The 573,726-nt window shown below is 45.2% G+C and overlaps 2 protein-coding genes across 4 annotated transcripts; one reads left to right on the forward strand and one right to left on the reverse strand.

Moving 5' to 3' along the window:
• Positions 1 to 395: 395 nt before the first annotated feature.
• On the reverse strand, positions 396 to 286,397 carry LOC139266807 (kinesin-like protein KIF3C). Of its 3 annotated transcripts, none has more exons than XM_070884408.1 (10): positions 286,320 to 286,397; positions 284,476 to 285,103; positions 281,868 to 282,733; positions 93,841 to 93,942; positions 69,219 to 69,353; positions 54,125 to 54,243; positions 47,530 to 47,646; positions 35,431 to 35,533; positions 4,412 to 4,581; positions 396 to 1,205 (listed from the first exon to the last, which is right to left on the reverse strand). In XM_070884408.1, exons 2-10 carry the CDS (start codon positions 285,005 to 285,007, stop codon positions 1,106 to 1,108), a joined length of 2,244 nt encoding a protein of 747 aa, XP_070740509.1. In that variant the 5' UTR covers positions 285,008 to 285,103; positions 286,320 to 286,397; the 3' UTR covers positions 396 to 1,105. The 3 variants fall into 3 exon arrangements, with proteins under 3 accessions (XP_070740509.1, XP_070740510.1, XP_070740508.1); XM_070884409.1 differs by lacking the exon at positions 286,320 to 286,397 and adding an exon at positions 285,192 to 285,357 and having other exon boundaries at positions 69,231 to 69,353; XM_070884407.1 differs by lacking the exon at positions 286,320 to 286,397 and adding an exon at positions 285,192 to 285,357.
• A 156,600-nt stretch (positions 286,398 to 442,997) lies between these two features.
• Positions 442,998 to 524,102, forward strand: rab10 (RAB10, member RAS oncogene family). The gene is made up of 6 exons (XM_070885136.1): positions 442,998 to 443,471; positions 481,479 to 481,539; positions 493,802 to 493,940; positions 510,783 to 510,872; positions 514,480 to 514,581; positions 522,311 to 524,102. Exons 1-6 carry the CDS (start codon positions 443,345 to 443,347, stop codon positions 522,392 to 522,394), a joined length of 603 nt encoding a protein of 200 aa, XP_070741237.1. The 5' UTR covers positions 442,998 to 443,344; the 3' UTR covers positions 522,395 to 524,102.
• The last annotated feature ends 49,624 nt before the right edge of the window (positions 524,103 to 573,726 follow it).

Consider the following 573,726-nt stretch of genomic DNA (forward strand, 5'->3'; position numbering starts at 1 on the left):
TCTCCATAGTCTTGCCTGTTAGCTTTCAATATGCTGCACATGCTACAAGCAGAAAAGGGTTAATGCACCAGTTACTTCTTTAGAACTGCGTAGCAACTGTCTATGCCTGTTAATAATGTCAAGGTTCCAGTTGTACCCAGGACTGTACCAGTGTCTTTTGCTTTACCAAAATGCATTGAAAATAATTGTTTAAAGATGTGGCAGTTAGTATCTATGTATTACATAGCGTAGGACAAACGCAAAAATATTACTTTGTAGTTGCTCACTATGAATAATGCTCTTTACACAAGATAGGATTTTCATAATCAGCCCGTATCTCGACAATTTCATTTGTATCACAACCTCAGTCTTTATGAAAATAACATGGAAGTCGTGCTACTGAAGATTAATGTCCTTGAGTATATAGTATTTATTTTAATCCACAATAATGTAACGTACCCTCATTCTCAGTTACAACAGTACCTGCGATTAAATATTTCAAAATCCATTTTGGAGCAACAGCAACATCAATTTAATTAGGAAACAAAAGTCCAACAAATTTACAAAGCGACATTACTGTTCTTAGAAATAAACACCGCAGGCAATCTGCTGCGTTCTGCACTACGGGACACACACATCTTCTTCCAGAATAGATTTTCAAAGTGAATGGAGTTGGAAGGAAGTCTCTCTTATACTGGAAAGGTGGGAATGAGATTGAAGGAGTTGAGAATAGTATAAATTTGAAGGTTTTGCAAATAAAAGAAAAGAAAAGATGATAAATTATTCAAGCATTACTTTAGTTATGAACCAATTCCAAGGCCTTGTAGTGCTAATAACATTTGATTCTCATACTCTGTTATTTTTTATAGTTTTGACATAAAGCCTGTATGGCATAACAAGGCTCTTTAACAAGTCTCTTAACATGTCTCTTTAATGCCATACAACAAATTGTGTGGGATGTGAAACAATGCAGCAAAGCAGACAAAGACTAATGGGAGACTGTTGAATCCAGGGATATTCACTGAAAGTGAGAGACATAAACCCTTTTACAGAGAGATACAGTGAGATGGGATGAAGGGAAGGGAAAGATAAAGAGTTCGAACAGGCACAGATATCACAGTATTCCTCACTGTGGCACCATGTCATGTGAGTGAGAGAACAGTTGAGAGCCTGAAGCCAGTGAGGAGAAAGAAGAGGAGGAAGATTCTCGTCTGTCAGGCCTGGACCTAGAATATAAAAAGGAACAATTAATATCGATTTCACTTTTGCATGCCAGATTCTCTTGATAAAAGACAGTTTATTCCAAGTTTATTCTAGGCTGATTTTCCAGTGCAGCACTGAGTGCTGCACTATCAGAGGTGCCATCTTTCAGATGAGACATTAAAGCGAGGCCCCATCTGCTCTTTCAGGTGGATGTAAATGATCCCATGGTGCTATTTTGAAGAAGAGCAAGGGTGTTATCCCTGGTGTTCTGGGCAATATTTATTCCTCAATCAACATCACTAAAAGATAAACTGGTCATTATTTCATTGCTGTTTGTGGGACCTTGCTATGTGCAAACTGGCTGTTGCATTTCCAACATTACAACAGCGACTACACTTCAAAGCGTACTTCATTGACTGTAAAGTGCTTTGGAACATCTTGAGATCATGAAAGGCGATATATAAATGCAAGTTGTTTCTTTCTTTCTTGACAAGATTATTGAACAGGATATCCTACCTTGTACACATGAAGATTCTGAGAAATGTTTTGTTTCCTTCAAAATTACCAGTTCTGCTGGATTAAAAATGGCATTTGTAAAGTCCTTACTCAATAGCACAAAACCCACAGAGGAACATTCTATGGACAAGGTCACTCTATGACCTGAACCTTTATTCACAGGACCAAGAAGTGATGACCCTGCGTGGGACCTCCCTTTGTATACCTGGATGACCAGGTAAGGAGTGTCTCCCACAAGTTAACCCCCTGTGGTCAAGGTGTGCATTGCTTAAGTATATACAGTATTGCAGTGGTGTTACATCGAGATTACATACATGACAGCATTTCTGTCCTTTCAGTGGTCCAAATGTATCTTCATAGGCAACTTCTTAAAGACAACACCTGATTTACAGGATTTGTAGAATAAATTGGGAGGGAAGACAACTGAAACAAACAATACAAATGGGTCCAAAAGGCACAGGATTGCACCAATTTTCTACTGTGTGCATGCTTGTTCCCAAGGCCTTATGGAGTGGATTTAAAATAGCACCAGGAAATATGGCTGGGTTCAAACTAAGTCAATTTGGATGCTCAATAAAGAAAGAAAGACTTGTATTTATATAGCGCCTTTCATGACCACTGGATGTCTCAAAGCACTTTACAGACAATGAAATACTTTTGGAGTGTAGTCACTGTTGTAATGTAGAGCCGGGGGGAAAAGGAAAGATAAGATCTTGGGGAGCGGGATAGGAACGATCAGAGCCAGGCGGGGGGAGGAAAGGAACGATCAGAGCCGGAGGGGGGGGAGGAAAGGAACAATCAGAGCCGGGGGGGGGGGAAGGAACGATCAGAGCCGGAGGGGAGGGGGGAAGGAACGACCAGAGCCGGGGGAGGAAAGGAACGATCAGAGCCGAGGAGGGAAAAGATCAGGGCTGGGGCGGGGGTGAAAGGATCAGAGCCAGGGGCAGGGGGTGGGGGTGTGGGGAAAGGAACAATCAGGGCTGGAGGGGGGGGGAAGGAGAAAGGAACGATCAGGGCTGGAGGGGGGTAGGGGGGGAAGGGGAAAGGAACGATCAAGACTAGGGAGGCGGGGGAAGGGGAAAGGAACGATCAGGGCTGGAGGGGGGGGAAGGAACAATCAGGGCTGGGGGGGGGGTGGGGGGAATGGGAAAGGAACGATCAGGGCCGGGGGAGAAAAGGATCGTTCAGGGCTGGGGGGGGGGGGGGGGAGAAAGAACGATCAGGGCCGGGGGGTGGGGGAAAGGAACGATCAGGGCCAGGGGGGGGGAAAGGAACGATCAGGGCCGGGGGGTGGGGGAAAGGAACGATCAGGGCCAGGGCATGGAGGTGGGGGTGGGGGGGGGAAGGAACGATCAGACCCAGGGGGGAAAGGAACGATCAGGGCCAGTGTGTTTCTGAAGGCAGGGGATAGGTAAGTGAGGTTGAGATCGAGCAATAGGGATGGGCTTCTTGAGCTATGTTCCCTGTAAGGTGAGTGGGTGCGCGGCCGCGCAGTGATCTGTAAGGTCCCACACATTGAAATTCATAGGCCGCGCAGTGAGCTGGAGGGTGGGACGTGTCCAAACCAACGACTGGGAAAAGTGCCCTAGACAAAGATGGCAGGGTTCTCCTGTCGCACAAAGTTGGAAACATCCGTGCACTAGGCAAAGAACAAAGCAGCAGGACCCCCACCCCACACAAATATGGTGGCACTCGCACTCTGGAAAGTAAAAATGGCTCTGGTGCCCCACACATAGATGGCTGCAGGGTCTTTTCCATCGGGTGGTTGATGTCATTGAGGTTACCCCAGAAGTGACGCCTGGTGAGTTCCAGTGAGAGTTGAGAGACCAGAGGGCAGCAGCTAGAGGTCCGGTTATCATGGGTGCAAGCAGCAAGGGGCCTGCAGGAGCCCGAGCAGCCCAGCACGATAAGGAGGAGGCCCGGATATCAGGCTGCGGGCCTGCCCAGTGTCAGCTCACCTCCTGTCGAGCGTGCTCTAAGTTAGCGTAGCTCCGCCCAGCACTGGGTGAGCAATCTGCTATCCCAGTTTCAGTCCTGCAAATGTTTAGCTGTGCTATATAGTATTTTGCCTTTGCTTCTGGTTCTGTAAAATGTGAAGCCATCTGGACAGTAGTTCAAACTGTAGAAAGTATTCTAGAGCTGTGAATATTTTCTGCTTTGCGAGATATAGTGGATATCCAACAGGAGATGTAATGCTCATCTTACAGATTCTTCATGGTCGGGGTTAACTGTTAGACCTGAGCTGCAATAACTCGGTATGGCAGAGAGTAAAAGACGCTCGTTCTCAGTTCATAAGAGATGCAGTTTGCTTATGGAAACTGTCACCAAGCCATATCTTTATGATGATAAAAGTTTTGAAAACCTGAGCTTTAACACATCATCTTAACACAGTGTTATGCTGCACCTACTGGGCCCGGCCCGGACTGCTCCAGACCAAATTAGAGGGAACATTGCCCAATATTATTTTCCAGGTCCTAACTTTTTTAATTTTCTCATGATTTATGAAAACACTTCCTGGATTACTACTGCTTTTAGCAAGATCAACATGGTGGTACTGACAGATCAGGCAAGAATGTCAAAAACACCTCAAAATAGGAATAATTGTGACTAAATTCCTCTGTGTTTTGAGTCTGCATAAGAAATCTTTTTATAAGGAACTGAGTGAATTTTACCCTGCTAAGAAAAGAACTGTTAAGATTTGAGGAATTCTCACCATGATCTTGATTTCCTAACTCTGGTGGAAGCTGACCGATCTGGGAAAATGGAACTGTTATGATGTAGTTCTCCTCCAGTTGCTCCGTGTAGTGACTGTGACCGTGGGATCTCCAGCTCAAACACTGTGGGTGTTGCCATGTCTAATTCCAAGAACAGAATGTTTTCAGCCTAAACCAGATAGGAAACAGATTCACAAGTTACTCCAATCTGTATCTCTGCTGAACTGCAAAATAGGGTCCCCAAAATATCGCAGCTGTTGCAGCATACTCCCACGGTAGCTTTAACAGGAGTATGCTGGAATGGCTAGAAACTAGGCTGGGCTGGGTCCCAACATAGCTGCAAGCTTTCTGGGAAGACCTTGTGGGAGCAGAACTTGCACCTGTCCCTTATAAAGTCATCACCATGAGGGCAAGGCAACTATGAATATCGGAATTCCCATGTCCTGGATCTTCATTTGGACCTGGTATATGGTTGCTTTGTGCGCTTGGTGAGACCATATACACTGGCCGAGCAAGGGGCAGATATGTGGGCCACTCGAGGTGCCGGCTGGAATTGAGGCAAAGACCCCTGAGGACTTGGGCAATTTTGAAATTTATTTTTAAGGCTTTGTAATTTGCCCCTCCAAATAATGAAATTGATTTTTGTTTTGATTCTCTTATCTATGGAGCGCAAACCTCTACATCAGCATCTAGGCCCAGAGAAGATATGGAACTGTGAGATTTCCTGCAGAACTGCTGCTGATGCAGCTAGTTGAAAGGCTTCCTGGAGAGTGAAATGGAAAATAATAACAGAATCATAGAAAGTTACAGCACGGAAGGAGGCCATTTCGGCCCATCGTGTCCACGCCGGCCGACTAAGAGCTATCCAGCCTCATCCCACTTTTCAGCTCTTGCTCCGTAGCCCTGTAGATTACGGCACTTTAAGTGCACATCCAGTATCTTTCAAATGTGGTGAGGGTTCCTGCTTCTACCACCCTTTCAGGCAGTGAGTTCCAGACCCCCACTACCCTCCAGGTGAAGAAATTTCCCCTCATAATCTCCTCTAAACCTCCCCCTAATTACTTTAAATCTATGCCCACTGATTGTTGACCCCTCTGCCAAGAGAAACAGGTCCCTCATAATTTTAAACAGTTCAATCAGGTCTCCCTTTAGCCTGCTCTTCCAAAGAAAACAAACCCAGCATCTCCAATCTTTCCTCATAGCCAAATTTCTCCAGTCCAGGCAACATTCTTGTAAATCTCCTCTGCACCCTTTCTAGTGCAATCACATATTTCCTGTAATGTGGTGACCAGAACTGCACATAGTACTCCAGCTGCGGCCTAACCAATGTTTTATCCAGTTCAAGCATAACCTCCTTGCTCTTGTATTCCATGCCTCGACTAATAAAGGCAAGTATTCTATATGCCTTCTTAACCACCTTATCTACCTGGCCTGCTACCTTCAAGGATCTATGTACCTGCATTCCAAGGTCTCTTTGTTCCTCTACACTTTTCAGTGTCGTACCATTTAATGTGTATTCCCTTGCCTTGTTAGACCTCCCACTTCGCCGGATTAAATTCCATTTGCCATTGTTCTGCCCACCTGACCAGTACATTGATATTTTCCTGCAATCCACAGCTTTCTTCTTCATTATCAACCATACAGACTATTTTAGTGTCATCTGCAAACTTCTTAATCATACCTCCAACATTTAAGTCCGAGTCATTGATATATACCGCAAAAAACAAGGACCCAGCACTGAGCCCTGCAGAACCCCACTGGATACAACCTTCCAGTCACAAAAATACCCATCAATCATTACCCTTTGCTTCCTGCCTCTGAGCCAATTTTGGATCCAACTTGGCACTTTGCCCTGGATCCCATGCGCTTTTACTTTCGTGACCAGTCTGCCATGTGGGACGTTATCAAAAGCTTTGCTAAAATGGTCGGGTGGAAAAATAATTTATCTACTAATATATTAATTTTTTTCCAATTTAGAAAGCAGGTCCTAATTTTATATTGAAATTATCCCCATTCTAGCTGTCCCCACCCAATCATATATTTTTTCCTTTAAACATATACTTTAAATTATTATAACTAATGGCTATTAAAATCATGTTATTCAATTAAAGCTCCTAGGGGCCAAAATTGCCTCGCGCCCCGATTGGGGGTGGTAGCCTTCCAAAGTCAGACTTTTATCGCCCGGCACGGAAGTCCCGCCCCCGGAATTGGGCCGTGCGCCCCTGAAACTAGGCGAAGTGCTGTTTCCGGTGCTCCGCCTCATTGCAGGGGCACTCCTGGTGCGGCAGCGAGACGCTGAGTCCAGCACCACGCTGAAGAGGCCAGTGCCATGCAGAGTTTCTGCTTGCCGTTGATGTGCTACAACGCCCCTTCCCTTCAGTTAAAGGGGAGGGTTGCTGCACATTCTGCAGGCCCTTTGGTAGCTGCCACTGGGCCCCCAGGGACGCTATCGACTGAGCAAGTGGCCCGGCAACCAAAACGGAGTGCCGGGCTGCACAATGGTGGCCCGGTCGACACGAGGGCCGCCATTGTCAGGCCGACCCATGAATCAGCTGACAAAATAAAATGGCGGGCTGGGGCGATAAAGGTCTTCCCTTCAAGGGACGTTTCAGCGGTGGCTGTCCGGCAGCTACACGGCTTGCGGAGCAATTTCCCTCTTGGAGTGCAAAGGGGTTGTTGCGAGCCAGTGAGGGGTCGGCGAGCATGGCGATGACGTCATTGCCCATTGCGCGCTGGACCAGGGTGCTAATCGCGGGGTGTGGCGCCCCCCCCCAAACCTCCAGGGCAATTTCCCCACAGGCGCTAGCACCGCCCTCCCCCGACGAAGAGGCCATTGTGCCCCGTTAGCGCCTCCTAGAGGCACTAATGGCGCAAAAAAGGGGCAATTTCGGTCCCCTAATCTTTTGGTTTTATTGAGATTGAAATAAAGCTATCTGATTGGCTCATTTGGTAATGTTCTTGTATCTGAGTAGGTGATAATTTTTTATTTCATTCACGAGATGTGGGCATCACTGGCAAGGCAGGCATTAATTGCCCATCCCGAGGTGCACTGAGAAGATGGTGTTGGGCCTTCTTCTTGAGCCTCAAGTGGCAGAGGGCAGTTAAGAGTTAACAATGTTTAGGCGGAGCTGGAGTCACATAGAAGCCAGACATTTGTGAGTTAGTTGGCTTTTTATGACAATTCAACAGCTTCATAGTCACTTTTACTGATACCAGCTTTTTATTTTAGATTTGAAATAAAATCAAACTCAAGCGGCCATGGTGGGATTTAAACCTATGTTTTCCTGGATTATTAGTCCAGTTTAATTGATTAGTGAAATAAACACTACACTACCATTCCTGATTGTGTTCAAGCCGTACTGCAGGATTTGAGCACAGAAACTAGGCTGACTCAAGCAATGCTGAGGGAATGCTGCATTGTTCATGGTGATGTTCTTCAGAGAAGACGTTAAAGTGAGTTGCATCTGTTCATTCAAGTGATTCTGGTGGAATTCATGGATCCTTCCAAGCTATACCAGGGACATACGCCACATCAGCAGTCTGCAGTGTATACCTGTATCATGAGACAGATACTGGCCTGAAAATTGCGGCCTCTCCGAGTGCGTACAATGTGCTCACGCACCCGAAGAGGCCTCGCAAAGGCTTGTTCTCGGCGCGTGTTGCGCATAGCCTATTACCAGCATAAAAGTTTTAAAACATAGAAAAATTAAATGTTATTACTTATTTTTATATTAAAAACCCTGTCTATAAAGGTAAGTTTATTTTTAACACTTAAAACATTTCTATTTTAATTTAAAAAAAATATTTTTTTCTTTAAAACATTTAATTTAATGTAATTTTTATTACTTAAAAAAAATGAAGTGTTTTTTAAATTTATGTTTGTGTTTTATTTGATTTTGGGTATTCTCATTGATAGTATTGGTAGCTCAGAGCTCCCATTATTATGAATGAGAATACTACACAGTGATTGGTGGTCCTGGCCCATGTGATCCCAGGATATGCATACACTCCTGGAAGACATGGGCCTGTGCGCTAGATTGCGCATCTCGGCCTCAGAGTGCAATTCTACGTTCCTCCGAGACCAACAGGTATTTTCGTAAAAATCTTTCCGGTCCACTATGTTTTCAAGGATCCTTGCCTCACTTTCCCTGACGGGCTTCTCTCGAATGCCAGTCACCTCATGTGCATATGACACAATCCTAATGCCTCCACACAAAGAGATTAATTAAAGTTGGCCACAAAAATATACTTCACTTCAGAGGGCAGTCAAGAGTTGTTGTGGGACATCTTAACTTCATTAATATCCTGAGATTAACAAGTTTGTTTTTTATGACAACCTGACAACTTCATGGTCACTTTTACTGATACCAGGTTTTTATTTCCAGATATATTTTTTAAACTGAATTCAAATTTTCAAACTTCCAATGATAGGACTATGTCAGTCAGTGACTCAGTTGGTAGCACCCTCACCTCTGAGTCAGAAGATTGTGGGTTCAAGTCTCACTCCAGAGACAAGAGCATAAGACAGTCCAGTGCAGTACTGAGGGAATGCTGCACTGTCAGAGGTGCTGTCTTTTGGATGAGTTGTTGAACCGAGGCCCCATCTGTTCTTTCAGGTGGATATAAAAAGATCCTAAACACTATTTTGAAGAAGAACAGGGGTGTTATCCCCTGTGTTCTGGCCTATATTTATCTTTCAATCAACCTCACTAAAAACAGATTATCTGGTCATTATCATATTGCTGTTTGAGGGAGCTTGCTGTGCGAAAATTGGTTGCCGCATTTCTTACAATAGTGATTACACTTCAAAAAGTAATTCAATGGCTGTAAAGAGCCTTGAGACATCCGGTGGTTGTGAAAGGCACTATATAAATGCAAGTCTGTCTTTCTTTCAGGCTCTCTGATTTATTAATCCAGTAACGGCATTACCATACCCATTGATAAAAGTGCCTCCACGGCCTCCAACCTCATAGTCCCCCAACCCCACACGGCCCGCTTCTACCTCCTTCACAGGACCCACAAACAGGCCTACCTCGGTAGATCCATCGTTTCAGCCTGTTCTTGCCCCACAGAACTTATTTCTTCCTATCTCAACTTTATTTTTCTCCCCTAGATCAGTCTCCTCTGACCTACATCCACGACCTTTCCGATGCCCTCCGTCACTTTAAAAGTTTCCAGTTTTCTGGCCCTAACCATCTCCTTTTCACCATGGACATTCAATCTCTTTATATCTCCAATATGCCCCAGGATGGCCTCATTGGCCCTCCGCTTTGTCCTTGAACGGAGGCCCAACCAGTCCAAATTCACCACCACCCTCTTCCACCTGGCTAAACTTCTTCTTACAGTGAACAATTTCTCCTATGACACCACGCAAATAAAAGGTGTTGCTCTAGGAACCCATATGGGTCCTAGCTATTGCCTGCCTTTTCATGGGACACGTGGAACATTCTTTGTTCCAGTCCTCATCTGTTTTTCCGGTACATTGATAACTGTATCGGTGCCATTTCCTGCACTCGCCCCAAACTGGAAAATATTGTCAACTTTGCTTCCAATGTCCACCCCACCATCATCTTCACATGGTCTATCTCTGACTCTTCCCTTCTCTTCCTCAACTTCTCTATCTCCATTTCTGGGGATAGGCTGTCAACCAATATTAACTATAAGCCCATTGACTCCCACAGTTACTTTGATTACTCTTCCTCCCACACCGCTTTCTGTAAGGACTCTAATCCATTCTTCAAGTTTCTCCGTCTTTTGTCGCAACTGTTCTGACACTTTCCACAGTGCTTCCTATATGTCTTCCAATTTCCTCAACCGAGCATTTCCCTCCACCATGGTTGACAGGGCCTTTGACTGTGTCCATCCCATTTCACGCACTCCTGCTCTCATCACTTCCCCTCTTCCCAGAACCGCAATAGGGTTCACCTTGTCCTCATCTTCCATGCCACCAGTCACCACATTCACCGGATCATTCTCCGCCATCTCCAATGCAATGCCACCACCAAACACCCAATTCCCTCACCCCTCAGCATTCTGAAGGGATCATTCCCTCCATGATACCCTAGTCTATTCTTCAATCATCCCAACAACTTCCTACGGCACCTTCTCTACAAGTTCAGGAAATACAACACCTGCCCTTTCACCTCTTCCCTTCCCATCATCCAGGACTCCATACACTAGAATTTAGAAGAATGAGAGGTGATCTAATTGAAGTATATAAAATACTTACAGGGCTTGACAGAGTAGATGCTGGGAGGATGTTTCCTCTGGCTGGGGTGTCTAGAACTAGGTCACAGACTCAGAATAAGGGATCGGCCATTTTGGACTGAGATGAGGAGAAATTTCTTCACTCAAACGGTTGTGAATCTTTGGAATTCTCTACGCCAGATAGCTGTAAATGCTCAGCCATTGAGTATATTCAAAACAGTGATCGATAGATTTTTGAAAATTAAGGGAATCAAGGGATATAGGGACAGTGCGGGAAGGTGAAGTTGAACATAAAAACATAAGAACATAAGAAATAGGAGTAGGAGTAGGCCATACGGCCCCTCGATAATCCTCCGCCATTTAATACAATCATGGCTGATCTGATCATGGACTCAGGTCCACTTCCCTGCCTGCTCCCTATAACCCCTTAATCCCTTATCGGTTAAGAAACTGTCTATCTCTGTCTTAAATTTATTCAATGTCCCAGCTTCCACAGCTCTCTGAGGCAGCAAATTCCACAAATTCACAACTCTCTGAGTTTTAAATGGGCGGCCCCTTATTCTAAGATTATGCCCTCTAGTTCTAGTCTCCCCTATCAGTGGAAACATCCTCTCTGCATCCACCTTGTCAAGCCCCGTCACAATCTTATACGTTTCGATAAGATCCCCTCTCATTCTTCTCAATTCCAATGAGTAGAGGCTCAACCTACTCAACCTTTCCTCATAAGTCAACCCCCTCATCTCCGGAATCAACCTAGTGAACCTTCTCTGAAATGCCTCCAAAGCAAGTATATCCTTTCTTAAATATGGAAACCAAAACTGCACGCAGTATTCCAGGTGTGGCTTCACCAATACCCTGTATAACTGTAGCAAGACTTCCCTGCTTTTATACACCATCCTCTTTGCAATAAAGGCCAAGATTCTATTGGCCTTCCTGATCACTTGCTGTACCTGCAGACTAAACTTTTGTGTTTCATGCACAAGTACTCCCAGGTCCTGCTGTACTGCAGCACTTTGCAATTTTTCTCCATTTAAATAATAATTTGCTCTTTGATTTTTTTTACTGCCAAAGTGCATGACCTCACATTTTCCAACATTATACTCCATCTGCCAAATTTTTGCCCACTCACTTAGCCTGTCTATGTCCTTTTGCAGATTTTTTGTGTCCTCCTCACACAATGCTTTTCGTCCCATCTTTGTGTCGTCAGCAAACTTGGCTACTTTACACTCGGTCCTTTCTTCCAAGTCGTTAATATAGATTGTAAATAGTTGGGGTCCCAGCAATGATCCCTGCAGCACCCCACTAATTACTGATTGCCGACCCGAGAATGAAGCATTTATCCCGACTCTCTGTTTTCTGTTAGTTAACCAATCCTCTAGCCATGCTAATATATTACCCCCAACCCCGTGAAATTTTATCTTGTGTGTCATGTATTCTACTGTCATTGTAATCCATGTATAAACTGACCTAAGTTGTACACCGTGAGAACACTGACCACTAGGTGGTGAACTTGTGGAAGACACTCCGAACCTGGACTTTCAGGTATAAAAGGGGAAGCTCCACCCATCTTCTCCACTTCAGTGCTGGCAAATAAAGGTTACTGGTCACAGAGTGACCTTCTCTCTAGTCTGGGCCTTGTGTGCATTTGTACTGTATAGTAAGGACACTTTATTGGCGACGAGAAACTGGGATTTAAACCACGCGAGCATGGCCACTAGCAGCACAGGCGAGAGGTACTGTGTTGGTGATGATTGGGACGATTTTATTGAGAGACTACGGCAAAGTTTCGTCACTAAGGAATGGCTGGGACAGGATTCGGCTGACAAACGCAGGGCTCATCTCCTGACGGTTTGTGGATCCAGGACGTACTCCCTGATGAAGGACCTTCTAGTGCCAGAGAAGCCGGTGGACAAGACTTTTGAAGAGCTCAGTAAGTTGATCGGGGAACACTTTAAACCGGCGAGCAGCAGGCACATGGCGAGACACCGGTTTTACACGCACCGGCGGCGAGAAGGGCAAAGCGTTCCAGACTTCGTGGCAGACCTCGGACAACTGGCGAGCCTATGTAAGTTCCCAGATGCATGCAGAGCGGAGATTCTGTGAGACTTTTTTATTGAGGGCATCGGGCACGCTGGGGTTTTCAGGAAACTGATTGAGACCAAAGACTTGACCCTGGAAACGGCGGCTTTGATGGCCAAGACATTTATCTCAGGGGAAGAAGAGACCAGAATGATGTTTGACAAAAATCTTGGTTTAAATGCAGCAAAAAGACAGGGAATCAACATTGTTAACGCGGCACACAGTTCTCCAGGCAGACGGGGGCAGTCGGACATGCCCGAGCATGTAGTCGAACTCAAAGGGGGAATTCAACAGAGACAATGGCTAGCTGAATGGCGATTCTTGCCATCGCAAGGGACAATGCGGCCAGTAATGGGGCCATCAACACCTGTCAATGGTGCATTTAAAGACAGTTATAGAGATAGTCAGAGACGATTGACTGGTAATGGACCTTTTGTTTCCAACAGAAATTGCAACGTCAGCGGTCATTTGGCGCGTATGTGCAGGAAGTCTGCAGCCAGGTTGATGTGCGAGGAGGACGGGCCCGATGTAAGCCCTAGGAGGCCAAATGGATACTGGGGGAAATCGCTGGAAGCTGAAGTTCAGTGACTTCATGTGGAGCACATATACAGTTCATACACCAGGACGCCACCGATAATGATGAAAGTGCTCCTCAATGGCATCCCAGTATCAATGGAGCTAGACACAGGGGCCAGCCAGTCCCTAATGGGTATCAGGGCATCCAAGGCCAGGTGGCCAAAATTATTGCCGATTGACGCACAGCTACGGACATATACAAAGGAGATCATTCCGGTGCTAGGCAGCGCCTCGATAGTCGTGACTCACAAAGATTCGGAGAACAGGTTGCCACTCTGGATTGTCCCGGGGGACGGTCCTGCACTGCTGGGGAGGAGTTGGCTTGCTGCCATGAACTGGAAATGGGGCGATGTCAATGCAATTTCTTCTGTGGAGCGAATATCATGCTCACAGGTCCAAATTTGACTCACTATTTCAACCCGGCATCGGCACTTTCATGGGGACCAAGGTAGTGATTCACATAAACCCAGACGCCAGGCCAGTACACCACAAGGCCAGAGCGGTGTCGTACGTGATGCGGGAAAAGATAGAAGGCGAATTGGACCGCCTGCTGAGGGAAAGCATCATCTCGCCAGTCGAATTCAGTGACTGGGCGAGCCCGATTGTGCCGGTGCTCAAGGCGGATGGGTCGGTCAGGATATGTGGTGATTAGAAGGCCACCATTAATCGGGTGTCACTCCAAGACCAGTACCCGCTACCGAGAGCGGAGGCCCTCTTTGCGACGCTATCTGGTGGCAAACTTTTTTCAAAATTGGACCTGACCTCAGCTTACATGACCCAGGAGCTGGCGAGTGAGTCGAAGAAGCTGACCACCATCATGACACACAAGGGTTTGTTTGAGTATAACAGATGTCCGTTCGGGATTCGCTCGGCCGCCGCGATCTTGCAACGAAACATGGAAAGTCTCAAGTCGATTCCAAGGACGATGGTTTTTCAAGATGACATTCACATCACGGGTTGCGATACTGAAGAACACCTCCACAGCCTGGAGGAGGTGCTACGCAGACTGGACCGGGTAGGTCTGCGACTGAAAAAGGCGAAATGCGTTTTCCTAGCTCCAGAGGTAGAATTCCTGGGGATGAGAGTAGCAGCAGACGGGATCAGACCTACCGCGTCCAAAACGGAAGCGATCCAGAGAGCACCCAGATCCCGTAACACGACGGAGCTGCGTTCATTCCTGGGGCTCCTGAACTATTTTGGTAACTTTCTTCCCAAATTGAGCACGCTGTTAGAGCCGCTACACGTGCTCCTACGCAAAGGTTGCGAATGGGTCTGGGGGGACAGCCAGGAAAGGCCTTTTGACAGAGCGCGCGATTTGTTATGCTCCAACAATCTGTTAACGCTATATGACCCATGTAAGAAACTTGTTTTAACGTGCGATGCGTCGTCCTATGGGGTCTGGTGTGTGTTGCAGCATGTTAATGACAAGGGTCAGTTACAGCCGCTAGCTTATGCCCCCAGAAGTCTGTCCCAGGCAGAAAGCGGCTACAGGATGGTAGAAAAAGCGTTTGCATGTGTATATGCAGTAAAAAAATGTACCAGTACCTGTTTGGCAGGAAGTTTGAGCTGGAGACAGATCACAAACCGCTAACGTCCCTTTTGGCCGACAACAAGGCCATAAATGCAAATGCGTCGGCCCGCATACAGAGGTGGGCACTCACGTTAGCCGCCTATGACTGTACAATTCGGCACAGACCGGGCACTGAAAACTGCGCCGATGCACTCAGCAGGCTCCCACTAGCCACCACCGAGGGGGCAACTGAGCATGCTGCTGAGATGGTCATGGCTGTTGAAGCTCCCGTGTCCTAGCATGGTGTACATAGTGCAGTGGGGGCAGCGGGGGGGCGAAGCCACAGTCCAGCGCGGAAAACACTGCTGGCAGCTGCGCGCATGCGCAGTGGAGTCTGCGCACATTCTCCTCGACCTCCCAGCGTGTCCTGTGGGCTGTGAGCAGAACCCGATGCTCGCAGCCCCTATCCCCGGCCGAGTGGCCTCCTGCACCGGCCGGCCAGCCCGGTGACTTCCCTGGCCGAGGTAGGATTTGAGTTTTATTCTTTATTTATTGAGTGCTTTGTTTAGTGAGTAGAGTTTTGATTAGAGGGGGAGGAGGAGTGTTTTGATGGGGGTGGGGGGAGGAGATTGTTTGGTGGGGGTGGGAGGGGGAACTTTTTTATGGCATAAAGTTAGGACTTCTATTTTTTATTTGTTATTGATTGGTTGCTTATTACTTTTTGTGGTTTGTTTAGTACTTTGTAAGTCTTGGTGCAGGTCCTCTCAGCTTCCTTGTATTTTTAATTTGTTATTGAATGCTTATTTTTGTGCTTTGTTTTGTGCTTTGTATGTCTTGGTGCTTTAAATGTACTAACCTGCGCCGAATTCTTAACTGCCCGCAATGTTTTTCAGAGCTGGCCACATAAGCTGACCTGTTGATTTGGAGTAAGTTTTAGCTGGCCAAAGTTGCATAAATGGCCAAAACTGGTGTAAGTGGATGGGAACGCCCCCTTTTGAAAAAAATTCAACTAAAAAAAATCGTACCTAACTGAGTTACTCTGGAGCAAGTTTATTGGGGAAAATGGCGTTTTTTAAACTTACGCCAGAAAACCAACTTACTCCAAAAAAATTGGAGCAAGTCATGGCTCAAAATTGGGCCCAAAGTCTATCTTCCCTTTCTTAATCATTTTTTTAGTCATTCTTTGCTGGCTTTTAAAAGCATCCCAATCTTCTGTCCTCCCACTGGTTTTGGCCACTTTGCATGCCCTTGTTTTTAATTGGATACCATCCTTTATTTATTTAGTTAGCCACCGATGGCTATCTTTTCTTTCACACCCTTTCCTCCTCACTGGAATATATTTTTCTTGAGAGTTATGAAATATCTCCTTAAATGTACACCACTGTTCATCAAACGTCCTGCACTTTAATCTATTTTCCCAATCCACTTTCGCCAACTCTGCCCTCATACGTTCATAGTCTCCTTTATTTAAGCTTAGTACGGAGGTTTGAGATCCAACTTTCTCACCCTCCATCTGAATTTGAATTTGAAATTCAATCGTGCTATGATCACTCATTCCAAGGGGATCCTTTACTCGGAGATTGTTTATTAATCCTGTCTCATTCAACAGGACCAGATCTAAGATAGCCTGCCCCCTGGTTGGTTCTGTTATATACTGCTCAAGGAACCTGTCCCTTATGCACTCTATGGGCCCAACATTGCCCAAGCCATTTTTTTCGACACACTGACCTGAAGCGCGGCAACTTTGCGTGTTGGAAAGGGCGCAAGAAAAAAGGGGCCCCATCCTCGCCGCTCTTCGGAGTCCCCGGAGTCTACAGGGAGGGGGCAGGGGGGGGGGCGGTGGGTGGAGCAACAGGCCAGCGCAGAAAGCACTGCCGGCACCTGCGTCCATGCTCAGTGAGGGTTGCGCGCATGCTCCTGCCCTCTCAGCGTGTCCTGTGGGCTGTGAGCAAGACCCAATACTTGCAGCCCCTATCCCTGGCCGAAGGGACGCCCGATCTCGCCGCACGCTAACCCCGGCTGAGTGGCCTCCCGCACTGACCGGATGGCCCGCTGAGTTCCCGGGCGAGGTAGGACTTCGGTTCTATTTTTTATTTAGTGGCTGTGTTTGAGACTTTTGATTGGGTGGGGGCGGGGGGGGAAGGAGGAGAGATTTTTGCGGGGGGAGGAGGAGAGTTTTGGGGGGGGGGGGGAGAGAGTGTATTGCGGGGGGAGAGAAAAACTGTATTGTGGGGGGAGAGTAAGAGTGTATTGGGGCGGGGGCGGAGGAGATAAAGAGAATTTTGTATGCCACCATCTCTCTCTCTCTCTCTCTCTCTCTGGCTATTCCCCCTCCCGTGACATTGTGGCCAGCAGCTTGCATTTCTCTGGTAGGATTTACTTCATTTTTATTAGTATTTTAATTGTTTGAGCTTTTCCTTGCAATGTTTGGTGCTTGGTTGTTGAGGTCCTCTCCAGTTCCCTTCCCTCCCCTATCCCTGCCCTAATGTCAGCTGAATGTGCGCTACTTTTTCTTCACTGCCCGTAAGGTTTTTCAGAGCTGGCCACATACGCTGACCTAAGTCGTTTTGGAGTAAGTTTTTGCTGGCCAAAGTGGCATAAATGGCCAAAACTGGCATTAAGTGTCTGGGAATGCCCCCTTTTGAAAAAAAAACTGACCTAAAAAAAAAAATCATACCTAACGGACTTACTCTGGAGCAAATTTTGGGGGGAAAATGGCATTTTTTTAAACTTATGCCAGAAAAAACAACTTACTCCAAAAAAACTGATGCAAGTCATGGCCAAAATTGGGCCCTATGAACTCTTCCTCAAGGCTACCCTGACCAATTTGATTTGTCCAATCAATATGGAGTTTAAAATCACCCAGGATTATTGCTATTCCCTTTTTACAAGCCCCCACTATTTCCTAGTTTGTACTCCAACCAACAGAGTTGCTACTGTTAGGGGGCCTATAGACTATGCCCACCAGTGACTTTTCCCCCTTATTATTCCTTATTTCCATCCAAACTGTTTGAACGTCCTGATCATTTGAGCCAATATTGTTTCTCACTATTGCAGTGATCCCATCCTTTATCAATAGAGCTACCCCATCTTTTCCTTTCTGCTGTCCTTGCGGATTGTCAAATACCCCAGAATATTTAATTCCCAGTCCTGTTCACCTTACAACCACGTCTCTATAATGGCTATCAGATCGTACACATTTGTATCTATTTGTGCCGTCAACTCATCTATTTTGTTACGAATGCTACGTGCATTTAGACAAAGTGCCTTTAAATTTGTTTTTTTACCCTTTTTTCCTGCTTGTTTCCTCTCTCCTTCAAACTCACTTTCTTTATTTTTGCTTTTTAATTCCAGCTTTACTCCCCTTCCTATTGAATCTATTTTTAGGTTCCCTGAGGTAGAAAGTCAGCCATTATCTTACTGATTGGGGGAGCAGGCACAAAAGGCCAAATGGCTACACCTGCTCCTGTATGTTCACTCCTTGAGGTTGAACAGCGATTTACTGGTACTTTTTTCAATTTAGTGTACCATATTCACTATTCACGGTGGGGTCTGCTCTATATTGGGGAGAGCAAACGCAGATTGGGTGAGTGCTTTGCTGAACTCTGCCATTCAGTCCGCATGCATGACCCTGAACTTCCGGACGCTTGTCATCTCTGCCCCACCCCCACTCTGACCTTGCCCTCCTTCGCTGTTGCAATGAAGCTGAATGGAAGCTCAAGGAACAGCACCTCATCGTTTGATTAGGTACTTTACAACCTTCCGGACTCAACATTGTGTTCAACAATTTCAGATCACAACCCCCCGCCCCACCTTTTGCTTCGAACCATCATCCATTTTGTCATTTAATCTCTCCTGCCTTCCACACCATCACAGACCTTCTCTTTTGTTCTTTCCTCTCCTCCCACCTTTCCAAGCCTCTGTACTTGCTTGAAAACTGTTACATCTCTTAACTTTATCCAGTTCTGACAGAAAGTCAATGACCTGAAACGTTAACTTTGTTTCTCTCTCCATAGAAGTATTACAATGTATTACAATATATTTGTAGCACAGAAACAGCCCATTCAGCACGATAGATCCTTGCCGTGTATATGCTCCACACGAGCCTTCACCCACCCTTCTTCACCGAACCCCATCAACATATCCTTCTATTCCCTTCTCTGCTATTTGCCGCAACTACTCCTTGTTCCATAATCTAACCACTCTTGGGGTAAAGAAGGATTTTTAATGCTATCTTATATTTATGGCGAAAGATCAACGACCAAAAATGTTAACTCTGTTTCTCTCTCCATGGATAGTGCCTGCCCTGCTGAGTGTTTCCAGCATTTTCTGTTTTTGTTTCGGATCTCCAACGTCCACAGTATTTTGCTTGTGTGTTATATTTATGGCCCCTAGTTCTGGTCTTGCCCAGAAGTGAAAGTATCTTCTTTACATCTACCCTTTCATAATCTTAAAGACCTCAATCAGGTCATGCTCCCAGTCTTCTCTTTTCTAGGGAAAAGAGCCTCAGTCTCTTCAATCTTTTCTGATAGGTATAACCTCTCAGTTCTGGTATAATTCTCGAAAATCTACTTTGCACCTTCTCCAGTGCCTCTATGTTGTACTTGATGTATTTATGGTACCTGACCTGCTGAGTATTTCCAGCATTTACTGTTTTTATTCCTCTTTAATAGTCAGCGGCTTTGTTGGATTTGTACCAGTGCCACGTGTGCGACAGGCCAAGCTGTTCCTGGGCTTGTATCCTATTCTAACAGGGGAAGGACTCCCATTGGAAAACCGAGCTGGGCCCACCATCTGTGCTGGAAGTGCAGGCAAGTGCAGCTAAATCCCATTTTCCCCATTATTGCAAAAGTGGGGCCTATATCCAATAATTAACAGAAATTTAGCAGGTGCTTAGACAAAAGGAAGTGAAAGAAATGTTGAATAATTCTAAAATGTCAAAACTGCTAAAATATCAGCACCAAGGATGTAACAAATATTGCATGGCTATTAATTGAAAAATAAATATTGGTAAAATGTTCTAATTTGTGCTTTTCTTTTTCATTGTACTTTTCTGACACTCATTCTGTTTTGATGTTTTGTTGCTTTTACAATATATAATCTTTGGAATTAGCAACCATCTGGTACAAATTAAAACAGAATTTATCTCATGCTAATGAAGAATAAGATTGGATAAAATTGAATCAGCTTTTAAATATATAAAATGGATGTAGCAGAATGTTATCAGGCTGTAAAGTTATTCAATGTATTTCTGATAACAATATGAACCACCAGAGTACATTGTATACTTCTAAACTTGCATATTTCATTATTGTAATAATGTAACGAATTGGCTTGGCAATCTTTGTGAGCTAATTATGGGAATAAATACAACAGCAGTTCCGTGCAAGAACAATTCTAATCAATTATAAATCACTCCAACTGGGTACAGCCAGACAACAGTTACTGATCCACAACAGTTACTGATCCAAAAACCAAACTACTTTATTTCCTTCCCCAAACTTGCATCCTTTTTTTAGATTTCATTGAGTAGCTAGACTTGTAAAACTACTTTATATGCAGGCAAAATCATAGTTTGATCATCGAATATAGTCACTAAATTGCAAGTCATATCCATGGGCTTAAAACCAGACTTCTGACTAGAATTCAGACCTCACTTATTAATAGTGCAACTAAGCATTCTTCTGCAACCTGTTATACTCACATCAGACAACAGAGGGAGTTGTTACATTAGTGAACGCATATTTGCAATTTCCATTGTAAATATCACTGAATAAATGTTCTAATTTAGCACTTGCAGTGCAGAGCTTTACAAAAGGAAAGGCATAGTAGAAATTTAGGTGCAGAGGGCAATGTGCCGAATTCACGGTCTATACAATAGTTCATCCATTAAACCTTCAATCTCCAGTCTGACAAAATCTATCTCTTCTCTTTTCAAATGCCAACAGACCTGCTCTATTTCCAGTATTTTATGCTTTCATTTCAGATTTCCAGATAAAGTAGTTGATGCTGATAACATCATTTGAAAAAAAGAGCAAAATTAGGCCAGGATGTGGCTTTTCCCAACATCAAAATGTGAGCCATTTTCAGAAAGAATCAAAGGCCTGATTTTCAAAGCATGATGAAAAATGACCGAGACAATTTGTATGCTATAACCAGCCACAGATGGCAGCTGACTTGGCGAAAAATATCCTTTTTACCTGTGAGGAATGACCTAGCTTCCACTCAACTTCATGGTGCCCTATCACTAAGCAGCTGGCATCGACGTGAATCTGCTTCTCTGTCTCCGTAATGTTGGTACAGCCACGCACTGTTACTGGGCGACTTGAATGATCCATTGTTTACAGATGCCCATACAAAACAGAGAGCACCCAGAATTTCTGAAACAAGCCAAAACCTTATGCAAGCATGACTCTGTTCAATTTTGTTTCAAATCGCATGAAACTTCTTTGTTATTTAAGTGACAGGTTGGTGTTCATATGTTGAAATGTGAATGGTTAGACAAATGGAACACGCCATGGTAAATTGTAAGATAACAAGACTATATGCAGCAACGCAGACATGTTTTCAATTCATTCTGTGGCATCCCATGTGGTAGGAAGAAGAAAAGAAATGATCTACATTGCTTGCTGAAAGAGAAAAAAAACCTAATGTACTTTTATAAGAAGCTGTCAGAATACAGGTTTGGTTTCAGGTTGCTGAGTTGCAGTGATGATCCCTGCAGTAATCAGAGAGTTTAATTGCACTGTACTGATGATACATTCAGATTATCATATTCCCCTGTGGTTGTTCTCAGAGGTCACTATGACCAAAGTACACCAAGTTCATAAGAGGATAACCAGTTTAGTATAAAATGTTATCTTCTAGGAATACTGGAGTGTATTTTCTGTTCAGGATGCATCAGTGTTGCACCAGATGTGCCCAAACACAGGTCACATTGTACATGCACAGTGCAGAACTTGCAAGATTTTATTTTCCAAGATCCATGTGCTGGGAGGATGTTGCCTGCATGGGTGGGATATCCGGAGAAATAAGATTTTAAAAGTTGCAACTGTGCATTAAAGGGGCACTCATTGGGCTTTATTTTCCCCAGTTATCGGTGCTGTTTTTTTGGCGTGCGCCACTTTTTTGGTGTAAATTAAAATATCCAAGTTTCCCCAAAGTTTCTGCGCCAGCGTAACTCAATTACGATTTTTTTAGCTTCGGATTTTTTTGCATAACTTGACGTCTGCACCAGTTTTTCACCTTTAAGCAAGTTTGGCCACCTTACATTTTTCCTCGGACGCCATATGAGACCACTCCCAAAAAACCTTCTGGGCACTTAAGAAAAACCACGCACATTAAAAAATCGACGCAGAAAGACGCCATTGCTTTTAGGCGAAGTTTTGCAGGGAGTCAAGAATATGCATCACGGAGCTTAATTTTTTTCAAACTCAAAAGAGAGAAAATGGAAGTCTAATGCAATTCTTTAATTTTTGATGTTTTTCAAAGTACCATGCCACCACAAATGTCTCCTCACTGAGCTTGAGGGTCGGAGCGTTGGCCGGCAGAATCGCTCCCTCACAGGGGCTCGGGGCTCAGATTCAAAAGAAGCTCGGGGGGGTGGGGATGGAAGTGGATGCCAAGCCCCTGTGTCCAGGCGAGGGAGCGATTCTGCCGGCTGACCCTCGAGCCCAGTGAGGAGACATTCGGTCGGTTGTGGGGTGGTACTTTGAAAAAATTCTAAAATTGAAGAATTGCATTAAACATCATTGACCCAAATATCTTCATTGAATGCCTAGCTTCCCGTTCCAAGCAAGCCTATTGCGTACGCGCAGGCCAGGGTGTGGTCCATACTAGGGCGTCGACCTTGGGGAGAGAGAGAGGAAAGAAGCTTTAAGTCCTTTGTCCTGCTGTTTTGAGCTTCTTGCAAAGCTACAATTTAATTATGGGGGCAATATTGACAATGCCATACCTTGTGCAAGCCTTCTTTGTGATGGTGCTGCGGAGGAGATGATTGATTCGACATCATCGCATGAGGAACCTCAGAGCACATAGGATGATGGGCAGGAGGCCTTGCCCATATCGGGTATATCGAGACAGGCGTTCATGCCTGCACCTGAGTGATGCAGACGGTGTGAGAAGGCTGCGTTTCCGCAAAGAAGTTGTAACCAAGATCTGTGAGTTTGTAAAAGCAGACCTGCACCCTAGACGCGTCAGGAGGACTGCTTTACCAGTTGAAGTGAAGGTTACAGCTGCATTTTCATTTTATGCATCTGGATCATTCCAGGCCACAACTGGGGATGTGTGCGCCATTTCTCAACATGCAACACATATCTGCATTTGGCAGGTGACTGCTGCACTATATGTCTGGAGGAATGACTACATAAAGGTCCCCATGATCGCCCAGGCAATGCGTGACAGGGCTGTGGGCTTCTCCAGGATTGCTGGCTTCCAGAAGGTACAGGGCTGCATTGATTGTACCCACATCACCTTGCGAGCACCTTTGTAGGATTCTGAGATGTACAGGAACAGAAAAGGCTTCCACTCCGTGAATGTGCAGCTCGTCAGTGACAACATGCATCGCATCATGTCAGTTGATGCGAGATACCCTGGGAGCACCCATGATGCGTTTATCCTACACAAGAGCGCTGTATCTGTCATGTTTCAGCAGCAGCCAGAAGGGCAGGGCGGTCATGATGCCCCTATGCATAACCCAGGCGGAGGCTGACCGGGAATACAACATGTTGCACATTGCGACGCGCAGCATAATAGGAAGGACCATTGACATCTTGAAGCAGCATTTCTGATGCCTGGACCATTCCGGAGGCTACTTGCTATACTCCCCTGAAATTGTCAGTCAGTTTACTGTTGTGTGCTGCATGCTGCATAACTTAGCCATCATGAGGCAGCAGCAGCTGGTAGTAGAAGACCCACTTGAGGTGAGAGTGGCTAATGATGAGGAGGAAGATGCAGATGAAGAGGAGGAGCAGGAGGACGAGGAAGCCATGTAACTACCTGAACACAGAGCACGATGGCGGAGGAGGGCGGGCCATTGTGCCGCTTTAACCTTTGCTTGAGCCTTGTGCCAGCAGCTCATCCGTGAACGCTTTGCTGCCTGAGGGCTCAGCGGCAACTATTCCACATGGACCACGTTTACTGTTTGGACCTGTTCTGTAATGTTGTGTTGTGTTAATAGAACAAATAATGTAAATGATTATTCTTTCGTTCAAAAAGTTGTGTTAATAATAAAACAAATAATGGAAATAATTCAGTTATAATTTAAAATATATTTTATTCAAAAGTTTAACACTTGTTTGTACTTAACTTTAATTAAAAAAATTCTTGTATCAAACTTTGAAGTTTTCAGTTAAGATCACTTACAAACTTTTAAATTGTAAACTTACATAAAACTTACAACAATAACAATAATAACAACAACTTACAACAACAACAGCAGCAAAGAAAGGCTGCACCCATCTCTCCTCCACCTTATTCTATGACCGCCCGCTGCGCTTGGTCTTGGTGACTCCACCCCTGTCCGCAGGCGGTGGTGCAGCGTTTCTCGGGTTGGTACCAAGCTTATTCTTTCGAGCATCAAGGACAATGCGCAATTCTTGATGGGGGTGTGTAGGCAGGCGGTAATGTGGAAGACCTGGCTTGGGCCCCTTCAGAGGCTGGTTTGGGGATTGGAATGGGAGTGGCAGTTGATTCTGTCAATGGCCGCGGGGTTTGTGCGTGTTCGCTTATTGCAGCAGTTAACTCTAACATTCCCTCCCTCTTATGCCCTAACAGTGTGTCAACTACCTGCAACGTTCCCTCCCTCATATTCACCGACAGTGTATCAGCTACCTGCGACATTCCCTCCTTCATATGCCCGGATAGTGTTCCCTTTTCTTGTGAAAGTGTTGTTACTTTTCCCGACAGTCCTGATACCTCATCACCCACCCCACTGATGGTGTCCAGGAGTGATCGGGTAAGGTCAATGCTCTCCGCACTCATTGCCATCATCTGAACCACATCTGTTAGATCCTGCACCTCAGGAGATCGCTGTTGAGTTCTCCTTCCCCTCCTCACTCTGGGTGTGCCTCGCTGCATCCTACTGGGACCCGCAGCCTCAGACGGTGGGGCCCTGGGTGTGCCTCGCTGCATCCCACTGGAATCCCCAGCCTCAGACTGTGAGAAACCATGGAATGTCCCAACACTCGTACCACTCAGGAAAGGGGCTGGCATCTCAATGGGCACCTGCACCTCCTCCAGAGTGAGTACAACAGTGGGGGCTTCATCCTCCCCCTCCCCCTCACCTCCATGCACTTGGTCTGGAAGGTGGTATTGGAAGATGTTCTCCTTTTCAGGCTCGACGGCGTCTGAATGTACTTCTGCATCGGCTTCAGCCTCGTCAGGTTTGGCCTCAAGTTCTGCAAAAGATAAAAGAACAGACAAATGGTTAGCAGCAGAGGAGGAGGCAGGGAGGCAGGGGGAAAAAGTCACTGGTGGGCATAGTCTATAGGCCCACTAACAGTAGCAACTCTGTTGGTCCGAGCATAAACCAGGAAATAGTGGGGGCTTGTAAAAAGGGAACAGCAATAATCATGGGTGATTTTAAACTCCATATTGATTGGACAAATCAAATTGGTCATGGTAGCCTTGAGGAGGAGTTCATAGAGTGCATAAGGGACGGGTTCCTTGAGCAGTATGTAACGGAACCAACCAGGGGACAGGCTATCTTAGATCTAGTCCTGTTTAATGAGACAGGATTAATAAACAATCTCCTAGTAAAGGATCCCTTGGAATGAGTGATCATAGCATGATTGAATTTCAAATCCAGATGGAGGGTGAGAAAGTTGGATCACTCACCAGCGTACTAAGCTTAAATAAAGGAGACTATGAAGGTATGAGGGCAGAGTTGGGTAAAGTGGACTGGGAAAATAGATTAAAGTGTAGGTTGATGAACAGTGGTGTACATTTAAGGAGATATTTCATAACTCTCAAGAAAAATATATTCCAGTGAAGAGGAAAAGGTGTAAGAGAAAAGATAGCCATCCGTGGCTAATTTAGGAAATTAAGGACGGTATCCAATTAAAAACAAGGGCATACAAAGTGGTCAAAACTAGTGGGAGGACAGAAGACTGGGAAGCTTTTAAAAGCCAGCAACTAAAAAAATTATTAAGAAAGGGAAGATAGACTATGAAACAAGCGCAAAATATAAAAACAGAAAGCAAGAGTTTCTATAGGTATATAAAAAGGAAAATAGTGGCTAAAGTAAATGTTGGTCCCTTAGAGGACGAGACCAGGGAATTAGTAATGGGGAACATGGAGATGGCAGAAACTCTGAACAAATATTTTGTATCAGTCTTTACGGTAGAGGACACTAACAATATTCCAACGGTGGATGGACAAAGGGCTATAGCGGGGGAGGAACTTAACATAATCACAATCACTAAGGATGTGGTACTCAGTAAGATAATGGGACTAACGGCAAATAAATCCCCTGGACCTGATGGCTTGCATCCTAGGGTCTTAAGAAAAGAAGCAGCAGGGATTATGGATGCATTGGTTGTAATTTACCAAAATTCCCTGGATTCTGGGGAGGTCCCAGCTAATTGGAAAACTACAAATGTAACGCCCTTATGTAAAAAAGGAGGCAGACTAAAAGCAGGAAACTATCGATCAATTCGCCTAACATCTGTGGTTGGGAAAATGTTGGAGTCCATTATTAAAGAAGCAGTAGCAGGACATTTGGATAAGTTAAATTCAGTCAGGCAGAGTCAGCATGGATTTATGAAGGGGAAGTCATGTTTGACAAATTTGCTGGAATTCTTGAGGATGTAACGAACAGGGTGGATAAAGGGGAAGCAGTGGATGTGGTGTATTTGGACTTCCAGAAGGCATTTGACAAGGTGTCACATAAAAGGTTACTGCACAAGATAAAAGTTCACGGGGTTGGGGTAATATATTAGCATGGATAGAGGATTGGCTAACTACAGAGAACAGAGTGTTGGGATAAATAGTTCATTCTCTGGTTGGCAACTAGTAACTAGTAGGGTGCCGCAGGGATCAGTGCTGGGACCCCAACTATTTACAATCTACATTAACGACTTGGAAGAAGGGACTGAGTGTAACGTAACCAAGTTTTCTGATGATACAAAGATGGGAGGAAAAGCAATGTGTGAGGAGGACACAAAAAATCTGAAAAAGGACATAGACAGGCTAAGTGAGTGGGCCAAAATTTGGCAGATGGAGTATAATGTTGGAAAATGTGAGGTCATGCAATTTGGCAGAAAAAAATCAAAGAGCAAGTTATTATTTAAATGGAGAAAGATTGCAAAGTGCCGCAGTACAGCGGGACCTGGGGGTACTTGTGCATGAAACACAAAAGGATAGTATGCAGATCCAGCAAGTGATCAGGAAAGCCAATGGTATCTTGGTCTTTATTGCAAAGGGGAAAGAATATAAAAGCAGGGAAGTCATACTACAGCTATATAAGGTATTGGTGAGGCTACACCTGGAATACTGCGTGCAGTTTTGGTTTCCATATTTAAGAAAGGATATACTTGCTTTGGAGGCAGTTCAGAGAAGGTTCACTAGGTTGATTCCAGGGATGAGGAGGTTGACTTATGAGGAAAGATTGAGTAGGTTGGGCCTCTACTCATTGGAGTTCAGAATGAGAGGTGATCTTATCGAAATGTATAAGATTATGAGGGGGCTTGACAAGGTGGATGCAAAGAGAATGTTTCCACTGATAGGGGAGACTAGAATAGAGGGCATAATCTTAGAATAAGTGGCCGCCCATTTAAAACAGAGATGAGGAGAAATTTCTTCTCTCAGATGGTTGTAAATCTGTGGAACCCGTTGCCTCGGAGAGCTGTGGAAGCTGGGACATTGAATAAATTTAAGACAGAAATAGACAGTTTCTTAAATGATAAGGGAATAAGGGGTTATGGGGAGCGGGCGGGGATCTGGAGCTGAGTCCATGATCAGATCAGCCATGATCGTATTGAATGGCGGAGCAAGCTCGAGGGGCCGTATGGCTTACTCCTGTTCCTATTTCTTATGTTCTTATGGTCACATTTACATTTGCAATTCCAGTGAATAAATGAAAATATTACTTTCACTAACTACTTGACCAAAATCCTGTCACTTGTTTTTGCATTAGCCTCCAGACTTCAGGGTGGTCACCACTGCACAGTAATCTTCTGCAAGTTGGTTCCAGTGTTTCTTCATTTCTTTTGATGAAACTGCTGGTGTCGAGCTCGTGGCATCTGGCCTCAATTAATGGGCCCAAGTTTCTGGACGCGCCTAAAACGGCGCAGCCCGGACCTGGACGCCCGTTTTCCGCGCCAGAAAGTGCGCCTAAAAAAAACTTCCAGATTCTCCGGCTCCCTGCAGGTCTTCTGCAGCCGGGCACAGCGCAGCATGAGTTGTTGGGGGCGGAGCCAGGTCCCTGCGCCGAAAACAGTGCCGGGACCTCTGCACATGCACGCTACAGTGGGCGCGCATGTGCAGTAGCTCCAGGCTCCCAAAACTGTGTGGGAGGGGCCTGAAGCACGCAGCCCCTAGCCCTGGCCGAATAGCCTCACTGGGGCTGCGTGAATAAGGCTCCTCCCACGCCCAGCTCCTGCTTCCTACCGACCTGACTCGACTCCCGCCCCCCCCGCCCCCGGCAACCCGACCTCTGCGACTCTCTCTCCCCCACCCCCCCGCGACTCTCTCTCACCCCCTCTTCCCCCCCCCGGACCTCCGCGACTCTCTCTCACCCCCCGCCCCCCGGACTCTCTCTCTCTTCCGCCCCCCCCCCCACCCGAGACCCGACGCCACCTACCTGTAAATCTGGCGCGAGGTCTTGGGCCCGGCCGTTCAGCCTCCTTCTCTCCCTCCCCCCCTCTCTCCTTCCCTTCTCCCTCTCTCCCTCCTCTCTCCCTCCCTCCCTTCTTCCCTCCATCCTCTCTCCTTCCCTCCCTCCCTACATCCTCTCTCCTTCTCCCCCTCTCCCCCCCCACCTCCCTTCTCCACCCCCCCATCTCCCTTCTCCCCCTCCCCCTCCCACCCCCCCCACCCCCCTTCTCCCCTTTTCCCCCTCCCTTCGCTGTCAGAAACACAGACACTGACAGACAGAGAGTGAGAGACACACACACAGACAGACAGATAGAGACACTGACAGAGACACACTGGGGGGACCGTCCCTGCACGCTGTTGGAGGACTCCCGGTGCTGCAGTCGGTAAGTAGAAAATGTTTTATTTATTGATTTTTAAAATTTTTTTTATTTTTTATTAATTTTTTTGGATTGATTTATTGGTTGATTTATTGATGTATTTATCATTTATTATTGATGATGGCTCTTTATTTGTAAAACTGAAATGTTTAATGTTTGTAAACTTCCCTTTAAACCCCCCCCCCCATTCCCTACGCCTAATTTGTAACCTATGCCTGATTTTCTAAAGTGTAGACAAGGTTTTTTCGAACGTACAAAAATCTTCACTTACTCCATTCTAAGTTAGTATGGAGTAAGTTTTCACTGCCGAAACTTTGAAAACAGGCATAAGTGGCCGGACACGCCCCCTTTTGAAAAAAAAATTCTGTTCCAAAGTGAAACTGTTCTAACTGACTAGAACTGGAGCAAACTAAATGCCGAGAATTTGAATTTCTAAGATACTCCGTTCTACACCAGTTGCTCCAAAAAATCAGGAGCAACTGAGGCTGAAACTTGGGCCCACAGTAACTCATGCCCCCACTTCATCCTGTGAGAAATTCTTGGTCCTTGAGCCGTGTTGCATATTGTATTGCAGCAGATTTTTCCACTGTGAATTAAAGTTCTCACACACAAATGGCTCTTTAAAAATGGCCGAATGCAGGCCAGGCGATGTGTGCCCATAGCAGTCACGTAAAAAACGTCATTTTTTTTCGTGCATGTGCAGAGTTGGGGGGGGGCGGGGGGGGGGTGGGGCATTGTTTTTTCGGCGCAAACATTCGGCTCCACCCCCCGAAGCTAAAGGACAGGCTGCGCGGTGGCAATTTCAAAAATTAGAATGGGGAAACTTCCAAATTTTTTTTTTGGAGCAGTCGGGACCAAAAAAAACAGCTGTAACTCTTGCAATACGCCAAAAAACGGCATTGGGGAATATTGAGGCCATTGATCTGTGAGTTGTTAATTTTGCTGTTGGGGAAATTGCATGGCCTGCATTGGAATAGATGGCGGATGGTCGTGCAAGGGCATGGCATGGGGAGGGAGTCTGCCCCCTTTATGAGAGCACGTTAAAGGTAATGCTGAGAGAGGTGCAGCAAGAAGGGTCAGAAAGGCACTTTCCTTAGAAGTCTGTGGTCTCAGAGCTGCTTGGGAAGTGGTGACAAAGGTGAATGCCTTTCACATGTCTGTATGTCATCAGCACTGATGTAGAAAAAGTTTAACACACTGAGGAAGTTTGTCACCATAAGTGTGCATTGAATATACCTGTTTTAAGGCAATGGTATGACATGGCTGAAATACTCACATTCACCGTAACCAGTTGCATCATGTCTTTGAACACCTGATAATCATTTGAGAACCCTTTAGGCCTATGTACACAATCACAAGCTCCACAAATTATGCATGACTTCCAGCTTCCAATAATGTGGGACACTTCTCAGAAAAAGTAGGGCTACTTGCATGCTGTATGCTCATTGACTCAAATTTTCAAGGGTGAACAATTTCACAGTAATGTCAGAGCTATTTGAATATGCATCATTTCATGAATTTCTCCAAGAAAAGCTGTCTCTCTGGATGGCTCAACATCATTGTTACCCAGCTGCCCGATTTAATTTATCCGTGCAGAACCAGAAAGAAGGCAGGCCCAGTCGGTCACCACAGTGTCAGACATGCTACCGGTTTATGACGCAGCAGAAGGAGGTCATGAGCCACCTCCCCCACTGAAACATTCAGTGACATCCAGCAGTCAGACACCTCATTTCTTTCTCAATGACATCTTGCATTTATACACTTTTAACATAGTACAATGTCCTAAAGCACTTCACAGGAGCAATTATAAAACAAGATTTGAGATGGAGCCACGTAAGGTGATATTAGGACAGGTGAGAGCTAGGTTTTAAGGAATGCCTGAAGGGAGGAAAGAGAGGTAGACAGATGGAAAGGTTTAGGGAGGGAATTCTAGAGCTTAGGGCCTAGGCAACTGAGGCAGCACCTGAAAGGAGAATTACATCTCAAAAGAGAAGCACTGGGATATAAAACACTGGCAATACACCAAGCACTGCTAGAGTAATAAATGATTGGAACTGGATTTTTATTTTTTGCAAAGAATTCATTTGCATATTTATTTTTAGGAAATGAATGGTGACTCCTCTTTTCAGAGTAAAATTATACAACATGTAGCGCAACATCATCATCATCATAGGCAGTCCCTCAGAATCGAGGAAGACTTGTTTCCACTCTTAACATGAGTTCTTAGGTGGCTGTACAGTCCAAAATGAGAACCACAGTCTCTGTCACAGGTGGGACAGATCGTCATTGAGGGAAGGGATGGGCAGGGAGCTTGGTTTGCCGCACGCTCTTTCCGCTGTCTGCGCTTGGCGACGAGACTCGAGGTGCTCAGCGCCTTCCTGGATGCACTTCCTCCACTTAGAGTGGTCTTTGGCCAGGGACTCCCAGGTGTCAGTGGGGATGTTGCACTTTATCAGGGAGGCTTTGAGGGTGTCCTTGCAACGTTTCCGCTGCCCACCTTTGGCTCGTTTGCCGTGAAGGAGCTCCGAGTAGAGCGCTTGCTTTGGGAGTCTCGTGTCTGGCATGTGAACTATGTGGCCTGCCCAGCGGAGCTGATCATGTAGCACACGAGTAGCATGCTGGATACCTTTACTGGTCAGTACAATAGGACACCACCAGATTTATCTAATGTGGGATCTTGGCTTCAGCATGTCTATCGTATGCTGTATTTGTATCCATGTGGAAGTGTGTATCTTATAACATTTTCTTTTAGCCTGGTTTGTCGGTTTCAGACTCACATTATGAGTCAGGGGTCAAGAGGTTATCATGAGTTACGAGGATTCATTCATCTAATCATGAAATTTAATTAATTAAAGGTGGCACTGTTGACAGTCATAGAACAAATGCATTGTAGCAGCTTCCAAAGTAACAGTCAATTGTTGCATACAAACTGCACGTTAATTAAATGGAAACCCTTCCTATTCATAAATACCATTCCATTCTTGAACGTAGCCCATTTGACTACCCGAAAATTGTGCTGAGCTTTCTTCTCATGCTGGCTGCTTTCTATTAGAAAAAGTGACACAGTTCTTTGCCCTGGCAAACAATGCCTCAGTGACCTGATGCATACAGCGGTGTAATGAAGACTGATCAATCTGACAGTTGTCATGCAAGGTAGGTTGAATGAAGCTAGGTGCATAGAGGCTCAAAGTAGTAGTGACTATCACCACCATGATCATTTCAGTCATGTGAGACTGCCTCTCTGGTGACTGTAGGTAGTGAAGAAAGATCTCCTTGGACATGTCAAAATAACTCTGGCAATTTCCGTACACCTGCCTCATTGTGTAAGAGCAGGTCGGATCAGACCAGCTCTAAAGTAGGCACAGCTACCTCTTTTCAATCCTCCTTGTCATCTATGTGCCTAAAGGTGAGAGGAAACCACATAGGAAAACAAATCCTACCAGTGGAAGATGGTACAATTGACAGCGAAACTGCTTTGAATGATAATTGGTGAAAAAAGAAAATGAGAAAAAGTAAATATACAAAATTCTAAATGAAAAAAATAACAATGTACCAAATTACATGCAACAAATGCTAACCGAAAAGGCAAAACTAGATGTCAGAAACTTTCACTGATACTTCAGGAAGCCTTCACTGATACTTGCACATCCTGGCTAGAAAATAATAGGCGGCACTTTTAGGAGAATGATCCAGTGCCTGTATCTTGTGCTAGACTCACACATGTGCCACCAAGGCAGACCAGTGATAAATTTCCCTTATTATTTCCTAGCATGCTAGGTTCAAGTATGTTCTCCATAAACAGTAAGAGGTAAGAATAGTGTACAAAGACATTGGAGATCATCTTGCTTAAAGGTCCAGCACAGAAAGTGGGAAGTACAATTTGGAGGACAAGGGCTGGGAATAAGTTACATGTGAAGAATCAGCCAATCACAGTTGGGAATAAGTTTTGCCTTGGTGAGAAGAAATAACACAATTAAGGAAGTGTGTCATGCAGGCTATGCGTATGGGGCTGAAACTCTGTGAGGGGAACAATCGCGCAGTCCAGTGTAAGTGCCAGGATGTGACTGTCAGCCACCTCTGCCACTGGCCCTGCTAAAGGTCACAGGGTCAGGCGGAGGCAGCCTCATTTTCATCCCAGTTCCTTGTGCCATTAGAGGTGCCCGCCAGTTCTCGGAAGCTGTGATTTCTGGTTGATGTTAGTCTACTTCATGGTGGAGGTACTGGGATCCCCCAGAAAGAATATTTTGGACTAAGGATTTTTGGCCTCACTATTTTTACTATATTAATTAATGGATGCTCTGTGGCATTACTTATGATAAGTAAAGGATCTGCTGTTTGATAAGAATGGGGCTGTTATTAGTACTCATAGTATTATCCAGGCTACTGATTTATGGTGATTGAATAAGTGAAATTGCATTTTTAATTACAGGGTATTCTGGGATTGTTACAAGTGTTTAGACCATTGAATTCCCTTATTCTACATAGTTTTGTATGAAAACTGTAAACCAGTGGAATTATTATAAAAAGGAAAAACTGTAAGTGCTGAAAATTCACAGCACGTCAGTCAGAATCTGTAAAGAGAAAAGACAAGGTTACCCACCATTAGAACCCTTGATTAGTATTTGATGGTTTACCTATGGAGTCAATTTCTACCTTGACTATTTTTTTAAACCAAAGGATACACAGGTAGATGAGAGGGAACATGTACCAGGGTGCAGGTCGGTATAGTAGCAATCAGCTGTGGAGAGGTGTGTCGGGGGCATCCTGGGCTTAGGATATATTAGGTATTTGTGTAGGCTTGGTAGAACTGGGTGGGAGTACTGTAGCTTGGCTGCAGTGAGCTGGGATTGCTGATATTTCTCAAGACTGTAGAGATCCAGGAGATTAGCACAAGTGTGTTCTGGGATTTTGGGAGGGGAAGCAGGAGAGGGGTGGAAATGTCCTAGAGTTTGGCATCATTGGTGGTTGCTTGGGTTTGGCAGAACTAGAGGTGAGGGTTGTCTGGTCTGTGAACAAGGGCATTAGGTTCCTGAGACTTAGTGGGTTGAGATGATTTGGCTTTTAAAAGTTTCCCAATCCTCTGGTCTCCCACTAGTCTTGGCCACTTTGTATGCCCTTGTTTTCAATTTGATACCGTCCCTTATTTCCTTAGATAGCCACGGATGGTTATCCCTTCTCTTACAGCCTTTCCTTCTCATTGAGAATAGAGGCATTCCTGAAACTCAGGGCTAGAATCCTACATTCTTTGTTATTCTTTCTCCACGTACTCACTCACACTTGTACATTGCAGCACTTTTGTTATGTTAGCTCTGTTTCAGGGACTGAATTTAAACCACAACAAATTTAAGGTCATAATGTTCTTCTCTTTCTATCAATGCCCCCAAATAAATAACAGCAGATAAACTTCATAACACTCAGCAGCACTCACTCCATCCGTAGCAAATGCCAGCACAAATATATCCAGCCTCGGAGATTTATGTCGTAAGTTTGAAGTGTGCCCACCAGGTGAATAAACGATCACCAATGAGGAGGAGCATGTGGCAGAGAAGCAGGATCCTGCCATTGGAGGAAGAGCATATGTCCTTCGTCAGCCTTGACATTCAAACCACGAGACTCACATTTACAAGAGTGATGCTATCTGAATACCAACATTTTCTGAAGTCATTAGTGTGCGCCAAGCACCTGCAACATCTGACGACAAATGTGGAAGAGTCTAATTCCTGCACCTGTGTAATCAAACATGACTACTTATCTGAACTGCAGTTTACAAAGTAACATGTGGCAGTTCCAGGATACGAACCAAAACATTGTCATTAATATTTCTGTCTCTTAATACCAAGCATTGAAAACAAAAGTAGCCTGGTATATGGTGTGCAGATATCACAAGCACATTTTCAAGATTATTGTTCACATAACCCACAATAACAAATGGCACACAGGATGATCAAAAATGCAATAGGTCAACATTAGCAACTGGATTAACACTTCAGTTGGAGTGAGTGCAGAAGATAAGATACTCCATATCCAAAGCACCAAGATATGATGAATGGAATATTTGTTGAAACAATTTACAGTAAAGTTGTTGTTGAAGGATAGAACATGTTGATAATACAGGTACTTCCTTTTATCATATACACCAGTTGATACTGGATGACCTATTTCTATTCCATCTTTGTTGGGTTGATAAATACTTTAATCCCTTTGAAGAGCTTATATTTTGAAAGCCTGTGTGCAATATTAATATTGTTACTCTAACAAATTATGCTTTTATTTGTATTTCATAGCAACCGAAACCTATTAACATACATTTTGATTGTAAAATAGATTATCCTCATAAAACAATCATTTTGCAAGCATTCTTGTTTACCAGCTTCTGGAGAGGCATGAATAAGGCTATATCTATGCCATATATACTGATCTCAGCAGCCCTCTTAGCACATGATTTATTACTTACCCGGTATCTGGGATGAATGCCCATTGCCATAGCAACTCTAGCATACTGACTGATTGGTCGCTTGTAGCCAACTGCAGACGTAGACCTTTTCTTCATTTGGTGACTGGTAAAAACAACAGAGATCATACAAGAGTAGAATAATAGAGGCAATTGATAGTTCTTAAAACTGCTCTGAAACCCTAAACCCCATGAATTTTAATGAAGATCTTTCAAAGTAAGGCTTTCAAAATATGATTGGCATCGTAACACAAACCGTCAGATCTGAACTGATAGCAGCTTTGCATTACAAAGTTAAAGCTGTTCTTTAATTTAATAAATAATTAAATAGATGAAACTGCATCAATAAATGCATGAAATGTTACTGTTAAAATGGACAGCATCAAAGCTCCTCGCGTTCTGAAGAGGACCTGAAACATTGGGGGGAATATTTACTGACCGATGCGCTGGGGGCAAAGGGGTCCGGAAGCGCACGAAGGAAAGCGGAAGTCTGGGTTTCCCCGTAGGCTGTGGAGGTTTAACTTATCAAAGTAACTATTTGTACTAAATGCTTTCTGCGCATGCGCCTCCCGACTCCACCGCATCCCCCACCCCCCCATAGTAAAATTTGTATTAACGATTTCTGCGCATGCGTCCTCCCGACGCCCGAAACCAGAAATGGGGCCCTGAACACGTTCATTCCTAAGCCGCCGAACCTCTGACCGAGCCCCGAGCCATCCGCAGCACCACAAGCCGCCAAACCGCCGACTGGGCCCCAGGCAGGGGGGGGGCAGAAGGGGGGCGAGAGCGAGAGAGAGAAAGCCTGGAGGTGGCGGGGGGGGGGGGGGAACTGTCGGGGGGGGAAGAGAGAGAAACTTGGGAGGGTGTGGGGGGAGAGAGAAACTTGGTGGTGGTGGTGGGGCCGGCGCAAGAAGAGAGAGAGCCTGGGGGCGGGGGGGCGGGGGGCGGAGGAAGAGAAAAAGAGAGAGCCTTGGGGGGGAGAGAGAACCTTTGGGGCCTAGAGAGAGATCCTTTGGGGAGGAGGGTGGGGGTGGGGAAGAGAGAGAGAGAGAGAGCCTTGAGGGGGGGGGGGGGAAATTTTGAGGGGGGGAAAGAGCCTTTCGGTGGGGAGGAGAGAGAGAGAGAGAGAGAGAGAGAGAGAGAGAGAGAGCCGGGGGGGGGGGGGGGGAAGAGAAAACGAGCCTTGGGGGGGGGGTCGGAAAGAGAGAGAGAGAGTGAGAGAGAGAGAGAGAGAGTGCCCTTAGGGCAGAGAGGTGGGGCGGTGGGGGGAAAGAGAGAGAGATAAAGCCTTGGGGCGGGGGAGAGAGAGAGCCTTGGGAGGGGGGGAGAGAGAACCTTTTGAGGTGGAGAGTGCGAAAGAGAGCCTTGGGGGTGGGGGGGAGAGAGAGAGAGAGAGCCTTGTGTGTGTGGGGGGGGGGGGTGCTGGGAGAGAGAGAGACAGTGAGCCTTGGGGGAGGTGGGGGGGTTCGGGAGAGAGAGAGAGAGAGAGAGCCTTGTGGGGGGTGGGTGTGGGGAGAGAGTGAGAGAGAGAGAGCCTTGTGGGGGGGGGGAGGGGTGTGGGGAGAGAGAGAGAGAGAGAGAGAGACAGTGAGCGAGAGAGAGAGTGGGCAGAGAGATGGGAGGCAGGAAGAGAGATCGAGCCTTGGGGGAGGGGGAAGAGAGAGAGAGCCTTGGGAGTGGGGAGAGAGAGAGTGAGAGAGAGAGAACCTTGCGGCGGGGTATGGGGGAGAGGAGAGAGAGAGAGAGAGAGAGAGCCTTGGGGGGGGGGGCGGGGAGAGAGAGAGAGAGAGAGAGAGCCTTGGCGGACGGGGGGGGGGGGGAGGGGGGAGGGCGGGAAGAGAGAGCGAGGGAGAGTCTTGGGGGAGAGAGAGAGAGAGAGCCTTGGGGGGGGGGGGCGCGGGGAGAAAGAGAGTGAGAGAGAGAGAGATCATTGGGGGAGAGAGTGAGAGAGAGCCTTGGGGGAAGCGGGGGGGGGAAGAGAGGGAGACCCTTGGGGGGAGAAGAGAGAAAACCTTTTGGGGGGGGAGAGAGAGAGTCTTGGGGAGCGGGGGTGGGAAGAAACAGAAAGCCTTGGGGGGCGGGGGGGGAGAGAGAGAGAGCCTTTGGGCAGAGAGGTGGGAGTGGGGGAAGAGAGAGTGATAGATCCTTGGTTCCTTGGTGGGGGGGTGGGAGAGAGAGCCCGGGGTGGGGGGGGCGGGAGGAGAGAGAGAGAGAGAGAGAGGGAGAGCCTTGAGGTGGGGGTGGGGGGAGATAGAGAGAGAGAGAGAGAGAGAGAGAGCGCCTTGGCCGGGGGGGGCGGGGGGTGGGGGGGAGAGAGAGAGGGCCTTGGGGGGCGGGGGGGGGAAGAGAGAGAGAGAGAGGGGGAGGTTGCCGGCGGGGGGCGGGGGGGGCGGTGAAGAGAGAGAGAGAGAGCCTTGGGGGGGGGGCGGGGAGAGAGAGAGAGAGAGAGCCTTGGGGGGGGGGGGGCGGGGAGAGAGAGAGAGAGAGAGAGAGAGAGCCTTGGGGAGGGGGCGGGGAGAGAAAGAGAGAGAGAGAGAGCCTTGGGGGCGGGGGAGAGAGAGAGAGAGAGAGCCTTGGGGGCGGGAGGAGAGAGAGAGAGAGAGAGAGAGAGCCTTGGGGGGGCGGGGATAGAGAGAGCGAGAGAGAGCCTTGAGGGAAGGGGGGGAAGAGAGAGAGCCTTGTGGGGGGGAGCGAGAGAGCCTTGGGGGGGGGGGAAGAGAGAGAGAACCTTTCGGGGGGGAGGGAAGAGAGAGAGCTTTGGGGAGGAGGGGTGCGGAGAGAGACAGATAGAGTGCCTTGTGGGGAAAGAGACAGAGAGAGAGTCTTTTGGGGATGGGGGGGGCGTTGGAGAGAGAGCCTTGGGGGCAGGGGGGGAGTGAGAGAGAACCTTTGAGGGGGGCGGGGAGAGAGTGAGAGAGAAAGCCTTGGGGGGGGGGGAGAACCTTTGGTGGGAGGGAGAGAGAGTGCCTTGTCGGTGGGAGGGGGGCTGGAGGGGGAGAGAACTGTCATGTATGTAACCTTCATGTAACAACACTGCAATACTGTATATACTTGAGAAATGCACACATTGAACTTGTGGGAGACACTCCTCACCTGGTCATCCAGGTATATAAAGGGAAGTCCCACGCAGGGTCATCACTTCTTGGTCCTATGAATAAAGGTGCAGGTCACAGAGTGACCTTGTCCATAGAATGTGCCTCGTGTGGATTTGTGGTATTGTGTAAGGGCTTTACAGTGGCGACGAGAAACTAGAATCAACGACCCACGAGAATGGCCACCGGTAGCACAGAGGAACGGTACTGTGTTGGTGAGGACTGGGATGATTTCATTGAGAGGCTCCAGCAGAGTTTTGTCATGAAGGACTGGCTGGGAGACGCAGTGGCCGACAAGCGAAGGGCTCATCTGCTGACCAGCTGTGGACCTAAGACTTATGCACTCATGAAAGACCTGCTAACACCCGAGAAGCCGGCGGACAAAACCTTTGAAGAGCTCAGCAAACTAATCAGTGAGCAGCTCAAACCGGCGAGTAGTATACACATGGCCCGACACAGATTTTATACCCACCGACGTCAGGAAGGACAGAGCATACCGGACTTCATTGCGGACCTCCGGCGCTTGGCCAGCCTCTGTAAATTCACAGACACTTGCAGAGGGGAGATGCTAAGGGATTTATTTATTGAGGGCATCGGTCATGCCGGGATTTTCAGAAAGTTAATCGAGACCAAAAACTTGACCTTGGAAGCGGCGGCGTTGTTGGCTCAGACTTTTATGGCGGGGGGGGAGGAAACCAAGATAAATATGCGCGCAACCCTGACTCCAACATGATGATGGATCGGGGTCAATATCATAAACGCGACTCAGAGCCCAGCAGGCAGGCAAAGGCAGTTCGACACACCCCAGGCAGCAATAGACCCCAGAACAGGTTTTCAACACAGACAATGGCAGGCTGAACAGACATTTATGCCATCCTAGTGGACAATGCATTCTGGAATGGGGCTACTGACACCCACTAACAGGGTGCTCAAGAGCAGTCAAAGGGACAATCAGCGAAAATGTCTGGTAACAGCTCTTTTGTTCACAACAATGGGAATCTCAGTTCATGCTGGAGGTGTGGGGGCAGATATGCTGCTAGGACTGGCAGGTTTCAACAGTTCGCCTGCAGAAATTGTAACCTCACTGGCCATTTAGCCAGAATGTGCAGGGAACCTGTGACCAGGCTAATTTACGAGGCGGATGGACCAGAAGAGGGATCTGCGAGGCAGGATGACGCGTGGAGCAAATCACTGGACGCTGAAATTCAGCGGGTTCATGTGGCAAACATTCACAGCTCATATACCAAAACGCCACCTATGATGATGAAGGTCCTAGTAAACTGCATCCCGGTACACATGGAGCTGGACATGGGGGCCAGCCAGTCACTCATGAGCGTTCAACAATTCGAAAAGCTATGGCCACTCAAAGCCAGCAGACCCAAACTAGAATGCATTGAGACTCAATTACGGACGTACACCAAAGAAATCATTCCAGTGCTAGGCAGTGCAATGTTGGCTGTCACACACAATGGATCAGTGAACCGGCTGCCGCTCTGGATTGTCCCGGGCAATGGTCCTGCATTGTTGGGGAGGAGCTGGTTAGCTGAGATGAACTGGAAATGGGGGGATGTGCACGCAGTGTCATCTGTGGAGTGAAGTTCATGCTCACAAGTCCTACAGCAATTTGAGTCGCAAATCCAACCTGGCGTCGGGACGTTCAAAGGTACCAAAGTAGTGATTCGCATCACCCCGGACGCCAGACCAGTGCACCACAAAGCCAGAGCTGTGCCGTATGTGATGCGGGAGAAAATTGAGAGCGAATTGGACCGTTTGCTGAGAGAGAGCATCATCTCGCCCATTGAATTCAGTGACTGGGCGAGCCCCATTGTTCCCGTCCTAAAATCGGATGTCTCGGTCAAGATCTGTGGCGACTACAAGGCCACTATCAACCGGGTGTCCCTACAAGACTAATACTCGCTTCCGAGAGCAGAGGATCTTTTTGCCACGCTGGCAGGCGGCAAGCTGTTCACCAAGTTGGTCCTCACTTCAGCCTACATGACCCAAGAACTGGCCGACGAATCCAAACTACTGACCACAATCACCACGCACAAGGGACTGTTTGTTTACAACAGGTGCCCGTTTGGCATTCGATCAGCGGCCGCGATCTTTCAAAGAAACATGGAAAGCCTGCTCAAATCCATTCCTGGAATGATCGTATTCCAGGAATGATCGTATTCCAGGATGATATCCTCAACACGGGTCGGGACACCGAGGAACACCTCCACAACCTGGAAGAGGTGCTATGCCGACTGGACCGGGTAGGCCTGCGACTCAAAAAGCCTAAATGTGTGTTTTTGGCTCCCGAAGTCGAGTTTCTGGGCAGAAGGGTTGCTGCAGACGGGATTCGGCCCACCGAATCCAAAACAGAGGCGATTCGATGAGCGGCCAGGCCCTGCAACACATCGGAGTTGCATTCATTTCTGGGACTCTTGAACTATTTCGGGAACTTTCTGCCGAACTTAAGCACATTGTTGGAGCCGCTACACGTGCTCCTGCATAAGGGTTGCGATTGGTTTTGCGGGGGACTGTCAAGAACGGGCTTTCAATCGGGCGCGTAACCTACTCTGTTCAAATAAGTTGTTGACTCTGTACAACCGCTGTAAGAAATTGGTTCTGACATGTGATGCATCGTCCTATGGGGTTGGATTCATGTTGCAGCAGGGCAATGCTGAGGGTCAACTACAACCTGTGGCTTATGCCTCCAGGTCGCTCTCTCAAGCAGAACGTGGATATGGGGATGGTTGAGAAGGAAGCACTCGCCTGTGTCTATGGGGTGAAAAAGATGCACCAGTACCTTTTTGGCAGAAGGTTCGAATTAGAAACGGACCACAAGCCGTTAACATCCCTGTTGTCAGACAGCAAGGCTGTCAATGCCAATGCGTCAGCTCGCATACAGCGATGGGCTCTCACGCTGGCTGCGTATGACTACACCATCCGGCACCGGGCCGGCACTGAAAATTGCGCTGACGCGCTCAGCAGGCTTCCGCTGGCCACCACTGAGGGGGCAGCGGAGCAAAGCGCTGAGATGGTCATGGCAGTTGATGCCTTTGACAGTGCAGGCTCCCCCATCACAGCCCGCCAGATCAAAATCTGGACCAACAGAGATCCTCTCCTATCTTTGATTAAGAAATGTGTCCTGACTGGGGATTGGGCGCCTGCACACAGAGCATGCCCTGAGGAGGTCAGACCATTTCACAGGCGGATGGATGAGCTCTCCATCCAAGCTGACTGCCTACTATGGGGCAGCCGGGTAATCATGCTCCAGAGGGGCAGGGAAGCATTCATCAGGGAACTTCACAGCGAGCACCCAGGCACTGTGCTGATGAAGGCCATTGCCCGGTCACACGTTTGGTGGCCGGGAATTGATTCAGACCTGGAACACTGTGTTCGCAGGTGCACGACGTGTGCTCAGCTGGGAAATGCCCCCAGGGAGGCCCCGCTCAGTCCGTGGCCCTGGTCACACATTCACGTCGACTATGCGGGCCCGTGCATGGAGAAAATGTTTCTCATCGTGGTTGATGCGTACTCGAAATGGATCGAGTGCATCATTTTGAATTCGTGCACGTCATCCACCTCTGTGGAAAGTCTACGTGTGGTCATTGCAACCCACGGCTTGCTGGACATCTTTGTTCGCGATAATGGCCCATGTTTCACTAGCTGCGAATTCCGGGAGTTCATGTCGGGTAATGGCATTAAACATGTCAAGACAGCACTGTTCAAGCCAGACTCCAATGGCCAGGCGGAACGTGCGGTCTAAATCATAAAACAAGGCATGCTCAGGATTCAAGGTCCCTCTCTTCAATGCCGCCTATCGCGCCTCCTGCTGGCCTATAGGTCCCGACCGCACTCACTCACAGGGGTCCCGCCCGCGGAGCTCCTTATGAAACGTACACTCAAAACTCGGCTGTCTCTCATTCATCCTGTCTTGTCCGACATTGTTGAAGGCAAGAGCCAGTCCCAAAATGAGTACCATGACCGTAATTCAAGGGGGAGATGTATAGAAATTGGTGACCCCGTATTCGTTCTCAATCACGCTTTGGGGCCCAAATGGCTTGAAGGTACTGTAATAGACAAAGAGGGGAATAGGGTCATCGTGGTTAAACTTAACAATGGGCAAATATGCCGCAAGCATCTGGACCAGGTAAAAAAAAGGTTCAGCATGGACTCTGAGGAACCTGAGGAAGATCATGAGATGGTATTCACACTACCACGAGCGAACGGGCAACAAGAACATTCAGCAGCATGCACAGTCCCTGCGGTCAGCCCGGACAGGCCGGAATCACCACAGGGGACAGACACACAGGCCAAGGCTCAACAGCCAGAGCCCCAACTGCGGCGCTCCACGAGGGAGCGCAGACCACCTGAAAGACTTAACCTGTGATCACGTTGGGGGGGGGAGGTGATGTCATGTATGTAACCTTCATGTGACAACACTGCAATACTATATATACTTGAGAAATGCACGCATTGACCACAGGGGGTGAATTTGTGGGAGACACTCCTCACCTGGTCATCCAAGTATATAAAGGGAGGTCCCACACTGGGTCATCACTTCTTGGTCCTGTGAATAAAGGTGCAGGTCACAGAGTGACCTTGTCCATAGAATGTGCCTCGTCTGGATTTGTGGTATTGTGTAAGGGCTTTACAAGAACCTTGGGGAAGGAGAGAGAGAGAAGAGAGCTTTGCAGGGGAAGGGGGAGAGAGAGAGAGAGAGAGCCTTGGGGCGGCGGGAGGTGGGGGGGCGCGGAGAGAGAGAGAGAGAGAGAGAGAGAGAGAGAGAGAGGGAGAGTGCCTTGGGGAAGCGGGGGGAGAGAGAGCCTTGGCAGGGTACAGAGAGGAGAGAGAAGCTTTGGGGGGGGAGAAAGAGAGAGAGAAATCCTGTGGGGGGGGGGGGCGGCAAGAGAGAGGGAGAGAGAGCCTGAAAGGGGGTGGGGAAGGGAGAGAGACAGAGAATGCCTTGGAGGAGGGGGGAAAGAGAGAGAGAGAGAGCCTTGAAAGGGTGGTGGGGGGTGGGGGGGGAGGTGGAGGGAGAGAGAGAGAGAGAGAGAGAGAGAGAGAGAGAGAGAGAGAGAGAGAGAGAGAGAGAGTGCCTTGGCGGAGGGGGTGGGGGAAAGAGAGAGCCTTGGGGAGGGAGAGAGAAAGAGTCGAGGGGAGGGTGGTGGGGGGGAGAGACACGGGGAGGGGAGACACGGTGGGGGGGGGGGGCGGAGAGAGATGGGGGGGGGGGTACCAGTGGGGAGAGAGGGAACTCAGGGAAGACGGATCATGAACTTCCAACACCCTTTACACCCACACCCGATTTCTCGGAAAGCTCAGTACATGTGTTACAAGGGATATTGTTGGAATGGATGAAATCCAGAAGTCACAACACTGTCACTATTCACTTCATACCCAATAAACCTGTTAACAATCCGCACACAATGCCCATCTTTGGCGGGAGTGGTAAATACATGCACTTGCACTGGGGGTAAGGGACTTAGGCTGGGTGAGGGATGTGTCATCTCTGACATCTGAAGTCAAAATAGATCATGTTACAATGTGAAAAGTTAGGCTGGGTGGTTCCATTTACACATCCCAGAGAAACTTCAGGGTGTGGCTTATCCTCCAAGGCGACCAATCAGCAATAGGTCATGTGATAATGGAGAGCCAATCAGGGAAATGGCTTCTATTCAGTTAGTGCAAATAGTTGCATCCTCAACTTATTGACAGGCTCGCTGCCTGGAAGTCAGCCTGATTGACAGGCTTGGTCAGGTGGGGAGCACTCCGGAGGAGGCTACAGGACCAGGGAGGTCTGATCCCAAACCTTGAGTTTGGGGAGGTCCGATCCCAAGGAGGATATGATTCCTGATCCGGAGGGTGGGGTGGGCGATTCCAGAGATGTTGCCTGACCTGCTGAGATTTTCAGCATTTTTTGTTTTTATTCGATATAAAACCCTTGTAACACCACAGATGGTGTTACTGTGAGCAATTTTGGGCTCCATACAATAGGAAGGATGTTTCGGCAACTGAAAAGCTACACCACAGGTTGACTCGGATGCTGCCTGGGATGAGGATATACAAATATGAAGAAATACTTGGAAAAATTTGAGCTGTTTTCGTTAGAATAAAGGAATTATGGGTGTGATTTGATTGAGGTGTTTAAAATGATGAAGAGATGGGATAGGGTAGATAGAAACAAAGGACTGGATTTTCCATTTGTTGCTGCCTCTGCTTTTGCCCCGGATGGGTGGCAATGAGCGCTTCTGGGCGGGCGCCCAGCTTCCAGTGCTCTGCCGGGGTTTTCGGGGCTGGTTTCGTTGGGGCATGGAGCATCACCACCCGGAAGAGGCAAGCCGGTGTGCAACGGCACCCTGGTTGCAACACCGGGTCGAATTGTGGCTCCAGCCCGATCTGTAGCTCTCCGTAGAGCCCCCTGCTGGGACCGCCTGTGCAAATGAGCGATCCGACCTGTAATGGCTTCAGTGAGGTAAGTAACGTCCACCTCAGGTAAGTGTGATTGTATTTTTTTTTGCGATTTATGGGCCCCAAGTTTCCACATGATTTGTTCCTGATTTTTAGGAGCAACTGGTGTAGAACGGAGTATCTTAGAAATCGGAATTCTCGTCATTTAGTTTGCTCCAGTTCTAGTCAGTTAGGACAGTTTCACTTTGGAACAGAATTTTTTTTTCAAAAGGGGGCGAGTCCGGCCACTTACGTCTGATTTCAAAGTTTCGTGAGTGAAAACTTACTCCAAACTAACTTAGAATGGAGTAAGTGAAGATTTTTGTACGCTGGAAAAAACCTTGTCTACACTTTAGAAAATCAGGCGTAGGTTACAAATCAGAATGGGGGGGGGGGGGGTGTTTAAAGAGAAGTTTACAAACATTAAACACTTCAGTTTTACAAATAAAGAGCCATCATCAATAATAAATGATAAATACATCAATAAATCAACCAATAAATCAATCAAAAAAAATTAATAAGAAATAATTTTTAAAAAAATCAATAAATAAAACATTTTCTACTTACCGTCTGCAGCACCGGGAGCTCTCCAACAGCGTGCTGGGATGCCCCCCCCCCCCCCAGTGTGTCTTTGTCAGTGTCTCTATCTCTCTGTCTGTGTCTCTCATTATCTGTCTGTCAGTGTCTGTGTTTCTGACAGCGAGGGGAGGGGGAGGAGGGGGTGGAGGGAGAGAGGGGGGGAGCAGAGGGAGGGAAGGGGGAGAAGGGGGAGGGATGGGGGAGAAGGGAGAGATGGGGGAGGGGGGAGAAGGGGGAGGGGGGTAGAAGGGGGAGGGGGAGGAGAAGGGGGAGGGGGGAGAAAGGGTAGAAGGGGGAGAAAGGAGATGGGGGGAAAATGAGATGTGGGAGGGGAAAGGAGATGTGGGGGGGAAAGGAGATGTGGGGGGGAAAGGAGATGTGGGGGGGAAAGGAGATGGGGCGGGGAAAGGAGATGGGGCGGGAAAAGGAGATGGGGGGGAAAGGAGATGGGGGGGGGAGGGAAGGAGAAGGGGGAGGGAGGCTGAATGGGCCGGGCCCGAGACTTCGGGCAGGGCCCGTCCCCAGCACCAGATTTACAGGTAGGTGACGTTGGGTCGGGTCGCGGGGAGCACGGGTCGGGGGAGTCGGGGGGAGGGAGGGAGAGGGAGGTCAGGTCGGATCCAGTCCGGGGGGGGGGGGAAGCGGGAGTCGGGTCGGGTCCGGAGGCGGGAGCGGGAGTCGGATCCGGTCTGGGGGTGGGGGGAGGGGAAGCGGGAGTCGGGTCGGGTCCGGAGGCGGGGGGGGCGGAGGGAGCGGGAGTCGAGTCGGGTCGGGTCCGGAAGCCGGGGGGCGGGGGCGGGGGGAAGCGGGAGTCAGTGTCGGGTCCAGTCTGGAGGCGGGGGAAGCGGGAGTCGAGTCGGGTCGGGAGGAAGCAGGAGCTGGCCGTGGGAGGAGCCTTATTCACGCAGCCCCAGTGAGGCCATTTGGCCAGGGCTAGGGGCTGCATGCTTCAGCCCCTCCCCACAGTTTCGGGCGCCTGGAGCTACTGCACTTGCGCGCCCACTGTAGCGCGCATGTGCAGAGGTCCCGGCACTGTTTTCAGCGCAGGGACCTGGCTCCGCCCCCTACAGCTTGTGCTGCGCTGCGCCGAGGGCCAGAAGACCTGCAGGAAGGTGGAGAATCTGGAGGTTTTTTTGAGGCGCACTTTGTGGCGCGAAAAATGGGCGTCCAGGTCGGGACTGCGCCGTTCTAGGCGCGGCTCGAAACTTGGGCCCATGTTGTGGTGGCGTGAGTTATTGAGAATGTTTTTGGTGTTTTTTTCCAGGTTTTTTTCTTTTTTCTCGCAGACCGGCTGTTTAGCTCGGAATTTTCCGCATGCTCAGCCGGCCTAGCGCCCTAAGAGAGGTGTGCAACACCTCCGTTTGGGGCGGTGCTCAATTTCAGCCCCAAGAGCTTTAGAACAGACAGCAGGAGAAATCTCTTTACATAAAGGGTTGTGAGGCTGTACAATTCATAGTTGAGTTAGTAATTGAAGTAGAGACCATATCAACATTTAAGAATTGGTTAGATTGGTGCTTGAAGGAATGGGGGATAAGGGGTTGCAGGAACAGGGTGGGAAAATGGGATTAGGACTACTGCTCATGTGAAGGATAAACACCAACATCGACTGGTTTGGCCGAAGACCCAGCTCCATATTGTAATTTCTGTATAATTCTAGGTAACACAAATATGAGGAATTATTTTTCTACTTTGCACTTCTGGCAAGCAGGCTTGCCTGCTGTTGGCGCATACTGGAACATTGGGAGCATGTTGTGCCTGAATCGAACATGTGCTCCCAGGATGAATGGTTCCCTCAGGAGTGTGAAGTTTGAAAAATTATCCCCAAGGTCTCAAAGCTGAAGTTACAATTAAGGTTAAGGATAGCCTCTACTCTGTTGGAAGTTTGGAATTTGCTTTCCTTTCCTACTGCAACTTATTCAGAATGTTTTTTTTAACTTAAAGAGGACATGTTCTGCGACCGCGTTATTTTCATGAACCACATCACACTTACTTTTCAGCAGGGACCAGCGGCAGGAATTTCCACTGATCCTCCTCACAGTCAAAACACAGCCGGTTCATGATCTTGTTTTTCTCTTCAGGTGGAATAAAATTTTCAATAATCAGGTACCTGAATAAGACAAAGGCGTGCGATGAGCTGAAGGATGTTCTGAATTTTCCCCCTTACGTTGTACAGCATCAAACCTTGGGACAATTTTTATTGCATTAATCATGGGGTGCAATTGATGCAGATGATAAAGTACTGATTACAGAGACAAAGGGTAAATTACAAATCATTTCAACAAATACGTCAGCAAAACTTGCAATATGGATCAAAAATAAATGCGAAGAAGAAAAAGGTAAACCACAAAGAAAGAGGATTCCCAAAATCTGACCTTTGAGTGAATAAAATGGACACAGAGCAAGTCAATGCAATTGTTTACTTCAACAGTTTAATAACATCAGATGACTGAAGCAACTTTGGGCTGGATTTTCAGTTCTGCTCATTTCGGTGCGGTAATGGAGGCGGGGCGGTAAAGTTTGCGCCCGGGAACAGTTTGTGCCTTAGTCAGCAAAATTCATCAGCTAGGCCCTGAGTGTGGGGCGGAGTGCTAAGGGAGGTGTTACACATCTCTTTTAGGGCGTTAGGCCGGCTGAGCAAGTGAAAATTCCAAGCTAAACAGCCGGCCTCTGAGCGCTCCGAGAGTCTGGGGGGGGCGCGGGGGGAACCTGAAAATAAAACACCAAAAATATTCCCAATAAATAACTCATGCCACCACAACATAACTCGCAAAAAAAATAAAATTAAAAACAATGACACTTACCTGAGGTGGACATTACTTAGCTCACTGCGGCCGTTACAGCTTGGACCGTCAGCTTTCACAGGCGGTCCCAGCACTTGCTCTACGGATTGGGCTGCAGACAAAAATCAAGTCAGTGTTGCAACCAGGGGCCTCTTCTGGGTAATGCTCTGTGCCGCATTGAAACCGACACCAAATGTCCCGGCTGGAAGCTGACTGCCCGCCTGGAAGTGCTTACCGCCGCCATTGCCGGCCCTCTGGGGCACTAACAGGGGCAGCAGAAGACCGAAAATCCAGCCCAAAGAAGTTAAACAGAGAATAACAATTGTAAGAGAAACATTTAACAGCATGGAAGTGTTTCTGTGCAGTCATAAAATTAAGCTGGTGATCAGAAGTCAAATGCTTAAGTGTTCTATGTGCTCAACAGCATGATACAGATGTGAAAACTAGACCTTGAATCCTGAAGTAAGAAGACTTGAGGCATTTGAATTATGATGCTACAGACACAGATTGAAAATTAGTTGGGACAAGAAGAATGAGAAGATCCTTGAGCTAGAAGAAAAGAAAGAAATATGACATACTGTGGGGCACATCATTCAGGAGTCACAAGAAAAGTTGTTTGAGTTGTTAATATCTGGAAAAGTGGAAGTAATAGGTCAAGAGGCAGGAAACAAAAATACAGTGGCTTGTTCACAAAATAAATACTGATCAGTACGGCCATTCAGCATTTTTGTTCATCCATTCAGGCAGACCTCAAGGTCCCCAATGCACCACCCGACTGTTTCTAAAATAATTCCAGTTTTTTTGCCCCATTATTCTACTTGGAAATCCATTACATGTTTTAATAACGTTTTATGTCAGAGAGCTTCCTGACATAAGTCCTAAATTTGCCTTTTACCAATCTGACCTCGTGTATCTTTGTTCTACTCTTCCAATTTAGTTTGAAGTAAATGTCTGGCTTTATCTTTTCATGCCATTTGTTACCTTATCTCTCTCTATAAGATCAACTCTCAGATGTTTATTTTAAAAGTTGAAAGGTTCAAATTTCACCAGTCTTTCCTCATGCCACTGACATGAGGGATCAGGTTTCTGGCTCTTTTCTGTACTGCCTCCAAATTTTGAAAATCTCCCTTGTGTCCTGGTGACCAGAATTGGACACTTTACTCAAGGTATGCCTGAGCAGAGCACTCCACTTAGAGCATGACTTCTTCTGAGCTGTACTCCATTCTTCTGGCAGTGCACTTCAGCATTCGATTTGCTTTGTTGCTCGCTGCTCTGTCCTGGTTGAACATGTCAAGCGTTGAATCTACTTGGACCCCTGAATCTCTTTTGCTATTTCAACACATTCATGAAGTACACATTGCTCATTTTCTTTTTGCCTACGTGCAGTACTTTATGCTTGTCTGTATAAATTTCATGTCATTTTCCACCCAATTACATATTTTGTCTGATTCATTTTGTATTTTCCAAGTTGCCTCTTCAGAATCTGCCGTTCCTAGTTGGGTTCATCTATAAACTTGACCGATCTGCATTGAATTTCTGAATTCCAGTTACTGATGTAAATTAGAAAAGTTGTGGTCCCAATACTGATCCCTGAGGCAATCCACTCAGCACCTCTCCACTTTCTGACAGATTCCTCTAACTAGTATTAACAGCTTTACACCTGCAGACAATTTCTTATCCTTTTCCAAGGTGTTGTCACTGCACTGAGCTTAACCAGTAGCCTTTTCTGTGTAATTGTGTCAAATGTTTTTTCAACATCTGGGTACACTACATCGAAGGGCTTACCTCAATCCACCTGGGACGATACTTTCTCAAAATAATCAAGTCGGTGAGTCAGGTAAGATCTTTGCTTTCTGAATTCATGTTGACTATTGTTTATTAGGTTATTATTGTACAGATAATCCTCAAGTTTATGCCTAATATTCAGTTCCATTATTTTACGTGATAGTGTTATAAGATTAATAGATCTCGAGTTGCCTGCATCTGTTTTGCTACTCTTTGCAAATGGGAACCATGTTCAGTTTCAACAAACTGATACCTCTCCCAGTGTCCAACTAATGACCGTCAATGCCTCTCAAATCTTCTCCCCTGTCTCTCTTGTGCCTCTGGGATTATGTATCATCAATCCCTGTGATTTATTTGTTTTTGAACCTTATTAGCCTGTCTATGACTTCCATTTAATTTAATGAAAGTTATTGTAGCATAAATTCAACATTGTTTGCCCATTCTCTGGGTATAAAATGGGCGCAATGAGGACAAATTTAGCAGCTCCACATTTCATACTAGAATTGGGCTGTTGATGCCTCTCATCCTGAACATGTTGATTATAATATAATTTTCTTGCACTTAGTTATACAAGGAGCTCAGAAGTGGAGCCGAGAACGAAAACCACATATTACTCTGTCCAGAATGTAATATTCTAGTGGAAATAGCAAGCACAGTGGAAATGGCTCTTACTTCACTGAGCTGTAATTTATGGCTTCAAATACAAGTGTAAGCTGACACTTGAAACTGCGAATCATAAGTATAATGGGTTTACCAAGTTCTTCACAGAGGTCCGAAGTAGAATCGTTTGTAGAAAGCACCATCATTTCACAATAACTTGGAGGGAATTTATGTTTTTATGAACAAAAAGCTTATTGCAGCAATGACTTGAGAAGGCAGCAGGATCAGTGCAACTTTTAACTGCCCACCTGCCTGGTTTTTGCCAGGTGGGTAGAGTTAAAACCAGCTCTGTGGTTCATAATTGTGGGTGATTTAAATGTGTGATTTTGTTGTTGTAACAAATTAATGAGCATTAACTACTTCTACTTAACAAGTGAGGTTAGAGAGGGCTGAGTCTGTAGGCAGAATTCATATTGTTATTAGCGCTGATTAGCACTATTCGCACTGCCGATGATTATTCTTGCTATTGAGGGAATGCAGCGAAGGTTCACCAGACTGATTCCCGGGATGGTGGGACTGACCTATCAAGAAAGACTGGATCAACTGGGCTTGTATTCACTGGAGTTCAGAAGAATGAGAGGGGACCTCATAGAAACGTTTAAAATTCTGACGGGTTTAGACAGGTTAGATGCAGGAAGAATGTTCCCAATGTTGGGGAAGTCCAGAACCAGGGATCACAGTCTAAGAATAAGGGGTAAGCCATTTAGGACCGAGATGAGGAGAAACTTCTTCACCCAGAGAGTGGTGAACCTGTGGAATTCTCTACCACAGAAAGTTGTTGAGGCCAATTCACTAAATATATTCAAAAGGGAGTTAGATGAAGTCCTTACTACTAGGGGGATCAAGGGGTATGGCGAGAAAGCGGGAAGGGGGTACTGAGGTTGCATGTTCAGCCATGAACTCATTGAATGGTGATGCAGGCTAGAAGGGCCGAATGGCCTACTCCTGCACCTATTTTCTATGTTTCTCTGTTTCTATGATTAGCACTGATGATAGCCAGATATTTCAGTGGCCTTTAATGCCAAGACACAAAAGTGGTTTCCTATTCACTGGATTGAATGCACTGTTGTATAGTGTTTGTATTTCCATGTGCAAATAATGATTTGGATGATTTTTCTGCGACTAACACCCAGTACAACACAGAACTACCTGCACACATGATGGATGTGTCCTGGGCCATTTCCCCAGTTTGTAGTAAAATGCAAGACCTGGTCCCAAATGATGCTCCGTGCCTGAAGTGATGATAGAATACACTTTAGTTTTGCTTTCATGTGTTGGCATTACAATGGTGGCACAAGGAGTTTATGAATGCACAACTGAATGATTCCTTTCATACCAAAAATTGAGTGCTACTACTTTAATCCCAGAGCTGCCCTGTCAGGACTGTGTCCTTCTTTCTCCTCTTTCACTACAGTAATAACCTCAGGAGTGGCATAGACATGTCACTGTGCCACCAATTCAATTACCTTAATCAAACTGTTGGCGCTAAGCCCATATGATAGCGAATTTTTCAATGAAAGAAATGCCATCAGTGATAACTGTCCCAATACACTGGCTTTTATTACTATCCTTGCACCAGGGACAAAACAACACTTGAGAACTAGAATTCTTACATGAATTCAATTTTTTATAGTCAATTTTGGAGGATCTTATTTACAACATGAAATTCCAATAACTTTAAATTAATTATTTTAGGCACTTGTTACATTACAACAGATTACAAAAAAGAAACCAGATTAACATATCTTTGTACTTTTTGAGGAGTGAAGGGTGTCAACAGCAACATAAAAACAAATTACTGTATTATAGTCTTGAAGGGGGGAATTTTAACAGGCAGATTTGGGTCGGGTGGAATGTTAAAATGTTAAAGATCTGAATCCCGACCCCAACCCGCATCCAACCTGCCTACTTTTGGTTTTAACAGAGGCAGGATGGGGGTGGTGGGGGCGGAAAACCAACTCGCTTGCAAGAAGCTGAGCCATACAAACCAGGGAGGTCCCAGGTTTGATCTCCAGTTGAATTCACTGATCTCAGTTTGAGTGGTGGGAGTGGTGCTACAATTGTGCTCAGTGTCCTGGGGTGGAAAGGAGAGGAGCAAAAAGATGGTAAACTTGGAAGTCTTTCCTTTTAAACATACAAGCTGATGCTGAGTGAAATCTGAATGAGTTATCACTTACCTGTATGGATAATTTGGGGCCAAGTAGGTGTATATCACCAAATAACATGAATAGCTCTCAGTTGATTTTTACTAGAATGGTTCCAGGGATGAGGGACTTCAGTTACATGGATAGACTGGAGAAGCTGGGGTGTTCTCCTTAGAGCACAGAAGGCTAAAAGGAGATTTGATAGAGGTGTTTAAAATCATGAAGGGTTCAGTTACAGTAAATTAGAATAAACTGTTTCCAACGGCTGAAGGGTTGATAACGAAAGGACACAGATTTAAGGTGATTGGCAAAAGAACCAGAGGAGACATGAAGGAAACTTTTTTTATACAGCGAGTGGTTAGGATTTGGAATGCACTGCCTGAAAGGGTGGTGAATACTGAATACAGAAAACAGTAGCCTCTAAAGGAGTATAGGCAAACGACCCTGAATTCGGGTCTTTAACTCTGAAAAATGTCCAGGGCACTATCGGAGATGCTAATGGGGCTATAAAATAGGGCAATTTCACCGCCAAAGTCTCCAAAGATATTGGGCCCGAATTTGATGAAAGCCTCTGCCTGCCCAAGTGTCACCCAAAGGAACGCCGATGGCCGCCGAGGTCCCCGACGGTTCTTTGGGCGGGGTTTTCATCACCCAGGGCCCTCGAAGGTCGACGGGCGTCAAATCTGCGACATACACATACTACGCTGGGTGGCAGCCGGTGGGAGCTCTCATTTTCAGCGGCAAAGGCGCTTGCCGCTCAAGTGCCGCCGAGGATGGAGTTGGGCCCACGTAGGATCGAAGAACTAAAAATAAAAAGCATCAAAAACAAAAAAAAACATCGGACGACCTTCAGGGGACCCCATCCAAGTAAGTACCCGGAAAGAAATAATTTAATTAAACTTTACTAACCTTTTTTACAGCATCTTCACACTTACCGTTGAGGACAGAGCTGTCTGCACTGAGCGATCCACCGCCATCCTGCCGCCGACTTCCATCTGCATGAATATGGTTTCTTGGCGGGCAGGAGTGTACTTACGCGCATCAGCCGTCCGCTGATGTCGGCGGGCACTTCCCGGCGGCTCTCCCCTCACGCCCGCTCCAGGCCACGATGAAAGTGGCACTGGGCAGTTCGACCAGAGGAACGTCGACGGCAGTGGGTGGCAGTTGGCGACAGTGGGTGGTAAGGCCATCAATTTCGGCCCCAATTGTAACTTACTTGAGTTTAAGCTCTCGTGTCAATTCATTCTGTGTATGCTCCAGGTCCTGTCGCTCCCTCACATGTTCATCCTGCAGATCTCGTATCTCAACCTTCACAGCCTGAAGTTTAGCAAAGAGCTGCAATAGGACAATGAGAATGGGAGGAGATGGGATTCATTTTTCACCAGTACTAATTACTTACAGCATGTGACATTCTGTATTTTAAAAAGCAAAACATTACAATTGGTATCGTGAAAACTGTATTGCAATGTACAATACGAGATGATACATCAAATTTTAATCTTTTTACACAGCACAAGGTGTACAATTATAGATCTTATTAGTAATAATGCTTAGTTTTTACTGTAAACTTCAATATTTTTTTCCCTACAGTCACGAAAGGCAGAATTTTCTGGGAGGTCAGTGGGCGCGATTGGGACGGAAAATGTGTTTTATTTTTGACAGTGGGACAGGACCCCGATGTCAGCCTGCCATCACCATGTGCCTTTCCCAAATGTTGGGTCTGTCAGCGCTGAGCAGACCCGATATGCAGTGGAGGGGGGACAATTAAGATCATTATGACCTTGTTAACAGAGGATTAAGAACTATTTTCAGCTCAACTTCAGAGTTTACCAGGTCGCCCACGGTGTCCAGGCTGCTTGGGGATCACATCAGGTAAGCAGGGCCGGAGTTGAATGGCCATGGAATCATCTCATTACTTGACAGCTGGAAATGTGCTGTAAAAGCTCCCATCTCACAGCTGTTTACTTTCCAAGTTCAGAAGCTGTTGCTTATTGCATTTGTAAGACAGATTGAGTTTTATGCAGGTTGTAAGTGTTTGGAGCAAACTCTCTATCCAGTGTCACCTCAATGGAACAACCTCTCTCACCATGGACAGATTGCCTGTCATCTCAATTTCACCTGCCATATATTATATCAGAATAGGTGCGGTTTATACTGTTTCACCTTGGTCCTCAGAATCCCACCACGATCTGCCCCAACACCAGCAGCACCAGGCACACCAGCAACACCAACATCAACACCAACTGTCTCCGCAGTGAACTGATGCTGCACAGTACAAACGGCACCTCTGTGCACTACTTGTCAATGTTTGCTGCACCTCAATGCTGTGGAACACTGACAGCACAAATGTTAAAATGAATTTGCGCATTGTCACTTTCAGGAAACCGGCTGATGACGCATCATCAAATGACGTCATCAGACCTGTTTGTTTCAATTGGCCGCAAAATGCGCTGGGCGGGCATAGCAAGCCCAATCAGAGAAAAATAATTTTGGACAGCGGACTTGAACCAGCAGCGAGGCTGAGAACCGCCATCGAGGTTGCCCATCATTGACCCACCGATGTTGATAAAATTCAGCCCAAAGCATTTAACTGTTGACACATTTATAAAAACTGTAAAGTCCTGTCCCCTCAGTACAGATTCACACGAGGCATGTAGTGAAGTCAAGGTCACTCCGGACCTGCACCTTTATTTCACAGCTCTGGAATGCTGCACTTGTCTGAGACCTGTCCTTCTATACCTGTCTCTTGCAAGTGCACCCCTGGTGGTAAGGTATGCTGGTGGTTACAGGTCATATCTTATTACAGTCATGTATAGCATGTTAGGATAAAGTTATATATATAATAATGTAAGATACATGACATCACCCTCCCCCAAGGTCTTATTGTCTTTGTAGGTTCAGTCTCTCAGGTGGTCTACGCTCTCGCGTGGAGCGTCTGAGTTGTGGTTCAGTTGTTTGCCTTGGTGTCTGTTTTTCTTTGGGTGTGGTTGCTGGTATCTTGCCTGGGCTGTCTGTTTCGATTGGTGTGATTGTTGTTGACTCGCCTGGGCTGTCTGTTGGGATTGCCCTTTCCTCAGGTTGTTCCCTCTGTCTGTCCACCAGGTGTGGTGCGAGTTCCACATTGTAGTCGCCTCTGGTTCTGCAGTGTTGTTGGTAACTCTGCTTTTGACTTGGTCTACATGCCTCCGGCAGGTTTTGCCATTGTCCATTTGTACTACCAGCAGCCTGTTTCCTTCCTTGCCCGTTACTGTCCCTGCAAGCCATTTGGGACCCCTGCCATAGTTTAGTACAAACACTTTGTCCCCTATCTCATTCCATCTCCCCCTCGAATTTCTGTCGTGGTACTCAGTCAGCTTACGGCGCTTTGCCTCAACGATTTCGTGCATGTGTGGGAGGATTAATGAGAGCCTTGTTTTTAAAGTCCTTTTCATCAACAGTTGCGCGGGGGTGATCCCAGTCAATGAGTGCGGACGAGATCTGTATGCCAGCAGCAGTCGCGACAGGCGACCCTGCAGCGTGGGACCTTGGATTTTAAGCATGCCTTGTTTAATGATTTGCACTGCTCTCTCCGCCTGGCCGTTGGAGGCCGGCTTGAACGGTGCCGTCTTGACGTGATTTATGCCGTGGTCAATTATAAAGTCTTGGAATTCTGCACTGGTGAAGCATGGACCATTGTCACTGACCAATATGTCAGGGATTCTGTGCGTTGCAAACATGGCTGCGAGGTTGTGCTCGAGTTTAAAATGGTGCATTCGATCCACTTTGAAAATGCATCTACAACTACGAGGAACATTTTGCCCATGAATGGGCCCGCATAGTCTATGTACACCCGCGACCACGGTTTGGTAGGCCAGGGGCTCAGTGGAGCCTCCCTGGGGGCATTGCTGAGTTGGGCACAAATGGTGACAAATGGTATATATATATAATATATATATATATATATACACATATACATATATACTGTGACTAGCTCCTAGATAATGATCAAGATACTCATATTTAAAGCTGAGTACTAAAAAGGCTCAAGTGTCTTTTTTCCCCTCACTCAGTTTGAGGAGCACTGTTTCAGTCACTGCAATGGTATTATGCTAACTTTTACACTTTTTCTCTTTGGTCTTCTCAGCTTTTCCATTGCAGCTGAGAGGATGGATGATGTGTGTTATGTATGGAAACTTGGATTTACCTTGTACAGCCACCAGAAGGCTCATCCCCTGGAGCCCCAAGGGATCCCATAATCCCTTGGGAGCACAGGTACTTAAGGAGGCCTCACAGACTGGAGAGGCACTCTGGAGACCTGCAATAAAAGACTAAGGTCACACTTTACTTTGAGCTCACAGTATCCAGTCAGACTCTTTCTTCATACATAACAATGTGTACTCACTCACATCCCCACCAGTGCCATCCTGAGCCTCACTTGTGTTTGCAGGAGTGCGGCATGGGGAAAACCTCCGGTGACTGATTTGTTAATTTACTCCCTTTTCAGCAGTTTTTCATCTGCAGTGCAGCTAAAAATAGGATCTCAGCAGATTGGCAGACCAGTACTTTGTCATAGATCTTGATGCTACAGTGTACCAAAGCACCATTTCACCATGATAATCTTCTCTAATTTCTATTAATCAGTACATTGCTTGCTTTTTTCATTTTGCAATAGCCAGCAGTTGGGGCTGAACTTGCCCCTCCCGATAAGGCCTCTGGCCGCCACGGAATGGCTGCTGACTCTCTGTGGAGGGGCCGCCATTTTAGAATTTGTCCTACTTCAGGAGCTGAGCGGTGTCCGAGACCGCTCCGCCCGTTTCCCGTCATTGTGTGCATGTGTCAATCCCTTACTGTCTGGCAGGGACCCCCTGGCGAAACTGCCCCTTATCTGAAATTGCCCACGGGAGAGGCCCCGCCACTGGCCGGTGCCCGGCAGCTTTTGCTGCCTGTGCACTCTGTGAAATGGCGGCACAGCCACCCTTAAACGGGAGGGGGCATGGCCGCAGCCGCCATGTTTTTTTTTATCAGCCGACTGTCAGGTCAGCCCAACAATTATGCCCCCAGGTTCAGTCAGGCTTCCACTTGGGGTGCCAGGCCACTGGCCCGGCCAAAACCCTCTCTGGTGGCCCAGTGGACTTAATTAAAATATCTGCAGAGTTTGCAGCGGCTCTCCCCTTAACTGAAGGGGAGGGACGTTGAGACGCGGGGATACGGTGATGTCATCAGCACGGCACTGATGACTGACAGCTAAGGACACTCTGTCCTACCCCCACTGCCGCTCCGCTAGTGACAGCCACTATGCTGCACTCCCACTTCCGCCCCCATGATGATCCACTTCCACCCCGCATCCATTGCGGCGGCCAGAACATTTCAAAAAGGGTAGGTGCACCCCACTTCTGGCGGAGGGCAATTTCGACCCCGACATGTTTTAATACATGCCGACTAGGCTGTAGACAAATGATATTCCACCCATGTTGGACACAGCAGCAGCTGTTGCTTGGCTGGACTCCTGCTGTTTTGCATAAGTGAAAGAATGCCAGTGTGTGTCATTCTCTGCTGAAATATGTTCATTCTAAAGCTGTATGGATCCTGGTTAAAGCTCAGCCACACTCTCAGCAGATACAGCTCCAGTACTTGCTACTTTTTTTTCTTTGCTTCTCTTGCTCTCTAGTAAATAATTGTGAGGTCCAAAGGAAGTTCAAAGGGTATATTGTTAAGATGATGGAATGGGCAAAAAAAGATGTAATTAAATGTCAGGTGGCACGTTTTTGTAAAAAAAACAAAATACTAATTATACTTTTGAATGGGGAAGACTGAGTGATGTGGAAAAGCAGAAGGAGTTGAGGGTTCAGTTCACAAAACATTAAAAACTACACCTCAAGTAGATAAGGTCATAAAAATCGAATGGAATATTAGGTTTTATAGGGCTAGAACCTCAATTTATTTGCATGCTTAACGCCCACTTAACGCCCATTTTACAGCTGAAAATGACGTGTAACGCACATATGTCGCCCATTTCGGCACAAAATGGAAACTGACGGGCTTTTTAGGAAACTTATCGCCGAACGTTACTTTCCCCATGTGCTTCACGCCGGGCAAAAATATTACCGCCCACTTTTTTTGGGCAGAATCAGCAGAATGGGCGAAATCAATGCCCATAATATTCGCCAGCATTACTTTCCGCATGGAATTAACACCGAGATTCAATATTAACTCCTGCCCACTGTTTTTTGTCGTAAAGAGCATACTTACCCAAACTAGCGGCCATGGAGATCGCCCATCTTCAATTTCACCACCTCGCACACATATCGTCCACTATTGTGCTCGCTCAAAAAAAACCCACAAAAAGTGAAATGCCAGTGGTGTGGTTGGAATTTTTTAAATCCCACTCTTACGTGAGGAGCTGATATCTGAAAGATTTGCCTGAAAGATCACTGATGTGAGTGACAACGTTGACACACTGCTGTGTGTGTGCAGCTCAGAATCAATGGTGCCCATCACCTTGGTGCCAGTTAAAGTTTACGTTGATTGATGTTAAGTTGTATTTAATCCTTTCATGGTAAGGAATCACCAGTGTCTAACGATCCAGCTATCTGAGACAATGCGCAACAAGGTTATGTTCAGTAACAAAAATTTTATCCCAACATTGGTCTGAAATCATAAGTATCACAGCCAATAACACCCAACCCCTGCCCACACCCCACTTTTTCCACCATTGACATAAATCACATGTTCAACATGTCTACCAACACAGAATACAAAGGCAAAGCAGGAGCGTGGTCCCCAGCCCCCATACATTGCAACAAATTACATACACCCAGATAGAGATATAACACAGTCATCACCTGCGCACATGCACCTCACTTTCCAACCCCCCTCTCCTTCTTCCCACCTCTACCCCTTCCCCTCCTCGCTCCACGGCGCCTGGCCGAGGAGCTCCTCAGGCGGTGCCTCACTGGGGGGGATGAAGGCAGATGCGGTTGTTGCAAGGGTATGGGAGCGGGGGGTGCCGAGGGGGCAACATTCTTTGAAGCAGTAACAGGATCTTGGTCCTTGCTCTCATCTGTCATTCGCAGTGGTGGTACGGAACCTAGGGGTGGAGTGCTGCACTCGGGGACCACTGGGAGGCCTGTGGCAGCAGTGTTCCTGGCTATCGCATCCAGGGCCTCAGCCATCTGCGGAATGTACTCGGTCATGGTGGCCAGGTGTCGGGATATGCCCCCCAATGCTTCGATGAGCTGGTCACCAATGTCTACATTCCTCCTGGACAACTGTACCATCTCTCCGCTGTCATGTCGCGCTCGTGGAACAGACCTGCTGCGTCCACGAGGCCTCCGCAGTGTCGGCGCCGTCCTGGGGACAAATAGGGTGCCCTGTGGAGAGGTGCTTGGGGCCGGTACCTCCAGAGTAGAGGCGGGAATGACAGGAGGACCACTAGATGGCCTTGGGGTGGAATGGCTTCTGGAGCGTGGCGATGCAGGTTCTTCGAAGTCCGTGCTCTCATCCGTGGAGAACAGGCCCAGTGGATTTACGGGCGAGAATCGGAGCTCCTCAGCACCATATGTAGGATCGTCCGGAGAGTCGGGCCCTGCGCCGCCCCCTTCTGGCCTCTGTGGTCTTGCCTGGAGCCGCGCTGCTGGTTGAGCTGCAAAACACAAATGAGGTTATTGAGAGGAGAAGGGGTGCTAGGGTCACAAGGTGAGTCCAGCGCTACACACAGCATCTGCACGACAAAAGCACCACCGCTCTCAAAATCATCACAGACATCACATTTCATGACCATCAACACATTGTGCGTGGCAATGATTTTCATTAGGCCACTTTTAGAAATCATCTATCATATATGATTGTTCGGATATGAGTGGGTGTGGCATCTATAGACTTTACATGACGCAATGGTGTAAGCTTTACTCACGTGGCATCACTTCAGGGTCTGCAGATGCGTCCATGGCTGCTTTCCCACGAGTGTGAGCACCCGCTCCTCCATCTCAGTGATGTCGCTGGGGACTGGTGGCCCCCCACCCATTCGCCTCTGCACGGACCTCATCGTCGATAACTTCTTCTGGTAAAAGGTGACAGGACGACATGGCATGAGATCATTGTGTGATATCATTGCTAGGTACTGTCACAGACACTGATACAACACATAACCGACAGATGTAATCATGATTATTATGATTATTATTATTCTTTACCTAAAGACGTACACCGTGACCGCAGGCTTTGAGTAAAACATTCCCGGTAAAAGTGCAAGACCTCACATCTGCTGATAGTCACTCATGATTGTTACAAATCAAATTATATAAATACATAAGTACATGTAAATAAATGTAATACTTACTCTTGCGGATTCCACAAGTTCGTTCCATCGTTTGCGGCATTGGTTGCCCTCACGAACCTCGTTGGTCGCCGATGAGACCACCTCTGCTATCTCGGTCCATATCTTCTGGTAGGCCTTTGGGGTGGGCTTCCCACGCCCTCCCTGTGTCAAATCACCCCAGCGTAACTCGACCTCCTGCAGGAGGGAGGTATTTGCCTCGTCCGAGAACCTCCTGGCACTTTTGCGGCCTCCAATGTGCTCCTCTCCCACCTCACTGCTCTCTCCAGCGTCAGTGTCCACAGCGTGCTGTGATGCCTCCTCCTCTCTCTTCATTATAGGTCAAATATATGGCTGGTGACAGCTAATTTTTGTTTGCCTACTTGTTGTGAAGCTCTAAAGTCTCCATCCTTCCTCCCAAAGCAGCCACACCACACCCACACACGCCTTCTGTCCCTCTGAGCTCCCTCTCTCTCTGTCTCCTCTTCTGCGCATGTCATGGTGACCCTTGACCTCCAGAATCGCAGGAATCGAGCGTTGCCATGCCGTTGCTAAGTACGGCCACACTTTACGGCAGAAGGTCAAAAAAATTCAACGCTACCGCCCATTTTATATCGCTCGCGGTAACGCCCATTTTCAAAAGTGGAGACTAGGTGGTTTGAGAATGGGCAAGAAGCCGGCGATCTGAAAACCCTTTTTTACTGCCTACGCCAGAAATAAGAGTGGAGGTTCTAGCCCATGGACACTTTAGTAAGACTACAGTTGGAATTCAGTTGTCAGCCTTGGCTCAATGGTAGAACTCCTGTCTCTTGAGTAGGGCTGATACTTCAGTATCTGAGGGAGTGCTGCATTGTCAGGGGTGCCGTCTTTCTGAATGAGATGTTAAACTGAGGCCCCATCTGCCCCTCAGGTGGACATAAAGGATTCCCATGTCAATATTCGAAGAAGTGCAGAGGAGTTCTTTCCGGTGTCCTGGCCAACATTTATCCCTTAACCAACATCATTAAACCAGAGTGCTTACTTGTCTCATTGCTATTTGTGGGATTTTGCTGTGCGCAAATTAGCTGCTGGTTCTCCCTGTATTATAACAGTGGCTACACTCCACTGAGTAATTCATTCATTGTGAAGCATTTTCAATGTCCTGAGGTCATGAAAGGTGCTTTATAAATGTATGTAATTTCTTTGCTGTGTGTAGTTATGGGCTCCACACTACAGGAATGAAATTGAGGCAATACAGAGACTACAGCACAGATTCATTAGGATACTGGCTGGTATGAGGAAATATTAAGAAAGACTTGAAAAATTAGGAGTGTTTCATTACAAGCAGGTAATTACAGGGTGATTTGACAGGTGTATTTAAAATTATGAAGGGATGGAACAGAGTGGATAGAAATAGATTGGCCCAGAAATCCCACTTTCTTCTTCCCGTGGGCGTTAGACTAAAAATAGGACAAAAGCTGCGCACTTACCTTTTGGTCGATGCTCGCCAGAGATCCCGGACTCGAGACCTCCTTTTCTTGAGCAACGGAGTGCGTTCACGATGGGACATCCGTAGGAGCCACGTGGGCCTGGACACCCAATCATGGTAAAGTATTTTCTCATTCATACTAATAGGAGTTTCGTAAGTCTGAAACTCCTATTACTATGAATGAGAAACACCCACAAACACCCAAATACTGCATAAAACATTTAAAAAACAACTCACATAAATATACTATAGAAATGAAAGTTGATAGAAATGTTTTTGAAAGAAAAAATATTTGCCGATTTTAAAAAAAGTTTCAATTATGGTTTAAAATAAAATTACCTGAGTGGGCAGGGTTTTTAACATAAATATGTATTTTAAAATTTTATTTTAATATGTTTTTATACTGGTAAAAGGAGGCTATGCGCCACCTTTTATCAGGCGCAAGAGTTTTAAGGACATTTGCAGGACAAGAGATGGGCAAATAGCCCAATCTCTGCCGTGGAAATATCCTCGCTCCTGAGATGCGTGTGATCTGTCAAGCCAGAAACTTGACAGATCGGAAAAGCCGGTTTTCAGCACACAGAAACATAGAAAATAGGTGCAGGAGTCGGCCATTCGACCCTTCGAGCCTGCACCACCATTAAATAAGATCATGGCTGATCATCACCTCAGTACCTCTTTCCTGCTTTCTCTCCATACCCCTTGATCCCTTTAGCCGTAAGGGCCATATCTAACTCCCTCTTGAATACATCCAACGAACTGGCATCAACAACTCTCTGCGGTTGGGAATTCCACAGGTTAACAACTCTCTGAGTGAAGAAATTTCTCTTCATCTCAGTCCTAAATGGCTTACCACTTATCCTTAGACTGTGTCCCCTGGTTCTGGACTTCCCCAACGTCGGGAACATTCTTCCTGCATCTAACCTGTTCAGTCCCGTCCGAATTTTTCTTCTAAATTCCAGTGAATACAGGCCCAGTCTATCCAGTCTCTCCTCATATGTCAGTCCTGCCATCCCGGGAATCAGTCTGGTGAACCTTCGCTGCACTCCCTCAATAGCAAGAACGTCCTTCCTCAGATTAGGAGACCAAAGCTGAACACAATATTCCAGGTGAGGCTTCACCAAGGCCCTGTACAACTGCAGTAAGACCTCCCTGCTCCGATACTCAAATCCCCTAGCTCTGAAGGCCAACATGCCATTTTCCTTCTTCACCACCTGCTGTACCTGCATGCCAACTTTCAATGACTGATGTACCATGACACCCAGGTCTCGTTGCATCCCCCCTTTTCCTAATCTGCCGCCATTCAGATAATATTCTGCATGCGCATTGCGCGCCGAAAACTGGCTTTTACGATACCTTCCTGGGTCCATAGAAATTCCATACGGACCCGGGGAGGCCGCGATTTCTGGGCCATTATTTCCAGTGATTGGCGAGTCACAATGAGAAGATGCAGATACAAGATTACATGTAAGAGATTAAGGACAGAAAGCAGGTGAAACTTTTTTTATACAGACGGTTGAGAGATTGTGGAATTCACCAGTGGAGTTAGTGACTGAAGCAGAGTACATATCAACATTTAAGAATAGGTTTTGAAGTGGAATCATTAATATTATGCAGGCAACAGGGTAAGATCATTCATTGTCCTATTAACAGGGCATCACCATCACCATGCCACGGATACGTTTATTGTCACTGCCAAATTTTCTCTTTAAGAGGTACATTTGAGCTGTGTGGTACCTCCTGCTTTGTCAGTCTCATCCCTTCCCATGATCTGATAGACACTTGTAGACTTCCCAACCCTGTTGATGATCTTATAGTTAGCCACTATGCTCTTTAAGAGATGTCTACTGTCTTCGAGTTTCATTAAATACAGCGAGTATGAAGAATATTGGGAAGATCGATTCACTCCTTGAACACTCCTACAGGGTCCTCTGTTGAAGTATGTTATTTATCCTAATATTTCATAAATCCCATCTCTAGGTTCATTAATTTTACACAACTGAATAATTATAAACAGGAACAATTTGTATTTACAATGGGAAAGCAAATTGAAAGAAGAGCAAAGATTATATGCAATTGGGTTCTCCTGTAGCAATCTGCAGCTCCATTGAATTTACCACCATTCTGGACTAATCAAAAGTGATGTAGGGGCTGGAAACTATAAAGGCCTGTGCAGGTTCCATTGGTTGCCCACCATAACTCCAGTGGGAGACCAGTAGAAACCCCAGCAATACAGTCGAGAGCCAGATATGTCGAGTTGACATTGTTTCAGGAGCTTCCTCAATGCCTTGTCTGCCACTTACAAGACAATGACATGCAAGGACAGGGCAGGGGGGAGGACTCCCTCTTCCGGAGTTCCCGCTCCTGGGCCCAGAAATTGGGCTACCTACCGCCACCCATTAGCGCTAGAATCCTAGTGAAAAATGGCGGCTGACGCTCTACTCTGGCACGGGGCTCAGCAGCCGCCATATTGATAAGGGCCTTAGCACTGCTGATAGCAGCGCTGGCTCTGGAGATGCAAATAGAGAAAGCGACGTAAACTTAACATCACGCTTTGCAAATTTCGACCTTAGCGCTGAGTTTAGTCCTGCGTCCTAAGCTCACTCTGTAAAGTGATCGTCCAGCAGACTGACAGAGACATCATCAGCACTTCTTAAAGGGATACACACATCTTTGAGTGTAATATCGCCAAGTTTGCAGATGACACTAAGCTGGGTGGCGGTGTGAGCTGTGAGGAGGATGCTAAAAGGCTGCAGGGTGAATTGGACAGGTTAGGTGAGTGGGCAAATGCATGGCAGATGCAGTATAATGTGGATAAATGTGAGGTTATCCACTTTGGGGCAAAAACATGAAGGCAAAATATTATCTGAATGGCGGCAGATTAGGAAAGGGGGATGCGCAACGAGACCTGGGTGTCATGGTTCATCAGTCATTGAAAGTTGGCATGCAGGTACAGCAGGCGGTGAAGGCGGCAAATTGTATGTTGCCCTTCATAGCTAGGGGATTTGAGTATAGGAGCAGGAAGGTCTTACTGCAGTTGTACAGGGCCTTGGTGAGGCCTCACCTGGAATATTGTGTCCAGTTTTGGTCTACTAATCTGAGGAAGGACGTTCTTGCTATTGAGGGAGTGCAGCGAAGGTTCACCAGATTGATTCCCAGGATGGCGGGACTGACATATGAGGAGAGACTGGATCAACTGGGCCTTTATACACTGGAGTTTAGAAGGATGAGAGGGGATCTCATAGAGACTTACAAGATTCTGATGGAACTGGACAGGTTAGATGCGGGAAGAATGTTCCCAATGATGGGGAAGTCCAGAACCAGGGGACACAGTCTTAGGATAAGGGGTTGGCCATTTAGGACTAAGATGAGGAGAAACTTCTTCACTCAGAGAGTTGTTAAGCTGTGGAATTCCCTACAGCAGCGAGTTGTTGATGCCAGTTCATTGGATATATTCAAGAGGGAGGTAGATATGGTCCTAGCGGCTAAAGGGATGAAGGGGTATGGAGAGAAAGCAGGAAACGGGTACTGATGGAATGATCAGCCATGATCTTATTGAATGGTGATGCAGGCTCGAAGGGCTGATTGGCCTACTCCTGCACCTATTTTATATGTTTCAATGTTTCAGGTAAGTTTGCATTTAAACTTTTGGGCTTGTTTTTTTTTATTGAAGTAGTGGCTTGGTACAATACATGTTAAGTGTTTTAAGCATGCAGGTAGCACTGTTGAATGCTTGCAAGTCCTCGGATGGTAAAGGAAGGCCTCTGAGAAGACAAAAAATGTTGGAAATACTCAGTAGGTTCGGCCACATCTGTGGAGATAGAAACAGAGTTCATGTTTCAGGTTGAAATGCTGCCTGACCTGCTGAGTATTTCCAACATGTTTCCAGCATTTTATGCTTTATTTCAGATTTACAGAATTTGCTCACAGAGGGAAGAGGAAGATGCAGAAGAAGACGCAGAAGAGGAAAACACAGAAGAAGAAGAACGCAGAAGAGGAAACATAGAAGAAGGAAGGATGCAACTCAAACAGCTCTTTTCTGGCCGGGTACCAGTGACCACAACCCTAATTTCCCTTGCTGCCTCTCAGTAACACACATTACAGTGTCCTCTTGTCTGCAATGCTGAAATAAAATCCACCACAAAGCAAACTTTCCAATCCAACTTTATGCATCTATCCATCCAATATGACATCAAGAAATCAACCCATCAACGTTATGCATTTACTTAGTGACTGTCCTGTGTGTGCCTTTGTTTGGTACAGACTATTGATAGGTGAGTGATTGGTGGTGGGGGTTGCGGTGGGGTGACGTTGGGGAGTCGTGCATTGAGCAGTGTATGAGGCTAGTGGTGCAGTTGGTAGGAGACGGCTTTTGAAGATGCATTCACTGACTTTAACCACTGGTCTGAGGTCATGAAGCTTCTTTGGGCACTGAAGCCAGGTGGTGGGGGGGTGACACTGCTGGCTGTGATGGCCTTGGTGATCTGGTCCCGCATCCTTTTTTCTGGAAGGCCTCCTGGTTCCTGTGGGTGTAGGATCTCTCTTGCAGTGCTGACCTCCTGCACAAAGCTGGAGTGCTGCGTGCGAGAACCTAGATGCTCCTTCCCTGGTTTGCTGAGCTATTTGTGTTAGTGCTAAAACACAAATTCCCATTTTCTTAGGTGCAAAAGCCAATTCGGCTTCAAGAGCTGAAGACTCCCATTTGGGAATTCTTTTTAATGTTTATTTTTTCAGAAGGCAGTTGAGCTGTAATGGCTACAAATGGTCTATTCTTACATCATTTTTATTCTTTTCATTTCAGAAGGCTGTTCCCCTTTAAGAGCCCAAACTGCTTTCTGAAATGACAGCTTCACAAGATGGCTGTTCTTGCTGCAATGATGCTCTGGCCACGCTACAATGTGGCCGCCTGCCAGGATGAACGCCACCAGAACGGTGGTGACTATTAAGTTTAGCTCTGGGCTAATATTAATTAGCCACCGGCGCCAATGTACTAGTGCTGCCAACGCCATCATTTACCGATTGTCGAATTGCTAGACCCCAATCCTCAGAATTTCCTGGCTGGTGGAAAGCTGTTTCGTGGGGGAGACCACAGATGGAAGCGAGGCGACCGCCATTTTTCCTTCAGAATGGACTATAATAACCAGTGCTAAACCCCTGAATTTCTCGTTCATAGTTTATAACAATTTCCAAAAATGTCTTTCAAATGACCGACCAAATTGTTCATGTCTTGAGATTTGAGGGCCGAAATTGGCCCTTCCCTTAAGGCCTGTTACCGTTGGAAATCGGCGGCCACACTGCGGAGTGGAATGGCCGCCATTTTGAAAATTCCACTCCTGCGTTATTCTGGCGGTGACCCGCTCCCCCCACTGCTGCCGATCCATCCTAAGTCCGTCATCAGAGTGCGCACCGCCAATGTTCCCTCCCGATCGCGAAATTCCATGGAGAAAAATCATGCTGCCAGCGCTCGGTGCCACCAGAAGCTTTTTCTGCCGGTGAACTGAGCTTGGAGTGTACTCAAAATGGTGGTGCAGCTGCCAATAAAGGGGAGGACCTACTGCCGCGGCCGCCACCTTAATTTTTTTTGTCGGCCGATTGCCATGTCGGGCCGACAATTATGCCCCCAGGTTCAGCCAGGCCGCGAACAGGTGTCAGGCCACTGACCTGGCCAAAACCCTCCTTGGTGGCCCAGTGGACCGAACTTAAAAAATCGCAGTTTCTCCCCTTTAAGTGAAGGGGAGAGATGTGGTGCTGCGCCAGCGCGATGACAATGTCATTGCTACGCGGATGACTTGTCAGCAGAGGAAGTCTGCCCGCCCCCAACTTTCGCCCCTCTAGTGTATGAACTTTTCAGTTCACCACCGCACCTCTGCCCCCATTATGATTGACTTCTGGTCCGCTGGAAAAAAATGCCAAAGAGCGGAATTTCGCTCAAGGGGCCACTACATCAATCGCGCCGGTAAAAACATCTGAAACAGGGTTTATGCGCCATATTTCCGGCGGTGGGCAATTTCGGCCGCTTGCTTCTTTCCTGGAGTATGCTCGACTCAGTTTTGGCTTTCCCACCAACATTTTTTGGGCCTCCCCGCATATGTAGCCTCAGTGGCAAGTGAAATGCTAACCCTGCAGAAAGCTATTCTAGCTCATGTTACAAACTATTCTGAAGGTATAATCAAGATGCTCTGGCTCCACACCCCTAGACAGACCTGCCCAACTGTTATGTCCAGAGGGACCTAATTTGTGTCCTCTAGCTATATGCTCGCTGCCCACGAAGACCTGTCTCTGTATTCCAGCCCCATTTGTGGCCAGCACTGATGAGCAAAGCCATGGGATATCTCTTTATGAGATATATATTCCCCATTATTTAGTGGAAGGGAGGTAGGGGTTATTGAATGTTACAGTTCTTCAGGTTAATTTTTTAAGTATAACTGTAATGATACAGGTTGTACCTCATTTATATTGTGATTTCCAATACTGTACACAACATCAATAAACATTTAATGAAAAAAATATAGGACAGAGAAATAGATAAAGTATTAAGTCATTTCTTACTTTTTTTCTCACCTTTTTCAGCTTTTTGGTTTTAAGTTCTACTTCCTGCTGGAGCGAGGTGTATGTGTCTCTCAGCTCCATTGTCTCCTCATCCCGCAGCAGCATCTGCTGTTGTATTTCTCGCTCTCTCCGTTTCTATTTGAAGGAAAAAGTAGAATGTCAACTGGTAAATATTATATATATTTCCATTTCTGTATAAAGGCTATTTCACACTGATTTCCATTAATTTTCACTTTACTATAATTTTGTAAATCATTTCCAAAGTCTCTTTTCCTTAGTCTGTTTTGAATTTACGATAAAATATCTGTTGCTTGAGGCTATTCTTAGTGCACAGGTTAACTGATTTATCTTCGATTCCTGTGTGTGGTTTTTTTAAATGGCTTGATGATTTTCTTCAAATTTGACAAGAAGGCATTAACCAGTGTGCTAAAAATAGCTTACATAAGAATTTCAAGCGTATCGCATTGTTAGCGAACTTATATTTCTTTTGAATAAAATGTCAAGTTTTGGCATAGTTCTCTTGCTACACCACACAGCAACAATTTTCATGAAACAAAGTTGTAGAATTTGCACCTCTATATACACAGAATAAAATTGCTAATTAATGCACGGACCACAAAAATGGAGCTGATGCTTCCCCCTTAATGCACGTAGTCCCAGAAATTATAAGCACGAAGAGGAGGTCATGATGGACATCCTTGCCTTATAAGAGCATTGAGGGAGTCAGGAAAGGTGAAGCCAGACACATCCTCCAAGTTCAGGCTCGTACCAATCTGCTCACTCGTCATCCTTCTCACTCACTCACGCAAGCATACCACGGAACCACACTCCCACCGTGTACAGTATCTTGTGATTTATGCTACTTGTCACCAATGCTACAACCCAAATCCCATGTCATCACATGAGTGAGACTCTCTGGAGTAGAGAATCTCAATCTGCATCGTTTCAGAGTCCCTTTGGACTCTCAGACCAGTTTTGACTTCCTGCCTTGTGGTGTGAATACATCAGTCAGCATTCTGGAGATTTTGCAGAAAATATGCAGTTGTTTTTGTTTTTACATAAAAAGTAGCTTCATGCTTTGCTGCAATAAATCTGAGGGGAAAGAAAAAAACTTCACCCTCCAAAAAAAGAACAAAAGCCAACACTGAAAAAACACAGAAAGGAAATGAAAATTAAAAGATTGTTTAAAAATCAGAGGAGAAAACGTCTGCCGCTTTAAGAACTCCTTTGCATACTGTAAGGATTGACCAAAATTCCCTGGTTTGGGGAAACCATCTTGGTCCCGGACTGTGCCAGTTTAAAACACCTGTTAAGGATCTGAAGCCTGGAGCCCTGAAAACAGCATGTGTGTATACATCTTGTGTGGAAACCTTTTGGGACCTTGAGACTTGGCCCTGGAGAACCTTTGTGCTGGACTGTCTGGAGATTCTTGTGAAAGATTTGGAGGAACTTTATGGACTTATAGGTATATTCTGTTGAATTTGCTGGAAAAGACTGCAAAAAGCCTGAACAGGAGGGACGGAGTAAAATAACACATACTGCTAAGATGATGGACAGGTGGGTTTTGCTGTGTGAGTAATGGGGGTTGGAGAACCTGCAAAGTCAGCAAACCCATTATTTGCCTGTCACTCAACTGGCCTCTCCTCAGTCACCACCTGACAACGATTAATTCCAACAAAGACTCGAGCCTGGGCCTGAGATTGACAGGTACCAGGATGGCCCAACACAATGGACTGGCAGTTAACACCTCGTCAAACTAAATCGGGCCATTATCTATTGTTAATGGCCCAGGTCAACTGTTGGAGTTTGATCACATCTCAAAGGGTGCATCTTTTGAAACCAAACAAGCCCGAACAAAGGGTTTTTGCAAACCAACCAGGTCAGAGCCCTATATCTAGGCTCCACCTTCTCCAGGAAGAAAGTGTTTGCGTCAGTGTTCGTGTGCGTGCCCAAATGTTTGCAGTGCCTCCAGCATTTTGCTGGCCAGCAAAGGACTAACAAGCAACCTCGCTCCAACCAATGGGAGCCAAGTCAAAACCGCAACTGGGAGCGCGACACTCGGCTCGGTCAGCCGCAACCAGGCACCGAACTCCACCAAGGTCCAGCTTGGGATTAAAACCCAAGTGGGCCCATCGAAATCAACAGAAGAACCTGCCACCGTATCATCAGGGGCCAACCAGCAACGATCGAGCCGACCACCGGCCTCTACGAGTGGTTGAATCAACCGGGGTCCCCAACGGCAATAAAACAGCTCTCCCGTCGCTGGGAAACAAAGCCTATCATCCCTGAAGACAACATCGAGGGGCCAAGTTTCGGCCTCAGTTGCTCCTGTTTTTTTGGAGCAACTGGTTTAGAATGGAGTATCTTAGAAATTTGAATTATCGGCAATTAGTTTGCTCCAGTTCTAGTCAGTTAGAACAGTTTCACTTTGGAACAGAATTTGTTTTTCAAAAGGGGGCGTGTCCGGCCACTTCCGCCTGTTTTCAAAGTTTAGACAGTGAAAACTTACTCCAAACTAACTTACAATGGAGTAAGTGAAGATTTTTGTACGTTCGAAAAAACCTTGTCTACACTTTAGAAAATCAGGCGTAGGTTACAAATCAGGCGTAGGGAATGGTGGGGCGGTGTTTAAAGGGAAGTTTACAAACATTAAACACTTCAGTTTTACAAATAAAGAGCCATCATCAATAATAAATGATAAATACATCAATAAATCAACCAATAAATCAATCAAGAAAATTAATAAAAAATAATTAAAAAAAAAAAAATCAATAAATAAAACATTTTCTACTTACCGACTGCAGCACCGGGAGTCCTCCAACAGCGTGCTGGGACGCCCCCCCCCCCCCCCCGCCCCCCGCCCCCGCCCGCCCCCCAGTGTGTCTCTGTCAGTGTCTCTATCTGTCTGTCTGTCTGTGTGTGTCTCTCACTCTCTGTCTGTCAGTGTCTGTGTTTCTGAGAGCGAGGGGAGGGGGAGAGAGGGGGGTGGGAGGGGGAGAGAGGGGGGTGGGAGGGGGAGAGAGGGGGGTGGGAGGGGGAGAAGGGTGGTGGGGGGGAGAAGGGTGGTGGGGGGGAGAAGGGTGGTGGGGGGGAGGGGGAGAAGGGTGGTGGGGGGGGAGGGGAGAAGGGTGGTGGGGGGGAGGGGGAGAAGGGTGGTGGGGGGGAGGGGGAGAAGGGTGGTGGGGGGGAGGGGGAGAAGGGTGGTGGGGGGGAGGGGGAGAAGGGGGGTGGGGGGGAGGAGGGTTGAGGAGAAGGAGGGGTGTAGTAGGAGGAGAGGACGGAGGGAGGGAAGGAGAGAGGAGGGAGGGAGGGAAGGAGAGAGGAGGGTGGGAGGGAAGGAGAGAGGAGGGAGGGAGGGAAGGAAGGAGAGAGGAGGGAGGGAGGGAAGGAGAGAGGAGGGAGGGAGGGAAGGAGAGAGGAGGGAGGGAGGGAAGGAGAGAGTAGGGAGGGAGAGGAGGAGGGAGGGAAGGAGAGAGGAAGGAGGGAGGGAAGGAAGGAGAGGAGGGAGGGAAGGAGAGAGGAGGGAGGGAAGGAGAGAGGAGGGAGGGAAGGAGAGAGGAGGGAGGGAAGGAGAGAGGAAGGAGGGAGGGAAGGAAGGAGAGAGGAGGGAGGGAGGGAAGGAGAGAGCAGGGAGGGGAGGGGGGGAGAGAGCAGGGAGGGTAGGGGGGGAGGGGAGGGGGGGGAGGGAGAGAAGGAGGCTGAACGGCCGGGCCCAAGACTTCGGGCTGGATTTACAGGTAGGTGGCGTCGGGTCTCGGGGGTGCGAGGGGGGTCGCGGAGGTCCGTTGGGGGGGGGGGGGGGGGGGGAAGAGTCCCGGAGGTCCAGGGAGGGGGGAGCGGACGTCGGGTCGCCGGGGGGGGGGCCGGGGGGGCGGGGAAGAGCGGGGTTCGGGTCGGTTCCGGTCGGGTGGGAGGAGCCTTATCCACGCAGCCCCAGTGAGGCCATTCGGCCAGGGCTAGGGGCTGTGTGCTTCGGGCCCCTCCCACAGTTTTGGGCACCTGGAGCTACTGCACATGCGCGCCCACTGTAGCACATGTGCAGAGGTCCCGGCACTGTTTTCAGCGCAGGGACCTGGCTCCGCCCCCCACAGCTCGTGCTGTGCCGCGCCCAGCTCCAGAGGGCCTGCAGGGACCCGGAGAATAGGTAAGTTCTTTTTAGGCGCACTTTGTGGCGCGAAAAATGGGCGTCCGGGTCCGGGCTGCGCCGTTTTAGGCGCGGCCCGAAACTTGGGCCCCTAAAGCTGCATCGGCAAGTATAATTCTGACCATAAAGGTGTAGACCTAGACAGTAAGGTTTGGGTGTTGGGAGGTGTTTTTTTTTGGTTTAGACAGATACACTGTAATTTTGTGTGTTCTTCTTCCTCCTTTCTTGCTCTCTCTGACTGTGATTGTTACGTTGCATTAACGTTTGGTAGTTTTTACTTGTCTGAAATAAAGTTTTGGTGCCTTCAATTTTCTAATAAACACCTTAGACTCATTCCAAACACACACTTATCTGCCTTTTGCTTTATTACTTCTGTGATAAGTCCAGTGTCCAGAACCAGGGGTTAGGAGCACTTCGAAACTGCTCAGAGAAGTTCCCACAGGCCAGGCATAGGCTGTGGGGGCCTCAAAGATCGTGGTAAAACCCTCTACAATACAGAGTTGCTCTTTTTGGCCTACTCCTGATGAGTGAGTACAGCACACATTCTAAATGGATGGAAAATTGTGGTTGTGGCCATTGGTGTATTACACATCTAATGGGGATCGCTGACAGATTTCTTGGCACTTATGTGCACCTTCCACATTAATTGTCTCATTAACTAAAGACTGGCTTATTTCCACACTCAAGGATCCCAGGAAATATTCTGTCTCGTTGAATTTTGCAGTATATACATTTAATTATTTGGCTTTTTCTGTAACAGATAATTTACTGCTGTTAACAGGTTATATGTTTCCATTTTAGATCTGCCATTGGTCCATTGTCAACACTGCGCTTCAACAATTTGTATATTTCCTACATTAAATTTTTTTTAAAGTTTTGATCTCTTTGCTTTATTCTGTTTTTATTTGACCCCTTCCAAATCTCATTTTACTTATACAAAATACAACGGAGTAGAATTTCAGGTCTGCCCAAAATGGGGCACACCTAACACTTTCTGGCCGCCATTACTGCCGCAGTGGTAATAGTTGCGGCGGCCATTAGATCGATATTCAGCTTTTTTCGAAAAAAAATGGCGGCCAGCGGTATTCTCTGGCGGGAATCGGCACTTTGCAGCGGTGTGGGTGGGCAGCGGCGTTTGGATCGTGAAATTCACCTACTGGTGATTTGCTGCTAACGAGCCAGCTGGTCCCTGGCCTTCTTAAAGGCCAGAGTTTGCAGCTAGGCCCTGAGCACGGAAGGCCTTTCAGTTAAGGCCATGGCTGCTGCACCATTAGGAAGGAGGGCAACCCGTTTCTCAGATGCCGAGCTGGAGACACTCATGCAGGCTGTGGAGGGAAGGAGGCGAGTCCTGCACCCCGACACAGGCAGACCGACTCGGGGAGTTTTTACTAATGCCTGGAGAGAGATAGCTGTGGAGGTGTCAGGGACCTCCATTCATGACCGCCAACCACCCAATGCCGGAAAAGGATGAAAGTGAGTAACCTGTTCCACCAACTGCTGACCTTCCATCTGCGAGCCTCTCCTTCATCCTTCTCTTATTTCCCACCTTCTCTATATTGTCACTGAAGCAGCATTTCATTGTTGAGGCCTGCATATATATGTGTGTGTTCTCACAATGGAGGCTCCCTTTCATGTCACAGTTACAGCTGCAATTCAGGGACACACTCTTGAGCACTCATTTCTGATGCCCCATGAAACTGCGACTCAGCAATTATTCTTTGTTTTTGCAGGCCAAGATTGCTCACAACCGTATGGAGCAAAGGAGGACAGGTGGCGGCGAGGCTGACATACAGCTCTTCATATCATTGGAAGAAAGGGTCCAGGCGCTAGTGGGCAGACATGATGCCTTCCCTGTAGCCTCCGGTACTGCCGATCCCGCTGTGGGCAGCGTGGGTAAGTGAAGGCCTTGCTTTAATGCTTTCTCTCCCTGAAAGCACCAGCGCCTATTGTACGTTTCCTTCTGAAAGTGTGCCAGTTGCAGTCTAGTGTAATGTAGCCAAGTTTGCTGATGATACAAAGATGGATGGGAAAGCAAGTTGCGAGGAGGACACATTAAATCTGCAAAGGTATATAGATAGGCTAAGTGAGTGGGCAAACATTTGGCAGATGGAGTATAATGTGGGAAAATGTAAGGCTACCCACTTTGGCAGGAAAAATAAAAAAGCAAATTATTATTTAAATGCTGCAGTACAGAGGGACCTGGGGGTCCTTGTGCATGAAACACAAAATGTTAGTATGCAGGTACAGCAAGTAATCAGGAAGGCAAATGGAATGTTGGCCTTTATTGTTATGTATGTAATAACTCAATAGACTGAATACTGTAAGCTCACTCAGGAGCAAACCTGGCTCTGCTTTATTCTGGCCCAAAGTGCCCACATTACATGGTGGCTTGCTTAATATACCTGGCCCGCACACACGTGCGTACAGCCCAATGACCTCCGACAGTGGTGCCCCCTGGTGGCTAGTAAATCCAAGCATACATACCTGACAATATCCCCCTTCAAGATTTTAGTATCAGTCTTTTTACAAGTTAAGACGGTCCGGGGCTTTCCACTCAGGAACTGATTGTCTCAGTTCAACTCCAGTTCTGGGCGAGCATTCTGAGTCAGTTATGACTGGGGACTGGGTAGCCGATCTGATGGAAGTGGCAATGGCCATGTCAGAGATTGAAAGTCCAGATTCATTGATGATGGCGGAGTCCTCTGATGAATGAATATAGGTTGGATGGTCACTGATCATATCTTCCTCAACTTGTTTCAGTTCATCTGTGTGCCGCAGTTTTATCTGATCAACATGTTTCCTGCATGTTTGCACATTCTTGAACATGACAATAAACACTCTGTTACCCTCCTTGGCCGTAACAGTTCCAGCGACCCACTTGGGACCTTGACCATAATTTAGCACATACACAGGATCGTTAACAGAGATGTCGCGTGACACAACAGCACGATCATGATACCACTGCTGAATTTGACGTCTGTTTTCAACACGAGCGTTCAAGTCAGGATGGACGAGAGAGAGCTTGGTCTTGAGACCTCTCTTCATTAATAGTTCAGCAGAGGAGACCCCAGTAAGCGTGTGAGGTCTTGCCCTGTAACTAAGCAATATGCATGGCAAGCGAGTCTGCAGTGAACCCTGAGTTACATGTTTCATACTCTGCTTGATTGATTGGACAGCACGCTCTGCTTGACCATTAGATGCAGGTTTGAATCGTGCTGACCTCACATGTTTAATACCATTGAGTTTCATGAACTCTTGAAACTCCAGACTTGTGAAACAAGATCCATTGTCGCTCACAACGACGTCAGGCAGGCTATGAGTAGCAAACATGGCACGAAGGCTCTCAATGGTAGCTGTGAATGTTCTGGATGACATGATTATACACTCTATTCACTTGGAATATGCATCCACCACAACAAAAAACATCTTAGTCAGGAAAGGACGTGCAAAGTCTATGTGGATCCTCGACCATGGTTTGGACGGCCACAGCCACAGACTCAGCGGAAATTCTGCTTGTACTTTGCTTAGCTGCATGCAAGTGTTGCACTGATGCAGGCATGATTCCAGATCAGAGTCAATTCCAGGCCACCATACGTGAGACCTGGCGATGACTTTCATCATGACAATACCGGGATGAGTACTGTGTAGATCACGTACAAATTTCTCTCTGCCTTTCTTAGGCATAACGACAGGAACACCCCACAGTAATCAATCTGACTGAATGGATAGTTCATCTTTGCGACGGTTGTAAGGTTTGGTCTCATCACACATTTCCATCGGAATAGCAGATGAATTACCACTAAGGACACAACGTTTTGCAACCGATAAAATCGGGTCCTGTCTGGTCCAGGTCCTAACTTGTTGAGCAGTGACAGGGGTTCCTTCACTCTCAAAAGCATTCATAACTAATAGTAGATCTGCCAGTTGTGGCGTCTCCACCTCCAGTGTGGGCAAAGACAGACAGCTCAGTGTATCGGCACAATTCTCGGTGTCAGGTCTATGGCGAATGACATAATCATAGGCAGATAATGTCAGTGCCCACCACCAGATGAGGGACGATGCATTGGTATTGATATCTTTGTTTTCCGAAAACAATAAAATGAGTGGCTTGTGATCCATTTTGAGTTCAAAACGAAAACCAAACAGGTACTGATGCATCTTTTTAACCCCATACACGCAGGCTAAAGCTTCTTTTTCTACCATGCTGTAGGGTCTTTCTGCCTTTGACAAACTTTTCGAAGCATACGCAACAGATTGTAGTTTACCCGACTCATTAGCTTGTTGGAGTACGCAGCCAACCCCATATGATGAAGCATCACAGGCCAATACTAGACGCTTACACGGATCATAATGTACCAGCAACCTATTAGAGCAAAGCAGATTTGTAGCTTTCTCGAAAGCTCTATCTTGAGACACACCCCAAACCCAGTTGTCGCCTTTTCTGAGCAGCATGTGTAGTGGCTCTAATAAAGTGCTCAATCTAGGTAAGAAGTTACCGAAGTAGTTGAGTAGACCAAGGAAGAAACACAGCTCTGTCACATTCTGAGGCCTGGGTGCATTTTTGATGGCCTTGGTTTTCGAGTCCGTAGGCCTGATGCCATCAGCAGCAAGCTTCCTCCCCAGAAATTCAACTTCCGGTGCCATGAAGACGCAATTCGAATGTTTCAGCCTGAATCCCACTTTGTCCAGACGATGTAGAACCTCTTCAAGGTTGTTCAGGTGTTTGGCAGTGTCACAACCTGTGACCAGAATGTCATCTTGAAACACGGCAGTTCTAGGGACGGACTTCAGTAGATTCTCCATGTTCCTCTGAAATATGGCTGCAGCCGAGCGAATTCCAAAAGGACACCTGTTGCAGATAAACAGTCCTTTATGAGTGTTGATGCACGTAAGTTTCTTCGACATGTCGATGAGCTCCTGTGTCATATAGGCCGATGTCAGATCCAGTTTGGTGAATGACTTCCCACCGGCTAGCGTTGCAAACAGAACATCAGCCTTCGGTAATGGGTACTGATCCTGTTTCAAAAATCGGTTGATCATAACCTTGTAGTCTCCACAAATCCTGACAGTGCCATCACTCTTCAACACAGAAAAAATGGGACTGACTCATTCGTTAAATTCAACCGGTGATATGACCCCTTCATGTTGGAGTCTGTCCAGCTCAATTTTGACGTTCTCCCTCATCATGTACGGAACAGCCTGAGCTTTGTGATGGACGGGTCTTGCACCAGAGTCCAGGTGAATCTGCATCTTGACTCTCATGAAATTGCCGATGCCCGGTTCAAACAGTGAGGGAAACTTGCTCAGCACTTGAGCACATGGAATATCATCCACCGATGACAACGCTTTGATATCGTTCCAATTCCATTTGATTTTTTCGAGCCAATTCCTGCCGAACAGCACTGGACCATTTCCTGGAATGATCCATAACGGCAGATCATGAACCACACCATCATACGACACCTTGACTACAGCACTGCCAATCACCGGTATGAGTTCTTTGGTGTAAGTACGCAACTTGGCATTGACTGGACTCAGCTTAGGCTTCATAGCCTTAGTGTCCCACAGCTTGTCGAATGTCCTTTGGCTCATTATCGGCTGCCTCGCAGCCGTGTCCAATTCCATCGTTAACCGGCACGCCATTTAGTTTCACATTAACCATTATCGGTAGGCTCTTTGTCAGGAACAAATAAAGTCCATATACTTCCTCGGGTATCTCAGATTGCATATCTAGGTCCGCGCTGGACTGGTCGTCATCATCCATGTGGTGAGTCGCAGCGCACTTGCTCAGTTGTGGACACATTCGCTGAAGATGCCCCACTTTCGAACAGCCTTTACAGATTTACTGTTTAAAACGACATTGATGATGCCGATGATTGCCCCACAAAGCCAACAAGGTGAAATTGGATTCGTACCCGTTGGCGGACTTCGAGCAGCTACAGATTTCGCATACGCAGTCGAGTAGGCCCTGCCGTAAGCAGCTGTGCCATACGATGACACAATCTTGTTTACAGTACTTGCCATGGAGCTCCGACTCTTCGATGATATCTGTCTTAAATTATCATCCACTGTCATGCATGCCTGGGCAATCGCGATGGCCTTGCTCAAATCCAGCGTCTCCACAGCCAATAACTTCCGGAGGATCACCTCGTGGTTGATTCCTATTACGAAGAAATCTTGTAGCATGTCTCCCAATGCGTCTTCGAACTTACATGGCCCAGCAAGGCGTCTTAGGTTGGCGACGAAGTGCGACACATCCTGGCCCTCAGAACGAACATGGTTGTAGAATCGATAGCGTGAGATGATGATGCCTTCCTTTGGTTTGAGATGGTCACTTACCAGAGGACACAATTCCTCATAGTCCTTGTCCGCTGGACGTGCAGGCAAGAGAAGATTCTTTATGCGGCCATAGATTTTCGGACCACAAATAGTGATGAAAACCGCCCTGCGCCTAACTGCGTCAATAGCTTCCTCCATTTTGTTGGCCACGAAGTACTGGTCCCGGCAATCGATAAAATCTGACCAGTCCTCTCCCTCCACGAATCTCTCCAGAATTCCAAAGGTGCTCATTTTGCATGCAAAGGTTCTTGAGTTTCCTCGTCGCCAAATGTTATGTATGTAATAACTCAATAGACTGAATACTGTAAACTCACTCCGGTGCAAACCTGGCTCAACTTTATTCTGGCCCAAAGTGCCTACATTACATGGTGGCTTGCTTTATATACCTGGCCTGCACACACGTGAGCATCTTACTGCTGTCGTCTCTGGTGGCTTTGAGGTGGCTGCTCTCATGTAGTCTCAGCTGGATGCCATGCGACACCTCAGTGTTGCCTTCGTGGCTGGGTCCATCACGGTCACGGGGGACTTTCCAGTTTGGCGCCATAGCACTGACCTGACCGGACCTCCCTCAGATTGGTGCCGGTGGTGATGTGCTGCCCTCAGGGAGTGGAACAGGTTCCTCGGCCCAGGATGATGATGATCAGGATCATAGCATTCCTGACCCCAGACCTGTCGCCCCGTCATGGCCTCCAAGCATGGAGTCGCCCGAGCCAAGCCAGGCTGAACTCTCCCATGAGGGTGCTGACCAGTCTCCAGCTGGCGCTTCCAGGGCCAGAGCTGGTTTCTGTAGCTTCTACACAGGAAACAGCAGCTTTCTCAGACCCATAAGCCAGCCACAACAGAGACACTGCGGTGTAGTAGCAGAATAGGTTTGCGTAAGAGGGGTTATAAGGAAATGCACAAGGGTGAGAAATGATTATGTGTATGTAATAAATCTTTATTTTGTGTTCCTATATCTGAGCAGGTGTATCATTTGACTGTGGGCAATAATGTCTGAAAGGACTCATTGAGATGGAACTGGAAATGCAAAGATGAAGGCTGTTTTGGGCATTAACTCACTGGAAATGAGCAGCAATGAGATGGGTCGGCACTTCCCTTGCAGGGTTGGGATGACGACGATGCCTCCTGGGTGGCTAGCGAGGTGCATCCTGGTCCTCCTCCTCCTGAACCTCCTCCTCCTCATGTCCCTCCTCCTCCTCCTGCGCCTCCTCCTGAGTGCTACTGCTGGATCGCCCTACAGGGACTGGCCCCTCATGATTGCCAGGTTGTGAAGCATGCAGCACACGACCACAAACAGGGAGACCCGCTCAGGCGAGTACTGCAACACTCCACCCGAGCGATCTAGGCAACGGAACCTTTGCTTAAGAATCCCGATGCAGTGCTCAATTATGCATCTGGTGGCTGAATGAGAGTTGTAGGCATGTTGTGCAACAGTCCTGGGGTTGTGAAGGGGAGTGAGCAGCCAACACCTTGTTCTGCCAGAGGGACAAATACAAGGCATCGTGGCAACACGCTCGCTGCAAACACTGGCACCTGCTCGACTATGTCATCTTCCGAACCAGGGATCGCAAGGATGTGCACATTACCCGTGCCATGACAGGAGCTGACGACTGCTGGACGGACCACCACCTGATCCAATCCATCATTGATATCAACATACCCCAAAGCAGAGGGGGCAGCAGAAGCAGTGCCGCAAAAAAGTCAATATTGGGGCACTTAAAGACCCAGCTAAGAGAGCCCTATACAGCCAGCGCCTCACAGCTAACCTGGCGTGCCTTGATGACCCCGAGACGCAGAATGCCCACAGCGCTTGGTCTGCCCTCCAGGCCTCCATAACCAGTGCCTGCGAAGAGATGCTTGCTCACTCAACCAGGAAACACCAGGACTGGTTTGATGAGAATGACCAGGAGATCCAAGAGTTAATAGATCGCAAGCGACGGTCATTTCTGAGCCTTGAACAACAACCCAATTCAGGAGCAGCAAGGCAGCCTTACAGATGGCTCAAGGCTGAGGTCCAACAAAAAACCCAGGATCTAAAGAACAGGCGGTGAATGGAGAAAGCACAGGAGATACAGCAGCTGGCCAACATGTGCGAGGATTCATCGCAGTCTAGACCACCTACGGTCCAAACACCCAAGATCCCACCCCACTGGTGGTCAATGACACCGAGGCAGTCAGGGCCCGCTGGAAGAAGCATTTCGAAGATCTCCTCAACCAAGACTCTGCCTTTGACTCGAATGTTCTCGACTCCATCCCGCAGCATCCTACCTGCCACCACCTCAGTAAGACCCCAATACTGCACGAGGTAGAAAAAGCCATATAACAGCTTAAGAACAACAAGGCTACGGGAGCGGATGGAATCCCCGCTGAGGCACTGAAGTATGGTGGAGAGGCACTGTTGGTACGAATAGATGACATCATCTCTCTCATCTGGAGGGAGGAGAGCATGCCGGGCGATCTCAGAGATGCAGTGATCGTGACCATCTTTAAAAAAGGGGACAAGTCCGAGTGCGGCAACTACAGAGGAATCTCCCTGCTATCAGCCATTGGGAAAGTTGTCGCTAGAGTCCTCCTCAACCGTTTTCTCCCTGTGGCCGAGGAGCTCCTCCCGGAGTCACAGTGCGGATTTCGTCCCCTCCGGGGCACAACAGATATGATTTTTGCAGCGCGACAGCTGCAGGAAAAATGCAGGGAACAGCGCCAGTCCTGAGACATGGTCTTCTTCGACCTTACAAAGGCCTTTGACACTGTCAACCGCGAGGGCCTATGGAGCGTCCTCCTCCGTTTCGGATGCCCCCAAAAGTTCGTCACCATCATCCGCCTGCTCCACGACGACATGTAGGCCGTGATCCTTACCAACGGATCAATTACAGAACAAACCAAGTACGGACCGGGGTCAAACAGGGCTGTGTCATCGCCCCAACCCTCTTCTCAATCTTCCTCGCTGCAATGCTCTACCTCACAGTCAACAAGTTCCCCGCTGGAGTGGAACTAAACTACAGAACCAGTGGGAACCTGGTCAACCTTCGTCGACTCCAGATCAGGTCCAAGACCACCCTAAAGTCTGTCGTCGAGCTACAGTACGCAGACGATGCCTGCGTCTGCACACATACAGAGGTTGAATTACAAGTCATAGCAAACGTATTTACTGAGGCGTACGAAAGCATGAGCCTCATGGGCTAAACATCCATAAGAGAAAAGTCCTCCACCAGCCTGTCCTCGCCGCACAACACTCCCCCTCCAGTCATCAAGATCCACGGCGCGGCCCTGGACAACGTGGACCATTTCCCATACCTCGGGAGCCCCTTATCAACAAGAGCAGACATTGACAACGAGATTCAACGCCGCCTCCAGTGCGCCAGCGCAGCCTTTGGCCGCCTGAGGAAAAGAATGTTTGAAGACCAGGCCCTCAAATCCACCACCAAGCTCATAGTCTACAGGGCTGTTGTAATACCCACCCTCCTGTATGGCTCAGAGACATGGACCATGTACAGTACACATCGCAAGTCCTTGGAGAAATACCACCAACGATGTCTCCGCATGATCCTACAAATCCCCTGGGAGGACAGACACACCAACATTAGCGCCTCGAACAGGCCAAAATCCCCAGCATTGAAGCACTGACCACACTTGATCAACTCCGCTGGACAGGCCACATCGTTCGCATGCCAGACACGAGACTCCCAAAGCAAGCGCTCTACTCGGAACTCCTTCATGGCAAATGAATCAAAGGTGGGCTGAGAAAATATTACGAGGGCACCTTCAAAGCCTCCTTGATAAAGTTCAACATCCTCACCGACACCTGGGAGTCCCTGGCCAAAGACCACCCTAAGTGGAGGAAGTGCATCCGGGAGAGCGCTGACTACCTCGAGTTTCATCGCCGAGAGCATGCAGAAATCAAGCGCAGGCAGCGGAAGGAGCGTGCGGCAAACCAGTCCCACCCACCCCTTCCCTCAACGACTATCTGTCCCACCTGTGACAGGGATTGTGGTTCTTGTACTGGACTGTTCAGCCACAGAAGGACTCAATTTTAAAGTGGAAGCAAGTCTTCCTCGATTCCGAGGGACTGCCGATGATGATGATGCACAGTGGATATCTCTTGTCACCAAGCAGCCAGCCACAATCTTGGTTTGGGCCCGAGAACACGGCGGGCACACTGCTCTGGTGCAGGATGAAGGCATCGCGTCTGCTGACTGGATACCGGGCATCTATGATCTTGCACTGGTGGTCGCACACCAGCTGTACATTGAGGGAGTGGAATCCCTTTCGATTCAAAAACATCTTTCTGGCGCCCTGCACCCTGGGGAAGTCAGCAATGCGCATAAATCCGGTCTGCCACTCCATCTGCTTCTCCCTGCTCATCGGGAAAGAAATGTATTCCAGCCTTCATCTGTCACTTGACGGATGGAGCGATGGGCGAGACTGAGAAATGTTAGAGATATCTGCAGTTGCAGATTGGAACCAGCCAATTGCATAAAAATTTAGTGCAATGGTCAGTTTGGTTTCCATGCTCAGAGTTGTCCTCAGCCTTGGCTGAGACTGCAGATCTGGGCACAGGAGATTGCACAGCTCCCTGAAGATGTCCTTCCTGAATTGGCTGATTGCCTTCTCCCTCATCCTCTTCATGCTCCTCAGCCTCTGCTGGTTGCTGTTGGCAAGCATCTGCCTCATCGCCTACTATCTGGTGCAGGGGGGTGTCAGCGTACCTGACCTCCTCACATCAGCACTTTGCTGGCCAACCGCTCTGCCTTGAGGTCTGTCGCCATTTCCAGGCCCTTCTCTATGTTGGGAGCCATGTCTGCTGCCTCCCTTGCCCGCTGCCTCTGGAGCCATTGCTGATGGCGCCGGCTTCTCCTGCGTGCCTCCCTGCTGCACACAACGTGCACAAGGCGTTCCCCTGCTAGCATTGAGCCCAGTGCATCTGCAGACTCAACCTTCACTATGAGGCCTCTGTCGAGTATAGATTGAGGTCCCCAGGCCACTAGTATTCAATGCCGATCTCAAAAGGGTGAGTGAGAAAGTTTTCACAAGTCTGAAAAAGTTTCACAAGGCCGAAAAAGTATTGTAAAAAAAAAATGGAGATGCATGCAACACTCCTTTCACCTCCGCTGGCGGTCTTGAGCCGGCACAGTGCAGCGACACAAAAAGCTGTCGGGGCCACCGACAGGCGGCAGGTCGATTTTTTACAATAAATTTAACTTCTGGGGTGGAGAGGCAGCGGTGCGCGCTCTGATGACATCTTTAAGGCCGCATCCACAAGACTGCGGCGGAAATGGGGGAGCGGGGCAGAAGTCAACACCGCTGCAGAAACTCCCACGGAGAATCTCGCGAGCGGTGGCCATTCGACCGCAAATCGATAGCCACTCGACTCCAACACTTGGCCGCAGCCTTCCAGCGGTACGAGGTCTTTTCGGGAGGCTGAATTTCGGCCCCAACAGCTTTGCCCAGACAAACCTCCTTGTGATTTACTGGGCTTTCAAGATACCTGCCCCGGTTCAAACCTAACCTGCCCGACGAGAAGTCAATGGAGCCTAAGATCAGGCAGGGAGTAAACTGGACGTCCGACCCGAACCCAACACATTCTTCGCTGGGCGGGGCAGGTTAAAATCCGGTCTGTCATTGCAGACATTTTTATCTCTCTGACTCTCTGATTTAAGTTGTGACCGATGAGTTTCCTTCTCAATTTCTGACACTTTTCTCTCCTTTCCCAAACATGTTGGGGGGAGAATTTGGACACTATGAGTGGCACCATTTATATGTCAATAGAATAAAGATTTGCACCTTTTAACCATCTGGAGAGGTAGTCTCACGTGTGTTTCTTGGGTTAGGTCAACTGCATATCCTTTGGAGTATGGTGTAAATCCCATTTAAAATGGGTGTAATTTGCTGAGCTGCATTCGAGAATTAGAGTTTAGCTTTCAAAAAGCTTTGACTTAAAAAGCTTACAGATGAAGACTGTAGGAGCAGCTTGGAGGAGCAGCAGGGAAGGAACAGCACTTGGCTCACTCACTTGACTGTCAGCTTGCTTGACTGCATGTATTATAAATCATTTTGTGTCAATTTTCATGAATGTCCACTATAAGAGCAGCTGGCACACATAGCCAAGCAAGGCAGCAGGACATGGCACACAAGCAGTGAAGAATTTTAGACTCTAAACTGCAAACCCGCCTCAAGGAAATTGGAATCAGGAGACACAGAATACTGGATGTCTGTGGCAGCAAACCTGCCAGAAATCTTACTCGTGCCACCTGGTGGGAGGTGACCTCGTCGCTGACTGGCAAATTTCTCACCCCCCAGGACTGCAAACCAGTGCCGCAAGACATTCAATCCAGAGCAGGCAAAGTAGCACTCTCCCTTGAGCGACCTGGATACAAATCCTCTCACCCTTTAAAAGTAACAAGTATACAGCTAACCCTTCACAATGCACTCTGGTGGAGGGTGATGGACGGGGAGCACTCACTGCGATCTTACAGTATGTCTACCAATCTCCCCTAACAGCAATTACTTGCATCTACAACCCTAAAACCACTTGGTCCACTTTGAAAACTTGATAGCACCATATCTCGCCATGTTACTTGGCACACACTCCTCAATGGCTAGCCTTCTCCTAATTTATTAAATGCTGTTGCAGGCAAAATTGGCACCTGAAATATCTCAAATCCTATGAGGAGAAAGTCAGGGAGCTCATGGAGACTTACTCTGCTCTTGCTGTGGGAGATGTTGAGGTCGGTAAGCACTAGGTTAGTGACTGGACACCCACATTTGTCCCTTGCATCCCTGTGAAGCACCACATATGCCCAAGTTCTCATCCTTTTTCTGTCTCTGTAATCCCATGGGGGTAATGGTCACCCATTCCCAGCTTCTACCAACCTTTCCTGCAGATCAACCACAGCAACTGTGGCTATAGAAGATGAAGATAATGAGGATGAAGATAATGATGCAGAAACACAGCTGCATCTCTGTGGACTTCAGTGATGAAGAAGATACAAAGGGTGATGATGAAAAGGGAGATGAAAAAGAAGTCAGAGCCATGCCCACCCATGAGCTCCTGCTAAAACTTTGTGCCCACTTCTCCTCTGCTGCAACTTTCTGCAACTCACCGATGGCATCACTTGCTTCTTCACTCCCATGCACCAGCCCAGATACTTTTACCCAGAGGGAAATTGAATAGTGTTAGTAAGTATGTGACACTAGGTGATTGACAGAGCGTGAGGGAGCTAAAGGAGTGGGAAGTAGGTGACGATGTGCCACTTTACAAGAGGAGGGCGAAGAGATGGCTGCCTCTGACTTCGTAGTTGTGAAGCCCAGAACTCGTGGGTACTCGCCTGATGAGAAGGATTTTCAAGAAATATCATAACTATGTGTAAACTCAGAGGTCAGTGTCCGACAAAGTGCAGCAGCTAACAGGGGTAACTCTACAGTCTACAGCCCTCGATATCAGGGAAACTTTGGCCGGAATTTTCTGGGGTAGTAGTAGGCGTGGTCGGTGGCGGGTCTGGTGGGAAAGTTGTTATTTTTGACAGTGGCACTTGCTGTCGTCTCGCTCCCAGGTGCCTGTCCCACAGGCGCATGTCATCACGGAGCCAAGCTGACCAACAGCGGCGGGAGACCCATTGAGATAATTATCAGGTAGTTTACAGGCACTTAAGAGCCTTTTTTCATTTACTTTTTAAATTTCCCTGCAAGGCCAGGGGATTCACACAGCTTGGGAACCACGTCTGTCAACCTGAGGCGGGAGTTCCGTGGTCATTGCTCCAACTGATTACTTGACAGCATGAAATGTACAGCAAACGCTCCCACCTGACACATGATCACTTTCCTCAGACAAAAGCTATTTCTCAGTCCATTTACAGCACAGATTCTGCAGGCTGCAAGTCTTTCCAACAAAGTCTCCATCCAGTGTCACCTCATTGGAAGAACCTCTCTCACCATTGACAGATTGTTCTGTCATCTCAACTTCACCGGCTATTCATTCCATCAACATGGGTGCCGTTTATAATGTCTTACCTTAGTCCTCAGAATCGGACCACGATCAGCCCCAACACCAGCAGCCCCAACAACACCAACCTTCTCTGCAATCACCTGATGCTGCATAGGACAGAGGGCATCAGAACCCAAGTACATTGCTGCCCGGGAGGCCAGGGATAGCCTCAGCATGGCCAGATTTAGTTAACTTTATGCTGTACACCCTTATGGCTGCTACATGATGCGCCAGGTGAGCACCACCCCACAGCAACACTATAAAGCATCCCTACAATGACCAAGCCATTCCTTTCACACTCATCACTAAGGTGGTGGATACTGCTGTATCTCACCATTCACTGCAACTTGCTAATCCACAAATCTGCCCAAGACCGGAATATGTTGAAAATAAAGATTTTTGTGTTTGACACCACATTAACAGAAACTTTACGTAACATTGGATAAAACACTAGTACATTACTAGTTGGTATGATTACACTAGGATGAAGGTGAGTGTGAGGGGTGGATAGTGAGATGGGGATGTGACAGTGTGGATAGAGAGAGAGGGATAGGTGGACATGCAAGGTACGTTAGTGTGAGTAAGGATGTGCAGGATGTGATGAGAGGCACAGCAGGATGCAGCTGAGTGTGGCTTTGTACTAACATTTCCTGATCTAATGATATCATTGCAACATTTACAGCACTGCACCCAGGTCCTCCTGACCACATCCCTGCTTGTGACCTCCTCTGCAATCTGCAACCAGGTTGTCTTGTTTTCCTGGGGCGGTCTCTTTTGCCCATCAAAAGGGAAGAGGACCTCCCTGCGTGCTCTGACTCCCTCCATAAGCATATAAGTAAAATTGGAAGGCAGAGAAACCTAAGGCAAAAAGCAAAAAGGGCCACATTACACCAAAATTCGAAAAGGGCAAAGTGTGTTAGAAAGACAAGCCTGAAGGCTCTGTGTCTCAATGCAAGGAATATTCGGAATAAGATGGATGAATTAACTGCGCAGATAGCAGTTAACGGGTATGATGTAATTGGCATCAAGGAGACATGGCTCCAGGGTGACCAAGGCTGGGAACTCAACATCCAGGGGTATTCAACATTTAGGAAGAATAGTCAGAAAGGAAAAGGAGGCGGGGTGGCATTGCTGGTTAAAGAGGAAATTAATGCAATAGTAAGAAAGGACATTAGCTTTGATGATGTGGAATCGGTATGGGTGGAGCTATGGAATACCAAGGGGCAGGAAACGCTAATGGGAGTTGTATACAGACCACCAAACAGTAGTAGTAAGGTTGGGGACAGCATCAAACAAGAAATTAGGGATGCATGCAATAAAGGTACAGCAGTTATCATGGGTGACTTTAATCTACATATTGATTGGGCTAACCAAACTGGTAGCAATGCGGTGGAGGAGAATTTCCTGGAGTGTATTAGGGATGGTTTTCTAGACCGATATGTCGAGGAGCCAACTAGGGAGCTGGCCATCCTGGACTGGGTGATGTGCAATGAGAGAGGACTGATTGGCAATCTTGTTGTGAGAGGCCCCTTGGGGAAGAGTGACCATAACATGGTAGAGTTCTTTATTTAGATGGAGAGTGACACAGTTAATTCAGAGACTAGGGTCCTGAACTTAAGGAAAGGTAACTTCGATGGTTTGAGGCATGAATTGGCTAGAATAGACTGGCAAATGATATTTAAAGGGTTGACGGTGGATAGACAATGGCAGACATTTAAAGATCACATGGATGAACTTCAGCAATTGTACATCCCTGTCTGGAGTAAAAATAAAACGGGGAAGGTGACTCAACTGTGGCTAACAAGGAAAATTAAGGATAGTGTTAAATCCAAGGAAGAGCCATATAAATTGGCCACAAAAAGCAACAAACCTGAGGACTGGGAGAAATTTAGAATTCAGCAGAAGAGGACAAAGGGTTTAATTAAGAGGGGGAAATAGAGTACAAGAAGAAGCTTGTCGGGAACATAAAAACTGACTGCAAAAGCTTCTATAGATATGTGAAGAGAAAAGGATTAGTGAAGACAAACGTAGGTCCCTTGCAGTCAGATTCAGGTGAATTTCTAATGGGGAACAAAGAAATGGCAGACCAATTGAACAAATACTTTGGTTCTGTCTTCAGGAAGGCAGACACAAATAACCTTCTGGAAGTACTAGGGGACCGAATGTCTAGTGAGAAGGAGGAACTGAAGGATATCCTTATTAGGCGGGAAATAGTGTTAGGGAAATTGGTGGGATTGAAGGCCGATAAATCCCCGGGGCCTGATAGTTTGCATCCCAGAGTACTTAAGGAAATGGCCCTAGAAATAATGGATGCATTGATGATCATCTTCCAACAGTCTATTGATTCTGGATCAGTTCCTATGGACTGGAGGGTAGCTAATGTAACACCACTTTTTGTAAGGGAGAGAGAAAGCAGGTAATTATGGACCGGTTAGCCTGACATCGGTAGTGGGGAAAATGTTGGAATCAATTATTAAGGATGAAATAGCAATGCAGTTGGAAAGCACTGACAGGATCGGTCCAAGTCAGCATGGATTTATGAAGGGGAAATCATGCTTGACAAATCTTCTGTAATTTTTTGAGGATGTAACTCGTAGAGTGGACAAGGGAGAACCAGTGCATGTGGTGTATTTGGACTTTCAAAAGGCTTTTGACAAGGTCCCACACAAGAGATTGGTGTGCAAAATCAAAGCACATGGTATTGGGGTAATATACTGACGTGGATAGAGAACTGGTTGGCAGACAGGAAGCAGAGCATCGGGATAAACGGGTCCTTTTCAAAATGGCAGGCAGTGACTACTGGATTGCCGCACAGCTCAGTGCTGGGACCCCAGCTCTTTACAATATACATCAATGATTTAGATGAAGGAATTGAGTGTAATATCTCCACGTTTGCAGATGACACTAAACTGGGTGGTGGTGTGAGCTGTGAGGGGGACGCTAGGAGGCTGCAGGGTGACTTGGACAGGTTAGGTGAGTGGGCAAATGCATTGCAGATGCAGCATAATGTGGATAAATGTGAGGTTATCCATTTTGGGGGCAAAAACGCAAAGACAGAATATTATCTGAATGGCGGCAGATTAGGAAAAGGGGAGGTACAACGAGACCTGGGTGTCATGGTTCATCAGTCATTGAAAGTTGAAATACAGATATAGCAGGTGATGAAGGAGGCAAATGGTATGTTGGTCTTCATAGCTAGGGGATTTGAGTATAGGAGCAGGGAGGTCTTACTGCAGTGGTACAGGGCCTTGGTGAGGCCTCACCTGGAATACTGTGTTCAGTTTTGGTCTCCTAATCTGAGGAAGGATGTTCTTGCTATTGAGGGAGTGCAGCGAAGGTTCACCAGATTAATTCCCGGGATGGCAGGACTGACATATGAGGAGAGACTGGATCAACTGGGCCTTTGTACATTGGAGTTTAGAATGATGAGAGGGGATCTCATAGAAACATATACGATTCTGACGGGACGGGACAGGTTAGATGCGGATAGAATGTTCCCGATGTTGGGGAAGTCCAGAACCAGGGGACACAGTCTTAGGATAAGGGGTAGGCCATTTAGGACTGAGATGAGGAGAAACTTCTTCACTCAGAGAGTTGTTAACCTGTGGAATTCCCTGCCGCAGAGAGTTGTTGATGCCAGTTCCATTGATATATTCAAGAAGGAGTTAGATATGGCCCTTACGGCTAACGGGATCAAGGGGTATGGAGAGAAAGCAGGAAAGGGGTACTGAGGGAATGATCAGCCATGATCTTATTGAATGGTGGTGCAGGCTCGAAGGGCCGAATGGCCTACTCCTGCACCTATTTTCTATGTTTCTATGTTTCTATATGGAGGGAGTCATCGGAGAACCTGAGTGCAGCCCTCTGCCTCTGTGCAGTCATTGTTGGTATTTGCAACACTCCAATGCTGTAGTGCACTGACAGAACTATGTTATATGAAACGTCAAATGTAATGTGACCATGGTCCATTTAAAGATCTGTTCCATCTCATTGAGCCGGGTAATACACTGTGTTGAGGAGAAATCTCCCTTTCTCCCTAGCAGATCCACTGAGATAATGGATCGACGCTCTGTATAACAGACTCAAAGGGATAGGTTCGAAACGATTCATTCCAGCAAATGCAGGGGAAGGTTTGTTCCTCGTTGCCCAAGACAGACTCTTCAAAAACCCAAAAGTCTCATTGGCCTTTATACAGATTTTAGTCGGCCAGTCTACAATGAATCTTTTGAAGTGAGAGTGATCGAGAACGCTAGCCGTGACAATAACACAGATGTCTCTACAATCTTTGAAATTACAATTTAACTGCCACAAATAACACAGATGTAAGGCAAAGACAAATAATGGAATTTGTTACTGCATTTGGTTCGGTCAAAGAAAACATTCAATTCCCAAAGCACAGAAACATTTGTTAACATGAAAGACGGGAACTTTGTTCGCTCTCAGCACAGCATTATTTGTTAACACATTTGTTAACATGAAAGGCGGGGATTTTAGTTCAGTTAAATATTGGTTTAACCCTTATCATGCTGCCTGCTGTGTGGGCTGATTCCTGAGCATTTGGTTCCCCTCTTGACTTCTTTGATTCATTTTATGTTCTCTTCACAGCGTGCTCCACATTCTTTAAGAGTTAAACACATAAATTGTTCTATGTATTCCTTCAAAATCTAAAGTTCATTTTCCTGTTATATATTTTGCAAAAAATATGTCGATAATTCCTTAACCTACAGCACACTGGATGGGCTTAATAGGCCCCATTAAGGTAAGTTCATTTTGAACAGTGGGATGGAGCCAGTAGCGCGGTCGGGACCCGACATGGCTACCACCCGCACCGGACCCGCCGAGGTAGGCAAAATTCTGCCCTTTGTCTTCATTGAAGGCACCAATGGAGTGTGGGGCAGTTTCATTCGAAGCTGCAGGATACCCCCTCCCAAAAAGCGGCAAGGGTTGAGTCAGTGGCTCCACATCCGAGGAAGGACAGATTGCAGATTTGATGTCAATAGGAAAGAGCATTTAGCAATAAATGCTGCTGTCTCTCAAAGTCCCTCACACAATTATCCTTTTTCATGTGTGAGTTTAAACGGTTTGTGTTGGTAGATTATTTGATTGTGGAGAGCGTCAGTCAAACGTAATCCGGTGTTCATCCTGGAGCCGCAAACCTCCAATGTTACTTCGCTGCCATAACTGCAAGGAGCAGAATCACAATTTTCCACCTACACATGTTACTGACAGGGTCAGCAGTGCCACTTCACTTGATTCATTCTTGCAGGCTTCTTCGGGGGGAAGAGGGGGCTGCAAAATGTGGTGCTTCATAAAGGCAAGCTGTTGTAACTGCTAAAAGCTATAAAGAAATTTGGTGGAAATCATTCCCCCCCGCCCCCCACCACCGCCACCCCACACTTTAAGAATTGATTTAATTGTATCACTATTTCTGTAGTCACCACCTGAGCTCCTCCATTGACCATGATGCCAGTATCGCTCCGACATCCAGGTTGCTGGATACAGAAGAGGTGGGAGCCACAGAAATTTTGGCGAAAGGTGCCATCCCGCCAGCTCTGCCTCCTCTTCAATATCAGGCCATGTACGGGGCAGATTTGACATGAAATTTCATTCTGAACTTGGGAGCAGCGGACAAAGACTTCTGGCTCCTGGGCCCTTCAATGCTCTTCCAGCCTTTTTATTCTGGAAACGTGCCCCAGTCCCAAAGAAATACGAGCCCCAATTTCCACACATGCAAATTTTTCCAATAGGACTCAATAGATTGCAATCAGGCCTGGTAACTCTGCCAGATTTTCCCCTTCAACCCTAACTGAGGGATGCTGAGGCAAAATGTGGTATTCTGACAGATCAATTAACTCGCTACAGAGCAAAAATCAAACTTGGCATGTTCTGCTCTGCATGGCTGAACAGCAGAACACTGGAAATGCTTATCGATATATCTTGAAGAATCTGTGCATATTGACTAAATATAGGAAAATTCACATTATTTATATGAACAGCATATTAATTGTGTGTTTTGGTTCATCAAGCACTGTTCACCATAATCTGCATTACCAAGGATGCTGTAAAATATCTTCATTACTCTTGAAGGTAATGGGATAAAACTCAAAGTTAACACTTTAACATTACCAAACCACTAAGTCAATTAAAGAGGCATTCACCTGCTCTGCAATCTCTTGCCTCTTCTGCTCCAGCATTTTTTGTTGTTCATTGGTATGGTCCATGATGTTCTTGCCCCCAACCAGCAGCTTGCTTTCCATAGCCTGCAGAAAGTAGGGAAGAATATCAATTTACAACACATCACAGAATCACTGAACAAGTCTTTGAAAATTCCAATGCTATAGTAGCGACAAATAATTAGAAAGAAGAACCTCTTGGAATAAACATTATGGGAGAAAATTCCCACGTCTGTAATTACTCCAATAATAGAATGACACCAGGATGTGCTGGATGGGTTGACATGCTGCCCAAAGGATTTTCGGGTTATAGGTTTCTTAATGCCTGTTTGTAACATCAGAAAAGGGCTGCTGAAGTGGTAAAAAAAAACAATTAAACGCATTAATAGGAAGATTGATCCAATGTGGCTGGTCACACACCTAAGGTACCTATATATCAATTGCCCATTAATACAACTAAAACTGGTGCTAAGGGAAACATTCTTCACCAAACAGCAACAATACAGTCATGCTGAAGTTTGTTCTATGGTGGCTACCATTATTTCTTTGGGTGGCCGACTAGTGTCAACTATTTGGACCACAGCGAAGTGGCAGCCACGACTGCGAGGCCCTGGCTTCATTCCAATTTGACCTGTGAGCTGTGGATGCCAAAGGGGCACATCCAATGAGGCTCGTTGGCTGGCTGGCACATTGGCAGAGTCCTGCAGGTAGATCCTCAGGGGCGGGGGTGTGGTGGGGAGTGAGTGGAGGGGACGTAGGATGAGGCCGGGCCAGCAGCACACCGCAGTATTTTTCTGGAGACCGGAAAGTTGGTAAAAGCTGGAAAATACTCATGATGGCTTGTTTTAACTTTAGGCGCTTTCTCAAAATATTGCAGCTCCTTCAAGGGAGAATGTCACAGTGTGTGTTGCTAAACAAAATCTTCTGTGCTACAGATAGTAGGGGGTGTCTTATAGGAAGAGGCCTGCTATGATGATTACCACCTGGACATCTCCACTGGGAAATCTGTCAGAGCCACGTGTCAACTGCTGCCACTTCCTCACCAATTACATCATGGCAAGTGGTAGCACAAAGACATCCACTCGGGAGGAATGAATCAGAAGGGTTTTCACCCGGTGAGACACTGAGCACTACTGATTACCTGGAAGTGGAAGGGAGGAGCAGTATCACAAGGATACCTTAATACTGTCACTTATATAGTCATGGTATTTATTTGGATGATTTTGGACATAAATTGGAGGAAATGGGTCAGAGAGGTTAGCCACCTCCCTTCAGCCTATTTACGATGTAGTTTGTGCTCCTGGGAGGCCTTAAAGGGAACTGGTGCTTTTTAAAGAAGATAATCCAATTGGAATTTTTCAGTGGTTGTTTGAGAAGGTAGCTAAGAGCCCATTTTACTCTGTTTATGCCCCATATCCACTCCAAAATAGGCAATAGTTCAGAGTAAAATCCAACCTGGAACCTGGAATCTACTCCCATTAACATTACTGGAAGCAGAATCCACAAGGATTTAAAAAGGAAATTTGATAAATATTTGCAAAAGAAAAAATTAAAAGGGTATGGGGAAAGGGCAGGGGACTGGGACTGAATACAGAACTGGCACAAGTGCCTCCTACTGTGGGTTATATTGTATAAAAATATAGGGGAAAGGGCAGGAATTGGGATGAGGATCAATAGCTCTAGTTGATGAGCTGGCACAGGCACTGGTGTGATGGGTCAAATGGCCTCTTTCTGTGCCATGATTTCTACAAGACTGTGTGTATGTGACTGTGGTGGTGCATTCGGTGCTCTTCTGGCAGCAGTACCACTGATGGTAGGTGGCCTATGTGACTATGGACCTTCAGACTGTTCATAGGAAATGTTAGAGCGAATCAGTGGCACTCCTTGATGGCAGAGTAACTTATCAAGTAATACTTGGAATAATGAATGTCTAAGAGATCAACTACTCAAAATATTACTCATTCTGTTACTTCATGTTCATGTCAATAACTGTTCCTGAACTACCTGAGAGAGGGATTTTTGCTTTCTTTGTATTCACTCCTACTTTGAGTGTCTACATTGGATTTCTGTCTGAATGCTACGCTTTATTTCTTGAATAGATTAAGTAAAAATTGCATCTTTTCGACAGCACAAAATACAATCTACAGAATTTACTGAATGTACAGAACAGGGTTAAATTTGCTTTGTAGCTGGTGTTTGCGCACACAATAATTGGCCATTAAATAGGAATAATTAACTTTTGCCCATGAACCTAAAATCACTCCTGGGAGTAAATACTTTTTAACAGCAATTTTACATTATTACCTGTTTTTTTAATTAACTACTTGTTGAGCAGCAATTAATATGCACCATGAAAATGTATTCAGGGTTTACTTCCCGCATCGTGTTAATTTCTCCCACCTGAAGCTGGCTTGAAGTTCCAAAGGTGAGGAGAGCAAACAAACAAAAATGCAGCATTGCTGGCTCTCTGTTCAATTGCACATTAGTTGCTCCTGGATGACTTAGAACTGGTTATTTGTTCTTCAGCTTCAGTAGGAAAAACCTCCATAGGTGCTGTAGTTTATTATCTTTCAGGGTGATCTAAATGCTTTCTTCGGTTGTGAAAGGATTCAGCTGCTATTACTCACAGCATTCAGTTTGCCTACTTGGAAGGAAGTGCATTTGCCCAATTGAAGAGTAAAATGAGACCATTCTGACCTGTAAAACTTCAAACTCAGCAGTAGATATCATTACAATGTGTATTTTATATATATATCTGGGCTGATTCAAATCTCTCCGCCATCCTGTTCCCGTCTAAAAATTGGGGCGGGAGTGAGACAGATATTGCAAAAATAAAACTTCATGCCGTCTGAAATTTTGGAGGGAGTCATGAAATAGATGTCCAGTGCCCCTGCCTGAAACAGGCAGGAGCCTCACTGATATATTCAAATCAGGGTCCTATTGTTTAGGATATCAGTGCAATTCTGGTCTGCCACTGGACACAAGAGACCACTGGAAGCCACCTTGAAAAGATTAAAAATATATTTTTTCAATGAGTTACTGTATGTGGATCCAAGAGGAGAATCCGCCCCCCTCGCCCCACTAAAACTGTCCCGCCCATTGCCGATCCCTCTACCCCTCTTGGTGTTATCCCCCCACCTTAAAGTATATGTGCTGACTCTGCTTTGTGGAGGAGCTGTTGTGATTTTCCACCTCCCTCCCCGACTGGCGAACTTCCCATCAGCACTCATTGGGTGCTGCCAGCTCAGCAATTTTATTGCAATCAGACCTGATCATCAAAACCCATCAGGCCTCCCACCAGCAACATCAGGCAGGCAGGTTAATTCCCCCACTTCCTTGATACCCAGCTGAATTGAAAATCGTCCCTCTGGTGCAATGAGTTACATGATGTTTCTCATGTCGCAGACCCACTGCTCCTTTGTGTGAAATAGGGCAGTCCCTCTTGTGCTGCGCCCTAAGTACAAAGCCTTTTCTCACAAATTAATCGTGAGTCTACTCCCAAAGTACGATTGAGTTCTCCTGGACAGTGGATAGAAAGTGGGAATGTGATCTCAGAATCTTTTCCTCACCGTTACTTTGATGGTAGTTCTCATGTCAGCAGGCAATGCTTCGGCCTGCCGAACCCCAATGAAAGTTCAATACTAACTCAAATCTTGGTCCCTAGTGAATTTCTCTGCTTGGGTTTAAGTGCTAGAATCAGCATATTTAGAACTGGAACGGACACTGATCCCTGCTAATCTTAGTGACCAGCTATATCATCTGGCAATAAAATCCACTGCGTCTTTGCAGAATGAACACTATCAACTTGTCCGAATGACTGTACAGTATTTTGAAAATTTCAAGGCACAACAGTTGATATAAAAAATCTATACTTCTGCTTCTCAGTTTCAATATTACCATTTTTGAGTTAGGAAATATCCGATTACTGTACCAGAAAATTCTATTCCTACTGGCTGGTAAAAGGAGAAGTAGTTTATGGCTGAGTACGCTCATTATTGGTAACTGTTAAAGAGGAGACGGTATCATTTTTTTGGCTACAAATGAGATTTTCCCTTCCTCTGATTTCACATCATTTGCTCTGTATTTTCAACATTTCCCATCATCATGCCTTTGAAATGCCCTGATTAGCCTAACATTTTTTGAAACTTTAAAAATGATAAGGCCTCTGAAGGACAGATGAGTTTTCTTCCTGCCTGTTCGATGCCTCCGATTAGCCCATCTTGCCTATGTATCTAAATTCTCTCGGCTGCCCACTTAATTTGCCACAATTCCTCTTCTTGCCTGCTCCATAACTCTGAGATTCCCCCATCACCTTGTTCTTTTCTGCATGGATGCCCAGGCTAAGAATAGCTATGTGTGCCTTGCGCTTCCTGTTGTTGCCAAGGTGAAAGCCAAGAGTAGTCATGGAGACAGATGTCGGAGGAGTAGTCATGGAGAGGACAGTCTGCCTGAGTAACAGCAAGCCTGCGGTCTGCTAAGTGCTAGCTTCCCTATGCCACTCTAGGCCTGGAGTGCAAATTTCAATCACGCTCACGAGTCATTAATGTTTGCAAAAATCTGTGCCTCCAACTGATAACTAATTTTTCTAAATCCTAAGGGCGAGAAATTGGCCTGCTTTGTGCCTGCGGAGGGCGGTAACGGGACACTAAGGGGTTACCAATCGGGCGTGCCAAAATCATCGACACCCACGAACTTCCCTGGCAGTTTTGCGCTGGCACTAACACTTACCATCTTGCTCTCTTGTGAATCGTAGATCATGACTTCATCCAGTGCACAGCACCCTGTTACTGCCCCGGATGTGACGCCCCCCCCACCCCCCCCCCACAGCATCGTCGGGCTTCAACAATGGCAGCTGCAGGAAACGTTGTCACCTCGACTGGCCGCTTGGGGAGCAATATTTAAAGTCAGTGGTGGTCAGGTAGAACAAACTTTATTACTGGCACCAGTCTGGTGCCTTCTGATTGATTTTGACCGATGATCTCTGCGCGATTTCTCAGCCCTCCACTCTCTTTGAGTGCTTGGGGCTGTTATGCACATAGCGCAGGTCCCTTGGCCCCACAAAGATAGAATGAAGATTGATTCAAACCAACATTGGCCCTTCCTTTTAAGCGAGCGAAGGAGCTTCCAAAGATGGAAGCGCTGTACAGAACATTGTTCAGCACTCTGCTAATCGCTTTCGCTCGCCGATACTTTTGCACTTCCTGAAAAGTTAGCGTCCCAAACGGGGCGCTACGCAATTTCTAACCCTAAGTGTTTTTTTCTTAGATTTGTATATTAAAGATATGTTCCCTATCACAAAGCAAAGCAAGCTCATGCTAAAATAATAAAAGCTTATTAAAAGTTCCATGGATGAAGTGAGAAAGGTTAGTGGGTTGAAAGTTTTCAATGCCAACTTAATTTTACTGGCAGAGTCCTAACTTATTATAGACAACTGTTAACTTTGCATTTACCACTAAAAACACAAAGGAGATGAGTGTCATTTAGTATTCAAATCCAGTCCCAATTCAGACCTTCCAGAGAAGACAGCACACAGAAGATTATGATGACCTCACTAATGGCACCCCTAGTGTCATGAATATTGGATGAGATTTGCTGCTCCTTTGTCAAGCGCTTCTGTTTATTAATAGAGAGGAGGGAGTAGATGCTGCTCTTCATAGGAGTTAGATTCTGAAACAGATGCCATTAGTTTTTCGTCACAATTATTCATTCAGCCTTACTGCTACTAATAAATAATAAATCAGGTGATCAAATAGATCCACAATGATTGCTGTAAAATGAGTGGTTTAAAGTATTTGTACATCGAAAATAATGAAAACGTTAACAACGATTTCCAGGAGATCTTTCTGGAATCTCACCCACATTTAAAGCTGCTTCTAAATTGTACCAGGACCTGTGCTCCTGCTGCCGGCTCTCAACATCTGGGTCCGATGCAGCCTGCTGAAACCCGAAAATAAACTAACCAGGATTCACTAAGACCAGATTGTTCTCATCGAGGTGTGAGAATGGACACAGGCATATTGTCCGAAGTATTTTTAAAGAATATTTGTTAAGAATCTATCTACGTAGTTGATTTCTCATGGTAATGCACACAGGGGATGAAAACCATAGTCTTCAGGTGAAGTGGGGTTAGCGGGAGAGGAATAAATAGAACAGAGTGGAGAGATGTAATTCAGTGCACATTTTAAAGCCAAACATTCTGTCCTTATTTCATATAACATTATCACAAATGAAAAAAGTTATGGCAATTTGGAAAGCAGAAATATAGAGTTGGTTGAACTGGAGGAGTTTCTCTTATAGTTGTTGTGTATGTGTAATATAAGGATACTCCCTGTACACTCAATGTACAGTTACATAAGACTACTGGATGTACCTTCATACTGTATACACATTGGTCCTGGAGACGGCCCAGACCGTTCAACTGGCTCGCCCTTGTGTCCACCTCCATCGGCTGGATCTGCAAGATGATCCAGCCGAAACGACCCGATCTCACCTTCCAGGCTCCAGTGGCAAGACTCCGGAGGAAGAAAGTCAGCGCAGAAGGTAACTTCCCTGCTTCCGTGGCAGAACCTGGGGAGGAAAGGATCACTGCAGCCTACCTCGTGGCGAGAAAGAAGATGGCGCCCGAACCACGAGGTGAAGCGCCTGAAGTAAAGATGGCGGCGGCCAGACCACGAGGGGCAGCATTGAGGGAGCAACACGTGATGCCGAGCAGCGAACTGGATTGGGGTAAAGATTGCAAGGCCCTCTTCAAGAAGACCAGCAACCCATCGTAATTAAAGGGACAGTTCCACTCTTTATACAAGTTCCACTCTTTATACAACGATGCCGGTGATACATATGTAAGAGATGTAATTGACAAATTCAAGTATGTAAATGTAACTAACCATGTTAAGTTGGGCGAATGTGGTCGGAACCAATGTATTGTAAGAGTAAATGAAGTGATGATGTGCGATGCCGGGTTCTACATGCATGGCAACAAAACCAAGGGCAACCTCCCGTCGGAAGCACCCAGGTCCAGCGGCACCATGTAGCCTACGTCTCCAGAACCAATGTGATGCCACAGGGAGCATGGCCACACAGAGGGAGCATACCAGCTGCAGGGCCAGCGATCAGCGGACGGCAAAGGCACCACTACAGGTACCCTGCCCCTCTTCGGCTCTACCTCTCTGGCCACCAGGCCTCGTACTGGGAGCAAGAGGCTAGCACCCTCCCATTTTCCCAATGGGACCTGGGTTGACCAGGCTCCCAGTATCGCTGAAGGGCAGCAAAGAGACACCGCAGCTTTCAAAGGAGGACAGGGAGGCCACACACTCTTGTGGCTCTGCCAACCACTAGGCAACGGCAAAGGCCGTGAGACTCAGTCAGGTGAGCGATCCGAGCCCATCCAGCTGACAGGGGGCACAACGCCACCATCAGACAACCTGGACACAGTCCGGTTACTCTGGAACTAGTGTCCTCACCCACCTGCACCTACACAACCCAGGGGCAAGACTGTGATACCACGTATGTACCTTACCTGTAAAATGTACTTGTTCCACAACTGCAGAACCCAAATAGTGGTGTAATTAATTCTATGTTTCTTTTTGTTTTCTTTCTGTACATGTATGCACATGCAGGTGTTGAGCCACACACATGGTCTATGTATGGGGGTGGTGGAGGGAATGGATGTATGTAGCCATGGACACACATGGATCACACCCAGAACCCACTCAACCCCCACTGCAACCTCCAACCGTCCACTGCTGACCATTTCCCAATGTTGTGGCAATAAGGACTTGGGGGGTCTATGCCAAAGCATGGGCTTTGGGCACTCAAGTCGAGGGACAGAGCACACAGTGCAAAGGCCAGTGGCAAAAGACTTAGGGGACAGTGATGTTGTGTATGTATAACATAAATATACTCTCTGTACACTCAAAGTACATTTACATAAGACTACTGGATGTACCTTCATACTGTATACAGTATGCTTGTACCATCAGAGGGTGCAATTGGTGGAGACCGAGGAGTCACCTATACACGACAGATAACCAGGTATAAAAGGGAGTTCACTATGCTGTACCCTCACTCAGAACTGCAATAAATGGACTAAGGTCACCACAGTTCAAGTACAATACCTTACCTCGTGGAGTCATTTCTGGAGTGCTTACAGACACAATAATAGTAGCGGTTGGGGAGCTGGGAGATGTTAAACTGGGACACTATAGTGCCCCCCACTTGTGCAAGGATGTATTTACGGTAATGCAAGTTTACATAGGCTGTTTCCCTCCTAAATGTGGACATAGGAATCTATAATGGAAGTGTGCGCAGATGTAAGACTTTTAATACATTACTAGTCGATCTCTCATGTTGTCGCATGAAGTATAGTCTTCAAGTTAAGCAGGACTAGAGAACAAGGGATAATTGAACCATGGTATGCAGACAAAGTTACGAGTCAATCTATCATTGTGTTACACAAAGGAAGTTAACACCAAATGTAGTCTTCAGGTGAACTATGATTCGAGGGCAGGGGACAATTGGACCAGGGCAGACAGGCGCAACTCAGTCCCTATTTTGAAGTTATACATTCTGTTTTTATTTTGACATTTCCGTTATAAATTCCTATACAGATATCACAATTATAAAGGAAACTCTTTATATAAACTTCATGCTGCAATTACATCCTCTCACGAGTGGTGGCGCTGAAGCATCACTTGATTTTTCTGCCCACACATCAACTCAGATACTTTCATACAGAAGAAGTAGATGGTATTAATGAGGATGTGGCATGGGGTGATTCACAGAGCACAAGAGAGTCAGAGGATAGCTGATGGGCGAGGATGTGTTAGCTTCCCAGCTAAAGCCAAAGAGAAGGCCAATCATTGTTTTGGATTCACGAGGTCCACAGCACATGGGTACTAGCCTTACAAAGGATATTTGAGGAACATTATATCTATGCGCAGGCTCCGCGATCAGTTTCTGAGGATGTGTAGCATATGACAGGTATGATCAGGAGTCTACAACCATCACTTGCAATGACATCAAGAAAGAATTTTCTTCACTGCAGATATCAATGGAGCATGTGACAACCCCCACCTCAGAAATGGCAAAGGGCCATTCAGTGCCCCCGTCCAAAGAAGCAGACTGCATCTCTGGTGGCAATAGGGGATAGAACAGACTGCATCCTATGTACTGGCTTCCAGATCATGAGGGCCAGGATGCAGGCCGCTGTCTCTCAGGGTTTCCAGGATCTGATTGTTGCATTTAGACCAGGCTTCCTACTGATCAGTGGGGTCTCAAACTCAGGGCCCTGTGGAATGGCAACAGTTAGAAGTGACCTGCCAGAGGCTGCGATTTCTCACCACAGCAGTACAAGCCAAGCATCCAGCCTTCACCCTCAGAGCACCACTTCAGGAGTCAACACCAGGCTGCTGAGACACAAGCTCCAGAGATGCAGTGGCTCCATCCCAGGAGCAAGGTTCTAACAGAGGCAAGCCACCTCAGTTGCATGATCCTTTTGTAGCATAGGAATAGCCAACGACCTCTTTTGATACTGGTCCTCAGATTGTAGCTAGGAGAAATACTAGAATAGAAGAAAGACACGGGTCGGCACTCATGGGAAGCATGGTGTTAAGAAAGAATAGATCAGCTTCTATTCAATTTGGAACTTGTTTTATTAATGTAAATAGGTGCACTTACATTGTGCTTTGTTCCTCTTGGAGATTAGAGTCTAACAAGAAAGGTTGCACTTATTTCATGCAGACTTATTTAATCAGCTGATTATTATTGCATGGTCATGTTGACTGAAAAAGTCTGATGTATTGTGTTGTTAGGATGGGCACTGGATTGAAGGATTATTCCTGTTTTTGAAATGTGTTAAACAGATGAGGAAACTTGCATTATGATTCCCCTTGCAGCCACTGTCCAGTTCTCTGATGGATGGTCATCCTGATGCTCTCCTCCATGTATTTCTGCCTTCAAAGTATCCATAGCCAGGAATGCCCAAGTCCAGGCCACTTTGGATGGTGAAGTAGTACAGGACAACGTATATGGGTTGGAGACCAAGGTGCCAAAATTGGCTATTGCCCCAGTTGGGGGCGGTAACCTTTCCGAGGCAGGACATTCTGCGCCTGGAGCAAAAGTCCTGCCTCGGAAGCGAAATTGGGGTTATTGCCCCTCACAAGTAGAGCGCAATGTTTCGGGCCGGGCTCGGAGCGCTATGCGGGCGCATCGCGGCATCTCTGCAAAGCGCTGACGTGTTTCAACGCCCCTCCTTTTCCGTTAAATGGGAGGGAAGCTGTGAGCTCTGCAGGCCTTTTGATGGCCTCCACTGGGCCACCAGGGATGCACGGTGCCGTGACCGCAGGCCGGCACTGAAACAGAATGCCAGGCTGCATGATCGTGGCCCGGACCCCACAAAAGCATCAGACAACAACCCAACCAGTAAGTGGATTGGTTAAAAAAAAAATGGCGGTCCGAAGTGCGGCGCAGCACACCTCCCCTTTAACTTTCGCCCCGATTACATCGCCCGCAGCAGCCTCATGGGATGCTGCCCAATTTCCGCCACGGGACAGAAATGGGCCACTGCGGGGTGAAAAGGGGTGGCTGAGCATGGCGATGACGTCATTGCCGGACGTGCGGCGGCCTGGGACGTTACCAGTGGGGCGTGGCACTACTGCATTCACGCCTCCGCTAACTGCTGCGCAATTTCGCGGGAGCTGGTAGCACCCCTCCATCCCCCCTTTCTTGCCCCCAGTGGCGGTGAGCAACAGGGAAATTCGCCCCTCCCCCCCCCCCAAATGTCTCCACATCTTTCTTCTCTTTTTTGCTCCTAGAAACTAAATGTTCCCCAGGTACACAGGAGAGGAATAGTGGTGCCATAATTTACTTAATTTTTGGAAGAAATTTGATGAAACATGTGTTAAAGTTAGTTAAGGCTCATGAGATTAATGGAAAATGTACTGGTTGGACTGAAAACTGCCTTGGCTGTAGAAAGCAAAGGTGATGATCAATGGAGGAAAGTCTGCCTGAGGGATAATAATCAGTAGGCAGGGGCTGTTCCAGATATTCCCACTCCCCACCTCCCGTCATACTATTCAAAAGTGATTTGTAAGAGAATACTTCTTACAATGCTGTAACATTTTCTGATGGTACAAAGTTACATGACCAGGTTGCAAATATTGTGAAGGTAGGTAAACCTTGAAATGGACTGAAGATTTCTACCTTTTTTGCACTAACCAGCAAATTGCATTTTGGGGATGGGGTCAGCCTTGGTTCTGCACATACCACTATAACATTTGGGGGCATGTCTGAGGCTTGCTTGGGCTACCCTTGGAATTCTGCTAGCCCCTACTAAAGCTATGTGTGCCAATAGTAGACTCAGGTCCCACTCTGAGCCCAGATTACAACAGTGACTACACTCCAAAAGTACTTCCGTAAAGCGTTCTACATAAATCCAAATCTTTCTTTTTTCTTTCTCTCAATGCTTCCTGAACTAATTATTTGACTTGGGCTGGGAGTATTGAACTGAAGGGCACAGTTTAATCATTAACAAGCCTAAAATTACAACTGAAATTAGGAGATTATTTGTGGCACATGTGGAAGACTCCCAACCAAACCAGTTGATCCTGTATCAATTAATTGCTTCAAAAAAAAGAGCTAGATAAAATCTGGGGTTAAAAGTTGGTATAAACAGAGATGATCAAATATTGCACTGGTCACGATGATTGCTGTGTTACTGGATTCAGGTTGGGGAATGGAGCAAGTTGCTGCCTCAGTAATAATTAATTTCCTTGGCTTGAGTTCATATGTCACCCAGAACACGTTGTGGCTCATTTTCAAAAGCTGTGTGCTTCCTATTTTTTAAAATAAATGCTTCCGTTGTTTCTGTAATCCCTGTACATGCTCCTCACTGTCAATGAAGCTCAATGGAGTAAGGAATAGAAGATGAGGAAGGCAGGCTGGCAATGACTGTGTAAACCACACTGATTATGGCACTTTATTGTTGATCTCCACGGTTTTAAATGTGATAAGCCTCTGAGCTAAGCTGATGACTCTCAGCAAGTGCAGCATTGAGGTCACTCTGAGTCAGTGAGTGAGAAAAAAAAATCATTTCCGATTGCTTTCCGGTGTGACTCAGGTTAAAAGCACATATGTCAGGACACCAGGTAAGGATATGGTCAGATTTGGCTCTGATGGGCTTTGTGGTTCAGAAATCCAGCAATACTCACTGTGAAGGCTCACACACAAAGAATGGCTGCTTTATTTCATTTTAGGTTAATTTCACCCAAACATAAGTTTATGTTAAACCACCTGCCCCAAATTTCACTGTTGTGTTGCTATTTTAAATGGTGGCATTAACCTGTTTATTTGAAACTGTTTGTTTTAAACAGATTAGCCACTGTGTTAAAATTGCAGCAAGAATAATTTGATTTGAATGCCTTAAGTTTTTATACAGTACAATCATATTGCAGTGTCATTTCCAGGCTCAGTTGTATTCTGCTATAGCACAAGATGTTAATTGTCAGAAGGAATATAAATCCAAACATTTCCTAAGGCAAAAGCATAACAGAAAGTATAATTTCATCAAGCTCCACCTCGAGCTGAAGTTTAAGGCTCTGGTCTCAATTATACAGGTCACTGAATCAATTGGTGTACTGAACCTGCTGAATTAAATATCTCAATGAAATAGTTGTTTTGCATCTGTAAAGCATGCATTCCCATGTTCCGCCACCAGGGAGCGCATCCCCTGAAGTCCCAAGGGATCCCAGCATCCCTTGGGAGCACTGTATATAAGCCGGCAATTAAGGCCAGTTCCTCACTCTGGTGTGTCTTAATAAAGACTGAGGTCACTGTTACTTTAACCTCCCTGTGTGCAGTCTCATCTGTGTTAGGAACACAACAACTGGCAACGAGTACATGAATCCAACGCAAAGGTGCAGCAAACTGTGGGCATCCTGGAGAAGTTCTCAGAGGGTGAGGACTGGGAAGCCTATGTCGAACGGCTAGACCAGTACTTTGTAGCCAACGAGCTGGACGGAGAAGGAAGTGCTGCAAAAAGGAGAGCGGTCCTCCTCACGGTCTGCGGGGCACCGACCTACAGCCTCATGAAGAATCTTCTGGCTCCAGTGAAACCCGCAGATAAGTCATATGAGGAGCTGTGTACACTGGTTTGGGAGCATCTTAACCCGAGGGAGAGCATGCTGATGGTGAGGTTTCGGTTTTACACGTGCCAGCGATCTGAAGGTCAGGAAGTGGCGAGCTACGTCGCTGAGCTAAGTCGACTTGCAGGACAATGTGAGTTTGATGGCTACCTGGAGCAAATGCTCAGAGACTTTTTTGTACTGGGCACTGGCCACGAGACCATCCTACGAAAACTTTTGACTGTAGAGACACCGACCCTCAGCAAGGCTGTTGCGATAGCACAGGCGTTTATGTCCACCAGTGATAACACCAAACAAATCTCTCAGCACACAAGTGCTAGCAATGTTCATAAATTAACTGGAACTGTGTTTGCGAGCAGAAATGTACAGGGCAGAAACCACACGTCTGCAACTGCCAGCAGGCCTCAGGTGTCCCAGATGACTCAGAGTCCGCAACAAAGGATGAATGCAAGGCAATTCACACCTTGTTGGCGTTGTGGAGGCTTCCATTCAGCCTATTCATGCCGCTTCAAAGGGTATGTTTGCAAGAGCTGTGGAACAATGGGTCACCTCCAACGAGCTTGCAGATGAGCTGCAAGCTCTGCAAAACCTGCTAACCACCACATGCCAGAGGAAGATTGGTCCATGGTGTATCAAAGCAATTTCGAGCCTCTATAATGCTAAACGTAAAATTGAATGGCTTACCCGTAGCCGTGGAACTGGACACTGGCGCCAGCCAATCTAACATGAGTAAAAAGATGTTTGAGAGACTGTGGTGCAACAAGGCACTCAGACCAGCCCTGAGCCCCATCCACATGAAACTGAGAACATACACCAAAGAGCTTATCACTGTCCTGGGCAGCGCCATGGTCAAGGTCACCTACGAGGGCATGGTGCACGAACTGCCACTCTGGATTGTCCCGGGCGATGGCCCCGCACTGCTTGGAAGGAGCTGGGGGGGCAAAATCCGCTGGAACTGGGATGACATCCAAGCGCTATCACATGTCGATGAGGCCTCATGTACCCAGGTTCTTAACAAATTTCCTTCTCTTTCTGAGCTAGGCATTGAAAATCTTTCCGGGGCGAAGGTGCGGATCCACTTGGTCCCAGAGGCATGACCCATTCACCACAAGGCGAGCGGTACCTCACATGATGAGGGAGAAAGTGGAAATCGAGCTGGACAGGATGCAACGCGAGGGCATCATCTCCCCAGTGGAATTCAGCGAGTGGGCCAGCCCGATTGTTCCAGGACTCAAAAGCGATGGCACAGTCTGGATTTGCGGCGATTATAAAGTAACTATTAATCGTTTCTCGCTACAGGACCAATACCCACTACCTAAGGCAGGCGGACCTATTTGCGACACTGGCAGGAGGCAAGACATTCACCAAGCTCGACCTGACTTCGGCCTACATGACGCAGGAGCTGGAGGAGTCTTCGAAGGGCCTCACCAGCATCCCTTGGGAGCACTGTATATAAGCCAGCCCCTAAGGCCTATTACTCACTCTGAAGTGTCTTAATAAAGACTGAGGTCACTGTTACTTTAACCTCCCTGTGTGCAGTCTCATCTGTGTTAGGAACACAACAAGAGTGCCTGGTGGGAGGGAAAAGGAACAGATGCTACAACACATTGCTTGGAATGGGGAGGGGATTATGGGATTCATATATTCTAATTATTATAGAAACTATACATATTGACTACTTCATTACATGAAATGACAATTCACCAGCGTTCTTTCACGAGCATAAAAGCCTCAAAACTCACCCCAAGCACTGTAGGTGAGAGTTAGAGAATCAGTCTAATGAAGTACTCTGCAGAACACCTTGTCAGTCATCTGTGAGATACTGTTTATTCTGGTGCTTGCAGGCTGGGGGCTTCGCAGACTGCTGGTCCAGGCTGCCACGCTGCTCCTTCTGCTCCCCGGCCAGCTCCGATGAATGTCACCATGGACCAGGTCGGTGATTGAAGCATGGACAGGTACAGCAGGAGCGGCGAGGTCAGGGCGAAGGAGCAGCGAGAGATTGTAGAGGGACGTGATCGGGGCCCAGGAAAGGCGAGGGTTCGGGGCCCAGAAGAGGCGAGGGCCCAGGGGCAGCACTGGCCAGCCCACACTGCAATATGTGTGCGTACTAGGTCTGTGCAGCAGAGCTAGTTTCCAGTCGTCTTGGTTCATCTTTGCCACTGGACCAAGACCTAACTCTGTCAAGCCCGTGTGGTGGCTGGTGTACAACAGCCACCACACGTTTAAAAAAAAATCCACACACAAGCATCTTCCACCCTACAAGATTTAATTCGGGACCTGGAATATTAGGTCCTTCGTTGAAACACCTGTGAACTTTTTGACGTGGAAGCAAATCATCCTCGACTCGAGGGACTGCCTATGATGATGATGATGACTCTTTATTCTGTGTGGCTGAAGATTCCTGAGAATTTTAGTCGAGTGTAAAGGGCCAATCTTCCAGGTTAATAATGAGAGCTCAAGAATGTGATCAGAAGCTTGTTGGCATTTTAAAAAAGCCCAAAAGTAAAAAAAAACAAAACCACTGGAATTTCAGTTTAGAGACTATGGTGCCTTATTGTAACTAACAGGAACATTCCCTGTGCTCATGACCAGCCACATCATCAGTGTTCAAAAGGAGAGTGATTGGGATGTTGTTAAAATAGGGATCAGAGGACACTTTCTCTCAGAACAAGTATTTATTGATGCACAGTTTCCCTAGCAGGTCAGCAATAGGAGCATTATAGCAGAGTCTGAGGATAAACTACTTTGTGCAGAACTGACACTGTCTGAAATCTCCCAAGTAAATAACAATTGTCCTTGAATTAATGTTGTAATTAACATTAACAATGTGTGATTTCTTTCAAAAAGCAAAAGCCTGAATATGCTGGTAACACCCAGGTGGTCAGTCAGCATTGTGGAATGACCAGGCAAATCGTTGTTTCGGGTTATGCCCTTCTCATCTTGTCCTTGGGTGTGGCTCTCAATGCCTTGGCTTTTTGGACGTTCTTTGTTTCTCTAATTTCTTTAATCTTACTTTCCATTGCTTGATGTAAAGGTCATCTCAGTTGTCATTCTTTTTAGCAGATTATAGCCCGTTCTACTGATACTTCCGTTTTCTTTAAGTTTACTTTCTCTCACTCTCGCTTATTCTGATTCCATTATTGCTTTTGTATGTTTTACTTTTACCCATTTGTGTGATAACTTAACTTTGTTGATCAATGGAAATACTCATTTTCCCCAATTATAGTGGAGTCTCAATTAACCATGGTCCAATTATCTGCCACAATTTTCATGGGGCAAAGCCTTGCATACAACATTGAAAATACATATTTTTCTCTATTGCTATCAGCATAGTTTACCTGCTTAGATTATTGTTGTACCATATATACAAGATCAAAGTTTGAGCACTCTACCTGTAATTTTCATTATTCTGTGCTTTTTCTTCACTTCTAAGATTCATTCCTATTAATTAATTTGTTATTTTGAGAAATTTTGTAAGTCAATCGGTACATAAACTTGTATAGCAAATGTCCTTCCCAACATGATAAGAATAGGAGAAATGGCGGAGGAGTTAGAGATTTCACACATTGTAAAAATAAGAGGGTGGGTAAGGCAGTGTTTACCACAAATAACTAAATTCTCAAGAACACAAAGAACAGGAAAATGAATAGAAAGTCTGACCTGACTGACCCTGACATCACGTTAAAAAGAAAAAGACTTGTATTTATATAGCGCCTTTCACAACCTCAGGACGAGCCAAAGCGCTTTGCAACCAATTAAATACTTTTGAAGAGTAGTCACTTGTTGTACTGTCGGAAATGCAGCAGCCAATTTGCACACAGCAAGGTCCCAAGAACAGCAATGTGATAATCATTTTTTTTGAGTGGTGTTGGTTGCGGGATAAATATTGACCAGGACACTGGGGAGAACTCTCCTATAATGTAGCGTGGGTGTGACAGTTTGGGCACAATTTTTTCCGAGCGGGTCGGGAGAGAGTTGGGCTAAGTCTGGTGCGGATACCAATCCTGCTGCTTTCTCCCAAGACTTTCCCCTGATTGAGCTTGTTAAGCCCGCCCTGTGAGGTCCCCAGCCAGTTAAAAGGAAGCGGGTCTGATGACGTCATTTGATGACGCAATATCAGCCGGTTTTCTTAAAGGGACCATGCACATATTCATTTTGACATTTGTGCTGTCAGTGTTCTACAGCAATGAGGTGCTGCTAACACTGACAATCACTGCACAGAGGTGCATGTCTGCAACCAGGCTCTCCCATGTCTCCCTCTGTATGTTTGAGTGGAAGAGACCTTCCCAGGACATCAATACAGCCTGGTTGTATAGGAGGACACAAGCAGGGATATTGTCAGAAGGATCTGGATGCAGTGGCACAAACCTTTCAATGATCTCAGTAGATCACGAAACACTACTGCAAAGCCACACTCAACCTCATCCTGCTGTGCCACTCATCACATCTCCATCACTCTGCCTACTCCTGCACATCCTGACTCGTACCAACTTACCTTGCACCTCCACCCATCCCTCTCTGTCTATCTACATTATCACATTCCCCTCTCACTAGCCACCCATCCTTGTGCAATCATACCAACTAATAACACACAAGGGTAGGTACATAGGTCCTTTCGCCAATGTTCATGTAAAGTTTCTGTTAATGTGTTGTCAAACATGGAAATCTTTATTTTCAACACTTTGTCTTCTTGGACAGATTTGTGTGCTCCTTTGGAAGTGGCTCAGTGAATTGTAGTGAATGGTGAGCCATAAGGGCACCCCCGCCCACCTCCCAGCCCACCCCCCCACCTCCCCTGCAACAGTGATGAGTGTCAAAGGAATGGCTTGGGCATTGTAGGGGTGCTTTATGGTGTTGGCGTGGGGTGGTGCCAACCTGGCGCATCATATGGCAGCCAGGGTGTACAGCATCAACTGAAGTAAATCTAGCCATGGTGAGGTCATCCCTGGCCTCCCGGGCACCAATGTGGTCATGTGCTGATTCCCTGTGCAGCATCAGGTGATTGCAGAGAAGGTTGGTGTTGCTGGTGTGTTTAGTGATGTTGGTGTTGGGGCTGATCATGGTGGGATTCTCAGGACCAAGGTGAAATTTTTTCAAGGGCACTGATGCTGCTGGACTAGATGGCAGGTGAGGGTGAGATGACAGAAGCGATCTGTCAATGGTGAGAGAGGTTGCTCCAAGACAGTGGCAGTGAATAGAGAGTTCACTCCAAACACTTCCAAGCTGCATACAGCTCAAACGTATCTTGCAAATCCTGAAGGCTCCAGCTTCTAACATTGGAAAGTGAACAGATGTGAAATGGTAGCTTTTATATCACTTTTGCAGCTATCACCTATTCAAAGCAACTGAGAGTCACTGAAAACCCAATGTACTTACTTGACCTGATCCCCAGTGACGGGAACCTCATGAAAAAGTTGGGCATTGTAGGGGTGCTTTATGGTGTTGGCGTGGGGTGGTGCCAACCTGGCGCATCATGTAGCAGCCAGGGTGTACAGGGTGTATAGCATCAACTGAAGTAAATCTAGCCATGGTGGGGCCATCCCTGGCCTCCCGGGCACCAATGTGGTCATTGTGGAAAAAACTGCACTATCACAATTGGCTCACCCACTGCTTAGTGCTGGGTCTGCAAAACGCGGGCAGTGCCGACATTTGGGAAACTCACACAGAAGTGAGTTCAGAGCGGGATACCACCCCGCTGTCAATCTGTTAGATTTTGACAGCGGACCCGCCTCTGAACCTGCCCTTTGAACGTTGGCAAAATCCAGCCCTGTGTGTGTTGATGCAGTCAGCACTGAGGCTCCAGTAACCCTCCAGAACAGGTTACTTTCCTTTCACATCGTGGGACAAGTATGAAAACAATTCTAAATGCATTCTTCAGATTGAGAGAAGGAATAGTTCAATATATTGAATCAGATTCAAATCATTCAACATGTGAGACTATGTAATGGAGGTACTCTTTACTATGCAAAGAGTTTTGATAAATGTTTATTTTTAAATGTTATGAAATAAAATGGAATTCATTTTCAAATGTTTTGGAGCTAACATATTTCTGAGTAAATCTTTTGGCCCTCAATTTGCGGTTGCTTTCTGCGGGGAAATGCCTCCAATCTGCAAATAAAATACTCGCGTACCTGGTCATCTGGGAGGTACAGAGATTCGCGGTACTCGACCTCTCTGGGTACCCGCGGGAAGAGGACCACGTATCTCTGGGTGCATGCGGTTCGCAAGCGTCTCTGGGATCACGTGGTCTAGCCCAACCAATAAAATGGAATCCCTACTCATGCTTATGGGGATTCCGTATGTATGGAAACCCCATAAGCATGAATGGGAATACCCGCAAAAATACATCTACACATGAAATAAATTTTTATTAATTACATATTTAAAATTAATTTAAATGCAAAAACCCAGAATTTGCGTGGCCCTTATGGGCATGATAGCCTCATACGTGCCTGTAAGGGCCGCAAATTATGGCCGTATTGTTTCCTGTAAATCATGAAAATAATTTTCTTGTCTTGACCAAAATGTGAGTCATGATAGAACAACCTTATCAGTTTAGCTAGTTTCGGGAGAGACTTTCTGTGAACATAATCCACATTCTGCATATGCACTAAGTACTGTTATGACAATGTCAGCAACAAATAATATATCAGCTTAAGGAACAGCACCTCATTTTTCGTTTAGGCACTTTACAGTCTTCTGGACTCAACATCAAGTTCAACAATTTCAGACCATATGCCCTGCCCCTATTTTTTTTCTGTTTTTCTTTTCTCCCACCGTAGTTGTTGTTGATTCTGCTGTCTCCATTTATACCCTATTTAGACTCATCTTTTGTTTCTTAACTTGACCCAATACCATCTCCTTTTGCCTTGCACCATCATCCCTTTTGTCTCTTAATCTCTTCTGCCTTCCACCCTATCACAGACCTTCCCTTTTGTTCTTTCCTCCCCTCCACCCTTTCCTTGCCCCCATACTTGCTTAAAAGCCTGTTACATCTCTAACTTTTGCCAGTTCTGACAAAGGGTCATTGACCTAAAACGTTAACTCTGTTTCTCTCTCCACAGATGCTGCCTGACCTGCTGAGTATTTCCAGCATTTTCTATTTTTATTTCAGATTCCAGCATTTGCATTATTTTGCTTTTGTTGAAGTAATATATCAATGTGCTCAATAAATTTTCAAAACAGGTAAAAGCGATACAACTCCTTTTATTAAAATTATCTGCAGCAAAATTAAAATCCGTAGCAACAGAATTTGGCAGGTTCTCCAATCACTTTATTCTGTCCAGTTGAATGCCAGATTGAAATTTCTAGCTAAGTAAACTGAGCCAGATGTGACAGCAAATGAAGACTCAAGGGGAGAAATTGGATAAGACCTGAAAACGGATGCAGGGATCGTGGTGCACGATTGACCTGCGCCTGTTCATTGCTATGCAGGCAGCACATTAAGGGCTCGATTTTCCCCAAAGACGTTTTTTGGCGTACTTGAAGAGTTACGCCCTTTTTTTGGGGCCCAACTACAGCAGAGAAAAAATCATCCAACTTTCCCGTTTGAATTGTTCATTTTGGCGCCACATAGCCTGTTCTCTAGCTTTGGGGGTGGAGCTTAAGGTCGGCGCCAAAAAGATCGGGCTGCCAGGGTAACGAGGGACACACTGCGGGCTGAGGCTGGAAAGTGAAACATACAACACATTCTGGCCAGCTCACAGCAACCTGCACAAACACCTTGCACATTGCAGCAGCTTACCAGCATTAAATTATTCAAGTGTTTATGCCAAAAGTCTATCTCCCCCTCCCCTCCCAGAGCCGGTTACTGCTCCTAAACCTGGCCGAAAGGTCGGGTGCCGCTCCTAACCCTGGCCGAAAGGCCTTCCCCCGCGCCCCCACTCCTCTCCCCCGCTCTCTGCTGCTGCTGTCCCGAACGTAAACTGGATCTGCTGTGCTGATTCGCTTACCTGTGCTGATTTTGTTAACTGCCCAGAAGGTTTTTCCAGAGTGGTCACATACGCTGTCCTAAGAAAAATTGGAGTAAATCGGAGCTGGCCAAACTTGCTTAAATGGCCAGAATTGGCGCGGGTGGCAGGTTACGCCCCCAATGAGATTTAAAAAATCACAGCCTAAAACAATCCGATCTAAGTAAACTACACTAGCGCAGAAACTTTGGGGAAACTTGGAGATTTTAATTTACTCCAAAAAAAAGGTGCAGGCCAAAAAAACGGCGCAGATAATTGGGGAAACTTGAGCCCTATGTTTGTGCTGCCTGCTGTTTTAAATGATTGCCGTGTGCAGCCAGCACTCCCCACGTTGTTCATTGGCTGCACACATCAACAGGGGACCAGGTATTGAGTGCCAAGTGCTACTTAAAAGCAACTTGCACCTCTTAAAGAGAAGGTGCATTGTGGTTAGAATAAGTGCTGGTGGTCCTTTGTGAGCCAAATCTGTGCTGTCAAAGATTGAAGAATAGCTGAACATGGGAAAGAATGTGAATCAAGGTTTTCAGATAATGTGCTGATGGAATTGGTGGAAGAGATGGAATGGAGGCGAAATGCTCTGTATCCATGGCGGCAGAGGGCGGGGGTGGGGGGGAGGGGAGGCGGGGATTCCGGGGACGGGTGCAGGAGGCCCTCCAGATACATGCTTAGGAGACAGTGGGAAGAAATAGCGGCGGTGTCAATGCCAGGAGTATTGCTCCTCGATCATGGATGCAGTGCAGGAAGAAGTTTAATGATCTCACATGAATTGCCAAGGTGAGAGTCTTCATCTTCAAATGGTATACCCTACCAACTGCACCAATAGCCTCATCCACTGCTCAATTCACTACACTCCCATCACTCGCCTAACAATAGCCTCCATCAATCAGGACTCAACCCTAACATTCATATGCTTTACCTCACCCTCACACCGTTAGCACTGTTGCAAGTCTCACACCCACAACTCCGAGCTCACACAAACTGGCAGCCATTTAACCATGACAGCTACATCACCCAAACGTATTGCACAACATTCACTGATGCACTTGCCTCTTTCTTGCAGGAGAAGGTGGCACATAAAAGCACGTAGCAGCAAAGAACTGGAGGAGAACAAATACATCTGCATGTTTATGCCTCCATGGAGGAGGCAGCGCTGGCCATCATAGGAAGGGACATCATTGAGGCCATGGCTATTGGTGGGGCTGACGTGATTAAGGAGGGTATATGCATACCTAATCCTCATTCTCTCATTCCACTTCTCCCTCATCCCACTTCTCCCTCATCCCTCAATCTCTTCTGACTGAGAAGCTGCAGAGGGTGTAAGCACACACTTCTTACTATCTCCTCTCCCCTCACCGCAATCCTACCCTTGTCCCTTTTTCCATTCAGAAACTCAAGAACTGGAAGCTGCCCAGTCAAGGGAGGAAGAGGAACAGAGACACTATCACTTGACCTTACACTCGCAGCCACCAGCTCAGATACAGACACTGAGCATACTTTAGAAATCATGTGAGATCATTAAACTTCTTGCACTGCACAGAGGAGGGATCTGCATGTGGTAAGACACTGGCACAAGTGAGCAGGAGCCAGGGCGAGAGAAAGGTTAGAACAGGAAGGCAAGGTCGCACAGTAGTTTTGCTGCTGAGGACTCACATGAGGACTTTTATGGGCCAGGTAACAGAAGAAGGCTGAATGCTTGGCGCACAGGGAAACCTGCCAGAAAGCCTGCACTCAAGGTCACCGAGCATGGAAGAGTCCAGCACCAAACTGGCACAGGGCTTTGTGCAGAGTTTGGTGCCCATCCTTGCCAACATAGAATGGGTGTTCACCTCCAACAGCACACCTGTGGAACCAACATGACGCAATGTTTAATAGCCAATGTCTCAGCTTCCATTGCAGCACAAGCAGCTTCCATCAAAGGTCTGAGTGCTGCAGTGGAAGCTCAGACTGCTGCCAACATAGCAAAGGGGCTTGCAGGGTGTCACGGCAGTCCGTCAATCTGTCCTCCAACAGATTACTAGGATTGCTGAGGCGCCACTCCGGGGGGAGTGGCAGAGGCTCCATGGAGCACGAACCTGCTGTCCACTCTCAGGATGACAGCATTCGTCCTAACACCCCGCCAGTCTGTCAGAGCTCTTGTTGTTGCCTGTCAGCCAGCTAGCTCAGACTGCTGCAGCCCAGGCCAAGTTGGTGCAGTCTGAAACTGGGCCCTCGAGGCTCAAAGCTGCTTGAAGTCGCCCTCCAAGGCCATTTGCAGTCGCCTCAATTGACGGTCAGCAGCCTTCCACTGGCTCGCACCGACTGGGAGCACTCGGAGAGGCAAAGACACACGGAAGAGAGTGATTAGTTTAATTTTGTATGCATTATTTCATGATTTAATTTATAAATTTGGATTGGAATGTGCATTTTTTGGTGGCTTTTTGTGTTGTCGGAAAGAGGACAATATGATGGTCAGTGACAGAGGTAAGGTTAGGAATATAGGACTGTTGGTGAATAGCAAGTTGTGGTTGAGGTTACTGGTATCGCTTAAGAATTATTTGATCATGTAGTGCCCAGATAGCAAAGGGCAGTCTACGTTTACTCTACCTTCACTTCCTGTTGCACCTCCTTCTCCTCTTGCTTCTGCTCCTCAGGTTCTCACCTGACAGGTGGCGGCAAGGGCTTTGCCCCCATAATGGCCAGATTGTGTAGAATGCAGCATGCTACCACAAATTGTCATAACCGCTCAGCTGAGTACTGTAGAGTTCCTCCAGAGTGGTCCAGGCAGCAGAGACATTGCTTGAGGACTCTGATGGTGTGCTCTCGTTTTCTTTGTGGCAGCATGGCTCTTATTGTAAGTCTGGTGTGCATGCGTGCGTGGGGTAATGAGGGGATAACCCTTGTCGCCCAATGAGGTTGATAGTATCTCTCATGAATTAGCGAATGAGCCCAGGCAGAAAGCCTTTGGCTTACCGTGGTGTGTTAAATACAGCTGGCACAGAGAGCTGCTGCAGAATGAACGAATCCTGACTACTGCCAGGATAATAGACTTTCACCTGCATGATGCGGTGCCTGTGGTCGCACACCAGCTGCACATTGAGGAAGTAGAATCCTCTTCAGTTCAGTTCAGGCCGGGGAAATCCTTCATGCCGTTAAAACGTATGTTCAGCTGTGGGAGGTTAAGGGAGGGCATTGGCTAGAGTGTGGCATTCAGAAATGGGAGTGCTGGTGTCAAATCAGCAATGCACACTGATTGACGTCATAATCTGCTCTGCATACTGCTGGCGGTCGTTAGATGCACGCGCAAACTACTGTACCAAGGTGGCGTCCAGCGCACTCTCTGTCGGAAGTGTGCATGCGCATCTAGGACCTGATTTTCGACCTTTAAGAGGTCAATCTGCACCTAAAACATGGGCGCTACAAAGCCCAATTTTTCTCCCTTACTCTTTACTTAAATGTGCTGTTGTCATGACATGTCATCAAGAAGAGGACACACATACCGAGTCTGAATCCGAGTCCTCATCACCGCTTTTACTGATCAGTGAGGTTGCTGCCAGCTGCGCAAGACCCACTGTTGAGGGTTAGCACGATGAGCTTAGCGTAAAAGTAGTGTTAATATAGTGACAGCCCACCATAATGACCTCTCCAATGGTGCAGTCCTAATTCATTCTTCCATTAGTGCCTAGGCTGCCCACTTAGCACTCAGTATCAGTTATCAGAGGACTGAAAATATTGTACATTTTTTGGGGAAAAGCATAAATTAATCAAGGTAAAAAGAAATGACAAGAATCATGGAAACAATAGAAACCCTCATGAACTGTCAAGACTGGCTGTGCGGAGGCCACTGCACTTGTGGGCAGCAGGTCCTGCACCCTTCCAAACTGGGTTTTGCATTTGGGAGTTGGTGAACAGTATTGTTGGAAATGTGTTGGGGGGAGTATGTGATCCAGGGATGTTCCACTTGGTGTTCATTAGAACGGGCTAAAATCAGTTACGATGAAGATGAAGTGCTGCTAAGCTTTTGTTCAGCAGTCTTATGAATTGAGAGAGTTGCTTGTAAAATAACAGTTTGGGGCTGAAATTCCCTACCCTGTTTCTCCTATTTTTACCGGCGCGATGGATGTGGTGGCCTCTTGAGCGAAATTTCACTCTTTGGCTTTTTTTTCCGGCAGACCAGAAGTCAGTCATAATGGGGGCAGATGTGCGGCAGTGAGCGGAAGTCCGCATTCCAGAGAGGCGGAAGTTGGAAGCAGGTGTAATGCCCGTCACTGTCAGTCATCAGTGTAGCGCTGATGACGTCATCATGGTGCCATGTCACCATAGCTCTCCCCTTCACTTAAAGGGGAGAGCCTGCGCGATTCTTAAAGTTCGGTCCATCAGGGAGGGTTTTGGCTGGGCCAGTGGCCTGGCATCGAAGAGTGGGTGCCAGGCTGCCCGTTGGCAGCCCGGCCAAACCCGGGGGCATAATTGTCGCCCCAACATGGCAGTCAGCTGACATAAAAACATGGCAGCAGCGACAATAGGTCCACCCCTATAACGGCAGCTGCACCGCCATTTTATAAGGACTACAACCTCTGCACCGGCAGAAAAAGCATCTTTTGGCACCGTGCAACGGGAGTAAGATATTTTTGATGGAATTTCGCCATTGGTGGCGGGGGGGGGGGGGGGGGCGGCGGTGGGACATCGGTTGTGCGCGCTCTGATGATGCACTTAGGACGGATCGGCAGCAGCGGAGCGGTAGGGGGAGAGCGGGTCACCGTAGGGATACTGCAGGATCGGAATTTTCAAAATGGCGGCCATTACACGAAAAATCGGCGGCCATCGGCGGTAACGAGCCTTAAAGGAAGGGGCAATTTCGGCCTCTTTGAGTCATATCTCACAGATGTCTCAGCCTAAGCCAGGAGAAAGTTGGGGTAGAGGTAAATAGGTTTAGATGAAACAAAAAACAGAAAATACAGGAAACGTTCAGCAGGTCAGCCAGCATCTGTGGAGGGAACAGTTGGGCTAACTTTTCCAGTGTGGTCCATTGTCAAAACTGGTTTTAGCTGCTGAGAGCTGCAGATTCATTGACCGGAGTCGACCAGCCCTGCGAGTGCGGGTTTGGAGGCGGGCCCGCTGTCTAAATTGATAGAGGGGCGGGATCCCACTCTGAACCCGCCTCCTTGTCAGTTTCCAAAGTCCCGGGTCTGGCTACGGTTCACAAACCCGACATCAAGTGGCGGGCCAGCTAATTAACATCATTAAGAGGTACTTTAAAGCTATTCAAAAATAATTTTATCAGGTACTTATCATTTTGCAACTTTTTCAGGAGGTTCCTGTCGCTGGGGCTTCCCATCAGGTTTGTGTGTCGGGTTCTCAAAGACTCTCCGTTGCTTTGACTAGTTGACAACTGCACAAGTGGTATAAAGCCACCATTTCACAGCTGTTCACTTTCCCATCTCAAAAGCTGAAGCCTTCAACATTTGGAAGAGTATTTGAGCTGTATGCACTTTGGAAGTGTTTGCAGTGAACTCTCTATTCACTGTCACCTCCTTGGAGCAACCTCACTCATCACTGACAGATCGCTTCTGCTATCTCAACTTCAGCTGCCATCTATTCTATCAGCGTAGGTGCCCTTGAAAAAATCTCACCTTGGTTCTCAGAATCTCACCACGTTCAGCTTTTACAGATATATAAAACGGAAAAGAGTGACTAAAGTAAATGTTGGTCCCTTAGAAGATGAGAAGGGAGATTTAATAATGGGAAATGTGGAAATGGCTGAGACTTTAAACAATTATTTTGCTTCGGTCTTCACAGTGGAAGACACAAAAACCATGCCAAAAATTGCTGGTCATAGGAATGTGGGAAGGGAGGACGTTGAGACAATCACTATCACTAGGGGGTAGTGCTGGACAGACAAATGGGACTCAAGGTAGACAAGTCCCTTGGTCCTGATGAAATACATCCCAGGGTATTAAAAGAGATGGCGGAAGTTATAGCAGATGCATTCGTTATAATCTACCAAAATTCTCTGGACTCTGGGGAGGTACCAGCGGATTGGAAAGCAGCTAATGTAATGCCTCTGTTTAAAGAAGGGGGCAGACAAAAGGCAGGTAACTATAGGCCTGTTAGTTTAACATCTGTAGTGGGGAAAATGCTTGAAACTATCATTAAGGAAGAAATAGCGGGACATCGAGATAGGAATAGTGCAATCAAGCAGATGCAGCATGGATTCATGAAGGGGAAATCATGTTTAACTAATTTACTGGAATTCTTTGAGGATATAACGAGCATGGTGGATAGAGGTATACCGATGGATGTGGTGTATTTAGATTTCCAAAAGGCATTCGATAAGGTGCCACACAAAAGGTTACTGCAGAAGATAGAGGTACGCGGAGTCAGAGGAAATGTATTAGCATGGATAGAGAATTGGCTGGTGAACAGAAAGCAGAGAGTCGGGATAAATGGGTCCTTTTCGGGTTGGAAATCGGTGGTTAGTGGTGTGCCACAGGGATTGGTGCTGGGACCACAACTGTTTACAATATACATAGATGACCTGGAAGAGGGGACAGAGTGTAGTGTAACAAAATTTGCAGATGACACAAAGATTAGTGGGAAAGCGGGTTGTGTAGAGGACACAGAGAGGCTGCAAAGAGATTTAGATAGGTTAAGCGAATGGGCTAAGGTTTGGCAGATGGAATACAATGTCGGAAAGTGTGAGGTCATCCACCTTGGGAAAAAAAACAGTAAAAGGCAATATTATTTGGATGGGGAGAAATTACAACATGCTGAGGTGCAGAGGGACCTGGGGGTCCTTGTGCATGAATCCCAAAAAGTTAGTTTGCAAGTGCAGCAGGTAATCAGGAAGGCGAATGGAATGTTGGCCTTCATTGCGAGAGGGATGGAGTACAAAAGCAGGGAGGTCCTGCTGCAACTGTATAGGGTATTGGTAAGGCCGCACCTGGAGTACTGCGTGCAGTTTTGGTCACCTTACTTAAGGAAGGATATACTGGCTTTGGAGCGTGTACAGAGACGATTCACTTGGCTGATTCCGGAGATGAGGGGGTTACCTTATGATGATAGATTGAGTAGACTGGGTCTTTACTCATTGGAGTTCAGAAGGATGAGGGGTGATCTTATAGAAACATTTAAAATAATGGGCCCAAGTTTCCACACGCGCCTAGAACGGCGCAGTCCTGACCTGGACGCCCGTTTTTCGCGCCACAAAGTGCGCCTAAAAAAATCCTTGGTATTCTCCACCTACTTGCAGGTCCTCTGGCCCTCGGCGCAGCCAGCACGAGCTGTGGGGGGGCGGAGCCAGGTCCCTGCGCTGAAAACAGTGCCGGGACCTCTGCACATGCGCGCTACAGTGGACACGCAAGTGTAGTAGCTCCAGGCGCCGTACTGTGTGGGAGGGGCCCGAAGCACGCAGCCCCTAGCCCTGGCTGAATGGCCTCACTGGGGCTGCGTGAATAGGGCTCCTCCCACGGCCAGCTCCTGCTCCCCCCCCCCCGACCAGACCCGACACCCGCTCCCCGCCCCCCCCTGCCTCCGGACCAGACCCGACACCCGCTCCCCCCCCCCTGCCTCCGGACCAGACCCGACACCCGCTCCCCGCCCCCCCCTGCCTCCGGACCAGACCCGACACCCGCTCCCCGCCCCCCCCGCCTCCGGACCAGACCCGACACCCGCTCCCCGCCCCCCCCCCCCCTGCCTCCGGACCAGACCCGACACCCGCTCCCCGCCCCCCCCTGCCTCCGGACCAGACCCGACACCCGCTCCCCGCCCCCCCCTGCCTCCGGACCAGACCCGACACCCGCTCCCCGCCCCCCCCTGCCTCCGGACCAGACCCGACACCCGCTCCCCGCCCCCCCCTGCCTCCGGACCAGACCCGACACCCGCTCCCCGCCCCCCCCTGCCTCCGGACCAGACCCGACACCCGCTCCCCGCCCCCCCCTGCCTCCGGACCAGACCCGACACCCGCTCCCCGCCCCCCCCCCCCTGCCTCCGGACCAGACCCGACACCCGCTCCCCCCCCCCCCCCCCCCTGCCTCCGGACCAGACCCGACACCCGCTCCCCGCCCCCCCCTGCCTCCGGACCAGACCCGACACCCGCTCCCCGCCCCCCCCTGCCTCCGGACCAGACCCGACACCCGCTCCCCCCCCCCTGCCTCCGGACCAGACCCGACACCCGCTCCCCGCCCCCCCCTGCCTCCGGACCAGACCCGACACCCGCTCCCCGCCCCCCCCCTGCCTCCGGACCAGACCCGACACCCGCTCCCCGCCCCCCCCTGCCTCCGGACCAGACCCGACACCCGCTCCCCGACCCCCCCTGCCTCCGGACCAGACCCGACACCCGCTCCCCGCCCCCCCCTGCCTCCGGACCAGACCCGACACCCGCTCCCCGCCCCCCCCGCCTCCGGACCAGACCCGACACCCGCGCCCCCCCCAACTGACCCGACTCGACCCGCGCTCCTGTTCCCGCTCCCCGCCCCCCCGACTGGACCCGACCCTACCCGCGCTCCTGTTCCCGCTCCCCGCCTCCCCGACTGGACCCGACCCGACCCGCGCCCCCGCCCCCCAACCTGACCCCCCCCCCTACTGGACCCGACCCGACTGGATCCGACCTGACCTCCCTTTCTCTCTCTCTCTCTCCCTCCCTCACCCCCTCCCTCTCTCTCTCTCCCTCCCTCCGCCCCCTCCTTCTCTCTCTCTCCCTCCGCTCCCCTCTCTCTCTCGCCCTCCGCCCCCCTCTCTCTCTCCCCCCTCTCTCCCCCTCTCTCTCCCCCACCTCTCTTCCTCTCTCTCCCCCCCCTCTCTTCCTCTCTCTCCGCCCCCCCTCTCTCTCTCTGCCCCGCCTCTCTCTCTCTCTCTCTCTCTCTCTCTCTCCCCCCCGACCCGAACCGAACCTCCCCTCCCCGACCCGACCCAACCCAACGCCACCTACCTGTAAATCTGGTGCTGGGGACGGGCCCTGCCCGAAGTCTCGGGCCGGCCCGTTCAGCCTTCAGTCCTGAAAGGCCTGCCTGAAGCACTTTCATACAGGTAGGAAGATGGTTTATTTAATCTTTTCTTTGCTTATAAATGTTTATTCAGGTTAGATTTATTTGTATAATATTTGTATAAGTATAAATAAGGATTTATTGTCGAATTTAATGACTTCCCTTCCCCCCCCCCCACCTCGTTCTGGACGCCTAATTTGTAACCTGCGCCTGATTTTTTAATGTGTAGAACAGGTTTTTTCAGTTCTACAAAAATCTTCACTGGCTCCATTCTACTTTAGTTTGGAGTACGTTTTCACTGTGGAAACTTTCAAATCAGGTGTCAGTGGCCGGACACGCCCCCTTTTGAAGAAAAAATTCTGTTCCAAAGTAGAACTGTTCTACCTGACTAGAACTGCAGAAAAAATAATGTGGAGAATTGCGATTTCTAAGATAGTCCGTTCTCCACCAGTTGCTCCTAAAAATCAGGCGCAAATCATGTGGAAACTTGGGATAGACAAGATAGAGGCGGAGAGGTTGTTTCCACTGGTCGGGGAGACTAGAACTAGGGAGCACAGCCTCAAAATACGGGGGAGCCAATTTAAAACCGAGTTGAGAAGGACATTCTTCTCCCAGAGGGTTGTGAATCTGTGGAATTCTCTGCCCAAGGAAGCAGTTGAGGCTAGCTCATTGAATGTATTCAAGTTACAGATAGATAGATTTTTAACCAATAAGGGAATTAAGAGTTACGGGGAGCGGGCAGGTAAGTGGAGCTGAGTCCACGGCCAGATCAGCCATGATCTTATTGAATGGCGGAACAGGCTCGAGGGGCTAGATGGCCTACTCCTGTTCCTAATTCTTATGTTATTATGTTCTTATGTTCCAACACCAATATCATTAAACACACCAGCATCATCAACAACAACACCAACCTTCTCCACAATCACCTGATGCTGCACAGGACACAGGGCATCAGCAACCGACTACATTGCTGCCCGGGAGGCCAGGAATGGCCTCACCATGGCTACATTTACTTCACTTGAGCAGTGGTGCAACAGGGAGGGATTCAAATTCCTGGGGCATTGGAACCGGTTCTGGGGGAGGTGGGACCAGTACAAACCGGACGGTCTGCACCTGGGCAGGACCGGAACCAATGTCCTAGGGGGAGTGTTTGCTAGTGCTGTTGGGGAGGATTTAAACTGATATGGCAGGGGGATGGGAACCAATGCAGGGAGACAGAGGGAAACAAAAAGGAGGCAAAAGCAAAAGACAGAAAGGAGATGAGGAAAAGTGGAGGGCAGAGAAACCCAAGGCAAAGAACAAAAAGGGCCACTGTACAGCAAAATTCTAAAAGGACAAAGGGTGTTAAAAGAACAAGCCTGAAGGCTTTGTGTCTTAATGCAAGGAGTATCCGCAATAAAGTGGATGAATTAACTGTGCAAATAGATGTTAACAAATATGATGTGATTGGGATTACGGAGACATGGCTCCAGGATGATCAGGGCTGGGAACTCAACATCCAGGGGTATTCAACATTCAGGAAAGATAGAATAAAAGGAAAAGGAGGTGGGGTAGCATTGCTGGTTAAGGAGCAAATTAAGGCAATAGTTCGGAAGGACATTAGCTTGGATGATGTGGAATCTATATGGGTAGAGCTGCAGAATACCAAAGGACAAAAAACGTTAGTGGGAGTTGTGTACAGACCTCCAAACAGTAGTAGTGATGTTGGGGAGGGCATCAAACATGAAATTAGGGGTGCGTGCAATAAAGGTGCAGCAGTTATAATGGGTGACTTTAATATGCACATAGATTGGGTTAACCAAACTGGAAGCAATACGGAAGAGGAGGATTTCCTGGAGTGCATAAGGGATGGTTTTTTAGACCAATATGTCGAGGAACCAACTAGGGGGGAGGCCATCTTAGACTGGGTGTTGTGTAATGAGAGAGGATTAATTAGCAATCTCGTTGTGCGAGGCCCCTTGGGGAAGAGTGACCATAATATGGTGGAATTCTGCATTAGGATGGAGAAAGAAACAGTTAATTCAGAGACCATGGTCCAGAACTTAAAGAAGGGTAACTTTGAAGGTATGAGGCGTGAATTGGCTAGGATAGATTGGCGAATGATACTGAAGGGGTTGACTGTGGATGGGCAATGGCAGACATTTAGAGACCGCATGGATGAACTACAACAATTGTACATTCCTGTCTGTCGTAAAAATAAAAAAGGGAAGGTGGCTCAACCGTGGCTATCAAGGGAAATCAGGGATAGCATTAAAGCCAAGGAAGTGGCATACAAATTGGCCAGAAATAGCAGAGAACCCGGGGACTGGGAGAAATTTAGAACTCAGCAGAGGAGGACAAAGGGTTTGATTAGGGCAGGGAAAATGGAGTACGAGAAGAAGCTTGCAGGGAACATTAAGACGGATTGCAAAAGTTTCTATAGATATGTAAAGAGAAAAAGGTTAGTAAAGACAAACGTAGGTCCCCTGCAGTCAGAATCAGGGGAAGTCATAACGGGGAACAAAGAAATGGCGGACCAATTGAACAAGTACTTTGGTTCGGTATTCACTGAGGAGGACACAAACAACCTTCCGGATATAAAAGGGGTCGGAGGGTCTAGTAAGGAGGAGGAACTGAGGGAAATCCTTATTAGTCGGGAAATTGTGTTGGGGAAATTGATGGGATTGAAGGCCGATAAATCCCCAGGGCCTGATGGACTGCATCCCAGAGTACTTAAGGAGGTGGCCTTGGAAATAGTGGATGCATTGACAGTCATTTTCCAACATTCCATTGACTCTGGATCAGTTCCTATGGAGTGGAGGGTAGCCAATGTAACCCCACTTTTTAAAAAAGGAGGGAGAGAGAAAACAGGGAATTACAGACCGGTCAGCCTGACATCGGTAGTGGGTAAAATGATGGAATCAATTATTAAGGATGTCATCGCAGTGCATTTGGAAAGAGGTAATATGATAGGTCCAAGTCAGCATGGATTTGTGAAAGGGAAATCATGCTTGACAAATCTTCTGGAATTTTTTGAGGATGTTTCCAGTAGAGTGGACAAGGGAGAACCAGTTGATGTGGTATATTTGGACTTTCAGAAGGCTTTCGACAAGGTCCCACACAAGAGATTAATGTGCAAAGTTAAAGCACATGGGATTGGGGGTAGTGTGCTGACATGGATTGAGAACTGGTTGTCAGACAGGAAGCAAAGAGTAGGAGTAAATGGGGACTTTTCAGAATGGCAGGCAGTGACTAGTGGGGTACCGCAAGGTTCTGTGCTGGGGCCCCAGCTGTTTACACTGTACATTAATGATTTAGACGAGGGGATTAAATGTAGTATCTCCAAATTTGCGGATGACACTAAGTTGGGTGGCAGTGTGAGCTGCAAGGAGGATTCTATGAGGCTGCAGAGCGACTTGGATAGGTTAGGTGAGTGGGCAAATGCATGGCAGATGAAGTATAATGTGGATAAATGTGAGGTTATCCACTTTGGTGGTAAAAACAGAGAGACAGACTATTATCTGAATGGTGACAGATTAGGAAAAGGGCAGGTGCAAAGAGACCTGGGTGTCATGGTACATCAGTCATTGAAGGTTGGCATGCAGGTACAGCAGGCGGTTAAGAAAGCAAATGGCATGTTGGCCTTCATAGCGAGGGGATTTGAGTACAAGGGCAGGGAGGTGTTGCTACAATTGTACAGGGCCTTGGTGAGGCCACACCTGGAGTATTGTGTACAGTTTTGGTCTCCTAACCTGAGGAAGGACATTCTTGCTATTGAGGGAGTGCAGCGAAGGTTCACCAGACTGATTCCCGGGATGGTGGGACTGACCTATCAAGAAAGACTGGATCAACTGGGCTTGTATTCACTGGAGTTCAGAAGAATGAGAGGGGACCTCATAGAAACGTTTAAAATTCTGACGGGGTTAGACAGGTTAGATGCAGGAAGAATGTTCCCAATGTTGGGGAAGTCCAGAACCAGGGGACACAGTCTAAGGATAAGGGGGAAGCCATTTAGGACCGAGATGAGGAGGAATTTCTTCACCCAGAGAGTGGTGAACCTGTGGAATTCTCTACCACAGAAAGTTGTTGAGGCCAATTCACTAAATATATTCAAAAAGGAGTTAGATGAAGTCCTTACTACTAGGGGAATCAAGGGGTATGGTGAGAAAGCAGGAATGGGGTACTGAAGTTGCATGTTCAGCCATGAACTCATTGAATGGCGGTGCAGGCTAGAAGGGCCGAATGGCCTACTCCTGCACCTATTTTCTATGTTTCTATGTTTCTATGTTTCTATGTCTATGTATTCCCGGGCTACTAAATGATGCGCCAGGTGGCACCACCCCACACCAGCTCAATAAAGCATCTCTGCAATGTCCAACCCATTCCTTTCACACTCATCACCATTGTGGGGGGTACCCTTATGTCTCAACATTCACTACAACTCATTAAGCCATTTTCAGAAGTTCACACAAATCTGTCCAAGAAAGCAAAGTGTTCAAAATAAAGATTTGGATGATGTGCAATCTGTATGGGTGGAGCTGCGGAATACCAAAGGGCAGAAAATGCTAGTGGGAGTTGTGTACAGACCACCAAACAGTCGTAGTGAGGTTGGGGACAGCATCAAACAAGAAATTAGGGATGCGTGCAATAAAGGTACAGCAGTTATCATGGGTGACTTTAATCTACATATAGGTTGGGCTAACCAAACTGGTAGCAATACGGTGAAGGAGGATTTCCTGGAGTCTATTAGGGATGGTTTTCTCGACCAATATGTCGAGGAACCAACTCGGGAGCTGGCCATCCTAGACTGGGTGATGTGTAATGAGAAAGGATTAATTAGCAATCTTGTTGTGCGCGGCACCTTGGGGAAGAGTGACCATAATATGGTAGAGTTCTTTATTAAGATGGAGAGTGACACAGTTAATTCAGAGACAAGGGTCCTGAACTTAAGGAAAGGTAACTTTGATGGTATGAGACATGAATTGGCTAGAATAGACTGGCGAATGATACTTAAGGGGTTGACGGTGGATAGGCAATGGCAAACATTTAAAGATCACATGGATGAACTTCAACAAATGTACACCCCTGTCTGGAGTAAAAATAAAACGGGGAAGGTGGCTCAACCGTGGCTAACAAGGGAAATTAAGGATATTGTTAAATCCAAGGAAGAGGCATATAAATTGGCCACAGAAAGCAGCAAACCTGAGGACTGGGAGAAATTTAGAATTCAGCAGAGGAAGACAAAGAGTTCAATTAAGAGGGGGAAAATAGAGTATGAGAGGAAGCTTGCCGTGAACATAAAAACTGATTGCAAAAGCTTCTACAGATATGTGAAGAGAAAAAGATTAGTGAAGACAAACGTAGGTCGCTTGCAGTCAGATTCAGGTGAATTTATAATGGGGAACAAAGAAATGGCAGACCAGTTGAACAAATACTTCGGTTCTGTCTTCACGAAGGAAGACACAAATAAGCTTCCGGAAATGCTAGGGGACGGAGGGTCGAGTGAGAAAGAGGAACTGAAGGAAATCCTTATTAGGCGTGAAATTGTATTCGGGAAATTGATGGAATTGAAGGTCGATAAATCCCCGGGGCCTGATAGTCTGCATCCCTGAGTACTTAAGGAAGTGGCCCTAGAAATAGTGGATGCATTGATGATCATTTTCTAACAGTCTATCAACTCTGGATCAGTTCCTATGGACTGGAGGGTAGCTAATGTAACACAACTTTTTAAAAAAGGAGGGAGAGAAAATGGATCATTACAGGCCGGTTAGCTGACATCAGTAGTGGGGAAAATGTTGGAATCAATTATTAAAGATGAAATAGCAGCGCATTTGGATAGCAGTGACAGGATCGGTCGAAGTCAGCATGAATTTATGAAAGGGAAATCATGCTTGACAAATCTTGTGGAATTTTTTGAGGATGTAACTAATGGAGTGGACAAGGGAGAACCAGTGGATGTGGTGTACTTGGACTTTCAAAACACTTTTGACAAGGTTCCACACAAGAGATTGGTGTGCAAAATTAAAGCACATGGTATTGGGGGTAATGTACTGACATGGATAGAAAACTGGTTGGCAGACAGGAAGCAGAGAGTCGGGATAAACGGGTCCTTTTCAGAATGGCAGGCTGTGACTAGTGGGGTGCCACAGGGCTCAGTGCTGGGACCCCAGCTATTTACAATATACATCAATGATTTAAATGAAGGAATTGAGTGTAGTATTTCCAAGTTTGCAGATGACACTAAGCTGGGTGGCAGTGTGAGCTGTGAGGAGGATGCTAAGAGGCTGCAGGGTGACTTGGACAGGTTAGGTGAGTGGGCAAATGCATGGCAGATGCAGTATAATGTGGATAAATGTGAGGTTATCCACTTTGGTGGCAAAAACATGAAGGCAAAATATTATCTGAATGCCGGCAGATTAGGAAAAGGGGAGGTGCAACGAGACCCATGGTACATCAGTCATTGAAAGTTGGCATGCAGGTACAGCAGGCGGTGAAGAAGGCAAATGGTATGTTGGCCTTCATAGCTAGGGGATTTGAGTATAGGAGCAGGGAGCTCTTATTGCAGTTGTACAGGGCCTTGGTGAGGTCTCACTTGGAATATTGTGTTTAGTTTTGGTCTCCCAACGTGAGAAAGGACGTTCTTGCTATTGAGGGAATGCAGCGACGGTTCACCAGACTGATTCCCGGGATGGCAGGACTGACATATGAGGAGAGATTGGATCGACTGGGCCTGTATTCACTGGAGTTTAGAAGGATGAGAGGGGATCTCATAGAAACATATAAAATTCTGATGGGCCTGGACAGGTTAGATGCAGGAAGAATGTTCCCGATGTTGGGGAAGTCCAGAACCAGGGGACACAGTCTAAGGATAAAGGGTAAGTCATTTCGGACTGAGATGAGGAGAAACTTCTTCACTCAGAGTTGCTAACCTGTGGAATTCCCTACCGCAGAGAGTTGTTGATGCCAGTTCATTGGATATATTCAAGAGGGACTTAGATATGGCCCTTACAGCTGAAGGTATCAAGGGGTATGGAGAGAAAGCAGGAAAGGGGTAGTGAGGTGAATGATCAACCATGATCTTATTGAATGGTGGTGCTAGCTTGAAGTGCCGAATAGCCTACTCCTGCACCTATTTTCTATGTTTCTATGTTTGACAACACATTAGCAGAAACTCTACGTGAAAATTGGCTAAAAGATCTAAGTTGTTCGTTGGTATGATTAGACAAGGATGAGGATTAGTGTCAGATGTGGCTAATGAAATGGGGATGTGATAATATAGAGGGGGAGGGGTTGATGAAGTTCGTGTGAGTAAGGATGTGCAAGAGTAGGGTAGAGAAGGCAGAATGATGGGGATGTGATGAGAGGCACAGCTAGATGAAGTTGAGTGTGGCTTTGCAGTAAAGTTTCGTGATCTACTGAGATAATTGAAAAGTTTGCACCAGTGCAGCCAGGTCCTCCTGACGACATCCCTGCTTATGCCCTCGGGTACAATGTGCAACCAGGCTGCGTTGGTGTCCTGCGGTGGTCCCTTCTGCCCATGGCAAGGGAAGAGAACCTCCCTGCGTACTGTGACTCCCTCCATGGGAGAGCCTGGTTGCAACTGTGGCTGTCAGTGCTTGCAGCACCTCAATGCTGCAGAACACTGACATTGACAGAACAAATGTGAAAATGAATGCGGACATGGTGCTTTAAGGACACCGGCTGAAGATGCATCATCAAATGACATCATCCACTTCCTTGAATTGGCCGGGAATCTCGCAGGGCAGGCTTAACAAGCCCCACCAATGGAAGATTGTTCACACAGTGCGGGCTGGAGCCAGCAGCGGGTTTGCCACCCGCCACCGACCCCAGCCACCCCGGACTCGTTACGGTTGGCAAGATCGCAGGAATCATGTGTTTCCCATTGTAGGTACTGGTTTTGCTTGCTGTCTGAAACAAAAGCTGCATCTGCTTCATCTGCTGCAAACAATGGTACAACAAATGAATTGCTTGATGAGTATTTATTATTTGGGTCTGCTTTTCATTCAACAATAATTTGCATTGATATAGGATCTTCAACGTAGTGAAATGGCCCAAGGCGCTTCACAGGAGCGATTATCAAACAAAATTTGGCATTGAGCCATATAGAGATATTAGCACAGGTGAAAGAGGTAGGTTTTAAGGAGCGTCTTCAAGAGGGAGAGAGAGATAGACAGGCAAAGGGGTCCATGGAGAGAATTCCAGAGCTTAGAGCCAGGCAGCTGAAGGCACAGCTGCCAATGGTGGAGCAAAGAAAATCAGGGAAGCGCAAGAGGATAGCAGAAATCTTGTGGGGTTGTAGGCTGGGGGAGGTAACAGAGATAGGGTGGGGCAAGGTCATGGAGGGATTTGGAAACAAGGTTGAGAATTTTAAAAATTGAGGCGTTGACAGACTGGAAGCCAATGTCGGTCAGCGAGCACAGGGGTGATGGGTGAATGGGACTTGATGAGAGTTAAGATATGAGGAGCAGAGTTTTAGATGTACTCAAGTTTTTGGAGGGTGCAAGGTGGGAGGCTGGCCAGGAGAGTATTGGGATAGCCATGTGCACAGTACTCCTTATTTTGAATTGCAAACCCCATCTGATTAGTACAAATGGGAGGCACTCGTCTTGAAAATTTCCAGCTGGCAGACCAGCTGTTCAAGTGTTGGCTGGGAGTTTCTGAGCTGAGTTGGGTCTTTATAATTCATATTAAAAATACAATGTACATGAATTGAAGAAATCCTGGATCGGTTCAAATTATAAATGCATCCAAACTAATCCATGTCTCAGTCTTTGCGGCCCTCATATGCAACAGAAGGAGCCTATTTCAGAAACACTGACGAAGGATCATTGACCTGAAACGTTAACTCTCTCTCTCCACAGATGCTGCCTGACCTGCTGAGTATTTCCAGCATTTTCTATTTTATTTCAGAATTCCAACGTCTGCAGTATTCTTCTATTGTCTTAGAGCCTATTTCAGATCTGCCTAATGATACCGAGATATTTTTTGGAAGAGAATGAAAATCATGGGAGAAAGGGAAAATCATGGACCCCATTCTCCCATGACAGTCTTAATTATTACACATATACATGGAATGGTAGCTGGCCATTTATTTGTATGACTGAAATCTTTTAACATGAGATCGAATAACAGATATCTTTGTTATACAGTGTAGGTTGTTCCTTTGTATCACTGCCCTTTCCGAGCACAATACTTCCCATTACACCTGTAAAATAATATTTTAAATTCTCTGTCGGTACTTGCACAAACTGATTTAAAAAATGTAATCATCATTGCAAAAGAATATAAATGCACAGAACCTGCCCAATGAAAAAGCCTAGAATTATCAAATGACACAATAGAGGAGGAGCCCATTTGAACCATTGTGCATGTGCCGGCTGAAAGACCTATCCCCAATGCATTGAGAAGGACAAAGCAATTTGAATGGCCTCGCCAATGGGGCTACCACAGTTCCGCATAACAATGGAAGAGGAAGAGGAGCAGTGGAGATAAGATATTCTGGCAGTAGAGTGCCAAGGAATAGTGGTTTATGAGCATTCCTGGATTTTGGTCAGAAACAGTGGAAGTTCTGCTACTATCTGCTACTATCCCAAACTTTCCTTCACTTATATACCATTACTAACAAAACTTTTCTCAAGTGTTGCATTAATTGCTATGTCAGTTTTCCAGAAAACTTATGCCTGTTACCCCTATTGGTGGCGCTGTATTTACATCGATTTTTGAACTAAGGGGAATCAAGGGATATGGGGATCGGGCTGGAAAGTGGAGATGAGGTTAAAGATCAGCCATGATCTTATTGAGTGGTGTAGCAGGCTCGAGGGGCCGTACAGCCTACTCCTAACTCCGACTTCTTATGTTTATGTTCCGACATAGGCAAATGAGCTCGACAGGAAATTTTGACATAAATTCCTGCCAGCAAGGTCGGTGCAGAATTGTGTGTAATTTTCAATGCAATTTCTGCCTAAATGGAAATGGAGGCTGCATTTGTCACTTTCTGATGAATACAGATAGCCACTTGTGCAAATTCCCCAATTTGGATTTGGATGAATAATTGTAGTTGCAGAGAGTTGTGGTTTAATTAACTTGGGCAGCTCATTGGAAGGGCATACTGTTAAAAGCTTTTAATTGGGTAACTGTAAAGCTGAATATATTGGTACCATAAAATCTAATTATTTTGTGCTCTTTTCCAAACACAAGTTTAGTAAACAAAAAGAAAATGCTGGAAATATACAGAGTAGAAAGCATCTGTAAAGAGAAAAGACAAGTTACCTTTTAGATATAACCTGTCATCAAAATGTCAATATCAGTAGGTAATAAAGGCTCTTTCACAGTGCCTGGTTCAGGGATTGTTTCTGGGACTGACTGGGATAGTACGGAGTCAGGGGCACTTTACACTCAGTGTTCTCACTCAGGCCAACATCCCCAGCGTCGAAGCACTGACCACACTCGACCAGCACCGTTGGGCGGGCCACATCGTCCGCATGGCCGACACGAGACTCCCAAAGCAAGCGCTGTACTCGGAACTCCTACATGGCAAGCGTGCCCCAGATGGGCAAAGGAAACATTTCAAGGACACCCTCAAAGTTTCCTTGATAAAGTGCAACATCCCTGGCCTGAGACCGCCCTAAATGGAGAAAAAGCATCCGGGAGGGCGCTGAGCACTTAGAGTCTCGTTGCTGAGAGCAATTCTGAAATGGGAGGGAGAACAGCCAGTTGTCGTGGTGCACATTGGTACCAACGACATAGGTAAAAAAAGGGATGAGGTCCTACGAAAAGAATTTAAGGAGCTAGGAGCTAAATTAAAAAGTAGGACCTCAAAAGTAGTAATCTCGGGATTGCTACCAGTGCCACGTGCTAGTCAGAGTAGGAATCGCAGGATAGCGCAGATGAATACATGGCTTGAGCAGTGGTGCAGCAGGGAGGGATTCAAATTCTTGGGGCATTGGAACCGGTTCTGGGGGAGGTGGGACCAGTACAAACCGGACGGTCTGCACCTGGGCAGGTCCGGAACCAATGTCCTAGGGGGAGTGTTTGCTAGTGCTGTTGGGGAGGAGTTAAACTAATATTGCAGGGGGATGGGAACCTATACAGGGAGACAGAGGGAGACAAAAAGGAGGCAAAAGCAAAAGACAGAAAGGAGATGAGGAAAAGTGGAGGGCAGAGAAACCCAAGGCAAAGAACAAAAAGGGCCACTGTACAGCAAAATTCTAAAAGGACAAAGGGTGTTAAAAAAGCAAGCCTGAAGGCTTTGTGTCTTAATGCAAGGAGTATCCGCAATAAAGTGGATGAATTAATTGTGCAAATAGATGTTAACAAATATGATGTGATTGGGATTACGGAGACGTGGCTCCAGGATGATCAGGGCTGGGAACTCAACATCCAGGGGTATTCAACATTCAGGAAGGATAGAATAAAAGGAAAAGGAGGTGGGGTAGCATTGCTGGTTAAAGAGGAGATTAATGCAATAGTTAGGAAAGACATTAGCTTGGATGATGTGGAATCTATATGGGTAGAGCTGCAGAACACTAAAGGGCAAAAATCGTTAGTGGGAGTTGTGTACAGACCTCCAAACAGTAGTAGTGATGTTGGGGAGGGCATCAAACAGGAAATTAGGAGTGCATGCAATAAAGGTGCAGCAGTTATAATGGGTGACTTTAATATGCACATAGATTGGGCTAGCCAAACTGGAAGCAATACGGTGGAGGAGGATTTCCTGGAATGCATAAGGGATGGTTTTCTAGACCAATATGTCGAGGAACCAACTAGGGGGGAGGCCATCTTAGACTGGGTGTTGTGTAATGAGAGAGGATTAATTAGCAATCTCATTGTGCGAGGCCCCTTGGGGAAGAGTGACCATAATATGGTGGAATTCTGCATTAGGATGGAGAATGAAACAGTTAATTCAGAGACCATGGTCCAGAACTTAAAGAAGGGTAACTTTGAAGGTATGAGGCATGAATTGGCTAAGATAGATTGGCTAATGATACTTAAGGGGTTGACTGTGGATGGGCAATGGCAGACATTTAGAGAACGCATGGATGAATTACAACAATTGTACATTCCTGTCTGGCGTAAAAATAAAAAAGGGAAGGTGGCTCAACCGTGGCTATCTAGGGAAATCAGGGATAGTATTAAAGCCAAGGAAGTGGCATACAAATTGGCCAGAAATAGCAGCGAACCTGGGGACTGGGAGAAATTTAGAACTCAGCAGAGGAGGACAAAGGGTTTGATTAGGGTAGGGAAAATGGAGTACGAGAAGAAGCTTGCAGGGAACATTAAGACGGATTGCAAAAGTTTCTATAGGTATGTAAAGAGAAAGAGGTTAGTAAAGACAAACGTAGGTCCCCTGCAGTCAGAATCAGGGGAAGTCATAACGGGGAACAAAGAAATGGCAGACCAATTGAACAAGTACTTTGGTTCAGTATTCACTAAGGAGGACACAAACAACCTTCCGGATATAAAAGTGGTCAGAGGGTCTATTAAGGAGGAGGAACTGAGGGAAATCTTTATTAGTCGGGAAATTGTGTTGGGGAAATTGATGGGATTGAAGGCCGATAAATCCCCAGGGCCTGATGGACTGCATCCCAGAGTACTTAAGGAGGTGGCCTTGGAAATAGCGGATGCATTGACAGTCATTTTCCAACATTCCATTGACTCTGGATCAGTTCCTATCGAGTGGAGGGTAGCCAATGTAACCCCACTTTTTAAAAAAGGAGGGAGAGAGAAAGCAGGGAATTATAGACCGGTCAGCCTGACCTCAGTAGTGGGTAAAATGATGGAATCAATTATTAAGGATGTCATAGCAGCGCATTTGGAAAATGGTGACATGATAGGTCCAAGTCAGCATGGATTTGTAAAAGGGAGATCATGCTTGACAAATCTTCTGGAATTTTTTGAGGATGTTTCCAATAAAGTGGACAAAGGAGTACCAGTTGATGTGGTATATTTGGACTTTCAGAAGGCTTTCGACAAGGTCCCACACAGGAGATTAATGTGCAAAGTTAAAGCACATGGGATTGGGGGTAGTGTGCTGACGTGGATTGAGAACTGGTTGTCAGACAGGAAGCAAAGAGTAGGAGTAAATGGGTACTTTTCGGAATGGCAGGCAGTGACTAGTGGGGTACCGCAGGGTTCTGTGCTGGGGCCCCAGCTGTTTACATTGTACATTAATGATTTAGACGAGGGGATTAAATGTAGTATCTCCAAATTTGCGGATGACACTAAGTTGGGTGGCAGTGTGAGCTGCGAGGAGGATGCTATGAGGCTACAGAGTGACTTGGATAGGTTAGGTGAGTGGGCAAATGCGTGGCAGATGAAGTATAATGTGGATAAATGTGAGGTTATCCACTTTGGTGGTAAAAACAGAGAGACAGACTATTATCTGAATGGTGACAGATTAGGAAAAGGGAAGGTGCAACGAGACCTGGGTGTCATGGTACATCAGTCATTGAAGGTTGGCATGCAGGTACAGCAGGCGGTTAAGAAAGCAAATGGCATGTTGGCCTTCATAGCGAGGGGATTTGAGTACAGGGGCAGGGAGGTGTTGCTACAGTTGTACAGGGCCTTGGTGAGGCCACACCTGGAGTATTGCGTACAGTTTTGGTCTCCTAACTTGAGGAAGGACATACTTGCTGTTGAGGGAGTGCAGCGAAGATTCACCAGACTGATTCCCGGGATGGTGGGACTGACCTATCAAGAAAGACTGAATCAACTGGGCTTGTATTCACTGGAGTTCAGAAGAGTGAGAGGGGACCTCATAGAAACGTTTAAAATTCTGACGGGTTTGGACAGGTTGGATGCAGGAAGAATGTTCCCAATGTTGGGGAAGTCCAGAACCAGGGGTCACAGTCTAAGGATAAGGGGTAAGCCATTTAGGACCGAGATAGGGAGAAACTTCTTCACCCAGAGAGTGGTGAACCTGTGGAATTCTCTACCACAGGAAGTAGTTGAGGCCAATTCACTAAATATATTCAAAAGGGAGTTAGATGAAGTCCTTACTACTCGGGGGATCAAGGGGTATGGCGTGAAAGCAGGAAGTGGGTACTGAAGTTTCATGTTCAGCCATGAACTCGTTGAATGGCGGTGCAGGCTAGAAGGGCTGAATGGCCTGCTCCTGCACCTATTTTCTATGTTTCTATGTTTCTATGCAGAAAACAAGCGCAGACAGCGGAAGGAGTTTGCGACAAACCAGACTCCCCACCCAACCTTTCCTTCAACCACTGTCTGTCCCATCTGTGACAGAGACTGTAATTCCCGTATTGGACTGTACAGTCACCTGAGATGATTTCGAGTGACTGCCTATGATGATGATGACACTCAATGAGCGTTTTGCACTCTATTGATACCCACAAACTGTCCTCTGTGTTTATACCAACGATCAATGACCATTAGCTGTAATTAGCTGAACATACTGTAAACTGTCACATGCATAGATGTTTTCTGAGTGTTTGTTTTCTCATTAGCTTCATTTAGCAAAGTTAACAATTTGAACTATTTTCCAATGTAAACACAGTACATAATACAAGACTGATTAATTAAAGGCAGGATCTAAGGAATCAGCCAGCAAGATAAAAATGGAAGTCACAGCCTGCTCAAATGTCACAGAATAAACTGTTCAGGGTCATAAGAAGTAAAGGGAACCTGCACTAAACACAATCATGGACAGCTTCCCATGTACTTCAATCCTAATAACTTCCGCATAAGGTTCCTAGAAAACTAATACAGCAACTGATCCAACAATTAAGACAGATTTTATCAGTAATGGTATATAACTGAAGGAAAGTTCAGGATGGTAGCAGAAATTCCACTGTTTTTGACCAAAATCTAGGAATGCTTATAAACCACTATAGATTAAGAGTCAGTGTCAAGTTGCAGTTTTAGGAAAGATGATGCTGTCTAGTTTGTTGATTCCTTCTCAAAAAAGGACAGTCTTTGGAACTGACTCCAAACAAAATAAAGAAACTATTGTGTTCCTAACACAGATGAGACTGCACACAGGGAGGTTAAAGTAACAGTGACCTCAGTCTTTATTAAGACACTCCAGAGTGAGGTACAGGCCTTAGGGGCCGGCTTATATACAGTGCTCCCAAGGGATGCTGGGATCCCTTGGGACTTCAGGGGATGCGCTCCCTGGTGGCGGAACATGGGAGTGCATGCTTTACAGATACATAACATCACTCCCCCGCAAAGTCAAAGTGAAAACTATATACAAGGTGAGGCGGTCAGGAGCCTTTCTTTCCCTGGTGGACCGCCTCGGTACAAATCTCGGTCCTGGTGTGTTGGCTGTGCCCTCGCTGGGCTGGCGTGTTGTTGGCCTTGCAGGGATGCTGGGTGAGCCTGGTCTTGCTGGGCTGTTGGGCGTGATGGGTTCGATTTCCTGGTCCGGGTGGTGTCGTTGATCCTTTGGGTGTGTGTTGCGGGCTTGAAAAAGATGGTGTCTGCTGTGGGTTGTTCAGGGCAGTCTGTGAACCGCAGCCTCCTTTGGTCCAGTTGCTTTCTGCAAATTTGTCCATTGTCTAGTTTGACTACAGACACCCTACTCCCTTCTTTAGCTATCACCATGCCCGCGATCCACTTGGGACCATGTCCATAGTTTAGCACATACACAGGGTCATTCAGATCAATTTCCCGTGACACAGTGACGCGACCATCGTTTACATTTTGTTGCTGCCGCCTGCTCTCTATCTGATCATGCAGGTTGGGGTGAACCAGCAAGTGTCTGATTTTAAGTGTCCTTTTCATGAGTAGCTCAGCCGGGGGCACCCCTATGAGCGAGTGGAGTCTCGTGCGGTAGCTGAGCAGTACTCGGGACAGGCGGGTTTGGAGTGAGCCTTTTGTGACTCGTTTGCGGCTCTGTTTGAGTATTTGTACTGCCCGCTCTGCCTGCCCATTGGAGACTAGTTTAAACGGGGCCGAGGTGACATGTTTGATCCCATTGCGGGTCATGAATTCTTTAAATTTGGCACTGGTGAAACATGGCACGTTGTCACTGACCAGTATGTCAGGCAGGCTGTGGGTGGCAAACATGGCCCTCAGGCTTTCAATGGTGGCGGTGCGTCCCGACATTATTTCACATTCAATCCATTTTGAAAAAGCATCCACCACCACCAGGAATATTTTACCGAGAAACGGGCCCGCATAGTCGACATGGATCCTCGACCATGGTCTGGAGGGCCAGGACCACAAACTTAGTGGTGCCTCTCTGGGCGCGTTGCTCAACATGCGCACACACGCTGCATTGCCGTACACAGGACTCTAAGTCAGAGTCGATACCGGGCCACCACACATGGGATCTGGCTATCGCTTTCATCATTACTATACCCGGGTGTGTGCTGTGGAGATCCGAGATGAACATCTCCCTGCCCTTTTTGGGTAGCACTACGTGGTTACCTCACAAAAGGCAGTCTGCCTGAATGGACAGCTCGTACTTTCGCCGCTGGAACGGCTTGATTAGCTCTTGCATTTCAACGGGGATGCTGGCCCAGCTCCCATGCAGTACACAGTTTTTTACTTGGGACAGCAGAGGATCTTGGCTGGTCCAAGTCCTAATCTGGCGGGCCATGACAGGTGATTTACCATTTTCAAACGCTTCCATGACCATCAACAAGTCTACGGGCTGCGCCACCATCAACAAGTTTGCAGGCTGCGCCATTTCCATCCCCGTGGTGGGCAATGGTAGCCAACTGAGAGCATCCGCACAGTTCTTGGTGCCTGGCCTGTGGCGGATGGTATAGTTATATGCTGATAGCGCGAGTGCCCATCTTTGTATGCGGGCTGAGGCATTAATATTTATCCCCTTATTTTCAGCGAACAGGGATATGAGGGGCTTGTGATCAGTTCCCAGCTTAAATTTGAGGCCAAACAGGTACTGATGCATTTTCTTTACCCCAAACACATACGCTAATGCCTCTTTCTCAATCATGCTGTAGGCCTTCTCGGCCTTAGACAAGCTCCTGGAGGCATAGGCGACAGGTTGCAACTTCCCCGCAACATTAGCTTGTTGTAATACACACACCCGACTCCGTACGACGACGCATCACATGCTAGCACAAGTCTTTTACACGGGTTATACAATACAAGCAGCTTGTTGGAGCATAAAATGTTTCTGGCTTTCTCAAAAGCAATTACTTGGTTTTTTTTCCCCATACCCAGTTCTCTCCTTTGCGCAATAACACATGTAGGGGCTCTAAGAGGGTGCTTAACCCCGGTAGCAAGTTACCAAAATAGTTGAGGAGTCCCAGGAACGCCTGCAGCTCCGTGATGTTCTGTGGCCTGGGCGCGTTCCTGATAGCCTCTGTCTTGGCGTCTGTGGGCCGAATGCCATCCGCCGTGATCTTTCTCCCCAAAAACTCCACTTCTGTTGCTGTGAAGATGCATTTCGACCTCTTCAGCCGCAGCCTTACGCGATCCAGTCGCTGGAGGACCTCCTCCACGTTTTGTAGGTGCTCGACGGTGTCCTGACCCTTGACCAATATGTCATCCTGAAAAACCACCGTGCATGGTACCGACTTGAGTAGACTCTCCATGTTTCTCTGGAAGATCGCTGCAGCCAACCGAATTCCAAACAGGCATCTGTTATAGATGCACTGTCCCTTGTGCGTGTTGATGCAGGTGAGGCCCTTCGAAGACTCCTCCAGCTCCTGCATCATGTAGGCCGAAGTCAGGTCGAGCTTGGTGAACGTATTGCCTCCTACCAGCGTCGAAAATAGATCGTCTGCCTTAGGTAGCGGGTATTGGTCCTGCAGCGAGAAACGATTAATAGTTACTTTATAATCGCCTCAAATCCTGACCGTGCCATCACTTTTGAGTACTGGAACAATCGGGCTGGCCCACTCGCTGAATTCTACTGGGGAGATGATGCCGTCGCGTTGCAGCCTGTCCAGCTCGATTTCCACTCTCTCTCTCATCATGTGAGGTACCGCTCGCGCCTTGTGGTGAATGGGTCGTGCCTCTGGGACCAAGTGCATCCGCACCTTCACCCCGGAAAAGTTTCCAATGCCTGGCTCAAAAAGGGAAGGAAATTTGTTAAAGACCTGGGTACATGAGGCCTCATCGACATGTGATAGCGCTCGGATGTCATCCCAGTTCCAGAGGATTTTGCCCAGACAGCTCCTTCCAAACAGTGTGGGGCCATCGCCCGGGACAATCCAGAGTGGTAGTTCGTGCACCGTGCCCTCGTAGGTGACCTTGACCATGGCGCTGCCTAGGACAGTGATAAGCTCTTTGGTGTATGTTCTCAGTTTCATGTGGATGGGGCTCAGGGCTGGTCTGAGTGCCTTGTTGCACCACAGTCTCTCAAACATCTTTTTATTCATGATGGATTGGCCAGTGTCCAGTTCCATGACTACGGGTAAGCCATTCAGTTTTACATTTAGCATTATAGATGGACATGTCGTCGAAAATGTGTGTACCCCGTGTACTTCAGCTTCTGCCTCCTCTCTCTGAGGCTCAAAATTGCTTTGATCCACCATGGACCGATCTTCCTCTGCCATGTGGTGGTTAGCAGGTTTAGCAAGCTCGTTGGAGGTGCCCCATTGTTTCACAGCTCTTGCAAACATGTCCTTTGAAGCGGCATTAATAGGCTGAATGGAAGCCTGCACAACGCCAACAAGGTGTGAATTGCCTTGCATTCATCCTTTGTTGCGACTCTGAGTCATCTGGGTCACATGAGGCCTGCTGGCAGTTGCGGACTCGTGGTTTCTGCCCTGTACATTTCTGCTCGCAAACACAGTTCCAGTTAATTTATGAACATTGCTAGCACTTGTGTGCTGAGAGATTTGTTTGGTGTTAACACTGGCAGACATAAACGACTGTGCTATTGCAATGGCCTTGCTGAGGGTCGGTGTCTCTACAGTCAAAGTTTTTGTAGGATGGTCTCGTGGCCAATGCCCAGTACAAAAAAGTCTGAGCATTTGCTCCAAGTAGCCATCAAACTCACATTGTCCTGCAAGTCGCCTTAGCTCGGTGATGTAGCGCGCCACTTCCTGACCTTCAGATCGCTGGCACGTGTAGAACCAATACTTCGCCATCAGCACGCTCTCCCTCGGGTTAAGATGCTCCCGAACCAGTGTACACAGCTCCTCATACGACTTATCTGTAGGTTTCACCGGAGCCAGGAGATTCTTCATGAGGCTGCAGCTTGGTGCCCCGCAGACCGTGAGGAGGACCGCTCTCCTTTTTGCAGCACTTCCTTCGCTGTCCAGCTCGTTGGCTACAAAGTACTGGTCAAGCCGTTCGACATAGGCTTCACAGTCCTCACCCTCCAAGAACTTCTCCAGGATGCCCACAGTAAAAGGCACATTTTCACAGTGAACATATACGGCAGTTCAAACACTTGGATTTTTAATTAAAGGCTGCCACTGAATAACAGCAGAGAAAATCAGGAATCTGATTGCTTTTAAAATGTCATATAGGGTTATAAATATCTGTGGGTGATATTCACAAAATGTTTGGTCACCTATCCACAATTTTTTCACGTTAATTAAATCTACCATAAAGGTTAGGGAAAAAATCAAGTTAGTATGTGAATAGGGTCAAAGGTGGAACAGCACGCAAACTAACATGCCCTGAAAGCATCGCTCCTCCCCTAACCCCCCCACCACCGCCACCCCAACGACAGACAGTACTGCACAAGATTCTCAACATTAGAAGTAACCACTGCCTTTGATACAATAATGGAACTATTCATCTGGGGTTTGCTCTGAGCTATTTTATCTTACTATTCTTGGATGTGCCCAATATGAATTGAAGATGAGAGATTAAGTGTGGGTAAGGATCAAAGCAGTATCTTAAAGCAGCAGCATTTGGTTAGCTACATTCTGTGGTACTAGAGCCATTATAAAAATTGAAAAAAAGCCCAACTTGCATCCATTTTGCAGCTTATCATGTCTCAGAAATATTTCAAAGCATTTCACAAGCAATTAAATAAATTTGAAGTGCTGTTACTGTTGTTATGGAAGCAATTGTTTGTTGTGTGTCAATCTGAGGCTATTTAGTGGATATTTTAGTACATCGATCCATGTTATTTAAGCATAGGCCTTGACTCTGACCTGTGCTTCTGTCCACAGTTGGCAAAAATGTGTCTTTGGTTATTGCTGAAGAGGGTAAACCTTGATCTTCCAGGAGCCATCCTTCCACTCGTTGATCCCCTTCAAAAGGGGCTGATAGATATGAATAGCATAAAATAAAAGCATTATAGAAGCTGTAGAGAAAGCAGTCTTTTCGTCACACATTGATAAATAAGAGCGGTTCTGTTCCTCTGGATGACAGCATTATGGAATGGGTCCCAACTGGTTGCATGGATGAATCAACCATCCCCTGCACTCTGGGAAAGCCAGCAACCTGGTACACTGGGCAGCAAATGTGAGAAAGGTGTTGGCTATACCAAAGTGGAGGAAAAGCATCCGGAAAAGTGTTGAACACTTTGAGTCTCTTCGCCGAGAGCAAGCTGAAGTCAAGCGTAAACAGCAGAAAGAGCGCGTGGCAACCCAGGCCCCCCCACCCACCTGTTCCTTTAACCACCGTTTGACCCACCTGTGACAAGGACTGTAGGTCCCGCATTGGACTCTTTAGTAACCTGAGAACTCATTTCTCGTGTGGAAGCAAGTCATCCTCAACTCCGAGGGACTGCCTATGATGATGACACTAAATAATACACTTTTCATATTCTTAAGGCATCAATTTACAATAACCTAGATGACATTGCAGATGTTACCGGTGCTAGTCTGGAAGGAGCTGGATGCATAAAAATTGATGGCTCTGGTGACCTTGAGTGCCGCTGGCAGTGCCATCTCAATTGCAGATCTTTTCTTATCTTGATGTCTTCCTGTAGAAGGTGGCACAACTCTAAAACGGCCTCGTTGCTTGGCCTTGATCAGAGGTAATGGTGCTTGGGGTGATATATCCAATAGGTAGTGTAGCAGCAGGTCCAGACAGTATGGCCCCCATATTTACCTGGGGCCGGGAAGAGACTGGGGTTGGATATTTGGACTGAAAACTGGGAATTAAGAGTTTCCTGCACGTCTTGTTGAAATTAACTGCAGGATATCTTAGGTTTTTTTCAGCAGGTTTCCTGTGCGGCAGCAGGCAGGGGTGCTAAGCCGATCGTAGTTGTGGTGGCGGGGCGGGGGTTGCGGGGTTGGATGGAGGTAAGCTTGTTGGGCCTGGAGGAAACACTCCTGCTCTTCTTGGCCTACAAGTGGTGCAGTAAAGGCACTTACCTCATGGATCTGCCGGAATTCCTGGCCTCCATGAGTTAAATATAAAATTTGTAGTCAAAATGGAGGTACGCAGCCTCCTTAAAAGCTTTTAGTGACCAATCCGCCTCCTGAGAGTGAATTGTTTGCCCGCACCCCACTTCCCCACCATTAAAAGCAGAAGTGGGCACATTGGGGTCCTGCCCTCAACACACCCATCTTTGGAGGTTAAAATTCCGCACATGTTTTCGCTGCTATTTGACACCTCTGGCAGGCCTTCTTTGATCTTGAATTGCTTGAGAAAGACCAGCAAGTACTGGGGAGCAATGAAACCATACACACTGTAGTGCATCTTGAACCTCCCAAAAGCAGAAATCTTCTTCTTAATCCTGACAAACAATATGCTGGCTCAGCTGCAGCCCTGATTCATATGGATGGTAGGAACGTACTTAATGCATGGCCATTAAAATGTTGCATGCTTTCCCCCTTAATGAGTAATTATTCCCAGAATAACAAGCTAAACTACTGTAACAAATCAGTTAGGGGAGTTTGTGCACACAAATCTCTTTGACCTTAACAACAATTTGAGACCAAACATAAATCAATCACAAAGTGTACGCTCACGATCAATCTATACACCATTATGCTCAAATAATGCTGATGCCAAGATCTATGCTGACAATCATTTCTACAATCGCGTTTAAAAGTAGTTAACTTACATAATCAATTATAGTATTGCATAACCAAATGTATCTGGTACTTCAAATATATTAACTTAATCTCAGTTATGACAAAAACTATGATATTTTCCCCTGAAACTAATATGGCTATTCAGTGTAGTCAACATACAGGAATTAAGCCCTGAAGAGCTAATAGGGTCCCTCGAAAGATGACTTTCTGAGGGGGAAGATCTTTTGCCTGTATTGGCAGACTTCATTTAGATTTTAACCTAAGTATGATCTAAATATAAAATTCCTCCAAACAATATATTTTGGATAAAAGCCAAAGGGAAGCACCTGTATCACAGATGTCAGGATTGCATTGTATTCACAAGGCTAAACATTCAATTCCTGGAAGAAATGTCACGCATTTTGAAATTAATACCAGAAGAAAAGTTCTGATTGTAGTTTATCAGACTTTGTACTTGGGTCTTATTGAATTTTCTGAAGACATTCAACGATAAGAAATTACTTAACCAGATAATTACAAATGCTACCAAAGGCTGCCATGATATCTCAAGTCTTTGTTGGATTTCCACATGGGGTAAAATTGCTTATTGTTATTTCTGTTGAGAAGTAGAAGAAATATTTTTTTCTTTATTGGTCCAGTATCTTAACTAATATTGTTCTATGGTCAGCCACCAGAAGGCAAGTTAATTAATTTCAAATTTCCTCAACTCATTTATTACAATGCCTTTCACGTTGAAGTCTGAGTAAAACCCTACAAAATTCACCTCGCATGTAACTGGGACTCAAATTCCCAAGAGCTCAGGAGACAAGCATCAGACTAATGAAGGCAGTGAAACTTGGTGACCATTCTGGCATACTCCTGCTGTGACATCAGTGAGACTATGGTTGAAAGGCTGAAAACTAGGACCAGGACCTGAATACATTGGGTTCCACTCCACCTTACTGGACACCTTATAGGAGTCACCAGAAGAAAGGGTGTGCTTGATCATGGGCATCTTTCTGGGGGTCCCCCTTGGTCTGCAGGAGGAATAGGTGGAGGAGGAGGAGGTGAGGCCAGGCAGCTCAGTACCAGCTGTTGCAGGAGAAAGGATCAGGAGGGACAAGAGGGCAAGGTTTACTCCTTCACCCCTGTGGATACAGGACATCCGTCCTCCTCTGGACCTCCTCCACCAGGACCTCCAGTGCCATGTCCGAGAACTTGTGTGTCCTCTCTCTAGGTCCCTGAGCGACAAAGATTCCTTAATGGGTTGCAGGAGTCAGAGAGTCCAGTGCCACAAACATGGCCATCAACTTCAGAGGGGCGGGGTCAGAGATTCCGAATGTCAGAGTTCCTGCACCCGGAGCCTTAATTGTGACTCAGCGTAGGGTCAACGGAGGAACACCCGTTCAGATCCCTTACCAGAGCGGGGTTGAAGCTGGGATCGAGGCCTGGACCCCTGAAGAAAGAAGCCAAAAGAATTAAAGATTTGACTGTGGTCCTCTTTGTAATATGGCCACTATGGGCATATCTATGTCATTTCTAGGGTTGGGGGAAACCCTACAACACCCCCCTCCGCTGCCCAGGCATTTACATCGTAATTTCTGACTCCTTATACTAGGCCGCTAATGGAACAGCCACCTGCTATTTGTCAGCTAATTAGGGATCCTCACAAAGTCAAGATTCACCACCACAAATTCCGAGTGTGGAAATATCTCTACTGGCACGAACTCGGACTGTGGAAAAAGTGTATTCTTTACTCAGACTTCCTTGAACTGTAACATAGTAACAAACAGGAACTGAACCACATGATTTTCCTCAACTACTATTTGCCACAGTAACCAAAGTATAATATTTGATTTAACTGCCAGCAGTGGTTGCTTTCCTCTCTGACACTACAGCCACATTACACTGATGTGAAAGTGCACTGTATACTAAAACCAACTGCGCAGTATCTATTCAGTAAAGTTACATTGTGCAGCGCACCCCCTTATTGTACTACAATGGCTTCTTGCCTGCCTGTGAGCTGTAACTTCCTACTGTGTTGATTGGTTTGCTCCACATAGGATTTTAAATACAAGACATAGGCATTTGTTACATGTATTGTACAACTTTGCTATAAATGTTAATACTGCAGATAAATTACTGCATTTGAAGATGAAGTCGCCAATTACATTTTAGGTTGAATGTGACCACTGCACTAAAAATTCTTCATAAGCAAATCAATTTATGCTGTGGACCTTTAGCTACAAGGAAAAGGTTGAAATTGTTCAATTAACACTTTACAGCTGGTAGAAAGGGGATTTTGCCCCATCAGCCTGAAGGGGATATAAATCTCGATCTTCAAGCCAATCGGGTACCACTCATCCTCTCCATTTGGATTATCAATTCAACCCTGTCAGAAAGCACAAGGGCGACTATATTTTACAGCTCATGAGGTACATGATCCTTGGTGTCTGAATTCTAGTGGGGATTCCGATCCAAAATGCCGCAAGAGATGTATTCAGTGCTGGTTGTCACAATGTTGAGTAATTGTTGCAGTTTTTAAAAATACACAGGATGCAGTTTTAATTTTTTTTTTAAGGACAGTGCTAAAAATAATTTGCAGCAGAGCAGTAACATAAACTGTTGCCACACAGAATCCATCGATTATGAAAGTGCTAGCAACAATTTATCTTGCTGTTGTGTTGAAAATGATTTTTGGCTCTGTTCTAAAACAAATTAGAACTGCATCCTGTGTGTGTTGAAAATTACAACAGATAATCAAGAAAATATCAACCAGCAAGGAAGACATCTGTACCAGCATATTGGATTGGAATTTATCTCAAGAGTTTTTATTTGTGTGGCACTGCTGAGCTGTTGTGATTTAGGCATATTTTAATCAGATTTCCAGCATTTGCACTTAAAACATCAGAACGTACATAAGAACATCAGAAATAGGAGCAGGTGTAGGCCATTTGGCCCCTCGAGCCTGCTCCGCCATTTAACAAGATCATGGCTGATCTGATCCTGGCCTCAACTTCACTTCCCCGCCCGCTCCCCATAACCCTTGACTCCCTTATCATTCAAAAATCTGTTTAGCTCCACCTTAAATATATTCAATGACATAGCCTCAACAGCTCTCTAGGGTAGAGAATTCCAAAGATTCACGACCCTCTGAGAGAAGAAATTCCTCCTCATTTCCATTTTAAATGGGCGACCCCTTATTCTGAAACTGTCCCCTAGTTCTAGATTCTCCCACGAGGAGAAACTTCCTCTCTGCATCTACCCTGTCAAACACCCTCAGAATCTTATATGTTTCAATAAGATCACCTCTCAATCTTCTAAACTCCAATGAGTATAGGCCCAACCTGCTCAATCTTTCTTCATATGACAACCCCTTCATCTCAGGAATCAACCTCGTGAACCTTCTCTGAACTGCCTCCAATGCAAGTATATCCTTCCTTAAATAAGGAGACCAAAACTGTACGCAGTACTCCAGGTGTGGTCTCACCAGTTGTAGCAGGACTTCCTTACTTTTAGACTCCATCCCCCTTTCAATAAAGGCCAACATTCCATTTGCGTTCCTAATTACTTGCTGTACCTGCATGCTCACTTTTGTGATCCTTGTACAAGGACCCCCAGATTCCTCTGCAGCGCAGCGTTTTGTAATCTCTCCCCATTTGAATAATAATTTGCTTTTTTATTTTTCCTACCAAAGTGGATAACCTCAAATTTTCCTACATTATATTCCATCTGGCAAATTTTTTCCCACTCACTTAGCCTATCCATATCCCACCTAAGGACTCATTGTAAGAGTGGAAGTAAGTCTTGCTCGATTCCGAGGGACTGCCTGTGATGGTGATAACTATATCCCTTTGTAGATTCTTTGCATCCTTCTCACAACTTGCTTTCCCACCTATCTTTGTATCATCAGCAAATTTGGCTACATTACACTTGGTCCCTTCATCCAAGTCATTAATATAAATTGTAAATAGTTGAGGCCCCAGCACAGATCCCTGTGGCACCCCACTAGTTACAGTTTTTCAACCTGAAAATGATCCATTTATCCCAACTCTCTGTTTTCTGTTAGTTAGCCATTCCTCTATCCACGCTAATATATTACCCCCAACCCCATGAGCTTTTATCTTGTGCAGTAACCTCTTATGTGGCACCTTATCAAATGTTTTCTGGAAATCCACTTTTTTGCTCTTTATTCTCATCAAATGCAACTTGGCACAACGTATCTGCAAATTTTAATTATTCATAATGCTGGAGGGAATAACTCAGGACTTAGCAGCATTGCATTCCTCCCCAGTGCTTCAGACTGAAAACAGGAATGAAACACATGTGTGCTGACAATACATACAAATCTACATTTATTGTGCAGATAGCAATATTCTGTGTGCGGAATGTAGTCATCAGCATCAGTACTTGCACCACTGTTAACAGTGATGATAGAGTCATACTCACAATGCTTTCCATCAAACCAAATGCAATTGTTTTGTAACCTTCTATATTATAAAAGTGACTAGGGAGAATTGTATTGAAGCACCAAACTTCTAATACGTCACAATTTACTTGCATTAAATTAAAAATCTTACAGGGCCTGAACTTGGTCAAAGCTAAGGCCCACCCAAGTGCCGCCCAAAGGCCTGCCGAGCGACCTGGTGATACTTTGCCAGGGAGATTCCTCAAAAAATCAGCAAAGACTGCCCGGCGGCAAAAAAATGACTCACGCCCTGAATGTGGGCGGCAGCGAGCGGGAGCTCCCAATCTCGGCGGCAAATGCAATCCTGGCAGAGTGCTGCCGAGGATTGAGTTGGGCCCAGCGAGGGGGAACATATAAAAATAAAAATGTACACAAAACAAAAACCCACTGGAAAACCTTCAGGGGACCCCATCCAACTGAATTGCTGTAAAAAAAAAGAAATTTACTAAGCTTTTTTTGCATGCCTTCATACTTACCGTTGGGGTTAGACCTGCCTCCACGCAATGGTCCTTCCCCCTGCTGCTGCCAACTCTCGCTCAGAGCAATCTGGCAGCTCGGCAGGCAGGAGGACACTTACGTGCTACCGGCCGCCAGCGGGCGGTTCCCAGCGGTCCTCCCCTCCCGCCGGTGGGAGGCCTAGAGGAAACTGGCACCGAGGGGAGACCGCCCAAAAAACTCGGCAGCAGCGGGCGGTGTGTGCACCAAGTTCAAGGCCACAGTCTTACATTTCTAATCTGGTGCAAAACAGTGCTCCTGACTTTGCAAAATCCTTTGCAAGAAACTTTATGAGAGTGAATACTGGGAAGTGTTTCTGTATACTTGCGTGCTGCTGAACAGTTAGTAGGTTTGACCCCCTTGACTTTGCATGCCCTGATGCTGAACACTTATATTGCATTATCAATGATCTGAATAATGAGGATAAAGCCTAGGAGGCATTGCTGCTATGCTCCTGATGTTGGACATTTGAATAAAAGCTGAACATACCAGCAGCACCATCAGGAACACAATCCAGGTCAGTGCAAGTCTGAAGCAATACAACAGCCAATCAAAACGTTCCACATGAATGAATTGCATCCCGCTGATCCCCTTCCCATTAATGTGTTTCGATCAAAGGTGACTTTCTACAACTGCATTATTTATTGAAAGCCTACTCATTCAGCGGTATTTTTCTCGCTCAATCCCAAAGGACCCAAAGAGGCAACTGTGATTGTGTTTCTTTTCCTCCAATGGCTTCTTGCTCTGAGTCTATTTTATTAAATTGTGCTGCATTGTGTAGTTTCTAATTAAATATTTTTTCCTAAATAGAGGTTGGGTTGGGATAACAGTCCTGGAAAAAAGACGGAGTACCATATTAATAGTACAGTATTTTATCCTTTTTTTTCAAATATGTATTATGCATTTAATCTTTTTTTCTCACCTCTGGAATCATCCCTCTCTAGAGAGTACTGAAATAACGTAACTTATTCCTCTGTAGGTGACAAGTTATAGGCAGCAGATTTTTCTTTGACCTTCCACAGTTAAATAAACGAAGGGTCAATGATTGCTGATCGGCTGATCTTCCACTATGACTGTTGCATGTCTCACTTGAAGACAAAACACCTACTTTGGGGCAAAATGACTAAAATGAGCCTTTTCTGCTGACAGTGTGTGCAACTGTAATAGACGTAAGATTACAGTCTTTGGAAGCACCAGTTATTCGTTTTCAACATTCTTGAAAATGAATAACTGGTGCTTCCAAAGGCTCACACAGTGTGGTACAGAACTAAACTGACCAGGGGTCATAGTCTCAGAATAAGGGGCCGGCCATTTAGGACTGAAATGAGGAGAAATTTCTTCACTCAGAAGGTGGTAAATCTTTGGAATTCTCTACCCCAGAGGGCTGCGGAGGCTCAGTCATTTAGTATATCGAAGACAGAGATCAATAGATTTTTGGATATTAAGTGAATCAAAGGTTATGGGGATAGTGCAGGAAAGTTGAGGTAGAAGATCAGCCATGATCTTATTGAATGGTGGAGCAGGTTCGAGGGGCCATATGGCCTACTCCTGCTCCTATTTCTTATGTTCTAATGATCAGGTTTAATCACGCTCAGTGCTGAGAATAACTGATCTCAGCCAGGGTAATGGTGAGCAAGGATAGGGGAAGACGCCACCAGAATCAGCTTTAGTCATCCCGGAGCTATGGTATGGAAAGATCAGTCATGGCTCCCACTCCTCATAGCTACCCAGTGACCACAACTGGAAATGTAATGCATATGTACGAGGGTTGGAAAAAGGGAAGTTTGGGCTCATTCACAATGATCCATCCCTACTCAGATAGCTTGCCAACATCACTGTCTGGCCTCACACATGAAGAATGATACTGCAGGGCTGCAAGAGGAGAGGAAAAAGGAGAGTGAAAAGGTTAAGTGGCAGATTTAAGTGTCATGGTGCAATGAGACTTAAATCCATCAAAGCATATTCACCTGATGTAAGCAAATGCCGAATCACTATCTCGGATGCTATTTAAATATTGTTTCTGTGATGGGTTGATAACCTCTCTCATCAGTCCAAATGAAGAGCTGGACAATCAAGAGTTGAAACTTGCAAACCGATGGTAGAAAATAGAGCTGATATAAGTACATTCGAATGAAGTATAGATTGAAAAATGTATATTGTGTGGATTTCAATATGTGCACATATTGCCCAGGCAGCTTTACTTTTGCCATCAATTCTCCAACTGTGGATAAAGCAAGAGACAGAAGTGCAACAAGGGAGAAGCGGCCTTCACATTTTCATCTATTTAACATCCAGTCATTCCATTCTCCATTGAAATAAATGGGCCGTGGATTTTTGTGAATTTCAGTGCACCGGATGCATATGTTTTGAGCAGTTGGTCTTATCTCTCACTGGCAAAGCTCTACAACAATAATTGCACTCTGAATTAGCTCTTTTTCAGTATTATGAATGTAATGCTAGTAATTAATCCATTTCTAATTGCAGTTTCCTGGGTAAATAATGCAATCAGTATATAATTATCAGAAACAATCACAGACAAATTCAACGTTTAACAACCTTCCCTATTGCTCTGTGATGAGCTAATTATTAGTGCAAGGAACCGATTCTTTTAGTGCAATGAAAAATGGTCTCCAGAGATTATAATAATGCACAGCTACCACGGTGCTTTTTTTCTTGCTAATTGCCTCTTTTCCCCACCGCTTATGCAAGTATAGACTGTTTGCATATGATTCCATGGGCATCAGTCATTCGCACACATCTTAGACAAAATAGCGTTATTCAAATGTGACATGGTTCACAGGAATTGTCAGCAAGATATTTATCAGTGGGGGGAGGGAGTCAAGTCTAACCATTTCCTCATCCAATATTAAAATGCAGACTTCTGGCAAAGGTTGTCAGACAACAATCAGGAGCAGGAATTATGAATCCTAAAGCTTAAAACCAAGACCTGAGTCCAAATAATTAATTATGCGACTCTCAAAATATGAAACTTTCTTCATAATATGGCTGTTGGGATGGACAAGATTCCTCCAACAGTCATTACCATCTGATCTAAGCTCATCACTCATAAGTTATTTGTGGTTTTCTTCGCTTGTGGAGTAAGTGCATATTCAGTACCTGTAGCGAGTAGCATTCCCTACTTATTTCACCATAATACAGAAGCAGTAATGGGCCTAATTCTCCCCGGTGATCCCGGCCAAAACAGGATGGGATAAAATCCGCAATGAGACCTGTCACTGCCTAACTGCCATGATCTGGATCTCTCTCCCCCTGGTGGGACTGCTGCTAATCACCCCTTTCCTTCCCACCACATTCAAATAGCACTGGAATTTTGCAGCCGGGTACTGGCAGGCTCCCTCTAGGCAGCGGGAATCCTACTGGGAGCTTCTTGTGCATATTTGATAACCTCTGACCCAGGGAGATGAGCTGGGGTTGCAACAGAGTCAGAGAGGCAGGCAAAAGTCCTATCCTGCTGAAGCATATTAAAGAATTTTCAAGTAGCCTTGGCTCTTAGTCAGAAAGCTCCAGTTCAGGCCTGTCAGGTTGGACACGTGACAACTATCAGTTGAAGCACATTCTTTTTAGTGGAAACATCATTTTTTTTAAGCTTAATTGTGATTATAAAAAAAAAATGCAGCACAGATATGATTGGCTATGCAATAACATAACTATTATGAGCTGTGTCATTGAGTCCTGTGTTGTTTATGATAAAATGTCTCAAAAGATACTTTACCATGGCAACACTGCCTATTTAAATTCATAAATCACTGCATGCAGCATTTTTAACACTCAATTTTTCAACTGTGCTCCTTTCCTTTAACTAGCCAATATTTCCTTGATTTATATGAGGATATCTCCCACATCAAGCTCAGATGCCACTGCTCCTTCATGCATAGTTACTGCTGATATCAGAGGATCATAACTAGATTTCCAGCTGAAGACTGCACCTGTTCATAAGGAGAGGAATCTCTCAGTTTTTTCCATTATTGAATTGTGTAGTATGCTGTAATCGAGTGCTTTTTCCTGCTGAGCTGAAGGATGTCCATTGTCGCAGTGCACTGAAATGTGATTTTTTTTTTGCATTGCACCTTCAAAGGACTGATCGATTTTCACATCTTAAAATCCAACATCTCCTTACAAGACATAATGAATGCCAAAAATATTAAAAAGTTTGGTTAAAATGTATTTTCAAGAATAATGGCATACGTTACTGCACCTTGCTTGCATGCCACACGACTCGTTGGTGGTGGTTCATGACCTCTGTGGCAAACCTCTGGTTAATCCATAAATTGTTAAAGTTTATTCATTGGGATACAGTGTTGAAAATTATATTGTCCCAAATAATTAAAATATCTGTGTGTGTTAAATTAAATACATTAGGCATAAGCTGAAATGTGCACTACACAGAAATATGATCATTATCTGGCATCAATTGTAAATGCCACGATACAGATTAAAGCATCGTATCATGTGCCACCAGAGAAGTCCTCAAAAATGGTCAGCATTGGACAAGCTCTGCAGAGTACTCAGATTAATAGGCAACACACCAAGTGGTTTTCCCCTTTTCATTTTCACACAATTTGTTTTCCCCTTTTCAACATGAAAAGTTTGCATCTGTTTGCAAAATTCCTAAGCTGAACATTTTACCCTCTACCTATTCAGAAAATAGTGTTCCTTCAATCAGTGCTGCTTAAGGTCTCTTTAATATGGAAAATTGAAGATTGTAATCATCTGCATGGCTATCAGTCTCAGACTAAATACAGCAACATGCCACTGGGATATAATGAGAAGTCTCCTGTACGCCTGTTATTAATTTCCTTTTAGGTTTACAGTATAATGATCACAAATACAAAAAATAAAAATGTAATTTCAGATGATGATTTAAAAACAGCACTTAACTGGGTCTTTGTTCTTACCGTAGACATTTCCTAAGGGGGAATCTGATGACTTAACCTAAAGGAATCACTGCAACATTTAAAAAAGATTACATTTCACAGCAATGAAAATAATTCACCACAGAACCAACAGCAGAACCACGACCAGCACCTGCTGTCTGAAAAAATGCAAGCAATGGTTATGATGACAGCATTTGCTGGCAATGGTTCTGCTGTTGCCATTTCATCGTCATAGGCAGTCCCTCAAAATCAAGGAAGACTTGCTTCCATTCTAAAAGTGAGTTCTTAGGTGACTGATCAGTCCAATACGGGAATTACAGTCTCTGTCACAGGTGGGACAGACAGTCATTGAAGGAAAGAATGGGTGGGGAGTCTGGTTTGCCGCAAGCTCCTTCCGCTGCCTGCGCTTGCTTTCTGCATGCTCTCGGCGATGAAACTCGAGGTGCTCAGTGCCCTCCTGGATGCTCTTCCTCCACTTAGGACGGTCTTTGGCCAGGGACTCCCAGGTGTCAGTGGGGATGTTGAATTTTATCAAGGAGGCTTTGAGGGTGTCTTTGAAATGTTTCCTCTGCCCAGCTGGGGCCTGCTTTCCGTGTAAGAGTTCCGAGTAGAGTGCTTGCTTTGGGAGTCTTGTGTCAGGCATGCGAACAATGTGGCCCGCCCAACGGAGCTGGTCGAGTGTGGTCAGTGCTTCGATGCTGGGGATGTTGGCCTGATCGAGGACATTAACGTTGGTGCGTCTGTCCTCCCAGGGGATTTGCAGGATCTTGCAGAGACATCGTTGGTGGTATTTCTCCAGTGATTTGAGGTGTCTACTGTAGATGGTCCACGTCTCTGAGCCATACAAGAGGTCACAGTCAACATCTTTACTGAGGCGTACAAAAGCATGGGTATTACACTAAACATCCGTAAGACAATGGTCCTCCACCAGCCTGACCCCGCCACACAGCACTGCCCCCCAGTCATCAAGATCCACGGCACGGCCCTAGACAACGTGGACCACTTTCCATACCTCGGGTGCCTATTATCAACAAGGGCAGACATCGACGATGAGGTTCAACACCACCTCCAGTGCGCCACGCAGCCTTCGGCCACCTGAGGAAGAGAGTGTTTGAAGATCAGGCCCTCAAATCTGGCACCAAGCTTATGGTCTACAGGGCTGTAGTGACTGCCATTTACAGCTCCTCTCGACCCATCTTTTGTTCTTTACTTGTCCTATTACCACCCCCTTTTGTCTTGTACTGCCATCCCGTTTATCATTTAATCACTCCTGTCTTCCATCCTGTTACGGACCTTTACTTTTGTTCTTTCCTCCCCTCCCCACCTTTCCCTGCCTCTGTACTTGCTTAAAACCTGTAACTTTTTCCACACCTGATGAAAGGTCAACAACCTGAAACGTTAACTGTTTCTCGCTCCACAGATGCTGCCTGATCTGCTGAGTGTTTCCAGTGTTTTCGGTTTTTATTTCAGATTTCCAGTAGCCACAGTATTTTGCTTTTGTTAAAATCGGGCCTAGTGTTTGCCTTTTCCCCCATCACTGGTTTCTACATCATCGTTCTTCCATAAAATTCATGTCACTGGAATTTATATGATTATATAAGATTTACTGCAACTCTAATTGAAATTGATATATTTATTATTATTGATTGACAGCTTAGATTACTGCGTATGACATGACTCCACCTTTCTGTACTCGACATATCACAGAAAATGCGCACAAGGTGGGGAATAAGGATGTGTTTTTCTACACCTTTCCATTTTTGAAATCAATTTTTTTTGTGTGAACTCTGTGATGTACTTGCTACAGCTCCATGTAATATGAGAGAATTGTAATTACTGTCCCTCTCAAATATATTTCTGCCTCATAAATCAATGTTCCAGCATTTCCCTCTGTGAGACAACAGAAAGTGAGCATTATTCTCGATGGAATACATTCACTGCCAAAAGCTGGTTTTTTTGAGTGAATAAAATAATCGCCACAAAATACTTGTAGGGCAAAATTGGGTGTCTTTGCACCTCCCGTTAGCACCCCCGGGGTGCGTGAATGGGAGTGAAGAGGATAAGGGGTAAGCCATTTAGGACCGAGATGAGGAGAAACTTCTTCACCCAGAGAGTGGTGAACCTGTGGAATTCTCTACCACAGGAAGTTGTTGAGGCCAATTCACTAAATATATTCAAAAAGGAGTTAGATGTAGTCCTTACTACTAGGGGGATCAAGGGGTATGGCGAGAAAGCAGGAATGGGGTACTGAAGTTGCATTTTCAGCCATGAACTCATTGAATGGCGGTGCAGGCTCGAAGGGCCGAATGGCCTACTCCTGCACCTATTTTCTATGTTTCTAAATGGCTTTGCGACAGGGCGTGACGATAACATCGACTCCCACCATATTCGGCACGAGTTTTGCAGCGGTGCTATGAACTGGCGCCCCAATTTCCTTCACCCAGAGATCGTGATGTCATTGCCGTGCGCATCGCCCTGGTAGCGTCCTGGACCTGAAATTGACTTCCCCCCCCCCCTGCAGCAGCGCCGGGCGTAAACACCGGCAGCTGCAGGAGGCGTAGGTCAGGTGGCCGGCTGCTACTAGGGGGATGCTGAAAGGTCAGGCGGCCAAGGTAACTTTAAAAAAAACAGCTTTTTTTTTTCCAGTTTTTTTCCCGGGTTCCTGCCCTGATCGATCAGCTCAGCACTTTGCCAGGCTGACTGCGTGGGATTGTAGCTGCCATGGTGGTCCAGGTAGGTCCTTTTTATTTTGCAGAGCCTGCAGTGATGCACCTTATGAAGCTAGGTTGAGTAGGTTGGGCTTGTTCTTGTTGGAGTTCAGAAGAATGAGAGGTGATCTTATCGAAACATCTAAGATAATGAGGGGGCTTGACAAGGTGGATGCAGAGAGGATATTTTCACTCACAGGGAAAATTAAAACTCGGGGACGTAGTCTCAGAATAAGGGGCCGCCCATTTAAAACTGAGGTGAGGACAAATTTCTTCTCTCCTAGGTTTGTAAATCTGTGGAATTCTGTGCCCTAGAGAGCTGTGGAGACTGGGTCATTGAATATATTTAAGGTGGAGATAGACAGATTTTTGAGCGATAAGGGAATAAGGGGTTATTGGGAGTGGGCAGGGAAGTGGAGCCAAGTCCATGATCAGATCAGCCATGATCTTATTAAATGACAGAGCAGGCTCGAGGGGCCAGGTGGCCTACTCCTGCTCCTGTTTCTTATGTTCTTATGTTCTTTTAAGGGAGGGAAAGAGCCTTTCATTGTGCAGCGTTGCACGGCCCAGTGTTCAGTGCTGCTGAAGTCCCCGCCCGCCTGCTGCCAATTATGCTCCAAATCGTTAGCACCTGGCGCTAACTTTTCAAACGTTTATAAATTAGCACCCCAAATGAGGCGAGAGTGAATTTCTCCCCTTATTTCTTTTAACCTCGAAATCAGTGGCAGTGCACACCCGAGAACAAGTTGCATTCATATAGTGCCTTTAGTGTAGTTCCCAAGGTACTTCCTGGAGGAGAAAAATACGTCATACAGTAGAAGAGTTAGAAAAGTGGGGTTTGGAGAGGGAGTTCCAGAGGTCCGTAAAGATTCTGTGACCGATAGTGGAGTGTAGAGGCACAAGAGGCCTGATTAAAAAGGTCATCGACATGAAACATTCACTCTAATCCTCTCTCCACGGATGTTGTTTGACCTGAATATTTCCAGCATTTTCTGCTTTTAATGTCATTTTTTCCAGCATCTGCAGTATTTTGCTTTTGTTGAAAAATGAAGGAGTTAGGTATAAGAAGGAATGGCAGGTGGGACTTTTCATCTAAAAAGTAATACTGTTGTGAAATATCTTACTAGACAAGGCAATTGAATCAGACAGTACAACTTGGTTTAAAGAGAGAAATGGATGCATTTCTGGAGAACGAAGACATTAAGGGATCTGTGAAAAAGAGATACGTGGGGCTAATCTACAAAAAGAAAGAGATGAACTTGTTTGTGCCTAATGTTCTTTTATTCTGTTCTCACAATTTTGTCCAAACATTAAGAATGATTTTTAAAAGCTTTGGCTTTGTCACTAGTTAATGTTTACATCACCTTTACCCAGAATGGACACTGGTTCCTCTGTACATTGGGACAACCTCACTCAAATGTAGAAGCAGACTTATAGACTCTTCACATCATCAGCATGATCTGGAAGATCTAATTCCCACACTACTCTTAAAAAGGTCCGATACATCTTTTTCCATGATTTAAAGTAGTTTAGATATACTCAGGAATTTGGGATGACTTCCCATGGACTTTTCATTGCCACCTGACTCTTTCATTATAAATAGTTGAATCAGATAAAGATACAGGGCTATGGGAGAGAGCAAGGTAACGTGATTGCTTTTGGATTGCTCAAGTAAATAAATAGCACATATACAATGGGCCAAATGGCTTTCTGTGCTGTGAACTTCTATGGCTCGAAAACAACTCTCATTCTATTGTACAAAAGGAAAATACTGCAAATACTGGAAAACTAAAATATAAACAGAAAATGCTTGAAATACTCAGCAGGTCAGGCAGCCTCTGTGGAGAAAGAAACAAAGTTCTGTTGTTATAATGTTGGATAGTTTGACATTGGAGGAATTCATCTTTAGATACTTTTGTTACATTTTTGGGTTTTGGTTTTACCTCAAACATTTGTAAAGCTTAAGTTGCATGCTAAGCTGTGAGAATGTTTCTACATTTCTTCTGTAATATTCGTCAGTTAATTGATCTTAACTTTCTATCAGCAATTAAGTTTACCTTTGGCTGTATGCCTGTCCTTTCCAACCAGTTACTTTGGGCCCAAGTTTCGGCCTCAGTTGCTCCTGATTTTTTGGAGCAACTGGTGTAGAACGGAGTATCTTAGAAATCAGAATTCTCGTCATTTAGTTTGCTCCAATTCTAGTCAGTTAGAACAGTTTCACTTTGGAACAGAATTTTTTTTTCAAAAGGGGGCGTGTCCGGCCACTTACGTCTGTTTTCAAAGTTTCGGCAGTGAAAACTTACTCCAAACTAACTTAGAATGGAGTAAGTGAAGATTTTTGTACGTTCGAAAAAACCTTGTCAACACTTTAGAAAATCAGGCGTAGGTTACAAATCAGGCGTAGGGAATGGGGGGGGGGGAGCGGTTTAAAGGGAAGTTTACAAACATTAAACACTTCAGTTTTACAAATAAAGAGCCATCATCAATAATAAATGATAAAAACATCAATAAATCAACCAATAAATCAATCAAAAGAAATTAATAAAAATTTTTTTTAAATTTAAAAATCAGTAAATAAAACATTTTCCACTTACCGACTGCAGCACCGGGAGTCCTCCAACAGCGTGCTGAGACGGTCCCCCTAGTGTGTCTCTATCTCTCTGTCTATCTGTGTGTCTCTCACTCTCTGTCTGTCAGTGTCTGTGTTTCTGACAGCGAGGGGAGGGGGAGAAGGGGGGTGGGGGGAGGGGGAGAAGGGGGGTGGGGGGGGAGAAGGGAGATGGGGTGGCGGGGAGAAGGGAGGTGGGGTAGGGTGGGGGGAGGGTGGGGGGGAGAAGGGAGGTGGGGGGGAGAAGGGAGAGGGGGAGAAGAGGGGGAGAAGGCGGGGAGAAGGGGAGAAGGAGAGAGGATGTAGGGAGGGAGGGAAGGAGAGAGGATGTAGGGAGGGAGGGAAGGAGAGAGGATGTAGGAAGGGAGGAAAGGAGAGAGGATGTAGGGAGGGAGGGAAGGAGAGAGGATGTAGGAAGGGAGGGAAGGAGAGAGGATGTAGGAAGGGAGGGAAGGAGAGAGGAGAGAGGAGGGAGGGAGGGAGGGAGGGAGAGAGGAGGGGAGAGAGGAGGGAGGGAGGGAAGGAGAGAGGAGGGAAGGCGTGAGGAGGGAGGGAGGGAAGGCGAGAGGTGGGAGGGAGGGAGGGAAGGAGAGAGGAGGGAGGGAGGGAAGGAGAGAGGAGGGAGAGGGGGTGGGGAGGGAGAGAAGGAGCCTGAACGGCCTGGCTCAAGACCTCGGGCTAGATTTACAGGTAGGTGGCGTCGGGTCTCGGGGGGGGGGGTCGCGATTTTTAATTGATTTAGTTAATTTATCGATAAGGCGCACCAATGTAAAATACATGTAGTGTGGTGTGAAAAGTATTAATTTTAAAAAATCTGGTGAAAAGGAATTTGCATTTTTAATAATGTCACCATTGAACCTAAACAAATGGGTTTTAATAGCAGATGATCATTAGATGTCACAGGTCATTAAGGTGTGGGACTTAATCCATTCACTAATTGATTACAATTGTTTGAAGTGTAAACACTATAATCAATGAATCAGTTCAACTTTTTTTTTACCTCCCTCAGGCTTTCACTCTGTTATGATCTTCAGACTTGGAAAACCCAAGCTTGGTGTCATCTAATCACTATTTCCTGATGTACCACTTCTTGCTAACTGTTTTCAAACTAGATTGTGTCCTGCACATCAGGCCTTAGCCATTTATCTCGGGTATTTCAATAAAAGTGGCCCTGAATTTCCTTGGGCCCTGTGGTGAAGTTCTGGGGCAGAAGGGGATGTACCTGGAAACATCTGAAAACCCAAGGCTGGGAATTTCACTGGGGAAGCTGGTGGAAGTTCCGTCAACCACAATGAAGTTCTGAAAAGGAATTTCCATTGTTCTCATCTTCTTTGCCCTAAACAACTTAGATGACAGAAATGCCAAAGTAAGGTCCTGGGCCTTGGCCTGGAACACCCCAGAAAATTGGCATAAAAAGGGCCAATTTCCAGAGTTTTTCAATCGTCAGCTAGTGTTTACACTTCTTCCCTGAGCTGCTGTCAACTGCCTTGTTTTTCATCCCCATTCCTAGTGATCACCCAAACATATACCCACATTGGCCTGGTTTATTATAATTATTAGACCACAGATACTCTGGTGGGGTCAGACTCTAAGAAGGGTGAAGGTTCTGCTCTACCCATCATCATCATCATCATAGGCAGTTCCTCAAAATCAAGGAAGACTAGCTTCCACTCTAAAAGTGAGTTCTCAGGTGACTATACAGTCCAATGCACGAATTATAGTCTCTGTCACAGGTGGGCCAGACAGTGGTTAAAAGAAAGGGTGGGTGGGGAGCCTGGTTTGCTGCACGCTCCTTCTGCGCTGTCTGCGGTGAATTGGCAATGAGTCATGAGGTGCTCAACGCCCTCCCGGATGCTCTTCCTCCATTTTGGGCGGTCTTGGGCCAGGGATTCCCAGGTGCCAGTGGGAATGTTGTACTTTATCAAGGAGGCTTTGAGGCTTTGAGAGTGTCCTTGAAATGTTTTCTCTGCCCACAGGAGCTCGCTTGCTGTGTCGGAGTTCCGAGTAGAGCGCTTGCTTAGGGAGTCTCGTGTCCGGCATGTGGACGATGTGGCCCGCCCGACGGAGCTGGTTGATTGTGGTTAATGGTTCAATGCTGGCGATGTTGGCCTGAGCGAGAACACTGACGTTGGTGCATTGATCCTCCCAATGGATTTGCAGGATCTTGCGGAGATAGCGCTGGTGGTACCTCTCCAGCGATTTGAGATGTCTGCCGTATATCTTCCACGTCTCTGAGCCATATAGGAGGGTGGGTATCACTACTGCCCTGTAGACCATAAGCTTGGTGCCAGATTTGAGGTCCTAGTCTTCAAACACCCTCTTCCTTAGGCAACCGAAGGCTACGCTTGCTGATAGGAGGCTCCCAAGGTATGGAAAATGATCCACATTGTCCAAGGCCGCACCGTGGATTTTGATGACCGGAGGGCAGTGCTGTGTGGCGGGGTTAGGTTGGTGGAGGACCTTTGTTTTATGGATGTTTAGTGTAAGGCCCATGCCTTCGTACTCCTCGGTGAAAATGTTGACGAGGGCTTGGAGTTCAGCCTCTGAATGTGCGCAGATGCAAGCATCGTCCGCATACTATAGTTCGATGACAGAGGATGGGACGACCTAGTATCTAGCCTGGAGGCAGCAAAAGTTGAAAAGGTTCTCACTGGTTCTAAGGTTAAATTCCACTCCAGCGGGGAGCTTGTTGAGAGTGAGATGGAGCCTTGCAGCAAGGAAGATCGACAAAAACGTTGGTGCAATGACGCAGCCCTTCTTGACCCCGGTCCGGACGTGGATTGAGTCTGTGATGGATCCCTGGGTCAGGATCATGGCTTGCATGTCATTGTGGAGCAGGCGGAGGATGGTGACAAACTTTTGGGGTAGCCGAAACAGAGGAGGACACTCCATAGTCCCTCATGGTTGACAGTGTCAAAGGTCTTTGTCAGGTCAAAGAAGGCCATATACAAGGGTTGATGCTGTTCCCTGCATTTCTCTTGTCGTTGTCGCGTGGTGAAGATCATGTCCGTTTTACCCCTTACTGGACGGAATCCGCATTGCGACTCTGGGAGGAACTCATCAGCCACAGGGAGAAGACGATTGAGGAGGATTCTTTCCCAGTGGCCGACAGCAGGGAGATTCCTCTGTAGTTACCGCAATCAGACTTGTCCCTTTTTTTTGAAGATGGTCATGATTACGGCATATCTGAGATCTCCAGGCATGTTCTCTTCCTTCCAGATAAGAGATGAGGTCATGCATTCGTGCCAATTGTGCTTCACCGCCATACTTTAATACCTCGGCGGGGATTCCATCTGCTCCTGTTGCCTTCTTATTCTTGAGCTCATGCAGGGCTGGGGTTCTGCTGAGATGGTGGCAGATAGCATACTGCAGGATGGAGTCGAGGGCACTCACGTCGAAGACAGAGTCCCGGTTAAGGAGATCTTCGAAGTGCTCCTTCCAGTGGGCACTGACTGCCTCAGTGATCCTCGATGAGCCCGCAACGCAGAGTGCTCACAGCGCCTGGTCTGCTCTCAAAGCCTCCATAACCAGCGCCTGCGAAAAGACGCTCGGTCACTCAACCAGGAAACACCAAGGCTGGTTTGACGAGATTGACCGGGAGATCCAGGAGCTAATAAGCCGCAAGCGCAAGGCATTTCTGAACTTACAGCACCAACCCAATTCGGGAGCAGAAAGCAGCTCTACAGGTGGTTGAAGGCTGAGGTCCAACAAAAAAACCACAACCTAAAGAATAGATGGTGGGTGGAGAAAGCACAGGAGATCCAGCAGCTTGCCGACAACCATGACGTGTGAGGATTCTTCAGCGCAGTCAAGACCACCCATGGCCCCACCCCACTGCTGGCCAAGAACAGAGAGGCACTCTGCTCTACCATAGCTAGAGTGGTAGAATGGGATTGAGAACTATCTGTCCCTGGCTGACATTAAGCCTGCTGGTACAGCCGTATTGCAATATTAGGCACACGTCTGATCCAATTGTTCAGTAAAAGATAATCTGAGTCATCATAATAAATACAAGCGTGCATTTATACTGCCAGTTTTCAACTTCTTTCGTATGCAATGACCACATATATAGCTGACCGAAAACATAACCTGAATAAAATGGGCATTGTACAACAGCATGGCAATACTGCGCATTTAAGTATATTGATCAATCATCACAAGTGCCAATGTAGAAGTAGATTGTTAAAATAATGACTGGAACATTCCCATTTTCCATCAATCTTCCTGTAGATGTTTATCTAAACATCTATAACAATACTGATGAAAAATAAGGTGTTTCAATCATTATTTTAACAATCTTCTAAAATCTGATAAATTGTGAATTTATAATCCTCTGTTTGTGACACAAGTTTAGAACAAGAAATCTTAAAATGTCAGCACATTTGTACAACAGCCAAATATAAAGTTTGGTCACAAAGGCTACAAGCCAAATACACTAAGAATTTTGATGCGTCACATCCTGAGTAGCCCGGTAGTTCAGTGAGTTAAGACCGACCTCACTTCACAACCTGTGGTTGGAAGTCGAGCTCAAGATCCAAATTTTGTCAGTCTCCACTGCCAAAGGCCTTAAATCTGCTGCAATGCAAACTTTCACATTTTTATCTCAGGTTTTATTCAAAATAAGATGAATATGGACACGTTTGTTACAACAGATGCAATCAGCAAGTCCCTCCTGCGTGCATACAGGGCTTCAGCGACCTGTTTAATGCAGCGATGTGTGGCATGCTGAGAAAGTCCGCAAATGTCGCCAGCTGTGGCCTGAAAAGAACCCGAGGTGTAGAACGACAGTGCTGCGGTGACTTTGATCTCGACGGACTGTGCAGTACTGATGGTGATGGCAGGCTGCAGATCTGCCCTTATTAGTTGGCATACCTCAGTGATAACCTCTTTGTGGAAGTGCAGTCTCCGAAGGCAGGTGGTGTCGGGCAAGTCGAGGTAAGACTGCTTCTCCTTGTACTTGCGGGGATGTAACATCTGGTCCTCCTCATCTGTCTGTCACTTCGTACATTGGACACATTATGCAGTGGAGCATTCCTTCGACGATGTCGAGTCTGCTGCATATATTTAGTCACCAAGAGAGGGTGAGAAAGGACAGGCCTCATTGCAGTAGCTCCCTGTTTTCCACCGATTGCTCACAAACAAGGAATGTCCCGATGAACACACTTCTTCAATTCCAATCGGTCACAGTGTGGTCAAGATGTTTTTAGAGATGTTCATATCAACTCCAACGACCTGCAGAGTACATCCGAACTCCGCCGAGCTGGAAGTACAGCAGCCTTTTAAAGGACACGACATGTGATGTACAACATGGCGTCCATAACGCTGTGATTCGTCCCGGTTAGTTCCACTTTTTGTGGGTGGTTTTTTTGGACGAGCGATATTGTGGCGATATGTGTGCGAGGTGGTGAAATTGACGATGGGCGATCTCCATGGCCGCTAGTTGGGTAAATATGCTCTTTATGACAAAAAACAGTCGCCGGGCGTTAATATTGAATCTCGGTGTTAATTCCGTGCGGAAAGTAACGCTGGGCGATATTATGGGTGTTGAACTCGGCCATTCTGCTGATTCCGCCGAAACAAAGTGGGCGGGCGGTAATATTTTTTCGGCATTAAGCACATGGGGAAAGTAACGCTCGGCGATAAGTTTCCGAAAAATGCCCGCCAGTTTCCATTTTGTGCCAAAATTGGTGATATACGGGTGTGAGACATCATTTTAGCGGTAAAATGGGCATTAAGTGGGCATTAAGTAGGCAAAAAAAGTGGAGGTTCTAGCCCATGGTACTTATTCCAAGGTGTTAAGAGAGACGAGGGAGGAGACTTGTGAGGCCCAGACATTCGTTGTGAGAGTATTACTGTACATTATGGAGGTAGCAGCAAATTGGAAACAAGCTCATTCAAAAAGGGCAGTCAGGCAACGACAGGCCCATTTGATTTTCTTCTATTCCATGTAAAATAATGGAACTCGATATCAGGAATAAACTTGAGGATCATTTGTATAATAATCAAGTTAACAGCAGTCAGCTTGAATTCAGAAGAGGAAAAATTCTGCCTAACCAATCTCTTCAACAACAATGAGAATGTGAAAACCTGAATAGACGGTGGTCGGCCACATCAGGTCGTATATTTTGACTTCTGCATCAAAGGCTATTAATTAAACACAAAGCTGGGTAGATTCAGGGTGAATCCTGGGACTGGATGAGAAGCTGGCTGAAGGGCAGAAAACAATGGGGCCGAAATTGCCTCCGCCCAAAAGGGGGCGCTCCCACCCCGTTTTGTGTGTTTTCACTGCCACGGTGGTTGAGGTCGCCTCTTGAGCGAAATTCCGCTATTTGTTTTTTTTTTACTTGGATTTGGAAGTCGTTCTTAATGAGGGCGGTGAGTACACTAGAGGGGCGCATACACGGCAGTGGCAACACCTGAGGGGCGGAAGTTAGAGGGGGGGGGGGGTGTGGAGTCACCGCCGCGATTACGTCACGACGGCACCGCGTCACCATGGCTCTCCCCTTCACTCAAAGGGGAGAGCCTTTGTGATTTTAAAACTTCGGTCCATTGGGCCACCAGGGAGAGTGTCGGCCTGTTCGCAGGCTGGCCGAACCCAGGGACATAATTATCGGGCACCGCCGGGAAACCTCGGAAGGGCAATTGGGCTGTCAGCGGCCATTTCACGAATAGTCAGCAGCGACTCCACTCCGCAGCTTGGCCGCCGATTTGCAGTGGCAACAGGCCTTAAGGAGAGGGGCAAATTAGACCCCAATGAGCGCTTGATAGAGGAGTTATGTCAGAGTGGTAGGGTTCAGTGCTGGGACGACGACTATTTAGAATTAACTCTGAAACCTGATTACCTGATATTTTCAGGATTGCTACACTGCTGGATCTCCAAGGGAGAAAATTGCAAAAACATTTCTTGTTTGCCATGTGAAGGGATGATGGCTGTGGCACTGTGGCGAGTGAAGGCAAGACAACACACTGGCTACTGTCCCTTTACTTCCTTGGGCACCAACACACATTTCTCCTTCAAAATTAATACCTGCACAGTAGGTACATATACGAATATAGGAACAGGAATAGGCCGTGCAGTCCCTCGAGTCTGTTCTGCCATTCAAGAAAATCAACAGCAACAACAACTGGTATTTATATAGCACCTTGAACGTAGTAAAACGTCCCAAGGCACTACACAGGAATGTTATTAACAAAAATTTGACACAAAGCCACATAAGGATAAATTAGGGCAGATGAGCAAAAGCTTGGCCAAAGAGGTAGGTTTTAAGGAGGAAAGAGAGGTAGAGAGGCGGAGAGGTTTAGGAAGGGAATTCCAGAGCAATTATAACCAGGGAATTTTAAAATCAAGCCGTTGCTTAACTGGGAGCCAATGTAGGTCAGCGAGCACAGGGGTGATGGGTGAACGGGACTTGATGCGAGATAGGACACGGGCAGCCGAGTTTTGGATCACCTCTAGTTTACGTAGTGTAGAATGTGGGAGGCCAGCCAGGAGTGCGTTGGAATAGTCAAGTCTAGAGGTAACAATGGCATGGATGAGGGTTTCAGCAGCTGATGAGCTGAGGCGGGTGTGGAGATGGACCATTTTATGGAGGTGGAACTAGGAAGTCTTGGTTATGCCATGGATATGTGGTCAGAAGCTCATATCAGCATCAAATTTGACACCAAAGTTGCGAACAGTCTGGTTCAGCCTTAGACAGGTGCTGGGGAGAGGGATGGAATCGGTGGCTAGGGTTCGTGGCAAGAACCGAAGACAATGGCTTCAGTCTTCCCAATATTTAATTCGAGGATATTTCTGGTCAGCCAGTACTGGATGCCAGACAAGCAGTTTGATAATTCGTGACCGTGGAAGGGTTGAGAGAAGTGGTGGTGAGGTAGCTCTGTTAATAAAGTATGATATCAGGGCAGTTGTGAGAGACGATATTGGCTCTAGTGAACAAAATGTTGAATCATTGTGGGTGGAGATTAGAGATAGTAAGGGGAAAAAGTCACTGGTGGGCGTAGTTTATAGGCCCCCAAATAATAGCTTCACGGTGGGGCGGACAATAATCAAGGGAATAATGGAGGCATGTGAAAAAGGAACGGCAGTAATCATGGGGGATTTTAACCTACATATCAATTGGTCAAATCAAATCGCACGGGGTAGCCTTGAGGAGGAATTCATAGAATGCATACAGGATTGTTTCTTAGAACAGTATGTTACAGAACCTACAAGGGAGCAAGCTATCTTAGATCTGGTCCTGTGTAATGAGACAGGAATAATAAACGATCTCCTAGTAAAAAATCCTCTCGGAATACTTGATCACAGTATGGTTGAATTTGTAATACAGATTGAGGGTGAGGAAGTAGTGTCTCAAACGAGCATACTATGCTTAAACAAAGGGGACTACAGTGGGATGAGGGCAGAGTTGGCTAAAGTAAACTGGGAACACAGACTAAACGGTGGCACAATTGAGGAACAGTGGAGGACTTTTATGGAGCTCTTTCATAGTGCGCAACAAAAATATATTCCAGTGAAAAAGAAGGGCGGTAAGAGAAGGGATAACCGGCCATGGATAATCAAGGAAATAAAGGAGAGTATCAAATTAAAAAACAATGCGTATAAGGTGGCCAAAGTTAGTGGGAAACTAGAAGATTGGGAAAATTTTAAACGACAGCAAAGAATGACTAAGAAAGCAATAAAGAAAGGAAAGATAGATTACGAAAGTAAACTTGCGCAAAACATAAAAACAGATAGTAAAAGCTTTTACCGATATATAAAACGGAAAAGGGTGACTAAAGTAAATGTTGGTCCCTTAGAAGATGAGAAGGGGGATTTAATAATGGGAAATGTGGAAATGGCTGAGACCTTAAACAATTATTTTGTTTCGGTCTTCACAGTGGAAGACACAAAAACCAAGCCAAAAATTGCTGGTCACGGGAATGTGGGAAGGGAGGACCTTGAGACAATCACTATCACTTGGGGGGTAGTGCTGGACAGGTTAATGGGACTCAAGGTAGACAAGTCCACTGGTCCTGATGAAATGCATCCCAGGGTAATAAAAGAGATGGCTGAAGTTATAGCAGATGCATTCATTATAATCTACCAAAATTCTCTGGACGCTGAGGAGGTACCAGCGGATTGGAAAGCAGCTAATGTAACGCCTCTGTTTAAAAAAGGGGCAGACAAAAGGCAGGTAACTATAGGCCTGTTAGTTTAACATCTGTAGTGGGGAAAATGCTTGAAGCTATCATTAAGGAAGAAATAGCGGGACATCTAGATAGGAATAGTGCAATCAAGCAGACGCAACATGGATTCATGAAGGGGAAATCATGTTTAACTAATTTACTGGAATTCTTTGAGAATATAACGAGCATGGTGGATAGAGGTGTCCCGATGGATGTGGTGTATTTAGATTTCCAAAAGGCATTCGATAAGGTGCCACACAAAAGGTTACTGCAGAAGATAAAGGTACGCGGAGTCAGAGGAAATATATTAGCATGGATAGAGAATTGGCTAGCTAACAGAAAGCAGAGTCGGGATAAATGGGTCCTTTTCGGGTTGGAAATCGGTGGTTAGTGGTGTGCCACAGGGATCGGTGCTGGGACCACAACTGTTTACAATATACATAGATGACCTGGAAGAGGGGACAGAGTGTAGTGTAACAAAATTTGCAGATGACACAAAGATTAGTGGGAAAGCGGGTTGTGTAGAGGACACAGAGAGGCTGCAAAGAGATTTAGATAGGTTAAGCGAATGGGCTAAGGTTTGGCAGATGGAATACAATGTCGGAAAATGTGAGGTCATCCACCTTGGAAAAAAAAAACAGTAAAAGGCAATATTATTTGAATGGGGAGAAATTACAACATGCTGCGGTGCAGAGGGACCTGGGGGTCCTTGTACATGAAACTCTTTTGAGTTTACCTGCGAAAACATAAAACATGTATCCGTGCCACCCGACCTGGATGACACACACAAGACATTTACAAGGCCCTTTTTTGTTTTTTTTGTTTTTTTCTTTTTGTGGTTTTTTTATTTTGGGCACTAAAATCAAATTTTTCCTTTTTTCCAGTGCCCCCTATAAAAGGAGAGGGGGACACTAAAAGCACCGGCAATTAAAACAAATTAAACTTAAAAAAAACGTAAAATCAAATTAAAATTTGGTTATCCTTGTACATGAATCCTAAAAAGTTAGTTTGCAGGTGCAGCAGATAATTAGGAAGGCGAATGGAATGTTGGCCTTCATTGCAAGAGGGATGGAGTACAAAAGCAGGGAGGTCCTGCTGCAACTGTACAGGGTATTAGTAAGGCCGCACCTGGAGTACTGTGTGCAGTTTTGGTCACCTTACTAAAGGAAGGATATACTAGCTTTGGAGGGGGTACAGAGACGATTCACTAGGCTGATACCGGAGATGAGGGGGTTACCTTATGCTGATAGATTGAGTAGACTGGGTCTTTACTCGTTGGAGTCCAGAAGGATGAGGGGTGATCATATAGAAACATTTAAAATAATGAAAGGGATAGACAAGATAGAGGCAGAGAAGTTGTTTCCACTGGTCGGGGAGACTAGAACTCGGGGACACATCCTCAAAATACGGGGGAGCCAATTTAAAACTGTGTTGAGAAGAAATTTCTTCTCCCAGAGGGTTGTGAATCTGTGGAATTCTCTGCCCAAGGAAGCAGTTGAGGCTAGCTCATTGAATGTATTCAAGTCACAGATAGATAGATTTTTAACCAATAAGGGAATTAAGGGTTATGGGGAGCGGGCGGGTAAGTGGAGCTGAGTCCATGGCCAGATCAGCCATGATCTTGTTGAATGGCGGAGCAGGCTCGAGGGGCTAGATTGCCTAATTCTTATGTTCTTATGTAGAGCTGGGTGTTGTCAGCGTACATGGAAACTGACACTGTGGGGCTGAAATTGACCCCCACCGAAAACGTGGTGCACTTATCCTGTTTCATTTGTTTTTACCAGCATAGTGGGTGCGGTGGCCGCTTGAGCGAAATTTCGCTCTTTGGCATTTTTTTCCAGCGGCCCGGAAATCAGTCATAATGGGGGCGGAAGTGCAGCGGTGAGCGAAAGTTCGCACACGAGAGGGGCGGAAGTGGGGGGCGGGCAGAGTGTCCGCCGCTGTCACTCATCAGCGTCATTGTACTGGCGCGTCACTACATAAAAGGGAGAGCCTGTGCGATTCTTGAAGTTCGGTCCGCTGGGCCATCAGGGAGGGTTTCGGCCGGGCCAGTGGCGTGGCACCCAAGAGGTGGTGCCAGGCTGCCTGTTGGTGGCCGGGCCGAACGCGGGGGCATAATTGTCAGCCTGACATGGCAGTCAGCCGACAAAAAAAATTAAGTCGGCGGCAGGGGTAGTACGTCCTCCCCTTTAATGGCAGCTGCACCGCCATTTTAGAAGAACTCCAAGCACAGTGCACCAGCAGAAAAAGCTGCCAGTGGCACCAAGCGGCGGCAACAAGATTTTCTCCGTGGAACTTCGCGATCGCGGGGCGGGGGGGGGGGTGTGGGGGGAGGTGGAGGGGGGAATGATGACGCACTTAGGACGGATCGGCAGCAGCGGAGTGGTAGAGGAGGGAGCAGAAGCTGCGATATAGCAGTAGCATAATATTCAAAATGACGGCTATTCCACGAAAAATTGGCGGTGATTCTACTCCGCAGCGTGACTGCCGATTTCTGGTGGTAACAGGACTTAAGAGAAGGGGCAATTTTGGCCCCACAGGATGATGTCGCCAAGGTGCAGCATGTGGATGAGAAATAGGAGGGGATAATAGATCCTTGATGGGCACCAGAGATAACGATGTGGGAGTGGGAAGAGAAGCCATTGCGGGAGGTCCGTGAGTCGGGAGATCCGAGAGTTTGGGAGATCCGAGAGTTTGGGAGGTTCGTGAGTTGGGAGGCAAGGAGCTCACAGCCATCATCTGGGCAGATAAGTGATTGGCTGTTTGATTGGTAAGTAATCTCTCTTTTTTATAATCGGATAAGTCTAATTAGAGGGATAGCAGGGCAGCTCAGTCCTGTGGACTGCACATCCTGTGACATGTGGGAATTCCTGGACGCTTTGCGCAGCCTAGACAACCATGTGTGCAGGAGGTGGTTCCAACTTCAACTACTCGAGCTCCGCGTTTCGGACTTACAGGAGAGGATAAAGAAAAAAAGGGAAGTTTATGTCATATACCAACAGCTAAATACTGTAGAATCTCTGGAGGAATAAAGAAAGTTTAGAGGTGAAATTAAAAAGGATATTAGGAATGTTAAGAGAGAGCATGAAAAATTCTTGGCAAGTAAAATCAAGGAAAACCCAAAGATGTTCCATAAATATATTAAGAGCAAGAGGATAACTGAAGAAAGGGTAGGACCCATTAGAGATCGTGAGGGTAATCTGTGTGGGGAGGCGGAAGATGATTCTTCATGAATACTTTGCGTCTGTTTTCACAAAGGAAAGGGGCAATGCAGATACTGCTATCGAGGAGGAGTGTGAAATTCTTGATGAAATAAACATAGTGAGAGAGGAGGTATTAAAGGGTTTAGTGACTTTGAAAGTGGATAAGTCCCCAGGCCCGGATGAAATGCTGTTGAGTGAAGTAAAAGAGGAAATAGCAGAGGCCTTGACCATTATTTTCCAGTCCTCTTTGGATTCAGACATAGTGCCAGAGGACTGGTGGATTGCTAATGTGGTACCCTTGTTTAAGAAGGGAGAAAGGGATGGACCGAGTAATTACAGGCCTGTCAGCCTAACCTCAGTGGTGGGAAAATTATTGGATAAAATCGTGAAGGATAGGATGAACCTACATTTAAAAAGATAAGGATTAATCAGGGACGGTCAGCACGGATTGTTAAGGGAAATTCGTGTTTGATTAACCTAATTGAATTTTTCGATGAGGTAACCAGGAGGGTCGATTAGGGTAGTGCGTACGATGTAGTGTATATGGACTTTAGCAAACCTTTTGATAAGGTCCCACGTGACAGACTGGTCACGAAGGTAAATGCACATGGGATCCAGGACAAAGTGGCAAGTTGGATCCAAAATTGGCTTAGAGGTAGCAAGCAAAGGGTAATGATTGATGAATGTTTGTGACTGGAAGGATGTTTCCAGTGGGGTTCCGCAGGGTTCAGTACTGGATCCCTTGCTTTTTGTGGTATACATTAATGATCTAGATTTGAATATGGGGGTATGATTTAGAAGTTTGCAGATGACACTAAAATTGGCTGTGTGGTTGATACTGAAGAGGAAAGTCATGGACTGCAGGAGGATATCAATCTACTGGTCAGGTGGGCAGAACAGTGGCAAATGGAATTTAATTTGGAGAAGTGTGAGGTAATGCATTGGGGAGGGCTAATAAGGAAAAGGTATACACATTAAACGTGTTGTGTATGTACAATGTATGTACTGTAACATTAAACCACTGAATGTATCCTCACACTGTAAACACCATACCTATACCACCAGAGGGTGCTACTGGTGGAGACCTAACGGTCACCTGCACACCTGCAGGTAACCAAGTGTAGAAGGGAGCTCACCTCATTGTGTCCTCACTCAGGGACACTCACAACAGTTTAAGTACAATACCCTACATCGTGGAGTCATTACTAGAGTGCTTGCACACATAACAAAATGGTAGGCCACCTAGAAGTGCAGATGAACAAAGGGACCTTGGAGTGTTTGTCCACAGATCCCTGAAAGTAGCAGGCCAGGTGGATAAGGTGGTTAGGAAGGCAAATGGAATGCTTGCCTTTATTGGCCGAGGCATAGAATACAAGAACAGCGAAGTTATGCTTAAATTGTATAATACACTGGTTAGGCCACATCTGGAATACTGCGTGCAGTTCTGGTCGCCAATTTATAGGAAGGACGTGATTGCACTGGAGAGAATGCAGAGGAGATTTACGAGGATGCTGCCTGGAATGGAGAATCTTAGCTATGAGGAAAGATTGGATAGGCTGGGTTTGTGCTCCTTGGAAGAGAGGAGGCTGAGAGGAGTCCTAATTTAGGTGTATAAAATTTTGAGGAGCCTGTATATAGTGGATAGCAAGGGCTTATTTCCCTTGGTGGAAAACAAGGGGGCATAGGTTTAAGGTGGTTGGTGGAAGGTTTAGAGGGGATTTGAGGGGAAGCTTCTTCACACAGAGGGTTGTGGGGGTCTGGAACTCACTGCTCGGAAAGGTGGCAGAGGCAGAAACCCTCACCACATTTAAAAGATGCTTGGATAGGCACTCGAGGTGCTGTAACCTGCAGAGTTACCGACCTCGAGCTGGTAAGTGGGATTAGACTGGCTAATCTCTTGTTGGCTGCCGCATATACGATGGCAAGTACTTCAGGGAATCTAATACGGCCAGACTGATCTCTTGGACTAGTTTTGATCGCCTGGATGGGTCGGAGTGGAATTTTCCCAGATTTTTTTCCCCAATTGGCCTGGGTTTTTCCCTTTTTTTTGCCTCTCCCAGGAGATTGCATGGCTCTGGGTGGGGTGGATTGTAAAATGTTGGGATACATGGGGTATGGCAGTTGTGTGTGGGGCAGACTGTTTGGGGTGGATGCTCTTTACCTGTCCGCCATTGTTCATTTTTCATAGGTTTATATATAACCTTCAGGGCTGCTGATTGAGGGCCACGTGGCTCTTTGTTGGCCGGCGCAGACACAATGGGTCGAAATGGCCTCCTTCTGCGCTGTAAATTTCTATGTTTCTATATGATTCTCTGCTGTGATTAGATCGATAAGAATGGAACCAGGTGAGTGCAGTCCCACCCAGGTTGACGATGGAGAGGCATTGGAGGAGTATGGAGTAGTCAACCGTATTAAAGGCTACAGATAGGTCAAGAAGGACAAGGAAGGATAGTTTACCTTTGTTACAGTCACAAAGGAGGTAATTTGTGACTTTGATGAGAGTTGTTTTGGTACTGTGGCAGGGACGGAAACCTGATTGGAAGGATTTAAACATAGAGTTCTGGGAAAGATCAGCATGGATTTGGGATGCGACAGCATGTTCAAGGAGTTTGTAGAGGAAAGGGAGTTTGGAGATGAGGTGGTAGTTTGCAAGGACGGGGGGGTCAAGGGTTGGTTTTTGAGAAGGGGGTGATGACGGCAGATTTGAAGGAGAGAGAGACAGTACCTGAAGAGAGTGAACTGTTAACAATGTCAGCTAACATGGGAGATAGAAAAGGAAGTTAGGTGGTCAGCAGTTTAGTGAGAATGGGAAGTGGGTCTCATGGACAAGAGGAGCGCAGAGAGGTGATGCAGGGAGATCAGAGAGAAACTGGAGAAAGATGCAAGTTCAGGGCTAAGGCAGGGGGGATCCTTAGAAGGTGTTTGGCCTGGTGGGCTAGGGGAAGGAAGGGTACTGGCAGAGGCAGCTGATTGGATGGTCTCAATCTTAGAGACAAAGAAGTCCATGAGCACCTCGCACTCGTCGGAGGTGAGGGTGGAGGAGACAGGGGAGAGGGGTTTAAGAAGACGGTTAGCAATAGAGAATATCTTTGCATTTCAGAATGAGCCTGGAATAGTTTTGGCAGAGGAGAGCAGGGCTCTATAACACTTTATGTGGTCTAGCCAGATGTCGCGGTGAATGGCTAAACCAATTGTCCGTCATATCCATTCAAGTCTGCGTCCCTTGGACTTAAGGGAGCAAAGATGATGGCCGTATCAGGGGGAACGGCCAAGATAAGAGAGGGTAATGGTATTAATAGAGTCGAGGGCATCAAAGGTGGTGGTGAGGGTGTGGTGGAGCAGATCGTGGTGAAAGGAGGGCCAAAGGTTGGACAGTTGGGATTTCGTAAGTGCAGTTGTAAGGGAGTTGGGAGAGAGTTTTTTTACAGGGGAAATTATGACTGATCTGTATCCTAACTCCATTTCTCCACCTTGGCTCCATATCCTTTAATACCCTTGGCTAGCAAAAATTTTACGATCTTTGATTTTAAATGATTAATTGAGCTAGCATTTAATGCTTTTATTATGGGAAAGACTTCCACACTTCTACCCCCCTTTGTGTGAAGAAATGTTTCCAAACTCCCCACCTGAATGGCCTGGCTCCGATTTTAAGGTTATGTCCCCTTGTTCTAGATTCCCCCACCATCATAAAAGCTTTTTCTCTATCTCCCCTAGAATTTAAATTCCTTTCAAATTCCTAACATACCTCAATCAAATCACACCTTAGCCTTCTATATTTCAGGGAATACAAGTCCATTTTACGGCTGACAGTCTGAGAAATCAATGCACCAATAATTATTATAATCAGAGTGATTTTGTTTCCCCCTGTGTCCGATAGCATTTGCACTTCTGCCAGTTTCAGTGAGTGCACCATATGGTTTGAAGTTCCCTTGGAATTATTTACATGCAATTATTTTTCTGTCATTATTACTCAAGTTTATCACTGCTGCAAATCTGCAAAAATCTCACGTTTGACAGCAAAACAAGAGGTAGTATGACAGAAAAAGGCATATTATTCAATAAATAACATCTGCCACCATGCAATTAAGCAATTACTATCCCATGCATGTTAATGCTTGTAATGAGGATAGAGAATGCCTATATTATTATACTGAAAGTAACAGCTCTATTTTTGAAATCGTGAAGGATATTAAAGATGATGATGGATCATCCAGCATCTGCAGGATTTTGCTTTTGTATTCAAGATGATCTGCTACTTTGACTACTTTAAAGGGGAGGCAAAAACCCTGGCCCCAGAGAAATAATCAGATAGCAAGAAAGATCCCTTTTCTATGATGACAAGTGTACAAATTCAAGGGTGAGAGCCCAGGATGACTTCTGGTCAGCTCCTGTCCAGGTATCAACCATTTTTTCTTCCCGAGTTCTAATTTTTACTCTAAATCACTCATTATACTGCTTGCTAGGTCACCTCAAACAAAAAGAAAATACTGACTTGCATTTATATGAGCACTTTTCATAACCTCAGGATATCTCAAAGTGCTTTACAACCAATAAAGTTGTTTTGCAGTGTAGTCACTGATGTAGGAAAGGCGGCAGCTAATTTGCGCACAGCAAGGTCCAACAAGCAATGGTTGTGGGCTAAATGTTGGCCAGGAGAACTCCCTGCTCTTCTTTGAATGGTGCCATGGGATCTTTAACATCCACCTGAGAGGGAATAGGGCTTTAGTTTAATATCTCATCTGAAAAAAGCGCCTCCAACAAAGGGAAGAATGAAAGCAGGATAGCAAGGACAGTCAGTTATAGAGAATAGACTGGCTAAAAAATTACCAGCTAATCTCTGACAGCATTGGTTATGGTAGTCAGGGTCTGCAACATGGTTGTGATGTTTAACTGAAACCAGGCCTGTCCCTTTGTGGCCATCATACTTCCGGTGTCATAATTTGATGGTGTTTTGTACAAATTGTGACATCTGGTGCATGATACCTTCAGTACGACACATACATCTCAAAACTTAATTCTCATTTGGGAAATACTAAGTTATGTTATTCTGTGCCTGTAGGCTTGAAAACTCCACAAATTATTTTAACTTTAAAACATTTTTTAATACCGACTACAGCTCTTTTGATGCTCAGTTGATAATCGCGTTACCCAGTATGGAATTCAGCCATAAAGACAAGGCAAGGGTCCCAGGCTGTACTGTTAACTAGTCTCAGCTGAGGGGTGAGGTGGGGATTAGTAGCGGCACTATAATTGGCAGAGCAACTAAAAGGAAGCAGTGCTGGAAAATGTATTGCCAGAACATTAGATGAGGACATGATTAGGCTTGGCTTTGATGCACTTTATCGTGAATAGATTGGCAACACTTTCTGTCCTGACTCACATATGAAGAATAGACAAAAGGGAACTAAATGGTGAATGATACCTGTTGAACAGTTTGCAAGCAGAAGATTGCAGTCAGGAGAGGAGAAAACAGGCGTGAAAAAAATCAATTGCAAATCGAGTTTTCCTACAATATTATGCCTATTATGCCTCATTAAATGAATTAATGTGCATTTACTCATCTAAAATATAGTGGCAGCAGTGGATGATGTAAAAGATATTGTTCCAGCACTTTTTGATGCTCCATTCTCGAGAATTGGGGCCCAAGTTTCGGGACGCGCCTAGAATGGCGCAGCCCCAACCTGGACGCCCGTTTTTCGCACCAGAAAGTGCGCCTAAAAAATACTTACCGATTCTCCGGCTCCCTGCAGGTCCTCTGGAGCTGGGCACGGTGCAGCACGAGCTGTGGGGGGCGGAGCCAGGTTCCTGCACTGAAAACAGTGCCAGGACCTCTGCACATGCGCGCTACAGTGGGCACGCATGTGCAATAGCTCCAGGCGCCCAAAACTGTGCGGGAGGGGCCCAAAGCACCTCCCTCGCCCAGCTCCTGCTTCCTCCCGACCCGACCCGACTCCCACCCCACTCCCTCCACCAGACCCGTCCCCCGCTCCCCCCCCCGCCCCCGGACCGGACCCGACTCGACTCCCGCTCTCCCCCGCCGCCCCCGGACCAGACCCGACTCGACTCCCGCTCTCCGCCCCACCCCCCCACCCCAGCCCCCGGACTGGACCCGACCCCCCCACCCCCGGACCGGACCCGACTCAACTCCCGCTCCCCCCCATCGCCCCCCCAGACCCGACCCTGGACCCTGGACCCGACCTCTGCCCCACCGCCGGACCCAGCCACCCCCCGCCACCGGACCAGACCCGATCCGACCCAACTCCCGCTCCCCCCCTGCCCCCGGACCCGACCCCCGCTCCCCCCCTGGACCCGACCCCAGCTCCCCACCGCCCCCCCCTGGACCCAACCCCCGCTCCCCGCCCCCCCTCTCCTGGACCGAACCCCGGACCCGACCCGACCCAACCTACCTTTAAATCTGGTGCTGGGGGCGGGCCCCGCCCGAAGTCTTGTGCCTGGCCAGGCCCGGCCCGTTCAGCCTCCCTCTCCTCTCCTCTCCTCTCCTCCCGCCCTTCTCCCCCTCTCCCTCCCTTCTCCCCCTCTTCCTCCCTTCTCCCCCTCCCCCCCTTCCCTTCCCACCCTCCCTCCTCCCCTCCCCCCTCCTCTCCCTCTCCCTCTCCCCCTCCCTGACCCCCCTGCCCCTCCCTCTCTCCCCTGCTCTTCTTTCTCCCTCCCTCCATCCCCCCTCCTCCCCCTCCCCTCGCTGTCAGAAACACAGACACTGACAGACAGAGAGTGACAGACACACACACAGACAGACAGAGAGATAGAGACACTGACAGAGACACATTGTGGGGGGGGGACCGTCCCAGCATGCTGTTGGAGGGCTCCCGGTGCTGCAGTCGGTAAGTAGAAAATGTTTTGTTTATTGATTTTTTAATTTTTTTAATTTTTGATTAATTTTTTTGGATATATTTATTGGTTGATTTATTGATGTATTTATCATTTATTATTGATGATGGCTCTTTATTTGTAAAACTGAAGTGTTTAATGTTTGTAAACTTCCCTTTAAACCCCACCCCCCCCCCCCCATTCCCTACGCCTGATTTGTAACCTACGCCTGATTTTCTAAGTGTAGGCAAGGTTTTTCTGAGCATACAAAAATCTACAGTTACTCCATTCTAAGTTAGTTTGGAGTAAGTTTTCACTGCCTAAATTTTCAAAACGGGTGTAAGTGGCCGTACACGCCTCCTTTTGAAAAAAAAAATCTGTTCCAAACTGAAACTGTTCTAACTGACTTAGAACTGGAACAAACTAAATGCCGAGAATTGCAATTTCTAAGATACTCCATTCTAAACCAGTTGCTCCAAAAAAACAGGAGCAACTCAGGCCGAAACTTGGCCCCTTGGTACTGGGCTTTCAGTCAGAACAAGTCCCTAATATAAACTGCCCAGGTGTCAGTTGCTAATAAAGCATCAGTTAATGACAAATAATCTGCAAAAACTGGCAATTTGTCTTCGTGAAGGCAACAGATACTGGGTAACCTCCCGACTTTCTAATTATTTCTTATCCTCCGACTCCTTTGTATTTTTTTGTCCTATTTTTATACGTTGCTCATTGCACTAACTTGTAACAAGTAATACTCAAAATATATACCCCATGGTCATACCATTTATGAATTGTTGTTGTTCGTGGGTGTACTCCACGAAGGATTTAATTTGGTAGTTGCAACATTTTCTGTTGGACTGTGAACAATGCAACCCCGCTATTCCTAATAGTGCCGAGAGCAAATTGTACTGAAACAACACCAGCTTTCAGATAAATGGGGTTTTACAAATCAAAGAGTGAAGCCATCCAATTCTGATTCCAAAAATGACTCGATAAAATATTTATTGGTGCCATTTCACCGTCAGTTGATGCCTTTGCAGTACTTTACAACTACTTCTTCGTAGATTCATTAAGCATTGTACTGACATAAAGGCTCGGATCTCTCTCACAGTCATAGTACCTGCTGACAAAATCAGTTCCTTGATGGTGCCCACTTTGCAGTAATGGGCTTGGTTTGCTGCTGATAGGGTCAACTAGGATCACTTCAAGCCCAAAGTTGAGGGCTGCAGAATAACCAACCATTGTCCAAGTTTTTAAAATGATCAGTGATAATGGTAAATAGAGGCAGGCATCAGCAACTAACAACTTTTTTGATTCATCTTTCTTGTCAAAAATGGTTGAAGTCGTTTAAAAAAAAAAAGAACAGATCAGGACTACTGCTGTGCGGATTAACAGCAGGTTGTAAAGTTTTAACTTTTTTTTTTACATGCAGCCCAGACTTTTCAATTGTTTATTTACATGATCAAACATCATAGTTTAGATTGGTTCTCATACCATGGCCCCAATTTTAACCGGGAGCAGGGATCGGGGGAGGCGATCAGCAAACACCTCTGATCTGGGCAGTGTGTGGATCGGGTGTTAAAGTTTAATCCTGAACACCTTGGGTCAGTTACACGCCCAAAACGGGTGGGAAGTGACAGCTGGCCAGTGAGTGGCAGTGGAATTTCAGGTGGCAGGGGGCCACCGCCTATCACCAGCGATATGATCGCCTGCTCCTCAAGGACTCACTATGAGAATTAAAAAACACTTATCTTAAATGTTTTTTTCTGGTCCTCTTACCCCTGTCATCACCTGGCAGGAAAGCCACAACAGCTACCCAGCTCAGGCCACAGTTAAAACTGTAGTCGAGGCCCAATGATATGATCGGTTCCTGATCTGGATATTTAATGAAGTACCCCGCTGACTTCAGGCGGGTGACCTTGCCGCCTGCTCTGAAGAGTGGGCTAAAATTGAATGCAGTGATATCCGTACGGGATGTCAGTGGGGAAGTGTGATGGCTGATTCTAATAGCCGCCTGCTAGGTTCCCCAGGTGAGTAGGGTTAAAATCACCACCGGTGAGTAATTTACTGCATTTATGCAACACAGAAAATTGGGAGCCACTTGGAAGCTTGACTGACAAATTTTAAGAATCTATTTTTTTTTAAGTCTGCAGTTGAAATCTAATTGCTGAGATATGTCAAATTGCAGGCTGACTGGCACAAGAGCTGCACAAGAAAGCAGAATTAGGATAATCATTCTGAAAACATCACCATTTGCAACAAATAATTATATTTTATATATTTTGAAGTATGGAAGGATACTACTTATGCTCAGTGAATTTCAGAAGGCTCTATAATTGGTATTACAGTACTATGACTTAATTCATTCCTCATGCACACTGATAAACCCCCTCCCCCTCCAATTGGAACATAATTTTAATGAAATTGGGATCATTCAAGGGATAGTGGAAAGGTTTGTCTGCTTTACATTTATATGTGAAATGAAGATCAGCCAACAGAAAAATAATAATTATAAGGCTATCTGAAGGAACTCTTCAGCAATTTTAGAAGGTTTACATTATAAGAACATGGAAAAACAAGCATCATTCTTTACAGGAGCAATCTACCCAGGACTGAGTGATTAGCTAAAAATAACTAAAATAGCTATTTTATCAGCAGCCGCATGCAAGCAATTTTTTAAAGTTATGATTTCCTCTAATAAATGTCAGATTCACATTTCCCCATTAATTTTTTTTACAGAGTGACTATATGCACTGTGTTTTTTCTGTGCCTGCGTCCTCTGGACTCCGCCCCCAACGCCTCTCGCGCACGGGGGGTTGGGGAGAGATACTGGGGGGGAGAGAGAGAGAGAGAGACCGGGTTTGGCGGGGGGGGCGGTGGTTGAGAGAGAGAGACACGGGATGGGTGCCGGGGGGGGGGGGGGGAGAAAGAGACATGACACGGCGGGGGGAGATAGATAGAGACACGGGGGAGAGAGATGGGGAAGCGGGAGGGGGAATTGGAGGAGAGAGAGGGAACTCAGGGAAGATGTATCACGTTCTTCCAACTGCCTTTGCACCCACGGTGGATGAAATCCGGAAGTCACGACACTGTCACTATTCACTTCATACCCAATAAACCTGTTAACAATCCATGGCCCACACACAATGCCCCATTTATGACAGGGGGGAGGATAAGGTCCCCACTTGCGCTGGAGTAAGGGACTTCGGCTGGGAGAGGCATGCATTTGGGCTGGGGGGGTGGGGGGGCGATAAGGAACTTGAGCTTGGGGATGGATGAACTTAGGCTGGGGATGGGGGAGGGAACTTGGGCTGGGGGTGTTAGGGACTTGGGCTGGGGAAGGGATGCACTTGGGCTGGGGTCAGGGGTTTGGGAGGCTTTTGCTGGGAGCTCTGTCCTCTCTGTGACTGCGTGCAGGGAAGTTCTGAAGTCAGAATGGCTCGAATTACACATTGCAAAGTCACTCGGAACTTGGGATGGGTGGTTCCAATTACACACTCCAGGGAAACTTCTGGGTGTGCCTTATCCTCCAAGGGGAGCAATCAGCAATAAGGTCATGTGATAATAGACTACCAATCAGCCAGAAACACAGTGCAAGTAAGTCCGTCCATCTTTTTATAGCAAGTTACGGTAGGGTTGACACTATTTCCTTGAACTTAGCCTCACTGGAGCTTTGGGGCCTGAGTGGCTGGCCATTTAAGGGAGTGCTAATCAAGCAGTAATTTTTAAATGCATATATAAACATCTACAACAAAACAAAATCTGTCAACAGGTACTAAACTAGCCAATCATATATATATATTGATTGTTTGGATTACATAAACAAGGCCTGGGTCCAAATATTTGGAGTTAAGCACCTTCAACCTTTATTGGAATTTATTACATATCGTAATTCCAAAATTAAAAAAAGTCAACATTGAAGTCTTCTGACAGCGTGCACCATCGTCATACTATTGATCTACTTTGCAATTCAGACTGCAGGCCAACTTTCCCAGTGCGAGACTGCACACCTGCTTTTGTAATGACAGACTGTGGCCACATTCCTAATGGCAAATGCTGGCATGCATTGCAGTACCAAACTACAGACCCACTTTGCAAATAGCAGAAGGCAGGCCAAAAAGCTTTAGTCAGATTACAGTTCTTCATGGTTGAAACACTCAATAATAGTGAATATCACAAGAACTCTTTTAATGTTGGCTATCGATGAGATTTGGTTTTCATTTCATTAGTCGTTTTAAAATGAAGTCAAGGCATTCTTGATTTTAGTTAAAAAAGTGTCAGTGTGCTTTTTCATTCATGTTGTATACATTCTTAATAATCTGATCACAACATGGATAATACATAATCTAGTCCAGTCATATATACATTCAGTGTTTTGGTTGAAAAAAATGTTTTTGGTTAACAATTTCTGCTGCTTATTCAAAGCTACAACAGCATTTTGGAGCGCTCATGCCCACAAATTAAAGACAGTATCAATCAAAATAGATGCAATAGGACAGGTTCAGTGTTTGCTGATAGTGCTACAGTGAAAGGGATATTTATCTATATCATCATAGGCAGTCCCTCGGAATCGAGGAAGACTTGTTTCCACTCTTAGCATGAGTTCTTAGGTGGCTGTACAGTCCAATACGAGAGCCACAGTCTCTGTCACAGGTGGGACAGATAGTTGTTGAGGGAAAGAGTGGGCAGGGAACCTGGTTTGTCGCACGCTCCTTCCGCTGCCTGCGCTTGATTTCTGCATGCTCTCAGCGACGATACTCGTGCTCAGCGCCCTCCTGGATGCACTTCCTCCACTTAGGGCGGTCTATGGCCAAGGACTCCCAGGTGTCAGGTGGGGATGTCGCACTTTATCAGGGAGGCTTTGTAGCGTTTCCTCTGCCCACCTTTGGCTCGTTTGCTGTAATGCATTCTTTGTATCACGAGTTTTCAAGAACACTTGGTCCCCCAGTCAAGAACAATCGTCTCTGAACCTAACTGAAATACTGTCAATGAAGTTGCAACAAGTTCATGCTGCAGCAGATGCTGAAAGTGCAAAATTTGCAAATCTGTCCCAGGATTTATTAAAAGTAAGTTTAAAAATAACACACAGATAGCACCATATGTAATGACTATGTATTTCTGACTGTACTGCAGCTCATGTCTTTTGCAGCATGCGATGTGATGATAACAACACATCAACTTCAGAGGTCAGACTATAACAACAGTCAGCATAAGCCTAAATTGTTAGTTTTTAAATTCATTAAATTATGCACCAAGATTGGCCAATAAGCAAAGTAGATGTCTGCTGCACTGAAATGTGTTTTGGGTAATTGTGCCAGCATTCTCTGTATCAAATCTTGCATTACGGCAATCTGCCACTCTCATCGTAAACTAAAATCTAAAAGCTGGAGCTCCATAATTCACTTGCAGCTGTTGGTCTTGTTAGTCACTGCTGCTTTTTCAAATTGCCAATTGGTACCAGATATAAGAGAAAGTGGGGTAAAAATTCAGGTCCGCTCGAAATGGGTGGCATCTACCGCTTCTGAAGTGCCTTTTCCGCCTTGTCAGATGATGTGGCCTCTCTCGCGAAATTCAGCTCTTTGTCGTTTTTTTTGAAGCAGACTGTAAGTTGGTCATAATGGGGGCAGAGGTGGGGCGGTAAGCAGAAGATCGACAACAAGAGGGGTGGATGTGGAGGCGGGACGGAGTCACCACCGCTGTCAATCATCAGCAGAGCACGCGTGTGTGTCACCACGTCTCTCCCCTTCACTTAAAGGGGAGAGCCACTGCGAGCTCTGCGAAGATTTTAGTTAGGTCCACCGGACCACCAGGTAGGGTTTAGGCCGGGCTAGCGGCCTGGCACCCAAGTGGGGGTGCCAGGCTGCTTGTTGGCGGCCCGGCCGAACCCGGGACATATTTGTCCGGCCGATCTGGAAGCTGGCTGGCAAAAAAAAATGGCGGCTGCAGCAGTGGGCCCTCGCTTTTAATGGCCGCCGCACAGCCATGTCCCACACACAGAAAACAAGGTGCATCGACAGAAAAAGCTGTCGGCACCGCGCGGGGATCGAGGATTTTTCAAGCTGAATTTCGATGGAGGTGTGGGAGATCGGCAGTGCTCGCTTTGATTACGCACTTAGGACCGGTCGGTAGCAGCGGGGCGGAAGTGGGAACCACCGGAAAATCCACCAAGGTGAATTTCGCTGGTGGTAGCCATTTGACCGTAAATCTGCAGCCACTGGACTCTGCCGCGTGGCCACTGCTTTCTGGTGGTGAGAGGCCTTTTCAGGAGGCTGCATTTTGGCTCCAGTGTGTAATGCAGAGACATAGCTACCAGCAATTTGATTGAGATTTTGTGAATCTACTTCAGTCAGGATACATATCAAGCATGGGAGAGACAAGGCTTTTATCCCATTGGCCTGATTCAACTTGGTGCCAAATGCCAGAAAACAAAGGCGGAGCAATTGTATATGACAGGTAACATGCGACAAGAAATAAATATGACAGTTAGCCCGATTTTAACTCCAGATGTATTCACTGCTCAGGCCGGAGTTAAAATTACAGTCGGGTCTTAATGATGTCATTGGGCTGTAACATGTATATGTAATGAAGGACCCTTCTTGCTCTGAGCGTGTGTCCTTGCTGCCTGCTCAGGAGAGCAGGTTAAAATTGCAGATGTTGCGATCATGGTGAGTCTTACCACAGGTAAGAGCCAAGGCGATTTTAACTGCCCACCTGCTAGGTTTCTGCTGAGCGAGTAAGGTTAAAATCCTCCCCTTTCATTGATGTTTCCTTTGTAGTAACAGTGCAGAAATGATGCAGAAATTTCTTTTAAAGTAGGAAAATCCAACAAAAGTTGTTCCTTACCATTTTGTGCAATGCAAGCACTTTCCCCGCCCTGCATGTTCCCCGATGTTTTGTCAGCCTCCTGTGATTTGCCCACCAAGTCCCCACAGAATTTATTTGTATATACCAGAGCGGAGGACAGCTGTTAGCATGTGGATTTGGGCTGCTAATGTACTTTCTGGAATTTAGACTGAGATGTATGAGGTGCTCCAAATGCCAGGAATACCTGATGAAGACAGAAGTGAGGGTTCTTTCACCCCGAAGAGTTTAACCACAGATTTCTACTGCTGGGAAATCCTTCTTCAAATATATTTTATTTTGTCATATTTCTGACTACTAATTCCTGCATTTGTTTCTGACAAGGACAACCCACTGGCATGTTTTTTGGACCCCTCCAACCACAGGCAGGGCTTTTCAGGAGCAGGTATTGAATTCCCTCTGGGCATATCGTTGTATGCCACCATTATGGCAAAGGCAAAGGACCAGCATAGGATGGAGGTAAGAAGAGTCAGGTACCATTTATGGAGGACACAGCCTACTAGATATTACCAGCCACCTCGCCACCAGCCCCGCTCCCGCCCCCAATAGAAGATACAGGAGGAATAGGTCTTATTAGAAATTTTCACAGAAGTTGTGCATAAGTAGAATGAGCTTCAGCAAAAAGGTAATTGGGCAGCTCTGTGACCTGCTGCAGGAAGACCTCAAGCCACTCTCACCTGTCTCCACTGTGCTCTCAAGTTCTATGGTACAAGATGGGTGGTCTATGTAACATCAGCCATAGTGCAGTTAGGGGATGCATTCATCAGGGCTCTGACACCCTTTACAGAAAAGCAGGTCAACTTATCACTTTTGGGATTACAGCACGTCAGCAGCAAGATAGGAGCATACAGATTTATGGGGTTGCAATTGATAGTATCCACAGAACACCCACTCAACAATGTCAAAAGGAAGGGCTTCCACCTCCTCTGTGTTCAGGTTATGTGTATGATCGCACTCCGCCATGTGGAGGTAAGGTCTGTGGATACGCAACAGCAGATCCAGAAGGCTCAAAAAGCGATAGGGAAATTGGGGGAAGTGCTTGAATTATGCAAAACAGGCAGAAACAACTTCTGCCGAAAATGAATTCCTGCGCCATTTAAACGCTGATGCGCTAAGAACAGCAAGGACATTCACCCCCTCCCCCACCCTCTTACAGTGAGGATGTCAGCACTGAAAAGCACAGACTCTAACCCCAATCTCAAAACAGCATCCCTTGCTGCTCCAGTGTGAGTTTTTCTAGATTCCACATCAGCTATCCTATGGCCTCTTGAGTGGCATTGGAAACATGTGCCAAATTATGAGCAGTATTGTGGAATAAGTCGGAACTCGTTAGGAACTGCATTCAGACTGCCCATACTCATTGAACAGACAACCAGCAGAAACCATAATCCTGTCAATCGGAGTTGGATTTGAACTAGAAGTGAAAGGACCAGTCGCTGCATATCCGAATTGATACAATACAATACACACACAGCCACAGGGCTGAGGAGGAAATGAGTTATCTTAAATTTAAAGGACCGATGAATATATTCCAATTTCATCACATACTCATGGCTCTCACTCTCAGAGAGCTATTCATGCAGGTTTTTGGTAAATAGCATTTAATAAACACCTGTATATGTATCAGAGACAGTAATTATATGTTTAACTTTCATAACACTGGTCAACCAGTGTGTTTTTTTTTTACTATGGACCAATCATTTTTACTGTCTTCAGGTACTATACTGCTGTTGAACACTTCTGCAGCCTTCATTTCAAGCCCTGCATAATGCTGACATCCAAAAAGGAGTTTCTTTGAGTGCTCAGCAGTAAGGTCATTGTAAACGGTTTTGCTCAGTAATGATGCAGCCTCCTCTGCAGCTGCTGTCAAAGCCTCATTATCTGACTCCACACCACAAAGACGGCAGTGTTGCAGTTCAATTCAGACATTACGATTGCTATTCTGCATATCATGGCAGGAAAAATCCTTTATCAGAGCATGGAACTAGCACAACCTCTGCCCCTCCGTGCTATCACAAGGAATAGTTTCGTACAAAATAAATTAGCATTTTACGAGTGGAGTCTTGAAATCATGAGTAAAAATGGCCTGTCAAGATGACTAACTTATTAACTAACATTCACAGTCAATGTTTTGGGTGTGGTGCCACATTTTAAACACATCTGCTGCAATCACTGTGACCTTTTAAGTTTGTGATCTGTAATTTAAAAGATGGCCCCGAGAATCGGTTCTTCTGATGTTTGCGGACTGCTGCAACATTAGCAGCCATCAGATTTTTTTCAAAACACTCGTAGGCAGGCAAAAATGACTGTACCTCTTTAACAAAGAAAAGAAAGAGTTAATTGACAGGAAGAGGGATGGTTGTAATACAGAATTGTTAGACTGAACCAGTGGCTCCTGTGGTGCAACCAATACAGTTCAACATCTGTACAGATGTATTTGTACTTTAATGTACATTTTTAACCACACATCCAAAAAGCATAAAAATAAAGTAATATTAAGCTTTCAAAGTTTTGTTTACAAAGTACCTGCACAGTAAGGTACCTCACCCGCTGATTTGCCCTTATTTAAGTGGTGTGATTCTGCCGGTGTGATTGTTCATTTTCACTAAGCTGGGTGGCGGTGTGAGCTGTGAGGAGGATGCTAAGAGGCTGCAAGGTGACTTGGACATATTAGGTGAGTGGGCAAATGCATGGCAGATGCAGTATAATGTGGATAAATGTGAGGTTATCCACTTTGGTGGCAAAAACATGAAGGCAGAATATTATCTGAATGGCGGCAGATTAGGAAAAGGGGAGGTGCAACGAGACCTGGGTGTCATGGTACATTAGTCATTGAAAGTTGTCATGCAGGTACAGCAGGCGGTGAAGGCGGCAAATGGCATGTTCGCCTTCGTAGCTAGGGGATCTGAGTATTGGAGCAGGGAGGTCTTAATGCAGTGGTACAGGGCCTTGGTGAGGCCTCACCTGGAATATTGTGTTCAGTTTTGGTCTCCTAATCTGAGGAAGGGCGTTCTTGTTATTGAGGGAGTGCAGCGAAGGTTCACCAGACTGATTCCTGGGATGGCACGACTGACATATGAGGAGAGATTGGATCGACTGGGCCTGTATTCACTGGAGTTTAGAAGAATGAGAGGGGATCTCATAGAGGTACATAAAATTCTGATGGGACTAGACAGGTTAGATGCAGGAAGAATGTTCCCGATGTTGGGGAAGTCCAGAACCAGGGGACACAGTCTAAGGATAAGGGGTAAGCCATTTAGGACTGAGCTGAGGAAAAACTTCTTCACTCAGAGAGTTGTTAACCTGTGGAATTCTCTACCGCAGAGTTTGATGCCAGTTCATTAGATATCTTCAAGAGGGAGTTAGATATGGCCCTGACTGCTAAAGGGATCAAGGGGTATGGAGAGAAAGCAGGAAAGGGGTACTGAAGTGAATAATCAGCCATGATCTTATTGAATGGTGGTGCAGGCTCGAAGGACCGAATGGCCTACTCCTGCACCTATTTTCTATGTTTCTATGTTCTATGAACAGGACCCCAAGAAAGAATGCAAAAGGCAGGAGGCAACAGAGCAGAGTAGCACTGGGGTAAGTGTAAACCACAAGGTGATAGGAAGGGACAATATGTATGAATATAAAGGGGCTGCAGGAGGGGGTCAAAACTAAAAATCATGGTTTAAAAACTAGTATTAAAACACTCTACCTAAACGCACGCAGCATTCGAAATAAAGTAAATGAGTTGACGGCACAAATCATTACAAATGGGTATGATTTGGTGGCCATTACAGAGACGTGGTTGCAGGGTGGCCAAGACTGGGAATTAAACATACAGGGGTATCTGATAATTCGGAAGGATAGACAAGAAGGGAAAGGAGGTAGGGTAGCTCTGTTAATAAAGGATGATATCAGGGCAGTTGTGAGAGATGATATTGGTTCTAATGAACAAAATGTTCAATCATTGTGGGTGGAGATTAGAGATAGTAAGGGGAAAAAGTCACTGGTGGGCGTAGTTTATAGGCCCCCAAATAATAACTTCACGGTGGGGCGGACAATAATCAAGGGAATAATAGAGGCATGTGAAAAAGGAACGGCAGTAAACATGGGGAATTTTAACCTACATATCAATTGGTCAAATCAAATCGCACGGGGTAGCCTGGAGGAGGAATTCATAGAATGCATACGGGATTGTTTCTTAGAACAGTATGTTACAGAACCTACAAGGGAGCAAGCTATCTTAGATCTGGTCCTGTGTAATGAGACAGGAATAATAAACAATCTCCTAGTAAAAGATCCTCTCGGAATGAGTGATCATAGTATGGTTGAATTTGTAATACAGATTGAGGGTGAGGAAGTAGTGTCTCAAACGAGCGTACTATGCTTAAACAAAGGGGACTACAGTGGGATGAGGGCAGAGTTAGCTAAAGTAGACTGGGAACACAGACTAAACCGTGGCACAATTGAGGAACAGTGGAGGACTTTTAAGGAGCTCTTTCATAGTGCTCAACAAAAATATATTCCAGTGAAAAAGAAGGGCGGTAAGAGAAGGGATAACCGGCCGTGGATAACCAAGGAAATAAAAGAGAGTATCAAATTAAAAACCAATGCGTATAAGGTGGCCAAGGTTAGTGGGAAACTAGAAGATTGGGAAAATTTTAAACGACAGCAAAGAATGACTAAGAAAGCAATAAAGAAAGGAAAGATAGATTACGAAAGTAAACTTGCGCAAAACATAAAAACAGATAGTAAAAGCTTTTACCATTATATAAAACGGAAGAGAGTGACTAAAGTCCCTTAGAAGATGAGAAGGGCGATTTAATAATGGGAAATGTGGAAATGGCTGAGACCTTAAACAATTATTTTGCTTCGGTCTTCACAGTAGAAGAAACAAAAAACCATGCCAATAATTGCTGGTCACGGGAATATGGGAAGGGAGGACCTTGAGACAATCACTATCACTAAGGAGGTAGTGCTGGACAGTCTAATGGGACTCAAGGTAGACAAGTCCCCTGGTCCTGATGAAATGCATCCCAGGGTATTAAAAGAGATGGCGGAAGTTATAGCAGATGCATTCGTTGTAATCTACCAAAATTCTCTGGACTCTGGGGAGGTACCAGCGGATTGGAAAGCAGCTAATGTAACGCCTCTGTTTAAAAAAGGGGCAGACAAATGGCAGGTAACTATAGGCTGGTTAGTTTAACATCTGTAGTGGGGAAAATGTTTGAAGCTATCATTAAGGAAGAAATAGCGGGACATCTAGATAGGAATAGTGCAATCAAGCAGACGCAACATGGATTCATGAAGGGGAAATCATGTTTAACTAATTTACTGGAATTCTTTGAGGATATAACGAGCATGGTGGATAGAGGTGTACCGATGGATGTGGTATATTTAGATTTCCAAAAGGCATTCGATAAGGTGCCACACAAAAGGTTACTGCAGAAGATAAAGGTACGCGGAGTCAGAGGAAATGTATCAGCATGGATCGAGAATTGGCTGGCTAACAGAAAATAGAGAGTCGGGATAAATGGGTCCTTTTCGGGTTGGAAATCGGTGGTTAGTGGTGTGCCACAGGGATCGGTGCTGGGACCACAACTGTTTACAATATACATAGATGACCTGGAAGAGGGGACAGAGTGTAGTGTAACAAAATTTGCAGATGACACAAAGATTAGTGGGAAAGTGGGTTGTGTGGAGGACAGAGAGCGTCTGCAAAGAGATTTAGATAGGTTAAGCGAATGGGCTAAGGTTTGGCAGATGGAATACAATGTCGGAAAATGTGAGGTCATCCACCTTGGAAAAAAACAGTAAAAGGCAATATTATTTGAATGGGGAGAAATTACAACATGCTGTGGTGCAGAGGGACCTGGGGGTCCTTGTGCATGAATCCCAAAAAGTTAGTTTGCAGGTGCAGCAGGTAATCAGGAAGGCGAATGGAATGTTGGCCTTCATTGCGAGAGGGATGGAGTACAAAAGCAGGGAGGTCCTGCTGCAACTGTACAGGGTATTGGTGAGGCCACACCTGGAGTACTGCGTGCAGTTTTGGTCACCTTACTTAAGGAAGGATATACTAGCCTTGGAGTGGGTACAGAGACGATTCACTAGGCTGATTCCGGAGATGAGGGGGTTACCTTATGATGATAGATTGAGTAGACTGGGCCTTTACTCGTTGGGAGTTCAGAAGGATGAGGGGTGATCATATAGAAACATTTAAAATAATGAAAGGGATAGACAAGATTGAGGCAGAGAGGTTGTTTCCACTGGTCGGGGAGACTAGAACTAGGGGGCACAGCCTCAAAATACGGGGGAGCCAATTTAAAACCGAGTTGAGAAGGAATTTCTTCTCCCAGAGGGTTGTGAATCTGTGGAATTCTCTGCCCAAGGAAGCAGTTGAGGCTAGCTCATTGAATGTATTCAAATCACAGATAGATAGATTTTTAACCAATAAGGGAATTAAGGGTTATGGGGAGCGGGCGGGTAAGTGGAGCTGAGTCCACGGCCAGATCAGCCATGATCTTGTTGAATGGTGGAGCAGGCTCGAGGGGCTACATGGCCTACTCCTGTTCCTAATTCTTATGTTCTTATGTTCTTATGTTTCTATGTCATCACGAGTGTAGGATATGACATGAGGAAACAATACGACAAATGTTGCATCATCAGATTGGGTAAATAAACCATATGGTAAAAGCGGTCAGGTTGCGTTTGGGGCACATAACATCTTGCTGTGTTCAGATTGCTTTCATAAAACTCTGAAGCAATTCATCAGACTGACGTTAAGGTATTCGTTTCTATCTCAATGGTTCAAGTCCCTCCACTGCTTGGGGCCGAAATTGCCCTCCGCCAGAAACAGGATGTACCTACTGGATTTTTGAGTCCCTGACCGCCGATATGGATGTGGCGGTGTTAAGAACAAAATTTCACTTTTTCGGCAGCTCAATGGAGTGGAGTGGTAATGATTGGGGTAATGGGCTGTTTGCAGCGGTGTAGGAGCGAAGTGGTATTTGGACCATGAAATCCTGCGCCAAACCAATTGATCCTAACGATGCAGATGCTCCCTGGCCTTCTTAAAGGCAGGTTCTGCAACTGTGTCTTGACTTTGGTCTGAGTTGCTTCAGAGGAGATGGCTGCAGGGGGACCTTGGAGGAAGCCCAGCCACTTCAGGAGGGAAGGAGGCGGTTACTCTACCGTGATACTGGGCGACCAATTCGGAGCGACTTCTTAAATGCCTGGAGGGAGATTGCAGAGGAGGTTTCGGGGACCTCCATTCACCAGCGCACCGCAACCCAATGCCGCAAAAGGATCACCAACCTCATTCAACCAATGAAAGTCAGTACATGTTCCCCCAACTCCTCACCTTACATCGGCCAGACTTTCCTTCACCTGAGCTTCTTTCTCACCAACACAATATCGCTGCTGAAGTAGCATTTAATTGCTGAGGCATGTATGTGCGCACACTCACAATGGAGGGTCCCTTGCATGTGAGATTCACAGCTGCATGTAAAGGACCCACACTTGCACTAATTGCTGAGGCCTCAGGAAACTCTGACTTACCAACCCTTCTGTTATATATGCATGCTTGTTTGTTGTGTGATGTCTGTAACACTGTATATACCCTTACACTATACACACCTTATCTGTACACCAGAGGGTGCTGCTGCTGGAGACCTAAGGGTTACCTGCACACTGCAGGTATACAGGCAGGACCCTGCTTAAGGACATTAGGTTCTACCGGGACCATGCAAATGCTAGAGGAATCCCCTTGTACAAGAACCCCAGGACCAGCTGGCTACATGGCCATGTAGCCTGGACCTTTGGAACAAATGTGATGCTCCAGGAAGGACACACACACACTCAGTGGGAGCAGACCCACTACAGGGACAGTGGTCAATGGGTAGCACAGCCACCACCAATGGCAACCTGCACCAGACCAGCCCGACACCCCCCGGCCACCAGGACCAACACCAGGAGCGAGAGGCCAATATCCTCCAGCTTCCCTGACAAACCCTGGGATGACCTGACCCTCATCCCAATTGGAGGACAAGGAGCCCACCCAGTCCTGTCGCCCTGCCCACTACCACACAATTACCCACATCACAGAGTATGCACCCTATCTACTGTTGCTGTGGCTACCCCCCTGAGGGATCCCACAACAGTGACACCCACATGGTCTGTGTGTGAGGGTGGGAGGGGCGGGGGGGAATGTAAGAGGCCAGCCTCAAGTATAGGGATCACACCTGGCACCCACACAACCCTCACCACAACCTCCCATAGCCCACTACTGATCACCTCCCCAGGTCATGACAATAAGGATATTAAAAATGCTTAGGGGGGAAATATTGTTATATATGCATGCCTGTTTGTTGTGTGATGTCTGTAACACTATATGTACCTTTACAATGTACACACCTTACCTGTTCACCAGAGGGTGCTGCTGCTGCTGCTGCAGGCAACCCAGTATAAAAGGAAGCTTACAGCTTGGTGTCCTCACTCGAGGAGCTGCAAAAAAGGACTACAGTCTACACAGTTTAAGTATCATACCCTGCCTCGTGGAGTCATTACTAAAGGTGCCTACATACACCACACCTTCCTTGCTTTGCAGGCCAAGGTGGCGCGGAACTGTCCCAGCAACAAACCGCTGGTGGGGCGAATCGGAAAGTGTTGAGCTCTGAAGGAGATCTGAAGGAGAGAGTGCAGCGGCTAATGGACATGCATGTTGGATTTCCTGTGGCTGCTGGTCGCTCCGAGCCTGCTGGGGGCAGCATGGATAAGTAAAGGCCTTTGTGCAATACCATCTCTCCCTGACAGTGCAATCGGCTACCTGCCAATTGCTTATGCTTGTGTGCAAGCTGCTGCTTGCTGAAGGAAGGGTGGAGGCCATGCAATCTGAGCTCTTGGCGGCAATGCAAGGGGTGCCCGAGAGCCTGTCGCAAGTGGTCTGGAGCGTGGAGAAGTCCGTCCCCCACATTGTGGACAGCTCTGTACACACTATGGGGATCCATCATTGCGAGTGTGCAGATGATGGTGGACTCCCAGAGTGACCGTATGGATCCAGCTGCGATGAGGCGTCTCTTAGGCGAGGTGGCAGCTGCCATTGCAGCACAGGTGTGAGGGAAAGAGCATCATTGTGCTTCATTGGACAGGATGGCCGCTGCCCTGGAAGCTCAGAATGCTCTCATGCAGTCTGGGCAACAGGCCATGGAGCGTCTTACTGCCGTTGTCTCTGGTGGCTTTGAGACTGTGTCTGCTCTCATGCAGTCTCAGTTAGATGCTATGTGAGATCTGACTGCTGCCATCGCGGCTGGGTCCACCATGGTCCAACGTGGGCCTAACGGTGCCATTCCACCCCACTGACCTGTGCTCCAGCAGCTTGGTGGAGATGATGGGATGCTGCCCCAGGGGAGTGGCGCTGGCTCCTCGGACCAGGATGCTGATGTGCTCTCTCAGGATCACAGCAGTCCTGAGCCGAGACCTGCCACTCCGCCATTGCCGCCAAGCATGGAATCGCCCCAGCCACTTCCAACTGAAGGCGCTGAGGAGGAAGCAGCCAAGTCTGCAGCCGGCCCTTCCAGAGCCAGAGCTGGTCGAGGGCGTCCAAGAAGGACATCTGCTGCTTCTTCGACAGACACACAGCAGCCTTCCCAAAGCCATGAGGCTGCCACAGGGGAGACACTGCGGTGTAATGTAAGGATAGGTCTACGTAAGAGTGGTAATAAGGAGTTGCACAAGGGTGATAAATGAGAATGTTGATGTTTTGTGCACCTATTGTTTGGGGTGTAATAAATCTTTAATTTAGTTTGGAAATTTCTGAATAGGCCTCTCATTTAACTGTGCGGGAATGATATGTGAGAGGGCTCATAGGTTAGCCCATGGACATGGCCAGATGCAGACTCAACTGTGCATTCAGTTATGTGAAACGCGCACCATTGAGACAGCTTTGTGCTTCCCTTGCAGGGTCACGATGGTGACACCGCCTCCTGCGTGGCTGGCCACCCATATCCTGCTCCTCCTCCTGTGCCTCCTCATCTTTCTCCTCATGCGCTTCTGGATCCTGCTCCACCTCCTCCTCCTCCACAGGTGGCACTGCTGCCTCGTCCTCTCATGGCTGTGCCCTCATGATTGCCAGGTTGTGGAGCATGCAGCACACCACCACGAATATGGAGACATGCTCCGGCGAGTACTGCAGCACACCCGCTGAGTGGTCCAGGCAACGATAGCTCTGCTTGAGAATCCCAATTGTGTGTTCGATGATGGCCCTGGTGGCCGAGACCGTCATTACAGGCGAGTTGCTACGCAGTTCTCGGGTTGCAAAGAGGAGTCATGAGCCAAGAGCTCAGTGTGTAGCCCTTGTCATCGAGGAGCCAGCCACAATCTGGACTGGGACCAGTGAAGAGGCCTGGCACACCAGTCTGCTGCAGTATGAAAGAATCGTGGCTGCTGCCATGAAACCGGGCATCAACTGTCATAATTTTGCGGTTGTGGTCGCAAACCAGTTGAACCTTGAGGGAGTGGAAACCCTTGCTGTTTCGGAAGACCTCAGGAGTGTGCTGGGGTGCCCTCAGACCGACACAGGTGCAATCAATGACCCCCTGGACCCTGAGGAAGTGCACAATGCGCAGGAATCCAGTCTGTCGCTCCAGCTGCTTGTCCCTGCTCATAGGGAAGGAGATGTAATCGGCCCTCCTCCGATAGAGAGCATCCGTGACCTCCCGTATGGATGTATGGGCTGCAAACTGCGAGATGTTGGAGATGTCTGCAGTGGCAGTTTGGAAGGACCTAGTGACATAAAAGTTCAGGGCAATAGTAACCTTGGATGCCGCGCTTAGGGCTGTCCTCACCCATGTTTGCGGCTCCAAGTCTGCCTGCAGGAGACTGCAGAGCTCCATGACTACATCCTTGTGAAATCATAGTCTGCGCAGGCACTGATCATCATGCAGGTCCCTGTAGGAGAACTGGTGCTGGAACACCTTTTGTCGATATGGCCTTCTGCCCCCACGCCTGTGCAGCCGTCTTGCTCTCTCTTCTGCCTCAGTGGCTTCTCCCTGTTGGTCTGCTGGCTCCTCCACCTCTGTAGGCTGCTGCTGCCCCGCATCTGCCTCCGCTGCAGACTGCCTCCTGGCCTGCTGGCTCACTATCTGGTGCGTGGGGTCCGCGTACCTGACTCTCCTCCTTCGGGAACGCCCTTGCTGAGGGCCTTTCTGTGGCAGGTCTCGGACCTCACCTCTGTCACCATCTCCCTGGCCCTCTCCACGCTGGGCTGCCATGATTGCTGAGGCCCTTACCCGCTGCTTCTGCCGCCGTTCGACCCGGCGCCACCTTCTCCTGCGTGCCTCAGCGGCATGCACAATGTGCAGGAGGCGTTGGCCTGCCAGCACTGCCCCCATTTCCAACCCCTCCCCAAGCTCAGCCTCCTCGATGTCGGCTTCCTGTTGTACAGGTGGAGGCGCCTCCAGTACTGTCAATCAATCGCGCAGTGCCGTATCCTCACACTGGTTGTGAAAGATGGTGAAAAAGTCACCGTCACAAATGCAGCAAAAACCAACACACCTTTTAGGAACGCTGGCAGTGTGCATCAAGGAACTAGGCACCAACCAAAAAAAATAACCTTGGCACTGTCGAGCGGTAACAAGATTTTTTCAGCGGAACGTGGCTTCCAGCCCGGGGCCTCGGCGGTGCGCGCTCTGATGACGCACTTGGGGGTGTTGAGCAGCAGCGTGGTGGAAGTGGGGGGAAGCAGTGCGGTTATGCTCAACGTCAGAAAACTGCGGCAGGGCAATTGGGCAAACATTACACAAAAAAATCGGTGGCCATTCCACTTCATAGCATGGCCACTGATTTCCGGTGGTAACAGGCCTTAAGGTAAGGGGTCATTTCGATCCCCTTGTCTCTGGTGTCCACCATCCATATTTGAGCTGACTTTCATTCATTTCGGGTAAGTCTGACTAGTTTTGCTCACTAAACATGTCCAAATTCTCAGATTTAAATTTTTTTTAAAGGCACGCTATGTATGACCTTGACTAAATTATAAACAGAGAAACTCAGTTACACAACTGGTGATGCAATTATTCTGTAAGTGTCTGACGAAAGATGGGTGTGATTTTAACCGAACCCGTTTGGTGGGAAACTAATGGGATCATATCAGCCACTCGTGTTACATGCCGCCTGACTGACTTTAATAGAAAGTTAAATGGGGCAGTCGATCTGGCCCTGTCAGTTTCCGGCAGGATGTGTTCGGTTAAAAGTAAACCCATAGTTTTCATTTGGAAAAAAACATTTATTGAAAAAATTAAAATGGACCCATGAAAGGAAAATCATAGTACTTCTCAATATTGCAACCAAGATCCCTGAATAATAATATGACAGCTGGGTAACCAGTTTTCAGAGCAGACTGTTCCCAAAACTCTCCAAATCGGCAACAATGTCCCATTAAATCTGTGAATCTTGTGGCATTTTTGTGCCTGCATCGTGATTGTGCTAAAATTAAATGTCACTGAATGCCTTGAAGCATGTAAGCAGAAAGTATACTATTTCTCAATATCTTTGATGTGTGATGATTGGGGCGGGGAGATAAAGATCAGCTTACTCGATTGTAAGTGCAATGCCTCAAGAGATCCTGCAGTGGGGGTGGGGCGAAGGGGCTGTCTGCTGTTGCTCACAGTTTATCCAAGACTGCCGAAGAATATAGAGCAGTGTTGGAGCAAACAATCATGTGGCTGTCTGAGGACATTCAAACTGAATTAAGATGTGATCAAACAACCTGACGTGGGAAGGATGCAATGAGAAAAAAATACACTAGACTTTAGTATTTATTTTTTTCTAACTAGGAGCTGTGCTTCACATGATCTAGATGACGATGTCACTAATTATTCAAAATGTTCTGTGCAAGTTCCGACAAGTTGACTTGTACTCTTAAGTCCCATGCAACATTGCAGGGTATATAAAAGATGTAGGGGTAGATTTTCACTGGGCAGTAATGTGGTGGAGTGGATTGCATGCCCTTTACAGAAATCTATAGAACTAAAATCAGGCAGGTTCTATAAAAAGGCGATATGCCCTGCCAGATTACTGTGCTGGGAGTGAAGATGAGAATCTACCCTATAGTATTTTCTGAAACAGTGAAATAAAAGTCCATATCATTGTCACATGAGTCACTTAGTATAATAACACTGGAGTCATGTGAGGCATTATCACTGAGGCATGTGATCGTCAGTAGCATCTGCGGCCTAACAGATCACTCCTCAACTCTGCTACCAGAGCAAAACATAAGTGTTTCAGGGCAGATCCAGAGGGTTAGATGAATTAATAGCTCTCACAGTTTATTACATCATCGGCAACTCTAGAGGTGTTGTTACTTACACACCCCTTTCTAACCTGACATCTACCAGGTTGAACACGGCTGTATTATGCATTACAGTTGTCCTTCTGAAAGTATGTTATTTGCAGTATTAATGGTGCAAGTCAGAGAAACACTGCTGCGTAATAATTTTGGACTGCTGAACAAGCTTCCCATAGTTGCACACCATTCCAACAATCTCTGCGAATAATTCATGCTCCAGGTTTAATTTTAAGTGATGTCATTGTCTGCCATTGTATATAAATACACCGCTGATGAATTCATCGTTAGCAGGGATGTGACTTAAATGGATTTTCACGATGCATTTGATAATATATCATGTCATATATGTCTGTCTACACTATGCTGGTACCACTAGAGGGTGCAACTGTGGGAGGCCCAGGCAGGAGCTGTATAAAAGGTTGGTCACCACATTGCTGCCTCACTCTGAGTTAGAATAAAGAGTCTAAGGTCACAGCAGTTCAAGTACAGCACTAGGCCTCATGGAGTTATTTTGCAGATAAGTAGAGACCCATAAACTGGCGACGAGAACAGATCACGGACTTACATTCAGAGATGGTAGTTTAGAAAAGTTTACAGAGGGTGAAGCCTTTACTCGGGTTTCGCTGGCCAGGTATCGCTTCGACATACACCGCTGCACCGAGGGCCAGGAGTTAGCGGAATATGTCGCAGACCTACGAATGCTCGCGGAACCGTGCGAATTTGGCGAACTCCTCAATAATGTGTTGCGGGATGTTTTCGCGACAGGACGGGACGTGAAGCGGACCATCACCTTAAGCCAGGCATTCACGACCTCAATGTTGAGATTCTCCCAGAATCAAAACTCACTGGCAAGTACTGTGCAGAAAATAAATGTTGATCAAAGAATTAGTCCGATTCAGAGTCCACCAAGGGGTGTAAATGTGAATCGTTTAACATGAGAGCGTTGTGGGGGTAACCATCGAGCCCATCTGTGTCGATTCAGACACTATGTGTGCAAAGGCTGCGGCCAAAAGGGCCACCCACAGCGAATGTGCAGAAGAACTGCGACTCAAAATGTGGCAGAGGAGTTGGCAGGAGGTTTCCAATCCAGCAAGGATCATAAAGTACAAGCTGCAGAGGTGACTCAGCCCGAGAAAGCAGTGCACGGGGGGGGGGGTGCACATCTTCACTACCAAAAGTCCCGCCATGATGATGAAAGTCAAGATAAATGGCATTCCTGTTTCCATGGAGTTGGACACGGGGGCGAGTCAGTCACTGATGAGACAGAAGGCATCTGAGAGGCTGTGGGGCAACAAAAAATAAAGACCTAAGCTGAGCCCGATTCAGACAAAGCTGCGCACTTACACCAAGGAACTGATCTCAGTTATCGGCAGTGTGAACGTAAAGGTATCCTATGATGGAGAGATACACAAATTGCCACTGTGGGTTGTACCAGGCGACGGGCCAACGCTGCTTGGCAGAAGCTGGATGGGGAAGATTCGGTGGAACTGGGAAGACGTCAAAGCACCATCTTCTGTGGACGATGCTTCCTGTGCTCAAGTGCTGAGCAAGTTCCCATCCCTATTTGAACCAGGCATCGGCAACTTCACAGGAGCCAAAGTAGAGATCCACTTGGTACCCGAGACACGGCCCATTCATCACAAGGCTCGAGTGGTCCCTTACATGCTGAGGGAGAACGTGGAGATTGAATTGGACAGACTTCAACGTGAGGGAATCATATCACCAGTCAAATTCAATGAGTGGGTCAGCCCGATTGTTCTGGTACTTAAGAGCGATGGCACGGTCAGAATCTGCGGCGACTACAAGGTAACGATCAACCAAGTTTCATTACAGGACCAGTACCCGCTACCCAAAGCCGATGATCTCTTTGCGACATTCATCAAGCTGGATCTAACCTCCACTTACATGACACAGGAGCTGGCTGAGTCTTCGAAAAAATTAACATGCATTAACACACACAAGGGACTGTTTTGTATCACAGGTGCCCATTCGGAATCCGCTAGGCTTCAGCCATCTTCCAAAGGAACATGGAGAGTCTGTTGAAATCGGTTCCACGCACCGTTGTATTTCAGGATGACATCCTAATCGAACACCTGCACAACCTGCAAGAGGTTTTAAGTCGACTAAACAGAATCTGACTCCGGTTGAAATGATCCAAGTGTGTCTTCCTGGCGTCAGAGGTAGAATTCCTGGGGAGGAAGATTGTGGCAGACGGCATCAGACCCACGGACTTGAAGACCGAGACCATCAGGATAGCAACCAGAACATGAAATGTAACGGAGCTGCGCTCGCTCCTGGGACTCCTCAACTATTTTGGTAACTTTCTTCCAGGTTTGAGCACCTTGCTCGAACCGTTGCACAAGTTGCTACGCAAGGGAGATGACTGGGTTTGGGGTCAAAATCAAGAGGCTGCCTTCAAAAAGGCCAGAAACTTGCAGTTGCTTGTATTGTATGACCGAAGCAAACGTCTAGTTTTAGCATGTGATGCGTGGTCGTACGATGTCGGGTGTGTTTTACAGCAAGCAAATGTAGCGGGCAAACTCCAACCGGTTGCATATGCGTCTAGAAGTCTATCCAAGGCCGAAAGAGCCTACAGTATGGTTGAGAAGGAGGCTTTGGCCTGTGTCTATGGAGTAAAAAAATGCACCAGTATTTGTTCGGACTCAGGATCGAGTTAGAAACCGACCACAAGCCCCTAATCTCTCTGTTTTCGGAAAGCAAAGGCATAAACACCAATGCTTCATCGCGAATCCAAAGATAGGCACTAACACTGTCGGCCTATGATTATATGATCTGTCACAGATCAGGCACTGAGAACTGCGCCGATGCCCTCTGCCGGCTACCGTTGCCCACCACCGGGGTGGAAATGGTGCAGCCCGCAGACCTGTGCCTGGTCATGGATGTCTTCGAAAACGAATGGTCACCCGTAACGGCCCGCCAGATCAGGACCTGGATCAACCAGGACCCTGTGTTATCTCTTGTAAAAAGTTGCGTCCTCAATGGGAGCTGGTCAGCGGTCCCAAGGAAATGCAAGACGAGATAAAGCCATTTCACCATCGTAAAGATGAAATGTCCATCCAATCGGATTGTCTCTTATGGGGCAACCGCGTCGTCCTGCCAAAAAAAGGCAGGGCAGCCTTCATACGCTACCTACACAGTGCCCACCCAGGCATTGTCATGATGAAGGCTATCGCTAGGTCCCACGTCTGGTGGCCCGGCATTGACTCGGACTTGGAATCGTGCGTGCGCCAGTGTCACACTTGCTCACAATTGAGCAATGACCCCAGGGAGGCTCTATTTAGTCTGTGGTCCTGGCCCTCAAAACCTGGTCCAGGATCCACATAGATTATGCGGGGCCCTTTCTAGGAAAATGTTCTTCGTTGTAGTGGACGCCTACTCTAAGTGGATCGAATGTGTAATAATGGCATCTAGCACGTCCACCGCCACCATTGAAAGCCTCAGGGCCATGTTCGCCGCCCATGGCTTGCCCGGCATTCTGGTCAGCAACAATGGTCCGTGTTTCACCAGCTCAGAATTCAATGAATTCATGACCCGCAATGGCATCAAGCATGTCAGATCTGCCCCGTTCAATCCCGCATCCAACAGCCAAGCTGAGCGGGCAATCCAAATCATAAAGCACAGCTTGAAACGTGTCACGGAAGGCTCCTTACAAACCCACCTATCCCGGATGCTGATCAATTATAGGACACGACCCCACTCGCTTACCGGGGTCCCCTCTGCTGAGTTACTAATGAAACATGCACTCAAAACCAGGCTCTCCTTAGTCCATCCTGATCTCAGCGATCGGGTGGAAACCAGGCGTTATCGGCAAAACCTGTACCATGATCACACGGCTGTATCACGCGACATCACTGTAAATGACCCGGTGTTTGTGCTGAATCATGGTCATGGCCCCAAATGGGTTGCTGGCACTGTTTTAGCCAAGGAGGGCAATAGAGTGTTTTTTGTCAAACTGCTTAACGGACAAACGTGCAGAAAGCATTTGGACCAGACCCAATTGCGATTTACAGGTAACCAGGAACTACCAGGAGAGGACCTTACCTTCAGCGATCCACCTACACACACCCAATCAGCAACTGACCGAGCTGCCAACCATGAGGATGATCCCACCATTTCCAACAGTCCAGTCAGACCAACAGCGCTGCAAAACAGCAGTGGCCCGACCAACTCACGCATGCCAGAAGTGACACACAGACGATCAACCAGGGAGCGTAGAGTTCCACATCGCCTCAACCTGTAACTAACTCGCATCAAAGACTTTGGGGGGGAATGTTGTCATATATGTATACTCTGTATATACTATGCTGGTACCACTAGAGGGTGCAACTGTGGAGGGCCCAGGCAGGCGTGGTATAAAAGGCTGGTCACCACATTGCTGCCTCACTCTGAGTTACAATAAAGAGACTAAGGTCACAGCAGTTCAAGCACAGCACAAGGCCTCGTGGAGTTATTCTACAGATAAGTAGAGACATATTATATCACATACAAAAGACTTATGGAAAAGGTAATCGCATATTGAACTGAAGAGAATGTGGCCGCATGAAGAGAAAACAGTTGGGGCGCAAAAGGCAAAGACTAGGAATGAAAGGAAGGTTCTTGGACTGAAAAGGTGGTGTGTGTGGTCGTCTACAGGTGTCTGTGTTGGGCCTGCTATTGACATTCTCTGACAACACCGAAATGCAGTGTATGACACATTGGGACAAGGCTTGTGAAAGATTACAGCGGGACACTGACTGACAGGATCGGAGACAGACACTGTTCAATGTAGAAAAATGTCAAATATTATATTTTGGAAACAGAAGTAGGGAAAGGAAATCAACTTTAAATGACAAGATCTTAAAAGCAGTGGAACAGCAGAGGGACTTTGCTGAGTAAATACGTCGGCCATTAAAGATGGTAGTACAAGGAGATGAAACAGAAAACAGAGAGTTGGGATAAATGGGTCATTTTCCGGTTGGCAAACAGTAACTAGTCGGGTGCCGCAGGGATCGGTGCTGGGGCCTCAACTATTGACAATCGATATTAATGACTTGGATGAAGGGACCAAGCGTAATGTAGCCAAGCTTGCTGATGATACAAAGATGGGTGGGAAAGCAAATTGTGAGGAGGTCACAAAAAATCTGTAAAAGGATATAGACAGGCTAAGTGAGTGGACCAAAATTTGGCAGATGGAGTATAATGTGGGAAAATATGAGGTTATCCACTTTGGCAGAAATAATAGAAAAGCAAATTATAATTTAAATGGAGAAAAACTGCAAAGTGCTGCAGTACAGAGGGACCTGGGGTTCCTTGTGCATGAAACACAAAACGTTAGTATGCAGGTACAGCAAGTAATCAGGAAGGCAAATGGAATGTTGGCCTTTATTGCAAGGGAAATAGAGTATAAAAGCAGAGAAGTCCTGCTACAACTGTACAGGGTATTGGTGAGGCCACACCTAAAGTACTGCATACAGTATCGGTCTCCATATTTAAGGAAGGATATACTTGCATTGGAGGCTGTTCAGAGAAGGTTAACTAGGTTAATTCCGGAGATGAGGGGGTTGACTTATGAAGATAGGTTGAGTAGGTTGGGCCGATACTCATTGGAGTTCAGAAGAATGAGAGGTGATCTTATTGAAACATATAAGATAATGAAGGGGCTCGACAAGGTGGATGCAGAGAGAATATTTCCACTCATAAGGGAAACTAAAACTTGGGGACATAGGGCTCAATTTTCCCCAGTTATTTGAGCCGTTTTTTTGGCACGAGCCGCTTTTTTTGGCCTAAATTTAAAAATCAAAATACTGAACATCCTCAGTGTAATACAATACTGCACATTCTCAATGTGATATAGTACTGAACATCCTCAGTGTAATATAGTACTGAACATCCTCAGTGTAATATACTACTGAATATCCTCAGTGTAATATAGAACTGAACATCCTCAGTGTAATGCAGTACTGAACATCCTGTGTAATATAGTACTGAACATCCTCAGTGTGATATAGTACTGAACATCCTCAGTGTAATATAATACTGCACATCCTCAGCGTGATATAATACTGGACATCCTCAGTGTAATATAATACTGAACATCCTCAGTGGAATATAGTACTGAACATTCTCAGTGTGATATAGTACTGAATATCCTGAGTGTAATATAGTACTGAATATCCTCAGTGTAATATAGTACTGAACATCCTCAGTGTAATATAGTACTGAACATCCTCAGAGTGATATAGTACTGAACATCCTCAGTGTGATATAGTACTGAACATCCTCAGTGTAACATAGTACTGAACATCCTGTGTAATATAGTACTGAACATCCTGTGTAATATAGTACTGAACATCCTCAGAGTGATATAGTACTGAACATCCTCAGTGTGATATAGTACTGAACATCCTCAGTGTAATATAATACTGCACATCCTCAGCGTGATTTAATACTGGACATCCTCAGTGTAATATAATACTGAACATCCTCAGTGGAATATAGTACTGAACATTCTCAGTGTGATATAGTACTGAATATCCTGAGTGTAATATAGTACTGAATATCCTCAGTGTAATATAGTACTGAACATCCTCAGTGTAATATAGTACTGAACATCCTCAGAGTGATATAGTACTGAACATCCTCAGTGTAACATAGTACTGAACATCTTCAGTGTGATATAGTACTGAATATCCTCAGAGTAATATAGTACTGAACATCCTGTGTAATATAGTACTGAACATCCTCAGTGTAATATAGTACTGAACATCTTCAGTGTGATATAGTACTGAACATCCTCAGTGTAATATAATACTGAATATCCTCAGTGTGATATAGTACTGAATATCCTCAGAGTAATATAGTACTGAACATCCTGTGTAATATAGTACTGAATATCCTCAGTGCAATATAGTACTGAACATCCTGTGTCATATAGTACTGAACATCCTCAGTGTGATATAGTACTGAACATCCTGTGTAATATAGTGCTGAACATCCTCAGTGTAATATAGTACTGACCATCCTCAGTGTGATATAGTACTGAACATCCTCAGTGTAATACAGTACTGAATATCCTGTGTAATATAGTACTGAACATTCTGTGTAATATAGTACTGAATATCCTCACTGTGATATAGTACTGAACATCCTCAGTGTAATGTAGTACTGAACATTCTGTGTAATATAGTACTGAACATCCTCAGTGTAATATAGTACTGAATATCCTCAGTGTAATATGGTACTGAATATCCTCAGTGTAATATAGTACTGAACATCCTCAGTGTAATATAGTACTGAATATCCTCAGTGTAATATAGTACTGAATATCCTCAGTGTGATATAGTACTGAACATCCACAGTGTAATATAGTACTGAACATCCTCAGTGTGATATAGTACTGAATATCCTCAATGTAATAAAGTACTGAACATCCTCAGTGTAATAAAGTACTGAATATCCTCAATGTAATATAGTACTCAATATCCTGTGTAATACAATACTGAACATCCTCAGTGTGATATAGTACTGAACATCCTCAGTGTAATATAGTACTGAACATCCTGTGTAATATAGTACTGAACATCCTGTGCAATATAGTACTGAACATCCTCAGTGTAATATAGTATTAAACATCCTCAGTGTAATATGGTACTGAACATATTGTACTAAACATCCTCAGTGTGATATAGTACTGAACATCCTCAGTGTAATATAGTACTGAACATCCTCAGTGTGATATAGTACTGAACATCCTCAGTGTAATATAGTACTGAACATCCTCAGTGTGATATAGTACTGAATATCCTCAGTGTGATATAGTACTGAACATCCTCAGCGTGATATAGTACTGAATATCCTCAGTGTAATATAGTACTGAACATCCTGTGTAATATAATACTGAACATCCTCAGTGTGATATAGTACTGAACATCCTCAGTGTAATATAGTACTGAACATCCTGTGTAATATAGTACTGAACATCCTGTGCAATATAGTACTGAACATCCTCAGTGTAATATAGTATTAAACATCCTCAGTGTAATATGGTACTGAACATATTGTACTAAACATCCTCAGTGTGATATAGTACTGAACATCCTCAGTGTAATATAGTACTGAACATCCTCAGTGTGATATAGTACTGAATATCCTCAGTGTGATATAGTACTGAACATCCTCAGTGTGATATAGTACTGAACATCCTCAGTGTAATATAGTACTGAACATCCTCAGTGTGATATAGTACTGAACATCCTGTGTAATATAATACTGAACATCCTCAGTGTGATATAGTACTGAATATCCTCAGTGTAATATAGTACTGAACATCCTGTGTAATATAATACTGAACATCCTCAGTGTGATATAGTACTGAACATCCTCAGTGTAATATAATAACTGAACATCCTGTGTAATATAGTACTGAACATTCTGTGTAATACAGTACTGAACATCCTCAGTGTAATATAGTACTGAACATCCTCAGTGTAATATAGTACTGAAGCAAAGAGTAGGAGTAAATGGGGACTTTTCAGAATGGCAGGCAGTGACTAGTGGGGTACCGCAAGGTTCTGTGCTGGGGCCCCAGCTGTTTACACTGTACATTAATGATTTAGACGAGGGGATTAAATGTAGTATCTCCAAATTTGCGGATGACACTAAGTTGGGTGGCAGTGTGAGCTGCAAGGAGGATTCTATGAGGCTGCAGAGCGACTTGGATAGGTTAGGTGAGTGGGCAAATGCATGGCAGATGAAGTATAATGTGGATAAATGTGAGGTTATCCACTTTGGTGGTAAAAACAGAGAGACAGACTATTATCTGAATGGTGACAGATTAGGAAAAGGGCAGGTGCAAAGAGACCTGGGTGTCATGGTACATCAGTCATTGAAGGTTGGCATGCAGGTACAGCAGGCGGTTAAGAAAGCAAATGGCATGTTGGCCTTCATAGCGAGGGGATTTGAGTACAAGGGCAGGGAGGTGTTGCTACAATTGTACAGGGCCTTGGTGAGGCCACACCTGGAGTATTGTGTACAGTTTTGGTCTCCTAACCTGAGGAAGGACATTCTTGCTATTGAGGGAGTGCAACGAAGGTTCACCAGACTGACTCCCGGGATGGCGGGACTGACCTATCAAGAAAGACTGGATCAACTGGGCTTGTATTCACTGGAGTTCAGAAGAATGAGAGGGGACCTCATAGAAACGTTTAAAATTCTGACGGGGTTAGACAGGTTAGATGCAGGAAGAATGTTCCCAATGTTGGGGAAGTCCAGAACCAGGGGACACAGTCTAAGGATAAGGGGGAAGCCATTTAGGACCGAGATGAGGAGGAATTTCTTCACCCAGAGAGTGGTGAACCTGTGGAATTCTCTACCACAGAAAGTTGTTGAGGCCAATTCACTAAATATATTCAAAAAGGAGTTAGATGAAGTCCTTACTACTAGGGGAATCAAGGGGTATGGTGAGAAAGCAGGAATGGGGTACTGAAGTTGCATGTTCAGCCATGAACTCATTGAATGGCGGTGCAGGCTAGAAGGGCCGAATGGCCTACTCCTGCACCTATTTTCTATGTTTCTATGTTTCTATGAACATCCTCAGTGTAATATCGTACTGAACATCCTCAGTGTAATATAGTACTGAACATCCTCAGTGTAATATAGTACTGAACATCCTCAGTGTAATAAAGTACTGAACATCCTCAGTGTAATATAGTTCTGAACATCCTCAGTGTAATATAGTACTGAACATCCTCAGTGTAATATAGTACGGAACATCCTGTGTAATATAGTACTGAACATCCTCAGTGTAATCTAGTACTGAACATCCTGTGTAATCTAGTACTGAACATCCTGTGTAATATAGTACTGAACATCCTCAGTGTAATATAGTACTGAACATCCTCAGTGTAATATAGTACTGAACATCCTCAGTGTGATATAGTACTGAACATCCTCAGTGTGATATAGTACTGAATATCCTCAGTGTAATATAATACTGAACATCCTCAGTGTAATATAGTACTGAACATCCTGTGTAATATAGTACTGAACATCCTCAGTGTAATATAGTAGTGAATATCCTCAATGTGATATAGTACTGAATATCCTCAGTGTAATATAGTACTGAACATCCTCAGTGTGATATAGTACTGAACATCCTCAGTGTAATATAGTACTGAACATCCTCAGTGTAATATAGTACTGAACATCCTCAGCGTAATATTGTACTGAATATCCTCAGTGTAATATAGTACTGAACATCCTCAGTGTAATATAGTACGGAACATCCTGTGTAATATAGTACTGAACATCCTCAGTGTAATCTAGTACTGAACATCCTGTGTAATCTAGTACTGAACATCCTCAGTGTAATATAGTACTGAACATCCTCAGTGTGATATAGTACTGAACATCCTCAGTGTGATATAGTACTGAATATCCTCAGTGTAATATAATACTGAACATCCTCAGTGTAATATAGTACTGAACATCCTGTGTAATATAGTACTGAACATACTCAGTGTAATACAGTACTGAACATCCTCAGTGTAATATAGTAGTGAATATCCTCAGTGTAATATAGTAGTGAATATCCTCAGTGTAATATAGTACTGAACATCCTCAGTGTGATATAGTACTGAACATCCTCAGTGTAATATAGTACTGAACATCCTCAGTGTAATATAGTACTGGATATCCTCACTGTAATATAGTACTGAACATCCTCAGGTGTAATATAGTACTGAACATCCTCAGTGTAATATAGTTCTGAACATCCTCAGTGTAATATAGTACTGAATATCCTCAGTGTAATATAGTACTGAACATCCTCAGTGTAATATAGTTCTGAACATCCTCAGTGTAATATAGTACTGAATATCCTCAGTGTAATATAGTACTGAATATCCTCAGTGTAATATAGTACTGAACATCCTCAGTGTAATATAGTACTGGATATCCTCACTGTAATATAGTAGTGAACATCCTCAGTGTAATATAGTTCTGAACATCCTCAGTGTAATATAGTACTCCTGCTCGTCGTGGCCCACAAGGAAACTAAAATAAAAATGTCAAACTTATTTTGCTGGGCCTCTTATGGGCTTGGCTGCTGTTCCTGCCATGTTTTTCCGCAGTTACAAAGTTATTCTCTGTATCCTGGAAACGGATGCAACTCCATGAGCAGAAAAATAGAAGAAATGGACAGCATAGTGCATAACAGCACGAATTGGGACAACCATAGGCCGATGGGTCATAGGTACACATCCACAATCCTGCACAGCACAGAGTTCTCCATGTCATGGGGAAAGACACGTGCTGGATTTGAGGCATTTCCACCATGGAAGAAAATCAGTTTTGTCTAAGCGCCGTACTCATAAAAATCATTGAGTTGAATTAACACAGGTGATCCACCAACTTCTGATGTAACTTTGACGGAAGATCCACAGAAACACTGGAGGAACAGTTTAAATGACATTTACACTGTTTCTCCAGGATCTCCGTGGATCTTCTGCTGGAGTTACAGTTGGTGATTCAGAGAGTCCCTGGGGAAATTACCGAATTTAAGTTTCAAAAGGAAATCAATTCAAATATTTGAATACCAAGCCAACTTTCAGCCTCTTTTTCTTTCGGGAAGGGATTGATTGACTCCTTCACCACTCACCCTTTGCTCCCTCATCCAATTGCTCATTATTCATCTGTGAAACTTGCCAGTGAGTATCAGCAAGCTACTCAACTATGGAGCATCAGAATGAAGTTGGATCCTATCTTTTTTATTAATTCTCAGGATGAATCATTGGCAAAGCTGGCATTTATTGCCCATCCATGTACCTTGCAGCAAATAGAATTACATTTTAACAGTCCAACTTTCAAAAGGCAAAACAACTGGCACAAAATTACGTAACAGGAATTGCTTCTTGGCATTTGTTTGGATAGAGTTTTAGTTCACAGTCTTCAGTCTGCAAAGAGTTGTGAACACTCTGGTCAAATCAGCTTCCTATTGGACTGAAAATGCATTGGCACAAATCCAACTTCTTCAAATATTGAACATTCAGGTGCAGTTGCTGTATTACAAATAACATTGACCCAGAGTGAAAGGAAGGGGGTCTGAACGGCATCAGATGTCAATTCCATGCCAACCAAGAGTAAATTACCTATATACAAACAACAGTGATCACCACATGTCAAAGGAGAATTAATGTCCTGTACAATGAGCCTGTGGCTGGGAAGCTCCTACTATTTTGGACATGTCCAATTCTATGGCATGAAGTGTTAATTTATTTTTTGTAATTATATTTCAACCTTTCGCATGACATTTCTATTATGTCCTGGTGGACACTTTGACAACATTTCCCAAACCGGCCACTTCCACTACCTAGAAGGACAAGGACAGCAGATGCATGGTAACACCTCTAAGTTCCCCTCCAAGTCACGCACCATCCCTCTTAATCTGTTCTGCCTTCCACCCTATCACAGACCTTCCCTTTTGTTCTTTCCTCCCCTCCCCCCTTTCCCTGCTGCTGCACATGCTTAAAAACCTGTTACATCTTTAACTTTTTCCAGTTCTGATAAAGGGTCATCGACCTGAAACGTTAACTCTCTTTCTCTCTCCACAGGTGCTGCCTGACCTGTTGAGTATTTCCAGCATTTTCTGTTTTCATCACTTAAGAACATAAGAACATAAGAAATAGGAACAGGAGTAGGCCATACGGCCCCTCGAGCCTGCCCTGCCATTCAATAAGATCATGGCTGATCCGATCACACACCATCCCAACTTGTCCACACCATTCCTTTAGCATCGCTGGGTCAAAATCCTCGGATACCGGAGCGAACAGCCCGGTTGGAGTCTCTTCAACACATGAACTACAGAGGTTCAAGAAGAAGGTCCACCACCAGCTTCTCAGAGGCAACTCGGGCTGGGCAATAAATGCTGTCCTTGCTAGTGATGCCCATATCCCGAGCATGAATAAACAAAAACATTGATTTTAGATCACAGGAACCTGAAACTGCTATCAGACAGTTGTCCAGGGGTGGATTAAGGCACAGCCCACAAGACCTGTGCCAAAGTGCCCCAGCCAAATATGGGCCCCTGGAAAAACACATCATAATGCAGAAAAACTACAAACAGCTTAATCAGTTTCATTTAAGCATGGTATATTATATGATTTGTATATTATTAATGCAGTGTGTAAACATTCTTTGGGCTTATTTCTTCATGTATTTTACTACACGTTGGTTTTGTAGTGGAGCGGGGGATGGTTATCCAGTGGGTGCAGAGGGAGCCCTGAATGTTCTTGGTGCACTGGGTCCCAAGAATTCGCAATCTGGTTCTGTCATTGCCCTATTATATCTGAAACCATCCAAACTTCTAAACGCAGTTATTCCTTACAGTGGATTTCAAATAAGAACATAATAAATAGGAGCAGGAGTGGGTTATATGGACCCTCGAGCCTGCTCCGCCATTCAATAAGATCATGGCTGATCATCGACCTTTACTCCACTGCCCGATCTCCATATCCCTTGATTCCCCTTGACTCCAAAAATCTATCGATCTCAGCCTTGAATATAGTTAGAGACTCAGCATCCACAGCTTTCTGGGGTAGAGAATTCCAAAGATTCACAACCCTCTGAATGAAGAAATTCCTCCTCATCTCTATCTTAAATGGCCTACCCCTTATCTTGAAACTGTGCCCCCTAGTTCTAGACACTCCAGCCAGGGCAAACAGCCTCTCAGCATCTACCCTGTCAATCCCCTTCAAAATCTTGCATGTTTCAATGAGATTACCTCTCACTCTTATAAACTCCAGAGAGTATAGGCCCATTCTACACAATTTCTCATCATAAGACAGCTCTCTCATCTCAGGAATCAATCTAGTGAACCTTTGTTGCGCCGCCTCCAAGGCAAGTATATCCTTCCTTAGATAAGGAGACCAAAACTGCACAGTACTCCAGGTGTGGTCTCACCGAGGCCTTGTACAATTGTCGCAAGACTTCCTTTCTCTTATACTCCAACCACCAAAGTGCTGCAGTACAGCGGGACCTGGAGGTACTTGTACATGAAACACAAAAGGTTAGTATGCAGGTACAGCAAGTGATCAGGAAGGCCAATGGAATCTTGGCCTTTATTGCAAAGGGGATGGAGTATAAAAGCAGGGATGTCTTGCTACAGCTATATAAGGTATTGGTGAGGCCACACCTGGAATACTGTGTGCAGTTTTGGCTTCCATATTTACGAAAGGATATACTTGCTTAGGAGGCAATTCAGAGAAGGTTCACAAGGTTGATTCCAGAGATGAGGGGGTTGACTTATGAGTGAAGGTTGAGTAGGTTGGGCCTCTACTCATTGGAGTTCAGAAGAATGAGAGGTGATCTTATCGAAATGTATAAGATTATGAGGGGTCTTGACAAGGTGGATGCAGATAGGGGAGACTAGAACTAGAATAAGGGGCCGCCCATTTAAAACTGAGATGAGGAGAAATGTTTTCTCTGAGGGTTGTGGATCTGTGGAATTTGCTGCCTCAGAGAGCTGTGGAAGCTGGGGCATTGAATACATTTAAGACAGAAATAGAGTTTCTTAAACGATAAGGGAATAAGGGGTTATGTCGAGCAGGCAGGGAAGTGGACCTGAGTCCATGATCGGATCAGCCATGATCGTATTAAATGGCGGAGCAGGCTCGAGGGGCCATATGGCCTACTCCTGTTCCTAGTTCTTATGTTCTTATAACCCCCCCTTGCAATAATTGACAGCATGCAAATAAATATTTATTGATTATCTATCTGTCATTATTAGTTAGCCGTCACAATTATTAATATTCTGCTAAACACTTGAAATAAGACTACACAGTACTTAAGATTTAACCAATATGATAAATGGCATGTTGTTCGAGAGCTTCAATTCACTTTTGGGAAACAAATACTGTTTTTATTGAGATATTTAATAATTTTCAAAGTTATTTATTCCTGTGGTGTTTCTTTTACATTCGGATCTAACGCTAACTAATCTTGCCCTTTCTTCAAATAATTAACAAAAGGTCTAAATATGTGTTAACTTAATTTACCTTTCTATTTCTCCCCATGATGATTCTGCTCAAGTTTCTCTTGTTTGTGTTTTAACATGACTATGCCAGTCCTTCACAGCAATCTTTGTTTCACTAACTATACTGAACATGTTTTAGCATAACAGCAAGATTCAACATGCCGCAAAAACAGAAATAAGATCCATTATCAGTTTCTGGCAGCATAACCACCTTCATTTAGTTGCATCTACTTTTCCGTTGAACTTTTATGTGCAGAGGAAAATGCAGGCCAAAAAGACTGGGAAGCGATCACGCCCGTAGATCATAGCCTGTTACTTGGCAAGCAACAGACATCTCAGCGTCATATCTGGGACAAGACTTTACACTTTTGTGTATATCGCCCAAAAATGGGCATTATTTCTGGCGTGGGCGATAAAAATGGGTTTTCAGATCGCCGGCTTCTCGCCCATTCTCAAAGTACCTAGTCTCTATTTTTGAAATTGGGCATTACCGCAGCGATATGAAATGGGCGGTAGCATTAAATCTCACTGACCTTCTGCCGTAAAGTGTCGCCGTCCTTAGCAACGGCATGGCAACGTTCAATTCCTGCGATTCAGGAGGTCAAGGGTCATCATCATCATCATAGGCAGTCCCTAGGAATCGAAGAAGACTTGCTTCCACTCCTGAAGTGAGTTCTTTGGTGGCTGAACAGTCCAATACGAGAGCCACAGACCCTGTCACAGGTGGGACAGACATTCGTCGAGGGAAGGGGTGGGTGGGACTGATTTGCCGCACGCTCCTTCCGCTGCCTGCGTTTGACCTCTTCACGCTCTCGGTGTTGAGATTCAAAGAGCTCAACGCCCTCCCGGATGCACTTTCTCCACCTAGAGTGGTCTTCGGCCAGGGACTCCCAGGTGTCAGTGGTGATGTCGCACTTTATCACGGAGGCTTTGAGGGTGTCCTTGTAACGTTTCCGCTGCCCACCTTTGGCTCATTTGCCGTGAAGGAGCTCCACATAGAGCATTTGCTTAGGGAGTCTCGTGTCTGGCATGCGAACTATGTGGCCTGCCCAGCGAAGCTGATCGAGTGTGGTCAGTGCTTCAATGCTGGGGATGTTAGCCTGGACGAGGACACTGATGTTGGTGCACCTGTCCTCCCAGGGGATTTGCAGCATCTTGCGGCGACATCGTTGGTGATATATCTCCAGCGACTTGAGGTGTCTTCTGTACATTGTCCATGCCTCTGATCCATACAGGAGGGCGGGTATTACTACAGCCCTGTAGACCATGAGCTTGGTGGTAGATGTGAGGGCCTGGTCTTCAAATACTCTTTTCCTCAGGTGGCCGAAGGCTGCACTGGCGCACTGGAGGCGATGTTGAATCTCCGCATCAATGTCTGCTTTTGTTGATAAGAGGCTCCCGAGGTATGGGAAATGGTCCATGTTGTTGAGGGCCGCGCCGTGAATCTTGATGACTGGAGGGCAGTGCTGTGCGGCGAGGATAGGCTGGTGGAGGACCTTTGTCTTACGGATGTTAAGCATAAGGCCCATGCTTTCATATGCCTCAGTGAATACATTGACTATATCCAGGAGTTCAGCCTCAGAATGTGTGCACACGCAGGCGTCGTCCACATACTGTAGCTCAATGACAGAGGTCAAGGGTCATCATGCCATGTGCAGAAAAGGAGACAGAGAGAGAGGGAGCAGAGAGGGACTGAAGGTGTGTGTGGGTATGGTGTGGCTGCTTTGGAAGGAAGGAGAGAGAGTTTAGAGCTTTACAGCAAATAGGGAAACAAAAATTAGCTGTTACCAGCTACATATTTGCCCGAATTTGGCCTATAATGGTGGGAGAGGAGGAGGCATCACAGCACGCTGTCGAAACTGACGCTGGAGAAAGCAGTGAGGTGGGAGAGGAGAACATTGGAGGGCACAAAAGAGCGAGGAGATTCTCAGACGAGGCAAATGCCTCCCTCCTGCAGGAGGTTGAGTTATGCTGGGGTGATTTGATACAGGGAGGGCGTGGGAAGCCCACCCCAAAGGACTACCAGAAGATATGGGCCGAGATAGCAGAGGTGGTATCGTCGGCGAACACCAAGGTGCGTGAGGGCAATCAGTGCCGCAAACGATGGAATGATCTTGTGGGATCCGCAAGAGTAAGTATTACATTTATTTACACGTATTTATGTATTTATATAATTTGATTTGTAACAGTCCTGAGTGACTATCAGCAGATGTGAAGTCTTTCATTTTTACCGGGAATGTTTTACTCAAATCCTGCAGTCACGACGCACGTCTTTTGGTAAAGAATGATAATTTTCATAATAATCATGATTACATCTGTCGGTTATGTGTTGTATCAGTCTCTGTGACTGTACCTAGCAATGATATCATGCAATGATCTCATGCCATGTCGTCCTGTCACCTTTTACAGAAGAAGCTATCGACGACGAGATCCATGCAGAGGCGAATGGGTGGGGGGCCACCAGTCTCCAACGACATCAATGACATGAAGGAGCGGGTACTCACACTCGTGGGGAAGCACAACCGGACAGCCACGGAAGCATCTGCAGACCCTGAAGTGATGCCACGTGAGTAAAGCTTACACTATTGCGTGATGGAAAATCAATAGATGCCACACCCATTCATATCCAAACAATGATTTCTAAAATTGTCATAGAAATAATGCTGGCCGAATGAAAATCATTGCAATGAAAACGTGTTGATGGTCATGAAATCGATGTCTGTGATGATTTTGATAGCAGTGGTGTTTTTGTCATGCATATGCTGTGTGTAGCGCTGGACTCACCTTGTGACCCTATCCCCCACTTCTCCTCTAATAATCTAATTTGTGTTTTGCAGCTCAGCCAGCAGCACGGCCCCAGGCAAGACCACAGAGGCCAGAAGGTGGGGGTGGGGGTCCCGACTCTCCAACATCTGGAGCTGAGGAGCTCCGATTCTCGCCCGTCAATGCGCTGGGTCTGTTCTCTACGGACGAGGGCGCGGACTTCGAGGAACCTGCATCGCCACGCTCCAGAAGCCATTCCACCTCAAGGCCATCTAGTGGTCCTCCGATCATTCCCGCCTCCACTCTGGAGGTACCGGCCCCAAGCACCTCGCCATAGGGCACCCCATTTGTCCCCAGGATGGCACCGACCCCGCGGAGGCCTCGAGGACATGGCAGGTCTGGTTCACGAGCGCCACATGACAGCGGAGAGATGGTACAGTTGTCCAGAAGGACTGTAGACATTGGTGACCAGCTCATCGAAGCATTGGGGGGCATATCCCGACAGCTGGCCACCATGACTGAGTATGTTCCGCGGATGACAGAGGCCCTGGATGCGATAGCCAAGAACACTGCTGGCACAGACCTCCCAGTGGTCCCGGAGCACAGCACTCCACCCTTAGGTTCCTCACCACCACTGCGAACGATAGATGAGAGCAAGGACCAAGATCTTGCTTCTGCATCAGAGAATGTTGCCCCCTCGGCAACCCCGCTCCCGTACCCATGCAACCACCGCATCTGCCTTCGTCCCCCCCCAATGAGGCACTGCTTGAGGAGTTCCTCGGCCAGGCGCCGTGGAGCGAGGAGTTGAAGGGGTAGAGGTGGGGAAAAGAAGGGGAGGGGGGAAAGAAAGTGAGGTGCATGTCCGCAAGTGATGGTTGTGTTATATCTCCATCTGGGTGTATGCAATTTGTTGCAATGTATAGGGACAGGGGACCACCCTCTTGCTTTGCTTTTGTATTCTGTGTTGCTGGACATGTTGAACATTTGATTGATGTCAATGGTGGAAAAAGTCGGGTGTGGGTGGAGGTTGGGTGTTTTTGCCCGTGATACTTATGATTTCAGGTTGGTATAAATTTTGGGGGGAATTTAACCTTGTTGCGCATATTCTCAGATAGCTAAACAGTTACACACTGGTAATTCCTTAACATGAAAGGGTTAAATAAAACTTAACTTCAATCAACGTAAACTTTAACTGGCACCAAGATGATGGGCACCACTGATATCTGAGCTGCACGCATACAGCAGTGTGTCAGCATTGTCACTCACAGCAATGTTCTTTCAGGCAAATCTTTCAGATATCAGCTCCTCACGTAAGAGTCTTGCAGCTATGCAGCCACCACGGGCCCCTTCTTGCGGTCTGGAGGGGGTCGTGGGCATGGTTGCATAGCCAGCCTGATTGTTTGGCCCTCGGTCAGCGTCCAGCCCCTCGTCATCCTCTTCCTCTCTCTCCTGAGGTGGAGCATCAGTCCCTTCTGGTAATTCTTGGCCCCTCCTGATAGCCAGATTGTGCAGCATGGAGCACACGACCACGAATTTACCTTCTTGCGCAGGGTTGTATTGTGGCTCCCCTCCTGAATGGTCCAGACACCTGAAGTGCTGCTTAAGCACAGTTATTGTTTTGTGGACCACATTGCGTGTGTCTCTGTGGCTCCAGTTCGAACGCTTCTCAGCCTCGGTGTGGGTGTCACGCAGGGGGGGTCATCAGCCAGGTGGCTAGGACATATCGGTTATCACTAAGCATCCAGCATTGTCCTTGGCTGACTCTTAAACATGTCAGAGACAGCGCTCTCACGCAGGATGTGAGCCTCATCGAAGGTGCCCGGACATTTGGCATCTACTGCCATTATGATCTGGTTGTGGTCAACAACTAGTTGGACCTTCAGGGAGTGAAATCCTTTTCTGGTCCGAAAACGCTCCGGGTCCTGAGAAGGTGGCCGCATGACGATGTGAGTGCACTGTATAGCTCTCTGCACCCTGGGGAACATCGTAATGCGGCAGAATGCTCCAGCCTTGTCAGTCTGAGCCTCCGTGGTCATGGGAAAGCTGATAAAGTCCATCCTTCTCGCATACAGGGCCTCCGTGTCCTGTCTAATGCAGCGATGGGTTGCCTGGTGAGATAGAGGGCAAATCTCAACCGCGGAGGTCCAAAAGGAACCGGACACGTAGAAAGACGTGCCGCGGTGACCTTGACCTCGACCGACACTGATGTCCTGATGGCAGGCTACATATGTGGCCTGATGAGCTCACATATTTCATTGATGACCCCCTTGTGGAAGCGCAGTCTCCGAAGGCAGGTGTGGTTGGAGACGTTGCGGTAAGACCTCTTTTCCTTGTACATGCGGGGTGTGTATGGTCTTCCCCTCCTCCTCATTCTTGCACGTCTTAAATTGCACTCTGCAGTACCTGCACATTAATCGATGCAGGCTGAGAAATGGCTGGCTCCATTGCAATGAAAGTATAATAGCGACTGATCAGAAGCAATAATTTCCTCACTAAAATACACCTCGAGTAAACCCCCAATAGTCCAGAGTCTGAAAATATGTCTGTTGAGATGGCCACTTCACCTGAGAAGAACTCCAGTGTCAATGCCAACTTCCCTGAAGTTGAAGCAACCTTTTTAATGAAGCGACCTGCGATTTTAAAAATGGCAGCCACACCGCTGGCTTTAGTTCAGAACAGTTCCACTTTTTCTGGGCGTTTTTTTGGGTGAGCGATATTGTGGCCATTGTGTGTACGAGGTGCTGAAAGTGACGGTGGGCGATATACTGGGCGTTAGTTTCACCAAATGTGCTCTTTACGACAAAAAAAAGTGGGCGGGCAGTATTATTGAATCTCAGCGTTAATTCCGTGCGGAAAGTAACACTGGGAGATATTATGGACGTTGATTTCGCCCATTCTGATGATTCCATCCAAAAAAAGTGGGCGGGCGGTATTATTTTTTCCCAGCATTCAGCACAGGGGGAAAGTAACGCTCGGCGATAAGTTTCTGAAAAATGCCCGTCAGTTTCCATTTTGTGGCTAAATGGGCGATATATGGGTGTTATACGTCATTTCAGTGATAAAATGGACATTAAGTGGGCGTTAAGCATGCAAAAATGAGGAAACTCTAGCCCCTGGTGTCATGCAAATGATTTAAATTTTTTTCTTTGCTGGATTTTAATTTTAAAAAGCAAATAAATAAATGGCTATAAATTATTGAGCAGGACTGTCCTGCAATATATGAAATTAAAAAATAAAAACCAACAATGGCTGCCCTCTATTAATGTATTGTTTTAAGTGTGGTTAAACTCACTCCATTTTCCACCCTTTTTTTCTCTGCACTCTTTCTAAGATCCAAGTAGTTCAGGAGGGCGACTTGGTTCTCGACCGCCACCAATACTGCTCTGAACCCAGTGTACCTGGGCTGGCTCTTCCACTAACTGTCAATTTCTTCTCAGCGAGCCCACCCATGAGGCAAGCATCAAGTTCTTCAGTTAATGCTTCTCCACAGCAAAGCAACTGAAACCTTTCACTCTGTTGTACAGTGGACTGGTGCTCTGATGTATTCTGCCAAATGACAATATCACCCATTTTTTATATTTGATAGAACTACTAAATACAAAATGAATACATCATATTCAGAAAGCGATTGAAAGATAGATATGTAGGTAGGCAGACACCTTTAACTTCCATGAAAATGTGGCCTCCTTTACAAAACAGATTTTAAAACCATTTCAGCCATTTCTTAAATGAAAAAGTGTTGCAGCTAACCCAATGAGCTCTTTCCATGTACTATTCCCCATCCTCCACAAAGGTATTCCAATTCCAACCCTTCAGTGCTTTGAAGAGTAGCAGGGCTTTTGATCTTTTTACACATATCATCTTTCACAGAACATCAGCAAAATTATTCTCTGTCATCTTGTAATGATGAAAGTAATAAAGTAGAATTACAGGAAGCTGCAGAATTATTCATAAAAGGCAATGAATCTGCAGGTAAATGCCACCAATGATAAACACTTACTCCTTGCGCATCTTTCTGCTTTCACACTATTTTTTAAGATGTCTGCAAACCTCTACATTTCAATTACGTTAATAAGGGGTGTGATGCGAATCAGGTGCACCTCCTCCCACTCCTGATTTGTCATTTTACACTTCCCTTGAATGAAACTCTATGCTGGAAGCATAGCCTTACAAAATTTGCCTTAACCAATCACCCAGTGCAGTGCACGAATGTTCAGACATACTGTACCAACCTGTCGATATCACGCCATGCTGGGGACGGGGGGGATGGAGAGCAGGAGTGCGGGGGTGGGGGTTGGAGTAGATGGCACAATATGGAGTCAGGAAACAAATTCTGTAAGCTGTGATAGAGCAGTGCAACATGAGAACCCCCTATTTGATGACTGGCAAAGTGGACCATCTGCTCCGTGAAGTGAGTGCTTACTGCTCCAGCCTTCCTTTCCCAAAGGATGTTAGGGCAGCATGTCTGGAAGGAGCTGATGGTCAGTGTTAACTGTATATGCAGTACTCACAAGAGCTGGCAACATACAAAGAAGATGGCAGAGCGTAAGATAGCTGTCAAGGTAAGGCTACCCGATGGTTCCATTTACAAGGTACATAACCCACGTGTGCATACCAGAAGTGTTGCTGGGCAACCTTTGCACATTTATTCATGGCAGGGACGAGAGAGAGGCTGTGACCGATAGGGAGAGGCGGCCTCCTCAAGGGGCTGGAGAGAGCACTCCTGCTCCACCTGGCCCACAAGCAGTGCTGAGACAGCCACTCACCTTGTGGAGCCAGCAGCTCCTGCCTACCTTTCACTGCCGGGTTTCCCAAGGCCTGGAAACCTGTGCAGCAGCAGTGAATTTTAAATCAGATTCCCAATTGCACTGTGGGAGCCTGATTTAAATATGTTAATGAAGAGACCCGCCTCTCCACAGTGAGACACTCTGATGTCATGAAATCCGCCGCTGTAGAAAAGGCCGTGGGTGCGCGTGCGCGTGTTGTGGACGTACCACCCCCCGCCCCCCCGCCTCACCCTACCACCCGACCCTATGTCGAGGCTATATCCTTTCACTGCTGTCAATGCAAACAATTGGGCACATATTGAAGCTGTAAAATACAATTGCAAGCTGAGACACACGCAGATAGTCAAAATGTTTCAAGCATTGCAACAGAATACGTGCTCACTTGATGATGGCCAAGATGGGCTGCAGCTTCAGCATCTGACTGCCACTGTGTATGTGCTCCCTGTAGTTACAAAATGTTACGATTACTTCTCTTTCTGCATGACAAGATGTCTACAGGAATAGATTCAAACAGGAGGATTCCTTAACACCCTTTGAGGATGCCCAAGGAACCTTAGGGCTGAAGGTTCCGAGGTCTTCCTGCACACCTGCATGACTTATTCCTCGATAGATTCAAATTTCCTTTCTTCCTCCCCCAACTATACTGAACAAGTAGCTGACCTGCTTACTGTGGTGCTTTAAAAGGTCAACAAGTATGTCTGAGATATAATATAATATATCCTGGTTAATAATCTTCTGATGAGAAGGGAAGAATTGAGCATTTACTTCACTGTGCCACCTCCCTCTCCATCAAGAAGGCGCAGTCAAGATCAGAAGCTCCCTGAGTTGAGAATTGTGGATATGAGCCTATATTCAGTGTGTTGATACATCAGTACACAATACCGAATGCTGAAGTCTGCCCTTCAGATTATATAAAATGACATTTTATAAAAAAGTCTTAGAATGGATTTTGGAGATGTTGCGCTTGATTCCTCATCACATCACGCTGAGCGACACATTGTCAATATCGTGATTCTGCCACATGGCATTAAAATACATTTACAAACTTTATTATGTTCCCTTTTTACTCCTCCTGAGATTTTCTGGGACCATTTACTTATTTTTTGCTTTCTAATCAGCCTACCCTTCAACAGGTTAGAAAATGTGCCCCTCATTTTCATAAAGACCTTTCCTGCGACTCATATCAACTCCTAAATCTTATTTCAGCTGTTGGGAGAATAATCTGACATTAAAAAGTACAATATTGCTGCTGTTTTGAATTTCTATCCCGTATACTTTCTCTGCTTAGTAGGATGACCTTGATACCTTTTCGAAGGACTTGCCTGGTAACTTTCCCCAGTTGGCTGGGGGAGCAGCTTAATCGGTTGGCTGTTCAGTTTTCCCTCTCTGTAGAGCATTGTCTGGCCTTTGTTCTCATCTAACTAAAACAGAATGGCACCAAAAACTAATGCTGCAAATTGATTTATCATTCACAATGTGCGTGCACGGAAGGCCAAATTACTACACAACTCACTTGATGAATGATGAGAACAGTGGCAGGGTGGCAGGGTTGCAGGGGAGAGGGGAAGGATTTTGCTTCAAATGTGGGAGATATTCTTAAGATCTGGCTAACACGTTCATAAATAAAATCCATGTAAATCCATCAATCATGCTCAACCTGTCCACCTGATGTTTTTTTGATTGGCCTGTAGGGAATCACATATCGTCTCTGAGAAACATGAGGATCACGGTTTTCAATTGTATTCTAAGGCAATTCCAGACCTGTTCCCTCCCCATAAACTTTGCTGAGTATTTGCCACTTTGCTTTGTAAATATGCAGCAGAAACTGAAGAAAACAGCAATATTTCAGAGTGAATACTGGAGCTCTGTATCACCCCTATTCATCCATTCCAGGTCAATGTGTGATTTTCTGTAAAATACACAGAAACATAGTCATTTTCTCTATCCTTTTTTTAACCTTCAGGTGAAGGGAATACAAAAATAACTAAAGTAGTTACAGCAAAAGTGACAAATAAGAAACCTGTTAAGTTCAACGGTGTGATAAAGATAGCATCAGGCCAGAAGGACAGGTTAGAGTTTCTTTCCAAAATAAGAGATTTATATAGCAACACATGGAGTATAAGAGATAAATTGAGTGAATTAGAAGCTCAAATACAGCTGAGAGGGTATCACATGGTGACCATTACTGAGACGTGGCTGCAAGCTGGTCATGATCAAGAGTAAATATAACAGGTTATGAGGTCTTTAGAAAGGATAGGGAAGCTGGAAGAGGAGGAGGCATAGCCTTAATGATTAAAGATACTATTACAACATTAGTAAGAGAGGATATAGGTAAGGGAAAGCAATCAGTTGAAATTCTATGGTTAGAAAAGAGGACTTAAAATTACAATGGGAGTTGTCTCCGGGCCTCCTCAAAGCAGCAATGAAGCGGCAGAATGTATTCATTCAGAAATTAGAGAGGCTCGTAGCAAAAACAGAGATGTTTTAATGGGAGACTTTAATTTTCATATAGATTGGGAAGAACAGAGCAGCTCAAGTCAGAAAGGTAGTGAATTTCTTGAGTGCATTCAAGATACTTTTCCAGAACAGTATGTTCTAGAACCAACAAGAGGGCAGGCCATACTAGATTAGTAATGTGTAATGAGGCAAATCCCCAAGGTCTGATGGTTTCCACCCAAGGGTTTAAAAGGAAATAGGTGAGGAAATTGTAGATGCTTTAGCCATAATCTTCCAAAGCTCTCTCGATTCAGGAATTGTCCCTTTGGATTGAATTATTGCAAATGTAACTCCATGGTTTAAGAAAGGTGCCTGAGAGAAACCCGGAAATTATAGACATGTTAATCTAACATCTGTTAGGGGAAGTTATTGGAATCTATAATTAAGGAGAAGGCAAATTATTGATCTGGTTTGGAGACTGGTTCAGCAGTAGAAAACAGAGAGTGGGGATAATAGGTATGTACATGAATTGGAAGGACATGACTCGTGGTGTCCCATAAGGATCTGTGCTGAGGCCTCAACTATTCACTATATTTATTGATGACTTCGATAACACAATAGAGAGCCATATATCCAAGTTTGTTGATGACTCAAAGATTGGTGGCACAGTAAGTATTGTAGATGAATACGTAGAATTATAAAGTGGCATTGATAGATTAAGTGTGTGGGCAAAACTGTGGCAACACAGCTAAGTATGAGGTCATCCATTTTGGGCCAAAAAAAGGATAGATCCAAGTATTACTTAAATGGTGAAAAGCTAGGAACAGTGGAGGTCCAAAGAGATTCAGGGGTCCATGATCAGAGAATGTAGTAAACAGGTGCAAAAAAGAATCAAAAGAGTTAATGGAATGATAGCCTTTATAAGTAGAAGATTGAATATAAAGGGAGGAAGTTTTACTACAACTATACAACACCCTATTTAGACCGCATCAGGAGTACTGTGTACAGTTCTGGGCACCGGATCTTAGAAAGGATATATTGGAAGGAGCACAGCGCAGATTCGCTAGAATGTTACCAGAGCTCCAAGGGTTAGATGATGAGGAGAGATTTCCTAACCTAGGCTTGTATTCCCTGAAAAGTAGAAGGTTAAGGGGCGATTTGATTGAAGTATTTAGGATTTTGAAAGCAACTGATTGGGTAGATAGAGATAAACATCTTATGTTGATGAGGGAGTCGAGGACAAGAGTATATTCCTAATCTATTACAGTTTATAAAATGTGATTTTGGTACAGAAATGCTATTTCAGATATGTGTGTGTATGACTATGTCTGGGGGCTGGGGAAGATAATGTAACCCCTATATCTTGGTTGTCAGCAAATCATAGAGGCACGCAATGAAATAAAGCTACTTTTATTTGTAATTGTACCACCATCACTGCAGTCAGTGAAATGTGACACCTTTGTTCAGTTCTGAATAAGAGGAGCATGTGATGCAGATGGAATTCAAGATCCAACAATAAGACCATTACGACATCATAATCACACCGTCCCATGGCGGTGATCATAAACCACCAGATAGCTCAATGTAAAATAGGTTACAAAGGGATGCCTAGGGGCATTTCTGTCTTCACTAAAAATGTTAGCTATCGTGATATTCTGAAATATAATGGACATCAATGTTACCATGTTGCTGTTTAACACAATTATTGTCCCGTGAAAACATCACATTGTGAAGTAATCATTTTTACAATACACAATTTCACATGAAGAAATTCAGTGAAATAACAACAGGTTCTCCCTCTCACCCTTATTATGTACCCCCACCCCCACCCCACCTCCCCCCACCCCCACATCTGCCATCTGATATGGAGGACAAACAGGTTGCCTTCTCCACAGCTTCAACATCGATATTTCTCAGTACTGTTGGTAAGGGGCACACAGCAATGGCACCACAGAGATCAATTTGATGCCATGTTAATTTGTAGAGATGCATTTGGAAGTTAATGGATGAGCATTTGGTAAAATTGGGTGATGGAAGGGCATATATCAGATTGCAATTTAAGAGTAATACCCTCCGCCAATTTAACTCCCAGGATTCTGGAGGCATTAGTAGGCGATGATGCAGGCAGTCAAGGGCCTCATAAGTATGTAATGTCCAGTTCCTATGACACAAATAGGATCCTGATGCGATTTTAACTTGACCAGTGCCAAAGCCTCCAGAGAAACTTGGCAGCAAATAGGTTTGGGATCAAAGGGACCCAGAGGAGCAGAAATGCTTTCCCACTCCCCTGATCAGCTACCAATTATCTTTCCCACCTCCATGTACGTACACATATCTTTACGATCATCAATCTGTTTCACCTTTTGAGGAGCCCTGAACCACTGACCTCGGCTCTGTGACAGCGGCTTGCTGCCGGTCGAAATCCCGCCCATCAGCCACCAACTGATTCCTGCCAGGTTTGGGTGAGAGTTCGGCCTCGAACGTGGACATTAGGCCCAGGAGGCAAAATCTCCCAGTGCCTCATGTGACGCCATGAAACAAGTTTAACCTGGCCAACCACCCACGCCCACGCCCTTAGTGAACCTTCTCTGAACAGCCTCCAATGCAAGTATATCCTTCCTTAAATACGGAGACCAAAACTGCACGCGGTACGCCAGGTGTGGCCTCACCAATACCCTGCACAGTGTAGCAGGACTTCTCTGCTTTTATACTCTATCCCTCTTGCAATAAAAGACCAACATTCCATTTGCCTTCCTGATTACTTGCTGAACCTGCATACTAACTTTTTGTTTTTCATGCACAAGGACCTCCCCAGGTCCCTCTGTACTGCAGCACTTTGCAATTTTTCTCCATTTAAATTATAATCTGCTTTTCTATTTGTTCTGCCAAAGTGGATAACCTCACATTATCCTACATTATATTCCATCTGCCAAATTTCTGCCCACTCATGAAGCCTGTCTATATCCCTTTGCAGATTTTTTGTGTCCTCCTCACAATTTGCTTTCCCACCCATCTTTTTATCATCAGCAGACTTGGCTACATTACACTCGGTCCCTTTATCCAAGTCATTAATATAGATTGTAAATAGTTGGGGCCCCAGCACCGATCCCTGCGGCACACCATTAGTTACTGTTTGCCAACCGGAAATGATCCATTTATCTCGACTCTGTTTTCTGTTAGTTAGCCAATCCTCAATCCATGTTAATATATTACCCCCAACCGCGTGAACCTTTATCTTGTGCAGTAACCTTTTATTAAATGCCTTCTGAAATCGAAATACTCCACATCCACTGGTTCCCCCTTATCCACCCTGCTCGTTACATCCTTGAAGAACTCCAGCAAATTTGTCAAACATGATTTCCCTTTCATAAAACCATGCTAACTCTACTTGATTGAATTATGCTTTTCCAAAGGTCCTGCTACAGCTTCCTTAATAATGGACTCTAACATTTTCCCAATGACAGATGTTAGGCCAACCGGTCTATAGTTTCCTGCTTTCTGTCTGCCTCCTTTTTTTAAATAGAGGCGTTACATTTGCGGTTTTCCAATCCGCTGGGACCGCCCCAGAATCCAGGAACTTTGGTAGATTACAACCAATACATCCACTTATCTCTGCAGCCACTTATTTTAGGACCCTAGGATGCAAGCCTCAGGTCCAGGGGTCTGCTTTTAGTCCCATTATTTTACCAAGTACTACTTCTTTAATGATAGAGATTGTATTAAGTTCCTCCCTCCCTATAGCCCCTTAATTATCCCCTATTGGGATGTTTTTAGTGTCTTCTACTGTGAAGACCGATACAAAATATTTGTTCAACGTCTCTGCCCTTTCCCTGTTCCCCGTTATTAATTCCCCAGACTCATCCTCTCGACCAACATTTACTTTAGCCACTCTTTTCCTTTTTATGTACCTGTAGAAACTCTTACTATCTGTTTTTAGATCATGAAAGTAAACTAGCACAAATATATCTTTCCTCTCTATTATTTTTTTATTCGCTCTTTGAAAAGTTTCCCAATCCTTTGGCCTCCCACTAATCTTGGCCACATTGTATGCCCTTGTTTCCAATTTGATACCATCCCTTATTTCCTTATTTGGCCACGGATGGTTATCCCTTCTCTTACAGTCTTTCCTTCTCATTGGGATATATTTTTGTTGAGAGTTATGAAATATCTCCTTAAATGTCTGCCACTGCTCATCAACCATCCCACTTGAGCCAACTCTGCCTTCATACCTTTTTAGTCTCCTTTATTTAAGCTTAGGACACTGGTTAGAGATCCAACTTTCTCACCCTCCAACTGAATTTGAAATTCAACCATGTTATGGTCACTCATTCCTAGAGGATCCTTTACTACAAGATCATTTATTAATCCTGTCTCATTACACAGTACCAGATCCAAGATCGCCTGCTCCCTGGTTGGTTCCACAACATACTGTTCAAGGAAACTATCCCGGATACACTCTATGAACTCTTCCTCGAGGCTACCCTGGCCAATTTGCTTTGTCCAATCAATATGAAGGTTAAAATTGCCCATGATTATTGCCGTTCCTTTTTTACAAGCCTCTATTATTTCTTGATTTATACTCCATCCAACAGCGTAGCTACTGTTAGGGGGCCTACAGACTACGTCCACCAGTGACATTTTCCCCTTATTATTCCTTATCTCCACCCAAACTGATTCAACATCTTGATCTTCTGAGCCAATATTGTTTCTCACTAACACACTGATCTCATCCTTTATTAACAGAACTACCCCACCTCCTTTTCCTTTCTATCTGTCTTTCCGAATTGTCAAATATCCCTGAGTATTCAGTTCCCAGTTTTGGTCACCTTGCAACCATATCTCTGTAATGGCTATCAGATCATATCCATTTGTATCTATTTGTGCCATCAACTCATCTATTTTGTTATGAATGCTGCATGTATTCAGATAAAGAGCTTTCAAATTTGTTTTTTTACCATTTTTTCCTGCTTTGACTCCACTTTCCGATTCACTTTTATGTTTATACATTCTGTCCCTTCTTGTCACGCTCTGGTTTTCATTTCCCCCAGTGCTACCCTGCTCTACTGCCTTCTCCTTATTCTTAGACTTTTTGAATTTTCGCTCAACTGAACCCTCCCCCCACTATTTGGTTTAAAGCCCTCTCTACAGCCCTAGTTATTCAATTCACCAGGACCCTAGTCCCAGCACGGTCTAAGTGAAGACCGTCCCAACGGAACAGCTCCCTCTTACCCCAGTACTGGTGCCATTGTCCCACGAACCAAAACCCATTTCTCCCACACCAGTCTCTGAGCCACGTGTTTACCTCTCTGATCTTATTTGCCATATGCAAATTTGCTCGTGGCTCAGGTAGTAATCCAGAGACTATTACCTTTGTGGTCCTGCTTTTTAATTTGGCCCCTAGCTGCTCATACTCTCTCAGCAGAACCTCTTTCTTTGACCTTTCTATGTCGTTGGTACCCACGTGGACCACAACAACTGGATCTTCCCGCTCCAAGTTCCTCTCCAGTCCTAAGGAGCTGTCCTTAACCCTGGCACCTGGAAGGCAACACAGCCTTCGGGACTCACACGCTCGGCTGCAGCGAACCTGATCTATTCCCCGAATGACACTGTCTCCTACCACTACAAGGTTTCTTTTTACTCCCCCCACTTGAATGGCCCCCTGTACCACAGTGCTGTGGTCAGTTTGCTCATCCTCCCTGCTGTCCCTGTTCTCGTCCACACAGGGAGTAAGAGCCTCGAACCTGTTGGACAAGAGCAAGGGCTGAGGCTCCTCCATCACTATCTCCTGGGTCCCCATACCTTCTTCACTCATAGTCACACCCTCCTGTCCCTGACCACGGACCAAATTTGAATTAACTAATCTAAGGGGTGTGACTGCCTCCTGGAACACAGCGTCCAGGTAACTGTCCCCCTCCCTGATGTGTCGTCGTGTCTGCAGCTCGGACTCCAGCTCATCAACACGGAGCTGAAGTTCCTTGAGCTGCAGAGACTTGCTGCAGATGAGGTCACCATGGACCTCAATGGGGTCAACCAGCTCCCACATGCAACAGCAGAAACACATCGCCTGTCCTGCCATCTCTAATGTATTTAGTTAATTAAGTTTTCAAGTTTTGTTTTTAATCCCAGCTCTTAATTCAAACCAATGTCCCAGAAAAGAGAGAAAAACTCGCCAACCAATCACTTCCCTTCTTTCCTGTGATGTCACACTTTGATTTTGGTTCTTTCTACTTCTTGTCTTCAGGTCAGTTGGTGCTGGTTGGGCTGGTGTTTATCACTGTTCCGATTGGCTGCTGGACTCGTGGTGTTTTGCTCTGATTCCTGCTCGCCCTCGCTTTAAGAGAGAGAGGGACTGGAGGGAGGGAGACTGGGGCAGAGCGAGACAGAGAGAGTGGGGGGGAGAGAGAGAAACTGATTAGAGAGAGACAGACTGGAGTGGGGGGGGGGGGGGCAGGAGGGAGAAAGACTGGGCAGAGAGAGAGAGAGAATGAGAGCTTCAGCCCCCTCGCACTGATCCCATCCTGAGTCAAAATCGACCCCATAATGGGCCCAAGTTTCCACATGATAAAAAACGGGCGCCCCTCCGAGCTGGGCGCCCGTTTTTCACGCTTAAAATGGCGCCGGAAAAAAAATGAGCGATTCTGGAGCGCTTTGCAGCTCCTTGTCTGCTTGGCGCGGCGCCCAGGGGGGCGGAGCCTACACTCGCGCCGATTTTGTAAGTGGGAGGGGGCGGGTACCATTTAAATTGTTTTTTTTCCTGCCGGCAACGCTGCACGTGCGCATTGGAGCGTTCGCGCATGCTCAGTGTGAAAAAAACATTGGCACTCGGCCATTTTTGTAGTTCTTTGTAGCTGTTTAGTTTTTGAACATTTTTTAATAAAAGTACATTGCCATCAGCACAGAGGCTTCTTGTAGCAGTGAGAAGGGTGCAGGAAGCCTCAGAAAGTTGAGGCAGCCGTTTCCCGACGACCTCCCCCTTTTGCCGTCGGGAAATGGCTCCTCAATTTCTGAGGCTTCCTGCAGCCTTCTGTCTTTCCCACCAGCCGTCTGGAACGGCTCCATTCCATTCCCCCCACCGCGTTCGGTCGGCTCCCTCCCTCCCCAGCCCCCGCGTTTGGTCGGCTCCCACCCTTCCCCCCCCTCCCCCGCGTTCGGTCGGCTCCCTCCCTCCCGCCCGCGTTCGGTCGGCTTCCTCCCCCCCCCTGCGTTCGTCGGCTCCCTCCCTCCCGCCCGCGTTCGGTCGGCTTCCTCCCCCCCCCTGCGTTCGGTCGGCTCCCTCCCTCCCGTCCGCGTTCGGTCGGCTTCCTCCACCCCCCCTGCGTTCGTCGGCTCCCTTACCTCCCCCCACATTCATCGGCTCCCTTCCCTCCCCTCCCCCCCCGCGTTCGTCGGCTCCCTTCCCTTCCCTCCCCCCGCCCCCTGGCGTTCGGTCGGCTCTCTCCCTCCCCCACCCTCCCGCGTTCGTCGGCTCCCTTCCCTCCCACCCCCGCATTCGGCGGCTCCCTTCCCTTCCCTCCCCTCCGCCTCCGCCCCCCCCTCCCCGCGTTCGTCGGCTTCCTTCCCTTCCCCCGCCCCCCGGCGTTTGTCGGCTCCCTCGTCCCCACCCCCCCCCGGCCCGCGTTCGGTCGGCTCCCTCCTCCCCCCCCACCCCGCCCGCGTTCGGTCGGCTCCCTCCTCCCCGGCCCACGTTCGGTCGGCTCCCTCCTCCCCGGCCCGCGTTCGGTCGGCTCCCTCCTCCCCCCCCACCCCGCCCACGTTCGGTCGTTTTGTGAGGCTTGCTGCACCATTCTCCCTGGCTGAAGCACTTTCACACAGGTAGGAAGATGGTTTATTTAATCTTTTCTTTGCTTATAAATGTTTATTCAGGTTGGATTTATTTGTATAATATTTGTATAAGTATAAATAAGGATTGATTGTAGAATTTAATGAGTTCCCTTCCCCCCCCCCACCTCGTTCTGGACGCCTGATTTGTAACCTGCGCCTGATTTTTTAATGTGTAGAACAGGTTTTTTCAGTTCTACAAAAATCTTCACTTGCTCCATTCTACTTTAGTTTGGAGTACGTTTTCACTGTGGAAACTTTCAAATCAGGCGTCAGTGGCCGGACACGCCCCTTTTGAAGAAAAAATTCTGTTCCAAAGTAGAACTGTTCTACCTGACTAGAACTGCAGAAAAAAAAATGTGGAGAATTGTGAATTCTAAGATAGTCCGTTCTCCACCAGTTGCTCCTAAAAATCAGGCGCAAATCATGTGGAAACTTGGGCCCAATGTCAGGACATCAGAAAAAGTGAAACAGGCCATTATTATCTTTAGCTGAGACAATGATGTCATAACAGCTCTGTATTTAAACCTACTATAGTTTATACACCTGGTGAGCTGCCAGTGAAGTAATCCTACAATAAAATCTAGAATCTAAATTGTAAAGTTTTGCTTTCTTTATTCCTGAAATTGGGTTTCTCAGATGACTGAACTTTGGTTCACTTTTCCCAATTTCCTCCGCCGGAGTAGGGAGACATTAAAGATGTTATCTGTCCCAGTCACACAAAGACACAGCAATTACAGTTCTAAATCCATACAGGTACCATTAACCTTGAAATGCTCTGTGAATAGCAGATTGAAAAAAATCAAATAAGATTGAGCAAATTATGAAAACCATTGAACCTAAATGTTTTTGAGCATTGTGTAACTGCCTTATTAACTAACAGGGCAGACATCGTTCAATCTCGACTGACTGCCCAAAAGATATATTTTATTTTTCACGGAGAACAAAACTGCATCTGCATAATAATATAAATGAATCGTCAAAATTTTAAAAAATGATACTTCACAATATACAATAAAGAGCAAAAGATACATTTGAAAAGGAGCAAAATGACACGGAGGGCACAATAGTAATTAAGAGATAAATGCTGATGGTTCTTGGGTAGATACTTTTGTCTCGTTCTAAAGAGGTGTGCTGACTGAGGAATGCTACCTGTACTTCTTTCTGCAAATACTGTCCCCAGAGACCAACAATTCAAGGTAACAATCACTGATTACCACAGAGAGATTTTCCATCACTCACTCAATACTGTGCCCAAATTGAGATGGTAATGGTACAAGTTAGGAAACAAAAGGTGAGCATAGATGGTGTGTGAATGGCAGAATAATTACCAGCTGCCATGGAAAACAAAGAAAAAGGGAGGTGCAAATAAAATGGTCCGTGCAATGACAACTTAGATGTTTTGTCCATAGCTGTCAGTACCCTAACCAGGGGGCATACATTTAAAGTAATTGATAGAAAGATTGAAGACAAGTTGAGGGAAACTTTTTTTACCTAGAGGATGGTGAGGTCTGGAACTCACTGCCTGAAAGAGTGATAGATATTCATATTTAAAAAGTATTTGGATATGCACTTGAAGTGCTGAAACCTACAGGGCCACGGACCAAGAGCTGGAAAGTGGGATAAGGCTGGATAGTTTTTTTCAGCCGGCACAGACACGATGGGCCGAATGGTCTCCTTCTGTGCTGTAAGTTTCTTTGATTCTATGAACCACACTCACAGAACCTGCCCCACCTGCCATAACATAACTGAGGGGGTGTGGCAGCGTTGCCTGAGAAAAAACGCTGCATATTGCATCGGTTTGCTGTCTGCTACAGTGACCTACAGCAGGACTGCACTTCCACCGCAGGTCTTACCGCAGGTGAAGGGTCCACAGCCAGATAGGGAATGGAAGACCAGCAGGAAGAGCAGTGCAAGGAAGGTAGTGCAGTGGTACCCTGTGGTCATCCACCTGCAAAACAGATACACCGCTTTGAGTACTGTTGAGGGGGATGACTCAACAGGGGAGGGCAGCAGCAGCCAAGTTCATGGCACTGTGGCTGGCTCTGCTGCACAGGAGGGCAGGAAAAAGAGTGGGAGAGCGATAGTGATAGGGGATTCAATGGTAAGGGGAATAGATCGGCGTTTCTGCGGCCGCAACCGAGACTCCAGGATGATATGTTGCCTCCCTGGTGCAAGGGTCAAGGATGTCTCGGAGCGGGTGCAGGACATTCTGAAAAGGGAGGGAGAACAGCCAGTTGTCGTGGTGCACATTGGTACCAAATATATAGGTAAAAAAGGGATGAGGTCCTACGAGATGAATTTAAGGAGCTAGGAGCTAAATTAAAACGTAGGACCTCAAAAGTAGTAATCTCGGGATTGCTACCAGTGCCACGAGCTAGTCAGAGTAGAAATCGCAGGATAGCTCAGATGAATAAAAGCTTGAGCAGTGGTGCAGCAGGGAGGGATCCAAATTCCTGGGGCATTGGAACCAGTTCTGGGAGAGGTGGGACCAGTACAAACCAGATGGTCTGCACCTGGGCAGGACTGGAACCAATGACCTAGGGGGAGTGTTTTCTAGTGCTGTAGGGGAGGAGTTAAACAAATATGGCAGGGGGATGGGAACCAATGCAGGGAGACAGAGGGAAACAAAATGAAGACAAAAGCAAAAGAAAGAAAGGAGATGAGTTAAAGTGGAGGGCAGAGAAACCCAAGGCAAAAAACAAAAAGGGCCACTGTACAGCAAAATTCTAAAGGGTCAAAGTGTAATAAAAAGGCAAGCATGAAAGCTCGGTGCCTCAATGCAAGGAGTATTCGGAACCCAGGAGAGGGCTCTGAGCTAGTTAGAGTGGGTGAGAGCTCAGATGAAAGCAAAAGGCAGGAGACAACAGAGCAGAGTAGCACTGGGGTAAGTGTAAACCACAACGTGATAGGAAGGGACAATATGTATGAATATAAAGGGGCTGCAGGAGGGGTCAAAACTAAAAATCATGGTTTAAAAACTAGTATTAAAACACTCTACCTAAACGCACGCAGCATTCGAAATAAATTAAATGAGTTGACAGCACAAATCATTACGAATGGGTATGATTTGGTGGCCATTACAGAAACGTGGTTGCAGGGGGGCCAAGACTGGGAATTAAACATACAGGGGTATCTCATAATTCGGAAAGATAGACAAGAAGGGAAAAGAGATGGGATAGCTCTGTTAATAAAGGATGATATCAGGGCAGTTGTGAGAGAAAATATTGGCTCTAATGAACAAAATGTTGAATCATTGTGGGTGGAGATTAGAGATAGTAAGGGGAAAACGTCACTGGTGGGCATAGTTTATAGGCCCCCAAATAATAACTTCACGGTGGGGCGGGCAATAATCAAGGGAATAATGGAGGCATGTGAAAAAGGAACGGAGTAATCATGGGGGATTTTAACCTACATATCGATTGGTCAAATCAAATCGCACGGGGTAGCCTTGAGGAGGAATTCATAGAATGCATACGGGATTGTTTCTTAGAACAGTATGTTACAGAACCTACAAGGGAGCAAGCTATCTTAGATCTGGTCCTGTGTAATGAGACAGGAATAATAAACGATCTCCGAGTAAAAGATCCTCTCAGAATGAGTGATCACAGTATGGTTGAATTTGTAATACAGATTGAGGCTGAGGAAGTAGTGTCTCAAACGAGCGTACTATGCTTAAACAAAGGGGACTACAGTGAGATGAGGGCAGAGTTGGCTAAAGTAGACTGGAAACACAGACTAAACGGTTGCACAATTGAGGAACAGTGGAGGACTTTTAAGGAGCTCTTTCATAGTGCTCAACAAAAATATATTCCAGTGAAAAAGGGTGGTAAGAGAAGGGATAACCAGCCGTGGATAACCAAGGAAATAAAGGAGGGTATCAAATTAAAAACCAATGCATATAAGATGGCCAAGGTTAGTGGGAAACTAGAAGATTGGGAAAATTTTAAACGACAGCAAAGAATGAATAAGAAAGCAATAAAGGAAAGATAGATTACGAAAGTAAACTTGCGCAAAACATAAAAACAGATAGTAAAAGCTTTTACCGATATATAAAACGGAAGAGAGTGACTAAAGTAAATGTTGGTCCCTTAGAAGATGAGAAGGGGGATTTAATAATGGGAAATGTGGAAATGGCTGAGACCTGAAACAATTATTTTGCTTCGGTCTTCACAGTGGAAGACACAAAAACCATGCCAAAAATTGCTAGTCACAGGAATGTGGGAAGGGTGGACCTTGAGATAATCACTATCACTAGGGGGGTAGTGCTGGACAAGCTAATGGGACTCAAGGTAGACAAGTCCCCTGGTCCTGATGAAATGCATCCCAGGATATTAAAAGAGATGGCGGAAGTTATGGCAGATGCATTCGTTATAATCTACCAAAACTTTCTGGACTCTGGGAAGGTACCAGCGGATTGGAAAGCAGCTAATGTAACGCCTCTGTTTAAAAAAGGGGGCAGACAAAAGGCAGGTAACTATAGGCTGGTTAGTTTAACATCTGTAGTGGGGAAAATGCTTGAAGCTATCATTAATGAAGAAATAACGGGTCATCTAGATAGGAATAGTGCCATCAAACAGATGCAACATGGATTCATGAAGGGGAAATCATGCTTAACTAATTTACTGGAATTCTTTGAGGATATAACGAGCATGGTGGATAGAGGTGTACCGATGGATGTGGTGTATTTAGATTTCCAAAAGGCATTCGATAAGGTGCCACACAAAAGGTTACTGCAGAAGATAAAGGTACGTGGAGTCAGAGGAAATGTATTAGAATGGATCGAGAATTGGCTGGCTAACAGAAAGCAGAGAGTCGGGATAAATGGGTCCTTTTCGGGTTGGAAATCAGTGGTTAGTGGTGTGCCACAGGGATCGGTGCTGGGACCACAACTGTTTACAATATACATAGATGACCTGGAAGAGGGGACAGAGTGTAGTGTAACAAAATTTGCAGATGACACAAAGATTACTGGGAAAGCGGGTTGTGTAGAGGACACAGAGAGGCTGCAAAGAGATTTTGATCGATTGAGCGAATGGGCTGAGGTTTGGCAGATGGAATACAATGTCGGAAAGTGTGAGGTCATCCACCTTGGAAAAAAACACAGCAAAAGGGAATATTATTTGAAATGGGGAGAAATTACAACATGCTGCGGTACAGCGAGACCTGGGGGTCCTTGTGCATGAATCCCAAAAAGTTAGTTTGCAGGTGCAGCAAGTAATCAGGAAGGCAAATGGAATGTTGGCCTTCATTGCGAGAGGGATGGAGTACAAAAGCAGGGAGGTCCTGCTGCAACTGTATCGGGTATTGGTGATGGCGCACCTGGAGTACTGCGTGCAGTTTTGGTCACCTTACTTAAGGAAGGATATATTAGCTTTGGAGGGGGTACAGAGATGATTCACTAGGCTGATTCCGGAGATGAGAGGGTTACCTTATGATGATAGATTGAGTAGACTGGGTCTTTACTCGTTGGAGTTCAGAATGAGTGGTGATCTTATAGAAACATTTAAAATAATGAAAGGGATAGACAAGATAGAGGCAGAGAGGTTGTTTCCACTGGTTGGGGAAACTAGAACTAGGGGGCACAGCCTCAAAATACGGGGGGAGTCAATTTAAAACCGAGTTGAGAAGGAATTTCTTCTCCCAGAGGGTTGTGAATCTGTGGAATTCTCTGCCCAAGGAAGCAGTTGAGGCTAGCTCATTGAATGTATTCAAATCACAGATAGATAGATTTTTAACCAATAAGGTAATTAAGGGTTATGGGGAGCGGGCGGGTAAGTGGAGCGGAGTCCACGGCCAGATCAGCCATGATCTTGTTGAATGGCGGAGCAGGCTCGAGGGGCTAGATGGCCTACTCCTGTTCCTAATTCTTATGTTCTTATGTTCTTATGTTCACAGCATTAAGACTTTACGTTCATGGATACCGTCAAGCCGACGCAGGGAACATCTGCTAGAACAACCAATCTCTCGTGCACACATGTATCAAGCAAGTGTTGGCAACGGGCAGCACCATCATCACTTTTGCTGTGGAAAGTAGGCATCAACTTTACAGTTTTCACTGGGTGGCAGGGCATCATAGATGGCATCCATGTGGAAATTAGGCTCCTCATTTCCACCCATGGCTGGCATGAACAGAAAGGATCTTTGTCCTCCACCACCGGCCCGCTGCCACTTTCCACCGGAAATGGATGAACAGCTGACCGAAGGCGTTCAAATGAGGATCAGCAGTTAAAATCTGCTGAGCCTCTGATTCAAACTCCCGCACAGGGCTGCCGTCCACTCCCACCAGCTCCCTGCCAGAAGTTAAAATTGGCCTTTACGTGTTGCAGGTTAAGGGTCTTGCCATAGACATTCATTTGAGTACAATGGTGCCAGTCACTCCTGTAAGTGGTCTGGACATCTTATATTTAGAGTGTGCCCAAACTATCCAACATCTAACTATACAACAGCATAACCCACGGTGCCTAACAATAATAAACCCTTGTGATCCGAGCTGCATGTTCACATCTTTCACACGTATCCTCATGTGTCTGACTAAACGCTTTGAAGGAAGACCAAGAGAACAACTGGAAGACACCACCAACAACAACTTGTATTTATATAGCGCCTTTAACGTAGTAAAACATCTCAAGGCACTTCATAGCAGTGTTATAAGACAAAACAAATAAAGTGACACTGAGCCACATAAGAAGAAATTACAGCAGGTGACCAAAAGATTGGTCGAAGAGGTAGGTTTTAAGGAGCATCTTAAAGGAGGAAAGAGAGGTTGCGAGGAGGAGAGGTTTAGGGAGGGAGTTCCAGAGCTTGGGGCTGAGGCACCTGAAGGCACGGCTACTAATGGTTGAGCAGTTATAATCAGGGATGCTCAATAGGGCAGAATTTGAGCAGCGCAGACATCTCGCGGGGGTTGTGAGGCTGTCGGCAATTACAGAGATAGGGAGGGGCGAGGCTATGGGGGGATTTGTAAACAAGTATGAGAATTTTGAAATTGAGGCGTTGCATAACTGGGAGCTAATGTAGGTCGGCGAACACAGGGGTAATGGGTGAGCGGGACTTGGTGTGAGTTAGGACATGGGCTGCCAAGACTTGGATGACCTCAAGTTTACGTAGGGTAGAATGTGGGAGGCCAGCCAGGAGTGCATTGGAGTAGTCAAGTCTCGAGGCAATAAAAGACATGGATGAGGGTTTCAGCAGCAGGATGGGATAGCAGGAGTTGCTACTCGTGAGGAGACAGTGACGAGTGCCTCGGTGGGCCCTTCAGAGAATGCCAAGAGAGGCACAGAGGGAAAGGTGTCGACTTATCCAGAGGAGGTCGAACCTGGGACAGTAGCAGGAGAGTTGGAAGATCGAGGAGTAATGAAGGGTTGGGTTAGGGATTTGGGAGGACTGAGTGTCCGAGAGAGGAGAGATGAAAGGCGGCATGATGACAGGAGAGACTGGTCAGGAAAGGATAGAGAGAAAAGAAAATGTGGGAGAAAGAAGTGGAAATAGAAGTGAATGGCTCGGGTCTGAAGTGGCAGCCAAAATGTGCTCGCAAATGGACAAAGGGAAAAGCTCAAGTTATGTAACAATTATAGGGATGCATATTTCCTGGTAGTAACAGGGAATAGGTTGATGACAATAGTAAGGAGTTAAGGAGTTCAGAGTTAAAGTTGGAGGTCCTGTGAAGGGCAAAATTTGACATCAGTAGGATGGAATCGGTTTGGAGCATCAACGAACTGTTGTCCAAGTTCAGAGACAGGAGTAGCAGGCGAGAGAAGTCCAGGAGCTACTTGAAGGGTCGAAAATTGAAGGATGGAGGTTATTGCCATGGTAATGAGAGTCGGTTTCAGTGCATATAAATATGTGAAGAGAAAAAGATTAGTGAAGACAAACGTAGGTTCCTTGCAGTCGGATTCACATCAATTTATAATGGGGAACAAAGAAATGGCAGACCAATTGAACAAATACTTTGGTTCTGTCTTCACGAAGGAAGACACAGATAACATTCCGAATGTACTAGGGGACAGTGGGTCGAATGAGAAGGAGGAACTGAAGGATATCCTTATTAGGCGGGAAATTGTGTTCGGGAAATTGATGAGATTGAAGGCCGATAAATCCCCAGGGCCTCATAGTCTGCATCCCAGAGTACTTAAGGAAGTGGCCCCAGAAATATTGGCTGCATTGGTGATCATTTTCCAACAGTCTTTCGACTTTGGATCAGTTCCTATGGACTGGAGGGTAGCTAATCTAACACCACTTTTTAAAAAATGAGGGAGAGAAAACGGGTAATTATAGACCAGTTAGCCTGACATCAGCAGTGGGGAAAATGTTGGAATCAATCATTAAGGATGAAATAGCAGCGCATTTGGAAAGCAGTGACAGGATCGGACCAAGTCAGCATGGATTTATGAAAGGGAAATCATGCTTGACAAATCTTCTGGAATTTATTGAGGATGTAAATAGCAGAGTAGACAAGGGAGAACCAGTGGATGTGGTGTATTTGGACTTTCAAAAGGCTTTTGACAAGGTCCCGCACAAGAGATTGGTGTGCAAAATCAAAGTGCATGGTATTGGGGATAATGTACTGACGTGGATAGAGAACTGGTTGGCAGACAGGAAGCAGAGAGTCGGGATAAACGGGTCCTTTTCAGAATGGCAGGCAGTGACTAGTGGAGTGCCGCAGGGCTCAGTACTGGGACCCCCAGCTCATTACAATATACATTAACGATTTAGATGAAGGAATTGAGTATAATATCTCCAAGTTTGCGGATGACACTAAACTGGGTGGCGGTTTGAGCTGTGAGGAGGACGCTAAGAGGCTGCAGGGTGACTCGGATAGGTTGAGTGGGCAAATGCATGGCAGATGCAGTATAATGTGGATAAATGTGAGGTTATATATTTTGGGGGCAAAAACACAAAGGTAGAATATTATCTGAATGGCGGCAGATTAGGAAAAGGGGAGGTGCAACGAGACCTGGGTGTCATGGTTCATGAGTCACTGAAAGTGGGCATGCAGGTACAGCAGGCAGTGAAGAAGGCAAATGGTATGTTGGCCTTCATAGCTAGGGGATTTAAATATAGGAGCAGGGAGGTCTTACTGCAGTTGAACAGGGCCTTAGTGAGGCCTCACCTGGAATATTGTGTTCAGTTTTGGTCTCCTAATCTGAGGAAGGACGTTCTTGCTTTTGAGGGAGTGCAGCGAAGGTTCACCAGACTGATTCCAGGGATGGCTGGACTGTCATATGAGGAGAGACTGGATCAACTGGGCCTTTATTCACTGGAGTTTAGAAGGATGAGAGGGGATCTCATAGAAACGTGTAAGATTCTGACGGGACTGGACAGGTTAGATGCGGGAAGAATGTTCCCGATGATGGGGAAATCCAGAACCAGGGGACACAGTCTAAGGATTAAGGGGTAGGCCATTTAGGACTGAGATGAGGAGAAAGTTCTTCACTCAGAGTTGTTAACCTGTGGAATTCCCTGCCGCAGAGAGTTGTTGATGCCAGTTCAGTGGATATATTCAAGAGGGAGTTAGAAATGGCCCTTATGGCTAAGGGGATCAAGGGGTATGGAGAGAAAGCAGGAAAAGCTGAAGGAATGATCAGCCATGATCTTATTGAATGGCGGTGCAGGCTCGAAGGGCCGAATGGCCTACTCCGGCACCTATTTTCTATATTTCTATGTTTCTATGCAGGAAAACGATGGTGAAGTTCCCGTGAAGTTGAAGGTCACCGTAGATCATAAGCAGTGGAGAAAATGTAAAACCACACAAGCCAGTGACCAACAAAGCAGAAAAAGCAGTAGAATGAGTCACCCAATTCAGCAGAGAAACAGCCATGGGGGGGGGGGGGGGAGAGAAATATTTTTTTGTTTTAGCAGCAGATTTTTGACACAGCAAATGAATCTTACAGTGTAGTCCAGTGTAGTCCAATGCAGGAATGTAGTCTTGATGTCCAGTGAAGCCCAGGAATTCAAAACCCAAATTTGAGAAGCAGACAACAGGGATGGGGGATCCCTGGAGAAGGCTGGATATGAATTGCTCAATTGTTCTACTTCACAGCAGGTGAACATAAAGAGCAACAGTTATGATCAGATTCACTAATGATACTAAATAAATTATATCCTGTGCTTTCCTACATTGGATGGGTTCTGCAATAAGCAAGCAATCCACTCTCTCAGTTTACCACCTGAGCACTGAAGGTGAAAATTATCCCTAATAACTCTGAACTGCTCTCCTGCTAGCTGCTTCAGAGCTGACTGCTTGTCTGTATCTCTCTTTTTATTATCTCTCTCTATACATAGCCAAAAAGAAACTACGACTGCCTAACAGAAAGGGTATGAGGTGTTTATCAATTACTGGGACAGGCTAACAAATTGCTTCTTACTTGTCACTACCATTTTAACCACCTACGATCGCCAAGGCCTTTTTAATTTGTTTTGAAATACATTTTGCATTTAAAAAATGTAACAGTAACTTTTTCTCCCTAAATCCTTTCTGTGGAGTAACGTGACCTCTAGCCCACCTCTAATATTCCCCATTCAGTTTCGGAGTCAGATGGTGTCAGCCATAACCACTTTTACAGCAATCTGAGGTTGCAAGAAAATTGGGGTCGAAATTGGCCCTTTTTGCGACATCCGTTAACGCCTCCAGGTAGTACTAACTGAGCACGAAACACTTTTCGCCCAGGGGCGGGGGGGGGGGGGGGGGGGGGCGGGGCGGTCCTGGCTGCTGCAGAATTGAACGGGAGTTAACGGAGTAGAGCCCTGGGCCGCCACACAACCGGCGATGACGTCATTGCCGTGTGTGCCGACCCCTTTCCGTCCCGCGCTGGATATTGCCCAGACTAGCGTGAGCAGGTGTTAACGCCAGCCTCGTGGGTCGCAAACCGGGCCGACATCCGCTTGCAGGGCAGAACTTAAAAGTGAGGTCACGAGCGCCCAGCGCCGCCATCTTCGCAGTTTTGCCGACTCACCAGTCAGCCCTAATTCTTGTCCCTTTGCGTGGTTCTGGCCGCCATCGTGCAGCCCAGCACTCCGTTTATAAGCAAAGGGGAGGGGCGTTGAAACACTTCAGCGCCCCGTGGAGTATCCGTGGACTGCTGCCGATCACTCCCCATTAGCGCTGCTGGACCCGTCCCAAGAGGAAGTGGAGCGCGCAAGATTGTGTGGCCGGGTCGAGACTTCTGTGCCGAGCGCAGGAAGTACCGCCCCGAGCAGATTACCGCCCCCATTCAGGGCGCAGGGCAATTTCTCCCCCATTATATCATGGAGCTACAGACATTACCAGTTGTCAAGAAAAATTTAAATAGTGAGTGTTGATTACAAAAGTACAAACTTGACTGAGTTTCTAAGCTCAATAGCATGCTGAGCTGATTATGCACACTTGAATCTGAAGCACCCTACAGTTAATGACTTGTCTCTCCACGGATGTTGATTTAGCTCCTTTAATGTCAGGCTACTTGCAACTCCAAGTCAGTTGTCATCAAGATTCACTACGAAAGCAAAAATATATTTTTTAACCTACTTTCAAGTTGAACTGAAATAATGTTAATTATTGATATTTTTTGTAATTTTTTTAAAGTGGTATTGATGGCAATACTTCGTTTTATCAGTATGTGAATGCTTTTCACTCGAACTATTTCTTTAAGTAGCTTTGAGGCAGTTTAATCTCAAAACATCTATACCACTCAATAAAATAACAATCAACTTTTATCCCATTCACTCCCTGTCCCGCTCCCCCGCCCCATCAAAACCATATCTACATATTTCATAGACCCCGTAACTTCAGGCTCAAACTGAGCAACCCTTAAAGTCAAGATTTTTAAATTATTCATTCCTGGGATATGGGCGTCGCTGGTGAGGCCAGCATTTATTTCCCATCCCGAATTGCCCTTGAGAAGTTGGTGGTGAGCCGCCATCTTGAACTGCTGCAGTCCGTGTGGTGAAGGTTAGGGAGGGAGTTCCAAGGCTTTTGACCCAGCGAAAAAGAAGGAACGGCGATATATTTCCAAGTCAGGATGATGTGTAACTTGGAAGGGACCTTGCAGCTGATGGTGTTCCCATACGCCTGCTGCCCTTGTCCTTTTAGGTGGTAGAGACCGCAGGTTTAGTAGGTGCTGCCAAACAAGCCTTGGCGAGTTGCTGCAGCCACAGCTGGTGGAGGGATTGAATGCTTCAGGTGTTGAATGGAGTGCCAATCAAGCGGGCTGATTTGTCATGCTTTTTGAGTGTTGCTGGAGCGTCACTCATCCATCATCATCATCATAGGCAGACCCTTGGAATCGAGGAAGACTTGCTTCCACTCTTAAAATGAGACCTTAGGTGGCTGAACAGTCCAATACGAGAGCCACAGTCACTGTCACAGGTGGGACAGATCGTCGTTGAGGATAAGGGAGGGTGGGACAGATTTGCTGCCCGCTCTTTCCGCTGCCTGCACTTGATTTCTGCATGCTCTCAGCGATGAGACTCGAGGTGCTCAGCGCCCTCCTGGATGCTCTTCCTCCACTTAGGGAAATCTTTGGCCAGGGACTCCCACTTGTCATTGGGGATGTTGCACTTTATCAGGGAGGCTTTGAGGATGTCCTTTAAACTTTTCCTCTGTCCACCTCTGGCTCATTTGCCATGAAGGAGTTCCGAGTAGAGCGCTTGCTTTGGGAGTCTCGTGTCTACCATGCAGACAATGTGGCCTGCCCAGCGGAGCTGATCAAGTGTGGTCAGTGCTTCAATGCTGGGGATGTTGGCCTGGTTGAGGACGCTAATGTTGGTGCGTCTGTCCTCCCAGGGGATTTGTAGGATCTTGCGGAGACATACGAAAGCAGACGAAGGCGTACGAAAGCATGGGCCTTACGCTAAACATCCGTAAGACAGAGGTCCTCCACCAGCCTGTCCTCGCTGCACAGCACTGGCCCCCAGTCATCAAGATCCATGGCGAGGCCCTGGACAACGTGGGCCATTTCCCATACCTCGGGAGCCTCTTATCAACAAGAGTAGACATTGACGAATTTCAACACCGCCTCCAGTGTGCCAGTGCAGCCTTCGGCTGCCTGAGGAAAAGAGTGTTCAAAGACCAGGCTCTCAAATCTACCACCAAGCTCATGGTCTACAGGGCTATAGTGATACCCACCCTCCTGTATGGCTCAGAGACATGGGGCTAGAACCTCCACTTTAGAGCTTATTGTCCAAAAATGGGCATTATTTCCGGCATGGGTGTTAAAAAAGGGTTTTCAGATCGCCGGCTTCTCGCCCATTCTCAAAACACCTAGTTTACATTTTTGAAAATGGGCATTACCACGAGCGATATCAAATGGGCAGTAGCGTTAAATTTTTCTGCCCTCTGCTGTAAAGTGTGGCCATCCTTAGCAACGGCATGGCAATGTTCGATTCCCACGTTTCAGGAGGTCAAGAGTCATCATGACATGCACAGAAGAGGAGACTGAGAGAGAGAGAGCTCAGAGGCACTGAAAGCGTGTGTGGCTGTGGTGTGTTCTTGTTTGACTGTTGTGGGAGGAAAGATGGAGATTCACCAGCAGCAAAAAGCCCACTATGCACCAAAAACATAGTTGGCACCGAGTTTTTGTCCAACAAAATAACATAAAATGGAAGGGACGGAGGAGGGCCTGGAGCTGGTAGCCAGGAACACTGGTGGCAAAGGGCTCCCAGTGGTCCCGGAGCACCGCACTGCACCCCAAGGTGACGCACCCCTATTGCCAACCACACATAAGAGCCAGCAGCAATATCTTGCTTACGGCTTGGAGCACGCTCCCACTTCGGAACTGTCCTCTCCCGTATCTGTCCAAGCAGCGCTTTGGCCATCACCCCTCCCCCCTCCGCAATGAAGCATCACCTGAGGACCTCCTCGGCCAGGCGGCTTGGAGTCAGGAGAGTAAGGGGAAGGGGTAGAGGTGGGGAGGAGAAGCGGCGGGGGCGGTGGGGGGGTTGATTTGTACAGAAATACTGATGATTTCAGACTAATGTTCAGTTTAAATGTTTTTTATTTAACAAAGCCTTGCAGCACATTGGATCAGATAGCTGCACCATTACACGCTGGTGGTTCCTTAACATCAAAGGGTATAATCACACAACTTCAATCAACTTAAACTTTAACTGTCACCAAGGTGATGCCCACCATTGATGTATGACCTGCGCACCCAGCAGTGTGTCAGCCTTGTAAATAACACCAACGTTCTTTGAGGCTCCTGATGTAAGGCTCTTGCAGCTATCATGCCACCACGGGCCCTTTCATGCGGTCTACTGGGGGGGCGGGGGCATGGCTTCAGTGTCAGCCTGATTGTCTGGCCCAATGTCAGCGTCTGCCTCCTCGTCCTCCTCTTCCCCTCTCTGGTGAGGCGGACTGTCAGACTCATCAGGCAATTCTTGTAGCCTTCTGATAGCCAAGTTGTGTAGCATAGAGCACACCACCACGAACTGAGCTACCTGCTCAGGGTGGTATTGGAGCTCGCCTCCTGAGTGGTCCAGGCATCTGAAGTGCTGCTTCAGCACTCCAATTGTTTTCTCCATGATATTGCGAGTTGCTCTGTGGCTCTCGTTGTATTGCCTCTCGGCCTCGGTGTGGGTGTCACGCAGGGGGTCATCAGCCAGATGGCAAAGCCATATCCTTTGTCCCCAAGCATCCAGCATTGACCTTGTGGCTCATTGTTAAACAAGTCAGATACAGTGCTCTCACGCAGGATGTGAACATCATGGATGCTGCCCGGAAATTGAGCATTCACTGCCAGTATAATTTGCTGGTGGTCGACAACCAGTTGGACATTGAGGGACTGGAATCCCTTGCAGTTCCTGAAAACCTCAGCATCCTGAAAAGGTGCCCGCATTGCGATGTGCGTACAGTCTATTGCTCCCTGCACCTTGGGGAAGTTAGCAATTCTGGAGAATCCTGTGCCTCCCTGGACATAGGGAAGCTGATCAAGTCCCTCCTGCATGCGTACAGGGCTTCAGTGATCTGTTTAATGCAGCGTTGTGTGGCATGCTGAGAAAGTCCGCAAACGTCGCCAGCTGTGGCCTGAAAAGAACCCGAGGTGTAGAACGACAGTGCCGCGGTGCCTTTGATCTCGACGGACAGTGCAGTACTGATGGTGATGGCAGGCTGCAGATCTGCCCTTATCAGCTAGCATACCTCAGTGATAAACTTTTTGTGGAAGCGCAGTCTCCAAAGGCAGGTGCTGTCGGGCAAGTCGAGGTAAGAATGCTTTTCCTTGTATTTGCGGGTGGTGTAATGTATGGTCCTCCTCATCTGTCTGTCACTTCGTACATTGGGCACATAATGCAATGCAACGTTCCTTCGGCGATGTCGAGTCTGCTGCATGTATTTGGTCACCAAGAGAGGGTCAGAAAGGACAGGCCCCATTGCAGTAGCTCTGTTTTCCACCGATTGCTCACAAACAAGGAATGTCCCGACAAACACACCTCTTCAATTCCAATCAGTCACAGTGTGGTCAAGATGTTTTTAGAGATATTCACATTCAACTCCAACGACCTGCAGAGTACACCCGAACTCCGCACAGCAGCCTTTTAAAGGACGCAACATGTGATCTACAACATGGCGTCCATAACGCTGTGATTCGTTCCGGTTAGTTCCACTTTTTGTGGGTGGTTTTTTTGGGCGAGCGATATTGTGGGCGATATGTGTGCGAGGTGGTGAAATTGACGATGGGTAATCTCCATGGCCACTAGTTTGGGTAAATATGCTTTTTACGACAAAAAACAGTCGCCGGGCGTTAATATTGAATCTCGGCGTTAATTCTGTGTGGAAAGTAACACTGGGCGATATTATGGGCGTTGATTTCGCCCATTCTGATGATTCCGCCCAAAAAAAGTGGGCGGGCGGTAATATTTTTTCTCACCGTTAAGCGCATGGGGAAAGTAACGCTCGGCGATAAGTTTCCGAAAAATGCCTGCTAGTTTCCATTTTGTGCCAAAATGGACGATATATTGGCGTTGTATGTCATTTCAGCAGTAAAATGGGCGTTAAGTGGGCGTTAAGCAGGCAAAAAAAGTGGAGGTTCTAGCCCATGGATTATGTATAGTAGACACCTCAAGTCGCTGGAGAAATACCACCAACGATGTCTCCGCAGGATCCTACAAATTCACTCATCCATGCAAGTGGAGAGTATCCCATCACACTCCTGACTTGTGCCCTGCAGATGGTGGAAAGGCTTTGGTGAATCAGGAGGTGAGACAATCGCTGCAGAATATCCAGCATCAGACCTGCTCTTGTTGCCACAGTATTTATGTTGCTCGTCCAATTATATTTCTGGTCAATAATGACCCCCAGGATGTTGATGGTGGGAGATTTGGCGATGGCAATGCTGTTGAATGTCAAGGGGCAATGGTTAGATTCTCGCTTGTTGGAGATAGACATTGCCTGGCACTTGTATGGTGCAAATATTACCTGCCACTTATCAGCCCAATCCTGAATGTTGTCCAGGCCTTGCTACATGCGGGCATGGACTGGTTTATTATCTCAGGAGTTGCGAATGGAATTGAACACTTCGGAATCATCAGCGAACATCCCCACTTCTGAAATTATGATGGGAAGGTCATTGATGAAGCAGCTGAAGATGTTTGGGCCTAGGACACTGCCAAGAGAAACTCTTGCAATTATGTCCTGGGGCTGAGACGATTGACCTCCAACAACCACAACCATGTTCCTTTGTGCTGGGTATGACTCCAGCCAGTGGAGGGTTTTCCCCTGATTCCCAGTGACTTCAATTTTACTGGGGCTCCTTGATGTCACACTCGGTCAAATGCTACCTTGATGTCAAGGGCAGTCACTCCCACCTCACCTCTGGAATTCAGCTCTTTTCTCCATGTTTGGACCAAGGCTGTAATGTGATCCTGGCGGAACCCAAACTGAGCACTATCAATGACAGCTTCCATCACTTTGCTGATGATTGAGAGTGGACTGATGGGGTGGTAATTGGCCGGATTGGAGTTGTCCTGCTTTTTGTGGACAGGTCATACCTGGGCAGTTTTCCACATTGTTGAGTAGATGTCAGTGTTGTAGTTGTACTGAAACAGCTTGGCTAGAGGCGCGTCTAGTTCTGGAGCACAAGTCTTCAGCACGACAGCCGGGATGTTGTCGGGGTCCATAGCCTTTGCTGTATCCAGTGCGCTCAGCCATTTCTTAATATCACGTGGAGTGAATCGAATTGGCTGAAGATTGGCTTCTGTGATGGTAGGAACCTCAGGAGGAGGCAGAGACAGATCATTCACTCAGCACTTCTGGCTGAAGATGGTTGCACACACTTTAGCCTTGTCTTTTGTAATCGCGTGCTTGGCTCTGCCATCACTGAGGATGGGGATATTCATGGAGCCTCCTCCTCCAGTTAGTTGTTTAATTGTCCACCATCATTCATGACTGCAGGACTGCAGAGCCTTGATCTGATCCGTTGATTGTGGAATCGCTCAGCTCCGTTTGTAGCATGTTGCTTCCACTGCTTAGCATACATGTCTTCACTGTGTTGCAGCATTCCCAGGTTGGCACCTCTTTTTAAGTATGCCTGGTGCTGCTCCTGGCATGCTCTTCTGTCATCCTCATTGAATCAGAGTTAGTCCCCTGGCTTGATGGTAGAGTAAGGGATATGCCAGGCCATGAGGTTACAGATTGTGGTGGAATACAATTCTGCTACTACTGATGGCCCATTGATGCTCAGTTTTGAGTTGCTATATCTGTTCTGAATCTATTCCATTTAGCACGGTGGTAGTGTCACACAACACGATGGAGGGTGTCCTCAGTTTGAAGATGGGACTTCGTCTCCACAAGGACTATGCAGTGGTCGCTGCTACCAATCCTGTCATGGACAGATGCATCAGTGACAGGTAGATTGGTGAGGACGAGATCAGTTAGGTTTTTCCCTCGTGATGGCTCTCTCACCACCTGCCGCAGGCCCAGTCTGGCAGCCAATGTCCTTCAGGACTCGGATAACACTGAGCCAATCTTGGTGATTGACATTGAAGTCCCCCACCCAGAATACATGCTATGCCCTTGCTACCCTCAGTGCTTCTTCCTAGTGGTGTTCAACATGGAGGAGTACTGATTCATCAGCTGAGTGAGGGCGGTAGGTGGTAATCAGCAGGAGGTTTCCTTGCCCATGCTTGACCTGAAGCCATGAGACTTCATAGAGTCCGGAGCCAATGTTGAGGACTCGCAGGGCCAGTCCCTCCTGACTGTCCACCACTGTACCACCACCTCTGGTGGGTCTGTCCTGCCGGTGTGACAGGACATATCCAGGGATGGTGATGGCGGAGTCTGGGACATTGGCTGAAAGGTATGATTCTGTGAGTATGACTATGTCGAGCTGTTGCTTGACTAGTCTGTGGGACAGCTCTCCCAATTTTGGCACAAGTCCCCAGATGTTAGTGAGGAGGACTTTGCAGGGTCGCCTGGGCTGAGTGTGTCGTTGTCATGCCTGAAGCCGGTGCCTAGGTTGATGCAATGTATTCCCTCCGGATTTATTCTTATTATTGTTTCTTGTAGCGATTTGTTACAACTGAGTGGCTTGCTAGGCTATTTCAGAGGGCAGTTAAGAGTCAACCACATTGCTGTGGGTCTGGAGTCACAGAAAGTTATAAAGACGGCAGAATTCCTTCCCTAAAGGACATCCGTGAACCAGATGAGTTTTTCGACAATCCGATCGTTTCATGGGCACCATTACTGATACTAGCTTTTGATTCCACATTTATTTAATTAACTGAATTTAAGTTCCCCAGTGCCATGGTAGGATTTGCTGCCAGATAAGCTTTTATACAAGATAACAGCACAATGAAACTGCCAGGAGCAAAGTGCAATATGGTCAACAATGGAATGGATTCAGCCACGATCACAGTAATCAGCAGGTTAAGTTCGGTTTGTCTTTGTCCATAAATTTTGCTCAGATTTAACAGTACACCTGTAAATGTCAATGCTTTCACTCGAAAGTGCTGACAGATGTGCATCGTTAATTACAACTCACTCGTGCATAAAGCTAATTACACAGATTCTGAATAACATGGAAAAAATACGAGTAGCTACACTTAATTAGTAAAATACCAAAACCATATTCACATCTCAACAGTGCTTCACCAATTATATTTGCTGTTACTTTTCATTGCAGTATTTAAAAAAAATTAAATTCAGTTTGCCTAACATTTACCTGCTGAAAATGTTGGCTCATCCAGGGTGTTAATGTTGAACAGTTAGACAGACAACAGATCTGATCAGTGAAGGATACAGAGAGGTAAAACCCCATAGTGCCAGACGGTAACAGCAAAGGATAGCATACTTTATGAATTTGGGTTTACTATTTTAACTGGCCAGCTTGTTTCATTCTGCACCACGATATATCAGTTTAATTCCCATGTCCTGCTTTAACTCTGGCAGCAGCACATATCAATTTCACATCATTTGAATTTTCAGAATATGACGACAAACTGGAAGCCAATGTCGGTCAGCGATGACAGTCCGATTGGTGAGCGGGACTTGGTGAGATGCGGGCCGCAGAGTTTTGGATGAGTTGAAGTACCAAAATACCAAAGGCAGAGGCCTGGATTTTGCCGGCGCTCAGAGGGCAAGTTCGCAGCCGGCCCATTGTCAAAATCTAAAAGATGGACAGTGGAGCAGGATTCTGCTCTGAACCCACCTCCGTGTCAGTTTCCCAAGTGCTGGGCCTGCCTGCGCTTTACAGACCCTACACTAAGCGGTGGGTAAACCACGAAGTATTTAAGAGGGTATTTAGAAGTGCTTAAACAGCATTTTACCATCTACTTACCGTTCTTCCAGCTTTTTGACGCATTTCGCGGCACTTGGGGATCACGTCAGGTAAGTAGGTCTGGTTATCAATTACTTCAGGATTTGGAACACACTTTTGAGTTAAAGAAAGGTTGGAAGTGTTTAGAGTAAACTCTCTAATCACTGTCACCTCCTTGGAGCAACCTCTCTCACCATTGACAGATCGCTTCTGTGATCTCAACTTCAGCTGTCATCTATTCCAGCATCATCGGTGCCCTTGAAAAATCTCACCTTGGTCCTCAGAATCCCACCACGATCAGCCCCAACACCAACATCACCAGGCATACCATCATCACCAGGCACACCAGCAGCACCAACAACAGCACCGACCTTCCCCGCAATAACTTGATGCTGCACAAGGAACAGGGCATCAGCACCCGACCACATTGCTGCCCGGGAGGCCAGGGATGGCCTCACCATGGCCAGATTTACTTCACTTGACGCTGTACACCCATATGGCTGCCACATAATGCGCCAGGTTGGCAGCTCCATAAAGCATCCCTACAATGCCCAAACCATTCCTTTCACACTGATCACCATTGCGGGGGCGCCGTTTGTCTCACCATTCACTGCAACTCACTAAGCCACTTCCGAAGTGTTCACAATAAAGATTTTAATGTTTGACAACACATTAGCAGAAACACTACATGAACTTTGGCTAAAAGACTCAAGTGCCTACCCTGTTAGTTGGTATGATTGGAGAAGGATGAGGATGAATGTGAGAAGTGGCTAGTGAGATGGGGATGTGATAATGTAGATAGAGAGAGAGGGATGGGTGGAGGTGGAAGGTAAGTTGGTGTGAATAAGGATGTAGTAGGGTAGGGTAGGCAGAGTGATGGAGATGTGATGAGTGACACAGCAGGATGAGGTTGAGTGTGGCTTTGCAATAACGTTTCGTGATCTATTGAGATCATTGAAAGGTTTGCGCCACTGCAGCCAGGTCCCCCTGACGGCATCCCTGCTTGTGCCCTCCTGTACAATGTGCAACCAGGCTGCGCTGGTGTCCTGGGGAGGTCTCTTCTGCCCATTGGAGCATATGGAGGTAGTCATGGGAGCCTGGGTGCAGCTGTGCACCTCTGTGCACTGCTTGTCAGTGTTTGCAGCACCTCAATGCTGCAGAACACTGACAGCACAACTGTCAAAATCAATGTGGGCATGGTACCTTTATGGCAACCGGCTGATGCTGCCTCATCAAATTACATCATCAGACCTGCTTCCTTCTGATTGGCTGGGCACCTTGCAGGGTGAGCTTAACAAGCCCAATCAGGGCAAATTCACTTCAACAGAGCGCAATGGAACCGGGAGCGGGGTTGCAGTCCACCACCTAGATTAGCCACACTTAGCCCGCCTCGTTAGGTGAAATCACGGCAAGAGTGTGGTGGATGGGAGACCATGAAAGCATAGGGATTGCCAAGTCTGGGAGTGAAAAAGGCATAGATGAGGGTTTCAGCAGCTAATTGGCTGAAGTAGAGTGGAGGCAGGTGTAAGTTGGTGGTCTTTCTGATGGGAGACGATAGTCGGTCGTTAGCGCAGCTTGAGGTCGAATAGTACGCTGAGGTTGCATAACAGTCTGGTTCAGCCTGAGACAGTGCCCGGGGAGGGAGTAGGAATCGGTGGCAAGGGTACGGAGTTTACAAATATGACAATGTATTTTCAGGAAAATCTGTGCACGTGCCCAGATGTTAATCTCAAGCTCAGAAGGTTAACATGACCCTTATACTTTTTAAATGTAACTGTGACCTGTGACCACAAGCAGGACTGCCTAACAAGTTCCCTCCACACAGTGAGGGCTAGAAATTCAGTTTTTGGCAATATAATTTTTTTTCCTGTCATTTTTCGGAAAAAATACCACAAAAAACTTTGTCATTTTATAAGGGGTAAAATTGGCAAAAAAATATGACCGATGGTAAAAATCGGCATTGCACGAGGATTCACGGTGGAAACTGCGGTCCTCGCAAACTTTAGTCCGAGGCCTATCACTGCCAAAAATACAGGCCTTGGGAGGGGAGAAAACACTAAAAAAATAAATAAATAAAAAATAAGAAAACATTCACTATACACTTAACTAATGAATCGCTGCAAAGAGTTAAAAAATAAAAACTTCAACTTTTTTGTAGGTCTTCATACCTATCGCTGTTTCTAGGGCTTCAACGCAGGCTTTTCTCAGGGGGTGTTTTTTTACCCTGAGTACGGGTTCGCTGAACAGTCAATTTTAAGTGGTCGCATTTTTTTTGGTGTTGTACGTCGTTGTTCCGCTTTTCGGTGTTATTTCAAAACTGCCAGTCTTTAACTTTGGCCAATTTAGGTGAATACCTTATCTGGCAAAAAAGGCGAAATATCGCCTAACAAACTTGCGCAAGGCTGGCCAATTTCTCCCCCAGAATGTACACAGTTTACGTACAATAGCTCATTTTGACGCTTAAAACTTCAGCTGTGATATACCAAACTTTCCAGTTTATCGAGCGTAAGGATAACGAACTCAAATGTACTGGAACCCAAAATTCCTGTTTGGACTTTATTTGAAACTGTCAAGAATGTAATCATGTTCAGTGGGTTATAATGTTAGAAGGTGATATTAGGGATGATTGCACACTCCAGCAATCCCAAGGGGGAGTGGAACTCACAGAAAGCATATCTTGGGAAATTGTAGGGACACAGCCCATGATCTTCCAGATGGAATAAGAGTGTTGGATTGAGTCACCTCTTATTATCTCTCTTTCATGAGCACCTTATTCAAGCATAATGCAACTGAGCAGTTTTACGGTGCAAGAAGAAAGGAGACACTTTGGGATGATTTCACAATCCACAGCTCCCAGCAGGGAGCCAAATAGGGATGGGAAATCACAGACTGTGCCCACAATGAGCTACCTGCTCGTGTCACTCCCTGTTAGGAATGTTGGATTGTACAATCACCCCTTTCCTCACAATTTCCCTCCCTCCTCTCTTGAATCATAGAATCATAGAATCATAAAAATTTACAGCACGGAAGGAGGCCATTTCGGCCCATCCTGTCCGTTCCAGCTGACACAGAACTATCCAGCCTAATCCCACTTTCCAGCTCTTGGCCCATAGCCTTGTGGGTTACAGCACTTCAAATGCACATCCAAGTACTTTTTGAATGTGGTGAGGGTTTCTGCCTCTACCATCCTTTCAGTGAGTTCCATTCCCCTCAAATCCCCTCTAAACCTCCTGCCAATTACTTTAAATCTATGCCCCTGGTTGTTGACCTCTCTGCTGAGGCAAATAGATCCTTCCTAGCCACTATATCTAGGCCCCTCATAATTGTATACACCTCAATAAGGTCTTCCCTCAGCCTCCTCTGTTCCAAAGTAAACAAACCCAGCCTATCTTTCCTCATAGCTAAAATTCTCCAGTCCAGGCAATATCCTCGTAAATCTCCTCTGTATCCTCTCTTGTGCAATCATATCCTTCCTGTAATGTGGTGACCAGAACTGCATGCAGTACTCTAGCTGTGGTCTAACTAGTGTTTTATACAGTTCAAGCATAACCTCCCTGCTCTTGTAAACTATGCCTCGGCTAATAAATGCAAGTATTCCATATGCTTTCTTAACCACCTTATCTATCTGGCCTGCTACCTTCAGGGATCTGTGGACATGCACTCCAAGATCCCTTTGTTCCTCTACACTTCTTAGTGTCCTACCATTTAATGTATATTCCATTGCTTTGTTAGCCCTTCCAAAATGCATTACCTCACACTTCTCCAGATTGAATTCCATTTGCCACTCTTCTGCCCATTTGACCAATTCATAGAATCATAGAATCATAGAAATGTACAGCATGGAAGGAGGTCATTCAGCCCATCGTGTCTGTGCCGGCTGACAAAGAGCTATCCATCCTAATCCCACTTTCCAGCTCTTGGTCCGTAGCCTTGGAGGTAATGGCAGTTCAAGTGCATATCCAAGTACTTTTTAATTGTGGCGAGGGTTTCTGCCTCTACCACCCTTTCAGGCAGTAACTAAAACCGCCTATTTCGACCTCCATAACATTGCCCGTCTCCACCCCTGCCTCAGTTCATCCGCTGCTGAAACCTACATCCATGCCTTTGTTACCTCTAGTCTCGCCTACTCCAACACACTCCTGTCTGGCCTCCCACATTCTACCCTTTGTAAACTTGAGGTCATCCAAAACTCGGCAGCCCATGTCCTAACTCGCCCAAAGTCCTGCTCACCCAAAATGCCCGTACTCGCTGACCTACATTGTCATTGATATCTTCCTACAGTCTACAGCTTTCTTCTTCATTATCAACCACATAGCCGATTTTAGTATCATTTGCAAACTTTTTAATCATATCTCCTATATTCAAGTTTAGATCATTGATGTATACCACAAAAAGCAAGGGGTCGAGTACTGAGCCCTGTGGAACCCCACTGGAAACATCCTTCCAGTCACAAAAACACCCATCAACCATTACCCTCTACTTCCTGCCTTTGAGACAATTTTGGATCCAACTTGCCACTTTGTCCTGGATCCCATGGGCTTTTACTTTTGTGACCAGTCTTCCATGTGGGACCTTATCAAAAGCCTTGCTAAAATCCATATACACTACATCAAACGCACTATTCTCATTGACCCTCCATGTTACCTTCTCAAAAAATATAATCATGTTTGTCAAACACGGTCTTCTCTTAACAAATCCACGCTGACTGTCCTTGATGAATCCATGTCTTTCTAAATAAAGATTTATCCTGTCCTTCAGAATTTCTTCCAATAATTTTTCCGCCACCAAGGTTAGGCTGACTTGCCTGTAATTACTCGGTCTATCCCTTTTTCCCTTTTTAAACAAAGGTACAATATTAGTCCTTCAGTCCTCTGGCACTGCACCAGTAGCCAGAGAGGGTTGGAAAATGATGGTCAGAGCCTCTGCTATTTCCTCTTTTGCTTCTCTTAACAGCCTGGGATACATTTCATCTGGGCCTGGGGATTTATCCACTTTCAAAGATGCTAAACCCCTTAATACTTGAAGATCGATACTTCTGCTGGAATTGGTTCTATGGATGCTGGCAGCCCTCTGGTGCCTAATCTGAGTGGCCATTCTTTGCATATGAATCTGGACTACAAGCATCAGCAAGCTACACATCCATGGGCAGCGACACAGCCACATCCAAGCCTGTTAGCACCTGACATCCATATCTGTAAAACTGATGCAAAATCAGGGCAAATAGCCTTTATTGGCATTCTTGCAAAAATAGGTTTGTTTTAATCTGTTGAAGGAAGCTGTTTTACTTTTTAAGAAGTACATTTTTCACTGGATTCTTATCCCAACAGTGCCAGGGAGGCCTATTTACCCAGCAGCTTGACAATGGCATTTAAATGAGGTCCAAACCAAAAATGGTAAGGACTGCCAACAGCGGCTTTGGGCGGCAGTGGAGCTGCTCCGTTTCGGAGAACAGTCGAGGGCTGCCCCTAATGTTGTTAATTGAATTCTTTATAAAACATAACAAGCGATAGCAATCATATAAATGTTTAAAAGGCAATACAATTTACATGTAATTCTGAAACCAAACATCCTTATTTCACCTCAGGGTTTTCTTTCTAAAAAAATGTTTTTGGTGTAAAAAAGTACACCTTCAATTAACCCACTCTCAGGATGCTCAGGTTCCCTTGGATCTAATACACTAACAGAGGGGGCAGAAATCAATAGTATACATTGAAAGAGAAACCAACAGGGGAGTAAGGGAGATATTGCTCCAGCAGCACAGGAGAATGCCATGGCTCCATGTGAGAGACAGCTCTCTTTTAAAAAAAAATATTAAAAATTTGTCGGTTCGTAGTGTAGTTATTCTGATTTAATGAATTGGTCCAATTGTTAGCAATGTGGTAGTGATCACTAATATAATAATTCCTACAACTGGCAAATGTATCTAGACAAGGTTAATCAGATTAATGGAAACACAATACACAGTGCCAGTGAATCAGTGAGAATGGGGTGAATTTTCAGTTTAGTGGAAGTGCATCACCCTCCGTTACACACCTTCCCCAATTTGTGCTTCCGTTGACTTTAATGGAAATGAAAATCAGGAAGGTGTAAAACAGGAAGGTCATCTGTTCTCACCCACTTTCCACTCAGCGGGAAAAGTGAAAATGAGACAAAAGGATTGAAAGAAACGCAAGAAAAAAACATATGACATTATGTCATAAATAAGAGGAGTTAAGAAAGAAACAAGAAAAAAATGAAGACGGGACACCATCGAACAAAGATAATAAATATATATATTTTTTTAAGTGAATATTACTTTTAAATAAGATATTCTCCTCAATTTTGCACTGATATTTCGAAAATGTATTGTGTAAAAATCCTTTGATTAAATTCAGCTCTGCTTCTCGATGTATCCTCTGTATCTCATTGGCCAGCCTCTTAGAGCATGCGTGCGCACTAGGTCCGTGCAGCAGAGCTTGGTCTCCAGTCGTCTTGGTTAACCCTTGTCACTGGATCAAGACCTAGCTCTGTCAAGCCCGTGTGGTGGCTGGTGTGCAACGGCCACTCCATGTTAAAAGAATCCATGCACAGGCATCTTCCACCCTTTAGTATGTAGTTTGGGACCTAGATTGTCATGTCCCTCAGCGAAACGGCTGTGAACTCATCCCTTTTTGGTGTGGAAGCAAGTCATCCTCGATACGAGGGACTGCCTAATAGCAGCAAACAAAAAGGATATTGTCTCTTTAAGCATTCGTCTGACAGGCTTGTGTTCCAAAATAATCAAATTCTAAATGTTATTTTTAAACCGGAACTGCAACAATTCTTTACATTAAGCCACAACAACAACAGTTTTCCTAAGTGAATTAGTGATATCTGCATCAGTTGTTAAATATGGAGCGTATATGGAAGATATATTTGTTAAAATACGAACAGTGAATGCAAGCAGACATCAGCATTAGCTACTGATGCTATACTCTTGAAAACAATGGGATAAATTAAACTGTTTCCTTCCCTTTAGGTATGTAGACAAAGGATGAGTATAGGTTTCGGTTCAGCACCACATTGACCACCGGAATTACAAATCGCAAAATATACTGTGCAGTGAATTGAATGCCCAAGATCACCTGATTGATGTAATGCCCTGTGGCCATCGCCTGCGAGGCCATAACTTGGTGTTATTTTTTCTAAATAATTTATAGTATACCTCTTCTAGATGTCTAGATGGCATGCAGTTTAGTTACTATTCTATCTATAATATGATATGTGTTATTTTCTGTAAAATCATCTTCATAGGCAGTCCCTCGAAATCGAAGAAGACTTGCTTCCACACTTAAAGTGAGTTCTTAGGTGACTGAAGAGTCCAATACGGGAATTACAGTCTCTGTTACAAATGGGACAGACAATCATTGAAGGAAAGGATGGGTGGGGAGTCTGGTTTGCCGCACGCTCCTTCCGCTGCCTGCGCTTGCTTTCTGCGTACTCTCGTCGACGAGACTCGAGGTGCTCAGCGCCCTCCCGGATGCTCTTCTGTGGCCAGGGCAATGGGGATATTGCATTTTATCAAGGAGGCTTTGAGGATGTCCTTGAAACGTTTCCTCTGCCCACCTGGAGCTCTTGTGTCAGGCATGTGAACAATGTGGCCCACCCAACGGAGCTCCAAGTCTGTAAAATCAGAGATGGCCCACCAACACCTTCTTAAGGCAACTAGGGATGGCCAATAAATATGGCCTTGCCAGCATCATTCACATCCTGAGAACAAATTAAAAAAATATATCCTGTATCTATCATATATATAAAATTTATTCTTTCTGCAATATACTATATGTATTAATCTCATAACATATGTTGCATGTTATTCTCTGTAATATAGATGCTGTTACTTTCTATCTAATATATACATCATAGAATATATGTACTCTATAATATGTATTCTGTTACATTCCAGGTAATATTGTACGTATTGCCTGCCTTATTTTCCAGTAATCTGCTGCAAAATGTACATTGTTATATACTACTTGTCACATGTGGTGTTAATATTATTTAGGTCAAACAATATTGGCTGTTGCAATGCCTTTACATTTATGTCATTTTTGAAGAGTGCTTATCTTCCCAACACTGGCTATGAAGAAAACAGCACTTCACAAAACACTGAAATATAATAAGGAATACAAAGCACCTCCAAGTTTCTTCAAACCATTCATGCCAATATTGGTTGACAAGGGTCACATAAAAGGTTACTGCACGAGATAAAAGTTCACGGGGTTGGGGGTAATATATTAGCATGGATAGAGGGTTGGCTAACTAACAGAAAACAGAGAGTCGGGATAAATGGTTCATTCTCTGGTTGGCAATCAGTAACTAGTGAGGTGCCGCAGGGATCAGTGCTGTGCCCCCAACTATTTACAATCTGCATTAATGACATGAAAGAAGGGACTGAATGTAACATAGCCAAGTTTGCGGATGATACAAAGATGGGAGGAAAAGCAATGTGTGAGGAGGACACAAAAAATCTGTAAAAGGACATAGACAGGCTAAGTGAGTGGGCAAAAATTTGGCAGATGGAGTATAATGTTGGAAAATGTGAGGTCATGCATTTTGGCAAAAAAAAATCAAAGAGCAAGTTATTATTTAAATGGAGAAAGATTGCAAAGTGCTGCAGTACAACGGGACCTGGGGGTACTTGTGCATGAAACACAAAAGGATAGCATGCAGGTACAGCAAGTGATCAGGAAGGCCAATGGAATCTTGGCCTTTATTGCAAAGAGGATGGAGTATAAATGCAGGAAAGTCTTGCTACAGCTATACAGGGTATTGGTGAGGCCACACCTGGAATACTATGTACAGTTTTGGTTTCCATATTTACGAAAGGATATACTTGCTTTAGAGGCAGTTCAGAGAAGGTTCACTAGGTTGATACCGGAGATGAGGGGGTTGACGTATGAGGAAAGATTGAGTAGGTTGGGCCTCCACTCATTGGAATTCAGAAGAATGAGAGAAGATCTTATCGATACGTATAAGATTATGAGGGAGCTTGACAAGGTGGATGCAGAGAGGATGTTTCCACTGATGGGGGAGACTAGAACTAGAGGGCATGATCTTAGAATAAGGGGTCGCCCATTTAAAACTGAGACGAGGAGAAATTTCTTCTCTCAGAGGGTTGTAAATCTGTGGAATTCGCTGCCTCAGAGAACTGTGGAAGCTGGGACATCGAATAAATTTAAGACAGAAATAGACAGTTTCTTAACCGATAAGGGGATATGGGGATAAGGGGTTATGGGGAGCGGGCGGGGAAGTGAACCTGAGTCCATGATCAGATCAGCCATGATCTTATTGAATGGCGGAGCAGGCTCGAGGGGCCGTATGGCCTACTCCTGCTCTTATTTCTTATGTTCTTATGCTCTCGTAAATACTTAATCCAATTTCTAATTGCCAAAACACAAAACCTTCAAGCATTGATATATTCTGCACTCTCCCGTTGACAGCCACCAGCACCAACATCGCCTGCTCCTTTATAAGAAATGAACTACAGCCAGTGCCGAACACATGTCACATATATCGTACAAAATAAGAAAAAAATTGGTATTAAACTAATAATTCTGTCTTGGGGCTCATAGGCCCTTAATCAAATTTCAATATTATATATAACATCACCTAAAACTTATGATGGGCCTGCCATCTTATCCCTGCCACCCATCATTCTATGGGGGATTGAGTGCCTACTTCTTTCAAATAAATTAAAATTTAGCATAAGCTCCAGGTTATAAAGAAAGATAGAAATTACCTTTGTTTTCACTGAAGAAAAGATAATTGAGAAAAGACAAGGGGTTATTTTCCACCATTGTGTTCCCACTTGGCAGCCTTTCCCATCAGAAGCACCAACTGGAAATTTGGGCAGCTGGCAAATGAAGTTTTGATATGTTTTCTTGAAGGGCGACACTCCTAGGGGCGATTGTAACCCTGCTCGCTCAGCAGAAGCCTGGCGGGCCCTGGCTCTTACTTGTCCGAAAACCACCATGATCGCAATATCTGAAATTTCAACCTGCTCTCCTGAGCAGGCAGCAAGGACACGCGCCTGGAGCCAATAGGGTCCTTCTTTACAGATGCATGTTGTAGCCTGATGGCATCATTGAGACCTGACTGTAATTTTAACTCAGGCCTGAGCAGGGAATCCATCTGGAGTTACAATCAGGGCCTAGCTAAGAAGGCGGAAAATTACCCTTCAGATCTAGGTCTCCAAATTAGTGACAGGCATGGATAATGTACCCTCAACCTGGACCGTGAGTGCAGATCCAGAGAATATAACCCAGTTTTCGAGAGTGCCAAAAATGTGGTTGAGGTGGCCCATGATATGGGTGCTGCTGTGCCAGCAGTAGAGTGGGCTAGTACCTCCCCCAATTTGAATAGGCTACTAGCCTATGAGAAGCATTTCTAGGGAAATTGAGCTTCAAACACTTAGCTTGGGCATTTAGAACTAGGTGAGACAGCAGCTCGAGAACAGTTGCAGCTTGTCATTAAAACAAAAGTAGTAATGGTGGCAGTAAAGTTGCCTGATGATTCACAACAGCACAGCAGAAATATGTGGTGTTGAAGAGTTGGAGATCTTGTTGCAGGAGGGCCAACAAAGAAGGGTGACCCAACTTGGGGTCGACGACTCGCTTGTGAAAGTTGAGGACAAGCTACATGGATGGAAGCAGTTGATCAAATCAATCATCTGGACTGGGAACTGAATATACCAGGATAGGGACACAGGTATGGGTGGTGGGGGGAATGGGGAGCAGCCTCAGTGATTAAGGATGAAATGTCTTCAATGATAAGAGAGGATATAACGAGAAGTAAGCAGGCAGTGGAGACTTTATGGGTAGAATTAAGAAATACAAAAAGATTTTAGACTTATAAGAGTTATGTATAGGCACCTGATGGCAGCTGTGAAGCAGCAGAATGTATAAATGCAGGGATTATACAAGCATGTAGTAAAGGAAGAGTGGTTTTAATGGAGGTTTTAACTTCCATATAGATTGGGATAAGCAGCCGAGCTCATGTCAGAACGGTAGCAAATATCTTAGTTAACAGCGTAAAGGTACATGAACATTTATCTAATGGTGATCATAGTAAGATTGAGTTGTGTTTGAAAAAGAGAAACCCATAACAGCTACTAAGATTCTAGATTTAGGTAAGGCCGACTTCAACGGAATGAGACAGAGATTGTCCACAGTAAACTGGACAAATCTGTTAATGGGTAAAATGACAGAAGATCAGTCAGAGGTGTTCAAAAAAGAAGTTAATGTGGTACAGAACCAGTTTTAAGGGGCAAGAGCTCTACTTGTCCAAAAAAAACAGCCACAGATGAAAAAGACAAAATAAAATTTAAAAAAGCACACAAAAATGCAAAATAAAGCACAGATCCTAGCAAATGGGAAAGATACAAAATACAGCAAAGAGTGGCAAAACAGACAGTAGGAGCTGCAAAAAGAAGTATGAAAAGAAACTTGCAAGGGATATCAAAATCAAACCCTTTTTTTTACAATTATATCTGGATAAAGTGGGTTGTCAAGAGCAATGTTAGTCCTTTAAAAACTGATAATGGTCATATTGTAAATGAAAATAAGGAAATGGCAGACATGTTAAATAATTACTGCGTCAGTATTTACAATAGAGGAAGAGGATAGTATGTCGGACACCGCAGGGAAACTAATATTGAATCAGGGGAATCAACATAATTAATGTAAGAAAATTAACAGTAATGAAGAAAATATTGACACTGAAGAATGACAAATCCCCAGGACCAGATGGTTTCCATCCCAGGGTTTTAAAGGAAGTAGGTGAGCACATTGCAGATGCCCTAACTATAATCATCCAAAGTTCTCTAGATTCAGGGACTGTTCCTTTAGATTGGAAAGTTGCGCATGTCACTCCGCTATTTAAGAATGGCGAGAGAGGGACATCAGGGATTTATAGACTAGTTAACCGAACATCTATTGTTAGGAAATTACAAGAACCTAGAATTAAGGATGGAGTGACTAAACACCTTGAACATTTTCAGCTGATCAGAGAGAGCCAGCATGTATTTAGAAAGACATGACAAACCTGATTGAATTTTTTGAAGAGGTGACTAAAGTCGTGGACAGGGGAATGTCGATGGGTGTTATTCATATGGGAAGAAGTAATTTGATAAAGTCCCCCATAAGAGACTGTTAATTAAAGTTGAAACTCATGGAACTGAGGGCAATTTATTGGCCTGGTTAGAAAATAGGCTGAGCGGTAAAAGGCAGAGTGGGAGAAATTGGCTAGCCTTGCGCACGTTTTTTCGGCGATATTTCACCTTTTTTGCCAGTAAAAGATATTCTCCTAAATTGGCTAAAGTTAACGAATGGCAGTTTTGAAATATCGCCGAAAAGTGGGTTGACGACGTGCAACGGCAAAAAAAAACTCACCGCTTAAAATTGGCCGTTCGCCGAACCCGTACTCAGGGTGAAAAAAAAACACCTGAGAAAAGACTGCGTTGAAGCCCCAGAAACAGCAGTAGGTATGAAGACCTACAAAAAAGGTAAATTGAAGTTTTTATTTTTAAATTCTTTTTCAGCGATTCAATAGTTAAGTGTATAGTGAGTGTTTTCTGATTTTTTAATTTTTGCAATTTTTTTTTCTGTTTTCTCCCCTCCCAGGGCCTGTATTTTTGGCGGTGATAGGCCTCGGGCACCGCGAATCCTCGTGCAACGCCGATTTTTACTGTCGGGCACATTATTTTGCCAATACGTACCCCCTTAAAAAATGACAATGTTTTTAAGTGGTATTTTTTCCGTAAAATAATGGGAAAAAAACAATTTTGGCGAAAACTGAATTTCTAGCCCAGAGAGTAAAGATAATGGGCAGGTACGCGAATTCGCAGGATGTGACTGGCGGTGTCCCGCAGGGATGTGTGTTAGGGCTTCAACTATTCACCGTATTTATTAACAACTTAGATGATGAGATAGAGAGCCACATATCCAAGACTGCTAATGACACAAAGATAGGCGGCATTGTAAGCAGTGTAGATAGAAGATTAAAATTACAAAGAGATATTAAAAGATTAAGTGAATGGGCAAAACTTGGAAATGGATTTCAATGTAGGCAAGCGTGAGGTCATCCACTTTGGACCAAAAAGGATAGATCAGAGTACTTTCTAAATGGAGAAAAGTTAGAAACAGTGGAGGTCCAAAGAGATTTGAGGGTCCAGGTACATAGATCATTAAAATATCATGAACAAGTACAGAAATGGAATGCTGACTATCGAGATGACGAGAATACAAGGGGGTAAAAGTCATGCTGCAGCTATACAAAGTTCTAGTTAGACCACACCTGGAGTACTGTGTTCAGCTCATGGCACCATATCTTAGGAAGGAATTATTGGCCTTGGAGGGAGTGTAGCTAGATTTATTAGAATGATGCCTGGACTCCAAGGGTTAAGTTACGAGAAGAGATTACACAAAGGGTTGTGTAACCCTCGGGTTGTATTCCTTGGAGTTTGGAAGAATAAGGGTGATTTGATTACTTTTTTCCAAGATATTAAAGGGAACTAACAGGGTAGATAGAGAGAAACTATTTCTGCTGGTGGGTGAGTCCCAGATCAGGGGACATGGCCGAAAAATTAGAGCCAGGTTTCTCAGGGGTGAAGTTAGGAAACACTTCTGCATGGAAATTTGGAACTCTCTTCTGCAAATGGCAGTTGATGCTAGGTCAACTGTTAATTCTAGGTCAACTGTTAATTCTAAATCTGAGATTGATAGATTTTGTTAATGTCATGTATGTAACCTTTAAGTAACAACACTGCAGTACTATATATATGTAAGAAATGCACACCTTGACCACAGAGGGTGAACTTGTGGGAGACACTCCTCACCTGGTCATCCAGGTATATAAAGGGAGGTCCCACGCAGGGTCATCACTTCTTGGTCCTGTGAATAAAGGTTCCGGTCATGGAGTGACCTTGTCCATAGAATGTGCCTCATGTGGATTTGTGGTATTGTGTAAGGACTTTACAGTTAACCAAGGGTATTAAGGAACATGAAGGAAAGGCGGGTTATGGAATTAGATCACAGATCAGCCATGATCTCATTGAATGGCGGAACTGGCTTAAGGGGCTCAATGGCCCATTCCTGTTCCTATGTTCCTAATGCAGTCACTGCAGCTGGGTGCAGATGAAGAAGAGATTTGCTGGTATCATGAGGATAGTGGAGCGAGGCAAAGGAACGTGTACATACTATTGCTTGCGGGGCTCATCAGGCTTGGCAGTGAACTTAGCTGGGAACTACTGCACCTTCTGGAAAATACCACGGAAAGCATTTTACACAAGCATTGCCCTTTTGGACACATATTTTACTGTGCCAAAGTTGCATCGCCTCGACAGGGGGAGGTGGCTCCTGAGGAACAGCAAGTAGCTGCCCAGGTCTTGGTCTCCTAACAGCCATCTATCTAGTTTTTGTTTACCTTCAAACAATGCGGGCACTGTGGACTACCACATAATGAATGCAGCAAGGGTGTTTTGGGGATAATGTCCATTTGAGTTCATAATGATGTTCCTGAGCTGAGTGCAAATCATTTCTATTCATGCCAGACATGGGTAGAAATGAGGAGCCTAATTTCCACATAGATGACACCTACAATGCCCTGTCACCCAATGAAAACTCTCTGCCCTGTAAAGCAGATGCCTCCTTTTCACAATGAAAGTGATGATGGTGTTGACTCTTGCAGACTTGCTTGATACATGTGCTGTAGATAGCGGACAAATGCAGTACACAGCCTCTCTCCTGAAATGCAGGCAGGAATGACTGGTCTCCTCAGATATGTTATGGCACGTGGGGAAGGTTTTATAAGTGTGGGTGCTAGGATGCTGATGACTGTGGACAAAACATCTGAGGTATCATTGCACCTGCCTACCTTTGTTGTCCCATCATAAATTTGTTTTCCTCGTCTAAATCATGCAGGACTATGGTAACCCCCATTTTAGCCACACTAAATGGTAGCAGTCGCCAAGAATAATAAAAGGAAGATATTGGCAGGAACAAAACAAGAATGTAAAACTGGCAGATTACCCAGCAAGAAGAACTAATCTACGGAGTAAAATTCACTGAAGTTTACCTGCAAATGCGAAAAAAAATTAACAACAGCTGTGAAACATGTTTCTCTTTAATAAGTTTACTTGAGCAGGAAAGGTGTGATCCCTATTTATTATTACCCATTTTATATGGGAAACCTCCGCACTGAGGGCGATGTCACAAAAGCAGGTAAAATGCAGCTACCCCCTTATTGGAATAATTTTCCAGCCTCCAATGAAGCTTTATCAGGCCAGTAATTTAACCTCCTTTACAATCAGGAAATTCTTTGCTGCGAAATGGGACACAACTTTACTCCCAGCATAAGGGCCTTCTTATTGGCCTGGTTTTATGATTCATCATCAACTATAGTTTAGCCCCACTTCCAACACAGAACCTTGTTAAACCACGATTTGTGTACATAAAAATAACTCAGCAATCCTCAAGCCAGGCTATCGAAATCTCGCAAAGATCCAAAGCAGGTTGTCAAAACATATTGGAGGATTGGGCAGGCAATTAAATCATTGTGGAATCCTGGAGCAGGTCATCAAAGTATCAAGGGTAAAAATGAGGAAGTCAGGCCAGAGGATGGGATGTCTGAAGCACATACAGAGTCTACTGCAGCGAGGGACAGAGAACTTAACAAAGGCGAAGGTAAAATATTTCAATTCTGGGAATGGAGCAAAAGCAAACACGAAGCCCCAGAGAGATGGGCATCCCTGCTCCAGTAGCAGTTTTAAGATGGTAAGTATAAGTGTGAGTCAAATTATTTTTGTCAGTATTATTTTAATGTTATGTTTTTCTGACCGTACAAATGTAATTACCTGCTGACAAGCCAAGATGGACACTTCATTAGAGGCCTCAAGGAGACCTCATCAAAGGTTTGAAAATTATTTTAATGAGGGAATAGCTGCATTTTACCTGGTTTTGTGTCATTGCATTTTGAAAAAAATCTAATGAATGCCGATTGTACATTTTGTGCTTCCTGCTTCTTCATGGGTATGTTTTATTTTTGTTCATAGTTATGCTACTTGAGTGTTAATGTATAAGGCATTAAACATGAACTGCATCTTTCGGTTAACTGTGATTTGCTATTTTACTTGAGTTAATCAAGAATTTTCCCAATTAGAAGACAGAATGGGCAAAGTGTTTGATATATTTCTGGACATTTATTGTGATTCATTTTACTTTCAGAGGTTACAGTTAGCAACAGTTAGGACTGCTGTGATTATTTTAGGGAGAACATGAATCACTCTTGCTCCTTACTTCACTTTTTGAAACACTTTATCCCCATTTTGTTTCCTCTCACAGGTTCTCAGGATCCATCGCCAAGATTTCAGCTAGGAGGTAGGGAGGAAATCTCCTCCAAAAACAAAATAAAAGATAATTTCACTCTGGAAATAGCTTTTCCCGCCTTACCTCATCAAGCCCCTTCACAATTCCATCTGTTCCACATAGAATGTATAAATACCAAATTTCAAAGGACTTCTGATGTTACAAGGATATTTGCAACTTCTAATTGTGACACAAACTCATCCTGTAATGATTTTGTAATGGCAATATATTTTATAAATGGAAGTTACTATTGTACAACTTGCAACTATTAAGTTGTTGGGTAGATTTATAAATAGCATGAAAAATCTGTTCTGGTAAACAGGTAAAATATTCTGTTTAAAAACCAAGTCACTAGCTCATAAATCTATGGTAATTCTTCTCTCCACCATTGGTGGCCTTGAGCCTGCTCTACCATTCAATGGTTGATCTTCAACCTGGCTCAGTGGGTAGCACTCTTGCCTCTGAAACAGTAGGTTATGGGTTCACGTCCCACTCCAGAGACTTGAGCACAAAAATCTAGGCTGACACTCCAGTGTAATTCTGAGGGAGTGCTACACTGCCGGAGGTGCCGTTTTTCTGATGAGATGTGAAACCAAGGTCCTGTCTGCTCTCTCAGGTGGATGTAAAAGATCCCATGGCACTATTACCAAGAAGAACAGGAGCATTATCCCAGGTGACCTGGCCAAGATTTATTCTTTAATCAACATCACTTTAAAAAAAAAAATAGTTTATCTGGTAATTATCACATTGGAGCTTGCTGTGTGCAAATTGCTTGCCGTGTTTCCTACATTGCAACAGTGACTCCACTTCAAAAGTGCTTCATTGGCTGTAAAGTGCTTTGGGACATCCTGAGGTTGTGAAAGGTGCTATAATGCAAGTCTTTCTTTCTTTCAAGAGAGGATACATAAACCGTGATTTAACAAGACTGGTAGGTAACATAAAGGGAAAATAAAGTTTTTTTTTATAAATGCTTACTGTGCTTGCTTACCTACATTAGCTCCCAGTTAAGCAACACCTCGATTTTAAAATTCTCATTCTTGTTTTCAAATCCCTCCATGGCCTTGTACTTCCTTACCTCTGTAATCTCCTCCAACCTATAATCTGCGTTCTGCCTATTCTGGTTATTTGAACATCCCCGATTTTAAATGCTCCACCATTGCTGATCATGTCTTCAGCTGCATAGGTCCTCAGGTCTGAAATTCCTTTCCTAAATCTCTCCACCTCTTCATTTCTCTTTCCTCTTTAAGACACTCCTTAAAACCTCCCTCTTCGACCAATTTTGGTCATCTGCCCTAACATCTCCTTATACAGCTCGGTGTCAATTTTTTTTTTGATAACATTCCTGAGAAGCACCTTGGGATGTTTTATTATATTGAAGGCACTATATAAATATAAGTTGTTGCTGTTAAAAAAAGAATAGTTTAAAAGGGGGCGGGCTAATCAATAAAAATGAAATCTTCTGGAGAATGAAGGAATGAAAGCGATAATAAATGTGCACTGTGTCTTGGTTTTCACACAAGAGTTCAATGGAGGAGATGGAGTAATTAGAGAGGATAAATATAGCTAAGGAAATACTGTAGTATAAAAAAATTATGGAGCTTAAAGTGGAAAAGGCCATAACGACATCTATCCTAGAATGCTGCAGGAAGTTAAGAAGGAACCTGTGGAGGCCTTGACCATCATCTTTCAAATATCCTTGGATATGGAGGTTTGACTGGAGGGTTGTCAATGCAACACCTCTGTTCAAAAAAAGAGAGTAAAGTAGATAACTACAGAATAGTTAGTCCAGCCTCATTAGTGGTTAGCTTCTGGATAATAAGAGATACAATTAATACTCACCTCTAAAGACATAGGTTAATTAAGAACAGCCAGCACAGGTTTGCAAACAAAGCAAGTCTGACAAACTTAATGGCCCAAGAATTGCGGTCTGTGGCGTACCTCTGGAATACACCGCCGACCTGTGAAAAGAATACAGAACTACCTGATGGCAGCCCTCCTGTGTAAACTTGTGCTCAGGTGCTGAGAGTGGGAGGGCAGCGTATTGGTCCACAGATACAGGGTCGCAGCCTGTGCGGAAGGGTACCTGGGATAGCCTGGGCCTAGTCCTCCAATCAGGAAACAGATTGTCATACATTCATTTCAATTACTAGATTACTTAATGACTATAGCCTTTAAAATACGATCAGATTTCGTTTTTATTGTGGGAATCCAATTCATTACTCGTAATTCCCACTTCTAAACAAATGCTGTGTACTGTGCAGAAAGGTGTGAAATATTTTGTAAAAACCTGCAGTTTTAACATTCACTTGGATTGCTTCTCATTAAAGCTTTTAAGACATTTAATTTTTTTTAAAGCTTTTTTTTTCATCTTGGGTAGCCCCTTACACTGTGAAACTGGTCCTGTGCCTGTTTCCACCAGACGTAACATTTCCATATGTAATTGCTGGGGAGTTGGTGAACAAATAGTCCAACTCTGCGTCAGCAATTAGGTTTTCAGACGCGTACGTTGACAGATCGCAAGCTCGGGATTTAGAATATGGCAGCACAGACAATAGTAGTTAATGTTTTTCATGCAAGATTGGTGTAAACAGTGATGTCCCCCAGAGACTAGTGTTGGCACCATTGTTCTTCTCATACGATAAATGCTTGGGCATATGAAACGTAATATCAAAATATGCAGACAACACAAAAATTGGGTGAAGAAAATTGTAAGAAATATCAAATTATAAAGTTCAAAGAGATATAGGAGTCTTGGTAGACTTCATGCTCAATGAGTGCAACCCATTCAGAGCAGCATTCAACAAAGTAGAATACAAATCAGAGGATGACATGCTCAAACTATACAGGACTCTGGTCAGACTGTACTTTGAATACTGCGTCCAGTTCTAATTGCCTGGAATTAAGGGAGACATTCAGGTGCTGGAGGTAGTGCAGAGAAGAGCCATGAGGTTGATCCCTATTGTCAAAGGTATGAGATAGAAGGAAAAACTGGAGTGACGTGTGATTTCTATCTGGAAAGGAGATATCGAGAGGCGATTTTATTAGAGATAAATGAAGCTTCATCCAGAATAACACTATTTCAAACAAGTAAAAGTGACTTCTGGTGTCAGCAAGTTCTCATTCGCACAGAGCGTGATCAACACTTGGGACCAGACTTTCCACTTTTGTGCAGATCGCCCAAAAATGGGTGTTATTTCCAGCGTTTGTGGTAAATATGGGTTTTGAGATCGCAGGATTATCGCCCATTTTCAAAACCTCCAACTTTTCATTTTATAAAATGGCCGTTACCGCGAGCGATCTGAAATGAGCGTTAGTGTTACATTTTTTGACCTGCTGTCGTACACTGTCGCCGTCCATAGCAACGGTTATTTCCCGCGTTTCAGAGAGTGAGAGGGAGAGAGAGAGAGACCCATGGAGTTTTTGTGGAAAAAAATATCGTTAAAATGGAAGGTTTGAAGGAGGTGACACAGCACGCTGTGGAGACTGAGGACACTGGCGAAAGCAGTGAGGTGGGAGAGGAACTATTGGGAGGGCGAAAACTAGCTCGGAGATTCTCCGACGAGGCAAATGCTTCCCTCCTGCAGGAGGTGGAGTCACGCTGGGGTCAATTGACCCGAGGTGTGCGTGGAAATCCCAACCCAAAGGTATACCAGAAGATAGGGGCCGACATAGCCGAGGTGGTCTCGTCGGTGACAAACAATGTGCGTGAGGGCAACCAGTGTTGCAAGTGCCAGAGTAAGTATTACATTTATTTACATTTACTTATATATTTATATAAATTGAATTGTAAGTGTAATGAGTGATTAAAATCAGATGTGATGTCTTGCACTTATACTGGGAATGTTTTACTCAAAATCTGCATTGATGGTGCACGTCTTTAGGTAAATAATAATTTTCATAATAATCATGATTAAATCTGTCAGTTATGTGTTGTATCAGTCTCTGTAACAGTACCTAGCAATGATCTCACGCAATGATCTCATGCCATGTCGTGCTGGTGTTACCTTTTACAGAAGAAGCTTTCGAAGAATAGGGCTGAGCAGAGGTGAACGGGTGGTGGACCACCAGTCGACATCAAGCTGACCGACATCGAGGAGCGGGTGCTGGCACTAGTGGGAACCCACCCCCGGTCGGCCACGCATGCAGCAACAGAACCTGATGTGATGCCACGTGAGTAAAGTATACACTATTGCATGATGTAAAGTCAATAGATGCCACACCCACTCATATCCGACCAATAATATATGATGGATGATTGATAAAAGTGTTCTATAAATAATAATGGCCTCATGAGAATCATTGCAATGCAGAATTTGGTCATGGTCATGAAATGTGATGTCTGTGATGATTTTGATAGCGGTGGTGCTTTTGTCGTGCATATGCTGTGTGTAGCGCTGGACTCACCTTGTGACCCCAGCACCACCTTCTTCTCTAATAACCTCATTTATGTTTTGTAGCTCAGCCAGCAGCGCGGCCCCATGCAACACCACCGAGCCAAGAAGGTGGGGGTGCGGGGCCGGACTCGCCGGACAATCGTCCATCTGATGCTGAAGAGCCTCGATTCTCGCCCATGGAGCTGCAAGGTGCCTTCTCCATGGATGACAGTGCGGACTTCGAGGAGCGTGCATCACCAAGCTCCATAATGCATTCAACACCAATTACATCTCGTGCTCCTGTGGCCATTCCCTCCTCCACCGTGGAGGTAGCGGGCCCAAGCACCTTGCCACGGCACCCGAGGTGTCTCCATGATGGCGCCGACCATGCGAAGGTTGGTTCGACGCAGCAGGTCTGCTCCACAAGTGGCAGATCTGAGCGGGGACATGGTACACTTGTCCAGGAGGAGTGTTGCGATAGGTCAGCAGATCCTCCAGACAATGGGAGGCATAATCCCAACAGCTGGCCAGCATGTCCACCACTATGACCGAGTACGTGCCGTGGATGGCGTAGGCCTTGGAGGTGATAGCCAGGAACACTGGTGGCAGAGGGCTCCCAGTGGTCCCGGAGCATGGCACTGCACTCCAAGGTGCCGCACCTCCATTGCCAACGACACATGAGAGCCAGGAGGAAGATCTTGCTTCTGGCTCGGAGCACGTTCCCACCTCGGGACTGTCCTCTCCCGTATCTGACCAACCAGTGGTTCTGATGTCATCCCCCCCAATGAAGCAGCACCTGAGGAGCTCCTCAGCAAGGCAGCTTGGAGTAAGGAGGAGAAGGGGAAGGGGTAGAAGCGGGGGGAAGGAAAGTGAGGTGCATGGCTGCAGGAGTAGTATTGGTCACAGTTTTTTTTTAATGTTGTGATTGCTATTTTGTTGGGAGGTTTGGGGGAAGAGGGGAGGGGGTACCTTGTTTGTTTGCATTTGTGTTGTTTGATTATGAAGTTTAGTTTGAAATGTGATCACTTTTATGAATGATATAAATGTCACCAATTTGTTGTGGGGTGGGGTGTATTTTACAGTTATAATTGTGATTTTATACAAATGTTCTCATTAAATGTTTTTTTATTTCACATAACCTTGTTGCGCATTGTCTCATAAGACCGCTTCTCCCTGTAAGTTCTTGTCCTCCTCCTCAGTGTGCCACCTCTGATTGGGCACATAATGCTCTTGAATATATCCTCTACCATCTCTGGTCTGCAGCATGTGCGTAGTCATCAAGTCAGGCTGAGAAATTACAGGCCCCATTACAATCACAATCAGTATTATACCTATTGTTCACAAACAATAAATTTACCTACTAAAACACCTAAAATAAATTCAAATCGTCCACAGTATGATAAGATGTTTGTTCAGATGTTCAAATCACCTTAAAAGAACTGCACAGTACATCAAAACTCCCCAGAACTTGAAGCAGCCTTTTATATGAACCAATCTCCGATTTACAACATGGCATCCATACCGCTGGGTTTAGTTCAGGTGAGAGCAACTTTTTCTCAGCGGGTTTTTCGGCGAGCGATATTTTCGGCGGTATGTGGGCGAGGTGCTGAAAGTAACACTCATCGATATTATGGGTGTTAGTTTCACCCATTCTGATCTTAACGGCAAAAAAAAGTGGGCGGGCGGTATTATTTATTCTCTGCGTTACTTTCGGCATGTACTTAACACTGGGCGATAAGTGAGCGATACATGGGCGTTCGTTTCCATTTTGTTGCTAAATGGCCGTCATACCTCATCTCAGCGTTAAAATGGACATTAAGTGGCGGTATCGATGCAAAAAAAGTGGAAAGTCTAGGCCTTGGAATGGGCTTCTGGGCATAGTGGTGGAGGTAAAAACCCTGTAATGATTTAAGAAACAATTATTTACAAAAAAGGGGGCATAAGAGCATAAGAAATTAGAACAGGAGTAGGCCATAGAAATTAGAACAGGAGTAGGCCATACGGCCCCTCGAGCCTGCTGCACCATTCAACACGATCATGGCTGATCCAATCATGGACTCAGGTCCACTTCCCCACCTGTTCTCCATAACCCCTTATCCCCTTATCGTTTAAGAAACTATTTATTTCTGTCTTAAATTTATTCAATATCCTAGCTTCCACAGCTCTCTGAGGCAGCGAATTCCACAGATTTACAACCCTCAGAGAAGAAATTTCTCCTCATCTGTTTTAAATGGGCAGCCCCTTATTCTAAGATCATGCCCTCTAGTTCTAGCATCCCCCATCAGTGGAAACATCTTTATCCATCTTGTCAAGCCCCCTCATAATCTTATATGTTTTGATAAGATCACCTCTCATTCTTCTGAATTCCAATGAGTAGAGGCCCAACCTATTCGACTATTCTTCATAACCCACTCATCTCTGAAATCAACCTTGTGAACCCTCTCTGAACTGCCTCCAAAGCAAGTATATCCTTTTGTAAATATGGAAACCAAAACTGCACGCAGTATTCCAGGTGTGGCCTCACCAATACCCTGTACAACTGTAGCAAGACTTCCCTGCTTTTATATTCCATCCCCTTTAAAATAAAAGCCAAGATTCCATTGGCCTTCCTGATCACTTGTTGTACCTGCATACTAACCTTTGTAGGGCTATTCTGGAGAGATGAAGTAAGAGGGTCCGAATGGCCGCCTTCATTCATGCGCTTCTTCTAATTGTGTGATCTTATGAAATAGGCACATACAATCCTGACTTGAAAACATATTGCCGTTCCTTCATTGTCGCTGGGTCAAAATCCTGGACCTCCCTCCCTAACAGCACTATTGGAGTACCTACACAATACAGACTGAAGCGGTTCAAGAAGTCGGCTCACCACCTTCGCAAGAGCCGATAAGGATGGGCAATAAATGCTGGCCTTGCCAGCGACCCCCACATCCCATGAACACATTTTTTTAAAAGATAGTAAATTTGTAGATGGAGGACAGTTGAAATTTAATTCAGAGCCATGTAGGATGATACAATTTGGTAGTTGAGGATAGATACACATAATGGTAAGACCAAGAAATTTGGGTCATTTACGCCTCCCATTAGCACCCACGGGGGCGCTAATGGAGCACAAATGACTTTGCGACCAGGTGTGGCTCTGCTAACGACTCTTACTAAATTCGAAGAGAATCTAGCGATGGCAGGAACCCAAAGCGCTCCGCTGCACCAGCGATGCTGACGTCATCACCGTGCACAACATCCCATTAGCACACGGACCCTAAATTGGGTATTGCTCTCTGAAACTGCACTGGGCGATGATAAAGAAAGCTTCAGGAGACACGTACTGGGCGGCCAGCCACTCACAGGATGAAGCTTACAGGGAACATGTGCTGCGATTTTTACAAAAAAATACCCGATTCTTTTCCTGCGCCCAGTTGGCGCTTTGAACGTGGGCTGTTGGCATGGCACCCCCGCTCTCCAGTGGTCCAGTTAGGACCCTTTTATGGCCGCAGAATATGCAGCTTGGGCCTTTCCCTTTAATTAAGGCATGCCCCTCTGATGCGGCAGCGCTACGCGGCCCAGTGCGCAACGCTGCACCCCGCTCCCAATTCGTCCACCCCACTACCACCCCAGAAAGGAAGTGGAGCATGTTATTTAATGCTCAAAAAAAGTGCAAAAGAATATAAGTAAATGGAAGGGGAATGGGAATGATTGAATGGATCTTTCAGCGAGCAGACACTGGCACAATGGGCTGAATAGCCTCCTCTGTGCTACACATTCTTGGATTCACCATGTTCTTTTGTCCTGAAACCAGTTAAAATCACCTGTGGGATTTACCTGTCGATGTCCCGCATCAATCTTGCAGGCTTTGTTTTTAACCTGCTCTTCTGAGCAAGCAGGAAAGACACCTGCTGGAAACTGGCGGGGTCTTCTTGGAATATGCAGATCAGGCTCCAATGACATCATCAGGGCCCGACTGATATATTAACCGTGGGCCAGAACGGCGAAGTTGTTGTGACTTTCCCACCAGGTCAACCTGAAGGTAAGAGGCCCAAACAGGTAAGTCATTTTACTGTTTTTTACTTTTCATGTGGGTGCTCGTGCCCCAGGCTCCCCCCACCCCGATCACAAGGGCCTCCTGAAACCCACTCCCCACTGAGTGCCAGGGACCATTCTTTTGGCCCCCAGCAGTGACGACCTGCCACTGGACTGTCGTGTCCTGCCGGTTTCGGCTGGGAAACTGACCGGGGCATGCAGATGAGGTCCAGGAATTAAAATCTCCTGGATTGCTAAGGCCAGAACAGTTTGCCGGCTGCAATGGCCCCCGCTCGAGTGATTCAACCATGAGTTAAAACCGGGGCTCGTGTCTCTATCACTGAAAGGGCAGTTGACTGCTTCCAAGCCACTTCAACCAGCTGCTTGGAGTGATGTAGTGGCAGGCTTGCTGACAGATGGACACTTTCATCGCATTTCCAACTACTCTCCATTCAGCACAGCACATCTTCAGATTGGAAATTGAGCATAACCAGGAATGGAAGCTGCATCTTCCTATTCCATAGTTGATGTCTTGATGTCCCAGCACGGTGTGATACCATATTGTGACACTCAATGAAGGTTTAAGAATATGAGCTTAATGATAGGTTGCCATGGTTTGGTAGGACAGAGGTGCATCCCCACAATTTCCCTCATCACATTTTCCCAATCTTAACTGTACTGATATGGGGCATGCGAAGTGGACACCGGATACATTCCCACATGTTGGGTGTGACTGAAATCAGAAAATGAATCACACTGAGCTACTCATCTTGGGCAACAGTGCATGAGACTTCTCCATCCTCTCAGTCAAAGAATGGTGTACGCCACAGAAAGACCGAAAGAAAGGGGAGAAGGTAAATTCAAAAGTGACTCCACAAACAAGGACTGTAACGCAAAGTCCCTTTGTCGACAATTTAAATTATACCTGATCAGTGACCACAAGCTTAAAAAGGCAACTTGTGTATATATGTCCATGTGTAGAATGAGACTGTACCACTGTCTGTAACATGATACATTTACTGGAATTCAGATTTATTTGATCCTTCATTCTACAGACAGTATGGGGGGGAATTTTAATCCACAAAAACGGATGGGTTGGGGTTGGGTGGGAAGTTAAAGTGTTAAAAGTCTGAATCCCGACCGCCAACCTGCTTCCAACCCACCCATTTCCAGTTTTAATGGGGGTGGGGGGAGGGGGGGTGTGGGCACGGGCAGCCAATCTACTCCCAGGAGGCGGGTCATCCACTTAAATACTATAATGAGTCTGCTGTGCCTCAGATTTAACCACCATTTTAAATGTAACAGTGGCTGGTTGGGCTTTGCAAGCTTCATGAAACCGATCAGCTAATGGAAGGTGAAGACAGCTGGATCCAGTGAGTAAGTCCCTCCGCTCCTCCGATCAGCTCCTCCGGCTCCCAATCAGTCCTGATTTCCATCCCCCACCCCACCCCCCACCACCCGCTCCACCGGTCCTGTGATCAGCTTCTCTGGCCCCCGATCGGTCCCAATCGCCTGCCACCAAGCCCTACTGCCAATAGCTGCTTTGGCCCCCGATTGGGCCCAATCCCCCCCCCCACACTCCCGCTCCAATGGCCCTCCGATAAGCCTCCTCGGCCCCCGATCGATCCCAACCGTCTGCCATTCCCTACCCTTGCACCACGATCAGCTGCTCTGGCTGCCGATTGGTCCCATCCCTTTACCCCCACCACCGCTCCTCTGGCCATCCCTCCCCATTTCCCTGGCCGACCACCACCTGGTTCCCATGCAATCCCTCCCTCCTCTCTGTGGCCTGGTGCCGCAGGCCTACCCGCTCGCAGCCAGCCAGCCTCTCAATCTGGCTGTGGGTGGGAAACAGAAGTTTCCAATGCAAATCAGGCTCTGCCTTTAAATTCGACAGGGTCTACAGGAAACCCGTTCTCCTGGGTTTCCAACTGCTTCCTAGCCCCACCCCCACCCCGCTTCCAACTCACCTCCTGATAAAAATTCTGGCCTTTATGTCACGGTTTGATGGGAGGTACCAATACCAATACTTTTCAACAACCTTTTTGCTTAAAATTCTTAATCTTTATTTCTATTTACTGTATTCAGGTTTCTTAATCATTCCTTGTATTCTCCATATAAATAATGGAGTCTACACTTGCAGTGAAAGATTGTCTTGAAAAAGCATTGATCAATTGCTTTCCAAAGTACTGAAGGCATCTCTTACCATTATTAATACATTCGGTCCTTTCACTTGAGAGCCATGTATTTTATGTATTGTGACAGGGTTTATGAAACAGCAAATCTCAGTAATATATAACATGAAAGTGTTGAGACACCTAAGTCCACTGACTTTATAACAGAACTGGTGGCATAACAGAGTCTTATTTATGCATGAAGCAGATGGCACTACTCACAAATAATGATTCCAGTTTCCATAGCATTCTATATAAGATTAATGTGAAAACACATCATTAAAAAACAGAAAAAATAAATAAACAACTTACATAGAAAGCTGGAAGCAAGTGTGACTTTTTTTAGGTGTATATTCATTATTTGCTGCCCATTACTGTTATGTAAATAAAATTTAGGTAGCAGTTATGTGATGCATAATCAGAAATCAAATCCAAAGTCCTGAGAAGCTTGCAGGTGAGGACATGCCTGGACAAGAACATATTCATCGGGGAAAAAGCTGCTTTCCAGTTCAAGCTTCCTGTTCAAGCCCCAACCTAAAAAAAAAATCACGTGACTCTTAACAATAGGGTTAAGATTTTTTTTAGGTTCAGTGGAATGGAACAATCTTCTGCCAGTAAAATACATGAACCATAAGCTGACAGGAACTCAAAGTTCGAGGGGGCCAGATGCAACTCCTCAAGTCGAAACTCTGAAATGCTGGGTATAACATTCACTTTAAAATCATGTATTAAACACATAACCGACTACAGGTACATATGCATGCCTCCACAAAATCTTAATTTAACGATAAAGTGCTGTCCAAAATAGACCCAACTTAAAGAAATAGGAACCTCTTATTTGCTTTAATACTGCGATATAGGGAGTATTTATTCCCCTTTAGAGTTTGTCAGCCACCCACATGGAGCATAGCTTGGACCACAAACTGCTGTCAGATAACAGCCTGGGGTCCTAGTTATTAATACCTGGTTGAGTTATTGCGCTTTAAAATATTAAAATTCTATGCATCTCTACACCTTAGTAATGGAATATTTGGAGGTTGGACTCTTGTAGAAGGTATTTCAGGAAGAAAATAACTATAATGGTGTGACCATGAAGTTGTGATACTCACTATAGATCCATCATTTGTGAAAAATAAATCATTAAGTAACAGCAGTTTATTTCTCAGAAAATAGAGTCCTTAAAAGGTACAATATACTATAATATAATATAATATACAGACTATTTATGATTGTGTTATATAAAATGCATTTTTGCTCTGTGTTGTCGACTGTGTTATTAACATGGGAAATCAAAATTTAAGACAAAAATGCATTGCCAAGTTGAGACTGGCTGATACTGGGTTATTAAGAGAACGAAAGGCAGGAGATGAAGCTTTGCTGCTTTCAATCATTTGTCATGAAAATAGTTCCTGCACGAGTACATTATCAGTCAAGAACCACTGACAATGAAACCTTGGTGGAACAAATGAAACACAATTTAGATTTCCAAACCAACTCTATATACAATCTGAATCTGTATATCAATTTAAATCTAAATTAGAAATGTACTGTTTAGTCTGCAGAAAATAATGTGCAGGTAGCCGTGATTACAGGAAAGCTCAAAGGATTGACGATATCATAAACCCTGTGCGTGAAGCTCCAGTAGTTTCTGCATCTGAACCTGGAGATGATCATCCGCATTGTCACTGAAGGATTAAATGCACAATATCATCACTAAAAGATTGCAGGAATTTAATTGGAAATGGAATGTATGTACGGTATCTTCTGTGTAATGTATTATCTTATACGAGTTTAATTTCACATCCAATAAATGTCCAACTACTTGAAAATGATCTCTATATTAGACACCAGACATTTGTAAGAACAACTGCAGGTTGCACATGAAACAACAATATCTACTTCGTGTGCTTCACTCGATTTGTCATGAAATTTTATTTTAGCAAGGTTTGTTTTTACTCAAAAACCCAATAACCTTGAGGATTGTAATGCTGAAATCCCAAAATATTGTTGTTCACTGGCCTACCTTAAATTTGGCTGCTAGTTGCTCTGTGGCCTCTTGCTCCTTCTTCAAATCTTCCATCATTTTCTCCTTTTCTTCTAACAATTTCTGTTTCTCTTCTGCCACCAAATTATGATCATCTTGGATTGCTACTTTCTCTTTCTCCAATGTCTCTTTTTGTTCTTTTAGATAATTTTCCATGTCCTTCTCTATGTTATCTTCAGTCTCCTCTCCTTCATCTGTGATCTCTTCTCCTTCCAGAATGATTTTCCTTTGGCTTTTTCTTCGTTTCTTGCTCAGCATCCCTCTTCTCTCCAATTGGGCCTTCAATCGTGCAATCTCCTCTTGAAATTCTCTCAACAAAGCATCTTTGGGGTCTTCATTAATCCTAGGCTTGTTTTTAATATTCTTGGTCCTGTTGGCATACCTCAATGTTGTTAAGCTCTCTTCATAATTATAGGACGCTGGGCCAATAGTGGCCACCATAATTGTCTTAGCATTACCACCTAAGGAGTCTTCCAACAGGCGGGTCAGTTTTGAGTCTCTGTAAGGAATATGGGTACTCTTGCCATCCACTAGAGCAGATATTACATTACCCAAAGCAGAAAGAGAAAGATTGATTTTAGTAGCCTCTTTCAGACGCTCTCCTTGGACTCCAGTTTTGCTCTGACGCTCACTACCAGCAAGATCAACCAGATTCAGCTTGCCCACTCTGATGTGATTCTCGCCATCCAGTCCAAGCTCACTGCACTCAACGGTGACAACAAAAATGGCATGAGATCTTGAGCTGTACTCATTCATATTGGTTGATGCTACTGATCTGGTCTGGTTTCCAACATTCATTACATGTTCTATTTCCTTGACATTCTTAGTTACGAAGGATGATAGGTCTGTAAATTAAGAATGAAAACATTTGACCGTGATCCACTATACATTATAAAAAGACCCACTTTATTAAATTGCAAGGATTCCCCATTGAACTTGAACAGAAAGTTTACACCACTGACACTGTGGAAACATGCTGCTATAGGTCTCACTTTCTTTCCATGTTTTAAAATGAGTTTTATCACTAATCTTGCTATAACAATTAGCAATGGGCAATAAATGCTGGCCTTGCCAGCGATGCCCACATCTCATGAATAAATAAAAAAAACAAAGAAGACATGTAATTGGACCCCTCCCTTCGAAAGAATCCTGTTTCATATCTAAACTGTCATTCCAGATAATCAAAGCAAATCAAAATAGTTATTTGAGATTTATCAAAAATAAACTCTGGATTGAACTAAAAGCGCCCCAAACTTTGGATTTACAAATGTGTTGATATTCTACCGAGACGGAAACTAACACTTGTCTGAACTATCGCTTTCAGCAGAAACTCTCTCTAGAAATATATGTAATTGAATGACACTGTAAATATGTAAAATATGACCAGGTGATGGATAAAATTACAGTTTTGACAGAAGTTTAGGTAACAGCTAAGCAATTTTCATCTAAAATCTGTTTAACACTGAGGAGTCGATTTCACATTTCTATTGTTGCAAGTTTTTGTTCTGGCTAAATCATTGCTTAAGCCAGTCTATCATAAATTTGTCAAACATGAACACATCATTTCTCAGTTGGGTCTGTACTATTCAGAAACAAATGGACATGAGTACAATTCACCCCATAAACACCGCAGAAACTCTGGCAAGTGAAGAATAGTTCATTGTTGGGCTTACCTGCCGCCCCCTCCCCCTCCCCCCCAACTCTAAGGCATTGGCAATGAAGATGGAAGAGTTTACTAGAATCCTAAAAGAGAATTGTAAATGGGAAAATATAAAACTAAGAAAAATAAATTCAAAAACCTAGTCTAACTGCAATTAGTTGAGACATTGTTAAAAATACTTGACATACTTGACAGTTCTATCAATCACTGAAGCGTTTTATTGACGATAATGAGCCAATGCCCATTCAGAATGATGTCAGCATTTTGCTGAGGACATCGAACAGGACTATCGCATAGTCAGACAGGAAATGACATTAGTCAGTACCAACTTATTCAAATTGTATTTTTCACTGATTCATGGCTGTGCCCAGCTAACAGGCTGAAAGCTAAAATTGTATTCTAATGCTTGATTTGTTATTGCAGCACTATAATCAGTTGGATATCATCTGCATGTAGCCATTTACAGGTCCTTTGACCAAGCAGATGATTTAAATCATTTTGTTCCCGGTTTATTATCATGTGTTTCTGATTGATTAATTACATGTGTATCAAGGTTAATTTGATAAATCAGCAAATTCTTGGGTAAAAACGGCTCGTTTTTGATGACTCAGATTTTAAGATTTGTCCTAAACCAAAAACAGGGACGACTGACATACAGTGGAGTGGAATTATTGGCTTGCTTTTCAATTTTTCATGTAAAAACAGAATGTCAATTGTTTGATGAAACTGACTCCTCCCCTCTCCGCCCTCTTCCTCCCATTATCTTGTGAAGAAAACAAATAATCACCGGCCTCCATAACACAGCCTCGAGATGCAAGGCAGCCTCCACCAAGCCTCATTGCCAAATGTTTACATATTTTATTATGGTTTTATTAAAATAAACTGTTATTTTATTTGCAATTTTAAAGAAACAGATTCATACGTTACCTTTAATGTAAACACCAGTTTCTGGTTTCTCCTTCAACTCCAGTTTTTTGTTCTGATCCTTGTTCAGAAGATCTCGGATCTCCTCTTGGTAGATTTCCAGATAGGAAGCCCTCACCAGATACTGCTGGTCCTGGGATCGCGATATATGAGTGAAAATTTGTTCGAATGAATTAGGGATGATCCCTCTTTTCTCTGGGTCGGCCCATATTCCTTGCATGGTGTATGTTTTCCCAGTCCCTGTCTGCCCATAAGCGAAAACTGTCCCATTAAAGCCCTGCAAGACCGAGTCAACCAAAGGGCGGACTGTTTCGTCGTACAGGTCGCTTTGCTTGGAACTGCTATCGTAGACGGCATCAAACGTGAAGCTCTTGGGCATCTCACTGGATATTGCTTTGGGGTTCCGAATATACACCTGTCCCAATTTCACATCCATGTCCACAATCTGGTCGGAAGCAGCCGCTTCTTCTTTACCATTCATTGGGCGGCATCTGACAACTACCTTCACCGACTCGCAAACCTTGGCTTTAGACATTGTTGTTTTGTTTTGTAGCCGCTCCCCTTGTTTGCTCAAAATGCAGGCTTCTTAATGCAGATCAAATAGCATAACAGCTCACGGTCTGTACTGTGCCTGCAATAAAGCAATGCACCCGTTACGCATCATTACTCGGTACAGCATGCAAAGCAATGCATCCGCTCTGCGATACCACCATACAAACCTTAGCGGGCGGCGATTCAAAGTGATGATATTCGGGGGAGGGAGACGGGAGATCGGATACTTCGCGGCTGCAATTTTCGCCCATTTGCAGCTGGCAACGCCTTTTTCATTTGGATGGTGAGAGTTGTGCGATTGCAGCCGCTGGGCTGCACACACTCCTGGCAGGGTAGCTGCTGCCTGTACAGATGCTGCTCCTTCCGACCAGAGGAGGACGCCCAATCCTGGCCAGGATGGCTAGCTTGCAAAGCCATCCACAGCAACCCAGCACAATGACATCATGTCTGATCCGCCCCAAAGAAACTGTCACGAAGATCCCAGTGTACCCCGGGAAGTGTAGTTGTTGTCTGTTGCTGAGATTGATGAAACTGCAGCAGCTTGGAGATTTACATTTGCAATAAGCGGTTAGTTGAGAGCAGCTCTGAGTGCTTGTCCCCCTCTCCCACAATGTCGCTGCAGCACAAGCGGCTGCTAAGCAGTGGTGGATGACTGGTGCTGTGGATGGCATCAGGAGCTCAGAATAGTCCAGAAATTAATTTTTTGAAATGTGATTACCAAAGACAAATAAAAACCTACATTTACAAAAGTACGGACACCATTTTTTTATTTAGTTAATGATTAAAAAAGGAAAAGAGCTTGCATTTATTTATATGCCACCTTAGCATGTCTTTTGAATGCAGTCCCTGTTATGTTGGAAAATGCAACAACCAATTTGCGCACAGCAAGGTTCCACAAGCAGCCAATGAATGACTAGCCATATACAGGTTTTTTGGGCGGTGTACGTTCAGGGAGGAACATTGCTGGAGAATTCCCTGCTATTCCTTGACTAGTGCCATGGAATCTTTTACATCCACCTGAGCAAGCAGATAAAAACTTGGCTCAGTATCTCATCAGACTGATGTCACCTCTCACAATGCCACGTCAATGAGCATTTGTGCAAGCGGTAGGTCACCTCCCTTGTCTGATGGGAGTGGAACATTTTATTCGAGCAAGTGCAGCAGAGAAGACCCATGTGCATGATCTTCGTGGCTCATGGCGAGTTGGTAAGGATACCTGTCAGGAAGTAGTGAGCCATAAAAATGCTAATAGCGCTGTTTTAAGAACTTGGTTGGAAAAAGTTGCATTATCTTACCAGATGTGTCAATGTAGAAAGCCCCACTCAAATGTAAGCCGGAATCTTACCAGCCCTGTGAGCGCAAGTTTGGAGGCGGGTCCACTGTCAAAATGGCTGTGATTGACAGCGGGGCGGAAGTCCACTCTGAACCCGTCTCCTTGTGAATTTCCGAAGTGCCTGCTCTGGCTGCGGTTTGCAGATCTGACACTATACGGATGGTCAGGTAATTGAGATATTTAAAAAGCTGCCAGGGTTGGTCTCACCATGGCCACATTTACTTCACTTGACACTGCACACCCTGGCTGCCACATGATGCACCAGGTTGGCACCTTCCCACACCAACACCATAAAGCATCCCTGCAATGTCCAAGCCATTCCTTTCACACTCATCACCATTGGGCGGGGGCGGGGATACCATTTTGTCTCACCATTCACTGCAACTCTCTAAGCCACTTCCAAAGATGCACACAGATCTGTCCAAGAAGGCAAAGTGTTGAAAATAAAGATTTCAATATTTGACAACACATTGGGGGCGAACGCCTCCGACTGAAAATTTTTTAACGAAAATACCTGGTGGTCCCGGAGGAACGTAGAATTGCGCTCTGAGGCCTAGTTTCGCAGTCCAGCGTACGGGAACATGTCTTCCAGGATCGTATGCGTATCCTGGGATCAAGTGGGCCTAGACCTTCAATCACAATGTACTATTCTCATTCTTAGTAATGGGAGCTCTGAGCTCCCGTTACTATCAATGGGAATACCCCTGAAACCAAATGAAACACAAATATAAATTAAAAAAACACTTCACTTTTTAAAAATGAATATAACTTGCAATAAATTAAATGTTTTAAAGAAAAAAAAATTTTGAAATTAAAAATAATGTTTTAATAGTGTTAAAAATAAACTTACCTTCATAGACAGGGTTTTTAATATAAAAATAAGTAGTAACATTTAATTTTTCTATGTTTTAAAACTCTTACCCTGGTAAAAGTAGGCTATACACCTGCTTTTAACAGGCGTAAGAGTTTGAAGGACATTCGCTGGGCAAGAATTGGGCAAATAGCCCAAATCTTCGCCCGCGAATGTCTTTCTCCCGGGGATGCGTGCAATCTGTCAAAAGAAATGTTGACAGATTGCAAAAGCTGGTTCTCGGCGTTGTGCGCATAGAACCGGCATTTGCGAGGCCTCTTCGAGAGGCTGCAATTTTCGGGCCAATAGCAGAAACTTTACATCAGCATTGGCGATAGCACCCAAATGTGTTGTTATTTGGTATGATTGGACAAGATGAGGGTGAGTCTGAGGGGTGGCTAGTGAGATGGGAACATGATAATGTAGATAGAGAGAGAGGGATGGGTGGAGGTGCAAGGTAAGTTGGTGTGAGTAAGGATGTGCAGGAGTATGGTAGGGAAGGCAGAGTGATGGGGATGTGATGAGTGGCACAGCAGGATGAGGTTGAGTGTGGCTTTGCAGTAATGTTTCGTGATCTACTGAGAACCTTGCAGGGCAGGCTTAACAAGCCCAATCAAGGAAAAGTCATGGGGGGAACCGACAGGAGCCCGCCTCGGAGGTCGCCTGCCCCTCTCCCGCCTCTGTAGAAAAAAATCAAGCCCGTAATGTTTCAACTCTGAAGGACATGATGCACACCTTCTACTCCTCCATCTGAGAGTACTTTGAAAGCTTCTCCCATTTTCCCCATTGTATAGATAATTTCTTAACATCCTGAAATGCTGTTTCCCCCCATAAAAGTATGATAAGTGTTCCTGTAATCATATCCACTATGCTTGCTGATGCATAGGTATGTTTATATATCCTCCTGCCAATGTCAATAATTCATTACTTTGTTTGCAGGCACCGCCCATAATAAGAGGGGGGTGGGAGCCACATAGGAGTAGGAGCCCCCAACCCCTCCCTCCCTCCCCTCCTGCCCCACTGCCACCCCAATGCTGTCCTCTGATACTATTCAAGGAAGCAGTGCAAGATATCCAGAGAAGCGAGAATATGGAGGAGACAGGCTGAGGAATCAGGAGGTGTGATCCCAGCTCAGGATTTGTGCCAAATTTTCTTATCCAATTCATTCACTCTGTCTCACTCATTCGAACCAAAGCAGACAGTGAAGATCAATTCCTTTTGCAGTCCTTGTGCAGAAAATGAACTGTGGCCAAGTTACAATTCAAGGCTGTATCATAACCCTCATTCCTCTTCTTTTTCTCTAAATATGCTATTTTGGCAGTGACTGGGTGATACACAGGACACAAGCGAGCAGGAGGAGATGAAAACGGCACAGGAGGGAAAAGAACCAGTTGGTCAGAGAGTAAGCCCATGTCCATTCTCTGCTGAAGAGAACATAGATACTAACTGTAGAGAAGAAAGAAGTTTTCTAAGCATGAAAGATGGTTGTAGTAATTGGAGAGTATGTCCAGGATTTTTCAGCAAATGTTGATTAATGTATAAGATGCCTTCTTCAGCTCACCAACGCTTGTCTGAAAGGATTGAAGGAGTTTTTAGATCAATTTTTTTTCTGTGTAAACTGACACCAATTGCAGGAATGGCATACATACCCAGGAAACTTGAAGAGTGCAGCAGTGAGGAGCTTAGATATGTGTAAGGTTTGCACTGTTAAAAAGATAGAGGAAAATTGCATTGAGCACAATAACGGTGTAAATGTACCCAAATATGCTAAAATGCAAATCTTGAGAATTTCAGCCCAATAAAGGCGAAACAATGGCGTATGTGCTGAAGACAGCAAGAAAATTCAGGGCCATAAACTATCTTGTGTAGCAGTATTGAATCAAAGCATGAACAGTCATGTATGTGAATATATTTCTGGTATGCAGGAATAATCCACAGAGTTAAGATATAAGAAAATGACCGTGTAATTAAATGAGGAAGGATCAATCACATCAATTACCTCACTTGAGTCACCAGACAAACCAAGGAAATCACAGCCATTGATATCTTATAAAACACAATATGAATTCATGTTAACTCAATAAAGCATTTCAAGTTAAATGCTTTATTGAGTTTAATAGTTATTGGATAAGAGGAACGGTAGCATATTGGTTAGGTTACTGACCAGTCATCCAGAGGCTTGTGTTATGTATGCATGTTAATGTATGTACTGTAACATTAGACCACTGAATGTACCTTCATCCTGTATACACTATATCTGTACCACCAGAGAGTGCTGCTGCTGGAGACCTAACGGTCACCTGTACACTGCAAGTAACCAAGTATAAAAGGGAGCTCACCTGTTGGTGTCCTCACTCTAGGAGCTGCAATAAAGGACTAAGGTCACTACAGTTCAAGTAGTATACCCTTACCTCGTGGAGTCGTTATTAGAGTGCTTGCATATACTACAACTGGCGACGAGGTTACGAATTTCCATGCACAATATGTCTAACCTAAGCAACTTCCAACAATTCGCTGATGGGGAAGATTGGGATGCCTTTGTGGAAAGGCTAGAACACTTTTTCATTGCGAACGACCTTGCTGGGGACTCACCGACCTCGCTGGCAGACAAGCGCAGAGTCATCCTGCTCAGCATTTGTGGGCCCAATGTCCACGGCCTCATCAGGGACCTGCTAGCTCCAGCGAAGACGACAACCAAGACCTATGCAGAGCTCGTAACTTTAATACAAGAACAACTCAAATCTAAAGAGAGCTTCCTCAAAGCCAGACACCAGTTCTATACCCACCACTGGCCCGAAGGCCAAGAAATTGCAAAATATGCTGCAGACCTGAGAAGATTGGCTGCACCATGTGATTTTGGCAACCACCTCACCGAAGCACTAAGGGATATCTTCGTTACTGGAATCGGCCACGAGGGCCTCCTCCATAAACTGCTCTCTGCGGACACTATGGTCACCCTGCAGAAGGCAATCAAAGTGAGCCAGGCATTCATGATTTTGGTCTGCGACTACAAACGGATGATGACTCACACCCAGGACTCTAACCCGACGAGTACAGTGAACCGAATGCCGACTTTCAGAGGCAAGACTGCTGCCCCAAATCCCGCAACTCTGAGTCGGCCACATGTGGCCAACCGGCTAGCCCCGTGCTGGTGCTGTGGAGGAAACCACAGGGCCCACCAGTGCCGATACAAAGACTATACCTGCAAAGTCTGCAACACTAAATGTCACCTTCAGCAAATGTGTAGAAGAAGTTTTACTCACCGAGTCGCTAAAGAGTTGGCCGAGCATCTGGGCTCCAGTGCTGATGAAGATGAAGTGGCTCAGCCCCTGGAAGAGGAGTACGGAATATTTACCTGCTCCACCGAGAGATCCCCGTGGAAAATGGAAGTCAAAATCAACGGGGTTCCAGTCTTGATGGAGATCAACACAGGGGCGAACCAGTCGTTGATGAATCAGACGGCCTTTGAGAAACTCTGGGACAATCCCACCAAACGACCTAAAATGTCCCCAATCCAGGCAAAGCTGCTTACCTACACAAAAGGCACCGTCCCAGTTGTTGGCAGCGTGGAGGTCCAGATATCCCATGGCGGCGCGATGCACAAGCTTCCCTTGTGGATTGTTGCCGGAGGTGGTCTAACGCTGCTGGGAAGAAGATGGATGAAGCAAGTCCAAATCTGTCGGAGTGACGAAGGCCTCTGGGCCCCGGCGATTGACATCCTATGCGGCCCCAAACTTGGATCCATCACAGTACCTGAAAATCCTACCGTCCGACTCGACTGCGCGGCGACGACACAGACTGCACAACTCAACGGCCAGATGATCCAACCTGAACGACCAGACCTCACCCTCCGGGCTCCAGTGGCAGGACTCCGAGGGAAGAAGATCGGCGCAGAAGGTAGATTCCCGGCATCCATGGCAGAACCTGGGGAGAGAAGGATCACCGCAGCCTACCTCTTGGAGAGAAAGAAGATGGTGCCCGCACCACAAGGCGAAGCACCTGAAATCAAGATGGCCGCGACCAGACCACGAGGGGCAGCATTGAGGGAGCAACACGTGTTACCGAGCAGCGAACCAGATTGGGGCAAAGATTGCAAGGCCCTCTTAAAGGAGACCGGCAACCCAAAACAATTAAAGGGACAGTTCCACTTTTGGCACAGCGATGCCGGTGATATTAAGGATAAAAGTGTAATTAATGAATGCAGGTATATAAATGTATTGTTGAACGGTGATGCCGGCAATGTTAACATGACAAATGTAACCAACAAAGGCAGGTATCCAAATGTAACCTTGTACAGAGATACTGATAGCACACAAGAAAGTGTTGTAAGTGACAAATGTGAAAGTGTAAAGAGATATAACAATGTTGAATTAGCTAGTTGCGGTCGGAGCCAATGTACCATGTATGCTAATGATAGAATGATAAATGACCATGTAGCCTGCGCTTCCGGGACCAACGTGATGCCCCAGGAAGGGTTCACACACACCCAGTGGGAGCATAAGCACTGCAGGGACAGCGGTCAATTGGCAGCTCAGCCACCACCACTGGCAACCTGCCCCAGATCGGCCCTACCCTCCCTGGCCACCAGGGCCAGCACCGGGAGCAAGAGGCCAGTCCCCTCCAGCTTTCCTGGCGGAACCTGACTTCCACCACAATGGAGGACAAGGAGACCACACCACCCTGTGACCCTGCCCACCACTAAACTCAACCACCTACCCATTCGACAATGTATGTACCTTACCCATAACAAGATGTACTTGCTCCACCACTGCGGAATCCTCCAACAGTGACATACCCACATGATCTATGTATGGGGGGGGGGGGGGCAGGGGGCGGGGGAAATGGATGTGTGCAGCCATGAACACATGGCTCACACCCGGCACCCACACAGCCTTCACCACAATCTCCCACCGTCCACTACTGATCACCTCCCCATGTCATGGCAATAAGGACTTGGGAAAGGCTTAGGGGTGGAGTGTTGTTTTGTATGCATGTTAATGTATGTACTGTAATACTAGACCACTGAATGTACTTTCACCCTGTATACACTATACCTGTATAACCAGAGGGTGCTGCTGCTGGAGACCTAAGGGTCACCTGTACACTGCAGGTAACCCAATATAAAAGGGAGCTCACCTCTTGGTGTCCTCACTCTAGGAGCTGCAATAAAGGACTAAGGTCACTACAGTTCAAGTACTATACCCTTACCTTGTGGAATCGTTATTAGAGTGCTTGCATTTACTACAGCTTGGACTAATGATCCAGAGATGTAAGTTCAAACCCCAACTAGGGAATTCAAAGTCAGTTAATTAAATAAATAAAAAGCTAGTATCATTAATGGTGACCATGAAACTATCAGATTGTCGTAAAAACCAATCTGATTCACTAATGTCCTTCAGGGAAGGAAATCTGCTGTCCTTACCTGGTTTGACCTATATGTGACTCCAGACCAACTGCAATGTGGTTGACTCTTAACTACCCTCCGAAATGGCCTCGCAAGCCACTCAGTTGTAACAAACCACTCCAAGAAACAATAAGAATCACCCAGCATTGATCAAGGCACTGGCTTCAGACAGGACAATGGCACGCTAAGCCCTGTTGAACCTGCAAAGTCCTCCCCGCTAATATCTGGAATTTGTGCCAAAATTTGGAGAGCTGTCCCACAGGCTATTCAAGCAGCAGCCTGACATAGTCATACTCACAGAATCCTAACTTACAGCCAAGGTCCCAGACTCCTCCATCACCATTTCTAGGTATGTCCTGTTCCACCGGCAGGACAGACCCACCAAAGATGATGGCACAGCAATATATAGCTGGGAGGTAGTGGCCCTGGGAGTCCTCAGCATTGTCTCCGGACCCCATGAAATTTCATGGCTTTAGGTCAAGCATGGGCAAGGAAACCTTCTGCTGATTACCACCCGCTGGTCTCCCTCAGCAGATGAATCAGTACTCCTCCATGTTGAACACCACTTGGAAGAAGCACTGAGAGTAGTAATGACACAGATTATTCTCTGGGTGGGGAACTTCAATATCCATCACCAAGAGTGGCTTGGTAGCATCACTGCTGACTGAGCCGGCCGAGTTCTGAAGGACATAGCTGCCAGACTGGGCCTGCGGCAGGTGGTGAGAGAACCAACATAAGGGAAAAACCTTTTTGTCCTCGTCCTCACCAATCTACCACTCGCAGATGCATCTGTCCATGACAGCATTGGTAGCAGTGATCACCGCACAGTCCTTGTGGAGACCAAGTCCTATCTTCACACTGAGGACACCTTCCATCGTGTTGTGTGGCACCACCACAGAGCAGATCTAGCAGCTTAAAACTGAGCATCCATGAGGGGCTCTGGGCCATCAGCAGCAGCAGAATTGTATTCCACCACAATCTGTAACCTCATGGCCTGGCATATCCCTCACTCTACCATTACCATCATGCCAGGGGACCAACCCTGATTCAATGAGGAGTGCAGAAGCATATGCCAGGAGCAGCACCAGGCGTACCTAAATTGAGGTGCCAACCTGGGGAAGCTGCAACACAGGACTACATGCATGCTAAACAACGGAAGCAACATGTTATAGACAGAACTAAACACTCCCACAATCAACGGATCAGATCAAAGCTCTGCAGTTCCGCCACATCCAGTCGTGAATGGTGGTGGACAATTAAACAACTAACGGAATATCCCCAAACTCAATGATGGAGTGCAAAAGACAAGGCTGAAGCGTTTGCAAACATCTTCAGCCAGAAGGATGATCCATATAGGCCTCCTCCTGAGGTCCCCACCATCACAGAAGCCAGTCTTCAGCCAATTCAATTTACTCCACGTGATATCAAGAAACGGCTGAGCATATTGGATACAGCAAAGGCTATGACTTGTGTTCCAGAACTAGCTGCACCTCTAGCCAAACTGTTCCAGTACAGCTACAACACTGGCATCTAGCTGACAATGTGGAAAACTGCCCAGATATGTCTTGTCCACAAAAAGCAGGACAAATCCAATTACCGCCCCATCAGTTCACTCTCAATCATCAGCAAAGTGATGTGAGGTGTCGTCAACAGTGCTATCAGGCAGCACTTACTCACAAATAACCTGTTCAGTTTAGGTTCCGCCAGGACCACTTGGCTCTAGACCTCAATACAGCCCAAGTCTAAACATGGACAAATGAGCTGAAATCCAGAGGTGAGGTGAGAGTGACTGCCCTTGAAATTAAGGCAGCATTTGACTGAGTGTGGCATCAAGGAGCCCTTGACATTCGATGCATTACCATTGCCAAATCCCCCACCATCAACATCCTGCGGGTCACCATCCACCAGAAGCTTAACTGGACCAGCCACATAAATAATGTAACAACAAGAGTGGGTCAGAGGCTAAGACAAGTGTCTTACCTCCTGAAGCCTTGCCACCATTGACAAGGCACGTCAGGAGTCTGATAAAATACTCTCCACTTGCCTGGATGAGTGCCGCTCCAACAACACTCGAGACGCTCGACACCAACTAGTGAAAAACAGCCCGCTTGATTGGCACCCCATCCGCCACTTTAAGCATTCACTGCTACCACCATGGCGCACACTGGCTGCAGTGAGTACCATCTACAAGATGCACTGCAGCAACTCACCAAGGCTTCTTCAGCAGCACCTCCAAAATCTGCAACCTCTATCACCTGGAAGAACAAGGGCAGCAGACACTTGGGAACACCATCACCTGCAAGTTCCCCTTCAAGTTACACACCATCCCGACGTAGAAATATATTGTCGATCCTTCATCGTCAGTGGGTCAAAATCCTGGAACTCCCTCCCTAACAGCACCGTGGGGAGTACCTTCACCACGCGGTCTGCAGTGGTTCAAGAAGGTGGCTCACCACCAACTTCCCCAGGGCAATTAGGGATGAGCAATAAATGCTGGCCTTGCCAGTGATGCCCACATCCTGGGAACCAATAAGGAAAAAAGAATGCTCACTGCTTGCTTCATTCTAAGAAGAAACCACTTTGCACTGTTAAATTTAACAGATGAATGGCATCAAACACAACAGAAAGATCCTGGATAAATTTAATCTGCCCCACATGTCACCCTCCATTTTTAATCATTGTACTCTTTTTATATTAAAATAGGCTGACAGTACCTTATCTTCGCTTTATGCTGACAATACATTTCAATAGCAACCAAGATAGCAGAAGTACTACTTTCATTTCTTTGCTGCCACTGGAACATCTATAAAGTTCAGGGTCTTGGTAAAATAAAAACAACTGCATTGCATATTTATCTTTTTTCCATTGAATTATTTCCAATGCTGAACTCGACACTTCCAATTGCATTCATTAATGAAACGACTTCTCAGGGTAACTGAATTGAGGGTCCCCACAGGGAGTCCTGTTGAGTGAAAATTAGTGAAGAGATCGGCATTAAATTGCATTATATATCATTAAACATACAACCCCAATATTAAAAACAATTGTTACCAGTAATTATACGTTAGGTTCTATTTTGAAGGTTAAGAAAAAAATATCAGCAGCATATATTTAACCTTTAATTGCACACATTGTGCAGCTAATGAAGGTGGAAATGTGGCTGAAGTCAGGAGAAGATTACAAATCACAATGTTTTATTTGTGAAACCAATGTTTCATAATGTGCATACTTGTTAAATGTTATGCTAATAAGCAATCACTGTTATACTCAACATTTTATGAATGAAATAAGAACATAAAAAATGTCAAGGATGAGAAAAGGCCATTCTGGGTAGTTGTTTGAGGCCTAATATAGACCTTTAATTTCTATAAATTAAATATATAAATATTAATATAGACCTGGAGCAGCGGGACCTGCAACATCATGGCCCCCCGACCTGCGAAAGAACATCTTGGGTAATGCGCACTTCTTGATGGGGGGGGAGGGCGGGGGCAGCCGGTAATGTGGAGGGCCCGGCTTGGACCTCTTCAGAGCCTGGTCTGGGGATTGGAGTGGGAGTAGCAGTTGATTCTGTCAATGGGCGCGGGTCTGGGTGCGTTCCCTTATTGCAGCAGCTAACTCCAACATTCCCTCCCTCATGTTCCCGGACAGTGTTCCCATTTCTCGTAAGAGTGTTGTTACTTCTCCCGACAGTCCTGGTACCTCTTCATCCACCCCACTGATGGTGTCCAGGAGTGATCGTGAAAGGTCAGTGCTCTCCGCATTCATTGCCATCATCTGAACCACATCTGTCAGATCCTGCACCTCAGGAGAATGCTGTCGAGCTCTCCTTCCCCTTCTCAATCTGGGTGTAGCTCGCTGTGTCCCACTGAGACCCGCAGCCTTGGACGGTGGGGCCCTGGGGTGTGTCTCGTTGCATCCCACTGGGATCCGTCGCCTCAGATGGTGGGGCGCTGGATGTGCCTCGCTGCATCCCACTTGGACCCCCAGCCTCGGACTTTGGGGCCCTGGGTGTGCTTCGCTGCACCCCACTGGGACCCCCAGCCTTGGACTGTGGGAAACCATGGAATGTCCCAGCAATACTCGTACCACTCAGGAAAGGGGCTGGCACCTCAATGGGCGGCAGCTGCACCTCCTCCAAAGTGAGTATCCCCTCCCCCTCCCCCTCACCCCCATGCTCTTCGTCTGGAAAGTGGGATTGGAAGATGTTCTCTTCAGGCTTGTCCTCATTTGGCTCGTCTTCTGCATCGTCAGGGTTGGCCTCAAGTTCTGTAAAATATAACAGAACAGACAAATGGCTAGCAGCAGAGGAGGGGGCAGGATGGGTGGCATGAGTAGCTCACACAGCGCAGGCAGCAGACTGATTTGAAGGACCACGAAGAATGATAGCACATTGCATCAACCGAAGCGTAGCTAACGGAGACATCCCCATGAACCGAAGCATGGCTAGCCCGCGCAGTGCTTAACATTTAGCAAAGCCAGACTCTGGAATTTGCAGGACTTACCCTCTCCCTCGAGTGTGGGCCCAACTTGTGCAGGGGTGGTTGCTTTTCTCCAGGCAGGATCCATCAAAGCAGCGACCCTCTCTTCCATGGGTGTCAGTGGGTGCAGATTTGCCGGGCCTCCTCCTGTTCGAGTTCTTTCCCTTTTGTTGTGTGCCACCTTCCCCTGCAAAGATGAAATTCAACTTTTTAGAGAGGGTGTCTTTCTGCTGGGTGGGACATATGCAGATGGTCACATTTACAATTGCAATTCCATTGAATAAATGAAAATATTACTTACACTAACTACTTGACCAAGATCCTGCCACTTCTTTTTGCACTGGCCTCCAGACCTCGGGGTGGTCACCATTGCATAGTAATCTTCTGCAAGTTGGTTCCAGCGTTTCTTCATTTCTTTTGGTGAAACTTTTATGTGACCGTTGCTGATATGCAGCTCATGCCATCTGCCCTCAATCACAGTAAACAGTGCCTCCACTTCAACCTCTGAGAAATTCTTGCTCCTTGAGCCACGTTGCATCTTGTATTGTAGCTCTGATTTTTCCACTGAGAATTAAAGTTCTCACACACAGCTGGCTCTTTAAAAATGGCCAAATACAGACCGGGAGGTGTACTGGGCATGTGCGCCCATAACAATCACGTCAAAAACTTCCTTTTTTTTGCTCATGCGCAGAAGGGGGGCATCGTTTTTTCATCGCAGACATTAGGCTCCTCCCCCCCCCCACCCCCGAAGTTCAGGACAAGCTGCATGGCGGCAATTTCAAAAAATCTAACGGGGAAACTTAGTACTTATTTTTTTGGAGTAGTTGGGGCCAGAAAAAATGTGTGTATCTCTGGCAATACGCCAAAAAACAGCATTGGGGAATATTGAGCCCCATGACTGGGAGGTAGGCTAGATCGTTGAAGTGTTGATTGATATTATAATGTAGGATTGATTGTATTGTTCAATCCATCGCAACAGAAGATTGGGAAGCTTTTAAAAGCCAGCAAAGAATGACTAAAAAAATGATTAACAAAGGGAAGATAGACTATGAAAGTAAACTAGCACAAAATATAAAAACAGATAGCAAGAGTTTCTTTCGGTATATAAAAAGGAAAAGAGTGGCTAAAGTAAATGTTGGTCTCTTAGAGGACGAGACCGGGGAATTAGTAATGGGGAACATGGAGATGGCAGAAACTCTGAACAAATATTTTATATCAGTCTTTATGGTAGAGGACACAAACAATATCCCAACAGTGGATAGTCAAGGGGCTATGGCGGGGGAGAAACTTAACACAATCACAATCACTAAGGAGTTGGTACTCAGTAAGATAATGGGACTAAAGACGAATTATCCCCTGGACCTGATGGCTTGCATGCTAAGGTCTTAAGAGAAGTAGCGGCAGGGATGGTGGATGCATTGGTTGTAATTTACCAAAATTCCCTGGATTCTGGGGAGGTCCCAGCAGATTGGAAAACTGCAAATGGAGGCAGACAAAAAGCAGGAAACTATAGACCAGTTAGCCTAACATCTGTGGTGCGGAAAATGTTGGCGTCCATTATTAAAGAAGCAATAGCAGGACATTTGGAAAAGTATAATTCGGTAGGCAGAGTCAGCATGGATTTATGAAGGGGAAGTCATGTTTGACAAATTTGCTGGAATTCTTTGAGGATGTAACGGACAGGGTGGATAATGGGAAACCAGTGGATGTGGTGTATTTGGACTTCCAGAAGGCATTTGACAAGGTGCCACATAAAAGGTTACTGCACAAGATAAAAGTTCACGGGGTTGGGAGTAATATATTAGTATGGATAGAGGATTGGCTAACTAACATAAAACAGAGAGTCGGGATAAATGGTTCATTCTCGGGTTGGCAATCAGTAACTCGTGGGGTACTGCAGGGATCAGTGCTGGGACCCCAACTATTTACAATCTATATTAACGACTTGGAAGAAAGGACCGAGTGTAACATAGCCAAGTTTGCTGATGATACAAAGATGGGAGGAAAAGCAATGTTTGAGGAGGACACAAAAAATCTGCCAAAGGACATAGACAGGCTAAGTGAGTGGGAAAAAATTTGGCAGATGGAGTATAATGTTGGAAAGTGTGAGGTCATGCACTTTGGCAGAAAAAAAATCAAAGAACAAGTTATTATTTAAATGGAGAAAAATTGCAAAGTGCTGCAGTACAGCGGGACCTGGGGGTACTTGTGCATGAAACACAAAAGGTTAGTATACAGGTATAGCAAGTGACCAGGAAGGCCAATGGAATCTTAGCCTTTATTGCAAAGGGGCTGGAGTATAAAAGCAGGGAAGTCTTGCTACAGCTATACAGGGTATTGATGAGGCAACACCTGGAATACTTCATACAGTTTGGTTTCCATATTTACAAAAGGATATACTTGCTTTGGAGGCAGTTCAGAGAAGGTTCACTCGGTGATTCCAGAGATGAGGGGGTTGACTTATGAGGAAAGGTTGAGTAGGTTGAGCCTCTACTCATTGGAATTCAGAAGAATGAGAGGTGATCTTATCAAAACGTATAAGATTATGAGGGGGGCTTGACAAAGTGGATGCAGAGAGGATGTTTCCATTGATAGGGGATACTAGAATTAGGGGCATGATCTTAGAATAAGGGGTCGCCCATTTAAAACTGAGATGAGGAGGAATTTCTTCTCTCAGAGGGTTGTAAATCTGTGGAATTCGCTGCCTCAGAGAGCTGTGGAAGCCGGGACATTGAATAAATTTAAGACAGTGATAGACAGTTTCTTAACTGATAGGGATTAAGAGGTTATGGGGAAGGGCAGGGAAGTGGACATGAGTCTATGATCGGATCAGCCATAATGCTATTAAATGGCAGAGCAGACTCGAGGGGCCGTATGGCCTACTCCTGCTCATATTTCTTATGTTCTTATGTAGACTCTGTATAGCTGAATGAATGTATGTTAAACTGCAGAATCTGCTGAAAATCCAACTGAAATGAATTGCAAATTGATTTGCAGCAGAAATTTGATCTTGAATGAGCTCACCCTCTTTATAAGTCCAATAATAGAAAAATGCATGCAGGACCAATTATCTGTCACAAGGTGATGTTGTTAGTGTTGCTTCTGGATTCCATACTGCAGAAGACTGGATTTACTGTTTGCAAAGTATGCTGGTTTCATCTAGAGGCAGTTAAAGGGAATTGCAGGTTTGATATCTATGTGTACAGGGTTCGATTTTCAAAAGTGATGACATGTAAGGACAATTGAGACTTGAACAGAGATGTTTTTCTTCACACACAGATTTGGAATCTAAGCATGTGTCTTGCACTCCCATGAGCCAGAGGTGCGATGCTGGCCAGTCGGCATAAACTCAGGGGCGGAGGCCGAAAATCAGGGGAAGAGGCCAATTGCTGCAAAAGCATTGATGGCACACTTTACGGTATATTCCGACTGGGCAGTGATGGTTCACGGCACATGACCTGCCTGGAATCCCTCTGTAAGTCCTCAATCTTCTTGCAAACACCTCGGATCATAGGGCTAGAATTTCCATTTATACCGCTATCGCCCATATCTGGGCGGTATTCCAATGGTAATCGCTTTTTGACTTTTTAGAACCGCTGGAATACCATCCAGATCCAAAGCCGCTAGTTTCAGGGTTTTGTTTCCGGCAGTGGCGATAGCGGTAGAGTGGGCAGTAGCGATCTTTTTCCTCGCATAAGGCTGGCGTTCCTAATAATGGCCCTTCTGCGCATGCGTGATTTTTTTTTTCTTAACTCACCGTTTTCCCGCGATTCAGGGGTCAGGGGTCATCTGCGCATGTGCAGAAGAGAAAGGGAGGGAGAGAGAATGAGAGAGAGAGAGAGCAAGAGAGAGGAGACAACCTGTGCATTTGAATTTCGAAGGAATATCCCATTAATCGCTGTAATTGTTTATTTTTTGAGTTTCAAGCCTTGAATTTGACCCTTGATTGTACTTAAAAATGGAGAATGAAGTTGGAGGGAGGAAGAGGGCCAAACGCTTCTCTGATGAAGCACAAGCTGCCTTGGTCCACGAGGTGGATCCAATTGACCCGCGGTGGACGTGGGAAACCACCCCCCCGCAGTCTACCAGCGCATATGCGCAGAGATTACGGAGGTGGTGTCGTCGGCCGCCCATGATTTTCGGGAGCCAAGCCAGTGCCGCAAGCGCTGGAATGATCTTGTTGCATCTGTGAGAGTAAGTAATAATGTTAATCATGCACTGACTCATTACTTAACATGTAATTCTGCCACATTGTAATGTTGTTAAGCTTGGTAAGCATTGTAAACTTGGTGTCACACATTATTTCCTATCCACGATCATATTACATTGTTTTTCTGTACTTCGATGTGTTCATCATGCATCACTTGCATCCTAATGGTATTAACATATAACATTAATGGGGCATTGATGAAAAGCATTGGGGATGGCTAATTGTGGATGTCTATCTGTGTGTTCTGTACTAGTACCTGGGCAATTAGCTTTTTCGATGCTCGTCATCTTTGCAGAAGAAGATATCGGCACACAGGAGGAGGGCTGGCAGAGTTGTTGGAACTCACAGACCTGGAGGAGCGGGCTGCAGCCCTCGTAGGGGCACATAATCATTCGGCCACCTGTGGTGCTGCAGATCCAGTGATCGCGGCAGGTAAGTCATGTATAATCCCCGGGCCGTGCAGCGGTCATGTAATTTAATGCTATGTGAGTATAATGTATAAATGATGTAATGTAATGTAATGCTGGGATCTTGAAATCTTATTATAATGCCATACAGTTTCTGTACATTCTGTCCATGTTAATTTCATGTAACGTCTCTCGGTGATATGTAATGCAGTAGTGCTGCTCCTCTACATATGCCTGCGCAACGTAAGTGTTCTCATGTCACCCTGACCCTCCTCTCACCTTCTACTAACCTCTCAGATTATGTTTTCTAGTTGCCCAGGTGCATCGGAGACCTGCTGAGCCCCCTGGAGCTTCACCAGCACTGCTTCAAGTGGTACTCACTGGAGCGGAGACCACCGAGGAGGAGGATGACACCATATGAGTTGACGACCCTCAAGCTGTGTCATGTGCACATGATGTGCAGGGGGATGTGGAAGAGAGGGAGTCAGGGACTCAGGGGTCCATTCTACCTGTGGCCACCTCTTCCTCAGCCAAATCCACCTTTCCTGGATTTAGTTCCGAGGAAGTAGCAGGACTAAGCAGTGTGTAGCAGGGCATAGCGAGTGTCCAGCCCCTACGCCGAATCCACGGAGTTTGATTCGGTGGGGCAGGCACGCTCGACGACAGGCAGATGTCGACCTGGACATAGTGAGACAGTCTGGGGCGAGCGTCGACGTTGGTCGAGAGCTCCTCCAGGCTATTGGTGGCTTAGTTGGGAACATCGCCACGCTATCAGCACATCATTCGGCAGACTCGGCGGAGCTGATTGCGGTGATGCGGCGAACCGCCGATTCTGTCGATGCCATGCGGCAAATGATAGAATCGGTATATGGCACTGCACCCCAAGGTGCCATACCACCTATGCCAGCAGCACCTGAGAGTCAGGAGCAAACAATTACATCTGACTCTGAAGATGTGTCTCCAGAAACCGATACTTCTCCAGAATCCCCACAAATGACACTGCCACTGTCACCCCCTACAGCAGCAGCGCTTGAGGTGCCCTGCTACACGACGTCTTGTGTCAACGCGGGTAGGGCCAGGGGCAGGGGCAGGGGCAACGGGAGGGGGAAAGGGTATGTAAAGGTCGGGGGAGGGGGGCGGTGGGAATGGTGGCCGCAGGTAGAATTTTTGTCGGTTGTCAGGGGGGTTGTTGTGGGTGTTTTTTTAATTGTTATTCTAAAATTGTTGACTGTTGTGGGAGGAGTGGGGGGCAGGCGGTGGTGGTTGGTGCGGGTGTTTCTAGTTTTTAATGTTTAATGTTTTCAATGTTTGTTCTTGTTGCTGTTAATTGATTGTTTTGTTTAAATGATGTTGCATTTTTCCTTCAAAAATAATTATTTATGAATTTATTTCAAAGATTATAACGTTTTTCAATTTTCTTAAATTATAAAAAATGTGATTCCACTTAACAATTCTTGTACAGTGTCTCACTCACTTTTACAAAATGAGGGTTAACAATCAATACAAGGGTTGCAAACAATGGCCAGGCAAGAGTAAAACGTAACTCTCACCATTCAAGCAAAGCGTTCATTTATGAGCTGCTGACCTAACAGTCTTGCAGTTGCGTAACTACCACGGGGCTTCTCCTGTGGTGTAGGGGTGGGTGGTGCCATGGGTTCATCACCAGGCTACTCATCCTCCTTGATATCCTCGTCCTCCTCCTCCTCCACTTCCCTCCTGAGGTGGTCCAGCAGTTCCATCTGGAATTCCTGTACCCTCTTGATGGCTAAGTTGTGCAACATGCATCACACCACAATGAACTCAGTGACCTTGCTCAGGGTGGTATTGCAGGCTGCCTCCAGAGTGGTCCAGGCATCGGAAGCACTGTTTCAGCACTTAGATTGTCTTTTCGACGATTTTGCGTGTGGCTATATAGCTGTAATTGTAGCGACGCTCGGCATCTGTCTAGGGCTTACGGTGAGGGGTCAAGAGCCAGGTGACGAGACCGAATCCTTTATTATCCAGCATCCAGCATTGACCTTATGGCTGACTGTTAAAGAGGTCGGAGACAGTGCTCTCACGCAAGTTGTGCGCATGATGAATGCTCCCTGGAAAATTGGCATTTACTGCCATGATTATTTGCTTGTGGTCGACAACGAGCTGCACGTTCAGGGAGTGGAATCCCTTTTGGTTACGGTAAACCTCTGGCTCCTCTAAAGATGCTCGCAGGACGATGTGCATAGAGTCTATTGCACCCTGGACCTTGGGGAAGTTTGCTATTCTCTAAAACCCCAAAGCCCTCTCACTCGGTGACTCCCTAGCCATTGGGAAGTTTGTAAAGTCCATCCTGCTTGTGTAAAGCGCTTCAGTCACCTGGTGAATGCAGCGATGTGTAGTGTGCTGTGAAATGCAGCATATGTCGCCAGCTGATGTCTGAAAGGAGCCTGATGCATAGAAGGAAAGTGTCGCAGTCACCTTCACCTCAATGGGCTGTGCGGTCCTGATGGTGCTGGTAGGCTGCAGGTCTCCCTTAATGAGCTGGCATATCTCACTGAAGCGCAGCCTTCTAATGCATGTTGTATCGGACAGGTATATGACTGCTGCTCCCTGTAAATGCGTTGCGGGTGAAGCCTCCTCCTCCTCAGCAGTCTGTCACCTCTTTGATTGGACACATAATGCTCTTCAATGAACCTTCTTCCATCTCTATTCTGCAGCATGTGAGTAGCCAGCAATATTGGCTGAGAAATTACAGGCCCCATTCCTTTAAATGTCCTAAACTCTCTTCAAAATTCTTCAATTGTCCTTAAACAACCACAAATGTACTTTAAATTGACCACAATGTACTCAGATAATGTGCAAGATTTTCAAACACCCTTAAAATCACTCACGAATGACTTTAATGCTCCCATCAACTTGAAGCAGCCTTTTCTTCAACTTCATCCGATTTAAAACATGGCGTTCATATTGCTGGGTTAAGGTCAGGTGGGTACAGCTTTTTCAGGGTGGTATTTGGGCGAATTGCTGAATTTACCGCCGGTGGTAATTTGGGCGAGTGATGTTATGTATTTAACCCCTTGTAACCTGACCACCAGAGGGCCTACCTGTTGGAATCTCCCAGCATCCCTTGGAAGCATGGTATAGAAGCAGGTCACCCACGAGGTACCTGCACTCTGGAGTCTTATTAAAGGAGCTAAGGTCACACTTGCTCATTGTACTCAGGACTCAGTTTCATTCTTTATTATGAGTGTATCAGTCTCGAATAGTCCCTACCCTTTCTTTAGCTATCTTCTTGCTCTTAATATATTTATAAAACATCTTTGGGTTTTCCTTGATTTTACTTACCAAAAATTTTTCATGCTCTCTTTTTGCTGTCCTTATATCCCTTTTAATTTCACCCCTTCACTTTCTATGCTTCCCTAGAGATTCTGCAGTATTTAGCACTCGGTATCTGTCATAAACCTCCCTTTTTTTCCTTTATCCTACCCTATATGTCCCTAGGCTCTCGATTGGTTAGTCCAATCCTTTTTCTTTAAGGGCACATATTTGGTCTGAACCCTCCAGATCTCCCCCTTGAATGCCTCCCACTGCTCTGACAATTCAAGTAGCTGCTTCCAGTCCACTGTGGCTAAATCACCTCTCAGCTTAGCAAAATTGGCTTTTTCCCAATTTAGAACTTTTATTCCTGGTCCAACCTTGTTCTTTTCCATAACTACCTTAAATCTAACTGAATTATGGTCACTAGCAGCTAAATGCTCTCCCACTGATACCCCTTCCACCTGCCCAGCTTCATTCCCGAAAATTAAGTCCAGAACCGCCCCCTCCCGTGTTAGGCCTGCTGCATACTGGCTAAAAAAGTTCTCTTGAATGCATTTTAGGAATTCCACACCCTCTGTACCCTTCACACTAATTTTATCCCAGTTAATATTAGGATAGTTGAAATTCCTTACAGTTACTGCCTTATAGTTTTTGCACTTCTCAGAAATTTGCCAACACATTTGCTCTTCTATCTCCCTCTCACTGTTTGGGGGTCAAAAGTACACTCCCAGCAGTGTGATCACCACTTTTTTGTTTTTCAGTTCGACCCATATGGCCTCGTTTGATGATCCCTCTAACCGCTGGGCTCTGACCCCAGAAATGCAAATACAGCACAAAGTGGGCAGAACTAGATAGAACTGAAAGCCCACCCATTTTCTGCTCTGGCTGCCTAGTTTACTCCGGTGAGCATTTTCTCCATTTTAAAAGCCTTGCTGTGGTGCACATGTGGCTACCCATTCCCTTCCATTGGCTCCAAATGCTCCAAACTGACTAAATGAACCAAACCACTGAAAAATGATTTGCTGGAAATTAAATTTACTTCACAACAAATAATTTGTAAAAAAAATTGCAGCATTGAAAATATTGCCACAATTCTGTAAGTCACTCTTTGACCTCAACAGTAATAAAAAATCTTTGACATGTTGGGGCCTAAATTCAGTGTTCCTGAACATAAGAAGAAACGAACATAAGAAATAGGAACAGGAGTAGGGCATACGGCCCCTTGAGCCTGCTCCGCCATTCAATAAGATCATGGCTGATCTGATCATGGACTCAGCTCCACTTCCCCGCCCGCTCCCCATAACTCCTCATCCCCTTAATGTTTAAGAAACTGTCTATTTCTGTCTTAAATTTATTCAATATCACAGCTTCCACAGCTCTCTGAGGCAGCGAATTCCACAGATTTACAACCCTCTGAGAGAAGAAATTTCTCCTCATCTCTGTTTCAAATGGGCGGCCCCTTATTCTAAGATCATGCCCTCGAGTTCTCGTCTCCCCCATCAATGGAACCATCCCTCTGCATCCACCTTGTCAAGCCCCCTCATAATCTTATACATTTTGATAAGATCACCTCTCATTCTTCTGAATTCCAATGAGTAGAAGTCACTCAACCTTTCCTCATAAGTCAACCCCCTCATCCCCGGAATCAACCTAGTGAACCTTCTCTGAACTGCCTCCAAAGCAAATATATCCTTTCGTAAATATGGAAACCAAAACTGCACACAGTATTCCGGGTGTGGCCTCACCAATTCATTATATAGCTGTAGCAAGACTTCCCTGCTTTTATACTCCATCCCCTTTACAATAAAGGCCAAGATACCATTGGCCTTCCTGATCACTTGCTGTACCTGCATACTATCTGTTATATATGTAAACTTGTATTTACTCTGCACAGCCACCAGACGGCTCATTCCCTGGAGTCTCAAGGGATCCCATAATCCCTTGGGAGCACAGGTATTTAAGGAGGCTTCACAGGTTGGAGAGACACTCTGGAGACCTGCAATAAAAGACTATGGTCACACTTTACTTTGAGCTCACAGTGCTCAATCTGACTCTTTCTCCATACACACTATCCTTTTGCGTTTCATGCACAAGTACCCCCAGGTCCTGCTGTAATGTGGCACTTTGCAATCTTTCTCCTTTTAAATAATAACTTGCTCTTTGATTTTTTTTCTGCCAAAGTGCATGATCTCACACTTTCCGACATTATACTCCATCTGCCAAATTTTTGCCCGTCTATGTCCTTTTGCAGATTTTGTGTGTCCTCACACATTGCTTTTCCTCCCATTTTTGTATCATCAGCAAACCTGGCGACGTTACACTCAGTCCCTTCTTCCAAGTCGTTAATATAGATTTGTATGCCCTTGTTTTTAATTGGATACCGTCCTTTATTTCTTTAGTTAGCTACAGATGGTTATCTTTTCTCTTACAGCCTTTCCTCCTCACTGGAATATATTTTTCTTGAGAGTTGTGAAATATCTCCTGAAATGTACACCACTGTTCATCAACTGTCCTACACTTTAATCTATTCTCCCAGTCCACTTTACCCAACACTGGCCTCATACCTTCATAGTCTCCTTTATTTAAGCTTAGTATGCTGGTTAGAGATCCAACTTTCTCACCCTCCATCTGAATTTGAAATTCAGTCATGCTATGTTCACTCATTCCAAGGGAATCCTTTACAAGGAGATCGTTTATTCATCCTGTCTCATTACACAGGACCAGATCTAAGATAGCCTGCTCCCTGCTTGGTTCCGTTACTTACTGCTCAAGGAACCAGTCCCTTATGCACTCTATGAACTCCTCCTCAAGGCTACCCTGACCAATTTGATTTGTCCAATCAATATGGAGGTTAAAATCACCCATGATTATTGCTGTTTCCTTTTTACAAGCCCCCACTATTTCCTGGTTTATACTCCGACCAACAGAGTTGCTACTGTTAGGGGGCCTATAGACTATGCCCACCAGTGACTTTTCCCCTTTATTGTTCCTTATCTCCACCCAAATTCTTTCAACATCCTGATCATTTGAGCCAATATTGTTTCTCACTATTGCAGTGATTCCATCCTTTATCAAGAGAGCTACCCCACCTTTTCCTTTCTGTCTGTTCTTGCAGATTGCTAAATACCCCATAATATTTAATTCCCAGTCCTGTTCATCTTGCAACCACGTCTCTGTAATGGCTATCAGATCATACCCATTTGTCTCAATTTGTGCCGTCAACTCATCTATTTTGTTACGAATGCTACGTGCATTTAGACAAAATGCCTTTAAATTTGTTTTTTTACCCTTTTTTCCTGCTTGTTTCCTCTCTCCTTCAAACTCACTTTCTTTATTTTTGCTTTCTAATTCCAGCTTTACTCCCCTCCCTACTGAATCTATTTTCAAGATCGTTAATACGGGGTTTCAGCAGCCGATAGGAAAAATCGATCGGCCGCCGCATTCGGGTGTATTGTCCCCCCCACTGCATAGTCAGCTCGGGGGGGTGGAGGGGGGCTTTCCAGCGGTGTGCACATCCGCCGGAATTTGTGGGGTGAAGCCGCAGTGAAGGGACTCGGGCCGCAGTGACGTCATCAGGATGCACGCCGCTGCTACGCGGCCACGCTACCCATTTTCAGCACTTTAAAGAGAGGTTTTTCTTCGGCGGTGCTCCCGTAAGGTTTTTGTGTCGGTCCACTTGGCTGTGGAACATGACATCGCTCGACAATTCCTGTGATTGGGGCCATTTTTTCAGAAAGATTTGTACATTTTTTCTTGCCTCCATTGAACCTGCTGAGTGCTGTTTAGAGATTTTGAGAGTTTGGAGGACTTTCAACTCTCACTCTGTAGTGGAGGTCTGTAGGCCTCATTCTGTGCTCCAGAGGCCTGCTTGGCAGGGTGCAGTCTGAAAAAGAATGGCCGGGGAACATCCTGCTGAATGTGCAGCTCGTGTGTGACCACCAGCGTCGGATCATGGCAGTTGATGCAAGGTACCCAGGCAGCAGCCATGATTCCTTCATTTTGCGCCAGACTAGTGTGCCCGCTGTTGTGTATGGAGAAAGAGTCAGACTGAACACTGTGAGCTCAAAGTAAAGTGTGACCTTAGTCTTTTATGGCAGGTCTCCAGAGTGCCTCTACAACCTGTGAAGCCTCCTTAAATACCTGTGCTCCCAAGGGATTATGGATTCCCTTGGGACTCCAGGGGATGAGCCCTCTGGTGGCTGTACCGAGTAAGTACAAGTATACATATATAACAACACTCCCCCCTCCCCCCAAAGTCAATCGTGTAACTATTTACAATATGAGTTGATCTGGGGCCCTTCTTGCCTTGGTTGATTGTCTTGGTGTGAAAGCTGGTGTTGTTGAATCATTTGTTGGGCCCTCGCTGGGCTGCTGTGCAGCTGGCCTTGCTGGGCTGCCTGGTGTGTTGGACCCTGCTGGGCTGCTATGGATGATGTGTTCTGTTTCGTGGTCAACTGTGGTGCCGGTTGCCACTGGTGTGTATGTTGGGGGATCAAAAAAGGTAGGGTCCAAGGTGGATTGCTCAGGATAGTCCATGAATCTGAGTTTGATTTGTTCCAAGTGTTTCCGGTGAATGAGTCCATTTGCAAGTTTGACCCGAAACACCCTGCTCCCCTCTTTGGCCATGACAGTGCCGGGAAGCCACTTGGGACCTTGTCCATAACAGGATCATTGATTTCAATCTCGTGTGATACATTTGCGTTATCATGGCATGCACTTTGTTGAAGCCGCCTGTTCTCTATCTGTTCATGTAGATCAGGGTGAACTAACAAGAGCCTTGTCTTAAGTGCTCTTTTCATGAGCAGTTCAGCAGGTGGGATCCCAGTAAGTGAGTGGGGTCTCGTGCGGTAGCTAAGCAGGACTCGGGATAGGCGAGTCTGCAGTGAGCCTTCAGTTACCCTTTTCAAGCCTTGCTTGATGATTTGCACTGCTCTCTCTGCCTGACTATTGGACACTGGTTTAAACAGGGCAGATGTGACATGTTTGATCCCATTACGGGTCATGAATTCTTTGAACTCAGCACTGGTAAAACATGGCATGTTGTCGCTCACCAGGACATTGGGTAAGCTGTGTGTGACAAACATGGCCCGCAGGCTTTCAGTAGTGGCAGCGGACGTGCTAGCCGACATTATCTCACATTCAATCCACTTGGAGTACACGTCTACAACCACAAGGAACATTTTACCCAAGAATGGGCCTGCATAATCGACGTGTACCCTAGACCACGGTTTGGAGGGCCAAGACCATAAGCTTAGCGGCGCCTCCCTGCGTACATTGCTTAACTGCGAGCATATATTACATCTGTGAACGCAGGACTCTAAGTCCGCATCGATACCGGGCCACCACACGTGGGATCTGGCTATCGCTGTCATCATTACGATGGCTGGGTGGGTATTGTGGAGGTCATTGACGAAGGTGTCTCTGCCCTTCTTAGGGACCACTACTCGATTGCCCCACAGTCGGCAGTCTGTCTGTACAGACATTTCATCTTTGCGCCGCTGGAACGGCTTTATCTCTTCCTGCATTTCCACTGAGACACTGGACCAGCTCCCGTGAAGCACACAGCTTTTGACGAGAGATAATAAGGTCCTGGCTTGTCCAGGTTTTGATCTGCCGGGCAGTGACAGATGATTGCTCACTCTCAAATGCTTCCATAACCATGGCTAGATCTGCGGGCTGCACCATTTCCACCCCCGTGGTGGGCAATGGCAGCCGACTGAGAGCATCGGCGCAGTTTTCTGTGTCTGGCCTGTGGCGGATGGCGTAGCTGCAGGTGGACAACGTGAGCGGCCATCTCTGGATGCGGACCAATGCGTTGATATTCATCCCTATACTCTCAGAAAACAGAGATATAAGTGGCTTATGGTCAGTTTCCAATTCTAATTTTAGCCCAAATAGGTATTGATGCATTGTCTTTACCCCAAAAACACACGCTTCTTTCTCGATAATGCTGTTGGCTCTCTCAGCCTTAGACAGACTCCTGGATGCATAAGCAACCGGTTGCAGTTTCCCGAAATCATTGGCTTGTTGCAATACACACCCGACACCATATGGCGACGCATCACATGCTAGTACCAAACGCTTACATGGATCATACAACACAAGCAATTTTTTTGAGCATAAAAATTTTCTCGCTTTTACAAAGGCATTTTCTTGGCTTTTGCCCCAAACCCATTCATCCCCTTTTCGTAGTAAGACATGCAGTGGTTCAACAGTGTGCTGAACCCGATAAGAAGTTACCAAAGTAGTTCAGGAGTCCCAGAAATGACCACAGCTCCGTCACATTCTGTGGCCTTGGTGTATTCTCGATTGCCTCCGGCTTCGCGTTGGTGGGCCTGATGCTGTCCGCCGCAATCCTCCTTCCCAGGAACTCCACTTCAGGTGCCAGGAAAATGCACTTCAAGCATTTTAACCTGAGCCCCAGGCGGTTGAGTCGACTATGAACCTCCTCCAGATTCTGCAGATGCTTGACTGTGTTCCGACCTGTGACCAAGATGTCGTCCTGAAAGACCACGGTGTGCGGGACCAACTTCAGTAAGCTTTCCATGTTTCTCTGGAATATCGCCGCCGCCGATCGGATTCAAAGCGGGCATCTGTTATAAACAAAAAGACCTTTGTGCGTGTTGATGCAGGTAAGGGCTTTCGATGATTCCTCCAGTTCCTGCATCATGTCGGCTGAAGTCAGATCCAGCTTTGTGAATGTCTTTCCTACGACCAGCATTGCAAAAAGGTCATCGGCCTTTGGTGTGGGTATTGATCCTGCAGGGAGAAACGATTGATAGTTACTTTGTAATCGCCACAGATTCTGATGGTGCCGTCTCCCTTGAGGACTGGGACGATAGGACTGGCCCACTCATTGAACTCGATCGTGGAAATTACGCCCTTTCTTTGCAGACAGTCGAGCTCGATCTCTACTCTTTCTCTCATCATGTACTCGCCTTGTGATGGATGGGTCGTGCCCCCAGAATTAGGTGCATCTGCACTTTTGCTCGTTGGAATTTCCCGATGCCTGGTTCGAACAGCGAAGGAAATTTGTTTGAGACCTGGGTGCACGAAGTATCATCAGTGGGCGATAGTGCTCGGACGTGGTCCCAATTCCAGCGTATCTTTCCCAGCCAGCTCCTGCTGAGCAGTGTGGGACCATCACCCAGTATCACCCAAAGTGTTAGCTTGTGCACCGCTCCATCGTAGGAGACCTTTACAGTAGCACTGCCGATTGCAGGAATCAGTTCTTTCGTATAAGTTCTTAGTTTCATGCAAACTGGAGTTAAGACTGGCCTTGAGGCCTTGTTGCACCACAACCTTTCGAAAGTCTTTTTGCCCATGATGGACTGGCTCGTGCCCGTGTCCAGCTCCATTGACACCGGGAGTCCATTTAGTTATCGGGGGACAATTCGTGGTGAATATGTGCACCCCATGTACCTCTCCCTCCTCTATCTGAGGCTCTGGTTCATCGTGATCCTCCATGGATCTCTCCTCTTCTGCAACATGGTGGTTTGCAGGTTTAACAGGCTTTGCAGCTCACCTGGAGGTGTCCCATTGTTCCACAGCCCTTGCAAACGTATCCTTTGAATCGGCATGAATGGAAACGATGATCACCCCCGCAGCACCAACAAGGTGTTAATGGCCTTGCATTCATCACCCTTGATGATGGACTCTGAGACATCTGCGGACGTGCAGCTACAGGCATGTGTGACCTGCCCTGTACGTTGCGATTCGAAAACAACATCACTTTGTTCACAGTACTTGTAGCAGCACTTGTGCGATGAGAGATTTACTTCGTATTGTCACTGGTGGCAATGAAAACCTGGACTATCGCTGTGGCCTTACTCAAGGTTGGGGTCTCTACAGTCAAAAGTTTGCGAAGTATGGTTTCGTGGCCAATGCCAAGCACAAAAAAGTCTCTGAGCATGTGCTCCAAATGTCCTTTAAATTCGCAATGACCTGCAAGGCATCTTAGCTCGGCGACATAACTCACCACTTCCTGGCCTTCAGACTTTTTGTAGGTGTCGAACCGGTACCTCGCCATCAGAACGCTTTCCTTCGGGTTCAAATGCTCTCGGACCAGTGTGCACAAATCGTCGTACAATTTCTCCGTGGGTTTCGTTGGAGTGAGCAGATTCTTCATGAGACCATACGTTGGTGCCCCACAGACGGTGAGGAGGATCGTCCTTCGTTTGGCAGCGCTCTCTTCCCCATCTAGCTCATTGGCCACGAAGTATTGGTTGAGTCGCTCCACAAAAGTTTCCCAATCATCTCACTCCAAGAATTTCTCCAGGATGCCCACTGTTCTGTGCATCATTGGGTTTGCTATCTGTATCTTGTCGCCAGTTGTTTTGTGTGGAGAAAGAGTCAGACTGAACACTGTGAGCTCAAAGTAAAGTGTGACCGTAGTCTTTTATTGCAGGTCTCCAGAGTGCCTCTCCAACCTGTGAAGCCTCCTTAAATACCTGTGCTCCCAAGGGATTATGGGATCCCTTGGGACTCCAGGGGCTGAGCCCTCTGGTGGCTGTACAGAGTAAATACAAGTATACATATGTAACACCCACCCTCTTCACCAGCCCAAATCAGGATTGTGGATGGCTGCTTGGGGACAAGGGATATCCCCTGTCCACTTGGCTGCTCACTCCACTATGGAACCCAGGACAGCGCCAGAGCATGCATACAATGACGCTTATTCTGGCACCTGGCATCTTCGAGCACTGCATTGCCATCCTTAAGCAGAGGTTCAGTTGCCTGGACTGCTCTGGTGGCACCTTGCAGTACTCTCCTCAATGGGACTCCATAATCCTCATGGTCTACTGCATGCTGCACAACCTGGCCATCATGAGAGGACAGCCGCGGGAAGTCGAGCCAGCAGTACCACCTGAAGAGGAGGAGGAGACGCAGCAGGAGGAGGAAGAGGATGCGGAGGAGGAGGAGGATCCCCGTCGCACCAGAGCTAGCTGGCGTCGTCCCATCGTCACCCTGAAGGGAGGTGCAGCTGCATCTCATAGCCACTCACCTCAGATAATCCCATCCTCACATTCAGCTCCCACTTTCAATGGCCATCGCAATAAGTGCCCACGCAGAATTGCCCACTCCCAAATGAAACACCTGGCCAGATCTCAGTGCCAAAAATAAAGATTTATCAAAATATTCAATTGAGTGCAAAAACACAATGTAAACAAAAATACTACCATCAACTAACAGAAATTTCTTACCCCTGTGCATGTCCTTATAACACCTCTTAAGCGTGCCTACCCTAACACTACACCTAAATGTGTTCCCTGTGGCTACATCATGGGTCTGGGAAGGCTGCTGTAGTTGTTGTGTGAGTCCTTCTAGGATGCCGTCGAACACCTCTGGGCCTGGAAGGGCCGGGTGCAGACTGGCCAGCACCCTCCTGGGAGAGTTTAGTCTGGCTTGGCTTGGGTGGAAACATGCGTGGAGGTACTGGCGGAGTGGCAGCTCTGGGGCCAGGAATGTTATGATCCTGCGAGAGCACATCATCAGTATCCTGGTCTGAGGAGCTTGCGTCACTCCCCGGGGGCGGCACCTTACCACCACCACCAAGCTGAGGGAGGTCAGGTCGATGCTGTGACGTGACACTGGAAGATCCCCCACACCCTGTGTTGGACCCAGCCATGAATGCAACACTGAGGTGTCTGGTGGCATCCAGCTGAGACTGCATGAGAGCAGCCAGAGTCTCAAATCCACCAGAGATGGTAGCAGTTTGATGCTCCATGGCAGCACTAAGATACTCCGTGGCATGTTGCCCAGAGTGCATAAGAACATTCTGAGCTTCCAGGGCCGCAGCCATCCTCTCCAATCCTGCACCGATGTACTCGTCCCCTCGCGCCTGTGTTGAAATGGCAGCTGCCACATCACCTGCAGGTTGCAGTATCACAGATGGATCTGCACAGACACTCTGGGAGTCCACCATCGCCTGGCAATGATAGGGTCCATGGTGAGCGCAGAGCTGTCGAGTATTCGTGAGGCAGATTCCTCCACACTCCTGACCACTTCCGACAACCTCTCTGGCACCCCTGTCAGTGCCCCCAACATCTGAGAATGCGTGGCCTCCACCCTTCTCTCGTAAGCTGCTACTTCGATGGCATCATCGGAGTCCTCGTCGGCAGAACTTCATTGCGGACTCGCCCCCCCCCGGAGAGATGGCACCTGAGGTTGCCTAGCCCCGTCTCCATGCTGCAGCCCGCTAGTCCCCGGTGCAACAGCCAATACCGCCCCACCTACCGTGTCAACTACTTCAGACCACGCACTCCCATCAGTATCTGAGCTGGCACGTATGGGTGGAAGCAATGACGCATTGGTGCCATCTGTGTCCTCCTCCTCCTCCTCCTCCTCTTCCTCATCAGTTGTGTGGATGAGCCGGGGAATGCTGACAATGGTGCTCTCATTGCTCGACAGCTCAATGTCATCATCACTATTTGTAGAAATGTCTTTGTAGAAAGGCCTGTGCTTCAGGCCTGCACTAGTGTCACAGATGGTGTCTCTGTTTGTAGTTTGCTGCTCGGTGTTTCATCTGCTAGCATAATTGGGAGAAGGGCTACCATGAGGGGGAGGTGGGGGATTGACGCATGGAGCCTGTAACTAGCACACTTTTGGACAGAAAAGCGCAGTAGGCGCTGACGCATTCAAGTAGCGAGCACATTCAACAACGGCCTCACCTACCAATGCTGCCCTCATCGACGTCACCAGTTCCGCTGCCCACGGGGACATGTCAACTGCAAGCGCAAATGGGAGAAGGGCTGCCGTGACGGGGAGGTGGGGGATGAAGGCATGGAGAAAGCAACTAGCAGACTTCCATGAAGGAAAGGTGTTACGTTTCGAATAACTCCACAAGACTGTATATCTTAAGCTCAAACTGTTTTGACCTTGGTCTCTTTATTGTATCTCCAGAGTGAGGAGGCAGCATGGTAGACTGCCTTTTATACATACTTGCCCAGGGTGTGCAGGTGACCCTTTGGGTAAAGTTTACATACATAACATCATTCCCCCCCAGAGTCTTATGTACAAGTTATTTACAAGTTGAGGCGATCCGGGGCTCTGCGTTCCCAGGTTGATCACCTGAGTTGAAGCCCTGGCATGGGTGAGTCGGTCAGATCATTGCTGCACTGTGGTGTGGCTGATCTGACAGGACTGTCGGGCATGGTGGGTTCATCCTCGTGGTTGATCGCGAGGTCGATTGCGAGTTGGGTGTGTGTGGGTGGATCAATGATGGTAATGTCCTCTTCAAACTGTTCTTGGTTGTCAGTGAACCGCAGTTTGGTCTGATCCAAGTACTTTCTGCACGTTTGTCCGTTCAACAGTTTGACAATAAACACTCTGTTCCCTCCTTAGCTAACACAGTGCCAGCAACCCATTTGGGACCATGACCATAAGTAAGAACAAACACAGGGTCATTAACTTCAATGTCGCGTAATACAGCCGCGCGATCATGGTACATTTTATGCCAGTGATGCTGGGTTTCTAAATGATCATTGAGATCCGGGTGGACGAAGGAGAGCCTGGTTTTGAGTGCTCTCTTCATTAGCAATTCTGCAGGGGGAACCCCGGTAAGCGAGTGGGGTCGTGTGCGGTAGCTAAGCAGAATCCGAGATAGCCGGGTCTGCAGAGAACTGTCCGTTACGCGTTCCAAGCTCTGCTTGATGGTTTGGACTGCCTGTTCCGCTTGACCATTGGATGGGGGCTTAAACGGCGCAGATCTGACATGCTTGATGCCATTGTGGGTCATGAACTCGTTGAATTCCGAGCTGGTGAAGCATGTCTATTGTCACTAACAAGGACGTCGGGCAAACCATGGGTGGCGAACATTGGCCCGGAGGCTTTCAATGGTGGCAGCGGGCGTACATGACAACATTATTGTACATTCAATTCATTTAGATTAAGTATCCACAGCTACTAGGAACATCTTTCCTAAAAAGAGGCCAGCGAAATCTATGTGGACCCTTGACCACAGTTTGGAGGGCCATGACCACAGACTCAGAGGGGTCTCCCTTGGTGCATTGCTCAACTGTGAGCAAGTGTTACATTGGTGTACGCTTGAGTCCAATTCTGAGTCAATGCCGGGCTATCAAACGTGCGACCTGGCGATAGCCTTCATCATGACTATGCCTAGGTGGGTACTGTGAAGGTCACTTATGCAGGGAAACAGAGGGGAATAAAATAGAGACAGAAGCAAATGATAGAAAGGAGAATAGTAAAAGTGGAGGGCAGAGAAACCCAAGGCAAAAAACAAAAAGAGCCACTTTACAGCAGAATTCTAAAGGGTCAAAGTGTGTTAAAAAGTCAAGCCTAAAGACTCTGTGCCTCAATGCGAGGAGTATTCGGAATAAGGTGGACGAATTAACTGCGCAGATAGCAGTTAACGGGTATGATGTGATTGGCATCACGAAGACATGGCTCCAGGGTGACCAAGGCTGGGAACTCAACATCCAGGGGTATTCAGCATTTAGGAAGGATAGACAGAAAGGAAAAGGAGGTGGGCGGCGTTGCTGGTTAAAGAGGAAATTAATGCAATTGGAAGGAAGGACATTAGCTTGGATGATGTGGAATCAGTATGGGTGGAGTTACGGAATACCAAAGGGCAGAAAACACTAGTGGGAGTTGTGTACAGGCCACCACATAGTAGTAGTAAGGTTGGGGACATCATCAAACAACAAATAAGGGATGTGTGCAATAAAGGTACAGCAGTAATCATAGGTGACTTTAATCTCCATATTGATTGGGCTAACCAAACTGGTAGCAATGTGGTGGAGGAGGATTTCTTGGAGTGTATTAGGGATGGATTTCTCGACCAATATGTCGAGGAACCAACCAGAGAACTGGCCATCCTCGACTGGGTGATGTGTAATGAGAAGGGACTAATTAGCAATCTTGTTGTGCGAGGCCCCTTGGGGAATAGTGACCATAATATTGTAGAATTCTTTATTGAGATGGAGAGTGACAAAGTTAATTCAGAAACTAGGTTCCTGAATTTAAGGAATGGTAACTTTGATGGTATGAGGCGCGAATTGGCTAGATTGGACTGGCAAATTATACTTAAAGGGTTGACGGTGGATAGGCAATGGCAAAGCTTGAAAGATCACATGGATGAACTTCAATAATTGTACATCCCTGTCTGGAGTAAAAATAAAACGGGGAAGGTGGCTCAACTAACAAGGGAAATTAAGGATAGTGTTAAATCCAAGGAAGAGGCATACAAATTAGCCAGAAAAAGTAGCAAACCAGAGGACTGGGAGAAATTTAGAATACAGCAGAGGAGGACATAGGGTTTAATTAAGAGGGGGAAAATAGAGTACGAGAAGAAGCTTGCCGGAAACATAAAAAATGACTGCAAAAGCTTCGATAGGTATGTGAAGAGAAAAAGATTGGTGAAGACAAGCATTGGTCCCTTGCAATCGGATTTGGGTGAATTTATAATGGGGAACAAAGAAATGGCAGACCAATTGAACAAGTACTTTGGTTCTGTCTTCACAAAGGAAGACACAAATAACCTTCCCGATGTACTCGGGGTCCGAAGGACTAGTGAGAAGGAGGAACTGAAGGATATCCTTATTAGGCAGGAAATTGTGTGAGGGAAATTGACGGGGTTGAAGGCCAATAAATCCTCAGGGATTGATAGTCTACATCCCAGAGTACTTAAGGAAGTGGCCCTCGAAATAGTGGATGCATTGATGATAATTTTCCAACAGTCTATCGACTCTAGATCAGTTCCTATGGACTGGAGGGTTGCTAATGTAACACCACTTTTTAAAAAAGGAGGGAGAGAGAAAACGGGTAATTATAGACCAGTTAGCCTGACATCGGTGGTGGGGAAAATGATGGAATCAATCATTAAGGATGAAATAGCAACGCATTTGGAGAGTAGTGATAGGATCGGTCCAAGTCAGCATGGGTTTATGAAAGGGAAATCATGCTTGACAAATCTTCTGGAATTTTTTGAGGATGTAACGAGTAGGGTGGACAAGGGAGAACCAGTGGATGTGGTGTATTTGGATTTCAAAAGGCTTTTGACAAGGTCCCACACAAGAGATTGGTGTGCAAAATCAAAGCACATGGTATTGGGGGTAATGTACTGACATGAATAGAGAACTGGTTGGCAGACAGGAAGCAGAGAGTCGGGATTAACGGGTCCTTTTCAGAATGGTAGGCAGTGACTAGTGGAGTGCCGCAGAGCTCAGTGCTGGGACCCCAGCTCTTTACAATATATATTAATGATTTAGATGATGGAATTGAGTGTAATATCTCCAAATTTGCAGATGACACTAAACTTGGTGGTGGTGTGATCTGTGAGGAGGACACTAAGAGGCTGCAGGGTGACTTGGACAGATTAGGCGAGTGGGCAAATACATGGCAGATGCAGTATAATGTGGATAAATGTGAGGTTATCCACTTTGGGGGCAAAAACACGAAGGCAGAATATTACCTGAATGGCGGAAAGTTAGGAAAAGGGGAGGTGCAGCGAGACCTGGGTGTCATGGTTCATCAGTCATTGAAAGTTGGCATGCAGGTACAGCAGGCAGTGAAGAAGGCAAATGGTATGTTGGCCTTCATAGGTAGGGGATTTGCGTATAGGAGCAGGGAAGTCTTGCTGCAGTTGTACAGGGCCTTGGTGAGGCCACACCTGGAATATTGTGTTCAGTTTTGGTCTCCTAATCTGAGGAAGGACGTTCTGGCTATTGAGGGAGTGCAGCGAAGGTTCACCAGACTGATTCCAGGGATGGCTGGAATGACATATGAGAAGAGATTGGATCAACTGGGCCTTTATTCACTGGAGTTTAGAAGGATGAGAGGGAATCTCATAGAAACATATAAGATTCTGACTGGACAAGACAGGCTAGATGCGGGAAGAATGTTCCCGATGTTGGGGAAGTCCAGAACCAAGGGACACAGTCTGAGGATAAGGGGCAGGCCATTTAGGACTGAGATGAGGAGAAGCTTCTTCACTCAGAGAGTTGTTAACCTGTGGACTTCCCTGCCGCAGAGAGTTGTTGATGCCAGTTCATTGGATATATTCAAGAGGGAGTTCAATATGGCCCTTACGGTTAAGGGGATCAAGGGGTATGGAGAGAAAGCAGGAAAGGGGTACTGAAGGAATGATCAGCCATGATCTTATCGAATGGCGGTGCAGGCTCGAAGGACCGAATGGCCTACTCCTGCACCTATTTTCTATGTTTCTATGTTTCTATAAACATTTCCCTGCCTTTTTTTGGCAAAATTGCACAATTTCCCCAGAGGAGGCAGTCCGAATGGATGGACATTTCGTCCTTGCTTCGGTGGAACGGCTTAATTTCATCTTGCATTTCCCCTACTCGTGATAGCACCGGGTCCTGGCTAGTCCAGGTCCTGATCTGGCGAGCCGTGACGGGTGACCCCTCGCTCTTAAAAGCATCCATTACAAGAAGCAAGTCTGCGGGTTGCGCCATTTCCACCCCGGTGGTGGGCAATGGTAGCTGACTGAGGGCAATTCTCCGTGCCTGGTCTGTGGCGGATTACATAATCATACGCAGATAACGTTAGTGCCCATCTTTGGATGCGGGACGAAGCTTTGGTGTTAATACCTTTGCTTTCTGAGAACAATGAAATGAGTGGTTTAGAGCTCCACCGGAGCCCAATTGGTGCATTTTCTTAACCTCGTATACGCATGTTAATGCTTCTTTTTCAACCATACTGTTGGCTCTTTCAGCTTTAGATAAGCTTCTGGACACATATGCAGCTGGTTGCAGTTTGCCTGACCCATTGGCTCACTGTAGCACACAACCGACCCCGTACGAAGATGCATCACAAGCTAGTACTAAACGTTTACACGGGTCATACAATACAAGTAACTTGTTGGAACATAGCAGGTTTCTGGCCTTGTTAAAGGCTGTCTCTTGAGCTTTACCCCAAACCCAGTCGTCACCCTTGCGTCGCAATAAATGCAATGGTTCCAGCAAAGTGCTCAACCCCGATAGAAAGTTACCAAAATAGTTGAGGAGTCCCAGGAACGAACGCAGCTACGTCACATTCTGTGGTCTGGGTGCATTCTTGATGGCCTCCGTCTTGGAGTCCGTGGGCCTGATGCCGTCTGCCGCAATCTTTCTCCCCAGAAATTTGACCCCTGACGCCAGGAAAACACACTTGGAGCGTTTCAACCTGAGTCCCACTCTGTCCAGTCGCTTGAGAACCTCTTCCAGGTTCTGAAAGTGTTCCGTGGTGTTGTGGCCAGTGATCAAGATGTCGTCTTGGAACGCCACAGTGCGCGGAAACGATTTCAGCAGACTTTCCATGTTCCTCTGGAAGATGACCGCTGCTGAACGAATCCCAAAGGGGCATCTGTGGTATATGAACAGTCCTCTGTGCGTGTTGATGTGCATCAATTTTTTCGAAGGTTCAGCCAGCTCCTGTATTATGCAAGCAGAGGTTAGATCCAGCTTGGTGAACGATTTCCCCCCAGCTAGCATTGCAAACAGGTCATCCACTTTGGGTAGTGGGTAATGGGTCTGTAGCGAGACTCGGTTGATTGTTACCTTGTAGTCCCCGCAGATTCTGACTGTCCCATCGCTCTTCAACACTGGAACAATTGGACTGGCCCACTCGTTAAACTCGACTGGCGATATGATCCCCTCTCATTGAAGACTGTCCAGCTCGATCTCGACTTTCTCTCGCATCATATATGGAACCGCTCGGGCCTTGTGATGAACGGGTCGTGCATCAGGGATTAGATGGATCTGCATTTTGGCGCCTGTGAAGTTGCCGATACCTGGCTCGAATAACAACGGGAATTTGTTTAGCACTTGGGCGCACGAGGCGTCATCCTCCGAAGACAGTGCCTTGATGTCGTCCCAGTTCCATCGGCTCGTTCCTAGCCAGCTTCTGCCGAACAGCGTTGGGCCATCGCCTGGTACAATCCATTGTGATAAATCATGCACAGCTCCATCGTACGATACCTTCACTGCCACACTGTCAATGATTGATATGAGTTCTTTGGTGTAAGTGCACAGCTTGGTGTGGATCGGACTTATTTTTGGCCTTTGTGCTTTGTTACCCCATAGTTTCTCAAAAGCCTTCTGGCTCATAATTGACTGACTCGCCCCCGTGTCCAATTCCATGGAAATTGCAATGCCATTTAATTTGACTTTTGACATTATCTATTGGTGGTGAAGGTGTGTACCCCATACACTTCCTCTTCAGCCTTGGGTTGAGTTGCATCTCTTATTCATTCAGCGTGATCCATGCCGGATCAGTCATCTTCTGCCGACTCTGCCACGTGGTGAGATGCAGTATGTCTGCACAGTCACTGGAGGTGCCCCATTGTTCCACAGCCCTTGAACATGTAGTGCTAGAATCAACATTGATGGGCTTGATGATTACCCCCGCAGCGCCAACACGTTGCTAATGGATTCGCATTCATGTCCCATGACAGACTCTGAGTCACCCTAGGTCTGGCCTCTGCGGGCATGTAGGCCCTGCCATTTACAGTTCTGTCTGCTGAAGGCATTATTTTATGCACAGTACTTGCTGGTGAGTTCCGATGCTGCAATGATATCTGTTTAGTGTTATCGTTCATGGACATAAAATCCTGGGCTATCGTGATGGCCTTACTCAGATCTCGGGATTTGGCAGACAGCAGTTTGCAAAGAATGACCTCGTGGCTGATTCCAAGCACGAAAATGTCCCGCAACACTTCCCCCAAAAATCAAGCAAATACGCATGGTCCCACAAGGTGTCTTAGGTCGGCGACATAGCTCGCCATGTCCTGGCCCTCGGAGTGGTGGTGCTTATAAAAACGATAACTGGCCAGCAAGATGCTCTCCTTCGGCTTGAGGTGTTCCCGAACATTGTGCACAACTCTTCATATGTCTTGTCCGTTGGTTTCGTCGGTGTTAGCAGATTTTTGATGAGGCCATATATCGTGGACCCGCAAACAGTGAGGAGAATCGCCCTGCGCTTGATTGCGGTTTCTGCCTTTTCCAGCTCGTTGGCCACGAAGTATTGGTCAAGACGCTCAACGAAGGTTTCCCAATCATCACCCTCAACAAACCTCTCAAGAATACCAACGGCAACCATAACTGCGTGAAAGTTCGTGATCTGTTACTCGTCGCTAATTGTTCCATTTAGAATAACTCCACAAGACTGTATATCTTAAGCTCAAACTGTTGTGACCTTGGCCTCTTTATTGTAACTCCCGAGTGAGGAGGCAGCATGGTAGATTGCCTTTTATACCTGCTTGCCCAGGGTGTGCAGGTGACCCTTGTGTCTCCCACAGGTGCGCCCCCTGGTAGCAAGTCTTACACGTTAGTAATGTTTACATACATAACCAAAGGAACAGTAGGCACTGGCGCATTGAAGGAGAGAGTCATTCAAGGAAGGCCTTCACTTACCCACTTCGGTGTCAGCACTACTGTCGGTCGCAGGGAATGCAGTATGGCCACCGACCAACACCTGAGCTCTCTGCTCTAAAGGTGTCAGCACCTGTGTATCTGCATCTCCACCCCCGGTCATCCTAAGCTGGGCTCGATTGTGGGCCAGTTTAGCCTGCAAAAGAAAGCATGGTTACTGAGTGCAACTGTGATGATGCATGAGAAATGAGTGCACAAGTGTTTGTCCATGACATGCAGCTGTAAGTGTGAGATGAAAGGGAGCCTCCATTGCGAGAACACACACATATATGCATAGAGGTGTAAACATTGAAATGCTGCTTGCGTGACTAAACAGTGAGTATGGGAGATAAGAGAATGTTGAAGGAGAGTGTGGCAGATGCAAAGTCAGCAGTTGGTGGAAGAGGTACTCACTTTCATAATCCGGATGATGTCGTGGAGTCTCTTCCTGCACTGCACCAGCATCCTGATATATGGAGGTGCCTGACACCTCCTGTACAATCTCGTCCACGCATTGTTTAACACCTGTTTGGTTGGTCTCCCCACATCTGGAAACCCGACTCGCCTTTTACCCTCCACACCTTCCATCAGGGTCTCGAGCGCCATATCAGTAAACTTGTTCATCCTCCTTCCTCATCTGATGCCAGCCATCCTTCATGCCTACTCCTTCCCCCCGTCAGGGTCTAGCTGCAAACTCCGCCCTTTAAAAAGGCCAGGAAGCAGCTGAATCATTAGAAACATTTACCTGCATGCTGAGTTTCTCCATGGGAATTCTACTCCAATTAAGACAGCCACACCGCTGAAAAATGCACTTTGGAAAACATAGAAACATAGAAAATAGGTGCAGGAGTCGGCCATTTGGACCTTCGAGCATGCATAACAACATAAGAATTAGGAACAGGAGTAGGCCATCTAGCCCCTCAAGACTGCTCCGCCACTCAACAAGATCATGGCTGATCTGGCCATGGACTCAGCTCCACTTACCCGCCCGCTCCCCATAACCCTTAATTCCCTTATTGGTTAAAAATCTATCTGTCTGTGATTTGAATACATTCAATGAGCTAGCCTCAACTGCTTCCCTTGGCAGAGAATTCCACAGATTCACAACCCTCTGGGAGAAGAATTTCCTTCTCAACTCGGTTTTAAATTGGCTCCCCCATATTTTGAGGCTGTGCCCCCTAGTTCTAGTCTCCCCGACCAGTGGAAACAACCTCTCTGCCTCAATCTTGTCTATCCCTTTCATTATTTTAAATGTTTCTATAAGATCACCCCTCATCCTTCTGAACTCCAACGAGTAAAGACCCAGTCTACTCAATTTATCATCATAAGGTAACCCCCTCATCTCTGGAATCAGCCGAGTGAATCGTGTCTGTACCCCCTCCAAAGCCAGTATATCCTTCCTTAAGTAAGGTGACCAAAACTGCACGCAGTACTCCAGGTGCGGCCTCACCAATACCCTGTACAGTTGCAGCAGGACCTCCCTGCTTTTGTACTCCATCCCTCTCGCAATGAAGGCCAACATTCCATTCGCCTTCCTGATTACCTGCTGCACCTGCAAACTAACTTTTTGGGATTCATGCACAAGGACCCCCAGGTCCCTCTGCACCGCAGCATGTTGTAATTTCTCCCCATTCAAATAATATTCCCTTTTACTGTTTTTTTTTCCAAGGTGGATGACCTCACATTTTCCGACATTGTATTCCATCCGCCAAACCTTAGCCCATTCGCTTAACCTATCTAAATCTCTTTGCAGCCTCTCTGTGTCCTCTACACAACCCACTTTCCCACTAATCTTTGTGTCATCTGCAAATTTTGTTACACTACACGCTGTCCCCTCTTCCAGGTCATCTATGTATATTGTAAACAGTTGTGGTTCCAGCACCGATCCCTGTGGCACACCACTAACCACTGATTTCCAACCCGAAAAGGACCCATTTATCCCGACTCTCTGCTTTCTGTTAGCCAGCCAATTCTCTATCCATGCTAATATATTTCCTCTGACTCTGCGTACCTTTATCTTCTGCAGTAACCTTTTGTATGGCACCTTATCGAATGCCTTTTGGAAATCTAAATACACCACATCCATCGGTACACCTCTATCCACCATGCTCGTTATATCCTCAAAGAAGTCCAGTAAATTAGTTAAACATGATTTCCCCTTCATGAATCCATGTTGCATCTGCTTGATTGCACTATTCCTATCTAGATATCCTGCTATATCTTCCTTAATGATAGCTTCAAGCACTTTCCTCACCACAGATGTTAAACTTGATATGTCCTTACTATACAGTATAAATGCACACGAGGCCCATGCTTGAGAGAAGGTCAGTCTGTGACCTGTCCTTTATTCCATAGCACTCAAGTGATGGAAGTGGGTGGAGCTTCCCCTTTTATATCTGAAGGTCCAGGTTAGGCGTGTCTCCCACAAGTTCACCACCTAGTGGTCATTGTTCTCACAGTGTACAACTTAGGTCAGATTATACATGGGTTACAATGCTGGTTGAATACATGACATCACCTCCCCCCCCCAAAGTCTTATTGGGATCACAGGTTGAGTCTCTCTGGTGGTTTGTGCTCCCTTGTAGAGCGCCTGAGTTGGGACTCCGGTTGTTGGGCGCTGGCCTGAGTGTCTGCTGTTTGCGGTGCCTCAGGCCTGTCCGGACTGCCCACAGTGACTGGGCTCTCCTCCCTTTGGTTCCTGTGTTCGGTCACCTGTGGTGGAGTCAACTCTATATCGTGTTCTTCCTCTGCTTCTTCTATGGGGTTGCTGAATCTCCTTTTAGTTTGATCCACATGTTTGCGGCAGATTTGTCCATTGGTAAGTTTAACTACCAGAATCCTATTTCCCTCTTTGGCAATCACAGTGCCTGCAAGCCATTTGGGCCCTGCAGCGTAGTTGATGACAAAAACAGGGTCATTTACATCAATACATCGCGCCCTCGCATTCTTGTCATGGTGGTCACATTGTGACTGACGCCTGCTCGCGACAATTTCTTTCATAGTGGGGTGTATAAGGGATAACCGTGTTTTGAGCGTCCTTTTCATTAGTAGCTCTGCGGGAGGAACCCCTGTGAGCGAGTGAGGTTGGGATCTGTAGGCCAACAGGAGGCGTGATAAGCAGCATTGTAGGGAACCCCCTTGGATTCTGAGCATCCCCTGTTTGATTATCTGCACTGCTCGTTCTGCCTGGCCGTTTGAGGCCGGCTTGAACAGTGCCGTTCTGACATGGTTAATTCCATTGCCTGCCATGAAGTCCTGGAATTCAGTGCTTGTGAAGCACGGGCCATTGTCGCTGACCAAGACCGTGGGCGGTGAACATTGCCCATAGACTTTCTACCGTGGCAGAGGATGTGCTTGAATTTAAAATGTCACACTTGATCCATTTGGAGTAGGCGTCTACTGCAACCAAAAACATTTTTCCCATTAAAGGACCTGCGTAGTCCACATGGATGCGTGACCAAGGCTTGGCGGGCCATGGCCAGGGGCTAAGGGGGGCTTCCCTGGGCGCATTGCCCAGCTGGACACACGTGTTGCACCTGCGAACACAAAGTTCCAGATCTGCGTCTATCCCTGGCCACCAAACGTGTGACCTGGCAATTGCCTTCATCGTGACAATGCCCAGGTGCTCATTGTGGAGTTCTCTGATGAACACCTCTCTGCCCATCTGGGGCATGACTACGCGGTTTCCCCACAGTCGGCAATCGGCCTGAATTGAGAGTTCATCCCTGCACCTGTGAAATGGTTTAAATTCCTTCGGGCATGCCCTGTACATGGCTGCCCAGTCCCCATTCAGGACACATTTCTTGATTAGAGACAATAGCAGGTCTCTATTTGTCGAGACTTTAATCTGACGGGCTGTCATGGGTGAGCCTTCGGCTCCGAAAGCTTCAACAGCCATGACCATCTCAGCAGCATGCTCGGTAGCCCCATCAGTGGTGGCTAATGGGAGCCTGCTGAGTGCATCTGCGCAGTTTTCGGTACCTGGTCTGTGACAAATAGTGTAGTCATAGGCGGCTAACGTGAGTGCCCACCTCTGTATGCGGGCCGATGCGTTTGCATTTATGGCCTTGTTGTCGGCCAAAAGGGACGTTAGGGGTTTGTGATCTGTCTCCAGCCATTCCTTAACACAGTATCTCTTGTCTGTTCTACTCGTGGCCATGCTCACGTGGTTTAAATCCCAGTTTCTTGTCGCCATTGATACGTCCTTACTATACAGTATAAATGCACACGAGGCCTATGCTTGAGAGAAGGTCAGTCTGTGACCTGTCCTTTATTCCATAGCACTCAAGTGATGCAAGTGGGTGGAGCTTCCCCTTTTATATCTGAAGGTCCAGGTTAGGAGTGTCTTCCACAAGTTCACCACCTAGTGATCATTGTTCTCAACTTAGGTCAGATTTTACATGGGTTTCAATGCTCGTTGAATACATGACAAAACTAACTGGCCTATTGTTACCTGTCTTTTGTCTGCCCCCTTTTTTAAATAGAGGTGTTACATTAGCTGCTTTCCAATCTGATGGTACCTCCCCACAGTCCAGAGAATTTTGGTAGATTATAACGAATGCATCTGCTATAACTTCCGCTATCTCTTTTAATACCCTGGGACGTATTTCATCAGGACCAGGGGACTTGTCTACCTTGAGATCCATTAGCCTGTCCAGCACTACCCCCTAGTGATAGTGATTGTCTCAAGGTCCTCCCTTCCCACATTCCCGTGACCAGCAATTTTTGGTATGGTTTTTGTGTCTTCCACTGTGAAGACCGAAGCAAAATAATCGTTTAAGGTCTCAGCCATTTCCACATTTCCCATTATTAAATCCCCCTTCTCATCTTCCGCCATTCAATGAGTTCATGGCTGAACATGCAACTTCAGTACCTGCTTTCTCGCCATACCCCTTGATCCCCCTAGTAGTAAGGACTACATCTAACTCCTTTTTGAATATATTTAGTGAATTGGCCTCAACAACTTTCTGTGGCAGAGAATTCCACAGGTTCACCACTCTCTGGGTGAAGATGTTTCTCCTCATCTCGGTCCTAAATGGCTTACCCCTTATCCTTAGACTGTGACCCCTGGTTCTGGACTTCCCCAACATTGGGAACATTCTTCCTGCATCTAACCTGTCTAAACCCGTCAGAATTTTAAACGTTTCTATGAGATCCCCTCTCATCCTTCTGAACTCCAGTGAATACAAGCCCAGTTGATCCAGTCTTTCTTGATATGTCAGTCCCGCCATCCCGGGAATCAGTCTGGTGAACCTTCGCTGCACTCCCTCAATAGCAAGAATGTCCTCCCTCAAGTTAGGAGACCAAAACTGTACACAATACTCCAGGTGTGGCCTCACCAAGGCCCTGTACAACTGTAGTAACACCTCCCACTCCCTGTACTCAAATCTCCTCGCTATGAAGGCCAACATGCCATTTGCTTTCTTAACCGCCTGCTGTACCTGCATGCCAACCTTCAATGACTGATGTACCATGACACCCAGGTCTGGTTGCACCTCTCCTTTTCCTAATCTGTCACCATTCAGATAATAGTCTGTCTCTCTGTTTTTACCACCAAAGTGGATAACCTCACATTTATCCACATTATACTTCATCTGCCATGCATTTGCCTACTCACCTAACCTATCCAAGTCATTCTGCAGCCTCAGAGCATCCTCCTCGCAGCTCACACTGCCACCCAACTTAGTGTCATCCGCAAATTTGGAGATACTACATTTAATCCCCTCATCTAAATCATTAATGTACAATGTAAACTGCTGGGGCCCCAGCACAGAACCTTGCGGTACCCCACTAGTCACTGCCTGCCATTCTGAAAAGTAGCCATTTACTCCTACTCTTTGCTTCCTGTCTGCCAACCAGTTCTCAATCCACGTCAGCACACTACCCCAATCCCATGTGCTTTAACTTTGCACATTAATCTCTTTTGTGGGACCTTGTCGAAAGCCTTCTGAAAGTCCAAATACAACACATCAACTGGTTCTCCCTTGTCCACTCTACTGGAAACATCCTCAAAAAATTCCAGAAGATTTGTCAAGCATGATTTCCCTTTCACAAATCCATGCTGACTTGGACCTATCATGACACCTCTTTCCAAATGCGCTGCTATGACATCCTTAATAATTGATTCCATCATTTTACCCACTACCGATGTCAGGCTGACCAGTCTATAATTCCCTGTTTTCTCTCTCCCTCCTTTTTTAAAAAGTGGGGTTACATTGGCTACCCTCCACTCCATAGGAACTGATCCAGAGTCTATGGAATGTTGGAAAATGACTGTCAATGCATCCGGTATTTCCAAGGCCACCTCCTTAAGTACTCTGGGATGCAGTCCATCAGGCCCTGGGGATTTATCGGCCTTCAATCCCATCAATTTCCCCAACACAATTTCCCGACTAATAAGGATGTCCCTCAGTTCCTCCTTCTTAACTAGACCCTCTGACCCCTTTTATATCCGGAAGGTTGTTTGTGTCCTCCTTAGTGAATACCGAACCAAAGTACTTGTTCAATCGGTCTGCCATTTCTTTGTTCCCTGTTATGACTTCCCCTGATTCTGACTGCAGGGGAAGGGTCACTCAGTGCTGGAATGCATGTTTTCACTTTTGGTACTGAGTATGGATGGGGCCACCGCCGAAAACATTTCGGCAGTAATGGCCCCAAAACGTCAGGAGGAGCGCCAGATTTCCAGCGGTGCTGAATTTCGGCCGTTCTTTTATCTTGACAATAATATTTACGTGAATGCTGAGGTTGAAGGCGATGTAGGGTGGCAAAGCACACTAATGTGACAATGTACTGGGACAAGGAAAGATCGACAGGTCTATGCCCATGATTTCCCAGACAGCAATATTGCTTTGTTGTGTCATGAATGAGAAGCGTTCATTTGAAGCCAAGCACTTTTCCAATTGAATACAATTTGGATTTGTTGAACTATCACAAGGGATTTTAAAAACGGGATAAATGTTGTTCGGGTTGATCTTCTTCTCTCTGTCTGTTTAACTCTGGGTGGATCTGGGGTGGGCAGAAAATCAAACAGGGAAGGCATTCTACCAACTCAACTTCTGTCACCACCACTTCTGGGATTTTTCTTCTAGAAGTGACTGTGTTCAAAGAATATGTCTGCCCCAATATAGGCATTCATATTCAAAAGATGTGTTTGTGATTGGAAAATGTCATGCAGCGAACTTTCTGTCATTGTTGCCATAGTAATAGTGGATGGAACGGATGCGACTAGTGCTGACATCCAGCCTTGTAATGGTGGCTGGAAGGGTACTTAAACCCACCCCCCATCCCACAAGACTATAATTGATTGCAGGGTGATTGACCTCACTTCTGTGGTCCCAGGATTTAAAAATAAAAACAAATTATTTCCTCTTCAGCTGTCCCAGAGGCGGCTGACCTCACTCTGCTGCTGCATGTTCCAACTCCCTGCCACCCCGCCGTCCACCTCCCTCTCCTCCTACCTCCCCTCCCTCCCACCCACCTCCCCCTCCGCCTTCCTCCCTCTCGCCTCCCCTCCCTCCCCCCCCCCGCCTCCTTCCCCTCCACCTCCCCCCCCCGCCCACCGCCACCCCCTCCACCTTCTCAGCAACACCGGTAAAATTCTGGCCATAGTGTTCCAGCATAATGAAAAATCTTGCATCTTGTCCTGTACGATTTCAGGTTTTCATAGAATTGTTCTGTCTCATGTGGTTTCATGTTAATTTCCACAAATGGACCTGGTCTGCTCAGATTCAGAAGTTGCACTTTTGCCAATAATCTGTCCCTTGCACAGTTCTATGTGCTCAATTTTCCCCAGTGATTTGCACCGTTTTTTTGGAACAGTCCGCTTTTTTTGGCCAAAGTTAAAAATACACAGTTTCCCTGATCAGTTTGCACCAGCGTAATTCAGTTAGTTACGATTTTTTTAAGATAAGTTTTTTTTTCAGCCAAAGGGGGCCACCTGCGCCAATTTTGGCCATTTAGGGAAGTTTGGCCAGCTGAGAGTTGCTCCAGTTCTGCTTAGGCCGGCCTATGTGGCTTCTGCAGAAAAACCTTCTGGACAGTTAAGGAAATCGGCGCAGGTCAGGAAATTGGTGCAGCTAAGTGCAGCAGATGCCCGGACAGCAGCAGCAGGAGAGGTAAGAGAGAGGGGGAGAGAGAAAGAGGGTGGCGGGGGGAAGAGAAAAAGGTGGGGAAGAGAGAGGGGGAGGAAGAGAGAAGGGGGGAGAGAGAGAGGGGTGGAGTTAGGGGAGTGGACTGGCAGGTCACTCGGCCAGGGCTAGGGGCGGACGGGGGAGCGGACCGGGAGGCCCTTCGGCCTGGGATAGGGGCGGGGATCAGCACCAGCATCGGGAGGGGGTGGACTTTAATAATTGGAGGTAAGTTGCTGCAATGTATTTTAATGTGTTTTTAAGTTGCTGCAATGTATTTTAATGTGTTTTTAAATTGCTGCAATGTATTTTAATGTGTTGCGAGCTGCATCTTCAGCCCGCATTGTGTCCCTGGTTACCGTGGCAATTTGGTGCACATCAAGGCTCCACCCCCAAAACTAATGGACAGGTTAGACTGCGCCAAAATGAAGAAATCTAACGGGAAAACTTAAAGAACAGGTTTTTTAGGTGTACTCGGGTCCCAAAAACATGGGTGTAACTCTTCAAGTATGCCAAAAAAAATATTTGGGGAAAATCGAGCCCTATAACAATTACCCAATTAATTTTAATCTGTTGCTAGATTAAGTACAGTTTCATGCCACACTATCAATTAGCTTGGTGGATATCAAACACATATCAGACTTCACAGGCTAAAACAACTAATATATTTATTTGCAGCTAAATAGAAATCGGAGACACAAAGGTACAACCAATACTAACAGTACAATATAAACATAAATCAACACATTGAGAAAAGTTCACAATGGGACAATTACCTTTAGTGAGTGTCTCTTCTGAAAGAGTATAATTGTTTGTTCTGTTCTAAAAAAAACAAAGTCGTGTTTGTTGGCAAAACAAAATCTGTAGTTTTGACTTCTCGTACCATTTCAGTATTGGGACAATGTGACAGGATGAACAGTCTCTCTCAAGTCGAGACACAGAGAAAGCCAGAACCAGACAAAGTGGGAACAGCTGTGGTACCGACCAGCCATGTTGATATATATCCAGATACAAATTGCTGTTGTAGTTCATTGAAAATACAAAAAGTTACAGTGTAGAAATTGGCCCAATTACTGCCATGGACTTTTGCTGTAATCCGGTCTAAAAATGGCGGCCCCCATTCTCACGCCCTTCTCTGGCACGGGAATCGGTGGCCGCCATTTTGGTGAGTGCCTTAGCAATGCCAATAGTAGCACTGGCTCTGGAAATGTAAATTAAGAGAGGGTGACATTACGCCGACTTAACATCACTTCAGTGAACTTGGAACTTAGCGCTGAGTTCAGCGCTGGGTCCTAAGCTAACCATAAAAACCCAGCGTTCAGCAGACTGACAGAGACGATGTCAGCACCCCTTAAAGGGACATGCACATCTTTCTGTTAAGTTTGCATTTAAGCTTTTTGACTAAATTTTTTAAAATGTTATTGATGTGGTGGCTTGGTACAATACATATTAAAAGTTTTTTAAGTGTGCAGGGAGTGCTGCTGGACGCGTGTAAGGTCTTTGTTGGTAAAAGAAAAGGCCTCTGAGAAGACAGAAAATGTTGGAAATCCTCAGCATGTCAGGCAACATCCATGGAGAGAGAATCAGAGATCACATCTCAGGTTGAAATGCTGCCTGACCTGCTGAGTATTTTCATCATTTTATGCTTTTATCTCAGATTGCAGCACCTGTTCGGTGAGGGAAGAGGAAAACGCAGAAGAGTAGGAAGTGGAAGATGCATTCACTGACGGGAGGTCATGAAGCATCTTTGGGCACTGGAGCCAGGTGGTGGGGGTGACACTGCCGGCAGTGATGGCCTCGATGATGTGGTCCCACATCGTTCTTTCTGGTGGGCCTCCTGGTCCCTGTGGGTAGAAGACCTCTCTTGTCGTGTTGACCTCTTGTACAAAGCTAGAGTGCTGCGTGCGAGACCCTGGCTGTCCCTTCCCTGGCTTGCTGATCCACTTGTGTTAGTGCTAAAGCACTTTTCTTATTTTTTTAGGAGCGAAAGGGAATTCAGCTTTTAGAGCTGAAGACTCCCATTTGGGAATTCTTTTTAATGTTAATTTTGTTGCAGAAGGCAGTTGAGCTGTAAGGGCTACAAACTGCATATTTTTTATATCTTTTTATTTTTATTTTTATAATTTCAGAAGGCATTGCCCTTTTAAGATAAAGACAATGTATTGGCCTTTTAAGAATCGCATAGTGCTTTACAAAATCACAGCCTCACTTTCAGAGGCTGTTCGAGCAGCAATGCAGCATGAGCCACACCACATTGGGGCCTACTGCAGGGACCAATGCCACCAGCACGGCGTTCGACTGTGAGTTAATACGGAGTGTGTACGGACCCGGGAAGGCATCGCAAAAGCTGGTTTTCAGCGCACAATGCGCATGCGCTGAAAGCTGGCTTTTCCGATCTGTCAAGCTCCATCTTGACAGATCCTCCGCATCTCTACAGCCAGAACATTCACATGAGCACGATTGCGGTATTTACCCATATCTTGCCCAACGAATGTCCTGAAAACTCTTGAGCCTGATAAAAGTAGGCGCATAAAAAAATACACCACATATTTAAGATTAATTTAAATTAAAGTTATTTATGTCTTATAAAAAAATTTTTTTACTGATTGATTTAAAAAAAATTATTTAATTATGGTTTAAAATAAACTTATCTTGTGGGCAGGGTTTTTAAACAATAAAATGCGTTTTTAAAAGTTTACTTTACAATGTTTTTGTATGTTTTTGTAGGCCTATAGCCTACTTTTACAGACATAAGAGTTTTAAAACATCCAAAAACATTGTAAAATAAACTTTTAAAAACGCATTTTATTGTTAAAAACCCTGCCCACTAAGATAAGTTTATTTTAAGCCATAATTAAATAAACTTTTTTTAAAAATCAGTAAAAATTTTTTTATAAGACATAAATAACTTTAATTTAAATTAATCTTAAATATGTGGTGTATTTTTTTCTGTTTTTTATTTGTGTTTGGGTGTTTTGCGGGGTGTTTCTCATTCATAATAATGGGAATTCCAACTTGCGGAGTTTCCATTATTATGAATGAGAACATACTTTACCTGGATTGGCTGCCCAGAGCCATGTGACTCCAGCTCCAGCTGACAGCCGTCCAGATGCGCACGCGCTCCGATGCGCAGTGAATGAAGGCCTCAGGACCGGGATCTCTCGTGGGCGCAGCAGGAACAGGTAGGCGCGCATCTTTTTTATCTTTTTCAGTCAATCACCCGCGGGAAGACCTAGGAATTTCTAGGCCAATTAGTCTCCAGCACTAATTTTTCGGACCAAAGAGCATAAGAATTAGGAGCAGGAGTAGGCCATATGGCCCTTTGAACCTCCTCCGCCATTCAATAAGATCAATATAGATTGTAAATAGCTGAGGCCCAAGCACTGATCCTTGTGGCACTCCACTAGTTACAGCCTGCCAACTGGAAAATAACCCATTTATCTCTACTCTCTGTCTTCTATCCATTAAGCAATCCTCTATCCATGGTAACATATTACCCCCAGCCCCATAAGCCATTAACTTGTGCTGGGTCCTCCCAGTGCCACCATTTTCAACGGCCGTTAACCCCTGGCCATGGTGGCACCAATAGCTTTTGTGATGGCTACGAATTTCTAGGCCATTGTCCTGGAGTGACGGTCAGGTCATATTCTTAAATGGGAACTGATCATACAAGATACACAATTGATCTTACCAAGGATACTAATATTGCAGTGAGACTGAATTGAATGGGATTTTATGTTATCGGAATTTATCCTATGTGGGCTGCAGTTTGTAATATCCAGCTAATAATTCATTTGGCTTGTTAGCAATATTAATATGTAATAGTTTGAACAGACAAATTAGATGTTATACATCATCATCATCATCATAGGCAGTCCCTTGAAATCGAGGAAGACTTGCTTCCACTCTAAAAGTGAGTTCTTAGATGACTGAACAGTCCAATACGGGAATTACAGTCTCTGTCACAGGTGGGACAGACAGTCGTTGAAGGAAAGGGTGGTTGGGAAGACTGTTTGCCGCACGCTCCTTCCGCTGCCTGCGCTTGGTTTCTGCATGCTCTCGGTGATGGGACTCAAGGTGCTCAGCGCCTTCCCGGATGCACTTCCTCCACTTAGGGTGGTCTTTGGCCAGGGACTCCCAGGTGTCGGTTGGGATATTGCATTTTATCAAGGAGGCTTTGAGGGTGACCTACAATCAACAAATCCACGGCACCCGCTTAACAGTGACTCCAATTCATTTAAAGGTTTAGATCATTCCCTCACTTGAAAAGTGCTTGTTATCTGTAGCTTATGGGTGTAACATTGCACTGTTGAATCTATGGAATCTTGATGGGTTGGAACTTGATGGATTGAAATCCCACTGGAAGAATTCATTACTCATAGATACTGAGGTTAAGTACAAGTGAAAAATGTATGACAGAAAATAATGTTTCAACTTGTTTGTTGTTTTGGCAAGTTTCAAATTGTTAATTAAAATCATTTTGTTCATAGCACTGGAGAGTCCTTTTGCTACCAGATCCTTTTTATCGCTTTAGACACTGTTTTCTGTGCTTTTTTTCCCTTATACTTTCTGTTGCAGATCAATGCTTTTACCTTCCATTAACTTATCAGAATAAGCCAAAAGGCTTCAGTTACACTATAATTATCCTTTTGAGGTGAAGTACATCAACATTTAATCAATGCAAAACAGGGAACATGACTCTAGAATTGCATTCTGTCTCTGGAATGCACTAAAGCTAAGTGCTGTGAAATTGCCTTGCGGAGGCCACCTCAGAACACGGACAGACACATGTGGAGCATGACTCTAGTGCAATGTGAAGCAAGATTTAAGAAGTGTTACAGGAGTTCATTGAACCATATGGAAACTTTATAAACTTACTGCAGAGTCTGTTTAATGTTAAGTGAATACAGGTACTCCTGTCCATATTCTTCTAATATTTAATTAGAGCCACCAATGGAGTGTAAACATGCATGCAATTATCTGCTTGCAGGTTAACAAGAACTTTACCAACTGCACTTTACATTCTACTCGTCTAAAACCACGAGAAAGCATGGCTGCTATGCACCTCCTCTCAGGACAGTTCCATAATCCATTCCATTGTATGGAGTTACAAATGACCCTGTACAAGACCGTATGAAGTTTAACAGATTAGTGATCTCTTCCTTACATTTCCAGTGCTTTCAAATTTTCAGATGTTTTTAAACAAAAGAAAATACTTATAGAGTAGCTTGGCATTATAATTTAGATTTTGTAAGAAACCTTATTGGCCATCAAACATTTGGAAAATTTATTAAACAAAATTGATTGGTTTCAAAATATAACATTTAGGCTGCGAAATTCCGAGTGCCCCGTTTGGGGGCGGTAACCCTCGCGGGGCAGGACTTCTTGCACTGTGATAAGTTGTATGAGTATTACAATACAGTATAAAATATTATAATTCTTGTGTTTAGCATGCACACCCCGTTTGTTGTTTGGGCTCTGATTTCCTTGACCTTCCACAGGGGCCATTGAAGAATCCTGAGTGAGGCAGGCCCGACAAATTTCTCAATTGGGTCCTTCAACAGGCATTCAGCCACAAATTTACATATTTAAGGGGCCTAATGTCTGTTTTGGTGTCAGCCCGAGACTCCTAAAAAATGGGCCCCACGATTTAGCAATGGGACCAATGCCTGCGCAGATTGGTTGCAGGCTATCCCACTGTTAAACTGGTATGCTTTGCGCCTGTTTGTTTCGGAGTGCAATTTCTGAGCTGGTGTCTGCAAGTGTCAAATACAATGTTGGTGTGTTGTCTTTTTCTTTTTCTTTTTCTTCTTTTCCATCAGTTTGCTCAAGGTGATGAGGAACAGGCTGTGCTGCTGGCATTTCTTGGGAATCTGAAAGCAGAAAGACAAAAGGGTTGGGTTGTGTTGAGGCAATTGACGGGGGGGGGGGCGGCGGGGGAAAGCAAGATATCCATGCATACACCATCAGCAGCTTGTAAGTGAACAGAGATTATTGGATGTGAGAAGAAGGATTAGGTATGACCATACCGTCATCATCAGCAATGCTTTCAACTTTTCCACTGGCCACGGACTCTGTGACTGCATTTGAAACAAGGACTCCTTGAGGTTGGTCAGGGTCTGAATCCTGGGTTGGTCATCTCCCATCTGTTGTTGCTCTCTGCGGCTGTGTGCACCTTGGCCTGCAAGAGAAAGGGAAGTGTGTTAGTGAGTCTAGTGCAATGGTGTTTGGGTGATGTGTCTGCCATAGTTGAATAGCTGTCAGTGTGTGCAAGGTGTGAGATGTGGGTGTGAGTGTTGCAGCAGTGGTAAGTGTGTGAGTGAAGTGAAGCCATAATTGTGAATTATGAGTGGTGATAGCGAGAGATTGTTCATAGGTGAGTGATGGGGTTGTAGTGCATCGAGCAGTGTGTGAGGCTTGTGGTGAAGATGGTGGGATTTGGCATTTGCTGAAGCCTTCACTCATCTTGATCAGCTGTGTGAGATCAATAAACTTTTTTGGGGACCGTATCCATGTCCTGAGGATAACACTAGTGGCCATGATGGATTGTGCGATCTCTTCCTAAATTCTTCTGGTGATGAACTTTGATGGCCTCTTGCACCACCCCCCTCCCCGGGTAAAGGACAGCCTGCCGTCATATCATCCCCAGGACCAAGGCCTCCAGAGCAGCATCGGAAAAATCTCTCTCTCTCTTCCCTATTGTGTCATTGAGTCTTCTCACCTGACAATGAGGTGCTTCTGCAAAAAAACACCTCCTCTTTGAGTAGTGAAGAGGGCCTAGGCCAAACTTTATTGGTCAGTGGACTGCACCCAATAGCCACCTCACCCCGCTCCCCCAGGGTCTCTACCAGCCACTTGTTAACTTGTCTGTCCTCTCTACTGTTGCTGACTGACCTGCTAAATATTTTTCAGGTTTTGTTTCAAATTTCCAGCAACAATGCAAGAAAATGAAAACTTTAATGTTCAATCCACTAATTGATTGGAAATCTGCTTTTTCAAGATGATTTTCTACTATTCAAGGGTCCAATTTGTGAGAGGCAATTGCAAGCTCCCAAATGAAGCATAATTCAGTGCAGGACTAGGAAAACAGACGAGTCCTGGTTTTGAAATTCAAAAATTAAGAAATAAGGTAGAATACAATTTAAATAGATCGAATAACCATGATATAATATTACATTTAAAATGTTTTGAAATAGTGAGTACAGAAGATGAGATTAGGAATGCTAAAAGATCGAGAAAAGATGAAGCAGAAGTGAAGGTTCTAAAACCTTTCGAGGTAGAACTTCCGGGGGAGGGCGCCAAAGTTACAGAAGAAACCCATGGAATTTGCAGTATTTATTTCTATTTTTATTTTTAAATGTCAAAGTTCTAAATCTATAAATCACGAAGGTCAATTTTGACTTTTGAACAGCCGATCAGTGGAGCGTACTGGCCAGCTGCCCGTACCGGTGTCAAGCAAGCCCCCGCATTTTGAAACACTGGCCTCATTTAAATTTAGCAGGCGAGGGGGCAGAACTAGGGGGCATAGTTTAAGAATAAGGGGCCGCCCATTTAGAACTGAGATGAGGAGGAAGTTCTTCTCTCAGAGAGCTGTAAATCTGTGGAATTCTCAGTCCCAGAGAGCTGTGGAGGCTGGGTCATTGAACAAATTTAAGGTGGAGATGGACAGATTTTGAGTGAAGGGTTATGGGGAGTGGATGGACAGGGAAGTGGAGCTGAGCCCAAGATCAGATCAGCCATGATCTTATTGAATGGCGGAGCAGGCTCGAGGGGCCAAATGGCCTACTCCTGCTCCTATTTCTTATGTTCTTATGTAGGATTGGGGCACCAAACAGGCATCTTGATGCAGCTCCCTAGATTGAGGCCTCAAGATCAGGCCGGGGCTGCTGCCAGCAAGTAAGTTGCAGGGAGGGAGGGGGGGTTCCTGGTTGGCAGTGGCACAGATTATTTTTTTGGGCCCCGGAGGAGTACTGCTGCCTTTGGCGGACCTCTTTGCTTCCATCGTCGTTGCAGGCTCGAACCAGTTCTGACATAAAATGGCAATTGGGGTCCTAGTTACGTCATAGGACCCCAATTTCCCTTTTAGGAGGGGGCCTATCGCCTGATACAAATGGGCACTTTGGACACCCGGCTGTAGATCCCTTCCAAAATGGAGCTGGACGCATCGTTCGTGTTAACGGGGTGGAAGGTTACCGACACCATTTTGAACATATTAACTCCAGGCGAAGACAGTGAAATATAAGTGTATAAATCCTTCAGTTGCATAATACTACTTTATTTACCGTTTTTACAGAGGTATTAAATAACTTAAAATAAATAGTTCACTAATGTCCTTTACGGAGGGAAACTTTCCGTCCTTACCTGTTGTGGCCTTTATGTGACTCCAGTCCCTCCCAACATGATTGACTATTAACTGCCCGCTGAAATGACCCAGTAAGCTAGTCAAAGGCACCAAAGGATGGGCAATAAATGCCAGCCTGGCAAGCGACGCCCACATCCTGAGAATGAATTTTTAAGAATTGCCTTTATTAAAATAGCAGACAAAATAATGTCACTCGAAGGCATTAAGCATTCTTATGCAAATATAACACAGTCATTTCATCATATATTAAAAGCACAGTAATAAAGCTGCTCCTGATAGTTTTATAACTGTAACATTACGTGAATTTTCAACAAAATTTAAAGAAAATTCATTGGACCTGGGAATAAAGAATTTCTAGAACTTCCAGCAATATAAATGTCAGATAGAAATGTGGAAATCAAGTGTTAAATTTGTCATAACTGAAGCCTGTGAACAAATTCCCAATCCTGACAAACTAGTTTATCAATCTGTAAAACAGAAAGAGCTCTGTAATACACAGAAAATGAGGAAGCTCAAGGAATTAAGGGCATTGTTGTGTATCTGTAAAGCATGCACTCCCATGTTCCGCCACCAGGGAGCGCATCCCCTGAAGTCCCAAGGGATCCCAGCATCCCTTGCGAGTACTGTATATAAGCCGGCCCCTAAGGCCTGTGACTCACTCTGGAGTGTCTTAATAAAGACTGAGGTCACTGTTACTTTAACCTCCCTGTGTGCAGTCTCATCTGTGATAGGAACACAATAACTGGCGACGAGTATACGAATCCAATGCGAAGATGCAGCAAACTGTGGGCATCCTGGAGAAGCTCTCGGAGGGTAAGGACTGGGAAGCCTATGTCAAACGGCTAGACCAGTACTTTGTAGCCAACGAGCTGGACGGAGAAGGAAGCGCTGCAAAAAGGAAAACGGTCCTCCTCACGGTCTGCGGGGCACCGACCTACAGCCTCATGAAGAATCTTCTGGCTCCGGTGAAACCCACAGATAAGTCATATGAGGAGCTGTGTACACTGGTTCGGGAGCATCTTAACCCGAGGGAGAGCATGCTGATGGCGATGTATCGGTTCTACATGTGCCAACGATCTAAAGGTCAGGAAGTGGCGAGCTATGTCGCCGAGCTAAGGCGACTTGCAGGACAATGTGAGTTTGATGGCTACTTGGAGCAAATGCTCAGAGATTTTTTTGTATTAGGCATTGGCCATGAGACCATCCTACGAAAACTTTTGACTGGAGAGACACTGACTCTCAGTAAGGCCATTGCGATAGCACAGACGTTTATGTCCACCAGTGATAACATCAAACAAATCTCTCAGCACACAAGTGCTAACAATGTTCATAAATTAACTGGAACTGTGTTTGCGAGCAGAAATGTACAGGGCAGAAACCACGAGTCTGCAACTGCCAGCAGGCCTCAGGTGACCCAGATGACTCAGAGTCCGCAACAAAGGATGAATGCAAGGCAATTCACACCTTGTTGGCGTTGTGGAGGCTTCCATTCAGCCTATTCATGCTGCTTCAAAGGGTATGTTTGCAAGAGCTGTGGAACAATGGGGCACCTCCAACGAGCTTGCAGATGAGCTGCAAGCTCTGCAAAACCTGCTAACCACCATGTGGCAGAGGAAGTTTGGTCCATGGTGGATCAAAGCAATTTCGAACCTCAGAGAGAGGAGGCAGATGCTGAAGTACACAGGGTGCACACATTTTCGATGAAATATCCACCTATAATGCTACATGTAAAATTGAACAGCTTACCCGTAGCCATGGAACTGGACACTGGCGCTAGCCAATCCATCATGAGTAAAAAGATGTTTGAAAGACTGTGGTGCAACAAGGCACTCAGACCAGCCCTGAGCCCCATCCACACAAAACTGAGAACGTACACCAAAGAGCTCATCACTGTCCTGGGCAGCGACATGGTCAAGGTCACCTACAAGGGCACGGTGCACGAACTGCCACTCTGGATTGTCCCGGGCGATGGCCCCACACTGCTTGGAAGGAGCTGGCTGGGCAAAATCTGCTGGAACTGGGATGACATCACATGTCGATGAGGCCTCATGTACCCAGGTTCTTAACAAATTTCCTTCCCTTTTTGAGCCAGGCATTGGAAACTTTTCCGGGGCGCAGGTGTGGGTCCACTTGGTTCCAGAGGCATGACCCATTCACCACAAGGCGCGAGCGGTACCTCACATGATGAGGGAGAGAGTGGAAATCGAGCTGGACAGGCTGCAATGCGAGGGCATCATCTCCCCAGTGGAATTCAGCGAGTGGGCCAACCCAATTGTTCCAGTACTCAAAAGTGATGGCACGGTTAGGATTTGCGGTGATTATAAAGTAACTATTAATCGTTTCTCGCTACAGGACCAATACCCGCTACCTAAGGCAGACGATCTATTTGCGACGCTGGCAGGAGGCAAGACGCTCACCAAGCTCGACCTGACTTCGGCCTACATGACACGGGAGCTGGAGGAGTCTTCGAAGGGCCTCACCTGCATCAACATGCACAAGGGACTGTTCATCTACAACAGATGCCCGTTTGGAATTCGGTCGGCTGCAGCGATCTTCCAGAGAAACATGGAGAGCCTATTCAAGTCGGTACCACGCACGGTGGTTTTTCAGGACGATATATTGGTCACAGGTCGGGACACCGTCGAGCACCTACAAAACCTGGAGGAGGTCCTCCAGCAACTGGATCATGTAGGGCTGCGGCTGAAGAGGTCGAAATGCGTCTTCATGGCAACAGAAGTGGAGTTTTTGGAGAGAAAAATTGCGGCGGATGGCATTCGGCCCATAGACGCCAAGACAGAGGCTATCAGGAATACGCCCAGGCCACAGAACGTCATGGAGCTGCAGTCGTTCCTGGGACTCCTCAACTATTTTGGTAACTTCCTACCGGGGTTAAGCACCCTCTTAGAGCCCCTACATGTGTTATTGCGTAAAGGTGAGAACTGGGAATGGGGAAAAAAAAACAAGTAATTGCTTTTGAGAAAGCCAGAAACATTTTATGCTCCAACAAGCTGCTTGTATTGTATAACGCGTGTAAAAGACTTGTGCTAGCATGTGATGCGTCGTCATACGGAGTCGGATGTATATTACAACAAACTAACGTTGCGGGGAAGTTGCAACCTGTCACCTATGCCTCCAGGAGTTTGTCTAAGGCCGAGAGGCATGATTGAGAAAGAGGCATTAGCGTGTGTGTTCAGGGTAAAGAAAATGCATCAGTACCTGTTTGGCCTCAAATTCGGGCTGGAAACCGATCAAAGGTCCTCATATCCCTGTTCGCTGAAAACAACGGGATAAATACTAATGCCTCAGCCCGCATACAAAGGTGGGCACTCACGCTATCAGCGTATAACTATACCATCCGCCACAGGCCAGGCACTGAGGACTGTGCAGATGCTCTCTGTCGGCTACCATTGCCCACCACGGGGGTGGAAATGGCGCAGCCTGCAAACTTGTTGATGGTGGTGCAGCCCGCAGACTTGTTGATGGTCATGGAAGCGTTTGAAAATGATAAATCACCTGTCACAGCCCGCCAGATTAGGACTTGAACCAGCCAAGATCCTCTGCTGTCCCTAGTAAAAAACTGTGTACTGCATGGGAGCTGGGCCAGCATCCCCGTTGAAATGCAAGAGCTAATCAAGCCGTTCAAGCGGCGAAAGGATGAGCTGTCCATTCTGGCAGACTGCCTGTTGTGGGGTAATTGCATAGTGCTACCCAAAAAGGGCAGGGAGACGTTTATCTTGGATCTCCACAGCACACACCCTGGTATAGTAATGATGAAAGCGATAGCCAGATCCCACACGTGGTGGCCCGGTATCGACTCTGACTTTTAGTCCTGTGTACGGCAGTGCAGCATGTGTGCTCAGTTGAGCAACGTGCCCAGAGAGGCACCACTAAGTTTGTGGTCCTGGCTCTCCAGACCATGGCCGAGGATCCATGTCGACTATGCAGGCCCGTTTCTCGGTAAAATGTTCCTGGTGGTGGTGGATGCTTTTTCAAAATGGATTGAATGTGAAATAATGTCGGGAAGCACTGCCACCGCCACCATTGAAAGCCTGAGGGCCATGTTTGCCACCCACGGCCTGCCTGACATACTGGTCAGTGACAACGGGCCATGTTTCACCAGTGCCAAATTTAAAGAATTCATGACCCGCAATGTGATCAAACATGTCACCTCGGCCCCATTTAAACCAGCCTCCAAAGGGCAGGCAGAGCAGGCAGTCCAAACCATCAAACAAGTCACAGAAGGCTCACTCCAAACCCGCCTGTCCTGAGTACTGCTCAGCTACCGCACGAGACCCCACTCGCTCATAGGGGTGACCCCGGCTGAGCTACTCATGAAAAGGACACTTAAAACCAGACACTCGCTGGTTCACCCCAACCTGCATGATCAGGTAGAGAGCAGGCAGCAGCAACAAAATGTAAACGATGGTCGCGCCACTGTGTCATGGGAAATTAATCTGAGTGACCCTAGGTATGTGCTGAACTATGGACATGGTCCCAAGTAGATCGCGGGCACGGTGATAGCTAAAGAAGGGAGTAGGGTGTTTGTAGTCAAACTAGACAATGGACAAATTTGCAGAAAGCACCTGGACCAAACGAGGCTGCGGTTCACAGACTGCTCTGAACAACCCACAGCAGACACCACCTTTTTCGAGCCCACAACGCACACCCAAAGGATCAACGACATCACCCCGGATGAGGAAATCGAACCCATCACGCCCAACAGCCCAGCAAGGCCAGGCTCACCCAGCAGCCCTGCAGGGCCAACAACACGCCAGCCCAGCGAGGGCACAGCCAACACACCAGGACAGACATTTGTACTGAGGCAGTTCACCAGGGAAAGAAAGGCTCCCGACTGCCTCACCTTGTAAATAGTTTTCACTTTGACTTTGCGGGGCAGTGATGTTGTGTATCTGTAAAGCATGCACTCCCATGTTCCGCCACCAGGGAGTGCATCCCCTGAAGTCCCAAGGGATCCCAGCATCCCTTGGGAGCACTGTATATAAGCCGGCCCCTAAGGCCTGTTACTTGCTCTGGAGTGTCTTAATAAAGACTGAGGTCACTGTGACTTTAACCTCCCTGTGTGCAGTCTCATCTGTGTTAGAAACACAGTAGGCATGACAATCTGTTGGGCAGTAATTCTATTCGAGTTCACCCAGTGCCAAGCAGATAGATGTAAAAGAGTGATAGTGAGTTATAATGAGGTAAATCAAGATAATCAAGACAGAATGTCAATCCTATTTTTGCTCTGGAAATTTCCTGGGATTTCCTGGAATTCCTGGGAAAGACAGAGCTGAATTTCTCTTCAGGTTATGTCAGTAAACTGGGCGGGCAGCTGAAGAAAATCAGGCGGGGAATGACAAACTCAAACTTTAAAAAAACGCACTTTTGATATCTTTATCAATACCCAAGCAATTTATTCTCTGCCCTCACCTGAGGCATGCAACCTTGTGGCAGCATAAACAGTTCTTGGAACACCTAATTTATGATAATTAGCTAGACACCAGGAAATTGGCTGGGGTTAGGCTGCAGGCATGAGAGTGGGTGGAAGTCCCATCCGCTGTAGAATTGCCACCATTGCAGCGAAGAAGAAAATCCCATCTGAGATGTTGTGAACTATATGCCTGCCCTGCCCTTACCCAAGGCTGGAGACACTTTCCCAAATGCTAGTGACAGGGTCATTAGCACAGTCAGGGCTAGCCACCAGCACCCGCAAGAGTGCATTAGCAGCAGTCATCTCTGGGATCATTTACCTTACTTTAGTGATGGTTTGGAGGCTTTAAAAGAAGCCTCTGCCAGATCTCCATTGGTGTAAATTCCACTGAGATCTTTCACGGCTGTAAATGCTGAAATTTCCTGAAAAAAACCATGACATGCCCCCTTGGAATCCGACCAGAAATTTAAGGTCTGGTTGAAATGTGGCAGAATCCTGGAGGAGCCAGGATCCAGCCATATTCTGGGCTCTCCGCACCTGGGTTTAGCTGCTGCTTATGCTCTCTCCAGCCCTGTAAAATCTGGGGCCTAAGTCTGTATGCTCTATTGATGGCTCAGGTGGTAAAGGCAGATGGTCCCGAGTTTGATTTCTGGTCTGTGATCTCAGTCACAGTATCAATAGGGATGCTACAATTATCCTTCACGATCTTGGGTTAGGAAGGGGAAAAATCAGCTCTGGTTCCTATTTCTAAGTGCAGGCATGGACATCATGTGAGAACAGGATGAGGCTCGGCTATGACACTCCCATTACTCACTCACTGGCTAGAATCATGAATAAACAGTCACTTGGGTAAGGCACTGGAGAACATGAGTCACTGCCTTCAAGACAAGGGAATAAAATTGGAGAGTGAAAAGAAGTTGAATTTTGTTTTAAATCTTATGAGGCTGAAATTGATGGCCTTGCCGCCCACTGTCGCCAACTGCTGCCGAGATCCACCGACATTCCTCTCCGGGTTGTGCCCATTGCCAGTTTGCACTTGGGGTGGAGCGGACGGGAGGGGAGAACCGCCGGGAACTGCCTGCTGACGTCAGCGGATGGTCCAGTGGCGCAAGTGACCTTCCGCCTGCCGAGATGCCAGATTGGTGCGGGTGGGAGTCGGCGCCAGCAGAGGGAAGGATCGCCGCGAGGAGGCTGGTCTAACCCCCAAGGTAAGTTTAAAAAACAGAAAAAAATGGTTAGTGAACTTTTTAATACATTTTTTTTCAGAGCTACTTACCTTAAAGGGTTCCCCTGAAGGTCATCTGGGTAATTTTTTTTTCCAATCATTTTTATTTGAACGTCTTCGCCTCTCCGTGGGGCCGATTCCATCCTCGGTGGCACTTTGGCGGCAAGAGCCTTTGCCGCTGAGATTGAGAATTCCCGCCCGCTCCTGCCCAGTTTGACGGCGTACGTCACTCGTTCGCCACCGGCCCAACTTTTACATTATTTTTCATTAATTTCCCGCCCAAAGTGCCGCCCGATCTCTTAGTGGCCATCAGCGGCCTTTTATGCGGCACTTGGGCAGGACTTGGCCTTCACCAAGTTTGGCCCCTATGTGTGTGAGAGACTGACAAAATTAGGGCTGCACTCATCTGTTGGGTGGGCGCTCCCACACAGCCAGTTTGAAGAGCTGGCATCATTGAATTTTGTGAGGCAAGCGCCTTCACTTCATTTGATTGGAAAATTTGGGCAGAATGTTTGACTGGGAACGCTATTGGCCATCGAGCTGAAAATCTGAGTTGGCAGCAGCGTTTTAAGGCCCATTCAGCCCTTAGAGGGGAAAAAAAAAGTTTTGTGTCCAAAACAACTTTACACCAATTGAGCAAATTGATACAAGAAATGTGGAGAAAACTGCTTATCAGCTGACAACCCCTCAGAGGTCCTGCTGCAGGAGGTTCAGCAGGAGGTGTCTCTATTTGGGGCAGAAGGCATTCTGTAAAACTGAAGTGTAAGCAGTATGGAGGGAGATAGTTGACTGAGTCAATGCAGAATTCTATTCCATGTGTTGATCACTCTTTGTGTAAACAAATTCCTGTAATCGGTCCTAAGTTTGCCTTTTACTAATTTAAACCCCTTGTTATACTCTCACAATTTAAGTTACAGTAATTTCTCGGATTTACCTTTTTGCCTATCATCTGCAAAATTGACCTAATTGTATTGGGGTTTTGAGTCCAAATCATTGATGTAATGGAAACTGTAAGGGTCCCCTGCCTCTAACCCAGCCTTCTGCACAACTGGCCTGGTAAGGGTGGGTGGAGGCTCCACCTTTACAAGGCCCCACAAAGTCGCCAACATCAGGCCAGGACCCGACATACCAGGCCTTGACCTATTTTCCAGCCCTTCTCTCACACTACTGCTGGTGTTACCGTGGGAATTCTTTGGAAGGCCGAGGGTTTTTGGCCCCTCAGCTGTAGTCAATGCGCACATCAATCCCATATAGTTTGTGCTCAGTTTTCATTTTTCCTCTATCCGAGCCTGAAAGCCTGAGCCTGTCAAATTTACTTGTTTTGTCTTAAAACACTCTTGTGAAGCACCTTGGGACGTTTTACTACATTAAAGGCACTATATAAATACAAGTTGTTGTTGTTGTTGAAAGAATTGTATCTCATAATGGCTGTGCTGTGAAGTCTGAAATTCATTCACCAATAAGAGAGGACACAGGAAGTTAAGTTTCAACTGACAAAGGAAAAGAACATTTGAGAGAAGATAGACCTTGAGAAATTAATATTCTTCAGCCAATCACTTAAATTCAAAAGTAACTCATTGGTTGTGAAGTCATTTGGGACATCCTGAGGAGGTGAATGGCTTTATATAAATGTAGGTTCTTTCTTCCCCCTCTTTCTCACAGACTGGTAACATTTGTTTTGCATTTCCAAGACAATTTACTAATGTTGCTGAGTGCATTGGTTACTTTTGTTGGGAACGCTACCATTTTGGGGTATTTTGTTGGCAAGGCTTTCCTCCAATACTCTTCGTTGCAGCAGGCATTTTAATGGCACCATGCAAAGTGTTGGGCACCAACATTCCTTGCTGGCTTCCGAACATGAGGATGATCTGTGGAAAACATTTGGAACAGGGGCAGCACTTCCTGCAGAACTGAAAGTTACCAAACCATAAAAATGTTCCACTACCAGATCCATCCAAGCCACACCAGAAACATGTGGCACATCAGACAGTCTGCAGCACATCCCTGTATCAAGCAAGTGATAGACATGGTAATTACAAGAGGCACCAGCTTTATCATTTTCCCTGTGAAAAGGAGGTTCCCGGTGGACAAGATGCAGAATGTTCACCAGATAATAGGCTTCCCTCAATTAGAAGGGATTACAGTTGGCATCCATGTGGGCATTGGGGTTCCTCATATAAATTTGATGGCCTATTGCACTCAATTAATATTCAGGTGGGTATCTGACCACAGAAATATCATTCTGCACATCAGAAACAGTTATCTAGGAAGCAGCCACGATGCTATCATTTTAAGTTACAGTCCACAGGGGCTGCATTTTTGCAAGGCAAAAGAACGGTGGAGCAGTGAGGGGAATGACATGTCGGAAACTGGGGCATCCAAGGCTGCTGACTCCATTGAAAATCCGCCCAAGTGCATACGAGGGTCTAGGGCGAGAAATCTAGGCATTTGCCACTTCCACCCCCAAGTTTAATTTGGGACAATGAAAGAATGTGTGCAAAAATGCAATGGTTGTTTATAATGCTTGAAATGTTACCTCTCAGACGGTGCAGGAATTCTCAACTTAGGTTTGTGTTATGCTTGACGGGCAGAACAAGAAAAGTGTGCAAAGGGGAGAAGCACAATCACCTTCGCCTTCCTCCAGAAAACATCTTCTTCGTTTCCAGTCAGGTGCAGGGCACATGGGTAACAGCTTGGCCTCAGTCAGTGATCTCCCTTGATGCACTTTGAAACTCTCCTTTGTCTGGATGGTGGTCTCCAGCCACAAGTAGAATCACTCTCTTTGGTGGTATTTATGGCAGCTGGACCTTTTACTCTTCAGCATGAAATGGAGCAGTGCTGCCCACACCTCAGCTGTAGCACTGTGTACCCACTACAGCTTGCTTTCGGATAACTAACTGCAGACCTTGAAGAGCTGCTGCCTTTCCAGATTTTACGATCCCCAGCCAAGTGTACGACAGGCCAAGTTCTCTGGGCAAACTTTTCCCATGCTTATAGCCTATTCAAATTCGGCAGAGGAGTTCCAGTCAGAAAATTGGGCCAAGCCAGATCAGCTCTCTGTGTGCCAAGCACAGGTGAGCCTTTGCACTGAGCCGGTTATTGGAAGATTGGGCCTTATAAGTGAATTAGTGGGAAACACATGAGATAAAGGGCCCAAAATTCATTGACATACCGCCGCCCACTTACCGGCCAAAATTACAAGTTTCGTCAAAAAACAGGTGCATACTGCCGACATAGCACCCGTAAGAAGATTCATCATTGACATACCGCCGAGCGGTATGCACACCATCCGCCGTGCAGGACCGTCCGCATACCGCCCAAAAAGTGCAAGTTTCATCACATACCACCGGAGCTGCATACCGTCCTGGGGAAGGTGGTTTTACTCGATCTTAAATGGGCGGGAATGGACGGTAGTGCTCGGTGCCGCCATTTTGAAATTGGGGACTGTCAGCAAAAGCAGCACCTCAGTATTTCAGAGGTGAACAGTGACTTAAAAGTGCAATTTACAGTGGGAAACGTATTTTTATTGGTACTGAGTACATTATTAAAATAGAAGACATTTGAGTTCATATTTTTTTCATTGAAAAATCATTTGAGTTTATCTCAGGATCTTCGAGGAGATTCTGGAGATTTAAAAAGAATGGGGCCTGTACTATCAGCCTGCATTGCTGACTGCTTGTCTAATGCAGAATCCAGATGGGAGAAGGTTTATTGACCAGAATTATCAGGGTAATGGAGGAGGCCACAGACTGATGAGGAGGAGATCTTACCCCCAAAGGATTTTCAGGGAGAAGTGCTCATATTTGGACCTGACTGAACGTCAGTGCGTTCGAAGGCTGCGCTTCCGAAAAGAGGTGATCAATGAGATTTTCCAGCTCATTAAGACAGACCTGCAGCCCAGAACCACCAACATTACTGCACTCTCCGTCAAGATGAAAGTGACTGCGGCATTTTCCTTTTATGCTTGCAGCTCTTTTCAGGCATCAGCTGGGGACATATGCTGTATTTCTCAACACGTTACTCATCGCTGCTTTCGACAGATAACCGAAGCACTGTATGCATGCCGGGTGGAATTTATAAACTTCCCAATGACCAGCGAGGCACAGAGTGACGGGGCTTTGGGATTTGCACGCATTGCCGGCTTCCCCAAGGTACAGGGTGCTGTTGACTGTGCCATATTGCCCTGCGAGCACCATTACAGGAGGCAGAGGTGTACCGAAACCGTAAGGGATTCACTTCCTCAGTGTGCAGCTCGTCTGCGACCATACACAGCGCATAATGGCAGTGAATGCCTACTTTCCAGGGAGCATCCATGATGCGCACATCTTGTGTGAGAGCACTATGTCTGACCTATTGAAGTCTGAGCCACAAGGTAAATGCTGGATGCTGGGGAACAAAGGGTACGGCCTTGCCACCTGGGTTTGACCCCCCCCCGCCCCACCCGCGGAACCCTCAAACAGAAGCAGAGCAATGATATAATAAGAACCATATAGCACACGTAATACTTTTGAAAAGACAATTGGAGTGCTGAAGCTGCACTTTCGATGCTTGGACCACTCGGGAGACAGGCTGCAATACCACCCTGAGCAGGTTGCTCAGTTCACAGTGGTGTGCTGCATGTTGTATAATTTAGCATTCATGTGGGGACAGGAATTGCCACAGGGGACTGCGGGACCATCTGAGGAGAGAGTGCAGGAGACGGAGGAGGAAGAAGAGGAAAATGAGGAGCAGGAGGAAGAGGAGGAGCTTCCAGATGAACCCATGGCACCCCCTCCCCCAACACCACAGCGAAGGGCACGTGGAGTGTATGCTACCTCAAAATTGTTATGACAGCAGCTCATAAATGAATACTTTGCTTGAATGTGGAGAGCTGCGTTTTGGGACCTTGATGACTGTTACCCCAAAAGTTTGACACTGTATAAGAATGCGTAAATTCAATTGAAACGTTTATGTAAAAATGTCAAAAATATACAACAATTGTAAAACTTTTAAAAACTTATAAATATAACTTTGAACAACTGTAACAACTTTAACAACTTTAAAACATTAACAACTTGAAATAAACTTTAAAAAATCAAATTTCAACTATTTAAATTAACAATGAACACTTGATTACAACAAAACACCCGTTACTGTTCTCGACCTCGATCGCATACTTCCCCACACTTCGGACTCACCCCCCCTTTCTTACTCCCGCCCTTCCCTTACCCACTGCCCCTGAGCCTGGACCTCCTCGTGATGGTACCAAGCCGGCATGCAGCAGTGCACCCCTGTTGCTGTCGTTGGGGGTCAGACATTACAGGCGCAATTAATGGGGCCTCAGGAGAAACTTGTGATCCAGAAGGCACGGCTTCAGGGCTGGAAACTGCTGGCAGCTCCCCACCCTCAGGTGCTGTCGACCCGACTACTATGGCATGGGGGGGATTCCGCGCCATGTCCCGATCCCGTCGATTGCCGCATAGCATCGACGGAGTCAGTGGTTCACTCCATCGTGGTGATCAGATGTGACATATCCTCCGACTGTCGTCCTGATAGCACCGAGATGTTTCTGGCTATCATATCCATGGCCTTGAGCAGCTCTCGACCTATGCCGACGCTGGCCTGTGACAGATGCACCATGTCCTGGTATATGCCTATCTGTCTTGCAGCAATGGACCTTTTCTGCACCAACCTCCGTCGTGCAGCAAAGGCGCTGCAATGCTGGGGGAGCGTTGCTGCACACTGCTTGGTCCCGCAGAATCAGAGGAGGCATGGGAGAATCCCATGAATATAGAGTCGGTGGTGGAGGATGTTCCAGCTGGCCCACATGGAACTGTTATAGCCTCCTTCATCTTCACCCCCACCTCCAGCTCCACTGGCTCCAGGATGAGCTGCTCTTCCTCTTCTTTGTCTTCATCAACGCTGGCAGTGGTGACGCCAGAGGTGGAGACAGTGGGTCTGTCATCTGGTCTCTCTGCGGAGATCTGGTCTGAATCCTCAGAGTACAAAACAACATTTAAAGTGCTTGGTACCAGGGAAGGGGTCAGGGTTATATGAGTACATGAGTACAGTGATGTAGCGCAGTTTTGCTTAAACGTCCATCACTGCTGCATTACTGCATTACATATTGCAGACAGACAATATATATACACATATATATGTATGCATTGCATTACTTGTCCCCAACACTGCAGTACATCACATGAGCCCAACATTACAGTGCAATAAACTTACATTACATTACATGAGGCCAACATTTTTCAAAAATGAGGCAGACTAAGAACGGGAAACTATAGACCAGTTAGCCTAACAACTGTTGTTGGGAAAATTCTGGGTCCATTATTAAGCAAGCAGTAGCAGATCATTGCGAAAAGCATAATTCAATCAAGTAGAGTCAGCATGGTTTTAGGATGTAATGAGCAGGGTGGATAAGGGGGAACCAGTGGATGTGGTGTATTTGGATTTCCAGAAGTCATTCGATAAGGTGCCACATAAAAGGTTACTGCACAAGAAAAAAGTTCACGGGGTTGGGGATAATATATTAGCATGGATACAGAATTGGTTAACCAACAGAAAACAGAGATTCGGGATGAAAGTGTCATTTTCCGGTTGGCAAACAGTAACTAGTGGGGTGCGCCGGTATCGGTGCTGGATCCTCAACTATTTATAATCTATATTAATGACTTGGATGAAGGGACAGAGTGTAATGTAGCCAAGTTTGCTGATGATACAAAGATGGGTGGGAAAACAAATTGTGAGGAGGACACAAAAAATCTGCAAAGGGATATAGACAGGCTAAGTGAGTGGGCAAAAATTTGGCAGATGGAGTATAATGTGGGAAAATGTGAGGTTATCCACTTTGGCAGAAAAAATAGAAAAGTAAATTATACTTTAAATGGAGAAAAATTGCAAAGTGTTGCTGTACAGAGGGACCTGGGGATCTTTGTGCATAAAACATAAAAAGTTAGTATGCAGGTACAGCAAGTAATCAGGAAGGCAAATGGAATGTTGGCCTTTATTGCAAAGGGGATAGAGTATAAAAGCCCAACAGTCTACATAGGATTATATAGGATAAAAAAGCAGAGAAGTCCTGCTACAACTTTACAGGATATTGGTGAGGCCACACCTAGATTACACATAGTTTTGATCTCCGTATTTAAGGAAGGATATACTTGCATTGGAGGCTGTTCAGAGAAGGTTCACAAGGTTCATTCTGGTATGAAGATAGGTTGAGTAGGTTGAGTCTATAGTCATTGGAGTTCAGAAGAATGAGAGGTGATCTTATCGAAACATATGAGATAATGAGGGGGCTCAACAAGGTGAATGCAGAGAGGCTATTTCCACTCATAGGGGAAACTAAAACTAGGGGACATAGGGCTAGAACCTCCACTTTTTTTGCATGCTTAACACCCACTTAATGCCCATTTTACCGCTGAAATGACGTATAACGCCCGTATATCGCCCATTTTGGCACAAAATGGAAACTGGAGGACATTTTTCGGAAACTTATTGCCGAGCATTACTTTCCCCATGTGCGTAATGCTGGGAAAAAATATTACCGCCCGCCCACTTTTTTGGGACGGAATCAGCAGAATGGGCCAATTCAACGCCCATAATATCACCCAGCGTTACTTTCTGCATGGATTTAACGCCAAGATTCAATATTAACGCCTGCCCACTGTTTTTGTCGTGAAGTGCATATTTACCCAAACTAGCGGCCATAAGATCGCCCAACGTCAATTTCACCAGCTTGCACATATATCGCCCACAATATCGCTTGCCCAAAAAAGTGCCCACAGAAAGTGGAACTAACCAGAACTAATCACAACGTTATTGTCATGTAGGTATGCTTGGGTTTACTAGCCACCAGGTGGCACCACTGTTAGAGGTCATTGGGCTGTGCGCATGTGTGTGCAGCCCAGGTATAAAAGGCTAGCCATCTTGTAATGTAATCACTTTGGGCCCTAATAAGCCAGGTTTGTACCTGTTCGGAGTTTACAGTATTCAGTCTATTGAGTTATTGCATACACAACATTTAGTGAGGAGGCAACAAGAACCTTCGCATGCAAAAATGAGCACAATTGGAATTCTGCAGATATTCATGGAGGGAGAAGATTGGGCAGACTTTGTAGCCCGTTTGAACCAGTACTTCGTGCCCAACAAAATGGAGAAAGAGGCAGATGCAGCTCGACGCCGGGCGGTCCTCCTCACGGTTTGCGGTCTGAAAATCTATGGACTCATAAAGAATCTCCTCTCGCCCTTAAGTCCAACGGACAAAGACTATGAAACATTGTGTGCTCTGGTATGTGACTATCTCAAACCAGATGAAGGCATCATCATATCAAGATATTGATTCTATACACACATTCGTTCTGAGGGCCAGGATGTATCGGAATTCGTTACTGACCTAAGACGTCTAGCTGGACCGTGTAAGTTCAAAACTGCATTAGCAGACATGCTGCGGGACTTCTTTGTAATCGGCATCAACCACGAGGTGATCCTGCATAAGCTCCTGGCGGCGGAGATGCTAGATTTGAGCAAGGCCATCATTATTGCCCAATCATGCATGACAACGAACAAAGGCTGAAAGCAGATATCATTGAAAAATTGGAACTCGGCAAGTACTGTAAACAAGATAGTATCATCATTTGGCAGAGGTGCATATGGCAGGGCCTACCCAACTGCGTACACGAAACCTGTGGCTGCTCAAAGTCTGCCAACGGGAATGAATCCGATATCACCATGTTGGCGTTGTGGGGGAAATCATCGGCATTATCAGTGTCGGTTTAAACAGTATATTTGTAAAGGCTGTTCAAGAGTGGAGCATCTCCAGCGCATGTGTCCGCAACTGATCAAGCATGCTGTGACACACCACGTGGAGGATGATGATCAGTCTAGCGCGGATCCGGATATGCAATCCGAGATATCAGAGGAGGAAGTGTATGGACTGTGTTCGTTCCTAACAAAGAGCCAACCGATAATGATTAATGTAAAACTTAATAGTGTGCCGGTATCGATGGAATTGGACACGGGTGTGAGTCAATCAATAATGAACCAGAGGACATTCGACAGGCTGTGGGATACTAAGGCTGTGAGGCCTAAACTGATTCCAGTCAATGCCAAGTTGCGTATGTACACTAAAGAACTCATAACGGTTTTTGGCAGTGCAGTAATCAAGGTGTCGTATGATGGTGCGGCTCATGATTTATCGTTGTATTGTTCCAGGCAATGGTCCAATGTTGTTCGGCAGGAACTGGTTAGAAAAAATTTAATGGAACTGGAACGAGATCAAAGCGTTGTCGTTGTTGGAGGATACTCCATGTGCTCAAGGGCTGAGCAAGTTCCCCATGCTATTTGAAACAGGCATCGGCAATTTCACGGGAGCCAAGGTGCAGATCAACATAGACTCCGATGCAAGACCCGTCCATCATAAAGCTTGGGCAGTTCCGTACATGATGAGGGAGAAGGTCGAAATCAAACTGGACAGACTCCAGCGTGAAGGGATCATATCACCGGTCATATCAATAGGCCAGCTCTATTGTTCCCATGTTGAAAAGTGATGGCACTGTCAGGATTTGTGGAGACTACAAGGTTACGATCAACCGAGTTTCGAAACAGGATCAATACCCATTACTGAAGGCTGATGACCTGTTTGCAATGCTAGCCGGGGGGAAGTCGTTCACAAAACTGGATCTGATGTCGGCCTACATGACACAGGAGCTGGTCGACACATTGAAGAAACTTACATGCATTAATATTCATAAAGGACTGTTTATCCACAACAGGTGCCCTTTTGGAATTCGCTCGGCTGCAGCCATATGTCAGAGGTACATGGAGAGTCTACTGAAGTCCGTCCCCAGAACCGACGTGTTCCAAGATGACATACTGGTCACAGATCGTGACTCCGCCTGTCATGTTTGTAACCTTCACATAACTGTAACCTTTATGTAACAACTGAGAAATGCACACCTTGACCATAGGGGGTGAACTTGTGGGAGACACTCCTCACCTGGTCATCCAGGTATATAAAGGGAGGTCCCACGCAGGGTCATCACTTCTTGGTCCTGTGAATAAAGGTACAGGTCACAGAGTGACCTTGTCTCCAGTATGTGCCTCGTGTTGATTTGCTGTAGTGTGTAAGGACACAACATTTGGCGACGAGAAACGGGAATCAACGACTCAAGAGAATTGCCACCGGTAGCACGGAGGAACGGTACTGTGTTGGTGAGGACTGAGACGACTTTGTTGAGAGGCTCCAGCAGAGTTTTGTCACAAAGGACTGGCTGGGAGCGGCAGCGGCTGACAAGCGAAGGGCGCATCTACTGACCAGCTGTGGACCTAAGACGTACGCTCTGATGAAAGACCTACTCGCAACCGAGAAGCTGGCGAACAAGACCTCCGAGGAGCTCAGCAAATTGATCGGTGAGCACCTCAATTTGGCGAGTAGTATACACATGGTCCGACACCGATTCTATACGCACCGACGTCGGGAAGGGCAGAGCATACCGGACTTCGTTGCGGACCTTCGGCGCTTGGCCAGCCTCTGTAAGTTCACAGACGCCTGCAGGGGGGAGATGTTACAAGTTTTCTTCATTGAGGGCATTGGTCATGCCGGGATTTTTAGGAAGCTAATTGAGACCAACGACTTGACCTTGGAAGCAGCGGCGTTGATGGCTCGAACCTTCATGGCGGGGGAGGAGGAAACCAAATTCATATACGCACGCGACTCTGCTCCCAACGTGGCGATGGAGCAGGGAGTTAACATAGTAAATGCGACTCAGAACCCTGCAGGCAGGCAAGGGCAATTTGACACCAACCAGGCAGCAACAGACTCTAGGGTGGGCCCACAACAGAGACAATGGCAGGTTGAACGGCCATTTATACCATCAAAAAGGACAATACGTCCTGGGATGGGACCATTGACACCCACAAACAGAGTGCTCAAGAGTAATCAAAGAGACAATCAGAGAGGAATGCCTGGTAATAGCTCTTTTGTTCACAACAATCTCAGCTCATGTTGGAGGTGCGGGGGCAAACATGCTGCGAAGATCTGCCGGTTTCAACAATTCATCTGCAGAAATTTGTAACTTGAGTGGACATTTAGCCAGGATATGCAGGAAGCCCGCAGCGCGGCTGGTTTACGAAGTGGATGAACGACAAGAGGGATCTGCAAGGCAGGGGTATGCCTGGGACACAGCAATGGACGCTGAAGTTCAGCAGGTTCAGGTGGCAAAAATCCACAGCTCATACACAAGAACGCCACCTATGATGATGAGAGTACTGTTAAACGGCATCCCGGTACGCATGGAGCTGGACACAGGAGCCAGCCAGTCACTTATGAGTGTCCAACAATTCAAGAAACTGTGGCCACTCAGAGCTAGCAGACCCAAACTTGAACGCATTGACATGCAATTACGGACGTATACCAAAGAGATCATCCCAGTGCTAGGCAGTGCAATGTTGGTGGTCACACATAATGGATCCCAGAACCGGCTGCCACTCTGGATTGTCCTGGGAAATGGTCCCGCGCTTTTGGGGAGGAGCTGGCTAGCCAAGATGAAATGGAAATGGGGGGATGTGCACACCATTTCATCTGTGAAGCGAAGTTCATGCTCACAGGTCCTACAAAAGTTCAAGTCATTATTTCAACCTGGCGTCGGGACTTTCAAAGGCACCAAAGTGGTGATACACATCACCCCGGAAGCCACACCAGTGCACCACAAAGCCAGAGCTGTGCCGTATATGATGCGGGAGAAAATTGAGAGTGAGTTGGACAGGTTGCTCAGAGAGGGCATAATTTCGCCCGTTGAATTCAGCGACTGGGCAAGCCCCATCGTCCCTGTTCTAAAAACGGATAGCTCGTTCAGTATATGTAGCGACTACAAGGCCACCATCAACCGAGTGTCCCTTCAGGACCAATACCCGCTTCCGAGAGCGGAGGATCTTTTTGCCACGCTGGCAGGCAGCAAGCTGTTCACCAAGTTGGACCTCACTTTGGCCTACATGATCCAGGAACTGCCGAAGAATCCAAGCTACTGACCACCATCACCACACACAAGGGGCTGTTTGTCTACAACAGGTGTCCGTTTGGCATTCGTTCAGCAGCCGCTATCTTTCAAAGGAACATGGAAAGCCTGCTAAAATCCATCCCTGGAACAATCGTATTTCAGGACGACATCTTTATCACGGGTCGAGACACCGAGGAACACCTCCACAACCTGGAGGAGGTGCTACGTCGACTGGACCGGGTAGGCCTGCGACTAAAGATGTCCAAGTGTATGTTTTTGGCCCCAGAGGTCAAGTTTTTGGGCAGGAGATTTGCCGCAGACGGGATCCGGCCTACTGAATCCAAAACGGAGGCGATCCACCGCGTGCCCAGGCCCGGCAACACATCGGAGTTATGTTCATTTCTGGGACTATTGAATTATTTCAGGAACTTTCTGCCGAACTTAAGTACATTGTTGGAGCCGCTGTACGTGTTCCTTCGTAAGGGTTGCGATTGGTTTTGGGGATTGTCAGGAACGGGCTTTCAATCGGGCGCGAAACCTGCTTTGTTCCAATAAGTTATTGACCCTGTACGACACCTGTAAGAAATTGGTTTTAACATGTGATGCAGCGTCCTATGGGGTTGGGTGCGTGTTGCAGCAGAGTAATGATGAGGGCCAACTCCAACCTGTGGCTTATGCCTCCAGGTTGCTCTCCCAGGCAGAAAGGGGGTATGGGATGGTTGAAAAGGAAGCACTCGCATGTGTCTACGGGGTGAAAAAGATGCACCAGTACCTTTTTGGCAGAAGGTTCAAGTTAGAAATGGACCACAAGCCGTTAGCTTTGCTGTCGGACAACAGGGATGTTATCAATGCCAATGCGTCAGCTCGCATACAGCGATGGGCTCTCATGCTGGCTGCGTATGATTACACCATACGGCACCAGCCAGGCACCGAAAATTGCGCTGACGCGCTCAGCAGGCTTCCACTGGCCACCACTGAGGGGGCCGGGGAGCAAAGCGCGGAGATGGTCATGGCTGTCGATGCCTTTGACAGCGCAGGCTCCTCCATCACAGCCCACCAGATCAAAACCTGGACAAACAGAGATCCCCTCCGATCTCTGATTAAGAAATGTGTCCTGACTGGGGATTGGGCGCCCGCACACGGAGCATGCCCGGAAGAGGTCAGACCGTTCCACAGACGGATGGATGAACTCTCCATCCAAGCCGACTACCTATTATGGGGCAGCCGGGTAGTCATGTCCCAGAAGGGAAGAGAAGCATTCATCAGGGAACTCCACAGCGAGCACCCAGGCATTGTGCTAATGAAGGCCATTGCCCGGTCACATGTATGGTGGCCGGGAATTGATGCAGACCTGGAACACTGTGTTCGCAGGTGCACGACGTGTGCCCAGCTGGGCAATGCCCCCAGGGAGGCCCCACTCAGCCCGTGGCCCTGGCCCACCAAGCCATGGTCACGTATTCATGTAGACTACGCGGGCCCGTTCATGGGAAAAATGTTCCTCATTGTCGTCAATGCGTACTCAAAATGGATCGAGTGCATCATATTGAATTCGTGCACGACATCCACCACAGTAGACAGTCTGCGTGCGGTCTTCGCGACCCACGGCTTGCCGGACATCCTAGTTAGCGACAACGGCCCGTGTTTCACTAGCTATGAATTCCGGGAGTTCATGTCGGGTAATGGCATCAAACATGTCAGGACAGCGCCGTTCAAGCCGGCTTCCAATGGCCGTGCGGAACATGCGGTCCAAATCATAAAGCAAGGCATGCTCCAGATTCAAGGACCCTCCCTTCAATACCGTCTATTGTGCCTCCTGCTGGCCTACAGGTCCCAACCGCACTTGCTCACGGGAGCAGAACTCCTCATGAAACGTACACTTAAAACTCAGCTGTCCTTCATTCATCCAGTCTTGTCAGACATTGTTGAGGGCAAGCGCCAGTCCCAAAATGAGTGCCACGACCATAACTCAAAGGGGTGATGGATAGAAATCGATGACCCTGTATTTGTTCTTAATCACGCTGTGGGGCCCAAGTGGCTCGAGGGTACTGTAATTGGTAAAGAGGGGAATAGAGTCATAGTGGTCAAGCTCAACAATGGGCAGATAGGCCGCAAGCATCTGGACCAAGTAAAAAAAAGGTTAAGCATGGACACTGAGGAACATCATGAGATACTGCCCACACCACTGCCAGAGAACGAGCAACAAGAACCAGTCAGCAGCATGTACAGTCCCTGCGGTCAGCCCGGACGAGCCAGAATCACCACAGGTAACAAAGACGCATGCCAAGGCTCAACAACCAGAGCCCCAACTGCGGCGCTCCACGAAAGAGCATCGACCGGCTGAAAGACTCAATCTTTGACCCAAAGACGTTGGGGGGAGGTGATGTCATGTTTGTAACCTTCACATAACTGTAACCTTTATGTAACAACACTGTACACTGTATATACCTGAGAAATGCACACTTTGACCACAGGGAGTGAACTTGTGGGAGACACTTCTCACCTGGTCATCCAGGTATATAAAGGGAGGTCCCACGCAGGGTCGTTATTTCTTGGTCCTGTGAATAAAGGTACAAGTCACAGAGTGACCTTGTCTCCAGTATGTGCCTCGTGTTGATTTGCTGTATTGTGTAAGGACACAACACCGCCGAACATCTGAACAACCTGGAAGAGGTTCTACATCGTCTGGACAAAGTGGGACTCAGACTGAAACACTCGAAGTGTATCTTCATGGCACCGGAAGTCGAATTCCTGGGGAGGAAAGTTGCTGCTGACTGTATCAGGCCTATGGACTTGAAAACCAAGGCCATCAAAAATGCACCCAAGCCTCAGAATGTGACAGAGCTGCAATCGTTCCTTGGTCTACTCAACTACTTTGGTAATTTATACCTAGATTGAGCACCTTATTAGAGCCACTGCACCATTCCTGGGGAGGAAAATTGCTGCTGAAGGTATCAGGCCTACGGACTCGAAAACCAAGGCCATCAGAAATGCACCCAAGCCTCAGAATATGACGGAGCTGCAATCGTTCCTTGGTCTACTCAACTACTTCGATAATTTCTTACCTAGATTGAGCACCTGAAAGAGCCACTGCACATGCTGCTAAGAAAAGGCGACAACTGGGTTTGGGGTGTGTCCCACGATAGAGCTTTTGAGAAAGCTGCAAATCTGCTTTGCTCTAACAAGCTGTTGGTACATTATGATCCATGTAAGGGTCTAGTACTTGCCTGTGATGCTTCATCATATGGAGTTGGTTACATGCTCCAACAAGCTAATGAGTCGGGCAAATTACAACCTGTTGCATATGCTTCAAAAGTTTGTCAAAGGCGGAAAGAACCTATAGCATGGGAGATAAAGAAGCACTAGCCTGTGTGTATGGGGTTAAAAAGATGCATCTGTACCTGTTTGGTCTTCAGTTTGAACTGGAAACAGATCACAAGCCACTCATTTCATTGTTTTCAGAAAACAAAGGTATCAATACCAATGCATCGTCCCTCATCCAGAGGTGGGCGCTGACATTATTTGCCTATGATTATGTCATTCGCCATTGACCTGGCACTGAGAATTGTGCCGATGCATTGAGCCATCTGCCGTTGCCCACACCAGAGGTGAAAACGTCACAACCGGCAGACCTACTGTTAATCATGCATGCTTTTGAAAGTGAAGGAACCCCTGTCACGGCCCAACAAGTTAAGACCTGGATCAGCCAGGACCCGATATTATCGGTTGTGATACATTGTATCCTTAATGGTCATTGGTCTGCCATACCCAAGTAAATATGCGAGGAGACCAAACCTTACATCCGTTGCAAAGACAAACTATCCATTCAATCAAATTGTATACTGTTGGGTAATCGTGTTATTATGCCCAAGAAAGGCAGCAAGAAATTTGTGCGTGATCGACATGGCACGCATACCGGTATTGTCATGATGAAAGCCATTGCCAGGTCTCATGTATGGTGGTCCGGAATTGACTCTGATCTGGAATCATGTGTGCAGTGGAACACTTGCACACAGCTCAGTAAAGCACCAGCAGAATCGCCGCTGAGTCTGTGGTCGTGGCCATCTAAACCATGGTCCAGGATCCACATCGACTTTGCAGGTCCCTTCCTGGGAAAGATGTTCTTGGTTGTGGTGGATGCTTATTCCAAGTGGATAGAGTGTACAATCATGTCATCCAGTACATCCACAGCTACCATTGAGAGCCTTCGTGTCATGTTTGCTACGCATGGTCTGCCTGATATCGTTGTAAGCGACAACGGATCTTGCTTCACCAGTATGGAGTTTCAAGAGTTCATGAAACTTAATGGTATCAAACATGTGAGGTCAGCACCATTCAAACCCACATCCAATGGACAAGCAGAGCGTGCGGTCCAAACCATCAAGCAGAATATGAAACGTATAACTCAAGGTTCACTGCAAACTCGCTTGTCATGCATATTGCTTAGTTGCAGGACAAGACCCCATACACTTACCGGGGTCTCCCCTGCTGAACTATTGCTGAAGAGAGGTCTCAAGACCAGGCTCTCTCTTGTCCACCTGACTTGAATAATCGTGTCGAATACTGATGTCAAAGTCAGCAAGGGTATCATGATCACGCTACTGTGTCATGTGACATTTCTATCAATGATCCTGTGTACGTACTGAATTATGGTCAAGGTCCCAAATGGCTCACCGGTACTGTTACGACCAAGGAGCGTAACAGACTGCTTATCGTTAAGCTCAAGAATGGGCAGATATGCAGGAAACATGTTGATCAGATAAAGCTGCGACACACGGATGAACTGGAACAGTCTGAGGAAGACACAATCAGTGACCAACCAACCTACCCTCAGTCATCAGAAGACTCCACTGTCATCAATGAATCTGGACTTTCAATCCCTGACGTGGTCATTACCACATTGCTACCCAGTACTCAGTCATAACAGACTCAGAATGCTCGCCCAAAGCTGGAGTTGAACTGAGACCTTAAACTCGGGAGCAGAAAGCCCCAGACCGTCTCAATTTGTAAAAAGACCGTTGCTGATATCTTAAAGGAGGATATTGTCATGTATGTATGCTTGGTTTTACTAGCCACCAGGTGGCGCCACTGTTGGAGGTCATTGGGCTGCGTGCACGTGTGTGCGGCCCAGGTATAAAAGGCCAGCCATGATGTAATGTAATCACTTTGGGCCCTAATAAAGTAGAGCCAGGTTTGTATCTGATTGGAGTTTACAGTATTCAGTCTATTGAGTTATTGCATACACAACATTTATGGACGCCATGTTGTCGATCATATGTCCCATCCTTTAAAAGGCTGATGTGCTTCAACCTTGGCGGAGTTCGGATGTACTCGGCAGGTCGTTGGAGTTGATGTGAACATCTGTGAAAACATCTTGACCATAATGTGACCGATTGGAATTGAAGAGGTGTGTTCGTTGGGACATTCCTTGTTTGTGAGCAATCGGTGGAAAACAGAGCTACTTTAATGGGGCTGTCCTTTCTCACCCTCTCTTGGTGACCAATTACATGCAGCAGAGTCGACATCGCCGAAGGAATGCTCCACCGCATTATGTGCTCAATGTAAGACATGACAGACAGATGAGGGGGACCAGACGTTACAACCCCGCAAGTACAGGGAGAAGCATTCTTACCTCGACTTGCCCAACACCACCTGCTTTTGGAGACTGTGCTTCCACAAAGAGGTTATCACTGAGGTATTCCAGCTGATAAGGGCAGATGTGCAGCCTGTCAGCACCATCAGTACTGCACTGTCCGTCGAGGACAAAGTCACCGCGGCACTGTCGTTTCTTTTCAGGCCACAGCTGGAAACATTTGCGGACTTTCTCAGCATGCCACACGTCGTTGCATTAGACAGGTCAACTGAAGCCCTGTACGCATGCAGGAGGGACTTTATCAGCTTCCCTATGACCAGGGAGGCACAGAGTGAGAGGGCTCTAGGATTCTGCAGAATTGCAAACTTCCCCAAGGTGCAGGGAGCAATAGACTGTACGCACATCGCGATACGGGCACCTTTTCAAGATGCTGAGGTTTTCAGGAACCGCAAGGGATTCCACTCCCTGAATGTCCAACTGGTTGTTGACCACCAGCAAATTATACTGGCAGTGAATGCTCAATTTCCGGGCAGCATCCATGATGCTCATATCCTGCGTAAGAGCACTGTATCTGACTTGTTTAACAATGAGCCACAAGGTCAATGCTGCATACTTGGTGACAAAGGATATGGCCTCGCTACCTGGCTGATAACCCCCCTGCGTGAGACCCACACCGAGGCCGAGAGGCGATACATCGAGAGCCACAGAGCCACTCGCTATATCGTGTCGAAAACTATTGGAGTGCTGAACCAGCGCTTTAGATGCCTGGACCACTCAGGAGGTGAGCTCCAATGCCACCCTGAGCAGGTAGCTCTATTCATGGTGGTCTGCTCCATGCTACACAAATTGGCTATCAGGTGGGGACAAGAATTGCCTGATGAGCCTGACAGTCCACCTCACCAGAGAAAGGAAGAGGAGGATGAGGAGGCGGACGCTTACATTGGCCCAGACAATCAGGCTGACGCTGAAACCATGCCCCCGCCCCCCTGTAGACCGCATGAAAGGGCCCGTGGTGGCATGATAGCTGCAAGACTCTTACGTCAGGAACTCATTAATGATCGCTTTGCCTGAAGGAACGTTGCTGTTATTTACAAGGCTGACACACTGCTGGGTGCGCAGGTGATACATCAATGGTGGGCAACACCTTGGTGACAGTTAAAGTCTAAGTTGATTGAAGTTTAGTGTGATTATACCCTTTGATGTTAAGGAATCACCAGTGTGTAACGGTGCAGCTATCTGAGTCAATGCGCTACAATGTTTTGTTAAATAAAAAACATTTAAACCGAACATTAGTCTGAAATCATCAGTATTTCTGTACAAAGCAACCTTCCCCCCGCCCCCCCGTCTCCCCCACCACTTCTCCTCCCCATCTCTACCCCTTCCCCTCCTGACTCCAAGTCGCCTGGCCAAGGAGGTCAAGGAGGTCCTTAGGCGATGCTTCATTAGGGGGGGGGGGGGGGGTGACGGCCGAAGCGCTGCTTGGATGGATACGGGAGAGGACGGTCCCGAGGTGGGACCGTGCTCTGACCCAGAAGCAAGATGTTGCTGCTGGCTCTCATGTGTGGTTGGCGATGGGGGTGCGGCACCTTGGGGTGCAGTGCTGGGCTCCGGGACCACTGGGAGCCCTCTGCCACCAGTGTTCCTGGCGACCAGCTCCAGGCCCTCCTCCATCCCTTCCATGTTATATCTTATTTGTTGGACAAAACTTCTCTGCCAACTATATTCTTGGTGCTTAGTCGGCTTTTTGCTGCTGGTGAATCTCCCTCGTACCTCCCACAACAGCCAGACAAACACACACCACAGCCACACACGCTTTCAGTGCCTCTGAGCTCCCTATCTCTCTGTCTCCTCTACTGCGCGTGTTATGTTGACCTTTGACCTCCTGAATCGCGGGAATTGAGCATTGCCATGATGTTGCTAAGGATGGCCACACTTTACGGCAGAAGGTCAAACAAATTTAACGATACAGCCCATTTGATATCGCTCGTGGTAACGCCCATTTTCAAAAATGGAAACTAGGTGTTTTGAGAATGGGCGAGATGCCGGCGATCTGAAAACCCTTTTTTAATGCTCTTGCTGGAAATAACGCCTATTTTTGGGCGATAAGCTCAAAAGTGGAGGTTCTAGCCCATTGTCTCAGAATAAGGGGCAGCCCATTTAAAACTGAGATGAGGTGGAATTTCTTCTCTCATTGTAATTCGATGGAATTCTCTGCCCCTGAGAGCTGTGGACGCTGGGTCATTGAATATATTGAAGGCGGAGATAGACAGATGTTTGAGCGATAAGGGAATAAAGGGTTATGGGGAGTGGGCAGGGAAGTGGAGCTGAGTCCATGATCAGATCAGCCATGATCTTATTAGATGGCGAAGCAGGCTCGAGGGGCCAGGTGGCCTACTCCTGCTCCTATTTCTAATGTTCTTATGTCCTTTTGTTCTTATTACAGTTACAGTTACATTACATGACATTACAAGACCGCAACACAGACCGGGGATTGTATTGAACTGACCATCCTTTGTGGGTAGGTCAGTTCCAACGCCGGTGGTGGCACGGTTGCTATCCCCGACCAGCGACAGGGCACGGATCTCAATCTCCGTCACTGGTTCTTGTGTTGGGGATCCCCGCTCTGTACGCCACTGATTGGCTGCTATTGCAGATATCTTCTGCAGAAAGTGAAATAAATGAAAGTAAAAAATCTTCAATCCATTTATCATCGCAGACACACAGGTTCACACACACGCACACACATCATCATCATCATAAGCAGTCCCTCGAAGCGAGGATGACTTGCTTTCACACCAAAAAGGGATGAGTTCACAGGTGTTTCAATGAAGGACCTAATATTCCAGATCCCAAACTACATCTTGAAGGGTGGAAGATGCCTGTGCGTGGATTTTTTTAACGTGTGGTGGCCATTGCACACCAGCCACCACACGGGCTTGACAGAGCTAGGTCTTGGTCCAGTGGCAAGCATTATCCAAGACTAACTGGAGACCAGCTCTGCTGCACAGACAGAGCGTGCACACATATTGCAGTGTGGGCTGGCCCGTGCTGCCCCTGGGCCCTCGCCTCTTCTGGGCCCCAGATTCACGACTCTCCTGGGCCCCGGTCACTTCCCTCTATGGACTCTTGTCACTCCTTCACCCCTCCTGTTGTGCTTGCCCGCACTGCAATCAGCGACCTGGCTTCGCAGCCGTCACCCTCCTGCAGCAGCACACACTGCTCCCTGCAGTGGTATGCCACCGCATGCTGCTCCCTCCAATGGCCCCAGCCTGCTGATGGTCTTGCAGGCCGGGACCACGCCGATTTCCGGCTGCCGCACACACACATCAAAACACTGGGTTAATCCTCTTGTTATTGCCTGAAAACACAAATACATCGCCGTAACTTTGGGATAAATAACACCGTCTTTGTGACACTGAACCTACATTTACATGGTACATGGCACATGGTGGGTGCATAAATAAAATCATTACTTACTCTTGCTACCTTCACCAGGTTGTTCCACCTCTTACGACACCTTTCTCCAGTGCGTACAATTGTACTTGTGGAGGCGATATCATCCCATATTCTGTTGTACTCCTTTGAGTGGGGAAGGCTTTCTACAACCACCCTTCGTTGAGTCAGAGTATCTCTCTGTGATATTCTCCAGCAGGGCAGGTCGCTCTGTTTCTTCGAAGGTGGGCGCCCTCAACCTCCCGTCCTTCTTGATATTCCTGCACTTCGACTTCTTTTTCAGCATTCCCATTATATTTCTATTTATTATATTTTTAAATGATTTTTTATTTATAAAATATGTATTATTATTGTTGCTATTGTATAATTATTATTTGTTATTAATATTATTTGACTCTGGAATCTCTGATGAAAACAACTGACCATTGAATACTTTGCTGCTCCTTCTCACTCTCACTCCCTTGGCTTCGACTCTCTGCACATGCGCAAGTGACCCACTGACACCCGAAATCGCGGGGTAAAAGCATCTGTGAAAAAAAAGCAGAAAAATAATTTGCTGCATACCGCCCACTGTACTCTGCTCGTATACCGCCAAAAAAAATGTCACCAAACTAGCACTCTTCAGCGGTATTCTGGTGGTTTTAAATGATGCACCGAAGATACAAAGTTGGGAGGAAAAACAATGAGTGAGGAGGACACAAGAAATCTGCAAAAGGACATAGACAGGCTAAGTGTGTGGGCAAAAATTTGGCAGATGGAGTATAATGTTGGAAAGTGTGAGGTCATGCACTTTGGCGGAAAAAAATCAAAGAGCAAGTTATTTAAATGGAGAAAAATTGCAAAGCGCCGCAGCACAGTGGCGGTACTTGTGCATGAAACACAAAAGGATAGTATGCAAGTACAGCAAGTGATCAGGAAGGCCAATGGTATCTTGGCCTTTATTGCAAAGGGGATGGAGTATAAAAGCAGGGAAGTCTTGCTACAGTTATCCAGGGTATTGGTGAGGCCACACATGGAATACTGCGTGCAGTTTTGGTTTCCATATTTACAAAAGGATATACTTGCTTTGGAGGCAGTTCAGAGAAGGTTCACTAGGTTAAGTCCGGAGATGAGGGGGTTGACTTATGAAGAAAGGTTGAGTAGGTTGGGCCTCTACTGATTGGAATTCAGAAGAATGAGAGGTGATCTTATCGAGATGTATAAGATTATGAGGGAGCTTGACAAGGTGGATGCAGAGAGGATGTTTCCACTGATGGGGGAGACTCGAACTAGAGGGCATAATCTTAGAATAAGGGGCTGCCCATATAAAACAGAGATGAGGAGAAATTTCTTCTCTCAGAGGGTTGTAAATCTGTGGAATTTGCTGCCTCAGAGAGCTGTGGAAGCTGGGACATTGAATAAATTTAAGACAGAAATCGACGGTTTCTTAATCGATAAGGGGATAAGGGGTTATGGGGAACAGGCAGGGAAGTGGAGCTGAGTCCATGATCAGATCAGCCATGATCTTATTGAATGGTGGAGCAGGCTCGAGGGGCCGTATGGCGTACTCTTGTACCTACTTCTTATGTTCTTATGTTCTAATACCGCCGAGAAATGTGCGGACCTTACGTCCTGATGAATTTTGGGCCCAAAGAATTATTTAAAACTTTAATTATTCCAACAAACCCCTTAATTTACTTTAAAAGCATTTAATTACTTGTGAAGCGCTTTGATATAGTTGCAACACACTGATTACGATGATCAGCTGTTTGTAACATTTTATACAAAATTGAAATTGATTGACCACAATTGAAATAGGTTAAAAAACCAAGGGTTGTTAGAGTTCCAACAGCTGAGGGGTATTTTCTACCAAAAGTGCTTTGTAGGACTGTTCTCCCATGATTTTCACTTCTACAATTTGTGCTGTGACACTCATGTGATCTCGTGGCTAGAAATAGAAATCCTATTTCCACATTTTGTATTTCAGGTAACAAACTATCACATGTCAGCCTGTCCAGTGATTGAAGATATATGCAATTGCTTGTCCCTCTGTAATCATCTGCTTACAGCAGGAATACTCCATGAGAAGCTACTACTGAGAACTAAGGTGATAAGATCATTTTATCTCAGTGCAGAAACATAAGATGAATTTAATGAATCTTCACATTTTGTGGTGTTTATATACAGCAAATGAGTTAATAGAAATCTATGACATTAGATAAGGAAATCACTTATTGGAGAATATAGCTTATAAAGGACTTATTAGAGAAGATAGCTGAGTAAAATTAAAATATAATCTTTGCTTGGAGAGACTGACAAAATGGTAATGAATACACTTCTGTTCATGTAACATAATGGTGAGTATTAAAATGTCCTCCTAACTTGTAATAGCTCCAATTAGAACTTAATGAAACATCTTCAAAAACCTTGGGGGGAACTTTAACCCCCAAAACGGTTGGGTTGAGGTCATTAAAGTGTTGAAAATGTGAATCCCAATCCCAACCTGTCTCCAACCTGCCCACCTTCGGGTTTAACAAAGGTGGAACGGGGGGCAGGGATCCAACCCACTCCCAGTAGGCGGGTTGGTACTTAAAATATTATTATGAGGCTGGAAGCCTTGGATTTAACTGCGGCTGACAGGGGATCCTGGGCCTGGGGATTCCCAGCAGCTGCAGCGAGGCAAGGATAACCTTGGGGAGCAATCCTTGTGGGCCAGGAGGAGCAGGAGTGCTTCATCCTGGACCCCAAGCTCCCTCACAAGCAGCGGCCCCCCCCCCAAACAAACACGCCCCGGGGTCGGGGAGCGGACCCCCCTCGGGGATCGGACGCCCCAGTGTAATGTATGCACCTGTGAGTATGCTCACAGGTTTGTAGAGCTGTTGAATCTTGAGTGGCTTAGCCAGTCACATGTGATGTTCGCAAGACTCAATAAAACCCCAGCCAGTTGGGTTTAGGGGATCCATGATGAGGCATATGGTTGTGAGCCTGGTGGATGAACTGACAATGTGTAGTGTGATTGTTAAACCTTTGCTAATAAACCAACTAGTTCTTAATAGCAATGTGTTGCTATGAATTCTTAAGCAAAGAACCTATGAGGCAAATACATTACACCCGGTGTCGGTATCGGACACCCCTGGGAATCGACCACCACGACCTCCATGATTGGGGATCGGACTCCCAGATCGGACCCCGCCGCACACCCCCCGGGGTCAGGATCGGGGTCGTACCTACCTGTGGTTGCGGCTTCCTGTTCAGCGTTGCCCGCCCAACTGGAAGCCGGCCTGTCAATCAGGCAGTCTTCTGGGTGGGGAACCTATTTGTGATGTCACACACATGCTGTCGAATTAAAACTTCATAGCGTGCGGGGAAACCCAAACTTCCGCGTTTCCTGTGTTCGAATGGGCCCCCCCACTCTGGGCAGGTCTTATCTCTGCATCAACTTCATTTTCATTACTTGACTTCCTGTTGCCACATTCTTGCAATTTTTTGTGCCAACTTCTTCACATTACAATTCCTGCGTCCACATTTATAGTGGGTTTTATCTCTGTAAACTTGTCAGAGTTATTGTACAATCAGGTTGTGGTGGAAGACCTTTCTAACATCATTCTCTCAGCTTGGATACCATCTTCTCAAAGAGATTTCTGCTTGAAGGTAAGTTTGCCCGAAACTTTCGAATTTCCCATTTGCTGTTTTGATTTATTAATAATTTGTTTCCTCCGTGTAGTATTTCAAGATTAATTTGGCGTACATTTAGAAGCATTCAGTTCATCAGTCCCCACAGTTCGAACACTGTATTCACCATCCTGTGTGCCTCCTGTTACTGCCATTGCTGCTGGGTCAGCCACTACTGCTCCCGAGGTCTACTATGGGCCCAGACTCAGCTGCCACTGTTTACCCCATCAACCATTTGACCACTATCCCATGCTGATACTCCCAGCCCCAATGTGGGATTTCACTGTATGCAAATTGGCTGCTGTGTTTCCCTACAAAACAGTCAATTAATTTCAACGTAATAAATTGTGTTTGTCGCACTTGGGATTTTTCTGAGATGAGACAAGGTGCTAGCTAAATGCAAATCTTTCTTTCTTTGCAGATGATACATAAATTGTGAAGAGATTATTGTTGCCAGCTGTTCCTTATACTACCTGCCTCTTTTATAAAGTCAGGTTTAGAAAATGTGCTTGTCCTTCTTTCTATCTAATTCCATTCTGGACTAGAAAATTAAAGGGGGACTAAAGAAAAATCCATTTTCCCCTGAACCATAAATAGGCCAAAAGAGTGAAGTGGTGCACAGATAGCAGTTCAAGATAATAGCAAGCAGCATCATCATCATCATAGGCGGTCCCTCGTATCGAGGATGACTTGCTTCCACACCAAAAAGGGATGAGTTCACAGGTGTTTCAATGAAGCATCTAATATTCCAGGTCCCGGACTACATATTGAAGGGTGGAAGATGCCTGTGTGTGGATTTTTTTTAACGTGTGGTGGCCATTGCACACCAGACACCACTCGGGCTTGACAGAGTTAGGTCTTGGTCCAGTGGCAAGGATTAACCAAGACAACTGGAGACCACCTTTGCTGCACAGACCTAGTGCACACATATATCACAGTGTGGGCTGGCTCGTGCTGTCGCTGGGCCCTCCCCTCTCCTGGGCCCCAATCATGTCGCTCCACGATCACTCACTGCTCCTGCGACCCAACCGCGCTGCTCCTGCTGTACCTGCCCACGCTCCAATCAGCGACCTGGATTTTCAGCAGTGTTCACAACAGAACTGGTGAACCTATTCTTTCGTTTCACAAAGTCCATTGTTGAGGTGAGAGAGAAAAAGAACAGAGACAGATTATGCAAGTTCACATAAAAGACAAGCATCCATCCACCCACACAATTTGAAACTGTAAACAGCAACAGCTTCTGTTCAGGAAACAGAAGAAAAGACCTTGAAATCATGTTCGTCACTGCAAGAACACAGGACCGGAAACATTCTCCGCTGCTTGAATCCTTAAAATAGACAGCTTGCACAGAAAGACTAATAGAGCAAAACACAGAAATCAACCAGCAAAAGGCATTGTTACATAAGTGGAATTTAACAGTTTCCAGTTTACAAAAGTTGAGAACATTTGGCAAAGAAGGCCTCTGCTGTTGACCAAGTACTGAAAATTAAGACAACACCGTTATCTTCACAGTTATCCACAAGAAAGATAGAAAGATAGAAACATAGAAACATAGAAAATAGGTGCAGGAGTAGGCCATTTGGCCCTTCGAGCCTGCACCACCATTCAATAAGATCATGGCTGATCATTCACCTCAGTACACCTTTCCTGCTTTCTCTCCATACTCCTTGATCCCCTTAGCTGTAAGGGCCATATCTAACTCCCTCTTGAATATATCCAATGAACTAGCATCAATAACGCTCTGCGGTAGGGAATTCCACAGGTTAACAACTCTCTGAGTGAAGAAGTTTCTCCTCATCTCAGTCCTAAATGGCTTTCCCCTTATCCTAAGACTATGTCCCCTAGTTCTGGACTTCCCCAACATCGGGAACATTCTACCTGCATCTAACCTGTCCCGTCCCGTCAGAATCTTGTATGTTTCTATGAGATCCCCTCTCATCCTTCTAAACTCCAATGTATCAAGGCCCAGTCGATCCAGTCTCTCCTCATATGTCAGTCCTGCCATTCCGGGAATCAGTCTGGTGAACCTTCGCTGCACTCCCTGAATAGCAAGAATGTCCTTCCTCAGATTAGGAGACCAAAACTTAACACAATATTCGAGGTGAGGTCTCACCAAGGCCCTGTACAACTGCATTAAGACCTCCCTGCTTCTATACTCAAATTCCCTAGCTATGAAGGCCAACATACCATTTGCCTTCTTCACCACCTGCTGTATGCCAACTTTCAATGACTGATGAACCTGCCACCCAGGTCTCGTTGTACCTCCCCTTTTCCTAATCTGCCGCCATTCAGATAATATTCTGTCTTCGCGTTTTTGCCCCCAAAGTGGATAACCTCACATTTATCCACATTATACTGCATCTGCCATGCATTTGTCCACTCACCTAACCTGTCCAAGTCACCCTGCAGCCAGTTTAGTGTCATCTGCAAGCTTGGAGATATTACACTCAATTCCTTCTTCCAAATCACTGATGTATATTGTAAATAGCTGGGGTCCCAGCACTGAGCCCTGCAGCACTCCACTAATCACTGCCTGCCATTCTGAAAAGGACCCGTTTATCCCGACTCTCTGCTTCCTGTCTGCCAACGAGTTCTCTATCCACGTCAGTATATTACCCCCAATACCATGTGCTTTGATTTTGCACACCAATCTCTTGTGTGGGACCTTGTCAAAAGCCTTTTGAAAGTCCAAATACACCACATCAACTGGTTCTCCCTTGTCCACTCTACTGGAAACATCCTCAAAAAATTCCAGAAGATTTGTCAAGCATGATTTCCCTTTCATAAATTCATGGTGACTTGGACCGATCCTGTCACTGCTTTCTAAATGCGCTGCTATTTCATCCTTAATACTTGATTCCAACATTTTCCCCACTACTGATGTCAAGCTAACCAGTCTATAATTACCCGCTTTCTCTCTCCCTCCCTTTTTAAAAAGTGGTGTTATGTTAGCTACCCTCCAGTCCATAGGAACTGATCCAGAGTCGATAGACTGTTGGAAAATGACCATCAATGCATCCACTATTTCTAGGGCCACTTCCTTAAGTACTCTGGGATGCAGACTATCAGGCCCCAGGGATTTATCGGCCTTCAATCCCATCAATTTCCCGAACACAATTTCCCGCCTAATAAGGATATCCTTCAGTTCCTCCTTCTCACTAGTCCCTTGGTCCCCTAGTACTTCTGGAAGGTTATTTGTATCTTCCTTCGTGAAGACAGAACCAAAGTATTTGTTCAATTAGTTTGCCATTTCTTTGTTCCCCATTATAAATTCACCTGAATCCGACTGCAAGGGACCTACATTTGTCTTCACTAATCTTTTTCTCTTCACATATCTATAGAAGCTTTTGCAGTCAGTTTTTATATTCCTGGCAAGCTTCTTCTCATACTCTATTTTCCCTCTCTTAATTAAACCTTTTGTCCTCTTCTGCTGAATTCTATATTTCTCCCAATCCTCAGGTTTGTTGCTTTTTCTGGCCAATTTATATGCCTCTTCCTTGGATTTAACACTATCCTTAATTTCCCTTGTTAGCCACGGTTGAGCCACCTTTTACGTTTTATTTTTACTCCAGACAGGGATGTACAATTGCTGAAGTTCATCCATGTGATCTTTAAATGTTTGCCATTGCCTATCCACCATCAACCCTTTAAGTATCAATTGCCAGTTCACGCCTCAAACCATCAAAGTTACCTTTCCTTAAGTTCAGGACCCTAGTTTCTGAATTAACTGTGTCACTCTCCATCTTAAAGAATTCTATCACATTATGGTCACTCTTCCCCAAGGGGTCTCGCACAACAAGATTGCTAATTAGTCCTTTCCATTACACATCATCCAGTCTAGGATGGCCAGCTCCCTAGTTGGTTCCTCGACATATTGGTCTAGAAAACCATCCCTAATACACTCCAGGAAATCCTCCTCCACTGCATTGCTACCAGTTTGGTTCGCCCAATCAATATGTAGATTAAAGTCACCCATGATAACTGCTGTACCTTTATTGCATGCATCCTTAATTTCTTGTTTGATGCTGTCCCCAACCTTACTACTACTGTTTGGTGGTCTGTACACAACTCCCACTAGCGTTTTCTGCCCCTTGGTATTCCGTAGCTCCACCCATACCGATTCCACATCATCCAAGCTAATGTCCTTTCTTACTATTGCATTAATTTCCTCTTCAACCAGCAATGCCACCCCACCTCCTTTTCCTTTCTGTCCATCCTTCCTAAATGTTCCCATTTTCATTAATATTTCAAAATAATTAAATAGTGCAACTTTAACATAAAGTAATACAAATATAATACTGTGTATATATAACAAGATTATTTTGAAACTAATCAAATTCTGTGATGTTAGTTGTTTTGAATAAATCTTTGTAGCTGTAAGAAGTTTATCCTCTGACTGAGTGGTCTTAAGTCAAACTACCATTTGTAAGAATAAAAATGTTTAGTAATGATAGCATTGATTCTGCATATATATAAATATTAAAAGTGTAGATTATACGGAACGGCTGCAGTTTTGAAAGAAACAAAATGGACAACTTCCCCAAGTTCATGTCTCCTGTGGCTGGGCAGAGCTCAAGGAACAAAGGAAGCATGGCTTTGAAACTCACAAAACGAGAAAAGATGTTAATTGGAAAGCCATTAACTTAATCAAGGAATGGCACTGGCCCTCCAGACTGACACATGTATGAGGAGAAGCCAATTAGGAATGGACCTGGAACCAAGACCCAATCCTGAGGCTTTGTGAGAAACAATGGACTTAAGGGGTATAATAACTCGAGCAAAGATTGCTAACTCTCTCTTTTCTTAAGCACACGGCAAAAGTAGGACCTTCCTCTACAGACCAAGAAGCAGGCCATGTGCTTTGCCAGAGGGAAGTGACCAATACCTGTTTATACCTTTTTTATAAATCAGTATTGTAACATCATTGTATTTGTTGCAACTAAGTAGATCCGTAGGATAGCTGATGACTGCTGATAGATGTGCATGTGTGTGTGTTTAATAAACTATTCCAAATTGTTTTAAAAGAACCAGTCTTGCTGTCAATGTAATGCCAGAGACTTAGAAATCTTACACATTTCATTTTAAATTTGATTGTCTTCAGGACTGATGTCTTTAATGTGACAGATACATTTCAATTTATACCAACTCTTTTCAGAATGTTTTAAAATAAACATACTGGAAGGCGATCCCATGTCACAACCCCAAAATTGGAAAAGGATGTAAGGATCTTTAAGGTTTTGCATGTTACCAGGTAAAAACCTTGGGAACATTTCTGAATAATAGATCAACTGTGAATTCAATGAAATTGCATTGAAGCTTATAAATCAGTTCTGGGTTTATTACTAGATGAATACTTAATAGTTCAAAAACTGTTTGTCAGAGTTGCTCTTCCCTTAATCTCCATGATTTTTTTTTGACAAGTTGCTGGAAGCGTGAGACGGAAACAGTGCGGCACCCTCTACAAGGCATCTGGAACCTGAGTCAACAGGAAAAGCAACTGTGTATCTCCTCAACCAATCAGATTGAAGGATTGCACAAAATCTGAACAAGGAGGTGTAAGTTAGAGTCGATGAATTAAATGTCAAATCAGGTACAGAATGAGAAATAAAAAGAGGACAAGAGAGATTGGATTAAGAGAGAGAGAGCAAAAAGAGTTTTTAAAATTATTTAAATAAAATCTCAAACAATAATAAAACCTGAAGGAATGTAACTCCACACGTGCAATAGTTAATTTTCAGCGCCAGAGAGGTTGACTGGCAGTCATTAACACATATCAGTTATTACACTGTTAAAAGTGCACTTAGACTTGAAATGGCTTGACTTAACTTTCTGTGGCGAGTTTACTTTGTGTCTACCGTGCAAATACAGCAAATTCTCACCATTCAATGCATTTCAATAGTGAAGCAGAGAGCGCGATGCCATTTTTGCGAAGCTAATGGCAGAGCGGCGCTACTCCAACAGCAACATTTCAATTTTCGCATTCCATCACGCATCTGCACTTACCTGAAGTTGCTATAGCATTTGCACATAAATAGCGGTGAGCATTATTAGCCTCGCCATTATTTTGGCAGCAATTTTTGGGCCAATAAGTTAGTGTGGCATTTTTTTGTCTGTTACTTCAACACAGACAGTATCCTGTTTATTTTAAATGGGTAAATGCTCACTACAATAGTGATCAGTGGAATCTCATACTAAGGGTATAGAACTCAAAAGTAGTGAAATTATGTAAAATTTGTATAGGACCCTGGTCAGGCCGCACTTAGAGTACTGTGCATAGTTTTGGTCTCCATAGTGTAAAAAGGACATAGAAGCACTGCAGCAAGTGCAATAAAAGATTTACAAGGTTGGTGGCCGATCTGAAAGATTACAGCTATCAGGAAAGATTGAACAGGTCGGAGCTTTTTTCTTTAGAAAAGAGAAAACTTAGAGGAGACCTGATAGAGGTTGGGTTGGACAGGATAGATGTGGAGAGACTGTTTCCATGTGCACAATAATACTACTAGCCAAAAATACAAAATAGTTACTAATAAATCCAACAGGAAAATAAGGAAACATTTCTTACTCAGAGAGTGGTTAGAATGTGGAACTCACTACCACAGGAAGTGGTTGAGGCAAATAGTTTTGATGCTTTCAAAAGGAAACTAGATGAGTATACGAGAGAAAAGGGAATAGAAAGTTATGCTGAAAAGCTGAGATGAGATAGACTCCAGTTGGGTGGTATTGCACTCACCTGGCTTCATTCTTATCTATCTAAGCAATGGTTTCTCTTCACGCTCCCGCATCGTTACCTCTGGCGTCTCCCACGGATCTATTCTTGGTCCCCTCCTATTTCTCAACTGCATGCTGCCCCTCGGCGACATCATCCAAAAACATGGCGTCAGTTTCCACATGTACGCTGACGACACCCAGCTCTACCTCACCACTACTTCTCTTGACCCCTCCACGGTCTCTAAATTGTCAGACTGCTTGTCCGACATCCAATACTGGATGAGTAGAAATTTCCTCCAATTAAATATTGGGAAGACCGAAGCCGTCGTTTTCAGTCCCTACCACAAACTCTGTTCCCTAGCCACTGAATCCATCCCTCTTCCTAACATCTGTCTGAGGCTGAACCAGACTGTTTGCAAACTTGATGTCATACTTGACCCTGAAATGACCTTCCGACTACATATCCACGCCATAACTAAGACCAACTATTTCCACCTCCATAACAACTCCCATCTCTGCCCTTACCTCAGCTCATCTGCTGCTGAAACCCTCATCCATGCCTTTGTTACCTCTATACTTGACAATTCCAATGCACTCCTGGCTGGCCTCCAATGTTCTACCTTACGTATACTAGAGGTGATCCAAAACTCGGCTGTCTGTGTCCTAACTTGCACAAAATCCTGTTCACCCATCATCCCTGTGCTCATTGACCTACATTGGCTCTTGGTTAAGCAACGCCTCAATTTTAAAATTCCATCCTTGTTTACAAATCCCTCCATGACCTCGCTCCTCCCTATCTGCCTATCTGTGTAATTTCCTCCAACTCCACAACCCTCTGAGATATCTGTGCTCCTCTAATTCTGGCCTATGAGCATCCCTGATTTTAATTGCCCCACTATTGGTGGCCGTGCCTTCTGTTTTCTAGACCCTAAACTCTGGAATTCCCTCCTTAAACCTCTTCACCTCTCTACCCATTTTTTTCCTCCTTCAAGACCTTAAAACCCACCTCTTTGTCCAAGCTTTTGGTCACTTGCCCTAATTTCTCCTTATGTGACTCGATGTCAAATTTTGTTTTATAAGGCTCCTGTGAAGTGTCTTTCGACATTCTACTACATTAAAGGTGCTATATAAATACAAGTTGTTGTTGTAGATGGATTGAGGGGAAACTCATGTGGAGTAAAACACCAGCAGACTTGTTGGGCCGAACGTACTGTTTCTGTGCTGTATATTCTATATAATTCTACGAACATGTTAAATGTTCAGCCATTAATTTTGCAATCATTAATTTTGAGTTTTATACTTATGTGCATTATCGTGACTGAAAATGTGATATATTTGATGTTTTCGGGCACACCTTGTTTTTCACTGTCCTAATGGTCTGATTCCAATTGCAAACTGACCAGAGCTCCTGTATGCATCTTTTGCTATATCTGCCAAGCGTCAAACAAATAGTTGAAAAATAACACAGGAATTCAATTTGGAACTTGTGCTTTGCTGCCCACCTCCTCCTCCCTTCCCCCATCCTCATCCCTACCCTGCTTTCTCACATCTGCTCTATGGCTGGCCTCACTTCCTCTACACTGCTGTCCTTGTCTGGAGTGGGCAGAATCTCCACCCATTATAAGGTCCTGTGGAAACTGCTGGGGAAAGCCCAGAGCCAGATTTGCAGTGGGAAGGCATTCCCCCTTCAGCCCATTGTTCTTATTCAGCGTGGAATATCAGAATGTTACATGAGGTGGAGTTCTACAGCTCTCAACCTTCTTCTAAGCTACAGTTCATTTTTTTAAAATTATCAAGTGATAGTGTAGGTATCTTCATTTTTTTACACTTTAGATTATAAGGAAGTTCAGTCGAATATACTTCCCCTTTAAGAACTCAAAGTAAAAGTAGTCACAGTGAAACTATTTAGCTCTCATGCACAATATCAGCTATTAATAATGATTAACTGTGTTGAAACCATCTTCTGGAAAATACACGCCTGTGATTTCCCAATATGCACTCCCTACAAGTGTTGTACCCCACTCAAAACAACAAATGGGAAATCACCCCTTGTACTTTTAGGCTGATTACAATTTTTTACTCAGGTGGCTCAACATTGATAATAAAAAGTGCAAAAATATATTTTATCATCGTCAACAGCTTTTATATTGGATTTCGAGAGTGATACCAATGCTAAAAGGGTAAATTATGAGGACAGATTACATAGATTAGGGGCTGGATTTTCGGTCTTCTGCCGTCTCTATTAGTGCCCCGGAGGAACGGCAATAGCGGCGGTAAGCACTTCCGGGCGGGGGGCCAGCTTCCAGCACCCGGCCGGGACTTTTGGTGCCGGTTTTGCTGGAGCACGAAGCATTACAACCCCTGGTTGCGACACCGGCTCGATTTTTGGCTGCCTCCCGATCCGTAGCACTCTGTAGAGTGCCCTGCTGGGACCACCTGTGAAAACTGACGGTCCGAGCTGTAGTGGCCACAGTGAGGTAAGTAATGTCGACCTCAGGTAAGTGTGATTGTGTTTTATTGTTTATTTTTTGTGATTTATATTGTGGTGGCATGAGTTATTTATTGGGAATGTTCCAGGTGGGTTTTTTTCAGGTATTCCCCCCCGCCTCAACCCCAGGCCTCTCTTAGTGCACTCCGAGGCCGGCTGTTTCGCTCGGGATTTTCGCTTGCTCAGCTGGCCTAGCGCCCTAAGAGACGTGTGTAATGCTTCCCTTAGCGTTCCGCCCCACACTCAGGGCCCAGCTGCTAAGTTTTGCTGATCGAGGCACAAACTGTTCCTGAACGCAATCTTTACCGCTCCGCCACCATTACCGCCCCGAACTGAGCAGAACCGAAAATCCAACCCCAGGTTTATATTGCACTGAATATAGAAGATTAAGGGGTGATCTAATTGAGGTGTTTAAAATGATTAAAAGATTTGATAGGGCAGATAGAGAAATTATTTCCTCTCGTGGGACAGTCCAGAACAAGGGGCATAACCTTAAAATTAGAGCTAGGTAATTCAGGGGTGATGGCAGGAAGCATTTCTTCACACAAAGGGTAGTGGAAACATGGAACTCTCTCCCGCAAAAAGCTGCTGAGGCGAGCGAGGTCAATTGGAAATTTCAAAACTAAGAATGACAGTTTTTTGTTATCCAACGGTGTTTAAGGGTTATGGAATCAGGACGGCTAAATAGAATTAAAGTACAGATCAGCCATGATTTAATTGAATTGCAGAACAAGCTCGAGGTGCTGAATGGCCTAATCCTAATCCTATGTTCCCAGAGACATTGGCTTTGTGCAGCTGTCAGGAACCCTAAAACAAGCTTGCCAGATTTGCTAAGGCTAGCAACCAGAAATAAATGGTTCATCCTGATTGTTGGCCTTAATGAACCTAGTAAGTTTGTTTTGGGGTTACCACCAGCTGAATGAGACCCATGCTATAAGTATTACAAAATATCTCAGACTTGGGTAGCTTAAAATTTGTGAAGTTGTTATCTACCTACAGAACCACTTGCAAAATCCCATCCCAGTTCCAATAGGAATTAAGCAACAAGTTTCTGATACGTTACTGAGTTCTGCTAATGGACAATTCAGGGTACTGAAATGCAACTGTTATGAAAGTTTTTGCAGGAACCTGATGTGAGTTCCTGCCCAAGACACTTCGGCTGAGAAAGGTCAACTAATCTCAGCGCATGCTTTGAAAATGATTTTGAAAGCGATATTGCCACTGATTTGGTGACGTTAATAGGCTATAATGACAAAGGAAGTGAGAGAAGATAATGTCAATTTAATTAAAAGAGAAGGGACTGTACCTTCAAACCACAGAACCCCTGATATTTTCAGTCACCAAACGTTTTGTAAATGCCAAATTCCAGAAAATCATAATTTAGTCAGGGTGCTATGTGTACCCATTAAGCATTCTATTTGAGTTTGTGTTTTGTTTTGAAAGATACTAATAAACACCTTTGAATTTAATGGAGATTATCATCAGTATATGCAGTGCCGTCACATAAGGCAGGTTTCATTTACTTCAGAGATGTTCGGTCACCTTGTTGAAAATGCATTCGGCGGACGTGGAGGTTAAGCAATATGGACTGTTGCAGCTCTAGCATAAATTGTTTGCTGGGATGAATTTAAATCATGACATTGATTACCATATAGGTATTAAACATTTTCATTCACTTCAAAAGAACTTAATTATAATAAAAACCGTTATATTTCAACTGTTATTAATTCAGAGCTAAATCTTTTCACAAGCTTCATGAATGTTAAAAACAAACTATTGCTAAGTTGAGCCATATCGGGTGACCTCTGGGTGCCACATTCCACATAATTGTTTAACCTCAATTCCAGATTTAGGTGATTTTTAAGGTGACAACTAAAGATCTGTTGGTGAAAGTACTTCCTGTTATATTATTCCATGGCTACTAAAAAGCGTATTCCAAAAATGCAGTCATTACAGCAGAAATTGATAGACATTTGGACTAACACGGTCATTTTGATTGCGCCAATCCTGTTTCTGGTCATATGGAGACTCCCAACATTGAACATTGAATCCAATGAATATAATTGAGAAGGTCTTGTTACTGTAATTAATTGCAGAGCGAGCTCTTGGTTTTAGCTGGGCCAAAAAGGAAGAAGTCAGAATCAGTTACTTACAGCATAATTGTTAATGTTATGATCAGGACAGAAGAAGGGAAGAAAAAAAAGGCAAAATGTAGAATGGGGGATTTTTAAAAATAGTCTCAAGTCACTGTGGCACAGACAAAGGTTCAACTTTAATAATTAATTTTGTAAAGACATGTCAGCTTGGTTCAGCTGGTTTCACTTTTAGCTCTGAGTTACAAAGTTGTGGGTTGAAGGTTCACCTCAGGACTTAAGCATATAATCGAGGCTGGTTTTTGAGTGCAGTACTAAGGGATAGCTGCATTGCTGTCTTTTGAATTAAACATTATACCAAGGCATTGTTTGCCAATTCATGTGGTCATAAACAATCCAATTGCACAGCTTGAAGATGAGTACTATGCTCTCCCCGTCTCCTGGCAAACATTCCTCCCTCAACCACTCTTGGAAATAGTCAAGTTTAATGCTATCTCTGGTCAATTTAATAATCTGGGTCGATTGTAAACCAATCTGGTGGGTGGTTAATCAGAGTTCAAGATGGAATATAACACAAAAAGGGGGACCAAAATTGCCCCTCCCGATAAGGCCTCTGTCCGTCTGAAAGCGGTGGCCCCAGGGCAGCGCAGAATGGCTGCTGACTCTTTGCGGAGGTGCCACCATTTTGTAAATTGCCCTTTGTGAGTTTTGGAATGGTGCCCAAGATCGCTCCACCCGTTTTCCTGCTGCGGCGTGCATGCGTCGACCCCTTACTGATTGGCAAGGATCCCCTCGCATAATTGCACCTCGAAAAATTGCCTCTTTCCCGGTTGCCTGCTGGAGCGGCCCCGCCACCAGTCGGTGTCCCCGACAGCTTTTTGTGTCGGTGCATTCTCTGTGGCATGGTGGCACGGCCACCCTTAAAGGCCGTGGCCGCCATGTTATTTTTTTTGTCAGACGACTGCCAAGTCAGCCCGACAATTATGCCCCCAGCTTTGGCCAGGCTGGCATTAGACAGCCTGGCATCCCCTCTTGGGTGCCAGGCCGCTGGCCCAGCCGAAACCCTCCCTGGTGGCACAGTGGACCAAACTTAAAAGTATGCAGAGCTCACAGCGGCTTTCCCCTTTAACTGAAGGGGAGAGATGTCATCAGCGGCCCTTAGTGAGGACGGCGGAGCCGCTTCTAAGTGCCGAATACCAATAGCATGGGTTGGAGCGGAGAAAAACTTTTAAAAAAAGGAGGGTGCGCCCTCTTTTGGGTGGAGGGCAATTTCTACCCCTAGTTATTCAACAAAGTCATGTGACCGTAACAAGTAGTTGATACCAATCCGATCGGACAAACGGCTGGCGCACGTGAGCATTTCTCTGGCTTGCGGCTTCATTCTGTTCATCCAGAGCTTCCTTCAGTAAAGCATGTGATCGCTTTAAGGGCGTTTGACCAGTCCAACTTCTGTTTCGCTTTTCCCTCACCGTTTGTGAGGACAGCCTTGAGGTGGCTGACTTTTATTCTCTTTTTAAGTGTGGGCCTAACATGGGATATTGACAAGACTTTTTGACCTGTAGAAGTTCCCCATAAATACCCAATGAGGCTTCTAGTTCTTTGTCTCAATTCTTGTGTCAAAGCTCACCCTAAAGATTTTGGCCACGTGTCTTGCTGTTTATACTTTCCCTAAGATTTCATCCTTTGAAATTTGTGTCTTATCTCTTTCTCACCTATCTGTCTTTGATACCATGAGGCCAAACCAGAAAACTGCTCGCTTCAGAGTGTTACCTCCTTTATGACATAGCAAACGTTTACGTTAACTCTCATAACTTCCATCCATTCTAAGTCTTTCTATAACAAATTGTCTTAAAGGTACATACACAAAGTTGAAGTCTTAACTTGAAAACAACAGATAATGGTTGTCATAGTGCAGAATGCAATAACATCTCAGCTGGGTACCAAATCATTAGCATTTCTAAGCATCTAATACCGGTCTGAGTTGATATTTTGTCTCCAGTTCAAAACAACAATTTAAACACAGCATTCTTCATTTCAGTTTTATACATTCTGAACCCCTGGTTTCTAACACCACCACTATCTAAAACTGAGTAAGAGATCCTCCATCTCATTTGCTGCTTGCAGCAAGTCAACAGGTTTTCCATTCTCCGATGGAATCATAGAATGCAATCATTAAACTATCAGTTAAATTCTTGGAATCTCATGTAATAAAAACATAATTTGAATGATTTAGTTACTTTTAATTAGCCACCCTGAATAGAAAGAATTGAAACCCATTTGTATATTGTGGACAAGGCATCATAAGTCAGTGTCTTGATCATAGGTTATCTATATGGAGATTCCAATACTGGACCCTGAAGTGTATGGGTTAAAACATATGAATAGCTATAGCAGTTTTACAATAAAAGGCAAACAAAACTATGGATTAATGGCCCAGAAATCCCGGCCTCCCCGAGTCCATATGGAGTTTCTATGGACCCGGGAAGTCATTGAAAAAGCCGGTTTTCAACGCACAACGCGCATGCGCTGAGAACTGGCTTTTCCGATTCGTCAAGTTTCTGGCTTGACAGATCTCACACATATCGGGAGTGAGGACATGTGCAAGGGCAAGATTGTGGTATTTACCCATATCTTGGCCAGCAAATGTCCTCAAAACTCTTGCGCCTGATAAAAACAGGCGCATAGCCTACTTTTACAGACATAAGAGTTTTAAAACATACAAAAACAGTGTAAAATAAAATTAAAAAAACACATTTTATTGTTAAAAACCCTCCCCACTATGGTAAGTTTATTTTAAACCATAATTTAAAAAACTTTTTAAAAATCGGAAAAATATATATTTTTTAAAATACTTAAATAACTTTAATTTAAATTAATAAAAATATGTTGTGCATTTTTTCTATTTTTTTATTATTGCATATTAGTGTTTTGGGGAGTGTTCCTCATTCATAATGATGGGAACTCCAACTTACGGAGTTCCCATTATTATGAATGAGAATATACTATACCTGATTGGCTGCCCAGAGCCATGTGACTCCAGCTCCAGGCCTGCGCACATCCCAACGTGAACGCGCTCTGTTGCACAAGAAGAGGAGGTCTCAACTCCTAGATCTCTGGCGAGCATTCGACTAAAGGGCATCTTCTGTCCTATTTTTAGTTGAACGCCCGCGGGAAGAAGAAACCAGGATTTCTAGGCCATTAGCTTCTTTAAACAGTGCAGCCTTTTTAAAATGTTGTGATGTTAAAAGGCAAAGTCTCCCATAGTCCAGTATGACTAATTGGGATTTCACTTCTCCTGGTTGAACATGCTTAGGGGAAGGTCATCTTGCGTTTCAGCGATGTTGAAAGATTTTCTGTGGAGATGGAATTTCAAGCTTTTGAGGATGTACAATCTAAAAGGCCCCTTACACCAGTTTCATGTTTCATTTCTAATTACTGAGAAGCAGGCATGTCATAGGAAAATAATGCATTATTAAAAGTGATACAAGTTAAAAACAAAAGTTAAAAAATTTATTTCAATGCTCTTCAACATCTGTGTTAGTCAGAAACTTCGATAAGCAAGCAGTTACTTATCTAAGTTTCATGAACTCATAAGTCACTTCCAAGACTTATCTTTGAGGTTGTAAGCTGTTAAACTCCTATGCTGTTCTGGCTTCTGTATCACGCCACTGCATTTTTACACTTGTTAAAATCTATTTATGGATAGGAAATATAGCTTCCCATTAAGACCCACTAGTTCTTTTACAAAATGTATACACATCATTTTTTTAAGGAAACACTACATTAGATTTGTCCTTAAACATGCATCGCTGCCAGTATATTTATCGTTTGAGGAATTGAATTCCCTTGCATCAAATTTACTGTCCCCCAATTAAGCAATGACAATAAAATAATTCTGCCATATACAGGACAATAAATGGCTCCTGCACAGTGAACAAATACTGAGGACCATGCTGCAGCATTTATTAATGCACAAGGTCTAGATTGGCCAAATATACTCCAGGATTTTTATGTTTATATTTGTTATGCTACAATCTTTTTTGAAGAAATACATGACAGAGATGTATGCCTGATCTAGAATCCTTAATATTTTGTTTTGGTCATTAATACATTCTAACCACTCAACGTATCTCATAAGCTGTATCTATTGATAAGAGGTTTTATTGCAATCTCCCAGTGTCCTGGCAGTAAGTCAGACAATGATAAAAAGGTGAAACATAGAAACATAGAAACATAGAAAATAGGTGCAGGAGTAGGCCATTCGGCCCTTCGAGCCTGCACCGCCATTCAACAAGATCATGGCTGATCACTCCCTTAGCACCCCGCTCCCGCTTTCTCTCCATACCCCTTGATCCCCCCAACGTAAGGGCCATATCGAACTCCCTTTTGAATATATCCAATGAACTGGCATCAACAACTCTGCGGCAGGGAATTCCACAGGTTAACAACTCTCTGAGTGAAGAAGTTTCTCCTTATCTCAGTCCTAAATGGCCTACCCCTTATCCTAAGACTATGTCCCCTGGTTCTGGACTTCCTCAACATCGGGAACATTCTTCCCGCATCTAACCTGTCCAGTCCCGTCAGTATCTGATATGTTTCTATGAGATCCCCTCTCATCCTTCTAAACGCCAGTGTATAAAGGCCCAGTTGATCCAGTCTCTCCTCATATGCCAGCCCAGCCATCCCTGGAATCAGTCTGGTGAATCTTCGCTGCACTCCCTCAATAGCAAGAACGTCCTTCCTCAGACTAGGAGACCAAAACTGAACACAATATTCCAGGTAAGGCCTCACTAAGGCCCGGTACAGATGCATTAAGACCTCCCTGCTCCTATATTCAAATCCCCTAGCTATGAAGGCCAACATACCATTTGCCTTCTTTACTGCCTGCTGTACCTGCGTGCCCATTTTCAGTGACTGATGAACCATAACACCCAGGTCTCGTGGCACCTCCCCTTTTCCTAATCTGCCGCCATTCAGATAATATTCTGACTTCATGTTTTTGCCCCCAAAATGGATAACCTCAATTTTATCCACATTATACTGCATCTGCCATGCATTTGCCCACTCACCTAACCTGTCCAAGTCACCCTGCAGCCTCTTAATGTCCTCTTCACAGCTCACACCGCCACCCAGTTTAGTGTCATCTGCAAACTTGGAGATATTACACTCTATTCCTTCATCCAAATTGTTAATGTATATTGTAAAGAGCTGGGGTCCCAGCACTGAGCCCTGCGGCACCCCACTAGTCACTGCCATCCTGAAAAGGACCCGTTTATCCCGACTCTGCTTCCTGTCCGCCAACCAGTACTCTATCCACGCCAGTACATTACCCCCAATACCATGCGCTTTGATTTTGCACACCAATCTCTTGTGCGTGACCTTGTCAAAAGCCTTTTGAAAGTCCAAATACACCACATTCACTGGTTCTCCCTTGTCCAATCTGCTAGTTACATCCGCAAAAAATTCCAGAAGTTTCGTCAAGCATGATTTCCCTTTCATAAATCCATGCTGACTTGGTCCGATCCTGTCACTGCTTTCCAAATATGTTGCTATTTCATCCTTAATGATTGATTCCAACATTTTCCCCACTACTGATGTCAGGCTAACCGGTCTATAATTATTCATTTTCTGTCTCCCTCCTTTTTTAAAAAGTGGTGTTACATTAGCTACCCTCCAGTCAATAGGAACTGATTACCAATGCATCCACTATTTCTAGGGCCATTTCCTTAAGTACTCTGGGATGCAGACTATCAGGCCCCGTGGATTTATCGTCCTTTAATCCCATGAAGTTCCAAACTTGCACCTTCACAATGGTGCTGTTCTCATAATATGGTTCAATATCATAATATGGTTTAATAGTGATTTTACTGTTTAAGAAATGGTGTATGTTGAAATTATGTTGATAGCATATAGTTTTATCTGCTGATGGGAAAATGTATGTAAAACTAGTTACCTTAAAACCTAATACAAAAACAAAAGACTGTGGATGCTGGAATCTGGAATAAAAACAGAAAATACTGGAAATCTCAGCGGGTCATGCAGCATCTATGGAGAGAAAGCAGAGTTAACGTTTCGGGTCGATGACCTTTCATCAGAACTGGAGAGTGTTCGGAAAGAACAGATTCTTAACAAGCACTGAAAGGAGGAGGGGCAGAAAGAATAAAAGGAAAGGTCTGTGATAGGTTGGAAGACAGGAGAGATTAGAGAGGCAAAAGGGATGATGGCTCACATTCAAATGGTAATGCCAGGAATTATTCCCCTTGCTGGAGAGTCTAGAACTAGGGAGCATACTCTAAGGATAAGGGGCAGCAATGTGGTCAGGTGCTGATGCCCTGTGTATTGTGCAGCATCAGGTGATTGCAGAGTAGGTTGGTGTTGCTAGTAGTGATGCTGTTATGTTTAGTGATGTTGGTGGGGCTGATCCTGGTGGGATTCTAAGGATCAAGCTGAGATTTTTTTCAAGGACACTGATGCTGCTGGAATAGATGGCATGTGAGGTTGAGATGACAGAAGTGTCTCAATGGTGAGAGAGGTTGCTCCAAGGAGGTGACAGTGAATAGAGAGTTCACTGCAAACACTTCCAAAGTGCATACAACTCAAAAGTCTCTTCCAAATCTTGAAGGCTTGAGCTTCTGACATTGGAAAGTGAACAGCTGTGAAATGGTAGCTTTTATACCACTTCTGCAGCTGTCAACTAGCCAAAGCAATGGAGAGTCACTGAGAACCCGACTCCACTTACCTGGCATGTTCTCCGAGGCACGGCAAACCCGTCAAAAGGTTGGTAAAATTGTAAGTGCCTGCTTTTACCCTTCTTAACTATCATTGATGTTAATTACCTGTCCCGCCGCTTGCTGTCGGGTCTGCTATCCGAACACAGATCTGACATGTCAGAAACTCACATGGAGGCGGGTTCAGAGCGGGATCACGACCCGCTGTCAATCAGGGTCATTTTGACAGCGGGCCCGCACTCACAGGGCTGGGAAGATTCTGGCCAAGGAGACCAAAACTGTGCACGGTACTCCAGGTGTGGTCTCACCAAAGCCCTGTATAAATATAGTAAGACTTCCTTACACTTGTACTCATCATGATCTCACTACTATGAAATATTCAAGAGAAACCTAGGGCAACATGACGATTAATACTTATTTAAAGTCTTTTCCTATGGGTAAGTGTTGCACAGTACATGTTCAATGCCTTTTGTTATTTTTAAAAAAAAAGTAAATCTGCAGAAAACAAGGATTTTTGGTAACAGAAAAATCCATTAGGTTCAAGTCTTTTCATAAATCTCAGACCCACTGACCTGCCTTTTCACTGAAACTCTCAATCCTTTTTCCCTCTAGAACCCCATATAACTGCTTCTCCAATAGTATTCAATCTTCAAAAATAAGGTCGGTGACAAAATAATTTTTGTAAATAAATACCAAAGTTTGTTAACATTTTAAAAATCAAAACTGTAGTCAAGGGCACTGAAGTTTAAATAGAAGTCTCAGATAGGATAGTTAATTACATAAGTGAATTAAAAATGTGCATAAAGACCATGCCAGGAAATGTATAGATTGAATAATTTAGGATGGCTTGCGCTTCTGGAGAGATAATTATGATATTCTTCAGGATATAATTAACTAGAATGGAATTCAAATTTATGTATGCATCATGAAGGTGAAACAGAAATAAAATCGACAATGTGTGGTGTGAAATTAGTAAACATGTTCTTGCGTTTCTTTTTCTATGACAGGAAGAATTGAATTTTAATATTCCACTATGTTTAATGTACACAAACAATCTCAGTATACACAGACCAATGGAACCAACCAGTGCCTTCGCAACTTTAGGCCACAGTTTGGCAGCTACTCAAGCATGGGGAGAGAAAGTTTGCAAAATGCCAAATTAGGGTATGAAAATAAATATATTACCTCAAAAATGTAAAGATACATGGTATTAAGTTATCATAAACAGGCTGGCCATAAATGCCACATATCTTGCAATGTGCTCTCTTCTCTGTTCCTACAGCTGTCTGTCCACTGTCACTCTACCATTCAGAATTTCCCATAGACCGTCTCAGCACTTCAGCTTTGTCCCTCCATGAGTTCCATTTCTCACTGGACCCATTCCAGCAACTTCTGTGGGTACAAAATATAAATGGTACTGATACAAAAACTACTAGGGGTATACTTCCTTCTCCCACTTTACTGCCATAACTTAAGTGTTTGTAGGAAAATAACAGAAATTTAAAGAGGGGACAATACACGTCTAGTTTCTCCAAGTTAAAAGATCTTAATGAAAAACTGTTTACAAATCCTGTTTTAGTTTGGGGACCAAGGAGACCCCAAAGAGCTTTCACTTATATCACAAGCACAAGGCAGTAACTAGACACCCTCAAAGCCTCCCTGATAAAGTGCGGCATCCCCACTGATGCCTGGAAGTCCCTGGCCAAAGACCGCCCGAAGTGGAGAGGATGCGTCTGGGAGGGCGCTGAGCACCTCAAGTCTCGTCGTCGAGAGCATGCAGAAATCAAGTGCAGGCAGTGGAAAGAACGTGCGGCAATCCAGTCCCACCCACCCCTTCCCTCGACGACTATCTGTCCTACTTGTGATAGAGACTGTGGTTCGCATATTGGACTGTACAGCCACCTAAGAACTCAGGCTAAGAGTGGAAGCAAGTCTTCCTCGATTCCGAGGGACTGCCTATGATGATGAAATTTTAATATGATCTGTTTACATCTTTCCATTGTGCATTTCTAAATAAGAGTTTTGTCAAATATTTTTTTCCATGAAGACAGTCCCTTTTAACTATAGGCACAAAGACAGTCTCAAGTGAGGGAAAAACATACTGTATAAATGCATAAAAGTTGCAGCTCAGAAACTGAACACATACTAGGCAGATAACTTTTAATCTGTGTACTTGGCAATTACATCTTAGTCTGGTTTTAAAGGCTGACTGGTTGGCGCAGAGAAGGTTAAGAGGAGATTTAAATATATTTTTTTAAATTATGAAGAGCTTTGACAGGGTGACTAAGCTAAGATTATTTCCTGTCGTTGGTTAGTCAGTGGTTATGAGTCATTAATTTAAAATTGTTATTGAGAGAGTCAGAAAAATAGTTGTGATAATTTTTATTCAGACTGATTTTGGAGCATAGACAGTGGTTACAGCAAAAACCATTGCATCTTTTAGGGAGAATGTGGATAAATATTTTAAGCAAAGCAAGGTATAGAGCTAAAGGGAGGGAGGATGTTTGTTGGATTTGTTTTGGATTGCTCTGGCAAAGAGGTCGTACAGATACACTGGGCCGCATAGCATCGGCTGTGCTACAAATGTAGAAGGCTTTAACTTTTACCTTTATATAGCACTCCTTGCAAAGCACCTTTGTGAGAGGATCTGCCTGCATCAAATAAATGGACAAGTGGTACAAAAAAGTTACTTTTACTTTGAGAGCGTGTTATCATTGCAGATAAAGAAAGAACTTGCATTTATATAGCACCTTACAGGACCTCAGGACATCCCAAACCACTTCACAACCATGAAATATAAAACATTCTCTTTTTCTTCTGATATATTCCAACAAAATTAAAAGCTCAATGTGGAGATTTTTTATGACCGGCAGACATCCAAAAAATTGAACTCGTGATTGTGATTCAGTATAATGGAAGTAAAACTCACTTTAGTGGGAGTAAAAATGGGGGTACTACGGTAAACGTAGGTAACTTTAATCTACATATAGATTGGCCAAACCAAATTCGTAATAATACTGTGGCAGATGAATTCCTGGATTGTGTACGAGATGGATTTTTAGACCAGTATGTTGAGGAGCCTTCTAGGGAACAGGCTATCCTAGATTATGTATTGTGCAATGAGAAGGGGTTAATTAACAGTCTTGTTGTGCGGGGGCTTTGGGGAAGAGTGACCATAACTTGAATGAATTTCTTATTAAGATGGAAAGTGAGGCAGTCCAATCTGAAACTCGGGTCCTAAATTTAAATAAAGGAAACTACGAAGATATAAGGAATGAACTGGCTATGATAGATTGGGAAGATTCATTAAAAGGCATGATGGTGGATAGGCGATGGCTAATATTTAAGGAACGAATGCATGAATTGCAACAGTTATACATTCCTTTCTGGCATAAAAACACAAAAGGAAAAGTGGCCAACCATGGCAAACAAAAGAAATTAAGGATAGTGTCGTAGCAAAAACCTTAATCAGGGGAAAAGTAATTTGGTAAAGTTCAAACCTAAAGCAAGAAAGGCTGAGAGAAAGATTTAATACATTCATGGAGGAATAGCTGAGTCCCACATTCCAGCAGTTAGGCTGAAATAAAGAACAACATGTTCACAAGGAGCCAGGACTAAGGTGAAAGAATCCGCTGAAGAGATAACACTCCTGAGAGTGCAAACAAGATAGACAGCTCACAGAAATAACGAGCTGAGGCAGCCATGTTCGAGTCACGTGAGATAGCAGAAACAAAGCCCCTTTGAAATGAGAATAACCAGATGTATTTGTGAAGGACACTAGTCTGAGAGTTAAAATCTGGGAACAAGTTCACAGAGACGTAACACATAACCCATGGGGGGAGGGGGGGTGGGTGGGGGGGCTCTCCAGCAACAGTGGCCATAACTGAATATATCAATGAAATCATTAGAAATTACTGTAACCAATGATATTGCTGTAACTGTAGTAACCAATGAAATTATTGTAACTATATTAACCAATGTATTAGTAGCAGGTGGGCGGGGACTGGTGGCAAATAGCCAATAGAACACTTCCCCGCGTAGTTTCATTAATTTGACTGTATTTCGACTATATAAAATGTAACGGCGCAGGCTGTCCCACGAGACCGGGAATTAAAGCATCCAGTAGCGGTACTGATGCAATCGGTTCTCCCTTGATTAATCAGGTTTTAATAAACAATTCTTTTCTCTATATACGGACCTTTGTGTCGAGTGTTATATTTTAAATACTCCACAACATTTTGGAATAGTCGGCAGAATACAACGGGTAGCCGACAGATGGGCGTATACGGATCCATCATGAGTGAGTATATTTAAACTATCACTCATAATCCGATGTGAGATGTTACGAGATGTGTCTGTTGCCCGGGGTACCTGAATCTGTGAAAGGTCTGTTATGGTGTAAAAGATTTGGAGGAATTCGGAAGTATCATAAGGTATTGATGTGAGTGTTGCCTCTAAATTCAAGGGGAACCAGGTAGAGGGACAATCAGTATTTTAGAATACAGATAAATCAATAAGAATGTCGATCGGATTGCAGGCTCTAGGGGTAGGGGAAACCGATTAGAGGGACAATCCGTATCTAAGAAGTCGGTGAGACCGTAGACACCGGGTTTAGGTGAAACCAAGTAGAGAGATAGTCAGTATCTGAGAAGACCGTGAAACCGATATAAGGGTAGACGTACTAAAACTGAGTATGACGTGTAAAGATATACTAGATTGGGGGCTGGATGGCTCACTTAATAGATATTTTTCGGACGACCATAAAAAACTGATAGTGACTATGTTAAGTGATGGATGGGATCCCAAAGAAGACCGCCATAAACAAAAAGAATGGTGGGAGAAACAGCAACACAAGAAAGCCACTAAGGCAAGATTGATGATGGTTAATCAGTACTTACAGTATAAAGCAATGGCTAGGTCACAGTTGGAAGAATTGTGCAACTTAAGAGTAGAAGTAAGTGGTTTAAAAAAGGCACAGGGGCAACTTGGAGCCCAGGAAGTTGAGGACACAATGGTACACCGGGAGGAACAGGACATACCGGACAAGGATGCACCTCCATTACCGTATGACCCAGGGTCTGCCATGGCACGTGACTGGTCCGACAGTGAGAAGGCTCCCGTGGCTCCACATGTCAGCACACAGGCTACTAGTTCCCCAAGTAGTCAAGTATAAAAGCTTTACTACTGTGGAGAAAAAGAACATATTAAGATCTTTAGGTTCCTTAAAACCCCGGAATAAAAATGTAGAATTTTGAAATTGTTTTCAGGAGATGTATGACATACATGGCATGCATGAGCGGGTCGTGCACCAAGTAGTAAGGGCTAAATGGAACAGCCTACAAGCTCAGTACACAACAGCAGCTTGGCTCCCAGACTTGAGGGCTAGTAGAGCCGCTATGACCGGTTCCAGACGGCCATCCAGGCCGTTTTGGGGGAAAGCCAGCCCAATTGGGGTTAATTATGTTAATAAAACAGCGTGATGGTGAGAATAGTAGCAATTATGGGGAAAGATTGTGGACAGCATATCAGTAATCATCGGGACAGCCCAACCCGCAATGAGACGATATCCCCTTTTGTAGAATGTTTAAAGACGGGTTGACTGCCAAGCATCAGAAGTTCCTCAAAATGGGAGTCGTAGCGGCCCACGATTATAATGACCTAGTCCAGTGGGTGTGTGAGGTTGATCACACAACCGAAGCCAGGATATAAAATTAAGGCTGAAGTAGCAGTTGTAACGGGAAAAACACAGGACGATCTGGAGTGCTATAAATGTGGGAAGAAGGAACGTAAAAAGTCCGAGTGTCGGTCAACCGCACCGCTGTGTCGGAATTGCCATAAAGCCAGACACACGAGAGAACGTTGCTGGGTGAAAGGCGGGGGTCAAGAGGGAAAGGGACCAGGAAATGGACCAGAAAAGGGAACCGGGAGAACCGGAGTGGACAACTGGACAACAGAACGGCTGCTCCAGGCCTTAAAAGACCTGGCAGCAAAATGAAGCCCAGCGGCCCCGTGCAAGGAAGGGACGACCCGTGTATCTATGTAACGACGGTGTTAGGGGATTGGCAGTGCAATATGTTAGTTGATACAGGGGCATCAGTCTCTATTACTAACCACCCCTTACCCACCACACGACACATCATGTCGGTGAGGGGAATAGGAGGTTTGATCACAGTAGCCAAATTAAGTAAGGTTATTTTGCTAGAATTAGCCGGTATCCTATGACCAGTTCAATTTTACATAATGCCCAACAACGAGGGCACAATATTAGGGATAGATTTATTGGGTCAACTAGGAGCATTAGTAGACCCCAGGGAAAATAAGATAGTATGGATAAAGGCAAACGGTCAGAAAACGAATACCTTCGGGGAACAGAGTACTTTTGACGGGCAGGCTAATGTGAGAAGTGCCCAACTTCTTGAAAGGGACTGGGTCACTGGACAAGTGGGGAGCTATCTGCGAAAGTGTAAAAGGAGTTTGGGCTACCTCAAAGCAGGACTGCGGACTGGTAAAATGCGAGCATCTAACCTGTTCAGTCTGTCCGAATTTTATATGTTTCTATGAGATCCCCTCTCATCCTTCTAAACTCCAGTGAATACAAGCCCAGTTGATCCAGTCTCTCCTCATATGTCAGTCCTGCCATCCCGGGAATCAGTCTGGTGAACCTTCGCTGCACTCCCTCAATAGCAAGAGCGTCCTTCCTCAGATTAGGAGAGCAAAACTGAGCACAATATTCCAGGTGAGGCCTCACCAAGGCCCTTTACAACTGCAGTAAGACTTCCCTGCTCCTATACTCAAATCCCCTAGCTATGAAGGCCAACATACCGTTTGCCTTCTTCACCACCTGCTGTATCTGCCTGCCAACTTTCAATGACTAATGTACCATAACACCTAGGTCTCGTTGCACCTCCCCTTTTCCTAATCTGCCGCCATTCAGATGATATTCTGCCGCCTTGTTTTTGCCCCCAAAGTGGATAACCTCACATTTATCACATTATACTGCATCTGCCATGCATTTGCCCACTCACCTAACCTGTCCAAGTCACCCCACAGCTCACACCACCACCCAGCTTAGTGTCATCTGCAAACTTGGAGATATTACACTCAATTCCTTCATCAAAATCATTAATGTATATTGTAAAGAGCTGGGGTCCCAACACTGAGCCCTGCGGCATCCTCCTAGTCACTGTCTGCCATTCTAAAAAGGGCCCGTTTATCCTGACTCTCTGCTTCCTGTCTGCCAACCAGTTCTCTATCCAGTACATTACGTCAGTACATTACCCCCATTACCATGTGCTTTAATTTTGCACACCAATCTATTGTGACCTTGTCAAAAGCCTTTTGAAAGTCCAAATACACCACACCCACTGGTTCTCCCTTGTCCACTCTACTAGTTACATCCTCAAAAAATTCCAGAAGATTTGTCAAGCATGATTTCCCTTTCATAAATCCATGATGACTTGGACTGATTCTGTCACTGCTTTCCAAATGCGCTGCTATTTCATCTTTAATAATTGATTCCAACATTTTCCCCACTACTGATGTCAGGCTAACTGGTCTATAATTATCTGTTTTCTCTCTCCCTCCTTTTTAAAAAAGTGGTGTTACATTAGCTACCCTCCAGTCAATAGGAACTGATCCAGAGTTGATGGACTATTGGAAAATTATCACCAATGCATCCACTATTTCTAGGGCCACTTCCTTAAGTACTCTGGGATGCACACTATCAGGCCCCGTGGATTTATCGACCTTCAATCCCATCAATTTCCCTAGCACAATTTCCCGCCTAATAAGGATTTCCTTCAGTTCCTCCTTCTCGCTGGATCCTTGGTCCCCTAGTATTTCCGGAAGATTATTTGTGTCTTCCTTCATGAAGACAGAACCAAAGTATTTGTTCAACTGGTCTGCCATTTCTTTGTTCCCCAAAGGGATAGAGAAGATAGAGGCAGAGAGGTTGTTTCCACTGGTCGGGAGACTCGAACTAGGGAGCACAGCCTCAAAATACGGGGGAGCCAATTTAAAACCGAGTTGAGAAGGAATTTCTTCTCCCAGAGGGTTGTGAATCTGTGGAATTCTCTGCTGAAGGAAGCAGTTGAGGCTAACTCATTGAATGTATTCAAGTCACAGATAGATAGATTTTTAACCAATAAGGGAATTAAGGGTTACGGGGAGCGGGCGGGTAAATGGAGCTGAGTCCACGGCCAGATCAGCCATGATCTTATTGAATGGCGGAGCAGGCTCAAGGGGCTAGATGGCCTACTCCTGTTCCTAATTCTTATGTTCTTATGTTCTTATGTTCTAATGTCAGCTCCAGGGCTGGGACTCCAGAACATGTATCTCCCGTTCCATATATATTGTGAGAACCAGGGAGGCTTCTATGGAGCTGTGGTGACACAAATGCATGGTGATAGGATGAGACCCGTAGCGTACTACTCGACACAGCAATCACCAGTGGTTGCCGGTCTGTCCAGATGCCTGGCCGCATTGGATTGTGCCACTTGGGCAGTCAAAATTAGCGAGCCTGTCATAATGACAGGAGACATAATACTGCACACAAAACACACAGTTGTGGAAATGCTAAATACAGGGAAGCTGCGGGCCGTCACAACATCCGTCGGGCAAAATGGGAGGCAGTCCTATTACCACATGATGAGTCAGTACAGATAAGAACATAAGAAATAGGAGCAGGAGTAGATCATACGACCCCTCGAGTCTGCTCCGCCATTTAATAAGATCATGGCTGATCTGATCATGGACTCAGCGCCACTTCCCCGCCTGCTCCCCATAACCCATCGTTTAAGATAGTTAGGGACACTGGAGAAAATCCCACGGCGGGAATTCTGTCAGGAGGGGAGCCCCACGAGTGTGACACACTTGAATGGCAAGACTCTCCGGGGAATCTGAGTGAAGTAGCCCTCGAGGACACGGACCTTACACTTTACGTAGACAGGTCTCAACAGTATATAGATGGCCATCCCCATATGGGATGGGAAGTGGTGGATCTGCACCTAAAGATAGTAAAGCAAGGAGCACTAGATGGAGGTCTCTCAGCTCAGGTGGTTGAATTAACCGCATTAACCTTAGCCCTGTTATTAGCTGAAGGAAAGACAGCGAACATATACCCAGACAGTAGATATGCCTTTGGGGTGGTGCACGACTATATGGTCACCTGGGGTAGACGAGGATTTGTCACCTCAGGAGGTGAGGCCATCAAACATGATGGCCGGATAAAACGACTATTGGATGTTGCTAGTTAACCCGCTAAAGCGGACGTAATCAAGGTAAAGGCTCACCAGCGAGTGGTAGACGAGGTTCAGTGGGGAAATGAAACTGCTGACAATGCTGCCCACAAGGCGGCTATATTTGCCGAAGTAGAAGTAGAACCAGCCTACAGCTTTACTACAGAGGATTCGTAAACATAGTAAAGTTACATACAGTTGCAAGGGATAGGGAAAATAAAGAATGGAAAAGAAAGGGAGGAATACTAGGTACGGATTCAGTATGGAGGAAAGACAGAAAAGTGCTGGCCCCGTCCTGTATAAGAAAAATGCTCATGGACCTGCATCACGGCATCAACCATGCCGGGCGCAGGGCCATGATAAATAGCACCTCCCGAGACTGGTGGTGGCCAGGTATGGGGCACAACATTGCAAAGTATTGTCAGCGATGTATCATATGCATACAGTACAAATAAAAATAAAAATGGCCCACCAACCACTGCCCTGGGGTCCATGGGAAAACATGCAGATAGATTTCACAGGGCCATTGCCGAATTCTCGAGGACAAAAGTACTGTTTGGTAATTATAATTTTGTTTACTCGGTGGGTGGAAGCCTTCGCAACGCGGAATTACACAGCCACCACCGTAGCACAGATCTTAGTAGAAGAGGTAATTCCCCGCTGGGGGATACCCACCCAAATTGACTCGATCAAGGAACTCATTTTACGGGTCAAGTAATGAAAGAAACTTGTAGAATATTTGGTATTAAGCAGAAATTTCACATCCCATATCACCCCCAGAGTTCAGGTATGGTAGAGAGAATGAATTGGACCCGTAACACCGCCTTGAGCAAGGCAATATAGGAAACAGGGCAGGCATGGGCTGAACTCCAACCGACAATATTAATGAGGCTGCGTGCCACACCAAACAGAACGACGGGATTAACCCCGTATGAATTAATGACCGGGTGCGCAATGAGGTTACCAGAAGGAATAGTGACAGGAGGAGCAGACTTAGGCCCCCTACGAGACAGAATCAGAAAGTATGTGAGGGAATTGAGTGAGCAGTTGAAAGATATGTGACGGGGGGGTCCGAGAAAGGCAGAAGGAGGAGGACGAAGGCAGTGAAACAACCGCCTCGGCTATAATCCACGAGGTGGGGATGAAGGTAATGGTTAAGGAAGTGGCAGAGAAACCAGGGTTCGCACCTAGGTGAAGCGGACCATATGAAGTATTAATTAGTGGCGATGCGTGTGCTTGCGTAAATATGAAAGGTAGGGGCCAGTGGAATCACTGTAACACTGTTATGCAACACTGAATGTACCCTTACACTGTACACACCTTACCTGTACACCAGAGGATGCTGCTGCTGGAGACCTAAGTGTTACCTGCACACTGCACACTGCAGGTAACCCAGTATAAAAAGGAGTTCACAGCTTAGTGTCCGCACTTGAGGAGCTGCAAATAAAGAACTACAGGTCTACACAGTTTCATTATCATACCCTGCCTCGTGGAGCCATTTGCTACATTTATCTACATACCCTACACTTAAGATACGCTTTAGAGTATAAGGAGTGGAAGGACGAACTGACAGATGGATTTTTTTTAGAGGATTAGGATGTATATTTGCAATATTAGGGGTATTGGTTATAATAAAATGGATCTGGAAAAGGGCACATGCCTTGAGAAACGGTGCAAACAATCCGGTTGAAATAGAAATGATAAGAATTTAACCCCTGGGACACCAGGCTGTAATCTCTCAACAGAAAAAGAATGTGGCTCGTTGCAAAGATTCTGACAGGCGCCTTAATCCTCACTAGCTTGGGAGAAGCTACCAGGACACTAACACAGGTACAACTGACTGAGGAACAGCAAGGCATGTAGTACATGGATTCAGGTGACATTGGGTGTGAAACCGAAAAGCTAACGGTGGCGGTTGAAACAGAAATAAACTTAAAGTGCAGCGTCGGAATGCTGTACCTAAAACAGCGGACAAAGGGCTTGTAAAACCCATGGACATGGACCCATACAAAGTTGACAATTTGGGTAAATAAGACCTCGGTATGTCAGATAGACTGGGGGTGGGAAAGGGAAAAATGCGCTCAGAAGGAAGGGGTGCAGATAAGGTGCACGCCACGGGACACTGAATTCTCAGGAGTACCTCAGCCAGGAGAGGACAAGCAAAAGTTGTGCCCGCCTTCTAAATGCACATATGGGAACAGTGGTGAGTGGTGCTGGGAGGTTGTTCCCTGAGGTATACCCACCAACAATGCCCCACCAACTACCACATCCCTTGTTGCTACTGCCCTCCCATCGGAACTCCTGGAATGCCCAAATATGACCAGGGGGGCTCCAGGAGGGCTAGTAATTAAACGAATAAAAGACAGAATCCACTTCGGGTTGCGACAGCAGGTGATTACAGTATTTTTAAACCTGACGGATATAACTATCCCCAGTTTCTGCGAGCCCGGAACGGTTGCACTCTATAAGAATCTGACATTACGAGCCTTGGAGTGGCCAGAGTCTAACACTATGAAACTTGTGGTGATCCAAAAGATAAGGAGGAAAAGGGGCATATTAGAAATGGTAGGCATGGGCTATGTGACCGGGGTCGCAGCAGTTAACATGGTAGACCTTCAGGCCATAAATGAACAAGTCAGTACTTTAACCCGTATTTTAAAGGGGCTGTTAGAAAGAGGAGATGATAATAACCAGCTACAGGCCCAATTAGGGGATGGGACCGAAAGAGAAATACTGCAAGTAGCCCACACTTTAAGAGACCATGCAAAGACCATTAACCTGCTGAATGACCGAACCGCTAAGGCAAGTGCGGCTGGTGTGTGTGCGGCATATGGAGCATGGATGCTGGACTCAGTGGAACATAATTTGGAACAGTTACAGAACGGGGAGGTCCCGGACTGGATAACCAACAACGTTTTTAAAACTTGGATGCTGGATAAAAATCCTATTCAAGCCTGTCAGATTTGGAGGAATAGCCATGCATGGGTCCCTGAGAATAGATGCGTCACTGGCCACCAGAATATAATAGGGTTCGTAGTAAACATTCCCCAGTATAAACTTACTGAAGGACAAAGTCTATACAAAGTTACCAACATAGGGGAAGTAAGAAACCAAACATGAGTGAGGTATCACAAGCTGCATCAGTATGTTATTAAAAATGGGAATAAAACCAAGGGTGTATCTATAACAGATTGTTAATAAGAATAACCAAGTTGTGTTATAAGAACATAAGAAATAGGAGCTGGAGAAGGCCATACGGCCCCTCGAGCCTGCTCCGCCTTTTAATAAGAACATGGCTGATCTGATCATGGACTTAGCTCCACTTCCCCGCCCGCTCGCCATAACCCCTTATCGTTTAAGAAACTGTCTATTTCTGTCTTAAATTTATTCAATGTCCCAGCTTCCACAGCTCTCTGAGGCAGTGAATTCCACAGATTAACAACCCGGAGAGGAAATTTCTCATTTCTGCTTTAAATGGGCAGCCCCTTATTATAAGATCATGCCCTCTAGTTCTAGTCTCCCCCATCAGTGGAAACATCCTCTCTGCATCCACCTTGTCAAGCCCCCTCATTATTTTATATGTTTCAATAAGATCACCTCTCATTCTTCTGAATTCCAATGAGTAGAGACCCAACCTATTCAACTTTTCTCATAAGTCAACCCCCTCACCCCCAGAATCGACCTAGTGAACTTTCTCTGAACTGCCTCCAACACAAGTATATCCTTTCATAAATATGGAAACCAAAACTGCACGCAGTATTCCAGATGTGGCCTCACCAATACCCTGTACAACTGCAGCAAGATTTCTCTGCTTTTATACTCCATCCCCTTTGCAATAAAGGCCAAGATACCATTGGCTTTCCTGATCCTGACTTGCTGTATCTGTATACTATCCTTTTGTGTTTCATGCACAAGTATCCCAAGTCCCGCTGTACTGCGGCATTTTGTAATCGTTCTCCATTTAAATAATAACTTGCTCTTTGATTTTTTCTGCCGAAGTGCATGACCTCACACTTTCCAACATTATACTCCATCTGCCAGATTTTTGTCACTCACTTAGTCTGTCTATGTCCTTTTGCAGATTTTTTGTGTCCTCCTCACACATTGCTTTTCCTCCCATCTTTGTATCATCAGCAACTTGGCTACATTATACTCAGTCCCTTCTTCCAAGTCGTTTATATAGATTGTAAATAGTTGGGGTCCCAGCACTGATCCCTGCGGCATCCCACTAGTTACTGGTTGCCAACCCGAGAATGAACCATTTATCCTGACTCTCTGTTTTCTGTTAGTTAGCCAATTCTCTATCCATGCTAATATATTACCCCCGTGAACTTTTACCTCATGCAGTAACCTTTTATGTGGCACCTTGTCAAATGCCTTCTGGAAGTCCAAATACACCACATCCACTGGTTCCCCTTTATCCACCCTCTCTGTTACATCCTCAAAGAACTCCAGCTAATTTGTCAAACATGACTTCCCCTTCATAAATCCATGCCGACTCTGCCTGACTGAATTTTGCTTTTCCAAATGTCCTGCTACTGCTTCTTTAATAATGGACTCCAACATTTTACCAACCACAGATGTTAGGCTAACTGGTCTATAGTTTCCTGCTTTATGTCGAGAGTCATTTCAGGAGAGAAAAGATGACTGTGTTTACGGCCAAAAAGAGGGATGCGTCCTAAGCATCACCCCAAGGGCATTGGTCTATGAGACTATTGCGGCATCACAAGGAGACGGACGGTGGTACGTCAGCACAACAGTCACTAACCTGACTGTGGGAGGGGTGATAACATGACCCATCGAACGCCTTGACTTCTGTGTGAAGCCTAAACACGAGATCAACGTAGAAGTATATACAATATACCCAGAGCTGAAGAAAGAGACCATCGACGGAATGATGGGAGATACAATAAAAGCGGGGGTATAAAGATTTTGGAGAACCACAAGGACAATCGATCCCCAAGCTGAGGGAAGAGCAGACAGCACTGGAAAGGAGGGTGTTTGACCAAAGAAGAAAATATGTTGTCTTAAAAGAACAAATTGACAAACTACAAAAGGACACTGATAAAGAACTGACCAACCCGCTGTGGTATTCTCGATTCTACCATTTCGGACTGAATCTAAACATACAGCCTTGGATCAGAATTATATCCCATGTGTTAGTCCTAGTGCAGCTAATAGCGGTGCTGATGCTCCTGGCAGAATGTGCAGGAAGATACAAGAGACGCAGAGCAAAGCCGTTTGCCAAGACCCTTAACAAAGAATGCAGAAAGCCTTTGCTAGATCTAAAAAGGGATAATCAAACACAAAAACGGCACGAGTACCTGATATGAGTCATGAGTGTCCCAATCCTATTGCCTGATCAATGAAACCGGGGCGGGAGACAAGGCAGGGAAAGGAAAATTGTTGTTCATGGTGGGTATTTGGGATATCCACCTGATCAAATGGGGGGTTGCAGTCGTGAAAACCTTAATCAGGGGAAAAGTAATTTGGTAAAGTTAAAACCTAAAGCAAGAAAGGCTGAGAGAAAGGTATAATGCATTCAAAAAGGAATAGCTGAATCCCACATTCCAGCAATTAGGCTGAAATAAAGAACATGCTCACAAGGGGCCAGGACTAAGGTCAAAGAATCCTCTGAAGAGATAACACTCCTGAGAGCGCAAACAAGATAAATATACTCAGCTCACAGAAATAACGAGCTGAGGCAGCCATGTTCGAGTCACACGAGATAGTAAAAACAAAGCCCCTTTGAAATGAGGATAGCCAGATGTATTTGTGAAGGACACTAGTCTGAGAGTTAAAACCTGGGAACAAGTTCACAAAGATGTAACACGTAACCCATAGTGGGGGCCTTCCCCAGCAACAGTGGCCATAACTGAATATATCAATGAATCATTAGAAATTACTGTAACCAATGATATTGCTGTAACTGTAGTAACCAATGAAATTACTGTAACTGTATTAACCAACGTATTAGCAGCAGGTCGGCAAATAGCCAATAGAACACTTCCCCGCGTAGTTTCATTATTTTGACTGTATTTCGACTGTATAAAATGTAACAGCGCAGGCTGTCCCACGAGACCGGGGATTAAAGCATCCAGTAGTGGTACTGATGCAACTGGTTCTCCCTTGATTAATCAGGTTTTAATAAACCATTCCTTTGTCTATATACGGACCTTTGTGTCGAGTGTTATATTTTTATTACTCCACAACAGATAGTATTAGATCCAAAGAGGAGTTATACAAAGTTGCCAGAAAAAGTAGCAAGCCTGAGGATTGGGAGCACTTTAGAATTCAGCAAAAAGGACCGAGATTGATTAAGAGGGGAAAAATAGAGTACGAGAGTAAACTTGCAAGAAACATAAAAACTGACTGCAAAAGTTTCTACAAGTGCGTAAAAAGAAAAAGATCAGTGAAGACAAATGTAGGTCCTTTATAGACAGAAACAGGAGAATTTGTAATAGGGAACAAGGAAATGGCAGAATGAAATAAATACTTTGGTTCTGTCTTTACGGAAGAGGACACAAATAACATCCCAGAAATGCTAGGGAATCAAGGGTCTCGTGAGCAAGAGGAATTAAAGAAAATGATAATTAGTAAGAAAATAGTGCTGGAGGAACAAATGGTACTGAAGGCAGATAAATCCCCAGGGCCTGATGATTTGCATCCCAGAGTACTAAAAGAGGTAGCCATGGAAATAGTAGATGCATTGGTTGTCATCTTTCAAAATTCTATAGGTTATGGATCAGTTCCTACAGATTGGAGGGTGGCAAATGTCACCCCACTATTTAAAAAAGGAGGGAGAGAAAACAGGGAACGACAGACCGAATAGCCTGACATCAGTAGTAGGGAAAATGCTGCCGTCTATTGTAAAGGATGTGATAACGACACACTTAGATAATATCAATGGGATTAAACAAAGTCAACATGGATTTAAGAAAGGAAAAATCATGTTTGACAAACCTACTGGAGTTTTTTGAGGATGTAACTGATAGAATAGATAAGGGAGAACCAGTGGATGTAGTGTATTTGGATTTTCAGAAGGCCTTTGATAAAGTCCCACATAAGAGGTTAGTGCACAAAATTAAAGCTCATAAGATTGGGGATAATGTACTGGCATGGATTGAAAATTGATTAACTGACAATAAACAGAGAGTAGGAATAAATGGGTCTTTTTCGGGGTGGTGAGCAGTGACTAGTGGGGTACCACAGGGAGCAGTGCTTGGGCTCCAGCTATTCACAATATATATAAATGATTTGGATGAGGGAACCAAATGTAATATTTCCAAGTTTGCTGACGACACAAAACTAGGTGGGATTGTAAGTTGTGAGGAGGATGCAAAGACGCTGCAAGGCGATTTAAATAGGTTGAGTGAGTGGGCAAACACATAGCAGATGCTGTTTAAAGTGGATAAATGTGAAGTTATCCATTTTGGTAGGAAAAAAACAAGGACTAAGTATTATTTAAATGGTGATGGTGAAGTGTCGATATACAGAGGGGCCTGGGTGTCCTTGTACACCAATCATTGAAAGCAAACATGGAGGTGCAGCAAGCAGTTGGGTAGGCAAATGGTATGTTGGCCTTCATTGCAAGAGGATTTGAGTACTGGAGCAAGGATGTCTTACTACAGTTTTACAGGACCTCGTTGAGACCGCACCTGGAGTATTGTGTGCAGTGTGCAAGAAAGGATATACTTGCCATAGAGGGAGTGCAGCGAAGGTTCACCAGACTGATTTCTGGGATGGCAGGACTGTCTTATGAGGAGAGATTGGGTCGACTAGGCCTGTATTCTCTAGAGTTTAGAAGAATGAGAGGGGATCTCACTGAAACGTATAAAATTCTGACGGGGTTGGATAGACTGGATGAAGGGAGCATGTTTCCCCTGGCTGGGAAGTCTAGAACAAGGGGTCACAGTCACAGAATACAGGATAGGAAATTTAGGACCGAGATGAGGAGAAATTTTTTCAGAGGGTGGTGAACATGTGGAATTCTCTACCACAGAAGGCTGTGGAGGCCAAGTCACTGAATATATTTAAGAGGGAGATAGATTTCTAGAAACAAAAGGCATCAAGGGGTATGGGGAAAAAGCGGGAATATGGTGTTGAGATAGAGGCTCAGCCATGATCATATTGAATGGCGGTGCAGACTCGAAGGGCCGAATGGCCTACTACTGTTCGTAGTTTCTGTTTCTAATTGTGAAGGTACTCTTCTTGGTAGTTGTGGTGGTTGCTCAAATTGCTAGTCTCCATGTGGGAGCAGTGCCTTTGATCAGTATGCCACAAGTTTGAAGTTTGTTTTAGTGACAGTACATACTCACCATTCTGTTTGTCCATCTTAGTTTTAGTCTCCTTCAACCATGTATTAACTGTGATCAAACTGTTCCCAGGCCTGTGCCAATTCCATCATTGAGCCAGTCATTAATAGATGACCTGGTAACTTCTTATCCTCCAACTGTCCCACCCGCTTGTGGAATTGCCTTTTCTCTACTCAGCACCTCCCCATGACAATATGCTGGATTAGCAACTCAGGAGTACTGGGTATAATGGTTGTAAACAAATTCCACCACTCGTACTGGGTCACATTGGAGCTCCAATTCACTGCACAACATTATCCTGGCACTTAAAAAAAAACTATATATTATGCATTTGCATATGCATCAAAAGATAGTCAATTGCTTGAGACGTGTTCACAAGTATACAAGGAATAGCCTAAAAGCTAAAGGAAATGTTATATCCAAGGATATAAGACAGAAGGGAGAGGTGATAGAAGAAACAATAGGAAAAGCAATTATCTGAAACAACCTGGACAAAATTGCTTGGTTGTCTCACTTTTGACACATTTGAAACATGCAGGAAGAGAAATAATTACACACTGTAAAGCTGCTTACCAGTAGTTAGGATTAAAGCATTGCTGTTTTTGTTTATGTCAAATGAAGTATTATGACTCCAACAAGTTCTATCCTCTAAATTTCCTGTACTTACTGAACAACCTTGAGCAATAAAGGAATGGCAACTTCATTCTTTATTTTCTTCATTGTTTTAAACATTTGTTGCATTCATCATGGTTCGGTGGGAAACAGAACACCACATTTCAGGGCCTTAGTGTCAACATAAAGAGCTTCCACGTCAAATATAGCACAGCCAGGTGCAGAGTAAAGCTCCCTCTATTCTGCTCCAATAATGTGCCTTGGCCCAAACTTTGGAAAACCAAAGCCTGTTGCACCAATTTGATATTTTTGTATTTCCCCACCACCCATTCTGTGGCTCTCTGATTGAGATGGAAGACCCACTGCGCTATCCATTTCCCCAGACCTCATGACATTAATATTTTCTAAAGCAAGCCATGCATTACAGTTTGAGTGTTCTCCAGATACTTTCTCTTTTGCCCAGTGCAAAGGACCACTTCCACAGGAAAACCCACACTTCATACAAACTGAAATATGACTTTACACACAAAGTCATTTGGGAGGTATCGTGACCACAGTGAACCATGGCTCAGTGTAGCATCAATACGTACATTAGAAACAGTACCACATGACCACTCTGACTGATGGACAAATAAAACTCTGACAAGCTACATCGATATATCATATTTACTAAATAAAATAAGCCGAAATAAAAAGGAAAACAGCAGCAGATAGGTAAATCTGTGTTTATCAATTAACCTATTAAAAACAATAAAATGTCTCAAAGCTCTCATAAATCTCAGGAAGTGACAGTTTTACTTTGGACCAGTGTCCATGATGTAAAGCTTATAAATGAAGATGGATATTCACAGATTGCTCCACTAGTCCCAGCTCCATAACTACTTAGCAAAGCAGATTTGCTAAAAATTTGGGATGTAGAGTGAAAATTGTACGTCTTTTTGCTTTGAAGTCGAAACTGAGACAATGGCAGTTCAAAAGAATATCTTTTGCAATTAAATGCAGCTGTCAATTATGATTAGGTTGCATAGGCAGACAGACTTCCTGACAAGCTTTCCTAATTTAATATTTACACCGGTAAAACAAAGTAATTCTGATATAGAGAACAATAATTGGCCAAGAATGATACTGGGAGTTGTCTGAGATACTTATTTACCAAGCCACCTAGTCAGGGTCAGATAACCCATTGAAGTGGCCATGAATACATTAAACAAGTTGTGTAGTTTGTCCAATACAGAGAAACAGACAGTCCTTCCAGAAAGTAAAGGAAACATCATAAACTTGTCCCAATACTGCCAAGCTATGAACTCCCATAAAGAAACATTAAGATATATGATTTGAAAGAAACAGATCTGCAATCAGTCACATGTCAGCCAAGTTACTATTATTTGTTAACCATCAGAGTTGCTTTCTGTAAGGTTTCAAATTGATGCCATGAAAATGTTTACCATTAATTGGATGAGCTATCTTCCAGATATCATTGCTCATTTTCCCAACATGAAGTAGAGGTTTAATGAGAAGCACCTGGTTTACAACAATGGTGCAGAAGTACAGAAAGAAAGAACAGTAATTGTGAAACTGCCTCTAGTTTTGAGCAATTTTGGACTTTTGTCTTTAGTTTTTCAGTTATTTTTCAAGGTGCATCTTCAATTTATCTTTGTGCATCTTTATTTTTCTTCAGTATCAAGAGATTGGGGTCCAATTACTATAGTTCCCATCCAGGTAATGTGTCAATTTTTACAAATTAGAAAAAAAAAATTCAAAACTTTACATGTAAAATGTAATCCTAGATACATTACCATGTTTATATACAGAGGATAATACAATGCTATCATTTTTAACTACAAGTTTATTAACTAGAATTCATGGGCCAGATCTTACTGTAAAAGTAATAGTGTGTTAATGAAACACACCATTATTAATATACAAATTGACCAGTAAATTCAGGGGATTAAGAGATAAAATGTGAGTTGCGAATCTCTAGAACTTGCTGGTTGATTTGTGTCACTCAGTCGTTTGCTTCACACAAACATTGTCTCGCCCTTACCCTCCCTGTTATTTTTAAGAACCTGTTGGATTTGCACTTTAATTTACCATTAAATTTGCACAGAAAGTTAAGTCTGGTAATTAAGAGCGTAAGTACCTTTTTAACAACATGACAATTGTTAATACAATGGCAATCAATCTTTTTGGCTCTAAAAGGGAACAATTAAAACTGTTCAATTTCATTCCTGCATATAGTCAATTGTTGTTAAAGATTTTTTAAATGTCTAAAATGCAACCGACACAGTGATTACTTTGCAGGAACAAACAAAATGCCCTTGTCAAAGTGAAATGTTCAAGTAGGCCATTCCAGGGACTGCAGTTTTCCAACATTTGGCAAATCTGTGGTATAAACTATCTATTAAATAATTTTATTGTAAAGCAGAAGCAAAATCATTCCCCTAATCCAGACATTCTGGTGCAAGTCACGTTGATACAATAAAATGGTCTTAGGAGCCAATGGGAAAAGTTTTATTTCTGCTATTTATAATTGTGAAGTATAAATTAGGGTGCTAAGTTATGACTGTTAATTCAACATCACAATGCATAAGTTCTCAGTGAGAATTTATATAAATGTGCTCACTTTAATTAATTTAGTTTCAGTGCACTGGAAATTAGACTAATTTCAGACAGAATGGTCTCACACATTGTTAGAACTTTAAATGCATAATTAACCCTTCTCTCTCTGCAAAACTAACTGATCCTCAAAAGAAATCAAAACAGCTCTAACGTGGTTAGAACCCAAAGCCATATTGATTAAGTGGTGTGCATGTAAAAAAAAAGTAACCTTTTACAAAACTTTATTAAGAATATCAATGTAATATCAGTGAATCACTTCAGAAGTTACAACTTAAGCAGGCTGAATAGTATAGTAAAATCTTTAAAATGACATTGATAGCAGCACCAGAGTTGCATTAATGCGAACCTTCACCACGCATTTCCGCACTAGAACATTTCTGGACTTGCACTAATGGCATTAGCTGAGAGAATGGGAACACAGTTCTTTGGAACAGGATCCTTTCATCTGTAGGACCAGAATTTGAATCCAACTAAAGGGGTGACAGTTTTCTGTTGGCTGGAATCGATTATTTACAATTTCAGAATGTTCCTGAAATTACATTACAATAATTACCCCAAATCTCTGCACAAGTTGACAATTTCTCCGAGAGGGCATAATGATGACTGTGTGGGAAATGGAAAAATTTAGTCGGGAGCAATTTTCTGAGGCTGTAATTACAGCACATTGTTGCAACAGAGGGCAGGAAGCTTTACTCTGCATATGTGTTGAGCTATATTTGACTTAGGGCTAGAAATTCAATTTTTGGTCGTAGCGGTATTTTTCTGCCATAAATACTGCTATGACTCCACTACTGCTACGAGGCCTAACATTCGGGAAAAAATGCGCCCAGCGGTAAAAATTGACACTGCATGAGGATTCGTGGCGCATACCGCAAATTTTCTGCAACTTTTCTCTGGGGCCGATACCACTGCAAGCGAGGCCTAGGGAGAGGGGAAAACACCCCCCAAAAATTGTAAAAAAAACAAAAAATAAAAAACACAAAACATTCACAAGCTACTTAACTATCGAATCACTGCAAAAGAATTAAAAAATAAAAACTTTAACAACTTTTTTGTGGTCTTCATACCTACCGCTGTTCCAAGGGCTGCAACGTAGGTTTTTCCCAGGTGTTTTTTTCATCCTGCGAGCCAAATTTTTGGCTGTGATCCAAATTTTTGGCGAAAGTACTATTTTGAGCTTTGCATGCCGGCGGTCCACTCCCCAGTGGTCCTTAAAAATCACCGTGCGCAAGACTTCTCTGAATTTCCCAGTTCACTGTTTTTTGCCAAAAACAATGGGCGCAAGGTTGGGGAATTTCCAGCCCATGGTGTTTGATGCTGACAGTGGGAGGTCAAAGAATTGTTCCATTCCCAGCAATAGTTTCCTTCATCCTTTATGAACACAAAAATAGTCTACCCCTCATACCATTAAAATAAACAGTTTAGCAATTGGATTAGCATAGTGCCCCACAGTACTCATCATCATCATAGGTGGTCCCTCGAATGAGCGGTTAAGAAAGCAAATGGCATGTTGGCCTTCATAGCAAGGGGATTTGAGTACAGGGGCAGGGAGGTGTTGCTACAGTTGTACAGGGCATTGGTGAGGCCACACCTGGAGTATTGTGTACAGTTTTGGTCTCCTAACCTGAGGAAGGACATTCTTGCTATTGAGGGAGTGCAGCGAAGGTTCACCAGACTGATTCCCGGGATGGCGGGACTGACCTATCAAGAAAGACTGGATCAACTGGGCTTGTATTCATTGGAGTTCAGAAGAATGAGAGGGGACCTCATAGAAACATTTAAAATTCTGACGGGGTTAGACAGGTTAGATTCAGGAAGAATGTTCCCAATGTTGGGGAAGTCCAGAACCAGAGGTCACAGTCTAAGGATAAGGGGTAAGCCATTTAGGACCGAGATGCGGAGGAACTTCTTCACCCAGAGAGTGGTGAACCTGTGGAATTCTCTACCACAGAAAGTTGTTGAGGCCAATTCACTAAATATATTCAAAAAGGAGTTAGATGAGGTCCTTACTACTAGGGGGATCAAGGGGTATGGCGAGAAAGCAGGAATGGGGTACTGAAGTTGAATGTTCAGCCATGAACTCATTGAATGGCGGTGCAGGCTAGAAGGGCCGAATGGCCTACTCCTGCACCTATTTTCTATGTTTCTATTTTCTATGTTTCCACATGAGTTCACAGATGTTTCAATGAAGGACCTGATGTTCCAGTCCTGAACTCCAAATGAAGGGGTGGAAGATGCCTGTGCGTGGATTTTTTTAAAGTGTGGTGATCGTTGCACATCAGCCACCACACGGGCTTGACAGAGCTAGGCCTTTATCCAGTGGCAAAGGTAACCAGGACGACTGGAGACCTGCTCTGTTGCACGGACCTAGTGCGCACACATATTGCAGTGTGGGCTGGTCCGTGAGAACACCTCCGCAGGTCAGAGCTACAAAACGAGCAGGAGCGGCATACCACTACGACTTCCAGTGTGAGCTGCTCCAAGTGTGCGACGGCTTCGAGGTGGACGACCGGGTGAGGTCATTAGGACCCAGGTCGCTGTTTGGAGCATGGGCTGGAGCATCGGCGGGGCCCTGGTAAAGCAGAGGAGCGGGAAGGATGTGGCGGAGGTGCGGCGAGTGATCGAGGCGGAGGAGCGATGAGGGATTGTGGCTGAGATTCAGTGGGTGATCGTGGTGGAGGTCCGGCAAATGTTTAGTGCGGAGGTGCGATGCGAGATTGTGGCGGTGTGCGGCGAGTGTTTTGTGGCAGAGGAGTGGCGAGAGATCGTGGCGGAGGTGTGGTGAATGTGTGTGGCGGAGGAGCGGCGAGAGATCATGGTGGAGGTGCGGCACATGAAGGTACGTGGCTCAGAAGAGCTTTCTTAGTGATGTGATACTAACTACATCTGTCCAACATTTTTATTGACATTACTACATTTCCTTGTGTACTGTGTATACATTATACAAAGTGAATAATCCTGTTACAGTCTAGATTTCCTATGGCTGTCCACCTTGCAAATATCCCAGACAGCACACTGAACAAAACAAGCCCAGGAAACAGATGAGACCATTTTTGCAATGACTCATTATACCTATTAGCTTGGGACTGTAACTGACCCTAACTATAATGGTCCTTCACCTCTCCCCCGCTCTTCCCAACATTATAATCCTTTCTATCTGAACATGTTTTTAGAATTATGCTTCCATTATTATTAAAGAATACTTATCAGTAATGTTTCACAATGTTCAGCCATGTGTGAAAATATTCATTGCCACTGCCACATACTGCAATTTGGCAGGAGTGTAAAAGGGCAAGTATAACTCCAGAGTTAGGTCCTCATTGAATTGCAGAATATAGTAAAGCCAAGCAGCGTGAGCTATCTGGGATCAAGTGCAGTACCACTACAGGTTGTGATTGTTTTGTCTTCAATGAACATGTATCAATTTTCTAGTTTCAATATCTGTCAGTTTTCTTTTTCCTCATTGGTTAAGTGCCTTCTTCCTGATTGGTTAAGACTCCAGTAAATACTCCAAGGAACATTGCTGGTGTCCGAGTCTGGGCTACAACAGGGCAGTTTCTTCTGGGATCTGAAAGCAGGGCTACTGGAAAAAAAATTACAAACCATGCCCTGTACCCTGAATTACCCATGAACAACACCATGAAAATCTGACCGATGTAAAAATTAAAATGTCCATTCAATCCTCTTATCTTAAATCTTACAGCATAGAGAAAATGTAAAACTTCAGTGATTGAATAAATAGGCAAACCAAAAAATACTCAAAATGGAGATGATTTCAACACTCAACTCAGAAACAGAAAATGAAAAATGGGGTGATGTGGTGATTGGCGCTTCACTGCTCTGCACCACAGAGTGGCAGGATGCAAGTATTCACTTTGCAGTTCTCACATGGTAAGTTCTCAACCGAGTTACCGCAGACAGCTGCTGCATTGAGAGCAAGCCTGACTCATATGGAGTGAGGGAAGAGCTAAATGATTGCTAATTGTTTTTCTGCATCTTTTAGTGTCTAATTACCAAATGGCAAAGACATAGGGCCCGAAATTGGTTGTTGCATAAAGTCCGCCTATTTCTCGGCGGTATGCCGGCGGTGCGTCGTTTCAAACCGCTGGCATACCGCCAAATCCCTCACGGTTTTCAGTGTCAAAGGCCTTTGTTAAGGTTAAAGAAGTCCATGTACAAGGGTTGGTGCTGTTCCCTGCATTTCTCTCGCGCCGTAAAGATCATGTTCATTGTACCCCGTAGTGGACGGAATCCGCACTGTGACTCCGGGAGAAGCTCCTCAGCCAAAGGAAGAAGATGGTTGAGGAGGATTCTAGCGATGACCTTCCCAATGGCTGATAACAGGGCGATGGTGAGGATGACACTTGGAGATGAGAGAAGGGGAAGGAGAGAAAATTATAATTTACACCTTAAAAAGCACATTAACATTATTAAGAATTTAAAGAAGTAACGTCAGATTTTCTTTCTGTAAACAGATAAATAATGCAACACACTTTTAAAATAATTTCCTATTATCTTTTTGCACTTTTACCAGTAATGGATACGTAGCACAGTATTTGTATTTTACGATCCTGTGATGAATTCCTTTCCCACTTTTTCTGATTTGGCACCATTTCAATTTTGAAAAAAAATTCCTTCCCTACTATTATGGTTAACTGTAAAAAATGCTATCTTGTACTTTATTTACTATCATAGAACATTTTGCTAATGTCTTCCCCTAGTCTGCACATATCCAAAGAGACAGATCAAAATACAGGAATTACTGTTGTGAGCCTTTATGTCCTTCCTAATGAATGTTCCTTTAAAGAAATGGTGATTAAAAGTGAATAGAATAATTTAAGTGTGGTCTCAGTAGTGTATCACATAGTGAATAACACATTCTTGGACTTTGACTTGACTTCTGGTAATACGCCCTAACATTCTATTTACCTTATTACTCACTGTTGCATATTGAAGCTTTTAAAAAAAAAATTCTGCAGTCACTCTTAAATCCTCCTGCTCCAACCCTTCGAGCTATAACATTTAATTCATCTTGTAATCAACTACATTACTATGAATTTATTCACATTGCAACTTCTATGTGCTTTCTACAAACATGAAAATTCTGCACTTAGTTGATCAAGACTATGGGCTGGATTTCCCGGGTTGTCAGCGGGTTGGGTGGGAAAGTGTTTTTTCCCCCCAGAGGGTCGGGACTCTGCTGTGAACCCACCACCACGTGCCTTTCCCCGATGTCGGGTCTGACAGCGCTGAGCATTTGACAGCTCGCCCATGGGGTCCACGCTGGTCGCGGACCATGTCTGTCATGCTGGGGTGGGAGTTCAGTGGCCATTGAATTAGCTGTTGAGTTGACAGCTTCAAATGTAAAGTAAAAGCTTCCACCTTACAGAGATATCTTCCCTGAACCACAAACTCTTCCTCACTGCACAACAGATTCACCATGCTGCAAGTCTTTACACAAGTCTTCATCTAGTCTGACCTCATTGCCTCTCTCACCATTGACAGATTGCTTCTGTCATCTCTACTTCACCTGCCAACTATTCCATCAGCATGGGTGCCCTTTATACTCTCTCACCTTGGTCCTCAGAATCCCACCACGATCATTCCCAGGCACACCAGCAGTACCAAAAACATCACCAACCTTCTCCTTGCAATCACCTGTTGCTGCACAGGAAAGAGGACATCAACACCCGACCACATTGCTGCCCGGGAGGCCAGGAATGGCCTCTCCATGGCCAGATTTACCTCACCTTATGCTGTGCACCCTGGTTGCCACATGATGCGCCAGGTTGGCACCACCCAACACAAACACCATAAAGTATCCCCACACTGCTCAAGCCATTCCTTTCACACTTATCACCATTGCGGGGGTTACCCTTATGTCTCACCATACACTGCAACTCACGAAGCCACTTCCAAAGGGCATACAAATCTGTCCAAGAACGCAAAGTGTTCAAAATAAAAGTTTCAATGTTTGACACCACAGTAACAAACTTTACATGAACATTACATAAAACACCCAATTGTCTATCCTTGTGTGTTGTTAGTTGGTATGATTGCATTAGGATGAGGGTGAGTGTGAGGGGTGGCGAGTGAGATGCGAATGTGATAATGTAGATAAAGAGAGATGGGTGTGGGTAAGTTGATGTGAGTAAGGATGTGCAGGAGTAGGGTAGTGAAGGCAGAGTGATGAGCAGGTGATGAGTGGAGCAGGTGATGAGTGGCACAGCAGGATGAGGTTGAGTGTGCCTTTGTCCAAAATTTCGTGATCTACTGAGATCATTGAAATGTTTGTAGCACAGCACCTAGGTCCTCCTGACCACACCCCTGCTTGTGTCCTCCTGAGCAATGTGCAACCAGGATGTGTTGATTCCCTGGGGAGGGTTTTTCTGCACATGGGAAGGGAAGAGGACCTCCATACCTGCTGTGACTCCCTCCAAAAGCATATGGGGGGGGGGGGAGGGAAGTCATGGGAGAGCCTGGGTGCAACTCTGCACCTCTGTGCAGTCATTGTCAGTGTTTGCAGCATTCAGAGCACAACTGTCAAAATAAATTTGGACATGGCCCCTTTAAGGAAATGGCTGATGAAGCATTATCAAATGACATCACGAGACTTGCTTCTTCTAATTGGCTGGGAAACACTCTGGACGGGCTGAACAAGTCCCATCAAGGGAAGTTCATTTCAGAGGTCGGGACTTGCCGAGGTCAGCAAAATCGCGACCTAAATGTTGGATAACATTATTAGTCACCACTTCAATAATACCACATGAATTGTCACCTTAACTAACATGCTCTATGTAGAATTTTATCAAATACCTGTTGAAAAGAATTAACTTCAGATATTAATTCGATTACAACCTAAAAAAAATCCAATTCATTTTAAACCACCATTATTATTTTTCATCCATAAATCAATGCTGCCTTTGCTAAGGGCATTCATTTCTGACAAACAATTTGGATTGCAATCTTTGAATTTTTTAAAACGACTGATGAGCATTAAGCTCATTGATCGATAATCTCCAGACATTTTTCTTTCCACTTCTTAATCAGTAGTATATTAGTCACTTTCCAGTCTTCCAGTGTCTTTCCCTACTTCAACAAACAACGGAATATTTCTGCCTGAGCTTCCCTACTTGGGTGGAGATAAGAAATAACAAGGGGCAGAAAACACTGTTGGGAGTAGTTCATAGGCCCCAAAACAGGTAGCTATACCATTAACAGATATTAATCAACAAATAATAGGAGCTTGTAACAAAGGATATACAATAATCACAGGGGACTTTATTCTTCATATTTATTGCGCAAATCAAATTGGTAAAAGTAGTCTGGAGGATGAGTTAACAGAATGCATTGGAGACCGTTTACTAGAACAATACATTATGGTACCAATCAGGGAACAGGTTATTTTAGATGTTGCACTGTGTAATGAGACAGGGTTAATTAGTAATCTCATAGTAAATGACCCTCTGAGGAAGAATGGCCATAATATAATAAATTTTCACATTGATTTTTGAGAGTGAAATACTTCAGTTGGAAATGAGAGCCTTAAACTTAAATAAAGCCTTAAACTTAAAAAAAATAAACTTAAGTCGGTATGAGGAGCGAGTTAGCTAAAGTAGATTGGGAAATTAGATTAATAGGTAGATAAGCAGTGGCAAACATTTAAGGACATATTCCAAAATTCTCAATGAATATACATTCCATTGAGTAATAAAAACTCCACGGGAAAAGTGATCTATCTGTGGCTCACCAAAGAAATTAAGGATAGTATTAGATTTGTCATGTGTCTTACATTATTATATATAACTGTATCCTAACATGCTATACATGACTGGAATAAGATATGACCTGTAACCACCAGCATACCTTACCACCAGGGGTGCACTTGCAAGAGACAGGTATATAAGGACAGGTCTCAGGCAAGTGCAGCATTCCAGAGCTGTGAAATAAAGGTGCAGGTCCAGAGTGACCTTGACTTCACTACATGCCTCGTGTGAATCTGTACTGAGGGGACAGGACTTTACAAGATTAAAAGAAGAGGCTTATAATATTGCAAAGAATAGTAGTAAGCCTAAGGATTGAGAGAGAGAGATAGAAACGAGCAAAGGATGACCAAAACATTGATTCAAAGGGAGAAAGTAGAATAAGTGAGTAAACTAGCAAGAAATATAAAAACAGATTGTAAGAGCTATTACAAGTATGTAAAAAGGAAGAGAGTAGCAAAGTAAGCATTGGTCCCTTAGAGGCTGAGACAAGTCAAATTATAATGGGTATAAGGAAATGGCAGAGACTTTAAACAAATATTTTGTATCTGATTTCACAGTAGAAGACACAAAAAGCATACCAAAAATAGTGAGGAACCAAGAGGCTAATAAGAGTGAGGAACTTAAAATAATTAATATCAGTAAGAAAAAGTACTTGATAAACTAATGGGGCTCAAAGCCAACAAACCACCTGGACCCGATGACCTGCATCCAAGAGTTCTAGAAGTGTTGACTGCAGAGATAGCGGATTCTTCGGTTTTGATCTTCCAAAATTGCTAGATTCTAGAATGGTCCCAGTGGATTGGAAGGTAGCAAATGTAACCCTGCTATTCAAGAAAGGAGGGAGAGAGAAAACAGGGAACTACAGGCATCAGTCATTGGGAAAATGCTGGAATCCATTATTAAGGAAGTGGTAACAAGGCACTTAGAAAATCATAATATTAATTGGCAGAGTGTTGGAAATAGCCAAGCTTAAGACTATCTCTGGTCACTTTAAAAATCAGGATCAACTGTAGCCCAATCTGGTGGATATATTGTGTTTAATCAGCGTTTAAGACGGAATATAACACATTAGTTATACAACAAAAACATACAACCATAACACATAGAAGATATTGATACGATCGGACAAATGGTTGGCGCACGTGAGCAGTTCTCTGGCTTGCAGTCTCTTTCTCTTTGTCTAGAGTTTCCTTCGGTAAAGCATGAAATCACTCAAAGAGTGTTCGACCAGCCCAACTTCTGGTTTCACTCTCCCCTCACACCGTTTGTGAGGACAACCTTGAGGAGGCTACCTTTATTCTCTTTTTAGGGGTGGGCCTGACCTGGGATATTGACAAGATCTTTTGACCTATAGAGGTTCCCCATAAAATTTAATATCCAATAAGGCTTCTAATTTTTTGTCTCAATTCTTGTTTCAAGAACCCACCCTAAAGATGTGTTACGATTTTGGCCATATGTTTGTCTTGTTTATATTTCCCAAGGCTCATTTTTCCTGTGGAAAGCATTTAATCTCTCTTTCATCCTTATCCTACCTTTGATGCCATGAGACCAAACCAGAAAACTGCACGTTTTAGAGTCGTTATCTCCTTTACGACGTAACAACATGTTTACTTTAACTCTCACAACTTCCATCCATTCTAAGTCTTTCTAACAAATTGTTTTAAAGATACATAAACAAAGCTGAAGTTTTAACTTAAAAACAACAGACAATGGTTGTCATATTGCAGAATGCTATAACATCTCATCAGGGTACCAAAACATTAGCATTTCTAAACATTTACTACCATTCTGAGGAGACACTTCATCCCTAGTTCAAAACAACAAATTAAAACACAGCATTCTTATTCTTCGTGTCAGTTTTATACATTTTGAACCCTTGATTTCTAACTAGAGTCAACATGGTTTTATGAAAAGGAAATCGTGTTTAACAAATTTATTAGAGTTTTTTGAGGATATAACCAGCAGGGTAGATAAAGGGGAATCAGTGGATGTCGTATATTTGGATTTAAAAAAGGCATTTGATAAGGTACCACATAAAAGGTTGCTATGCAAGAGAAGGGCTCATGGGGTTGGGGGTAATATATTAGCATGGATAAAGGATTGGGTAATGTACAGAAAACAGAGAGTAGGGATAAACAGGTCATTTTCTGGTTGGCAGGCTTTAACTAGCGGGGTGCCGCAAGGATCAGTGCTTGGGCCTCAGCTATTTACAATCTATATGAATGAATTAGGTGAAGGGAATAAGTGCAATGTATCCGAGCTTGCTGATGATACAACATAAGATGGGAGTGTAAGCTGTGAGGAGGACACAAAGAGTATGCAAAGGTATATAGACAGTTTAAGTGAGTGAGCAATAAGGTGGCAGATGGAGAAAATGTGGGGAAAAGTGAGGTTATTCACTTTGGTAGGAAAAAAACTGAAAAACAAAATATTTTTAAATGGTCAGAAACTATTAAATGTTGATGTTCAGAGAGATTTAGGTGTCCTTGTACAGGAAGCAGAGAGGTATAGCAAGCAATTAGGAAGGCAAATTATATCTTGGCCTTTATTTCAAGGGGGTTGAAGTACAAGAGTAAGGAAGTTTGACTGCAATTGTACAGGGCTTTGGTGAGACCACACCTGGAGTATTGTGCTCAGTTTTGGTATCCTTATCTGAGAAATGACATACATGCCTTAGAGGTGGTGCAACCAAGGTTCACTAGTTTGATCCCTGGGATGAGGCTTGTCCTATGAGGAGAGATGTAGTAGATTGGGCCTATACTCTCTGGAGTTTAGAAGAATGTGAGGTGATCTCATTGAAACAGAAGATTCTGAAGGGAGATTGACAGGGTAGATGCTGAGAGGTTGTTCCCCTGGCTGGAGTCTAGAATTAGGGGGCATAGCCTCAGGTTAAGAGGTCAGTCATTTAAGACAGAGATGAGGAGGAATTTCTTCACGCAGAGGGTTGTGAATCTTTGGAATTCTCAACCGGAAAAGGGTATAGATGCTGAGTCATTGAGTATATTCACGGCTGATATAGATAGGTTTTTGGACTCTAGGAGAATCAAGGGATATGGGGATGGGACTGGAAGGTGAAGTTGAGCTCAAGGATGAGCCATGATCTTATTGAATGACGGAGCAGGCTTGAAAGGCCATATGGCCAACTCCTGCTCCTAATTCCGATGCTCTTATGTTCTACTTCTTCCCCTTTTCATGAATTTCTCCATGAGCATTCTGACCACAGTGATTTGACCAGTCTCAATACCATCAGGCTTTTAATAACCCAAACTTTTGTAATATCTATCATCTCTTCCGAATGCTTGTCATCTTGATGTAGAATCATGAATGGTACAATTGCTGACAATAACTTAGAATATCATCGAAACAGAATTCCTGTCTCTCTTTTAAAGAAACAGCATAACAAACATTGCGATTCTACTGCCAACACTGAAAACTTATAACTGAAAATATTTTGCCATATTCTTTTGCCATTGCTATATTTCTACCAGGCTTGTGAACTTCAGACAACACTAACTGAGCAATCAACAGCTACAGATTCTCACCTACTGCAGTCTGATTCTGTCTGAATTTCCATATTATACAATGACAGATATGACAGCCTACTGTAGCTATTACTGTATATGAACAAAGGACAGGATTGAGAGAAGTTGGACCTGCTTGGCTAATTGTAGGATGGTGCAATTTTTTAATATAGTGGTTGATCTACTGTGGTGCCACTTACGGATAGACGAGATCTTCAAGTGTGATTTCTGGTTTTAGTGTAGTTCACACCAAGGGTTGAATTTTAATGGGGTTGGGGACGGAGGTGGCTCTGAAGGGCTGCACTAGCCCATTCAAATCTCTGTGTAAGCGCGCTTTTTCCATTGGAAAGTTGGCAAGTGGCCTGTGCGGGATTTCCAGATGAAAGGGAACATTAGCTGTTGGACTAGAGGAGGGTTTGTAGGGCTCAGCCAATAGTGCAGCACTCCCTCATTATCTTGTCATTTCTCTCATCGCTGTTGGTGGGATCTTGCTGTGTAAAAATTGGCTGCCATGTTTTTCTACAACAGTGACTACTCTTCAAAAATATTTCATTAGCTGTGACGCTGTGAAATAGTGGAGAACCAAGGGTCGAGCGAGAATGTGAAATTTGTATGAGTAAAAAAAAATAGTACTGGAGAAATTAATGGGACCGAAAGCTGATAAATCCCCTGGACCTGATGGCCTACATCCTAAGGTTTTGAAAGAGGTAGCTACAGAGGTAGTGGATGTATCGATGTCATCTTCCAAAATTCCATAGATTCCAGAACGGTCCCCGCGGACTGCAAGGTAGCAAATGCAACCCTGCTATTTAAGAAAGGAGGGAGAGAAAAGAGGCAACTGCAGACCAGTTAGTTTGTAGTAGAGAAAATGCTAGAATCTATTATTAAGGACGTGGTAACAGGGCACTTAGAAAATAATAATAGAGTTAATACTGATTTATGAAAGGGAAATCATGTTTGACGAATCTGTTATGAGTTTTTTGAGGACGTAACTAGCGGAATAGTTAAGGGGGAGCCAGTGGATGTTGTGTATTTGGATTTTCAGAAGGCATTCGATAATGTGCCACACAAGAGGTTATTAAACAAAATGAGAGCTCATGGGATTGGGGTAATACACTAGCATGGATTGAGGATCGGTTCATGGACAGAAAACAGAGAGAAGAAATAAACAGGTTATTTTCGGATTGGCAGGCTGTAACTAGTGGGATACCGCAAGGATCGGTGCTTGGGCCTCAGCTATACACAATCTATATCAATGATTTGGATGAAGGGATCAAATGTAATATATTCTGTTGTGCACCTGTAAAGCATGCACTCCCATGTTCTGCCACCAGGGAGAGTATCCCCTGAAGTCCCAAGGGATCCCAGCATCCCTTGGGAGCACTGTATATAAGCCGGCCCCTAAGGCCTGTTACTCACTTGGAGTGTCTTAATAAAGACTGAGGTCACCGTTACTTTAACCTCCCTGTGTGCAGTCTCATCTGTGTTAGGAACACAATAACTGGCGACGAGTATACGAATCTAACGCAAAGATGCAGCAAACTGTGGGCATCCTGGAGAAGTTCTCAGAGGGCGAGGACTGGGAAGCCTATGTCAAACGGCTAGATCAGTACTTTGTAGCCAATGAGCTGGACAGAGAAGGAAGCGCTACAAAAAGGAGAGTGATCCTCCTCACGGTCTGCGGGACACCGACCGACAGTCTCATGAAGAATCTTCTGGCTCTGGTGAAACCCACAGATAAGTCGTATGAGGAGCTGTGTACACTGGTTTGGGAGCATCTTAACCCGAGGGAGAGCGTGCTAATGGCGAGGTATCGGTTCTGCATGTGCTAGCGATCTGAAGGTCAGAAAGTAGCGAGCTACGTCGCCGAGCTAAAGCGATTTGCAGGACAATGTGAGTTTGATCGCTACCTGGAGCAGATGCTCAGGGACTTTTTTGTACTGGACATTGGCCACGAGACCATCCTACGAAAACTTTTGACTGTAGAGACACCGACCCTCAGTAAGGCCATTGCGATAGCACAGGCGTTTATGTCCACCAGTGAGAACATCAAACAAATCTCTCAGCACACAAGTGCTAGCAATGATCATAAGTTAACTGGAACTGTGTTTGCGAGCAGAAATGTACAGGGCAGAAACCACGAGTCTGCAACTGCCAGCAGGCCTCAGGTGACCCAGATGACTCAGAGTCCGCAATTCACACCTTGTTGGCGTTGTGGAGGCTTCCATTCAGCCTATTCATGCTGCTTCAAAGCATATGTTTGCAAGAATGGGGCACCTCCAATGAGCTGTAAGCTCTGCAAAACCTGCTAACCACCACATGGCAGAGGAAGTTCGGTCCATGGTGGATCAAAGCAGTTTCGAACCTCAGAGAGAGGAGGCAGATGCTGAAGTACACGGGGTGCACACATTTTCGATGAAATATCCACCTATAATGCTACATGTAAAATTGAATGGCTTACCCGTAGCCATGGAACTAGACACTGGCGCTAGCCAATCCACCATGAGTAAAAAGATGTTTGAAAGACTGAGTGCAACAAGGCACTCAGACCAGCCCTGAGCCCCATCCACACGAAACTGAGAACGTACACCAAAGAGCTCATCACTGTCCTGGGCAGCGACATGGTCAAGGTCACCTACAAGGGCACGGTGCACGAACTGCCACTCTGGATTGTCCCGGGCGATGGCCCCATACTGCTTGGAAGGAGCTGGCTGGGCAAAATCCGCTGGAACTGGGATGACATCCGAGCACCATCACATGTCGATGAGGCCTCATGTACCCAGGTTCTTAACAAATTTTCTTCCCTTTTTGAGCCAGGCATTAGAAACTTTTCCGGGGCGAAGGTGTGGATCCACTTGGTCCCAGAGGCATGACCCATTCACCACAAGGCGCGAGCGGTACCTCACATGATGAGGGAGAGAGTGGAAATCGAGCTGGACAGGCTGCAACGCGAGAGCATCATCTCCCCAGTGGAATTCAGCGAGTGGGCCAACCCGATTGTTCCAGTACTCAAAAGTGATTGCACGGTCAGGATTTGCGGTGATTATAAAGTAACTATTAATCGTTTCTCGCGACAGGACCAATACCCACTACCTAAGGCAGATGACCTATTTGCGACGCTGGCATGAGGCAAGACGTTCACCAAGCTCGACCTGACTTCGGCCTACATGACGCAGGAGCTGGAGGAGTCTTCGAAGAGCCTCACCTGCATCAACACGCACAAGGGACTGTTCATCTACGACAGATGCCCGTTTGGAATTTGGTCGGCTGCAGCGATCTTCCAGAGAAACGTGGAGAGCCTACTCAAGTCGGTACCACACACGGTGGTTTTTCAGGACGACATTTTGGTCACGGGTCGGGACACCGCTGAGCACCTACAAAACCTGGAGGAGGTCCTCCAGCGACTGGATCGCGTAGGGCTGCGGCTGACGAGGTCGAAATGCGTCTTCATGGCAACAGAAGTGGAGTTTTTGGGAAGAAAGATCGCGGCGGACGGCATTTGGCCCACAGACGCCAAGACAGAGGCTATCAGGAACGCGCCCAGGCCACAGAACGTCACGGAGCTGCGGTCGTTCCTGGGACTCTTCAACTATTTTGGTAACTTCCTACCGGGGTTAAGCACCCTCTTCGAGCCCCTACATGTGTTATTGTGTAAAGGTGAGAACTGGGTATGGGAAAAAAAACAAGTAATTGCTTTTGAGAAAGCCAGAAACATTTTATGCTCCAACAAGCTGCTTGTATTGTATAACCCGTGTAAAAGACTTGTGCTAGCATGTGATGCGTCGTCGTACGGAGTCGGGTGTGTCTTACAACAAGCTAACGTTGCGGGGAAGTTGCAACCTGTCGCCTATACCTCCAGGAGCTTGTCTAAGGCCGAGAGGGCCTAGAGCATGATTGAGAAAGAGGCATTAGCGTGTGTGTTCAGGGTAAAGAAAATGCATCAGTACCTGTTTGGCCTCAAATTTGAGCTGGAAGCTGATCACAAGCCCCTCATATCCCTGTTCGCTGAAAACATGGGGATAAATACTAATGCCTCAGCCCGCATACAAAGGTGGGCACTCGCGCTATCAGCATATAATTATACCATCCACCACAGGCCGGGACCGAGAACTGTGCGGATGCTCTCCGTCGGCTACCATTGCCCGCCACGGGGGTGGAAATGGCGTAGTCTGCAAACTTGTTGATGGTCATGGAAGCGTTTGAAAATAAATCACCTGTCACGGCCTGCCAGATTAGGACTTGGACCAGCCAAGATCCTCTGCTGTCCCTAGTAAAAAACTGTGTACTGCATGGGAGCTGGGCCAACATCCCCGTTGAAATGCAAGAGCTAATCAAGCCGTTCCAGCGGCGAAAGGACGTGCTGTCCATTCAGGCAGACTGCCTGTTGTGGGGTAACTGCGTAGTGCTTCCCAAAAAGAGCAGGGAAACGTTCATCTCGGATCTCCACAGCACACACCTGGGTAGAGTAATGATGAATGCGATAGCCAGATCCCACACGTGGTGGCCCGGTATCGACTCTGACTTAGAATCCTGTGTACGGCAATGTAGCGTGTGTACTCAGTTGAGTAACACACCCAGAGAGGCACCACTAAGTTTGTGGTCCTGGCTCTCCAGACCATGGTCGAGGATCCATGTCTACTCTGTGGGCCCGTTTCTCGGTAAAATGTTCCTGGTGGTGGTGGATGCTTTTTCAAAATGGATTGAATGTGAAATAATGTCGGGAAGCACTGCCACCATTGAAAGCCTGAGGGCCATGTTTGCCACCCATGGCCTGCCTGACATACTGGTCAGTGACAACGGGCCATGTTTCACCAGTGCCGAATTTAAAGAATTCATGACCCGCAATGGGATCAAACATGTCACCTCGGCCCCGTTTAAACCAGCCTCCAATGGGCAGGCAGAGCGGGCAGCACAAACAATCAAACAGAGCCTTAAACAAGTCACAGAAGGCTCACTCCAAACCCGCCTGTCCCGAGTACTGCTCAGCTACCGCACCACACCCCACTCACTCACAGGGGTGCCCCCGGCTGAGCTACTCATGAAAAGGATACATAAAACCAGACTCTCGCTGGTTCACCCCAACCTGCATGATCAGGTAGAGAGCAGGCGGCAGCAACAAAATGTAAACGATGGTCGCGCCACTGTGTCACGGGAAATTGATCTGAATGACCCTGTGTATGTGCTAAACTATGGACATGGTCCCAAGTGGATCGCGGGCACGGTGATAGCTAAAGAAGGGAGTAGGGTGTTTGTAGTCAAACTAGACAGTGGACAAATTTGCAGAAAGCACCTGGACCAAAGGAGGCTGCGGTTCACAGACTGCCCTGAACAACCCACAGCAGACACCACCTTTTTCGAGCCCACAACACACACCCAAAGGATCAACGACACCACGCCGGACCAGGAAATCGAACCCATCACGCCCAACAGCCCAGCAAGGCCAGGCTCACCCAGCAGCCCTGCAGGGTCAACAACGTCGAGAGAGGCAGGAGTCGGCGAGAGGCAGCGGCCTATAAAGGCTCAGCAGTCGGGCAGTCCGGGGAACGTCGAGAGAGTCGGGATTCGGCGAGAGGCAGCGGCCTATAAAGGTTCAGCAGTCGGGCAGTCCGGGGAGCGTCGAGAGAGTCGGGATTCGGCGAGAGGCAGCGGCCTATAAAGGCTCAGCAGTCGGGCAGTCCGGGGAGCGTCGAGAGAGTCGGGATTCGGCGAGAGGCAGCGGCCTATAAAGGTTCAGCAGTCGGGCAGTCCGGGGATTGTCGAGGGAGGCGGGAGTCGGCGAGAGGCAGCGGCCTGTAAAGGTTCAGCAGTCGGGCAGTCCGGGGAGCGTCGAGAGAGTCGGGATTCGGCGAGAGGCAGCGGCCTATAAAGGTTCAGCAGTCGGGCAGTCCGGGGATTGTCGAGGGAGGCGGGAGTCGGCGAGAGGCAGCGGCCTATAAAGGTTCAGCAGTCGGGCAGTCCGGGGATTGTCGAGGGAGGCGGGAGTCGGCGAGAGGCAGCGGCCTATAAAGGTTCAGCAGTCGGGCAGTCCGGGGATTGTCGAGGGAGGCGGGAGTCGGCGAGAGGCAGCGGCCTGTAAAGGTTCAGCAGTCGGGCAGTCCGGGGAGCGTCGAGAGAGTCGGGATTCGGCGAGAGGCAGCGGCCTATAAAGGTTCAGCAGTCGGGCAGTCCGGGGATTGTCGAGGGAGGCGGGAGTCGGCGAGAGGCAGCGGCCTATAAAGGCTCAGCAGTCGGGCAGTCCGGGGAGCGTCGAGAGAGGTGAGCTTGAACAGCTCCAGCGGGGAGAGAAAGCAAAAAAGAAGTCGAAAGAAATCAAAAGGTGACGTCACAGCCAAGGGGGTAAGAGATTGGCTGGTGATTGGTGAGTAGCTTTTCTTTTTCTCTCTTTTTTTGTATCAGTCAGTGACTTTTAACATTGTTGTTGCAAATTTAACTGTATCTAAGGGTTAAGTCATATGCTCCTCCTGTACCATGTGGGAACTCGGGGACACTTCCGGTGTCCCTGACGACTACATCTGTGGGAAGTGTATCCACCTCCAGCTCCTGACGGACCGCGTTGCGGAATTGGAGCTGAGGGTGGATTCACTCTGGAGCATCCACGATGCTGAGAATGACGTGAGTATCACGTGTAGCGAGTTGGTCTTACCGCAGGAGAAGGGTCCTAAGCCAGCTAGGGAATGGAAGACCAGCAGGAAGAGTAGTGCAAGGAAGGTAGTGCAGGGGTCCCCTGTGGTCATCCCCCTGCAAAACAGATACACTGCTTTGAGTACTGTTGGGGGATGACTCATCAGGGGAGGGCAGCTGCAGCCAAATTCATGGCACCGTGGCTGGCTCTGTTGCACAGGAGGGCAGGAAAAAGAGTGGGAGAACGATAGTGATAGGGGATTCAATTGTAAGGGGAATAGATAGGCGTTTCTGCGGCCGCAACCGAGACTCCAGGATGGTATGTTGCCTCCCTGGTGCAAGGGTCAAGGATGTCTCGGAGCGGGTGCAGGACATTCTAAAAAGGGAGGGAGAACAGCCAGTTGTCGTGATGCACATTGGTACCAACGACATAGGCAAAAAAAGGGATGAGGTTCTACGAAACGAATTTAAGGAGCTAGGAGCGAAATTAAAAAGTAGGACCTCAAAAGTAGTAATCTCGGGATTGCTACCAGTGCCACATGCTAGTCAGAGTAGGAATCGCAGGATAGCGCAGATGAATACGTGGCTTGAGCAGTGGTGCAGCAGGGAGGGATTCAAATTCCTGGGGCATTGGAACCGGTTCTGGGGGAGGTGGGACCAGTACAAACCGGACGGTCTGCACCTGGCCAGGACTGGAACTAATGTCCGAGGGGGAGTGTTTGCTAGTGCTGTTGGGGAGGAGTTAAACTAATATGGCAGAGGGATGGGAACCAATGCAGGGAGACAGAGGGAAACAAAAGAGAGACAAAAGCAAAAGACAGAAAGGAGATGAGGAAAAGTGGAGGGCAGAGAAACCCAAGGCAAAGAACAAAAAGGGCCACTGTACAGCAAAATTCTAAAAGGACAAAGGGTGTTAAAAAAACAAGCCTGAAGGCTTTGTGTCTTAATGCAAGGAGTATCCGTAATAAGGTGGATGAATTAACTGTGCAAATAGATGTTAACAAATATGATGTGATTGGGATTACGGAGACGTGGCTCCAGGATGATCAGGGCTGGGAACTCAACATCCAGGGGTATTCAACATTCAGGAAGGATAGAATAAAAGGAAAAGGAGGTGGGGTTGCATTGTTGGTTAAGGAGGAGATTAATGCAATAGTTAGGAAGGACATTAGCTTGGATGATGTGGAATCTATATGGGTAGAGCTGCAGAACACCAAAGGGCAAAAAACGTTAGTGGGAGTTGTATACAGACCTCCAAACAGTAGTAGTGATGTTGGGGAGGGCCTCAAACAGGAAATTAGGGGTGCATGCAATAAAGGTGCAGCAGTTATAATGGGTGACTTTAATATGCACATAGATTGGGCTAACCAAACTGGAAGCAATACGGTGGAGGAGGATTTCCTGGAGTGCATAAGGGATGGTTTTCTAGACCAATATGTCGAGGAACCAACTAGGGGGGAGGCCATCTTAGACTGGGTGTTGTGTAATGAGAGAGGATTAATTAGCAATGTCGTTGTGTGAGGCCCCTTGGGGAAGAGTGACCATAATATGGTGGAATTCTGCATTAGGATGGAGAATGAAACAGTTAATTCAGAGACCATGGTCCAGAACTTAAAGAAGGATAACTTTGAAGGTATGAGGCGTGAATTGGCTAGGATAAATTGGCGAATAATACTTAAGGGGTTGACTGTAGATGGGCAATGGCAGACATTTAGAGACCGCATGGATGAACTACAACAATTGTACATTCCTGTCTGGCGTAAAAATAAAAAAGGGAAGGTGGCTCAACCGTGGCTATCAAGGGAAATCAGGGATAGTATTAAAGCCAAGAAAGTGGCATACAAATTGGCCAGAAATAGCAGCGAACCCGGGGACTGGGAGAAATTTAGAACTCAGCAGAGGAGGACAAAGGGTTTGATTAGGGCAGGGAAAATGGAGTACGAGAAGAAGCTTGCAGGGAACATTAAGACGGATTGCAAAAGTTTCTATAAATATGTAAAGAGAAAAAGGTTAGTAAAGACAAACGTAGGTCTCCTGCAGTCAGAATCAGGGGAAGTCATAATGGGGAACAAAGAAATGGCAGACCAATTGAACAAGTACTTTGGTTCGGTATTCACTAAGGAGGACACAAACAACCTTCCGGATATAAAAGGGGTCAGAGGTCTAGTAAGGAGGAGGAACTGAGGGAAATCCTTATTCGTCGGGAAATTGTGTTGGGGAAATTGATGGGATTGAAGGCCGATAAATCCCCAGGGCCTGATGGACTGCATCCCAGAGTACTTAAGGAGGTGGCCTTGGAAATAGCGGATGCATTGACAATCATTTTCCAACATTCCATTGACTCTGGATCAGTTCCTATCGAGTGGAGGGTAGCCAATGTAACCCCACTTTTTAAAAAAGGAGGGAGAGAGAAAACAGGGAATTATAGACCGGTCAGTCTGACCTCAGTAGTGGGTAAAATGATGGAATCAATTATTAAGGATGTCATAGCAGCACATTTGGAAAGAGGTGACATGATAAGCCCAAGTCAGCATGGATTTGTGAAAGGGAAATCATGCTTGACAAATCTTCTGGAATTTTTTGAGAATGTTTCCAGTAGAGTGGACAAGGGAGAACCAGTTGATGTGGTATATTTGGACTTTCAGAAGGCTTTCGACAAGGTCCCACAAAAGAGATTAATGTGCAAAGACATGGGATTGGGGGTAGTGTGCTGACATGGATTGAGAACTGGTTGTCAGACAGGAAGCAAAGAGTCGGAGTAAATGGGGACTTTTCAGAATGGCAGGCAGTAACTAGTGGGGTACCGCAAGGTTCTGTGCTGGGGCACCAACTGTTTACACTGTACATTAATGATTTAGATGAGGGGATTAAATGTAGTATCTCCAAATTTGCGGATGACACTAAGTTGGGTGGCAGTATGAGCTGCGAGGAGGATGCTATGAGGCTGCAGAGTGACTTGGATAGGTTAGGTGAGTGGGCAAATGCATGGCAGATGAAGTATAATGTGGATAAATGTGAGGTTATCCACTTTGGTAGTAAAAACAGAGAGACAGACTATTATCTGAATGGTGACAGATTAGGAAAAGGGGAGGTGCAACGAGACCTGGGTGTCATGGTACATCAGTCATTGAAGGTTGGCATGCAGGTACAGCGGGCGGTTAAGAAAGCAAATGGCATGTTGGCCTTCATAGCGAGGGGATTTGAGTACAGGGGCATGGAGGTGTTGCTACAGTTGTACAGGGCCTTGGTGAGGTCACAGCTGGAGTATTGTGTACAGTTTTGGTCTCCTAACTTGAGGGAGGACATTCTTGCTATTGAGGGAGTGCAGCGAAGGTTCACCAGACTGATTCCCGGGATGGCGGGACTGACCTATCAAGAAAGACTGGATCAACTGGGCTTGTATTCACTGGAGTTCAGAAGAATGAGAGGGGACCTCATAGAAACGTTTAAAATTCTGATGGGTTTAGACATGTTAGATGCAGGAAGAATGTTCCCAATGTTGGGGAAGTCCAGAACCAGGGGTCACAGTGTAAGGATAAGGGGTAAGCCATTTAGGACCGAGATGAGGAGAAACTTCTTCACCCAGAGAATGGTGAACCTGTGGAATTCTCTACCACAGAAAGTTGTTGAGGCCAATTCACTAAATATATTCAAAAAGGAGTTAGATGAGGTCCTTACTACTAGGGGGATCAAGGGGTATGGCGAGAAAGCAGAAATGGGGTACTGAAGTTGAATGTTCAGCCATGAACTCATTGAATGGCGGTGCAGGCTTGAAGGGCTGAATGGCCTACTCCTGCACCTATTTTCTGTTTCCATGTTTCTATGTTTCTAACACGCCAGCCCAGCGAGGGCACAGCCAACACACCAGAACAGGCATTTGTACCGAGGCGGTCCACCAGGGAAAGAAAGGCTCACGACCGCCTCACCTTGTAAATAGTTTTCACTTTGACTTTGGGGATGTTGTGTATCTGTAAAGCATGCACTCACATGTTCCGCCACCAGGGAGCTCATCCCCTGTAGTCCCAAGGGATCCCAGCATCCCTTGGGAGCACTGTATATAAGCCGGCCCCTAAGGCCTGTTATTCACTCTGGAGTGTCTTAATAAAGACTGAGGTCACTGTTACTTTAACCTCCCTGTGTGCAGTCGAATCTGTGTTAGGAACACAATATATTCAACTCTGCTGATGATAGAAAGCTCGGTGGGAATGTAAGTTGTGAGAAGAATGCAAAGAGGCTTCGAGGGGATATAGACAGGCTAAGTAAGTGGGTAAGAACATGGCAAATGGAATATAATGTGGAGAAATGCGAAGTTATTTACTTTGGTGGGAAAAATAGAAAAGCAGAGTATTTTTTAAATGGTGAGAGATTGGGAAAAGTTGGTGTTCAGAGGAACCTGGGTGTCCTTGTACATGAATAACTGAACGTTAACATGCAGGTACAAGCAAGCAATTAGGAAAGCAAATGGTATAAAATCAGAAATTTATAGCAGGAAGTAGGCCATTTCGGACCATCGTGTCTGCGCCGGCCGACTAAGACGAATCCGGCCTAATCCCACTTTCCAGCTCTTGCTCCGTAGCCCTGTAGGTTACGGCACTTTAAGTGCACATCCAAGTATTTTTAAAATGTGGTGAGGGTTTCTGGCACGACCACCCTTTCAGGTTGTGATTTCTAGAACCCCACTACCCTCTGGGTGAAGACATTTCCCCTCATATATACCTAAACCTTCTCCTATTTACTTTAAATCTATGTTCCCTGGTTGTTGATCCCTCTGCCAAGAGAAACAAATCCTTCCTATCCACTATATCCAGGCCCCTCATAATTTTATACACTTCAATCAGGTCTTCACTCAGCATCCTCTGTTCCAAAGAAAACAGACCCTGCATCTCCAAGCTTTCCTCATTTACAAAATTCTCCAGTCCAGGCAACATTCTTGTAAATCTCCTCTGTAATCATCTTTCCTGTAATGTGGTGACCAGAATTGCACACAGTACTCCAGCTGCAACTTTACTAGTGTTTTATACAGTTCATGCATCACCTCCTTGCTCTTGTATTCCATGCCTCTGCTAATAAAGACAAGTTTTCCATTTCCCTTCTTAACCACCTTATCTACCTGGCCTACTACCTTTAGGGATCTGTGGACCTGCACTTCAAGGTCCCTTTGTTCCTCTACACTTTTCAGTGTCGTACTATTTAATGTGTATTCCCTTACCTTGTTAGACCTCCCTAAATGCATTATCTCACACCTATCTGAATTGAATTCCGTTTGCAAATGTTCTGCCCACCTGACCAGTACATTGATATCTTCCTGCAATCCGCAGCTTCCGTCTTCATTATCAACCACACAGCCTATTTTCGAGTCATAAGAACATAAGAAATAGGAGCAGGAGTAGGCCACCTGGCCCCTCGAGCCTGCTCCGTCATTTGATAAGATTATGCTTGTCTGATCATAGACTCAGCTCCACTTTCCTGCCCACTCCCCATTACCCTTTATTCCCTTATCGCTCAAAATTCTGTTTACCTCCGCCTTCAATATATTCAATGACCCAGTCTCCACAGCTTTCTGGGGCAAAGAATTCCATAGATTTACAACCCTCTGAGAGAAGAAATTTCTCCTCATCTCAGTTTTAAATGGGCGGCCCCTTATTTTGAGACGATGTCCGCTAGTTTTAGTTTCCCCTATGAGTGGAAATATCCTCTCTGCATCCACCTTGTCGAGCCCCCTCATTATCTTATATGTTTCAATAAGATCACCACTCATTCTTCTGAACTCCAATGAGTATAGACTTAACCTACTCAACCTATCTTCACAACTCAACCCTCTCATCTCCGGAATCAATCTTGTGAACCTTCTCTGAACAGCCTCCAATGCAAGTATATCCTTCCTTAAATAAGGAGACCAAAACTGTACACAGTACTCTAGGTGTATGCTCACCAATACCCTATACAGTTGTAGCAGGATTTCTCTGCTTTTATACTCTATCCCCCTTGCAGTAAAGGCCAACATTCCATTTGCCTTCCTGATTACTTGCTGTACCTGCATAATAACTTTTTGTGTTTCATGCACAAGGACCCCCCCAGGTATCTCTGTACTGCAGCACTTTGCAATTTTTCTCCATTTAAATTATAATTTGCTTCTCTATTATTTCTGCCAAAGTGGATATTTTCCCACATTATATTCCACCTGCCAAATTTTTGCCCACTCACTTAACCTGTTTCTATCCCTTTGCAGATTTGTTGTGTCCTCCTCACAATTTGCTTTCCCACCCATTTTTGTATCATCAGCAAACTTGGCTAAATTACACTTGGTCCCTTCATCCAAGTCATTGATATAGATTGTAAATAGTTGAGGACCCAGCACCGATCCCTGCGGCACGACACTAGTTACTGTTTGCCAACCGGAAAATGGCCCATTTATCCCGACTCTGTTTTCTGTTAGTTCGCCAAACCTCTAACCATGCTAATATATTACCCCCAACCCTGTGAACTTTTATCCTGTGCAGTAATCTTTTATGTGGCACCTTATCGAATTCCTTCTGGAAATCTAAATACACTACATCCACTGGTTCTCCCTTATCCACCCTGCTCATTACATCCTCAAAGAACTCCAGCAAATTTGTCAAACATGATTTCCCTTTTATAAAACCATGCTGACTCTGCTTGATTGAATTATTGATTGATCATCTGCAAACTTCTTATTCATACCCCCAACATTCTAGTCCAAGTCGTTGATATATACGACAAAAAGAAAAGGACCCAGCACTGAGTCCTGTGGAACCCTACTGGGCACACCCTTCCTGTCACAAAAACACCCATCAACCATTACCCTTTGCTTCCTGCCTCTGAGCCAATTTTGGATCCAACTTACCACTCTGCCCTGGATCCTATGGGCTTCTACTTTCGTGACCAGTCTGCCATGTGGGACCTTATCAAAAGCTTTGCTAAAATCCATATACACTACATCATACGCACTGCCCTCATCGACCCTGCTGGTTATCTCCTCGAAGAATTCAATCAAGTTAGTCAGACACGACCTTCCTTTAACAAATCCATGCTGACTGTTCTTGATTAATCCATGTTTTTCCAAATGAAGATTTATCCTGTCCCTCAGGATTTTGTCCAATAATTTTCCCACCACTGAGGTTAGGCTGACTGACCTGTAATTGGTCGGTCTATCCCTTTTTCCCTTTTTAAATAAAGGTACAACATTAGCAATCCTCCAGTCCTCTGGCACCACACCTGTAGCCAGAGGGGGCTGGGAAATGATGGTCAGAGTCTCTGCTATTTCCTCTTTTGCTTCTCTTAACAGCCTAGGATACATGTCATCTGGGCCTGGGGATTTATCCACTTTCAAAGCTGCAAAGCCTCCCTCATTGCAAAGTCTGTATCACCCCTCTCTTTTGTGAAAACAGATGCAAAATATTCATTAAGAATCATACCCACATCTTTTGCCTCCACATAGATTTCCTTTGTGGTCTCTAATAGGCCCCACTCTTTCTCTAGTCATCCTCTTGCTCGTAATTTATTTATATCAGGTTGTCCCTGATTTTACTTGCCAACATTCTTTCATGCTCTCTTTGCTTTCCTGATATATTTTTTAATTGCACCCCTGCACTTCTTATACTCCTCTAGAGTCTCTGCAGCATTGAGTTTGCAGAATCTGTCATAAGCTTCCCTTTTTTTCCTTTATCTTACCCTTATGTCCCTTGACATCCAGGAGGCTCTAGATTTGTTAGCCTTGCCCTTTTTTGGCCTTTATTACAAGTGGATTGCATTCACATTTCCTACATCTACAGTGTTTTACTTTTTCTGTTTGTTTTGTAATGTAAGCATTTTTGGATTGATTTCTTTGGTGAAATTTGAACGAATCAGCATGTTTGAAAAACATGCCCACTATCCCAAGACTGACTGAAATGTCAGCCAGGAGACAATTGCAAAATTTTTGATATACAGGTTTGAAAATACATATTTTTAACCAACATCCTCAGAAGTAATGGCCCCAAGTTTCCACATGATTTGTTCCTGATTTTTAGGAGCAACTGGTGTAGAACGGAGTATCTTAGAAATCGGAATTCTCGTCATTTAGTTTGCTCCAGTTCTAGTCTGTTTGAACAGTTTCACTTTGGAACAGAATTTTTTTTTCAAAAGTGGGTGTGTCCAGCCACTTACGCCTGATTTCAAAGTTTCGTGAGTGAAAACTTACTCCAAACTAACTTAGAATGGAGTAAGTGAAGATTTTTGTATGCTCGAAAAAACCTTGTCTACACTTTAGAAAATCAGGCGTAGGGAATGGTGGGGGGGGGGGGGGGTGTTTAAAGGGAAGTTTACAAACATTAAACACTTCAGTTTTACAAATAAAGAGCCATCATCAATAATAAATGATAAATACATCAATAAATCAACCAATAAATCAATCAAAAAAAATTAATAAGAAATAATTTTTTTTTTAAATCAATAAATAAAACATTTTCTACTTACCGACTGCAGCACCGGGAGCCCTCCAACAGCGTGCTGGGATGCCCCCCTCAGTGTGTCTCTGTCAGTGTCTCTATCTCTCTGTCTGTCTGTGTGTCTCTCATTCTCTGTCTGTCAGTGTCTGTGTTTCTGACAGCGAGGGGAGGGGGAGGAGGGGGGTAGAGGGAGAGAGGGGGGGAGCAGAGGGAGGGAAGGGGGAGGGAAGGGGAGAGGGGGGAGGGAATGGGGAGAGGGGGAGGGATGGGGGAGAAGGGGGAGGGATGGGGGAGAAGGGGATAAAGGGGAGAAGGGGGAGAAAGGAGATGGGGGGGATAAGGAGATTGGGGGGGTGGGGGGGGAAGGAAAAGGGGGAGGGAGGCTGAACGGGCCGGGCCCGAGACTTCGGGCAGGGCCCGTCCCCAGCACCAGATTTACAGGGAGGTGGCGTTGGGTCGGGTCGGAGGGGTGGTGGGAGGGAGGTCGGTTCGGTTCGGGTCGGGGGGAGGGAGGGAGAGGGAGGTCAGGTCGGGGGGAGGGAGGTCAGGTCGGATCCAGTCCGGAGGCGGTGGGGGGAGCGGGTGTCGGGTCCGGTCAGGGGGCGGGGGGGGGAGCAGGCGTCAGGTCCGGTCCGGGGGCGGGGCGGGGTAGCGGGTGTCGGGTCCGGTCCGGGGACGGGGGCGGGGACGGGAAGCGGGAGTCGAGTCGGGTCGGGAGGAAGCAGGAGCTGGCCATGGGAGGAGCCTTATTCACACAGCCCCAGTGAGGCCATTCGGCCAGGGCTAGGGGCTGCGTGCTTCGGGCCCCTCCCACACAGTTTTGGGCACCTGGAGCTACTGCACTTGCGTGCCCACTGTAGCGCGCATGTGCAAAGGTCCCGGCACTGTTTTGTGCGCAGCGAACTGGCTCCGCTCCCTACAGCTTCTGCTGCGCTGCGCCAAGGGCCAGAGGACCTGCAGGGAGGTGGAGAATACGGAGGTTTTTTTTGGCGCACTTTGTGGCGCGAAAAACGGGCGTTCAGGTCGGGACTGCGCCGTTCTAGGCGCGGCTCGAAACTTGGGCCCAATGAGTTACAATTACATTCTGTGCTCCACTAATTCTGCCCTCTTAATCATTCCTGATAATAATCACTCAACCATTGGTGGCCGTGCCTTCTTTTGCCTAGGCTACGCTCTGGAATTCCCTGCCAAAACCTCTCCACCTCTCTTTCCTCCTTCAAGACACTTCTTAAGACCTCTCTCTTTGACCAAGCACCTGCCCTAATTTCTCCTAATGCGGTTCGGTGTCAATTTAAAAAAAAATCTCAATGTTCCTGTTGTAAAGTCCTGTCCCTTCAGTACAGATTCACACGAGGCATGTAGTGAAGTCAAGGTCACTCTGGACCTGCACCTTTATTTCACAGCTCTGGAATGCTGCACTTGCCTGAGACCTGTCCTTATATACCTGTCTCTTCCAAGTGCACCCCTGGTGGTAAGGTATGCTGGTGGTTACAGGTCATATCTTATTGCAGTCATGTATAGCATGTTAGGATACAGTTATATATAATAATGTAAGATACATGACATCACCCTCCCCCAAGGTCTTATTGTCTTTATAGGTTCAGTCTCTCAGATGGTCTACGCTCTCGCGTGGAGCGTCTGAGTTGTGGTTCAGTTGTTTGCCTTGGTGTCTGTTTTTCTTTGGGTGTGGTTGCTGGTATCTCGCCTGGGCTGTCTGTTTCGATTGGTGTGATTGTTGTTGACTCGCCTGGGCTGTCTGTTGGGATTGCCCTTTCCTCAGGTTGTTCCCTCTGTCTGTCCACCAGGTGTGGTGCGAGTTCCACATTGTAGTCTGCCTCTGGTTCCGCAGTGTTGTTGGTAAATCTGCTTTTGACTTGGTCTACATGCCTCCGGCAGGTTTTGCCATTGTCCATTTGTACTACCAGTAGCCTGTTTCCTTCCTTGCCCGTTACTGTCCCTGCAAGCCATTTGGGACTTCTGCCATAGTTTAGTACAAACACTTTGTCCCCCATCTCCCCCTCGAATTTCTGTCATGGTACTCAGTCAGCTTACGGCGCTTTGTCTCAACGATTTTGTGCATGTCTGGGAGGATTAATGAGAGCCTTGTTTTTAAAGTCCTTTTCATTAACAATTGCGCGGGAGGGATCCCAGTCAGTGAGTGTGGACGAGATCTGTATGCCAGCAGCAGTCGCGACAGGCGACCCTGCAGCGTGGGACCTTGGATTTTAAGCATGCCTTGTTTAATGATTTGCACTGCTCTCTCCGCCTGGCCGTTGGAGGCTGGCTTGAACGGTGCCGTCTTGATGTGATTTATGCTGTACTCAATTATAAAGTCTTGGAATTCTGCGCTGGTGAAGCACGGACCATTGTCACTGACCAATATGTCAGGGCCTCCGAGCGTTGCAAACATGGTTGCGAGGCTCTCCATAGTGGTGGAGGTTGTGCTCGAGTTTAAAATGGTGCATTCGATCCACTTTGAAAATGCATCTACAACTACGAGGAACATTTTGCCCATGAATGGGCCCGCATAGTCTACATGCACCCGCGACCACGGTTTGGTAGGTCAGGGCCAGGGGCTCAGTGGAGCCTCCCTGGAGGCATTGCTGAGTTGGGCACAAATGGTGCACCTTCGGACGCAGAGCTCCAAGTCCGTGTCAATACCAGGCCATCAGACGTGGGATCTGGCTATGGCCTTCATGAGAACGATCCCCGGGTGCTCGCGGTGGAGCTCCCGGACAAATGCCTCTCTGCCTCGCAGAGGCATGACTACTCGGCTGCCCCACATCAGGCAGTCTGCTTGTAGTGATAGCTCATGCATGTGCCTGTGAAAGGGTTTTAATTCCTCGGGGCAGGCATCGCGAGCCTCTGCCCAGTCACCGGTTAGGACACATCTTTTTACTAAAGATAACGTGGGGTCGCTGGCCGTCCAGGCTCTGATTTGGCGAGCCGTCATGGGCAAACCTGTGGACTCAAAGGCATTGATTGCCATGACTATCTCACAGTCCTGTTCGTCAGACCTTTCCGTGGTCGCCAGGGGTAGCCTGCTGAGCGCTTCGGCACAGTTGTCTGTGCCTGGTCTGTGCCTTATGGTATAGTCGTAGGACGCCAGCATGAGTGCCCACCGTTGAATTCGCGCCGAGGCGTTGGCGTTTATTGCCTTGCTCTCGGATAGGAGGGACGTGAGGGGCTTGTGGTCGGTTTCTAACGCGAACTTGGCCCCGAAAAGGTATTGGTGCATCTTTTTGACACCGTACACGCACGCGAGCGCCTCCTTCTCTACCATTCCGTACCCGCGCTCCGCCCGCGAAAATGACCTGGAGGCATAAGCTATGGGTTGTAATTTGCCTGCACTATTGACATGTTGCAAAACGCACCCGACCCCATATGCTGACGCATCGCATGTGTGAACTAGCTTTTTACCTGGATCAAAGAAAGTCAAAACACTGTTGGAACACAGAAGGTTGTGTGCCTTATTGAAGGCGCGTTCCTGGGCGTCCCCCCAAAACCAATCGCACCCCTTCCTGAGTTGCACGTGGAGAGGCTCCAGCAGCGTGCTTAAATTCTGCATAAAGTTCCCAAAGTAATTGAGTAGCCCGAGAAAGGTGCGCAGTTCTGAGACATTCCGGGGCCTGGGTGCCAGACGAATTGTTTCTGTTTTGGACTCTGTTGGGCGGATTTCATCAGCGGCAATCCTTCTGCCCAAAAATTCAACCTCGGGTGCGAGAAACAGGCACTTGGATTTCTTGACTCGTAGGCCTACCCGATCCAACCGCTTTCGTACTTCCTCCAAATTACGGAGATGGGAGTCGGTGTCCCTGCCCGTGATAAGTATGTCGTCTTGAAATACAACCGTCCCCGGGATGGACTTGAGCACTCTCCATGTTGTGCTGGAATATGGCAGCTGCCGACCTGATGCCGAATGGGCATCGATTGTACATGAAAAGGCCTCGATGTGTGTTGATGGTGGTGAGTAGCTTGGATTCCTCGGTAAATTCTTGCGTCATATACGCAGATGTGAGGTCTAATTTTGAGAAAAATTTACCTCCAGCCAATGTGGCAAATAAGTCCTCCGCTCTGGGCAGCGGGTACTGGTCCTGTAGGGAGACTCTGTTTATGGTAGATTTGTAGTCCCCACAGATTCATACGGATCCATCTGACTTCATGACTGGGACGATGGGACTTGCCCAGTCGCTAAATTCCACAGGTGATATAATGCCTTCCCGCAGAAGCCTGTCTAGTTCGTGTTCAATCTTTTCCCTCATCACATAGGGTACAGCTCTGGCCTTGTGATGGACTGGTCTAGCATCCTGTGTGATGTAGATTTTGACTTTAGCCCCTTTGAAAGTGCCCACACCTGGCTGAAAGAGATGTTCAAATCGCTTTATAACTTTTGAGCAGGAGGTTCGTTCCTCTAATGACATGGCATGGACATCATCCCATTTCCAGTTTAGTTTTGCCAGCCAGCTTCTCCCCAGCAGCGCTGGGGGTCTCCAGGGACAATCCACAGGGGAAGTCGGTTCACTGTCCCTTTGTGTGTGACAGAGAGCATGGCGCTGCCGAGGACTGGTACGATTTCTTTGATATCGGTCCTTAGTTTGGTGTCGACCCTTGTGAGTTTTGGTCTGTCTCTTTTATGCGGCCACAGTGGTTCAAATTGTTGAGTGCCCATGAGAGACTGACTCGCTCCCGTATCCAGCTCCATGTTGACAGATATCCCGTTGAGTCGGACCCTTATCATTATAGGAGGCGTCCTGTTGTAGGAGCAGCGGACATTGATCATGTTGACCCACTGTACACCGGTGTCCCGGGTACTGTCCCCACCATCTTCTGGTCCGCTTTCTGACCCATCCGATTCGTATACCAGCCGAGCTGCCCTTTTTTTGCACATGCGGGCCAAATGCCCTGTATATTCACAATTTCTGCAAACAGCCTGCTGAAATCGACATACCCTTGACGAGTGCCCATCCCCACACCTCCAGCACAGACCTGTTCCATTGTTCAAAGAGTTCCCAAAGAATGAGCTGCGTCTGGCTGATCTCTCTTGAGCTTCTCTCAGTTTGTAGTTGATTGCTCGCATTGTGGGTTGATGAGGTGTGAACGGCCGTTCCTGTGGCCCTTGATGGCTTCTGCCTGCTGTCGAGAACCTGTTCTCCCGGTTTTGTCTGTGTTTGGGGATAGCAGCTTGTTTAGTGCTGTGAAATTCTTGTTCCAATATTTCGTTAGTTGTCGTACCTGCATTGTAAATCAACCTTGTTTCTTCTTCTCCTGCCAAGAATGTCTGTGCAACCAGTGCTGCTGCCTCTAATGTTAGGTTCTTGGTCTCTATGAGCTTTCGGAATACACCTGCGTGGCCTATTCCTTCAATGAAAAAGTCTCTCAGCATTTCTCTCCTCAGTTCATCGGAGAACTCACATAAACTAGCCAACCTCCGAAGTTCCGCCACGAAGTCGGGTATGCTCTGGCCCACACAGCGTCTATAGTTGTAGAACCTGTGTCTGGCCTTGTGTAGGCTGCTCGCTGGCTTCAGGTGGTCTCTTACCAGTGTGCTCAATTCTTCAAACGACTTGCTTACTGGTTTCTCGGGTGCCAACAGATCCTTCATTAAAGCGTATGCTTTCGAACCACAGCTGGTCAAGAGATGGGCTCTTCTCTTGTCTGTCTTATCGTCGCCTAACCAGTCTTTGGTTACAAAGCTTTGCTGGAGCCTTTCTATAAAGTCCTCCCAATTGTCTCCCGCATTGTACTTTTCATCTGATCTGTTGTTCGCCATTCTGTGGATTCTGTAATCCCGTAACCCGTCGCCACTGTAAAGTCCTGTCCCCTCAGTACAGATTCACACGAGGCATGTAGTGAAGTCAAGGTCACTCTGGACCTGCACCTTTATTTCACAGCTCTGGAATGCTGTACTTGCCTGAGACCTGTCCTTATATACTTACCTGTCTCTTGCAAGTGCACCCTTGGTGGTAAGGTCTGCTGGTGGTGACAGGTCATATCTTATTACAGTCATGTATAGCATGTTAGGATACAGTTATATATAATAATGTAAGATACATGACACCTGTGAAATGCCTTGGTATGTTTCACTTCGAAAAATGCGCTATATAAATACAAGTTGTTGTTAAAGTAAAATTTCATGCAATTCCACACAAATCAAACATTAATTATTTAACAGGAACCGGGGCAATAGTCTACATTTGGACTTGATTTACTGACAAACGCCAGGTGATTAAAATATTAATACAAAAGCAAAATACTGCGGATGCTGGAAATTTGAAATAAAAAATTGAAATAATAGTGGCCATCAACTGACTTGAATGCAGTCAGGAAATTGTTACTGACTAGATAATGTTCTGAATCAGAGGCCGAGAGAAGAAAAATAAATCAAAACAAATTCCCAAAAAGCAACCTCCCGTTACCTTCACTCCTGTATTTTATTCTCTTTATCTCTCTTTGGGCAGGGAAGCAGGCACGCCTGCTCGGTCACACCCCATGACATCATCTGTTCCGACCTCCGGAACGTGGGGCGAGCGAGCTGGACGGATGATTGACAAGCGGACGTTAGCAGCCCACTCCTGGCTCCGCGGCGGCTGGTGGCCAATCAGAGCGCGAGCTCCGTGATCGGGGCGGGACTTCCGGCGGCACCAAGTGCGCCGGGCCGGGCTGTGTTTCTAGTAAGAGCAGCAGCAGTAGGAGGAGGGGAGACGAGGGTAGAGGGCGATGATTTGACGTCGACGTTGAATGAAATTTCCTCTGCGGTTCCCCAATGTCTTAGCGAAGTTAAAAGAGAGAGAGAAAAAAGTTTAAAGAAGGGACGGTCAGCCGCCGATGTGTGGTTTTTTTGCAGGCAGATAAATGGAAATTCATGGCGTGTAACTTGTTGCGGCTGGAACGTTATTAAAGTGAGAGAGAGAGGCGCCATTTTGTTCCCTTTTTTAAAAAAAAAAGAACTCTCCTCGCCCCAGTTAATAACACAGCGAGCGAGTGAGCGAGAGCGATTATGGCGAAGAAAACGTACGATTTACTGTTCAAGCTGCTGCTGATCGGAGACTCCGGGGTGGGGAAAACCTGCGTCCTTTTCAGGTTCTCGGATGACGCCTTTAACACCACTTTTATCTCTACTATAGGTGAGTGAGCGGGAGGAAGGGAGCGAGAGCGGCCACTTGTGTTGGCCCATTTTTTAATTTAATGCTAGGGGAGGTTGTGGGCGGCGGTTCGAGGGCAGAGTTTGGGCCTTCGCCTTATTCTTGTCCCCTTCCAAACAACAGGGCTGCCCATTGTAATATAATGAACCTCGGCCAGGGGGAGTGTTATGTTTTAACTGATTAATGTGATTTTACGGAAGACATTGGTAAACTGCTTTTTGGTTTGTGTGCAAAACCATCTGTAAAAATATTCAAATCAAGTTGGTGAGAAATCCACAAGTAGTTTTTGTTTAACTCTTATTGTTCCTCTTAATCTGATTTGTTATGATTGGAGGATATTAAGTTAATGTTGTGGCAGTGACCTTTGGAGCATTTGTTTTTTTTGTGCTTTTTCAAAACTTGTTTTCTGCTATATGATTGGCATTGACTTCTGGAGCCCAAATTGCATTTTTAAACCAAGCTCTTAAATTTGTGGTAAACTTGCTACTTGCTTAATGTTGTCAGGATCTTTTGGAGAAAATTGTAGATCTGTTGGACCTTCTCGTTTGCTATTTGTCATTTCACTTGTACGGTTCAGTTTTTATAAAAGTGATTCATTGTTTTAAAGCGTAAATGGCGTCGTTTATCAAACATCAGGTTATTAAACTTGGGGCATTTATCTGACTACAGGGCAAGTTTTAACAGTAAATGTTAACTGTTAGCCATATTACATCTGGAGATTTAATCTCTAAATTTCATTATGAATAGGGCTGAAAATTTTGCAAGTTACTACAATCACTTTGCAGTTAAATGCAAACTATATTTGCACTAATACAAAAGCAAAATACTGCGAATGCTGAAAATCTGAAATTAAAACAGGAAACGCTGGAAATACTCAGGTCACAAAAAACTTGGTTTCAGGTGGATGACCTTTTGTTTAAACTTGTAAGTTACCTGACATGGTCTAATCAGAGGAAGTAATGAATGTCTATGGGATACAGTCCAGTTAACATAACCCGATTGTGAAGTCAGTCCACAAGCTGGGTACTCTAGACCATATTCATAAGCTTCTTGTGTATCAATTCATTTTTACATTTTTATTAACTTTTAGTCCTTTTGATTTAAGATGCTGTATTAATATTTTATGGAGGGTTTTGGTAAATCTACTGTTTTTGTTTGGGTGTTGTGTGCAAAGCTATCTAAGAATCTTCAAATCATGGTAGTCATGAGTAGTGTCAGTTCAACTGAGTGCACACTCTGAGGGACATACCCTCCTTAGCCAAGCCTACAGAACTTGGGTGCAGGTTGGCACAAGCTAAAGCATCATGTCCTGTATTTAACAGCATAAAACAGTTCAGCTTACCAGCTTGTGACATTGAGTTTCCTGTTGCCTATTTGGCTAGGACCACCTTGTCTTAAAACATTGATTGCAAGGTTATCGGGGGCATTGTGGCAAAAGACCCAATGATGGGGCTGTAGCAGTAAACCCATCAGATTACTGAGTCTGTCAGAGGATTGACTTTGTTTTAAAAAAAAATGAATTCTTACCCTTGTGTTCAAATCCCCCTCTGCTCTCATCCCTCCCTCCCTCTAACCTCCTAGCCCTGCAACCCTCTGGGAACTCTGCATTTGTACAATTCTGGGTGCTTGTACATCCCTGATTTCCTTTACCCCTACATTGGTGGCCCTACATTCAGCTTTTTAGGCCCTGAGCTCTAGAATTCCCTCCCTCTGTCTCTTGACCTCCTCTTTTAGGTTGTTCCTTAAAACTTACCTCTTAGTCACATGTCCTAATGTTGTCTTGGATGGCTGTCAAATTTGATCTAAATGCTCCTGTGCGGTGGTGTTGGATGTTTAATGAAATTAAAGGTGTTATCTAAATGCAAGTTGTTTCAGCAGTCTGATTTTAGATGAGGACATTAATGATTTAGACGAGGGGATTAAATGTAGTATCTCCAAATTTGCGGATGACACTAAGTTGGGTGGCAGTGTGAGCTGCGAGGAGAATGCTATGAGGTTGCAGAGTGACTTGGATAGGTTAGGTGAGTGGGCAAATGCCTGGCAGATGAAGTATAATGTGGATAAATGTGAGGTTATCCACTTTGGTGGTAAAAACAGAGAGACAGACTATTATCTGAATGGTGACAGATTAGGAAAAGGGGAGGTGCAATGAGACCTGGGTGTCATGGTCCATCAGTCATTGAAGGTTGGCATGCAGGTACAGCAGGTGGTTAAGAAAGCAAATGGCATGTTGGCCTTCATAGCGAGGGGATTTGAGTACAGGGGCAGGGAGATGTTACTACAGTTGTACAGGGCCTTGGTGAGGCCACAGCTGGAGTATTGTGTACAGTTTTGGTCTCCTAACTTGAGGAAGGACATTCTTGCTATTGAGGGAGTGCAGCGAAGGTTTACCAGACTGATTCCTGGGATGGTGGGACTGACATATCAAAGACTGGATCAACTGGGCTTGTATTCACTGGCGTTCAGAAGAATGAGAGGGGAGCTCATAGAAACGTTTAAAATTCTGATGGGTTTAGACAGGTTAGATGCAGGAAGAATGTTCCCAATGTTGGGGAAGTCCAGAACCAGGAGTCACAGTGTAAGGATAAGGGGTAAGCCATTTAGGACCGAGATGAGGAGAAACTTCTTCAACCAGAGAGTGGTGAACCTGTGGAATTCTCTACCACAAAGTTGTTGAGACCAATGCACTAAATATATTCAAGAAGGAGTTTGATGTAGTCCTTACTACTAGGGGGATCAAGGGGTATGGCGAGAAAGCAGGAATGGGGTACTGAAGTTGCATGTTCGGCCATGAACTCATTGAATGGCGGTGCAGGCTTGAAGGGCCGAATGGCCTACTCCTGCAGCTATTTTCTATGTTTCTATGTCCCTCATCAAGCATGACATTGTGAAGTCTGTACAACCTTAAAACCCAGTACTTTTCCTTCTCCCTGAATGAACTGTCACTCGTTGGCAAGTATGAGTTTAAGCACAAGGCAACTAGCAAAAAAACAGGGGGTAGCAAAATGACCCAGGCTCTTCTACGAATTTAGGTTCAGAGATGTGCTGGCCATAAGGCTTATTTTGATTGATTTTCCCTTGAGGGTGCTGAGTGGCAAGTTGGTGTGGGTTTCGAGTCCTTGCAACTGTTTGCCTTAACTCCACCTAATAGCTTGGTTGTGGATCTTGCATGTGTACTGAACGAAGCTGTTCTTTTTCATACCTAGGAACCATAAAGGAGAACTTTGGGCATTTCTTTTGATAAATCATGGGGTTTACTCACATTGGGACTTGGCTTTAAGTGGAGAGGGGTTCGGAAGGCCAGAGCATCATTTTCCCCCAGCCTTGCAAATGTGTTCGTGCCTACCTCTTTGACCAAGCTTTTGGTCATATGCTGTATTCTTCTTGTGTGGCTTGGTGTCGAATTTATTTGTTTTATCCTGTAACACTGCTGTGAAGCTCCTTGGGATGTTTTACTATGTTAAAAGTGCTATATAAATAAGTAATGAATTTACTTCTCAAGCATGTACAATTCTTGGGTCTTGCCACCAGATCGCACAGCTTATCCCATAGTTCACATGGTGAGTGGCGCACAAGGTGAGTATAATAGCAGTAGAGTACCATCAATGGGTTGGGTACTACAAACACTTTGAACCTATCCTTGTGCTACTATCCAGAATATCATTGATACAGACATCAAATGGGGTGTTTTGAGAGAGGCTGACTGAGTCTCCCATTTAACCATAGAGATCTTAAAGCTTAGGTGCATCCTCTATGCAAGGCAGGTCGAATGGTGAATTATGCACTAAAAATGTGAGTGGAGGACATGCTAACATGGTACAATTCACCAGTCTAGTTTTGGTCACTGAGTCACAAAAGAAACATTGAAGCACTGGAAACATTCCAGAAAAGAGTCACAAAGCTGATTCCTCGTGTCAGGGTTTGAGTTTTGAGGAATAACTGGAAAAGCTTGTATTTTTCTGCCTGAAACCATTGCAACAGCGATGTTAAATTAAGGTCCCATCTGCCCTCTTGGATGGACCGGAGAGATCCCATGGTGCTATTTTGAAGAGCAGGTGAGTTATCCCCATTGTCCTGGCCAATATTTATCCCTCAACAAATTATCCTGTCATTATCCCATTACTGTTTGTGGCAGGTTGCTGTGTACAAATTGGCTGCTGTGTTTCTGACATCACAACAGCAGCAACACTTCAAAACTACTTCATTGGTTGTGAAGTGCTTTGGGACATCTTGAGATTGTGAAAGGTGCTTTATTGATGCAGTTTCTTAATGGACGTGTGTAAGGTATTAAATGGTATTGAGCAAGTAAATCCAAAAATTACTTGAAACCAATTTGAGTAGGGCAAGGTGTCAGAGGTCCAAACTAGCTCTAACTATTTTTGGTGGTGACTGATGTGGACTGCTAAGGCGGCAGTGGGGCTGATTTTATTAGAAGATACTTTAAGTACACGACAAAATTCTGAGAGATGAGGTATATTGGGGATGTTTCCTAGATACTGTGGCTGGCCAAATGGACTACAACATTGTTTCTAGTTGTGTATATTTCTTTGTTCTATATTAGTAAGAGATGCATTTAGGACTGTTATTGGGAAGTTGTAATTACAATGTTGCAGTGTGGCATGGTGCAGTCTTTCTGGATGGATGAACTAAGATAGGCCAGATGGTCTACTTCATTTGTATTGATTTTGTTATTGAAAATCCAACATTGAGCAATGTACTCATAATAATTTTGACATTATTTGTGAGGACCTAGATTGATAACCTTGCATAAATAATGAAAACTATGCACTGAGTGCCAGGACAGATGTTCCCCAGTTGTGTACAGCCCCTGACGTGCTCAATGAATGTCTCACTGGTGTATTTGAGCCTATTCCATTTGTTACATTTTGGACTTCCAGCAGACCAGATCAGCATACTGCCATGACTCTCATAACCTCTCCAACAGCCACTCAAATCACATTCTTTAATGGGTTTTAGTCATGGGAGATTCCCTTTGTGGATAAAGTATTTGGAGTAAGCACAGAAGAATGGAATCCCATTAGCCATCTTTGAATGGCTTCAAGGTTAGTAGCTGGTTCCTGTCATTGAAGATCGCTGCCATTTTAAATCTGCTAAAGTGAAATTCAGCAGCTATACCGGAGAATATGGTGTAGAGCCCACTGCATCTCAGTAAGGTGGTTCATTAAAGCATTCTGTGTGTGCAAAACTTGACGGGTCCAGTGCCAAAGTAATCTTGTGCTTTCTTCAGATCTTTAAGATGCCCTTGAACTTGCTGACCTCTGGGCTTGTCAGGTAATGGCATTGGCCTAGTGGATCCCTTTTGACCCTGACTGATGACAGACTTCAGCCAATGAAAAGATTATTTCAAAACAATTTTTATGTAATTGTGAGCATTTGTGGATGAATGCAACAAATAGATATAAAGCAGTTTTTGTATTTCTGTTGATACTAGTTTTGTTTTGTCATACTCACCTGGGGGGGGGGGGGCGGTTGTGCCAGTGGAGGACTCTGAAAAGTTGAGTTACTTGGGACAAATTTAACTAATGGGTGGTGCCTTTTCAAAGTTTGGTGTCACTAGTTATATATAAACCATCCATTGAGGGCATACTTGTGAAGAATTACTCCAGTCATGTGTTTTTCATTTTTATGCTTGTAAGATTGGAAAAACTAATTATACATTAGTTAGTGAGGGCTGTATTTGTTTACTGTGATATCGGCAGGATTTATTAAAAGCTGGAATGGGTTTGGAAAAAGTCTAATTTGATTTGGATCAGCTACACTCTACGGTTATGGTATCACAGTTTGAATATAGGTGTTGAAAGTTGGGATGCTGGAGAGTAATTGAAAATGTATATCTCCATTAATTTTGCTGTAAATTCTGATCGGTTTGATTTTGTATCAAATCTGTCAGGCTTGTGGAAGTTAAGTGCACTTGTTTTGAAATGGAAGTCATTGAGACCTATCTTTAAAGTTCCAGTCTTGAATTGGCTGAAGGAAAATATCCTTCAGCTATGTTGTGTAATTAAGACTAAAGTCACCCATTCAGGTGAAGTAGATGAAAAATGCAGCATAATGGCTAAATAAGGGAGATCTGTGATGTGAACATTTTGTTTTGAAAGGTACTTTAGGATGTTACTCTAGTACATGGGTGAACGACTGCCTTTTTGTGCAGCTGGTTTTGTATTGCAATAGTAACATCTTTTTGAATGGTCAAATGCTTCTGGGGGGGTGGGGGGGGGGTGTGGAATTGGGAGGGATTGAGAATTTAGCAATTTTGAGTAGGAAATAACTTTTAATGTAATACAACATTTTGAGGCATATTGCAGGAAAGATTGCTCTGGGGGGTTGGGAGAGGTGACAACATAGTCCCAATATTTTGAGGAAGTCTTGAGTTGAGAAATCGTTAAAGGCGGCACTTCTGGAAGCTTGGATTAAATGGCTGACAGGGCTCGCATGGGTGAGGTGAGGCCATGGAGGAATATTTGAACAAAAATGCAGATTTTCAGTTTGGTCAGGAGCCAGGTGTGGTTAGAAATTTGTGATGGAAGGAGGCTGGTGAAGAGGGTGTTTGAGAAGTCAAGTCTCAAGTCAAGCTAACCAGATTGGATAAGGGTTTTGTTGGGAGATGAGTTGGGGCACAGTGCTGCAGAGTTGTCATAACGTTGGAATTTGGAAAATCACTGTCACTGGAAAATCCAAGGGTTAATTTTATAATGCAGTAGAAGTATACTTAAAAAAAAAATTAGTGAAAAATATTTGCCCTTTTTTAAATTGCAGAACATTGTCATTGCAGCCATGATGAACCTTCGTCACGTTTTAAGTTGGTATTCATTTAAGTTGCCTCCAGAGACCTTGTATGTTTAATTTTAAAATTGAAAGCCTAAAATGGGTTTATATTGCCTTTTTGGAAAACATAGGATACAACTGAAAACCAATGAAATTGTGATATAGTAATTTTTATTAACCCATGTCCAGACAAAGTACCTCGATTTTGTAAAGAGTTCATTCGGTTTATAATGGTCATAGTAAAATAGCTAAGCACTTACAAATTACCAGATTTTGTAACGGGCTGTTTCGACTAGCGCAATATTTTCAGCTAATACATTTCACTAGTTTTAAAATTTCAATTGGCTTTAAAAAAAATTTATGTTGTGTATCTGATCTCTATTTCCAGGCTTTTATTCCAAGAAATCTACATGTAAATCCACTCGTCTATATTAAAAGGTTTTACAGGTTGAGTGAAAAGAAATCACTGTTACTGATCAGTTTGAAAGACATCTTGGCTCAATGGCAGTACATTTGACTCTCATTCAGAAGATTGTGATTGAAGCCCCTGTTCCAGAATTTGAGCACATAATCTAGGCTAACACTTCAGTGCACTACTGAGTGAGAGCTTCATAGTTGGGGGTGTTATCTTTCAAATGAAATGAGAAGTTAAATCAAGGCCACTTTAGGTGGATGCAAAAAAGATTTCTTGGCACTAATTAAAGGAGCAGGGAATTCTCCCAGTGTCCTGGCTAACATTTATACAGCATTAAGTTGTTAATTGATCATAGAATGATAGTGTAGAAGGAGGCCATTTGGCCCATTGTGCCAGTACTGGCTCTTTGGTAGTTCTTAATTAATTCCATTTGTCTGTTCTTTCCTCATAGCCCTATGGTTTTTTTCCCCCTTCAAGTATTTATCCAATTATCTTGAATATTACTATTGAATCTGCTTCCACCATCTGTTCAGGCAGTGCATTCCAGATCATAACTTGCTGTGTTTTTGAAGAGAAAATGTTTCCTCGTGTTGCATCTGGCTCTTTTGCCAATCACCTTAAATCTGTGTCCTCTGGTTACTGACTCTTCCGTCAGTGGAAACAGTTCCTCTTTCTTTAAACCCTTTGTGAATTTGAACACCTATCAAATCTTCTCTTAACCGTCTCTACTCTAAGGAGAATAATCCCAGTTTCACTCGTCTTTCCACCTACCTGAAGTGCCTCATCACTGTTACCATTCTCCTAAATCTCTACTGCATACTCTCCAAGGATAATCATGGAGCTAACTTATCTGGTGGTTGGAATGGAGGTCACAATATTATTGCAGGATATTTCAAGGTTGTTTTTTATAATTGATGCAGGTGACCATGTTCTCTTCCATTCTGCTTTAACAACTGTTGATCCTTGAGCATTTTTTAATGAGTATAAATAAAAAAAAAATGAAAATATTAACATCCATGATTGCATAATTAGTGTATTATCATTACTCTTCAATAGATAATTGCAGACTGCATATTTAACTTTCATAGTTGGAATTGGTTATACAGGTTGAGCGTCCAAAATTCGGAATGTTCCGGAATCCGGACAACAGGCTGATCCATGGCGATCATCTGGAAAATATTCCAAAATCCCAACTTCGCCCCGGCCCTGATGCCCCCTTCTCCCCCCCCCCCCCCTCTCCCCTTTACCTCAGCTGCCAGACCCCACCTACCTCGGCTCAGGCAAAGACGTTCCAAAATCCGGAAATATCTAGAACGGCCTCGGTCCTGAGGTTTCTGGATTTCGCAACAGTACTTTCATTGGCAATATAAATACTGTGTAAATGTGTTGCATCTATCTTCAGTTTTTAGGGTGTTGCATTTTACCCTGCCTCTTCATTGCACATTTAAAATCTGCTCCAATAATCCGATCTTTGTAATACCTAGCAAACAAATTGATAAAATAAGAATTCGGATGAAGTATTGGCAGTACAAATAATGGCGAGGCTATCAGCACCGACGATAAGTTCATTGGACAGCATTTCCAGCGACTGCACATGCACAGTTCAACATGAAAATCTGGAAGTTGCTGTCCAAGTTGCCCTGCTCCTCCAGAGGCTTCACTAAAACTGTACTTTGCCTAGAGACTCTCTTAAATACATGCAGTGGCATGAGGTTGGGCTACTTGCTTGATAGATACCCGCTAAACACGGCAAAAAAACTTGGGGCTCGTCCAATCAAGTGTAAGTGAATTTTTAACTTAAGTTTTAATTATTGCCAAACAACCTCTCTGCTACTGAAAATTAACTTCTACAAGTATGGAATCTCATTCGTTCAGACTTTAATTATTGGGAGATTTAATTTTATTTTAGACTGTCTCAATCTCGTCTTTCTTTCCCTCTCTCACTTGCTTTCTGTACATGATTTTACATTGAATTAACTATTCTAACTGACCGGTTAAGGAGATAGTTGCTTGCCTGTTCACAGGTCCCAAATCATCCGTAGAGGGCACGCTGTGCAAAAGCCAACAGAAAATCTGTGGGCAAATCATGTGTAATGAACGACAAGAGCTGTTTGTTCACTGCTGACACAAAAATCTAGGCCGTTTGAAGCACAACAACATTGTACATTGCATGTGGTGTTCAATATTGTAATGTTTTCTACAAACTTGTCGTTAGGATTTACAGGCCCTGTTTTTTCTATTTTTACTGTATACCCTTAAACTATAGTAAAATGTTTTAGTATTAGGCAGTCTCTCGTATAGAGGATGATCCGCTTCCACACCAAAAAGGGATGAATTCACAGGTGTTGCAATGAGGAATCTGACATTCCAGGTCCCGAACTACATCCTGAAGGGTGGAAGATGCCGGTGAGTGGATTTTTTTAACGTGGGGTGGCCATTGCACACCAACGACCACACGGGCTTGACCGAGCTAGGTCTTGATCCAGTGGCAAGGTTTAACCAAGACGACTGGAGACCAAGCTCTGTTGCACAGACCTAGTGTGCACACATACTCCTACTTGTCCATAGATTGCAGTGTGGGCTGGCCTGTGCTTAGGTTACCTTTGTCTAACACTGCCAAATTCACAATCATGCGAATCGGTGCCTTTACTTGGAAGAACGAAAGACTTGTATTTTTATATAGTGCCTTTCTTCAGTACCTCAAGACGTCCCAAAGCGTGGTCGGGATACCAGGAAGAACTCCTGTTCTTCGGGACTAAGCAGAGTCAGCATGGTTTTATGGAAGGGAAATCATGTTTGACAAATTTGCTGGAGTTCTTTGAGGATGTAACGAGCAGCGTGGATGAAGGGATGTGGTGTATTTGGATTTCCAGAAGGCATTCAATAAGGTGCCACACAAGGTTATTGCACAAGATAAAAGTTCATGGGGTTGGGGGTAATATATTAGCATGGATAGAGGATTGGCTAACTAACAAAATAGTCAGGATAAATGGGTCATTTTCCAGTTAGCAAACAGTAACTAGTGGGGTGCTGCAGGGATCGATGCTGGGTTCTCAACTATTTACAATCTATATTAATGACTTGGATGAAGGGACGAGTAATGTTGCCAAGTTTGCTGCTGATATAACGATGGATAAGAAAGCAAATTGTGAGGACACAAAATCTGCAAAGGGATACAGGTCGGCTTAGTGGGCCCAAGTTTGCCCCCCCCCCCCCCCCCCAACTTAGAACGGTGCGCCTCTGAAGTGCGCTGACTTTGTAGAAGAAAAACCGCGCCTAAAACTCATCTCAGTATTCTCCATACTGCTGCAACGTTGCAGGCCCCTGGCGTGACACAGCGCAAGCAGTGGGGGGGGGGGCGGAGCCAGGTTCCGGCACTAAACAGTACCGGGACCTCTGCACATACGCGCGCATGTGCAGTAGCTCCTCGCCCCCGCAATCTCTGCAGGCTGTGTGGGAGGGGCCCGAAGCCTGCCGCCCCTAGCCCTGGCCGAACGGGCTCCCTCATCGGCGGCCCGCTGCCTTATCCAGCCACATACCCGTTGACCTGGGAAACCCGGCTGCTGAAGGGAGATGAGATCGGCTGGATAAAACAGGTTAAGTGTCTTTCCAGCACTGCTTGTGGGTCAGGAGGAGCAGGAGTGCTACCCCTGGCCCACCAAGCTTACCAGTAAACCACCTGTGATCAGACCCCTGGAATCGGCCGACTCCCTCCACCCTTCCCAATGTCAGCTCCCCTCCGATAGCGAATGCCAGCTGGAGCCGCAGGCCTACCCACCCGACAGCCAGGGGAAGTATGTCGGAGGCCAAAATCGGTCAAAGAACCCGGCATGGGTTGATTGAGTGCAGCAAAGGTTCACCAGACTGATTCCAGGGATGGCTGGACTGACATCAGAGACTGGATCAACTGGACCTTTATTCACTGGAGTTTAGAAGGATAAGAGGGGATCTCATAGAAACGTATGGGACAGGTTAGATGCAGGAAGAATGTTCCCAATGTTGGGGAAGTCCAGAAGCCGGGGACACAGTCTTCGGGTAAGGGGTTGAGAATGTGTAAAGAAGGGTTGCGAAGGTGGTAGATGGATAGAGAAGGTGGCAAAAGGATGGAGATAGGGAATCATGGGAAAATAGCTAAAGAAATGTCAAGATGCAGACAGCTGCAGAATCAACAGGAAAAAAAAAAAGGGGTTACCAAGAGTTGAAGTTGAGGTTAGACACTGGTCATGAGAAAGCCGCAAGGCAGCACAAAGCAAGAAAGCAATCCTAGATAGGAAGGGCAATGTAATAGCTTCTACTGATGAGGAGGAAGGGAAACTAATTGGGTTATTTACTGATAAGGGAAGACAGTGTAGCAAAGCGATAACTAACCTGACCTGACACCAGACCTAATTGGGAGACTTTCTTGCCTGCCATTGGACATACTCCGGGGGAGGCAGAAAGGGATTGGATAGACCAAGTGCTAATCACGTGTTCTGTTCTGAAAATGTATATCTACTGTGCTTTTCGCGCTGAAAAGGGCTTGTCCAGGGGAAGGTAAACAGGCTCTGATTGAGAGTGTCCCTTTGTCTTGACAAGTCTCGGCTGGAGAATCTTCAATAAAGGTCTTTTACAGAAAAGGCAAAGAGGTGTTTGTATGTCAGTGTATTCGCTGAAATAGATTTGAGGGGAAAAAGAATCCGTATTCACAGGGTAAGCCATTTAGGACTGAGATGAGGAGAAACTTCTTCACTCCGAGTTGTTAACCTGTGGAATTCCCTGCCGCAGAGAGTCGTTAATGCCAGTTCATTGGATATATTCAAGAGGGCGTTAGATATAGTCCTTACGGTTAAAGGGATCAAGGGGTATGGAGAGAAAGCGGGAAAGGGGTACTGAGGTGAATGATCAGCCATGATATTGAATGGTGGTGCAGGCTCGAATGGCCTACTCCACCTATTTTCTGTTTCTATGGCCAGGGACGTGGAGGCCTTGCCCTCACCCTGCCCACTCTCAAGCCTCTGTCCAACCGGTAGCTTCCACCCTGCCCAGGTCTCCCAATTGACGGCATCCCCACAGCCTTTCTAATTGCTGACCAGGGCTGATGCTCCTTTCCTAGTACTGGGGACCAAATCCAAGGATCCCAGGCTGCCGTCTCCTGCCACTGGTGGTTCCCTCCACCCACCAGCCGGACTGTCCATTTGGTCGGTGTGGAAATGTATTTTTATCTAAGCTGATACCACACAGTATTTTTGTGCCCTTTTTTAATATATAACAAAATGGAGTACTGGTCCTTCCAGAAATTTCTGCATAAAGCAGTCGGCTTGCATAAACAGCTAAACCTGGCTTGAAAGGGCTCATAGCCACCAGACAGCTAGGAGGCAAGTCCTGCTGAGACAAGTACCCCCTCCCCCTCCCCCATGGTGCTCTCCTATTGTCTGTACGACACCAGTTCCATGCCACCCCACCCTTTTCGAAGTACTCAAACCACCAGCCATTATCTCTTGTAGAGACCTCATCCATTTGATGCAAAAAGATAACTGACCAGGAAACTGGACCATCCTGACACAATGCAAGGCAGGTAATAGCTCATTACCACACTCATCAAGTAATGGCCGGTTGGCCAACTAATAACCCTGACAAAAGGAAATATCTGGAAACCACGTCAGGACAAGGATGTAGTAATTAACTCTTTATCTGTATTCACTGCGCAACCGAGCCAATACACAGGGAGAGGCCATAACTTGGGTTTTACTGCATAAATATCTCGTGAAACTGTACCATTTCGGAGGTGTTCACTTAGCCATTGACTGAGTGTGACCTTTCCCTTGCTAACAAGTAAATTAAAGAAACTTCTACCAGAGCTGAAGATGTCCGAGTCATTTATCGGAGGCCGAGATTTCAACACCGGCAGCTGGGCAGGAGACAGTATAGACTCTGCAACAGTACCCAGCTGCTAGTGTTTTTCTGCAGTAAAGCTTTGCTGAAGGTAGGACTTCTATTTTTTGATTTGTAATTTATTGATTGATTATGTGGTCCTAAATTCTTGTTTGATTTACATTCAAGTTTACTCTTCTGCTTTCAGAAGGAATTCTGTAAAATAGTTTGGCTGAAACTCTTATTTACAGGACTCGCTATAATGTATTTGCTAGCTTACCAATCCATTTTTAATCTAGTTTAGTGCTTTGTAAGTCTTGATGCTAGGTGCAGGTCCTCTCAGCTTCCTTGTATTTATTTGTTTTTGGTGCTTTAAATGTAGTTGCCTGCGCTGATTTCGTAGCTCAACGCAGGGTTTTTCTGTGCAGCCACAAGTGGCCACATATGCTGGCGTAAGTTAGTTTGAAGCAACTTTTAGCTGTCTAAACTTGCTTAAGTGGCCAAAACATGTGTAATTGGTGGTAACTCCCCCTTTTTGAAAAAAACCTAATTAACTCACTTACACTGGAGAAAATTAAATGGGCAGGATTGTGATTTTTAAGATACTCCAAAAAAATCTAGTTGCTCCAACAAAAACTGAGCAATTCCTGGGCAAACTTGGGCCCAATGGGCAAAAATTTGGCAGATGGAATATAATGTGGGAAAATGTGAGGTTACCCACTTTGGCAGAAATAATAGAAAAGCAAATTATAATTTAAATGGAAAGTGCTGCAGTACAGAGACCTGGGGGTCCTTGTGCATGATGGTTAGTATGCAGGTACAGCAAGTAACCTGGAAGGCAAATGGAATGTTGGCCTTTATTGCAAGGGGTTGGAGTATAAAAGCAGAAGTCCTGCTACAACTGTACAGGGTACTAGTGAGGTCACACCTGGAGTACTGCATATAGTTTTGCTCTCTATTTAAGGAAGGATATACTTGCATTGGAGGCTGTTCAGAGAGGGTTCACTCGGTTGGCTCTGGAGATGAGGGGATTGACCAATGAGGAAAAGTTGGGCCTATACTCATTGGAGGTCAAAAGAATGAGGTGATCTGACCGAAACATATAAGATAATGAGGGGGCTCGACAAGCTGGATGCAGAGCGAAGATATTTCCACTCCTGGGGGAAACTAAAACTCGGGGACATTGTCTCAGAATAAGGGGCTGCCCATTTAAAACTTGAGATGAGAAATTTCTACTGAGGGTTGTAAATCTATGGAATTTTCTACCTCAGCTGTGTAGGCTGGGTCTTTGAATATATTTAAGGCAGATTTTTGAGCGATTTTAAGGAAGTGAAGGGTTATGGGGAGCAGGCAGGGAAGTGGAGCCGAATCCATGATCAGATTAGCCATGATCTTATTGAATGGCAGAGCAGGTTCGAGGGACCTCGAGAGGTTGCTTGGCAAAGCTGTATTAATGTGTAGAAGCATATGTCAAGTTTTGCTTTCCTTAAATCCAGAGCTATATCAGCAAGAAGTGTAGCTGCTCTGCCTACAAAGTAACTTGCTGCTTTGCCTGCATAAGTGTTAACACTTCAAAAAGTAATCCATCAGTTGTAAAGCACTTGGGGACATAAGGTGCTATATTAATGTAGCCTCACTTTCACACACTTGTTCTCATGCTCTCTCATCTAAACAGTGCTCATGGCACTATCTTGGTTGCTGCATAAGTGGAGAATTTGCAAATTTTAATTAAGTTCCATTAATGTACTAGAATCCCAATTACTTTGCCACTGCCCTGAGTTGACTAATGCCAAATATATACTGTGTAACTCTTAATCTTTTAATATCAAAAATGGAAACTGGTGCTGAATGATTACAAATGTTTTGATGTAGACTATTTTGATAATTTAGTGTAAATTGGTTTTCATTTCCATGAAGTTTAAATTTTATCTGATTTCTTATCTGCAAAAAAAATTGTGGTTACTGGACCTTGGCTTTCATTGGCCCTTAAAAATATTTTTTTCGTTAATGAATGCAGCAAGCTTATAAATGGAATATTAAAAATTTATTCCCATTTTTTTCTTCAGGTGTCGATGATTCTGGCAAGGCTGCATTTATTGTCAATTCTTAATTGCCCTGAATAGGTGGTGGTAAACTAGCTTCACCCGTTATGGCATTGGGTATAAAATTCCACTATATTGACCCAGTGATGAAGGAAAGGTGATTTATATATTCAATTTGGGATGGTGTGAGACTTGAAGGGGAACTTGGGGAATGATAGTGCTATTCTTGTCCTCCTTGGTGCTCGAGGTCAAGGCAGGGAAGTGATCAAAGTAAGCTTGGTGAGTTGCTGTAGTGGATAGTGTAGCTGGTATGTATGGCAGCTGCAGTGTGCCAGTGATGGATATTGAGTACAATGGTAGACTGTGGCACTTGGTAATGTGAACCACTCTGTACCCAACCAGCTAAATTGAGTATCCCAGTGCACTCTTATCTTCAGCCTTGTCGACAATGGATAGACTTTGCGGTCAGGAGAGCCATTGTCAATCCCTCCGTTGCCAGTCAGTCTGCTTGTCTGACGTACAGTCCTGGGTGAGCTTCAATTAAACAAGAACAAATCCATAATCTTTGGCCTTTGTCACCTATTCCACATCCCTGCCAGGGCACTTTCTCAAGTTGAAGCTGAATGTTTGCGATCATGCCGTCTTAGTTGACTCCGAGCTGAGATTGCGACCCAATAGCATCTCCATCAAAGATTACCTACTTCCAGCACTGTATCATTGCTTGTTTCTTCTCCACCTCAGCTGATCAGTCAAAACACTCAGCCATGCCTTTTTCCACCTTGACCCAACTATTCCAGTGCTCTCCTGGCTGACCTCCACTCTCCAGAAACTTGAACTTATCCCAGGTTCTGCTTCCTGTATCCCCATGTTCAAATTCCTCCAGAGCTTTCACTCTTTTCGATCTCTGCCACCTCCTCCAGCCTTGGGACGCTCTGAGATCTACACTTCTTCTCGAAATCTGGCCTCTTGTGTATCCCCCACTCCCTTCACCCCACCAATGACGCCTGTGGCGTCGGGGTCCAAGTGTTGGAATTTCCTCCCTAAACCCCTCCACCTCTCCACGATCCTCATTCAAACCTATCTCTTGACCAGGATTTTAATCACCCCTCCAAATATCTACTTCCTTGGCTCAGTCAGTTTTTTAGATTACATTTCTGTAAAATTTTGAGGCATTTTTCTCAAGGGTTTTCTATAAATGCAAGCTGTTATCGTCGCTGCCTCTGTCGTCTCCATCTTCATGATCAAGTTTTTGTCACTCCTAATCTCCTCTGGCTTGCTATTTAGTCCCTTAATTTAAATTCCCTTTCTACTCTCTCCAATAAAGATGGCATTGGGATGTTTTTTTACATTAAAGGTGCTATATAATTGCTAGTTGTTTGTATCTGAGATGAGTATATAACCATTATCTGGATGGATCTGAAGATCCCAACTTTTTAACATTTTATTATACACAATTTTAAAAACAAATCAAGGTGGCTGTTTTAAGTACCGTTGAAATCATTTTGGGTCCAAATAAATAACATTTTAGCACTGCTTCCATTTTAATTTTTGGATAACCAATTTCTAGTTAAATGTGGTCACCTAATCAGGAAGATACATTTTCTAATCAAGAAGTGAGAATTTGCAAAAAAAATTTGTTTGGTCTGAGATTGTGCCTTACAGGAAACCATGAAACATGGCAAAAGTTAAGTTTCACTAGACAGTTGGTTTGTTTTGCTCCTTGCTTTCTTTCCTTGCTGTTAACTTGGCTAGATTTATGTTTTCCATGATCTTTGTGAAGCAGCTGTCATTTGAATGCTGGACTTTAATATGGTATCCACATCTGTTTATAATAGAAGTTGCTTGATTGTTAGCAATTAGTTTGTGAATAAACTAATACTTGCATGTCATGTGGAAAATAAGTGCTGGATTACCCTATATTGTACCAATGATTCTAACTTATTTTAACTTGACTCGCTTCCCTCTCCTGGACTTTCATCTTTCACAGTGAATATGCCAAATTTTTTATAGCTTGAATAAAAATTGCTTTCTTTCCATCTCCTGATGTATTGAATTGTCTAAGTGACCATTCATCATGTGAGTGCAGAAAGTGAATGTTGGCAGATTACTTGACTGTCTTAACTGAGCTGATTATGTCCTCACCAATGTCCCCACACTTGTATTTTCTAGAATGGCAAGCAGTTTAGTTGCAATGCCCCAACTGCTTTTACTCCAGTCACATTTCCTTGTGGCAACTGCAGGTTTGACAGTTGGAAATGGATGTAACCAGAGTGGGATGTGATAGAAGAACATAAGACAAATGGAGAAATTTCTTCAGCAGGCTTTGTGGCCCCTCGAACCGATTACATTTCAGCCAATCTGATTCACTCCACATAATATCAAACGGCTGACCGCATCGGATATAACAAAAGCTATGGGCCCTGACAACATCCCGGCTGTAGTGCTGAAGACTTGTGCTTCAGAACTAGCTGCGCCTCTAGCCAAGCTATTCCAGTTCACCTACAAGATTGGCATCTAACCGACAATGTGGAAAAATGCCCAGGTATGTCCTGTCCACAAAAAGCAAGGCAAATCGGTTGACCAGAACCTTAACTGGACCAGCCGCATAAATACTTTGGCTACAAGAGCAAGTCAGAGGCTGGGTATTCTGTGATTGTCTCATCACCTGACTCCCCAAAGCCTTTTCTCTAGCTACAATGTACAAGTTAGAATTGTGATGGAATACTCTCTCATTTCCTGGATAAATGCAGCTCCAACAATACTCTAAGCTTGACATCATCCAGGACAAAGCAACCTGCTTGATTGGCAGCCCATCCACCACCTTCAGCATTCACTCTCCACCACTGACACACCGTGGCTGCAGTGTGTGTACCATCTGCAAGGTGCATTGCAGCAACTCGTCAAGTCTGTTTAGATTTTCCAAAACTACCTCTGCCATCTAGAAGGGCAAGGGCAGCAGGCGCATGGGAACACAATCATTCCAAGTCACACACCATCTTGACTTGGAATGGTGATATATTTCTTCGTCGCTGGGTCAAAGTCCTGGAACTCTCTCCCTCAGCACTGTGGGAGTTACTTCATCACACTGACTGCAGTAGTTCAAGAAGGTGGCTCACCACCACTTTCTCGAGGGAAAATGGGGAAGGGCAATAAATGCTGGCCTTGCTAGTGATACCCAGATATTGGGAACGAATAAAAACCTGCTCCACCATTCAATAAGATCATAGTTGATTTTGTGACCTCAACTCTACTTTTCTGCCTGATCCCCATGTCTGTTGATTCCCCGAGAGTCCAAAAATATGTCAATCTCAACCTTAAATGTACTCGACTGAGCATCCACAGCCCTTTTGGGTAGAGGATTCCCAACCCTCTGACTGAAGAAATTTCTCCATCTGTCTTAAATGACCAACCCCCTATCCTGAACTATGTCCCCTAGTTCTAAACTCTCCAGGCAGGGAAAACAGTCTCTCAGCATCTACCCTATTAAACCCCCTCAATCTTATGTTTCAATGAAATCACCTTTCATTCTTCCAAACTAGAGTATAATCTCTCCTCATAGGACAACCCTCTCATCCCAGGGATCAATCTAGTGAATCTTTGGTGTACCCCCTCTCGGGCAAGTATACCTTTGCTCGGGTACGGAGATGAAAACTTTGCACAATACTCCAGGTGTGCTCTTGCCAAAGCAAAGGAATGGCAAGAGTTCGTAGAGGGAAGTGATCGCGGCCCAGAAGAGGCGAGGGGCCCAGGGGCACCACTGGCCAGTGCGCACTCGGTCGTGCAGCAGAGCTGGTCTCCAGTCGTCTTGGTTAATCCTTGCCACTGGACCAAGACCAAGCTCTGTCAAGCCCGTGTGGTGGCTGGGATGCAACGGCCATCACACGTTACAAAAAAAAACCACGCACGGGCATCTTCCACCTTTCAAGATGTAGTTTGCGATCCGGAATATTAGGTCCTCATTGAAACATCTGTGAACTCATCCCTTTTTGCGTGGAAGCAGGTCATCCTCGTTTCGAGGGACTACCTGTGATGTACAATTATAGTAAGACTTCCTTACTCTTGTACTCCAATCCCTTTGTAATAAAGGCCAAAATACATTTGCCTTCCTAATTGCTTGCTGTACTTGGATATGTACTTGCCATGTTTTGTGTGCATGGACATCCAAATCCAGCTGAAGACCAACATTTAATCGTTTCTCAATCTTTAAAAAGATAATGGCCCAGGAATCCCGGTCGGTTGCTTCCTGTGGGCGATCCGGTAAAAGTTAAAGATGCGCACCTACCTGTTCCTGCTGCGCCCACGCGAGTTCCTGATCCTGAGGCCTCCATTGACTGCACATCAGGACAGGCGCAGGGTTGGAGATGCAGTTGCAGGGCTCTGGCAGCCAATCCAGGTTAAGTATATTCTCATTCATAATGGGAACTCTGGTGGAGTTCCCATTATTATGAATGAGACCCCCCCCCCCCCCACACACACACACACCTCAAATAAAAAAAAAATACAGTTTCTGTATTTAAAAAATGATTTTTTGAAGTTAAAATATGGTTTAAATAAACTTAGTGTTGTGGGGAGGGTTTTTATCGATGTTTTTAAAAGTTTCTTTTATAATGTATATTTTAAAACCCTTGCGCCTGTAAAAGTAGGCTATGTGCCTGCTTTTATCAGACACGAGTTTTGAGGACGTTTGCTCGGCAAGATACGGGTAAATACTGCAATCTTGCCCATGCAAATGTCCTCGCTCCTGATATGCTCCAGCTTGACGGATCGAAAAAGCCAGTCTTTAGCACATGCGTAATGTGTGCTGAAAACTGGCTTTTGCGATGTGTTCCCGGATCCATGCGGACCCGGGAGGCTGGAATTGCTGGGCCATTCTGTTTTTCTATTCGGACCAAAGTGGAAAAACTGCATATTTTCCCACATTTTTATCTGCCACGTTGCCCATTCACTGAACCTGTTTCTATCCCTTGGCAAACACTATCCTCCCCGCAACTTACTTTCCCACCTAGCTTTGTGTGGCACCTTATCGAATGACTTCAGAAAATTCACATATACTACATCTGCTGGTTCCCCTTTATCGACCCTGCTAGTTACATTCTCAAATTTGTTAAACACTATTTCCTTTTCATAAAACCATGGTGACTGCCTAATCATATTTATGACTTTCTAGGGGAACAGCTAAGGTCCAGGGTCAAGATTTCCTCTAACTGGGGCCACGCAACAATCTGCGAGGTTCAGCACAGGCTGCTCATTGGCTGTTCTGTTATAAATACTGCACATGCGCAGAAATTTAAAGGGACTGTATATCAAAATGTTCTGCGCAGCTTAGAGAACATTGGCCAGTGCCATGACTGAATAGGTGTTTGGGATGTGGTAAGAGGGAGGCCAAAAGATTAAGGCCCACAAGAACAGGTCCTCGGTATAGGAGGAAGAGTGGGATCATTCAATTTCCCTCCAAGTCGTGGACATTTCCTTACAGGAATTTCTTCCATGTGTCTGGTTCTCATTCGTAACAAGAATTGGGCTTTTGAAGTTCTTAGGTAGGAATGTTTGAAATGTGATTTAAGCAGATCAGAGAATGAGCCCATGGGAAAAGTCAGGAGTGGACCAGATGGAAATAGCGGAGCGTGCCAAGGAACTATCCGCAGCCTGAGGAAGCCAGGGAGTTTGGATGGTTAATGTGGTGGGAGGCTTGCAATAACAGGCGATAGGCAAGTCTGTGTTGGAAAGTACCATTATAAATGTTGAGATGAGCAGTTTCAACTACAAGTGCTGAATTGGTAACAAAGTGTGTGCATACAGAAGACTTTGAACAATATAAACAAGAGCTATTAATAAATTGTTCCCATTTTGTCTCCATGTTTTTCTGTGCTTTATTGATGTGCTAGGTTGACACTTGTTCATGAAAATGTTGAATTGTATCAAGCTCAGTCTGACAGGACAAACATGCCTTCAGTTCTGGGCAGGTAGTAATGCAGTTTGAAAAATTTTATTTACTCACGTTTCGCAGTGCTCAGTTCTGTCCCAATGCTAACATTTAAAACTTTCATCCTGAGGATCACATTCCATCCAATGTCAAAGCTCTTTTTTGAATACTTCATGATAAAACATTGTGTGAAGCATGTGGGATGAACTGTCAAAAACTGAATTGGTTGAACATTTACTGGATTTGTCAAGTGAGTGTGTGCTCTGAGCTAAGAGTCAGATTCTGCACTAAATCTAGTCAGATTGGGCCCAAGTTTCCACATGATTCGCGTCTGATTTTTAGGAGCAACTGGTGGAGAACGGACTATTTCAGAAATCGCAATTCTCCACTTTTTTTTTCTGTAGTTCTAGTCAGGTAGAACAGTTCTAGTTTAGAACAGAATTTTTTCTTCAAAAGGGGGCGTGTCTGGCCACTGACGCCTGATTTGAAAGTTTCCACAGTGAAAATGTACTCCAAACTAAAGTAGAATGGAGCCAAAAATCAGGTGCAGGTTACAAATTAGGCGTCCAGAACGAGGTGGGGGGGAGGGGAGGGGAAGGGAACTCATTAAATTCGACAATAAATCCTTATTTATACTTCTACAAATATTATACAAATAAATCCAACCTGAACGAGGGAGGGAGAAAGAGGGGGGAGGGAGAAAGAGGGGGGAACAGGAGCGCGGGAGCGGGTGTCGGGTCTCTGGTCGGTGCGGGGGGGGTGGGGGGAGAGCGGGTCTCGGGGCGGGGGGGGAGCGGGTGTCGGTCGGGTCTGGTCGGCGGGGTGGGGGGGAGCGAGTGTCGGGTCTGGTCAGGCGGGGAGCAGGAGCTGGCCGTGGGAGGAGCCCCATTGGGCCAGGGCTAGGGGCTGCGTGCTTCGGGCCCCTCTCACACAGTTCGGCGCCTGGAGCTACTGCACTTGCGTGCCGACTGTAGCGCGCATGTGCAGAGGTCCCGGCAATGTTTTCAGCGCCGGGACCTGGCTCCGCTCCCCCCACAGCTCGTGCTGACTGCGCCAAGGGCCAGAGGACCTGTAAGTAGGTGCAGACTACCGAGGATTTTTTTAGGCGCGATAAACGGGCGCCCAGATCGGAGGGGCGCCCGTTTTTTTTTCTTGTGGAAACTTGGGCCCATTGTTTCTATTTTAGTATGGATCAAGTGATGCAGTGAGGTCAGTATATTGATTTTTAATCGCCAGAACCTGTGAATCCAACCCAGACCTATGGAACAATGCCTTGTCACTGCCACCTTGTAAAGTACTACGTGAAAAATATTGGGCAGTTTTAATTCAATTTCAGGTGGATGCAGGCCCATATCTCAAAGCAAAATACTGTGGGTACTGTAAATCTGAAAAAACAAAATGCTGGAATTATTCAGCAGGTTGGGCAGCATCTTTGGGGAGAGAAACGATTAATGTTTCAGGTTGATTATCTTTCATCAGTACTGGAAATTGTGAGATGTAATGGGAGGGGGGGAAGGAAGGAAGAAAGAAAGAGGGGAGGAGAGGAAAGAACAAAAGGTTGCAAGGCAGGAGAGATTGAATGACACGAGATGGTGGTGCAAGGCAAAAGAGGGCGATAATGGGACAAGTAAAGAAACAAAAGATGGACCCAGAAGAGGTATAAATGGGAATAGCAGAATCATCATCAGCTGCTGTGTGGGGGAACAAAATGGGGTAGCGGTTATGATCTGAAATTGTTGAACTAGTGGAGTATGGAATGCTATGAAGTGCTTAAAAGAAAGATGACGTGCTGTTCCTCGGTTACATTGAGCTTCATTGGAACATTGTAGGAGGCTGTATGGTTCCCATTACAATTATTTGGAAGGAGTGAGTGGAGTACAAGGAGAAGTTGTTAAATGTGAGAACCAGTTCAGCCAGGTGGAGAAGAGTGTTTGGTGACTGGTTGGGTCTCCTGGGAAGAAGCTGTGCACCCTCAGGCCATCCTCATGGGAGCTGGAGGTGTCGAGGGATTGGACATCCATGGTGAAGAGATGGTTCGGGCCAAGAAACTGTGGGGCAAGAACAGTATGAAACAATGGGTCTACCAGGGCAGTCCTGTTTGTGGATCTTGGGAAAGAGGTGGAAGTGGGCTGTGCAGGGTTGGGGAACTTTGAGGTTGTGGAGGAAAGATCTAATTTTGTATCAATTGAAGGTGCTTGGAGGCCACAAACATGGATCATGTGGGAAGTTCATACTGATTCAATAGGTTGGCATTAATGCTGCTTTCTTGAGATGCTCTACCTTTCTGCCTCCATTAATCTCATGGTCGTTGCTGCACTTTCCAACTGCCTATTGAATATCAACAGCTTGATGGGTGGAAACTTCCTCCAGCTTGATATCTGAAAAATGGTAGCCATCTCCTTTGCTTTCACCAGCATCTACTGACTCTGGTTTAACTCCCATCAATTTCCCTGGCTGCCACCTCTGGCTGAATCAGGTGTTGCTGAACCTTAGTGTTCTATTGGGCTGTGAGCTCAGCTTTTGTCTCCCCACATGCAATTTGTTTCCCAAGGCCTTTTCTTCCACTTCAGAATTGGCATCTGATACCTGCTTTTGTCTCCTCCCTCACCAACAAAACCACCTTCTGGAACTCCTTCACAGTGAAGTTTGACTTTTTGCACTCATTCTTGGTCAACTTCCTTGCATTAGTCAACCCTCGCAAATTACAACCCATTGAAAACAACACACCCATTTATCCAAAAAGTCCTGTGCACTCGCTGTCCATATCTTGAAGCTTCACTGGTCCCCCATTCCCCAGCAGGTTAAGTTTAACATTCTCATTCTCTTTCAAATCCATCTGGGACCTTGTCCCACCTTACTGTGGAAGATTTCTTTCATCAATGTCTGTTCACCTATTTCACCATTGGTGGCTACTCATTTTGCCACTGAATTGTACTCTTAATTCTCTTAACCTTGCCTGTGAAATCCTTATTTGGTTCCACTCATATTACCCCTCATTCAATAGGTTTGTTAGGACTGCTCTCAGCACCCCCCATCATGCACTCGATGACCTCTGTACCTGAGCATCTTTTTTTCCCCCTTCGTTTAAAGTGCTTGGGGCACCTTCCAGCATACCAGGTGCTAGAGAAATGCATGTTCATACAATTCTCCATGTTATCTATGCAAACCTTACCTGTTACTTTCCCTCTTCTCGATCTTCCTCACTGCAATGCTCCACCTCACACTTAACAAGCTCCCTGCTGGAGTGGAACTAAACTACAGAACCAATGGGAACCTGTTCAACCTTTGCCATCTCCAGGCCAGATCCAAAACCGTCCCAACTTCTGTCGTCGAGCTACAGTACGCGGATGACGCAGAGACTGAACTCCAAGTCATAGTCAACATCTTCACTGAGGCGTATGAAAGCATGGGCCTGACACTAAACATCCGTACGGCAAAGGTCCTCCACCAACCTGACCCTGTCACACAGCACTGCCCACCAGTCAAGATCCATGACACAGCCCTGGTCGACGTGGACCATTTTCCATACCTTGGGAGTCTATTATCAGCAAGGGCGGACATCGACGACCAGGTTCAACACCGCCTCCAGTGCGCCAGCGCAGCCTTCGGCCGCCTGAGGAAGAGTGTTTGAAGATCGGGCTCTCAAATCTGACACCGAGCTCATGGTCTACAGGGCTGTAGTGATACCCACCCTCCTGTATGGCTGAGACGTGGACCATATACAGTAGACACCTCAAATCACTGGAGAAATACCACCAACGATGCCTCCAAGATCCTGCAAATCCCCTGGGAGGACAGACTCACCAATCCCAGCAGCGAAGCACTGACCACACTCTACCAGCTCCGTTTGGTGGGCCACGTTGTTCACATACCTGACACAAGACTCCCAAAGCAAGCGCTGTACTCTGAACTCCTACACGGTAAGCAAGCCCCAGGTAGAGGAAACTTTTCAAGGATACCCTCAAAGCCTCCTTGATAAAATGCAACTTCCCCACCGACACCTGGGAGTCCCTGGCCAAAGACTGCCCTAAGTGGGGGAAGAGCATCCGGGAGGGCGTTGAGCACCTCGAGTCTCCTCTCAGAGCATGCAGAAAGCAAGTGGAAGGAGCGTGCGGCAAACCAGTCTTCCCACCCACACTTTCCTTCAACGACTGTCTGTCCCACCTGTGACAGACTGTAATTCCTGTATTGGACTGCACAGCCACCAAAGAACTGGGTGGAAGCAAGTCTTCCTTGATTTTGAGGGACTGCTTATGATAGTTTTGCAGAAATGGCTAATTGGCTCATTGAACTTGAATTCACCACAAATAAATGCTTTGACAAATCTAGGTATGGTGTAGTATTGGCATAATGAATTCATTTTTAGCTTTTCTGCAGAAATAATGACTGGAAACTAAACACAACTATATCTGTTTCCTTGGTGCCTTTCCAGTTGCAATGTCACTAGAATAACGGTATCATGGTGATTAAAAACAAAAACTTGACATAGGAACATGAATAAACCATTTATCCTTTTAATCCCAAATTCTGAGCCCTGCTCTATCCCTTATTGTCCTTTCAAGGGAGTATTTTTCACTTTTCAACACCAGTTCATTGTGTATCTATAGGCAGTGTGAATACACTTTCATTGTAAACTTGTTTTGTTTGGCTTGCTTCTTATGAAGTTAGTCTTGTTCTGGATTCCTTCTTGAGAGACATTTGCCTAATACTCAAGTCTCAAGTTTTTCCTTGGTAAATTCTATCCCATCCCTGGAGCACCTACGCCTATTTTTAGTCCCAATCTGCAATACATTTGCATTCATCTGTACTGAACTAACTTCCTGGATGTGGACATCAATTGGAAAATGTACCTGCACATGCCATTTCAGTCCTGACCCTATTGAAATTGACAACCTCTCTGGTGACAATGGCATGAAATGAGTACATGTAAGTAAACAGTACATTGATATGAAATCACATTACAACACCACACACAATTTTGCACACATTCCATCAAATTATAGCACCAAGTTATGCTGTCTGTTCAAATTTCTGTGTACTTGGAATGCATGCTCAAAGCTCTCTCTCTGGCTTTCAACTGTTAGAAATATAATTAACATTGGGAAAGAGCTAATCGGGTAGAACATAAGAACAGGAGTAGGCCATATGGCCCCTTGAGCCTGTTCTGCCATTCAATAAGATCATGGCTGATCTGATGGACTCAGCTCCAATTTCCTGCCTGTTCTCCATAACCCCTTATTGTTTAAGAAACTATCTTTCTGTCTTAAATTTATTCAATGTCCCAACTTCCACAGCTCTGAGGTAGCGAATTCCACAGATTTACAACCTTCTGAGAAGAAATTCTCATCGTTGTTTGAAATGGGCAGCCCTTATTCTAAGATTATGCCCCCTAGTTCTAGTCTTCCCACATCAGTGGAAACAACTTCTCTGCATCCACCTTGTCAAGCCCCCTCATGTTTTATATTTCGATAAGATCACCTCTCATTCATCTGAATTCCAATGAGTAGAGGCCCAACCTACTCAACCTTTCCTCATAAGACGGTGGGCCAGAATGGCCTCCTTCTGCGCTGTAAATTTCTGTTTCTATGTTAAGTCAACCCCCTCATCCTCAATCAACCTAGTGAACCTTCTCTGAACTGCCTCCAAAGCAAGTATATCCTTTTGTAAATATGGAAACCAAAACTGTACGCAGCATTCCAGGTGTGGCCTCACCAATACCCTGTATAGCTGTAGCAAGATTTCCCTGCTTTTATACTCATCCACTTTGCAATAAAGACTAAGATTCCATTGGCCTTACTGATCACGTGCTGTAGTTGCATATTATCGTTTTATTTTTCATGTGCAAGTACCCCCAGGTCCTGCTGTACTGCAGCACTTTGCAATCTCCCCATTTAAATAATTTTCTCCTTGATATTTTTTTCTGCCAAAGTGCATGACTGCTCTCTTTCTGACATTATACTCCATCTGCCAAATTTTTGCCCACTCACTTAGCCTGTCTGTCCTTTTGCAGATTTTTTTTGTCCTCCTCACATTGCTTTTCCTCCCATCTTTGTATTGTCAGCAAACTTGGCTATGTTACACTCTGTCCTTTCTTCCAAGTTGTTAATCAAGATTGTAAATAGTTGGGGTCTCAGCACTGATCCCTGTGGCACCCCACTAGTTACTGATTGCCAAGCTGAGAATGAACCAGTTATCCCAACTCGCTGTTTTCTGTTAGCCAATCCTCTATCCATGTTTATATTAACCCCAATCCTGTGAACTTTTATCTTGTGAGTAACCTTTTATGTGGCACCTTGTCAAATGCCTTCTGGAAGTCCAAATACACCACATCCACTGGTTCCCCTTTATCCATTCTGTTCGTTACATCCTCACAGAACTCCAGCAAATTTGTCAAGCGTGACTTTCCCTTTCTTAAATCCATGCTGACTCTGCCTGACTGAATTATGCTTTTCCAAATGTCCTAGTTTTTTAATAATTCCCCACCATGGATTTTGGGCTAACTGGCCCATAGTTTCCTGCTTTTTGTCTGCCTCTTTTTTTCAAATAGGGGTGTTACATTTGCAGTCTTCCAATCTGCTGGGACCTCCAGAATCCAGGGAATTTTGGTAAATTTCAACCAATGCATTCACTATCCCTGCCACTACTTCTCAAGACCCGAGGATGCAAGCCGTCAAGTCCAAGGGATTTATCTGACTATATTTCCATTATCTTACTGAGTACCACCTCCTTAGTGATAAGTTCTCTTTCCAACCCCCCCCCGCCCCATAACCCCTTGACTATCCACTATTGTTAGTGTCCTCTACTTAAAGACAGATACAAAATATTTGTTCAGAGTTTCTACCATCTCCATGTTCCCCATTACTAATTTTAATGTAATGTCTTTTTAATGTCTCATCCGCTAAGGGTCCGACATTTACTTTCGCCACTTTTTTTTTCCTTTTTTATATACCTATAGAAACTCTTGCTATCTGTTTTTATATTTCATGCTAGCTTATTTTCATAGTCTATCTTCCCTTTTTTAGCCATTCTTTGCTGGCTTTTAAAAGCTTCCCAGTCTTCTGTCCTCCCACTAGTTTTGGACATTTTGTATGCCCTTGTTTTTAATTGGATATGGTTCTTTATTTCTTTAGTTAGCCATGGATGGCTATCTTTTCTCACGCTTTCCTCCTCACTGGAATATATTTTTCTTGAGTTGTGAAATATCTCCTTAAATGTACACCACTGTTAATCAACTGTCCTACACTTTAATCTATTTTCCCAGTCCACTTTACCCAACTCTGCCCTCATACCTTCATAGTCTCCTTTTATTTAAGCTTAGTATGCTGGTTAGAGATCCAACTTTCTCGCCCTCGATCTGGATTTGAAATTCAATGATGCTATGATCACTTATTCTGAGGGATCCTTTGCTAGGAGATTGTTTGTTAATCATGTCTCATTACACAAGATTAGATCTAAGATGGCCTGTCCCCTGGTTGGTTCTGTTACATACTGCTTAAGGAACCTGTCTCTTATGCACTCTATGAACTCTTCCTCAAGGCTATCATGGCTAATTTGATTTGTCCAATCAATATGGAGGTTAAAATCACCCATGATAATTGCTGTTCCTTTTTACAAGCCCCCACTATTTCCTGGTTTATGCGCCGACCAACAGAGTTGCTACTGTTAAGGGGTCTATAGACTCTGCTCACCAATGACTTTTCCCCCTTATTGTTCCTTATCTCCACTCAAACTGTTTCAACATCTTTATCATTTGACTGCAGCTGAGGTGAAGGCAAACCTTCCCGTTCAGAGCAAATGTGCTACTTGAGCCTGCCAGATATATCAAACCTAATCCTTGACTGACTGGTTGAAGGGTTTCCTGAGGAGAGGTGTCAATTCCTGGCTGGGTAGCTATTAAAGTAAAAAGAAAGTTTGGAGAGAACCAGAGTTCTAACGAGCAATATAATGTCTGTCTAGTTGTGGGGCCAACTGAAGAAAATGGAAGCACCTTTGTTTGAGTTGGGAGTCTGAGGATGGTGATGCTCAAAACAGGGACTTGTATTTTTGAATGCTGGTCTTTTTACTTAGCTTTCTTTTGCAGCTGTTTCAAATCAAGGCTAGTTGGAGGCAAAACTTTTCACTGCATGTTTAGGCTTAAATGGATACCTGTACCTATATTATTTGGTTCTTTGTCCATTTTATATTGGGTGTTAAAAGACAAGAGTTCTGTGGTTGTGCTGTTGGTGAAACTCCAATATAAAAATGCCTTGGACCTATTGTAATTAGAGCTATAGCGATGGCACTGATTTGCCCCAGTGTCATTTGACAAGTCAGCAACACTAATATGATAAACATATGTTCCAGGCAAACTAAAAGATGCTTAAAATAAGCAGAGACTCCAAAAAAACAAAATGGACCATATCCGCTAAATTGTCTGTGATTCCCACTGATTTCAGAAGGCCTCAAGCATATGCCATATTTTCTTACGAAGGCCACTCTAGCGTGGACAATACCATAGAAAGGAAGCAGGCAGCCAGACCCTGCCCATGCCCTTCCTGGACCTGTAATTTGCTAATTAAAGAGCCAATACTTACTTTTGATCAGATGAAAACTCTTGTCATGTCAAACTTCTTTTTGGCTTGTGTGGCAATGTATTGTCAAGTGTTGAATTTTGAACTGCTCTTTTGCATTGTTAGAAACAGTATGTAAAGGATTAACACCCAAGGTTGCAGAGTGTTTTTTGACAGGAAAACCATCACCTCAGACTATAGACCATCTAGTTAAAGGCTCGGATTGAAACTTTGACGAGAGAGTTTGGCTGTAACAACTCCATGGGATTTTATGACCAATACAGTAGTTTATCTGTGTTAACATTTGAATAAATCTGAGCCATTACATGCAAATACAAACACCTTTTGCTATTGACAAAGATTAGCTGCCAGGCAATATTGACAAATGATCTAATCTAATAAAGATTGATAAATTGACTGCTTGGTTTGCAGAGCTGTCGAGATACTCCCATGCCATCTCAACATTGAAAGAAACATTTGACTTCTACCTGATTGGCAGCTGTGTCTGAGTTATTGGCCGCAGTCCTCTTGAACAGACAGCTTAGTGACCAGAGTTCTCCAATTACAAATTATATTGGGCCTTGTAGTTCAGCAGTTGGTCGACAGCAATAGTTTCAGAATTGCAACCAACAGTTAAGTAGTCAGCAGAAATACTGAGCTAGTTTTCAAATAGTCGCTACTTCTATCGAGCAAGGAGTGAGTTTGTATTTTCAAGTTCTTTTTGAGAGAAAGTGAATGCTGCGTTTTTTTAAATATCCAGGAGGGTGGAGTAATGTACCTTTTTTTTTAGTGGTGTGGTTCGTTCATGTGACTTGTGAATGAAGTCACTTAGTGCAGAGCTTTATTCTTGGTCTGTTTGGAGCACTTACTCCAGTTGCTTTCAGAAGGATGTTCACATGGTGGCACATGATGCATTCCAGTTTGTTATAGAGTAAGGTTTCTTTGCTTGATGCGTCATTTGCAAAGAGATTCAATAGACAAGTGGGATGCACCTTATAGATATGAGATCACCTGAGTGGTTTGTGATGCTGAACCGCAGATAGTGTAAAAACCCAAACCAAAATGTGACTGGCTGACTGCATCACATGTTCTGATATGACTGATGCTTCCGTCTGAAAGTAAATGTGACGAAGAGCTGATGGATTCAGTTCCTCACTGCACTATCAAATTACACACTTGGCAGAGCTTGTTTCTCCAGTTGTAAAATTAATTTATTTCTCATCTGTATATAACTTGGCAATTTGCCTCAACCTAAATAAATTTGGCTGACAAATGACTGAGATGGTTACTGGCCTAACCAAATTGAGTTATGTTTTTTTGTGCCTCCAGCAAGGTTACCTGGCTCACGTGCTCACTGGACCATGAAGATCCTAGAGTCAATTCAACCCCCCCACACCCATGACTTGTTCTGATCTTGTTAGGTGCAGATGCAAGATGTAATAAATGTGGTCACTGGGTCTGGGTTAGGAAAGGAGAAAGTTTCCCAGGTTTCAGCTTTCCTGGCTATCGGGCAACCCTTTCGGAGAGTACACGTTTGGGAACAAGATTGAATTACACTGCACTCCTGGGTCCTTAAGAAGAATTCCGCCCGCTTAATAAATGGGGGAGACCAGGAATTTTTTTTTAAACTCCTGGTGCATATTGTGATATTTTGCCCCCCCCCCCCCCACCCCCCATTGATAATCATTAACTTGAATGGTTTTGTACTAGATGCACTCTGACTAGGTGTTTTTACCTTTTTACATCAGAGAAACACTGCAGTACCTCAGTGCTGTTTTGTTAATTTGCTTTCTTGTAGTTCTGTTAGAGACCAATCTAAAATAGAGATGAGATTTGATGTGTGAAGTTTTTGATCAACAAAATGCTCAAATGTTAAAATCTCAGACATTTATTTGTGGACTTATCACAACCACTGATCAAGTTGCAAATGAAAACCTGCCACTGCTGCTGCTTTTTTATTTTAAAAAAAATGGCTGGGTCAACAACCAAGACTTCCACATTTGAACTCTAGTCAAAGGTGTTTGTCATTCAGTATTGATGCTAAGTGAGTTGCAGTTAATAAAATAATGAAACCGACTTGAAGCCAGAATGTAGTTTTAAAAAAAAATCTAAAGCTGAGCTGTGAACTTGAATTGGAATTTATAATGCAATTATGAACTTAATTGTAATGCTATACAAAATGTTCTGTAACTCTGTACATGGTACTTAATGACTAGGGTGTTTGCAAATGTGTTTTGGTCACGCAGCTGGGATTCAAATTGCGTAAGGCATGGTTTTATCTTTTGCTGACCGTAGTACTGAGTAAAACATTACGTTCATCTCTATTTCAGGAACCCAGTAAATAGTTTCCAAAAATTCTGCCTTTTCTGAAGTGGAGGGTGGCAAACTCTTAATTTTAGTATAAAAGTCAGTGGTTGGATTTGCTCACTTTTCAGTATTAATGTTTTGTCATGCTGTTACTTCGAATGCCATTAAAGCAAATTATCTCTTTGGACTTGGTCTGCATATGTGAAATACCATTGCATGGATTAAAAAAAATATATATATCTTAATGTCAGGTTGCAAATACATCTGAGAATCAGGCTATATATAGAAAGGTCAGTGGAGAAGTGAAAGAAAATAAGTGGGGCAAAGAGGGTGAGAATAGAATGGCAGCCAACATAAAAGGTAATCCAAAATTCTTCTAATTGGCATATAAATAGTAAAAGGGTAGTAAGGAGTCATGGGGCCAATTAGGAACCGAAAAGGAGACCTATGCATGGAGGCAGAGGATATGGCTGAGGTACTAAATGAGTATTTTGCATCTGTCTTTGAGAATGTGTGAAAATGTATAAGCAATAGACAGTGAAGTGAACAAAGGATTCATGGAAGGATAACTAAAAGAATGTCAGACTGCAAATGTTACAACATCAGCACAAATAACAGACTTGCTCAAAGTCTTAGTTACTAGTCACGCCAGTATAATTGTAACATTTACAAGCAATGGGTGAAAAAGCTCTGTCAAAACAGTTGCTATAACCACTTGCCCGTATCTAAATGGGCAAGGAAGGCCAGGTATCGGCTCATGAGTGGACAAAGGGAAGGAGGGATCACAAAGGATAGGGTGAACTGAATGTCCCTCAATTGTATTACGTACTGAAAGTGTATAACCGTTGCACCCCTACATTGTAACGGGGCTTGTCCGTGGGAAGTGAGCGCACTCTGAGGGAGAGCGTTCCTTTGTTCTGATAAGTCCCGGCCGGTGAAACAATTAATAAAGACTGCTTTGTTATAAGCTGCTTTGGTGTTCGCGTCAGTGTATTCGCTGAAACAGATTGAGGGAAAAAGAATCCGAATTTACATTTTCACCAGGGTGGAGGATGCTGCCATCGACATAGTAAAGGATGAGGCAGTGGAAATAATTGATAGGATACAAATTGATAGAGGTGTTAAAGGTTAGCTGTACTTAAAATAGATAAATCACCATGATTGGATGGGATGCATCCTAGGATGCTGAGGGAATTGAGGGCGGAAAGCACGGAGGTTACTAGCCATCATATTCCAATCCTCCACAGACACGGGAATGCTGCCAGAGGACTGGAGAATTGTAAATGTTACACCATTGGCCTGCAGTTGTTGGGTTTATTTTTACACCCTTTTTTTTTTTAAACAGTCAGTTTAACCTCGGTACTGGGGAAGCTTTTAGAAACAATAATCCGGGACAAAATTAAGTCACTTGGCTAGGTGTGGATTAATTAAGGAAAGCCACAACGGATTTGTTAAAGACCTTGTGTTTAACCAACTTGAGTTTTTTCATGAGGTAACACAGGGTTGATGAAGGTAATGCGATTGATGTAGTGTACATGGATTTCCAAAAGGCGTTTGACAAAGTGTCACAATAGGCTTGCCAGCAAAATTGAAGCCCATTGAATAAAAGGGACAGTGACAGCATGGATACAAAATTGGCTGTGACTGGTAACAGTAGTGGTGAACGCTTGTTCTTTTTGGGACTGGTGGAAGGTATACAGTGGTGTTCCCCAGGGGTTGGTTCTAGGACCACTACATTTTAATTAGGACCTGGAAGGCACTGCCGGAAAGGTTGGTGGAGGCAGACTCAATTTTATCTTTCAGAAGGGAGTTGGATAAGTACCTGAGAGAAAGAAAATTGCCGGGCTACTGGGAAAGAGCAGGGGAGTGGGACTAGCTGAGTCGGCACGGGCTTGAATGGCTGCCTTCCATGTAACTATTCTGTGATGATCTAACCCTCTATTACTCATACCAATTTACAATACTCAACGTGGTTCTCAAATTAAGTTTTGAAATGCGAGTTACATGCAAAATCGTGTGGCTTCTATATCCTCATAACTGAAATTGAAACCTTGATTCAGCACCAAATGTGTGATGTCGGCATTTAAAGGGTCATGGTCTGGATTATTTAAAAGCTTGAATTTTCTTATTAGTATTTCATATTTTAATTTGAATTCGCATTATACAAGAAATGAATCTCAGTAACTAATGTTTGAGTTGCAGTATCAGTGTTTTACAGCAGTTTGACATTGCAACACTAAGGTCCTGCATCAGTTAATTGACAATTTGTGTCTGCAGAAAATAAATGCTGATGTGAAACTCACTGGGCTGTATTTCTTCCCTCCACTTACTTATATCTTGTACTTATTTTCTCTCTGCTTTTTTTCCTTCCTATTTCTTTCCATTTTCATTGCGATTTCCACAAATGAAATATTGGCTCTTGGCATGTCTATGCACTATTTTCAGACCATAATATGCAAACAGTTGGGACCTCAAACGAGCATTGTGTGCATGTATTTGAATCTTGCATCCGGTTGTCATGTTCAAAGATTTACTGAATCATTACAATGGCAAAACACTGTAAACATGTATAATTGAAAGCATGAAAATGCATTTAATTTTTATATCTGCTTCCACCACCCTTTCAGGCAGTGCATAACAAATCATAGCAACTTGCTATGTTTATAATAAGAAATCCTCATCTCCATTGGTTCATTTGCCAATTATCTTAAATCATTGTTCTGATTACTGACCCTACTGCCAGTGGGGAACAGTTTCCTCCTTAGCTACACACACAACTCTCAATTTTGAACACCTCTGTTGAGAGATTTAACTTCTGCTCTAAGGAGAACAATCCCAGCTTCTTGAGTCTTTGGATATAACTGAAGTACTTCATCCCTGGTACCATTCTAATGTCCTCAAGACTCTCATACCTTCATATCCTTCCTAAAGTGTGGTGCCCAGAAATGGATGCATTACTCCAGCTGGGGTCTAACCAGTGATTTATAAAGGTTTAGTGTCACTTCCTTGCTTTTGTACTGTTTCAATTTATAAAGCCACAGATCATGCATGCTTTTTTAACAGCTTTATTAAGTTGTCCTACCTTCAAAGATTTGGGTATGTGAACCCCAGGTCTCTCTCCTGCACCCTTTCCTCATTCTTCCTCAATGCATCATTTCACACTTCACTACAGTAAATGTTGTGCCTGCCTACTTCAGCATTTCCAAGTTTTGTGTCTTCTAATGATTTGAAATTATGCCCTGTATACCCAAGTCCAGGTCCCAATACTGAACCTTGGGAGACACTATTGTATAATTCACTCCACTTTGGAAAATTAACTGCCACTACTCTCGGCTTTCTGTCTCCTGAGCCAATTTCATATCCATGTTGCCATTGCCCCTTTAATCCTACGGGGTTCAACTTTGCTAACTAGTTTACAATGTGGCACTTCATCAGAAACAAAGTCCATAAACACCAACTGTACTGCTTTCATCAACACGCCACATTATTTAATCAAAAAACTCAGTTTGTCAGGCACAGTTTGCCGCTACCATCTGTGATGGCTGTCATTTATTAACCCATGTTTTTCAAGTGGCAATTTTGTCCTATGATTGTGGCTAGATATTCCACTATTTCCACCTTAATGTCCCTCAACAATTTTGGATGCATTCCCATCTGGATTAGGTGACTCTAAGTGCTGCCAACTTTAAGTACCCCCTCTTATATATCCTGTCCAATTTCTCTACCCCCTCGTTTACTGTGGCATAGGCAGCATTCTCTTCAGAACACAGATTCAAAGTACTGCAGCCATGCCCTCTGCTTCCAAGATTTCCTTTTGGTCTCCAATTATCCTCATCACCCTTTGATTATCCTTTTACTTTGCTTATGGAAGTGACTGTACACAGCAGGGTCCACACATTACTTAGTGGAACCTGGCACCAGTATAGAGATCAAACGCTACAAAAAGTGGAAGGATGATCCTAGTGTCTTCCAAAGCTGGAGAAAATAATGTCTTTTTTACGTAAAACATTACAGCCTTGTGCTCTGAACCTTTCAGCTGCAAAATATAGTGCGTGGTTAAGAACATGGATCATTACTGTACTACATTTGAGTAGGTGAAAATGTTTAGACATTAAAAAAAAAAGATTATTCAAAAAACCCTGCTGAACTGGTGCAGTGGATTGTATACATTGTCGCTTCATCTCTGGAATGTTGATTTAAATCTAACCCCAGCTAATAGTTTTTGGCCAATTTGAAGGATTCTATGAAATTAGTTTTTGCAGTCTTGACTTGCATTCTGATGAATTAAATGACACAACTGTCTCTAACTGTTAGTAACTTGCTCGTCTCTGAAACTGCAAGGATGACGGGTGTTGGAATTTGAAATGTTATGGTGGTCAAGATTTTATAGTTGTTGAGGCACTTTGGGGCTGAGTAAGAGTTTTTTTGTTTGCTGACCCAGCAAGGCTGAAACTTTAATTTTGCACTAATGATTCCTTGCCTAAGTATAAAATGCACATTTAAAAAAAAAATCCTCCCTTCACATTGCTCTACATCTGGCTGAGAATTGGGAAACACCCAGGTTCAAGATCAGTTGATTGTGGATGAGCTGCACAATCTGGAATCCATTTTTACAAATTTCACAAGCATTCTCATTCCTAAAGTATAGAATAATCAAGATACTATAACATGTGACCTTGGATCAAAACCTAAAACTGATATTGTGCCCCAGTTCTGGTTTTGAAACTAGCTGCAGCGACTTGGACAAATGACTGACCACAGGTCATCGACCTGAAACGTGAACTGTTTCTCTCAGATGTTTCCTGACTTGCTGGGTATTTCCAGTATTTTCTTTTCATTTCAGATTTCCAGCATCCGCAGTACTTTGGTTTAGTATGGCATGGACAAGTGTGAATTAATTAAGAAAAGCCAGCACGGATTTGTTAAAGGCAAATCGTGTTTCACTCACTTGATAGAGTATTTTGATGAGGTAACAGGGTTGATGAGGGCAATGCGGTTGATGTGGTGTACATGGACTTTCAAAAGGCGTTTGATAAAGTGCTACATACTGGACTTACCAGCAAAGTTGAAGCTCATGGAATAAAAGGGACCGTGGTAGCATGGATGCGAAATTGGCTAAGTGACGGTAGTGGTGACCGGTTGCTTTTTGGACTGCAGGAAGTGCTGTCCTCGGGTCTTTTGATATATATTAATGACTTGGGTGTACAGGGCACAATTTTCAGATGATGCAAAATTTGGAAGTATAGTGATAGACTTCAAGAGGACAAGCCAGGCTGGTGGAATGGGCAGACAGTTGGCAGAAGAAACTGTTCCCATTAGCGGAAGGGTCGAGAAGCAGAGGACACCAATTTAAGGTGATTGGCAGAAGAACCAAAAGCGACATGAGGAAATACTTTTTTTACGTAGTGAGTGGTTAGGATCTGGAATGCACTGCCTGAGAGGGTAGTGGAGATAGATTCAATCATGGCTTTCTGAAGGGAATTGGATAAGTACCTGAAGGTGGAAAAAAATTGCAGGGCTTCAGTGAAAGGGTAGGTTAATGGGACTTGCTAAAGTGCTCTTGCAGCGAGCCAGCATAGGCTTGACTGGCCAAATGGCTTCTTTCTGTGCTGTAACCATTCTGATTAAATGAGTTCATTGGGATGCCTTGATATAAATAGATGATTCAAGGAAATACTGTGGAGAGTTTTTGGTTTTTAAAGTAGTTAATCTGTAATAATTAGACACAATTCTTTATGCAAACACTTTTTTTAGACATTTGAGATCTGCAGTATTTTGGTCAAAGTAGTACACTTGCTGGTTAATGCCACTGAATGCTTACATAATCATATTGTCTTTAATTGTGGTTAAGCATGAAGGGAGTTCCCTTGCAATAACCAAGTCTTGACTCCAAATCTTTTGGTTAGATTTACTAGGGAACTTGGGCTATAAAGTTTGACCTGTTAAGTACCAGCCATTTTATATTACACCTGATACTTGGCCATTTTTGGGGGAAACCTAAAATCTTCAGCTAGGTTTGATTCAGAGTTTAAATGTGGGTTTCGTCTAGATCCTGATTGATTAAAAGCATTTGCAATGTTTTACTGCATTTTAAAATGGTTGTTTTCTCAATTATAGGAATTGATTTTAAAATCAAAACAGTGGAACTACAAGGAAAGAAGATCAAATTGCAGATATGGTAAGTGATGAACTTTTACTAATTCCCTCTAGTTAATAGAATTTTGTGGATTGAAGGATACATCTGTACCAGTAAAAGGTGTACATAGTTTTCTTTTTAAGTGGTTGCAGTATTAATTTTGCAAGTTTCCCTGGAAATCCAGTGTATTTGAGAACTAATTTGATTGTAAGTGAAGATGGTTCAGAGGCTTGTTCTGATATTCTAATGTACTCAGCTTTTCTAAACAAAGTTCATGCAATTATAACTGAGATTGCAGTTGTGCAGATTTTGTGTTGTACCTTAAACTCAGAATTAAGACTGGAACTCTTGTATTTCCCCGTCTTGATTTTCCTCCTGGAACATACTGACTTCAAAAATTCAATGTCACCCAGCCAGTACTTTACCTTTTCTTCACTGCTCTCTTCAATTTTGGTGTGATTCTCTATGGATCTGTTTCAAGTTGACTTCTCAAGTATATATTGGTAATTTAAAAAAATTAAGACCTATTACTAGAGTGTTCAATCGAATTGATTAGTAATGATACAGAATTTACAGCACAAACAACCCATTCAGCCTAACTGCCAGTCCAAAAGCAAAATACTGTGGATGCTTGATATCTGAAATAAAAACAGAAAATGTTGGAAATACTCAGCAGGTCAGGCAGCATCTGTGAAGAGAGAAAATTCATGTTTCAGGTCAATGACCTTTCATCAGAACTGGAAAAAGTTTAGAGAGATAACTGGTTTTAATCAAGTATAGAAGCAGGGAAAGGGGAGTGGAGCAAAGAACAGGGAAAGTCTGATGGGGTGGAAGGCAGGAGCACTTAAGACAAAAGGATGATGGTAATGGAAGAAGTAAGAAACAAAAAATGGATCTAGAAGAGGTGTAAATGGGAATAGCAAAATCAACAGGCAGTCTGGAACAAATGGGGGTTAGAGGTTATGATCTGAAATTGTTGAACTCCGAGTCCAGAAGGCTGTAAAGTGCCTCTACAAAAGCCTCTTCCCACCCTACTTCATTTAACCCTGTCAGCATATCCTTCTATTTCTTTCTCCCTCATGTATTTATCTAGCTTTCCCTTAAATGCATCATTATGCCACTCCTTCCTTTTTAGGTCAAGAGCCACCAGTGAAGTTTAAGGTCTTGTTAGAACTAATGTGGTGCTTCAATGCTATCTGTCGGACAGCTAATTGTAATTTTGTGAAGCACTATTTTTGACTGCTAAGGATGACTAATGGTTTGGCACCGCAACTTTCCATGCTGGCCTCTATTGGGCCAATCTCCCATTTGTGTCTGGGCCATAAACAAATTAAATGTTTTTTTTCCTTCAGACTCTCATCTGTGTATAAAAAGGCAGAAGTAACATGCTATAGACAGGGCTAAGTGATCCCACAATCAATGGATCAGATCAAAGCTCTACAGTCCTGCCGCATCCAGTCATGAATGGTAGTGGACAATTAAACAACTAACGAGAGGAGACGGCTCCACAACTATCCCCATCCTCCATGATGGCAGAGCCCAGCATATGAATGCAAAAGACAAGGCTGAAGTGTTTGCAACAATCTTCAGCCAGAAGTGCAGAGTGGATGATCCCTATCGGCCTCCTCCTGAGGTACCCACCATCACAGAAGCCAGTCTTCAGCCAATTCAATTCACTCCACGTGATGTGCAAATGGCTGAGCGCACAGAATACAACCAAGGCTTTGTGTCCTGACAGCATCCTCGCTGTCGTGCCGAAGACTTGTGCTCCAGGACTAGCCACTCCTCTAGCCAAGTTGTTCCAGTACAGCTACAACACTGGCATCTATCCAACAATGTGGAAAACTGCCCAGGTATGTCCTGGCCACAAAAGGCAGGACAAATCCAATCCGGCCAATTACTGCCCCATCATTACATAGGATCTGCGGCACAGAAACAGTCCATTCAGCCCAACCAGTCCATGCTAGTGTTTATGCTACACTCAAATCTCCTTGTCTTTCCTCATCTAGATCAATCAGCATAACCCTCTTTTCTTCTCCCTCATGTACTTGTCTTGCCTCAACCACTCCATGGTAGCAAGTTCACATTCTCACCACTCTTTGGGTAAAGAAGTTTCTTCTGAATTCCCTATTGGATTTCTTGGTGGTGATCTTATATTGATGACCTCGAGTTATGCTCTTCCCCACAAGTGGAAAATTCTCTCTGTATCCAGTCTTATCAAAACCTTTCATAATTTTAAAGACCTCTAGTAGGTCACCCCTCAGCCTTTTTTCCAGAGAAAAGAGATCTGGCCTGTTCATCTATTCCTGATTTTTATATATATATATATATATATATATATATATACCCTTGCATTTCTGGTATCATCCTTGTAAATCTTCTCTGCATCCTCTCCGTCCTCTATCCTTTTTATAATATAGCAACCAGAACTGTACGAAGGGTGGTCTAACCAAGGTTCAGCATAACTACCCTACTTTTCAATTCTATACCTCTGTTTTAAAAAAAAATGGAAAAACTTTGCTTTTTTATGGCCTTGCTAACCTGTGTAGCAACTTTTAATGTGTATTTTTACTCATCCCTTTGTTCCTCTACCCACCTAGACTTGCACCCTCCAAGTAATAAGTGACCTCTCTATTCTTCCTCCCAAAATGTAATACCTCACATTGGTGTTTAATTAATTTGCCAATTATATGCCGATTCTGAAAGTTTATTAATGTCCTCCTGTAATTTATTGCAGTCCTCCTCAGTATTGACTCTTGCCCCTAATTTGGTGTCATCAGCAAATTTAGAAATTGGGTTTTTGATTCCAAAATCTGAATCAATGTAAATTTTGAATAACAGTGGTCCCAGCACTGATCCTTGTAGAATACCATTACCCACCTTCTGCCACTGTGAATAGCTACCTTTACCTCCACTCTCTGCTTTCTGCCTTGAAGCCAGCTAGCTATCCATTCTGCTACATGTCCCTGGACTCCACATTCTCTGACCTTATTCATTAGTACTTTATTGAAGGCCTTTTGAAAGGCTAGATAAATTACAACTACTGCATTAACATTGTCTACCCTGTTACCTCTTCAAACATTCAATGAGGTTGGTCATGCAACACTTTCCCTTTTGAAATCCATGCTGATTATTATTTTTTTTTTGTTTCTAGATGTTCTATTCTCTCCTTTAGTAGGGATTCCATTATTTTTCCTCCTAATGTTAAGCTGACTGGTCTATAATTCCCTGGAAATGTTCTATCCCCCTTGAATATCGGTATTACTTTAGCTATCTGCCAATCCTCTGGCACAACATCTTTTTCTAATGAATTAATAAATGTGCAGTAATGCCTCTCTCTTCCCTAGATTCTTTAAAAAAAAAACATGGATGTATCCTCTCTATTTTAGATGCCTTAATTTCATCAATGTCATGTCCACCTGTTCCATCTCCCTAGTAAATACTGAAGCAAAATAATTTAATTTCTGCCTTCTGTTGTTACCTCTGGTATCTGGTCTCCCTTAATGGCCCTATTCCCATCCCAACCTTTTTATTTAATGTGCCTGTAAAATATATATTTTTATTTGTTCCTTGATCATTTAATTTCATCGTTCCTCTTTGCCTTTCTAATTTTTTTGACTTCTCTCCTAATCTCTTTGTATTCTCCCTTATCATGCATTCCCCTGCTGTCAATGTACTTAATGTGTGCCTCTTTCCTTACCCTGCATTGTTCCATTATGGCTTTATTCATCCATGGAGTCTCATTAGTGTTAGTTTGTTCTTTCCTTTTAGTGGAATATATTGTTCCTGCACTTTGAACACAATTTAAAATGTTTCCCATTGCTGTTCTACATCATAGTTTGCCAATATTGTTGGCCATTTTATTTTCCCAATTTCTATTCTCAGCCTCTTGATCAGCTTTTCTCAAATCTATTAAGCTGGTTTTCATCATACTTATGTCCTTCTCAATTATATTATGGTTACTATTGCCTAGATGTTCCTCTACTTTTACTTCTCATCTGCTCTGGTTCATTCACCATTACTAGATCCAATAATACATACCCCCTTGGGCTTTTTACATATTGGATTAGAAAGGAGTCCTGCACACGTTGTAGGAACTCCATTCCTTTATCCCCTTTACCTACCTCTTCTGTCCAATTAATATCTGGTTGAAATCTCCCATGATTATTCTACGTTTTTTACTCATTTCCCTAATTTGTCTGCTTATTTCTTCCTCCACCTCCTTTCTGTGATCAGGTGGTCTGTCGACTATGCCTATTGTGATTGATCCTTTATTATCTTCTAACTCTTATCTATATGGATTCTATTTTTGTCTTGCTGATAGCTGTGTCACTTTTTTTTCTACTGCCTTTGTTAACCCTAAAGTACAGCTACTCCATCTTTCCTTTTTCCCCCTCTTCTAAATGTTATATCCTGCAATGTTTAATTCCCAGTCCTGATTTTTCTGTACCCATGTTTCAGTAATTCCTACCATGCCTGGTTCCTCGCAACGCATAATTTCCCCCAGCTCCCCTGTTTTATTACGGACACAGTGCACAGCTGTACAGACAGTTTAACTCATTTGTAATAGGATTTCCCCTCTCTGTTTAACCATCTTTTTAGACTCCTGTATTATAACTCTCTATTCCCTTGCCATCAATGGACTCCCTTCCTTTATCCTTTCCTACGCTCTTTTTTTTTCCTGTTTTATTTATATTTAGGCATGTGTTTCTTTTAGATCTCCCCACCCCCCCATCTTACTAGTTTAAAGCTTTTGCCACCTCCCTATTTATCCTTTCTGCTTGGACACTGGTCCCATCCCAGTTCAGATAGAGCCTGTCCCATTGGTACAGCTCTTTCCTGTCCCAGAACTGGTGCCAGTGTCCCATGCACAGGAACCCCTCTTTCCCACATCAGCCCTTTAACCACGTTAATTTTCCTGATCTCTCTGCGATGCAAATTTGCACCTGACTTGGGCAATAATCCAGAGATTATCACTGAGATCCTGCTTTTTAATTTAGACCTAAACTCCTGATACACTCAGTCGGACCTCTTGCCTGTTCCTACCTATGTCATCTGTTCCAACATGGACAATGACAACTGGATTCACCCCCTCCCTTTCCAAGTTGCTGTCCAGCATCCATGAGATATCCCTTCCCCTGGCACTGGGTAGGCAACAGCTACTTTTGGGATTCTTGTTCTTGGCTGCAGAGTATGCTAATTATAGTGTCCACTACCACATTTCATTCTATTGTGCTCTTTCTCTTTCTCCTCTCCCCTTCTCCCCACCCTACCACCTGGACACAAGTCACACACCATCCTGACTTGAAAGTATATCACCGTTCCTTCATCGTAGTTGGGTCAAAATCTTGGAACTCCCTCCCTAACAGCACTGTGGGAGTACCTTCACTACATGGACTGCAGTGGTTCAAGAAGGTGGCTCACCACCAACTTCTTGGGCAATTAGGGATGGGCAATAAATGCTGGCCTTGCCAGTGACGCCCACATTCCATGAATGAATTTTTAAAAAAATCATCCTTTTTTCCCTGGCAGGTAATGTAGCTGATGCCTCCTTGTGTATCTACATGTCCCTGTATTAATTCTTCGAGATGGAGGCCACTTAATTTCCAAAGGATTTAGATACACTCAGGACCCACCTCCCTTCCTCTCCACAAGTTTGTACAGCTGCTGAGTTATTATGCATTTGTATAGAAATAAAATTGCAGAGATGACAAGGAAGAATATACTCAAGGCTAGAAATATAACAACCTGGATAATAGATTAACAAAAATCTTCTGTTTCAATGTCAGAAGTGCTAATCTAAATTCATGTTGTCAATACATTATTCCAAGTTAGCATTTGTAAAACAATAAAACGGGTATGTATTCTTGACGTAGCTTCATAACCTGGCATTGTGCTTTTAGATGCTGACTGAAGGTGAATTTATATTTCCAATATTTGTGTTTTTTCTAATTTCAATATAAATTCTTCCCATATGTATGTGAAATGATGCATATTGTTTCCCTCCTGTAAAGGCATTGTCCCTTTTTAAGAAAAGCTCTGCTTAATCAGGTGGGGTGGCCATCTCATTCTGCTGCAAATGAGACTAAGCAGCAGATTTTTCTCCCACGAGTTTTTTCCCCAAAAGATTCTTGAAAGAATGATCAGGGACTTCTTGAATGTCATGGCATTGTGGTCGATTTTGTTTATTATTCCGACTCCGGCTGCTTGTCGACTCTCTTTTTCAGAGACAAAACCTTCAACTTTCTTTACCCTACTCTGGAACGGCTTCCCTAAGCCCCGCCCCTGTCTTGCTAACTCTCGACATTTAAAAGCAGCCTCAAAATCTGTCTCTTTCCATGCTTTCAGTTATGTTCCCTAATGCAATTGCTGCTCACCATCTGTTGTCTCTGAAAATCCTTGGAACATTTACTACATGAATAAAAGTTGCTGTCCAGTCATTTTGAAGCTGCAAATCAACCAAACAAACTATGAATTTGAGATCAGCATGTTAGATCTCAATAGTATTCTGCTCAGGTAGCATCTTGGAAGTGTTCATTTTTTTGTTGCCAAGGCATAAAGGAAGCATCAGAGCCCTGGAAGTAATGCAGAGAAAGGGCACAAGGCTTACTGGTTGTGAAGGAATGTTTAATAAAACTTGGGACTACTACAGCTTTAACAGTAGGAGATTGAGATGTTAGAGGCATATGGTACGAAGTGAAATAGAAAAGATTAATCTGGTGCACTATTACATTTAAACCAAAACTGCAAAGCAAAGAGGAAGGATGCAATCTGGTAAAAAGGCAAGTTTAGGACTGATGTCAGGGAATAAAGAGGAAAGGTGTTCTGGGTGTGACACTGGCGATGAGGTTGTTGGATTGTATGGTGGGGTGCAGTTGGCTTCTGTCGGAGGGTGAGATAGCATGAGCTGCCTCATTTGTGGTCTCTCTTTGCCATTAGTGGTGCTGTTTTTCCATCTGACACCAGAACTTCTAAAGGATATGAGTAATGACTGTCACTGCTGGAAGGAAGTTGAAGCTCGACTCCTGCTGGTCCAAACTGATGTCCAGTTCCCATGCGCCATAGGAACATCGTTCTATTTCTTGGTCAGTTTAAAAAATCAAGAGTTAATGTGGTCTGTTGCTGGAATCGCCTTTTAACATTAGATATACAAGCTTGGAGCAGGCAACCATTTCCTAAATCCATAGATCTCACTTGTATACAATTCTTGAGTTGTAGATGTATACAATCTTAGCTAGGATGCCAGTTCATTTCAGTGTCTCCATGGAAAGAAGTGAGAAAACTCAGCCAGTTCTTCTAATTGGTACATAGAAACATAAACATACTAAAATAGGTGCAAGAGTAGGCCATGCGAGCCTGCACCGCCATTCAGTAAGATCATGGCTGATCATTCACCTCAGTACCTGTTTCCTGCTTTCTCTCCATACACCTTGATCCCTTTAGCCGTAAGGGCCATATCTAACTCCCTCTTGAATATATCCAATGAACTGGCATCAACAACTCTCTGCGGTAGGGAATTCCACAGGTTAACAACTGAGTGAAGAAGTTTCTCCTCATCTCAGTCCTAAATGGCTCACCTCTTAGCCTTAGACTGTGATCCCTGGTTCTGGACTCGCCCAACATCGGGAACATTCTTCTTGCATCTAACCTGTCCAGTCCTGTCAGAATTTTATGTTTCGATGAGATCCCTTCTCATTCTTCTAAACTCCAGTGAATACAGGCCCAATTGATCCAGTCTCTCCTCATAGGTCAGTCCTGCCATCCCAGGAATCAGTCTGGTGAACCTTCACTGCAGTCCCTCAATAGCAAGAACGTCCTTCCTCAGATTAGGGGACCAAAACTCAACACAATATTGCAGGTGAGGCCTCACCAAGGCTCTGTACAGCTGCAGCAATACCTCCCTGTTCCTATACTCAAATCTCCTAGCTGTCAAGGCCAACATGCCATTTGCTGCCTTCAACGCCTACTGTACCTGCATGCCAACCTTCAATGACTGATGTACCATGGCACCCAGGTCTTGTTGCACCTCCTCTTTTCCTAATCTGCCATTCTGATATTCTGCCTTTGTGTTTTTGCCCCCCAAAGTGGTTAACTTCACATTTATCCACATTATACTGCATCTGCCATGCATTTGCCCACTCGCCTAACCTGTCCAAGTCACCCTGCAACCTCTTGGTGTCCTCCTCACAGCTCACACCGCCACCCAGCTTAGTGTCATCTGCAAATTTGGAGATATTACACTCAATTCCTTCATCTAAATCCTTGATGTATATTGTAAATAGCAGTGGTCCCAGCACTGAGCCCTGCGGCACCCCACTAGTAACTGCCTGCCATTCTGAAAAGGACCCGTTTATCCTGACTCTGCTTCCCGTCTGCCAACCAGTTCTCTATCCACGTCAATACATTACCCCCAATACCATGTGCTTTAATTTTGTACACCAATCTCTTGTGTGGGACCTTGTCAAAAGCCTTTTGAAAGTCCAAATACACCACATCCACTGGTTCTCCCTTGTCCACTCTACTAGTTACATCCTCAAAGAATTCCAGAAGATTTGTCAAGCATGATTTCCCTTTCATAATTCCATGCTGACTTGGACTGATCCTGTCACTGCTTTCCAAATGTGTTGCTATTTCATCTTTAATAATTGATTCCAACATTTTCCCCACTCCTGATGTCAGGCTAACTGGTCTATAGTTCCCTGTTTTCTCTCTCCCTCCTTTTTTTTAAAAAGTGGTGTTACATTAGCTACTCTCCAATCCATAGGAACTCAACCATAGTCTATAGAATATTGGAAAATGACTACCAATGCATCCACTATTTCTAAGGCCACTTCCTTAGTCTGCATCCCAGAGCACTTATCAGGCCATGGGGATTTATCGGCCTTCAATCCCATCAATTTCTTTAACACAATTTCCTGACAAGGATTTCCTTCAGTTTCTCCTTGCTAGACCCTCGGTCCCCTGGTATTTCCGGAAGGTTATTTGTGTCTTCCTTTGTGAAGACAGCACCAAAGTATTTGTTCAATTGGTCTGCCATTTATTTGTTCCCATTATAAATTCACCTGATTCTGATTGCAAGAGACCTATGTTTGTCTTCACTGATCTTTTTCTCTTCACATACCTAAAGAAGCTTTTGCAGTCAGTTTTTATGTTCCAGCAAGCTTCCTCATACTCACTCTTCTCTTCTCCACCCCCCCCCCCTCCCCCCCGCCTCCTAATTAAACCCTTTGTCCTCCTCTGCTGAATTCTAAATTTCTCCCAGTCCTCAGGTTTGCTGCTTTTGCTGGCCAATTTATATGCCTCTTCCTTGGATTTAATACTATCCCTAATTTTCATTGGCCATGGTTGAGCCACCTTCCCTGTTATATTTTTACTCCAGACAGGGATGTATAATTGTTGTTCATCCATGTGCTCTTAAAATGTTTGCCATTGCCTATCCACTGTCAACCCCTTTAACTATCATTCGCCAGTCTATTCTAGCCAATTCATGTCTCATACCATCCAAGTTACCTTTTCTTAAGTTCAGGACCCTAGTCTCAATTAACTGTCACTCCATCTCAATGAAGAATTCTACCATAATTATGGTCATTCTTCCCCAAGGGGCCTCGCACAACAAGATTGCTAATTAGTCCTTTCTTATTACACATCACCCAGTCTAGGATGGCCAGCCCTCTAGTTGGTTCCTCGACATATTGGTCGAGAAAACTATCCCTAATACACTCCAGGAAATCCTCCTCCACCAGTTTGGTTAGCCCAATCTATGAAGATTAAAGTCGCCCATGATAACTGCTGTACCTTTATTGCATGCTTCCCTAATTTCTTGTTTGATGCTTCCCCAACCTCACTACTACTGTGGTCTGTACACAACTCCCACTAGCATTTTCTACCCTTTGGTATTCTGCAGCTCTACCCATACAGATTCCACATCATCCAAGCTAATGTCCTTCCTTACTATTGCATTACCTTACTAGTGCCCTTTACTGTATGTATGTAACTCAGCTGAGATCATGCTAGGCTCTGATGCCCTAAAATATGTAGCTATCACTCCAGCATAGTGTATTAATAGACATTTCCTCAGGCATTTAGACCAGGGATTTTTTTTTGGGGGGGGGGGGGGGGGGAAGAGAGGAGAGAGGTGGCGGGGAGAGGGGAAGCAAAGCAGCAGTGTCACTACTCCTCATAGGCAATCCCTTGGAATCGGAAGACTTGGTTCCACTCTTCGCATGAGTTCTTACGTGGCTGTATCCAATACGAGAACCTCAGTTTCACAGGTGAGACACATAGTTGTTGGGGGAAAGAGTGGGCAGGGAGTCTGGTTTGCTGCACGTTCCTTCCGCTGCCTGCGTTTGTTTTCTGCATGCTCTCGGCGACGATACTCGGAGCTCAGCGCCCTCACGAATGCACTTCCTCCACTTAAGGCGGTCTATGGCCAAGGACTCCCAGGTGTCAGTGGGGATGTCGCACTTTATCAGGGAGGCTTTGAGGGTGTCCTTGTAACGTTTCCTCTGCCTGCCTTTGGCTTGTTTGCTGTGGACGAGTTCCGAGTAGAGCGCTTGCTTTGGGAATCTCATGTCTGGCATGCGAACTGTGTGGCCTGCCCAGCAGAGCTGATCAAGTATAGTCAGTGCTTCAATGCTGGGGATGTTGGCCTGGACGAGGACGCTGATTGTGCATCAGTCTCCCAGGGGATTTGCAGGATCTTGCGGAGACATCGCTGGTGGTATTTCTCCAGTGACTTGAGGTGTCTACTGTACATGGTCCATGTCTCTGAGCCATACAGGAGGGCGGGTATTACTACGGCTCTGTAGACCATGAGCTTGGTGACAGAGTTTTGAGGGACTGATCTTCAAACACTTTTCCTCAGACGGCCAAAGGCCGCACTGGAGGCGGTGTTGGATCTCATCAATGCCTGCCCTTGTTGATAGGAGGCTCCCGAAATGGGGGAAGTGGTCCAGGGCCACGCCGTGGATCTTGATGTTTGGGGGGGGCAGTGCTGTGCGGCGAGGACCGGCTGGTGCAGGACCTTTGTCTTGCTAATGTTTAGCGTAAGGTCTGTGTGCACAGACGCAGGCATCGTCCGCGTACTGTAGCTCGAGGACAGAGTGGTCTTGGATCTTGGTGGAGACAGCGAATGTTGAACAACTTCCCACTGGTTCGGTAGTTTAGCTTCACTCCAGCAGGGAGCTTATCAACTGTGAGCTGGAGCATGGCAGCCAGGAAGATCGAGGGTTGGGGCGATGATGCAGCCCTGCTTGACCCCGGTCTGGACATGAATTGGGATTGCAGCTGTAAGATGGATGTCTGGGTCGCAGCTCTCTCGGGAGTTCCCCTGCAAGACAGCTCCTCGGCCCTCAACCTCCTCCCTCCCACTGCCTAAACTTCCCCAAGTCTGAGCCCTAATAGACCGCAATAGGGGGTCTTAAAGACTAAAATCGGCACCCTAACTCCTAACCCCAACCCCGCGATTCCCAAAAGTTCGGGCCTACCTTTGGCCTTCCGCCACACCGCACATCGGCGTTTCCTGGCACGATCTGGACCTCCTCACTTGGCATGATCTGGACCTCCTGGCTGGATCTCCTGCGGTGACTGTCACTACTAAGCCGATAAAAACACCAGTCTATTTTTTTAAGCTGTAATATTATGTGATGGCTCACACTTTAACCACTGACTATACTCCACTTGGCTAGGCATTGCTGTCCACCTTTGCATCAGTATATTAAAGTATGGGTGGCCAATAGGGTCAAATTGAAACACCTTTACATAAGAACTAGAGCAGTCGTAGGCTATTTGGCCCCTCGAGCCTGCTCTGCCATTTAATAAGATCATGGCTGTTCTGATTTTGGGCTCAGCTCCACTTCCCTATCCGCTCCCCATAACCCTTCACTCCCTTATTTAAAAATCTGTATCTCTACCTTTAAATATATTTAAATCACCCAGCCTCCACAGCTCTCTAGGGCAGAGAATTCCATAGATTTACATCCCGCTGAGAAGAAATTCCTCCTCATCGCAGTTCTAAATGGGCAACCCCTTATTCTGAAACTATGCCCCCAGTTCTAGACAAAATAGTTAAAATCTCAGTTTGTTTGAGGTAGTGATCATGAAATTTTAGCTGGGAATGTAACTTAAAATGTAAGCAATGTACTTATTATTTTGAAATTCTAGTTTTAATTAAGCTGTTAAATCTTGTAAGTTTGAGAAAAAAATGCACTTGAAGGGTAGGTTACATTGACCTAAATTAAGTAAAAATGTGTGCAAGTTTTTAAAAGTGCCAGTCCTTTTGCTGATTTTAATTTTAATTTTTAAGGGATACAGCAGGACAGGAAAGATTTCACACCATCACCACCTCCTACTACAGGGGAGCAATGGGAATCATGCTAGTCTATGACATCACAAATGCCAAAAGCTTTGAAAACATCAGCAAATGGCTGAGGAACATAGATGAGGTAAGATAACACTAACAATTCGACTACTTAAGCAATGTGTCCTCTTGTGATTATTGTTTTCGTCGGTGGGATGGGCTACTGCAAAGATCAGTTGCACTGCAGTACTTCCTTTTAAAGGTTAGTGCTAGCTCACTGAACTAATTTTTGCAAAACTGATGCACTGTGGCAGGACCTCCTAGAAACTTAACGGGTATGAAATTACTAAATTTGAAATTGGTACAATGTATTGGTTAGGTTGCATTTGAAAGTTAATGTACAGTGAAACTACAGATAGTCATTGACCTGAAACGTTAACTGTTTCTCTCTGCAGATGCTGTCTGACATGCTCAGTATTTCCAGCATTTTCTGTTTATTTTATATAGTGAAGCTTAACCGAGATTACCAGGAATGAGAAGTTAGTTATGAAAATTAATGCACCATTGTTTAAGTGCTCGGGTAGACTTGATGAGCCAAATGTGCTTTAATCTCTGGCTATGAAATCACTTTTTGTTTGATTATGCTCATGAAGTGTCTTGGACTTTTACTACATTTAAAGATGTTGTGTCACTGCAAGATGTTGAAACAATTGTTCTAAATCAGTACTAAATCTCTCCTTGCTTAACAATGTTTCATATTTCATGCATGTTTTTGGTGGCTGCACTTGCTTGATGTAAACACTGTTGATTTTAAGAAATATCTTGGTAATTACTGAAAGCAGCTTGCTTAATACTGGACTGTACATTTCTTAAGCACCTTCTGTGATTGTGAGACATGCTTCCGGAAGGGGGCGGTCTTGTGACAATGTTTTGTACCCGATATTGAGTACTTGGAGCAGGCAATTCCCTCAACTGGTGGGAGCTCATGCTGCACCATGCTTGTTCCTGATCACTTGGGACCTCTTGTGTGCCACTGCTGGCCAATGCTGTTTTAGTTGTAGTTATAATTTCACTCTAACTAACAAACTGGAACCATAACTTTCCCAGCTGTGTTTCTTTGTGCAAGCTGTTTAAGACTGGGTAGCTCAAATTAAGAATTAATTCCTGAGTTTAAAAAAAAAATCAGTGCAGAGTACTATTGGGCAAGTTAACTTAAAAGCCTATTAAGCCGGTAGTGAAACTCTTCATCATTCACCGTGCAGTTTATGTTGATGAGTCCTTCCTTGAGCCTCAGTTTGCCAAGTTGCCTTGGATCTGAATTTCTAGTCTATTTATAAAATTAAACTTGGGCGATTTTGAATTGTGTGGACGACTTTGAAATATGTATTTGTTTTGCTACCAGTGCCACGTGCTAGTCAGAGTAGGAATCGCAGGATAGCTCAGATGAATATGTGGCTTGAGGAGTGGTGCAGAAAGGAGGTATTCAAATTCCTGCGACATTGGAACTGGTTCTGGGGGAGGTGGGACTAGTACAAACAGGACGGTCTGCACCTGGGCAGGATGGGAACCAATGTCCTAGGGGGAGTGTTTGCTAGTGCTGTTGGGGAGGGGTTAAACTAATATGGCAGGGGGATGGGAACCAATGCAGGGAGACAGAGGGAAGTCGAATGGGAGCAGAAGCAAAAGAAGGAAAGTGGAGGGCAGAGAAACCTAAGGCAAAAATCAAAAAGGGCTACATTACAGCAAAATTCTAAAGGAGCAAAGTGTGTTAAAAAGACAAGCCTGAAGACTCTGCCTCAATGCGAGGAGTATTCATAATAAGGAGGACGAATTAACTGCACAAGCAGCAGTTAATGAATTGATATAATTGGCATTACGGAGACATGGCTCCAGGGTGACCAAGGCTGGGAACTCAACATCCAGGGGTATTCAACATTTCGGAAGGATAGACAAAGGAAGAGGTGGTGGGGTGGTGTCGTTGGTTTAAGAGGAAATTAACGCAATAGTAAGGAAGGACATTAGCTTGGATGATGTGGAATCTGTATGGGTGCAGCTGCAGAATACCCAAGGGCAGAAAACGCTAGTGGGAGTTGTGTACAGACCACCAAACAGTAGTAGTGAGGTTGGGACAGCATCAAAAAATAAATTAGGGATGCGTGCAATAAAGGTACAGCAGTTATCATGGGTGACTTTAATCTACATACAGATTGGGCTAACCAAACTGGTAGCAATACAGTGGAGGATGATTTCCTGGAGTGTTTTAGGGATGGTTTTCTATACCAATATGTCGAGGAACCAACTAGAGGGCTGACCATCTTAGACTGGGTGATGTGTAATGAGAGAGGATTAATTAGCAATCTTGTGTGTGGCCCCTTGGGGAAGAGTGACCATAATATGGTAGACTTCTTTATTAAGATGGAGAGTGACAGTTAATTCAGAGACTAGGGTCCTGAATTAAGGAAAGGTAACTTCGATGGTATGAGACATGAATTGGCAAGAATAGACTGGCAAAAAGGGTTGACTGGCGAATGATAGTTAAAGGATTGACGATGGATAGGCGATGGCAAACATTTAAAGATCATATGGATGAACTTCAACAATTGTACATCCATGTCTGGTGTAAAAATAAAACGGGGAAGGTGGCTAAACCGTGGCTAACAAAGGAAATTAAGGAAGAGGCATATAAATTGGCTGGAAAAAATAGCAAACCTGAGGACAGGGAGAAATTCAGAATTCAGCAGAGGATGACAAAGGGTTTAATTAGGAGGGGGGAAAATAGAGTATGAGAGGAAGCTTGCCGGGAACATAAAAACTGACTGCAAAAGCTTCTCTCGATATGTGAAGCGAAAAAGATTAGTGAAGACAGACATGGGTGCCTTGCAATCAGAATCAGGTGAATTTATAATGGGAGACCAGTTGAACAAATACTTTGGTTCTGTCTTCACGAAGGAAGGCACACACTACCTTCCGCAAGTACTAGGAGACAGAGGGTCTAATAAGGAGGAACAAAAGGAAATCCTTATTAGGCGGGAAATTGATGGGATTGAAGGCCGATAAATCATCGGGGCCTGATAGTCTGCATCCCAGAGTACTTAAGGAAGTGGCCCTAGAAATAGTGGATGCATTGGTGATCATTTTCCAACAGTCTATTGACTCTGGATCAGTTCCTATGGACTGGAGGGTAGCTAATGTCACACCCCTTTTTTTTTATAAAGAGGGCTAGAAAACGGCTAATTATAGACCAGTTAGCCTGACATTAATAGTGGGGAAAATGTTGGAATCAATTAAAGATGAAATAGCGCATTTGGAAAGCAGTGACAGGTTCGGTCCAAGTCCACATGGATTTATGAAGGGGAAATCATGCTCGACAAATCTTGCATTTTTTGAGGATGTAACTAGTAGAGTGGACAAGGAAGAACCAGTGGATGTGGTGTATTTGGATTTTCAAAAGGCTTTTGACATGGTCCCACACGAGATTGGTGTGCAAAATTAAAGCACATGGTATTGGGGGTAATGTATTGACGTGGATCGAGAACTGGTTGGCAGACAGGAAGCAGTCAGGATAAACGGGTCCGTTTCAGGATGGCAGGCAGTGACTAGTGGGGTGCTGCAGGGCTCAATGCAGGGACCCCAGCTATTTACAATATACATTAATTTAGATGAAGGAATTGAGTATAATATATCAAGTTTGCAGATGACACTAAGCTGGGTGGCGGTGTGAGCTGAGGGGAGGCTGCAGGGTGACTTGGACAGGTTAGGTGAGTGGGCGGATGCAGTATAATGTGGATAAATGTGAGGTTATCCACTTTGGGGGCAAAAACATGAAGGCAGTATATTATCTGAATGGCAGCAGATTAGGAAAAGGGGAGGTGCAACGAGACCTGGATGTCATGGTACATCAATCATTTAAAGTTGGCTTGCCGGTACAGCAGGTGGTGAAGGCAAATGGTATGTTGGCCTTCATAGCTTGGGGATTTGAATATCGGAGCAGGGAGGTCTTGCTGCAGTTGCACAGGTCCTCGGTGAGGCCTCACCTGGAATATTCAGTTTTGGTCTCCTAATCTGAGGAAGGACGTTCTTGCTATTGAGGGAGTGCAGCTAAGGCTCACCAGACTGATTCCTGGGATGGCAAGACTGGATTAACTGGGCCTGTACTCACTGGAGTTTAGAAGGATGAGAGGGGATCTCATAGAAACATATAAAATTCTGATGGGATTGGACAGGTTAGATGCAGGAAGAATGTTCCTGATGTTGGGGAAGTCCAGGACCAGGGGACATAGTCTAAGGATAAGGGGTTTAGGACTGAGGAGAAACTTCTTCACTCAGAGTTGTTAACCTGTGGAATTCCCTACTGCAGAGAGTAGTTGATGCCAGTTCATTGGGTATATTCAAAAGGGAGTTAGATATAGCCCTTACGGCTAAAGGGATCAAGGGGTATGGAGCGAAAGCAGGAAAGGGGTACTGAAGTGAATGATCAACCATGATCTTATTGAATGGTGGTGCAGGCTCGAAGGGCCAAATGGCCTGCTGCACCGATTCTGTTAAAGTTCCTTCCATATATTCATCACTGATGAATAATTTCTTGACCTTGATCTTGTGACTTGTATTCCACTCTTCTGGCTAAATAGTTCAAAGGGAAGGGCTATGTTAATCGCAGCTCTACATAAACGGTCTTTCCTCTGGGCATCCTCTTTATTAGGAAAGGGCCATAAAGATGTAAATATACATGTCTCGGGAAAGCTCATCTTTCTGATTTACTTTGAACAATGCCATTGGTGCTAAATTGCATTGTTGATGAAAAATGCTAGTGCAGATTTTTATACAAAAATTACAAATACACTGGACCAATTGTATCTATGCATGGACTTTATTTTTTTTTAAATAGGAACCATCTAGCAAAGGTTGTATTTATCGGAACTATTCAAACATAGAAACCATTTATGAAGGTTGCTAGAATTCAGGCTTGATTGGTGCTATTGAGGAGGAAGAATGCTAACCACATTCTGTGCATTTGTTACTGGAAACATCAATGAGGACTATTGTGAAAATGTTGAATACGTGAAGAATGATTCTTAACATGAAGCAGTTGTTTCATAGGAGCTGAGGTGTTTTGGCTTGTCTGCAATAAACATTTTTTTTAATAACCAGTATGTAAAGCAAATAATCTCCCTTTCACTCAAATATTTTCTGTGTTCTTAATTGCTTTAATTATGCAAAACTATGCTTCTGTTTGATTTCTCTTCCCCCCCCCCCCCCCCCCACCCCCAACCTCCCCACGCACTCTATCCTAAAGCTAAAAGTAGCATGTAATCTGCCTACCATGTAATTAGTTGCACAGGAGCCACATATTTATAGTTGTCATCTTGGCATTGGGGTTTGATGCTGATTTTGAAGTACTTTTGATGATAACACCCTGGGACAACCAAATTCAGAGTTTCATCCAGGATGAGGAGTAACTCCAGAGGCTGCATGGTACATCATTGGGTCCACTATGACCATACAGGAGATGCAATTTGGTGGTGACCAATGGCAGGATCATGGACTTTCAATGGTGGCTTGAAAGGGAAAAAGTAGCACTCCCTGTGGGAGTGTTGCAAAATATGAATAGAATGGCAGCATGCTGGGAAGTTAAGAGTTGGCACTAGTAAATATAGGGGTGGTGCCAGAACACTGGAGGATTGCAAGTGTTACAACCTTGTTCCAAAAAGGGGCCAAGATTAAACCAGTCAGTTTAACATCAAAGGTGGGGAATCTTTTCGTAACTTGTTAACAGCCACTTGAACAAGCTTGGACTGAAAGAGCCAGCACAGATTTGTTGAGGGCAAATATGTTGTTTTTTTTTTTGAATGGAGGATGGATGAGGGCATAATTGAAGCCCATGGGATGAAAGGGACAGTAGCAGCATGGATACAAAATTGGTTAATGGATAGAGTTGTTTTTCAGACTGGAGGGACGATGCGGTTGTGGTCCCCAGGGTTCAGTCCTCGGATAACTAGCTTTTGAACTGGAGGATCTTGGGGATACAGGGTACAATTTCAAGGTTTGCAGATGGCGCAAAACTTGGAACGGTAGTGAAGAGCAAGGACAGAGACCGGCTGGACTGACAAATTGCAGTTTAAATTCAAAGCACAGAAGTGTGTGGTGATTCATTTTGGCAGGAAGAATGAGAGAAAACAAGTTCAATGGTACAATTTTGCAGGGGTGCAAGAACAGAGACCTATGGGTGTTTGTGCACAAATCATTGATGGTGGCAGGCCAAGTTAACAAAGCAGTTAATGAAGCATATGAGAATCTGGGCTTTATTAATAGAGGCATAAGAGTACAAAAGCCAGGAAGTAATGCTAAACCAATACGAAACACTAGTTCGGCCCCAGCTAGAGTATTGTGTCCAATTCTGGGCATCACATTTTAGGAAGGATGTGAAGACTTTGAAGAGGTTACAGAAGAGATTTACGAGAGTGATTCCAGGCATGAGAGAATACAGCTATGTGGATGGTCTAGAGAAGCTGTGGTTCTCCTTGGCGCAGAGAAGGTTGAGGAGATTTGATTTAGATTTAAACTCGTGAAGGGCTTGCAGTAAATAAAGAGCAACTGTTTCCAATGGCTGAAGGGTCGGTAACCAGATCGCACTGATTTAAGGTGATTTAATGGCAAAAGAACCAGAGACAACATGAGAAACTAATTTTACAAGAGTGGTTAGCATTTGGAATGCAATGCCTGATGGTGGTGGAAATGTATTCCGTTCAACCACTTCCATTTGTATCGCACCCTTAACGCAGTAAAATGTTCCAAGGTGCCTCATGAGGGTTATCAAATAAAATTTGACACTAAGCCACATGAGATATTGGGACACATGACCAAAAGCTTGGTCAGAGGTAGGTTTTATGGAGGAGAAAGATGTAGAGGTTTAGGGAGGGAATTCCATAGGTTAGGTCCTAGACAGCTGGAGGCACTGCTGCCAATGGTGGTGACTTTACAATCAGGGATGCACAAGAAGCCAGAATTGGAGCACTGAGATCTTGAAGTGTTATAGGGCTGGCAGAGGCTATAGAGATGGGGAGGGATGCGATTATGGAGAGACTTGTAAACAATGACTTTTTTAATGGGAACCAATGTAGATCCGTGAACACAAGGGTGATGGGTAAATGGGACTTCCAAGGAGCGAGTTAAAATATGGGCAGCAGAGTTTTTTGGATGAGCTTGAGTTTATGTAGGGTGGGAGATGGGAGGCATGCCAGGAGAGCATTGGAATAATCTAGAGGTAACAAAGACATGGATTAGGGTTTTGGAGGCAGGAGCAGTCTCTTCCAATAGTAGCTTTCAAAAAGGATATATAAATACTTGAAGGAGAAAAAATTTCTGGCATATGGGGAGGGAATGGGACTGACTGGATTGCTCTTTGAAAGGGCTGACACTCAATGGGCTGACTGACTGCACTGTACTATTCTGATTGATGCAGAAACATAGGGTCCAAGTTTCCACACGATAAAAAACGGGCGCCCCTCCGAGCTGGGCGGCGGGAAAAAAAACGGGCAATTCTGGAGCGCCCTGCAGCTCCTTGTCTGTTTGGCGCGGTGCCCAGAGGAGTGGAGCCTACACTCGTGCCGATTTTGTAAGTGGGAGGGGGCGGGTACCATTTAAATTAGTTTTTTTCCTGCCGACAACGCTGCGCGTGTGCGTTGGAGCGTTCGCGCACGCGCAGTGTGAAGGAAACATTGGCATTCGGCCATTTTTGTAGTTCTTTGTACCTGTTTAATTTTTGAACATTTTTTAATAAAAGCACATTGCCATCAGCACTGAGGCTTCTTGCAGCACTGAGAAGGCTCCAGGAAGCCTCAAAGTTGAGGCAGCCGTTTCCCTCCCCCTCCCCGCCCGCTGTCGGGAACAAACGGCTGCCACATTCTCCCTGGCTGAAGTACTTTCACACAGGAAGGAAGATGGTTTATTTAATCTTTTCTTTGCTTATAAATGTTTATTCAGATTGAATTTATTTGTATAATATTTGTAGAAGTATAAATAAGGATTTATTATAGAATTTAATGACTTCCCTTTCCCCCCCCCCCCACCTCGTTCTGGACGCCTAATTTGCAACCTGCGCCTGATTTTTCAAATGTGTAGACAAGGTTTTTTCTGTTCCACAAAAATCTTCACTTGCTCCATTCTAAGTTAGTCTGGAGTACGTTTTCACTCTGGAAACTTTGAAATCAGGCGTCAGTGGCCAGACACTCCCCCTTTTGAAGAAAAAATTCTGTTCCAAAGTGGAACTGTTCTAACTGACTAGAACTGCAGAAAAAAAATGTGGAGAATTGCGATTTCTAAGATAGTCCGTTCTCCACCAGTTGCTCCTAAAAATCGGGCGCAAATCATGTGGAAACTTGGGCCCATAGACATAGAAAATAAGTGCAGGAGTAGGCCATTCGGCCCTTCGAGCCTGCACCTCCATTCAATGAGTTCATGGCTGAACATGCAACTTCAGTACCCCATTCCTGCTTTCTCACCATACCCCTTGATCCCCCTAGTAGTAAGGACTACATCGAACTCCTTTTTGAAATATATTTAGTGAATTGGCCTCAACAACTTTCTGTGGTGGAGAATTCCACAGGTTCACCACTCTCTGGGTGAAGTTTCTCCTCATCTCGGTCCTAAATGGCTTATCCCTTATCCTTAGACTGTGACCCCTGGTTCTGGACTTCCCCAACATTGGGAACATTCTTCCTGCATCTAACCTGTCTAACCCAGTCAGAATTTTAAATGTTTGAGATCCCCTCATTCTTCTGAACTCCAGTGAATACAAGCCCAGTTGATCCAGTCTTTCTTGATCAGTCTGGTGAACCTTCGCTGCACTCCCTCAATAGCAAGAACGTCCAAGTTAGGAGACCAAAACTGTACACAATACTCCAGGTGTAGCCTCACCAAGGCCCTGTACAACACCAGTAACACCTCCCTGCCCCTGTACTCAAATCCCCTCGCAATGAAGGCCAACATGCCATTTGCTTTCTTAACCGCCTGCTGCACCTGCATGCCAACCTTCAATGACTGATTTACCATGACACCCAGGTCTGGTTGCACCTCTCCTTTTCCTAATCTGTCACCCTTCAGATAATAGTCTGTCTCTGTTTTTACCACAAGTGGATAACCTCACATTTATCCACATTATACTTCATCTGCCATGCATTTGCCCACTCACCTAACCTATCCAAGTCACTCTGCAGCCTCATAGTATCCTCTCAGCTCACACTGCCACCCAACTTAGTGTCATCCGCAAATTTGGAGATACTACATTTGATCCCCTCGTCTAAATCATTAATGTACAATGTAAACAGCTGGGGCCCCAGTACAGAACCTTACGGTACCCCACTAGTCACTGTCTGCCATTCTGAAAAGTACCCTTTTACTCCTACTCTTGGCTTCCTGTCTGCCAACCAGTTCTCAATCCATGTCAGCACACACTCCCCAATCCCATGTGCTTTAACTTTGCACATTAATCTCGTGTGGGACCTTGTCGAAAGCCTTCTGGAACTCCAAATACACCACATCAACTGGTTCTCCCTTGTCCACTCTACTGGAAACATCCTCAAAATTCCAGAAGATTTGTCAAGCATGATTTTCCTTTCACAAATCCATGCTGACTTGGACCAATCATGTCACCTCTTTCCAAATGCACTGCTATGACATCCTTAATAATTGATTCCATCATTTTACCCACTACCGATGTCAGGCTGACCGGTCTATAATTCCCTGTTTTCACTCGCCCTCCTTTTTAAAAGTGGGGTTACATTGGCTGCCCTCCACTCCATAGGAACTGATCCAGAGTCAATGGAATGTTGGAAAATGACTGTCAATGCATCTGCTATTTCCAAGACCACCTCCTGAAGTACTCTGGGATGCAGATCATCAGGCCCTGGGGATTTATCGGCCTTCAATCCCATCAATTTCCCCAACACAATTTCCTGACTAATAAGGATTTCCCTCAGTTCCTCCTTACTAGACCCTCTGACCCTTTTTATATCCGGAAGGTTGTTTGTGTCTTCTTTAGTGAATACCGAACCAAAGTACTTGTTCAATTGGTCTGCCATTTCTTTGTTCCCAGTTATGACTTCCCCTGATTCTGACAGCAAAAAACCTACATTTGTCTTTACTCACGTTTTTCTCTTTACATATCTATAGAAGCTTTTGCAGTCTGTTTTAATGTTCCCTGCAAGCTTCCTCTTGTACTCTTATTTTCCCTGCCCTAATCAAACCCTTTGTCCTCCTTTGCTGAGTTCTAAATTTCTCCCAGTCCCTGGGTTCGCTGCTATTTCTGGCCAATTTGTATGCCACTTGCTTGGCTTTAATACTATCCCTGATTTCCCTTGATAGCCACGGTTGAGCCACCTTCCCTTTTTTATATTTACGTCAGACAGGGATGTGCAATTGTTGTAGCTCATCCATGCGGTCTCTAAATGTCTGCCATTGTCCATCCACTGTCAACCCCTTAAGTATCATTTGCCAATCTATCCTAGCCAATTCATGCCTCATACCTTCAAAGTTACCCTTTAAGTTCTGGACCATGGTCTCTGAATTAACTGTTTTATTCTCCATCCGAATGTAGAATTCCACCATATTATGGTCACTCTTCCCCAAGGGGCCTTGCACAACGAGATTGCTAATTAATCCTCTCTCATTACACAACACCCAGTCTAAGATGGCCTCCCCCCTAGTTGCTTCCTCGATTTTATATTGGTCTAGAAAACCATCTCTTATGCACCTCCACTGTATTGCTTCCAGTTTGGTTAGCCCAATGTATATGCATATTAAAGTCACCCATGATAACTGCTGCACCTTTATTGCATGCACCCCCAATTTCCTGTTTGATGCTGTCCTCAAACTTACTACTATATGGTGGTCTGTACACAACTCCCACGAGTGTTTTCTGCCCCTTGGTATTCTGTAGCTCCACCCATACCGATTCCACATCATCCAAGCTAATGTCTTTCCTTACAATTGCATTAATTTCCTCTTTAACCAGCAACGCAACCCTGCCTCCGTTTCCTTTGTCCATCCTTCCTAAATGTTGAATACCCTTGGATGTTGAGTTCCCAGCCTTGGTCACCCTGGAGCCATGTCTCTGTGATGCCAATCACATCCTATCTGTTAACTGCTATCTGCACAGTTAATTCATCCACCTTATTCCGAATACTCCTCACATTGAGGCACAGAGCCTTCAGTCTTGCCTTTTTTACACACTTGGACCCTTTTGAATGTTGCTGGAAAGTGGCCCTTTTTTTGTCTTGGGTTTCTCTGCCCTCCACTTTTACTCATTTCCTTTCTGTCTTTTGCTTCTGTCTTTTTGTTTCCCTCTGTCTCCCTGCATTGGTTCCCATCCCACTGCCATATTAATTTAACTCCTCCCCAACAGCACTAGCAAACACTCCTTCTAGAACATTGGTTCCAGTCCTGCCTCGGTGCAGACCGTCCGGTTTGTACTGATCCCACCTCCCCCAGAACCGGTTCCAATGCCCCAGGAATTTGAATCCCTCCCTGCTGCACCATGTGTGGGAGTGATGTACAGTGTGAAAAGGCACTTTGGATTTGTGTGCTCCAGATTCAGTTATAGAATGCACTACATCACCTAAGTCACCATCTCAAACTTCAGTAGTTTGAATGACCAGCCCATTTGGCACACACAAATATGCAATACAATAAGAAATGCACTAAATACCCCAGAGCATGTTATGGTTCATCTGGTCCTGTTGTTAATAATCATTTGGTTCAAGAGGATGCAATTGAAAAATAAGTTAGAAGGATAAAGATTAATTGAGAGTAATCAGATTAGAGGGGAATAAAATGACAATCATAAAATGAGGCTTCTGATCACTCGCTGGTTTGGTTTGTACAATGTGTATCCAGTAGGATTGAGGATCCTGGAAGCAAGGATATGCCCTCTTGCTGTGCTCCTGTGAAAGACAGCAGGCAGTATTGCTTGATGGTTTTATTCCTGCAACCACTAATGCCAACTATATTTTTCCACAGGCAATGTCCTATCACCTGCATTACACTTGGCTAGCCCACCATGGAGCAACTGATCCAATTCAAAGCAACTTTTTTTTAAAAAAAGCTGCTGATCCTGAGCATGCCTGTGATTCTTTGCTCCCACAAACACTAGTCAGCAAACTTTGACCTCTGCTTTCACACCATGCCCAGGACACTAATGCTGCTGTTTCTTTGACCAATTTTGTAGAGAATAACAGAAAAGTAAAATGAGGGGAGGACAAAAAGTAAAGGACAGTGGAAACAGCATGGTCCTCGGATTCCAAAAACCACATGTTTGGGAGTTGAATGCAGTGTGTGAAATTGTGATTCTGACCAACTCTAGCAGTTTACCCTCCCACAACCTACTCAACAGGGATCATGTCCACTGCTCTTAGTTATGTTTGCTTTACAAAAATGAAATTGGGCAAATTCAAAAGAAAACTCGCCGAGACTCTCTTGATGTCCTGGTTACAGAACTTGAGTGTGAGATGGAGCATTGCAGCAAGGAAGATAGTGAAGAGGGTTTGCACAATTACTCAACTCTGCTTGACCCCAATCCGGATGTGGGTTGGGTCTATGGTGGATCTGTTGGTCAGGATCATGTGGAGGATGGTGACAAACTTTTGGGGGCAGCCGAAATGGAGGACGCTCCATAGTCCCTTGCGGCTAACGGTATCAAAGGCCTTTGAGGTCAAAGAGGGCCATGTACAAGGCTTGATGCTGTTCCCTGCATTTCTGTTGTAGCTGTCATGCCGTGAAGGTCTCCGCAAGATCCTGCAAATCAACTGAGGATAGACACACCACCGTCTGTGTTCTCGATCAGGCCAATATCCCCAGCATCGAAGCACTGACCACATTCGACCAGCTCCGTTGGGCGGGCCACATTGTCCGCATGCCCAACGCTAGACTTCCAAAGCAAGCGCTCTACTCGGAACTCCTACATGGCAGGTGATCCCCAGGTGGGCAGAGGAAACTTTTCAAGGACACCCTCAAAGCCTCCTTGATAAAGTGCAACATCCCCACCTGGGAATCCCTGGCCAAAGACCGCTCTCAGTGGAGGAAGAGCAACCGGGAGGGCGCTGAGCACCTAGTGTCTCGTCGCCGAGAGCGTGCAGAAAACAAGTGCAGACAGCGGAAGGAGCGTGTGGCAAACCAGACTCCCCACCCACCCATTCCTTCAACGACTGCTGTCCCACCTGTGACAGAGACTGTAATTCCTGTATTGGACTGTACAGTCACCTAAGAACTCGCTTTGAGTGGAAGCAAGTCTTCCTCGGTTTTGAGGCACTGCCTTTGATGACAGGACTTGTGCTTAAAATATCATAAAGCAACTAAGTGGAATGCATGTGCAAGAGTCGCATTGAAAGTCTATAGTAAACCCAATTCAATATTTGTCTAGAACACTTCCCACAGATGGCTCTACCTTCTATTCTTGGCTTCTACCAATGCACCCCCTGCCCCCCCCCAAAAAAAATATACCTGTTGGTCAAATTTCAATTTGAATCGGAAAATCAAATGTGAATTGAGAAAAATTACTGTTGCAGCCTAAATGCTATCACTAATGCATTAAATTTACTGAAACGATAAATCAGGTGATGAACACGAGGTACAAATATTGCACATCTTGTTATCTTGTGTAATATTCACCTGCCATTTTGTTAACATTAATTACATTTGTCTAGCTGCACCTGACCTCTGATCTTGTGATGTACGAAAAATACAAATCCTAAACACGAAAGGCTTCTGCCTTGTATTGGATAAGTAGTTTTGGCATGCTATCTTTTTTTAAACCATGAACTACAGCTTTCAATTGTCAGTTTCCTGTGCTTAAGGCTGTTCCATGAGTGTTCAACCCATGTCCATCTATTTCTGAGGTGAAACAAACTTCTTGCTGTATACCATGCTTCAAAATTTCTGCCAATTATGGGTGTGTATTGGCTAGAGTGCAGCATCTTGTGGCATGCCCCATTGGTTAGACGTTTCCTTCAACCTTCAGCTCAGTGTTTTTTTGCTCTGGAAGTGCAAGCTGATAGTGCAGCAAGGGCAATTGGGCATATGGGGCCAGCAGTGTATCTCCATAACCAATGAGTTTTAAGGGTTGCGAAAGAAAGAGGAACCGCAGAAAAGGAAATAATGTTAATTTGTGTCAAATCGGGTACAGAAAGATGAATATAAACCGAAAGGAAAAGTAAGAAACAATTAAAAATTTTGAAAATCTCATTTTACTAACTGCAGGAAAGAGACTCCACAATTTAAATTGTTCCCTTTCGGGGCCACAAATGTTGATTGGCTTTGTATTAATAATTCTTACATCATTAAATGGGTACTTGTGCTGGTTGCCAGCCACAGCTTTCTGCAGTAAGTTTAATAGGCAATTAAAGTGAAAATGCATAACGTCGTGAAAATCACAGCGGTTGAACGTGACAGTCCGTTTTCACGAGGTTGCAGATGTCACTCCGTTTTTGCAAGGCTAACACCGGAGCAGCGCGTCGTCCAGCAGTTTGTGGCAATTTGCAATTCACAGACCGTCTCTCCCTCGCCACAAGCTGCTGGACGATTTACACTTGAGGCGGTGAGCACCATTAAGCTGCTGTTTTGGCAGCAGATTCTGGGCCATGGTGTCCAGTGTAACTGGATTACCGTTCTGCATTCTCGAGATGGTTTGTGAGAAATCCTGACCCAATGTGAAAGCATTTTCTCTTTGTGTTTTCTTTTTGTGCTGTCACAAGTTGCATAGTATTTATCAAGATTCAATCAATTCTGGTTTCCATATTTTAAAAAGGATATAGAAATGCTGGAGATGGTGCCATAAAAATTTGCAAGGATGTCTGAACTGAACAGCCTGGGGCAATTTCTTCTAGAAAAACAATTTGAAAGGTGACATGATGGAGGTTTTTTAATTTTGAAGGGGTATGATAGGGTTGAGGTCGAGAAGATATTTGTCACTTGTGGGTGAGTCCAAAACTTGGGGCCATAAATAAAGATAGTCAGGGGACAGGTAGCAGAATGGATAACAAGCTGACAACAAAACATGAGTAGGGCTTAAACTCAAGATTGCTAAAAGGTGGGGAGTGGTGTCCCACAAGGATTCGTGCTGGGACCATTTGCAGCAACGATTTGGACTGTGAAATTGGAAGTACTTTTTCAATATTTGCACATGACACCAAATTGGAGGTAGTTAATTTGGAGAAGGACTGACACAATGCAAGATGGCGTTAATAAACTTGCAGAATGAGCATGGAATTAGCAAATGAACACAACGGAGGTACTACATTTTGGTAGGAAGAATAAGGCGGCCACATAACTCTTTCGAAAATAAGTGTCTAAATGATCTAACAAGGATCTCAGTACAGATACACACGCAAACAAAGCGCTAATTCATTTCGAGAGTGATAGAATTGAAAAGTAGGAGTAATGTTGAACTTGTGTAGAATCTTGGTTAGATCACACTTGTGCTGTGAACAGTTCATATAAATAGGATATAGACACACTGGAGAAGATGCAAAATGGGAATTGACATTGAACAGGCTCTTTAATCTAGAAAAAAGACTGACTGGTAACTTGATTGAGGTTTTTAAGATTGCGAAAAGATTTTATGGTATAGATGTAGCAAGGATGCTTCAAATCGTCGGCAAGACGAACTCGGGGGGCCATAAATCAAGATAGTAACTAATAAGTACAACAGAGAATTTAGGAGAAGCTTTTATTAGAATGGTTAGAATATGGAAGTTGCTGCCACAAGGAGTGGTTGAGGTGACTAGCATAGATGCATTTAATGGGAAGCTCGATAAACTCACTAGAGAAAAAAATAGGATATGTTGATGGGGTTAGATTAAGTAGGGTGGGAGGAGGCTCATGTGGAGCATAAACACTGACCAGGACCAGTTGGGCCAAATGGCCCTTTGGTGCTGTAAATTCTGTGTAATTGTAAAATAGAATTTTTTTCTTAACTTTCATAGTGGATTTGGAGTGTCTACTTGACGTCTCATCCAAAAGTGCCCAAATTAACTCTACCTATTCTGAACAAAATGATCTTGTGGCACACTTCAAGGAAGAGAGTTCTTTAGTTGGCTTCAACATTTTTAACTTGCCCAGCAAAAGTACATGATCTAGCCGTTTACTGTTTGTGGCACTCTATAGTATTTGCATATAAATAGAATTTTTCTCCTCTCGTTAAACCCCCCCCCCCCCACCAAAAAAAAATTCTAGCCCTGAAGCAATTCGTTCCATTCAGCAAAACCAAAAAAAAAATCCCAAATGATGTGTAGCTCTGTTTATTTAATAGCTTAAACTCTTACAAATGTTAAACTATTCAATTTGTTTTCCTATGGCTTGCTGCTCCATTTGTAAATTGTCTATCTGGTTGTCACAGATTTGGGTGCATTGTATATTCCTTAGTGTGCAAGCTACAACTTTCATGAAGTAGCACTATTCTTTCTCTTGCGCACAATATTTACTGGTGGGAGCTGGAGCCACCCACCCCCCCACCGACCCTGACCCAGGTGAAATTTGCAACTCTTGGGCAGAAACAGAATTTCAACTTTAGGTATGTACAGGAGGAACTTGCATCTATTTCTAAGGTTGAATAATGAATTTAATAGGTGTGTTTTTTGAGTTGTAATTTTTTTATTGCTGTCCATGCTGACCTCACTGAGGAGAAAATGGTGGCTGAAAGCTCTTGTAGCATCTCAACCATCATTTTGTGCTGGTTACTGGCTCCAGATTAGTGGGCTTGGGAGGTGGAAAAATAATTTGGTTGGTCGATGATACTCGCTGATTGGTCGCTGTGCTGACTGGAAATAGTTTATGAATGACTGGTCAAATGCAAGTCATTCACTTTTTTGTCGTAAAAATAGGTGATGTCTTTGAATAGTTATGCTATTGGTGTATGCTGAATCAAAACTTCAATTAGATAAGTGCTGGTTGCCCATAAAAAAAAATTACACTTGTGACATTAGCCAAATCTCTTTTTCAGCATGCAAATGAAGATGTAGAGAGAATGTTGCTCGGCAACAAGTGTGACATGGAAGACAAGCGAGTGGTGCCGAAATCAAAAGGAGAGCAGGTAAACTGAGTTGCTTGTGAAGTTTTCATTTTTTAATAAAATAGTCTCGTTCTCTGGGTCTACTTTCACCACACACATTCCTTGAATTTAAGAGGACAAATGCAAGACCTATAAGGCCATAGCTGGAGCTGCACATGTCACCTGCTGTTGTCTTCCTTGATGACTGCCTTCAAGGTTCCAGCTTTGGCTCGGGGGTAGCACTTGCTTCTGAGTCAGAAGGCTGTATTCATGTCACTCTCCAGGGACTTGAGCACATAATCTAGGCTGATTCTTCAGTGCAGTACTGAGAATGCTGCATTATCTGAGATGCTGTCTTTCAGGTGAGATGTTAAACCAAGGCCCCTCCTGCTCCCACAGGTGGGTGCAAAAGATACCATGGCACTATACTAAGCAGGGGAGTTTATCTCTCAACTCTCATCACAAATAACAGTATCTTGCTGTTTGTGCAACTTTGCAGTGCGCAAATTGGGTACCATGTTTCCCTATATTGCAAGTGACCGCATGCTCTCCCGTCCTTAACTCCCACTCCTCAGGTTGTATTGAAATTATGAGCTAGTTGGGGAATTACTGGCTCAAACCCATGACCACTGACTTGACCGAGCATGTTGGAGTGACTTTCTGTTTGAAGAGAATTCCTGCCATTTTTTTTTCAATTGTCCTGTGTAACTAGCAGGCAAATGCCTTGGAACAAAATTATCAGATATGGATGGCTGATGCTATGTTCTCTAAAATTTAGTGTTCATTTTTGGAGCAATGGTGACCTGGTTAAGGTGGTTTACTTTTTGACATTACTTTTATTTGTGCAATGCACTACACACTTTTCCCCCACTTGAGTAGTGGTTGGATTCCTATCCTCAAATCCCTGTCGATCCCATTGTATAACCAACTGCAAGGTAGTGTGCAAGACATCCCAGGATAATCCTATTTTGTTCCTCTGTTGCAAATATGTATCTTTCATTTTAATGCCTCTAAATGACATGGGAAATCAGTTATGTTATACTAGTCTGATTGGAGCTCTGTTTTCAATTGATTTTGCTTGATTTCTGAATTCATGCAGTACAAATTTACATTTATCACTTCAGTTTTGAAGTCATTGCCTTTTTTATAGGTGTATTTTTGCTCAAGATTGTTTTAAAAAGCTGGGAATGATTAATTCTGTACCTATGCTAGAAGAGGTTCAAACAACATTGTTAGGATTTCAGTTTCTGTTGGTTAGGGCTTCTGCCCAGCATATGTAATACATGCTCTTTAATTTTTCTCTTCTTTCCATGTTTTGTTTTATTGCATGCTTATATTTTGTGTTGTCTCTTCCTCAACCTGCAGATTGAGTGTGTTTGCTTATATTCATTTTACAGCACATGGGTCAAATGGGACTTTGGTAATCCTCTGTTGCAACCCTTAATGCTCATTCCCTGTCCATGTATTTTTCAGGCATTTTGGCTGAAAGATACATATTTGCAACAGAGGAACAAAAGAGGATTATCCTGGGATGTCTTGCACGCTACCTTACAGTTGGTTATACAATATTCTCTATATTCTCTTCCTGCTCTCTCCCTCCTCTCGCCCTTTCCTTTTCCAAGTCAGTTGGTCAGCAATCAGTTCTTGTATTTGTGCATGGGATATAAAATATATTTTTGTACTTTGGGCCTGCTGCCCACAGTCCTGAACTCAACCTATCTCAGGTTCGAGACATGTTCAGCTTGCAATAGTGGAGAAAGAAAGACTATCTTGGCTGAAAAGTAAATGAGGTTGGAATACATTTTGACTAACTGTTGAAGACTGGGAGGTGGAAGGGTTGTGTGCGTAGAACTTGACGACTGGCTGACAAGGGAAACGTCAGTCAAGAGAGAGACTGGCTAAACCTGACCAAGTTAAGTACATCTTTTAAAAAAAAAAATGGATATCAATATGCTGGAGGGAGCTGTTAGGATTTTAATTCATAATCCCAGATGCATATGTTACAATCGCTGCCACTGTTGTATAGTTCAGTCTTCCCTGCAGACAGACAAAGTTTGGAAGTCCCTAAATCTATAGCCTTGCTCTGCTTTTTTTCCTCACACATTACAGAAACATTATAGCGGGCATTACTAATTACTGTCTTTCAGATGAGACATTAAACTGAGGCCTTATCTAAGGCAGGCTTAAAAAATCTTATGGCAGTATTGTGAAGACCAGGGAGTTCTCGCTATATCCTGGCCAATAATTATCCCTCAACCATCACTCCAAAAAAAGATCTGATTGTTATCTCAGTGCTGCTTGTGGAGCCTTGCTGTGTGCAAATTGGCTGTCATAAGCCAACATTGCAACAAGTGACCACAATTACTTCATTGGTTATAAAGCGTGTTTATCCTAAAATGCACTATATAAATGCAAGCTCTTTCCTTTACGAAAACCCTGGTAACAGTATTGATGTCAAATTCAAGACTTTCTATTAATTTATATTTGTATCGATCCTGGTACATTTTCTGCTGCTTCCCCCCCCCACCCCCCCACACCTTTCTTCAGATGCCTGTGGTTGAGGAGGGGCACCCAATTATCTGGTTACTGTGCATTACTAGTGTCATGTATCTTACATTATTATATATAACTGTATCCTAACATGCTATACATGACTGTAATAAAATATGACCTGTAACCACCAGCATACCTTGCCACCAGGGGTGCACTTGCAAGAGACAGGTATATAAGGACAGGTCTCGGGTAAGTGCAGCATTCCAGAGTGACCTTGACTTCACGACATGCTTCGTGTGAATCTGTACTGAGGGGACAGGTCTTTACAACTAGAGCAATATGGGATACATACTTGCTTGGTGCTACTTTTACTTTGTTAAATGGGATTGTTTTAAATTCTTTTCTGGGACCTTTTTAAACATGGGGAGGGGTGTTTTTTCCCCTTGTGCTGGATCGAGGCATGGTTAGGTTTCTTGTGTTTTAAATTGCTGCGAGTGGGTGATGCATTGGTTGTGATGACTTTCCATGCTGACTAAGCATATACAATGTAAAGTGGTGTTTAAAATCATTACTTAAGAGGAACTTAGTCAGAACTTTAAAATAATTGCAGCAAAACAGAATAAGCACAGAAAAAATTGTACGCATTTGCCCTGGAAGAAAAAGGGAAATGCAGAAACTAAAATAGGGATATGGGAAGAGTAACTCACCAACATCTTGGCACATTCCTGTTCAAATTGGTGTGACACACACCCAGGCTACACTATCCATCATAATGCTTTACTGAAATTACAGGAGTGACACCCAGTCTAATTATCCCTAACCGATAGAGGTGTCCTGCTTGTGGAAGCAGACTTCAAGGTAAAATAGTCCTCTAATGACTATTAGCATAGTTTTTGCTTTGAGCAATATGGTTGAACACTGCCTCTTGTTAAAAATGTCAGTTTGTTACTGAACACTATCGCTGTTAAAGCAGATTGCAACATATCTGATGTCTGATAATACCTGTGATCATAGTCGCTAGGTTTATTAAATGCAAATGCATGGTGAAATAATTTAAGATGGTTTGATATCAACAAAAGCTATTGGGTGTTTTACTAATTTGTAGTTTACTTGCTGATATCCTGTATGTAACTTTGCTAATTGTGTTCCATTCTAGATTGCCAGAGAACATGGGATTAGGTTTTTCGAGACTAGTGCAAAAGCTAATATCAACATTGAGAAAGCATTCCTCACATTAGCAGAAGACATACTTCGAAAGGTAACCTATTGAAAAGACAATCTGTAATTGAGCACCTCAGAGCTGAAGAATTTCTAACTAATTTTTCAGCTGACCACTTAGAAGGATATTGAAACTTGCGAAACCAAGTTGTAGGATTGGTAAACAAGCCAATGGTGGAAAGCAAGAATTTTTTTTGAAAGTGAGATTGCAAAGCATCACGTAACAAGGTAAAAGTGAGCAGGAATCTACAACAGATATATTCCTCACTACCCATTCTAATAATGCATTGGAAATCAAGGCATTTTTGTTAGAATTATCACATTTATTGGATATGGAGATGCTGGCTGAGCGCATCCGCTAGTCTGTGTTGATAAAATCAGTACCATCCAGCTGAAATCGGCCAAACCAGTTACTTTAAACTCCAGTTATATCAAATATAAATGAAGATTCTGTAATCATTTGTGCTGGTTTAAAAACAGCGTGCTGGAAGCCTGACCTGCCTAGAAAACTGGCCATGACCCTCGGTCAAAATAATGAGCGTGGCGAGTTTCTGCCGATTGCAACTGCTTGGGCACTGTTCAAATTAAGCTTGATTTTTAGGTGCATGGGCACTAATAGGCACATTTGACATCGGTACATAGAAACAGCAGTCGGCCATTCAGGCCCTCAAGCCTGCTGTCAATCTCTGATTTACAATTAACAATTGATCAAGCATCAATTGCTGTTTTGGGAAGAGTTCCAAACTTGTACCACCCTGCAACATTGACTCTGGATCCCATGAAATCTCATGTATTCAGGTCAAGCATGGGCAAGGAAACCTGCTGATTACCCCCTACTGCCCTCTCTCAGCTGATGAATCAGTACTTCTCCATGTTGAGCACCAATTGGAAGAAGCATTGAGGGTAGCAAGGGCACAGAATGTACTCTTGGGGTACTTCAATGTCCATCACCAAGAGTGGCTGAGTCCTGAAGGACATAGCTGCCAGACTGGGCCTGCTGCAGGTGATGAGAAACAACACGGGAAAAACCTACTTCACCATGTTCTATCCAATCTCCCTGTCGCAGATGCATCTGTCCATGATGGCATTGGTAACAGTGATCACTGCACAGTCCTGGCTTCACACTGAGTACATCCTCCATCGTATTGTGTGGCACTACCACCGTGCTAAATTGGATAGTTTCGGAACCGATCGAGCAGCTCAAAACTGGGCATCCATGAGGTGCTCTGGGCCATCAGCAGCAGAAGAATTCTATTCCACCACAATCTGTAACCTCATGGCCTGGCATATCCTTCACTCTACCATTACCATCAAGCCAGGGACCAACCCTGCTTCAATGAGTGCATAAGAGCATGTCAGGAACAGCACCAAGTATACCTAAAAATGAGATACCAACCTGGGGAAGCTGCAACAGAGGACTATGCTAAGCAGCATGTTATAAATAGAGCTAAGTGATCCCACAACGGATCAGATCAAAACTCTGACGTCCTGCCACATCCAGCAGTAAATGGTGGTAGACAATTAAGCGACCAGCAGAAGGAGGCGGCTCCATGAATATCCTCATCCTCAATGATGGCGGAGCCCAGCAGGCAAGTGCAAAAGACCAGGCTGAAGCATTTGCAACCATCTTCAGCCAGAAGTGCTGAGTGAGTGATCTGTCTTGGCCACCTCCTGAGGGTCCCCACCATCTCAGTCTGTCTTCAGCCAATTTGATTCATTCCACATTGGATACAGCCAAGGCTATCTGCCCCAACAACATCCTGGCTGTCATACTGAAGACTTGTGCTCCAGAACTAGCTGCATCTCTAGCCAAGCTGTTCCAGTACAGCTAAAACACTGGCATCTACCTGACAATGTGGAAAACTGCCCAGATATGTCCTTTCCACAAAAATTAGGACGAATCCAATCCGGCCAATTACCAACCCCATCCGTCTACTCAATCAGCCAAGTGATGGAAGGAGTCGTCAACAGTGCTATCAAGCGGCTCTAGCTCACCAATATCCTGCTCACCGATGCTGGGTTCCACCAGTACCATTCAGCTCCAGACCTCATTATAGCCTTGGTCCAAACATGGACAAAAGAGCTGAATTCTAGAGGTGAGAGTGACTGCCCTGGACATCAAGGCAGCATTTGACTGTGGCATCAAGGAGCCCTAGTGCAATTGAAGTCCATAAGAATTGGAGAAAACTCCACTGGCTGGAGTCATGTCCAGCACAAAAAGCTGGTTTTGGTGGTTCAATCTTCGCAGCCTCAAGGCATCACTGCAGGAGTTCCTCAGGGCAGTGTCCTCGGCCCAACCATCTTTAGCTGCTTCTTCAATGACCTTCCCTACATTCGGTCAGAAGTAGTGATGGTTGCTGATGATTGCAGTGTGTTCAGTACCATTCTCAACTCCTCAGAAAATGAAGCAGTCCATGTAGCAAGACCTGTATGACATTCAGGCTTGGGCTGATGTGTGGCAAGAATGTTACTTGCTACTTATGTGCCAGGCAATGACCATCTCCAACAAACAAGAGTCTAACCACCTCTTCTTGATATACCACCAAAATGATAATGTTATCAGAGATATCTTCACTGCTTTCCTCCCTCAGCCACTGCACCGAGTGATTTCTCATCCTCAGTGATTTCAACCTCCATCTCAATTCATAATGCGCTCTCTCCCATGTGAATTCCTCAACCCATATTCATAGCCATCCCCTTGACCTTGCCATCTCTTGTGGCCTCGCTATTCCTATCATGTCAATTACAGATAAGGCCATCTCTAATCATTTCATTGGATCTGTCTCCACCCAACCCTACTTCCTTCTGTATCCACCCTTGGAAAAAATCTCTCTCCTCTTAGAACTGCACCTATCAACTCTCAACTGTCCAGCCTTTGGCTGTCCTTTCACCATGACATTTCTTCAGCTACTGATCTGCTCAGCCACACCCTCCAACCACCTTTGATGCCTTAGTCCCTGTCAAAACCATTACTCTCACCCTGGCCGTTCCCCAAGTACAGCCCTCATCATCACTCCCTCAAATCCAAGGGGCACAGACTTGAACAAATGTGGCAGGCAACTGGTTTAGCCATTTACTGCCAGATCTGGCTGGACCACAAGGATTTATTGGGTCCTACTATTGTCTGCAAAAACTGCTCACTATTCCAGGATCATTCTGGAATGCAACTATTCTCCTATTTTCTCCTGCTAACCGTCTTCTTAAACCACACTCTCTTGTCTCCACCCCACTACCCTCCAACAAATGTGAGGAGCTCATGGACTTTGTCTCAAAAATTGAGACCATCTGATCAGCTGCCTCTGGTAGTTCCCTTCCTTCCCCTAGCTCACTGGACCAAACATCCTGAGGCTCCCTCCTGCCATAGCCCTAAACTTTCATCTTTTTCTAGTTTTTCTCTGATTTCTGCTCTTGACCTCTCCATGCACATCTTGTCCATGAGACCCACAGCTAAACTGCTGACCACCCAACTTCCTTTTCTGGTTCCCATGTAAACAGACATTGTTAATGGTTCTCTCTCTCCTTCAAATCTGCGGTCATCAACCCCTCAAAAAAAAAAAACCTTGACCCCACTGTGCTTGCTAGCTTTCATCCCATCTCCAACCTCCCTTTCCTCATCCTTGAACGTGTTGTTGCCTCTCAAATCCGTGACCATATTTCCAGGAACTACATGTTTGACTCCCTTCAATCTAATTTCTGCCCCGCCACAGTACTGAAACGGCTCTCATCAAAGTCACAAATGACATCCTTTGTGACTGACAAAGGTAAACTATCCCTTCTCATTCTCCTTGACCTTTCTGCAGCCTATGACAGTTGACCACTCCATACTCCTCCAATGCCTCTCTTCCATCGTCCAGCTGGGTGGGACTGCACTCGCCTCGTTCCATTCTTATCTATCTAATCGGAGCCAGAAAATGTTCTGCAATGGCTTCTCTTCCCATGCCATTGTGACCTCTGGTGTCCCCAAAGATCTATCCTTGATCCCCTCCTATTTCTCATTTATATGCTGCCCCTTGATGACACCCAGCTCTACCACTCCACCACTTCTTTCGACCCCTCCATGCTCTCAATTTTCCGACATCCAGTACTGGATGAGCAGAAATTTTCTCCAATTGAATATTGTGAAGACCGAAGCCATTTCCCACCACAAACTGTTCCCTAGCCACTGACTCCATCACTCTCCATAGCATCTCTTGGAGGCTAAACCAGATTGTTTGCAACCTAGGCGTCCTATTTGACCCTAAAATGAGTTTCCCACCACATCCGCAGCACAACTAAAGCTGCCTATTTCCACCTCCGTAACATTACCTGCCCTTGCCTCAGCTCATCTGCTGAAACCCTCATCCATGCCCTTGCCTCTCGATTTGACTACTCCAATGCACTTCTGTCTGGCCTCCCACATTCTACCCGACATAAACTTGAGGTCATCCAAAACTCGACAGCCCGTGTCCTAACTTGCACCAAGTCCCAATCACCCATCACCCCTGTGCTTGCTATAACTTACATTGGCTGCTTGTTAAGCAATGCCTTGATTTCAAAATTCTCATCCTTGTTTACAAATCCCTCCATGGCATCACCCCTCCTATCTCTGTAATCTCTTTCAGCCTCAACCCAATGAGATGTCTGCGCTCCTCAAATTCTCCCCTCTTGAGCATCCCTGATAATTGCTCAACCATTGCTTTGAGCTGCTTGGGGCCTAAGCTCTGGAACTCCATCCCTCAACCTCTCCGCCTTTCTCTCTCTCTCTCTCTCTCTCTCTCTCTCTCTCTCTCTCTCTCTCTCTCTCTCTCTCTCTCTCTCTCTCTCTCTCTCTCTCTCCCCTTTACGATGGTCCTTAAAACCTACCTTTTTGACCAAGCTTTTGGTCATCTGCCATAATTTCTTGTCAAATTTATTTCTTTTGTCTTATAACACTGTTGTGAAGCACCTTGGGATGTTTTACCAAGTTAAAGGCACTATATAAATAAAGTTGTTGTTGAATCTCCCACCATCAACATCCTGGGGGTCACCATTGACCAGAAACTTAACTGGACTAGCTACATAAATACCATGGAAATAAGAGCGGTTCAGAGGCTGTGTATTCTACAGCAAGTGTCTCATCTGACTCCCCAAAGCCTTTGTACCATCCACAAGGCACAAGTGAGGATTGTAATGGAATACTCTCCACTTGCCTGGATGAGTGCAGCTCCACCACTAGAAGCTTGACACCATCCAGGACAAAGCAGCCTGCTTGATTGGCACCCCATCCACCACCTTCAACATTCACTCCCTCCACCACTGTCGCACTGTGACTGCAGTGTGTAACATCTACAAGATGTACTGCAGCAACTTGCCATGGCTGTTTTTGCAGCACCTCCCAAACTGAGGACTTCTACCACCTAGAAGGACATGGACAAGGGCAGCAGGTGCATGGGAGCACCATCACCTGCAAGTTCCCCTGCAAGTAACACACCATCCTAACTTCGAAATATATCGCCATTCCTTCATCGTTTCTGGGTCAAAATCCTGAAACTCCCTAACAGAGCTTCTTCACTGCGAGGACTGCAGCAGTACAAGATGGCGGCTCACTGCCAGCTTCTCAAAGGCATTTAGGGATGGCAATAAAAGATGGCCTTGCTGGTGACATCCACATTCCATAATAAACACTTTTTTGCCTACATTGAAATCCATTTGCCACAGTTTAGCCAATTCACTTAGTATCCCGTAGTAATTTTATGCTTCCATCTACATTGCCTACAATTCCACCTATCTTTGTGTCATTGGTAAATTTGGATAAATGACTTTCTATGCCATCGTCTAAGTCATTAAAAAATACTGTGAATAGTTGGAAGTCCCAACACAGATCCCTGTGGGACACCACTAGTCACCTGCCAATTTGAGTATATCCATTTTCCCTACTGCCCGTCTTGTCACGTAGCCAATTTCCTAACCAGGTCAATAATTTGCCCTCAATTCTGTTGGCTTCTACCTTAGCTAACAGTCTCTTATTTGAGACTCAAATGCCTTCTGGAAGTCCATATCAATAACATCCATGGACATAACTCAGTCCACTACTTAAGTCACCTCTTCAAAATGATTTTGATATCCCTTGCAAGTTTCATTTAATACACTTTTTTTTGTAGCTCCTACTATCTGTTTTGTGACCTATTTGTTACATTTTAAATATTTAATTTACTAAAACTGACTATTGTACATTAATGAAACTAGTAAATGCTTCAGTATAGTTTTTTTAAAGTTTTGTCTGGCATAATCTAGCTTTGACAAATCCATGCTGGCTCTCTGATCAACTGAAACATTTCCAGGTGTTCAGTCACCTTATCCCTAATTATAGACTCTAGCAATTTCCTGACAACAGATGTTAGGCTAACTGAATCAAGAGAACTTTGGAAGATTATAGTTGGGGAATCTGCAATGTACTCATTTCCTTTAGAACCCTGGGATGGAAGGCATCTGGTTCTGGGGATTTATCATTCTTTAGTGCCATTATTTTCTTCTTTACTGTTATTTTGCTTGCATTAATTTTGAGTCCCTGCCCCGATTTAATTTCCATGGGATTTCTGGCATGTTTTCGTCTTCCTCTACTCATACAAAGTAATTATTCAACATTTCGGCCATTTTCTATTGATATCACCACTTTCAGTTTTTAAGGGGCCAACATTGCTCCTGACTACCCTCTTTCCTAATATAATTGTAAAAAGAATTGTTGCTTTTGATATCCCTTGCAAGTTTCATTTAATACACTTTTTTGTAGCTCTTACTATCTGTTTTGTGACCTATTTCTGTTACATTTTAAATATTTAATTTACTAAAACTGACTATTGTACATTAATGAAACTAGTAAATGCTTCAGTATAGTTTTTTTTAAGTTTTCAGGTGATTTGAAATAGTTACTTGCAGATGTTTGGACTAGACGTATTTTGTTTTGTGATAACCCCATTTTCAGCTGTATTTATAAAACTGCACCAGATTACCACTCAAATGGAAGATTTTTTAGTTTGTGATTATACAAATAAGTTTTATGGGAACTTAGACCATAACTTCCCTTCAGAAAACCAGTGTAATTTGTGCCCAGATTGCCGTTCATGCCCAAAGCGGAAACTCAATACCTCTATCACGTCCAACCAATGCAGAGCAACATTCCACAAACTCAAGTGGATGTTGAACACTACATAGCTGGAAGTGGTGACAAGATTGCACTTGGAGTACTGCATTTGATTCTGGTTATCAAGGTACAAGAATGACTGTTCAAACAATCAGTATAGTGCAGAGAAGGGCTGATCCCTCGTGTTCAAGGGCTGAACTCAGGATTGCAGAGACTCCAGCTTTTTGTCCTGAAGAGGCACCTGAGAGATAACGAGGTATTGAAGGTATTTGCAGTAAGGGAATATGGTGAATTTGGAATATTGCTTTAAATTAAATTGGGAGAGTCTGACGAGGATTCAAACTACGGAGGTAAATTTAGTTTTGATGTCAGGAAATAATTATTCACTTTGATCAGTATGTAGAATCGACTTCCAGATAGACTCGTGAAACCAAAATCTTTTAATCATTTAAGAAACAATTGGACGCTACAATGTGTGAACTGTTGGGGGTCTCTGAATGAATCAATTAAGATGGGGCAAATGGCATTTTTTATCTGTAATTATCTTATGAAGTGTACCAGTTTTTGTGTGTGCAAGTAAGGGATGTGTATTTGTTCAGACGTTTCAACTAGAAATGTTTCATGTCGTTTGGTGCTGTCCTTTGACATTTCTTTTCCTATTACTCCACAGACTCCTGTAAAAGAACCTGACAGGGAAAATGTAGATATCAGCACTGCAGGTGGTGGAACAGGACTGAAGAAATGCTGTAGCTGAGCGATCTCTGGATATCCACTTTATGCATTCTATCTGAAATGTTCTTTCCCTTTAAAACAGAAACAAAATTCTCATTACCCTTAGTTCTTGCATCTTGCCTGCTTGACACAAAATTTTGAAAACCTGTATAGAATCATGTCTGTGACTTGTTGTCTCATTTTAAATGTGCGTGCTCAACTCACTACATTTGGTTGTATTATAGTTAAATTCATTATCAAAGTAACAATGGTTTCAACTCAGCAAATTGTATAAGAATAAAAGTTAGAATTAACAAATTTTTGTACAACAGTGGAATTTTCTCTTGTATAATGTACTTTTTAATTTGTACATTTGTGCAAAAAGTGAAATTCAAGGCACCCATGTAGACTGCTTTCCTTTTGTAGGTGGGATTTGATTTTGTCTTGTGCCTTACTTGAAAACAGGCGTAACTGAACGACTGCTGAGGCAGAAGACCAGTTCTCAGACTTGGCTGTTTTAGTATTTACTTACTGTGATACAAAACCATTACAGCTGCCAATGTCTGAACACAATTTATTTTTGTGGTGAACTCCAGTATTGATCAACATTTCCTGGTTATGCAGACTTTCTTGTTTTTTATGCTATTCCATTGAGGAGGAAATTGGAAATTTATTAATGCATGTAATACTGCTGCATTTTTTTAATTTAGGGTGATGTGGTTCTCATTTCTTTAACTGTGCAGTTCTCCATAATTTGGGCCACTGAAGAAAAATCTTCAGGATAACTATTCAAGTGATCTTCAGTAAGGCAGTAGAAAGTATCCTGATGAACTAGCAGTTCTGCAACCTGAAATGTCCTTTTGTCTGCTGCCAAAACAGCGTGTCACATTTACCAGCAGCTCCAGGTATCTTGTGATTGGCCTGTTGGTAATCAGTGTTTTCCCAGCCATTGAACATTGTTTTGTTAGGCTTTGCTATATGCTCTGCAGCTTCCAAATAGCCAAACGTGTTGTTTTCTAGTTGCTTGATCGTAATTTTTTTTTAATATCCCTTCCTTTTTCTACTCTTCAGATGGTTTCGGAACAGACTTTCTTGGGAGTTTTGCAAGCAATATAGTTCTAACATTTTTGAAAGGCTGCTTCCTGTTGAAATGGATGAGAAAGTTAAATGTGTAAATGTTGGGATTACTGGTTGCGTAATGTGAGGACATCAAAAGCATGTTTCAGGCAGTGCAATTGCTGCCTTTTCTAGATCGATCAATGCATTTGAAATTGACGAACCAAATTTTGGATCTTGGGCTATACTGAAATGGTTACGTTCCTGATATATTGAGCACAGACCTTTGTAGTGTAAATTGCTTTCACTTTAATTTTTCTTATCCCGCACTGAACATAAGGGAATATACAAAGTAACCAATGTAATCAGTTTTTTGTTTACGCTGATGGGGCTGTTGCCTAATATAGTGGTGCTTAGCCTTTATGTACAGTTCTTTGGGATCATTTGTAAACCTTGTGACGACCAACACAGAATTGAATAAATCTCATTAGCAGTCCATTCCAGTACTGGAGACTGTAGTTTAATACTTCTAATGTTACTAAAATTGTCAATAAAATATTTCTAGATGTTTACTGTTATGTTACTGTTGAATCTTGGGAAAGTAGAGTATTGTTGGCTTGTATATTTACCCATATTATGCTGGTAAATCAAAAGAAATATTAAATGCAATGAATTAAAGTCATTTGAAATTGGAATATATTCAGCAGAATATATTATTTTGGCCTGATGAAAGTACTAGTTTTACTCTGCTTAAGAGCATGTTTAACTGCTTGGAAATAGAGCAGCAATCTATACACATGGTTGAATCGTTTTTAGGTAACCACCAGTTTCTCACTATTTGCTGTGTCTTGCTGCTCAAATTTCATAAATCATCTTGGTCATTCGTGTATTTTTACTTTTAATGCACTTGGAGGCTGTAGAAATGAAACCTCTCTGTCACTGGGCTTGAGTTGCTCCTATTTTTTGGAGCAACTAGTTTCGTATGGAGTATCTTAGCGCAATTCTAGACATTTAGTTTGCTCCAATTCTAGTTAGTTAGAATAGTTTTGTTTTAGTAGTTTTTTTTTCAAAAGGGGGTGTTACCAGCCACTTGCGCCTGTTTTGCAAGTTTAGGCAGCGAAAAGTTACTCCAAACTAACTTGGAACGGAGTAAGTGTCGATTTTTGTACACCCAGAAAAACCTTGCCTACACTTTATAAATTAGGCGTAGGTAGCGAGAGATGGGGGGGGAGGAGAGGGAAGTTGGGGGATTTTACAAAGTATGAACGCTTCACTTTTACCAATAAAGAGCTATCAATAATAAATGATTTATCTATGATTTATTGGTTGATTTATTCCCCAAAAAATTAAATTAAAAAATCAATCAATAAATAAATTGTTTCTACTCTCTTACTGCAGCACCGGGAGCTCTCTAACAGCCTGCTGAAGAGATGCTTGAGCGGGGCCCGCTGCTGCCGAGGAGATTTTTTTTTTGCCTTTACACTCTTTTAAAAACCCATACAAGAAGGCTGGATGGTATTCTTCTTCTCTTCCTCTCGTTCATATTTTGCTGCTTCTGCCTCATGTCGCTTAATCAAAACCTCCCCTTCTGCTTCAGCACCTTTTTATGTGCGTTTTCTTGTTTTCTCTGGTTAGTTTTGCAATTTCCACCTTTTCGGCCGATGACTTCCATCTGACGTCCATAGTTTACTGACGTCCATTGTCGTCTTCAGCACTTTTAACTACCAATGCAAGTGCTGACTGCAAAGTCATATATCCTCCTTTTGAATTCTTGTTTCAGCATCAATACTGCAGCGGCGCTGTTGTTCCTGATGCAGGTGACCTTTCACCCTCTAGTTTCCACTGGGGTCACTGATACAACCGGTAGCCATAGTGCTTATCCCATGTAGAGCAGCGAAACACCAAAAGGACGCTTCCCTCCGAACTGTGTAAGCCTGTTTGATATTAGTGTTGTGACCAACTGCTCACATGGCCCGCCACCGAGGAGGAGTTTGGGTGGCGCCCGCCAACGAGGAGCTGCTGGTCGGGCGGGCCCCACCGCTGAGGAGGTAAGGGCAGGCAGGCAGGCCACTCTGCCAGGGATAGGATCGTCGCCTGGAGACAGGACGTGCTGGGAGGGCCAGGAGCATGCAGCTGCCGGCACTCTTTTTGCCGCAGGGCTGTAGCTCCACCCCCAGCTGCTCCTGCTGCGCCATGCTGAGTTGCAAATGGGCCTGCAGATATCGGAGAATGGCGAGATAAGTATTTGGTGCTTTTTCAGTTCTAGAAATTAGGTGGGCCTCTCCGAGGTGCGCCGTTCTACCGGGGATCCGAAATTTGGGCCCACTGAGACCAAGTTCTAGGATTGTTCAGCCCTCACTCCATTGAATAAACATTACTCATCTTGAAAAGAAACTATCGAATTAAGATGAAATTTGGAGAAATCACCATTTTGTTACATCTGCCACAAGTCATACCTAGTTTTTTAATATAAAAATTGTCATTTCAATGCAAAATTGTGTAGTTTGACTGCCTAGTCACTTATGCCACTGAATTTAGTTTTTTTTTATTTTGGTGGCTTCCAGAATTTAAAAAATACTATTGCCTGAGTTTAAAATACATTTCATATTGCAGTTAGGGGAAGTTTTGGCAGGTGGTTCCTGTGAGATAGTCGAATTACACTAACTGATGATTCTGTATAGGGCTTCATTTTTTTTTGTATCTGTAGGCTTTCTATGAACTTGTTGTAATGACCATATGATGGTTATTCTTCTGTCGGCTTAAATTATATGGAACAAACTGACAGTCACACCAGCACAGAACTAGAGGCTGAAATTGGTCAAAGCCGATTGTCTGCCCATTTCTTGGAGGTATGTCATTTCATACCGCTGGGACGGAGTGTGCACAATTTTCATTTTTTTTTTCTGGGCGGTATGCCGAGCAGAGTGCAGCGGGCGGCGAGTCCTTTTCACTCGTAATCTTCGGGTTCTGAGTTGTGCACATGCTACTGCGAAGCTTTCCACCCCGGAGAGGCACAGCCGAGAATCCAAAGACTGCCAGCGTGAGAGCGATGTGTGGCTGGGGGGAGGGCGAGGAAGGGGGTGAGATTGCTGCTTGGGGGCGGGGGGGAGGAAAAGAAGAGATTGCTGTGCTGGGGGAGGGAGGGGGGAAGGGAAGAAAAGAGAGACAATTGTTTACAGTTAAAATGCATACCGCTGACAGAAGATTGACAAAACCACCTTTTCCAGGGCGGTCTGCATTTTGTATTGGTGTCCACCAATTTCGGGCCCTATGTATTCTGTGCTACTGTTGATTAAATAGATTCTTAGATTGGGTTAATGTCTAAATTAATAAAATATTGCAATACGTATACCACCAATAACCATGCATTTCCTAAGAATATAATTTGGACCGGGGGTGATATGTTCCCCTTTGACAATTTTCTTCCCTTTTGCTCAAAGGGCTGTTGGATTGCAGTTTTTGTTGGGGAGGAGAAGACAGGTGCTCTTCAAGTACCTCAAGTGGCCATTCAGCTATGTTCATAAGTGCAAACTTCCATCAATGGCCAGGAGCAGGAACTGTGGCCAATTTCCCCCCTCCCAGTAATCCAGGGGTACTGAGGCTAATTACAAAACTCTGCCACGCCCCAGCTGATGTCAGCTAACTAAGGAATAGATTGGCGATTGAACCTGGGACCAGACTGGTTTGTGGTCTCTTCAGTCTTGAATCAGTTGAGCCACTGGGGGAGCTGGAGAGAACCACTTCAAACTCTAATTGATTAGACAGTGCTTTAATTCTTCAGAAAATATGTATCCTTTAGGGTCAATTACAATATGTAAAGCAGCAGGCCTTTTAATTTGTATGTATCCCAATGATACAAGACATTTTGCCTGAGATGTGTAAATTGTACCAGACAAATCATGAACCCTTTCACCTTGACTGCTTGTCAAGAACCACCTGGAAATTCACTGTCTTCACCCCACTCCCTTTCCCTGTCCAGAAAGAAAGACTTGCATTTATATTGTGCTGTTCATGACCACCGGATGTCTCCAAGCACTTTACAGCCAATTAAGTATTTTTGAAGTGTAGTCACTGTTGTAATCTGGGAAAGCCTGAATTTTTAGCTTGCTTGAACTGCCTTGCATCAACTGCTTCAAATTTCATGCTAACACTTTGACTATCAACCCATATTAGAAGATATATCTGCTGGTGTGTTTAGGTCTGCCTCCAGACATCAGTGTGATGAAACTTCCTCTGTCATTGTATTAGTTCGGTCTTCATCCATTCATCCAATACTCTTGTGGTAGCATAACTTCTGTTCTCGGGTACTTAACTCATGTATACACTGCATAATTTGGTTAGTGGTAAACTTTGCTGAACTCTGTTCATCTCTCCCTCTTCCCTCCTGGACTTGTCAAAAAAACCATTGTATAAATTTGATTCACAATGCAAAACTTTCCCAACCTATTCATTATATTTACAAATTATATTTTGATGAGAATACTGTAGACAGGCACATGTTGACCACTTAAGCAATTAAAAACGACGTTAATTATGAAAAGCCAAATCTGCTTATTAATTGCAAAGCATTATATTTTGTCAATTATTTACAGCCAGGCAATGTTTAGGTAAGAATGCCAGGACGATTGACACATTCCTTTCACTTTCGGCTTTAAATCATGGCCTAAGACAACACAACATAAGGATTTGGCCATTTCAGACACTTCTTAATCTAAACTTTTATTCATTTTTTTTTTCGTAGCCGATCTTTCCAATTCTTTGTCAAATCACAAACGCCAGAGGTCACCTTGCACACATCAAGGATCACTCTGCGCCAATGCTCTTAGCCAAAAGGCCGAGAGCCACTGCACCGTTCCTGGAAGTACTGCAATACCAGGTTCGTGCCATGGAGGTGGATGGGTCAGCAACCCCACACACCTCCGTGGAGGTAGATGGGTCAATCCACCCCACCCACCTTTATTCATCTTTGCCTGGCCACTGGGAACCAGCTGCTAATGGAGACTCCTCACTCGTGCTGTTCTGGAGTACTCGTGTTGTTGACCTTTTCTGTTTTTCCCCCAGAGTTCAGCAGAATTATTGCAGACATCCTTCTTAAGGACCTTTCTGGGCATTTTATAAGGCATTTTTTCCTACAATTGTAAGCAGTAATTTGAAAATTTAAAGGGACATCAATACACTAAAGTATTTGGCAGGCTTTTTAAAGCTTTTTAACTAATTTATTGGCCACAGATTATTTGTCCACATTATGTGTAGTTACTGTTAAGTAAATTAGTTAAAACAACCTGATGGCATGAAAGGCACTATATAATTGCAAGGTATTTCCATAGTACAATACAAGTCCATTGTGAAAGAGTTTCTACATTGTTTCTAGAAAATTGCATGCAGCTCTTCTTACTCCTGAATAATAGTGACCATTTTGTTCAAATATAATGGGTAAGATGATACTAGCTGGACAAGTGGGGGAAGCTTGATCAGTGAGCAATGTGGTTTTAGCTATCTTAACTATTGCTCCTGTGCACAGTTGATGCCTAAAACCTGCTTTTGCCAATCTACATTTAAGTGCTCAACTTGGGTAAGTGCAAGTCTGCACTTCACACTGGGCAAACATGCCCTACAAGTGGGTGTAGATGTTTTGTCTTGAATTGACTCTTGATCACTGTTTCCATGTGTATTGGTACACCCAAAAAGCTTAAGGACCATTTCTGATAGAAACCTCCCAGTATACTAACAGTTACAGTCCCATTTAAACCTGCTTGTTCTAGATGACACAAGATACATTTAGCTATTAAGGTTTATTGTAGGATTATACTGGTGTTGACCTAGTATTTCCTGAACCTAACATTAAAATAAAATTAGCTAAATAGTTTAAATTAGAATTACTAAGTGGTTTTAAGTGTAGATTGCTTCTTTTATAATGCGTTGGCTTATGCTTTTACAGGCAGGGGTGGTTTTGCTGATGAAATTTGTACAATAGTTGTGCAATCGTGACCTTGGTGTTTCAATCAAGTAGGCTTTTCTAAATAGTCTTAAGTCAACTGGTTGACTTTAACAAGAGTTTACAACCCATGAGTTGTAAACAAAATGTTTTTTTTTTGCTGTCCTTTGAATCTGTGTGCCTCTGTTCCTGCACACATCATTGCTTAGAAGGTAGTCTTCAGAGACAAGTTGGTAGAATGGGCAGACAGGTGCCAATTGGAATGTAATATAGATAATTATCAGGTGATGCATGCTGGCAGGAACAACGAAGTATACACTTAATATAAACACTGAAGGATGAAGATTAATCGTCTTGGGAGATCAAATTCATAATTCCCTGAAAGTGAATGGAGTTAGAAATGTGTACTTTTGTTATGGAATGCTTTGCCACCTGAAGTGTTTAAATCAGAGAGCATTGTAGTTTTTGAGGTAATGGATAAATATTTGAAGTAGAGAAAGATAAAAGGCTCAAGGGAGGGGGCAGTAGGAATAATTTTAGATTACTTGAGAAAAGAACTGGCAGTTTGCATCAGAAGTAGCACGGGTGCTTGTGTGGCACAGCAGCACAGTGCTCTAAATTATGCTACCTTTCCTACCATTTATGTAATGCATAATCTTCATTTGGAGTTCTTCAAACCATGGACTTGATGGGTCCTGGGGCCAAGCTAGATGCTAGCACATATGTCAAAATGTTGAAGATAGGTAGTGCTGCTCCAGTCATCTGTTCGATCAACCCTCAGGGTGTTTGCTATTATGCCACCTTGTTTTTCCCCAACTAACAATTTGTTTTTTTTCGTTGATCAAGTGTGAGACTAAAACATAAGCAATCGGTCACATTGGATATCAGATATTCTATGATCTGATCCAGCCTTTTTCGATTTTTATCAAATCTTTTCTTGGAATCTGCGGTGCTCATAAATCTCCAGCCAATAAACAAGCTATGTGCATTGAGTGTGCAAGTCTAGATTAAACTATGAATGAGTATAGCTGCTCTTAATTCTAAAAGTCTGGTTTAAGCAATCAAACCATTTAATTTGGTAAGAGTGCAATATTTAACTGAAAAACATCCTAGATGGATTCTGAAGGCAGTGGCCAACTTAATTGACAATGAAAAGGTGGAGAGTGGCTATTCCTGCGCCGGTCAAGGAGGATTATCTCATCACTCAAAAATACTTTCTCGGCCCATGATGTGGAGCAGATTGGGGAGAATACTTTTGGTTGTTTGGCCTAGTCTAAAGTGAAGATATTCAAAAGGGATATCCATTGCCAAATAGCATGAGGTTGTTTGAACAATATTGTTCCCTAAACCTCTGAGCTAGATGTTGCAAGTTGGAGGAGAGTCCCATGTTACTGGATTGGAAGTAACACCTTTTCAGGAGAGAGAAAGGATTGTGATTCATAGTGATGTGAAGGAAGGTGGCTCATGTGGAGGATAAACACTAGCATAGTCTTGGGCCAAATGCCCTGTTTGTGCTATGAAATTCTAAAGTTTTATAAATGGAATGTTCACTATTACACAGCAGAAGAACTGTGAAGCAGGTAATAACAGCTATCGTAGCATACTAAGAGGCCTGGACCAACGATTTGTGAATTTGAATTTAATTTAAAAATAATTTGGTGGTATAGAGTGGTTTCCCCCCCCCCCCCAATCCCTTCCTGGAATTTGGTCAAATATGGGCAAGGAAATTGCTTACTGACCTCTTGGCTGATGAATCAATACTCCATGTTAAACAGCACTTGGAAGAAGCAAGGAGCAGGCAAGGTCACAGAATGTACTCTGTAGGAGACGTCAACACCAATCAGCAAGAAAGGCTCTCGCACCATTATTGACCGAGCTGGCTGATTCCTGAAGGGTATGCGGTAAGAGTGACAACCGCAAAGCCCTTGGAGACGAAGTCCGATCTTCACTTGGGCACCCTTCATCGTCTTCTGTGGCACTACCACTGTGCTAATTGGGATAGATTTAGCTGCTTAAACCGAGGCATCAAGGAAGCCAGCAGTAGTAGCATTGTATTCCACCAAAGTCTAACCTCATGCCCTGGGATATCCCTCATCATCCCGTTACCAGCAAGATGGTTCAATGGGGAATGTCAGGAGCATGCCAGGCTTACCCAAAACTGAGGTGCCAACCCAGTGAAGCTACAGCATGCATGCTACAGACAGCTAAGCGATCCCACAGCCAGCTGATGTTCTGTAGTCCTGCCACATCCACGCATGAATGGTGGTGCACTATTAAACAACTAACCTGAGGAGGAGGTGCCATATACATCCCTATCCTCCATGATGGCAGAGCTCAGCACCTGAGTGTAAAAAGATGAGGTGGAAGTATTCAACCTTTTCAGCCAGAAGTGCGGAGTGGATGATGAATCTCGGCCTCCTGATATCTCCACCATCACAGAAGTCAGTTTTCAGCCAATTTGGTTCACTCCACGTGTTACCAAGAAACTGCTGAGCGCACTAGATGCAGCAAAGGTGATGGGCCCTGACAACATCCCGGCTGTAGTACTGTGAAGACTTGTGCTCCAGAACTAGCCACATTTCTAGCCAGCTGTTCCAGTATAGCCACAACACTACCAAAGATTGGGAAGTTACCCAGATATGTCTTATCCACAAACGGGTCAAATCCAAACCGACCAATTACCGCCCATCAGTTTACTCTCAATCATCAGCAAAGTGATGGAAGGTATTGTCGACAGTGCTTTGCGGCACTTACCAATAACCTGCTCACCGATGCTCAGTTTGGATTCCCCAAGACTATTTGGCTCCAGATCTTCTTACAGCCTTGTTCCAAACATGGACAAAAGAACTGAATTCCCGAGGTGAGGTGGGAGTGACTGCCCTTGACATCAAGGTAGCATTTGACTGACGGGTGGCATCAAGGAGCCCTACAACAACAACTTGTATTTATATAGCACTTAACGTAGTAATACATGCTAAAAATTTGACACCGAGCTGTATAAGTAGAAATTAGCGCCAGTGCCCAAAAGCTTGGTCAAAGTGATATGTTTTAAGGAGTGTCTTGAAGGAGGAAAGAGAGCTGGAGAGGTTTCGAGGTTTAGTGAGTTCCAGAGCTTGGGACCAAGGCAATATAAGGCACGGCCACTAATGGTTGAGCGATTATAATCAAGGATGTTCAAGAGGGTAGAATTAGAGGAGCGCAGACATTTCGGGGGGAGGGGGTGCTGGAGAAAATTACAGATCCAGGAAGGGGCTTGAAAAGAAGGATGAAAATTTTGATATCGAAGCGTTGCTTAATAGGAAGCCAATGTAGGTCAGCGAGTATAGGGATGATGGGTGAGCGGGACTTGGTGCGAGATGGGACACAAGCAGCCGAGTTTTAGATCACCTAGTTTACGTAGGGTAGGATGTGGGAGGCCAGCCAGGAGTGTGTGGAATAGTCAAGTCTAGAGGTAACACAGGCATGGATGAGGGCTTCAGCAAGGGAGGAGACCGGCGATGTTAGAAGTGGAATTAGATGGTCTTAATGATGCTGTAGCTATGTGGTCGACAGCTCACTTCAGGGTCAAATATGACACCAAGGTTGTGAACAGTCTGGTTCAGCCTCAGACAGGAGTTGGGGAGAGGGATGGAGTCAGTGTCTAGGGAACGGAGTTTGTGGCAATCCAAACCTGCAATCTCTAACACCTCGAAGGACAAGGGCAGCAGGTGCATGGGAACACCATCACCTGCAAGTTCCCCTCCAAGTCGCACGCCATCCTGACTTGGAAATTTAGCGACATTACTTCATTGTCGCTGGGTCAAAATCCTGGAACTCTCCTGAACAGCACTGGGAATACCTTCACCACACGGACTGCAGCGGTTCAAGGTGGCTCACCACCACCACCTTGAGGGCAATTAGGGATGGGCAATAAATGCTGGCCTTGCCAGCAATGCCCAGAACCTGTGAATGAATAAAACATAGAAAGAAATTAATGGGACTTCAGGGGTTTTGAATGATCTAATTCTACAAACTGATCCAATCACACATCATTGCTTAAATTTGAATTATTTCTTTAAGAAGGCTGTAACTGATGAAACTTGCAACATTGATCTGAAATTACCTGAACCACACTTTTTCAATTATGTCGGTCCCTGCTGATCTTGGCGATGGGAACTTGCGCGTTTGTCTATGCTGGAAGGTTTAAAAACTAGTCTAAATTGAGCACAAATGCAGCACTGCCAATTGGGTAATAGCGACTGGGCTGTTGTCCTCTGCTAGGTTGCCTCACACTGAGCTTTTTGCCTTTGATTTTGCAGATCAGGGGTATAACCATTGGGAAGGCTATTCAAAATGCTTAGATCTTCAAAAGGCATGGTGTAGGGAAAAGCGAGGGGGGCTTGGAAACAACACTTGGTTAAGTATAACAGGTTTCAGTAAAATCATTTCTAAAAATGTATTTATTTATTTAAAGCATAAAGCAAATGGCTGTCAAACACCAGAAATCTTGATTTGGTTAAACTCCAGCAGTATACCTGCACATACTTAGACCTCTTGCTATAACCTGTGCCTAAACTCTCTGGGCCAAGGGGAAGAAAGTATACCATCCATATCAGACAAATGGAAACTGCACTTGCATTATCAGTAGTTTAGTTTAAATATTCTTCAGAACAGTTGTTTGTTTTTTTGAGTTTTTTTTAAAGGAGCGGTTTGTGCAGTACTGGTTAGTTGCCACTGTATGTCACTAATGTACTTATTTATATGCTAGGTTGGAGGCCTACTTCCAAAACTCTACTGGCAGCCCTTGTCTTAGCTGCTTGTTAGTGAACCTGGGAAGCTTATGGTGAGTGACTATAACTTTATTCCCATTTCCTGTGAAAGCAACTCCCTGACTTCGCTGATGGTATAGCCATGGTCATGAACCCCTGTCCAATACTCTAATAAATTGGAGCACCAGCACACCGGTTCTGTACCATTAATACTTTTGTGCAACATCACTCATTCAGATTGAAGCATGATTATTTAACATTTTCGGACATTGAGTAATTTCTCCACCTAAGCTTATTTGCAGTGTGTAAGGGATAAATTGTAAGAGTTGCAAATAGGTGGTCAGAGTTATATTGAAGGTAGTGAACTTAGTAGTAGGAGAGTCTGTATAATTGCCTATGTATGTAACATTTGCTTATGTAGGAATAGCACAAATGTATAACGCATTAAACTGAATCCATAACCTCTAATACTTAAACAGCAAAATCAGCAGTTGTTGATCAGAAATCTCTCAGGAAAAGATCAGCCACCCTAGGCGTCAGACAGACTGGAGTATAGGGCAAAATGGAACAACACAATGATGAGAGATGGGCAATTACATATACCACTTCGAGCCACTCTGATAAGAGTCGACAAATCAAGGTAACTTCGCTGATAGAAATAGACCTATCGATGATTTTGTAGGAGGGTGCTCCTCTCCAAAACCTGTAAGTTCTACTTGAAAACTCATGTATTTCATGACTGAACCTACCCTTGCAATTGCTCGTAATAAAAGCCGGTTGAACCTGGGATTTCATGTATAACGACCACAGAAGTGAAAACAACAGAAGGGGAGGTGTCGATTAACTATCAATTAGTCCACCCTGAAGGAGAGAAGCCTCCTTTTTTACCCCAACATTGTGTGAACTTGAAATCTGTGGCATAACGCATTTAGTTCAGTCTGTGGAAACTGTAAATGGAAGCACTTTGTCCCCTTCTATAACGTTGTACCAAAAGTTTTAATTTGGGTGGTGATGGAGAGGACTAACATATTGGGCCAGAATGTGCTGTCACAATAATGGTGAAGCTAATGGGGCTCATCGTTATTCATGCGCAAATAGCACAACAACTTTGGGCGATGAGCAGATGCGCAGTTTAATGTGGTAATCCAAAAGTTGCCGTTTGAGATGTTCCGCTCTACTGTTAGCTTCGCAAAAACCGCAACTCGCCATCTAGCTCACCTTTGCAATGCATTGAATGGCGTGAAGTTGCTGTATTTGTATCGTAGATAAGAACTAAATTTCCCACAAAGTTGAGTCTTGTCCATTTCATTCGAAATACCCTTTTAACAACGTGATAAGTATAAATTACAATCATCCTCTGTGGCACTGAAAATTAACTATTACAAGCGTGGAGTTGCATTCCTTCACATTTTCATTGTTGGAGATTTTAAAAATGTTTAAAAGAAAAATTTTAATTGATTTCCTTGCTGTCTCTTTTTCTATCTCTCAATTCAATGTTTCTTTCGATTTCAATTTCTTTCTGCACCTAATTTGATATTGAATTCAGCCAATCGAATTTTAATTGCCTCCTTCTCAGTCCTTGGGACTACAGGGACTTGAGCACAAAAAAAAAATCTAAACTGACACTCAGTGCATTACCATCGGCGGTGGTGTTTTTTGGATGAGATATTAAACCCCATCTGCTCTCAAGTGGATGTAAAAGATTCCATGGCACTATTTTGAAGAGCAGGGGAGTTATCCATGGTGGCCAATATCTATCCCTCAATCAATATGACAAAAACAGATTATCTGATCATTATCACATTGCTGTTTGTGGGAGCTTGCTTGTGTGCAAATTGGCTGCCGTGTTTCCTACATTACAACAATGACTGCACTCAGTATTTCATTGGCTGTAAAGCACTTTGAGAGGTCCGGTGGTCAGGAAAGGCGCTTTATTAAATCCAAGTAGTCTTCACAATCTTTCAATCTGATTGGTTAAGGAGATGCACAGTTGCTTTTCCTGTTCACTCAAGTCCCAAATGCCCGGTTACCCTCGCTGCGATGTTATCAGCTCACACTTTCAGGAACTTGCCATGCGAAACATTTAAAAACCTAAATATGTAAGGGGCAGTCTAGCTAACTGCAAGATAAAAGTTCACTGGGTTGGAGGTAATATATTAGCATGGATAGAGGATTGCCTAATTAAGAAAACAGAGAGTCGGGATAAATGGTTCATTCTCGGGTTGGCAACCAGTAACTAGTGGGCTGCTGGATTCAATGCTGGGAACCCCAACTATTTACAATCTATATTAATGACTTGGAAGAAGGGACTGAGTGTAACGTAGCCAAGTTTGCTGACGATACAAAGATGAGAGGAAAAGCAATGTGTGAGGAAGACACACAAAATCTGCAAAAGGACATAGACAGGCTAAGTGAGTGGGCAAGAATTTGGCAGATGGTGTATAATGTTGGAAAGTGTGAGGTCATGCACTTTGGCAGAAAAAAAATCAAAGAGCAAGTTATTATTTAAATGGAGAAAGATTGCAAAGTGCTGCAATACAGCGAGACCTGGGGGTACTTGTGCATGGAACACAAAAGGCTAGTATACAGGTATAGCAAGTGATCAGGAAGGCCAATGGAATCTTGGCCTTTATTGCAAAGGGGATGGAGTATAAAAGCAGGAAAGTCTTGCTACAGCCATACAGGGTATTGGTGAGGCCACACCTGGAATACTGGATGCAGTTTTGGTTTCCATATTTACGAAAGGATATACTTGCTTTGGAGGCAGTTCAGAGGGTTCACTAGGAACCTTGATTCTGGAAATGAGGGGGTTGACTTATAAAAGTTTGAGTAGGTTGGGCCTCTACTCATTGGAATTCAGAAGAATGAGAGGTGATCTTATCAAAACGTATGAGATTATGAGGGGGCTTTACAAGGTAGATGCAGAGAGGATGTTCCCACTGATGAGGGAGACTAGAACTAGAGGGCATGATCTTAGAATAAGAGGCCGCCCATTTAAAATAGAGATGAGGAGAAATTTCCTGAGGGTTGTAAATCTGTGGAATTTGCTGCCTCATAGAACTGTGGAAACTGGGACGTTAAACTATTTCTGTCTTAAATTTATTCAAACGATAAGGGGATACGGAGTTATGAGAAGTGGGTGAACTGGAGCGGAGTCCATGATCAGATCAGCCATAATCTTATTGAATGGCAGAGCAGGCTCGAGGGTCCGTATGGCCTACTCCTGTTCATATTTCTTATGTTCTTATGCCCTGCAAAACACATTATGGCCCATTATTTGCATGCTAAATTTTGATATTTTATTCTCTACAAAGCTTGAAAAATATTTTTAAAAACAGATACAAGAAAATCCAAAATATTCCCTTGCTTGATCCAACAAATATACACTTTTTAAAGTGGCAAGCTCCAGTTTTGCAGTGATGAAATCTGATCAACATGCTGGAGCCTGCCCTCTGGTGACAGAAAATATAATTGGCATATCAAAAAGCGTGTGGATAAGGAAAATACTACTGCAAGAGCTGTTAAAGTAAGTTCCACTACATTAAAATGCCAAAAAATTATATAGCAATGAAAGGAGACGAATGATGAATGTGCTCAGCCTGAGATTTAAAGCTGGATGATGTCAGAATTTCCTTTTAGTGCTGTATAAAATTTTAAAAAAACAATAATTAATCAAGATAAGCCAGTTAGTGAATGTGTCTCAGTCTCTTTCTTTCTCTCTGGTGAATATGTTGTACAGGTATCTCTCTTGTAAGTATTAGTTTTTGTTTTCTCAAGTATTCAATTAACCAGCACTAACTGGTGCTGAACCATGACTATCAAACTACAGTGGATCGGTGTACAGCAGAGTGGTTTCATAATAATAGGAGCAGGAGTAGGTTATTTGGCCCGTTGAGCCTGCTCCGCCATGTAATAAGATCATGGCTGATCTGATTTTGGGCTCAGCTCCACTTCCCTGCCTGCTCTCCATAACCCTTCACTCTCCTATCATTCAAAAATCTATCTATTTTCACCTTAAAGTTATTCAAGACCCAGCCTCCACAGCTCTCTGGGGCAGAGAATTCCATAGATTTACAACCCTCTGAGAGAAGAGATTCCTCCTCATCTCAGTCCTAAATAGGTGATCCCTTATTCTTAAGCTATGCCCCCGAGTTCTAGATTCCCCCACGAGTGGAAACGTCCTCGCTGCATCTACCTTGTCGAGCCTCTCAGTATCTTGTATGTTTCAATAAGATCACCTCTCATTCTTCTAAATGCCATTGAGTATGTGCTCAACCTTTATTCATAACTCAACCCCTTCATCTCAGGAATCAAACTTGTGAACCTACTCTGAACTGCCTCCAATGCAAGTATATCCTTCCTTAAATGAGACCAAAACTGTATGCAGTACTCTAGGTGTGGCTTCACCAATACCCTGTACAATTGTAGCAGGACTTCTCTGTTTTTATACTTTATCAACCTTGCAATAAAGGGCAACATTCCATTTGCCTTCCTGATTACTTGCTGTACCTGCATACTAACTTTTTGTGTTTCATGCATAAGAACACCCAGGTCCCTCTGTACTGCAGCATTTTGTAATCTCTCTCCATTTAAATAATGTGCGTTTCTATTTTTCCTGTCAAAGTGGATGACCTCGCACTTTCCACTTAGCCTGACATCAGTAGTGGGGAAAATGTTGGAATCAATCATTAAGGATGAAATAGCAGTGCAATTGGAAAGCAGTGACGGGATCGGACCAAGTCAGCATGGATTTATGAACGGGAAATCATGCTTGACGAATCTTCTAGAATTTTTTGAGGATGTAACTAGCAGAGTGGACAAGGGAAAACCTGTGGATGTGGTGTATTTGGACTTTCAAAAGGCTTTTGACAAGGTCCCGCACAAGAGATTGGTGTGCAAAATCAAAGCACATGGTATTGGGCGTAATGTACTGACGTGGATAGGGAACTGGTTGGCAGAGAGTCGGGATAAACGGGTCCTTTTCAGAATGGCAGGCAGGGACTAGTAGAGTGCCACAGGGCTCAGTGCTGGGATCCCAGCTTTTACAATGTAAATTAACAATTTAGATGAAGGGATAGAGTGTAATATCTCCAAGTTTGCGGATGACACTAAACTGGATGGCGGTGTGAGCTGTGAAGAGGACGCTAAGAGGCTGCAGGGTGACTTAGACAGATTAGGTTAGTGAGCAAATACATGGCAGATGCAGTATAATGTGGATAAATGTGAGGTTATCCATTTTGGGGGCAAAAACACAAAGGCAGAATATTATCTGAATGGCGGCAGACTCTGAACAGGGGTGGTGCAACGAGACCTGGGTGTCATGGTTCATCAGTCACTGAAAGGGGGCACGCAAGTACAGCAGGCGGTAAAGACAGCAAATGGTATGTTGACCTTCATAGCTAGGGGATTTGAATATAGGAGCAGGGAGGTCTTAATGCAGCTGTACAGGGCCTTAGTGAGGCCTCACCTGGAATATTGTGTTCCGTTTTGGTCTCCTAATCTGAGGAGGGACGTTCTTGCTATTGAGGGAGCGCAGCGATGGTTCACCAAACTGATTCCAGGGATGGCTGGACTGACGTGAGGAGAGACTGGATCAACTGGGCCTTTATTCACTGGAGTTTAGAAGGATGAGAGGGGATCTCATTGAAACGTATAACATTCTGACGTATAACGTATAATGTTCCCAATGTTGGCCAAGTCCAGAACCAGGGGACATAGTCTTAGGATAAGGGGTCGGCCATTTAGGACTGAGATGAGGAGAAACTTTTTCACTCAGAGTTGTTAACCTGTGGAATTCACTGCCGCAGAGAGTTGTTGACAGTTCACTGGATTTATTCAAGAGGGAGTTAGATATGGCCCTTGCGGTGAAGGGGATCAAGGGGTATGGAGAGAAAGCAGGAAAGGGGTACTGAAGGAATGATCAGCCGTGATCTTATTGAATGACGGTGCAGGCTCGAAGGGCAGAATGGCCTACTCCTGCACCTATTTTCTATGTTTCTCACATTATACTCCAGCTGCCAAATGTTTGCCCACTCACTTAGCCTATCTATATCCCTTTGCAGATTCTTTGTGTCCTCCTCACAACTTGCTTTCCTACCTGCTGTAACCTGCTGACTTCCATTTACGTGCCCAGTTTTCCGTATCCTGAAACGCATTGCCTGTTTTGTTTGATTAATTATCCACTCCGCCATTTCCAAGATATTCAAGGGAACTGGCCTCAAGGGAATCCCTCCCTTTGAGTGAATAGGAATATGCGCACATTCCAACAACTAGAAATGTTCCTTTGTTTGGCATAAATGTATGACATATATAAAAAGGTATTTACATGTAATTCCCTGGCTACCCTACTATTTCCCTTTGATGCAGAGGGTCGGCTAGTAAGAAGTAGGCAAATGCCTAGAATACCTACAGTCAGTAGTACAGTAAATTTATACATTTTGGCAAAAAGTAATTGTCCTTATCAGATTTCAGCTTCAGTTATGGGTGCTCGTTTAACATGTGAAGCGTGGATCCAGGCTTTCTTTCCTTGGACTTTAACATCTGCCTGGGTGGTCAATAACACTTGATAAGGTCCCTCCCACTTGGCACCCAAAGGTTCTTTATGCAACTTTTTCACACAGACCCAGACTCCCGGGATGATGTCGTGTCCTCCTTCGGGTGGATTACCCCAAGCTGCCGATACCTGTCGGGAAACAGAACTAATAGCATTGGTTAGGTTCTGACAGTATGATAACTGTCACTCAGTAAGTGAACATCAGCCTTCCGTAAATCAATAGTTCCTGGCAGCGACATGGGTCTTCCTGTTATAATTTCAAATGGGCTTAGACCTGTAGTTCGGTTTGGGGTTGCCCTAATGCTACATAGCATTATTGGTAGTGCCTGGGGCCATGGTGTTCTTTCTTGGTGATATTTAGCAAGCCGTTGTTTAAGAGTTCGATTCATTCGCTCCACTTGTCCTGATGATTGTGGATGATAAGGACAGTGTAAATCCCACATAATGTTCAGTAACCTACAGACTTCTTGGCAGACAGCACCTGTAAATTGTGTTCCCTGATCTGAGTCAATGCTACTCGGGACTCCCCATTGGGGAATGTAATCCTTACACAAGACCTTTGCAGTGTGATTGGCTGTGGCTCTTTTAGTTGGGACAGCTTCTACCCATCTAGAGAATCAGTCGACCATGACAAGAATGTTAGTGTATCCTTGGCATGAAGGAAGAGATATATAATCAACCTGCAGATGCTGGAATGGTCCGACAGGGGCAGGGGGCCTCAGTTGGGGCATTACCGTGATGGGTCCAGAATTATTTTTCTGACAGACCACACAGCTGGGCATGTTTTTTAAATCCCCGACCCCACTAGCTTTTCTGCAACTGTGCCATTATCTGTTGTCGGTAACTCTTTGTCTCCAGACACCATCTTCGCATAGTTTAATTCCTGCCTCAATCCATGTCCATTTTTCCTCTCGGGAGCACTCGCCTTGCATTGTTTGAAGGTCTGAGTCCTGAGTGCTTTCAATCTGCACATCTGTGTTGGTTCTTCTGGGGGAGTGCCCTGTGAGGTTGCATCTTTAGCTGCCTGGTTGGCTCGGGCATTTCCCTGTACTTCCGTGGTATTTTCCTTGGTATGGGCCTTACACTTCAGGATGGACACTTCCTGAGGTAATTGTATGGCCTCTAATAAATCTCGGACGACTTTTCCATTTCGGATAGGTGTACCAGCAGCAGTGAGGAATCCTCTTTTCCGCCATAACAGACCAAAGTCGTGAGTGACTCCAAAAGCATAACGCGAATCTGTATCGACATTAGCTGTCTGTCCTTCTGCTATTCGACATGCTTCTGATAGGGCCTGTAACTCGACCTGTTGTGCTGACGTTCCTGAAGGTAAACATCCTTTTGCCACTACCTCATATAAGGTTGTAACTGCCCATCCTGCTTTTCTGGTACCATTGTCCACAAAGGAGGAACCATCTGTAAACAGGATGAGGTCTGGGTTGTGCAGAGGCTCCTCTGCTGCTGAGGCTGCTTCTTCTGTTTCTTTTAAAATCTCCACGCAGTCATGCTCTTCACATTCTCCCCCCTCTTGCTCCCTCGATTCTGACATCGGGAGCATAGTTGCGGGATTAACCGGGCTAGCCCGGACGATATGGAGATTAGGAGCTTCCAAAACTGCTGTCCAGCGGGTCCATCTAGCTGCTGTCACCTGAGACATTCTATTCATAGACAGCAAAGTGTGTATGGTGTGGGGACACTTGACAATCAGCTTTTGGTCGAGGACTAGATCCGTAGTGATCATTACCGCTCGACTTGTAGCTTCCATGGCCATTAGGTAACTTTCCCATCCGAGGGCTACCGCATCCAGTTTTGCCGACTAATAGCCAATAGGTCTTTTCCGATCCCCATGTTCTTGTGTCAGTATAGCTGTCATATATCCTTCTTTCTCATGGACAAACAGGGTAAATGGCTTACCGCTGTTGGGGATTCCCAGAGCCGCTGCCGCACACAAAGCCTTTTTCAAACTCAGGAAGGCCTCTTGCTGTTCCTTAGTGAGGGTGATGGCTTCTTTAGAGGCACGTTTCTCCTTTTAAGATATCATTCAATGGCTGAGCAAGCTGTATGAAGGAGTCAATCCAATTTCTGTTAAAGTTACACAATCCCAAAAAGGATCTTAGTTCCTGAATAGTGGTGGGTTTTTTAGCAGCCCAAATGGCTGCAGTTCTATCCTAGGTATGTGCTCTCTTTCCTTGTGAAATCTTTTGTCCCAGGTATACAACTTCTTGGGATATTTGTGCTTTGTCGATGCTGGCTTTATGTCCTATCAACCAAAAGTGGTCCAGCAAAGCTCGTAAATCTTGTTCATGCTGTTCTTCCGTGTTTGAAGCTAGCAGGATATCGTCTACATATTGGATGACTGTGGATGACAGGGGAGGTAATTCTCGCAAATGGCTTTGTAAAGCCATGTGGAATACCGTAGGTAACCGGGTCCAAGTATACTGTTGTCCTTGGACCGTGACAGCAAACCACTGTTGAACCTCCGGTGCCAGAGGCACTGACCAAAATCCGTTGGCCATATCTATAATCGAGAAATATTTATGTTCCGGTTTGAAGGCATTAAAAATGGTGGAGGGATCTGCGACCAAAGGGCTTTTTGATCAATACACTGGTTAGCTTTCCTATAATCGACAGTCAAACGGCAAGTCTCATTAGATTTCTGTACTGGCCACACGGGGCTATTGGAGGAGCTATGTGTTTTAATAAGCACCCCTTGTTTCTCCAATTGCTGAATAACCGGTAAGATTCCCGCGATGGCAGTTGGACCGATGGGATACTGTTTAGTGCATGGAGGCTTGGTCCCAGTAAATTATGCAGGCTCCATCTGGAGTAGGCCACAATTGTTCTTATCTTTAGCCCATATCGGGTGTTCCTTCAATTCTTCTTTCTTCAAAGTTCTAATTGACCATGTCACCCGACCATCCTCAAAATGCAATGATAAATCTACTTGGGTTGGAACGTCCATTCCCAAAAGGGCTTGACCTACTGGGCCTATCCAGACCGGCGTGGTTAGTTCATGTGGACCCAGCCCTATAAGTACCGGTGTTGTCCTTTTAATTTCCATTTTATGGCCCACAACTCCATAGGCTGTATGTGCCCTACCATCCAATGGCAAAAAGTCTCCATATTGTAGGGATAAGCATGTTAATTCCCCCCCTGTGTCTAAAACACAGTCCACATCCTTATCGCCCACCCTCACAGTTATATATAGCCCATCTCTCCTCTGTTGTATTAGTGCGAGGAGGGGGGCTCTAATCGTTTTTAAGTAACTTCTTCTGTTGTTGCATTGCCAGTTGCTTAAATGCTTCTATGAAGTCATTATCTTGTGACAAGCCTGGTTTGTTGGCTGAATTGTATCCCTGACTGCGTCCTCTTTCCCGGCTGCGACCTTGCTGTTTTGCCCTGCCCGTCTTGGCCCAGTGACCACCTTTTCCCACAATAATGACATTTTCTGGGTAATTTTCCTAATGACTGTTTATCGGAATCCTGGGATTTCCATCCCACAGCCTGCAGGGCTCGGACTTTAGCTCCCATATCCCTGTCTAATTGGTTACATCGATCCACCAATGCTGCAAAGGTAGTTCCTCTACCTTCCCAGTCCGGTAACACTACCAAGCATTTTGGACAGTTCTGGTTTTAGACCTGCCACCAAAGCTGCTTTCAGGGGTCCAAACACTTGTTCATCCATTTCCTCATCCGTATTCTTCGTACCCGAATGTTCTAGCCACGTGCATCTAAACCGCTCGTCATACTCCAGGACCTCCTCTGTTCCTTTCTGTTGGCAGGCTGCAATTTTTCCCCCGTCTGTCTTAGCTAGACTGAAGGCTTGCAGCCAGTGTTTAATCGCCTCCCACCCTGCGTCTAATTCTTGCTCATCCTGCCCCAAAGCTTCTTCTACCTTGTCGTGCAATTTTCTTCCCTGTGTTTTTGGCACCATTATGGTCACAATTTGCACTCTGTCCCAGGGATGAAGTTGATATATATTTCTTCAGCGGTCCAATTGGTCCCACGTTTTCACTCCCGCTTTCTTTGGATTGGGCAACTCCTTGGACCATTTATCAATTTTCTGAGTCTGCTGGATCATGAACTAAATATTTTGCATACACCCTTTTCTTCATTGTTTTGGTTCTGTCCTCATCCGCAGTCTCTTCTGATCTGACTACAACTCAGCTTTTTTTAAATGGGGCAAAGCGCACCCCTAATTCTTCATCCCCCGACCCTGTATCGTCAGAGAACTCAGAATCCACATCTATTCCTTGGTCGTGTCTTAGGGTTTGCGCTTTTAATTTATCCAAACATGGGTACCCTGGAAATCGATCGATACATTTTCCTTTTTCCTATTACTGTCTCTTGATCGAATGATTTTTTCCATTCTTTAATTTCACATTTAAGATCTTTAACTTCCACTTCAGACTTTTCAAGTTCAAGTTTTTTCTATCGCAGATGTGCACAAACAGCTTGCAATTGGTCCTTTGTACTGGTCAGGTCCCTATCATATTGGGAACGCGTTATAATTTCATTCCACTTTCGGATCTGTCCCATAACGGCTAGGGACCATCTAGTTTGCTCTTTATTTTTCATACGGGTCATTTTTCCCCAGACCCTTTTGATCTCATGCAAGGACCATTGTCCTTTGGAGGTTCTGTACTTTTGTTCGATCTTAATACAGGTTTTTGATAAGTCGAATTGTTGCTCTATGTATTCTTTCAACTGTTCGAGGATTTCGTCTATCGAAACCTCAGGTGGTACCTGCCCACCTTTTAACAGTTGTAGGCAATTCTTTGCTTTTATCTCCTGCTGCCATAATACTGATTTCTTTACTGGGGTCTCGAGACATAGGCTTTCCAGCCGATCAGTGGGTTGGTGATGAATTAACTAACACACCGCCGAAGTTTAGACTTCTATGGGAGCTCGAGCTAACTACCAACCGGAGGATTCGCAAACCGGAGGCTTTTGGAATCGCGTAGAAGGAGAGGCGAATTTAGACTTTTGACCGAGGACTTTTGTAAAGAGGAGTCCTTACCTCAGTATGTAGGTCCGATGTCCAAAATTCAGTTTCTTCCCTCAGCGATCCTGTTCGCGACGCCAAAATTGTTAGATCTCTTAATTTTCAATGAAATGCGAACTCCGATTGTAGGTTTAATGTAATTTTATTCTGGCAGCAGTAACAAGCTTCTGGCTGATTTCCAGTTCCTTTTGTCTTTCTGAGAACACATGGCCAAAATGGCTGTTCATATACCTGATCAATTTACAGGAAAGAGCGTGCCTTCTTTGACCTTATTAGCTCAATTAATATACTGTTAACTTTTAATTGGCTCGCTACCAAAGGTTCTGAAATGTCAAGTTGATTGATGACTTAATGCAGCATGCTCCCACTCACGTAGCAGCTCTGACAGGGAAGTCTGTGCTTTCTCACAGACTGCTTGTTTGAATTCTCTATCACTACCTTGGTCAATTTAATTTGTTCAATCAATATGAAGATTAAAATCGCCCATGATTACTGCCGTACCTTTCGTACAAACTTCCATTATTTCTTGATTTAAACTCTGTCCACCATTGTAGCTACTGTTAGGGGGCCTATAGACTATGCCTAAAAATGACTTCTTCCCCTTATTATTTTTTATCTCCACCCAAACTGATTTTACATCTTGATCTTATGAGCCAATATTATTTCACACTACTGCACTGATCTCATCCTTTATTAACAGAGCTACCCCACCTCCTTTTCCTTTCTGTCTATCCTTCCAAATTGTCAAATACCTCATAATAGTCAGTGCCCAGCCTTAGTCACCATATAACAAAATATTGAAAAGCACATAAAAGGATTCCTGGCTAAAGGAAAATTAGTGCTAAGAAGTGACAAGGTCATCTATTAAAAATTCGCTCCTTTTTCATTAAAGCTCTATCTACTTGACTCAGTCAGTAGCATTCTTGCCTCTGCATCAGCAGCTTGTGGTTCAAAGTCTGTTTCAGGACTTGAGCACATACTCTAAGCTTATACTTCATTGCACTGCTGAAATAATACTACATGGTTCCATGTGCCATCTTTCAGCTGTGTCATTAAACCAAAGCCACCTCTCTATGTTCATGATAAAGCCAACAAAATAGGAAATAGGATTTAGATCCTGCGAAAAGAGTTCTAGAAGTTAGGACATAGATTAAGGCGGCAAGCCACCAAGGTGCCAATATCTGGATTACTGCTAGTACCACATGCTAGCCTGTGCAGAAACAGCTAAAGTGAAGAGCTGCAAGTGTGGGTAGATAAATGTAAGAGGGAAGGATTCTGGACACTGGGACCAATTTTGAGGAAGGAGTGAGATGTAGTGACAGAACTGTTATGTTTTTATGCTAAATATTCTTGTTGGGTTCAGCAATTCCAGGCACTTCTGTCAGCAGACCTTGTTACTCCTACAAACTAGCATTTCTTTTTACCATACCTTTACCCAGGGAAATTCAGTGAGAGCCAATGGTTGAACAAAGAGTCAATGCCACTATATGCCTCTTGAATTTGAATATATTGGCTTGGCTTGGCTGGCCCCGATGTATGCTCCGCACAAGGATGTCACCAGCTCTGTGTCAAGAACTTTGGGTTTTCCGACCTTCAATTCAAATCAATGAACTGTAATGAGGATCCCCTTGTGTGAAGTGTTGTGATGTCAACAGGGTGTCTGAGCAGCCAATCAAATCGCAGAATTCTCAAACTGCGAACAAGGAAGTGCGTAACCTCTTTAAATAGTTGGAGAAAGCAAAAGAAAGATTGGGGCTGTCGTGTTTGTAACTACAACATAACATTACTGTATACACTCAACTTAGATACACATCTTGACCATAGGGGGTGATCTTGTGGGAGACACTCCTTACCTGATCACACATACCTGATCATAAAGGGAGGTCCTACGCAGGGTCATCACTTCTGGAATCCTGTAATAAAGAGTTAAGGTCACAGAGTGGCCTTGTCCCTGGAATGTGCCTCGTGTGCTTTCATGCTATAGAGTTAGGACTTTACATTGGCGATAAGAAACGTGAATTCACGACCCACAAGAATGGCCACCGGTAGCACAGAGGAGCGGTACTGTGTTGGGGAAGACTGGGACAATTTTGTCGAGAGGCTTCAGCAAAGCTTCGTTACTAAAGACTGGCTGGAGGATGCAGCGGCCGACAAGCGACGAGCTCATCTCCTGACCAGCTGAGCGCCAAAGACTTATGCGCTCATGAAGGACTTACTGGCACCCGAAAAGCCATCGGACAAAACCTTTGAAGAGCTCAGCAAATTAATCGGGGAGCATCTCAAACTGGCGAGCAGCATACACATGGCTCGACACAAATTCTACACCCACCGACGTCGTGAAGGACAGAGCATACCGGACTTTGTAGCAGACTTCCGGCGTTTGGCCAGCCTCTGTGTTCACAGACGCCTGCAGGGGGGAGATGCTAAGGGATTTCTTTATCGAGGGTATCGGTCATTCGGGAATTTTTCACAAGTTAATTGAGACCAAGTACTTGACCTTGGAAGCGGCAGTGTTAGCTCAAACTTTCATGGTGGGGGAGGAAGAGACGAAATTGATTTACGCGTGCAATTCTGCCTCTAACGCGGCGATGGATCAGGGAGTCAACATCATCAATGCTACTCAGAGCCCCACAGGCAGGCAGGGACAGTCCGCCATTTACCAGGCAGCAATAGACCCCAGAGCAAGACCTCAACAGAGACAATGGTAGGCTGAACGGACGTTCACGCTATCACAGTGGACAATGCGGCCCGGGATGGGGCCATTGACACCCACTAATAGGGTACTTAAGAGCAGGGACAGTCAGCATGGAATTCCTGGCCATAGTCCCTTTGTCCCCAACAATGGAAACTTTAACTCGTGCTGGAGGTGTGGGGGAAAACACTCAGCCAGATCTTGCACATTCCAACAGTTTATCTGCAGAAACTGCAATCTCGGTGGCCATTTAGCTCAAATGTGCAGAAAACCTACAACCAGACTGATATGAGGCAGATGGACCAGAAGAGGGTTCTGTGAGGCAGGATGACTTTTGGGGCAAATCGATGGACGCCGAGGTTCAGCGGGTCCATGCGCGAATATTCACAGTTCATACACCAAACTGATGATGAGGGTTTTGTTCAACAGTATCCCAGTATGCATGGAGTGGACACTGGGGCCAGCCGGTCACTCATGGGCGTTCAGCAATTTGAGAAGCTATGGCCACTCAAAGCCAGTAGACCCAAATTAGAACATATTGAAACACAATTACGGAATTACACCAAAGAAATCATTCCAGTGATAGGAAGTGGAATGATGGCTGTCACACACAATGGGTTAGTGAACCAGCTGCCATTCTGGATTGTCCCGGGCAATGGTCCCGCACTGTTGGGGAGGAGTTGGTTAGCCGAGATGAACTGGAAATGGGGGGATGTTCACGCAATGACCTCGGTGGAGCGAAGTTCGTGCTCACAAGTCCTACAATAATTCGAGTCACTATTCCAACCGGGCATCGGGACTTTAAAAGGCACTAAAGTAGTAATGCACATCACCCCGGACGCCAGGCCAGTGCACCACAAAATCAGAGCAGTGCCGTATGTGATGCGGGAAAAGATCGAGAGCGAATTGGACCGGCTGTTGCGAGAGCGCATCATCTCCCCTGTTGAATTCAGCGACTGGGCAAGCCCCATCGTTCCTGTTCTAAAAGCGGATGGCTCTGTCAGGATCTGTGGCAACTACAAAGCCACCATCAATCGGGTATCCCTACAAGACCAATACCCGCTCCCAAGAACGGAGGACCTCTTCGCCACGCTGGCAGGCGGCAAGCTGTTCACCAAGTTGGACCTCACTTCAGCCTATATAACCCAGGAACTGGCCGACGAATCCAAACTACTGACCACCATCACCTCGCACAAGGGGCAGTTTGTGTATAACGGGTGCCCATTTGGCATTCGATCGGCGGCCGCGATTTTTCAACATAACACGGAAAGCCTGCTTAAATCCATTCCGAGAACGATCGTATTCCAGGACGACATTCTCATCACGGGTCAAGACACCGAGGAACACCTCCACAACCTGGAGGAGGTGCTACACCGAATGGATCGGGTAGGCCTGCGACTCAAGAAGTCTAAATGCATATTCTTAGCTCCTGAGGTTGAGTTTCTGGGCAGGAGGGTTGCTGCAGGTGGGATTCAGCCCACCGAAGGCAATTTGATGAGTACCCAGGCCCTGCAACACATCAGAGCTGCGTTCATTCCTGGGACTGTTGAACTATTTCGGGAACTTGAGCACGTTGTTGGAGCCGCTACACGTGTTCCTGTGTAAGGGTTGCGATTGGTTTTGGGGGGACTGTCAGGAACCGGCTTTTAATCGGGTGCGAAACCTACTTTGTTCAAACAAGTTGTTGACCCTGTACGACCCCTGTAAACGTTTAGTTCTGACACGTCCTATGGGATTGGGTGCGTGTTGCAGCAGGGTAATGCTGAGGGTCAGCTGCAACCAGTGGCTTTTGCCTCCAAGTCGCGCTCTCAAGCAGAACGGGCATATGGGATGGTCGAGAAGGAAGCGCTTGCATGTGTTTATGGTGTAAAAAAAAATGCATCAGTACCTCTTCGGTAGGAAATTTGAATTAGAGACAGACCCCAAGCCACTCACATCCCTGTTGTCAGACAGCAAGGCTGTCAATGCCAACGCATCAGCTCGCATACAACGGTGGGCTCTCACGCTAGCTGCTTATGACAACTCCATCCGGCACCGGCCCGGCACTGAAAACTGCGCTGACGCGCTCAGCAGGCTCCCACTGGCCACCACCGAGGGGGCAGCTGAGCAAAGTGCTGAGATGGTCATGGCTGTCGATGCCTTTGACAGTGCAGGCTCCCCCATGACAGCCCGCCAGATCAAAATCTGGACTAATAGAGATCCCCTCCTATCCTTGATTAAGAAATGTGTCCTGACTGGGGATTGGGCCCCGCACACGGAGCATGCCCTGAGGAGGTCAGACCATTCCACAGGCGGATGGATGAGCTCTCCATCCAAGCCAACTGCTTACTATGGGGCAGCCGGCTCGTCATGCCCCAGAAGGGCAGGGAGGCATTCATCAGGGAACTCCGCAGCGTGCACCCAGGCATTGTGATGATGAAGGCCATTGCCCGGTCACATGTTTGGTGGCCTGGAATTGATTCAGACCTGGAACACTGTTCGCAGGTGCACGACCTGTGCCCAGCTGAGTAATGCCCCCAGGGAGGCCCCGCTCAGCCCGTGGCCCTGGCCCACCAAGCCGTGGTCACGCATTCATGTTGACTCTGCGGGCCCGTTCATAGGGAAGATGTTCCTCATTGTAATAGATGCGTACTCGAAATGGATCGAGTGCATCATCCTCAATTCATGCATGTCATCCACCACTGTGGAAAGCCTACGTGCGATCTTTGCAACCCATGGCTTGCCGGACATCCTGGTTAGTGACAATGGCCCGTGTTTCATGAGCTATGAATTCTGGGAGTTTATGTCGGGCAATGGCATCAACCACGTCAGGACTGCGCCGTTCAAGCCGGCCTCTAATGGCCAGGTGGAATGGGCAGTCCGAATCATTAAGCAAGGTATGCTCAGGATTCAAGGATCCTCCCTACAATGCTGCCCATCACACCTCCTGCTGGCCTATAGATCCCACCCGTACTTGCTCACGGGGGTCGCGCCCGTAGAGCTACTCATGAAAGGGACATTCAAAACTTGGTCATCCCTCATTCACCCAGTCCTGACCGACATAGTTGAGGGTAAGTGCAAGTCACAAAACCGTAATTCAAGGGGGAGATGTGTAGAAGTATATGATCCTGTATTCGTCCTCAATCACACCATGGGGCCCAAATGGCTTGAGGGTACTGTAATTGGCAAAGAGGAGAATAGGGTCATTCGTGGTAAAGTTCAATAATGGCCAGATATGCCGTAAGCATCTGGACCAAATTTAAAAAAAAAAGGTTCAGCATGGACACGGAGGAACCTGAAGAAGACCATGAGATAGAGCTCATACTACCACCAGCAAACGTGTAACAAGAGCAATCAGAAAAATGCACAGTCCCTGAGGTTAGCCCGGAAAAGCCGGTATCACCACAGGTGTCAGACACTCAAGTTAGTGTCCAACAACCAGAGCCCCAACTGTGGCGCTCCATGAGGGAGCGTAGACCACATGAAAGACTAAACCTATGATCCCAGTAAGACTTTGGGGGAGGGGGGGGAGGATAGGTGATGTCATGTTTGTAACTACAATGTAACACCACTGCAGTACTGTATACACTCAACTTAGATGCACACCTTGACCACAGGGAGTGATCTTGTGGGAGACACTCCTTACCTGATCACACAGGTATATAAAGGGAGGTCCCATGCAGGGTCATCACTTCTGGAGTCCTGTAATAAAGAGTTAAGGTCAGAGAGTAGCCTTGTCCCTGGAATGTGCCTCGTGTGGTTTCATGCTGTAGAGTAAGGACTTTACAGGAGTTCTCTCAGAGGGAAAACACAAACCTGAAATAAAGATGGACAAACTTTAAAAAAAAATGTTAACATTCCTTTTGATAAGTTTCTTAAAGATTGTAATTTTTATTAATATGGACAAATTTCACACTGCACAAAATTTAAATTAGATTTCCAGGCCCTTAACAATGGTTTAGCAGTAATAACACTCAAAACCCAGTTACACCTGATCCCTTTGGGCCTAAATTTTAGAGGGGAATTTGACAGCATATATCTGGTCCATCGAGCCTGTCCCACACTATTGCGATACCTTGTGTATCATAACATATACACTCCACTCCATCTGAAACCATGTGATCTCCTGGGAGAGGTTAAAAAAAAACAGGTAAAAAACCCAGGCCAATTTGGGGGCAACAAAAGTCTGGGAAATTCCTCTCCGACCTATCCAGGTGATCAAAACTAGTCCAGGAGATCACTCTGGCCTTGAATTTCCTTCAGTACCTACCTTTTGTAAGAGGTGATCTCTACCCCACCCAGAAACAAATCCAGCTTTCACTTGAAGGAATTCAACGAGTCTGCATCCACCACATGAAATGGCAGCTTGTTCCAGAGGCCTACTATTCTTTGGGAAAAGAACCATCTCCTGACGTCTAACCTCCATCTAGCCCTATACAATTTAAATTTGTGACCCTAGTCCTGGCTAACCTATTTAATTGAAATAAACTTTCAGCTGGAACACCGTCTATTCCCTTCATTATCTTATAAACCTCAGTCAGAGGTCCCTAAGTCTACGCTGCTCTAAGGTATAGAATCCCAACTCTTTTAGCCTATCTTGGTAACTAAGATGCTTTTGGCATGGAATTAGTCTAGTGGCCCTCTTCTGCACCCTTTCCAGAGCCTCAATATCCCCACCATGTGAGGAGACCCAAAACTGGACACAGTATTCCATGTGTGGCCTGACGAAGGTCTTTTACAAGGACAAAACAGTATGCCTCATCTTATACTCAGTTGGACTATGGGTATACCCCAACAGCCTATTTGCTCTTGCTATCACTGCATGGCATTGCTCATGTACCTTTAAGGATGTAGCCACCAGAATGCCCAAATCTCTTTCTATCTCTACCATCTTTAATGCCTTTCCCTGAAGGGTATATGAATGTTGAGTATTTGCCTTGCCCACATGCATAACACTCCACTTATCTAAAGTTATACATCATTTTCCAGTCTTGAGCCCAATCTACCAACACATTAACCTCAGGCAGTTTTAACACTCGCACAGATCTTGGTATCATCTGCAAATTTGCAAATTTTGCCCCCAACCCTTAAATCCAGATCATTAATAAAAAAATAGTAAAAAGCAACGGTCCTAACACTGATCCCTGCGAGACATCGCTGGTGACCGGTCTCCAAACAGATCCAAATTCATCTGTAACTACTTTCTGCCTGCGTCCAGCCAGCCAGTTCTGAATCCAACTCAATATATTACCACTAATACCAGAGGCTCCGATTTTATAGAGAAGCTTCTTTTGCGCGATCTTATCAAAAGCTTTTTGGCAATCTAAGTAGACAATGTCTACTGGGCTTCCCTTACAGCGCAAGAGCCGAAGTTTTCATCAGTTTCAATGATTTGGCTGATTACACAGATTGCCAGCATGTTTCGGAGCTGTCAATAACTTATCGTAACTTCGGGATTTCCAGATGTGCCTGCGCATGCGCCAAATCCCGAATTTGTGATCAGTTTCAAAGTCGTAATGATGGCGAACGTTGCCAGTTAGCTGTCATCCAACCACAAATTTCGGGCCAATATGTGTTACCATATGATCTCTTGACTTAGAAGATGGAAGAATATACACTTTCTTCAGCCCACGGCTCAAGCAACAAGCTATCAGTCAAATTAATTTAACATTAAACAGATTAATGAACAGTATTCAGTATAAATAATATATTTACAGTAATTTCTAACTTATTCTCCTTGAAATGTCAAAACAACAAAGACCCTTCTGCACTCGCCATTGTCATAAAATTGATCTTTAAACATGGTCACTCACTCACTTCATAGATGGCAAACTGCCATTACGGAGTTTCTGATAGCTCTATCCTCCGAATCGCTTCAGTTTAACTGCTGACTAGGAGAAATTCAGACTCATAAAGCATTTAAAATCCTTTGAAGATGCACTCAAACAGCAACATTAAAAAATGACCTACATTAAATGGATAGGTTGTAAATTATAAGACCTTATCTGTTATCTCAGGTAGATGTAAATGATCCCATGGCACTATTCAAAAAAGAGTAGCCAACATGTATCCCTCAACCAACACCATCAAAACAAATTATCTAGTCATCTCTCTATTGCTGCTTGTGGGACCTTGCTGTGCACAAATTGGCTGACGAGTTTGTCAACATTACAACAGTGACTATATTTAAAAAGTACTTCATTGGCTATGAAGTGCTTTGGGACACCCTGAGGACATGAAGGGTATTGGCCCAGATTTTGCAGTCGGAATAATGGCGAGGCTATCAGTGCTCACCGTTATTAAGGAGTAAATCAGACAGCAACTTCTGGCATCCATACATGCGCAGTTAAATGCGTAAATCAGGACGTTGCTGTCTAATTTGCCACATTCCTCCTCAAGATTTTTTACACTGGAATCTCGCCAAGGGATTCGACATTCAAACACATGAAGAGTGTGTAGTTGCTGTACTTACCCACTAGATACACACGAAACATGGCATAAAAAGTTAAGGCTTGTCCATTCAATAAATTAATTTTTAATGGCATGGTAAGAATTATTACCAAACAACCTCTCTGGCATTGAAAATGTACTTTTTCAAGCATGGAGCCTCATTTCTTCAGATTTTAATTATTGTTGGAGATTTTAAAATCTTAAAAATTACAATAATTTTTTCAATATTCTCCTTGTCTCTTAATCCCATCTTTTTCCCCTTTTCTTTATTTCACTTTCTGTGCATGATTTTACATTGAATTAAATATTCTAACTTACACTTTCTGGTTTAGATCTGCATGGCTCAGTGAAGATTGCTCAATCTGAAGAGACAGCTGTTGCTTTCCCTGTTCGCACAGGTCCTATATCCCCTTGTGGAAAGTAAAATGACGGCAGAGGACTGGAGGGCAAATATGACTCTTCTCTTCAAAAAAAGAAAACAGGGATAAGCTGTTAAATTAGAAGGCAGTTGGTCTTACTTTAGTTGTTCGTAAACTAATAGGGGTCAATTTTCACTGACTTCTTGGCTTTAATGGGGTAGCAAAGGCCTCAAAATGGGATCAGTAGCCTTACCGCTCAATTAACTCTGACGATGCAGCCAGTTCCAGTTTAAAATGGGCCTACCACCAGGTGTCCAAAGTGACTGGGCTCCTTTTAAAATGGAAATTGGATTCCTATGACATAAATATTTGGTTTACCATTTTTGGTTAGAGCATGCGCTGTGCAGGCTCCAATCAGTTCCACGGGCGATGGAACCAAAGATAAGCATCAAATTATTTTTGTGAGCCCCAGAAGAGCAGCACCTGGACCCTCCACGACCATTCCCTACAACTTCCCTTGCTGGCGGCTGCCCCAGATCTGATCTATAGGCCTCGAGGTCTTGAGCAGCATTAGGTTTGGTACCCCGCAGTTCCCCCCCCACCCCCGCCGCTAAATGTAAATGAGGCGGTGTTCTTTCCTGCACCGGAACGGGCAGTCAGCCAGTGAGCTCTGCCAGTCATTTGCTCAAAAGTCAAAATCGACCTCTTAGAGTCCATGATATGGGATGAAGTTACTAAGCACTTGAAGAAACAATCAGAGCCAGTCAGCGCGGATTTCAAATGTCCTGATCTCCCTCTGTAACTTTGGTGGAAATCCTGGAGAAATGTTGTCAGAGTTTGTTTCTGCAGAGCTTCCACCGAAGTTACACTGGGTGATTGGAAGAATGTCATGGAAAGGAATTACGCCCAAGAATTAAAGGATAGATTTTAAAACATTGCTTGAGGTTGGTTAGAATGTCGAATTATCTGCCAGAAACCATTGTTAAAACAGAGTCCATATATTATTTAAAAAGGCATTTAAATAGTTGTTTGAAAAAAAAAGGAATCATAAAAGACATGGGGGCCGAAATTCATCACCTCACCGTCCGCTGGCACCCACTGCCACCGACATTGCTCTTCTTGATCCGCCCAGTGCCACTTTTGAGATGGCCTGGAGCGGGCGGGAGGAGAGAACCGCCGGAAACTGCCCACTGATGTCAGCGGACGGCTGAGTGGCACAATTGGCCTCCCGCCCACCGAGCTCCCATATTGATGCGGGCGGGAGTCGGCGCCAGAACCGGGGTGGACCGCTGCGAGGAGACTAGTCTGTCCCCAACGGTAAGTATGAAGAACCTGAAAAAAAGGTTAGTGAACATTTTTAAAAACACATTTCTGCAGCGACTTACCTGCATGGGGTCCCCTGAAGGTCTTCCAATAGCTTTTTTTATTTTTTTACTGCTGAATTTTTTTTCCAGGTCTTCGAACCTCCGTGGGCCCGACGCCATCCTCGACAGCACTTGGGCGGCAAGTGCCTCTGCCGCTGAGAATGAGACCTCCCGCCCGCTGCCGCCCACATTGGCGGTGTACGTCGTCCATTTACCGCCCGCCGACCTTCGAGGGACCTCGGCAATGAATATCCCGCCCAAAGTACCGTCCGGTACCTCGGCAGCACTTGGGCGGCGGAGAACTTGATGAAAATTGGCCCTATGGAGACCAAGCAGGAGAGTAGGATTATATCATATGGCTCAAGTGGAAGAAAACACCAATGTACACTTGAAAGGCTGAATGGCCTGTTTTTCTGATGTAACATTTTGGGATAAGGTTATGACAAGGTGCGAAATAAATATAAGTTCTTTGCATTTGCTTAAACATGTTACGCTTAATATGCATTAATAATGGTTTGATAGCTCCAATCTTTAATTTTCATGCATAAAAAGGGACTAAAAAGGATTATGGTGTGAATCCCCGTGCATTCCTCGGGCCCAAATTGTTACACAAATTTCCACTTGTTTTAAAGAAAGACGTCCTTGCATTTATTACACTTTTCACAACCTCTGTATGTCTCAAAGTTCTTTGCAGTCAATTAAGTACTTTTTGAAGTGCAGTCACAGACGGACCTGAGTGGGAGCAGCGGCGGCTAAAAGAGAGCTGAACAGTGAGTTTAAAAAAAACAGAAAACAAGGAGTGACATCACAGGACAGCAGATAGGTGATTGGTTGGTGAATATTACAGCTCTTTTGGTCTCTAGATTAGGTAAGTGGATTAAATTTAGAACTGGGAGAGTATTAACTTTTATAACTTTATTGAATTAATAACATAAGCTAAATTAACCACTTAAAACTACATATTAATAGTAAAAATAATCGATTGAAGAAATACTGTAACAAATTATATAAATAAAATAAGGTTGATAGAGGTAGCAGGGCAGGTGGTATGTTGTAACTGCAGCATGTGGGAGTTAGTGGAAACCAATGAGATCCTGAACAACCACATCTGTGGTAAGTGCCTGCAGCTTGAGGAAATTCGGCTCAGAGTTGTTGAGCTGGAGTCCGAGTTGCAGACATTGCGATGCATCAGGGAGGGGGAGAGTTACCTGGACACTTTGTTCCAGGAAGAAGTCATACCCCTTAGGTCAAGCAGTACTTTAGAGTTTGTTAATTGCCAGGGACAGTAGGGTGTGGTTGGCAGACAGGAAGAGAGTCGGGATAAATGGGTCCTTTTCAGAATGGCAGGCAGTGACTAGTGGGATGCCGCAGGGCTCAGTACTGGGACTCCAGCTATTTATAATATACATTAATGATTTAGATAAAGGAATTGAGTATGATATCTCCAACTTTGCAGATGACACTAAGCTGGGTAGCGGTGTGAGCTGTGAGGAGGACGCTAAGAGGCTGCAGGGTGACTTGGACAGGTTAGGTGAGTGGGCAAATGCATGGCAGATGCAGTATAATGTGGATAAATGTGAGGTTATCCACTTTGGTGGCAAAAACACGAAGGCAGAATATTATCTGAATGGCGGCAGATTAGGAAAAGGGGAGGTGCAACGAGATCTGGGTGTCATGGTACATCAGTCATTGAAAGTTGGCATGCAGATACAGCAGGCGGTGAAGAAGGCAAATAGTATGTTGGCCTTCATAGCTAGAGGATTTGAGTATAGGAGTAGGGAGGTCTTACTGCAGTTGTACAGGGCCTTGGTGAGGCCTCACCTGGAATTTTGTGTTCAGTTTTGGTCTCCTAACCTTAGGAAGGACGTTCTTGCTATTGAGGGAGTGCAGCGAAGGTTCACCAGACTGATTCCCGGGATGGCAGGACTGACATATGAGGAGAGACTGGATGGACTGGGCCTGTATTCACTGGAATTTAGAAGGATGAGAGGGGATCTCATAGAAACATATAAAATTCTGACGGGACTGGACAGGTTAGGTGCAGGAAGAATGTTCCCCATGTTGGGGAAGTCCAGAACCAGGGGACATAGTCTAAGGATAAGGGGTAAGCCATTTAGAACTGAGATGAGGAGAAACTTCTTCACTCAGAGAGTTGTTAACCTGTGGAATTCCCTATCGCAGAGAGTTGTTGATGCCAGTTCGTTGGATATTTTCAAGAGGGAGTTAGATATGGCCCTTACGGTTAAAGGGACCAAGGGGTATGGAGAGAAAGCAGGAAAGGGGTACTGAGGTGAATGATCAGCCATGATCTAATTGAATGGTAGTGCAGGCTCGAAGGGCCGAATGGCCTACTCCACTTATTTTCTATGTTTCTATGCTTCTATGTGACTGCGAATCAGGAAGGACAGGACCCAGGATATAGTGATGGAGGAGCCTCAGCCCTTGACCTTGTTGAATGGGTACAAGGTACTTGCTGCCTGTATGGATAAGAACAAGGACTGCAGGGAGGATGGGCAAATTGACCATGGCACCATGGTACAGGAGGAGGCCATTCAAGTGGGGGGGGGAGTAAAAAGGAATGTGGTAGTGGCGTAAAATTAAACTTACCTGCATGTTGTAATAGCGTTTTGATAATGCTTTTGTTTAACTGTTATATGATAAAATTAACTAAAACGTGTGTAAGCTTATGTTAACCATTTTTAAGCAAAGCATCATGGTAGATTAATCCATTATTATGTTAACTCTTTTTAAGTAAAGCATCATGGGAGAGCCATTATTATGTTAGCCATTTTTTTGTAATTTAGAACTAGAATGGCCAAGGCCAAATAATAATCAATAAGATAAAAGTATGCAGCATGTACCATTTTGTAAAACCAAACTCAATAATGAATTCTGTGACACAGACTTTGCAAAAGTTCTCAGAGAAGAACTAGAGATAACATAGAAGGTCAAAGGCACAGACTTAGTATGATCTATTGTAAGCCTGAGATAGCTGCAGACTTCTCACAGCATTTGTATGAGAGGAAAAGGGTATAAAGTAACAGCTATTGGACTTTGGGGGCAGCGCCAACACAGAAGGAAAGTGAAGAAGCACTACGGTCAACAGAACACAGCAAGAGACAAGCGCCACGGTCACTCAGTGGGCTACCATTGAGGTTTCAAGGAACAGACTGTCAACGATCGCCTTATTAAGTATTATTTATTTGTACTGGAAGCAAACTACTTAATAAAATCTGTTGTGCTTATTTGAAAAATACCTGTACCCAGCATGGTTTGTTGTGGTCATGGACATAAGTCTCTTCTGACAGATATAATAAATCTGATGGATATAATAAATCTTACTGTGGTAGGCGACAGTATAGTCCGGAAGATAGATACAATTCTCTGCAACAGTGATAGAGAGTTCCAGAGGTTGTGTTGCCTGCCCGGTGCCAGGGTTAAGGATATCACCTCGCGGTTGGAGAAGAACTTAGAGTGGGAGGGGGAGGATTTAGTTGCCATGGACCACAAAGGAACCAACGGCATAGGCATGAGGTTTCGCTGAGGGAGTTTGAGGAGCTAGGATCCAAATTAAAAAGCAGAACCTCAAAGGTAACAATTTCTGGATTGTTAACAAGGCCATGTGCAAATTGGCATACGGACAAACAGATTAGGGGCTGGAACTTCCATTTACAGCGCCACTGCCCGAATCTTAGTGGTATTCCGGCGGTTGCACCTTTAGAACCGATGGAATACTGCTAAGGTCCGTTCCCGATTTTTGGCAGTCCGATGTCGACGGTGGCGGTAGCGTCGCTCCCCGGGTGTCGGCGATCTTCTTGCCTGTCTAAAGCCAAGTACGCCCCTAGCAACGAGCCTCTCCTCTTCTCTGTGCATGTGCGGACATTTTCCCGTGATTTCGGAGGTCAAGGGTGACCCTGCGCAAGCGCAGAGAAGAGAAGAAGCTCGTTGCGAGTGGAGAGGAGACAGTATTTGAGAGGTCAGAGGAAAAATAAGCATTTGCATTGTCAGTATTTAAAATGTATTAATACATAAATAATTATAAATTATATATATATAAAACAATTAATAAATATATATAATTTATAAATATAAAATATGCAAGGAGAAGAGATGGAGGTGGAGAGAGAGGTAGGTGGGAGGAGGAGAGGGCCATGTGGTTCTTGGAGGAGGCGCAGGAAGCACTGGTGCACGAGGTGGAGGCTCGTTGGGAGCAATTGACCCGGGGTGGGCACGGAAAACCTGCACCAATCGTCTATCAGAGAATCTGGCGAGAAATCACAGAGGCGGTGTCACCTGCCGCACCCGTCATGCAGGGGAGGGGGGGGGAACCAGTGTCGCAAACGTTGGAATATATCGTTGGGTCGGCGAGAGTAAGTAATAACTTTTATCATGTACTGACTAATTACTCTTAATATAGTGCCACGTTTTATTATGTTGTAAAGCTAGGTGTCACACATTATTCCCATCATCGACCCCATTGCATTAGTCTTCTGTACTTTGATGTGTTCATCATGCAACACTTGCATCCTAGTGGTACATAAATGGTCCACTCATTGCGGAAAGGACTGGGGTTGGTTAATTGGGGATGTCTATCTATCTATGTGTTTCATAATAGTAGCTGTGAAATTAGTTTACAGATAGCTTTTGTCACCTTTGCAAAAAAAATTATCCAGCAATAGGGTGGAGCTCTGTAAGATGGGTGGAGGTCCGCCGAAGACGGTCGAACTGTCCGATCTGGAGGAGTGCACTGCAGTCTTGATGGGCGCCCATGATCGTACCGCCACGCGTGTTGGTGCTGAACCGGTGCTTGTTGAGGGTAAGTCCTGTATAATCCCCGGGCTGTGCTGCAGTCATGTAATTCAATGTTATGTCAATATAATGTAGAATGTAATGCTGGGAACACTAAATGTTGTTTCGTTCTGACATGAACTTTTGGCTCATCACACTCTGCCACTTGGAAAGCAACATACTCTTTGGGACTCAAGTTTTTGTTATATCATGCAGTTTCTGTCTACTCTGCTTATGATAGTTTCATGTACTGATTCTCGGTAATATATGATGCAGCGGTGTTGCTCCTCTACATAAGCCTGCGCAACGTGTAGTGTACTTATGTCACCTCTGACCCCTCCCCTCCCCTCCCTCCTCTCCCCTGCCGCTAACCATTAATATTATGTTTTATAGTTGCACAGGAGGAGCCACCTGCACCAAACGCCCCTCCCAGAGAGGACTTATCAGAGAAAGGGACGATGGAAGAGACGGTGGAATAGATGGTGGAAGAGGAGGACACTCCTCAAACTTTTGTGATGGTGGTGATGGAGGAGGGAGGGATGGCGGGACTTGAAGGGTCCTTTCTACCTGTGGCCATCGGTTCCTCGTCGGAATCCAACTTTCCTGGATTCTGGTCCGAGGAAGTGGGACCAAGCGGTATGCAGCGATGCATACCGACCCCCATGCTGAATTCGCAGTGGCTGATCCGGCAAGGTGGGAATGCTGCAAGACAGGCAGATGCAAACCTGGACATGGAGGGACTGTCCAGGATGAGCATTGACGTGAGTCGAGAGCTCCTCCAAGCCATTGGTGGGTTGTCCGCCAACATCGCTGCTTTAGCAGCACATCAATCGGAGGACATGGCGGAACTGATTGCGGTGGTGAGGGAGAATAATCAGTCCATCAATGCCAATGTAATGCGGCAATCGATGGTCCTGGGATATGGCACTGCACCCCAAGGTGCCATACCACCAATGGCGATAGCACCTGATTGTCGGGAGGAAGTACTTTCTTCCAACTTTGAAGATGGGTCCTTTGCACCCCCAGCTTTCCAGACCCCATACACATAGCACTGCCATTGTTGCCTCCGCACCACCCCCCCCCCTCCCCCGCATGATTATTAGCTTGTGGTCGACAACAAGCTGCACATTCAGGGAATGGAATCCCTTTCGGTTTCGGTACACCTCTGCTCCCTGTAAAGGTGCTCGCAGGGCGACGTGCGTACAGTCTATTGCACCCTGGACCTTGGGAAGTTTGCTATTCTTGAAAAACCCAAAGCCCTCTCACTCTGTGCCTCCCTGGTCATTGGAAAGTTAATAAAATCCATCCTGTGTGCGTAAAGCGCATCAGTTACCTGGCGAATGCAGCGATGTGTGGCGCACTGAGAGATTCTGCATATGTCGCCAGTTGATGCTTGAAATGAGCCGGATGCATAGAAGGATAGTGCAGCAGTCACCTTCACCTCGACAGGCAGTGTGGTGCTGATGCTGCTGGTAGGTTGCATGACTGCCTTAATGAGCTGACATATCTCAGTGATGACCTCTTTTCGGAAGCACAGCCTTCTAACGCACTGTGTATCAGTCAGGTGCAGGTACGAGCAGTACTCCCTGTAATTTTGTTGAGTGTAAGGTCTCCTCCTCCTCAAGAGTCTGCGTCCTATTTGATTGGGCACATAATGCTCTTCAATGAACCTTCTTCCAGCTCTATGCTGCATCATGTAAGTAGTTAGCAATATTGGCACTGAAAGCACAGGCCCCATTTCTTTTAAAGTACTCAAAAATGTTCAGATTTCCATAAAATTTGTTTGAATTAAAGTCAATGCTATTATTATCCTAAATATAATCAAAATCCCTTATAAACTACTCCAGAAATCACTCAAAAATAAATTTCAGGCTGCTGCAACCGAAACAAAAAAATCAAAAAAATGATTTTCAAAGATTTTCAAAGATGGAGTCATAACACTGGGATAAGGCCAGTTAAGTATGTAAAAAAAATAGCAGGCAGTAAAAACGGGCGATTCGGTAAATTTCGCGCTGGGGGTGAAGTTTGTGCATTTTTTGGGCGATTGAAGCGGACGGGCGATTTGCAGCAATGCCAGCGGTAATTGAGTGCCGAAATTACCGCTGCTGATATTCGGGCGGTAACGGGAGGTAATTTCCGTGTTGGCCATTTTCGGGGGCGGTAAATGGGCGGGCTAAGTGGAAATTCCAGCTTATCATTTTAATGCATGACTCAAAGAGTGGTGGGAGGAAGGGGTTTCAGTTTATGGGGCACTGGCACCAGTACTGGGGAAAGAGGGAGCTGTTCCGTTGGGACGGGCTCCAGTGTCCTGGTGAACTGAATAACTAGGGCAGTTGACAGGTCTTTAAACTATTGAAGGGATGGGGGGGTGGGGGTGGGGGGGGGGCGCGGGAGGCGGGTGGCTAGAGAATTCAGGAAAGAGTAAATTTAAAAGCAACAAGAGAAATGTCAAGGTTCTAGAGCAGTGTAGAGTTTTGGGTAAAAATAAGCAGAGTGGGTCAGGAAGGGACAGAGAGAGTAACAAAGGTAATAAGGCATCAGTGACTAAGGTGACATCAGAGAAAAATAAAAAGAAGTCAAAGCTACTGGCACTATATCTAAATGTGCAAAGCATTCGCAACAAAATAGATGAATAGCGCAAATAGTAATTAATAGATTTGATCTAATAGTCATTACGGAGACGTAGTTGCAAAGTGGCCAAGGTTGGGAACTAAATACTTCAGGATATTGAATTTGTAGAAGAGATAGGCAAAATGGAAAAGGAGGAGGGGTATCGCTGACAATAAAGGATGGTATAAAGTCAGTAAAGAGAAAGAATCTTAGCTCAGTAAATCAAGAAGTAGAATCAGTTTGGGTGGAGCCAAGGGGCAGAAAACATTGGTGGGATTTGTTTATAAGCCCCCAAACAGTAGTTGTAATGTAGGGCAGAATATAAATGAGGAAATTAGATGTGCATGTAACAAGGGTAATACAGTAATCATGGGGGACTTTAATATACATATAGACTGGGCAAACCAAATTTGCAGTAATAGTGTGGAGGACAAATTCATGGAATGTATACAAGATAGTAATCTAGATCAGTATGTTGAGAAACCAACTAGGGAGCAGAATGTTTTAGATCTAGTATTGTGCAATGAGAAATGATTCATTAATATCCTTGTCATAAAGGGGCTTTTAGGAAAGAGTGCCCATAATATGATAGAATTTTACATTGAGTTTGAAAATGATTTCGTTAAATCCAAAACTAGGGTCTTAAATCTAACCAAAGCAAACTACATAGGTATGAGGGTTGAGTTGGCTAAGGTAGATTGGGAAACTACATTAAAAAGTATGATGGTAGACAAGCAATGGATAGCTTTTAAAGAATTAATATATAATTTACAACAAATATACATTCCTTCAAGGCACAAAAACTCCAAGGGAAACGTGGTCCAACAATGGCTAACAAGATAAGTTAAAAATAGTATTAGATCAAAGGAAGAGTCTTATAATGTTGCCAAATGCCTGAGGACCAGGAAGATTTTAACATTCAACAAAGGAGGACCACAAAATTGATAAAGAAAGGGAAAATAGAATGAGAGTAAACTAGCGAGAGACATAAAAATGATATAAAAAGGAAAAGATTAGCTAAAGTAAATGAGACAGGAGAAATTATAATGGGGAATAAGGAAATGGAAGAGAAATTAAACAAATACTTTGTATCTGTCTTAACGGAAGAAGATGCAAAAAACTTGCCAGAAATAATGGAGAACCAAGGGTCTAACAAGGATGAGGAACTGAAAGAAATTAGTATTAGTGAAAAAAATAGTACTGGAGAAAGTAATGGGACTGAAAACCGATAAATCCCTTGGATCTGATGGCCTGCATCCTAGGGTTTTGAAAGAGGTGACTATAGAGATAGTGAATTGGTTGTCATCTTCTAAAATTCCATAGATTCTACAATGGTTCCCATGGATTGGAAGGTAACAAATGTAACCCTGCTATTTAAGAAAGGAGGGAGAGAAAAAACGTGGAACTGCAGACCAGTTAGCCTGATATCAGTAGTAGGGAAAATGTTAGAATCTGTTATTAAGGTCGTGGTAACAGGGCACTTAGAAAATAATAATACGATTGGGCAGAGTCAACATGGATTTATGAAAGGAAATTGTATTTGACAAATCTGTTGGAGTTTTTTGAGGTTGTAACTAGCAGAAAAGATAAAGGGGTACCAGTGGATGTAGTGTATTTGGATTTTCTGAAGGCATTCAATAAGGTGCCACACAAGAGGTTATTAAACAAAATTAGAGCTCATGGGATTGGGGGTAATTTACTAGCATGGATTGAAGATTGATTAATGGACAGAAAACAGAGAGTAGGAATAAACAGGTTATTTTCGGGTTGGCAGGCTGTAACTAGTGGGGCAAGGATCAGTGCTTGGGCCTGAGCTATTCCAAATCTATGAGCGCAATTTTGCCCAAACCCGTTTTCTGGTGTATTGCCAGAATTACGCCCGTTTTTCTGGGCCAGAAATGCGGCGGAAATTATTTGCCAAAGTTTCCCCAATCTATAATTCGAATTGGCGTTGTGCAGCGTGTCCAGTCGCCTCGGGAAGTGGAGCCTGCTGTCTGTGCCGAAAACTGATGTTGCACCTTCTGCGTATGTGCGGGAAAAAAAATTAAGTTTCTCACGTCGTTGCAATGGACGCGCATGTACAGTACAGCTCCGAGTTGGCACTCGGCCATTTTTAAAGAGCCAGTTGTGTGTGTGAGAACGTTGAGCGCTGCGTGAGAGCATTGGAAAAATCGGAGCTGCAGCAGTACAAGATGCAACGTGGTGCAAGGACCAAGAATTTCTTACAGAAGAAGTGGAGGCACTAGTTATTGTGATTGAGAACAGATGGCAGGAGCTGGACACCAGCAGAGGTCATGTAAAAGTTCCACCTAAAGAAATGAATAAACGCTGGAACCAAGTTGCAGAAGATTACTACGCAATGGTGACCACCACAAGATCTGGAGGCCAGAGTAAAAACAAATGGCAGGACCTTGGTCAAGTAGTTGGTGTAAGTAATATTTTCATTTATTCACTGCAATTACAATTGTAAATGTGACCAGCTGTATATGTCCTACCCAGCAGAAAGACACCCTCTCTAAAAAGTTATGTTTTCATCTTTGCGGAGCACAACAAATGAGAAAGAACCCGAACAGGAGGAGGCCCGCCACATCTGCATCCACTGACACCCTTGGAAGACAGGGTCACTGCTTTGATGGGTCCTGCCTGGAGAAAAGCAACCACCACTGCACAAGCTGGGCCCACACTCAAGGGAGAGGGTAAGTCCTGCAAATTCCACAGTCTGGCTTTGCTAAATGTTAAGTACTGCGTGGGCTAGCTATGCTTCGTTCCTGGGAATGTCTCCATCAGCTACATTTCGGTTGATGCAATGTGCCATCATTCATCGTTGTCCTTCAAATCAGCCTGCTGCCTAGCCTGCGCTGTGTGAGCCTACTCATGCCACCCACCCTGCTCCCTCCTCTGTTGCTAACCATTTGTCTGTGTTCTGTTACATGTTGCAGAACTTGAGGCCGACCCTGGTGATGTAGAAGAAAATTCAGACGAGAACCTGTCTGAACAGGATAACATCTTCGAATCCAACCCTCCAGACCAAGAACATGGGGGTGAGAGGAGGGGAAGGGGATGGAGCTGGATGAAACCCCCACTGTTTTACTGACTTTGGAGGAAATGCCAGCCCCTTCCGTGACGAGTGGTTTGAGTGCTGGTGGGATATTTCATGGTTTTCAACCTTAGAAACATAGAAACATAGTAGGCCATTCGGCCCTTCGAGCCTGCACCGCCATTCAATGAGTTCATGGCTGAACATGCAACTTCAGTATTCCTGCTTTCTCGCCATACTCCTTGATCCCCCTAGTAGTAAGGACTAGATCTAACTCCCTCCTGAATACATCTAGTGAACTGGCCTCAACAACTCTCCGTGGCAGAGAATCCCACAGGCCCACCACTCCCTGGGTGAAGAAGCTTCTCCTCATCTCGGTCCCAAATGGCCCACCCCCCATCCTTAGACTGTGACCCCCGGCTCTGGACCTCCCCAACATTAATAAGAACATAAGAACATAAGAATTAGGAACAGGAGTAGGCCATCTAGCCCCTCGAGCCTGCTCCGCCACCCAACAAGATCACGGCTGATCTGGCCGTGGACTCAGCTCCACTTACCCGCCCGCTCCCCATAACCCTTAATTTCCTTATTGATTAAAAATCGATCTATCTGTGATTTGAATATATTCAATGAGCTAGCCTTAACTGTGATTGGTGAGTAGTTTTTCTTTTTTCTCTTCTATAACAGTGAGTAAACTTTAGCATTGTTGTTGCCAATTTAAGTGTATCTAAGGGTTAAGTCATGGCAGGAGAGCTCGGTCACGTGATATGCTCCTCCTGTACCATGTGGGAACTCAGAGACACTTCCGGTGTCCCTGACGACTATGTGTGCGGGAAGTGTATCCGCCTCCAGCTCCTGACAGACCGCGTTGCGGAATTGGAGCTGAGGATGGATTCACTCTGGAGTATCCACGATGCTGAGAATGATGTGAGTAGCACGTGTAGCGAGTTGGTCTTACCGCAGGTGAAGGGTCCACAGCCAGCTAGGGAATGGAAGACCAGCAGGAAGAGCAGTGCAAGGAAGGTAGTGCAGGGGTCCCCTGCGGCCATTCCCCTGCAAAACAGATACACCGTTTTGAGTACTGTTGAGGGGGATGACTCATCAGGGGAGGGCAACAGCAGCCAAGTTCATGGCACCGTGGGTGCTGCACAGGAGGGAAGGAAAAAGAATGGGAGAGCGATAGTGATAGGGGATTCAATTGTAAGGGGAATAGATAGGCGTTTCTGCGGCCACAACCGAGATTCCAGGATGGTATGTTGCCTCACTGGTGCAAGGGTCAAGGATGTCTCGGAGCAGGTGCAGGACATTCTGAAAAGGGAGGGTGAACAGCCAGTTGTCGTGGTGCACATTGGTACCAACGATATAGGTAAAAAAAGGGATGAGATCCTACGAGACGAATTTAAGGAGCTAGGAGCTAAATTAAAATGTAGGACCTCAACAGTAGTAATCTTGGGATTGCTACCAGTGCCACGTGCTAGTCAGAGTAGGAATCGCAGAATAGCTCAGATGAATACGTGGCTTGAGCAGTGGTGCAGCAGGGAGGGATTCAAATTCCTGGGGCATTGGAACTGGTTCTGGGGGAGGTGGGACCAGTACAAACCGGACGGTCTGCACCTGGGCAGGACCGGAACCAATGTCCTAGGGGGAGTGTTTGCTAGTGCTGTTGGGGAGGAGTTAAACCAATATGGCAGGGGGATGGGAACCAATGCAGGGAGACAGAGGGAAACGAAAAGGAGACAAAAGCAAAAGACAGAAAGGAGATGAGTAATAGTGGAGGGCAGAGAAACCCAAGGCAAAAAATAAAAAGGGCCACTGAATATAAAGGGGCTGCAAGGGGGGTCAAAACTAAAAATCATGGTTTAAAAACTCGGATTAAAACACTCTACTTAAACGCACGCAGCATTCGAAATAAAGTAAATGAGTTGATGGCACAAATCATTACAAATGGGTATGATTTGGTGGCCATTACAGAAACATGGTTGCGGGGTGGCCAAGACTGGGAATTAAACATACAGAGGTATCTGACAATTCGGAAAGATAGGCATGAAGGGAAAGGAGGTGGGGTAGCTCTGTTAATAAAGGATGATATCAGGGCAGTTGTGAGAGACGATATTGGCTCTAATGAACAAAATGTTGAATCATTGTGGGTGGAGATTAGAGATAAGGGGAAAAAGTCACTGGTGGGTGTAGTTTATAGGCCCCCAAATAATAACTTCACCCACTCTAACTAGCTCAGAGCCCTCTCCTGGGTTGCCATCCCCCTGCCAAGCTAGTTTAAAGCCCTCCCAACCGGACTATCAAAACCACCCGTGAGAACATTGGTCCCGTCTCTGTTGAGGTGTAACCTGTCCGACTTGTACAGGTCCCACCTTCCCCAGAAGCGCTCTCAATTGTTCAGGAAACTAAAGCCCTACCCTCCTACACCAACGGGAGAGTGGAGAGCACCAGTTCCAACTGTCGCAGGACGGGAGAGTGGAGAGCACCAGTTCCAACTGTCGCAGGACGGGAGAGTGGAGAGCACCAGTTCCAACTGTCGCAGGACGGGAGAGTGGAGAGCACCAGTTCCAACTGTCACAGGGTGGGAGAGTGGAGAGCACCAGTTCCAACTGTCGCAGGAGAGAGAGTGGAGAGCACCAGCTCCAACTGTCGCAGGAGAGAGTGGAGAGCACCAGCTCCAACTGTCACAGGAGAGAGAGTGGAGGGCACCAGCTCCAACTGTCGCAGGAGAGAGAGTGGAGAGCACCAGCTCCAACTGTCACAGGACGAGAGAGTGGAGAGCACCAGCTCCAACTGTCGCAGGAGAGAGAGTGGAGAGCACCAGTTCCAACTGTCACAGGACGGGAGAGTGGAGAGCACCAGTTCAAACTGTCACAGGACGAGAGAGTGGAGAGCACCAGTTCAAACTGTCGCAGGACGAGAGAGTGGAGAGCACCAGTTCAAACTGTCGCAGGACGAGAGAGTGGAGAGCACCAGTTCAAACTGTCGCAGGACGAGAGAGTGGAGAGCAGCAGTTCAAACTGTCACAGGAGAGAGAGTGGAGAGCACCAGCTCCAACTGTTGCAGGAGAGAGAGAGTGGATTGCGGGTTCCAGTGGTGTGGTGCAGCGAGGCAAACCCAGGCCCCCATCTTCCGAAGTTGCGGGTCACACTGGTGGAGTGCAGTGAGGCACACCTCGGGTCCCACCATCCCAGGCTGCGGGTCCCAGTGGTGGGGTGCGAGCCACACCCATGGGGAGGAGGAGGAAGGAGAGCTCGGCCGCGCTCTCCTGAGGTGCAGGATCTAACAGATGTGGTTCAGGTTAAGTCATTGAGTGCAGAGAGCATTGACCTTACTCGATTACTCCTGGATGCCATCAGTGGGGTGGGTGATGAGGTAGTGGGACTGTCAGGAGAAGTAACAGCAATGACCGGAGAAATGGGAACAATATCCGGGACCATCAGTGAGGAAACAGTGATCATCAGGGAGGGAATGTCAGAGAGAGTGCAAAAACTGTCATTGTTGAGACAGTTTTGCTCAACATGAGGGAGGGAATGTTGCAGGTCCTTGAGACACTGTCAGGGCGCATGATGAACAGCATGTTGGAGTTAGCTGCTGCAATAAGGGAAAGCGCCCATTGACAGAATCAACTGCCACTCCCACTCTAATCCCCACACCAGCCTCTGAAGAGCCCAAAAGCCGGGCCCTCCAAAGTGCCGCCTGGGCCCTCCAACGTGCCACCTGGGCCCTCCAACTTGCCACCTGGGCCCTCCAACTTGCCGCCTGGGCCCTCCAACTTGCCGCCTGGGCCCTCCAACATGCCACCTGGGCCCTCCAACTTGCTGCCACCGACGCCCGCCCCATCCCCCCCCCCCCCCAGCCCTCCTCTCAACAGGTACGCACTACCTGAGATCTTCGATAGAATAAGCTGGGTACCAAGCCCAGAAACACTGCCACCGCCTGCGTGTCCAAGACCAAGCGCAGCGGGAGGTCTTAGAATAAGGTGGAGGAGAGATGGGTGCAGCCTTTCTTTGCTGCTGTTGTTATTATTATTGTTGTTACTTTTGTAAATGTACTCAAATTAAAAGTTTTTTGTAAGTTATGTAAATTTACAAGTCTAAAAGTTTGTAAGTGATCTTTAAGTGATGTTAAAGAGTGATCTTAAAGTAAAGTTTGATACAAGAATAATTTTATTAAAGTTAAGTACAAAAGAACTGTTAAATTTTTGAATAAAATATATTTTACATTAAAACGGAATCATTTCCATTATTTGTTCCATTCTTAACACAACTTTTGGAACTCAAGAAGAATCATTTCCATTATTTGATCGATTATTAAAACAACTTTTGAAATAAACAAGAATAATTTCCATCATTTGTTCCATTAGCACAACACAACATTACAGAACAGCTCCAAACAGTAAACATGGTCCATGTGGAATAGTTGTCGCTGAGCCCTCCGGCAGCAGTAAAGCGTTCACGGATGAGCTGCTGGCGCAAGGTTCAAGCAATCGTTAAAGGAGCACGATGGCCCGCCCTCCTCCGCCGTCATGCTCCAGCCTCAGGCACTTGCATGGCTTCCTCATCCGCATCGATTTCCTCCTCCTCGTCACCTGCATCTTCCACATCATTATCATCAGCTACTCTCACCGCAGGTGGGTCTTCCACTACCAGGTGCTGCTGCCTCATCATGGCCAAGTCATGCAGCATGATCATCATCATCATAGGCAATCCCTCGGGATTGAGGAAGACTTGCTTCCACTCCTGAAGTGAGTTCTTTGGTGGCTGAACAGCCCAATACTAGAGCTACAGACTTTGTCACAGGTGGGACAGATAGTCGTTGAGGGGAGGGGTGGGTGGGACTGGTTTGCCGCATGCTCTTTCCGCTGCCTGCGCTTGATTTCTGCATGCTCCCAGCGTTGAGACTCGAGGTGCTCTGTGCCCTCTCGGATGCACTTCTTCCACTTAGGGCGGTTTTGGGCCAGTGACTCCCAGATGTCTGTGGGGATGTCGCACTTTATCAGGGAGGCTTTGAGGGTGTCCTTGTAGCATTTACGCTGCCCACCTTTGGCTCGTTTGTCATGAAGGAGCTCCGAGTAGAGCACTTGCTTTGGGAGTCTCGTGTCTGGCATGCGGACGATGTGGCCTGCCCAGCGGAGCTGATCGAGTGTGGTCAGTGCTTCAATGCTGGGGATGCTAGCCTGAATGAGGACGCTGACGTGGTGCGCCTGTCCTCCCAGGGGATTTGTGGGATCTTCTGGCGACATCATTGGTGATATTTCTCCAGCAACTTGAGGTGTCTACTGTACATGGTCCATGTCTCTGAGCCATACAGGAGGGCAGGTATTACTACACCCCTGTAGACCATGAGCTTGGTGACAGTTTTGAGAGCCTGGTCTTCAAACACTCTTTTCCTCAGGCAGCCGAAGGCTGCACTGGCGCACTGGAGGCGGTGTTGGATCTCGTCGTTGATGCCTGCTCTTGTTGATAGGAGGCTCCTGAGATATGGGAAGTGGTCCATATTGTCCAGGGCCGCACCATGCATCTTGATGACTGGGGGGCAGTGTTGTGCGGCGAGGACAGGTTGGTGGAGGACCTTTGTCTTACGGATGTTTAGCGTAAGGCCCATGCTTTCGTATGCCTCAGTAAATATGTTGACTATGTCCTGGAGTTCAGCCTCTGTATGTGTGCAGACGCAGGCGTCGTCCGCGTACTGTAGCTCGACGACAGAGGTTGAGGTGGTCTTGGAGACGGCGCAGGTTGAACATCGACATCGCCGCCCTAAGTGAGACCCGGCAGGCAGGGGAAGGCCAGCTCAAGGAACAAGGTGGTGATTACTCCTTCTTCTGGAAAGGGAAGCCATCAAAAACGAGCTGGTTGACCGCCTCAAAGACTCCCCCTGCGGGGCTAACAAACGCCTCATGACTCTTCGACTCACCCTATCCCGGAACCAGTGCGCCACAGTCATGAGTGTGTACGCCTCAACATTTGATGCAATTGATGAGGCCAAAGAGGGTTTTTACACCAACCTCGAAAAATCCTTGTGCTGCGTCCCCGCGGGCGACAAACTGATCCTCCTCGGTGACTTCAACGCCAGGGTTGGCAAGGACACAGACCTCTGGGGGGGCATGATTGGCAGAGGGGGGATAGGGAAAGCCAACTCCAGCGGTACCCTACTCCTGACAAAATGTCTAGAGCATGACCTTCTCATCACCAACACTTTGTTACGCCAGAGGGACAAATACAAGGCATCGTGGCAACACCTTGCTCCAAGCTCTGGTACCTGCTCGACTATGTCATCGTCCGAGCCAGGGATCGCAAGGACGTGCGCATTACCCGCGCCATTACAGGAGCCGACGACTGCTGGACGGACCAACGCCTAATCCGATCCATCATCGACATCAACATAGTCCAAAAGCGGAGGGGGCAGCAGAAGCAGTGCCACAAAAAAGTCAATCCCGGAGCAGTTCAGGACCCATCTAAGAGAGCCCTATACAGCCAGCGCCTCACAGCGAACCTGGCATGCCTTGACGACCCCGCAGCACACAACAGTGAACTGACTGACAATCTCAGGGGAGTACAGCAAGTAGCCTCCGGAATGGTCCAGATATCGGAGGCTCGGTTTCAAGATGCCAATGGTCCTCTCTATGCTATGCGACGTAATGTGTGACATGTTGTATTGATGGTCAGCTTCCGTCCGGGTTACAGGTAGGGACGTCATGAGCCAGGTGGCGAGGCCATATCCTTTGTCTCCCAGTAGCCAGCTCTGCCCTTCTGGCTGCTGCTGAAACATGGCAGATATAACACTGTCGCGTAGTAAGAAC

This window comes from Pristiophorus japonicus, chromosome 7, assembly GCF_044704955.1.
Source record: "Pristiophorus japonicus isolate sPriJap1 chromosome 7, sPriJap1.hap1, whole genome shotgun sequence".
NCBI lineage: Eukaryota > Metazoa > Chordata > Chondrichthyes > Pristiophoridae > Pristiophorus > Pristiophorus japonicus.

Bases quoted from the DNA above. Each gene is read 5' to 3' on its own strand.
- rab10 (XM_070885136.1), top strand. From the start codon at position 443,345: ATGGCGAAGAAAACGTACGATTTACTGTTCAAGCTGCTGCTGATCGGA. The intron at 481,540-493,801 runs GTAAGTGATGAA...TTAATTTTTAAG, and splicing joins AAGATCAAATTGCAGATATG to GGATACAGCAGGACAGGAAA. The intron at 514,582-522,310 runs GTAACCTATTGA...ATTACTCCACAG, and splicing joins CAGAAGACATACTTCGAAAG to ACTCCTGTAAAAGAACCTGA.
- LOC139266807 (XM_070884408.1), bottom strand. From the start codon at position 285,007: ATGTCTAAAGCCAAGGTTTGCGAGTCGGTGAAGGTAGTTGTCAGATGC. The intron at 93,943-281,867 runs GTAGGCCAGTGA...TACTTTCTGCAG, and splicing joins AACTAGCAGCCAAATTTAAG to GCTATGGAAAGCAAGCTGCT. The intron at 1,206-4,411 runs GTGAGAATTCCT...TTTATATTCTAG, and splicing joins GTTAGGAAATCAAGATCATG to GTCCAGGCCTGACAGACGAG.